Source organism: Bombina bombina, chromosome 2, assembly GCF_027579735.1.
Source record: "Bombina bombina isolate aBomBom1 chromosome 2, aBomBom1.pri, whole genome shotgun sequence".
Lineage (NCBI taxonomy): Eukaryota > Metazoa > Chordata > Amphibia > Anura > Bombinatoridae > Bombina > Bombina bombina.
In genome coordinates this window covers 957,006,666-957,583,381 of record NC_069500.1, presented here as the reverse complement: position 1 = coordinate 957,583,381, position 576,716 = coordinate 957,006,666, and the positions used below count along the sequence as shown (strand labels likewise).

At 37.4% G+C, this 576,716-nt stretch overlaps 1 protein-coding gene across 7 annotated transcripts; it reads right to left on the bottom strand.

Annotated features, from left to right (window-relative positions):
* Nucleotides 1–139,648: 139,648 nt before the first annotated feature.
* PDLIM5 (PDZ and LIM domain 5) lies at nt 139,649–490,164 on the bottom strand. Of its 7 annotated transcripts, XM_053703446.1 has the most exons (16): nt 490,029–490,136; nt 480,283–480,326; nt 461,706–461,834; nt 391,862–392,013; nt 309,473–309,509; nt 284,915–284,931; nt 278,373–278,390; nt 278,187–278,204; nt 276,961–277,133; nt 276,174–276,213; nt 245,334–245,485; nt 201,339–201,513; nt 171,669–171,849; nt 158,697–158,817; nt 150,496–150,611; nt 139,649–147,046 (listed from the first exon to the last, which is right to left on the bottom strand). In XM_053703446.1, exons 3-16 carry the CDS (start codon nt 461,799–461,801, stop codon nt 146,957–146,959), a joined length of 1,386 nt encoding a protein of 461 aa, XP_053559421.1. In that variant the 5' UTR covers nt 461,802–461,834; nt 480,283–480,326; nt 490,029–490,136; the 3' UTR covers nt 139,649–146,956. The 7 variants fall into 7 exon arrangements, with proteins under 7 accessions (XP_053559421.1, XP_053559422.1, XP_053559419.1 ...); XM_053703447.1 differs by lacking the exon at nt 278,373–278,390 and having other exon boundaries at nt 490,029–490,137; XM_053703444.1 differs by lacking the exons at nt 278,187–278,204; nt 278,373–278,390; nt 284,915–284,931 and adding exons at nt 305,986–306,428; nt 465,892–466,010 and having other exon boundaries at nt 490,029–490,100.
* Nucleotides 490,165–576,716: the final 86,552 nt, after the last annotated feature.

Sequence of the window (576,716 nt, the reverse complement as noted above, 5' to 3'; positions counted from 1 at the left end):
TTTACAGCTATGCTGCATCACTTTCAAGTGTTTCAACATTTGGGTATTATGGCCCTTTAACTAGGTAGGTAGGCCTGACAGTACATGAACATCAAAAATACACCTCCAGGGAGGAGGAGGGCAAACACATGCCTAGAGCCACTTGGACACAGCAGCCAGCAGTTCCCTGAGGATTTGGCATTGACAGATAATGAACCCCACAGACAGGGATGGCAAAAGCAGTAGTAGTGGTAAAGTTACTCAACTAGGTGGGTAGGCCTGACAGTACATAGACCTTAAAAATACAACTCCAGGGGAGGAGAGCACACTAGTACCTAGAACCCCTTGATCACATTTGCCAGCAGCTCCCTGAGGATTTGGCATTGACATTGGATGACCGTCACAGAGCAGAGAGGTGCAGCAGCAGGCAGCAGAGTAACTGAACCTCAAAATGTTACCTCCAGTGGTCCAGGAAGGCATACACATACCAAGAGCCCCTTGGGCATAGTAGTATAGTGCATAGTGGTAATCAGTTCCCTGAGGATTTGACATTGACAAAAGATGACCACCATGAGCAGGAAGGGAATAAACTGGAGAAGAAAACATTTCCAAATTAAATCAGTGCCAAAACTTAGGGCAGGGTAACCTAGCTTTGGAATGTTTAATTTGAGAAATGTAATTTTCTCTATTGGCTGTGGAGATATTTGTAAGCGCCTATGTTCAGTATATTCTGAGTTAATGAAAACACTTGTTCGCTTTGTACAATGGTTGGGGCACAAGAGAGTAGTTCCTGAGCTACTTTAACCAGGGAAGGCCACATAGTCCTTTTGCCATCTCAATAGCAATGAGGCGGGTCTGCTGTAGTGGGAAAGGAGGGTTACAAATATAAACTTTTAACATGTCTAAAGAACTTGTACTACTACCCTTTTTGAGGGGCTTCAGTGGGCCCCACCAGTCTACTACCTCTAACCAAAACACAGCTGCTTCACCTGCTAGTAGGAGACGAAAAAATAACATCTGCCTCCTGCTGCTGCACTTCTCCCTAAGAAAGCATGTCCTCCTTTTGTTGGACTGCACACACCCTGCAAATAACTTTGTCCATCCAAGTTTGCAGGTTATTAGTTCTGAGTGCCATGTTATCTGTAATTCACACAAGGTGGTTAGCATCAGCTCAGGGCATTTCTCAGGATGCTCCCATATGTGACCTTTCAGGTGCTCCATCAGACTCCTGACAAGTGCTTCTACCTCACTGCTTAGTACCCCACCAGGAACCACTTAACGATTTTCAAGGAAGGCTTCCATCTTGCCCAACAGGTAAATGAACAAGGGTATAACGAGTGTTTTAGCTCAAGTTCTCACACATCACTAAAAGGCTTTAGGTCTGCCACTAACTGACCTGTTCCACTCATCTCTGTTTAATGGATTCCCGATGCCAATGTATTGATCGCAAGCTACAGCATTGATTGTCCTCTTCTGCTCCAAGATGCGTTCTAACATATCTATAGTCAAGTTCCACCTAGTAGTTATGTTTTGCTTAAACCATCCCCCGGAACCCCTGCCTTCTCTTGTTCCTGCCTAAGAAGCTAACTGACTTCAACACTCTGGTGTAAATGGCCGGAAATCTATCTGCACTGTTTAAGTAAAGTTGGTAACCTTGAGTTGCCTTTAGGGATGGCAGCCTTTACCACTAGGTAGAAGATGTGAGCCAAACAATGCACACCAATAAAGTCCCCTCATGGAGAGACTTCACCATATCGGTGCTCCGACGGTGACAACTTATCCCATTTCAGCCTTGGTGCCTACCCGCTCTCCTAACTACTGCACTGCCATCCTCCTAAGAGCCTGCAATATATTTTCAGTATTTTTGGTATGCTGCATATCCAACACCGTGGCATGGAGGAGGAATAATCATTAATCCTTCCAATCTACCAAACCTCTCCTGATCGGTCCTGACTGCCAATACACCACCACTAGCAGTAATACTACCCTCATCACACACCTTTGGCTGCCACCATGGTGCCGTCAGGCAGAGGACAAAATAATAGCCACTAGGAGCACTCCATTAGTTAGTGGTAAATGCACCGACTGTCCAGAAGCTTTCGCCAGCTCCTCCTTCAACACAGCAACTCAGGACTGCTATAGTGAGGGGCTTATGCTCCTGCTTAAATTACTGAGGGAAGAGAGGTGGAAGTGGGGAACAGCTGCTTCCATCAACTGCTTAAAAGGCTCCTTTTAAAGCATGGTATAGGGCACACCATCAGCAGCAACCAGCTGACCTATCAGATGGGTTCATTTTATAGATTAATGCCTGTACAATCCCCTAGAGTGAAACCCCCAAAATCCTCCTAGATAGGCTAAACACGTTGTTGTGATGTTGAAGACGGTACCTGACTCTGCTGACAACCATCAATACTGTGTCCCCCATCCTGACAACTGGTGGTAGTGCTGCTACTAGTACTTGGCTTTTCCGGCTTTGAGATTGTTGCACAGCCTTGTGGTGTGTGCGAAAATGTTCATTCATCCTAGAGCAGATGAGATGACCCATTAATCTCCCATGGCTAACTTCTTTGCCACACAATTTCCACTAAGCAAAGTGGCCACTAACAAAGTGGTCCCACACCTATGAGCGACATTAAGAAGTTGCTGCCTCTGCCTGCTCTTCTACCACAGTTGAGGTCTTAAATAGAAAGAAGACAGGAGCGCAAAAAAGGATCTAAGCTGTTAAAAAACACACACACATTTCAACCTCAAACAAACATGAGGTATGAATAAGGCACATCTGCAAGTTCAAAAAACAGTGTTTGCGGTCATCAAGCAGTAAGCACTTCTCTGACCTGAGTTTTCCGTGATGGTTAGCATAAAACTCTGTTTCTGGGGAATCATTCCTATGTCATTGCAAACCAAAACTTTCCAGAAAGAAGACACTGTTCACCTTAGTCACTGAAAGTCTATTAAAAACAGCAAGGGCTCGATCACATATGCGGCGTTGCTCGCAAAAGCCGGCGTTGGCTATTTTTAGATGGATGTCGCGATTACATATATGGCGGCGCATACAAATGCGGCACATATATTTCATCCATTGGCCACTGTTTTTACTCCCATAAACTAACATAGGACCGGCGTCGCAAGTCGATATCACATATTCAGCTCAAGGATTAACGCAGCGAAAAAGGAGAAATCTTACATCATTTTCACCTCGCCACACATAGGCAGGTACAGCAAGCCTTGCGCTGAGTATATAAGCACCTTAACTCACTGTAAGTTTTAACAAACACGTAACACATGTCCAATGTCTACCTCTCAACCGCCATCCCCCCACTGCAATAACTAATAAATGTATTAACCCATAATCCGCCAAACCCCACATTGCAAAGTACCTAATAAAGTTATTGACCCCTAATCCACCATCCACCAAAAACGCAAAGTATCTCATTACACTATTAACCCCTAATCCACCAACCCCCCACATCGCAAATTACCTATTAAAACTATTAACCCATAAACATTCATCCCCCAGAATGCAAACTACCTAATTACCCTATTAACCCCTAATCAACCATACCTCACATCGCAAACTACCTATTAAAACTATTAACCCCTAAACCACCATCCCCCACAATGCAATCTACCTAATTAAACTATTAACCCCTAAACCGCTATCCCCCCACAATGCAAAGTATTAATCTAATCACTAAACCCCCTAACCTTACACGCCCTAAATTAACCCCAATTACATAAAATAAAAAAGACTATTTTACTAATAAATTAATTAAAAATACCAAAATTAAAAATACCAAATTAAAATAAAGAATCCTATTATTACATAAAAAAATAAAACCTAAGATTAAATTTAAATAAAAAATCTAAGATTACAAAAAAGAAAAATATCTAAGATTACATAGAAAAATAAACAAAATTATCCAAATTAAAAAAAGAATCTAATCTAATACCCCTATAAAAACAAAAACCCACCCCTAATCTAAGAATAAACTACCAATATCCCTTAAAATTGCCTTTGTAGGGCATTGCCCTGAAGAAATCAGCTCTTTTACCTAAAAAAAATACGAATTAACCCCTAACAGTAAAACCCCCCACCCATCCAAAATAAAATAGACCTAACTATAAAAATCGAATTGACCCATTGCCCCTAAAGGGGCATTTGTGTGGGCATTGCCATTTAAAGGGCAATCAGCTCTTTTGCAGCCCATTAAAAAATAAAAAAGCCCTAATCTTAAAAAAAATAAAAAAAATAACACAAATCCCAAAAATTGTACTCACCGTTCCTGAAGTCCAGACATCCATCTTCTTCCAGGCGGAGAAAAGTCTAAATCTAGAAGGATCCATCGCGGAACCATCTTCTATCTTTTTCCCGGAGGTGTGTATTGGTCTTCGCCGGTGGCAGTGTTCGGCGACGTGGAAGTCCTCTTCATGCGATCGTCCACCACACACTGAAGATTGAATGCAAGGTACCCCTATTATATTAGGGTACCTTGCATACCTATTGGCTGAAATCTTCAAATCAGCCAATAGGAGCTACTGAAATCCTATTGGCTGATTTGAACATTCTGAAGAATGAAGCAAATTAAATAATAGAAGTAAGTGGAAGTAAATTAGAATTTTGTTTAAAATTGTATTCTTTATCTGAATCATGAAAGAAATATTTTTGGCTTCATGTCCGTTTAATATCGTGTGATATTAAATGAAATGTTTTTCTCCACTTAAAGGGATAAACATTATTATTATTTTTTTAAATAAAGGCAGCAGGCCTAACTAACTATCAGTTACAGCTATTCCCCCACTACTATATTATTAAGCTCTTTAACATTAAAATAAATAAAATATACAATTCCCTGGTTCCCAGACTTAAAAAAATACAGTATATGTGTGCAGTTGAGTTTCTGCACCATAAGAAAAAATCTGATTCTGAACAATTTTACAGCAAAAATAAGCACAGCAAGCTGGCACATGCACATACCACACACTGCTCAGAAGCTAAAGTAAAAAGCTAGAAGATGGCGAAGTTCACTAGACTACCACCTACCTATCAGCAAGATTACAAGTTTTGCTCTATACCGGGTACGTAAAGAATGCAAAAAATGAGCGTTATCGAACTTTCCATAGCGCTGCCATTACGAGTTAAGCTTCATACCGCACAAAACCCAAGGCCTGACGTGATGTGCTCGTGCACGCTTTCCCCCATAGACATCAATGGGGAGAAAGTATCAGAAAAAACTAACACCTGAGATCGTGGAATGGCGATTGTCATAACACAACCCCATTGATGTCTATGGGGATAAGAAAGTTACGTTAAAACACCCTAACATAAACACCTAGTCTAAATACCCCTAGGCCACCGCCTCCCGACATCGCCGACACTAAATAAAGTTATTAACCCCTAATCTGACGCTCCCCAACACTATATAAAATGAATAACCTCTAATCCGCTGGCCCCCCACATTGCGATTAATAAATAAACCTATTAACCCCTAATCCGCTGCCCACCCATATCACCAACACTATATAAACCTATTAACCCCTAAACCGCCAGCCCCCCACATCGCAACTAATAAAATAAACCAATTTACCCCTAAACCGCCTGCCCTCCACATCGCAAAAAAATAAATTAAACTATTAATCCCTAAACCTAGCACCCCCTAACTTTAAATTAAAAGTTACAATATAACTATCTTAAAATAAATAAACTTACCTATGAAATTGTCAGGGTACCTGGGAAGTAACATTAAATAAACTACAGATGTGTTACATAATTTAATAATTCTATTGAGCTAATAAATAACTGATATAAATTGAATTGGTCTCACTATGACTAGTGATGTCACGAACTGATCGCCGGAGAACAGTTTCCGGCGATCTTAGCTTGTTCGCCTCGGTGGGCGAACATTTGCGATGTTCGATCCGCCCCTATTCGTCATCATTGAGGAAACTTTGACCCTGTATCTCACAGTCTGCAGACACATTTGAGCCAATCAGCAGCAGACACTCCCTCACAGACCCTCACAGCTCCTGGGCAGCAGCCATTTTAGATTCATTACAATCCTGCATTGTTAGTGAGAGGAGGTTTAGTGCTGCTGCTGATATTATAGGGAAATAGATAGCTAGGCTAGTGTATTTAGTGTCCACTACAGTCCTGAAGGACTCATCTAATCTCTGCTGTATCGACAGCACCCCAAAAAGCCCTTTTTAGGGCTAGAACTTCAGCCCAAAAAAGCCCTTTTTAGGGCTAGAACTTCAGTCGTTTTTTTTTTTTTTATTTGTAATTTTATTTGCATTTGCCTGGCTGTCAGCCTGTGTGTGAGGCTCACAGCACATACTGTGATTATTGCCTCCACTGATATCTGCTTAACATTAGTGTAAATTTTTTAAAAAAACTTTTACATCATTTTGCTAGTGTAATCTAATTTCATTTTCTATCAGGCCTGTGTGTCAGGCCCACATCATATACTGTGATTAATTGCTCTGTGCCACCACTGATATCTGGTGTAACATTAGTATAAATTAAAAAAAAAAAAAAATTACATAATTTTGCTAGTGTAATCTAATTTCATTTTCTATCAGGCCTGTGTGTCAGGCCCACATCATATACTGTGATTAATAGCTCTGTTTTCCACCACTTATATCTGGTGTAACATTAGTGTAATTTAAAAAAAAAAAAAACTTTTACATCAGTCCCCTTCTAGTGTTATTTAATTTTAGTTGCCAAGCCAGGCTGCGCCTGCCACTAGTGCCAGCCTGTGTGTCAGGCTGCCAGCATATACTGTGCCTACTTCCATCCTCAGTGCCACCACTCCCATCTGGTGTAACATTAGTTTACATTTTGTAAAAAAAAAACTTTTACATCAGTCTTCTAGTGTTATTTAATTTTAGTTGCCAGGCTGCGCCTGCCACTACTAGTGCCAGCCTGTGTGTCAGGCTGCCAGCATATACTGTGCCTACTTCCATCCTCAGTGCCACCACTCCTATCTGTTGTAACATTAGTGTAACTTTTTTAAAAAAAAACTTTTACATCAGTCTGCTAGTGTTATTTAATTGCAGTTGCCTGTCTGCCAGCGTGCGTGCCAGGCCCACTTTCCAACTAGTGCCACAAATCATATTTGTTATAACAGTAGTGTAAATATTTAAAATAAAAACTTTTGACTGTGAATCATCAGTCTGCTAGTGCAATTGAATTGCAGTTGCCTGCCTGCCAGCGTGTGTGCCAGGCCCACTTGCCAACTAGTGCCACCAAACATATTTGTTATAACAGTATTGTAAATATTTTAAAAAAAAACTTTTTTGACTGTGAAACATCAGTCAGCTAGTGTAATCTAATTGCAGTTGCCTGCCTCCCAGCGTGTGTGCCAGGCCCACTTGCCAACTAGTGCCACGAATCATATTTGTTATAACAGTAGTGTAAATATTTAAAATAAAAACTTTTTTGACTGTGAATCATCAGTCTGCTAGTGCAATTGAATTGCAGTTGCCTGCCTGCCTGCCTGCCTGCCAGCGTGTGTGCCAGGCCCACTTGCTAACTAGTGCCACCAATCATATTTGTTATAACAGTATTGTAAATATTTTAAAAAAATACTTTTTTGACTGTGAAACATCAGTCAGCTAGTGTAATCTAATTGCAGTTGCCTGCCTCCCAGCGTGTGTGCCAGGCCCACTTGCCAACTAGTGCCACCAATCATATTTGTTATAACAGTAGTGTAAATATTTAAAAAAAAAAATTTGACTGTGAAACATCAGTCTGCTAGTGTCATCTAATTGAAGTTGCCTGTCTGCCAGCGTGTGTGCCAGGCCCACTTGCCAACTAGTGCCACCAATCATATTTGTTATAACAGTATTGTAAATATTTAAAATAAAAACTTTTTTGACTGTGAATCATCAGTCTGCTAGTGTCATCTAATTGAAGTTGCCTGCCTGCCAGCGTGTGTGCCAGGCCCACTTGCCAACTAGTGCCACCAATCATATTTGTTATAACAGTATTGTAAATATTTAAAATAAAAACTTTTTTGACTGTGAATCATCAGTCTGCTAGTGCAATTGAATTGCAGTTGCCTGCCTGCCAGCTTGTGTGCCAGGCCGACTTGCCAACTAGTGCCACCAATCATATTTGTTATAACAGTATTGTAAATATTTGTTAAAATTTTTTTTGACTATGAAACATCAGTCAGCTAGTGTAATCTAATTGCAGTTGCCTGACTCCCAGCGTGTGTGCCAGGCCTACTTGCCAACTAGTGCCACCAATCATATTTGTTATAACAGTATTGTAAATATTTAAAATAAAAACTTTTTTGACTGTGAATCATCAGTCTGCTAGTGCAATTGAATTGCAGTTGCCTGCCTGCCAGCTTGTGTGCCAGGCCCACTTGCCAACTAGTGCCACCAATCATATTTGTTATAACAGTATTGTAAATATTTGTTAAAAAATTTTTTGACTATGAAACATCAGTCAGCTAGTGTAATCTAATTGCAGTTGCCTGACTCCCAGCGTGTGTGCCAGGCCTACTTGCCAACTAGTGCCACCAATCATATTTGTTATAACAGTAGTGTAAATATTTAAAAAAAAAAAACTTTTTTGACTGTGAAACATCATTCTGCTAGTGTCATCTAATTGAAGTTGCCTGCCTGCCAGCGTGTGTGCCAGGCCCACTTGCCAACTAGTGCCACCAATCATATTTGTTATAACAGTATTGTAAATATTTAAAATAAAAACTTTTTTGACTGTGAATCATCAGTCTGCTAGTGCAATTGAATTGCAGTTGCCTGCCTGCCAGCGTGTGTGCAGGGCCCACTTGCCAACTACTGCCACCAATCATATTTGTTATAACAGTATTGTAAATATTTTAAAAAAAAAACTTTTTTAACTGTGAAACATCAGTCAGCTAGTGTAATCTAATTGCAGTTGCCTGACTCCCAGCGTGTGTGCCCGGCCCACTTGCCAACTAGTGCCACCAATCATATTTGTTATAACAGTAGTGTAAATATTTAAAATAAAACCTTTTTTGACTGTGAATCATCAGTCTTCTAGTGCAATTGAATTGCAGTTGCCTGCCTGCCAGCGTGTGTGCCAGGCCCACTTGCCAACTAGTGCCACCAATCATATTTGTTATAACAGTATTGTAAATATTTTAAAAAAAAAACTTTTTTGACTGTGAAACATCAGTGTCATCTAATTTAAGTTGCCTGCCTGCCAGCGTGTGTATCAGGCCCACTTGCCAACTAGTGCCACCAATCATATTTGTTATAACAGTATTGTAAATATTTAAAAAAAAAAAACTTTTTTGACTGTGAAACATCATTCTGCTTTTTTTGTGTCAGGCTCACAGCGTATACTGTGCCCACTTGCCCAGTGCCACCATAATTTGTTTAATAGTAGTGTAAGTGTACATTTTTAAAAAAATTGACAGGCAGAGGCAGACCACCCCGCAGGTGCCGTTGTGGTCGTGGTGCTGTGATTCCCTTAGACCCTACAACTATGCACAGTGTTCAGAGGCCACGTGCCATGGACACGAAAAGTTCTGAGGAGGACCTAGTTGAATGGCTAACACAGGACACTCAATCTTCTACAGCTTCCGCTCCTAGTCCTAACCTTGACGCACCATCCACCTCCAGCTTAGCTACGGGCACCTCTCAAGTGAACAGTGCCACTCGCCCGCCTGCCGCCACCACCAACACTAGCACCACAGCCGCTTCACTTGATCTGTCAGAGGAGTTATTGACATATCAGTTAAAAGAAATGAGTGATGCGCAACCATCATTGACAGAGGATGTAGATAACAGTGATATGTCTCAGTCAGGCAGCATTACAGACATGGACGTACGGTGTGATGATGATGATGTACCCGCTGCCGCTTCCTTTATTGATTTGTCAGATACAAGTGAAGCGGTTGATGATGATGTGTCCGTGGATGTCACATGGGTGCCCGCTAGAAGAGAAGAAGAAGAGGGGGAAAGTTCAGATGGGGAGAGAGGAGGAGGAGGAGATGAGTTGGAAGCAGGGGGAGGTCGTCGCAAGGAGATAGTGGCACAGTCAGACAGCATGCATTGGCACCCAGGGTCAACCAGACAGCACGCCAATCAACGCATGCTGTTGCCACCACCAGAATGCCGTCATTGCAGAGCTCAGCAGTGTGGCATTTTTTTGTGTGTCTGCCTCTGACAACAGCGATGCCATTTGCAACCTGTGCCAAAAGAAACTGAGTCGTGGGAAGTCCAACACCCACCTAGGTACAACTGCTTTGCGAAGGCACATGGTCTCACATCACAAACACCGATGGGAAGAACACATGAGTAGAAGCAGCACACAAACTCAAAGCCGCCATCCTCCTCCTGGTCCAGCATCTTCAGCCACGTCAACCACTTCTGTCCTCCTTGCCCCCTCTCAACCATCCTCCACTCAGTCTCTCTTACGTAGCAGTTCCTGGTCAAATGCCCACAGTCAGGTGTCTGTCAAGGACATGTTTGAGTGTAAGAAGCCAATTTCCCAAAGTCACCCCCTTGCTCGGCCTCTGACAGCTGGCTTGTCTGAACTCTTAGCCAGCCAGCTTTTACCATACAAGCTGGTGGAGTCTGAGGCGTTCAAAAAATTTGTTGCTATTGGGACACCGCAGTGGAAGGTACCCGGCCGAAATTTCTTTTCACAAAAGGCAATCCCCAACCTGTACTGGATTGTGCGAAAGGAAGTAATGGCATGTCTGGCACACAGCGTTGGGGCAAGGGTCCATCTGACCACTAATAGCTGGTCTGCAAAGCATGGTCAGGGCAGGTATATCACCTACACTGTGTATTGGGTAAACCTGCTGACGGCTGACAAGCATGGAATGCGTGGCTCTGCAGAGGAGTTGGTGACACCGCCACAACTTGCAGGCAGGCCTGCTGCTACCTCCTCTACTCCTCCTACTCCATCCTCTTCCATAACCTCTTCCTCTGCTCAGTACTCTTCTGCTGCTGCGTCTTGCTCCACATCAACGGCACCCCCCCAGCTCCCCAGGTACTATTCAACATCCCGGATACGGCAGTGTCACGCCATATTGGAGTTGACTTGCCTGAAAGCCGAGAGTCAGACCGCACCAGCACTCCTGTCCTCCCTGAACGCACAGGTGGATCAGTGGCTGACTCCGCACCAACTGGAGATTGGCAAAGTTGTTTCTGACAACGGAAGTAATTTGGTGGCGGCATTGAAATTGGGCAAGTTGACACATGTGCCGTGCATGGCACATATGTGTAATTTGATTGAACAATGATTTGTGCATAAGTACTCAGGCTTACAGGACGTCCTGAAGCAGGCCAGGAAGGTGTGTGGCCATTTCAGGCGTTCCTACACGGCCATGGCGCACTTGTCTGATATCCAGTGGCAAAACAACCTGCCAGTGAGGCGCTTGATTTGCGACAGCCCGACACGGTGGAATTCAACACTCCTAATGTTCGACCGCCTGCTCCAACAAGAAAAAGCTGTTAACGAGTATTTGTATGACCGGGGTGCTAGGACAGCCTCTGGGGAGCTGGGGATTTTTTTTGCCACGTTACTGGATGCTCATGCGCAATGCCTGTAGGCTCATGCGTCCTTTTGAGGAGGTGACCAACCTAGTCAGTCACACCGAAGGCACCATCAGCGACATCATACCATTTGTTTTCTTCCTGGAGTGTGCCCTGCGAAGAGTGCTGGATCAGGCCGTAGATGAGCGTGAAGAGGAAGAGTTGTGGTGTCCATCACCACCAGAAACAGCCTTATCAGCATCGCTTGCTGGACCAACGGCAATACAGGAAGAGGATTATGAGGAAGAGGAGTCAGAGGAGGAATGTGGCTTTGAGGAGGAGGAGGAAGACCAAGCACAACAGGCATCCCAGGGTGCTCGTTGTTGTCACCTATCTGGTTCCCGTGGTGTTGTACGTGGCTGGGGGGAAGAAGATAACTTCAGTGAGATCAGTGAGGATGAGGAACGGGACATGATTAGCTCGGCATCCAACCTTGTGCAAATGGGGTCTTTCATGCTGTCATGCCTGTTGAGGGACCCTCGTATAAAAAAGCTGAAGGAGAACGACCTGTACTGGGTGTCCACGCTACTAGACCCTCGGTATAAGCATAAAGTGACTGAAATGTTACAGAATTCCCGCAAGTCGGAAAGGATGGAGCAGTTCAAAAATAAATTAAAAAGTATGCTTTATACAGCGTATAAGGGTTATGTCACAGCACAATGGGAATCTAACAGGGGAAGAGATGAAAGTAATCCTCCTCCCACGACCACACCAGCAAGGACAGGACGCTTTTCAGACGTGTTGTTGATGGAGGACATGTGGACCTTTTTAACTCCTATGCAAAGCTACAGCCCCCCGGGATCAAGCCTCAGAGAAAGACTCAACTGACAGGTAGCAGACTAACTCGCATTAACTGCGGATCTCGACACTCTGAGGAGCGATGGACGCCTTGACTACTGGGTGTGCAGGCTTGACCTGTGGCCTGAGCTATCCCATTTTGCAATCGAACTTCTGGCCTGCCCCGCTTCAAGTGTCCTGTCAGAAAGGACCTTCAGTGCAGCAGAAGGTATTGTCACTGAGAAGAGAAGTTGCCTAGGTCAAAAAGTCTTGATTATCTCACCTTTATTAAAATGAATGAGGAATGGATCCCGAAGGGACTGACATTGTGCAATACATTAGAGTAAAAAAGGCATGATGAGATGACGAGCTGCCTTGGGCTACAAATGGTACACACCCTGCTGTATTTTATCTTCGAATGCCGGATGACTTGCGTGACTTATCCGCCAACAACTAGGGTTCAAGCTGCAATGTTTTAGGTCACTTTCTAACTGTCAAACAAACATCAATTTTTCTGGCCGCTGCTGCAGCAGCGGCTGCAACAATACCTGTTTTTTCAGGCATTTGTACATGCCTAATTTTTCTGGCCTCTGGTGCTGCACTGTGGCTACAAAACCCAAACCAAAAAAAAAGGCACATAACAGTGATTAAACTGTTAAGAATAGTACTACTTAACAAACCACTCATATCTGGTGGCACAGTAGATTGCACGCGCAGTGCCCCAAATTTGAAATAGGAGGACCGACCAAGCATCTTTTTCCATCTCCCGGTTCCTAAAAACTATCTCCGGGTTCCTAAAATCGATGCAATACCTGTACTCCATTGTGCAAAAGGATGGCATATGTGTTATTTCATGCGGTTGTGCGTGTTGAGGGTCGTGGACCATCGTATAAAAAGGCTGAAGGAGAACGACCTGTACTGGGTGTCAAAGCATCTTTTTCCATCTCCCGGTTCCTAAAAATGGTCTCCGGGTTCCTAAAATCGATGCCATACCTGTACTCGATTGTGCAAAAGGATGGCATATGTGGTGGTATTTCATGCTGTTGTGCCTGTTGAGGGTCGGGGACCCTCGTATAAAAAGGCTGAAGGAGAACGACCTGTACTGGGTGTTCAAGCATGTTTTTTGTTCAATTTCCCGTTTCCTAAAAATTATCTCCGGGTTCCTAAAATCGATGCCATACCTGTACTCTATTGTGCAAAAGGATGGCATATGTGGTATTTCATGCTGTTGTGCCTGTTGAGGGTCGGGGATCCAAGTATTAAAAGGCTGAAGGAGAACGACCTGTACTGGGTGTCCAAGCATGTTTTTTGTTCAATTTCCTGGTTCCTAAAAATTATCTCCGGGTTCCTAAAATCGATGCCATACCTGTACTCTATTGTGCAAAAGGATGGCATATGTGGTGTTTCATGCTGTTGTGCCTGTTGAGGGTCGTGGACCATCGTATAAAAAGGCTGAAGGAGAACGACCTGTACTGGGTGTCCAAGCATGTTTTTTGTTCAATCTCCCGGTTCCTAAAAATTATCTCCGGGTTCCTAAAATCGATGCCATACCTGTACTCTATTGTGCAAAAGGATGGCATATGTGGTGTTTCATGCTGTTGTGCCTGTTGAGGGTCGTGGACCATCGTATAAAAAAGCTGAAGGAGAATGACCTGTACTGGGTGTCGAAGCATGTTTTTTGTTCAATTTCCCGGTTCCTAAAAATTGTCTCCGGGTTCCTAAAATCGATGCCATACCTGTACTCTATTGTGCAAAAGGATGGCATATGTGGTGTTTCATGCTGTTGTGCCTGTTGAGGGTCGGGGACCATCGTATAAAAAGGCTGAAGGAGAACGACCTGTACTGGGTGTCCAAGCATCTTTTTCCAACTCCCAGTTCCTAAATATTGTCTCCGGGTTCCTAAAATCGATGCCATACCTGTACTCTATTGTGCAAAATGATGGCATATGTGGTGTTTCATGCTGTTGTGCCTGTTGAGGGTCGTGGACCATCGGATAAAAAGGCTGAAGGAGAATGACCTATACTGGGTGTCAAAGCATCTTTTTTGTTCAATTTCCCGGTTCCTAAAACTTGTCTCCGGGTTCCTAAAATCGATGCCATACCTGTACTCTATTGTGCAAAAGGATGGCATATGTGGGGTTTCATGCTGTTGTGCCTGTTGAGGGTCGTGGACCATCGTATAAAAAGGCTGAAGGAGAACGACCTGTACTGGGTGTCCAAGCATCTTTTTCTATCTCCCGGTTCCTAAAAATTATCTCTGGGTTCCTAAAATCGATGCCATACCTGTACTCTATTGTGCAAAAGGAAGTAACCTTACCATGGGTCTCAGACAGCATGTCTTATTGTTATATCATGCAGGCCATATAGACCTCCACCAATAGGGGGAGTTACAGGGATTAAAGTGCTAAGAATAGTACTACTTAACACAACGTTACCATTGGTTCCAGACCGCATGTCTTATTGTTATATTTTGTCACGGTAATCAGGCAGGCCATATAGACCTCCCCCGATAGGGGGAGTAAAAGGGATTAAAGTGCTAAGAATAGTACTACTTAACACAACCTTACCATGGCTCCCAGACCGCATGTCTTATTGTTATATTTTGTCAGGGTAATCAGGCAGGCCATATAGACCTCCCCCGATAGGGGGAGTAAAAGGGATTAAAGTGCTAAGAATAGTACTACTTAACACAACCTAGTTACCATGGGTCCCAGACCGCATGTCTTATTGTTATATTTTGTCAGGGTAATCAGGCAGGCCATATAGACCTCCCCCGATAGGGGGAGTAAAATGGATTAAACTGCTAAGAATAGTACTACTTAACACAACCTTACCATGGCTCCCAGACCGCATGTCTTATTGTTATATTTTGTAAGGGTAATTATATATCATGCAGGCCATATAGACCTCCCCCGATAGGGGGATTAAAAGGGATTAAAGTGCTAAGAATAGTACTACTTAACACAATTTAGTTACCATGGGTCCCAGACCGCATGTCTTATTGTTATATTTTGTCAGGGTAATTATATATCATGCAGGCCATATAGACCTCCCCCGATAGGGGGAGTAAAAGGGATTAAAGTGCTAAGAATAGTACTACTTAACACAACCTTACCATGGCTCCCAGACCGCATGTCTTATTGTTATATTTTGTCAGGGTAATTATATATCATGCAGGCCATATAGACCTCCCCCGATAGGGGGAGTAAAATGGATTAAACTGCTAAGAATAGTACTACTTAACACAACCTTACCATGGCTCACAGACCGCATGTCTTATTTTTATATTTTGTCAGGGTAATTATATATCATGCAGGCCATATTGACCTCCCCCGATAGGGGGAGTAAAAGGGATTAAAGTGCTAAGAATAGTACTACTTAACACAACCTTACCATGGCTCCCAGACCGCATGTCTTATTGTTATATTTTGTCAGGGTAATCAGGCAGGCCATATAGACCTCCCCCGATAGGGGGAGTAAAAGGGATTAAAGTGCTAAGAATAGTACTACTTAACACAACCTTACCATGGCTCCCAGACCGCATGTTTTATTGTTATATTTTGTCAGGGTAATCAGGCAGGCCATATAGACCTCCCCCGATAGGGGGAGTAAAAGGGATTAAAGTGCTAAGAATAGTACTACTTAACACAACCTAGTTACCATGGGTCCCAGACCGCATGTCTTATTGTTATATTTTGTCAGGGTAATCAGGCAGGCCATATAGACCTCCCCCGATAGGGGGAGTAAAATGGATTAAACTGCTAAGAATAGTACTACTTAACACAACCTTACCATGGCTCCCAGACCGCATGTCTTATTGTTATATTTTGTAAGGGTAATTATATATCATGCAGGCCATATAGACCTCCCCCGATAGGGGGATTAAAAGGGATTAAAGTGCTAAGAATAGTACTACTTAACACAATTTAGTTACCATGGGTCCCAGACCGCATGTCTTATTGTTATATTTTGTCAGGGTAATTATATATCATGCAGGCCATATAGACCTCCCCCGATAGGGGGAGTAAAAGGGATTAAAGTGCTAAGAATAGTACTACTTAACACAACCTTACCATGGCTCCCAGACCGCATGTCTTATTGTTATATTTTGTCAGGGTAATTATATATCATGCAGGCCATATAGACCTCCCCCGATAGGGGGAGTAAAATGGATTAAACTGCTAAGAATAGTACTACTTAACACAACCTTACCATGGCTCACAGACCGCATGTCTTATTTTTATATTTTGTCAGGGTAATTATATATCATGTAGGCCATATTGACCTCCCCCGATAGGGGGAGTAAAAGGGATTAAAGTGCTAAGAATAGTACTACTTAACACAACCTTACCATGGCTCCCAAACCACATGTTTTATTGTTATATTTTGTCAGGGTGATTATATATCATGCAGGCCGAATAGTACTACTTAACACAACCTAGTTAGCATGGGTCCCAGTCCCAGACCGCATGTTTTATTATTATACTTTGTCAGGGTAATCAGGCAGGCCATATAGACGTCCCCCGATAAGGGGAGTAACAGGGATTAAACTGCTAAAAATAGTACTACTTAACACAACCTAGTTACCATGGGTCCCAGTCCCAGACCGCATGTTTTATTATTATACTTTGTCAGGGTAATCAGGCAGGCCATATAGACCTCCCCCGATAGGGGGAGTAACAGGGATTAAAGTGCTAAGAATAGTACTACTTAACACAACCTTACCATGGCTCCCAGACCGCATGTCTTATTGTTATATTTTGTCAGGGTAATTATATATCATGCAGGCCATATAGACCTCCCCCGATAGGGGGAGTAAAATGGATTAAACTGCTAAGAATAGTACTACTTAACACAACCTTACCATGGCTCACAGACCGCATGTCTTATTTTTATATTTTGTCAGGGTAATTATATATCATGCAGGCCATATTGACCTCCCCCGATAGGGGGAGTAAAAGGGATTAAAGTGCTAAGAATAGTACTACTTAACACAACCTTACCATGGCTCCCAGACCGCATGTCTTATTGTTATATTTTGTCAGGGTAATCAGGCAGGCCATATAGACCTCCCCCGATAGGGGGAGTAAAAGGGATTAAAGTGCTAAGAATAGTACTACTTAACACAACCTTACCATGGCTCCCAGACCGCATGTTTTATTGTTATATTTTGTCAGGGTAATCAGGCAGGCCATATAGACCTCCCCCGATAGGGGGAGTAAAAGGGATTAAAGTGCTAAGAATAGTACTACTTAACACAACCTAGTTACCATGGGTCCCAGACCGCATGTCTTATTGTTATATTTTGTCAGGGTAATCAGGCAGGCCATATAGACCTCCCCCGATAGGGGGAGTAAAATGGATTAAACTGCTAAGAATAGTACTACTTAACACAACCTTACCATGGCTCCCAGACCGCATGTCTTATTGTTATATTTTGTAAGGGTAATTATATATCATGCAGGCCATATAGACCTCCCCCGATAGGGGGATTAAAAGGGATTAAAGTGCTAAGAATAGTACTACTTAACACAACCTAGTTACCATGGGTCCCAGACCGCATGTCTTGTTGTTATACTTTGTCAGGGTAATCATGCAGGCCATATAGACCTCCCCCGATAAGGGGAGTAACAGGGATTAAATTGCTAAGAATAGAACTACTTAACACAACCTAGTTACCATGGGTCCCAGCCGCATGTCTTGTTGTTATACTTTGTCAGGGTAATCATGCAGGCCATATATACCTCCCCTGATAGGGGGAGTAACAGGGATTAAACTGCTAAGAATAGTACTACTTAACACAACCTAGTTACCATGGGTCCCAGACCGCATGTCTTGTTGTTATACTTTGTCAGGGTAATCATGCAGGCCATATAGACCTCCCCCGATAAGGGGAGTAACAGGGATTAAATTGCTAAGAATAGTACTACTTAACACAACCTAGTTACCATGGGTCCCAGCCGCATGTCTGGTTGTTATACTTTGTCAGGGTTATATATCATGCAGGCCGAATAGTACTACTTAACACAACCTAGTTAGCATGGGTCCCAGTCCCAGACCGCATGTTTTATTATTATACTTTGTCAGGGTAATCAGGCAGGCCATATAGACGTCCCCCGATAAGGGGAGTAACAGGGATTAAACTGCTAAAAATAGTACTACTTAACACAACCTAGTTACCATGGGTCCCAGTCCCAGACCGCATGTTTTATTATTATACTTTGTCAGGGTAATCAGGCAGGCCATATAGACCTCCCCCGATAGGGGGGAGTAACAGGGATTAAACTGCTAAGAATAGTACTACTTAACACAACCTAGTTACCATGGGTCCCAGACCGCATGTCTTGTTGTTATACTTTGTCAGGGTAATCATGCAGGCCATATAGACCTCCCCCGATAGGGGGAGTAACAGGGATTAAACTGCTAAGAATAGTACTACTTAACACAACCTAGTTACCATGGGTCCCAGCCGCATGTCTTGTTGTTATACTTTGTCAGGGTAATCATGCAGACCATATAGACCTCCCCCAATAGGGGGATTAACAGGGATTAAACTGCTAAGAATAGTACTACTTAACACAACCGCATGTCTTGTTGGGATTAAACTGCTAAGAACAGTACTAGTTAACACAACCTAGTTACCATGGGTCCCATACCGCATGTCTTGTTGTTATACTTTGTCAGGGTAATCATGCAGGCCATATATACCTCCCCTGATAGGGGGAGTAACAGGGATTAAACTGCTAAGAATAGTACTACTTAACACAACCTAGTTACCATGGGTCCCAGACCGCATGTCTTGTTGTTATACTTTGTCAGGGTAATCATGCAGGCCATATAGACCTCCCCCGATAGGGGGAGTAACAGGGATTAAACTGCTAAGAATAGTACTACTTAACACAACCTAGTTACCATGGGTCCCAGCCGCATGTCTTGTTGTTATACTTTGTCAGGGTAATCATGCAGGCCATATAGACCTCCCCCAATAGGGGGATTAACAGGGATTAAACTGCTAAGAATAGTACTACTTAACACAACCGCATGTCTTGTTGGGATTAAACTGCTAAGAACAGTACTAGTTAACACAACCTAGTTACCATGGGTCCCATACCGCATGTCTTGTTGTTATACTTTGTCAGGGTAATCATGCAGGCCATATATACCTCCCCTGATAGGGGGAGTAACAGGGATTAAACTGCTAAGAATAGACCGCATGTTTTGTTGTTATACTTTGTCAGGGTAATCATGCAGGCCATATAGACCTCCCCCGATAGGGGGAGTAACAGGGATTAAACTGCTAAGAATAGTACTACTTAACACAACCTAGTTACCATGGATCCCAGACCGCATGTTTTGTTGTTATACTTTGTCAGGGTAATCATGCAGGCCATATAGACCTCCCCCGATAGGGGGAGTAACAGGGATTAAACTGCTAAGAACAGTACTAGTTAACACAACCTAGTTACCATGGGTCCCAGACCGCATGTCTTGTTGTTATACTTTGTTAGGGTAATCATGCAGGCCATATATACCTCCCCCGATAGGGGGAGTAACAGGGATTAAACTGCTAAGAATAGTACTACTTAACACAACCTAGTTACCATGGGTCCCAGACCGCATGTCTTGTTGTTATACTTTGTCAGGGTAATCATGCAGGCCATATATACCTCCCCCGATAGGGGGAGTAACAGGGATTAAAGTGCTAAGCAGGGATTAAAGTGCTAAGAATAGTACTACTTAACACAACCTAGTTACCATGGATCCCAGACCGCATGTTTTGTTGTTATACTTTGTCAGGGTAATCATGAAGGCCATATAGACCTCCCCCTATAGGGGGAGTAACAGGGATTAAACTGCTAAGAACAGTACTACTTAACACAACCTAGTTTCCATGGGTCCCAGACCGCATGTCTTGTTGTTATACTTTGTTAGGGTAATCATGCAGGCCATATATACCTCCCCCGATAGGGGGAGTAACAGGGATTAAACTGCTAAGAATAGTACAGTACTAGTTAACACAACCTAGTTACCATGGGTCCCAGACCGCATGTCTTGTTGTTATACTTTGTTCAGGGTAATCATGCAGGCCATATATACCTCCCCCGATAGGGGGAGTAACAGGGATTAAACTGCTAAGAATAGTACTACTTAACACAACCTAGTTACCATGGGTCCCAGACCGCATGTCTTGTTGTTATACTTTGTCAGGGTAATCATGCAGGCCATATATACCTCCCCCGATAGGGGGAGTAACAGGGATTAAACTGCTAAGAATAGTACAGTACTAGTTAACACAACCTAGTTACCATGGGTCCCAGACCGCATGTCTTGTTGTTATACTTTGTTAGGGTAATCATGCAGGCCATATATACCTCCCCCGATAGGGGGAGTAACAGGGATTAAACTGCTAAGAATAGTACTACTTAACACAACCTAGTTACCATGGGTCCCAGACCGCATGTCTTGTTGTTATACTTTGTCAGGGTAATCATGCAGGCCATATAGACCTCCCCCGATAAGGGGAGTAACAGGGATTAAATTGCTAAGAATAGAACTACTTAACACAACCTAGTTACCATGGGTCCCAGCCGCATGTCTTGTTGTTATACTTTGTCAGGGTAATCATGCAGGCCATATATACCTCCCCTGATAGGGGGAGTAACAGGGATTAAACTGCTAAGAATAGTACTACTTAACACAACCTAGTTACCATGGGTCCCAGACCGCATGTCTTGTTGTTATACTTTGTCAGGGTAATCATGCAGGCCATATAGACCTCCCCCGATAAGGGGAGTAACAGGGATTAAATTGCTAAGAATAGTACTACTTAACACAACCTAGTTACCATGGGTCCCAGCCGCATGTCTGGTTGTTATACTTTGTCAGGGTAATCATGCAGGCCATATATACCTCCCCCGATAGGGGGAGTAACAGGGATTAAACTGCTAAGAATAGTACTACTTAACACAACCTAGTTACCATGGGTCCCAGACCGCATGTCTTGTTGTTATACTTTGTCAGGGTAATCATGCAGGCCATATATACCTCCCCCGATAGGGGGAGTAACAGGGATTAAACTGCTAAGAATAGTACAGTACTAGTTAACACAACCTAGTTACCATGGGTCCCAGACCGCATGTCTTGTTGTTATACTTTGTTAGGGTAATCATGCAGGCCATATATACCTCCCCCGATAGGGGGAGTAACAGGGATTAAACTGCTAAGAATAGTACTACTTAACACAACCTAGTTACCATGGGTCCCAGACCGCATGTCTTGTTGTTATACTTTGTCAGGGTAATCATGCAGGCCATATAGACCTCCCCCGATAAGGGGAGTAACAGGGATTAAATTGCTAAGAATAGAACTACTTAACACAACCTAGTTACCATGGGTCCCAGCCGCATGTCTTGTTGTTATACTTTGTAAGGGTAATCATGCAGGCCATATATACCTCCCCTGATAGGGGGAGTAACAGGGATTAAACTGCTAAGAATAGTACTACTTAACACAACCTAGTTACCATGGGTCCCAGACCGCATGTCTTGTTGTTATACTTTGTCAGGGTAATCATGCAGGCCATATAGACCTCCCCCGATAAGGGGAGTAACAGGGATTAAATTGCTAAGAATAGTACTACTTAACACAACCTAGTTACCATGGGTCCCAGCCGCATGTCTGGTTGTTATACTTTGTCAGGGTAATCATGCAGGCCATATAGACCTCCCCCGATAGGGGGAGTAACAGGGATTAAACTGCTAAGAATAGTACTACTTAACACAACCTAGTTACCATGGATCCCAGACCGCATGTTTTGTTGTTATACTTTGTCAGGGTAATCATTCAGGCCATATAGACCTGACCCGATAGGGGGAGTAACAGGGATTAAACTGCTAAGAACAGTACTAGTTAACACAACCTAGTTACCATGGGTCCCAGACCGCATGTCTTGTTGTTATACTTTGTCAGGGTAATCATGCAGGCCATATATACCTCCCCCGATAGGGGGAGTAACAGGGATTAAATTGCTAAGAATAGTACTACTTAACACAACCTAGTTACCATGGGTCCCAGCCGCATGTCTTGTTGTTATACTTTGTCAGGGTAATCATGCAGGCCATATATACCTCCCCCGATAGGGGGAGTAACAGGGATTAAACTGCTAAGAATAGTACTACTTAACACAACCTAGTTACCATGGGTCCCAGACCGCATGTCTTGTTGTTATACTTTGTCAGGGTAATCATGCAGGCCATATATACCTCCCCCGATAGGGGGAGTAACAGGGATTAAACTGCTAAGAATAGTACAGTACTAGTTAACACAACCTAGTTACCATGGGTCCCAGACCGCATGTCTTGTTGTTATACTTTGTTAGGGTAATCATGCAGGCCATATATACCTCCCCCGATAGGGGGAGTAACAGGGATTAAACTGCTAAGAATAGTACTACTTAACACAACCTAGTTACCATGGGTCCCAGACCGCATGTCTTGTTGTTATACTTTGTCAGGGTAATCATGCAGGCCATATAGACCTCCCCCGATAAGGGGAGTAACAGGGATTAAATTGCTAAGAATAGAACTACTTAACACAACCTAGTTACCATGGGTCCCAGCCGCATGTCTTGTTGTTATACTTTGTCAGGGTAATCATGCAGGCCATATATACCTCCCCTGATAGGGGGAGTAACAGGGATTAAACTGCTAAGAATAGTACTACTTAACACAACCTAGTTACCATGGGTCCCAGACCGCATGTCTTGTTGTTATACTTTGTCAGGGTAATCATGCAGGCCATATAGACCTCCCCCGATAAGGGGAGTAACAGGGATTAAATTGCTAAGAATAGTACTACTTAACACAACCTAGTTACCATGGGTCCCAGCCGCATGTCTGGTTGTTATACTTTGTCAGGGTAATCATGCAGGCCATATAGACCTCCCCCGATAGGGGGAGTAACAGGGATTAAACTGCTAAGAATAGTACTACTTAACACAACCTAGTTACCATGGATCCCAGACCGCATGTTTTATTGTTATACTTTGTCAGGGTAATCATTCAGGCCATATAGACCTCCCCCGATAGGGGGAGTAACAGGGATTAAACTGCTAAGAACAGTACTAGTTAACACAACCTAGTTACCATGGGTCCCAGACCGCATGTCTTGTTGTTATACTTTGTCAGGGTAATCATGCAGGCCATATATACCTCCCCCGATAGGGGGAGTAACAGGGATTAAATTGCTAAGAATAGTACTACTTAACACAACCTAGTTACCATGGGTCCCAGCCGCATGTCTTGTTGTTATACTTTGTCAGGGTAATCATGCAGGCCATATAGACCTCCCCCGATAGGGGGAGTAACAGGGATTAAACTGCTAAGAATAGTACTACTTAACACAACCTAGTTACCATGGGTCCCAGACCGCATGTTTTGTTGTTATACTTTGTCAGGGTAATCATGCAGGCCATATAGACCTCCCCCGATAGTGGGAGTAACAGGGATTAAAGTGCTAAGCAGGGATTAAACTGCTAAGAACAGTACTAGTTAACACAACCTAGTTACCATGGGTCCCAGACCGCATGTCTTGTTGTTATACTTTGTCAGGGTAATCATGCAGGCCATATATACCTCCCCCGATAGGGGGAGTAACAGGGATTAAAGTGCTAAGCAGGGATTAAAGTGCTAAGAATAGTACTACTTAAAACAACCTAGTTACCATGGATCCCAGACCGCATGTTTTGTTGTTATACTTTGTCAGGGTAATCATGAAGGCCATATAGACCTCCCCCTATAGGGGGAGTAACAGGGATTAAACTGCTAAGAACAGTACTACTTAACACAACCTAGTTTCCATGGGTCCCAGACCGCATGTCTTGTTGTTATACTTTGTTAGGGTAATCATGCAGGCCATATATACCTCCCCCGATAGGGGGAGTAACAGGGATTAAACTGCTAAGAATAGTACAGTACTAGTTAACACAACCTAGATACCATGGGTCCCAGACCGCATGTCTTGTTGTTATACTTTGTTAGGGTAATCATGCAGGCCATATATACCTCCCCCGATAGGGGGAGTAACAGGGATTAAACTGCTAAGAATAGTACTACTTAACACAACCTAGTTACCATGGGTCCCAGACCGCATGTCTTGTTGTTATACTTTGTCAGGGTAATCATGCAGGCCATATATACCTCCCCCGATAGGGGGAGTAACAGGGATTAAACTGCTAAGAATAGTACAGTACTAGTTAACACAACCTAGTTACCATGGGTCCCAGACCGCATGTCTTGTTGTTATACTTTGTTAGGGTAATCATGCAGGCCATATATACCTCCCCCGATAGGGGGAGTAACAGGGATTAAACTGCTAAGAATAGTACTACTTAACACAACCTAGTTACCATGGGTCCCAGACCGCATGTCTTGTTGTTATACTTTGTCAGGGTAATCATGCAGGCCATATAGACCTCCCCCGATAAGGGGAGTAACAGGGATTAAATTGCTAAGAATAGTACTACTTAACACAACCTAGTTACCATGGGTCCCAGCCGCATGTCTTGTTGTTATACTTTGTCAGGGTAATCATGCAGGCCATATAGACCTCCCCCGATAGGGGGAGTAACAGGGATTAAACTGCTAAGAATAGTACTACTTAACACAACCTAGTTACCATGGGTCCCAGACCGCATGTTTTGTTGTTATACTTTGTCAGGGTAATCATGCAGGCCATATAGACCTCCCCCGATAGTGGGAGTAACAGGGATTAAACTGCTAAGAACAGTACTAGTTAACACAACCTAGTTACCATGGGTCCCAGACCGCATGTCTTGTTGTTATACTTTGTCAGGGTAATCATGCAGGCCATATATACCTCCCCCGATAGGGGGAGTAACAGGGATTAAAGTGCTAAGCAGGGATTAAAGTGCTAAGAATAGTACTACTTAACACAACCTAGTTACCATGGATCCCAGACCGCATGTTTTGTTGTTATACTTTGTCAGGGTAATCATGAAGGCCATATAGACCTCCCCCGATAGGGGGAGTAACAGGGATTAAACTGCTAAGAACAGTACTACTTAACACAACCTAGTTTCCATGGGTCCCAGACCGCATGTCTTGTTGTTATACTTTGTTAGGGTAATCATGCAGGCCATATATACCTCCCCCGATAGGGGGAGTAACAGGGATTAAACTGCTAAGAATAGTACAGTACTAGTTAACACAACCTAGTTACCATGGGTCCCAGACCGCATGTCTTGTTGTTATACTTTGTTAGGGTAATCATGCAGGCCATATATACCTCCCCCGATAGGGGGAGTAACAGGGATTAAACTGCTAAGAATAGTACAGTACTAGTTAACACAACCTAGTTACCATGGGTCCCAGACCGCATGTCTTGTTGTTATACTTTGTTAGGGTAATCATGCAGGCCATATATACCTCCCCCGATAGGGGGAGTAACAGGGATTAAACTGCTAAGAATAGTACTACTTAACACAACCTAGTTACCATGGGTCCCAGACCGCATGTCTTGTTGTTATACTTTGTCAGGGTAATCATGCAGGCCATATAGACCTCCCCCGATAAGGGGAGTAACAGGGATTAAATTGCTAAGAATAGTACTACTTAACACAACCTAGTTACCATGGGTCCCAGCCGCATGTCTTGTTGTTATACTTTGTCAGGGTAATCATGCAGGCCATATAGACCTCCCCCGATAGGGGGAGTAACAGGGATTAAACTGCTAAGAATAGTACTACTTAACACAACCTAGTTACCATGGGTCCCAGACCGCATGTTTTGTTGTTATACTTTGTCAGGGTAATCATGCAGGCCATATAGACCTCCCCCGATAGTGGGAGTAACAGGGATTAAAGTGCTAAGCAGGGATTAAAGTGCTAAGAATAGTACTACTTAACACAACCTAGTTACCATGGATCCCAGACCGCATGTTTTGTTGTTATACTTTGTCAGGGTAATCATGAAGGCCATATAGACCTCCCCCTATAGGGGGAGTAACAGGGATTAAACTGCTAAGAACAGTACTAGTTAACACAACCTAGTTTCCATGGGTCCCAGACCGCATGTCTTGTTGTTATACTTTGTTAGGGTAATCATGCAGGCCATATATACCTCCCCCGATAGGGGGAGTAACAGGGATTAAACTGCTAAGAATAGTACAGTACTAGTTAACACAACCTAGTTACCATGGGTCCCAGACCGCATGTCTTGTTGTTATACTTTGTTAGGGTAATCATGCAGGCCATATATACCTCCCCCGATAGGGGGAGTAACAGGGATTAAACTGCTAAGAATAGTACTACTTAACACAACCTAGTTACCATGGGTCCCAGACCGCATGTCTTGTTGTTATACTTTGTCAGGGTAATCATGCAGGCCATATAGACCTCCCCCGATAAGGGGAGTAACAGGGATTAAATTGCTAAGAATAGTACTACTTAACACAACCTAGTTACCATGGGTCCCAGTCGCATGTCTTGTTGTTATACTTTGTCAGGGTAATCATGCAGGCCATATAGACCTCCCCCGATAGGGGGAGTAACAGGGATTAAACTGCTAAGAATAGTACTACTTAACACAACCTAGTTACCATGGATCCCAGACCGCATGTTTTGTTGTTATACTTTGTCAGGGTAATCATGCAGGCCATATAGACCTCCCCCGATAGGGGGAGTAGCAGGGATTAAACTGCTAAGAACAGTACTAGTTAACACAACCTAGTTACCATGGGTCCCAGACCGCATGTCTTGTTGTTATACTTTGTCAGGGTAATCATGCAGGCCATATATACCTCCCCCGATAGGGGGAGTAACAGGGATTAAAGTGCTAAGCAGGGATTAAAGTGCTAAGAATAGTACTACTTAACACAACCTAGTTACCATGGATCCCAGACCGCATGTTTTGTTGTTATACTTTGTCAGGGTAATCATGAAGGCCATATAGACCTCCCCCTATAGGGGGAGTAACAGGGATTAAACTGCTAAGAACAGTACTACTTAACACAACCTAGTTTCCATGGGTCCCAGACCGCATGTCTTGTTGTTATACTTTGTTAGGGTAATCATGCAGGCCATATATACCTCCCCCGATAGGAGGAGTAACAGGGATTAAACTGCTAAGAATAGTACAGTACTAGTTAACACAACCTAGTCACCATGGGTCCCAGACCGCATGTCTTGTTGTTATACTTTGTTAGGGTAATCATGCAGGCCATATATACCTCCCCCGATAGGGGGAGTAACAGGGATTAAACTGCTAAGAATAGTACTACTTAACACAACCTAGTTACCATGGGTCCCAGACCGCATGTCTTGTTGTTATACTTTGTCAGGGTAATCATGCAGGCCATATATACCTCCCCCGATAGGGGGAGTAACAGGGATTAAACTGCTAAGAATAGTACAGTACTAGTTAACACAACCTAGTTACCATGGGTCCCAGACCGCATGTCTTGTTGTTATACTTTGTTAGGGTAATCATGCAGGCCATATATACCTCCCCCGATAGGGGGAGTAACAGGGATTAAACTGCTAAGAATAGTACTACTTAACACAACCTAGTTACCATGGGTCCCAGACCGCATGTCTTGTTGTTATACTTTGTCAGGGTAATCATGCAGGCCATATAGACCTCCCCCGATAAGGGGAGTAACAGGGATTAAATTGCTAAGAATAGTACTACTTAACACAACCTAGTTACCATGGGTCCCAGCCGCATGTCTTGTTGTTATACTTTGTCAGGGTAATCATGCAGGCCATATAGACCTCCCCCGATAGGGGGAGTAACAGGGATTAAACTGCTAAGAATAGTACTACTTAACACAACCTAGTTACCATGGGTCCCAGACCGCATGTTTTGTTGTTATACTTTGTCAGGGTAATCATGCAGGCCATATAGACCTCCCCCGATAGTGGGAGTAACAGGGATTAAACTGCTAAGAACAGTACTAGTTAACACAACCTAGTTACCATGGGTCCCAGACCGCATGTCTTGTTGTTATACTTTGTCAGGGTAATCATGCAGGCCATATATACCTCCCCCGATAGGGGGAGTAACAGGGATTAAAGTGCTAAGCAGGGATTAAAGTGCTAAGAATAGTACTACTTAACACAACCTAGTTACCATGGGTCCCAGACCGCATGTTTTGTTGTTATACTTTGTCAGGGTAATCATGAAGGCCATATAGACCTCCCCCTATAGGGGGAGTAACAGGGATTAAACTGCTAAGAACAGTACTACTTAACACAACCTAGTTTCCATGGGTCCCAGACCGCATGTCTTGTTGTTATACTTTGTTAGGGTAATCATGCAGGCCATATATACCTCCCCCGATAGGGGGAGTAACAGGGATTAAACTGCTAAGAATAGTACAGTACTAGTTAACACAACCTAGTTACCATGGGTCCCAGACCGCATGTCTTGTTGTTATACTTTGTTAGGGTAATCATGCAGGCCATATATACCTCCCCCGATAGGGGGAGTAACAGGGATTAAACTGCTAAGAATAGTACAGTACTAGTTAACACAACCTAGTTACCATGGGTCCCAGACCGCATGTCTTGTTGTTATACTTTGTTAGGGTAATCATGCAGGCCATATATACCTCCCCCGATAGGGGGAGTAACAGGGATTAAACTGCTAAGAATAGTACTACTTAACACAACCTAGTTACCATGGGTCCCAGACCGCATGTCTTGTTGTTATACTTTGTCAGGGTAATCATGCAGGCCATATAGACCTCCCCCGATAAGGGGAGTAACAGGGATTAAATTGCTAAGAATAGTACTACTTAACACAACCTAGTTACCATGGGTCCCAGCCGCATGTCTTGTTGTTATACTTTGTCAGGGTAATCATGCAGGCCATATAGACCTCCCCCGATAGGGGGAGTAACAGGGATTAAACTGCTAAGAATAGTACTACTTAACACAACCTAGTTACCATGGGTCCCAGACCGCATGTTTTGTTGTTATACTTTGTCAGGGTAATCATGCAGGCCATATAGACCTCCCCCGATAGTGGGAGTAACAGGGATTAAAGTGCTAAGCAGGGATTAAAGTGCTAAGAATAGTACTACTTAACACAACCTAGTTACCATGGATCCCAGACCGCATGTTTTGTTGTTATACTTTGTCAGGGTAATCATGAAGGCCATATAGACCTCCCCCTATAGGGGGAGTAACAGGGATTAAACTGCTAAGAACAGTACTAGTTAACACAACCTAGTTTCCATGGGTCCCAGACCGCATGTCTTGTTGTTATACTTTGTTAGGGTAATCATGCAGGCCATATATACCTCCCCCGATAGGGGGAGTAACAGGGATTAAACTGCTAAGAATAGTACAGTACTAGTTAACACAACCTAGTTACCATGGGTCCCAGACCGCATGTCTTGTTGTTATACTTTGTTAGGGTAATCATGCAGGCCATATATACCTCCCCCGATAGGGGGAGTAACAGGGATTAAACTGCTAAGAATAGTACTACTTAACACAACCTAGTTACCATGGGTCCCAGACCGCATGTCTTGTTGTTAAACTTTGTCAGGGTAATCATGCAGGCCATATAGACCTCCCCCGATAAGGGGAGTAACAGGGATTAAATTGCTAAGAATAGTACTACTTAACACAACCTAGTTACCATGGGTCCCAGTCGCATGTCTTGTTGTTATACTTTGTCAGGGTAATCATGCAGGCCATATAGACCTCCCCCGATAGGGGGAGTAACAGGGATTAAACTGCTAAGAACAGTACTAGTTAACACAACCTAGTTACCATGGGTCCCAGACCGCATGTCTTGTTGTTATACTTTGTCAGGGTAATCATGCAGGCCATATATACCTCCCCCGATAGGGGGAGTAACAGGGATTAAAGTGCTAAGCAGGGATTAAAGTGCTAAGAATAGTACTACTTAACACAACCTAGTTACCATGGATCCCAGACCGCATGTTTTGTTGTTATACTTTGTCAGGGTAATCATGAAGGCCATATAGACCTCCCCCTATAGGGGGAGTAACAGGGATTAAACTGCTAAGAACAGTACTACTTAACACAACCTAGTTTCCATGGGTCCCAGACCGCATGTCTTGTTGTTATACTTTGTTAGGGTAATCATGCAGGCCATATATACCTCCCCCGATAGGGGGAGTAACAGGGATTAAACTGCTAAGAATAGTACAGTACTAGTTAACACAACCTAGTCACCATGGGTCCCAGACCGCATGTCTTGTTGTTATACTTTGTTAGGGTAATCATGCAGGCCATATATACCTCCCCCGATAGGGGGAGTAACAGGGATTAAACTGCTAAGAATAGTACTACTTAACACAACCTAGTTACCATGGGTCCCAGACCGCATGTCTTGTTGTTATACTTTGTCAGGGTAATCATGCAGGCCATATATACCTCCCCCGATAGGGGGAGTAACAGGGATTAAACTGCTAAGAATAGTACAGTACTAGTTAACACAACCTAGTTACCATGGGTCCCAGACCGCATGTCTTGTTGTTATACTTTGTTAGGGTAATCATGCAGGCCATATATACCTCCCCCGATAGGGGGAGTAACAGGGATTAAACTGCTAAGAATAGTACTACTTAACACAACCTAGTTACCATGGGTCCCAGACCGCATGTCTTGTTATACTTTGTCAGGGTAATCATGCAGGCCATATAGACCTCCCCCGATAAGGGGAGTAACAGGGATTAAATTGCTAAGAATAGTACTACTTAACACAACCTAGTTACCATGGGTCCCAGCCGCATGTCTTGTTGTTATACTTTGTCAGGGTAATCATGCAGGCCATATAGACCTCCCCCGATAGGGGGAGTAACAGGGATTAAACTGCTAAGAATAGTACTACTTAACACAACCTAGTTACCATGGGTCCCAGACCGCATGTTTTGTTGTTATACTTTGTCAGGGTAATCATGCAGGCCATATAGACCTCCCCCGATAGTGGGAGTAACAGGGATTAAACTGCTAAGAACAGTACTAGTTAACACAACCTAGTTACCATGGGTCCCAGACCGCATGTCTTGTTGTTATACTTTGTCAGGGTAATCATGCAGGCCATATATACCTCCCCCGATAGGGGGAGTAACAGGGATTAAAGTGCTAAGCAGGGATTAAAGTGCTAAGAATAGTACTACTTAAAACAACCTAGTTACCATGGATCCCAGACCGCATGTTTTGTTGTTATACTTTGTCAGGGTAATCATGAAGGCCATATAGACCTCCCCCTATAGGGGGAGTAACAGGGATTAAACTGCTAAGAACAGTACTACTTAACACAACCTAGTTTCCATGGGTCCCAGACCGCATGTCTTGTTGTTATACTTTGTTAGGGTAATCATGCAGGCCATATATACCTCCCCCGATAGGGGGAGTAACAGGGATTAAACTGCTAAGAATAGTACAGTACTAGTTAACACAACCTAGTTACCATGGGTCCCAGACCGCATGTCTTGTTGTTATACTTTGTTAGGGTAATCATGCAGGCCATATATACCTCCCCCGATAGGGGGAGTAACAGGGATTAAACTGCTAAGAATAGTACTACTTAACACAACCTAGTTACCATGGGTCCCAGACCGCATGTCTTGTTGTTATACTTTGTCAGGGTAATCATGCAGGCCATATAGACCTCCCCCGATAAGGGGAGTAACAGGGATTAAATTGCTAAGAATAGTACTACTTAACACAACCTAGTTACCATGGGTCCCAGCCGCATGTCTTGTTGTTATACTTTGTCAGGGTAATCATGCAGGCCATATAGACCTCCCCCGATAGGGGGAGTAACAGGGATTAAACTGCTAAGAATAGTACTACTTAACACAACCTAGTTACCATGGGTCCCAGACCGCATGTTTTGTTGTTATACTTTGTCAGGGTAATCATGCAGGCCATATAGACCTCCCCCGATAGGGGGAGTAACAGGGATTAAACTGCTAAGAACAGTACTAGTTAACACAACCAAGTTACCATGGGTCCCAGACCGCATTTCTTGTTGTTATACTTTGTCAGGGTAATCATGCAGGCCATATATACCTCCCCCAATAGGGGGAGTAACAGGGATTAAAGTGCTAAGAATAGTACTACTTAACACAACCTAGTTACCATGGATCCCAGACCGCATGTTTTGTTGTTATACTTTGTCAGGGTAATCATGCAGGCCATATAGACCTCCCCCGATAGGGGGAGTAACAGGGATTAAACTGCTAAGAACAGTACTAGTTAACACAACCTAGTTACCATGGGTCCCAGACCGCATGTCTTGTTGTTATACTTTGTTAGGGTAATCATGCAGGCCATATATACCTCCCCCGATAGGGGGAGTAACAGGGATTAAACTGCTAAGAATAGTACTACTTAACACAACCTAGTTACCATGGGTCCCAGACCGCATGTCTTGTTGTTATACTTTGTCAGGGTAATCATGCAGGCCATATATACCTCCCCCGATAGGGGGAGTAACAGGGATTAAACTGCTAAGAATAGTACAGTACTAGTTAACACAACCTAGTTACCATGGGTCCCAGACCGCATGTCTTGTTGTTATACTTTGTTAGGGTAATCATGCAGGCCATATATACCTCCCCCGATAGGGGGAGTAACAGGGATTAAACTGCTAAGAATAGTACTACTTAACACAACCTAGTTATCATGGGTCCCAGACCGCATGTCTTGTTGTTATACTTTGTCAGGGTAATCATGCAGGCCATATAGACCTCCCCCGATAAGGGGAGTAACAGGGATTAAATTGCTAAGAATAGTACTACTTAACACAACCTAGTTACCATGGGTCCCAGCCGCATGTCTTGTTGTTATACTTTGTCAGGGTAATCATGCAGGCCATATAGACCTCCCCCGATAGGGGGAGTAACAGGGATTAAACTGCTAAGAATAGTACTACTTAACACAACCTAGTTACCATGGGTCCCAGACCGCATGTTTTGTTGTTATACTTTGTCAGGGTAATCATGCAGGCCATATAGACCTCCCCCGATAGTGGGAGTAACAGGGATTAAACTGCTAAGAACAGTACTAGTTAACACAACCTAGTTACCATGGGTCCCAGACCGCATGTCTTATTGTTATACTTTGTCAGGGTAATCATGCAGGCCATATATACCTCCCCCGATAGGGGGAGTAACAGGGATTAAAGTGCTAAGCAGGGATTAAAGTGCTAAGAATAGTACTACTTAACACAACCTAGTTACCATGGATCCCAGACCGCATGTTTTGTTGTTATACTTTGTCAGGGTAATCATGAAGGCCATATAGACCTCCCCCTATAGGGGGAGTAACAGGGATTAAACTGCTAAGAACAGTACTACTTAACACAACCTAGTTTCCATGGGTCCCAGACCGCATGTCTTGTTGTTATACTTTGTTAGGGTAATCATGCAGGCCATATATACCTCCCCCGATAGGGGGAGTAACAGGGATTAAACTGCTAAGAATAGTACAGTACTAGTTAACACAACCTAGTTACCATGGGTCCCAGACCGCATGTCTTGTTGTTATACTTTGTTAGGGTAATCATGCAGGCCATATATACCTCCCCCGATAGGGGGAGTAACAGGGATTAAACTGCTAAGAATAGTACTACTTAACACAACCTAGTTACCATGGGTCCCAGACCGCATGTCTTGTTGTTATACTTTGTCAGGGTAATCATGCAGGCCATATAGACCTCCCCCGATAAGGGGAGTAACAGGGATTAAATTGCTAAGAATAGTACTACTTAACACAACCTAGTTACCATGGGTCCCAGCCGCATGTCTTGTTGTTATACTTTGTCAGGGTAATCATGCAGGCCATATAGACCTCCCCCGATAGGGGGAGTAACAGGGATTAAACTGCTAAGAATAGTACTACTTAACACAACCTAGTTACCATGGGTCCCAGACCGCATGTTTTGTTGTTATACTTTGTCAGGGTAATCATGCAGGCCATATAGACCTCCCCCGATAGGGGGAGTAACAGGGATTAAACTGCTAAGAACAGTACTAGTTAACACAACCAAGTTACCATGGGTCCCAGACCGCATTTCTTGTTGTTATACTTTGTCAGGGTAATCATGCAGGCCATATATACCTCCCCCAATAGGGGGAGTAACAGGGATTAAAGTGCTAAGAATAGTACTACTTAACACAACCTAGTTACCATGGATCCCAGACCGCATGTTTTGTTGTTATACTTTGTCAGGGTAATCATGCAGGCCATATAGACCTCCCCCGATAGGGGGAGTAACAGGGATTAAACTGCTAAGAACAGTACTACTTAACACAACCTAGTTACCATGGGTCCCAGACCGCATGTCTTGTTGTTATACTTTGTCAGGGTAATCATGCAGGCCATATAGACCTCCCCCGATAGGGGGAGTAACAGGGATTAAAGTGCTAAGAATAGTACTACTTAAAACAACCTAGTTACCATGGGTCCCAGACCGCATGTTTTATTATTATACTTTGTCAGGGTAATTATATATCTATCAAATCTATCTATTTATCTTCTATCGATTCTATCTAACTATCAATCTATGTATATCTATCTATCAAATCATCTTCTTCCATCTCCCTGTTCCAAAAATGCAGGCCATATAGACCTCCCCCGATAGGGGGAGTAACAGGTAGTAGTAAACTGCTAAGATTAGTGCTACTTAACACACCACGGGTCCCAGACCGCATGTCTTATTGTTATACTCTGTCAGGGAAATTATATATCTATCAAATCTATCTATTTATCTATCAAATCTATCTAACTATCAAATCTATCAAATATATATTGCATCTATTGATCTATGTAATTCGTATCTATCAAATGTATATTGCATCTATTGATCTATGTAATTCGTATCTATCAAATGTATATTGCATCGATTGATCTATGTAATTCGTATCTATCAAATGTATATTGCATCTATTGATCTATGTAATTTGTATCTATCATATGTATATTGCATCTATTGATCTATTTTATCTATGTATCTATCTATCAAATCTATCTATCTCTTGGTTGTGCAAATGGACTGTTTGCGGTGCGTTACACGGGGAGTTTGGTCTGTCACTGTGAAGCGGGCGTAACCCTTACACTACCTGATCGATACAACATCATACCTGATGTTTTAAAGCACGTTATTCCAAACAATTTAGGAATGTTAGGTGATTTAGGCCCTTTATGGGTTAAAACCAGACTCTGCATCAACTATGTAATTTTCCGTAGGAGTTTTGCCATGGATCCCCCTCCGGCATGCCACAGTCCAGGTGTTAGTCCCTTTGAAACAACTTTTCCATCACTATTGTGGCCAGAAAGAGTCCTTGTGGGTTTTAAAGTTCGCCTGTCTATTGAAGTCAATGGCGGTTCGCCCGGTTCGCAACATCACTAACTATGACCCCTGCCCCCTCCTTGCTACTTAAGACAAGCTAGGTACAAATGGAAAACATTTGGTTCAATTAGTGAAAGCAGATTTCTTCAAAGCAAGCCTTTATAAGGAGGAGTTTTTCCTATCTGTAGGCAACGGTCACTAGGTCTGGGACTGATCTCTTTTGAAGCCTAAATATATACAAGAGTTGATTACCCCTGCCGAGTAGAATCCACGAATTTCAGAAGTTACGTCAATGAATATTAAGTAGCAGAAACACGTTTGAATTGTAACTTTGAAATTCATTTTAAAGTACTCCTTATGTTTAAATTTCAATAAGGTATACCTCAGTATTGTATAAAAATATATATCTCCATGGATCTGCGAAATACATTTCAGGTTTGTAATAAATTAAATGAACAACTATATAAACCTTATTTTAAAGATGTATGAAACAAATAACATCTTCTTGATTTTTCCAGAAATATAGTGGTACACTCAGCAAGAGATATACAGATATGCAATATTTATATTAATATGGGAAGTTGAAAGCCTGCGAGTTAAGATTTTAACAGGTCTTAACCTATGTATTGTTGAAAGCATAGAAGTCTTAAGGATTTAAAATGCCTACTCATTTCAAAATAAATAACAACATTGTTTCTTTCATTTCAGACTGAGGAGAAAACAGTAAATTGTCCCATAAATTATATATAAATGCACTCAAAATAACACTATCAAGAGATGCACAAAGATGTTGGCTATATTTATAGTGAAAAGGAATGAGACTCCAATAAGCATATTTTAACATAGAATTAATAATATATTCATGTTTGATCTCAAATTGTACATTTTCAATTATATTAAATGGGATATATATATTTTGACCAGATAGGTTTATTAATACTGAAAATTAAAGTGTATTTAATAAACATTTTAAAGGTTAGATACTAGACTGTAGCAGTATTGATAGTGGGGACTGCATTTCTTGGTTTATGCAAGAATTACAACCAAAGAAAATTATAGTATCAAATCACCATATGTTCCAAATAGCCAATTATATGTTCAGCTCGGAGTGCGGATCAGGGACAAGCAGCAGTAAGGGCCTATCAAAATCTTGTGGGAATGATTAAAGAAAAGGAGGAGGGATTCTTTATTTGTTGAATAAAGGTTGCCAAACACAGTAGGCAAGGGACAGAAAAACATTTATTTGGAGAGGAAAATACATAGGCTTTGGGCCAAGTATATTCGCTGTCATGTACCTCTGCACATGTTGGATAAATCCTTCTTAGATGTCCCACAAGAAATTCTGGAAACTGAATAATAATTTGGTTATGTGGTAATGTATGGCAGTGACAATAATTTAATATTTTAAAGCAAATACATTCATTATTGCTACAGTAATTGAAGCTGGTCATTTTAAAAAGGCACTTTGTATTTTATGCTTATGTCCATAGTCCTGTGTAGTCTTAGCTAGTCATATAAAATGGCTGTTTGCATTAATAATATATACAATTTTTGATGTTTCTAATTAAAGTTATATAGAATCATTTGTGGGCTCAATAACTTAATTATACTTTTCTGAAAGTTATCTTAAATCTATTGAGACCCAGTAAGATTTGTGTGAAGTATCTTGGTATATTGTTTATCTAAACACTGTGAAGTTAGCGGTCCATATTCTTGTATTTTATTGTGGTATTTTAATGCAATTCATTGTGAGTAAGGTTAATTTTAAAGGTATATTTTTATGATCTGTTGTATAAAATATTATAACAGCATAAGGGTGTATAATTTGATTCATAGTCTGATTTCTATAAATATATTGCAATGTGTATATAAATCTTAACTAATCTAAAGAATTTAGGAATAATTATTAATTTTAATTGTTTTGTATATACATTTTAATTGGGGGTTTGTTTTAAAGAATAAGAACAAATAAATTGTATTATAACCCTGCTATATACTGACAAAATAAAAAAAACTAAGATTCAACTATAAATTGACCTAACATAACTATTCTAATAAAATAAAATAAACTACAAGTAAAAAAAATCCTAAATTACATGATTAAAAAAACCTAACACTAAGAAAAAAGAAAAATCCTAAATTACAAATTTAAATAAACCTAACACTATGAAATAATTAAAAAGAATTTAACATTACAAAAAAACTAAAATTACGAGAAAAAAAACCACTAAGATTACAAAAAATAAAAAATGAAATTATACAAAATAATAAAAATTACACCTAATCTTATGGCCCTATAAAAACAAGAAAAGCCACCCAAAAATAAAAACACCCCCTAACCTAACAATAAACTACCAAAAGCCCTTAAAAGGGCCTTTTGTAGGGCATTGCCCAAAATTAAACAGCTCTTTTACCTAAAAAATTACAAAGTCCCCCTAACAGTAAACCCTCCCTACCCAACCAACCCCCCAAAATAAAACGCATAAGGTACCCATTGCCCCTATAGGGGCATTTGCATGGACATTGCTCTTAAAAGGGCATTCAGCTCTTTTACTGCCCATCCCTAATCTAAAAAAAAAACACCCAAAAAAACTAACACTAACCCCAGAAAATCTACTCACAGTTCCTGAAGACTGGACATCCATCTGCATCCAGGCGGCAACATCTTCATCCATCGCAGGGGCATCTTCTATCTTAATTCCGGTGACGCCGAGCTGTGGAGGCATGGAGCATCGTTGTCAGCGGCACGGACATCCAGCATGGAGGATCCTCTTCATACGATTACCCTCGTACACTAAAACATGAATGCATGGTAGCCATTTAAAAATGGGCTACTTTGCATTCCTATTGCCTGACATTTTCAAATCAGCCAATAGGATAAGAGCTACTAAAATCCTATTTGCTGTTAAAACCAGCCATTTTTTTGTTTTTGTAAGGCTATTAGATTAGATGTAATTTTTATTATTTTGGATAATTTCGTTTTTTATTTTTTGTAATCTTAGTGTTTTTTTTATTTTTCGTAATTTTAGTGGGGGTTTTTGTAATGTTAGATTATTTTTATTATTTCGTTAGGTTTATTTAAATTTATGTAATTTTGGATTGTTAATTTATAGTATATTTTAATTTAATAGAATTCTTATGTTTGGTTAATTTATAAGTTTTTATTTATTTTGAAATAGTTATATTGTATTTTTAATTTAAAGTTAAGGGGTGTTAGGTTTAGGGGTTAATCTAGTGTTTTGCGATGTGGGGGCCAGCGGTTTAAGGGTTAATAGGTTTATTTAATTAGTTCTGATGTGGGGGGCCGGCGGTTTAGGGGTTAATACTTTATTATAGTGTTGGCGATGTGGAGGGGCCGGCAGTTTAGGGGTTAATATAGTGTTTGCGATGTGGGTGGGCGGCAGATTAGAGGTTAATAGGTTTATTTAATAGTTACAATGTGGATGGGCAGCGAATTAGGGGTTAATAGGCTTTATATAGTATTTGCGATTCTGGGGATGGTGGTTTAGGGGTTAATAATGTAGTTTATGGGTGTTAATGAACTTTTTAACATTTTAGTTATGAAGTGTGTGAAACATTTTTGTTTTGCAAAATCCATAACTTCTGGTCTCAGATTGCGGAATGGATCATGTCGATATAGGCTGTAACGCAAGCATTTTAGCCAGAACGTACAACCTGTAATACGGCGCAATGGAAAATCCCGCACTCAAACATAATTTTTTGAGTGCGGAATGAGCGTAGCGTTACAGGCTAAAAGGCTTGCGGTATAGCTATACTGCCGTGACTTGTAATATGGGAGACCTGCCATTCCACACGCAATGGACAATTTTTCAGCGGTATAGCCATACCGCACCATACCGCAAAACTTGGAATCTAGCTGTAAGTTAGGTTAACAGTTGATTTGGCAAGTCTGTTTGCTAATAATGCCTGACTTGTTGGCACTCACATCAATCACGTACTGATGCTCTGTAAATATTGGACCTAGGGAGTTGTACACATGAATAGTCAGACCCTCTGTACATTACAACAAATGAAGGAGCTCATTTGATAAATGATCTTAGCTCCTCCTGTGTTCTCATGCAAAATGTTGTTACGGTCTAAATTCGGTCCCATCCCATGCCTCTGAATGGACGAATGGGCAAATATTCAGATGAATATGTGTGCAAATGTATAACATATATATATATATATATATATATATATATATATATATGTGTGTGTGTGTGTGTGTGTGTGTGTGTGTATGTGTGTGTGTAAAACCTAGATAGAAATTGCAGGGGGTGAGTAAATATTTCCCTATTTCCTATCTTAAAGGGACAGTTTACTCAAAAAATGTCTCCCCTTTAATTTGTTCCCAATAATCCACTTTACCTGCTGGAGTGTATTATATTGTTTACAAGTATTTCCATTACCTTTATATTGGCATTTGAAATAGTTTATTTAGCCTGTGGTATCCCCACCCATCCTGAAAGTGTTTGGGCTCAAGGCCATGCTGTGTTAACACAGCGAGTAAAATAAATTACACTCCCAGTGGGTTATAGAAGAGATAAGGTAATAAAATGTTAATTTCCCATTGTTCTCTCCAAGTATTGGTGATTGGTTTATGGACAGATATAAGATAGGGAAGCATGATTAAGTACACAATGTGATAAAGTAATGAGATCTGATTAGCTCAACCCATTTTATTAGGTTGTGGCTTCAAAACACAAAACCAGCTAATTCATATATACAAATAAGCCTTAGAAAAGCAAATCTCATACATTTTATGCTCTGCAGCTGGTAAAAAAAAGTAATTGGAAACACATTAAGGGAAAAACAATTTTATAGTATACTGTCCCTTTAACATTGAGTAAATTTGTAATTTGTTGCCCTCTTGGCTAGTAACTTTGAACCCCTAACTAGATTAAGTAGACTACGGGTTTTCAAGAACATTTATATCTTAAAGGACAGTGTATGGTAAAATGTCATCCTCTCTAATTTGTTCCCAATAATCTATTTTACCTGCTGGAGTGTAAAAAAATATTTACAAATAGCACATTTACATTTATTTTGTCATTTGAAATAGATGCCTTTTCCTGTGGTTTCCTCATCTATGCTAAAAAATGTCTATAATTAAAGGGGAAGGAAACCCAAAATGTTTAAACAACTTTCAAATTTACTTCAATTATGCTTTGATTTCTTGATATCCTTTATTGAAGGAGCAGCAATGCATTACTTAATGATAACTAAACACACCAGGAAAGTCAATAACAAGAGGTATATATGCCCAGCCACCAATCAGCAGCTAGCTCACAGTAGTGCATGTGCTCTTTCTGAATCATAAAATAAAACAATTTGTGCTTCATTTCCCTTTATTTATTGGCAATAAAAAGCCAGCAGAACAAATTACACTCCCAGTGGGTGGAAGGAGAGATAAGTAATAACATGTTTGTTTTCAATTGTTCTCTCCAGATACTGAGCTTTAGTGTATAGACACTGATAAGATAAGAAAGTATTTCAGTGTATAAATGTATAAGATATGGTGGTCTGATTTCCCTGCAAGCTCTACCCATTTTGATGGTTGTGGTTTAAAATAACAAAACCAGCTATTTCATATACAAAATAAACATTAATGGCACCATTTATCATACTTTTTATACCCTACTGTTGGTAACACATTAAGGGTAAACCAATTTTACAGTACACTGTCTCTTTAAGCGCTACCACACACACAAAAAGTGTCTATGCCAACCAGGCCTTGTATGGTAGCATGATGAGATGTTAGTAGCTTAAGACTGAATAGTATTAACAAATTTAGGGCAGAATTAAAAAAAAAAAAATGAAATTAACACTAATATGTTTAATACTTTCCCAATAATTATTTTTAACGGGGACCGTGTATTTAAATTTGGAAGATTTCTAGACACATTAAAATATAGTAGACAGGTTTAATGGCCTTTTGCAACTTGTGAAACAAGATTTTTGTGCTAATGCCATTAGTAAATTAGACCCCGGAGGGGTGCATTTCCTTTCATTGACAAACCAGCAAAAAGTTGGTACAAAGAACTGTTCTTTCGTGCAGCAGAATATAAATGAATAAAACTTAGGTTAACAGGCAATTACAACAGTCAATTGGTGACTTTCTTTTTTCTAGCATTTATAGATTTTTTTTCCAACATACACCCATTCAAGCAAGTAATTAATTAATTAATTAATGTTCAAAATTTAAGATAAAAAGAATTGGACCTTTGTGCATTATGAAGTCTTTTATATTTTAACTTTATCTTTATTGCAGGATATAAAAGTATGCAAAGAAGGAGAACAGTTCCTAATAATGTTATGACGAGAGAAAATACTGGCTAAATTAGATGAGAAATAACTATATATATCTCTCTCTTTATATATATATATATATGCAAAAGTCTGTATCAAGTGCACTCACTATTCCAATTAACAGTAAATAACCAGTGTTTTCATCCATCCAAGAATAGACGCTGCTGGAAATCCTGTGAGTCGCAGCGTCTATTCTTGGATAGATGGAAACACTGATTATATATATATATATATATATATATATATATATATATATATATATATATATATATATACATGGAAGGGAACTGCACTCTCATACCGGACCGGGTACACATCCCATGACCCTGCAACATACTCAGCCCTGGGTGCCACTGGCACTCACAGGAAGCTGTGCTGTCCCCAGAGCCACAAGCAGTTAACCCCAGACAAGTCTGGGTGCAAGAACCATAGGGAAAATTACAAAACAAATTAATACAACCCACAGAGAAAACCCAGCACTCACTTACAAGCTCTCAGCTAAGATTTAAAAGGACCTTGGCATGGTACCTGAGCTTGTCCCATTTGGCCATATGCGGTGACTAACCTTTCCATTTTTGCTTTTAAATCTTAGCTGAGAGCTTGTAAGTGAGTGCTGGGTTTTCTCTGTGTGTTGTATTAATTTGTTTTGTAATTTTCCCTATGGTTCTTGCACCCAGACCTGTCTGGGGTTAACTGCTTGTGGCTCTGGGGACAGCACAGCTTCCTGTGAGTACCAGTGGCACCCAGGGCTGAGCATGTTGCAGGGTCATGGGATGTGTACCCGGTCCGGTATGAGAGTGCAATTCCCTTCCGTGTTTTGTATATGTCTAGGGTGGTTACATATTCCTGTGCACCCTTCCCTTGTTTTCAGTTTGTTTGGATTTGAAAGCTTGCATTGTGTGGCTGTTTTCTCAGGGTCTCAGGTATTGGAAAGGACCTTGGCGTGGTACCTGAGCTTGTCCCATTTGGCCAGATGCGGTGACTAACCTTTCCATTTTTGCTTTTAAATCTTAGCTGAGAGCTTGTAAGTGAGTGCTGGGTTTTCTCTGTGTGTTGTATATATATATATATATATATATATATATATATATATATATATATAACAATTCAATAAATCCCAGCAAACGAGTCTTAAATAGCTTAGATAAATTTTATTTTGTATTCTCCAGAAAAAAACATAAATTCATGATCTGAAAGAGTCAAAATGTACATCCATTCTCATTCACACAAACCCCACCCACCATGCGAATCCGCTCAATTGAGCTAAGAAAAAAATCCATACTTCATCATGTAGCAAAACGTATATATTCGCACTTCATTTATTCACACTGCATAATACTAAATTCTACACCCCCAGGCGTCCCAATTATTATTATATATATAATATAATCACGTTTGTAACACGCCCGTCGGTTTTGCCAGTTTCGCACGCATCCTCAAAGGAATGTGCACTGCGCGAGGCAGCCAAAAGAATGTTGGCTGCGCAGGGCAGCCAAAAGAATGTTGGCTGCGCAAGGCAGCCATAAGAATGTTGGCTGCGCGTGCAGCCAAAAGAATCCACCTGGATTCAGCAAAGCTGCATCACAGTGAATTCTGAAAATGGCAGGGTGGTAAAAGAATCCACAGCAGGTGGATTTTTTCACCACCCTGCCATTTTCAGAATCCACCTGGATGCAGCGTAGGCAAACCCGAAGCCTTAAAAAAAAACACGCAACCGCCCGCACAAAATAACGGAAAAAAAACGTAACCAACCGCAAGAAATAAATAAAACACATGTAACCACCCGCATGAAGTATAACAAAAAAAACTAACTTCCCACACAAAGTATTAACAAACACCGAAACCGCAAGCCCCCACATCACAAAATAATAAAGTAATTAACCCCTAATCCGCAAATAACATAATTAAAATATTAACCCCTAAACCTCCAAACCTCCACATCGCAATAAACCTAATTAACCTATTAACACCTAAACCGACAAACCCCCACATCACAATAAACCTAATTAACCTATTAATCCCTAAACTGCCAAACCCCCACATCGCAAGAAACCTATTTACCCCTAAACCGCAAAAACCCCACATCGCAATAAGAGCTGATTACCCTTTTAAGGACAGTAAAGAGCTGAATGCCCTTTTAAGGACAATGCCCATACAAATGCCCCTTTAGGGGCAATGGGTAGTTTAGGTTTTTTTAGTGTTAGCTTTTTTTATTTGGGGGGGTTGGTTGGGTGGGGGTTTTTACTGTTAGGGGCAATTGGTAATTATTTAAGTAAAAGAGCCGTTTAACTTAGGGCAATGCCCTACAAAATGCCCTAATAATGTATGGGATTAATATAAGATACAAAAAGAAAACAATATAGTGAAGTAAAATTTAAATAATATTCTAACTAAATAAAGAAGTCGAAAAAAATCACATTCTTCAGAGCTTTTAATAAAATCTCAAAATATGCTGTAAACCTGTTTGCCCTGACAAGTCATATGAAAATCCACCATTACCAAGTTTCAGAAAACGTATAAAACATTTATTTAAATCAGCACTTTTAAATCATAAAAGAGTAAAATATCACCATGGATAAAATGTCACTTGGGTATTTAGTCCAAAATGATGCAGAAGGAGTCAGCTTCTCTTTCACAGCCTAAGGATGCAAACGGATTAGGTTTCCTTGAGCCTAACTAACTGTGTTGCTATGGACACTCTCCTCCTAGTGATATAATGTGCTCTCTTTAAATTTATATAATTATATGATTTAAATTTATATAATTATATGATTACTATTTTATATAAATTAGTTATCATGTTCTGTCTTATTTTGTGTGAATAGGATACAGCCCTTAGTTAGAGCGAAAAGGGTGGTTGGATCATTATAGATATCAGAGACAAATGTTGAGTTTAGGAAACAGATAAGAACGCATTGGGAGACAATGTATTGCATCTAAAAAAAAAGGCAATAGCAATTGATTTAACACACTATTGTAACCTGTTTATAGGAGATAAATTGTAGAAGACATCTCAGGAACTAAAACAATCTATAAAGTACAGGTTAGGTTTGATTAAACAAGAAAATAGTAAAAAATAATAAATACTACCTTCAATACTACCTTCAAAAGAAAGCAACAGAATTAAGTGAACAACTGACCAACTATAAAAAAGTAAATTTGGTCAAGCTAGAATAAACAGAGAACAGCACAGGCTGTTGGATTTTATGAAAGGGAACAGAAATGATATCTGCCGTGATGATCTGTAACAGGATACATAAATTGGCGCTCTGCGAGGCAGCCACAGTGCTTTGGTGTCTCGTACGTCTTTTTGTTTTTATGGACAATTTTAGAAGTTGTAATATTATGTGTGTCAATGAGGTGTACAATATGTTGGACGCACCTGTAGGAGACTAAGTACGAGATGGTTTGAACACCAACATAACATTAGAAATAACTATAAAAATCATAGTGTATCTAGACACTGCAATCTTAAACATAATGGTTTTTTGAACTGCCTTCATTATACCTATTGAGTTCATTCCCAAATCACATCTGTACAATCGTTTTTTTAGGTTAAGACAGAGAGAGACATACTGGATCCATGTGCTCAAAAGTATGCATCCAGCAGGTCTAAATCTTAATATTGATTTGGCAGCTTTCCACTAATCATCTCTCTGCACATGTGGATCCCTATACTGTTGTTGTTATTGTTGCTGTTATTATTCTGTATCTTTTTACACCTATTGATATGTATCCATCACTTGGGTAGTCAGTAGTATTTCTAGTGCCATCAATTAGTCTCTTTTTCTATTTAGACTCTTGTTGTTCTTCCTCCACTCTCTGGCAGTTCTTACATTTTGAATGTCACTGAGGCTTAGGTCCATTATATACATACTTGTTTGGGTCCCTGGTCATGTGACCCTTCTGGAGCCACGTGACCAATACTAATACTTTAGTTTTACTACTTTTAATAGTTGGGGGCTTTAGTAGAGTCATTTTATGTTCGTATCTATTTTTGGCCACACATTCCATACATTTATTGGAGTCTATTTACACTGGTTCTTTAGACTCTTTAGTTATGATAACTGCATCATCCGTGGATGTCCCCTGCTATCTTGTTATCTGATTGGTATTATACTATCTATATCATTAGTCTATAGCCTTTCCACCTAATAGTCTTACCCTTAGGAATTTGTGAGGTGTGTTTTTCACATCATTTTTTATTTTTCAATTTCCTTATATGTATTACAATGTAACCATTTTTGATAGACATTTATACTGTATTAGTTTTAGTTTTTGATATGAACCATCAACGTTCTCTGGGGGGCGGCAATCATGCTGGTACTTTTTACTGAGATTGCTAGGTTTTTATTACAAATTGACATATTTGTGTTTATGGATTACAGCTACAGTATATCCAATATATTGTCAGGGTTTTTTCCCTGTTTGTTTGCCATGTGCTGCTGGCAGCCATTTTACTCACCTCTCTTCCTGACTATGGTGCATTGTGGGGGATGCTGCTCATTTCCTGCACTTCCTTTTATGGCCAGACTGGTGTGCATCATCCATGTGAGACAGGATGCAGTCTCAAAATTGTGATGACATCATTTATTATTTAAAGGGCCTCTGTTCAGTATGCTTTGCCTTTGTGTTGTCTCAGACCTGTTTGTGAGATTTCCTGTGTATTACCTGGCTGCCTGATGTCCTTCCTGGTTCCACAAATCTCACTTTATAGGAGATTCATTGATGACCCCATCCTAATCTGGCATGGAGGGGAATCCCAGGTGACAAAATTTATGGATTATCTTAATGATAACACCATAGGTCTCTCATTCACCTATGAAATCCACACTGTAAGTATTAATTACCTGGATATCACCCTCACGGGCACTCAGTCATAGTGTGGAGGTGGCATTAGCACTAAACTTTACTGGAAGCCCACTGCAAGCAACTCTTTGCTACGTGCAGACAGTGAACATCCGAGCTGGGTCTTTAAGGCCATCACAAAAGGACAGTTTATTAGAACTCAGAAAAACTGTTCTGAAGAAGAAAGTTTCCCGAAACAGGCTGATGAACTCACAGATAGACTTATCTCTAGATCTCACCCAGAACTCCTAGTGAAAGGTATCAGGAAACCCATGGAACAGAGAAACAGAGTTCTTACACAAACCCAGTTTAAAAACTGAGAAAAGGAAAGGTCCAATAAAACGACCTTCATTACAAACTACAGCAATCAATTCCACCAAATTTGTGGGATTATAAAAAACATTTTCAAGTTCTATCTGCAAATGATGATCTGGCAGAATTAGCGAGGGGTGGCTGTCATTTTGCTTGCAAAAGAGGCCTTACTATAAGCAACAGGGTATACCCCACTAATCTAAAAAATACAATAACCAACAAAAGCTCTTTGCTAACTACTAAGGGGGTGTATAAATGCCATTTCCAAAACTGTAAGGCATGTGAATTTGTCCAGACAGACTAGGGTTTTTCCAGTTCGAAAACTGGCATAAGATACCATCATAAGATGTGCTACAACTGTAGGGCTACCTACATTGTTTATGCCCTAACTTGCCCAATTTGTAATATACAATATGTAAGCATGACCTCATGAGAAATCAGGTCAAGGATACGGGAGCACATATGCAACATCAGAAATGGAATATTAACAACACCGTTAATTTCACATTACACATATGTACACAATAAAAACCCTGATGGCTTGAGTTTGACCATAATCGATCACATACCCAGACCCTCACGAGGGGGCGATAGAGACCGACTACTGGCAAAGCAGGAGGCCTTTTGGATTCTTACTCTAAAAACCAGATACCCATTGGGGTTAAATAGTGAATATGATCTTATTAACCTTTGGCAGTAGATCAGCCTGCAATTTCCGACATGCTAGTTATACTGTGTAGCGAGGTCCTCTTATAGAAAAAAATAAATTTAGAAAACTAAAAGTAGTCATACAAGTGTTCTGACCTAGAAAAGCTGTAAGCTCCTGACTAGGGTTTCCTCCAAATTTGTTACTTATACCATATTTTAACGGACAAAACTACAGCCTATACTGTAGTATATTTTTGAACCAACCTATTATAGTGTATACACCTGACACTGATACTCTCTATGTGTGCATTTATATCCACACATAGGATTTTTTTGTTTATTTATACATATGCACATATACTTTTTAACAATTTTTTCCCTAATTGTGTTTTTATTGATGTCACAAGTGGAGTGTTAAAGAATATTCTGAGTATTTTGAGAATTTGTATGGTTTACGAGTACACTAGAATAGCATTTCTTTGGTAATTTAAGGATTTCGAGCTTTAGCATACACCTAGTCAATATCTGGGTGCTTAAAAGATTTCAACTAAATTTGAAACTATGTATAACAATATTAAGTGTCATACACCTTTTTGTCTATATCTGTATAAACATATCTATATAAACTCTCTAGGATTCATGAGTCCCTAGGGACCAGCAGGTTTTTTCCCACTGTATTGTGCCCAAAGGTAAAATCACACATGAATTGTTACTTAAACGCTTAAAAAGTTAATTCTTGAGCAATAATGATAATGAATGCTTGACAAGGTGATTAATCAATCAATTAGATTGAGTACTGTTATTTTTAATTCAATGGGATTTGAGCACTGTGTTTAAAAGAACTGATGTCTCTGTCAGTACCCATGCTATGACTATGGCAGAATAGCTGAAACGCATCAGCGGGTCTAACAGATACATCAACCCTTTGATACCACCAATGCATCACTAACTTGTTTTTAAGAGATGTGATTAATAAAGGATTTATTATACTGCACCTACAGGCTCCTGAGTTCCAACTTCTTTTTTAATATTAAAATAGCAAACAGGGATATTTCTCTTATTTCACTTTTGGTATGATAAATTGCACTTTAGTAACTCTTTGTTAATATATTTCATGGTTAGATTTTTACACTGCTGACTGTATTTCTTTATTGTCATCTGATACCTTTGCACCATTTAAAAACATAATTTATGTAAGAACTTACCTGATAAATTCATTTCTTTCATATTAACAAGAGTCCATGAGCTAGTGACGTATGGGATATACATTCCTACCAGGAGGGGCAAAGTTTCCCAAACCTTAAAATGCCTATAAATACACCCCTCACCACACCCACAAATCAGTTTAACGAATAGCCAAGAAGTGGGGTGATAAGAAAAAGTGCGAAGCATATAAAATAAGGAATTGGAATAATTGTGCTTTATACAAAAAAATCATAACCACCACAAAAAAGGGTGGGCCTCATGGACTCTTGTTAATATGAAAGAAATGAATTTATCAGGTAAGTTCTTACATAAATTATGTTTTCTTTCATGTAATTAACAAGAGTCCATGAGCTAGTGACGTATGGGATAATGACTACCCAAGATGTGGATCTTTCCACACAAGAGTCACTAGAGAGGGAGGGATAAAATAAAGACAGCCAATTCCTGCTGAAAATAATCCACACCCAAAATAAAGTTTAACAAAAAACATAAGCAGAAGATTCAAACTGAAACCGCTGCCTGAAGAACTTTTCTACCAAAAACTGCTTCAGAAGAAGAAAATACATCAAAATGGTAGAATTTAGTAAAAGTATGCAAAGAAGACCAAGTTGCTGCTTTGCAGATCTGGTCAACCGAAGCTTCATTCCTAAACGCCCAGGAAGTAGATACTGACCTAGTAGAATGAGCTGTAATTCTTTGAGGCGGAGTTTTACCCGACTCAACATAGGCAAGATGAATTAAAGATTTCAACCAAGATGCCAAAGAAATGGCAGAAGCTTTCTGGCCTTTCCTAGAACCGGAAAAGATAACAAATAGACTAGAAGTCTTACGGAAAGATTTCGTAGCTTCAACATAATATTTCAAAGCTCTAACAACATCCAAAGAATGCAATGATTTCTCCTTAGAATTCTTAGGATTAGGACATAATGAAGGAACCACAATTTCTCTACTAATGTTGTTGGAATTCACAACTTTAGGTAAAAATTCAAAAGAAGTTCGCAACACCGCCTTATCCTGATGAAAAATCAGAAAAGGAGACTCACATGAAAGAGCAGATAATTCAGAAACTCTTCTAGCAGAAGAGATAGCCAAAAGGAACAAAACTTTCCAAGAAAGTAATTTAATGTCCAATGAATGCATAGGTTCAAACGGAGGAGCTTGAAGAGCTCCCAGAACCAAATTCAAACTCCAAGGAGGAGAAATTGACTTAATGACAGGTTTTATACGAACCAAAGCTTGTACAAAACAATGAATATCAGGAAGAATAGCAATCTTTCTGTGAAAAAGAACAGAAAGAGCAGAGATTTGTCCTTTCAAAGAACTTGCGGACAAACCCTTATCCAAACCATCCTGAAGAAATTGTAAAATTCTCGGTATTCTAAAAGAATGCCAAGAAAAATGATGAGAAAGACACCAAGAAATATAAGTCTTCCAGACTCTATAATATATCTCTCGAGATACAGATTTACGAGCCTGTAACATAGTATTAATCACGGAGTCAGAGAAACCTCTATGACCAAGAATCAAGCGTTCAATCTCCATACCTTTAAATTTAAGGATTTCAGATCCGGATGGAAAAAAGGACCTTGTGACAGAAGGTCTGGTCTTAACGGAAGAGTCCATGGCTGGCAAGATGCCATCCGGACAAGATCCGCATACCAAAACCTGTGAGGCCATGCCGGAGCTATTAGCAGAACAAACGAGCATTCCCTCAGAATCTTGGAGATTACTCTTGGAAGAAGAACTAGAGGCGGAAAGATATAGGCAGGATGATACTTCCAAGGAAGTGATAATGCATCCACTGCCTCCGCCTGAGGATCCCGGGATCTGGACAGATACCTGGGAAGTTTCTTGTTTAGATGAGAGGCCATCAGATCTATCTCTGGGAGCCCCCACAATTGAACAATCTGAAGAAATACCTCTGGGTGAAGAGACCATTCGCCCGGATGCAACGTTTGGCGACTGAGATAATCCGCTTCCCAATTGTCTACACCTGGGATATGAACCGCAGAGATTAGACAGGAGCTGGATTCCGCCCAAACCAAAATTCGAGATACTTCTTTCATAGCCAGAGGACTGTGAGTCCCTCCTTGATGATTGATGTATGCCACAGTTGTGACATTGTCTGTCTGAAAACAAATGAACGATTCTCTCTTCAGAAGAGGCCAAAACTGAAGAGCTCTGAAAATTGCACGGAGTTCCAAAATATTGATCGGTAATCTCACCTCCTGAGATTCCCAAACTCCTTGTGCCGTCAGAGATCCCCACACAGCTCCCCAACCTGTGAGACTTGCATCTGTTGAAATTACAGTCCAGGTCGGAAGAACAAAAGAAGCCCCCTGAATTAAACGATGGTGATCTGTCCACCACGTTAGAGAGTGTCGAACAATCGGTTTTAAAGATATTAATTGAGATATCTTCGTGTAATCCCTGCACCATTGGTTCAGCATACAGAGCTGAAGAGGTCGCATGTGAAAACGAGCAAAGGGGATCGCGTCCGATGCAGCAGTCATAAGACCTAGAATTTCCATGCATAAGGCTACCGAAGGGAATGATTGTGACTGAAGGTTTCGACAAGCTGTAATCAATTTTAGACGTCTCTTGTCTGTTAAAGACAGAGTCATGGACACTGAATCTATCTGGAAACCCAGAAAGGTTACCCTTGTTTGAGGAATCAAAGAACTTTTTAGTAAATTGATCCTCCAACCATGATCTTGAAGAAACAACACAAGTCGATTCGTATGAGACTCTGCTAAATGTAAAGACGGAGCAAGTACCAAGATATCGTCCAAATAAGGAAATACCACAATACCCTGTTCTCTGATTACAGACAGAAGGGCACCGAGAATCTTTGTGAAAATTCTTGGAGCTGTAGCAAGGCCAAACGGTAGAGCCACAAATTGGTAATGCTTGTCTAGAAAAGAGAATCTCAGGAACTGATAATGATCTGGATGAATCGGAATATGCAGATATGCATCCTGTAAATCTATTGTGGACATATAATTCCCTTGCTGAACAAAAGGCAATATAGTCCTTACAGTTACCATCTTGAACGTTGGTATCCTTACATAGCGATTCAATAATTTTAGATCCAGAACTGGTCTGAAGGAATTCTCCTTCTTTGGTACAATGAAGAGATTTGAATAAAACCCCATCCCCTGTTCCGGAACTGGAACTGGCATAATTACTCCAGCCAACTCTAGATCTGAAACACAATTCAGAAATGCTTGAGCTTTCACTGGATTTACTGGGACATGGGAAAGAAAAAATCTCTTTGCAGGAGGTCTCATCTTGAAACCAATTCTGTACCCTTCTGAAACAATGTTCTGAATCCAAAGATTGTGAACAGAATTGATCCAAATTTCTTTGAAAAAACGTAACCTGCCCCCTACCAGCGGAACTGGAATGAGGGCCGTACCTTCATGTGAACTTAGAAGCAGGCTTTGCCTTTCTAGCAGGCTTGGATTTATTCCAGACTGGAGATGGTTTCCAAACTGAAACTGCTCCTGAGGACGAAGGATCAGGCTTTTGTTCTTTGTTGAAACGAAAGGATCGAAAACGATTGTTAGCCCTGTTTTTACCTTTAGACTTTTTATCCTGTGGTAAAAAAGTTCCTTTCCCACCAGTAACAGTTGAAATAATAGAATCCAACTGAGAACCAAATAATTTGTTTCCCTGGAAAGAAATGGAAAGTAGAGTTGATTTAGAAGCCATATCAGCATTCCAAGTCTTAAGCCATAAAGCTCTTCTGGCTAAGATAGCCAGAGACATAAATCTAACATCAACTCTAATAATATCAAAAATGGCATCACAGATGAAATTATTAGCATGCTGGAGAAGAATAATAATATCATGAGAATCACGATTTGTTACTTGTTGCGCTAGAGTTTCCAACCAAAAAGTTGAAGCTGCAGCAACATCAGCCAATGATATAGCAGGTCTAAGAAGATTACCTGAACATAGATAAGCTTTTCTTAGAAAAGATTCAATTTTTCTATCTAAAGGATCCTTAAACGAGGTACCATCTGATGTAGGAATGGTAGTACGTTTAGCAAGGGTAGAAATAGCCCCATCAACTTTAGGGATTTTGTCCCAAAATTCTAACCTGTCAGGCGGAACAGGATATAATTGCTTAAAACGTTTAGAAGGAGTAAATGAATTACCCAATCTATCCCATTCCTTAGCAATTACTGCAGAAATAGCATTAGGAACAGGAAAGACTTCTGGAATAACCGCAGGAGCTTTAAAAACCTTATCTAAACGTATAGAATTAGTATCAAGAGGACTAGAATCCTCTATTTCTAAAGCAATTAGTACTTCTTTAAGTAAAGAGCGAATAAATTCCATCTTAAATAAATATGAAGATTTATCAGCATCAATCTCTGAGACAGAATCCTCTGAACCAGAAGAGTCCAAAGAATCAGAATGATGGTGTTCATTTAAAAATTCATCTGTAGAAAGAGAAGATTTAAAAGACTTTTTACGTTTACTAGAAGGAGAAATAACAGACAAAGCCTTCTTTATGGATTCAGAAACAAAATCTCTTATGTTATCAGGAACATTCTGCACCTTAGATGTTGAGGGAACTGCAACAGGCAATGGTACATCACTAAAGGAAATATTATCTGCATTAACAAGTTTGTCATGACATTTAATACAAACAACAGCTGGAGGAATAGCTACCAAAAGTTTACAGCAGATACACTTAGCTTTGGTAGATCCAGCAGGCAGAGGTTTTCCTGTAGTATCTTCTGGCTCAGATGCAACGTGAGACATCTTGCAATATGTAAGAGAAAAAACAACATATAAAGCAAAATAGATCAAATTCCTTATAAGACAGTTTCAGGAATGGGAAAAAAATGCCAAACATCAAGCTTCTAGCAACCAGAAGCAAATGAAAAATGAGACTGAAATAATGTGGAGACAAAAGCGACGCCCATATTTTTTGGCGCCAAAAAAGACGCCCACATTATTTGGCGCCTAAATGCTTTTTGCGCCAAAAATGACGCAACATCCGGAACGCCGACATTTTTGGCGCAAAATAACGTCAAAAAATGACGCAACTTCCGGCGACACGTATGACGCCGGAAACGGAAATGAATTTTTGCGCCAAAAAAGTCCGCGCCAAAAATGACGCAATAAAATGAAGCATTTTCAGCCCCCGCGAGCCTAACAGCCCACAGGGAAAAAGTCAAATTTTTGAGGTAAGAAAAAATATGATAATTAAAGCATAATCCCAAATATGAAACTGACTGTCTGGAAATAAGGAAAGTTGAACATTCTGAGTCAAGGCAAATAAATGTTTGAATACATATATTTAGAACTTTATAAATAAAGTGCCCAACCATAGCTTAGAGTGTCACAGAAAATAAGACTTACTTACCCCAGGACACTCATCTACATGTTTGTAGAAAGCCAAACCAGTACTGAAACGAGAATCAGTAGAGGAAATGGTAAATATAAGAGTATATCGTCGATCTGAAAAGGGAGGTAAGAGATGAATCTCTACGACCGATAACAGAGAACCTTATGAAATAGACCCCGTAGAAGGAGATCACTGCATTCAATAGGCAATACTCTCCTCACATCCCTCTGACATTCACTGCACGCTGAGAGGAAAACCGGGCTCCAACTTGCTGCGGAGCGCATATCAACGTAGAATCTAGCACAAACTTACTTCACCACCTCCCTTGGAGGCAAAGTTTGTAAAACTGATTTGTGGGTGTGGTGAGGGGTGTATTTATAGGCATTTTAAGGTTTGGGAAACTTTGCCCCTCCTGGTAGGAATGTATATCCCATACGTCACTAGCTCATGGACTCTTGTTAATTACATGAAAGAAATGTTCTTTTTTTTATACTTGGTGAATAAATTGTTCTATTCTATTGCTGCTCAATACTGTGTTGTCAAACCCACTGAACACGTGACAACAATCAGCACACTTAAACCACCTTAGAGCAGCAGGGGGATGTTAAGACAGGTTCAGAGAATGTTAGTACATTTTAACAGCTAAAAACAGTGAACATTGTGGACAATACATTATGGAAAAGCATATAAAAAGGGCTTTAAAAGAAATGTGTGAATAGTTAAAGGAACATCAAACACTAAATACATTTTATGAGCATAGTATTAAGGTATTCCCTGCCTCCCTCATATATTGTATTATTTATATTTATATATAAATTATCAGCTTTAAATTGTTTTATTTGTTTAAATTTTAATGACTTCAATAAGAAAATTAATTTTTGGATTTGATCCTATTTCATGATAACCATAATAAGACTTGATAATGTTATCAAAATGGAAGTCCAATGTTTCTTTTAGGCAAATTTAATTGAATCAAGATTTGAGGGTCGATTTATTATATGGCGGGTGGACATGATTCGCTGTAGTGAATCATATCCGCCCGACATTGAAAATGCTGAGAGCTTACACTGTCGACATTTATTATTGCACAAACAGGGGGTGTCAATCACCCCAATAATATCTGATCGGGATGATTGCAGTCTGCCACCTCAGAGGTGGTGTACGGGTTAAGGAGCAGCAGTCTTATGATCGCTGCTTCTTAACTCCTGATTCCGGCAAGCAGGAAGGCTTGCGCAGAATGAGCAGCATACGCTGCTTAATAAACTGGCCCCATAGGGGCATATGTATCAAGCTCCGTATGGAGCTTGATGCCCCGTGTTTCTGACGAGTCATCAGACTCGCCAGAAACAGCAGTTATGAAGCAGCGGTCAAAAAGGCTCTGAGCAGGCGGACAGACATTGCAACAATACAACCCGATCGAGTACGGGTTGTGAGCTCTTGTGAGCTGCTGGTGCAATGATGAATACGGCGAGCGTATTGCTCGCGGTATTCAGCGAAGTCTGGCGGACCTGATCCGCACTGGTAGATCAGGTCCGCCAGACTTTCATAACTAGAGGCCATTGTGTTCAAGAGATGATAAGAGAAACAATATTTTACAGCAGGGGTGGCCAACTGGCAGCACATGGGCAACAAGTGACTCTTTACATTAGTTTTTGTGTCCCAGATATAATCTATAACTGTGAATATGTGCCATAGTTTTTGTGGTCTCTGGATTGAGGAAGGCTGTCACTGGTATAGTAGACACAGATTTCTCAGCAGGCATCGGATACCCAGTGGGTACTGTTAGGGATACTGTCACAATACCATATAGGTACAGCTTTAGGAACAAGGTGAGCATTGACAGGTATCACATGAGTCTGCTTTGCTTTCAGGAACCATGTGAGTATATGTAGGCACAAGGTAAGTATGCTTGAGTCAATGGAACAAGGTGAGCATACACAGGTATCAGAAAAGTATGCTTTGACTTACAGGAACCAGGAGCAAGTTAGAAAGGGCAGAGTGAGCTTTTATAGGAACTCCCCACAACTGAGTTCTCCAGGTGGGAGTTCCGGTAATTAGGATATGCCCCCTTTAAATCCCAGCGACTTGCGGCCGTGCGCACCGGGGAAGTTTTCAGCAGGAGCAGAAGGAGATGAGTCTTGGCATCCCTCCACGTAGGACACCAAGGCTGCAGCAGTTTCTCTCAGTGTTCACCAAAAGCAGGGAGAAACAGACATGAGCTCTCTGGGTAATTGCCTGACAAGCGGCGAGACCACCCTTTTTCAAGATGCCTGCAAGAGAGAGGAAGGCTATAATAGTGTGGTCTTGCAGCTGGCTGCTGAGACCCGCACTATTGTAGGCAGAAAAAGTCATGGTTGTTAAGTGATTAAGGACATTTGCTTTGTTTTATGATGCTAACTTATAAGGTTGACTATGATTCGTCTAAACATCATACTGTATGTCCTGATAGCTTAAATCTGTCGTTAAGAGACTGATAATAAATTAATAATTTTTTAAAACTCTGTATTAGAGAAAAGTAGTGGGTTCACTGAATATGCCCCCAGAAAAGGTGGAATAGAAATAGTAAATAGGAATCTTGCTATTACAAGCAGAGACTTTGTTTCATAGATTAAAAACAGCTAAATGCTCAAGAAGTCTAACAATAAAAATGTTCAAGTGTCATGGATGCTCTGTGACAGTTGCTAGCAAGGCCATGACATAAGCACTGATTAATTAATTGTATTTTATTGTCCGTTACATTTGTTTATTAATGTATTTCATCACAAAACCTTTGAATCTGGTGGTTTGTACAAATATAGACCTGATTTAAAGTGGAGCAGAAAAATATTAGTGCAGTTGTATGTTAACATTACTTTAGCACAATCAATTGTGCTTCTATTCTTATGCTTATATTAAAGAAAAAAACTTAATCGGGCTATAGTCTAGGGCAGTGATGGCTAACCTTGGCACCCCAGATGTTTTGAAACTACATTTCCCATGATGCTTAGGTACTCTGCAGTCTAGTTGAGCATCATGGTAAATGTAGTGGCGAAATATCAGAGGTGCCAAGGATAGACAGAACTGGTCTAGGGGTGTGCTGGTGCACTATATCCCTCACATAATAAAATTCTCTAGGAAGCACAGAAAAATTATTTGATATCCCTTGACTGTGAAGCTGATGATACAGTAAGCCGGGGGTGTGCTAAGCAAAGGATACACTAAGCTAATGGTGTACTTCTTTATGTAGTTCTGTGCTATACTTTTAATAATAACTTTGGGTCTTAAAAGTCACAACATTTTGCAGTGTTATATTGTATTGCACTCATGCTCAACACTTAACACTTACAAGTGTAATGAGTGAGCTAAAAGCTCTCCCTGCACTATCCATTAAAAATACAAGGTGAGCTAAAAAGTTTCAGCCGTGTTAAGATGCTTCATTTAAAATATTTAACCATCCACTTGTAATATCAGATTGTTCATTATTCGTTGCATTTATTATATAAATATATAATAAATATAAATATTATGTTACTTTCTGCAGGAGCTGTTTCAGCTCTTTAAAAGTATAGAGTTAGAGAGGAAGTAAACTCGTTTCTGTATATGAAAGAGCACTATTTAAATATGTTATAAAATATGCTTTGCAAATGCATGATGGATACAACTGGGCCTTAAAGGGACATTATACACTAGATTTTTTATTTGCATAAATGTTTTGTAGATGATCCATTTATATAGCCCATACAGTTTTGTTTTGTTTTAAAAATGGATAGTTTTGCTTATTTTTAAATAGCATTGCTCTGATTTTCCTAACCTAACCAAGCCCCAAAGTTTTAGGAGAATACTGATGTATACCTACTCCAGCTTGCTTCCATTTGTGTAAATAGTCTTTTCATATGCAAAGGAAGGGGGAGGGGGAGTGTCTGCTATTTCCCAATTGCAGTGGGTGTTCGTGTAACCTTTTAAACAGAGATACACTGGAAGCTTCTAAGTAAGTTTTTAAATGGTTTTATACTGGATTTTTATATCAGTATCTGTGCATATAATTCTTTATAGTAGTGTCTATTACATGCAGTTATATACAAATTGGTGTATACTGTCCCTTTAAAGGACCAGTAAATCCAATAGATTTGCATAATCAACAAATGTATGATAACAATACAATGCAATAGCACTTAGTCTGAACTTTAAAGGGACAGTCAAGTATAAATTAAACTTTCATTATTCAGATAGGACTTTTAATTTTAATTGACTTTCCAATTTACTTTTATCATCAAATTTGCTTTTTTCTCTTGATATTCTTAGTTTAAACTAAACATAGGTAGGCTCATATGCTAATTTCTAAGCCTTTGAGGGCTGCCTCTTATCACATGCTTTTTAAATATCTTTTCAACACAAAGAGACAGAAAGTACACGTGGGCCATATAGATAACACTGTGTTCAGGCACAGGGGGTTATTTAAGATTTAGCACAAAACAATGCTAAATTTAAGACAATAGATAATAAACAGTCACAGTCATGGGATCAGGGGGCTGGAAGAAGGTTCCTAGATACAAGGTAATCACAAAGGTAAAAAGTACATTAATATAACTGTGTTGGTTATGCAAAACTGGGGAATGAGTAATAAAGGGATTATCTATCTATTACAATAATAAAATTTCTATGGTTGACTGTCTCTTTAAATGAGCAGTAGATTTTTTTCTGACAAATTTCAAGTTATGTATATTTCTACTCCCACTGCACCATATGACAGCCATCAGCCAATCACAAATGCTTATACGTATATTCTGTGAATTTTTGCATATGCTTAGTAGGAGCTGGTCACTCAAAGGGGCCTAGTTATCAAGCCGTCAACCTCAAATACGCTGGAATTCCGCAGCGTATTTGTGGCAAGGCTGATTCGCCTTAGTTTTCAAAGGCTAGAGACCGGCAAAAGTAGAATTTTGTGACGTAAGCTTCGATCCACCGGACTCAGTCCAACACAGATCGATTCTTACGTCACTCCAGATGTTCCGCACACAAGTTCGGCACAATCTGACTACTTTTGCTAGTTATCAAAAAACTAGCAGGTACGCTCGGCACTTTTCCGGCCCAGCGTACCTGGTTTTCAAACCGCCACCCTGGAGGCGGTGGATCCCATAGGAATCAATGGGAGTCTGACCATAGCGAAAGTACAAGTTCGCTGCTGCCAGATATCCCATTGATTCCTATGGGAACTGTCTACACCTAACACCCTAACATGTACCCCGAGTCTAAACACCCCTAATCTGCCCCCCTTACACCACCGCAACTAAATAAATTTATTACCCCCTAAACCGCCACTCCCGGAGCCCACCGCAAGCTACATTATACATATTAACCCCTAATCTGTCCCCCCTACACTGCCGCAACTAAATAAAGTTATTACCCCCTAAACCGCCGCTCCCGGAGCCCACCGCAAGCTACTCTATACATATTAACCCCTAAACCGCCACTCCCTGACCCCGCCGCAACTATAATAAATGTATTAACTGCTAAACCGCCACTCCCGGAGCCCACCGCCACCTACATTATACCTAGTAACCCCTATCCTGCCCCCCCTATACCGCCGCCCTCTATAATAAAGTTATTAACCCCTATCCTGCCGATCCCGCACCTTGCCGCAACTAAATAAATAGTTTAACCCCTAAACCACTGCTCCCGGACCCTGCCGCAACCTATATTAAATTTATTAACCCCTAATCTGCCCCCCCTACACCGTCGCCACCTATAATACATTTATTAACCCCTATCCTGCCCCCCACTACACCGCCGCCACTGTAATAAAATTATTAACCCCTAAACCTAAGTCTAACACTAACCCTAAAACTCCCCTATCTTAAATATTAATTAAATAAATCTAAATAAATATAACTCTTATTAACTAAATTAATCCTATTTAAAACTAAATACTTACCTTTAAAATAAACCCTAATATAGCTACAATATAAATAATAATTTTATTGTAGCTATCTTAGGATTTATTTTTATTTTACAGGCATCTTTCAATTTATTTTAACTAGGTACAATAGCTATTAAATAGTTATTAACTATTTAATAGCTTACCTAGCTAAAATAAAGAGAAATTTACCAGTAAAATAAAAACTAACCTAAGTTACAATTACACCTAACACTACACTATACTTAAATAAATTATTCCTATTTAAAACTAAATACTTACCTGTAAAATAAACCCTAAGATAGCTACAATGTAATTAATAATTACATTGTAGCTATCTTAGGATTTATATTTATTTTACAGGTAACTTTGTATTTATTTTAGCTAGTTAGAATAGTTATTAAATAGTTATTAACTATTTAATAACTACCTAGCTAAAAGAAATACAAAATTACCTGTAAAATAAATCCTAACCTAAGTTACAATTAAACCTAACACTACACTATCATTAAATTAATTAAATAAATTAACTACAAATAACTACAATTAAATACAATTACATAAACTAACTAAAGTACAAAAAATAAAAAAAGCTAAGTTACAAAAAATAAAAAAATAAGTTACAAACATTTTTAAAATATTACAACAATTTTAAGCTACTTACACCTAATCTAAGCCCCCTCATAAAATAACAAAGCCCCCCAAAATAAAAAAATGCGGGATCAGCAGGATAGGGGTTAATAACTTTATTATAGAGGGCGACGGTATAGGGGGGGCAGGATAGGGGTTACTAGGTATAATGTAGGTGGCAGCGGTGTCCGGGAGCGGCGGTTTAGGGGTTAATACATTTATTATAGTTGCGGCGAGGTCTAGGAGCGGCGGTTTAGGGGTTAATACATTTATAAGAGTTGCGGCGGGGTGTAGGAGCGCCGGTTTAGGGGTTAATACATTTATAAGAGTTGCGGCGGGGTCTAGGAGTGGCAGTTTAGGGGTTAGTAACTTTATTTAGTTGCGGGGGGCTCCGGGGGCGCCGGTATAGGGTGTAGAACAGTGTAGTTAGTGTGGGTGCTTAGTGACAGGCTAGCAAGAAAGCTGTAAAAAAGCCAAAGAGCAGCGAGATCGGATGAGTGATAACTCTCACAGTCCGCTGCTCATCGCCCCGTACTTGGTGCACGGCTTTTTGACAGCTTTTTTGATAACTTAGGCGAATTTTTGCAGGTCCGCGGCGGCGATGTGAGGCGAGCTTAGGCGGGCGTATTGGGCCGGCGAAGGCAGAAAAAGTAGACACGTTGATAACTACCCCCCAAAAAGTCTAAATATAAAAAGACTCTGCTCATTTTCTTAATGGAAGTTAATTGGAAAGTTGTTTAAACTTGCATGCTCTATCTGAATCATGAAAGTTTAATTTGACTTGAGTGTCTCTTTAAAGATGGATTGCTCACCGGCTGATAAATGAAGCTTCAACTGCTTTATTGGAGGACAGTGATATGCCTCAGAAGCATTAAAGGGATGTTAAACAGTAAATACATACTAAGTATCATGATGTATTCAAAGTAAAGATTAAGCTTAGAATAATATGTAGCTGCAGTTTTACAGTTATATTAGTTGTTTGAATTTAAAAATATAAAGTGTAATGGATTAGATTCTATAAAGTAATGGGCACCGCCATGTTTGAACTAGTTTTCTATTTATCTCTGCTTGTGCAAACAAAGCTGTGTGGAAACCCTTTTAAGACACTCTTTTATTGCCTCTTTTACAGTATATCTGTTCCTAATTGTCTACAGCAGGGTAAACAGATAAGGGGCAGCATAAATGGACCCTAAACCCAACATTTTTCTTTCATGATTCAGATAGAGAATACAAATTTAAACAACATTCCAATTTACTTCTACAAATTATTTTGCTTCATTTTGTAGATATCCTTTGCTGAAGAAATAGCAATGCACAGGGGTGAGCCAATCACACAAGGCTTCTATGTGCAGCAACCAATCAGCAGCTACTGGGCCTATCTAGATATGCTTTTCAGCAAAGAATATCAAGAGAATAAAACAAATTAGATAGTAGAAGTAAATTAAAAAGTTGTTTAAAATTGCATGCTCTTTCTAAATCATGAAAGAAAAAAAAATGTGTTTCATTTCCCTTTAAAGTGAAGGTAAATTTAGATGATAAAGTGCCCGGCTTTTAAAAATCTGATTAAAAACAGGGGGACTTTAATTCCTCAAAATTTACATTTCACTTGTGTTGTGAAAATACCTACCTTTTAACCTTGACAGCCACTGCATCGCTTCTACCGCCCATCGCAAAGCCTCTTCCCGGGTCTAAAATGAGGAATCCGGCTTCCTCCAATCACGTCATTGAATCAGACACTGATTCCCCCGGGGGAAAGCCGTGATTGGAGGATGACTGATCTGTCATTTCTGACGTATGAAGAGTAGTGATGTTGCGAACCACAAAAGTTTGCAAACCGGCGAACCGCCATAGACTTCAATAGGCAGGCGAATTTTAAAACCCACAGGGACTCTTTCTGGCCACAAAAGTGATGGAAAAGTTGTTTCAAGGGGACTAACACCTGGACTGTAGTATGCCGGAGGGGGAACCATGGCAAACTCCCATGGAAAATTACATAGTTGATGCAGAGTCTGGTTTTAATCCATAAAGGGCATAAATCACCTAACATTCCTAAATTGTTTGGAATAATGTGCTTTAAAACATCAGGTATGACATTGTATCATTCAGGTAGTGTAAGGTTTTTTTTTTTTTTAAATGTACACTACTGTTAGCAGATATGACTTGCACTGGTGTGACACTGTGCCCTGGTAGGACCTGGAATGCACACGTGTGAGGGAAACTGACTGCTATTATTTCACAGTAAAAAAAGGTTTTGTTTTTTTTAAAATGTATGTACACTACTGTTTTAGTAGATATGACTTGCACTGGTGTGACACTGTGCCCTGGCAGGACCTGGAGTGCACACGTGTGAGGGAAACTGACTGCTATTATTTCACAATAAAAAAGGTTTTTTTTTTTTTTAAATGTATGTACACTACTGTTTTAGCAGATATGACCTGCACTGGTGTGACACTGTGCCCTGGCAGGACCTGGAACGCACACGTGTGAGGGAAACTGACTGCTATTATTTCACAATAAAAAAAGGTTTGGTTTTTTTAAAATGTATGTACACTACTGTTTTAGTAGATATGACTTGCACTGGTGTGACACTGTGTCCTGGCAGGACCTGGAGTGCACACGTGTGAGGGAAACTGACTGCTATTATTTCACAATAAAAAAGATTTTTTTTTAAATGTATGTACACTACTGTTTTAGCAGATATGACTTGCACTGGTGTGACACTGTGCCCTGGCAGGACCTGGAATGCACACGTGTGAAGGAAACTGACTGCTATTATTTCACAGTAAAAAAGTTTTTTTTTTTTTTTTTAAATGTACACTACTGTTTTAGCAGATATGACTTGCACTGGTGTCACACTGTGCGACCTCAAACGCACACGCGTGAAGGAAAATGACTGCTATTATTTCAAATTAAAAAAAGGTTTTTTTTTTATTTTAAATGTACACTACTTTTTTTTAGCAGATATGACTTGCACTGGTGTCACACTGTGCCCTGGCAGGACCTCAAACACACACGTGTGAAGGAAAATGACTGCTATTTTTTCAAATTAAAAAAAGTTTTTTGTTTTTTTAAATGTACACTACTGTTACACCAGATATGAGTGGTGGCACTGGGCAAGTGGGCACAGTATACGCTGTGAGCCTGAGCTGGCAGGCAGGCTGCAATTAGATTACACAAGGGAAAAAAAAGCAGACTGATGTTCTAGCCCTAAAAAGGGCTTTTTGGGGTGCTGTCCTTACAGCAGAGATCAGATGAGTCCTTCATGACTGTAGTGGACACTGAATACACTAGCCTAGCTATCGATTTCCCTATTAAATCAGCAGCAGCTACACTGTCCCACCTCTCACTAAGAATGCAGGCTCCGAATGAATCTAAAATGGATGTTGTCCAGGAGGTGGGAGGGTCTGGGAGGGAGTGTCTGCTGCTGATTGGCTGGAATGTGTCTTGTGACTGTGAGCTACAGGGTCAAAGTTTACTCAATGATGACGAATAGGGGGCGGATCGAACATCTCATATGTTCGCCGTCCGCTGCGAACTCGAACATGCTATGTTCGCAGCGAACTATTCGCTGCAGAACTGTTCGCAACATCACTAATGAAGAGGCTTGCGACGACCGGAGGAATTGTCGGAGAGGCTGTCAAGATTAAAAGGTAAGCATTTTCACAACATGAGTGAAATGTAAATTTTGATGAATTAACCCTTTGAGTGCTTTCCCACGTGGGTGCTAAGATATTTTAAATTTTTTTTATTTTTTTGAACAAATTTTTTTTAACTTTTTTTTCTTTTCAGACCCCCAATACTTACACTGTTGCAAAGGTTAGGCAATTACCTTTCCATTGGTGGGTCTTGTGGGTCTGTAGCTGCTTAGATGCCCGAGATACAGGCTTCTAAGCAGCATGCCTCCTGCTCCTATACTTAACATTGGTAAGTATAAATAAAGTTGCGCTGTGATGTACGTTATTGCGCGTGACGTCACTGCATGTAACATGAAGCCCCGGCGATGCCTGTCACTATGGAGGCCCGATCACCGGGGTAGGAGCGGGTGGGAGCCCCCAGATCTCCCTCAAGGTGGGAGAGTGCTAGTGACGGCTTTGAGCCGTCATTAGCACCAGAGTGGTAAACTCTGTGATGGCTCAGAGCCGTCATTAGCACTCAAGGGGTTAAAGTGCCCCTGTTTTTAGTCAGATTTTTAAAAACCGGGCACTTTATCATGTAAATTTACCTTCACTTTAAGCTTAAACGTGGTTGCAACCATCACTTTATAGAAACTCAGTTGAATTTACAAAACCAACCATTTTCAGAGTTAAATTACAGGAATAGGGGGGAAAAGTAATGAAAGTATATTGTATACATTTTTTTTTAACTACACATAATTAAACATTTTATCTTAAAATCTCATGCAGCTTAATATCCCTTGGTTTCTTAGTTAAAAAAACCAATACATTTAAAAATTCACCAGCTTAGATTCCACAAAGAATCCAAAAAACTTTAGTCTCTTCAGGGTAAGGTTTCTCTACAATGTATGTCCAAAAAGGTTTGAGGGTAGTAATAAGTAAAATATTTTGAGCTGAATTGCATGTAATTATTCAAATTGGGCCAGATTACAATCCATATGGAGTGGTAATATAATTTATGCTAAATCCATACCGCTTCCATTTTTTTTGCTCAAGTTGCTTGTAGTACGTCATTTTTTATTTATTTTGCTTTTTGATAGTTCTTTAAGAGGTGTAATTTGTGCCAGCACAAAACAACCTGTGCCATTACAATGCCTAGTGCCAGCACAAAAAACATAATTTATGTAAGAACTTACCTGATAAATTCATTTATTTCCTATTGGCAAGAGTCCATGAGCTAGTGACGTATGGGATATACAATCCTACCAGGAGGGGCAAAGTTTCCCAAACCTCAAAATCCCTATAAATACATCCCTCACCACACCCACAATTCTTTTTAACGAATAGCCAAGTAGTGGGGTAATAAAGAAAGGAGTAGAAAGCATCAACAAAAGAAATTTGTAAATAATTGTGCTTTATACAAAAAAATCATAACCTCTATAAAAAAGGGTGGGCCTCATGGACTCTTGCCAATATGAAAGAAATTAATTTGTCAGGTAAGTTCTTACATAAATTATGTTTTCTTTCATGTAATTGGCAAGAGTCCATGAGCTAGTGACGTATGGGATAGCAATACCCAAGATGTGGATCTCCACTCAAGAGTCACTAGAGAGGGAGGGAATAAAATAAAAACAGCCATTTTCCGCTGAAAAAATTAATCCACAACCCAAAAAAAATAAGTTTATTTTCATAATTGAAAGAAAAAATCTTAAATCAAAAGCAGAAGAATCAAACTGAAACAGCTGCCTGAAGAACTTTTCTACCAAAAACTGCTTCCGAAGAAGCAAATACGTCAAAACGGTAGAATATAGTAAATGTATGCAAAAAAGAATAAGCTGCTGCTTTGCAAATCTGATTAACTGAAGCTTCATTCTTAAAAGCCCACAAAGTGAAGACTGATCTAGTAGAATGAGCTGTAATTCTCTGAGGCGGGGCCTGACCCGAATCCAAATAAGCTTGATGAATCAAAAGTTTCAACCAAGAAGCCAAGGAAATAGCAGAAGCCTTCTGACCTTTCCTAGGACCAGAAAATAAAACAAATAGACTGGAAGTCTTCCTGAAATCTTTAGTAGCTTCCACATAATATTTCAAAGCTCTTACCACATCCAAAGAATGTAAGGATCTTTCCAAAGAATTCTTATGATTAGGACATAAGGAAGGGACAACAATTTCTCTATTAATGTTGTTAGAATTCACAACCTTAGGTAAAAATTGAAAAGAAGTCCGCAAAACTGCCTTATCCTGATGAAAAATCAGAAAAGGAGACTCACAAGAAAGAGCAGATAGCTCAGAAACTCTTCTAGCAGAAGAGATGGCCAAAAGGAAGAACACTTTCCAAGAAAGTAGTTTAATGTCCAAAGCATGCATAGGTTCAAATGGAGGAGCCTGTAAAGCCTTCAGAACCAAATTAAGACTCCAAGGACGAGAAATTGATTTAATGACAGGCTTAATACAAACTAAAGCCTGTACAAAACAGTGTATATCAGGAAGTATAGCAATCTTTCTGTGAAATAAAACAAAGCGGAGATTTGTCCTTTCAAGGAACTTGCAGACAAACCCTTATCCAAACCATCCTGAAGAAACTGTAAAATTCTAGGAATTCTAATAGAATGCCAGGAGAATTTATGAGAAGAACACCATGAAATGTAAGTCTTCCAAACTCTATAATAAATCTTTCTAGAGACAGATTTACGAGCTTGTAAAATAGTATTAATCACTGAGTCAGAGAAACCTCTATGACTTAGTACTAAGCGTTCAATTTCCATACCTTCGAATTTAATGATTTGAGATCCTGATGGAAAAAAACAGACCTTGAAATAGTAGGTCTGGCCGTAACAGAAGTGGCCAAGGCGGGCAACTGGACATCCGAACCAGATCCAGATCCGCATACCAAAACCTGTGTGGCCATGCTGGAGCCACCAGCAACACAAATGATTGTTCCATGATGATTATGGAGATCACTCTCGGAAGGAGAACTAGAGGTTGGAAAATGTAAGCAGGATGATAACACCAAGGAAGTGTTAGCGCATCCACTGCTTCCGCCTGAAGATCCCTGGACCTGGACAGGTATCTGGGAAGTTTCTTGTTTAGATGAGAGGCCATGAGATCTATCTCTGGAAGACCCCACATCTGAACTATCTGAGAAAATACATCTGGATGGAGAGACCACTCCCCTGGATGTAAAGTCTGGCGGCTGAGATAATCCGCCTCCCAATTGTCTACACCTGGGATATGCACCACAGAGATTAGACAGGAGCTGGATTCCGCCCAAGCAAGTATCTGAGATACTTCTTTCATAGCTTGGGGACTGTGAGTCCCACCCTGATGATTGACATATGCCACTGTTGTGATATTGTCTGTCTGAAAACAAATTAACGATTCTCTCTTAAACAGAGGACAAAACTGAAGAGCTCTGAGAATTGCATGGAGTTCTAAAATATTTATTGGTAATCTCGCCTCTTGAGATTTCCAAACCCCTTGTGCTGTTAGAGATCCCCAAACAGCTCCCCAACCTGAAAGACTCGCATCTGTTGTGATCACAGTCCAGGTTGGCCGAACAAAAGAAGCCCCTTGAACTAAATGATGGTGATCTATCCACCACATCAGAGAGTGTCGTACATTGGGATTTAAGGATATTAATTGTGATATCTTTGTATAATCCCTGCACCATTGGTTCAGCATACAAAGCGGTAGAGGTCTCATGTGAAAATGAGCAAAGGGGATCGCGTCCGATGCTGCAGTCATGAGACCTAAAACTTCCATGCACATAGCCACTGAAGGGAATGACTGAGACTGAAGGTGCCGACAGGCTGAAACCAATTTTAAACGTCTCTTGTCTGTTAGAGACAGAGTCATGGACACTGAATCTATCTGGAAGCCTAAAAATGTGACCCTTGTCTGAGGAATCAAGAAACTTTTTGGTAAATTGATCCTCCAACCATGTTTCCGAAGTAACAACACTAGTTGATTTGTGTGAGATTCTGCAGTACATAAAGACTGAGCTAGTACCAAGATATCATCCAAATAAGGAAACACCGCAATACCCTGTTCTCTGATTACAGAGAGTAGGGCACCCAGAACCTTTGAAAAGATTCTTGAAGCTGTTGCTAGGCCAAATGGAAGAGCAACAAATTTGTAATGCTTGTTTAGAAAAGAGAATCTCAGAAACCGATAATGTTCTGGATGAACCAGAATATGAAGGTATGCATCCTGCAAGTCTTTTGTGGACATATAATGTCCTTGCTGAACAAAAGGCAGAATAGTCCTTATAGTCACCATCTTGAAAGTTGGTACTCTTACATAACGATTCAAAATGTTCAGATCCAGAACTTGTCTGAATAAATTTTCCTTTTTTGGGACAATGAATAGATTTGAATAAAACCCCAAACCTTGTTCCTGAAGAGGAACTGGTATGATTACCCCTGAAGACTCCAGGTCTGAAACACACTTCAGGAAAGCCTGAGTTTTACTGGATTTGCTGGGATACGTGAGAGAAAAAATCTTCTCACAGGAGGTCTTACTCTGAATCCTATTCGATAACCTTGAGAGACAATGCTCTGAATCCATTGATTTTGGACAGATTTTATCCAAATATCCTTGAAAAACCTTAATCTGCCCCCTACCAGCAGAGCTGGAATGAGGGCCGCACCTTCATGCGGACTTATGGGCTGACTTTGGTTTCCTAAATGGCTTGGATTTATTCCAATTTGAGGAAGGCTTTCAATTGGAAGCAGATTAATTGGGGGTAGGATTGAGTTTTTGTTCCTTATTCTGACGAAAGGAACGAAAACGGTTAGAAGCCTTAGATTTACCCTTAGGTTTTTTATACTGAGGCAGAAAAACTCCCTTTCTTCCAGTGACAGTTGAAATAATAGAATCCAACTGAGAACCAAATAAATTATTACCTTGGAAAGAAAGAGATAGTAATCTAGATTTAGATGTCATATTAGCATTCCAAGATTTAAGCCACAAAGCTCTTCTAGCTAATATAGCTAAAGACATGGATCTAACATCAATTTTAATAATATCAAAAATGGCATCACAAATAAAATGATTGGCATATTGCAGTAAGCGAATAATGCTAGATAAGTCAGAATCCAATTCCTGTTGCGCTAAATTCTCCAACCAGAAAGTTGATGCAGCCGCAACATCAGCAAAAGAAATTGCAGGTCTGAGCAGATGACCTGAATATAAATAGGCCTTCCTTAGATAAGATTCAAGCTTCCTATCTAAAGGATCCTTAAAGGAAGTACTATCTTCCATAGGAATAGTGGTACGTTTAGCAAGAGTAGAAATAGCCCCATCAACTTTGGGGATTTTTTCCCAAAACTTTATAGATTTTGCTGGTAAAGGATACAAATTTTTAAACCTTGAAGAAGGAATAAAAGAAGTACCTGGCTTATTCCATTCCTTAGAAATCATATCAGAAATAGCCTCAGGAATAGGAAAAACCCCTGGAGAAACCACAGGAGGTTTAAAAACAGCATTTAAATGTATATTAGACTTAACGTCAAGAGGACTGGTTACCTCAATATCCAAAGTAATTAACACTTCTTTTAATAAAGAACGCATATACTCTATTTTAAATAAATAAGTAGATTTGTCAGTGTCAATGTCTGAGGAAGGATCTTCTGTATCAGATAGATCCTCATCAGAAGAGGATAAATTATTATGTTGTTAGTCATTTGAAATTTCATCAACTAAATGAGAAGTTTTAAAAGACCTTTTACGTTTATTAGAAGGTGGAAATGCAGACAAAGCCTTCAGGATAGAATCAGAAATAAATTCTTTAAAATTTACAGGTATATCATGCACATTAGAAGTTGAAGGAACTGCAACTGGCAATGTACTATTACTGATGGATACACTATCTGCATGTAAAAGTTTATCATGACAACTATTACAAATGACATTCGGCAAAATAATTTCTACAATTTTACAACAAATGCACTTAGCTTTGGTAGAACCGATGTCAGGCAGCAATGTTCCAGCAGAAACTTCTGAGGCAGGATCAGATTGAGACATCTTGCAAAATGTAAGAGAAAAAAACAACATATAAAGCAAAATTATCTATTTCCTTATATGACAGTTTCAGGAATGGGAAAAAATGCAAATAGCATAGCCCTCTGATAGAGAAAAAGGCAAGAGGCAAACATCAATGGGGTATTGAAATAATGAAAAAGTTTGGCGCCAAGTATGAAGCACAACGTAACTTAAACTTTTTTGGCGCCGAAAATAACCGGAAATGACACACTCGTGTGAAAGGTCTCGGCATCAAGTATGACGCCGGAAATGATGAAATTGCGTCATAGACTTATTTTTTTGCGCCAAAAAAATTTTCGCGCCAAGAATGCAAGAATGATGCAATAAAGTTTAGCATTTGACGCACCCGTGGGCCTAATACCTCCCGCAATTTGCAAGAAGTAGTCAATTGAAAAAAAGTCTAAACCCCAGGTAAGAAAAAAAAAATTCTTAAAAAAATGTTTATATTCCCCAAATATGAAACTGACAGTCTGCAGAAGGAAATACATGAACCTGACTCATGGCAAATATAAGTACAATACATATATTTAGAACTTTATATAAATGCATAAAGTGCCAAAACATAGCTGAGGTGTCTTAAGTAATAAAAAACATACTTACCAAAAGACACCCATCCACATATAGCAGATAGCCAAACCAGTACTAAAACAGTTATGAGTAGAGGTAATGGTAAATTGAGAGTATATCGTCGATCTGAAAAGGGAGGTAGGAGATGAATCTCAACGACCGATAACAGAGAACCTATGAAATAGACCCCCATAGGGAAATCATCGTATTCAATATGTGATACTCCCTTCACGTCCCTATGACATTCGCTGTACTGTGAGAGGAATCGGGCTTCAACAATGCTGAGAAGCGCATATCAACGTAGAAATCTTAGCACAAACTTACTTCACCACCTCCACAGGAGGCAAAGTTTGTAAAACTGAATTGTGGGTGTGGTGAGGGGTGTATTTATAGGCATTTTGAGGTTTGGGAAACTTTGCCCCTCCTGGTAGGATTGTATATCCCATACGTCACTAGCTCATGGACTCTTGCCAATTACATGAAAGAAAATATACAAAAACAAATATTATTGCCCTAAATGCTGTCGCATCACACTATTAAGACCTAAACTTCCACATCCTCCAGCTCAAGTAACCTCCCAACCACCCTAATCCCCCACCACCCCTACCTCTAAAACCCCCATTTATCAACCGCTAAATGGACAGATCTTCCCTGTCACTTACCCATCAATGCAAAAATATCCTAGCTATTAACCATCTAAATTGCCAGACCCTCATCTAAAAAAAATCCCTGCCATTAACCCTCAAACTGCCATCCCCATCACTAAAAGTCCACCCGCTAATAATACCTAAATCCCCAGACCTCCAACATAAAAAACCCTTGCTAATAACCCCTAAATTGCAAGACCACCAACATGAGGAATAAAAGAAAATAGAGGGGCGCCTCATGTGTAGGATCAACAGATATAAAAATCAGTAATAACAGTAGTAGAGCCAAATGGGTACTCACACACTTCACAAGCACACCAATGTGCTGGTAGTAGCAGGCTGCAGATTCAAATAGGTGTGGCAGCTCACCTCTCAGGTAGTACTGTGATGCTGGAGATGGAAAAGGAGACACAGAAAAAAAGCACTACATGTGCAGACTGTTAAAGATATAACAAACAATATTTTCAGTGGTACAGATGGTTACTCACATACTCTATGAGCACACTTATGTGCTGGTAGAAACAAGCTGCAAATTTTAGGCAGGTGTAGCAGCTCACCCCAGATCAGATTTCTTAATGCTGTAATCAAATGGCTCCAATAGGTAACACAAAGTCCCAAAAAGGTAGAGAGACTCTTATGTATCAGCAGGGCAGTAGGTAGGTAAAGATATCCACTCAAAGGCGTATTTCCAGTAAAATACAAATATTTATTAAAAACAAAAGTTAAAAAACACAACAGAACAATTGCTGTGTTAGGTGGATAAAAAAGGGGTTAACAGTGACCCCAATAATACAACACGTTTCTCGGTTTTGCACCGTTTCATCAGGCATAAAATTTTATATATATATATAATACACTTAGGGTAATTCGTTAACTGCAACAAAGGAGTTTAAATGGAATTGATGCTTACATTTTTTTTTATATAAAAAATAAAGATTTAAGCAGTTTTTTGAACCATTAAATATTTTTCTCTTATGCTTGTGGTATAGACTACCACAGCAGACCCTTTCCTGCTTTAATTTGACCCAGAAAGCACAGAGTGCAGTTTCTGTGTTTAGTTTTTTCATAGTTTAAGTTAAAATCCTCAGAGGAATTTTTGACACCTTGTTAATAAGTCAGTTATGAGTAGAAGCTGCACTCTTTCAGTAACTTCTATCCCACCTTTGGTTTCTGTGAGGCAAACTTTTTCTGGTAATTCTCCCTAATTAACACCAGACGGCTATTAATATATTAGGGTCTACGTGTTTCTGATATAAACAAGATTTTGTCAGACTTGCAGAAAATTAGCTGCCAAAATCAAATAAAACTAAATTTAACATTTGCTAGCAACTTTTTTTTTCCGTAGGCAAACAGATAAATTGTAAGAACACCCTTGTTGCTGCTTATTTGGGGAAATTTGAGAAGTGAATATTTCAGCCGTAAAAAGATTGTGTTTTGTATTTCGGGGTTGACCTTAGATTTATAGTGAAAAACATGCTGTTAAGTTATTAGTCTATCAATTTTCCAAATGGATTACATTTTCTTAATGAAGGAGCGACAGCAATCTTATTTCTGTATAGGCATCCTAATTTTTAATGACATCTGTGATTGATTGAATACATAAACGTCAAATTAATATTAACAGCTACTGCGGAGAAAGTTGATTGTTCATTGGCAAGTGAATACAAGCATTGTTTTGCTGCCTTTGCTAAATTACAAGACCAATTGTATACTATTGACAAAACCGTAGATATTTACTGTATGTGCTAAAACAGTTTTATACCTTTTTGTATTACCAATGCATAAAAAAGGTGCATATTCACAAGCAAATCAGCAAGTATGCATACTGTTTATTAAATCACCATTCTATTCCATAAATGTTATCTATTGATAACAAAACTGGTGTACGCTGATGAAAAAAACTTTTTAGTAAAATAAAAAAATAGCAAGACAGAGTTGCAAGCTTTTATTCTCACCTGGGTGAACCACAATCAAAACTGTATTGAAACTAAATAATAATAATAAAAATTAAAAAACACCTAAATCATTTTAAACAGACAGGAAACTGGTAAGAGAGTCAATTGAACAAGTGAAATCCTTATAACAATTTGATCAATACCACCTTAAGAAGTGAGCCAAAATACATTCATTAAAATAGTATAAATAATTGAACAATACCATTTTAAGAAGAATTAGAAAAAAAAAATCTGACCAATAAGAGAGGACTTATTGCTGTTTAAACCTGGATGTAAATAATTAAAGAATAATTAAAAAGACAATAGTACACATTCCGTTTGTAGGATTTTCCCGACTGGCCAAGGGTACTTCCCTGACCAAACTGTGGCTCTCAGAAGACATGGACAACATAGTAAGTAAGGTACCTTACCTTTCTATTACGAATATGTTGCCCCTAAGGATCAGTCAAAAAGGATTTTATTTTCCCACTCATGTCTATATTTTATAGGGTTTTTTAACTTTTTTATTAGAATTTGATTTGAGGCAGCCCACTAGATCTTAAAGCGTGAACACAAGAGGTAGTTGTACTATACTAGGTAATACGTTTTTTCATTAACCAAACATAGTTTAACATATTAGATTAGGTTGAAAGAAGACAGAAGTCCATTGAGTGTAACCTGTACATATCAATCCTGTTTAACAATAAAGAAGCAGCCAATTAAACTTACATTAATACAGTTAGAAGCCTATGTGTTAACACAATCAATTATATCCCTAAATTCTGTTTTTAGCCAGAAATGTGTCTAAGCAATTTTTATATGTATCTAAAATATCGGCAGTCTCTACCTCTTAAGATAAAGAGTTCCACAATTTGAAAGAAGTGAAAAAATATGTTGCTGGAGATGAAATCCCCTTTCCTCTAGCCTTAAAGTGTGACATCTTGTCATAAACAATTGCCTTGGAATAAACAGCGCTTCCACCAACTCTGTATATGGGCCTTGAATATATTTGTGTAAAATAAATCACCTCTCAAGCACCTTTTTTTCTAGAGTAAACAGAGCCAGGTTTGCTAACCATTACTACTAGTCTAATTCCACCATTCCCATTATTAATTTTAAGACCCTTCTCTGATTTTCTCTCTAATTCTGCAATGCCCTTTTTTTAAATTGGTCCCCAGAAATGCACTTAATTTTGTATAATAATCTCTCATGTGGAAGTACATCACATTACTTGATTTCACTTTATCTATATTCTTGCTTACCTCCCCATACAACCTAATTAGATTTTTTTGACATGATCTATTACCCATGCTGATTTAATCTTGATTTCCTTGAATATAATCTCTTATAATCTCTTCCAGTATCTTCCCCACTAATGATGTCAGACTAACTGGTCTATAGCTTCCTGGATCAGCCCTGCTTCCCTTTTTAAAAAGTGCCACCACATCAGCTTTACACCAGTCCTGGGGTACAATGCCTGAGAATGAGTCTTCAAAAATTAAGAGTAGAGGTTTGTCTATGCAGTTTTAAATTCCCTTAGAACCACTGGGTTGGAACTGTAATTTTATTCAGCTCGATATTATCTATTTTTTTCTGATGTCAACAAGAGATAACCGTTAATGGTATCAGCTTTTATGTTCTAATTTGTTTCAATGTTTTTCCCATTGATTCCTCTATTTTTTATACTGAAAAAAAAGAAATGGTTTAGCAACAGCCTTTGCCATCACTGTTAATCATGCTGCCCTTTTCAAATTTTAATTTATCTCCATCTTAGATTTTTTGCCATTTATAAACTTAGAAAACTGTTTTTGGTTTGTCTTAGAATACTTAAAGGCCACTGTAAGTAAATATTTTCTATGCCTGTTACTAACTAACTACCCCAAATACGCTTTTTATCAATAGCATTTCATTAATATATCTCTACCGTATATCAGAAATCTTGTCTTCAAATGTAATTGTTTTCCACACCCACTCCGTGGGTATCCTTTGCTCTGTACCAATCCGTTTACAATACCTAGGTTTCAAAATAGCGCTTTAAACACAAAGTTATTGGTTTAAGTATTTTGAACATGCAGTGCTGAAAATAGTGGGCAAGATAACGTGACATCATCAGCGAATAAAATATATAACTTTTAGAACGTTATGAAACTTCGTTTTGGAGAAAATATAGGTCAGTAGGTTTTAATTAATGTTTATTAACTTTAGTATGTTAGTTGTTTATCTTAAAAATTATAACAGAAAGTAATCCTTTAATCTTTCATTTTGGCTAATATGATTGTTCTTTTGAATGCTTTGTTACAGTTCTTATATATTTGGAATTATAAAGCTTGTACTTTAAATAATTGAAATTTGTTTTTTAAAATTAGTCTTTATTGAAACCTTGTAATACTGCTTTGGAAAGTGATTTCAAATGTAGCCATGTTTTGATCACTGTTACCTAAATATTCTCTCTCTTCAATGTTTGATATTATTTCTGTATAATTTGATAGCACTAAATTCAATATAGCTTTATTTCTAGTTGTCTTCTTTTTTAATTGTGACATAAAATTAAGCACAGTTGTATTGCTAGTTTTATTGGGCCAGTTAATTTTAGGGTAAATCTCCAATATTATTAGCAGCTTTTCCTATGTGCATTAGTAGTTGAGTGGCCTCCATGTCACTAATGTTTGTAGCGTGTTCCTTAAATTTTGGGGGATTTTTTCCCCAACTTTATCTTTCAACCTACAGTGGCCCCCATTTATGAAATGATGGACTGACACCTGTATCATAAATATCTTCCTTTATTTTAGGTTTAAGGTCAGGTTTAATATACATGCAAATCCCGCCTCTCCTTTAATTACCCCTCCTAATTAAAGTATTACCTTTTAAGTTAAGCCCAGTTATGTGAATCATCCCCCCAGGTTTTATTTATGCTTAAAATATCATATTCCTCTGCTGCTGCTATGAGCTCCAGCTTCCCCATTTTACCTGTCATGCTTCTTGCATTTGTTGTCATACATAGGGCATAGTCCGGTTCAGTGGAATATACAAAATGCATAAATCACATTAACCAGTGACGTGCGGTGAGGTCAGAGGTTGGTGAGGCGCTGGCTATGATATCCCGGAAAAGACATATATGAACCTGACAGGAAGCTTAACCTCTTGAGTGCTAACAACTGCTCAGAGCTGTTGATAGCACTCTCCCACCTTGAAGGAGATCTGGAGGCTTCCACCTTCCATCGGGCCTGTATAGTGACAGGCATCGCCGGGGCTTCACGTTTTGTGCGGTAACGTCACTGCGCAACTTTATTTAAATTGGACAAGGCAAAGTATAGGGAAAAGGGGCATCCTGCTTAGAAGTCTGTATCTCAGGCATCTAAGCAACTACAGACCCCCAAGACATTTCCACCTGGGTGCTAAGCTGAATTTTTTTTTATGTTTTTACATAAAATATTTTTTAACTTTTTTTTTTTACAGATCCCCAAGACTTGTACCATTGGAAAGGTTAGGTTATTACCTTTCCAATGGTACAAGTCTTGGGGATCTGTAAAAAAAAAAAAAAAAGTTAAAAAATATTTTATGTAAAAACATTAAAAAAAATTCAGCTTAGCACCCAGGTGGAAAAGTGCTTAGCACTCAAATGGTTAAATTTACAATTTAATTGGCAGGCTGCATGTCCAATTTACTGCTATTATTAAATGTGCTTCTTTCTCTTGCTATTCTTTGTTGAAAGATATGCATCAATGCACTACTGGTTACTAACAGAACCTATTAAATAAGCCAATGAGAAGAGGCATATGTGTGCAGCTAGCTCCAAGTAGTATATTGCTGCTCCTTAGCCTACCTAGGTATGCTTTTCAAAGGATACCAAAATAAAAAACAAATGAGATAACAGAAATGAAATATAAAGTTGTATGTTCTATCTGATACATGAAAGAAAATTTATATATATATATATATATATATATATATATATATATATATATATATATATATATATATCTTTATTAAGTTTTATAGCTTTAACAAACATATTAAAAAAAATAAAAAAAGAGAAAACCCCCTTTCACAGTAAATGCAAAAACAATTTTCCAAAATCATATTTACTCCCTTGTGAGATAGGGAGGTAATAAATCATGGGTCAATTCATTTATTATGCTGTATGAGAATTCTGCCTCCTTAAAACAAGGGGAGAGAGAAAAAGAAAAAAAAAATCTTTCACAATAAATACAAAACAGATTTTCCAGCATCATATTACTCCCTTGAAGGAGAGGGAGATATTAAACTAAGGGTCAATTATTATATTATGCTATACAAGGATTAAATTGTTCTTAAAGGGACAGTCAACATCAGAATTTTTGTTGTTTTAAAAGATAGATAATCCCTCAATTACCAGTTCCCCAGTTTTGCATAACCAACACAGTTATAATTATACATGTTTTACCTCTAATTACCTTGTATCTAAGCCTCAGCAGACTTCCCCTTATTTCAGTTCTTTTGACATACTTGCAGTTTAGCCAATCAGAGCTGTCTCCATGGTAAATTCACGTGCATGAGCTCAATGTTATCTATATGAAACACATGAACTAATGCCCTCTAGTGGTGAAAAACTATCAAAATGCATTTAGATTAGAGGCGGCCTTCAAGGACTAAGAAATTAGCATATGAACCTCCTAGGTTTAGCTTTCAACTAAGAATACCAAGAGAACAAAGCAAAATTGGTGATAATAGTAAATTGGAAAGTTTTTTAAAATGACATGCCCTATTTGAAACATGAAAGTTTTTTTTGGACTTCACTAACCCTTTAATAACACAGTTCTGCTTTCCTACAACGGGGGGGACAAAAAAAAGAGGGGGGAAAGAGGGAGAGACCATTGAAAAGAGAAAAAAATTTGACTTACCTAGTAAGACTAATTCCGATTTCTGAAAGGGGAAAATCAAATAGTAAATTTCTCCAGGAGGCAAACTTTTTATAAATGGGGACCATTTTGGAAAAAACACATTTAATATCCTGATCATTATTAATATCTGTGTTATGTTGTTCTATTATACATTGTTTTTCATATAATATTTTATTTCCGCTATGTTGGGGATACTACCTTTTTCCAGTGACAAAAAATTTAATTTCTAGTTGTATAAATATTCATATTCACAATTTGATTACACTGTTGATTCTGGCTTCCCTCCCATAGAAAAAATATATGTGGTAGGGAAAAGACAGTATATGTCACTTTTAAAACATTTAGTAATCCAATATTCTAATTTCTGCCCCATTTGTCTATTTCTAGGGCAGTTCCATATCATATGCACAAGATAAGCTGCGAGGAGAGAGCATTTTGGGCAAACCTGAAACTCAGCATTCCCCATTTATACACCTTTGCAGGTGTAAAGTAAGTCCTGTGAAGTAAATTAACGTTGGATTCTCTCCAGTTTGAGGATAGTGTAGTTTGAGTGACCAATAAAATAGAACTTTGAATCTTTTCTTGATTAGTGCTAAATTGAAGGCTTAAAACATTCCATTGTTGAGATAATTCAAGGAGATTGTGATCTCCTCTTTTTGACAACAATAACTTATACCATAATGAAATAGAGTATATGCCACTCCTAAATAGAGGAAGCGATTGTTTTAAAAAAAAAAAATTTATTGAAGTTTTCATGTAAGCATACAGACAATTATCATCAGCACGTTATAAAACAAAACAACAATTTTCAGCATATCTCCAAAACAAACATACAAGGACTGCACCTGTTCCTATGGTAACTCATACATTAAGTGAAATGACATATCAAATGCCTCGCTATATATTTACAATCAAATCTGTAGCCATACAAAAAGGTTTAAATATTCGAAAGATGAACCTCATGTTTTTACATTTTTCCTTTGCTTAGAAATTGTATAACTTTAAACTCATAGATATGATATAACGATCATATTTCAAGTAGATATATATATATATATATATATATATATATATACTTAAAGGGACAGTCAAGTCCAAAAAAAACTTTCATGATTTAAATAGGGCATGCAATTTTAAACAACTTCCCAATTTACTTTTATCACCAATTTTGCTTTGTTCTCTTGGTATTCTTAGTTGAAAGCTAAAACTAGGAGGTTCGTATGCTAATTTCTTAGACCTTGAAGACTGCCTCTAATCTGAATACATTTTGACCACTAGAGGGCATTAGTTCACGTTTCATATAGATAACATTGAGCTCATGCACGTAAAGTGACCTAGGACTGAGCACTGATTGGCTAAACTGCGTGTCTGTCAAAAGAACTGAAATAAGGGGCAGTCAGCAAAAGCTTAGATACAAGATAATTACAGAGGTAAAAAGTATATTAATATAACTGTGTTGGTTGTGCAAAACTGGGTAATAAAGGTATTATCTTTCTTTTTAAACAACTAAAATTCTGGTGTTGACTGTCCCTTTAAAGTTAGTTGAATAACACAAGCACAAATTTTTCAAAGAGTTCAGCATGGGCATATGCATTACAACATTATACTTCAATACATGGGATGCTTAGGAAGGTATAAAGAGCTTAAGAATACATAATAACTTCAAATCTAACAACATATATGCCAATACGAAAATCATCAGTGTAAACTCATGAAAGTATGTGTAATTTCTATATATATATATGAAGTAAAATGGTAATAAGGGAATAAAGACCTGCAACAATGCCTTAAGTTATTGGGATACTTAAAATTAGAGCAAAGCTGCCTGTTTAGAGGGAGCCATTTTTTAAAGAGTCCCCAGAACCAGTTCCACCCATGTTCTGTGGCTAGTTTATAAACATAGTGCCTAACCTGTAAGTAGGCCAAAAAAGTCCTTATTAGGGAGATTAAATTCATTACTCAATGTAACAAAATATTTGACTGATTGTATTCCTATATCTATAATTTGAGAAACCTTGTTTAAACCCTTACTATCCCGTTTTTTAAATATTAAACGGATTGGGAGCCTAATTGAAGTTCTGGGTTACCTAAGATGGTTTGAAATTTAGGGATATGCAGATTAATGCCTATCATATTAAGTAACTTCCAAAATGCTTGTATAGGTGTGAATATGGTTTTAATTTGTTTAATGTCTTTGGGAGTAGATTTGGAGGTACAATGAACCAGGGCAATTGGCGAAAATGGGTAAGCTATGCTCTGTTCAAGTTCGTTGTTGGTAAAATAATTTGTCTCCAAAATCCAATCAGGTATTATCCTGGACAAAAACACTAGATTATAGAGACGCAAATTGGGTAGTGCCATACCTCCAAAAAATTTTGGTAGAGAAAGTTTATTAAGGGAGATTCTTGTTTTTTTTTCTGCCAGATAAAGCGGCAAAGTGAAACATTTAACTTTGTAATATAAATTGCTTTAAAGGGACAGTCTACACCAGAATTTTTATTGTTTTAAAAGATAGATAATCCCTTTATTACCCATTTCCCAGTTTTGCATAACCAACACAGTTATAATATTATACTTTTAACCACTGTGATTATCTTGTATCTAAGCCTCTGCAAACTGCCCCTTTTTCAGTTCTTTTGACAGACTTGCAGTCTAGCCAATCAGTGCCTGCTCCCAGATAACTTCACGTGCATGAGCACAGTGTTATCTATATGAAATATGTGAACTAACACCCTCTAATGGTGAAAAACTGTTAAAATGCAATCTGAAAGAGGTGGGCTTCAAGGTCTAAGAAATTAGCATATGAACCTCCTAGGTTAAGCTTTCAACTAAGAATACCAAGAGAACAAAGCAAAATTGTTGATAAAAGTAAATTGGAAAATTGTTTAAAATTACATGCTCTATATGAATCATGAAGGTTTATTTTGGCCTAGACTGTCCCTTTAAGCATCACAGGAGTATTTTGAAGGATATATAATAATTTTGGCAGGAGAATCATTATAAACAAAGCAATCCTGCCTGAGATAGACAGTGGGAAGTTTTGCCAATTTTTCATGTCCTCTTTAATTCTATTCAGAACAGGAAGTATATTAAGATTATACCAAGTTTCCGGTTGGAGAGAAATACAAATGCCCAAATATTTGAAAGCCTTAGTTACTGTTTTAAAAGAAATTTCAGTTAGGGAATCTGTGTTTTTCCTTAGCCACAAAATCTCTGATTTAGAGGCGTTAATTTTATACCCGGAGAAAGAGCCAAAGTGTTCAATGATTTAAACTTTTTTTGGGATATTAGTTTTAGAGTTGGATATATATAACAGAATATCATCCGCATAGAGTGCCATTTTTAATTCTACTGGCTTTATCTTAATTCCATCTATATAATGCCTAATCATGATAGCCAAGGGCTCTATCGCTATGTCGAAGAGCAGAGGGGATAAAGGGCATCCCTGTCGTGTTCCCCTATTAAGGGTTATTTTAGAAGATTCTAAATTATTAACTATCGGTTTCATACTGGAATTGCTGTATAGTCTATTAATAAATTTGACAAAGTTTTCCTTGAAGCCAAATCTAACTAAAGATGATAAGAGGTGATCATAATGAAATGAATCAAAGGCTTTTTCTGCATCGATTGATATAATTGCTGCGTCCGGATTGTCAGAGCCTTCTTTCAGGAGTTTTGGCTCTAAAGAGTTAAAGTGATCAATAGTTAAGAAAATCTCTCTAGTTTTGGCTGCCAAATTTCGTTTGTGCAGGAAACCTGTCTGATCTTTGTGTATAATATGAGAAAATGCGGGTTGTAATCTGGAAGCCAAAATAGAAGTTAATATTTTATAATGCGTGTTAAGGAGTGCTATGGGTCTATAGGATTCTTTCTTTAGGGGATCTTTTCCCGATTTTAATATTAGTGTTCTAAAAGAAGCTTAAAAGTAATGCGAGATAGGGCTATTCTTGATGTAGTAATGGTTATATAAATTTTCCAGGTGGGGGGCTATCAGTTGTGCCAAAATTTTATAGAATTCATTCGGTAATGCATCTGGGCCAGGTGCTTTGTTTAAGGGTAAATTTTGAATCAATTTGATAATTTTGGCCTCTGTAATGGGGGAGATAATACTGTCCGCTATTTCAAGAGATAAGGATGGGTTATTAATTCTCCCCCAAAAGTCTTCACTATGCAGATGATTAGATTCTTTGAGAGAGTACAGATCTGTATAAAATTTTGTAAAAGTCTATTGCTTTTTTTCACTAAAGAGGCTAATTATTTACCAGCTTTGTTTCCGTGTTTATAATACTTCGCCTGAATTTTTAGCTCATTCTGAGTGGTTTCATGAATTAGAAAGGAATCTCTCTCTTTTTTTTTAGCTCTGGTGTATAAAGTCCAATTCTCTATTGTTTTAGACTGTAGGTACCTGTTATATGAGTTAACAACAAAATGGGAAACTTCCCTCTCTCTATGTTTTTTTTTCATTGCAACGTTGTATGCAAGAATTTCACCCCTGAGAACAGCTTTTGCGGTTTCCCAAAATATATCAGGTTTAACCAAGTGTTCTCGACTAAAATGTAAGAAATCATTACATTTTGCCTTAAACCAATTTTTAAATTTTAGATTATTAGATAAAAACTTAGGGGAAGAAAACATGATGTGTACAGGACAGGAATTCATTGCTTAACTTGAATAAAGGTAGGGGCATGATCTGAGATGCATATTGAATATATTTTAGTTTTAATCTGCAATCTAGCAATATTGTCGTTGACCTGTGTGCTTTTGAAAGAAAAGTATATTCTCTAGAGTCGGGATTTTGTGTTCTCCATATGTTTCTCACCGCTAAATTTTGAAAGATGGTTTTAAACAGTTTAGATTCTAGTCTATCTCTTTTGGTTTTGAGTTGATTATCTTTTTTCTAAGCCTATCAAGAGGGTGTTGTGGCATCATGTTAAAGTCACCACCAATTATAAGATGGCCCTGCCGGACAGATAGCTCAGCAAGGGCCGGACAGATAGCTCAGCATGCTAAGGCACTGGGGCTGAGCTCTGTAGCAACCCAAGGGTTGCAGGTTCGATCCCCGGCAAAGTCCACTCAGCCTTTCATCCTTCAGTGGTCGAAAAAAAATGATCAGCGCCTTGAGACCCTTACAGGTGCTTAGCTGCGCTTTACAAGTACCCAATACATACATGTAGTAAAAGTATCCTCAATTGCAGAGAGTCCCAAAAATCTGTACAGAAATAATTTGGAGCATATATATTACAGATGATAAAAATAAGATTTTCTATTTTAATGAGAAGATATCTACCTTCTGGGTCAGTAAGAACCTGTAAAAGTTTGTGATTCACTTTTTTCCCCGATTAGAATAGCCACTCCCTCTCTTCCTGTCCACACTGGGAGTAGCAATTACATTTCCTACCCAGGAAAATGTCAGTTTTTTTACTTCCTCATTATTTAGATGAGTTTCCTGGAGGAGTGCCACATCTGCATTTAATTTTTTAAGGTGTGTTACAATTGCTCTGCGTTTAATTGGAGAGGTGATTCCTCCTATATTCCAGGAAATAATATGCATTGGTAAGCGGTGTTGGGGAAGGGAGAGAGGGGAGACAGGAAAGAAAAAAAAAGGGGGGGGAATTCCTTTCTATATATTTTCCTTTCTACCTCATGATTATCCATCATGGGTATTAACCCCTAAACCCAAAGGACCAAAAAACAGTAATATCCCTAAAGGGGGCCTTTGTTCATAATCTCGTTAACTAGCGTCTGATAACATTTTCTTTACTATCTGGGATTCCTCAGCATCCTTTATTTTGTCAAAAAATACACCTGATTATTTACTGAAATTTTCAATTTGGCTGGATAGACCATCGTAGCTTGTGCCCCTAGATTGATAAGATTTGTACAAAGCAGGGACAATTCTTTCCTCTTTAAGGACGTTTCATAGGAAAAATCCTGAAACACCAAAATTTTAAAATCATCTACCAATAAGGGCTGTTTTTTACGAGTTTTTTAGTATTGTAAAAAAGTGACCTTATACTGAAAATTAAATAAATTAGCAATTATTGGTCTTGTGTTAGAGTCCCTTTTCCCACTTGTGGTTAGATTTCCTACTCTATGAGCTCTTTCTATCAAAAAGGGAGAATGAGGGGTGGGAATGCCTAAAAGGTGTACCAGTGTGTCAGATATAAATTTAGTCAGATCTTCATATTTTTTATTCTCAGGGATACCAATGATTCAAATATTGTTTCTTCTAGATCAGTTTTCTAGAATTCTAGTTTAATTTGTATTTTGGAAATCGTGGAGCTATTAACATCCAATCTGGATCTGAATGCCTCATTAAGATCTTCAAGTTCTGATATTCTTTGCTCCGCTTCTTGGAGTCTGTTAGAGAATCGTCTCACCACTGTGGTGAGAGGGAATATATCTTCTTTAATTTCTGTTTTCAAAGATTCAAATTTGGGTGTTAAAGCTCCAGCAATATTTTCCACTAGCAATTGCATATCAATCTATTCTATGGGTCTGGTAGTGTTAGTATTACCGGAATGTATTTCGGCTGCTGTATCATTTAGATTCTTGTTTTTCCGTTCTCTAGGTTTGGTAGCCATAACTGGGGAGAGTGTTGGGTGAATAGGTGATTTAAAAAACGTATCCATTAAAGTAATAAAATTATTTTGTGGCCAAAGGCAAGGGAAGAAATAAAAGTGAGAATGTGGTTCAAAAAGTAAGGTGAGGTGAAAAATAAATAAATAAATAAAAGAAGGTGATGAGTGTATATATGAGGGGGGGGAGGAAGGGGTTTGTGAATTTGAAGGCCAGTTGTGGGGCTAGATAATGTTCAAAACAAAAGCCGTTATAGAAGTAAAGACTGACCACAGCACCATTTAGCTTACTTTGGAAAAAGGAAGTTAGAGATATGAACTTTTATATTTCCTTACCATTTCAGCCTGACCCTTCCCTTCCTTTCCTGCTCTCCACTACGCTTTTATACGCCCTTTTCCATCAGAAAAAGAGCAATAGTACAATAGAGAACATAGAGAAGGTGGGAAGAAAAGTAACAATTGTACAACCAAGAGCAGGAATATGGGGGGGGGGGACTTCTAGATTTTACAAGTATTTAGAACTCAGCAATTCACAAAGTTCACCAGGTTGTATTACTTGTTCAATAACTAAGCCATAACTTATTGCCCCTTTAAATATTAAATTTTCAGAAAAATATCTATCTGAACATACAGGAGAGGGAAACCTTTTAGTCAAGTCCAAAATAAAACTTCCCTGGTTATAGAGAAAATCTTATATAGTCTGTTCTCCACTCCTGATCCTCCTATTTCTCTCTTTGTTTCTCTCCTTTCTCGGAATTTATTGATAGTACCTAGATCCTATGAGATAGTGAGAAATACCTTATATCTTGAAAGTTAAATTCCAGCATACCTTGAAAGTTAATTCCAGCAGGTAGTATACATAGTGTAAATATTAGAAAGTCCAGCAATAAGTACAGAGGAGACAGGGAAACAGTCTTAAATTAACAAACCGTCCAATAATAAGATATAATGTCCACTTAAGATTGTGCAATGTGGCAAATTACAACTTCAATGAATGACCATGTGTTTAGAATGTAAGTCATGATGAAGTAAAGAAAAAGTCTCACCTATGTGTTGCTGCTTAAAGGCTATTTTTCCCCCTCAAGCTGCCAATGGCAGTATACTCAGCTGTATATGTCCGTAGTCGACTCAGGAACGACCTGGGGCAGGGGAGAAGAAACAATAGCAATTTTCGTAGATGCTGTTCTGCGACAGACTAAGTCACTGTCAGATACCAACTGTGCTGTTTAGCCCCTTCACGTGGCACCTGTGGGGGGGAAGGGGGAGATGAACAGCCCAGAATAACGTGATCCCTCCGAAGACAGGAATAGATAAACCCCACCTCGGACCAGGCGAAAACAGAATGGTAGCAATTCCAGCTGTTAATTCCCCTTGCACATCACCAGTGGGGAGGACTCAGCGATTGACTGTTTATCACATAGACTCTCAGAGGGGAAGCAGACCTCTACCGGATGGATTATGATGGCAGCAAAATAGAAACCAAGTTGGACTTCCGGTGGGTGGGCGCAACAGACAGAAGCAGGTCTAGGGAGATCCATGCATTTGGGCTTCCAGAACTGTGTTAAAGTCCTGTAAACTGCCCGAAAAAGTTACACACCTTGGTAGGGTATTATTAATACTGCTGCCCGGACTTAGACTACCAAGGAGCGCAAAAGATTTGCTCCCCTGCCCGGCAAGTGCCACTGACGCACCATAAGGCAAGTGATCGCAGCTGCTATCGAGGGGATTAGAACCCCGCAGAGGAACAGTTGAGGAGTTGGAGAGTGCCCAGTCCTAACTAGTCACAGCCATTCTGACTACAATCTGGCCAGACGGACCTGACACACGCAGCAAGCTCAGCTGCTAGCAAACTACGCAATGAGGCGCCGGTCGCCATCTTGGATAACGGCTGGGTGGAGGAGTGGTGAGGTCGGATCTTCACAGATCTTCATTGTGTAACACCACTATAGCATTTGTCAGGCTCTTTGTGGGGAGAGTGAAGTCAATGTCGCATCTTACAGGAGTGGTGGGAAGAATTTGCAGGCTCCATTTCACATAAGAGACTGTTTTCTGAGCCCTGCTCTGATACCTTATGATCTGCTCCAATTTATTTGACCTTTTAGTGGAATCTTACTTATGCCTCAATAGGTCCTAATAATACTCCTACCCCAAACTATTATAACTATACTGGGAGTCGGGGGAGTCATATATCTCCTTTAGGAATACATAATCAGTTAAGTGTCCCTTGTGGGTCAATTTGAGGGTTATAAAGCCCCTCTTAACCAGTGGAATCAAGGAGGGGTGAAGCCCTTTCTCATCGGAGGGGACAGAGAAAAGTATAGGAAAAGTTGCATACTGTCGCACAGTGCACCTCCTTAGACAAGTCAGAGTGGGGCAGGGGGTCAGAATTACGCCAGTACACCCCTCTCATAGAGATTTCTTCTCCATAACGTCTACGCACATGGAAATGGCATAGAACATCCCCACTCCCCCCTAAGCTCCCCCCGTAGTTTCAACTTTAGTCCAAGGGTTGATGTAACCTAACTAGAATCAATATGATGGAAACTATTGTCTTAATGTCATGAAGTGGATAGTGTTCCTGTATATTTGTTATCGTACTCTGTGCTGATTGCTGACTGTCTGGGATATATCATGGTTTTATTGAGACAGACACGTGGTATCCCCACCCCTGCACTCTTTTTTGTTGCTTATCTTACTCCTGAAATAGGCGCTGGGGCGCTTACATTTCTGCATTCAAAAATATTATACACCGTATAGTAAAATAAATGACAAGATGGCCAGCAAGCAGCGTCAACAAGACAGGAGTCTCAAGAGCCAAGTAGAAGTCCATTCGCCACCGACGACCGCCTCTTAGGCGTTAGACCCACTACAACAGGACACACATCCTATTGTGTCCCAGCTCTCAGCATTTTTTCTTCCAAAAATAGAGCAATTACAAACAGGGTTGGATACCCTGTCGACAAATCTAAAAATATTCTCCTCGAGGCTTACCACAGTTGAACAAAAGGTGGTGGACACAGAGAGTCAGCAGAGAGAGGTGTCATTGAATGTCACTCAGCTACAACGGCAAAATAAAGCTCTTCGAGAAAAATTAGATGACCTAGAGAATAGGAATAACATTTGCGTGGTGGGCCTCCCTGAGTCAGTTCCTGACTCCACCCTTATTGACTTTGCAGAACAAGTACTTTCAAAGCTGCTAGGACTAGCTAACGCCAATATACCTTGTGTGGCCGAAAGGGCACATAGGGTTGGACTGCTCCAACAAAAGGAAAGTCAAAAGTCTCTCCCCAGACAAATCATGATTATCTAAATTTCAAAGATAAGTCCTTACTCCTTAAAGCCTATAGGCAAATCCCTGAATTGGTTTATGAGGGTTGCAAGTTACACCTATTCCAGGACTATTCCGCTGAAGTAGCTAAAAAGAGTAGGGAGTTCTCACCCTACTGTAAAGAGCTTCTAGACAAAGGAGAATCCTTTGCTCTACTGTATCCGGCTACAAACTGCACAAGGACCGAAATTCTTTGAGGACACCAGCCAGCTAAAGGTCTTCATGAAACCCCTCGCTTCCAGTAAAAAAAAACAGATAGAAGCTGAAAGGATTGAGGAAGATGAGATCTGACAATGTCCTTTCTTGGGATATCTATTATTCCTGATTTAGTAACATGAGGGTTCTCTATAATTGGGGACAACAGTATTCAAGGACTGAAGACTTTAACTCCTACTTACAGAGCTGCTGTGCAGTTCACGGCCTCTGTTACATATCCTTTTTGAAAATGGGGGGGGGGTTCAACTGTTTATATTGTTTTATTTGTTGTGTTTTACAGACTTTTGCCTCTTTTTGATTCTTAACGATAATGTTATTGTCTATCTACATTTATCTTCTGTTTTAGTGTACCACTATCACCTCCCCTTCTGGGGAATTGGAGGTGACCTACCAGAAAGCACAATATTTCTAGGAGGTGCCCCGGGGTGTCAGACTGTAAGTATATATTCTGTAGATGCATAACACAATAGTTCGTTAACTTGGAATTGAGAGCCCAACACTAGCTATGGGGGTGCACATCATGTCTTGGAACGTAGGGGGAGTTACTTCACCCATAAAGCGGAAAGCCATTTTAAAATATCTTAAAACCAAGAGAGTTGACATTGCCATATTAGAAGAAACACACTTAAAGCCCAGTGAGCATGAAAAACTTAAACAGCAATGGGTGGGGTAGGTAATATACAACCCCTATGAAAGCAGCAGAGCTAGGGGAGTAGCCTTTTTGTTTAGGAAGAACCTTAGCTACAAGATAACTCAAACAATATTGGATCCACTGGGGAGATTTGTTCTCCTTAAAATCATATTGGGGGGTCTGCCTCTAATCCTAGGTGTGGTTTACGGGCCACACACACACAAAAAAGAATTCTGGAGTGCCATGAGGGTAAAAATTCTGAAAATTGCAGATGCTCCAGTAATACTAGGGGGAGATTACAATATAACACCACAAACACCTGCGGATAGGTATAGAAACCCAAGCCTCCTTGAGTCAGGCCTCAGCAGACAATATAATTCCAAACAAGATACCCTAACACTAAACAAGTTTAAATGAGCACTCCAGCTTACAGACATCTGGAGAGAGAGAAACCCTGAAGTGAAAAGCTATACATGCATTACACCCACAAAGGACACGTTATCACGTATAGATTTCTTTTTGACATCTCCAACTCTGAACGCAAGAATTACAGAAGCCGAGATAGACAAACCATTTCAGACCATGCCCCAATTACACTTAAACTCAAACTTGGACTAGTAAGGACAAGTAGAGATGGGTGGTCATTCCCTGGATATTTAGTGCATGATGCTAACCTTAGAAATCACCTGGTGGGGGAATGGCTAGCGTATGACAACTTAAATAGTGGGCATAGGGACAATCCACTGCTCTTCTGGAAGGCGGGTAAGGCAGTACTCAGGGGGGTTGTGACCTCTTATGTAATAGCTGCCAGGATACAGAAAAAACTTAGAGAGGAACTGCTACTTAAGCAATTACTCAATTCACGGAATCGCTATCTGCGCAATACCACAGAAGCAAACAGACTCAAGTATAAAGATATTAAATCGCTAAGGGACACATTCCTATTGCAGGGGGCAGCTAGAGACATGACAAAAGCACATGCTAGGTTCTATAGACACGGAAATAGGACAGGCAAGTTACTCGCTAGACTTACAAAACTGTCCAGACGCCCTACTTTCATAGCAGCCATCAAAGACCGGGATTCGATTCTCATAGACACAGCTGATATACAATAGGTGTTTACACTGTATTACTCGGCCCTATACAAGTCCCAGGGAGTAAACCTTAAACACAGGGATTCATTTTGGGAAGCGATCACGCTACCACAAATAACAGAGAGTCAGAGGCGCTCACTAAATGCTCCAATTTCAGTAGAGGACATTGGGAACTTACCGTTGGAAAAGGCCCCGGGCCCCGACTGGCTCCCAGAGGAGTTTTAGAAAATGTTGCAACCTGAGGTAGTGGGGGTGTTATCTGACCTCTTCAATGGTATCTTGGATGGGGTGGCAGTAGCGTCTAGAAGATTCACTGAGGCCAATATCAGTTTAATACTCAAGTCAGATAAAGATCCTCTTAACTCAGTATCATACAGACCGATTTCACTTATGAACTCGGACTACAAAATCTTGACTAAAATCCTGGCGGATAGGTTGGCACTTATCCTTCCAGAATTTATCCATGATGATCAGACAGGCTTCATCAAGGGGAGATCAGCAGTAAAGAATGCTAGAACCCTCCAGCTTCTTCTCACACACTACTGGAATAATAAGTCGCAAAAACAGGTAGGAAAGATAGATGAAGCATGTGTGCTACTCGTAGATGCAGAAAAACACCTGTTTTTCACACTTAAACAATTCGGGATCGAAGGTTCGTTCGTAGAGGCTTTACAAACCCTATACTCTAATCCACAGGCTGCGGTACTGGTGAACGGAACCCAATAACCATCATTCCCCTTAGAAAGAGGCTTAAGACAGGGATGCCCTTTATCGCCCCTGCTCTTCGATTTAGCTCTAGAATCCTTAGCAGCTAAAATTAGGTTGCAAACTAGAGGACTCAGAGTGGGATCAACCGCTCATCATTTATCACTCTTTGCGGACGATATGGTTCTGTATGTGCAAAACCCTAGTTTAAATGTCCCCAAGCTAATGGAGATCATAGCAAACTTTGGCCAAATATCTGGTTATAAGATGAATACTGACAAGACAGAAGTTGTATGGCTGACTGGTACTGTTAATGTGCCTGATCTATAATACAATTTCAAACAGGCAGGGAAATTCTTTAAATATCTGGGGGTTGAACTATTGTTAAACCCTTCGGATTGGCATGGCGCTAACTATATGCCACTGAAGAGAGAGGCCATGGATTTAGTGGCACATTGGGCAAAACTACCACTCTCACTGTATCTGGTAGAATAGGACTCGTTAAAATGATCCTTTTCCCCAAAATTCTTTATAAACTGCAGATGCTACCATTGATAATCAGTAAGGAAGATCTGACATTTTGGAACTCTCTGTTCTTCTCCTTTATCTGGGCTAACAAAAAGCACAGAATTAGATTGGATCGAATGTGTAGCGCCTTTGACTTTGGGGGTATGGCTGTGCCGAACTTGGAGTTATATAGCTGGACAACTCAAGTTAAATACGTCCTTGACTGGCTGACAGGGGGAGACAACTTCACCGTCCCTGACTTAGAACGACAACTTACACACCCATGGTCTTTGGCTATGTTGCCTCATTTGCACACTGCAAAACTAGACAAACACTCGACACAACACGCTCTAATCCAACACCCATTATACGCATGGAGGAAAATTTGTAGTAGATTACAATTCAAACATGAAGTGTCTAAATATATTCCGCTGCAGGGGAATCCCAACTTTATTCCAGGGATGACAACACAAACGTTTAAAGACTGGGAAACAAGGCTTGAACACAGTGTTTAAGATGCTAGAGGGAGATGGGAAGACAATACACACATTTGCTTACCTGCAAGAATCATACACATTGCCAAGATCTCATCACTTTGCATATCTACAAGCTAGACACTACGTGGCGGCGTTGCTGGGGTCTGGATCTCTCCCTCAGAGTGATCATATTATCTAAGAACCGGCTAACTTATTCTCCCAAGGGAACACTTCAATCACCTCATTCTACAAAGCCCTGTTGACATCAAACAATGAGAATACTCGAAAACACATTAGCGAGAAATGGTCAGCTTTATTGCACACAGACATCTCTAGGACGCAGATTAAACATAGCATCTATAGGGTACAACATGCAACAACATGCAACACTATCCATGGATCTTAGGGAATCCCACATTAAGCTTCTTGAGACAGCATATATTACACCAAAATTGTATAAAATCTGGGAAACTGAATCTTCAGGGAACTGCCCAAGGTGTACGCAAAACAATGCGGACCTATTGCATATGATCTGGAATTGCCCCAAGTTGGCCAGGTTTTGGGGTATGACACACTTCTGGCTGAGGTCTATTGGGATCTCATTGGAGAGGTTCACTCCACAGACACTTATCTTCTTAGATTGTCAAAACACAAATAGGGCGAACACAATATTTGTACACAATGTAATTCTACAGGCAAGGAAAGTTATTCTTAAAAACTGGTTAAATCGGGAGACCCCAACATTAAAGCAGTTAAAAAGGGAAATTCACCAACAACACTTGGAGAGATCCACAAATGATTCCTTGCTCAGCCACAAGTTTTACCCAGGTCACGTGGGTTGCAGGCGCGAGTTCTCCACCTAGGATGCACTTGTGGGGGAGCAAGGAGTCAGCGTGACTTAAGCTCTGGCTCCTCCCCTGGAAACCTCTGTGTTTAATGCTCCTTTAATGTTTTAAAACAAATTAACATCCTTGTTACTGCAGTTATTCTCCAGTAGTCAAACACCACCCACCATTAGCCTTATTTAAAGAAGCCAATCTGGGCCGTATTCATCCGACAAAAGCCACTGTCATAAAGTTAGTTTAAAGAGATTTGCAGCTGTTATCCACTAAAGCCAATTAGGGACATATACAATATGTAGCAGGTTTAGCCTTGAGAAGTCAGCAAGGTGCATTACATGTTCTAATAATTAGAAATTGCTCAACTTTTAGTGCTAAATTACAGGAGAGGGGGCAAAATAAATAATGAAAATATATTGCAAAGTTGCTTCATTATTCATAACTAGAAAAGGATGCTTTTGTGTAGCTCTTTTTGAAGAATGTTATAAAACACTCCGTGCAATATAGATCTGTACGATCCCTCAACCTTCTTAGTGCAGAATTTAAAAAAATGTCAATGAAAAGCATGCAGCCATGATTTCCTGCTTGCCACAATATTTGTATGACAGGAATATGCAGCATATCCATAATAATGTTGCATCCATGTTTACAAGGGACCTTGAGATTGTAATATAATTCAACAACTTTCAAATATATTTCACTATTTATTTTGTCCACTTTTCATGTGATTTAGTCCTGACAATTATGGGCTTTCTAATTCTCACATCTTGAAATCTCAAGGCTAACCCTAATACATATATTTCCATAATTTACTTTTGCAGATAATAATTGCAAAACTGTGCACTTTATACTAGCTTTAAACCACCATAATGCCTGTGTAGACCCCAGATTGACTACTCATCCAAATAAGGCTATTGAAAAACAGATGCAGGTGGGCAATATGACTAAATTAAGCTATAGTGACATTAGTTTATCCAAAAGCATTACTAAGGCACAACCAAACCAAACAATAACAGACCTTTGTAAAATTAACTGGCAGTTGTATCTGGTAAGTGATGAATCTATTGTAGTGTCCATAACTGGTTTTAGAGGTTACTGATTTGTATGAAAAAGCTGAATGAAAAATATTTTGGGTGAATAAATAAATATATGCATAAAAACACCTTCCAAACCACAGCTTGTGTATATTTATACAGCTTTAAGATTAACCACAACATTTATTTACATGCATAGATAATAGACTGCAATAGCTTTCCAACAATAGAAAATAACTCATCCTTATTAAATATAAAATGGACTTAAGCTCCAAAAGAGATGTAAATCAGAGCATCTGGAATACAAAGAAAATTATAAAAATGTTAACGTTTTAGTTATCACTGGCAGGATATATATGACCTGCTGCTGATATGGCCTCTTGGGCAGACATCAAAAACTTGTGACCTCACAGGCTCAGTCAGGCTGCGTGACTCACGCCCTTGCAGATATCCAATTACAGCACCCACACTTGATTAGGTGACAATACTGTAGTGTTAAGAGACATGTCACTCACATCCAGGCACATAAGAGGAATGCCACACTACTCAGCTTGCCAGTGCCACTGACTGTAAGTCTTCAGGGATCAGAGGTGGCTCAACCAAGAAGGAAGACTATTACTTTGTCAATGGCACAACGGCACCAAAGTTAAGGACTCTAAAAAAAAAAAAGGGACATTGTATTGTATTAAAGAAACAGTTGTAACAGAGAAAGCTGGAGGACAGGAACGGTCTAGAATATTCTCTCTAGAAGCTGTTGTTTCTACTACTAAGTCACCTTTCTGCTATATATATATATATATATATATATATATATATATATATATATATATATATATATATATATATGAATCTGGAACAGTATGAAAAACAAGAACAAGAAAAAGACTGAAAAAGAACACAAGGATTCCTTAGCCAGCATTTTCCTATTCTATTACCATCAATACGTTAGATATATGGCACCAAAGGGGTTAACAGCATCAGGATCAAGGCAAGGATTCACGAATGCACACCTCTAATTACAAAAAAATAGCATTTTATTAGTTACCATCATCTGGAGCACAAAAGCATACTCCCAATACCCTAACTACATAAAACAAAAATATAATAATCCTATGGCCATAGGAGAAAGAAAAATACATAACATCAATCCAAACTATATGTATATAGATTCTCTAGGTTAAATACCATAATGTAGAAACCGATAATATTCGGTACATAATATATAATATTAATACAGAGAATTGATGTCAAGGTAGAAGACAGACCAGCAATGTCCATGTAGTTATATATGGCAGTAGAAATTCAAAAGTTTGATAGCACAGTCGAGGAGGTGGTGAGATCGTATATGGGACCCTTAGATGAGAGTATATCTCTCAGTAGGATTATCCCTAATTGATGATACCCCTTATACATGACTGTGTACTTGTACATGAATTGCCTAATACTACAAAGTGACCGTATTTGCATGAACTGCTCTCAAAATACGTATTACTAACCTACAGCTTACTGTCATTACAGCAGTGTGATTAGTGGAAATTTGCTGACATACTGACAGATGCATGAACTGCTTTAACTAACTAATGGCTACGCTTTCATGAATTGCCCATTATGAATATCTATGGATGCATGAACTGCTTTAACTAATGAATGGCCATACTTGCATGAACTGTCTATACTACTATTTGCTATTTGCAAGCTTCATTGAATTTCTACTGCCATATATAACTACATGGACATTGCTGGTCTGTCTTCTACCTTGACATCAATTCTCCATATTAATATTATATATTATGTACCGAATGTTATCCGTTTCTTCATTATGGTATTTAACCTAGAGAATCCATATACATATAGTTTGGATTGATGTTATGTATTTTTCTTTCTCCTATGGCCAAACGTTTATTCTATTTTTGTTTTATGTAATTAGGGTATTGGGACTATGCTTTTGTGTTCCAGATGAGGGTAACTAATAAAATGCTATTTTTTGTAATTAGAGGTGTGCATTCGTGAATCCTTGTCTTGATCCTGATGCTGTTAACTCCTTTGGTGCCATATATCTAACGTATAGATGGTAATAGAATAGGAAAGTGCTGGCTAAGGAGTCCTTATGTTCTTTTTCAATCTTTTTCTTTTTCTTGTTTTTCATACTGTTCCAGATTCATTTAAATTTATTGATTCCTCCTTGCACCCTTAGACTCAGACATTAGTAGTTTTAGGTTTTCTTCTAACATCATATTAGATTGGGTGTTCTTAGAGCTGGTTTGACTGGACTAGTGAAATATATATATATATATATATATATATATATGTGTGTGTGTGTGTGTGTGTGTATTACAGTATAATATATATATACACACACACACACACACACACATGTTCCAGGAAATATGATGTCGAGCTGATCTCTCTCCTATCTCACATTTTCTATAACCACTTTCCTATGAAACAATTAACTGATGAACTCTTTATTGCCACACATCAGCTAACCTCTTTAGGTCTGACATGGAGTTTATCCCTTTCCTGTCAAACACAGTGAAATGGTGTATCTTTATCCTCTACATACACCAAATGCAGTGTGTGTGTTGTAAACATAGTTATCTTGAAGTTTCCACATAGGGCACAATTAATGCTATTTTATATATTATGCTATTTTCAATTCCACGTCCACCCATTATAGTCCCATACTACCCAGATTGGAAACAACTAACAAAACATTATTAGGTCTAATGAATTGATTCTACCGCCCAATGAATCCAGCATTTTGGTGTACCATGTGATCGCTGTTAGATAGTTAGGAACGAGCTAGTTACTACCAAGCTATGAGACAAGGGAAACATGGAGCAACAACCAGAGGTAAGTTTCATGAGAAGAGGTGACCGGGAGGGAGAATCACTTTAACCCTTACCTTAGTACACCTGGGCTGCGCTGGGCAATATAACAACATGCACGATTGTTGCCTGGTCTGCATGGGTGATCACATGCGGTGTGCATTTGCGTAACTCTGTGCAGACTGCAGGAAGGCAAGCTGCGGCTATTGGTGACAACAGTGACAAGCCGGACCGAGTCACAAAATTTTAAAGTACAGTACTGTCAGTACACACTAGTGCAGCGGCCGGAGGCAATGGAAAAAGTGCCGCCCCCCCAAATTTGCCGCCCTAGGCATGGGCCTCGTTGGCCTAGGCTTTAATACGCCCCTGCTTAAGGCGTTTCCCTACATAAAGACACCTGGAGACTATTTGACTTTTGTTAGATAATGGGCAAATAATGCATTTTGTATATTCTATGGAACTGGACTATGGAATATACCTGTTTGCAACAATAATTGTGGGTGAACACAGTTTGAGAGAGCAGGATAAGCCCATTTATTTCTCACTCTTGTGGGTCTCACAAAATCCTAGTCTACGTATAATGTTCATTCTAGACCTCTTTGAAGGTATCATAGATATGCTTGTTATATATATTTTGAATATTATACCTCCTGGGTCTATCTGCAGTGTAATTGTCTTTCATTTTCCTTTCAAATGTTTTTATCTGGCAGCATGATTCTGCCTTTTAGAGAGAGTTTTCTTTAAAAGAAAAGTTTTCTTTTTAGCTAAATTGCTGAAAGTATGTGCCGTAAGGGTGTAATCTTTCCTCTTTTTTTCCATAAAACATAATTTATGTAAGAACTTACCTGATAAATTAATTTCTTTCATATTAGCAAGAGTCCATGAGCTAGTGACGTATGGGATATACATTCCTACCAGGAGGGGCAAAGTTTCCCAAACCTCAAAATGCCTATAAATACACCCCTCACCACACCCACAATTCAGTTTAACGAATAGCCAAGAAGTGGGGTGCTAAAAAAGTGTGAAAGCATATAAAATAAGGAATTGGAATAATTGTGCTTTATACAAAAATCATAACCACCACAAAAAAAGGGCGGGCCTCATGGACTCTTGCTAATATGAAAGAAATGAATTTATCAGGTAAGTTCTTACATAAATTATGTTTTCTTTCATGTAATTAGCAAGAGTCCATGAGCTAGTGACGTATGGGATAATGATTACCCAAGATGTGGATCTTTCCACGCAAGAGTCACTAGAGAGGGAGGGATACAATAAAGACAGCCAATTCCTGCTGAAAATAATCCACACCCAAAATAAAGTTTAAAGAAAAACATAAGCAGAAGATTCAAACTGAAACCGCTGCCTGAAGTACTTTTCTACCAAAAACTGCTTCAGAAGAAGAAAATACATCAAAATGGTAGAATTTAGTAAAAGTATGCAAAGAGGACCAAGTTGCTGCTTTGCAAATCTGATCAATCGAAGCTTCATTCCTAAATGCCCAGGAAGTAGAAACTGACCTAGTAGAATGAGCTGTAATCCTTTGAGGCGGAGTTTTACCCGACTCAACATAGGCAAGATGAATTAAAGATTTCAACCAAGATGCCAAAGAAATGGCAGAAGCTTTCTGGCCTTTTCTAGAACCGGAAAAGATAACAAATAAACTAGAAGTCTTTCGGAAAGACTTAGTAGCTTCAACATAATATTTCAAAGCTCTAACAACATCCAAAGAATGCAACGATTTCTCCTTAGAATTCTTAGGATTAGGACATAATGAAGGAACCACAATTTCTCTACTAATGTTGTTGGAATTCACAACTTTAGGTAAAAATTCAAAAGAAGTTCGCAACACCGCCTTATCCTGATGAAAAATCAGAAAAGGAGACTCACAAGAAAGAGCAGATAATTCAGAAACTCTTCTGGCAGAAGAGATTGCCAAAAGGAACAAAACTTTCCAAGAAAGTAATTTAATGTCCAATGAATGCATAGGTTCAAACGGAGGAGCTTGAAGAGCCCCCAGAACCAAATTCAAACTCCAAGGTGGAGAAATTGACTTAATGACAGGTTTTATACGAACCAAAGCTTGTACAAAACAATGAATATCAGGAAGATTAGCAATCTTTCTGTGAAAAAGAACAGAAAGAGCAGAGATTTGTCCTTTCAAAGAACTTGCGGATAAACCTTTATCTAAACCATCCTGAAGAAACTGTAAAATTCTCGGGATTCTAAAAGAATGCCAAGAAAAATGATGAGAAAGACACCAAGAAATATAAGTCCTCCAGACTCTATAATATATCTCTCTGGATACAGATTTACGAGCCTGTAACATAGTATTAATCACAGAGTCAGAGAAACCTCTTTGACCAAGAATCAAGCGTTCAATCTCCATACCTTTAAATTTAAGGATTTGAGATCCTGATGGAAAAAAGGACCTTGCGACAGAAGGTCTGGTCGTAGCGGAAGAGTCCACGGATGGCAAGAGGCCATCCGGACAAGATCTGCATACCAAAACCTGTGAGGCCATGCCGGAGCTACCAGCAGAACAAACGAGCATTCCTTCAGAATCTTGGAGATTACTCTTGGAAGAAGAACTAGAGGCGGAAAGATATAAGCAGGATGATACTTCCAAGGAAGTGATAATGCATCCACTGCTTCCGCCTGAGGATCCCGGGATCTGGACAGATACCTGGGAAGTTTCTTGTTTAGATGAGACGCCATCAGATCTATTTCTGGAAGCTCCCACATTTGAACAATCTGAAGAAATACCTCTGGGTGAAGAGACCATTCGCCCGGATGCAACGTTTGGCGACTGAGATAATCCGCTTCCCAATTGTCTATACCTGGGATATGAACCGCAGAGATTAGACAGGAGCTGGATTCCGCCCAAACCAGAATTCGAGATACTTCTTTCATAGCCAGAGGACTGTGAGTCCCTCCTTGATGATTGATGTATGCCACAGTTGTGACATTGTCTGTCTGAAAGCAAATGAACGATTCTCTCTTCAGAAGAGGCCAAAACTGAAGAGCTCTGAAAATTGCACGGAGTTCCAAAATATTGATCGGTAATCTCACCTCCTGAGATTCCCAAACTCCTTGTGCCGTCAGAGATCCCCACACAGCTCCCCAACCTGTGAGACTTGCATCTGTTGAAATTACAGTCCAGGTCGGAAGCACAAAAGAAGCCCCCTGAATTAAACGATGGTGATCTGTCCACCACGTTAGAGAGTGTCGTACAATCGGTTTTAAAGATATTAATTGAGATATCTTTGTGTAATCCTTGCACCATTGATTCAGCATACAGAGCTGAAGAGGTTGCATGTGAAAACGAGCAAAGGGGATCGCGTCCGATGCAGCAGTCATAAGACCTAGAATTTCCATGCATAAGGCTACCGAAGGGAATGATTGTGACTGAAGGTTTCGACAAGCTGAAATCAATTTTAGACGTCTCCTGTCTGTTAAAGACAGAGTCATGGACACTGAATCTATCTGGAAACCCAGAAAGGTTACCCTTGTCTGAGGAATCAACAAACTTTTTGGTGAATTGATCCTCCAACCATGATCTTGAAGAAACAACACAAGTCGATTCGTATGAGATTCTGCTAAATGTAAAGACTGAGCAAGTACCAAGATATCGTCCAAATAAGGAAATACCACAATACCCTGTTCTCTGATTACAGACAGAAGGGCACCGAGAACCTTTGTAAAAATTCTTGGAGCTGTAGCTAGGCCAAACGGCAGAGCCACAAACTGGTAATGCTTGTCCAGAAAAGAGAATCTCAGGAACTGATAATGATCTGGATGAATCGGAATATGCAGATATGCATCCTGTAAATCTATTGTGGACATATAATGCCCTTGCTGAACAAAAGGCAAGATAGTCCTTACAGTTACCATTTTGAACGTTGGTATCCTTACATAACGATTCAATATTTTTAGATCCAGAACTGGTCTGAAGGAATTCTCCTTCTTTGGTACAATGAAGAGATTTGAATAAAACCCCATCCCCTGTTCCAGAACTGGAACTGGCATAATTACTCCAGCCAACTCTAGATCTGAAACACATTTCAGAAATGCTTGAGCTTTCACTGGATTTACTGGGACACGGGAAAGAAAAAATCTCTTTGCAGGAGGTCTCATCTTGAAACCAATTCTGTACCCTTCTGAAACAATGTTCTGAATCCAAAGATTGTGAACAGATTTGATCCAAATTTCTTTGAAAAAACGTAACCTGCCCCCTACCAGCTGAGCTGGAATGAGGGCCGCACCTTCATGTGGACTTAGAAGCAGGCTTTGCCTTTCTAGAAGGCTTGGATTTATTCCAGACTGGAGATGGTTTCCAAACTGAAACTGCTCCTGAGGATGAAGGATCAGGCTTTTGTATTGTATTTTGTTGAAACGAAAGGAACGAAAACGATTATTAGCCCTGTTTTTACCCTTAGATGTTTTATCCTGTGGTAAAAAAGTTCCTTTCCCACCAGTAACAGTTGAGATAATAGAATCCAACTGAGAACCAAATAATTTGTTACCCTGGAAAGAAATGGAAAGTAGAGTTGATTTAGAAGCCATATCAGCATTCCAAGTTTTAAGCCATAAAGCTCTTCTAGCTAAAATAGCTAGAGACATAAACCTGACATCAACTCTGATAATATCAAAAATGGCATCACAGATAAAATTATTAGCATGCTGAAGAAGAATAATAATATCATGAGAATCATGATCTGTTACTTGTTGCGCTAAAGTCTCCAACCAAAAAGTTGAAGCTGCAGCAACATCAGCCAATGATATAGCAGGTCTAAGAAGATTACCTGAACACAGATAAGCTTTTCTTAGAAAGGATTCAATTTTCCTATCTAAAGGATCCTTAAACGAAGTACCATCTGACGTAGGAATAGTAGTACGTTTAGCAAGGGTAGAAATAGCCCCATCAACTTTAGGGATTTTGTCCCAAAATTCTAATCTGTCAGACGGCACAGGATATAATTGCTTAAAACGCTTAGAAGGAGTAAATGAATTACCCAATTTATCCCATTCTCTGGAAATTACTTCAGAAATAGCATTAGGAACAGGAAAAACTTCTGGAATAACCACAGGAGATTTAAATACCTTATCTAAACGTTTAGAATTAGTATCAAGAGGACCAGAATCCTCTATTTCTAAAGCAATTAGTACTTCTTTAAGTAAAGAACGAATAAATTCCATTTTAAATAAATATGAAGATTTATCAGCATCAATCTCTGAGACAGAATCCTCTGAACCAGAAGAGTCATCAGAATCAGAATGATGATGTTCATTTAAAAATTCATCTGTAGAGAGAGAAGTTTTAAAAGATTTTTTATGTTTACTAGAAGGAGAAACAACAGACATAGCCTTCTTGATGGATTCAGAAACAAAATCTCTTATGTTATCAGGAACATTCTGCACCTTAGATGTTGAAGGAACTGCAACAGGCAATGGTACATTACTAAAGGAAATATCTGCATTAACAAGTTTGTCATGACAAATAGTACAAACAACAGCCGGAGGAATAGCTACCAAAAGTTTACAGCAGATACACTTAGCTTTGGTAGTTCCAGCACTAGACAGCGATTTTCCTGAAGTATCTTCTGACTCAGATGCAATGTGAGACATCTTGCAATATGTAAGAGAAAAAACAACATATAAAGAAAAATTGATCAAATTCCTTAAATGACAGTTTCAGGAATGGGAAAAAATGCCAATAAACAAGCTTCTAGTAACCAGAAGCAAAGAAAAAATGAAACTGAAATAATGTGGAGACAAAAGCGACGCCCATATTTTTTAGCGCCAAATAAGACGCCCACATTATTTGGCGCCTAAATGTTTTTTGGCGCCAAAAATGACGCCACATCCGGAACGCCGACATTTTTGGCGCAAAAGGACGTCAAAAAAATGACGCAACTTCCGGCGACACGTATGACGCCGGAAACAGAAAAGATTTTTTGCGCCAAAAAAGTCAGCGCCAAGAATGACGCAATAAAATGAAGCATTTTCAGCCCCCGCGAGCCTAACAGCCCACAGGGAAAAAGAGTCAAATTTTTTAAGGTAAGAAAAAATGATTGATTCAAATGCATTATCCCAAATATGAAACTGACTGTCTGAAAATAAGGAATGATGAACATCCTGAGTCAAGGCAAATAAATGTTTGAATACATATATTTAGAACTTTATAAATAAAGTGCCCAACCATAGCTTAGAGTGTCACAGAAAATAAGATTTACTTACCCCAGGACACTCATCTACATGTTTGTAGAAAGCCAAACCAGTACTGAAACGAAAATCAGCAGAGGCAATGGTATATATATAAGAGTATATCGTCGATCTGAAAAGGGAGGTAAGAGATGAATCTCTACGACCGATAACAGAGAACCTATGAAATAGACCCCATAGAAGGAGATCACTGCATTCAAATAGGCAATACTCTCCTCACATCCCTCTGACATTCACTGCACGCTGAGAGGAAAACCGGGCTCCAACTTGCTGCGGAGCGCATATCAATGTAGAATCTAGCACAAACTTACTTCACCACCTCCATAGGAGGCAAAGTTTGTAAAACTGAATTGTGGGTGTGGTGAGGGGTGTATTTATAGGCATTTTGAGGTTTGGGAAACTTTGCCCCTCCTGGTAGGAATGTATATCCCATACGTCACTAGCTCATGGACTCTTGCTAATTACATGAAAGAAATGTAATTTATACTACCCGACCCCAACAGAGTTTTTACTGCAATGTAATAGCGTTGCACATGCAGGATTGTTTGTGTCATGGTAACTCTAGTTGTAACTATGTAATTGTCTTTTTATAAATTCATAATAATTTCTCTTTTTTGGAATAATATACGTTGCAATGTTTTCTATTAATCACAACTCACTGCTTAGTGCTTTTTTATTACAACACTGAAACATACTGTATTATATCCCTTTAAAGATGCATTAACCAAGCTGTAAGTGCAATCACACTAAAATTTTGTTTTGGAAGAAACATTGATGCTATTAAGAAGCACCAAGGGATCATTATATAATCTAGACAAAGGTTCTTCCAACTTTTTCCCCAAGGCCCAGTGCAATGATAACACACATCTTCACGACCTTATTTTCATGCTTGGTCTGAAAATTTCTGAAATAATATACAACAAGATAACTGCAATTTGTAAAGGGAGTAAAAATAAAATCTATGCTTACCTGAATAAATTGATTTTCTTCTTGGCAGTGAGAGTCCATGAGAACATTCTTAACCTATTGGAATTTCTTGACCTGGCCACCCTAAAGACACCCCAAACAAGACTATAAATATCCCTCCCACTTTCCCTACCCTCCAGTAGTTCAGCCATGGATACGGAAAAGTGAAGAGAGATACAAGGGGTACAGAGGTGCAAAAAACAACTATCGTCACGACACATTTAGCATCCCGGGTGGTGTCGTAAACTCTCACTGCCAAGAAGGAAATTAATTTATCATGTAAGTATACATTTTATTTTTCATCTATTGGCAGTGAGAGTCCAGAAGAACATTCTTGACCTATGGAAAACCAATACCCAAGCTATGAAAGTCACAAATGTTCGGGAGGGAAAGGTAGGGAAGGCAGTCCTAATTACTAGGCTCTATCGCTTGTAGAACCGTTCTCCTAAAAACTGCCTCCATAGAAGCAAAAATTTAAAATGTATTGAACTTCATGAATGTGTGCAATAAAGACCAAGTTGCAGCCTTACAGATTTGTTAAACTGAGGCCTCAATCTCGAAAGCCCAAGTGGTAGACACTGCATGAGTGGAAGGAACTCTGAATTTTGAAAGGGACTTTTGACCCACTTCCTGATATGCCATGCAAATTAGACTTCTAAACCAAACAGAAATGGTTATAGCTGAGGACTTCTGCCCCTTGCGCTTACCAGTATACAGGATGAAAAAGGAAGAAGATTGACAAAATTCCCTAGAAGCGTTAAGGTAGAACATTCAGACCACATCCAAATTATGTAACAATCTCTCCTTGGAGGATGACGGATTAGGACAGAGTGAAGGATCTCCTGGATCATATTGCAAATATTAACTACTTTGGAAAGAAACCCTGGCTGAGTCCTCAACACAGCCTTATCCATTCCTGACCGATGACCAGATAAGGCGGATCACACATCAGAGTTGAAAGCTCTGATACTCTGCAAGCAGAGGAAATAGCTAATAGGAAAACCACCTTCCAAGTGAGTAACTTAATATCAACAGCATGCAGATGCTCAAACCAAGCCCTCTGAAGAACCTTAATAACTAAATTTAGGCTCCAAGGAACAGCAACAGGTTTGAAAACAGGTTAAATTCTAACCAGAGCCTGAACAAACTCTTGAACATCTGGCAATTTAGCCAGATTCTTGTGAAACAGAACAAAAAGGGTAGAGATCTGACATATGACCCTTGATAGAACTGGTCAACAGGCTTTTCTCCAGACCCTCCTGGAGAAACTGACGTATACACAGAGTTTTCACTCTACACCAAGAGAAACCTCGCTGGTCACACCAGTGAAGATAAGTCCTCCAGACCGTTTTGTAAATGCATCTGGTATGTGAGCCTGTATAAGAGTATTAATCACACTGTTAGAGAAGCCTCTCTCAGCTAAAATCAACCATTCATTATCCAGGCAGTCAGCCTTAGAGTATCTAGGTTTAGATAAAAGAACAGATCCTGAATCAACAGGTCCTGATGAAGAGGCAGTCACCAAAGTTGAGCAGATGACAGGTTCACTAGGTCTGTATACCAAGTCCTGCGTGGCTACCACTCGGGACAGAAGTACAATCAGTGGAAACAGAAAGAACAAGTTGAAGTTCCATGAAACCACTAGGGCATCCACTAGCTCTGCCTGAGGATCCCTGGACCTCAATCCGTACTTCGGGAGATTTCCATTGAAGAGGGAAGCCATCAGATCTATATCTGGAACACCCCATCTGCGGGTTAGTTCCAGAAATACCTCCTGATTCAGGGATCACTCCCCTGAGTGAAGAGTCTGCCTGCTCAGGAAATTTTCCCCCCAATTCTCCACACCTGGGATGTGGATAGCTGAGATCTGACATAAATATCTCTCCACCCAATTCACGATTCGAGACACCTCCTGCATTGCAAGGTAGCTTTGAGTGCCTCCCTGATGGTTTATTTAGGCCTCTGTTGTTATGTTTTCCAATTGAATCAAATATGCCGGACGGAACCCAGTTGAGGCCATGCCAGAAGCGCATTGTATATAGCCCTCAAATCTGGAATGTTGCTCGTAAGAGACACTTCTTCCTGAAACCAGGTTACCTGGGCTCTCAGAGAAACCCACAGGGCACCCCAGCCGTACAGACTCACATCTCTATTGATTATAATCCAGGAGGGATGATGGAAACTTGTTCCTTGAAGGACAGGGGTTGGGGATTGCCACTAAACCAGACTCTCTCTCATCTGGGCATCCTGAGAGATGACTTGAGATAGATCCAAATGATTCCCATTCCATTGTCTGAGCATGTGGTCCTGATCCACTGGCAAGAAAGAAGCCTGGACCAGGATGTTGTCCAGTAGGGCTCCCAGCACCTTGGTGAAAATGCTTGGTGCCGTAGCCAATCCAAATGGAAGATCAAAAAACTTGTAGCATTTGTCTAGGAAGGCAAACTGAAAAAAACAGTAGTGATCTTTGTGTATCGGAATGTGGAGATATGAGTCCTTCAGGTATATTGTTGACATGAACTGACCTTCCTGAACCAGGGGAAGGATGGATCTTATTATATCCAATCTTGAAGGTGGGAACTCTTACGAATCTGTTGAGCCCATTTAGGTCCAGGACAGGACGGAACGTGCCCTCTTTCTTGGGGACCACAAAGAGATTTGAGTAGAATCCCTGTCCCCTTTCTAGTTAGGAAACTGGAACCACCTCTCACATGGCAAAAAGGTCTTCCCCGCAGTGGAGCAGTGCTGCTCTGTTTACAGGGTTTGCATACACCCTTGGGGGACCGGACCGAAAGTTTATTCTGTAACCCTGACAAATAATGTCCAGCACCCAAGAGTCCTAGACAGACTGAAACCATTCCCTCTGGGTGAGAGAAAGTCTGCCCCATGTGACCTGGTCCCAGGTCAGGGGTGATCCCATCATGCTGATTTGTTATCTTGTGAAGCCTTCTTAGGCTGCTTGTTCTTATTCCACCCCTGGGTGGGCTTCCAGGTAGCCCTGGGTGACTCAGTTTTAGCCGCTTCTGCATTTCTTTGATTCTTGTTCTGAAAAGAAAAAAAAAACGCCCCCCCCCCCGGACAACCTTTAGGTTTAGACTTCTTGTCCAGCAGTAGGAAAGCTCCCTTTCCACCTGTCACTGTGGCTATGATAGAGTCCAAACCTGGATCGGACAGGGACTTACCAAAGATAGCAGTCTAGATTTAGACACATTATCCACTGAACATGATTTTAACAATGATGCCCTCCTAGCTAGAACCGCAAAACTAGAATTATTTGCGTTAATGTGAATAATTTGCAGAATGGCATCCCTGATGAAGGCATATACCAATCATAGGGATTGTATGTGATCTTGGATGTCCTCCAAAAGAGTTTCCACCATAATCCGATCTGCTAAGGACTCACACCAGAAATTAACAGCCCCAGTGACTGCATCAAATCCCACTGATGGTTGAAACAAAGCACCAGACTAGAGAAACACTCTCTTGAGGTATCCCTCAAGTTTCATGTCAAGATGATCTCTAAAGGAAGTATGTCCTCAAGTGGTATAGTTGTGCGCTTGACTAGTTTGGATATAGCACCATCCACCTTAGGTACGCTGTTCCAGACCTCCGCATGGGTAGCTGGAATAGGAAACAACCTCTTAAACTATGTACAGAAAGCCTTATGTTTTTTGGCATAATCTTAGCCAGATTATTCGATTTATGCTGAAACATGTAAGCCTTTGTGATACCCGGCACACCATTCTGTACAGAGTTAAGTCAGTTTATAGATTATTTTAATTTGATTTAAAAGGATTGTTTTTTATACTCATGGGATCATTCTATATTTTTCTTGTTTGGTGGAGACATATTTTCTTGCCTTATAGTGTAATATATATATATATATATATATATATATATATATACATATATATATATATATATACATATATTATATATATATATATATATATATATATATATATATATATATACATATATATATATATATACATATATTATATATATATATATATATATATATATATATATATATACTGAATGTTATGTATCTAGGTATGAGATCATAATATATTTTTATTGTGGATTATTGCCAGTGATCCCATTTTTGAATCTATCTGAGGCTGGACTGCACAGTTCCCCTTACCTCTTAGCACCTGACTTATGTGACATCACCAAAGGGAGTTGGCAGTTTGAGAGCACATACGGACCGGTGTTCTGTCGGAAATAACTACCTTATCAAGATTTCCTACCTCAATATGTGCATGCTCACAATTACAAAATCGCATTCCATATATGTTTAAATAAATGTGTGGAATGCGATTATGTAATCACTAGCATGTGCAGATGCAGGTAGCAAATGCCAACAAGGGAACTGATCTCCAGCTTCCATTGTATGCATTGTTAATCACACATATATATGCTGCACTGCAATTCCCCCATATTCACTATCTTTTTTGCCTCTGCCTGAGAGGGTTCAAAGGAGGCGCCCTGCCAATCCTCTGGCATCTACCCCAAGAAAACCTTGGGGAATTAACCCCCAAGCCAGGGCAAAAGAGATAGTGGAGATGGGGGAATTACAGTTCAGTGTGTATATGTGTCTGATTATCAACGCATACACTGGGCATCTTATTGTGAGTAAGGAAGTACCCACCAGCAGCTGCAGCCAATCGGCGGTCACTGAGCTTTGCTTTCTGCATTTGCGCATGCTGGCGGTCACATAATCGCATTCCACACATTCTATTCAAACATAAGTAGAATGTGATTACATAATTGTCGGCATGCGCACCTCGAGGTAGCAAATCTAGACAAGGTAGCTATTTTCGACAGGACACCGACAGTAGGTTGAGGCTGCATAGAGTTAGGCATTTTTGGAGTTATTATTCACGCCAGGCCTCCATAAAGAAGAGTGGGATTCTCTCCCAGCCTCTCCATTTAAAAGGTTGAGCGGTATTAAAAATATTATAATACTGTAAATAATTGTGGTCATCTTAATAATTGTTTTGCTTATTACATACAGAAGGCATCCTTAGACTATAAATGGGAATTGTCTCTTAGGTTAGCAAGATAATTTTCATTAACCATATTTAAAGTTCTGGTTAGTGTCTGCAACTAAGAGGAATAATAACTTGTGTTCTGATATTTACTCATATTATGTATAGGAGTGTCGTATGACCACAACTTTCTCATAATATAGCACAAGATTGACCAATAATACATACTTTTTGCAATAGTCCTTTATGTTAGGATAAGTGCAATACCTTTATGAATATACTCCTGCATTGTTACTCCTAGCTACATTGACTCCCTACTGATATTTACTCATATTTTTAAGGGTTTCTTTTTATTTAAATTCACATAAATTTAAAGGATATTATAGCATAACGAGTATACATTGTTCTCTCTGTCATATTAAGGGCACTTGGCCTTAATCATACTAAAACTAGATTATACACTCCCCCTTTTTTATTATTATCTTCTCTTTGTCACTCTAGTTTCTTGGTTACCCTATAGGTAAATTTCACCTTTTGCAGCATCACATTGTGTCCCCCACTACACTTCTTCACATAAGTGATTGGTAGGGACTGAAAGCGCTAAACTTGTAACCCTGTTGAGCAGGTTTGAAAGGCTGGTCTCACTACCAGCCTAAAAAGATAATTGTGGAAGAAAATGGAACAAATAGCGCTAAAAAGTGCTCGAAGCACTAGAAAGCTAAAGGTTAAATATCAAAAAATACAAGACTAAATTTAAACCTTAAATAGTGAACTGAAAATGTGGAATTATCTTATTTAGAATCCAGAAACATAAAACAAACAATCCATCTAAGAATAATGTTTTCTAACCATTCAACAATATATCTATATGATATAATGTAGTATAAATAGTGAGGCTATAACATAATTTATCAATATGATTTATTATAAATGGTGAGGCTATAATATACAATTCTAAAACTCAAATCCTCCAAAATTTTAAAAAATTGAATATTAAAAAATGAGGACGTCTCCTCTAAAAACAAGATATAACATGGACCATGCTAAATACCACCTTAAACTATATGTACGTCTTGCTATTGGTTACTAAAATCGATAAGGCTTCGATTCTAGCAATACTGTGTTATTACTGATTGTCTTGTAGTTGTAGTTAATAGCAGTTCATAAAATTAGGGACATTGGCAGTTCATATGTTTAAAGTAGCAGTTCACTTTGAGTATAATAAATCAGCATGTGTATAAAGCTTCAAAGATCAAGTTTTAATATTCTATGACACACTGTTACAATCCATTATAAACTGTAACAATTCATGATATGATACAAAACTAGAAATAATTCATCTTGAAGGGAGTGGAATTTTATAATAACGTATTTGTATTTAATAATGTTCAAAATAAGGGAACAGCTATGGGCACGAGGTTCGCGCCCAGTTATGCCAATCTTTTTATGGGCCTATGGGAACAAAGATTTTTGGAGTCACATGACTTTGGCGTGAACCTCATGCTCTTTAAGCGTTGCATAGATGACTACGAAACCCAAATAAGAGTTTTGGAAGAAAGGTTCTTGGAAAGGGGATATAATCAAGAGATAATAAGAACAGCCATAGAGTGTGGTAGAGATATGAATGGAAAATGTAGACAAAGAACAGTCAAAAAAGAAGAAATTAACCCAAAGTTTAAAAGTATCCTTTATCACCAATTTCAGTAGTGATTACAAAATAGTGGAAAAAATAGTCAGAAAACACTGGCATCTGATTAAAGAGGATCCAATCATAGGCGAACAAATAACAGATAATCCAAATATTATATATTGAAAGGCAAGGAATAGGAAAAGTATATTAGCCCAAAACGAATATACACAGACAACAAAGAAATCAGATAAGGATTTAAAAGGAAAGCTAATAACAGGATTGTATCCCTGTTACAGTTGCAAACCTTGCAAACACAGCAGTAAAAGAAAAGAGATAGAATCAACAAGTAACAATTATAAACATAAGATAACCATTAGAAGTGGGGATTATGGGGCTTCCGGTGGGAGGTGCTGTTTGGGAGTGGAACACGCCGAGTGCTGGCATGGTGCTTCGATAGCCTGTAATCCAACTTTACCCCACTGTCGTTTCTCCCGTTGTTGGTGCAGCCTGCACCCTAGGGAGCTGGGCAAGCTACATTCAAGCCCAAGCAGGAAGCCTACGAAGTGCTGATTACTGGCTCTGTTGCTAGAGCCGCAAGCGGACGCACCGCAGGAGACTACCTTTCACGGGGCTGAACTTTTGCTTTAAATCAAGGACAGTAAAGGTTTACCTGCCCGCGTTTGTCCAGGCTACTATACTGTTACACCAGGTGTGCCTTCAAGCCTAACCCCGGTCTCGCATGAGTGAGAGTGTGGATAATCACAACGAAAAAGATCCTGCTATCTTACCTAAAAGAGGAAAAGGGTGGTTACTTGTACTGGACCCGCTGTGGAGTCTCTCACCCCCTAGGGTCCGGTATTTCCTCGGAGGCTCGAATCAGAGAGAAACAGTGTCCTGAGTGGTCCACCTGGATAAGTTGAGTGCAGTAGAAATCCCCAGCGCATCTAACACGCTGTACGCTGGTGCAGAGGAGACCCGTTGATAAAGCCTTCCTGATAAAAGCTGCCGAGATACTGCTCGGATGAACAACTCTGTCAGGATATAATCGATAAGCCATTCGCAGCTCTACATAAAGATATTGGGCAGTCTCGCCTGTGCCAGTATCCTGAATTGGAGAAGGAGAAATCCAATTGTGCTGGAGGTTGATACTGGTTCACAAAAGCGCAAGTAACTGTGTCCCTGTACAGGGCTTTACTAACTTAAGTATTCACAATCACCCTCTTTCTTCTTAAGAGACTTCTTAGCTCACAATATCTGCATATATGTGTGAGTGTCTGGTCATAACCTAGTCCAGACTGTCTTTTATACTCCGTGGAACTTATACCATCTGCCAATATCGCTGTCATTCTATCACTATTTGTGTGCTGGCCATAAGCAATATCTATATATCTCTTGTTTTATCCAGCAAGTCATCTGGACATGGGCAGTGAAGTTAACCTAGCACCGAGATAAGATTGGAGCAAAGCTGCTGGAAATATCTATTTGGGTTGGATATCTATTGAACCTAACTCTGCATAATAAGCTCTATTAAGACACCAAGAACTTCCAGGTCAAGCCTGAAAGTTCTTTAATGTTGTTTGTACTTAGGGTTTGATTTTCTTTGAGTTTAGCTTTGCTTAACAAGTTTGTTATAGGCACTATAAATTTTTATATGTAACTCAAAAGTTTGTTAATGTGATATGTGCATCTCTGTATTGGTGCCAATCTAACATACGAGCAGCTTACTGTTAACTATTACTATACCCACAGTGCACAGCTATATAGCTGTATTAGTAACTTTGTTGTATTACTATAATACATATTTCTGCTGTGTACACACTCACCTGATAACTATCTAGTCTATGCATGTCCAGGTATTGCGGTTATTTTAATTTGTTCTCTATATACTATATAGATTGTTGCTAAATAGCTAGCCCTTGCCTGCTCTGGAAATTGGATATACTATCTCTTATGTATTTTTGTGGCAGACATCTATTAGGCCACAATGTTTTCATAGGAAAAGTTAATACTGATTACATAGCGTTCTCTTCTCAGAAATTCTCAGCGGCCTTATTTCTAAAACTCTGATCTATATACCACCAATGGTTATATTACACAGTGACCCTTATAGATACGCTCCTGGCCGCATTTTTTTTTTCCACATGTGAAACCGTAAAAGAGAAGGTTCCCCCTAATGCTGATATTCAGCCATTAGTAAACCAGCTGTCAGAAATCTTTCTCCCTCAATATGAACTGTTGCAGTCTCAGATGGTTAATCTAACGGCTGAGATTAGACAATTTTCTAATAGACTTAACGAGGTTGAAAATAGAGTTTTTGAAACAGAGGATACCTTAAATGGCCAAGCCTCTAAAATATCAGAACATACTAAACATATTAAATTTCTACAAGGTCGTCTAACAGATCTTGAGGACCGTTCTCGCCGTAATAACTTAAAGATAGTAGGACTCCCAGAGTCTAAAGAGTTCTCTGATCTTCTACACTTTTCCTCTATTTCTCTTCCTCTAATATTGGGTTTACAACAACAAAACACCCCTTTACTGATCGAAAGAGCTCATAGAATTGGCCCTTACAAGAAAGTAACAAATGGGAAGATTCACCACAGAGCGGTCATGATCAAATTTTAAAACTATCAGGATAAAATGACACTTCTGCGACTCTATAGAAAAATTGACTCAGTGCAGATAGGGGATGCCAAAATCCTGATTTTTCAGGACTACTCCAGCGAAACCTCCCAAAGTAGGAAGGCCATGGCTCCCTACTGCACTAAGCTAATTAATGCTGGACATAAGGCTAGGTTAATTTACACAGCAAAAATAATAATAGAAGATAAAGATACTCTGCACACTCTACTTAATGAGCAAGAAGCTAGGCAATTTTGTATTGATCTAAACATTAAGCTATGAGGAGATAGTGCACATAAAGGTGTAAATACATTGTTGGGTTTCGTGATAGACAAATTATTTTATTTTTCTTTTATTATGCTTTTTTTTTTCTTCTTGTTTTGTCCCTCTCTCCTTCCCTATCCGTGTCTCCCTTTTCATATCCGATATAAGAGCATGAAGAGTAGGAGAAATGCTTAAATGTGTCTCGTGGAATGTAGGCGGAATAAATTCTCCTATTAAAAGGAAGCTGATTGTTAAGCAACTAGGTAAACATAAACCGGATCTTGCTTTCTTACAAGAAACACATCTTAAAGTTGCAGAAGCAAATAAACTTAAATCAAAATGGGTGGGCCATGTGATTGCTTCCTCATGTAATAGGAAGAAGAGAGGGGTAGCCATACTGTTCAATAAAGATCTATCTTACAAAATTTTGAAACATATTTCTGATAAAGAGGATAGATGGCTTCTGGCCGAGATTGAGATAGGGAACATTAAATATATTTTTTGCAATATATACATGCCAAATCAGGTAGATATATTATTTTGGAACCAACTTATTATGTTTTTATCTCAGTACATTGGACAAAATCTGATTCTTGTAGGAGATTTTAATCTTATTCCAATCTCGTCTCTAGATAGACGTACTCCAAATGATTCTAAATTTTCTAGTGTTAAGGCCAATATATTCCGTCAGATCTGTAATAATTTAAAGGTCCATGAAATTTGGCGTATTAAACACCCGGACTCTCAATAATTTTCTTGTGAGTCTAAGTCTTATAGAGCGCTATCTAGAATAGACTTCTTTTTAATTTCTAGTGTCATGCTAGCGATGGATACTGATACTCATATTACTGATATAGTGATCTTGGATCACGCCGTTATCTCCTTGAATATAGCGATTAAGAATCCCACTACTAACCCTGCAAATAATTTTTTTTTTCCTAATTATTTATCTCAGGAAAAAAAGTTTGCCGACTGGCTAGGCCAGAAATGGCGAGAGTGCCAACTTTTTAATAGAGAATACCTAGACAAAATAGAGATTTACTGGGAAGCTGCTAAGGCTTACCTTAAAGGTGAAATCAAGGCCTATATGGTAAAAAGGAAAAAACAATTTAATGCCCGTGAAATACAGTTGGCTAATCAACTTAGTAATTCTTATAAAAGCTATATCAATAATACCTCTAAATTTCACTGGGATAATTATCAGAAGGCTAAACAGGAATATGATCTCTTTTTTAAGGAGAAAACGTTAAGGGAAGATATTAAAATCAATGCTAAGTATAGCGGACAATTTGGTAGATCAGCCAAATTTTTTCTAGACTAAACAAGGCCAGGAAAAAGAACAATATAATTGAAGCCATTAGGGTCGGCCAAGATAGATGTTCATATCCATTAGAGATTAAAGAGATTTTCTATAAGTATTTCCAGAATATATATATGCGGCGAACGAGATTAATCTTGAAAATAAAGATATTTTCTGGAGTATGGTGGAAACTCCTAAAATCACTTCAGATTTTTTAGAAATCCTAAACAGTCCTATCACTCTAGAAGAAGTAGGTGAGGCAATAGACCATGCCAAGTTGAACAAAGCTCCCGGCCCTGATCAGCTCACATCAGAATTTTATAAGACTATTCGAAGTGATATACTTCCTATATTGGTTAAATTATTTAATGAATATTTTATAGCTGGGAAGTCTATGTCGGAATATTTCTCGGTGTCGGCGGTTACCCTAATATTAAAGAAAGGTAAAGAGCCTATTGACCCATCCTCTTACAGGCCCATATCACTTCTAAACGTAGACTATAAATTACTTCTATAATTGCAAAAAGACTTAAAACTGGTATAGAACAAATCATACATGACGATCAATCCACCTTTATGCCTGGGAGAGCCTCTATCAGAAATATGTGCCGTGTTAGTACTGTATTAGAATATTTCTGGTATAATCTCCAGAATAATGATCAAGGTTCAAAACAAGACTATGCATTGTTAACCGCCGACGCCGAGAAGGCCTTTGACTCAGTCACATGGGACCATTTATATACCGCCCTTGATAGATTTGGATTCAAAGGAAACTTTTTTTCATTAATAAGGTCCATCTATAACTCACCTACTTCGTATATCTTAGTTAATGGTGCTCCAACCCCTAGGTTTCATATTCATAAAGGAACGAGACAGGGTTGTCCCCTATCTCCCCTTTTATTTAACATTGCTATAGAGCCCCTTGCAATCTTACTGAGAGATACTATATCAGGCATAGAAATTGGAGACCAACGAATGGTCTTATCTCTCTATGCTGATGACTTGCTACTATTTCTACAGAATACCAAAATTAGCGTCCCTCTTGTTTTAAATATGTTCAAACAATTTAGCTCTTTCTCGGGATACAAATTAAACTTAAGCAAGTCTGAAATTCTCTGGATACATCAGAATAAAGATAGTTGTAGGGAACATCCTTTACAGGTGGCAGAAAGTATTAAATACCTAGGAATAAATTTACATAGAAATCCTAATCTTTGGTATGTTAATAATTTCTCTGCCTTTTTTGCAAATGCCTCTGAGAAATTAAATAGATGGGCTCTGTTCCCTATCTCTCTCTCGGCCAGAATCATGTTAATCAAGTCTATCCTTTTTCCACAATTAGTCTATCTCCTCCAAAATCTCCCTGCTTTTATCTCTAATAAAGATTTAAGGTTTTTTAATAAGAATTGTTCATCTTTTGTTTGGAACAGGAAAAGGCATTACTTATCTAGAACTAAATTATACCAGCTATCAGAATATGGAGGATTTGCACTATTCTAGCACGTTTTGCTTGTGACTGGATTACAGATACTAATTATTTCACGAATCCTTTAATGGAACAACAGATGGTTGCCCCTTTCTCTCTTAAAGCCATTATTCACTGCCCAATGGTACAACTACCAAAACATATTGAAAAGTTATCGGTTATCGGTAACATGGTTTTAGCTTGGCAGAAACTGTGTGCTGTGCTAGACATAAATTATCGTATATCATCATATCTTCCTATCAGAGGTAACAATCTCTTCCCGCCAGGTCTGACCTCAGGAATTTTTACAAGGTGGGAGGAAAAAGGTTTAATTTTTATATCTCAAGTTGTCGATAATCAATGCAGAGTTAGAACATTCGAATCTATCCTTCACGAATATAATTTATCAAATCGAAACTTCTATGCATATTTGCAACTAAGACATTTTATAAATGGAATACAAAATATTGGACAAGACTTTAGAAAATTTGGTAAGCTTGAAGATTATATTATCTTACATAAAAATGGCATTCATACCATCTCGTTAATATATAACATCTTAATGTCGAAACAAGGACAATTGGGGTTGGAAACTTTAGCTGTTTCTTGGAGATTTTATTTTCAAGAAATAACAGCAGAAAAAATTAATCTTAGTATCAAGCGGGTAAGAGAGGCCAGAATCCCTACCTCCTGGAAAGAATCCCATATTAAATTAATTAATAACTCATATATAACACCGAGAATACTAGCTAAGTGGGCAGGCGATAAATCGGCTAACTGCTTTAAGTGTAATAAAATGGAGGCTGATCTCCCCCACTGTTTCTGGTCCTGCCCTAAAATTAGGCAGTTTTGGCTAAAAGTGTCTTATTGGGCTTCTAAAGTCCTACGTGAAAATGTATCATTAGATATGTATCAAGTTTTTTTCTTAATTATCAAAACTAATACTACATCTCATAAACCTATTGATACCTTGATCCTGTTAGGACGTAATTTAATTCTTATATATTGGAAGAAGAGGATTGCCCCTCCGTTTGGTTTATTTAAACAAGCCGTGTTTTCACAAATAATGTTTGAACAATTAAATATTAATTCGCTCTTAGAAAATCAGATAAAAAGTTTTTTTGATAAATGGCTTTCTCTAATTTTAGAACAATCTAATAATTTGCAATACGCATTAACTAAATGCTTTCATAAATCAGAATTTTTTGGAACCTTGATTTTGAACAATATATTTCCCCACTCTTGGTATTAATGTTATATTCGCATTGTGGTAAGATAGGGATGTGAAATCGGAGGCAATGGATCCCTTCCCTCTTGTTCCCTCCCTCTCCCCCCCCCCCCCTTTTTTTTTTTTTTTTGTTTTGTTTTGTTTTCTTTTAGTTATGTTATGTTATTTTAGGTAAATATGGAAAATGGCACAATAACAAAGAGTAAGACTCTGGGAAGCATATGGTAATAATTTTCTTAATATATGATTTTGTTGATTCTTTGAATTAAGAATGACTCAGGTATTGATTGTTATTTACTTTGTTGACACATTGTATTTTGATTGATAACCATTCTTTTTTGTTAAACAAGAAATCTACCTATGCAACAAATCTGTATTTGTTAAATTGTACTCTGTGCTTGGTGATAAATAAATGATTAAAAAAAAAAAAGAAGTGGGGATTATGGAGTCATATATATACTCCAATGCACTTGTAAATTACAGTATTTAGGTGAGACGACTAGATGTCTCCGTACTTGAATTCGAGAACACTTATGGAACAAAGAAAAGGCAAAACAAGAAACCCACCTATATGAGCATTTTAGACAATAACAATGTTAGGGATTTGTCATATTGGGGCATCAAAAAAGTGAAACAACAATGAAGAGGGCGCAATTTTGAAAAATCACTATTAAAGAAAGAAGCTGAATATATATATATCTATAATATGGGAACCCTTTACCCAAAGGGACTCAATTCAGAATTGGACCTCAGTCCATTTATATTGGATTAGACTAGTTAATATTGGGATTCACACAATATCATTCTGTCCAAAATGTAGATAAATATGGCCAAATATAGCTATATCCTTCAAGCCTAATATAGCCTATAATAGGTTTTATATAACACTAACCCAATCATACAGACTTTTGCACATATTAATAGAGCCACTTACGTTAATGAGAGATATTATAAGTATTTACATCGAAAATCCTCATATACATACCTGTCTACAATGCTTTGTTAGATAATTCTATTTTTGTAGATGTTTGAATATATGTTTTCTGTACACTCGAATGTATGTATGGTTATTTATCCTTTATATATGTATGTATATATATATATATATATATATATACAGGGAGTGCAGAATTATTAGGCAAGTTGTATTTTTGAGGATTAATTTTATTATTGAACAACAACCATGTTCTCAATGAACCCAAAAAAACTCATTAATATCAAAGCTGAATAGTTTTGGAAGTAGTTTTTAGTTTGTTTTTAGTTATAGCTATTTTAGGGGGATATCTGTGTGTGCAGGTGACTATTACTGTGCATAATTATTAGGCAACTTAACAAAAAAACAAATATATACCCATTTCAATTATTTATTTTTACCAGTGAAACCAATATAACATATCAACATTCACAAATATACATTTCTGACATTCAAAAGCAAAACAAAAACAAATCAGTGACCGATATAGCCACCTTTCTTTGCAAGGACACTCAAAAGCCTGCCATCCATGGATTCTGTCAGTGTTTTGATCTGTTCACCATCAACATTGCGTGCAGCAGCAACCACAGCCTCCCAGACACTGTTCAGAGAGGTGTACTGTTTTCCCTCCTTGTAAATCTCACATTTGATGATGGACCACAGGTTCTCAATGGGGTTCAGATCAGGTGAACAAGGAGGCCATGTCATTAGATTTTCTTCTTTTATACCCTTTCTTGCCAGCCACGCTGTGGAGTACTTGGACGCGTGTGATGGAGCATTGTCCTGCATGAAAATCATGTTATTCTTGAAGGATGCAGACTTCTTCCTGTACCACTGCTTGAAGAAGGTGTCTTCCAGAAACTGGCAGTAGGACTGGGAGTTAAGCTTGACTCCATCCTCAACCCGAAAAGGCCCCACAAGCTCATCTTTGATGATACCAGCCCAAACCAGTACTCCACCTCCACCTTGCTGGCGTCTGAGTCGGACTGGAGCTCTCTGCCCCTTTACCAATCCAGCCACGGGCCCATCCATCTGGCCCATCAAGACTCACTCTCATTTCATCAGTCCATAAAACCTTAGAAAAATCAGTCTTGAGATATTTCTTGGCCCAGTCTTGACGTTTTCAGCTTGTGTGTCTTGTTCAGTGGTGGTCGTCTTTCAGCCTTTCTTACCTTGGCCATGTCTCGGAGTATTGCACACCTTGTGCTTTTGGGCACTCCAGTGATGTTGCAGCTCTGAAATATGGCCAAACTGGTGGCAAGTGGCATCTTGACAGATGCACGCTTGACTTTTCTCAGTTCATGGGCAGTTATTTTGCGCCTTGGTTTTTCCACACGCTTCTTGCGACCCTGTTGACTATTTTTAATGAAACGCTTGATTGTTCGATGATCACGCTTCAGAAGCTTTGCAATTTTAAGAGTGCTGCATCCCTCTGCAATATATCTCACTATTTTTGACTTTTCTGAGCCTGTCAAGTCCTTCTTTTGACCCATTTTGCCAAAGGAAAGGAAGTTGCCTAATAATTATGCACACCTGATATAGGGTGTTGATGTCATTAGACCACACCCCTTCTCATTACAGAGATGCACATCACCTAATATGCTTAATTGGTAGTAGGCTTTCGAGCCTATACAGCTTGGAGTAAGTCAACATGCATAAAGAGGATGATGTGGTCAAAATACTCATTTGCCTAATAATTCTGCACTCCCTGTATATATATATTTATTACCACTAATGTATCACTTGTGTCTGAGGAAGGGGATATATTGCCCCTAAAACGTTACACTGTCACAGTAAATCTTTTTTTGAGAAGTACCAGCGAGTGCAAGTTTTCTTTATTATTACTATATATATATATATATATATATATATATATATATATATATATATATACACACACAAAGAACATTAACATAAGGTCATGCCAATACAAATTATATATACATCAAATCTATCATGAACAGGGTCTTTAGAATTTATAAGAATAAATTATAGGAATTTTAAATGTTTATAGGATACATATTGGGGCTAGTTTTTTATAATCCAAACAAGGTTATCAAATATTAGTACAATACCACCTTATGTAAAATAATGAAATAATACCACCTTAAATTCCAAAAATGCAATTGGCAAACTTCTTAACAAATGAAAATACAAGGAGGGATATTTAAATTAATCAACTTCCCCATGAATATCAGTCTTGAAAAAGCCTAGTTACAGGTGAAACGCATTGACGAATATATTAAGGGGATCAAAGAAGTTCAAGAACCTCATAAGAAGTACAAGCATTGTTTCCAGCATATACGACACTCTGCGCAGAGTAAAAAGAAATCGCTGGTTGCTATCACTTGAACAGACGAATATACACCAATTGGGAGAGAGACCGGTAGCCCTGTAAAATCCGCCACCCACGTAAGTTCTACAATATCGATATTCTTGCCATGACATAGTCACATTTCCAAAGGTCAGAGGAAGGACCAGAAGCATGGAGGAATACACGCATAACGTTTAACATGCAGCGAATATTGTTAGTCATTGAAGAGCTCAGAGCTGAGACGAGACGTCGAAAGTGGCAAAGGGACTGGTAAAGTATCCCACTACAAGCATTGTTGCTGATTAATGAATTGCTAAAGTTTATAACGGACTGTAACAGTTTGTCATAGAATATTGAAACTTGATCTTTGAAGCTTTATACACATGCTGACTTACTATACTCAAAGTGAACTGCTACTTTAAACATATGAACTGCCAATGTCACTAATTTTATGATCTGCTATAAACTGCTATTAACTACAACTACAAGACAATCAGTAATAACACAGTATTGCTAGAATCGAAGCCTTATTAATATTAGTAACCAATAGCAAGGCGGACATATAGTTTAAGGTGGTATTTAGCATGGTCTATATTATATCTTGTTTTTATAAGAGACGTACTCATTTTTTAATATTCAATTTTTTAAAATCTTGAATGTATTTGGAGGATTTGTGTTTTAGAATTGTATATTTTAGAATTGTATATTATAGCCTCACCATTTATAATACTATCATATTGATAAATTATGTTATAGCCTCACTATTTATACTACATTATATCATATTGATATATTGTTTAATGGTTGGAAAACATTATTCTTAGATAGATTGTTTTATGTTTTGGATTCTAAATAAGAAAATACCACATTTTCAGTTCACTATTTAAGGTTTACATTTAGTCTTGCATTTTTTTGATATTTAACCTTTAGCTTTCTATTGCTTCAAGCACTTTTTAGCACTGTTTGTTCCATTTTCTTCCACACTCCCTCACAAACACTTTTCACTTTTTGTTGCATTTAATTTAATGGATAGATTTATATCTCAAAACAAAAATAATTCAACAGCCACGGCCCCCAAACAAAGAGAGAAAAAAATCTCCAATCTCTCAGAAAACAGTTTAGAGTTTTCACAAGAACAAACTGAGAACTCCCCTACAAACAGGGAAATGACAGAACTGGTCACCCAGATAACTAATTAGCCCCCAACTTTATCCTATTAAGCAAGAAATTAAGCACAAAATAAATAATATGATCAGTGAAGTGAGATAGTTTGCCACCAGGATCACTGAGGTTGAGACAAGAGTCTCAGACCTAGAGGATAGAACAAACATAATAGGGCAGGCTAACTCATCCTATGATATGAAATTATCCTCCATTCAGCAAAGGTTGAAGGACCTTGAAGACTTGGCAGAATAATGTCTGTATCATTGGATTACCCGAAAGTTCTGAATATCAGGATCTATTACACTATGCAGTATATAAACTACCTCTATTAGGGCTGCAACCTACACACCCACCAATACTAATAGAAATAATTCATAGGGTAGGCCCAATACTCAATAACATAGATGACTCCCTTAGACTTAGACCAATCGTCTTAACATTTTTGAACTTTCAGGACAAAGTAAACTATCTCAGACATTACAGGAAATGTAATCTCCTTATGATAGACTGAAATAAGATACGGTTATTTAAAGATTTTACTGTAGAAACTTTGCTTTAACAAAATGTCTCCTTTATGTACTAAACTGCTAAAAGCCAATTTCAATGTAAAAATTATTTATCCAGCAAAATTGAGAGTGAATATTGACGGAGATAGTAATATTTTAAACAATATTTTTGAAGTAAAAATTTCTGTAGAGATAATGAAGTGTCCATTGAGTATATCTCCCCTAGATAATAAGCATCTGGGAATGTGGATTGTTATTTTATATATTTTTACTGGGGTTTTTTCATCTGTATTAATGGTTTACTTATGACTTATTATAATGTGCTCTTCCAACAAAATGTTATCGCTTTTGAAATATGGAACCTTGCATATTTTTGTATTTGTAAAAGATACAGAACAAGTAGAAGTATTGAGTATTGTTTCTCATTTTTTTTCTCCCCTGCTCCCCTCCCGTCTCATATACTACACCTCATAAGTAGATCTAATGGAGTCTTTTAAAGTTTTATCCTGGAATGTAGGGTGCATTACTTATATTGGAGAAAGATGTGAACCAACGCAGCTCACAGACCACACTGTGCTCCGGAAATGAAATCCTCCGACCGGAACGCTAGCTAGTAGCGGGCGGAGTGAGAAGTGCAGCAAAAAGTCCTCAGACAAGCACGGAGTGCCGTAGCCTAATGCAGTGGATCAGACTGCCAAATGTAACTAGAGCAATGGAAAAAGCAGCAGGCACTCGTCCCCAGACAATCTATGAGTAAGCGCCTGTAGGGGGCGCGGAACACGTAAGTTGTACTAGCATGTTTTTACCTGCCATGTCTGCATAACCATTTTACTATTTTTGCATCTACAGGGAGTGCAGAATTATTAGGCAAATTAGTATTTTGACCACATCATCCTCTTTATGCATGTTGTCTTACTCCAAGCTGTATAGGCTCGAAAGCCTACTACCAATTAAGCATATTAGGTGATGTGCATCTCTGTAATGAGAAGGGGTGTGGTCAAATGACATCAACACCCTATATCAGGTGTGCATAATTATTAGGCAACTTCCTTTCCTTTGGCAAAATGGGTCAAAAGAAGGACTTGACAGGCTCAGAAAAGTCAAAAATAGTGAGATATCTTGCAGAGGGATGCAGCACTCTTAAAATTGCAAAGCTTCTGAAGCGTGATCATCGAACAATCAAGCGTTTCATTCAAAATAGTCAACAGGGTCGCAAGAAGCGTGTGGAAAAACCAAGGCGCAAAATAACTGCCCATGAACTGAGAAAAGTCAAGCGTGCAGTTGCCAAGATGCCACTTGCCACCAGTTTGGCCATATTCAGAGCTGCAACATCACTGGAGTGCCCAAAAGCACAAGGTGTGCAATACTCAGAGACATGGCCAAGGTAAGAAAGGCTGAAAGACGACCACCACTGAACAAGACACACAAGCTGAAACGTCAAGACTGGGCCAAGAAATATCTCAAGACTGATTTTTCTAAGGTTTTATGGACTGATGAAATGAGAGTGAGTCTTGATGGGCCAGATGGATGGGCCCGTGGCTGGATTGGTAAAGGGCAGAGAGCTCCAGTCCGACTCAGACGCCAGCAAGGTGGAGGTGGAGTACTGGTTTGGGCTGGTATCATCAAAGATGAGCTTGTGGGGAATTTTCGGGTTGAGGATGGAGTCAAGCTCAACTCCCAGTCCTACTGCCAGTTTCTGGAAGACACCTTCTTCAAGCAGTGGTACAGGAAGAAGTCTGCATCCTTCAAGAAAACATGATTTTCATGCAGGACAATGCTCCATCATACGCGTCCAAGTACTCCACAGCGTGGCTGGCAAGAAAGGGTATAAAAGAAGAAAATCTAATGACATGGCCTCCTTGTTCACCTGATCTGAACCCCATTGAGAACCTGTGGTCCATCAACAAATGTGAGATTTACAAGGAGGGAAAACAGTACACCTCTCTGAACAGTGTCTGGGAGGCTATGGTTGCTGCTGCACGCAATGTTGATGGTGAACAGATCAAAACACTGACAGAATCCATGGATGGCAGGCTTTTGAGTGTCCTTGCAAAGAAAGGTGGCTATATTGGTCACTGATTTGTTTTTGTTTTGTTTTTGAATGTCAGAAATGTATATTTGTGAATGTTGAGATGTTATATTGGTTTCACTGGTAAAAATAAATAATTGAAATGGGTATATATTTGTTTTTTGTTAAGTTGCCTAATAATTATGCACAGTAAAAGTCACCTGCACACACAGATATCCCCCTAAAATAGCTATAACTAAAAACAAACTAAAAACTACTTCCAAAACTATTCAGCTTTGATATTAATGAGTTTTTTGGGTTCATTGAGAACATGGTTGTTGTTCAATAATAAAATTAATCCTCAAAAATACAACTTGCCTAATAATTCTGCACTCCCTGTATTAATACATTTTTCTATTTTATTACCAAGTCTGGGGACGAGTGCCTGGATCACAGAGAAAGAATACGTTACATTTTTTCAGTGTGAAACCAACATGATCACCCCATTTGATCTTAACCCCTTAAGGACCACAGCACTTTTCCATTTTCTGACCGTTTGGGACCAAGGCTATTTTTACATTTATGCAGTGTTTGTGTTTAGCTACAATTTTCCTCGTACTCATTTACTGTACCCACATATATTATATACCATTTTTCTCGCCATTAAAAGGACTTTCTAAAGATACCATTATTTTCATCATATCTTATAATTTACTATAAAAACAATATATAAAATATGAGGAAAACATTGAATAAAAACACACTTTTTCTAACTTTGACCCCCAAAATCTGTTACACATCTACAACCACCAAAAACACCCATGCTAAATAGTTTCTAAATTTTGTCCTGAGTTTAGAAATACCCAATGTTTACATGTTCTTTGCTTTTTTTGCAAGTTATAGGGCCATAAATACAAATAGCACTTTGCTATATCCAAACCACTTTTTGTTTTTTCAAAATTAGCGCTAGTTACATTGAAACACTGATATCTGTCTGGAATGCCTGAATATCCCTTGACATGTATATATATTTTTTTTAGAAGACAACCCAAAGTATTGATCTAGGCTGATTTTGGTATATTTCATGCTACCGTTTTAAATGCGATCAAATAAAAAAATAGTTCACTTTTTCACAAATTTTAGGTTTCTCACTGAAATTAATTACAAACAGCTTGTGCAATTATGGCACAAATGGTTGTAAATGCTTCTCTGGGATCCTCTTTGTTCAGAAATAGCAGACATATATTGCTTTGGCGATGCTTTTTATTAATTAGAAGGCCGCTAAAGCTGCTGTGCATCACACGTGTATTATGTCTAGCAGTGAAGGGGTTAATCAGGTAGCTTGTAGGGTGCTTGCAAGGTTAATTTTAGTGTAGAGATCAGCCTCCCATCTGACACATCACACCACCTGATCCCTCCCAAACAGCTCTCTTCCCTCCCCCACCCCAAATTGTCCCCGCCATCTTAAGTACTGGCAGAAAGTCTGCCAGTACTAAAATAAGTTTTTTTTTTTTTTTTAATAATAATTCTGCTGTGTAGGATCCCCCTTAGCCCGCAACCTCCCTGATGCCCCCCCCCCCAAACACCTCTCTAACTCTCCCCCTCTACCTTATTGTGCGCCATCTTGGGTACCCAGTTTGAAATAAAGTTGTTTTGGGGGGTTTTATGCGTTATTAAAAAAATATTTAATGTTTTCTGTAGTGTAACTGCCCCCCCTCAACATCCAACCCCCCACCCTCTCCCAGATCCCTTAACTTTAAATTTCCACCCTCCCCAGTCCTCTCTCCCACCTTACTCGTGCCAAATACTTGTGCCATAGTGTAGGGTTCCCAACCGCTTGCCCCCGTGCACACCCGCATGCGATCCCACCACCACCCTCCTTCACCAATGTCTGCCCACCCGCCTCAGCTCTCACCCACCAACGATCATGGCAATCGATGACCGATGCAGAGAGGGCCACAGAGTGTCTCTCTCTGCATCGGACTGCTAGAAAGTGTTATTGCAGGATGCCTCAATATCGAGGCATCACTGCAATAACATGAAAGCGCCTGGAAGCGATCAGGATACAGGGTACATCCTTGGTCGCTAACTACATTTTTTTGTAGGACGTACCCTGTATGTCGTTGGCCCTTAAGAGGTTAAAGGGACACTGAACCCAAATGTTTACTTTCATGATTCAGATAGAGCATGCAATTTTAAGCAACTTTCTAATTTACTCCTATTATCAAATTTCTTCATTTGCTTGGTATCTTTATTTGAAATGCAAGAATGTAAGTTTAGATGCTGGCCAATTTTTGGTGAACAACCTGGGTTGTTCTTGCTGATTAGTGGATAAATTCCCCCACCAAAAAACAAGTGCTGTCCAGGGTACTAAACCATAAATTGTCTGGCTCCTTAGCTTAGATGCCTTCTTTTTCAAATAAAGATAGTAAGAGAACAAAGAAAAAATGATAATAGAAGTTAATTAGAAAGTTGCTTAAAACTGCATGTTCTATCTGAATCACAAAAGGAAAAATATGGGTTCAGTGTCCCTATAAAGCTATTCTGCATTGTCCTATTGCTAAACTACCTGCTAACGTCTCTTCCTTAATAACATTTAAAAATATATTAAACTTTGCAAAAATACTGTATTGAAATCAAGATAAATTCCCACTGAACAGAATTTCTCCCAATTATGGTCAATCCTGAATTCAGTCTGTGCAACATATATAACGTCTTTTCACAATGGAGGGAGAAGGGCCTATCCAGACTCAAACAATTTATTTCACCTAAACACATAATTACTTCTTTCCAAATTATGTTTGTTTCCAATTAGCTAAAAACATAATTTATGTAAGAGCTTACCTGATAAATCCATTTCTTTCATATTGGCAAGAGTCCATGAGCCAGTGATGTATGGGATATACAATCCTACCAGGAGGGGCAAAGTTTCCCAAACCTCAAAATGCCTATAAATACACCCCTCACCACATCCACAATTCAGTTTAATGAATAGCCAAGTAGTGGGGTTATAAAGAAAGGAGTAATAAAGCATCAACAAAGGAATTTGGAAATAATTGTGCTTTATACAAAAAAAATCATAACCACCATAAAAAAGGGTGTACCTCATAGACGCCAATATGAAAGAAATTAATTTATCAGGTAAGTTCTTACATAAATTGTGTTTTCTTTCATGTAATTGGCAAGAGTTCATGAGCTAGTGACGTATTGGATAGCAATACCCAAGATGTGGAACTCCACGCAAGAGTCACTAAAAATTAATCCACAACCCAAAATATAAGTTTATTCTCATAAATAAAAAGAAAAAAAACTTAAAGCATAAGCAGAAGAATCAAACTGAAACAGCTGCCTGAAGAACTTTTCTTCCAAAAACTGCTTCCAAAGAAGCAAATACATCAAAACGGTAGAATTTAGTAAACGTATGCAAAGAAGACCAAGAAGCAGCTTTGTAAATCTGATCAACTGAAGCTTCATTCTTAAAAGCCCAGGAAGTGAAGACTGATCTACTAGAATGAGCTTTAATTCTCTGAGGCGGGGTGTAACAACCCAGACATACAAAGTCTCGTTATTACTATTATAAGTAGATTTACTAAGTTACTTTTAGTCATAGTAGAATTAGGACTCAGTAATGTAACAGTTCATATCATAAATTGTTTAAATTTAGGTGTGTAATCCCAAGCATAAATATATACAAGTAGGTTCTGACACCTGTATAAAGTACTTAGGATGTTAATATAGTTATTTACTAGCTCAGTGTCAATATCTGGATGACACTAAAACTAGCAAGACAACATGGTGGATAGAATGGATGTATGGTAAGTGATCACACAGATATGATGAGCAAGGTAGATACTGATATGTAAGGTGAGTGATACTACTGAAAATAACATGAGACAAATAAAAAGTCAAAGATCGTTACCAATCGTAGTAGTTGTACCAGAGTTGCCTGTGGCTGAGAGCGATGTTACAGTTACAGAGCAGAGCGGTGTAAAGTAGCAGAGAGCAGCCGGAGAGATGTTTGCAGCGTGGGGTTGCGGATGAATCTGATGCGGGCCGTCGGTGACGTCACCCGCCAAACAGCTGAGCGTGGTAGAATCTGGAGTTGAAACAACCCGTGCTGGAGAGGAGACAGAAGGATCCGGTACAGCGGTACTTGCTGAAAGTAAGAAGTTCTGATGCGGAAGGTCAGAGAAAGTCTCAGCAAGAGTCTTAAAGCATAAGTTGGGACAAAAGTATCCGAAGTTATCGGAGAGGCTAGTATCTCTGTAGTTAGGACATTCAATACCAAGCAATGTTACTAAACAGAGGTGTGCCTAATAAAGGTGTTGCAGAATGAGACTGAGGCTGAAAGGATTAACCCATCATTACCCATAAGGATGTGACAGAGGGGTCCCCCAAAATGAACCACTCTGGGGTTCAAGGATGTGGCCTGTCCGGGTTACGCCGATGAAAGATAGAAATGAGTCTTGGGGCGGACAGGTTAACGGAAGGCTCCCAGGAATCATCTTCAGATGAATAACCCTTTCCAACGTATTAAGTACTGCAAGCGGCCAGAAACTCTTCTTGAGTCTAATATCTTCTCCACCTCAAATTCACAATCTGGAATAATAGGGACCTGAGTAGTAGAACTTGTAGACGATTTCTTAATTCTTTGTACGGCTTTAGCAGGTTAACGTGAAAGGGGGGTGTATCCTATAGTCATCGGGAAGTTGCAAAGTGACTGCATTGGGAGGTTTATTATCCTTTTTATTGGGAAGGGTCAAATAAAGAACCTATTCAATTTCCTTGTGGTGTACTGAGACGAAGGTTCCTCGTTGATAGCCACACCAGATCTCCAATCATATATTCAGGTGCTGGTCTTCTCCTAAGGTTATAGTAAACTTTCTGTCTATCCTGAGCAGTTTTGATATTGTCGGCAAGAATAGAAAAGGTTTCAGCGATACTGTTAGTGGTGTCATTAACTACTGGGCACTGACTGTCATATTGAGGGTTGATATGGAACAGTGGATGAAATCCATAGTTGGCGAAGAACGGAGTGGTCTTGATAGTGGAATGATGAGCGTTGTTATGGGCAAACTCTGCCAAAGGGAAGTAGTGATGACCAGTTATCTTGATTTTTGCGTGGCAAAACATCTAAGATATTCCTCCAACCACTGATTCGTTTCGCTCCGTTTGACCGTTAGTCTGGGGATGGTATGCGGTACTTAAACGTTGTTCAATGGAAAGAGCCTTACAGAGTTCTCTCCACATTCTAGAAGTAAATTGCGTTCCTCTGTCTGTGGTGATTGACAGAGGCAGCCCATGTAGTTTTATGACATTATCAATAAGTAGGGATGTGGATTCCATAGAGGTAGGCAGTTTGTGAAACGGAATGAAGTGTGCCATCTTCGTGAACAAATCAACAACCACCATGATGGTGGTGTTATTGCTGGATTTTGGTAGCTCAACTATAAAGTCAGCAGCTATATGAGGTCCAAGGTTTTCAGGTATGGGTAAGGAGAGTAGATATCCAACCGGCTTGTGTTTTTCAATCTTGCAGGTAGTGCAGATGTCACAAGACTGAATGTATTTCTGTATATCTGTGGACATATGTGGCCACCAGTAAGATCTCTTAGTAAGTTCTAAGGTCCTTTGTACCCCTGGGTGTCCTGTTAAGGTTGAATCATGCATGGCTTTAAGTATAGGAGTTTCTTAGAGAAGGAGGTACATATACTTTATTGTCTTTATGGTATAACCCGTCACTACCTCTTTTTAGCAAGTGTTGAGGCAGTGTAATATCAGTTTGCTGATGTTCTTGGAAGGAAAATCCTTCATTAAATAGTAATCCAAGTGATTCTTGAAAGCAGTGATCTGGATATGATAGTTCCATATGGTGGTTGTACAGTAGGTATTTCTGGTAGTCTTGAAAGAATGTCAGCTTTTTTATTTTTTGATGCGGGTCTAATAAGTTATGTTATATGTGAACCTTGAAAAGAAGAGACTCCATCTGACTTGTCTAGAAGTCAATGTCCTATGGGTTTTAAGGTATTGGAGGGTTTCTATGATCTGTATAAATTTGGATAGGTTTGTCAGTACCCTCTAGGAGATGCCTCCAATGCTCTAGAGCAGCTTTCATGGCAAGTAGCTCCTTCTCTCCAATATGATAATTTAATTCTGAAGCTGTTAGAACTCTAGAATAGAATGCAATAGGGTGTATGGGTTCTTGAGGTGAGGGGCGTTGGGATAGGGATGGCGCCAATAGCGTAGTGGGAGGCGTCAACCTCTAAAATATATTGGAGGTTTGATTTGGGAAAAGAAAGTATGGGTGCTGTAGTGAAACATGTTTTCAAATACTGGAAAACTTTGTTTGTGTTTTGTGACCATATGAATGGAGTTTGGTTCTTTGTTAGTTCTGTTAGGGGTTTAGTTATGCTAGCAAAATTCCTTATAAATTTTCGGTAGAAATTAGAAAAACCTAAAAACTTCTGAACGTCTTTCTTCGTTTTTGGGATTGGCCAGTTTAGTATAGTTGAAACCTTGTCGGTTCCATGGAGATACCCTTTGGTGTAATGTGGTATCCCAGAAATGTAATCTCCTGAGAATGGAAGATACACTTCTCTAGTTTCACGTACAAGTGATGTGCCTGTAGCCTAGATAGTACAGTTCTGACTAACTTAATGTGTTCATCGATGTTAGATGAATAAATTAATATGTCGTCTAGGTAAATCACCATTGACATATCTAGAAGATCTCTGAATATATCATTTATGAACCTTTGAAAGGTAGCAGGGGCGTTACAGAGCCCGAAAGGCATTACGGTGTATTCGTATAATCCATAACGGGTTCTGAACGCCGTAAGCCATTCATCACCTGGTCTAATTCTTATCAGATTATATGCACCCCTTAAGTCAAGCTTTGTAAATATAGATGCTCCCCTAAGATGTTCTATTAACTCCGGAATCAAAGGAAGGGGGTAACGGTTTTTAACAGTTCTTTTATTTAATTCCCTATAGTCTACAATTGGACGCAGGGAATGATCTTTGTTTTTAACAAAAAAGATACCTGCTCCTGCTGGAGAGGTGGAAGGTCTTATAAACCCTTTCCGTAAGTTTTCGTTTATATATGTTTTTAAATGAGATAACTCATTTTCAGATAATGGAAAAATGTGGCCATAGGGAATGTCTGATCCCGGGATTAAATCTATTGGGCAATCATATGGCCTATGTGGAGGGAGAGTTTCGGCCTCTCTTTTACAGAAAACTTGCTCAAATTCTTTGTATTGTTGTGGTATTTGAACCTCTGTGACTGACAGTATTTGTGTATATGGTGTACATGTAGATTGACAATATGGGGAGTTAAAATGCACAGTGTTGAATCCCATATTATCGTGGGTTGGTGTAACCTAAGCCATTTTAACCCAAGTATTAAAGAATAGATGGGTGAAGTAAGTACATCAAAAGTTATGTACTCGCGGTGGTTATTATGTGTTGTTACCAGTATGGGAACTGTCTGGTGTGTTATAGGCCCTGACTCAAGTTGTTTACCGTCAATAAGGCGCACCAGAACAGGTTTTTGCTTCTTAACAAGAGGTATTTTATTAAACTTGGCGAGTGCATAATCAATATAACTGGAATATGCGCCAGAGTCAATGACAGCTTCAGAGCTGAGGCGGGCAGTGGTCCCACTGCAAAGAAATTGGAATAGTACAGTTTGTTACCTGGGAGTTGGTAATTTTCAAAGTTAACAATGTATCAGAGTTCTTACCCTTTTTAGTTCTTTTAAGTACTGGGGCAAGTGGAAACATCATGTTCCTTTGAAGCACAGTATAGACATAGATGGTTAAGTCTTCTTCTGTTTTTCTCCTCTAAAGTGAGAGGTCCCTTGATGGCACCGATATCCATTGGCTCCTCTATACCCTTTAGTTGCAAAGAACTTCGGGGATCATGGTATTTAATATTGGTGTCATGAGAAACTTTTTCCTGTTTTTCTCTCTCTAATCCTGTGATCAATCTTTATGCTTAGTTGCATTAAACCTTCCAAATTATCTGGTAAGTCTAATCTTGCAAATTCATCTTTAATTTGTTCTGAGAGTCCTAGTCTGAACTGACTTTTTAGAGAAACTTGATTCCAGCCTGAAATCTAATTGCCAGGATTTTAAACTCAGAAATGTAATCTTCCACAGCTCTTTTATTTTGCTTCAGATTCCTGAGTTTGTGCTCTGCAGTGCTTTGTCTATGGGGGTCCTCATATAAAGAAGATAAGGAACTGAGGGAAGTCATCAAATGAATTTAGCATAGGACTATTTTGGTTCGTAAAGTGAATCTGGCCCAAACCCTGGGGTTCACCCCTTAAATAGGAAATCATTGTTAAAACCTTGATTTTGTCAGTTGCAAAGGTTTTTGGTTTTAAGGTAAAGAATAAAGTACAAGCATTAATGAACTGTCTAAATTGCTTCCTGTCACCACTAAACTTATCAGGTGGACTAACAGGGGGCCTCTGGTGGAGTGTCAGTGTGATGAGGTGCTTGGGTAAGCCCTTCTTTAATTATATTTTTCAAGGTTGGTTTCTATTTGTAAATCTCTTAGGCCTAAATTTAATTGATCCACCTTTTGGCCTAGAGTGACCACATAATTAGAGAGCTCTGCAGGATTCATTACACCAATATATCTTTTTTGGGCTTGGTATTCCTGTAACAGACCCAGACATACAAGAGTCTCGTTATTACTATTATAAGTAGATTTACTAAGTTACTTTTAGGTCATAGTAGAATTAGGACTCAGTAATGTAACAGTTCATATCATAAATTGTTTAAATTTAGGTGTGTAATCCCAAGCATAAATATATACAAGTAGGGTTCTGACACCTGTATAAAGTACTTAGGATGTAATATATGTTATTTACTAGCTCAGTGTCAATATCTGGATGACACTAAAACTAGCAAGACAAACATGGTGGATAGAATGGATGTATGGTAAGTGATCACACAGATATGATGAGCAAGGTAGATACTGATTATGTAAGGTGAGTGATACTACTGAAATAACATGAGACAAATAAAAAGTCAAAGATCGTTACCAATCGTAGTAGTTGTACCAGAGTTGCCTGTGGCTGAGAGCGATGTTACAGTTTACAGAGCAGAGCGGTGTAAAGTAGCAGAGAGCAGCCGGAGAGATGTTTGCAGCGTGGGGTTGCGGATGAATCTGATGCGGGCCGTCGGTGACGTCACCCCGCAAACAGCTGAGCGTGTAGAATCTGGAGTTGAAACAACCCTGCTGGAGAGGGAGACAGAAGGATCCGGTACAGCGGTACTTGCTGAAAGTAAGAAGTTCTGATGCGGAAGTCAGAGAAAGTCTCAGCAAGAGTCTTAAAGCATAAGGTTGGGACAAAAGTATCCGAAGTTATCGGAGAGCTAGTATCTCTGTAGTTAGGACATTCAATACCAAGCAATGTTACTAAACAAGGTGTGCCTAATAAGAGGTGTTGCAGAATGAGACTGAGGCTGAAAGGATTAACCCATCATTACCCATAAGGATGTGACACGGGGCTTGACCCGACTCCAAAATAGGCTTGATGAATCAAAAGCTTTACCACAAAACCAAAGAAACGTCAGAAACCTTCTGACCTTTCCTAGAACCAGAAAAGATACAAATAGAATAGAAGTCTTATTGAAATATTTAGTAGCTTCAACATAATATTTCAGAGCTCTCACCACATCCAAAGAATGTAAAGATCTCTCCAAAGAATTCTTAGGATTAGGACACATGGAAGGAACAACAATTCTCTATTAATGTTGTTAGAATTCACAACCTTAGGTAAGAATTTAAGATGAAGTCCGCAAAACTGCCTTATCCTGATTAAAAAATTAGAAAAGGAGAATCACAAGAGAGAGCGGATAATTCAGAAACTCTTCTAGCAGAAGAGATGGCAAAAAGAAACAACACTTTCCAAGAAAGTAGTTTAATGTCCAAAGAATACATAGGCTCAAACAGAGGAGCCTGTAAAGCCTTCAAAACCAAGGAGGAGAGATTGATTTAATGACAGGCTTGATACGAAACAAAGCCTTCACAAAACAATGAATATCAGGAAGTTTAGCAATCTTTCTGTGAAATAAAACAGAAAGAGTAGAGATGTGTCCCTTCAAGGAACTTGCAGTCAAACCCTTATCCAAACCATCCTGAAGAAACTGTAAAATTCTAGGAATTCTGAAAGAATGCCAAGAGAATTTATGAGAACACCATAAAATGTAAGTCTTCCAAACTCAATAAAAATCTTTCTAGAAACAGATTTACGAGCCTGCAATATAGTATTAATCATGGAGTCAGAAAAACCTCTATGACTAAGCACTATGCGTTCGATTTCATACCTTTAAATTTAATGATCTGAGATCCTGATGAAAAACAGACCTTGAGATAGAAGGTCTGGCCTTAATGGAGAGTGGCATTGCAAGGTTGGCAACTGGACAGCCGAACAAGATCCACATACCAAAACCTGTGAGTCCATAGTGGAGCCACCAGCAGCACAAACGATTGCTCCATGATATTTTGGGATAGTCATTCTTGGAAGAAGAACTAGAGGCGGGAAAATATAGAGCCAGTTGATAACACCAAGGAAGTGTCAATGCATCCACGTCCTTCCGCCTGAGGGATCCCTGACCTGAACAGGTACCTGGCAAGTCACTTGTTTAGATGAGATGCCATCAGATCTATTTCTAGAAGCCACTCATCTGAACAACTTAAAAAACACATCTGGGTGGAAAGACCATTCTCCCGGATGTAAAGTCTGACGACTGAGGTAATCCGGCTTCCCAATTGTCTATACCTGGATAGAACCGCTGAAAATTAGACAGGAGCTGGATTCCGCCCAAACAAGTATCCGATATACTTCTTTTTATTAGCTTGAGGACTGCGAGTCCCACCCTGATGATTGACATATGTCACAGTTGTGATATTGTCTGTCCTGAAAACAAATGAACAGTTCTCGTCTTCAACAGAGGGCCAAAACTGAAGCCGCCTGAGAATCGCACGGAGTTCCAAAATATTTATTGGTAAATCTCGCCTCTTGAGATTTCCAAACCCCTTATGCTGTCAGAGATCCCCAAACAGCACCCAAGCTGAAAGACTTCGCATCTGTTGTGATCACAGTCCAGGTTGGATGAACAAAAAAGAGGCCCCTAGAATTATACGATGGTGATCTAACTACCAAGTCAGAGAAAGTCAAACATTGGGATTTAAGGGATATGAATTGTGATATCCTTGTATAATCCCTGCACCATTGGTTCAGCATACAAAGCTGGAGAGGTCTCATATGAAAACGAGCAAGAGGGGATCACGTCCGATGCTGCAGTCATGAGACCTAAAACTTCCATGCACATAGCTACTGAGAGGGAATGACTGAGACTGAAGGATCCGACAGGCTGCATCCAATTTCAATGTCTCTTGTCTGTTAGAGACAAAGTCATGTGACACTGAATCTATCTGGTAAACCTAAAAAAGGGTACCTTTGTTTGAGGAATCAGAAGAACTTTTGGTAAATTGATCCTCCAACCATGTCTTCGAAGAAACAACATAGTTGATTGTGTTGAGATTCTGCAGAACGTAAGAGACTGAGCAAGTACCAAGATATCGTCCAATAAGGGAAACACCCCAACACCCCGCTCTCTGATAACCGATAGTAGGACACCGAGAACCTTTGAAAAGATTCTTAGAGCTGTCACTAGGCCAAAAGGAAGAGCAACAAATTGGGGTAATGCTTGTCTAGAAAAGAGAATCTCAGGAACTGATAGCGAGTCTGGATGAATCAGAATATGAAGGACATGCATCCTGTAAGTCTTTTGTGGGCATATAATTGCCCTTGCTGAACAAAAGGCAGAATAGTCACAATTTTGAAAGTTGTACTCTTACATATCGAATTCAAAATTTTTAGATCCAAAACTGGTCTGAATGAATTTTCTTTCTTTGGACAATGAATAGGAGTTTGAGATAAAACCCCAGACCCTGTTCCTGAAACGGAACTGGCATGAGTACCCCAGATAACTCCAGGTCTGAAACACACTTCAGGAAAACCTGAGCCTTTACTGGGTTTGCTGAATGGCGTGAGAGAAGAAAAAATCTTCTCACAGGCGGGTCTTACTCTGAATCTTATTCTGTACCCCTGAGAGACAATATTTTGAATCCAATGATTTTGGACCAGAATTTATCCAAACATTTTAAAAAGATCTTAATCTGCCCCCTAACCAGCTGAGCTGGAATAAGGGCTGCACCTTCATGCGGACTTGGGGGCTTGTTTTGATCTCTTAAATGGATTGGATTTATTCCAATTTGAAGAAGGCTCCAGTTGCAAACAGATTCCTTGGGGGAAAGAAGTAGGTTTATGTTACTTATTTAAGAACAAAAATGGTTTAGAAGCTTTAGATTTACCCTTAGATCTTTATCCTGAGGCAAAAAAACTCCCTTCCCCCCAGTGACAGTTAAAATTATTGAATCCAACTGTGGACCAAATAATTTATAACCTTGGAAAGAAAGAGATAGCAATTGGTACTTAGAAGTCATATCAGCATTCCAAGATTTAAGCCACAAAGCCATAGATTTAACATCAATTTTGATGATTGATCAAGAAATGGCAGTCACAAATGAAATTATTAGCATGTTGAATCAAGTTAACAATGCTAGACAAATCATTATCCGAGTACTTGTTGCACTAAAGTTTCCAACCAAAAAGTTGAAGCAGCTGCAACATCAGCCAAAGAAATTGCAGGCCTAAGAAGGAAGACCTGAAAATAAATAAGCTTTCCTTAGATAAGATTAAAGTTTCCTATCTAAAGGATCTATAAAAAAAAAGTACTATCTTCCTTAGGAATAGTAATACGTTTAGCAAGAGTAGAGATAGCCCCATGAACTTTGGGGATCTGTTCCCAAAACTCCAATCCAACTGCTGGCAAAAGATACAATTTTTTAAGCCTTAAAGAAGGAATAAAAGAAGTACCAGGCCTATTCCATTCCTTAGAAATCATATCAGAAATAGCATCAGGAACTGGAAAAACCTCTGGAATAACCACTAGTCTCCTCAATATCCAATATAATCAACAATATAATCAACACTTCTTCAACAAAGAACGAATGTACTCCATTTTAAAATAAATAAGTAGATTTGTCAGTGTCAATATCTGAGGAAGGATCTTCTGAATCAGATAGATCCTCATCAGAGGATATAATTCAGTATGTTGTCGGTGAGAAGTTTTAAAAGACTTTACATTTATTAGAAGGCGGGATGTGCAGATAAAGCCTTCTGAATAGAATCACAATAAATTCTTATAAATTCACAGGTATATCTTGTACATTAGATGGTTAAAATAACAACAACAGGCAATGTACTATTACTGATGGACACATTCTCTTCATGTAAAAGTTTATCATGACAACTTATTACAAACCACAGCTGGAGATATAATCTCCACAAGATTACAACAAATGTCTTAGCTTTGGTATAACTGTTTATCAGTCAGCAGGATTCCAACAGTGATTTCTGAGACAGATCAGATTGAGACATCTTGCAAATGTAAGAGAAAAGAACAACATATCAAGTAAAATTATCAATTTCCTTATATGGGCAGTTTCAGGAATGGGAAAAAAATGCAAACAGCATTGCCCTCTGATAGAGATAAAATGCAAGAGGGCATATAGGAATGGGGTTTAAAATAATGAAAATATTTTCCGAGAGGAATCGGGCTTCAAAATGCTGAGAAGGCGCATATCAACGTAGAAATCTAAGCACAACTTACTTCACCACCTCCATAGGAGGCAAAGTTTGTAAAATTGAATTGTGGGTGTGGTGAGGGGTGTATTTATAGGCATTTGGAGGTTTGGGAAAACTTTGCCCCTCCTGGTAGGATTGTATAACCCATATGTCACTAGCTCATGGACTCTTATCAATTACATGAAAGAAAGAGACTTGTTTGTTTCCTTCAAATTAGGCACTATATCTCTGACCTCTGGACTAAATATGGCCTTGACTGTCCCCTTGGTCTTCTCCATAATGGGATTAGACTATTCCAGGATGGGTGCATTCTATTTCTTTATAATCTACTAGTTTTCATCGTCAGATTTGGGCACTATGGGAAGTGGCTTCAAGCAAAATGGCAGAAAACCCATCAGGATGTTCAAATTCAAGCCATTCAAAATAGTTTTAAATTGATTTGTAAATCTTGATCCCAACTTGCAGAGATCTTATGTAAAGTTAACAGCTCATGTCTGTATACTCCAGAGAAATTATCCAAATGGTATAAAAAAAAATCTATAATTTGCTCAATGTAGTTCCGGCCAGGCAGGTATTCTTCATTACTTTTGGTCAGGTCATAAAATTTCAGTTATGGACTCAGATTAATTATTGGCTGAATAAAGTACTTTGTCTTGAGTTCTCCATTGCCCCACACCATATTTTTTTTTACAAGTTACTTAATGGACTGCCGAAATAATAACTTAATGAACACAATTATATTACAAACTAGGAACCTCTTGCTCAACAACAGCTGGAAGGCAACCTACACACCTACATTTCTTCATTTCAATAAAATGTTGATTGCTCAACTTATTATAGAACATCATTCTTTACAGAATCCAAACAACCAATTAGAATGTTTCTTTCATAAATGGTTGGCATTTACTCAAACTCTACCTGACAATGTACAAGTGCAATTGTTGTGCCCTTTTCGCAATACAAATTTTGTTCTAAAAAGTGTTTATGCAGGACATTTCCCACGTTCCTGGGCCCAATAGGGGCCTTCTGGTTCTGTAATGTACCTGTTAAGTGACTTAACAGGTACTAATTGAAGTAAACCATATATTATATTATATTTGGGGAATTTCAGTGATAAGATGGGGGGGTGACAAACTTCTTTTTTTGTTGTTAGTTCCGTTTCCTCAATAATATATTAATTCTATTTGCTTTATTAGAATTCTAATTGTAACTTTAGAAAATGATAACTAAGCAGTCAATCTTTATCTCCGTTCTCCTAATTTGTCAAGATTTCAATGATATTTGGATTTGATACTTGATGTTCATGATTATATATGGGTATATTCTGTAATTATTCTGTTATAAAAAAAAAAGAGAATTAAAAAAAAAAAAAAAAAACCCCCACAGTTTTATCATTTTCCTGTTCCACTGCACAGCTCACAATAATGCTGCAAGTTACTAAAACATTATACAAATACATTAAAAAGTCCACAACCATTCTTGGTAAACAAAAGCCTTTTATTTATGTGCACTGTTAAATGTTACATTTTATTCCCTATTACATGGATAAACATTGTGTTGATTCATTTAATGTATTATTTCACAAACATTTAGTGATGGCAGAGAAAAAAAAATGACAGACAGTATTGCTAAACGGGGATTGACACAGTGACTGGTCTTTGGTACACATAGCATCCAGAATTTGTTCAGATGTAGCTTTCTTACATTTTATTAGTAATTATTATTACTGCTGTCTTTCTATTGAAAAGCAAATACATTTCTGTTATAGTGATCAGATACATTCCAGACTGACAATGATTTTAGCATATTGTTTGCAGATTAAAAAAAGGTTTATATCAGACATTTATATGTTTGGTTATCTTCCATCTGTAATCTGAAACTGCAATGTGTACAATACATGTAGTATCTAATTATATATATATATATATATATATATATATATATATATATATATATATATATATATATATATATTTTCACACACACAAACACACATACATATATAGATATGCTCACACATACATACTCATTTGTGTATGATTTGCATAGAAGAGGAAAATAAGAAGCATACTGCTCTGTATTGTATCAGAATCCAAATTTAGTATTGAATTTAGCAGATTTTTCCCTGAAGTGCAAGATTTAGTAAATAAAATGGACATCTGAAACTAATTTGCAGTCTTAAGCTGGCTGTGAATCACCTCATAGTTGCAAACTGATTAATGTGGAAATGAAGTGTACATATGACAAATTAAATGTCCCCAAACCATATCCTTAACGTATTGATTGTATTGTGACCAAATAGTAACAACTGTATTAATATATATGCCTACGCATAAGAGTATCTTCACTCAGGATGTTTAAATAATACAATGCAGTTTGCACACATCTACTTTTTATAGTGAAGCAGATTATATGAGAAGTCTAGAGTGTAAAGCAAATACATAATTACCGTCATATATGGCAAAACTAATGCAATGGATATTCAGAATTCCAGAAAATGAATTACAACCAATACTTTTGTATCAAGAAGTATAACAACCCATATGAATATATAGGGATATAAATCCAAAACAACAAAGAGGTATATTCGAGTCTCTTAGAAGTTTCTTGCACTGTACTTTATACCATTGTTTTCAACACTGGAGGCTTTGTATTGAGAGATACATTGCATTGCAGCTACTTTAATGCTTAAGAGCTCACCAAAAACATTCCAATCCATAAAGAAAATATGATTTACAGGGTTAAACTAAAAGTAAACAATGCTTTAAAAAAAGAGACCATCTTATTTGACACTAGAATGTACCTTTCCAACTTAAAGACCAGATTTGTCATTCTCTAGACAGCAAACATTTGCAGGTCCATCTGGGATCACAACTTGCAGGCACCGTTCGCTGCCCATATTTATCACTTCATGAACAGAGGCTCATTAAACACCACTACCTGCTGTTGCTCAGCTAAACACTTGACTGTAATGAATTGGCAAAACCCTGAAAATGTTGACAACAAAATAACAATTTTGCAACAATGTGCTCAGTAATTTTTGTTATATGACTTTAAAAAAAAAAGTTTAATTTGACTGAATCTAAGAAAACACTTCTAGGTCTACAGTTTTTATACACCAGCTGCTTTGACCTGCCATTTATAACAGACAAATAATGTGATATAACACCTACATGTGCATTGTATGCAGAAATGTTGGCTTTCATAAGGAACTTTTTCAAAAGTATATATGAAAGTAAAAAGCACCATCTGAAAGCAATATTTGGTACAATTAGAATTTATGTGTGTATAACAAATTGCATATGGAGGCAGGCAATGATTCACAGTTCTTTCTCTCATCCTCTGTGCCTCTAATGCTCAAGTCTATCAAACATAACTTATGTTTTGTGTTGTCTTTGTGTGTCCATCTTGCACACGTTCTCTAATCTTTACCTTACCTTGTGCAGTCAAGAATGTTTTACAAACAATAGCCAATGGATTTATTCCATAGGAAAATACAACTCAGAGGCCAGAGTAGAACTACAGTAATATGGATGGGTATATAACTTTTTCTATGTTGAAAGCTGTTATCTTCTTCCACTATCAACTCAGAGAGATAAAATGGCACTGGCCCTGACTGTTTCAGTTACTTTTAAAACAAATAATTTGGTGGTGCAACATTCATTGTAAACAATTCAGCCAAACAAATTATCCTTCCATTTTCTAACTACTAATGGAAAATAAATAGGATTACTTAGTGAATTTGTACATTTAGTATATTACTTTAATATACTGCCCAAAAGGGTTATAATTATATGCAATTAATCAGTATTGAAACAATATATATGTATAGAAGAATTCTAAAATGTTAAAAAAAAAAATATTTATAAGATTACTTGCTGTTTAAAGGGACAGTCTAGTATAAATTAAACGTTCATTATTCAGATAGGACTTTTCATTTAAATCCACTTTCCAATTTACTTTAATCATCAAATTTGCTTTTTTCTCTTGATATTCTTAGTTTAAACTAAACATAGGTAGGCTCATATGCTAATTTCTAAGCCTTTGAGGGCTGCCTCTTATCTCATGCTTTTATATCTCTTTTCAACACAAAAAGACAGAAAGTACACGTGGGCTATATAGATAACACTGTGTTCAGGCACAGAAAGTTATTTAAGATCTAGCACAATGCAATGCTAAATTTAAGACAATAGATAATAAACAGTCTCAGTCATGTGATCAGGAGGCTGGAAGAAGGTTCCTAGATACAAGGTAATAACAGAGGTAAAAAGTATATTAATATAACTGTGTTGGTTATGCAAAACTAGGGAATGGGTAATAAAGGAATTATCTATCTTTTAAAACAATAACAATTCTATAGTAGACTGTCCCTTTAAACAGAAACTTGAAAACAGTGCAAAAAACCCCCAAAACAATGATAAGAAGTCTAAATTCTTGACGTATGTCCATTAACATTTATGAGGATCGTATTTTAAGAACTTATAAAATTTTTACTAACATGACCATTATTCAAAGCTGCTGCCTAAAAATATTAATAATTATAAATTTTCCATTATAGCTTCAAGTATGCTAAATATGTTACACAGATTATTCTGTAGTATTAAAATAAAACAACTGTTTATATTGAATTCCATAACAAAGCATTACAAATATTAAAGACTTAAAGGCCAACGTGTTGGCTATCATATTTTTCTCCCAATCACCATTAAAATTTACAGACTTATAAATTAGCATCAAATAAGATCTCTAATACTTTAACAATAAAGGTCAGCATCAAAATATAAGAATAGATTAAAAAGTAAAGTACATGTATTTAATACAGAATTAACAACCGTTTATTAAAGAGATGTTAAACTTAAAATATTGATATCATGCATAGTAGCAATTAAATATTCCATTGAATATATTTTGCATAACACAATGCCAAGTTAAAGTTATTTTAAATGATATTAAAATGAATAGGAAATGCACCTTTAAGCACAATTAGGTCTTGGGGGCCAACTCTTTATTGGCTGATATGGACAGCTCCCACAGCCCTAATAGCCGACAGGGAAAATGCCCAATTGAATAAAAACAAGTTATTTTACCCAGCAGAGAATCATGAAAGATAAATAGATAGATAGATAGATAGATAGATAGATGATAGATAGATAGATAAATAAATAGATAGAGATACCCTCTTCTGGATCTAAAATAAGATTAACTTTAATGTGCCTTTAAGGATTATCATGAAAAATGATCAAATACTAGATTTAATGCACATGTAATACATCTAGCCAAGTCACAATTATCTAGACTCAGTTTGTAGTGTTGGTGTAAATTGCGCTATCACATTTTCGTTCCTAGCCAATCATTACACACCACTTACAGATTTCCCCTTTCATATCATTGTGCAACTCAATAATGCATCACAGTAGGTGTTTCTGTAAATAAATGCTGATGATGTGCTTCTGTATCTAACACAAAATTTGTCTTTTTCAAAGTCACAATAGAACATTCAAGATTAAAAACACAAAACAGTAACAAAGTTACTATATTTGTCTTAAATTTTCAGTAAAGCAATCAATGCTTATCAATTTACATGAAAGTTAATGTCCTTATTTATTTATTTTACATCATAGCAGGTTCAGGCTTTTGATCCTGCATCCATTCATATTTACTTATAAACTTACAAACCAGAAAGAAGGGTTTAATAGTCTCTTATTGAAATAAGTAAGGCATGATTTAAGATTTGAAATCATGAATTTCTAGCTTACTTGCTGCCCTTGATGGCCCCGCTAGACTCATCAAGCATTTGTCAGTATAATTTCAAATGATATTATTGAACATTTGTCTAATGCAATTGAAACTTTTAAACATATTTAAAAGGACATAAAACACGCTGGGATGGAGACAAAATAGAATATGTACTTTAATTACTTTACCTGTAAATTATACTGCAGTGTCTCGCCATTGAACCTTTCTTTTTAAGTTTCCGAATTGTACAGCTCTAACTCCCCACACACATTTCCTTCTATGGCTGTATCTATATCTACCTTTGCTTTGGTAGAATGTCGACTTTAAAGGGACAATGAACCCAATTTTTTTTCTTTCATGATTCGGATAGAGCATGACATTTTAATCAACTATCTAATTTACGCCTCCTATTAGCAAGAGAACGAAGAAAAAATGATATCTTTATTTTAAAAGCAGGAAAAAAAATCTTAGCAGCCAGCCCATTTTAGGTTCAGCACCATGGATAGTGCTTGCTTATTGGAGGCTTACATTTACCCACCAATAAGCAAGCATAACCCAGGTTCTCAACTAAAAATGGCCTGGCTCCTATGCATCACATTCCTGCTTATAAAGATAGCAAAAGAATGAAGAAAATTGATAATAGGAGTAAATTAGAAAGTTGCTTAAAATTGCATGCTCTATCTGAATAATGAAAGAAAAAAAATGGGTTTAGTGTCCCTTTAACACTCATGATTTGCTGAAGCATGCCTAGAAGCAAATAAGCAGCTGTGAAATACAACGCCTGTCTTTCGGGAGCTAAATATATGGGGGTGGATCAGACTACTCCAAACAACATGGCTATGTAATTCATTTTGCTTATTTTTGAAAATTATTTTAAAAAAAAATTGCCAGTAATTTTTAAACCATTTTTTTATGCAAACTATTTTAACTAGCCCTTTTAGGATATGCACAGATCTCAATATGTTTTGTGGCACATTAACTGCTAAGGAGATGTGACCAATAAAGAAACAATCTTATCAGCCTGCATAATAATACTCTTCATTTGTTCAAGGTATCTCCCCCTAAAGAAGCACAGAAAAGTTGTCATAGAACTTTTCAAAGGCACATATTTAATGCTGTTCCTCTATGCATACATATGCACTCACACTCAGATAACATATAAGCATGAAGGAATCTGATATCTGTATCCCTCCCATAATTGCCTGGGAAACTGAAACAAATGCTAAATGATCATAAAATAGAAGTTAAGATAATGGCATAATTACATTGTCATGTTACAGCCATGTACGCAAGCAGGGTAAAGATTGTAAATAATAATAACTAGTATTTATATAGCGCCTTTCACCTAGTGGGACTCAAAGCACTTTAACTATAACTATATAGTTGTCTTAAAGCTTACTTTTGCATCACAAAAAGCATGGAACTCTTTTTTTTATGCATAAATTAAAAAACCTCATTGACAACCTACAAATGCTGAACAGCACTTCATTATATAATTTTATAGTTCCTTTAAAAAAAATTAAGGATGTTTTATAAAAGAAATACCAAATCCCAATCAACTCCTGTAAGTCTGCTTTCCTTATTTTGAAAGAAATCACATCTTCTGGGTTTGTATAAAACTGGACAATACAGCTTTATGTGCTAAACATGTAAAACACATACATTAATATGAAACAATGTGAAAGAACAACAACATAATTCTAAACTTCCCACGAATACCTTCTGCATTGCCACATAACAGAAACAACATGGCTACCAGAGTCCACAATCTGAAAAAAAAAACAACGATCCTCATGCCAACCATAAACATATATATATTAAACAACTTTCCAATTGTCTTCTGTTATCAAATTTGCTTTGTACTCTTGGTATCTTTTAATGAAGAGTAAAACTAGGTAGGTTCATAAGGAGTGTGCACCTTTCGTTAGTACTCTATGGCAGCAGTGTTTTGCAACATTGTATAACAAAGTTACAAATAATGTTGCAAAACTGCTGCCGTAGAGTACTTAAGATACGTGCACACTCCTGAGCTCCTATGAGCCTACCTAGTTCTACGCTTCAATAAAAGATACAAAAAGCAAATTTGATAACAGAAGTAAATTGGAAAGTTGTTTAAGATTGCATGCTCTATCTAAATCATGAAAGTTTAATTTTGACTTTACCGTTCCTTTAATTTTTTTAATTTTTTTTGAGAAATAGTATATTCTGTTCACACTTTGGATGTTTTGTTCTAGAAATCCCATTGTTGTGTGAATATTTAATGTTCATAATCCACTATACTAATATAACAGGATTATAACATACAAACATTTGTAGTGACTTTGAATAATGTCCTTATCTCCTACACCCATACACAAGCGCAACCATAGTATGAAAAAGGCACAATTTCATCTATTTGTTAACACAAAACGAATTCACTCAGTGGAGTAGGATACTACAATATTGGTATTTTCCTAAATAAAATCTATTCATTGTCAACACTTTAGTCTAAAAGCATTCTGTCAAATACTAATGAGATTAGATAGACTTTAATTTCACATATATAACAGCCCATATTGTTTAGTCGTACCCCACTGCTTCCAGCGCTACAGAATTTGGCCGTGCTATACAAATAAATGATAATAATAATAAATGTACATCTCAGTGTGTCCGTCTTATTATTTGTATTGGAGTTCTAAGTGTGCTAAACCAATGAGTATGTGCAACAAGCAGATTATTTACGATTTTATATTATGCTGTAACAATGAACAAGCCGTGCTATGCTGACATTATCTACAGCTATTTTATAAGAGGAACTTTGCATAGAATAAAGATGTGACCCTAAATAAGTTAGATTTACACTTTAGGTTGTGCAAGATAGTTTCAAACAGCACAGCAGCATCTGAATTTTACATAAACTAAACCAAATACCAAGATTTATATATCAGACTTCCTATAGACATTAGTAGATAAAGGGTCGAACTGTCTGCCAACATAATTTTTAACAACAGATTTTAGTATTGCAGATTTCTTAGGAAGCAGAAGCACGCAATTTGGCTCTGGATGTCTTCAGATGTTCACAACATGAGCATGTTTCTTGCAAAGTGGTTTATCCTTCTTCGAAAAAAAGGTTTTCCCTTCCAAACTTTCACAGCACACCTACGGGGGAAAGTCACAAAGCAATTAAAGAAAGTTTTAGATTTAATGACATTAATGGAACAAAATTAAGGTCTTTAAGATGTGTCACTGTCCACCAATAAAGCAGTAGGAGATTAGCCAGTAAGCAATCAGGCCTTCAGGCCTAGTTGGACTTTTTGTTAGCTTCAAAACCAAAACAACTTTATCTCAATCTTTTTGAAGGAAAATATTTTAACATGTTTAATATAGTGCTCTTTCATATGCATGCTATAATTATTCTCTTAGAATTTTCTGTCCCTTTAAACTAATCACTCATTTTACTGTAAAACGGGTACAGGTATACCCCGCTCATACAGCGGGTTAGGGACCGGAGCCCCGCTGTAAAGTGAAAACCGCCTTAAAGTGAAACACGGCAGTTTTAGCTTTCTTTTCACTTGCCAGTATGTTTAAAGACTTAAAAAAATGTTTGAACTAACAAATATTAGTGGTGCAATAGAGCTACGTTTAGTTTAACACTAGCACGGCACAGTATTCAATTAGTATTCAATAAATACTGTACCTGTAAAATAGTGACAATTACTGTAGTAAAATTTGCCAGACTATAGCACTGAGACACAGATTGCACTGTAATGATGTAAACAGAGTGAACTAAGCATAATAAAATGGTAACAGTCACTTTTCTTGCAATCTCACGATGATTACAGCACTGTTTCAAAATCCTTGGAGGCTGAACTTCAGCTCCACAAAGCGCTGCATTAGCGAAGCGCTGTAAAGTGAGGTATACCTGTATTCTATAAAAGCTTCCATATTAAACATAAGGTTTCAAATGTAAAAATATAAATTGGAAAATACATAGATCTTAAACTGAAGAAAAAAAAACTTTGAACATGTTTAATCTCACAGATAGCTGTAGTTAAAATCATTTTTTTATTTACTGTTAAATTCCTTTTTTCATGTTCCTTGTGAAAGCACAGTCACCAGAAGAGCTCTTTATCATTTGGTTAACATCCAGCAGCTCCCTCTACTCCTGTCCAAAATAGTTTCTTCTCTTCTTCTTTCCTACTTCTCTGACAAATGAACTAATTCTCTTCAGCTAGAATATGTAGCTCTGGCCCACTCCTTGTACATTCATGAGTACAGCAAGGGTCCGTGCTGTTATTGTCTCATCAGCCAGATCTTGATGGCCTCTCACTTCCATACACATATACTGTAAGGCTCAAAAAAGGCAATACGCTTTCCCACAATCCCTTCTTGTCCGGTTGTGGGTTATGACTGGAATTCAATACACTGTATACAAGCTCTTCACTACAGGACAGATTTCCCTACAGATCCTCTGAGTGCTGTGTGGATTTTTACCCACATAGCATTCCTGTGCATGCTGGTCTCTGGAAAGGGCGAACCTTGAAATGGCTACTCTAACAGTTAAAGGGATACTAAACCCTTTTTTCATGATTCAGATAGAGCATGCAATTTTAAGCAGTTTTCTAATTTACTCCTATTATTAATTTGTCTTTGTTCTCTTGCTATCTTTATTTAAAAAGAAGAAATGTTAAAGCTTAGGAGCCGGCCCATATTAGGTTTAGCACCCTGGATAGCGCTTGCTTATTGGTGGCGACATTAAGCTGCCAATAAGCAAGCATATCACAGGTTCTGAACCAAAATGGCCCGGCTCCTAAGCGTTACATTCCTGCATTTAAAATAAAGATACCAAGAGAACGAAGAAAAAGTGATAATAGGAGTAAATTATAAAGTTACTTAAAATCACATGCTCTACCTGAATTTTTAAATAAAAATTTGGGTTTGTATCCCTTTAATATAAAGTCCAGGATTCTCCTATATACCCTTAAAGATTCTGTAAGAACAAGAGATATGGATTGGAGAGCCTACACAATTCTTGAAGCACCTGCCAGGGTGCTATTTTCTCACTTCTGCCACTCAGTACCAAAATTCCCTATAACAGTTACATATATTTTATACCCCAAGCAACATGTATCTGGCCACCAGATACCCTTTTTCACAGTTTTTTCCTATTCTGTGGCTTTACTCAGCCATTCACATACCACACAATCTCTACCAAACATGGAGTATATTTTAGAGTAATAGGTAACACAACTAAGGAAGAATGCTCTAATCCAACAGACCAGTGCTTCATGCGTCATCTCTATAACTGCACAGAAAGATTTATCAGTACATGTTCTATACCATTCTGCTCTAGCATGACTGATTGAAGCTTACTTTTTATGAAGCTGTTTGCATTAGAATGATAATTACTAATTAAATTAAAAACGAGGATGGAATGAGGACCATTTGGCAGTCCTATTGGTATTAACAACGAATATATAGCATTTTCTATTAGCATGCACACATTTTGCAAAATAAAATCAGCAACTGGTCACATCCCCCAGACAAAAAAAAAGCGTAAAGTCAAAACTAAACATTAATGTTTCAGAAAGAGCTTGCAATTTTAAATACATTCTGAATTTTCTTCTATTATCAAATTTGCTCTGATGTCTTTGCATCATTTGTTTAAGAATACAAATAGGTAGGCTGATATGGCAGCAGTGTTTGCAACTATGTATAACATTGCTGCCATATGGCTAAAGACACATGCACGCTTCTGAGCTCACCTTGGATTAAACAAACATACCAAGAGATCTAAGCAAAACAGATAAAGAAGTAAATCTGAAAGTTGCTTAACATTTCATGCTGAAACCAATCCATTTAATTTTGACTCTACTGTCCCTTTGTTGGTTGTATTGGAGGCTGCAAAATTATGAATCTGCTGATATTGTTGTTTTGCAAAAAAAGTACCCCTACATTTTAAAAACAAGTGCATGCTTGTTACTAGGTAATGCAATAAATGCATTTCTGTTATATTTCAACTCCCATGTCCCTTAAAACCCAAAATCTTTCTTTCATGATTCAGATAGAACATACAAATTTAAACAACATTACAATTTACTTCTATTATTTAATTTGCTTCATTTTTTAGATATCGTTATGAGAAGAAAAAGCAATGCACATGGGTGAGCCAATCACATGAGGCTTCTATGCAGCAACCAATCAGCAGCTACTGAGCATATCTAGATATGCTTTTCAGCAAAGAATATCAAGAGAATAAAATAAATTAGATAATAGAATTAAATTAGAAAGATGCTTAAAATTGCATTCTCTTTCTAAATCATGAAAGAAAAAGTGTGGGTTTCATGTCCCTTTAAACAAAGGGTGAAACAATAATGACAGAATTTCATGCCTTTTATACACTTTGATATATATTTTCTTTTGGAATGATGGAATGATTTTACTTCCCACAAAATTCAATGATTCCAGAAGTTTAAAAGTCCTAAAAGCAAAAATGATATTTTGCATGTTCTTTGGCATTAAAAACATATAAGTCCTTCCAGCATTTATAAGGTCAGGCAGTATAACATCTTGCTCAGCATCGTACATGATCCTAGCAGTGTACTTACTGTGCATACAAAGCACGTGTTGTGCCAGGTGTGTCCAAGGGCTTCCAGGAACCTGTCTCCAGCTTCAACGGGGAATTCACATCCATGACACATTGTACCAAACATAGAATAATAATCTAAGCAACAAGAAATGTAAAGATTACTATTTCCATACACTCTAGATTACTATAAGAATAAATTAATAAAATACAGTTAAGCTATTCCAATAAGAATAACAGAGCACATACTGCAGAAACATGGCTAATGACTAGAGGTGGTTTAAATGGTCAGAAAGGTCAAAACTGAAATGTGCATAAGTGCATCTCAATTGTAAATACAAGCATTTTTGCAATATATTTCAAATAGCAAACTCTAGTAAAAGTTAATAGTCTTTCAGCAGCATACTCACATATGCTGCCTTTGACTAGAGGATCAGGAATCAAATAGCATGCCTGCTGTGAGAGTAGTGTGTATAGTGTCTGTATAAAATGAATTTGTGTCCTACAAGCCATTGCTGACTCGCTGAAAGGTGCAGTGTATGCATTTTGGTGCACTCACAGCTTAATGCTTCTATTTAAAATGTAAATGCAACCATGAACATTGACATTTTGAAGTTTCTATCCCTTTAATGCCATAGGAACATAACAGTAGATATAATGACTATATATATATATATATATATATATATATATATATATATATATATATATATATATATATATATATATATATATAAAAAATTAAGAGTACACATATTTCTCAATTCACCTTTCAAGCACTCCAATTTATCTATAGCGCTCTGCCTACAGACTAGGCACCTGCACATTAGTGCACTTGCTTGGGAATGTGAATTGATTCCCAGTGCAGAAATGTGGTTCCTAAATGGTTATCAGGCAACAATTCAATTCTTAAAGATTTTTATTTTTTTGAAAAGACAATGGGGTCGATTTACTAAAGTGCGGACGGACATGATACGATGTAACGTATCATGTCCGCCGCACATCGATAAATGCCGACAGCATACGCTGTTGGCATTTATCATTGCACAAGCAGTTCTGGTAAACTGCTTGTGCAATGCTGCTCCCTGCAGATTCACAGCCAATCAGCCACTAGCAGGTGATGTCAATCAACCCGATCGTATAGAATTGGGCGGATTGAAGACCGCAGCCTCAGAGGCATTGGACAAGTTATGGAGCAGCAGTCTTTAGATCGCTGCATCATATTTACTGTTTCCAGCAAGCCTGAAGGCTCGGACGGAAAAAGGGGACATCAAGCTCCCCTCGGAGCTTGATAATTCGGCCCCAATATATTGAGAAGTCTTTGTATTTATAAGTAAATGTTTACACAGAGGTATTATAACTAATGCTCTTTCAATGCCTCATCTTTACTGTATCATTTCAATAGAATATTGCTGTTCACTTCAGGCTGCGTACAATGTGCATTTTGCTGTAACATTTATGTGATTCTTATCGGAAAGCTGTAACTTGATTTAAATTGGTATTATCCAACACTGGAATATGGTCATAATCCTCAAATATCCCAAAGAATGCCCATCATCTAAGTTTTATGAAGAGGGAAAAAAAAATCCTGAATAGCATATTCAGCTGTTGTATATTCTGTCAGCTCCAAATATTAAGTGCTGTTCAGCAACTCAATGAATGCTTGAAGCCACAGAAGATCAAAACAGCATATCAGGGAAATTAAAGGCACTTGAAACTTTTAAGCCATTTTTGTGTGATTCGTACTATAGAGCATACTTTTTGTGATTCATATAGAACATTTTAAACGCTTTTCAAATATACTTCTGTTATCAAATCTGCTGTATTCTCTTTGTATCCTTTGTTGAAGGAGCAGTGATGCAACACTGCAGTTTTTCTTGACTTCAGTCCTTGGGTACCCCTAACAGGCCAGAGTTTCATGATATCCTAACTAGGGAACAGGTGAAATAATCAGATGATCAGTAACCATAGTTACTAACCTGCGCTCACCCATAAGCTGATTATTTAATGTATGCTCTAGTTAAGACATCATGACAACTGGGCCTGAACAAATCATGTGAGCCAATGACAATAACATAATTTATGTAAGAACTTACCTGATAAATTCATTTCTTTCATATTAGCAAGAGTCCATGAGCTAGTGACGTATGGGATATACATTCCTACCAGGAGGGGCAAAGTTTCCCAAACCTCAAAATGCCTATAAATACACCCCTCACCACACCCACAAATCAGTTTAACGAATAGCCAAGAAGTGGGGTGATAAGAAAAAAGTGCGAAAGCATAAAAAATAAGGAATTGGAATAATTGTGCTTTATACAAAAAAATCATAACCACCACAAAAAGGGTGGGCCTCATGGACTCTTGCTAATATGAAAGAAATGAATTTATCAGGTAAGTTGTTACATAAATTATGTTTTCTTTCATGTAATTAGCAAGAGTCCATGAGCTAGTGACGTATGGGATATAAATACCCAAGATGTGGATCTTTCACACAAGAGTCACTAGAGAGGGAGGGATAAAATAAAGACAGCCAATTCCGCTGACAAATAATCCACACCCAAAACAAAGTTTAAATCTTATAATGAAAAAAACTGAAAATATAAGCAGAAGAATCAAACTGAAACAGCTGCCTGAAGTACTTTTCTACCAAAGACTGCTTCTGAGGAAGAAAACACATCAAAATTATAGAATTTAGTAAAAGTATGCAAAGAAGACCAAGCTGCTGCTTTGCAAATCTGATCAACCGAAGCTTCATTCCTAAATGTCGAGGAAGTAGAGACTGACCTAGTTGAATGAGCTGTAATCCTTTGAGGCGGAGTTCTACCCGACTCAACATAAGCATGATGAATCAAAGACTTTAACCACGATGCCAAAGAAATGGCAGAAGCCTTCTGACCTTTCCTAAAACCAGAAAAGATAACAAATAGACTAGAAGTCTTTCGGAAATCTTTAGTAGCTTCAACATAATATTTCAAAGCTCTAACTACATCCAAAGAATGCAACGATCTTTCCTTAGAATTCTTAGGATTAGGACACAATGAAGGAACTACAATCTCTCTACTAATGTTGTTAGAATTCACAACCTTAGGTAAAAATTGAAATGAAGTTCGCAAAACCGCCTTATCCTGATGAAAAATCAGAAAAGGAGACTCACAAGAAAGAGCAGATAATTCAGAAACTCTTCTAGCAGAAGAGATGGCCAAAAGAAACAAAACTTTCCAAGAAAGTAATTTAATATCCAGCGAATGCATGGGTTCAAACGGAGGAGCTTGAAGAGCCCCCAGAACCAAATTCAAACTCCAAGGAGGAGAGATTGACTTAATGACAGGTTTTATACGAACTAAAGCCTGTACAAAACAATGAATATCAGGAAGATTAGCAATCTTTCTGTGAAAAAAAAAAACAGAAAGAGCAGAGATTTGTCCTTTCAAGGAACTTGCAGACAAACCTTTATCCAAACCATCCTGAAGAAACTGTAAAATTCTAGGAATTCTAAAAGAATGCCAGGAAAAATGATGAGAAGAACACCAAGAAATGTAAGTCTTCCAAACTCGATAATATATCTTCCTAGATACAGATTTACGAGCCTGTAACATAGTATTAATTACAGAGTCAGAGAAACCTCTATGACTGAGAATCAAGCGTTCAATCTCCATACCTTCAAATTTAAGGATTTGAGATCCTGATGGAAAAAAGGACCTTGCGATAGAAGGTCTGGTCTTAATGGAAGAGTCCATGGGTGGCAAGTAGCCATCCGGACAAGATCCGCATACCAAAACCTGTGAGGCCATGCTGGAGCCACCAGCAGAACAGACAAACGCTCCTTTAGAATCTTGGAAATCACTCTTGGAAGAAGAACTAGAGGCGGAAAGATATAGGCAGGATGATACTTCCAAGGAAGTGACAATGCATCCACTGCTTCCGCCTGAGGATCCCTGGATCTGGACAGATACCTGGGAAGTTTCTTGTTTAGATGGGAAGCCATCAGATCTATTTCTGGAAGTCCCCACATTTGAACAATCTGAAGAAATACTTCTGGATGAAGAGACGTCTCGCCCGGATGTAATGTCTGGCGACTGAGATAATCCGCTTCCCAATTGTCTATACCTGGGATATGAACCGCAGAAATTAGACAGGAGCTGGATTCCGCCCAAACAAGTATTCGAGATACTTCTTTCATAGCCAGAGGACTGTGAGTCCCTCCTTGATGATTGACATATGCCACGGTTGTGACATTGTCCGTCTGAAAACAAATGAATGACTCTCTCTTTAGAAGAGGCCATGACTGAAGAGCTCTGAAAATTGCACGGAGTTCCAAAATGTTGATTGGTAATCTCACCTCCTGAGATTCCCAAACCCCTTGAGCTGTCAGGGACCCCCATACAGCTCCCCAACCTCTCAGACTTGCATCTGTTGAGATTACAGTCCAGGTCGGAAGAACAAAAGAAGCCCCCTGAACTAAACGATGGTGGTCTGTCCACCACGTCAGAGAGTGTCGTACAATCGGTTTTAAAGATATTAATTGAGATATCTTTGTATAATCCCTGCACAACTGGTTCAGCATACAGAGCTGAAGAGGTCGCATGTGAAAACGAGCAAAGGGGATCGCGTCCGATGCAGCAGTCATAAGACCTAGAATTTCCATGCATAAGGCTACCGAAGGGAATGATTGAGACTGAAGGTTTCGACAAGCTGAAACCAATTTCAGACGTCTTTTGTCCATTAGCGACAGAGTCATGGACACTGAATCTATCTGGAAACCTAAAAAGGTTACCCTTGTCTGAGGAGTCAACGAACTCTTTGGTAAATTGATCCTCCAACCATGTTCTCGAAGAAACAATACAAGTTGATTCGTATGAGATTCTGCTAAAAGTGAAGACTGAGCAAGTACCAAGATATCGTCCAAATAAGGAAATACCACAATACCCTGTTCTCTGATTACAGATAGAAGGGCACCGAGAACCTTTGTAAAAATCCTTGGAGCTGTCGCTAGGCCAAACGGCAGAGCCACAAACTGGTAATGCTTGTCTAGGAAAGAGAATCTCAGAAACTGATAGTGATCTGGATGAATCGGAATATGCAGATATGCATCTTGTAAATCTATTGTGGACATATAATGCCCTTGCTGAACAAAAAGGCAGAATAGTCCTTATAGTTACCATTTTGAATGTTGGTATCCTTACATAACGATTCAATATTTTTAAATCCAGAACTGGTCTGAAGGAATTCTCCTTCTTTGGTACAATGAAGAGATTTGAGTAAAACCCCAGCCCCTGTTCCAGAACTGGAACTGGCACAATTACTCCAGCCAACTCTAGATCTGAAACACATTTCAGAAATGCTTGAGCCTTCACTGGATTTATTGGGACATGGGAAAGAAAAAATCTTCTTGCAGGAGGCCTTATCTTGAAGCCTATTCTGTATCCTTGTGAAACAATGTTCTGAATCCAAAGATTGTGAATCGAATTGATCCAAATTTCTTTGAAAAAATGTAATCTGCCCCCTACCAGCTGTGCTGGAATGAGGGCCGCACCTTCATGTGGACTTGGAAGCTGGCTTTGGCTTTCTAAAGGGCTTGGATTTATTCCAGACTGGAGATGGTTTCCAAACTGAAACCGTTCCAGTAGGGGAAGGATCAGGCTTTTGTTCCTTATTGTGACGAAAGGAACAAAAACGATTAGCAGACCTAAATTTACCTTTAGATTTTTTATCCTGTGGTAAAAAAGTTCCTTTCCCCCCAGTAACAGTTGAAATAATAGAATCCAACTGTGAACCAAACAATTTATTACCTTGGAAAGAAAGGGAAAGCAAAGTTGACTTAGAAGACATATTAGCATTCCAAGTTTTAAGCCATAAAGCTCTTCTAGCTAAAATAGCTAAAGACATATACCTGACATCAACCCTAATGATATCAAAGATGGCATCACAAATAAAATTATTAGCATGTTGAAGAAGATTAACAATGCTATGAGTATTGTGATCTGTTACTTGTTGTGCTAAAGCTTCTAACCAGAAAGTTGAAGCTGCAGCAACATCTGCCAAAGAAATAGCAGGTCTAAGAAGATTACCTGAACATAAGTAAGCTTTTCTTAGAAAGGATTCAATTTTCCTATCTAAAGGATCCTTAAAGGAAGTACTATCTGCCGTAGGAATAGTAGTACGTTTAGCAAGAGTAGAGATAGCCCCATCAACTTTAGGGATTTTGTCCCAAAACTCTAATCTGTCAGATGGCACAGGATATAATTGTTTAAACCGTTTAGAAGGAGTAAATGAATTACCCATATTATTCCATTCCCTGGAGATTACTTGAGAAATAGCATCAGGGACGGGAAAAAACCCCGGAATAACCGCAGGATATTTAAAAACCGTATTCAAACGTTTAGATTTAGTAACAAGAGGACCAGAATCCTCTATTTCTAATGCAATTAAGACTTCTTTAAGTAAAGAACGAATAAATTCCATTTTAAATAAATAAGAAGATTAATCAGTATCAATCTCTGAAACAGAATCCCCATAACCAGAAAATTCAGTATTAGAAACAGAATCAGAATGATGATGTTCGTTTAAAAAGTCATCTGAAGCTTTAAAAGACCTTTTACGATTACTGGAAGGAGGAATAACAGACATAGCCTTCTTAATAAATTTAGAAACAAAATCTCTTATGTTAACAGGAACACCCTGAATATTAGATGTTGATGGAACAGCAACAGGTAATGGAACATTACTAAAGGAAATATTTTCTGCATTAACAAGTTTGTCATGACATTCATCACAAACAACAGCTGGAGAAACAGTTACCACAAGCTTACAACAAATACACTTAACTTTGGTAGATCCAGCATCAGGCAGTGATTTTCCAGAAGTGGCTTCTGATTCAGGGTCAACCTGAGACATCTTGCAATATGTAATAGAAAAAACAACATATAAAGCAAAATTGGTCAAATTCCTTAAATGACAGTTTCAGGAATGGGAAAAGAATGCCAATGAATAAGCCTCTAGCAAACCAGAAGCAATAAGCAATAAGACTTAAATATTGTGGAGACAACAATGACGCTCAAATTTTTTTAGCGCCAAAAAAGACGCCCACATTATTTGGCGCCTAAATGCTTTTGGCGCCAAAAATGACGCCACATCCGGTAACGCCGACATTTTTGGCGCAAAAAACGTCAAAAAAATGACGTAACTTACGGCGATACGTATGACGCCGAAAATGAGAAATTTTTTGTGCCAAGAAAGTCTGCACCAAGAATGACGCAATAAAATGAAGCATTTTCAGCCCCCGCAAGCCTAACAGCCCACAGGAAAAAGTCAAATTTTAAGGTAAGAAAAAAAATATTTATGCATTATCCCAAATATGAAACTGACTGTCTGAAATAAGGAACGGTGAATATCCTGAATCAAGGCAAATAAATGTTTAAACACATATATTTAGAACTTTATACAAAAGTGCCCAACCATATCTTAGAGTGTCACAAAATAAGACTTACTTACCCCCGGACACTCTTCTACATGTAGTAGAAAGCCAAACCAGTACTGAAACGAGAATCAGTAGAGGTAATGGTATATATAAGAGTATATCGTCGATCTGAAAAGGGAGGTAAGAGATGAATCTCTACGACCGATAACAGAGAACCTATGAAATAGACCCCGTAGAAGGAGATCATTGAATTCAAACAGGCAATACTCTCTTCACATCCCTCTGACATTCACTGCACACTGAGAGGAAAACCGGGCTCCAGCCTGCTGCGAAGCGCATATCAACGTAGAATCTAGCACAAACTTACTTCACCACCTCCAAGGGAGGCAAAGTTTGTAAAACTGATTTGTGGGTGTGGTGAGGGGTGTATTTATAGGCATTTTGAGGTTTGGGAAACTTTGCCCCTCCTGGTAGGAATGTATATCCCATACGTCACTAGCTCATGGACTCTTGCTAATTACATGAAAGAAATATAGCTAAAAGATGTAAATTAGAGACTTGTTTAAAATTGCATGCTCTATCTGAATCATAAACCTGCAAAATATAGATTACACTGCAAGTAGATTGATATACTCCTTGTTTAGTTATTTCAATAATCTTGTACAAAAGTCTTCATTTACATGTGCAGGAAAGTATAAACTACAAAAAAGGGAGATTAGAAGTGGGACAATATTTTGTTCCCCTTACAGGTAACATTTGGTGGATGCCTGTTTAATAACGCAATACTCTGTAGACCTACTAACCTGTTTCACAGTATGGTTCACCATCCTCCAAATGAAATACACCATTGCGTATTGGTTTGTTACAGGCCACGCACACAAAGCAGGAGACATGCCAGGCCTGCTTCAATGCATTGATGACTTCCTATATTAGGTAAGGAACAGAGACAAGTACATCAATACATGATCTGAATAGTAATGGTATACATAGGTTTATAGTTTTTGCACATGAAAAAAAAACACTCTCTTTATTCCGGTCTCAAGACACAGTGATATGAGAAACAAATTAATAATTAATGCTCTTTCAACCTAGCTGGTTCTTCATTTACAATAATAAAAAAAATATCTGGTGGAACTTTAGATTAACAGTCTTGCCAAGAAATATGATTTTATTTGTTCTGCTGGGATAGTGTTTTAATAACATATGAATATATATTAAAAGGACAGTCTACACCAGAATTTTTATTGTTTTAAAAGATAGATAATCCCTTTATTATCCATTTGCCAGTTTTGCATAACTAACACAGTTATAATAATATACTTTTAACCTCTGTGATTATCTTGTATCTAAGCCTCTGCAAACTGCCCATTTTTTCAGTTCTTTTGACAGACTTGCAGTCTAGCCAATCAGTGCCTGCTCCCAGATAACTTCTTGTGCACGAGCACAGTGTTATCTATATGAAATACGTGAACTAACTCCCTCTAGTGGTGAAAAACTGTTAAAATGCAATCTGAAAGAGGTGGGCTTCAAGGTCTAAGAAATTAGCATATGAACCTCCTAGGTTAAGCTTTCAACTAAGAATACCAAGAGAACAAAGCAAAATTGGTGATAAAAGTAAATTGGAAAATAGTTTAAAATTACATGCTCTATCTGAATCATGAAAGTTTATTTTGGCCTAGACTGTCCCACATACTAAGGACCACATACTCTTATGAACTTGACTCCTTGCTAAGCCAGCAGAATTCATTATGAATGAAATAAACAGCTGAAATATTTTTCAGACCTCAAAGACAGCAAATAGCCCACTTTTTGGAAAATCAGCTTTAGTAGCTTGAATTATTCTTCAATCAAATCTTAAATCAGGGCCTGGTTTTGGCTGTAGAGGATCGCTCATGTCTGAATCTGCAGTCTCCATTAATAATGTGCATCATTGTATACAATATATATCATTGTCTGACCCGTTTAGGCCTTGCAGTGTCATTTTTTATCTTATTATTTTTAAAACTGTAAACTGACTTTTGTTATTTCCCCTATACAACATTATGTTCCTGCATCAAGGGGAACTGACTACACAATCAAATAATACATTTCACAGCATCTAAATTTTATGGGGCAATAACTTCTGTTCTATTCTGTGATGCATAGATATTATCTATCCTCCTGTAAGAGAGGCTCTGGTTTCTTTTGCATTAAAACCAGACCACACTTGTCAGTATGGCTGACAGACCCTCTTCAAAGAAAAGCCGTGAATGGACTGATGATGCCATTAGGTTTTTGTTTTTTCTTCAAACATTTATATGTTTATGCCTACATTATATTTACATGTTTTTTTTGTTTAAATGTATAGGTTTTAATTGTATTTGTGTTCATGTGTGTGGATTGTATATTACGGCAAGTATCATGACATCAAAATCACCATCGAGGTCTTAGAAACATTTCAAATGTAATTTTATTAGTAGAAGGACACTCCCTTTTAAAAGCCTCTTATCTCTTCTTTTAGGGCGATTTGGTGACAGTTGTTTTACTACATATAACAAAAAATGTTATGTGAAATTCAAAAAACACTAAATAAAACATTAAACACTAAATGAATCATTGCTTGAATTATATATTCAGAGAAAAGATTAGGCTGTGAATAATTTGTAAATGTATTTTTAAAATTGATACAATTATTTAAATATTGAAAAAAAATAAGGGTAAAGTTAGTGTCCATAAAACAGTGGGCACTGCCATTTTGTAACTTAGGTAACCTTTTTTGCGGAGGCCAATGAGAAATGGTTATAAATGGCTTACTAGAGTGTGCAACCAATGACTGTGTGGAATATAGCTGTGTCTGCACTTCCATGTTTCATATATAACTTGAATTGGAAAACCCACAATATTCAGAATTAAATTACAGAAAAGAAGAATAAAATAAATAATGAAAGTATATTGCAAAGTGTTTTACTACATGTGATTAAACCATTTATATTAACCTATTGAGGTGATTAGTGTCTCTCTAAGAATTAAGAACCACTAAAGAAGACAGAAAAGGTGGCATTAAGACAAACTATAATAAGAAATGAAAGAATAGACTGAAGCTCAGCTTTGTTTTCATAAATGAAAACTCAGTTTTTCTACAACATAGTTTGCTGAAATTCTCCTGGAAACCTTTGGGAAGCTGCTGTAGTCGTTGTGCAGGAGATTAGTGAGTTATATCCACTTTATTTGCTGTTATGTATTGCAAGCAATGGCAGTACCAGTTTCCTATGGATCATACACTTATAGGGTTTGCTTCCTCCTTTCTTTGTATTTTTCTTTAAAAACTTTTTTAAGAATTAAAATATAGTTATGAAAAGGAGGTACAGTTTGTACTATTTCCATCAGTTGGGCTTCAAAACAAACTTCTTACATAATACAAGTGTTTGCTGTTTTGCAGATTTTCTAATGTGGAATATTTTGTTATTTTTCCAAAATTATATCAATTTTTAGTGGTCGTCTATAGATACATAGGGGCCGAATTATCATTGTGTGAGCGGACATGATCTGATATTGCGGATCATGTCCGCTGCACATCGATAAATGCTGACAGCATACGCACTCGGCATTTATCATTGCACCAGCAGTTCTGTGAACTGCTGGTTGCAATTACCACCCAATACTAACCCTAAGCGGCCACTAGCAGGAGGTGTCAATCAACCCAATCATATTTGATCGGGTGACGATGTCTGTCCGCTGCTTTAGAGCAGGTGGATAGGTTATGGAGCATCGGTCTTTAGACCGCTGCTTCATAACTTGTGGTTTTCGGCGAGCCTTAAAGGCTCACCAGAAACACGGACATCAAGATCCATACGGAGCTTGATAAATATGCCCCATAGTGTTTTTGAGCACAGTATTTTATGCACCACACATAATAGACACACACTAGTGCATTAAAACACATACACAGTTCTTAAAGCTGATTTTTTTTTTTTCCAAACTAAATTGGAGTTCTACTATTTAGCTTCTAGTTGGTTTCAATATTGTGAAAACAAAACATGGCTTGTGGTCTAAATTGTATCCTAATGAGATTTCAAATTTGCACGCCAAATTTAACAGCTTATGTTTGTTGCCACCATTATGGACGTGGATGGTTGGCACCTATATGAGGTTAAAATATGTGAACAACTTTAAAAGAGAGATGGTAAGCACACAAGGAAAAATACAGTGTGATATAACTTTGTTCTGTAAGTTGTACCCAGCAGCTTTATGTCTTGTTAAGTTAAAGGGACAGTATAGCAACAATTAAACTTTCTCAGTTCAGATCTTTTATCATCAAATTTGCTTTGTTCCCTTAGAATTTGTTGAAAGCTAAACCTAGGTAGGCTCATATGCTAATTTCTATAGGCCTTTGAAGGGTGACCTATTCTGTCAGTTTCTCACGGCTAGACAGCGCAAAAGTTCATGTTGTCTGGCCAAATAGATAACATTGTGGCTCACTCCTGTGGAGTTATTTATGAGTCCTCACTGATTGGCTAAAATGCAAGTCTGTCAAAAGAACTGAAATAAGGGGGCAGTCTGCAGAGGCTTAAATACAAGTTAATCACAGAGGTAAAACATATATTAATAAAACCGTATTTGTTACGAAAAACTGGGGAATGGGTAATAAATGGATTATCTATCTTTTTAAACAATAACAATTCTGGATTAGACTGTCCCTTTAAGCACTGCATGTTATATAGCCAAATGTTATAGTAGTTTGAAGAAGAAAAAAGTTACATTTGTTATACAGAAAACATCTGGAGGGTTAAAAGAAGTTTAACAAATCAGACATTTGTTTGTCCCCATTCACCTTCCGTACATTCCGATACACACAAAGCTTTAAATGAAGCTTCACGTTTTTTGCTGAAGAAGAGACCTGTGACCTTGACTGCTAAACCTATTTTCATACTCCATGTGCTAAGCTGATTTTGGCCTTTTTGTTGCTGCTTAAAAAATAGTAAATTTTCTGCGAGTGACCCACACAAATTATATATTTTGTTTTTTTCAAAAGGCTTAACAGATTCAGAATATATAATTATTGTATTTATATTTCACTGCAAACATGTTGAAAACGTATATTTTGGTAAGTTTTTTGGTAAATAACACTGAAAATAGGCAGGAGACCAATACTGCTACTGTGATCACGGATATCAACATTTAAAAGGGGGCTCATGCAGGCTTTAGGAGACTAATTAAAACTATAGGGTCCCATTTGTACCAGTGATCACTGACAGAATGTACATTTTATCTCTATATCTATCAAAAATTATTATTATTATACTTTATTTATAGAGCACCAACAAATTCTGCAGCGCTGGCCATGGGAACAAAAGATAAAATTACAATGATACAATATTTTAAGAGACAGGACAAAATGTATCAAGCAAATACAGTAGGAATTGAGGGCCCTATTCCCATGGGAACTTACTATCTAGAAGAGATATATATATATATATATATATATATATATATATATATATATATATATATTTATTTATTTATTTATTTAACAGGCGTCACTAGAGGTCCCATCCCAATTAAAAAATCAATTTTCTGATTTTTTATTTTATTTTTTCACTTTTTGGGGCTTATAAAGAAAAAGCAGGCAATTCTCTTTTAAATGAGGGGTCCTGATTGTCTATTAAGGGAGTGGGGATTGGGGGGGGGTTGAATCAACTTCCCACCATCCAGCTCCCTTTCAGCTATACTAACTCCGCCCTTTGTGACATTTCCACGTTTATTGCAACACCCATTAAAGGCTTGGGATTGCTCCTAATAAGCCACAAACAATTTCCAGCCTGCAGTCCGGGGGGCGACGAAAACAATATCACATTAGTGATTCCCTTGCATGACAAGAACAGCTCATCATGTACAACAGAATGGTTAAAGCTTATTACAGCTTACAGAAAGATACAGCTTGGTTTATTTATATATAGGTCCATCAAAAGGTATCTCTAATAAAAAATAATTAACAAATGAATTGAAATAACCATAAATTGTGTAAGCACCGTGACAGAAATTAAACATCTGTGCTAGTTTAGTACTGTTAGGACATATCCACATCTGTATATGAAATTTAAACTCCTGATAACTTTTATGAAAAAAAGATGATGCAATTTGACCCACACTCCCTAAATGAGGGCTAACAAATAAATAATAAAATAGCTGGTTAGGCTAGTGGGCAGTGCAGAAGTTTGGAACACTTAGGCTATACAGAATTTGCTAATATGGCTACTCTAGGGGCCGTGTAAAAAAAACATACAATTTTTACAAACACAAGAGGTGTTTTAATGTAACCTTTTTGTCTAATAATCCTTCATCACCAGTAGGTTAACTTGTATTTTATTTTATTTTTAATTTTTTCTTAAGAAAAGAAAAAAGAAAATGATGGAGAAAACAATATGCCAGGTCCATAGAATCACATCACGCTATCAGACTTTCTCTACCACTGGGAAAACATAAAAAAATACCAAATATTCTTAAAGTTATCCTAAAGCCTCAACTAAATAGTAAAAAAAAATGGCATCCTGTTTTTGATACTGGGTGGGACAGGCCTCTTAAAAGCTCTTTGGAACTGTGGTCTAATAGTTAGGAAATGTGTTGAGACTGGTAGAAAGAAAGATGAAGTGTTAGAAGCTTCCTGCACTTTTAGAGATGATTATTCCAGCTGGGTTTAATATGCAGTTAAACAAACATTAGTAGACAGACAGTGGAATCACGTCACAGGTAGAACAGCCAAATGCTTTGCAGATTTCATCTGAGCCGTCTATTAAATCAAAATCCATGCAGTGACATTCAAATTTATAAAAATGTAATACGCTTCCTCCTGGTTGTTGCAAGGTACAACAGAGAAAAATGCATTTATCTACCGTGAAAAATGGTGAACAACTTGTAATAAAAGTAGAAGCGCGTATTAACATTACTGGGCCTCTGAGAGAGACATGTAACAGAGCTTCCTAATTAAATCTGTATTATTTAAGCAGCTGATTTTGCAGATTTTAGACCATTTGACACAGTCCTACACCTCTAAATCACTCTCCAATACACCAGATCCTCCCAGGGGTTTCGGGATATATCACAGAAAGAAGATAGTCCTGAATTTGCAAGACGTCATACTGCATTTTGCATCATTTAGAATCATACAACAACAGATGTCCTGTCTATATAAAGGTGCAGAATCAAGTAGTATTGTAGTTTAAGTGTTGAGGGCCTTACAGGACAAATCTGAAAAAGATCCTAGCCGGCTGCAACCTTGTTTCTTGCACAAACTGACACTCATTAGAACACATTTTCATATTTTATTTGCATAATTTGCTGTTGGTAATATATAACTTAAAGGGACACGTCTACTCAAGAAAATCCCTTCATTACCCATTCCTGAGTTTTGCATAACCAATATTGGTTATATTAATACACTTTTTACCTCTGTGATTACCTTGTATGTAAGCCTCTGCAGACTCCCCCCTTATTTCAGTTCTTATGACAGACTTGCATTTTAGCCACAGTGCTGACTCATAAATAACTCCACTGTAGTAAGCACAGTGTTATCTATATGGCACACATGAACAAGCGCTGTGCAGCTGTGAAAAACTGTCAAAATGCACTGAGATAAGAGGTGGCATTCAAGGGCTTAGAGATTAGCATATAAGCCTACCTAGTTTAGCTTTCATCAAATAATACAGAGAGAACAAATCAAATTTGATTAAAAAAGTAAATTGGAAAGTTTGTTTAAAATTGCATGTCCTATCTGAAAGTTTAATTCTGACTAGACTGTCCCTTTAATGTGTAATGCAGTTTTCACTATTTTCAGTAGTTAAAGACCTTTGACTCATGTAAGCAAAATAAAATCATGTAAATGTCTCTATCTATATATATATATAAATATATATATATATATATATATATATATATATATATATTATATATACACCACACACACACATATATATGTTCGGTTAAAACTGACATTACCCCAAGCAAGGTTTTGCCCCCCTTGAAACCCCCCAGGAGGAGGCAAAAAATTATAGTGAAAACAGGGAATACAGCGCATCATATATATGTTTGAAGCAGTGATTTGCAAGAACTATTTTCTTCAAAGAGAGATAGTGCTGTGATTAGCTAAATCCAGAAGCGTTTGGGTAATTACATTGGGCTTTACTCACAGCTGCTGGGAATGTCAGTTTTACCTGGGAAATTGTAGGATATCTGACTTTACCCGCAACACACACACATACATATGTATATATACATATACATACATATATATATATATTATATATAATATATATATATACACACACAAAAGATAGGGGGCACTCAGAAATATGTAAGTGTTTTGATTCATAATCCATGCTAGCATCCCTAAAATGTATATATACAATTTAGAAGATAGGGTTCAATAAATTGCTATGAACCAAAGAGGGGACACGGTCACCACAGGATACACTTAAACCACACATTTATGTAGCAGTGATACGCCCACAAAGTTTGCCTGTCCACATATGTTTATTAAAAAGTATATATTACCACATTGTATGACCAGATGAATGTACCGCACAGTAATAAACAATTAGAAACACAAACCCCCATACATGCTAGCATGTGAATAAGCCGGCTAATGAACAGTCCAAGAAAAATACCGGGCACTTAGTGTAAACAACACGCTCCGCTAATAAAAACAATTACCGTCCTTTAACCTCTTTAAGTCCGGATTCACTTCCGGTATCCAGGTGCCGGTGCGGTACAAGGTATCTGCCAGCAATTGTTAACCTCTGCACATATGGGTATCTACTGGTTGCAAGACTTATGGCTGCACGGCTTACCTTCACTTGACCAATACATATAACGGGTGCCTTCCAGGCACAAATTATCTCCATAATTTTTGTATGCTGTGATGCAAACAAGCCAGTGCAGGACTTCACTTGACAACTTCGGTAGCGTTTTTAGAAATCTGTCATCGGTAACAAACAGAGCTGCTCCCCATAGTAGCGTTACCACGCTGTGTAGTGAGATCCAATCATTATACGTTTCACCCCTCCCCCTTTTGCTGGGTTGGATTTAGGGCTTCCTCAGATGCATCATATTACAATGCCACTTTAAATATTTGTTTTGTTACGTTGTTTCCTTTCCCTTTATTTGATCTTAAAGGGAACTTACGCTATGAAGGTACAATTCAATGGCAAATTTTAACAACTCATAACAATTAAAGCACTACAGAATTGACACCTTTATGGCTAATTAAAAAGACATGACACAGCATTGTTAATTAAATACACATCGTATTGATATACTTATATGGGGCAATCACATTCACATTGCCACAAAAACCTAAGCCTACATATAATTCTATGATGCACTGATGACAATACTGATGTAACTAAAGAATTATAAAAACAGGAATATTCAATTTTCTCATTGAGACCTAGAGAACACAGAGTGTTGAGTCTAAACATCCAGCGTGACTCATGCTGGAGTAGTATCTGATCAATACTACCTCCTCTCCTCTTAGGTCTGATATGTTCAATGCCTAACACTTTGAGCTGAGTGAAGTCAGAGTTATGGAGTAGCTGAAAATGTCTAGCAACCGGACTATCCTGGTCATTGTCCTTAATGCTATCCCTGTGCTCCTTAACTCTGTCCTTCAACTCACGCGTAGTTTTCCCAATATAAAATTTGGGACATGAACAGTGTAACATATAAATGACATTCGTGGTGTTACAGACAATCCTTTCATTAATATAGTAGATCCTATCTAAATACTCAGTGCAAAAATTAGAAGATTTGACTATGTATTTACAATATACACAGTGTCCACATGGTGACAACCCTTTTTGACCTGTGATTTAGTTAGCCAGTTTTTAGGCATATCTATCTTTTTGAAACTCACTATGTACCAATCTGTCTTTAACACTTGGTGCTCTTTTAGCTGTCATTAAAGGGTATTTGGGAAAAAATCTGGAAATAGAGCTATCACTTGAGAAAATATGCCAATGTTTTTTAAGTATGTCATGAAGTTTATCCCAATGGGAGTTATACTTAGTGATTAACCAAATTTGGTTTTCTTGAGGTTGTGTATTAACTTATTTATACAGAAGCTGATTTCGCTGTGTCTGTCGAGCCCTAATCCAGCCTTTGCGTATCTGTTTCCTAGAATACCCCCTTTAGAGGAACCTATGGGCCATTTCAGCTGCCTGGTCTTCAAAATCGGATTCAGTGGAACAGCACCTTTTCAATCTTAAAAACTGTCCCACAGGAATCCCATTTTTAAGAGCTACAGGATGGTGACTTGATGCATGTAGCAAACTATTCATTGCTGTTTCTTTACGATAGACTTTTATCTGTAATAATCCATTATTAATGGTTATCTTCAAGTCTAAAAAGGTTGCTTCTCTGTTGCTAATTTGATAAGTCAGAAATACATTTCTGTTATTATTGTTCAGCAACTCAACAAATGTACCTGCAGATTGAGCATCTTCTTTCCATAGTACTAGGATATCATCCACAAAACGCAGCCATAGGGCGACATGAGCCTCCACCCATTGGTCTAAACCCTGGAAAACATCCATTATTTCCCAAACCCCACTATGTAAACAGTCATAGGTGGGGGCGAATGCCGCACCCATGGCTGTGCCTCATAATTGCCTGAAAATTTTTCCATCAAACATAAATATGTTGTTGGTCAGTAAAAATTCCAACAGTTGTAATACCAAAGATGTGTTGTCACTGTACTCCTCTCCCCGCAGCATTAGAAAATATTTAGCTGCTTCCAAACCCACCTTGTGTGGGATAGAGGAGTACAGTGACTCCACATCCAGAGTGAGTAAAAGCATGTCTTAATCAATTTTAATCTTATCCAGTCTCCTCAGAACGGCCCCCGTGTCTTGCACATAGGAGGATAATTCAGTTAAGAAAGGTCGAAGAAAGAAATCAACATATATACTAATCCCCTCTGTGGGTCCTCCAATGCCAGACACGATGGGACGTCCCGGGGGATTTTTTACACTTTTGTGCAGTTTGGGAATGCAGTAAAATGTGGGTACAATGGGGTGGGGATTAACAAGAAAATCAAACTCTTTTTTTGTTATACCTCCAGAGTCTTTAGCTCGTTTAAGGATAATAAATAACTCATCACATGATTTCTCATAGGCAGATTTTGACTCTTACTCATATTGTTCCTTTATATGATATAATTGCCTCAATACCTCCTTCATATAGTCTGCCTGATCCAGAATCACAATATTCCCTCCCTTATCGGAGGGTTTGATCTGGATTTCTTTTTTGTCCATAAGATCTTTCAGGGCTTTTCTCTCATATTTGGTTAAATTATCACTCACATCTGTCAACCCTATATTTCCCACATCTTGCTCCACACATTTTACAAATGTGTAGACAATAGGTGATGACAGTTGGGGCAAAAATTTGGAGGAAGGTTTAAAATTAGTTTTTTTGGGGTAGTTCAAGCAACTTAATTGCCCCTCCTGTTCATCCAGTAATTATACTAGATTGTCAATGGCCATAGCATCTTAGCTATCCCCAAATTAATCTCTACTAGATTTTTTACCCCACATTTTTTTTAAGGATAATTTTTCTAGCGTATAGGTTCAAATCTTCAACAAACTCAAATTTATCAAGACCACTGGCTGGGCAAAATTAAAGTCCTTTTTTAAGAAGGTTGATATGTGATATATTTAAGCTGATATTTGATATGTTGACTACGGACATTTCGTCTGAGCCACTAACAAATTTGTACTTCCCCAGAATTGACTCTCTTTCCTCTGATTCCTGGTTATCATTCAATATTGGGGGCTGTTCCTGTATCTCCCCCCTCTGCCTCTCTGTCTGTTGGGATAAGAGGGACCACCTCCCCCTCTTTCGTCTTCCTCCTCTCCTTGTCTTACCCCAAAAGGGATCCAAGCCTGTATAGTATTTCTGATGTTTTGAGGGCCACTTTCCAGTTAATTTTCAGAGTTGTCTGTACCTGAGTCATAGGAGTATCTAGTACTGTTGTTATTTCTATATAAATATATTGTACCCTTCTTAAAATCATCGTGATCCCTAACCATTTTACACATTTTTCTTAATTTCACTCTGCAGCTTTTATAAGCTCTTCTGTACCTCTTTATTAAGTTTTTCAAAGGCTGGGTCAAGAGCAAAAATATTAACCTGCTCATATATCTTATTTGTTTCTGATTTACTCTCCTCCAGCCTTTTCTCATCCTCATCCACCATTAACTGCATAAGTTCCAAAGTGCATCTAGTTAAGATAGCATTCCATTTCTGGATAAATTTAGAATTAGCTTCCACACCTCTTAGATTGATCCCTGGGTCCAATCTAATTCTTAGACCTCTAGGGATCAATTCCTCTTAAACATATCTTTGTAAGCTAGCTAGCTCCATTTAATTTTTAATTCTTTGATTGCCTTTTTCTTATACTCTTTAAATGCTGAAAAAACGTCATTACTTTTTTCTTCAATATTGGTTTAATCTATATTGATTGTAGGCTTAAAAGCTTCATCAATATTATTAACCCATTTTTCTTCAGTTAGTTTGAAAGCCATGGTGTCAATTACACAAGTGCGCATATATCAAAAGGCAGACCAGGTGTGAACATATATCAACTGCCACTAATATTGTGTTCGGTATCGGTATTGTTGATTTTTATTACCGGAGCGTGTTGTTTACACTAAGTGCCCGGTATTGTTCTTTGACTGTTCATTAGCTGGGTTATTCACATGCTAGCATGTATGGGGGTTTGTGCTACTAATTGTTTATTACTGTGCGGTACATTCATCTGGTCATACAATGTGGTAATATATACTTTTTAATAAACATATGTGGAAAGGCAAACAGTGGGCGTATCACTGCTACATAAATGTGTGGTTTAAGTGTATTCTGTGCAGCCGTGTCCTTCTTTGATTCATAGCAATTTATTGAACCCTATCTTCTAAATTGTATATATATAGTTTCTATAAATGTTGTGGAAGAGAACATTTCCTATTGTTTTCTTAACTGGATAAATTAATAAATGATTTGTATGAACTGTAAGACCAACTCTATTATGTAAAAATGTATTGAAAGGTTACTAATCTGTTTTTCCTTTATGACTTAAAGTCCAAAAAGCAGCCGCACAGTTCAGTAGTATTTACTGTTTAGTACATAAGTAAAAAATGCAACGTTTCAGACCTATCCAGTCCTTAATCATGCATACAATATATGGGACGCAGAGTGAGTCAATTTAGATACCAGATTATTGAGCACATACCTATTGACGGACGAGGAGGGGACAGGGTTAAAAAAACTCAAACCCTGTAGCAAGCACTTGTTTGACACTGGTGCTGAATTATTTAGCTTTTTTCCTTTATGACTTTACTTACTCTTTCCAAAAAGTCTGACCTTTTAAATTTTTTTATATTTAGGTACAATACACTAAATAATAAAAGTTTCAGCAAAAACTACTAAATGGAAAATATTAATTATAAATGCTGTTGTAATTTGTAATGTTATATTGCATTTTTCCACTTCTAATTATATTTTAAATCTTTCGCCATGCTGTGGTCGTCCGTTGTATTATTATTTTTTAAGATCACTAATTACTTTGTATATAACATTACCACTGATAAGTAGGCAAAAAAGGAAAATGTGTAAATTTAGCTTTCAAAGGGGAGGACCCACATAACTCATATTATCATAATTTTGTAAAATCATTGTGTAACATAGAAGAAAAGAAACTACGACCAGGCGTTCTGCCTTAAAGAAATAAATAAATAAAAACTTACTCCAAGAATCTTCCTCTGGCAACGGGCACAATCTGGTGCAAAGAACTTTGCATAGCAAACCTCACAATAAAGGGAACCTTTTTCTTGAACAAAACCCATTTCAGCCATATTTATCTTACAGTGGGCACAGTTAAATTCTTCTTTATGCCAGGATTTCCCAAGTGCCAATAAGAAAGGGCCTCTGAAAAAAACAAATATAAAATAAACATACACGTGAATGTTTTCACATTATTATTTTTTAAATAGATTTTTTTTACTTCATTGTTTACTTATAAATACATAATAGTCAAATTTATGGTTACATTTTTTTGTTGGTTTTTTTTCCTTGTAAAAATAATTTAGAATAAAAAAAAAGCTCTTCTAACCCTCATGTTTGTTAATCAAAAGTCTCAAGTGTGATATCGCTAGTACTCACTGAGAATACACATGTGCCAGGTGTTAAGGGACAGTAAAGTCAAAATAAAGTGTTATGATTTGAATGGAGTGTGGAATTTTAAACATCTTTCCAATTTACTTCTATTAAATGTGATTCATTTATTGGTATCCTTTATTGAAAAGCACACCTAGGTAGGCTCAGGAGCAGTGATGCACTACTGGGAGCTAGCTGGCAAATGGCTGCTGCATAAATATTCGTCTTGTCTTTGGCTCACCCAATGTGTTTAGCTAGCTCCCAGTAGTAATTTGCTGCTCCCGAGCCTACCTAGGTTTCCTTTGTTAACAGAAGTAATTTGGAAAGTTGTTTAAAAATTCATATTCTATCCAAATAATGAAAGTTTAATTTTAACTTTTATGGTCCCTTTAATTTTTAAAAAAAGATTTCTAAGACACATATTGTATATTTTTGCTTCAGAGTATAAATCTTTTATATAATGATCTATAATAGATGTTTGTGCACCTTTTGTATTGTCTCTTGTCTGAAGAAATAATCTAGAGTTGTTATATTTTAAGCATTTCTCCACATATGTTGAACATTATAATTGCTTAATGGGATATGAAACCCCACGTTTTCTTTTGTGATTCAGACAGAGCATACATTTTTAAAAACTTATTATCAAATTTGTTTTGTTCTCATGATATTCTTTGTTTAAGAGATACCTTGGTAGGTGACTGGAGCACTTACATGGCAGGAAATAGTGCTGCCATCTAGTGTTCTTGCAAATGGATAACATTCTTGTAAAACTGCTGCAGTATAGTGCTTGAGACACATGCACGCTCCTGAGCTTAGATCACTGCTTTACAACAAAAGAACAAAGACAATTTGGTAATAGAAGTAAATCAAAGTTGTTTAAAATTGCATGCTCTGTCTGAACCATAAAAAAATCTCTTTAATAGTATGAATGGTTGTGCTGCATGTTTACTTCTTTGTTATAATAGTGGTGAGTATTGTTACATAAAGGGAAATACAATATATCTAATGGTGAAGAGTGAAAACTAAAAGGGACAAACTGGGATTGTGTATTCAGAAGCAAATTTCTGCCCAGTGTCAGCAGTGTATATTTAACAGGTTTAGTAACTTGTTGTTTAAAGGGACATACAAGTACATAATGAAAATGCTCTATTTAATTTGTTATTTTATTATTGCACTATTGCTGGTATATAACCGTGTTTAACCCTTGCAAAGCAACTTAACACAATTCAGCTCTAGAGCAGCAATGCACTACTGGGAGCTAGCTGAATATATCTGATGAGCCAATGATAAGAGACAAAATGTGGGTAGCCACCAATTACTGGCTAGCTCCCAGTAGTGTATTGCTGTTGAGGATATGTACATATGATTTTTAACAAAGGATACTAACAGAACAAATTCATTTTGCAGACCTACATTTAAGTGTCTTAAAATTGCATACTCAAGGTTAATTTTGGCGTTCATGTCCCTTTAATCATATCATCAGATAAGATAAGCAATATTCCGACTGCGCTAACTAGCATGCATATTACATGATAAAAGTAAATGGTTGCGCTTTATCGCAAACACAATTTGCTCTTAACGGATTAGCGGGCCTGAAAACCTAGGGCAAAGTGTAAGGGTAAAAACAAAACAAAAAAACACATTACAATAAAAGTATTACACTAATATAGACACTTTCCAATAAAATATTTTATATAAATTTTAATAAAAATGTTTTCTAAAGGGTTAGAAGGAATATGGTAGATGACAAGGTATTTGACTGGGAAGGGCTATAATGTATACATAATGTCTAAATATGTGTATGTATACATATATATATATATATATATATATATATGTGTGTGTGTGTGTGTGTGTGTATATACACACATGTGTATTCATGTGTTTATATGTGTACATATGTATATATACACAATTATGTACAAACTTTGGAGCCCTTCCACTCAAATACCTTTTAATACTGATATATATATATATATATATATATATATGCATCAGGTTTTGCTTGTGCGCAAACGTTTACTTTTAACACATCCGCTAAGCCTTCTGCGTTTAAAGCTTACTTCTAGTGAAGTTTGCATGTAACCCTATGTGTTCAACACCCACAAAGAGATAAAAGGGGTAAAAGTTGTGTGGGAGTGACAATCATTCTGGTTTATGAGTGGGACACAGCCAATGAGTAGCAGTTACCCGTAGCCACAAAATACCCACAGTTCCCAGCTTTGGAGCTGCAGTGCTTGCAGCTCCTGTGCAAAAATGTACCTATGTATTTAACCCGCTCTGTGGGTCTTAAACACATAGTAATCTTCAGTCAATAAAGCAAAAATGCCATGCTCTAATTAGGCATGTAACTTTTGCATGTAACTTTTGAATTAAAATGTCACTTTAATAATACGCTTACAGCGTAAACATGATTTTTTATATTTATGAATTCAGCATTTAATTGAAGTATTTATGACAGCAGAGGTACAAACCTCACTGATCTGCTATAGAAATGAAACTGAAATCCCCAGAGGTTGTTCGAGCAATGCAAACACTGACCTCATTTGATATCCTGCAGCCAGAATAGAAGCACCTTAATACACCAATGGCTTTTCAGCAATGCACAGGATTTACAATAGGAGTTCTTATGTAAAACAAAGTGCTCTTTTCTCGGAGTGTCAGCACAGACTAATTTAACGGACTCATTAACAAAAGACTGACACTAAAAAAGACAAGTCTTCCTGTTTCAGGCAAGATTAGATTTCTATCTGTATTAAAAGGACAAGCTTCACTAGCTACAAACTCGAAAACCGAGAGCTTGGAAACTTGCTGGGAGGAATACTAGAGGGGAGCGCTGGGATACAAAGGGAAAATGTAGGCAACAGAATCCCAGCAAAATGATAGCTCTCTGTAGATTACAATGCTGCATTCTCTTGTCACAGCACCGTACCAAGTTCAACTCCAGGTGAATAAGGGATTATGTAGGAGAAAGAGCAGTCTTGTGTCATGTTCTATACATCTTTTTTTTTTTTCCTTATGAAGAATTTGACTTTTTGTGGCTAGGGAGTCCCAATATCAATGCTGTCACTCTGCAATAGTTTGAAAATTTGTACAGAACGTACAAGGGTTTAAATCTGTATGCATCATTTGCAATGTGACTGGTAAGGGATCATCTTATAGAATATTAAAAAAAGCACTAGTTTTAAACAAAATTGTATATTTTTAAACATTAAAAAACTTCTTAAAAGGGAAATGACAGTCAACTGACCAATAGTCTGATGCTTATATAACAGACATAGCCAACAAAGAATTAAAAAGCACATATTAAAGCATGAATGTTTCACTGACAGTGGTCTACATAATGTTTACTACTATACTAAATAACCCAGGGAGGAGGTTTTGTTGTTGTTTTAACTTTACAATAGTGTAATGGCAGTAGTAGGTGAGACGTATATAATAATGATGTTAATTGTAAAACAGTGCTCATATATATGCAGGTACATTTTAGGCTTTATATATACTTACTGTGCCAATATAAAGGATAGCATAGCTTTTTTTTTCCAGTCTGTGTAAATTGTATTGCTTTTAAAGGGACATTAAAAACTGCTGTGCACAACTACAGTGGCATGGTTACCATTATTATCTCTTATTGTAACCCCCTATTGGTGCCTGTTGGTCACCAATAAGCAATTTTCACATTTTCAAACTGGGCACCGCCATTTTGGAGGTTATTCTTTAAGCGGTGCATATTCACAGATCAGTGACATTACTGTCTGTTTGATACTTTTACTGGGCACTTTATGTATGATACAGAGTGGGGAGCTTTAAATTTTTGCATTGGCTGCACAGCTCTCTATTACTCAATTGGCCTTGGTATCATACATGATAGGTAACTTTTAAGCTGTTTAAAAAAAAACAAAGTAAAACTTCTTGTTCTATAAACTATCTAAACTAATGTGAAGCACAGAGTATAGATGTGAAAAAGCTGGCAACATCAGTGATGTATAATGTTCACCACTTCTGCCACAGGGTACATGAATATACGAGCTCCTAAATGGTGTCACCCAGAATGAAAAAAAATGAAAAAATGTGCCTGCTTCTAAGCTTACATTCTAGCTTTTTTAAAATAAAGATACAAAGAGAATGAAGAAAAATTGATAATAGGAGCAAATTAGAAAGTTGCTTAAAATTGCATGCTCTATCTGAATCATGAGAGTTTAATTTTGACTAGACTATTCCTTTAAGTTGACATTAAAACACACCTTGCATTTGTGTAAAATGTTGCTTGTCCAATGCTCCCTAGAGGTCAGTAGCAAATTTTGTCATCTAGCAGAATTTGCTTTTTGGCCTTTCTAGGGAGTGTGGAAAAAGGAAAATGTTTACCCAAACGCAAGATTTTTTTTTTTTTTAATGTGCCTTTAGATCGCTTTTATACTTGTAATTAAAATAAACGTTTTCCTAAAGCAAGGTACTTCTTGCAAGATATGTCCCATTGTCAGAAAAATCCACATATGTTAAGTATTTCTAATAAATTATTTACACGTTTTATACACTTGTAAGTAATGTGTTCATTAGCTTACGAAGCAAAACAACTTGCAAAGGCAATAAAGAAGACTTTAAGAAAAAAAGAATAATTAACTGTGCTAATAAAAAAGTTATGTTATCTAAGGGATCATTCTCAAATTTGTAATTCAATAGTGTTCTATGTCTTAAAGTATATTGTCTTTGTCTTAGATCTGCTTTGGCTTCAAAACAGGTGTACTAGCTTGATACCCGATACAGTTACCTTCCTTCTATCAAAGTAATTCTGCCTATAAGGGCATGAACTGTAATGATAGGAAAACTACTATTTTACTTTTTTTAAAAGCACATACAGCCCTTTAAACATAAGGTAATAGGGCAACAAATTACATTAAGGCTGTTTAATGAATACAAATACCAATTACAGAGGCAGAATAACAACAAAAAAGAAATACAGCGTGTTGTTCAGTTAGAATAGAGTTACTGTTTTAAAGCATATTCCTACTTATCTCATTTTAAAATGTACACATCTCTAAGACACTGGGGCCTATCTATCAAGCTCCGAATGGAGCTTGATGTCTGTGTTTCTGGCGAGCCTGCAAAGACCACTGCTCCATAACCTGTCCGCCTGCTCTGAGCAAGGGGATAGACATCGCCGGAATTCAACCCGATCGAGTACGATCGGGTTGATTGACACCTCCCTGCTGGCGGCCCATTGGCCGTGAGTCTGCAGGGGGCGGCGTTGCACCAGCAGCACTTGTGAGCTGCTGGTGCAATGCTGAATACGGAGAGCGTATTGCTCTCCGTATTCAGCGAGGTCTGGCGGACCTGATCCGCACTGTCGGATCAGGTCCGCCAGATTTGTTAAATAGGGGCCATCGAGTATACATGTGGCTTCATCAAAAAAGAAATTCACTCATTTATTTAAAAAACAAAAAAACAACATGTGTTCAGCTAGCTCCCAGTAATGAATTGCTGCTTCTTTAACAAAGGATACCAAGAGAATGCAGCAAATTAGATAAGTAAAATGGAAAGCCATTAAAAACTGCATGCTCTATCTGTAATATGAAAGAAAAAACATAATTTATGTAAGAACTTGCCTGATAAATTTATTTATTTCATATTGGCAAGAGTCCATGAGCTAGTGACGTATGGGATATACAATCCTCAGAATAAACAATATAAGATATTAATAATAGTGTATCAAAGTATATCCACTAAGCAACCAAACTATATCAATAAAACCTAAAAAATTGATAATAAAGTTATAGAAATATGGGGAATGGAGTAAGCGTGGTTGCGCCTATAAATGCTTTCCAAAAAAGGCCAGCAGGAAAGTCTAAAAGTGGATTATACAAATATTAACTAAAATTACTAAGATCATAGACAGAGAGAAAATATAATTAATATTTATTAAATTCAAATTATATAAAATAAATAGTAGAATTAATAGTTATACATATAAAGCATATATCACCTAAGTCTAGTATATATATGACCTCTATATCAAAAATAAATAAATACTCTATGTCTCAAAAATAATTTCAATATAAATGACTGGCCAGTCCTAATATAATATTGATTGTATAAATGTAAAAATTTTAAAAACTATACTATTTCATCACCAAAAATAAAATAAAACTCTCAGCATAACAACTTTCAACACATAAAACAGTATAGACACTTAATTCTATAACCTGAAAAACTCTTATATAGTTGAATTATAACACTTTAGAATAAATATGAAATATAGCACTGTGGATGCAATAAAGATTCTAATATTTAGCACATATGCAGTATAAATAAACAATTGATGGTTAACATATAAGCTTATTTGTATGTTTAACATATACGCTCATTTATTAATAGAGCAATGTCTTTATAATATGTGTAAAATGCAGACACTTATCAGAGTAAGGCAAAACTTTCCATAGTTAAATGAGATTGTGATCCTTTATTTAAAATCTTCTGCAAATACCGGTAAATGCTATTTTGTAAATCCTTTCTTAAAAAAATTATTTGGTTCAAACAGCTTCTAGATAGAAACAAAGTCTTACTTTGCGGTGTGGAATCCTCTCCTGCAGGTCTTAAATGCAAATAACTCTGCTCCTAATGTGTATCGCGTCCCTTAGAATGCTAGCGGAAGTCAGCTTTAATCTCAGGGTATTTCCGAACTGTAATCCTTCCGTTGAATATCTTGGTGTCCTGGAAACTGTTTCCCCAGAGTTATACGTTGGTTGTATGGAAAGAAAACGCTATGCGTTTCACCTGTCACTGCAGCCTTTTTCAACCAATCCTACCAGGAGGGGCAAAGTTTCCCAAACCTCAAAATGCCTATAAATACACCCCTCACCACACCCACAATTCAGTTTAACGAATAGCCAAGTAGTGGGGTGATAAAGAAAGGAGTAAAGAGCATCAAAAAAAGGAATTTGGAAATAATTGTGCTTCATACAAAAAATCATAACCACCATAAAAAGGGTGGGTCTCATGGACTCTTGCCAATATGAAAGAAATGAATTTATCAGGTAAGTTCTTACATAAATTATGTTTTCTTTCATGTAATTGGCAAGAGTCCATGAGCTAGTGACGTATGGGATAGTAATACCCAAGATGTGGAACTCCACAGAAGAGTCACTAGAGAGGGAGGGATAAAAAAACATAATTTATGTAAGAACTTACCTGATAAATTAATTTCTTTCATATTAGCAAGAGTCCATGAGCTAGTGACGTATGGGATATACATTCCTACCAGGAGGGGCAAAGTTTCCCAAACCTCAAAATGCCTATAAATACACCCCTCACCACACCCACAAATCAGTTTAACGCATAGCCAAGAAGTGGGGTGATAAGAAAAAAGTGCGAAAGCATAAAAAATAAGGAATTGGAATAATTGTGCTTTATACAAAAAAATCATAACCACCACAAAAAGGGTGGGCCTCATGGACTCTTGCTAATATGAAAGAAATTAATTAATTTATGTAAGAACTTACCTGATAATGTTTTCTTTCATGTAATTAGCAAGAGTCCATGAGCTAGTGACGTATGGGATAATGACTACCCAAGATGTGGATCTTCCACGCAAGAGTCACTAGAGAGGGAGGGATAAAATAAAGACAGCCAATTCCGCTGACAAATAATCCACACCCAAAATAAAGTTTAAATCTTATAATGAAAAAAACTTGAAATTATAAGCAGAAGAATCAAACTGAAACAGCTGCCTGAAGTACTTTTCTACCAAAAAATGCTTCAGAAGAAGAAAACACATCAAAATGGTAGAATTTAGTAAAAGTATGCAATGAAGACCAAGTTGCTGCTTTGCAAATCTGATCAACCGAAGCTTCATTCCTAAACGCCCAGGAAGTAGAAACTGACCTAGTAGAATAAGCTGTAATCCTTTGAGGTGGAGTTTTACCCGACTCGACATAAGCAAGATGAATTAAAGATTTTAACCAAGATGCCAAAGAAATGGCAGAGGCCTTCTGACCTTTCCTAGAACCGGAAAAGATAACAAATAGACTAGAAGTTTTTCGGAAATTCTTAGTAGCTTCAACATAATATTTCAAAGCTCTAACTACATTTAAAGAATGCAATGATCTCTCCTTAGAATTCTTAGGATTAGGACACAATGAAGGAACCACAATTTCTCTACTAATGTTGTTAGAATTCACAACCTTAGGTAAAAATTTAAAAGAAGTTCGCAACACCGCCTTATCCTGATGAAAAATCAGAAAAGGAGACTCACAAGAAAGAGCAGATAATTCAGAAACTCTTCTAGCAGAAGAGATGGCCAAAAGAAACAAAACTTTCCAAGAAAGTAATTTAATATCCAGCGAATGCATAGGTTCAAACGGAGGAGCTTGAAGAGCCCCCAGAACCAAATTCAAACTCCAAGGATGAGAGATTGACTTAATGACAGGTTTTATACGAACCAAAGCTTGTACAAAACAATGAATATCAGGAAGATTAGCAATCTTTCTGTGAAAAAGAACAGAAAGAGCAGAGATTTGTCCGTTCAAGGAACTTGCAGACAAACCTTTATCCAAACCAACCTGAAGAAACTGCAAAATTCTCGGAATTCTAAAAGAATGCCAGGAAAAATTATGAGAAAGACACCAAGAAATGTAAGTCTTCCAGACTCTATAATATATCTTTCTAGATACAGATTTACGAGCCTGTAACATAGTATTAATCACAGAGTCAGAGAAACCTCTTTGACTAAGAATCAAGCGTTCAATCTCCATACCTTTAAATTTAAGGATTTGAGATCCTGATGGAAAAAAGGACCTTGCGACAGAAGGTCTGGTCTTAACGGGAGAATCCACTGTTGGCAAGAGGCCATCCGGATAAGATCCGCATACCAAAACCTGTAAGGCCATGCTGGAGCCACCAGCAGAACAAACGAGCATTCCTTCAGAATCTTGGAGATTACTCTTGGAAGAAGAACTAGAGGCGGAAAGAGATAGGTAGGATGATACTTCCAAGGAAGTGACAATGCATCCCCTGCTTCCGCCTGAGGATCGCTGGATCTGGACAGATACCTGGGAAGTTTCTTGTTTAGATGAGAAGCCATCAGATCTATTTCTGGAAGTCCCCACATTTGAACAATCTGAAGAAATACCTCTGGGTGAAGAGACCATTCGCCCGGATGTAACGTTTGGCGACTGAGATAATCCGCTTCCCAATTGTCTATACCTGGGATATGAACCGCAGAAACTAGACAGGAGCTGGATTCCGCCCATACCAGTATTCGAGATACTTCTTTCATAGCCAGAGGACTGTGAGTCCCTCTCCTTGATGATTGATGTATGCCACAGTTGTGACATTGTCTGTCTGAAAACAAATGAACGATTCTCTCTTTAGAAGAGGCCATGACTGAAGAGCTCTGAAAATTGCACAGAGTTCCAAAATATTGATTGGTAATCTCACCTCCTGAGATTCCCAAACCCCTTGTGCTGTCAGAGACCCCCAAACAGCTCCCCAACCTGTCACACTTGCATCTGTTGAAATTACAGTCCAGGTCGGAAGAACAAAAGAAGCCCCCTGAACTAAATGATGGTGATCTGTCCACCACATCAGAGAGTGTCGTACAATCGGTTTTAAAGATATTAATTGAGATATCTTTGTGTAATCCCTGCACCACTGGTTCAGCATACAGAGCTGAAGAGGTCGCATGTGAAAACGAGCAAAGGGGATCGCGTCCGATGCAGCAGTCATAAGACCTAGAATTTCCATGCATAAGGCTACCGAAGGGAATGATTGTGATTGAAGGTTTCGACAAGCTGAGATCAATTTTAGACGTCTCTTGTCTCGTATGAGATTCTGCTAAATGTGAAGACTGAGCAAGTACCAAGATATCGTCCAAATAAGGAAATAACACAATACCCTGTTCTCTGATTACAGGCAGAAGGGCACCGAGAACCTTTGTAAAAATTCTTGGAGCTGTTGCTAGGCCAAACGGTAGAGCCACAAACTGGTAATGTTTGTCTAGGAAAGAGAATCTCAGAAACTGATAGTGATCTGGATGAATCGGAATATGCAGATAAGCATCCTGTAAATCTATTGTGGACATATAATGCCCTTGCTGAACAAAAGGCAGGATAGTCCTTATAGTTACCATTTTGAATGTTGGTATCCTTACATAACGATTCAATATTTTTAGATCCAGAACTTGTAGGAATTCTCCTTCTTTGGTACAATGAAGAGATTTGAATAAAACCCCAGCCCCTGTTCCAGAACTGGAACTGGCATAATTACTCCAGCCAACTCTAGATCTGAAACACATTTCAGAAATGCTTGAGCTTTCGCTGGATTTACTGGGACACGGGAAAGAAAAAATATCTTTGCAGGAGGCCTTATCTTGAAGCCAATTCTGTACCCTTCTGAAACAATGTTGAATTGATCCAAATTTCTTTGAAAAAACTTAATCTGCCCCCTACCAGCTGGGCTGGAATGAGGGCCACACCTTCATGTGGACTTGGGAGCTGGCTTTGGTTTTCTAAAAGGCTTGGATTTATTCCAGACTGGAGATGGTTTCCAAACTGATACCGCTCCTGTAGGTGAAGGATCAGGCTTTTGTTCCTTATTGTGACGAAAGGAACGAAAACGATTATTAGACCTAAATTTACCTTTAGATTTTTATCCTGTGGTAAAAAAGTTCCTTTCCCTCCAGTAACAGTTGAGATAATAGAATCCAACTGAGAACCAAATAATTTATTACCCTGGAAAGAAAGGGAAAGCAAAGTTGACTTAGAAGACATATCAGCATTCCAAGTTTTAAGCCATAAAGCTCTTCTAGCTAAAATAGCTAGAGACATATACCTGACATCAACTCTAATGATATCAAAGATGGCATCACAAATAAAGTTATTAGCATGTTGAAGAAGATTAACAATGCTATGAGAATTATGATCTATTACTTGTTGCGCTAAAGCTTCTAACCAAAAAGTTGAAGCTGCAGCAACATCCGCTAAAGATATAGCTGGTCTAAGAAGATTACCTGAACATAAGTAAGCTTTTCTTAGAAAGGATTCAATCTTCCTATCTAAAGGATCCTTAAAGGAAGTACTATCTGCCGTAGGAATAGTAGTACGTTTAGCAAGAGTAGAGATAGCCCCATCAACTTTAGGGATTTTGTCCCAAAACTCTAATCTGTCAGATGGCACAGGATATAATTGCTTAAAACGTTTAGAAGGAGTAAATTAATTACCCAAATTATTCCATTCCCTAGAGATTACTTCAGAAATAGCATCAGGGACAGGAAAAACTTCTGGAATAACTACAGGAGATTTAAAAACCTTATTTAAACGTTTAGATTTAGTATCAAGAGGACCAGAATCCTCTATTTCTAATGCAATTAAGACTTCTTTAAGTAAAGAACGAATTAATTCCATTTTGAATAAATATGAAGATTTATCAGCATCAACCTCTGAGACAGAATCCTCTGAACCAGAGGAACCATTATCAGAATGATGATGTTCATTTAAAAATTCATCTGAAAAATGAGAAGTTTTAAAAGACCTTTTACGTTTACTAGAAGGAGGAATAACAGACATGGCCTTCTTAATGGATTTAGAAACAAAATCTCTTATGTTAACAGGAACACTCTGAGTATTAGATGTTGACGGAACAGCAACAGGTAATGTAACATTACTAAAGAAAATATTATCTGCATTAACAAGTTTGTCATGACATTCATTACAAACAACAGCTGGAGGAACAGATACCACAAGTTTACAGCAGATACACTTAACTTTGGTCGATCCAGCACCAGGCAGCGTTTTTCCAGAAGTATCTTCTGACTCAGTGTCAATCTGGGACATCTTGCAATATGTAATAGAAAAAACAACATATAAAGCAAAATTGATCAAATTCCTTAAATGACAGTTTCAGCAATGGGAAAAAATGCCAGTGAACAAGCTTCTAGCAACCAGAAGCAATAAATAATGAGACTTAAATAAAATGAAGCATTTTCAGCCCCCGCGAGCCTAACAGCCCACAGGGAAAAAAGTCAAATTTTAAGGTAAGAAATTTTTTTATTCATATGCATTATCCCAAATATGAAACTGACTGTCTGAAATAAGGAATGTTTGAACATCCTGAGTCAAGGCAAATAAATGTTTGAATACATATATTTAGAACTTTATATAAAAGTGCCCAACCATAGCTTAGAGTGTCACAGAAAATAAGACTTACTTACCCCAGGAAACTCATCTACATGTAGTAGAAAGCCAAACCAGTACTGAAACGAGAATCAGTAGAGGTAATGGTATATATAAGAGTATATCGTCGATCCGAAAAGGGAGGTAAGAGATGAATCTCTACGACCGATAACAGAGAACCTATGAAAAAGACCCCGTAGAAGGAGATCATTGAATTCAAATAGGCAATACTCTCCTCACATCCCTCTGACATTCACTGCACGATGAGAGGAAAACCGGGCTCCAACCTGCTGCGGAGCGCATATCAACGTAGAATCTAGCACAAACTTACTTCACCACCTCCATAGGAGGCAAAGTTTGTAAAACTGATTTGTGGGTGTGGTGAGGGGTGTATTTATAGGCATTTTGAGGTTTGGGAAACTTTGCCCCTCCTGGTAGGAATGTATATCCCATACGTCACTAGCTCATGGACTCTTGCTAATTACATGAAAGAAATAATAGCTATTTTCCGCTGAAAAAATAATCCACAATCCAAAATATAAGTTTATTCTCATAAATGAAAAGAAAAAACTTAAACATAAACAGAGGAATCAAACTGAAACAGCTGCCTGAAAATCTTTTCTAACATAAACTGCTTCCGAAGAAGCAAATACATCAAAACGGTAGAATTTAGTAAATGTATGCAAAGAAAATCAGGTTGCTGCTTTGCAAATCTGATCAACTGAAGCTTCATTCTTAAAAGCCCACAAAGTGGAGACTGATCTAGTAGAATGAGCCAGACCCGACTCCAAATAAGCCTGATGAATCAAAAGCTTTAATCAAGATGCCAAGGAAATGGCAGAATCCTTCTGACCTTTCCTAGAACCAGAAAAGATAACAAATAGACTAGAAGTCTTCCTGAAATCTTTAGTAGCTTCAACATAATATTTCAATGCTCTTACAACATCCAAAGAATGTAAGGATCTCTCCAAAGAATTCTTAGGATTAGGACACAAAGACAGAACAACAATTTCTCTATTAATGTTGTTAGAATTCACAACCTTAGGTAGAAATTTAAATTAAGTCCGCAAAACTGCCTTATCCTGATGGAAAATCAAAAAAAGGAGATTCACAAGAAAGAGCCCTGAAAATAGCACGGAGTTCTAAAATATTGATTGGTAACCTCGCCTCTTGAGATTTCCCTTGTGCTGTCAGAGATCCCCAGACAGCTCCCCAACCTGAAAGACTTGCATCTGTTGTGATCACAGTCCAGTTTGGACGAACAAAAGAGGCCCCTTGAACTATATGATGGTGATCTAACCACCAAGTCAGAGAGAGTCGAACATTGGGATTTAAGGATATTAATTGTGATATCTTTGTATAATCCCTGCACCATTGATTCAGCAAGCATACAAAGCTGGAGAGGTCTCATATGAAAACGAGCAAAGGGGATCGCGTCCAATGTCATGAGACCTAAAACTTCCATGCACAAAGCTACTGAAAGGAATGATTGAGACTGAAGGTTCCGACAAGCTGAAACCAATTTTAATCGTCTCTTGTCTGTTAGAGACAGAGTCATGGACACTGAATCTATCTGGGTACCTAAAAAGGTGACCCTTGTCTGAGAAATCAAGGACATTTTTGGTAAATTGATCCTCCAACCATGTCCTTGAAGAAACAACACTAGTTGATTCGTGTGAGATTCTGCAGAATGTAAAGACTGACCTAGTACCAAGATATCGTCCAAATAAGGAAACACCACAATACCCCATTCTCTAATTACAGAGAGTAGGGCACCGAGAACTTTTGAAAAGATTCTTGGAGCTGTTGCTAGGCCAAATGGAAGAGCAACAAATTGGTAATGCTTGTCTAGAAAAGAGAATCTCAGAAACTGATTGTGGTCTGGATGAATAGGAATATGAAGATATGCATCCTGTAAGTCTATCATGGACATATAATGCCCTTGCTGAACAAATGGCAGAATAGTCCTTAAAGTCACCATTTTGAAAGTTGGCACTATTACAAAACGATTCAAAATTTTCAGATCCAGAACTGGCCTGAATGAATTTTCTTTCTTTGGGACTATGAATATATTTGAATAAAACTCCAGACCCTTTTCCTGAAACAGAATTGGTATGATTACCCCTGAAAGCTCCAGGTCTGAAACACACTTCAGAAAAGTCTGAGCCTTTACTGGATTTGCTGGAATCCGTGAGAGAAAAAAAATCTTCTCACAGGAGGTCTTACGCTGAATCCTATTTGGTACCCTTGAGAGACAATTCTCTGAATCCACTGATTTGAGAATCTTTTTTTTTTTTTTTAAATTTTTTATTGAGACAACTTATTAAACAACAATATGCCAGCAAATGCAGAATTGAGGGTACATTGAAATGTCATTGAATAATACAATTAAATGTCTGAAATTGCATACTTTTATATATATATATATATATATATAAAAAAAAAAAGGTGAGCGAAGATAAATGAGAATAAGGACGAGAGAAAGTCTATGTATTAGATGAGTCTCTTTTCTGGGAGTAACGTATTGCAGATACAGATTCAGATAATGAGTCAGTGTCTAAAGATAGTATTGGTACTCAGCATCATACAGATATGAAATGCTGAAATTTATAGGAGACGGACATAATGGGTAAGAGAGGAGAAGAGAAGAAAAAAAAAAAAAAAAGGGGGGGGAGGGAGGGGAGAGGGGGTGAAGGATCAGGAGAGTGGAAGATGATTAATAGGTCTATGGTGTGGTTTGGGGGCTTGAGGACCAGTTGGGAAACCTTGTGAGCCATGGGAGCCAAATTTCATGGAAGGCATTAGTGCTATCAAGTACTCTAAACGAGTATTGTTCCATTTGGCCAATGTAATGTGTACATGTGATTACCTGTGAGAGAGTTGGCGACCTCTCCTCTCTCCAAGCCCTAGCCAGGGATTTGAGAATCTTAATCTGCTCCCTACCAGCTGAGCCTGAATGAGGGATGCACCTTCATGCAGACTTGGGGGCTGGCTTTGTTTTTTTAAATAGTTTGGATTTATTCCAACTTGAAGGTTTCCAATTTGGGGGAATTATTAGGTTTCTGTTCCTTATTTTGTTGAAAGGAACGAAAATGGTTAGAAGCTTTAGATTTACCCTTAGGTCTTTTATCCTGAGGCAAAAAAAAAAACAAACTCCCTCCCCCCCAGTGACAGTTGAAATAATCGAATCCAACTGAGAGCCAAATAAATTATTACCTTGGAAAGAAAGAGATAGTAATCTAGACTTGCATACCATGTCAGCATTCCAATATTTGAGCCACAAAGCTCTTCTAGCTAAAATAGCTAAAGACATAGATTTAACATCAGTTTTGATGATATAAAAAATGGCATCACAGATAAAATGATTAGCATGTTGAAGCAAGCGAACAATGCTAGACAAATCAGGATCCATTTCCTGTTGAGCTAAAGTTTCCAACCAAAAAGCTGATGCAGCTGCAACATCAGCCATAGAAATAGCAGGCCTGAGAAGATAGCCAGAATATAAATAAGCTTTCCTTAGATAAGCTTCAAGTTTCCTATCTAAAGGGTCCTTAAAATAAGTACTATCTTCCATAGGAATAGTAGTACATTTGGCAAGAGTAGAAATAGCCCCATCAACTTTTCCCAAAACTCCAATCTAACTGCTGGCAAAGGATACAATTTGTTAAACCTTGAAGAAGGAATAAAAGAAGTACCAGGCCTATTCCATTCCTTAGAAATCATATCAGAAACAGCATCAGGAACTGGAAAAACCTCTGGAGTAACCACATAAGGTTTATAAAACGGAATTTAAACGTTTACTAGTTTTAGTATCAAGATGACTAGTTTCCTCAATATCCAATGTAATCAACACCTCTTTTTACAAGGAACGAATATACTCCATTTAAATAAATAAGTAGATTTGTCAGTGTCAATATCGGAGAAAGGATCTTCTGAATCAGATAGATCCTCATCAGAGGAGGATAATTCAGTATGTTGTCGGTCATTTGAAATTTCATCAACTTTATGAGAAGTTTTAAAAGACTGTTTATGTTTATTAGAAGGTGGAATAGCAGAAGTTTTAAAAGACCGTTTATGTTTATTAGAAGGTGGAATAGCAGACAAAGGGGCCTATCTATCAAGCTCTGAAAGGAGCTTGATGCCCGTGTTTCTGGCGAGTCTTTAGACTCGCCAGAAACAGCAGTTATGAAGCAGCGGTCACAAAGACCGCTGCTCCATAACCTGTCCGCCTGCTCTGAGCAGGCGGACAGACATCACTGGAAATCAACCCGATCGAGTATGATCAGGTTGATTGACACCTCCCTGCTGGTGGCCCATTGGCCTCGAGTCTGCAGGGGGCGGCGTTGCACAAGAGCTGCTGGTGCAATGCTGAATACAGAGATCTTATTGCTCTTTGCATTCAGCGAGGTCTGTCGGACCTGATCCGCACTGTCGGATCAGGTCCGACAGACCTTTGATAAATAGAGACCAAAGCCTTCTGAATCGCAACAGCAATACAATCTTTTATATTCACAGGGATATCATGTACATTAGATGTTGAAGGAACAACAGGCATTGTACTATTACTGATGGATACATTCTCTGCATGTAAAAGCTTATCATGACAACTATTACATACCACAGCTGGAGATATAATCTCCACAAATTGACAACAGATACAATTAGCTATGGTAGAGCTGTTATCATGCAGCAGGGTTCCAACAGTGGTTTCTGAGACAGGATCAGATTGAGACATCTTGCAAATGTAAGAGAAAAAACAACATATAAAGCAAAATTATCAATTTCCTTATATGGCAGTTTCAGGAATGGGAAAAAAATGCAAACAGCATAGCCCTCTGACATAGAAAAAGGCAAGAGGCATATAAGAATGGGGTTTTAAATAATGAAATTATTTTGCACCATGTATGACGCACAACGAAAAATTACCTTGTGCAAGGAAACTTGGATTGAACTAAGACACCGGAAATGACGAATTTGCATCACCGAACGTACCTTCGAGCCAAAATAAATTCTCGCGCCAAAAATGACACAATAAACATCAGCATTTTGCGACCTCGAAAGCCTAATTTTGCCCACAAAATTTTAATGAAAAAGCAGTCAATTTGAAAAAAGGACTATACCCCAGGTAAGAAAAATATTTTCCTAAATATGTTTTTTACCAAATATGAAACTGATAGTCTGCAAAAGGAAATATACATAAACCTGACTCATGGCAAATATAAGTACAATACATATATTTAGAACTTTATATTAAAACAAAGTGCCAAACCATAGCTGAGAGTGTCTTAAGTAATGAAAAGACACCCATCCACATATAGCAGATAGCCAAACCAGTACTGAAACGGTTATCAGTAGAGGTAATGGAATATGAGAGTTTATCGTCGATCTGAAAAGGGAGGTAGGAGATGAATCTCTACGACCGATAACAGAGAACCTATGAAAAAGATTTCCCGTGAGGAAAACCATAGAATTCAATAGGTGATACTCCCTTCATATTCCTCTGACATTCGCTGTACTCTGAGAGGAATCAGGCTTCAAAATGCTGAGAAGCACATATCAACGTAGAAAATCAAGCACAAACTTACTTCACCACCTCCATAGGAGGCAAAGTTTGTAAAATGTAATTATCGGTGTGGTGAGGGGTGTATTTATAGGCATTTTGAGGTTTGGGAAACTTTGCCCCTCCTGGTAGGATTGTATATCCCATACGTCACTAGCTCATGGACTCTTGCCAATTACATGAAAGAAATGTTGGTGTTTTGGGCCCTTTAATAGAAATCATTGTAATATGTATTACTCATCATTTCAAAAGGCTTTTAGCTTTTATTTTATTTTTTTACTTCATTTGTGAAAGGTTCATTTCATCCTCCTGTCACAGGGGGGCTGTGGTCTATACAGGAAGGCAAAGAAATAATTTTCCTTTGAAGTGTTGCTAGGAAACATCTGTCCTAGCTGCAGTCAGTTTATTGTCCATGCTTATTATAGACTTTTGCTGCAAATATCAAGTGACAATAGAACTTAGTGTCTGTAATTGTAGCTGCCTTAATATAGCTTCAGGCAGGGCGAAACAAAGAATTTCTAAGTGCTCATTTAGCCAGAAAAAAGGAAAGTTGATTACTGTTTTTAACATAATCTGTTTCTATGTTCACTTTGATTTAACATGTTTTTTACTAAAGGAGCACTGTTCCATATTCCATATTGCATTTTATAGATTCCATGAGACAGCACTTTCACATTTAAAGGGACATAAAAGTCAAAATTAAAAAATCATGGTTTTAATAGAGCATGTCAATTTTGAGATTTTTCAATTTACTTCTGTTATCAATTTTAATTTGTTCTCTTGACATCCTTTGTGTTGAAAAGCATACCTAGATAAGCTCAGGAGCAGCAATGCACTAGTATGAGCTAGCTGGTGATTAGTAGCTGCACAGCTTTGCCTCTTGTCTTTGACTCATCTGCTGAAGCTGACATTAGCAAGGGCCCCATGTATTAAAAGGTGGGCAGACAGCTTCTCAACTTGAGAGCCTTGCACCCACCTTCTCCGCATAGGGCAGTGGATCTGTTGATCCGCTGGCCCGTATGTTTCATTACACACTCCGATGAGTGTGTAATGAAAATCCCTTCATTCACACTACCAATTGCGCAAGTGAAGGATCTGTCAATCACCGAGAGCGAATGAGCTCTCTGTGATTTCTCTTTGCCACCTCTGAGGTGACAAGGAGTGTAAGAAGAAGCGATCTAATAACCACTGCTTCTTACATTGCGGGAAGCAGGCTCAAATATGGGAACTTGCCCCGCAAGGGCTCCAGAACAGCTCTCGCACTTCGTACATGGAGCCCTAGCTATATATCTAAGCCCTTTGCAGAGGTAAACACACATATTCAAGCAATAGAGCAAGAACAACTTTAACACATATGAGCATTTTCTTTTTGCACTTTTATTTACCTTTAAACAGTGCTATTTTTTATATCCACATGCATGAAAAATAACCAGATGAAGTGAGTTTTTGTGTATAGATAATAAGGAAACTTTCCACAAGTCAGATTTATAAATAAAGGGACATTATAGTATGTTATTTACATGCTAGAATTTGTTAGAGAGTGTCATTTATATAGAAAAGAAGGTCGGATATCTCATCAAGTTATAAATCAAAATGACTGAGTTCAACTGGATAAAATTTCCAAAACCACCAGCACAAAAAAACACAGGAGACAGCTGGCCTTACTAGTTTCGGCATTGTGCCATAATCATAGACCTGCTGGATACTTGGAAGGGGCGTTCTTAAAAGTATACCTTTTCACAGTCATTGGTTGGACCCTCCCATTTTAACACACAATAGTTGATGTTAATAGATTCATTAGGAAACAAGTGGATAACTTAGTGTCTGCTTTCTGAAATTAGCCTATTAATACATGTAATTTTCAGGATATATGTGATATGGCTACACTAGAGAGTTTACAATATGAGTCCAATCTTCCCAATGATACTATAGTAGACACTCTCCTCAAATTTAAACAGGCATCAAAATGTATTTATATTATGGAAGCTAAAAGACAGTTGGGGGACTCCTCGACATACTACATTTTTCCAGCCAATCCTACAAATAGGTTTCAAAGAGAATTATTTGATATACTTGATGATGGCAAGCACTTGGGCAAGTTGGATGATGAGACATTCAAGTATTTATATGTGATAACCCTGGTAAATCCCTATTTTTCACCACTTGCCCAAAGTGCACAAAAGTTTACATGAAGTCAAGGGACGTCCAATTATTTCAGGCATAGGCTCACTATTTGAGCCTTTGTCTGAATGGTTGGATGCCATCCTACAATCAATTGTATTTTTCCTATACAGCCACATCAAAGACACTACACATGTACTCCAACTCATTGAGGATGTGACTTGGTCAACTGACAGTAGCTTGCTAACAATAGATGTGGTATCGCTATATTCTAGCATACCACATGACCTTGGCATTTCAGCAATCAGATATTTTTTGGATTCTCACTGTAGTATGGATAAACAAAACTATTGAATATGTGGTGAGAGTAACCACTTTTTTGCTTAAACATAATTTTTTGTTTGAAAGGACTTATCTGCAGAGACAAAGTACAGCCATGGGGGCAAGATTTGCCCCATCATATGCTAATATCTATGGGGTGGCTTGAAACAAACTTTGTCTATGCAGATAGTAATCCCTTCATTTTATGTATTCAATCTTATAAACATTTCATAGACGATTTGTTAATTGTCTGGTCCTCTGATGAAACAACTGCTAAGATTTTTGTTGACTATCTGAATGAGAGCAATAATGGGGTGAATTTCACCTATGAATGGCAAAAAAAAGAAACCAATTTTTTGGATATTGTTCTTAAGGGTGATCCTATATCTGGCAATATTAACACCAAACTCTATTGTAAACCAATATCGGGCAATACTCTCCTGCATAGTAAAAGTGCACACCGGAAACATGTCTTTAAAGGCATTGTCAAGGAATAATTGCTGCGAGCAAAGAGAATCTGTAACAGGGTATCAGATTTCCTTGAGGAGAGTAATGCTATTGAGCACAGATTACAAGAGAGAGGGTACCCCCATAAAATGGTGAAAAAAATATGTCCAAAATTAATAGCCAAATTACATAGAGACACACTTCAGCAAAAACTTCGCACAAATACAGCCAAAAACATAATTTATGTAAGAACTTACCTGATAAATTCATTTCTTTCATATTAGCAAGAGTCCATGAGCTAGTGACGTATGGGATATACATTTCTACCAGGAGGGGCAAAGTTTCCCAAACCACAAAATGCCTACAAATACACCCCTCACCACACCCACAATTCAGTTTAACGAATAGCCAAGAAGTGGGGTGATAAGAAAGGAGCGAAAGCATCAAAAATAAGGAACTGGAATAATTGTGCTTTATACAAAAAAATCATAACCACCACAAAAAAAGGGTGGGCCTCACGGACTCTTGCTAATATGAAAGAAATTAATTTATCAGGTAAGTTCGTACATAAATTATGTTTTCTTTCATGTAATTAGCAAGAGTCCATGAGCTAGTGACGTATGGGATAGTAGATACCCAAGATGTGGAACTTCCACGCAAGAGTCAATAGAGAGGGAGGGATAAAATAAAGACAACCAATTCCGCTGAAAAGATAATCCACAACCCAAATCAAAAAAGTTTTAATCTTATAATGAAAAAAACTGAAATTATAAGCAGAAGAATCAAACTGAAACAGCTGCCTGAAGTACTTTTCTACCAAAAACTGCTTCAGAAGAAGAAAAAACATCAAAATGGTAGAATTTAGTAAAAGTATGCAAAGAAGACCAAGTTGCTGCTTTGCAAATCTGATCAACAGAAGCATCATTCCTAAAAGCCCAGGAAGTAGAAACTGACCTAGTAGAATGAGCCGTTATCCTTTGAGGCGGGGACTTACCTGGAACCAGAAAAGATAACAAATAGACTAGAAGTCTTTCTAAAACCTTTAGTAGCTTCAACATAATATTTCAAAGCTCTTACTACATCCAAAGAATGTAACTATCTCTCCATAGAATTCTTAGGATTAGGACACAATGAAGGGACAACAATTTCTCTACTAATGTGGTTAGAATTCACAACCTTAGGTAAAAATTTAAATGAAGTCTGCAACACCGCCTTATCCTGATGAAAAATCAGAAAAGGAGATTCACAAGAAAGAGCAGATAACTCAAACTCTTCTAGCAGAAGAGATGGCCAAAAGGAACAACACTTTCCAAGAAAGTAATTTAATATCCAGAGAATGCATAGGTTCAAACGGAGGAACCTGTAAAGCCCTCAGAACCAAATTAAGACTCCAAGGAGGAGAGATTGACTTAATGCAGGCTTGATACGAACCAAAGCCTGTACAAAACAATGAATATCAGGATGATTAGCAATCTTTCTGTGAAAAAGAACAGAAAGAGCAGAGATCTGACCTTTCAAAGAGCTTGCAGACAAACCCTTATCCAAACCATTCTGAAGAAACTGTAAAATCCTAGGAATTCTAAAAGAATGCCAAGAGAATTTATGAGAAGAACACCAAGAAATGTAAGTCTTCCAGACTCGGTAATAAATCTTTCTAGACACAGACTTACAAGCCTGTATCATAGTATTAATCACTGAGTCAGAGAAACCTCTATGACTAAGAATCAAGCGTTCAATCTCCATACCTTCAAATTTAATGATTTGAGATCCTGATGGAAAAATGGGCCTTGAGATAGAAGGTCTGGCCTTAACGGAAGTGTCCAAGGTTGGTAACTTGCCATCCGAACGAGATCCGCATAACCAAAACCTGTGAGGCCATGCTGGAGCCACCAGCAATACAAACGAGCATTCCATTAGAATTTTGGAAATCACTTTTGGAAGAAGAACTAGAGGCGGAAAGATATAAGCAGGTTGATAATTCCAAGGAAGCGACAACGCATCCACTGCTTCCGCCTGAGGATCCCTGGATCTGGACAGATACCTGGGAAGTTTCTTGTTTAGATGAGAGGCCATCAGATCTATTTCTGGAAGTCCCCAGATTTGAACAAATACCTCTGGGTGAAGAGACCATTCGCCCGGATGTAACGTCTGGCGACTGAGATAATCCGCTTCCCAATTGTCTACACCTGGGATGTGAACCGCAGAGATTAGACAGGAGCTGGATTCCGCCCATACAAGTATCCAAGATACTTCTTTCATAGCCTGAGGACTGTGAGTCCCACCTTGATGATTGACATACGCCACGGTTGTGGCATTGTCTGTCTGAAAACAAATAAACGATTCTCTCTTCAGAAGAGGCCAGAACTGAAGAGCTCTGAAAATCGCACGGACTTCCAAAATGTTGATTGGTAATTTCGCCTCCTGAAATTCCCAAACCCCCTGCGCTGTCAGAGATCCCCATACAGCTCCCCAACCTGAAAGACTCGCATCTGTTGAGATCACAGTCCAGGTTGGACGAACAAAAGAGGCCCCTTGAATTAGACGATGGTGATTCAACCACCAAGTCAGAGAAGATCGAACATTGGGATTTAAGGATATTAATTGTGATATCTTTGTATAATCCCTGCACCACTGATTCAGCATACAAATCTGGAGAGGTCTCATGTGAAAGCAAGCAAAGGGGATCACGTCCGATGCAGCAGTCATGAGACTTAGAATTTCCATGCACAAAGCTACCGTAGGGAATGATTGAGACTGAAGGTTTCGACAAGCTGAAACCAACTTCAGACATCTCTTTTCTGTTAGAGACAAAGTCATGGACACTGAATCTATTTGAAAACCCAAAAAGGTTACCTTTGTCTGAGGAACCAATGAACTCTTTGGTAAATTGATCCTCCAACCATGTCTTTGAAGAAACAACACAAGTTGATTCGTATGAGATTATGCAGAATGTAAAGACTGAGCAAGTACCAAGATATTGTCCAAATAAGGAAATACCGCAATACCCTGTTCTCTGATTACAGAGAGAAGGGCACCGAGAACCTTTGAAAAGATCCTTGGAGCTGTTGTTAGGCCAAACGGAAGGGCAACAAACTGGTAATGCTTGTCTAGAAAAGAGAATCTCAGGAACTGATAGTGATCTGGATGAATTGGAATATGAAGATATATATCCTGTAAGTCTATTGTAGACATATAATGCCCTTGCTGAACAAAAGGCAGAATATTCCTTATAGTCACCATTTTGAATGTTGGTATCCTTACATAATGATTCAATATTTTTAGATCCAGAACTGGTCTGAAGGAATTCTCCTTCTTTGGTATAATGAATAGATTTGAGTAAAACCCCAGACCCCATTCCAGAACTGGAACTGGCACAATTACCCCAGTCAACTCTAGGTCTGAAACACATTTCAGAAATGCCTGAGCCTTCACTGGGTTTACTGGAATGCATGAGAGAAAAAATCTTCTCACAGGCGGCCTTACCTTGAAACCTATTCTGTACCCTTGTGAAACAATGTTCTGAATCCAAAGACTGTAAATCGAATTGATCAAAATATCTTTGAAAAATCGTAACCTGCCCCCTACCAGCTGTGCTGGAATGAGGGCCGCACCTTCATGCGGATTTGGAAGCTGGTTTTGACTTTCTAAAAGGCTTGGATTTATTCCAGACTGGAGAAGGTTTCCAAACGGAAACCGTTCCTTTAGGAGAAGGGTCAGGCTTCTGTTCCTTATTCTGATGAAAGGAACGAAAACGATTAGCAGCCCTATATTAACCTTTAGATTTTTTGTCCTGAGGCAAAAAAGTTCCTTTCCCCCCAGTAACAGTTGAAATTATAGAATCCAACTGTGAACCAAATAATTTATTACCTTGGAAAGAAAGAGAGAGCAAAGTTGACTTAGAAGTCATATCTGCATTCCAAGATTTAAGCCATAAAGCTCTTCTAGCTAAAGACATATACCTGACATCAATTCTAATGATATAAAAAATGGCATCACAAATAAAGTTATTAGCATGTTGAAGAAGTTTAACAATGCTATAAGCATTATGATCTAACACTTGATGCGCTAAAGCCTCCAACCAGAAAGTGGAAGCTGCAGCAACATCAGCCAAAGAAATAGCAGGTCTAAGAAGATTACCTGAACATAAATAAGCTCTCCTTAGAAAGGATTCAAGCTTCCTATCTAAAGGATCCTTAAAGGAAGTACTATCCGCCGTAGGAATACTAGTATGTTTAACAAGAGTAGAGATAGCCCCATCAACTTTAGGGATTTTGTCCCAAAATTCTAATCTATCAGATGGCACAGGGTACAATTTCTTAAACCTTGGAGAAGGAGTAAATGAAGTACCCAGACTATTCCATTCCCTAGAAATTACTTCTGAAATAGCATCAGGAACTGGAAAAACTTCTGGAATAACTACATGAGGTTTAAAAACTGAATTTAAACGCTTAGTAGATTTAGTATAAAGAGGACTAGACTCCTCCATATCTAATGCAATAAACACTTCTTTAAGTAAAGAACGAATAAACTCCATCTTAAATAAATATGAAGATTTATCAGTGTCAATATCTGAAGCAGAATCTTCTGAACCAGATAGATCCTCATCAGAAACAGATAAGTCAGAATGATGGCGGTCACTTAAAAATTCATATGAAATATGAGAAGTTTTAAAAGACCTTTTACGTTTACTGGAAGGAGGAATAACAGACAGACAGAGCCTTCCTAATAGAATTTGAAACAAATTCTTTTACATTAATAGGGACATCCTGAACATTAGATGTTAAAGGAAAAACAACAGGTAAAGGATTATTACTAATGGAGACACTATCTGCATTAGAAAGTTTATCATGACAACTAACACAAACTACAGCCGGAGGGACAGTTACCAAAAGTTTACAACAAATGCACTTAACTTTGGTAGAACCAGCATCAGTCAGCGTCTTTCCAGAAGTAGATTCTGATCCAGGGTCAGGTTGTGACATCTTGCAATATCTAATAGAAAAAAACAACATATAAAGCAAAATTATCAAATTCCTTAAATTACAGTTTCAGGAATGTGAAAAGATGCAAAATAAACAAGCCTCTAGAAACCAGAAGCAATGAAAAAGTGAGACTTAAATAATGTGAAAAAAGGTGGAGACCAGAATGACGCCCACATTTTTTGGCACCAAGTATGACGCCCACATTATTGGCGCTAAATACAACGCCCATATTTTTTGGCGCCAAGTATGATGCCACATCCTCTGACGTAAAAAACGACGCCCACATTTTTTGGCGCAAAAAAACGTCTGTAACACACATACGTAAAAAAAATGACGCAACCACAAACAAACTTCCGGCATCAACTATGGCGCCGGAAATGATAGAATTTTGCGCCAAAAAAGTTTGCGCCAAGAATGACGCAATAAATTGAAGCATTTTCTGCCCCCGCGAGCCTAATAGCCCGCAGGGAAAAAAGTCAATTGAAAATTTTTAAGGTAAGAAAAAAATTATTTATTCATATGTATTATCCCAAATAATGAAACTGACAGTCTGAATGAAGGAATACTGATTATCCTGAATCATGGCAAATATAAGTTTAAACACTTATATTTAGAACTTTACATATAAAGTGCCCAACCATAGCTTAGAGTGTCATAAATAAAATAAGACTTACTTACCCTAAGACACTCATCTACATATAGTAGATAGCCAAACCAGTACTGAAACGAGAATCAGTAGAGGTACTGGTATATAAGAGTATATCGTCTATCTGAAAAGGGAGGAAGGAGAAGAAATCTCTACGACCGATAACAGAGAACCTATGAAATAGATCCCCTAGAGGAAGACCATTGTATTCAAATAGGAAATACTCTCTTCACATCCCTCTGACATTCACTGCACTCTGTTAGAGGAAAACCGGGCTTCAGCCTGCTGCGAAGCGCATATCAACGTAGAATCTAGCACAAACTTACTTCACCACCTCCATGGGAGGCAAAGTTTGTAAAACTGAATTGTGGGTGTGGTGAGGGGTGTATTTGTAGGCATTTTGAGGTTTGGGAAACTTTGCCCCTCCTGGTAGGAATGTATATCCCATACGTCACTAGCTCATGGACTCTTGCTAATTACATGAAAGAAAGAACCCTTTTCATAACACAATATTCATCTTTCTATGAAATTTGTGAGATTTTGAAAAAATATTTCCCGATTTTTTATGGAGACAAACAACTTAAATCAACTGTTGAACAGGGTTTTAAATGTGTTTACTCCAGGAACAAAACTCTAGACAATATCCTTTCTCCTATCCAACTACTGCAAAAACAAAGAGCCACTACATGATTAAGTGTAAATGGCACATATAAATGTGGGGTGTCTAGGTGTAAGGCATGTGATTACCTCATAGAAGGAAACACAGGATACACAGTGGTGATGTCAGGGCATTCAGATGGTGAGCAATTGAAGCCATTGGGCGACCGCCAAGAGGAGGAGATAAGAGTGCCATTTTAGCTTCAGGAGGAGGCCTTTTGGATCTTGAAGCTGGGCACCCAGGTCGCCAATGGCTTCAACTCCGAGTTTGACCTTATTAACCATTGGTGTTGAGAGCTCAAGTGTACATAAAATATAACAACTTAAAGAAATATCTGCCCATTTAAGTTTTACCATGTCTGTTTCTCCATTGTTGCTATACTATATGTCTATCTAGCCATCACAATGTTACTTAAGCCTAGGCCTTGTAACCCATTACACATCCTTTTAATATGCTTTTGAAATAGATATCGGTATGCTCACTTTTAACTATATCCTGTCATCTTTTGGCATATCCAGACTCACCTCTTATGTATAGCTAGACTATATTATAAACATGACCCTTCTTGTAAATGTCCATATTAGAGACTATTGAATTAACCATATGTATGTGGCTTCTCATTCTAACCATATAGGGCACCCATGATATTTATCAATGATGCTATATATAAGCATACCATAATAGTATGATAGAAACCTGTGCATATTGTGCTTATATTATGGCATTGGATACACTTAAATAGTGTTTTCTTCATCCATTGGCGACTTTGCCCAATTATTTAACTTATTATGGACAACTGATTATTATTGCTTCTATGTTGATTTATCTTATCTCAAGTTTTGCAAGATGTATAATGTATAAATTATAATTATATGATCTTCTATCATAATGATAATAATTATCAGTTTAATAAATATATTTCTGTGATCGGTCTAGGTATTTGCAATATAGGCTGTTGATAGTCTAAGCCTTATATAATTTCAAACATATGAAGGAATTTACACCAGTAATATAACAGCACAATATGCAGGGTATTTACAACAATGTTCCACAATAAGGTTTTTCTACACCCATGTTCTCAAATTTACTTAAACTTGTTTCTTCTAGACTCCTTTATATGTAAATAGGTCCCTTTAAATTAAATATTATATATATATTTTTCTGGCAATATTGGGGATTAAAATGGAAGGGTGGTTTAGACCTCCCTCCAACCAATGACTGTGAAAAGGTATACTTTTAAAAACACCCCTTCCAAGTATCCAGCAGGTCTATGATTATGGCACAACACCGAAACTAGTAAGGCCAGCTGTCTCCTGTGTGTTTTTGTGCTGGTGGTTTTAGAAATGTTATCCAGTTGAACTCAGTCATTTTGATTTATAACTTGATGAGAGATCTGACCTTTTCTATTTTATAATTTGCGGACTACAAGGAGTCCTTTCTTGCCATACGTTTACCTGTCTGCCTGAATGAGTATGCCTCTACCGCATAGTGGAGCAAACAAGTAGTGAGAGCAGCAAGAGTGGATTGGAGCTCAACCCACACACCCCCATTGGACCAGTGACGTAACACGTCACACTTGGAAATCGAGACCGATATTGGAAGCAGCCGCACGGGACAAAGGCTCATTGAGTGAATAATCCCACACCGGAGCTGTGGTTCACATACTACTCCTGGGTCCTTGATATGGCACTTGTTCCAGTCTTGGAGGTCTAGTACGCGTTGGTGATTCCGGTCGGAGAGGGGTAAGTGTGTAAAGTGCACCTCATAGAGGACAGTTGATTGCTACACGGAACGATATTTACAACTTTTATCCTGTGTGAGGTTTACTCTTTATGGACACTACATGGCATTTGGTAGTCATACTCCAGTGACATTTATACCTTTGTTATTGGCAGCAACGTTTTAAACACCAGAGACTGGTTTTACTATTAAGTGAATGACATTGAATATGGAATTACGCTTTATCACTATGTCATTTAAATACTACCATTTATTCATGAAGGGCTTTAAAAGCATAGATAACGTTTCACTCAGCAGCTGCAGAGAACTGCTGGTTCCCTACAGGAAATAGCCGATGGACAAATCGTTAACAGTTACATGACCTTACCAATCAACCAACTGTGTTTAGTTTGCCAGCTGATAGGATTACAGCTCTTTAGCAAAACTTTAACCCCCATAAAAGGGTTAAACACATTGGTAAACACATGGAGTAATGCAAAAATTGCATGATCTTACAATTTGCAGCATGTCATTTTTGTATCATAATAAACAACCGATTATGGGACATTTTGTTTACCTGCAGGTTTATAAAAAAAAAAAGTGCATGTACTCAAACGTACACATAATTATATTAGTCACACACCTGATGACAAGATCGCAGATGGCACACATTGGAGTGCGTTTTCCTGCAGGAATGTGCTCTGCTCTCTGAAATAATGTGTCTTGGTCTGCTGGAGGTGGTGGCCCCACAGACTTGTTAGAAACGTCTGACTTCACAGTAGTAGCCGAATTGTTAGAAATTTTTCCAAAAGAGGGAACTGTAAAAAAAATAAAACACAAAAAGTAATGCATTAATAACGTTGACTTTGGGTACCAGAAGATTACATCACAGATACTTTTACTTAAAGTCAACCCAAAAATGATTATTATTTATTTAGATTAGTTAATGATTTTTACAGCCAACTGTAATACACTTACTAGTTCTCCTCCGGCCGTTTTGAAATGGCCGTCTGACCCCTCCTTCCCTGACATCTCCCAAAGTGAATTTCCACCTTCCACTGCGCATTCCCATGTTTCCCACATACGCAATGCGTCGTTTTTGTCAAGAGGATAATGATGTATTTGTGACCAGCAGTCCAGCACTGCATATTGCACAGATGCTTTCTAGGCAAACTCAGAGATTCCCACCTGCTGTTGAAATCTAAGTTCCTGCTTTTCTCTTCACAAGTGTAGAGCTTTGTGCCTTCTCACAGACCACCCTCTTATCTCTGCCTCCCACCTCCTTCCTAAGTGGCATTGATAGCTGCATTGCTGTAGCTGGTATCAGCTCTCACAACACTACGGTGATTAAAAGCAGCGCCTGTGATTTCCCGGCTGATTGCATCAATCAGATAGTGGGGGAAAGGCTGTGTGAGCCACAGTCACCAAAAAGAAAAGTGTAAAGTGTCAGTCCGTAGCGCTGAATATACAGAAGAGATAGAAATATACTTTTTTACATCAGTCGCTGCAGACTGCCTCCTTATATCAGATCTTTTGACACTTACATTTTAGCCAATCAGTGCTGACTCTTAAATAACTTCATGTGCGTGAGCACAGTGTTATCTATATGAAATACATGAACCAACGCCCTCTAGCTGGGAAAAACGGTCAAATGCATTCAGATAAGAGGCAGCCTTTAAGGGCTTAGAAATTAGCATAGGAACCTACCTAGGTTTAGCTTTAAACTAACAATACCAAGAAAACAAAGCAAATTTGATTATAAAAGTAAATTAGAAAGTTGTTTAAAATTATATGCCCTATCTGAATCATGAAAGTTTAATTTGGACTTAACTATCCCTTTAATTTAAGAACAAAAGTTCTGGATTATTTTTTTCTTTTAAGTCAGTAAATAAATAAACTTAAAAAAAAAAAGAAAAAAAGAAAAAGAAATCAGAAATGTACGAAACGCAAATTCAATTAAAAGAATGATCAGTGCACTTGCAAAAATGCTCCCTTTAAAATGAATTGCTGCTTATGTGATAACTTCACACCACCTGATGCAGATAGCATGCCAATAGTATCTAACACTTCACTGTTGACACGCGGAGGATGAAAGCATTTAGAATAATTTTATTATCAAATTGAATTTGAAATGCACCGCAGTGTTTTTCCAATTTAACCTGTACGTCCCTTTAAAGGATGACGCTCCCAGAAAATCATATTTATATCAAAATTCTGCACTATTTAATGCAAAAAATGGCTCACCATGAATAATTATTAAAAAGACATGGAACCCAAAATTTTTCTTTCTTGATTCAGATAGAGCATACAATTTTAAATAACTTTTCAATTTACTTCAAGTATCTAATTGGCTTTATTCTCTTGCTATCCTTTGTTAAAAAGCATACATAAGTAGGATCAGGAGCTGGATACTGATTGGTGCCTGCACTTATATGTCCCTTATCATTGGCTTACCCGCTGTGTTCACCTAGCTCCCAATAGTGCATTGTTCTACTTCAATAAAGAATATTAATAGAATGAAACAAAATTAATAAAAGTACTTTGAAAAGTTGTTAAAAAATGTATGCTCTTTATGAATTAAAGAAAATCTTGGCTTTTATGTCCCTTTAAATGTCAATGGTCAGCCCTTCAGAAGACTTATCACATGTATATTATTGTAAACAGTTTTTTAAAAAAAGGAACAAGCATACTTTATTATAGAACCCTTTATTCCAGAGATAACGTTAGCTAAGCACAAAAGATAATGAACAGGATTCCACAACTGTTTGCACCTGTGTTACATGGAATGTAAACAATCTACATGGTTTTGTACATTGTTACAGAGTATGGGGTCGATTTATCAAAGGCTTTTCCCAGCCTTTGAGCCCCTACAGCTGCAGGTTCTCACACGAAAATCTGCACGGCGTATTTAACAAGCAGCGGTCATCAGACCGCTGCTTTGCTAACCTCTTCACCAACTCGTGTTTGGCGAAATTCAATCTTCCCAGTCTTTTCTGACCGGGGAGATTGACAGCTCCTACCCGAGCGTGATTAGCTGTGCGCAGGCAGGGGGCGGGATTGCACGTGAGCGCAAAAGAGCGCTCATGTGCAATGCTGAATTCCTCCAGGAGAATTCAGACCTCCAAAGGCGAGGCTGTCCGCCTCAGCTTGATAAATCGCCCCCTATGTATTCTATAGCAGCAACATGCATTGGTGATAAATTGGTAAATATTTACAATATATACATTACAAAACAAAACAATATGTTCAAATGCACTGCAATACAAAAGTACTAAGTGTACAGCAATTGTGCTCAAGTCTCCACTATTTGTATTGCTTTGTAGAGAATAGGCAAAGTGTTGTGTCATACACAAAGGAAAACAAAAGAAATACAAAGAGTGGTTATAATATAAATTACAATTACATCAGGCCAGACAATTTTTTATCAATTTAAAACTGTGTTCTGTTCTTGTCTACTGATAAGACTTTGGCAGTTTGCCATAATAGAAACACATTGGGTGAACAATATACATGTTTGATAATACAACATTTATTAGCACAAGTTGTCTCAAACCATTGTTTGAAGCATTAAAAGGGAAAGTACTGCACATTTTCCTCCCCTTTAGTGTTCCCAATAATCCATTTTACTTGCTGGAGTGCATTTAATTGTTTACAAATAGCTCATTTACCTTTATTTTTCATTTGAAATACAGTATTTGGCCTGATGAAAAAGTTATCTATACTAAAAAATTACAACACTAAAGTATTGGCAATAGAAAACTATTACACTCCCCAGTTCTCGCTCCCTCCTCCCTATGTATTTTTGCTGTATTTTAATGTATTCTGCTTGCTCTCTTTATTTCACACCTACCCCTATCCAGCCCGCCCACCTTCCTGTTGTATTTAATGCTGCTCCCTGTGCGACCGTGCAACGGGCGTGCCGCTGGCACGCGAAAGGCAAACCCCTCAGTGCACGTCCGCTCTCCGACCGCACCCAATGCCACGAACCTTGGCTCCAGAAACTTCCGCCACTACGACACCAGCACCCTCCTCGCGCTCAACACCAGTAGATCGTCCGCCTGCCACCACGCATCCCTGACCAACACCTTCAGACCTTTTACCTGCCGCAACTGCTCCTTCCACTCCCTCCGAACCACAACCAACTAACCTACCGAAAAACAGACGAAATTACCTCAACTGCAACCTCCTCAACACCCGCTCCATCTACAAGCACGCCCTCGATATCTGGAACCTGCTAGACTCCACCTCCCCAGACATCGCCTTCCTCACCGAGACCTGACTAAACCCCACATCAGCGCCGGACATCGCCACTGCAATACCCGAAGGCTACAAGATCTGCCACAAAGACCGCAGCAACCGACCAGGAGGAGGCATCACCATCATCCACAAACACACCATCCAAGTCACAACCACTCACCAGGCCTAGAATACCTACACTTCAAAATCCTCCGTGGCACCCTCATCTACAGACCTCCCGGCCTTCTGCGACTCCATCACTGACCACATCGCACCCCATGCCCTCGCCTCAACGGACTACATCCTCCTTGGTGACCTCAACATCCATCTTGATAACCCCAACGATCACAACACCTCCACCCTCCTGTAAAACCTCGGAACCATTGGACTGAAGCAACTCGTAAACTACCCAACCCACGCAGGCGGCCAAACCCTCGACCTGGTCTTCTCCTCAGGCAACCACATCTCAGTCAATAACATCACCGAACTCTTCTGGACTGACCACCACTGCATAAACTTCTCCTTCAACAAACCCACCACTCACCTCCGACAGTACCACCCACCCTGCAGAAACTGGATCATCACCCAAGACCAACTACACCGCACCCTTAACAAATCCTCCCCACCTACCTCCACAGACACCAACTCCTTTGCCCGCAACCTCCACCTCTTGATCACAGACTGCTCCAACACCCTCACCCCCCTCAAAAAACCGTCCAGCCGCCAAAACACCAACAAGGCCAGCTGGTTCACCCTGGCCCTTCAGGACTCCAAACGCCACTGCAGACGATTGGAAAGAACCTGGAGATCCAGCAAGATCCTTCTGGAAAAAGCTGCCTTTAAGGAAGCAATCACCACCCACCACCACCCCATAAAAACCGTAAAAAAACAGCCATCCAAGACAGAATCAACTCTAATGCACAAAACAGCAAGGAGTTGTTCTCAGTCATCAAGGAATTCTCTACACCCAATAGCGACACCACCAACATCCCACCCTCCCAGGACCTCTGCAATACCCTCACTGCACACTTCCACCGCCAGATCCTCGACATCTATGACAGTTTCACACCTAATAACTCAACCTCCACCCCCCACTCCCCTAGACCCAACGACACCCCTCCCAAATTCGCCCCCCACACCACACACAGACTATCTGGAGCCCCCTCACTACAGAGGACACCCTCAGAATCATGAAATCCATCCACTCCTGTGCACCCTCGGACCCATGCCCCCATCACATAATCAACAAAGCAAGTGACACCATCGCCCCTGAACTCCGCCGCACCATCAACTGCTCCATCAAAACCAGCACCTTCCCGGATGTCTGGAAGCACGTGGAACTGAAACCCCTGCTGAAGAAACCCTCAGCAGACCCCACGGACTTGAATAACTACCACCCCATCTCTCTACTCCCCTTCTTGGCCAAAGTCATAGAGAAGTCCAGCAAATCGCAACTTATTGACCACATTGAGGCCAACCACACCCTGGACCACTCCCAATCTGGTTTCAGAAGCAACCACAGCACTGAGACCACCCTCCTTGATGCCACAGATGACATCTGTGCCATGCTTGACCGAGGAGAAACCGCCGCCCTCATCCTCCTAGACCTCTCAGCAGCCTTCAACACTGTCGACCACAACACCCTCCACACCCACCTGCACGACGCCGGCATCCACAGCAAAGCCCTGGAATGATCACCTCCTTCCTCAAGGGCAGGACCCAGAAAGTCAGAATCCTGCCCTTCTCCTCCAAACCCACACCAGTCAACTGTGGTGTACCGCAAGGCTCTTCGCTTAGCCCCACCCTCTTCAACATCTACATGGCCCCTCTCACAGCCATCGTCCATGCCACAACCTCAACATCGTCTCCTATGCCGACGACACCCAGTTAATCATCTCACTCACCCGAGATCCCACCACCACCAAAAAGAACGTCCACGAAGGCCTGACAGCAGTCACCGCCTGGATGAATGACAACCGGCTCAAACTGAACACAGACAAAACCGAAGTCGTCCTCCTCGGACCCAATAAATCTGCATGGGATGACTCCTGGTGGCCCACAACCCTCGGTCACCCTCAAACCCCAACTGACCATGCACAACATCTAGGCTTCATCCTGGACTCCTCACTCTCCATGAACTGACAAATCAATGCCACTACCTCAACATGCTTCCACATCCTCCACCTGCTACGAAAAATCTTCAAGTGGATCCCTACCAAAACCAGGAAAACAGTCACCCACGCCCTTGTCAGCAGCCGGTTGGACTACAGCAACGCACTCTGCGCCAGCTCCACCATCAAACTCCAAAAGAGACTCCAACGTATCCAGAATGCCTAAGCCAGACTCATCCTCGACATCCCTCTCCAATGCCACATCACTGAACATCTAAGGAACCTTCACTGACTCCCTATCAACAAGAGAATCACCTTCAAGCTCCTTACCACGTGTTCAAGGCTCTACACAACATCGGACCTAAATACATCAACCACCTCGTAAATTTCTACATCCCCGCCAGACAACTCCGATCGGCTGACCAAGCACTCGCAGTCATCCCCCGCATCAGCAAAACCACAGTGGGCGGAAGATCCTTCTCCCACATGGCAGCAAAGACATGGAACACCCTCCCGCTGCACTATAAGTACTAGATAGATAGATAGAGTGAGGGTAAGAGAAAGGTACCAAAATGTTCAGGTGTTATCTCCAAGTATAGAGACAGAGATAAGATAGCAAAGCTGTTGTGTTTATATAGACTGACAACATAATGGTAATTGCTCTCCCTGCAAGTGCAGCCCATTTTAATAGGTTTGTGGCTTCAAAGAGCAAAAACATTTGCTTCATATGCAAATATGTACCTGAAAGATTGATTTCCCAAACGTTTTATACTCAGCAGGTAGTAAAACAAGTAATTAAATAACAATTTTACAGAACACCGTCCCTTTGAGCTACACGCTACCTTTTATTTAATATACATGCTGACTAAAGACAGAGAAAATTCCATTCACTGCTAAGAAGCAGCACTCAAGGGGTGAAACAGGAATCTCACAGCACAGAAAACTTTTATATATGACATTATCCAGAAAACAAATGTATATTATCTTATTAAGCGTTATAGCACTTCAAATAATTATTATTAATATTTAGGTTTTTGCTTTATCCATTGACCACAAAATGCATGTACATTTCCATGACATACTGTATCTTATTACTTCTAGCTGAGATTTTCAATACAAAATAATGTGTTTTCTATTATCGTGTTATTGCTGTATATTCCAGCAAATTACAAGGTTTCCTTTAGTAAGAGCCAACATTGGTTTATTTAAACAGCTTTTTTTTACACTTGAAAATCACTGATATGGCGCCATCAAAGTAGAACCCAATTCAATTATGCAAGGAAAATTATGAAAAAATGTCTACACTCTTTATTTACATGTTTCTATCATCGGTTTATTGATTAAAGGTCTGAGACAGTAACTTGTAGTGAAATTAATTTATTAAGCAGACTGGAGGAGATATTTGAATGTAGGCAACTGACAGACACAATTTAAGTAAAAGCCTATAAAAGACTGCAGTATATCAAGCATCATAAAGCAATAGACAGTTATTCTGTGTCTCCTGAATATGGGCTTTATCTATGTGTTTACATATTTGCAGAAATTGAAGAGTCCATAGTGTATGAATTGAATACCCTAACACAGGGTTCTTCAAACTACGGGTCGGGACCCATTTCTGGGTCGCAACACAATGTTTACTGGGTCGCAACCTTTGTGTGCGTAATATGAGAGTTTGTGTGTGTGTTGTATGAGTGTATCTGTGGTGTATGTTGTATGAGTGTATCTGTGGTGTGTGTGTGTGTGGTGTGCATGTGTGTTATATGAGAGTGTGTATTGAGAGTGTGTGGTGTGTGTGTTATACAAGAGTTTGTGTGGTGTGCCTTGTATGAGAGTATGTGTAGTGTGGTGTGTGTTGTATGAGTGTATGTGTGGTATGAGAGTATGTGTGGTGTGTGTAGTGTGTATGTGTGGTGTGTGTTGTATGTGTGGGGTGTGTTGTATGAGAGTGTGTGTATGTTGTATGTGTGGTGTGTGTGTGTAGTGTGTATGTGTTTTATTTGAGAGTGTGTGTTGTATGAGAGTATGTGTGGTGTGTGTGTAGTGTGTATGTGTGGTGTGTGGTGTGTGTTGTATGAAAGTGTGTGTACGTTGTATGTGTGGTGTGTGGGTAGTGTGTATGTGTTTTATTTGAGAGTGTGTGTTGAGAGTGTGTGATGTGTGTGTTATATAAGAGTTTGTGTGGTGTGTCTTGTATAAGAGTGTGTGGTGTGTGTTGTATGAGAGTATGTGTGGTGTGTGTGTAGTGTGTATGTGTGTTGTATGTGTGGTGTGTGTTGTATGGGTGGTGTGTGTTGTATGAGAGTGTGTGTTGTATGAGAGTATGTGTGTGTGTGTGTGTTATATGAGTGTGTGTGTGTTATATCAGAGTGTGTGTGTGTTATATCAGAGTGTGTGTGTGTTATATCAGAGTGTGTGTATGTTAAAGGAGAGTGTGCGTGTTGTATGAGAGTATGTGTGGTGTGTGTAGTGTGTTATATGAAAGTGTGTGTTGTATGTGTGGTGTGTGTGTAGTGTGTATGTGAGTGTGTGTATGTTATATGAGAGTGTGTGTGTGTTGTGTGTATGTGTGGTGTGTATGTATGTGTGTTATATGAGAGTGTGTGTTGTATAAGAGTTTGTGTGGTGTGTGTAGTGTGTATATGTGTGTAGTGTGTATGTTATATAAGAGTTTGTGTGTGTTGTATGAGTGTGTGGTGTGTATGTATGTGTGTTATATGAGAGTGTGTGTTGTATAAGAGTTTGTGTGGTATATGAGAGCTGTATGAGTGTGTGTATGTTATATAAGAGTGTGAGTGTGTGTGTTATATGAGAGTATGGCCTCTATTTATCACAAGAGCTGCTGGTGCAACGCCGCCCCCTGCAGAATCGCGGCCAATCAGCCTCCAGCAGGGTGGGTGTCAATCAACCCGATCGTACTCGATCGGGTTGAATTGCGGCGATGTCTGTCCGCCTGCTCAGAGCAGGCGGACAAGTTATGGAGCAGCAGTCTTTGTGACCGCTGTTTCCTAACTGCTGTTTCTGGCGAGTCTGAAGACTTGTCAGAGACACAGGCCCACAAGCTCCGTACGGAGCTTGATAAATGGGCCCCTATGTGTGGTGTGTGTGTAGTGTGTATGTATGTTATATGAGAGTGTGTGATGTGTGTGTATGTTATATGAGAATGTGTGTGTTATATAAGAGTTTGTGTGTGTGTTTGTGTATTGTATGAGTGTGTGTGAGTTTTACAACACTTTCAAGTTTGACTACAAACAGGAATAAAGTACACACACATTTTACTCACTTTGCCAAAACTTGCAGCGATCTTGTTGTATATTACTCAGAAATGTTTAGACCAAGCCTTAAAATAGGGCCGTGAAGGTATGTGGTATCATGGCACTGGGTCTTGGGGAAAAAAACGTTTGAAGAACCTTGCTCTAACATACAGCAAGCCATTATATTATTATACTAGAATGTCCTTTTTAGCTAATAAATGCACAAAAAATTAAAAATAAAGGGTTGCACTGCGTTTCCTTTGTGTAATGTTGGGCAAATCTTTTGTACCGTGCCAATGAAAAATAAACCTTTCAAAACGTTTTTATGAAAGCTTTTAATTGTTTTGGGGTGCAGTATTCATACCTTATTAATAAATATGGATCTTTCTAGTTCCATAAATTAAAAGATTGCTTGGTAAAGTCTGAAGGCGGTAGGAAAGGTTAGCTCGGTGTAAGATTCTGTATTTGACAGTTAATAAACCAACAAGGATGTGGCTATAAGTCAATGCTCTAAAGTTTAGTAAAACCTTCTTCAAACAAAGATCATATTTCTCTTCACCATATAATATTTAACTTTCTTTTTTCCTCGAGCCTCTAACAGTAGGATTTGAACTTTCATGCTGTAAGCTCATTTATTATTTGAATGGCTGACATTTACAAATCACCAAGCCTTGTTTCACAATGGACCCTGCTTGGTGATATTGGTATCAGCTATGACAGGATACATTCCTGCGGCTTGACTTCGCTGACAAAATTCTGAATAAAAGAATAAAAAGAATAGTGCTTTTTTTTTTTCTTTAAACAGTGAGATCAGGAAGGAAGGATATGTGTCGTGACCTGCAGGTTTCTATATATTAAGCAAACTAGCAAGAAAATGTATTTCTTTAATGCATTTTTTCTACTTTAAGCCGATAGTTGCAGATTTAATTTCAATAATGGAAAAGCAAATATATCAAATGGTTCAAAGGATTTTCATAATTCTGTTTTACCCTTTTATTTCTACCATAAGATATGATTACATTATCTAGTCCTTGTTATTGTTATATATATATATATATATATATATATATATATATAATGAAGGTATATTGCAGTATTGTTTTACTTTCAATATTGAAACATTTTATACGTTATTTTATCAATATCTCTATAAACCATCTTTATCTGTAAGTCAGATAAAGTGACCATTTATTACACCACAAAATTAAACTTGGATGGGATAGACTCTAGAGCATGAAATCTACTTTAGCCTTTTTATTATCAATTTTGATTAGTTCTTTTGGTATCCTTAATTAAAGAGTAATCCTAGGTCAGTGTAGGAACGTGCACATTTTCTAAATTGAAACATTTCAAGAAAAGTTATTAAATACTTTACACGATGGGGGGTGGAGCTAACGCCTGAACTGATCGGACGCACATTACTTGAGCTCCAAGAATAATATATGTTTTGTTGGCTGAACATCAATACTATATGTTATGGAATGAGACCTAAATACTGATCCACAACTCAAGGAAGGTAGTGAAGGTGCCTCCGGACTTCAGTGACTCCCGCATTGCCATATAGCCGAAATCTTCCTACCACGCACTTGCGGCCTACCCTCCAGACAGAGAAGAATCAACGCGTGAGTGACACGCCTAGACCTCTCACTTTATAGGATTCTCTCTTGCGAACATGGAGAGGGAACTCTTAAGTGTGGTCATTCATCTTCTGGACGACCACCTTCAACGGCTTCACGATTGCTGGGCAGAGGAGTGGAGAAAATGGCCACATGTAGTCTGCTGAGAGTGAATGCAGGGGGAGCAGAGGAGGTAGCTGCTGACCTGGAAGCTGCTGCAGAGGTAGCCGCAAGTTTGCATGTAAATGTGGAATATGCAACTTATAATGTAGCACAAGACGATGCTGAACAGAGCAGAGAATTAATGAAGGAGGTTGATGGCTTTACGAAATTGAGGCTCAGCAGAACTAGTGACCTCTTGGAAGGGAGTGAGTTTTCGCCAGAGGCCTTTATGGATCAGTATGAGCCATGACAAGACGTTAAGGTTGAACAACCTGAGGTGAAACTAATGTTTGCGATTTTTATGCCAAGCAAGTCCAGATGGCGACGGGACATTCTCTCTCTCGCAACAATAGAGAGACAGATGCACTATCCTACTCGCACAGTCCCCTTTAGATCAATCTTGTTTGTCAAGACAAATATTGTAGCTTGGCAAGATGGTGTGGGCTAATGATTGATTTCCATTACAGGACTTTTAAGATCACTGGTTGATCTTCCTACCCCTACATGTATAATTTATCCATAATTGGCCTTCATTGTGTGAGTTTTGCAGTTAGGCTTAAAGATTTCTTCTTCAGTTGTATTTTTCCCGTTGGCTGTTATATTTAATATACTTGGCCTATAGAACCTTACTAAGTTTACTACTATGGATCTCTATAATATATAATAGCTGTAGGCTAGAGAATTTGTTTAGAGCATCCGTGTACTTGATTAAGTTTATGCAGATCTCTCCAAATACAACTGTTTACTATACGTGTTAATTTTGTTTATTTTTATTAAGGTTTGTAACATAGTTCTGGGTTATTAACTCAATGCTCTAGTTAATTTTAGGAATCCTGGCATGGCTTTGGAGGGCAATATGACTGCTAATTGTAAGCCATACTATAAAATTTACATGTCAAATAGTTGTGCTTATATTACATATTTACAGGTTTCTCTAGTGACCAAATTAGCCTTTCCTTGGAAATAAGTGCTACAAATCCATCTACTCTATTCTTGTATGAGATTAATGAAACCTCAGGCTTTACAAAATATGCAATATTATAATAATGTGTAGGCCTATGTTCGTTGAAACTTTTTATATTTGCCGGGTCCCATGGGTTTGACCTCCTAGTTTAGTAATATAGGACCTGAGCTCCAGATATAGTATACACATTCTCCAGTATATGGAAATCCCTCAATCTTGTATTATTAACCGCTAGTGCCAGAAAATCAATTAATTGTACCCTGTTTAAGGAAAATATTTATAGCTATAGTTTTTTTTTAAGCTGTACAACCTAATATCTTGTTACTTTATTTATCTAACTCAGAGTTGGTCCTGCTGTCAGCGGACAAGACAGTGGGATGAGCCCTATAATTTGTTGTCAGTTATTCATGTGAACATAGTGGTCAACAGCTATGACCCTAGCCGTAAACAACTTTTGACCAAAATTGTAGATGTCTAGCTATATTTCCCAATATCGGTACTAGGGTACGACATGTGATTTTAAGTTATTCCTGCAAGCTATTATCTCCTTGGAGGCTATTGTTAAACAGTTTACCACAATGTTGTTGACTATTCACATATACTTCACAAATTTACAAGCTGCAGTCTTCGGAGCTTCCAGAGATATAATGAAGGAATAAACGAAGAGGGTTAGCCCCTATATATTCTTATAGTCCTAATTCAGGGGCCACTTACGAGACCTTTAGCTCCAAAACTGGAATTGTTCATTTTGGTCATAAACATAATCTGCTTATATCCAGCTAAGCTCCATATTACAGGTGAAATGGGTCATACCAAACCTTGGTCTAACTACATGGTATATAGTTGATAATGGGATATTTCACATTTCAAGAGAACTCCATTACTAATTTATTTATTTTTTTATGAGCCCAGGAAAGACTCCCTTACCTTGTACTACAAGACCCATAAGTACTCTCCCACCAACTCACCCCCCCCCCCCTCATAAGGCTTACTAGGTAAGCACAGGAAATTACACCCATAGAAAATCCTACTATTACTCTCTGTCCCCCTTTGAAATCCCCCTTAGATCAATATAACATTCTAGAGATCCATGAGAGGTCCTCATTAACTATTTGGGGATACCACTTTATTAACTGGTCAATTATCTTTTTTGGGGATATATAGCTTTATATATATATATATATATATATATATATATATATATATATATATAGTTCAACAACAAAAAATGTAAAAAATGAGGTACAACCATGGTTATACAGAATACTCAAAAATAGAAAAATTGGTTAAAACTACACTTCTATTAACATTTATGCAAAATAGACGTTAACAAAGGGAAGATGCTGCCCTAGGTATAGAGTAATGGGTATTGTCACTTCCAAAACCCTTGATCAAAGATTCCCCTAATTGGTCAACATCTACCTATTGGTAATAACACAAATTTGATTAAAAAGGTTACTAGAGTGAGACTAATTAGAAAATGGGAATTGTCACTTCCAGTATTCTAAATTGAGCAGTCATACTGTATAGCAACCTTAAGTAAAAATATAAGAGGGCTAGTGGACCCAGTAAGCGTGTAATATACACTGGGGATAAAGCTAATATCAGGGAGTCAGGGGATCACAACCACACTTGCATATGTATTCACACACTATGCAGGACAAGCTATGCGCTCGAGGGTGTCCTCCTACCTGCCTACTGCTTTGATTTAACAAAGTCAGCCGATTGCTAGCTAAAATCCCTAAGTAGTAAACTGCATTTTCGAACAACATACATCCAAAGCATTCATATTCCTTATAATATGACAAGTAGGTTGTAGCTCAAATAGTCAATTTTATACCAAGCCAATACAATCTCCCAATTGTCAATATATATACTGTGCTTATAAAAACTGTATTAGGTTGTAATCATAATTAGGACTGTACTACCATATTCTCATGGGTTAACGTACTATAACCGTTCCTTAATTAAACCCAACATTGTATCAGAAAATAGTAAAAGCACTCAAAGTATCAAATAGCGGTTATATAACAAGACCGCTGTTACAAATGCTAAGTGTATGTTACTAGGGAACACGCTGTACACCAGGCCACGCCCGCCGATGAACGTGACTTTGTCAGGGCATAGGGCCAGCCCAGCGTTAGACTACGCTATTTATTATCATCGGTTGTTATAGTAACGTGTCTGTTGCCTCACTAGTTATTTGCGGAAGTGTAACACAGCACTGGCTGATTCCGATGTTAAGTTGGAGATCATATCGGTGAACAAGTATTTACTTATTGGTATATGTAAAAAACGGCTAAAGGTGTTAAATAGTAACTGTAGCTTTATAATTGCATTCATTGTTTTTGAAAAAACATCCAATGTTATACATAAATATTTCTATGGTCCAAAAGATATTATTGATTCAATATATGCAGATATTTATTCCAGAAATCATACAGAATGTTTTTGTATGTCCATATTTCATTGGAAATATGTTAACTCATACGTATATACTCAATATAATCAGTATATAATAATTTTAAATGACGACAGATGCATTTATAAATACACAAGTTTCGTTACTATATTGAAGAACATCAGGTGTTATTCAGCATATTTCCAAAATCTAATAGTTCTGTTAATTTAATATATAACGTATATTTATTCAAGGGCAACATACATAATCCTACAAGATGTTTATTGTGACAGGGGATATTGTTGGAGAAAGGGAAATCCTGACAAACCAGTGATGCAATATGCAATATACAAAAAAGTGGAAAAAAGTATATTGTCTTCATTTCCAAAAGCACTCACTACATCCAAATAAATTATTTTATGTGGTATTATCAAGACATTCGAGTAGTCTCATCATAATTTTATGTGTAAATATAGATATTCCTATTAATCTATATGTATTCATTATATCATTGTGAGTTCAACTTCATGATACAGTTATAGTCTATACAAATGTGCCTTCATTTTAGAACGGTTACATATTGATCATGTAAAACGTCCATGCACTAGTTCATATAAACTTATCAATTTTATTATGGAATTAGTACAAAGTAGAAAAAACTTAACGCTAATTACCCCACTATTTTTTTTTTTTATTTTATTTTACTATACAGAATACTATTATTCTTTTTCTTTTTTTTTTATGTGACATTACTATACTATAGTATGTTATCTTATTATGCAATAATTCACAGAATGCCATATCTTGCAACACTTACCGTAACTTTTGTACAGTTTTACCACATGATAAGTTTGACAATTGAATGGTTCTGACTGTTTATATTTTCTCTAATACCTCAATAAAATAAAAAAATACTTTACACGATAGATAAATAAATAGATATAGATAGATAGATAGATAGATAGATAGATAGATAGATAGATGAGTAAAAGGTTCCCAGGTTATACATTTATTTTTAATTTTGCCATGCACATAATTCCTCATATTTCTCAGCAGTTCTCATTAATATAAAATGGAGGTTCTGTAATATTCAGTTTTCAAGATTAAAAGGGCCATTATAGTTATAAAATGACATGCCCAAATTTGTTAGAGCATGTAATCTTATCACTAGCGACACCTCACCTCTATGTGTTTAACCCATGCAAGGCAAAGTTAAATTCCCACTAAGGACCTGCAGAGTACTGCTGGCCCCAAGCAGAAACTGATGCTGATCCGTTCAGCAGCATTAGTCACACAGCTGGGTCCTGCAGCTAGCTGATTAGATCAGCAGCAGTTCAATATCTATATATTTTTTATAGTAAGAACTGACAAACACATTTTATAAATTACAAGCAAACAAAAATATACTGCATAAGCAAACTCACATAAGGAATGCTTTAGTGCTATGTATAGCTGCCCAAAACCCCACATATCCATTGAAAGTTCATACACATTGAATCATCCCAGAATGCAATTACAAGCCACCAGCTGAGCAAATGAGTCACCTGGATATGCATTCTATGTAATATAAAGGCATCAAATTGTCCTACAATAGGGAGCTCTGTCATCCCTAATTCATATTTATTTGTCCTATAAATGTCCTGGGTTCCGTTACAGGAATATGTTATTGAATAGGTTATTAATCACACCATACCAAACCCTTCCGGACCACCTACACTGCACCCAGTGTGTGCCAGGCAAGGCTCTTTAACAGATCCAACTGTTTGCAGAATCACTTGGATCCAACACAAACTGTCTAAACTACCCACAACCAACCTACTTACACCTGGTCCTGGGCTAGAAAACTGAAATGCTGGGTGTTAAACAGAAACCCCACAGAAAAACCTTCTAAATATATCTCCAAACACTAATATTTACTGGGGGGGGGGGGGGGCAGAAGAGACAAACAACAAGCCCTGACTGTATACATTCTATAATAGTACAAAAAATAATCTTTATTGGCTTCCCTTATATGTACAACTATCAAAGAAAGAAACAGTAAAAGAAAAGGGCTTTAAGCACTCACATCCACTATCCTATGTGAGTAATCAGTTAAAAAATAACTTTTAATTATATTTTTAAAAGAAAGTTAAATGTCCTAAAAAGGACTGAACCACTAAGTAAAAACAAACCATGTGTGATAGACACCTTTTAATTACAAGACATTTCTGTTGTTTTGCTATAGAAGAACATGTCAATGAAATATTAACATGTTTTTAAAAAATATTTGGACACCCAATCTGGGCTTTAGTCTGCAGACAAGGTTAGCCACTGTCCGGAAATTAATATAAAAGCACATTGTTTTGCAGTTGTTACCTGATAAAGTCAATTAGGGACAGAGTTAGCATTGATAAGTCAGCAGTGTGTATTTCAAGTGCTAAGAATTAGGAATTGCTCAATATTCAGAGCTACATTACACGAAAAGGGGCAAAATTACTAATAAAAAGATATTGCAAAGTTGTTTCAATATGCATAACTAATCATTTTATAAAACACTCTACGATACTGAAGTAAAAATGAAACTTTCATGATTCAAACAGAGCATGCATTTTTAAGAGGATTTCCAATTTGCTTCCATTTTCAAATTGTGGTCTTTTTATATGTACACTTTCTGAGGCACCAGTCTGTGATTGGCTGATGGTTGTCACATGATATAAGAGGCTATCAAATTGAAAATATTTAAGTTTGTACTTATTTCAGAGTAAGTGTTATTGTATTGTTGTTTTATTATGCACCTGTTGATTATGCAATTCTACTGTATTTAATGGTCCTATAAGGAAGGACATGCTCACAAAATGTAACCCAAAGCTACTCAGTGGAGTATTTAAATGAGAAAAGGTTGCCCACTGGTCTTTTTTTTGTCCAATGGACAAAAATGCCAAGATATGAAATCTCACTACCTGAGGAGACAATTTGAAACTGACAATATTTATAGCTTTTGAGAACTGGGTATTAAAATCATAGATAGGAATAGTTTAGGGGAAAAAAAGAATAAATACATTTGAATATTATTCCACTTGAAGCAAAGATACACTTCAGAGAGCCTTCTCAAGTTTTAACGGTTCAATTTACTTTTGAATGATGAAAAGCATATTGGGTGATTAGATTGCTTTTTTGGAACTGCCTTCTTCGTAGCTAGACAAGTCTGCAATTCAATGAACATTGACGTGCTGCTGGCCTCTCCAAAAAGGGTCAAAAATCATTTGGAAGGATTCATTAAAACCTCTGCTCATTGTCGAGCGCAGAAAACTTGGCACAATTCTGTGTGAAAAATCTGACTCTTGTTGAGTCTAAGAATCACATATTAATTACACAGTTTAGAAGGTTCAACCACATCATTCAATTTTTTAAACCCCTAACTATTTGAATCGTTTGCTCTTTAGCCAAAATAAAAAATCCCACTAAAGAAAAAAAAAAGGAAATGAATGAATTCCACCCAAGATGTTAAATAAGCTTTCTTTGAAAAATGTGTCATTGTAGCTGCATAGCTGTTGAGAGCAAAGTACACATTTTTGTCAAATTAGATTTATACATTCTTTTCTTGACAGAATACACATTATGATATAAAAATCCAAAAAGACTGATAATTAGAAAGTATTCTTGTACATCTTTAAAAATTGGAATAAGTCATCCACATTTACATTTTTAAGGACAGTTTCCCAACTCACAGGGTGCATTTTAAAAAGTCATTATAGTGAGAGAAAAAAAATAAATTTTTTAAAACATGGGGGTTAAAGGGAACGTAGACATCTTGAGATTTTTATACTAAAAATAGCGAGATTGCACTATTTCTGCATGCCCCATGAATGGGGCACTGCAGAAATAGATTTGCAGAGTTACCGATGCAGAGAGGGCCCTCTCTGCATCAGACAGCTGTGATGCCGATCGTTGGTGGGTGGGAGCCATAGCAGGGAGGCGGGTGAGCGGCCAATCGCCGGTGCAAGTTCCTGATCCTGTCCGTGAGCATGCAAGGAGGCAGGGACAGGGCTCGGGAGCGCGTGCGCCCGGTCATCAAATTCAATGTTCACCTGAAGGGGGGGGGGGGAGGGGAAAGGGAACAAAAATTTTGGAAAGGGATCAAGGAGGGGGAGGGTATTGAGGAGGGGGAAGCTACACTACAGAAAATAGGGGGTTTATATTTTTTAAGAAAAAAAATTATGCTTACCTGATAAATTTGTTTCTTTTTAGACACAATGAGTCCACGCATTTCATCCTTACTTGTGGGATATTCACCTCCTGGTGAGCAGGAGGAGGCAAAGAGCACCACAGCAGAGCTGCTATATATAGCTCCTCCCTTCCCTCCCACTCCAGTCATTCAACCGAAGTTAGGAAGAGAAAGGAAAAGCCAAGGTGCAGAGGTGTCTGAAGTTTACAAAAATTAATAACCTGTCTCAGAGAACAGGGCGGGACTCATCGTGTCTAAAAAGAAACAAAATTTATCAGGTAAGCATAAATTTTCTTTTTTTTTTTTTAAAGACACGATGAGTCCACGGATTTCATCCTTACTTATGGGATACAATACCAAAGCTAGAGTACATGGATGATAAGGGAGGGACCCTAAACAGAAGGCACCACTGCTTGAAGAACCTTTCTCCCAAAAACAGCCTCACCCGAAGCAAAATTATCAAATTTGTAAAATTTAGAAAATATTTAGAAAAAATTGCAGCCTTGCAAATCTGTTCTACAGAAGCTCCATTCTTGAATGCCCATGAGTAAGCAACAGCCCTAGTGGAATGAACCGTAATTCTTTCAGGAGGCTGCCGTCCAGCAGTCTCATATGCAAAATGGATGATACTCTTCAGTCAAAAAGAAAGAGAGGTAGCCGTAGTCTTCTAACCCTTACTTTTTCCAGAGAAAAAGACAAAGACGATGACTGACGAAAGTCCTTAGTCGCTTGTAAATAAAAAATTTCAAAGCATGAACCACATTTAAATTGTGTAAAAGACGCTCCTTTTGAGAAGAAGAATTAGGACACAAGGAAGGAACAACAATCTCCTGATTAATGTTACTGTCTGAAACATCCTTAGGGAGGAACCCTAGTCTAGTACGTAAAACAAATATAAAAGGGGAAAGGGAGACAGGCCAATATATTTTATTTGATAACTCTACCTCGAGTATACAATTTAACCCAGGTGAAGAAAAACCTTATATGAAGGTAAATGAAGTGCAGGCCCTTAAAACTATTATAAAAGCACAAACAAAAGGTAGACAGGTAGTCACCAGGAATCAGGTCGCTACCAGAAAAGACAGGGATTTCAGCACAACCTTTTTGGAAGAGCTAAGCAAATGCCAAGCACCACACATTGTGGTATATATTATTTCTCAAATCACTCACCCACACTATAGGCAAAGTAAACTTACTACTCATAAAGAGACACATTGAACCAAATAAAAAAGGTACACAGAGGAAGTAGTGCTTGAAACAGACATAGATATCAATTTTATTATAATGCTGGTAAACTCATATAGCTAGGGCAAAAAATATGTATATGTCAAGAGATTATACTGACAAAACCTCCACTAGAGGATGGTTACGTACTGAACGTAAAATCGACCATCATAGTGACCTGTGAGGATCTATGTCAGTACAAAGGTACTATGTAAAAATCTAAGTCAGCAAAAAAGATATACATATCTAGACTGCCTTGCTAAATCATAAATAAGGATAATAGCAGGTAGAATACTAGTATTGTGCACAATACACTAAACATATTTTGGTCATACACAGGACCCAATTGTCTATATAAGACAAGGTTGACTATGAGGATGAATACAGCTCCAATTTCAGCGGGCACCACCAATTAAATAAAAGGTATCCGGTGTCATGAAATACTTTGTGTCAGGATCTATGTAAAACATCCCCAAAACAAGTCTAGATTGTCTTTTACAGCTTAGATAGACAATAGTACATGAAATTACTGGTGTGATAGCAAAAGTATCTAAAGAATGCTGCATAGATAACAAGTTAAGAGCTCGGTTGTAAAAGTGTGTTATAGGACAAAACAACAAAGAGTCTTCAGTATTTCTGTGTTTCCGGATATTACGGATCAAAATATTGCTGTAAACACAAACAGAATGTCCGTAGTTGAAATTGGAACAGTGAGGTCATTTAATGTCAAGCAATATATACAACCGTTTTAGCAGCGATCCTCCTTCCTGATGCCAGGTTTAGGCCTCGTTAATTTAAAAGGACGCAGTCCTTTCATCCATAGGTAAATAGTGTTTAGGATTTTACCAGCAAACAGGCATAATATTGAGAGCGCCAATGCGGTCTGTAAAACAAGCACGTCCACCTCCAACAGGTACGTCACTGCCAACGCGTGTTTCACCCCCCACGTGACCACAGGATCATAGGGGTTTCCTCAGGGCAAAGCTTTGCCCAGAGAAAACCCCTATGACGCTGGCTTACCTATGGATGAAAGGACTGCCTCCTTTTAAATCAACGAGGCCTAAACCTGGCATCAGGAAGGAGGATCGCTGCTAAAACGGTTGTATATATTGCTTGACATTAAATGACCTCACTGTTCCAATTTCAACTACAGACATTCTGTGTGTGTTTACAGCAATATTTTGATCCGTAATATCTGGAAACACAGAAATACTGAAGACTCTTTGTTGTTTTGTCTTATAACACACTTTTACAACCGAGCTCTTAACTTGTTATCTATGCAGCATTCTTTAGATACTTTTGCTTTCACGCCAGTAATTTAATGTACTATTGTCTATCTAAGCTGTAAAAGACAATCTAGACTCATTTGAGGATGTTTTACATAGATCCTGACACAAAGTATTTCATGACACAAGATACCTTTTATAAAATTGGTGGTGCCCGCTGAAATTGAAGCTGTATTCATCCTCATAGTCAACCTTGTCTTATATAGACCATTGGGTCCTGTGTATGACCAAAATATGTTTAGTGTATTGTGCACAATACTAGTATTCTACCGGCTATTATCCTTATTTATGATTTAGCAAGGCAGTCTATGTATGCATATAATTTTTGCTGACTTAGATTTTTACATAGTACCTTTTTACTGACATAGATCCTCACAGGTCACTATGATGGTCGATTTTACATTCAGTACGTAACCATCCTCTAGTGGAGGTGTTGTCAGTATAATCTCTTGACATATACATAATTTTTGCCCTAGCTATATGAGCTTACAAGCATTATAATAAAATTGACATCTATGTCTGTTTCAAACACTACTTCCTCTGTGTACCTTTTTTATTTGGTTCAATGTGTCTCTTTATGAGTAGTAAGTTTACTTTGCCTATAGTGTGGGTGAGTGATTTGAGAAATAATATATACCACAATTTGTGGTGCTTGGCATTTGCTTAGCTCTTCTAAAAAGGTTGTGCTGAAATCCCTGTCTTTTCTGGTAGCGACCTGATTCCTGGTGACTACCTGTCTACCTTTTGATCATGCTAGTACGTAAAACCACCTTATCCGAATGAAAAATAAGGTAAGGTAAATTGTATTGCAATGCCGAAAGTTCAGACGCTCTTCGATCTGAAGAAATGGCAACAAGAAATAAAACTTTCCAAGATAACAACTTAATATCTAAGGAATGCATAGGCTCAAATGGAGCCCCTTGAAGAACTTTAAGAACTAAATTCAGACTCCATGGAGGAGCAATTAGTTTAAACACAGACCTGATTCTAACCAAAGCCTGACAAAAGGAATGAACATCTGGAACATCTGCCAGATGTTTGTGTAACAAAATAAATAAGGCAGATGATCTGACCCTTTAGGGAACTTGCAGATAAACCCTTCTCCAATCCTTCTTGGAGAAAAGACAAAATTCTGGAAATCCTAACTCTACTCCATGAGTAGCCCTTGGATTCACACCAATAAAAATATTTACTCAAAGATATCGCCATGATATAAAAGAAGCGATGCTTTGCGTAGCAAACCCAGATGGAGTTTGTAAGGAACTGCAGAGCACTGCCAGAGTGTTATAAAATTCTTTGAACTCCTCCTCAATCAGGCACATATAAGACAGAAGCTTACATTTTATTGATAATAAAATTCAATATATAACTGCCGTTACTGTGTCTTTAAATGTTGATGTAAAACATATATTTATAACCAATGACAGAAACGATAGAATAAAAACGAGAGGGAATATAAACACCTTTACATCTCAGCCTGTTACCCAGCTGAGACGAAAGATATCCTTCACAATCCTGTCACCATTGCACTGACTTAAGCGCAAATACTCAGTTATAACAGCTCCTATCCTTCCGATAACCGGAAGAGATAAGGAGGAAGTGGATTACACAAGAGCCATTCTGGACTTCTCCCGCTCAAAAGAGAAGAGCGCACATACACGGCGCCATTCAACAAGCTCCGTCCTTCGTGGGCTTTACATAAGCCAACTCCCGGTCGCCATTGTTTAAGTATAGGCGCCGGGAGCAAAGAAGAGAATGGTATACCGCTGTTACTTGTGCACTTGAGTTAAACAGCCACCTCATCCAGAGAAGTCTTGTGACAACTGTTCTCTGTGCAATCTCCCGGTCACCTTGCTTAAAGGGACAGTATATAGTTTTTCCTTTAATGTGTTTACAATTGCTTTGTTTTCCAACTGCAGAGTAAAAATGTAAGAAAATTAGCTTTTTAAGGTTTATTTGTGTATATTAAAGCTCTGATTTTGTGTTTTGAAGCCACAACCTAATAAAATGGGTTGAGATTGTAGGTATAATCAGATCTTATTATGTTATCACATTGTGTAAATATAGCTGCTTCTTTATCTTATATCTGTCCATAAACCAATCACCAATACTTGGAGAGAACAATAGAAAATCAACATTTTATTACCTTATCTCTGATATATCCCACTGGGAGTGTAATTTCTACTGCTGGCTGTGTTTACACGGCTTATCTGTAATTTGGACCTGCGGCCACAAACTTTCAGAATAGGTGTGGATACCACTGGCTAAATCTACTATTTCAAATGCCAATATAAGGGTAAATGAGCTACTTGTAAACAATTTAATACACTTCAGCAAATAAAGTGGATCATTGGGAACAAATTAAAGGGGAGACTTTTTTGAGTAAACTGTCCCGGGAGGCAAGTATAAAACACACAACATATTGCTCTAACAAGACATAAAATTGTGACAAACAGTTCTCTGTGCAATCTCCCGGTTTCCTTGCTTAAGACTAGGCACCGGGAGCAAAGTATAAAATGCACAACATTCTGCGTTCCAAACAGTTCTCTGTGCAATCTCCCGGTTGCCTTGCTTAAGACTAGGCACTGGGAGCAAAGTATAAAATGCACAACCTACTGCGCAAACAGTTCTCTATGCAATTTCCACATACTGCGTTAATATATACCCCTGTGACAAACAGCATGAATATATTCTACATAACAGAGCCTCTGGAAAAAGCTCAATATAAAATCTCCCGGTCGGTTTTAATATTAGATATGAGACCCGCTGGAGAATAGGCTAGGAGAATCTTCCATTTAGTTCAATGAGGTCTAGAAAAATAACAAAGTGCCCAGGCCTTTTTCTGAGATCCTCTACCCCCAGAAATAAAGTCAGCACTTACCTCATTTTTTGCCTGGCAGCAAGGCAGTTCCCAGGTTTAGGAGGTCCTCTCCCTCCCATGGACCTGTAACGAAAACGAAAGTTCTGAGTAAAATACCTCAGGTTTTCTTAGTAAGGGCAGCATCAGAATATGGGAGGCACAGTGAGAATTATGTCCCAAGTTCCATTTGCTTTAAAGCTACCAAAAGCTCTACTGAAGAGACTGATATGGACGACTACGGCTACACCCCAGAACAAAGCAGCACACTCTGGCACTACTTTGAAAATAATAAACTCTTGATTGAAGAATCTATACTAACACCTCACTTTACCTCTTCCTTACACTAACGTAGGCAAAGAGAAGGACTGGTGCTCTTTGCCTCCTCCTGCTGACCAGGAGGTGAATATCCCACAAGTAAGGATGAAATCCGTGGACTCATCGTGTCTTTAAAAAGAAAAAAGGGCAAGTTTTTTAATAAACTAGGTACTGGCAGACAGCTGCCAGTACCTAAGATGGCCAATAGGTTGAGGGGGGAGGCTTAGAGAGCTGTTAGGGGGGGGTCAGGGTAGTAGGGGGTAATGGTGGATCCTACACTTCATAAAAAAATATAAAAAAACAAATAAATAAACAAACAAAAAAAAAAACCTTTAAATTTTATACTGGCAGACTTTCTGCCAGTACTTAAGATGGCGGTGACAATTGTGAGGTGGGGGAGGGAAGAGAGCTGTTTGAGAGGGGTCAGGGAGGGATCAGGGGGTGGGATGTGTAGGTGGTAGGCTGATCTCTACACTAAAGCTAAAATTAACCCTACAAGCTCCCTAAAAGCTACCTAATTAACCCCTTTCACTGCTGGGCATAATACAAGTATGGTGCGCAGCGGCATTTAGCGGCCTTCTAATTACCAAAAAGTAATGCCAAAGCCATAAATGTCTGCTATTTCTGAACAAAGGGGATCCCAGAGTAGCATTTACAACCATTTTTGCCATAATAGCACAAGCTGTTAGTAAATAATTTCAGTGAGAAACCTTAAATTTGTGAAAACGTTAGTGAAAAAGTGAACGATATTTTTTACTTGATCGCATTTGGTGGTAATATGGAAATATACCAAAATGGGCCTAGATCAATACTTTGGGTTGTCTACTAAAAAAATATATATATATATATACATGTCAAGGGATATTCAGAGATTCCTGACAGATATCAGTGCTTATTTTGAAAAAAAAAAATTGTTTGGAAATAGCAAAATGCTACTTGTACTTATTGCCCTATAACTTGTAAAAAAAGCAAAGAACATGTAAACATTGGGTATTTCTAATCTCAGGACAAAATGTAGAAACTATTTAACATGGGTGTTTTTGGTGGTTGTAGATGTGTAACAGATTTTGGGGGTCAAAGTTAAAAAAGTGTGTGTGATTTTTTTAATTTTTTCATCATATTTTATAAAAAAATGTTATAGTAAATTATAAGATATGATGAAAATAATGGTATCTTTAGAAAGTCCATTTAATGGCAACAAAAGTGGCATATAATATGTGTGGGTACAGTAAATGACTGATTACAAAAAAAAATTACAGCTAAACAGACACTGCAGAAATGTAAAAATAGCCCTTGTCCTTAAGGGTAAGAAATTGAAAAATGGTCTGGTCCTTAAGGGGTTAAAGGGACATTATACACTCATTTTTTCATTGCATAAATGTTTTGTAGATGATCTATTTATATAGTCCATACATTTTTTTTTAAATGTATACTTTTGCTTATTTTTAAATAAAATTGCTCTGATTTTCAGACTTCTAACCAAGCCCCAAAGTTTTATGAGAATACTGTCAGATACCTTCTCCAGCTTGCTCCTGTTTGTGTAAAGGGTCTTTTCATATGCAAAAGAAGGGGGGGGGGGAGAGTGTATTATTTCCCACTTGCAGTGGGCTTTCCAGCTACCTTTTCAACAGAGCTAAACTGAGAGCTTCTAAGTAAGTTTTTAAACATTTTTATACTGGATTTTTATATCAGTATCTGTGCATCTTATTCTTTATAGTAGTGTCTATTACATGCAGTTATATGAAAATTAGTGTATACTGTTCCTTTAAGTAAGTTCTATGAAATCTCATGAGATCACAGCAAAGGCAAAGCTTGACCTCAGCACTGCTGATACTGATTGCCTTTTTTTTTTTTTTTTTTTAACTTGCAGCTGGACAGCAGCTGAAGTATAACGGTTTACTCAGCACTTAATCTGGTGATCTGAAGAAATTTTTAGGTAAAATATCTTCCTTTTTTACATAAAGATGTCAGCTTTTTACAGTTTGCTGCATCACTTTCAAGTAATTTAGCATATGAGTATTATGTCCCTTTAACTAAACACAGACTAAATAAAACAAGAAACACATTTTAAGAGGCAGGAACAGGAAGCCAAAAAATGGGACTGTCCTAGAGAAAAAAAACGACATGGTCTAATTTATTAGAGCATGCGATATTAGAACTACCAACTCTGCAAGTCTGTAGGTTTAAACCCTGCAAAAGGGTTTGTGAGCCGCAGCAAAACCTGCCACTGATCCAATCAGCAACGGCAGACATTTCTGCCACTTCAGGTGAGAATACGGCGGTGGAGTCAAAAGCAGACAGATACATACAAATGCTCCCATCTCTGGCAATACCCTCCTCTGGACCATAATGAGGTGGTAGAAGATGAACAATGTTGTTTAACCATTTTCACAGCGTTAAAACTAGTTTTCACTATATATTTGCAATTAACAAAGCACAGAACTGCACTGCCCGTCTGCCTACCAAAATCATGGTTGCTGCCACCTTTGTATACACCCAGTGACTCTCCTTATGAATCTACACATTAATCCAGTCAGAAATGACTATTTTGTGTGCAAGTAAAATAATGACAGGGAACATCTGGTAAAAGAAAATTCAGCAGATCTACATTGTTCCCCTCCCTTGTCCCCCACACAAAATGTATGCAACTTCAGTAAAGGGATTCTACACTGTACACAAGAGTAACCTGAACTTTCTGAAACAAACCCCCAGACGGTGTCTAAATACTACATTATATTGTTCTGAATGCTGCTTACACATTCATTTCTAGTTAGTAGCCTTTTAAAATATTTACAGAAACTAATCCTACTTTATTAATGTAAATAAACACAGTTGTATTCAATAGACAGATTTTTTTTCTTTTAAATTAGTGATAAGCCTTGTGTGGATACGTGTAGCATTAGTGTTGTATCGCATAAGTAAATAAGATTACTTCACGGCTTATTGTTCAGGTAAAAGGGCACCATCTAGTGGTAAATATAAGAAACAATATTTTTCAAACTGACTTTTACTATCCATCACTAAAATAATTATACACACACAGATAAACATACCTACATAAATATAAAACTGTATATATGGTTAAATAAGTTCAGTGATTCAATGTAAACATTTTCCTAATTCTATCCTGTTCACTCTGTCCATTTGTTGAATTGCACAACTAAATGAATCCCAACATACAGTACTCTGTTCAAACAAGCTTACTTAGGACTCGGTATCCTAATATGTAGACCAGCAACAGCCAATTTTCTAATACATGGGGGTTGTAGAACATATTTTAAAAGTCTTAAGAGCTGCATACAATGTTATGCCTTTGAAACATAGAAATAATGATATATCTTCATAAATGTGTCCAGTGGCACAGGGTCAGATTGGCACACTCTATCTGCTGTTCTTCCAACTTGTGTGCCCACACATCAAAATTCCGCAAAAACATAATTTATACTTACCTGATCAATTTCTTTCTTTTCGGATATGGCGAGTCCACAGAATCATCAATTTCTAGTGGGAATAGCACTCCTGGCCAGAAAGAGGAGACAAAGAGCACCACAGCAAATCTGCTATATATGTCACTTCCCTTACCCATAACCTCCATTCATTCGTCTGAAGGAAAAATGGAAAAAGAAGAGAACACAAAAGTGTAGAGGTGCCTGAGGTTTTAGAAAAAAAATAACGGTCTTAAATAAAGGGTTGGCTGTGGACTCACCATATCAAGAAATAAATAAATTTATCAGGTAAGCATAAATTATGTTTTCTTTCCTAAGATATGGTGAGTCCACGGAATCATCAATTACTAGTGTGAATCAATACCCAAGCTAGAGGACACAGATGATAAGGAAGCAACAAGACATGTAGACCTAAACAGAAGGCACCACCGCTTGAAGAACCCTTCTCCCAAAAGAAGCCTCAGCTGAGGCAAAAGTATCAAATTTATAAAAACTTTGAAAAAGTATGCAAAGAGGACCAAAGGTTATGATAATATAAAAATAAGCTCAGTAATAGAAGAAGTTAGACAGACAGAAAGAGAAAAATTATTAACCAAAAAGATTCAAGATAACAAAATGAATATTGAGGACATAAGGCACACTGAGAAACTTGAGGTACCTATTATCACGAATTATACGGCACAACATAAGATGTTTAAAAAAATCATTAACAAACACTGGCGCCTGTTACAAAAAGACCCCATTATAGGTAAACAAATACCAAATCATCCTAGGTTTATCTATAAAAAAGGCAAAAAAAATTAAAAATATTCTCTGCCCTAGCGAATACCGCACAAAAAGTGGAACTAATCAAAATAGAGATCTATTAGGTAAAGAATTAAAAGGCTTTTACCCATGCCACAATTGCAAGGCCTGTAAATATAGTAATAAAATAAAAATGATCAAATCCGATAAAGATGGGAAAATAACAAAGATTCAGGATATAATCAGATGCAGTGATGAGAACGTGATATACATGATACAATGCGAATGTGGTTTAAAATATTGCGGACAAACAAGCCGTAAATTTAGAGATAGAATAAGGGAACACATTTTAGCGATAGAACACGAAAGGGAGGATACAGCTCTATACAGACACTTTAAGGAAAAACATAACAGCAATCTAGGAGCATTTAAATACTGGGGCATCTTCAAAGTTAAAAGAGATAGTAGAAGGGGCAACTTAGAGAAGAAAATGTTAAGGAAGGAGGCAGAATTTATATATAACTTTGGCACCCTACATCCCAAGGGACTAAACAGTGAATTTGACCTCAACCATCTTTTATAAACTTATACATAATATTTGCCACTATAAAAGATCAGTATATTAATCGACTGAAGTAAACAAAATACATGTGTTCACCCATGAAGATGCTATATATGTAAACACAAAGTGACAACTGAGTCTAGGAATTTACACACAACTTTAAACTAGATCTTTATTAAATAAAGGAAACTAACTTATCATATAATAAAACAAGATCTTTTTTAAGTATAATTATAAGTAACTAACCCATCATATACTACTAATCATCCACAGCCTACACTGTCCTTTAACAAATGATAAAGAGAGAACAGTATGTTATTTTTTAACAAAGGATTAAGTGAGAACAATTATAACTTAGCCCAAGTTTATACTATTAATAGTGGGATGTAATCTTAATGTTACTATAGCTTACCCCTAACATCAGTATTTATATTATATATATATATTTTTTTTTTAAAAAAAAACATTTATTTATTCTTTCCAATCTTTTTTAAAAATAGCACTTATTCTGAAACAAACACAAAAATTACTTCTCCACATTGGAGTTTTACACAACAAAAAGAATGAAGTCCTACTAATATTAACTCTCTATCAGGACACTTTATCACGCGGTACAAATGATTAAGTAAGAATGGTATAATATCCTTTAACAAAGGATGAAGTGAGAACAGTAAGACTTAGTCCAGGTTTATATTTTAAAAATGGGGATATAATCCTAATGTATTATAGTTAACTCCTAACATGAATGTATGTAATTTCCATATTTGAATATTTTAGTATACATTTTATTGCTTTATAAATATGTATTCAATCTTTTTCATTTTTTCACTAAGTGACAATTAATTCTAGGAATCTAAACACATCTCTAAACTAGATCTTTACTAAGTAAAGGAAACTAACCCATCATATAATAAAATAAGATCTCTATTAAAGTAAAAGTAACCAACCCATCATACAGTATTAATCATCTACAGTTTACACTGTCTTTTAACAAATGATAAAGTGAGAATAGTATGTTATTTTTCAACAAAGGACTAGTTGGACTTTCATCCAACAAAAGGAATGAAGTCCTATTAACATTTAATCTAGTATGATACTTTATCACTCGGTACAAATGATTAAGTAAGAATTGTATATTATCCTTTAACAAAGGATGAAGCGAGAACAATTATAACTTGGTCCAGGTTTTTAATTTTTTAAAATTGGGATATAACCCTAATGTATTAAAGTTAACTCTTAACAAGAATGTATGTATTTCTAAATATTCGATTTTTTTGCGATACATTTTTAATGTTTTATACAAATGTATTCAATTATTTTATTTTTTTGAGAAATTTCATTATGAGGAAGCTAACACCAGAAATGAACCTTTTAACAATGACCGTAATCTAATAACCTCACAAAAGAATGAAGCCTTAACAATACTAATTCCAGTACGATACTATATTATTCTGCATAGTCCATGTTTTTTTTTTTTGTTTTTTTTTTACTAAGAAATACAAGCTTTCAGAGGTGAATCACATTATGTCTGGCAACATAGGAGTTAACACTCCCTCCCACAATACGCTCCACCCACTGAAACAAGAGTTTAAAAGGCGACCACAGTAAGCTGATGGGCATCTTGAAAAAGGCTCTGTTGCCGATACGCATTGATTCGCCCTACAGCTACAGACAAACTTGGCACCCAGGACCGTTTTCTGTAACAGGAGGTTTGAAATAAGAAATCCCTGTTAGTTAATGTACAGCGAGAGGAGCCACATACTGAAAAATATTTAAAAGGAATGAAGTGCGCGCACTTAATTTAAACAAGGAGAACCTCTGATTAGTCATAAAGAACCCACGTGACTCTATTGCCGAACCGGACAGCTGATATATCAAACACTGACAGGAAAAGTAAGAATACACGGAGGAGCGTTTTTTATACATAAAGGTACTGTGTGACATCTCTAACTGGAAACTTTTAAAGGAACTACAAAAAAGGAAAGACTGTGGGTAAACACCTGCTAGGAAAAGCCCTCTAATTAAAGCTTGCAACACTGTGTTTAATAAGACACACAGCATTTTGAAAACACTCATTACAGATTATCAATACAGAAAAGGCTTATCATTTTTTTTACCATTGGTTCATACTGGTGTATGAAAGCTAACTATACTTATCAATCTGCAATGGTTTATTGTTACTGTATCAACCTATCCTAGGAAAAGCCCTCTAATTAAAGCTTGCAACACTGTGTCTAATAAGACACACACCACTTTGAAACACCTGTTACATACTACCAACACAGAAAAGGCTTATCATTGTTTTCAATATTAATTCATACTAGTGTTTGAAAACTTACTCCTCTTATCAATTTATAGTGGTTTATTGTTACTGTATCAACTTATGCCTCTACTAATTTTTACTTATATGCCCATCATCTAACATATTAGCAGCTATTGGAGTCTTTTCTATCAGAATTGTAGTTTTAAATTAGAATTGTAGTTTTTAATGCATTTATAACACCGGTGTTATTAAGTTTTTAGAATCTAACTTTTTAGAACATTACTGTTTAATATTTTATTGCTATTAATGTCTGTAAGGAATTTTTATTTCTTAGTATGAACTTACTTAAAGGGTCAGTAAACTCAGAGGATGTAAAAGCTAACGCTAACGTCTTCTATATCCTTATAATCTAACCGCATTGTTAATTTTGACAAAAAATAAAATTGATATGTTTTATTAAATCATAAGTTTTGCAGCCTAACCGTTACTCTATGTCCATTCTCCAACCCCTCCACGGCATCTCCAATGTGGGAGGTATAGACCAACTCTGTACTTCCCACATGCAAATGATGTGATTCACATTTAACCTCCCACTATTGCTCACTCACGCTCCTCAATCTAGTATATGCAATCTTGGAAGCATCGAGCGCTTGACGTGAACTTATGATTTTGGGCATGCGCAGAACTAGGAATAGCGGAACCCAGAAGCAGATGATGTCATCGTGCGCGCGTTCGCATAGCAGGTACATAGCGCGACCGATATCAACATTATTGGATGAATTGGGATTCTTCCAATATATTGAAAAAAAGCGGCGGTCATGGAGGCGGACAGTGAATACACAAGTGGTACAAGTTTAAGTTGAAAATAGATAAGATAAAAACTGTTATTTAAACATTTGATGAATTAAACATTGGTTAAATACATGTTGCACATGTAATTTTGACTGTGGAAATTCGGAGTATACTGTCCCTTTAATAAATTAACATTATAACACTAATCTGCATACTATCCCTGTTTTTCTCATTTTTAATTAGGATCCATATTTTTTACCTAAAATCAAAAATTTGTGAGGATCCCTAGTTCCCAGTACTAATTTAATCACAAATATATTTAACTATATATTTTTTTCTTTTTTTTTTGCACCCCTACTTTTCACTACAACAATTATCATCCATACTGCACGTATACTATATACACAGAAGATCTACCTGGTGGCATAGAGTCACTTTAAACTTACTGCTCTAACACTAATTTCACACCTATTTACTCCCACGATTTATTTTATTTTTTTTCCTTACATAAACAAGGAGAAATGAGCATGTTTTAACTTTCATTAACACTTTCACTAAGCAGCTTTCCACGCAGCACACATTATATTATCACTGAAAAGATAGAAGATTATTATACTATTTTATCATCATACCTGAACCTCATATTATTGGTATTGTCTACCCTAACTAAAAGATTAACACTTTCACTAAGTAGCTTTCTACGCAGCACACATTATATTACCACTGAAAAGATAGAAGATTATTATACTAATTTATTTTATCATCACACCTTGAACTTATTATTGGTATTCTTTACCCCAACTAAAAGATAGAAGATTATTATATTATTTTATTTTACCATCACACCTCATGTAAGATTTAATATTGGTATTCTCTACACCAACTAAATATAAATTAATGCAAAGGTCCTAAGTTATATACATTTCCAGATTGCGGTTCAGCGCCCCTTCCTACCCCACTATAATTTCTTTTTTTCCAAGAGGACCAAGTTGCAGCCTTGCAAATCTGTTCCACAGAAGCTTCATTTTTTAATGCACAGGAAGAAGAAACAGCCCTTGTGGAATGAGCAGTGATTCTCTCAGGAGGTTGCTGTCCAGCAGTCTCATAGGCCAAACAAATAATACTCCTTAGCCAAAGAGAAGTAGCCATAGCTTTCTGACCCTTGCGCTTCCCAGAAAAACCAACAAACAAAGTAGAAGACTGACGAAAGTCCTTAGTCGCCTGAAGATAGAACTTCAATGCATGCACAACATCTAGGTTGTGCAGCAAATGCTCCTTAGGAGAAAAAGGATTAGGACACAAAGATGGTCCACAATCTCCTGATTAATATTCTTGATTGAAACAACCTTAGGTAGGAAACCTAATTTAGTATGTAGAACCACCTTATCAGAATGAAAAATAAGATAAGGAGAATCAAACTGCAGAGCCGAGAGACCGAACCTCTCAGAGCAGAAGAAAATAGCAACAAGAAACAAAACCTTCCAAGATAACATCTTAATATCCAAGGAATGCATAGGTTCAAACGGAGCCCGCTGTAAAACTCTAAGAACAAGGTTAAGACTCCAGGGAAGAGTAACGGGCTTAAACACAGGCCTGATCCTAAGCAAGGCCTGAAAAAAAGATTGCAGGTCTGGCGCATCCGCAAAACGCTCATGCAACAAAATAACGCAGAAATCTGACCTTTCAGATTACTAGCTGACAAACCCTTCTCCAGACCTTCCTGGAGAAAAGACAAAAGCCTAGGAATCCTGATTCTACTCCAAGAGTAGCCTCTGGATTCACACCAATACAGATATTTATGCCATATCTTACAGTAAATCTTTCTTGTCACAAGCTTACAAGCCTGAATCATGGTCTCAATGACCAACTCTGAAAACCCATGCAAAAAGATCCTTGATACAATTTAAGAACGCCTCTCTCTTTATCTAGTCTACAGATAGTCTTGAGAGAAGAAACCTGCCGCTGGGAGAAAAAAGTCTTCAATTCTATCTTGTACCCCTGAGATACAATTTCCACTGCCCACAGATCTGGGACATCTCTTATCCAAGCCTGAGCAAATTGAGAAAGCCTGCCCCCAACTAGATCCATTCCTGGATCGGGGGCCGACCCTACATGCTGACTTGGAGTCAGCCGCAGGCTTCTTAGACTGTTTCCCCTTGTTCCAAGACTGACCAGACTTCCAGGAAGACGTGGATAGTTCCTGTTTGGAAAAGGAAGCAGAGGGTTTACCTCTAAAGTTATGAAAGGAACAACATTTACTCTGACACTTTTTTTGCTTATTCTTCTTATCCAGAGGAAGAAACGTTCCCTTTCATCCTGTGATATCTGGAATAATTTCAGCCAAACCAGGCCCAAACAAGGACTTACCCTTGTAGGGAAAAGCTAATAACTTCGATTTTAGAAGAAACATCAGCAGACCAGGATTTTAACCAAAGGGTTCTGCAAGCTAGAACCGCAAAACCAGACATTTCTGCTCCCAGTTTAATGACCTGTAAGGAAGCATCTGAAATAAAGGAATTGGCTAACCTTAAGACCCTTAAGCCTGTCCTGGATCTCCTCAAGAAGAGTACCTGTCTGAATAAAATCAGACAAAACATCAAACCAGTAAGCTGCAGCGCTGGTAACAGTAGCAATACACACCGCAGGCTGCCATTGAAGACCTTGGTAAACATCCATTTTCTTTAATAATGCCTCCAATTTCTTATCCATTGGATCCTTAAAAGAACAACTATCCTCTATGGGAATAGTGGTCCTCTTAGCCAAAGTGGAAATAGCTCCTTCTACCCTAGGAACCATTTGCCACGACTTAATAGAGTCAGCTATAGGAAACATTTTCTTAAAAATAGGAGATGGAGAAAAAGGAATACCAGGTCTCTCCCACTACCGTGCAATAATCTCAGAAGCACGGTCTGGAACAGGAAATACCTCCACCACAGACGGAACATCTAAATACTTGTTCAGCTTACTAGACTTCTTATGGTTAACAACTATAGTAGTATCGGAGTCATTCAAGGTAGCCAAAACCTTCTTAAGTAAAACATGGAGGTGTTCCAGCTTAAATCTGAAGGACACAACTTCAGCATCAGTAGAAGGAATTATACTGCCTGAATCTGAAATTTCACCCTCAGAATCAGACTTCTGAGAGGAAGCCATCAATAAAATAAATAAGTCCTCACACAGTGAAGATAACAGTGCCTGCAAAAACTGCCATAAAAACCTGCACCCTGAGAGGAATAATAAAAAACGCCCACCTGCAGCGTTTCAGCTGAATAATTTTTTCCCTGCTACATAGAAAAATAAAACTTGCACTTACCTTAACATTTATCTGTCCAGCAGTATGACAGCTCACCTGGTTTGAGAGGATGCCATCCCTCACATGGACCTGTGGAAATACAGAAAGACTGAGTAAACTTACTCAGGCTATCTAAATAGGGCAGCAAAATGTTTTGGGAAAATGAAGTGAGGATTGTAACCCACAAGTTCCCAATTGCTTAAAAGCCACCACTGCCCTACTGAAGAGACTGACATGGGCTAAGAATAAACCCTTTAGAAAGATCAGAGCAAACCTACTCTGCTTTAAAATAAAAAAAATCTTGATTGTAGGTCAGATACCAAAACTTCACCTCCTTCTTGCACTGCAGGCAAAAAGAATGACTGGAGGTTATGGGTAAGGGGAGTGACATATATAGCAGCTTTGCTGTGGTGCCCTTTGCCTCCTCCTGCTGGCCAGGAGTGATATTCCCACTAGTAATTGATGATTCCGTGGACTCGCCATTTCTTAGGAAAGAAACGCATTTTTATTCCCGCTTTCTATTGGCCACAAAAACTATGAAGTATATTCTTAGTTCAGTTTTTTTCCCAGTGCAGCCAGTTACCCACCTTTGCCGTAGAACACAAAGCCTTTTCATTGAACAGCGTTTAATTGACTTATTTCCCATGACAACAACAATAACGAGCATTCCCAGAACTATGACTTCTTTTTATGCACCATGGTATTTAGTCAGCTATTATGCAAACACTTTTCAATGCTGTTATCTTCATTTTATTAAAATGAGACAACCATAATTTGCAGTGGTATCTCCTAAAGAAATGTCATTTGTTTTAATTTTACTTCTGTTTAATTTGTTGCTGCCAATGGGTTTGTTCTCCATTTAGTTTTGGCACATCAGATAACACAATAACAAAATCTCTTACAAATGTTTTCTGGTATTTTTTTCTTCCCCACATTTGGCTGATCAAAGCCTAGTTCATTTTGGAATGCCTGTTTTCTATTTTTCTTTTTTTAGGTTATCAGTGACAACCTTAAAGCAATCAATTTACCATGGAGAATCCATACAGCAGGTTCAAGGCTATAATGGTATCACCCTGTCGGATTCAAAGTTCATGAAATTTTCTGGTAGATTCTGAGAATGCTTTTAACCTAAGACTCTAATGTAATATATATAACACATGGGAAATCTGGCAAGTTTAGACAATAAAAAGAAAAAGAAAAAAAAAAGAAGAAGAAATTGATTAGGGCATTGATGATAGATTAAAAAAATAAATACCTAGTTATGAAGTGTAAAGGAGAGTCTGAGGAATATACTTTCCATTAAACTTTAATGGTTAATTTGCCTATACTATACGTTTAGAAAGCGTTAAAATATGTTTGAAGTTATATTTAAAAGAATACAAATCCCAAATTAAGGGTCATAAAAAATTAAAATGTAACTCATTCTAGAGATAGAGATTAAAAGGACACTGAACCCTAATTTTATCTTTCATGGTTCAGATAGAGCATGCAATTTTAAGCAACTTTCTAATTTACTCCTATTATTTTTTCCTCGTTTTCTTTCTATCTTTATTTGAAAAAGAAAGCATCTAAGCGAAGGAGCTGGCCAATTTTTGGTTCAGTTCTCTAGAAAGCATTTAATCACCAATCAGCAAGAACAACCCAGGTTGTGTACCAAAAATGGGCCAGCTTCTAAACTTACATTCTTGCTTTTCAAAAACAAAATAGAAAGAGAATGAAGAAAATTAGATAATAGGAATAAATTAGAAAGTTGCTTAAAATTGCATGCTCTATCTTAATCATGAAAGATAAAATTTGGATTCTGTGTCCCTTTAATCTTGATCTCTAGAATGAGTTACATTTGGATTTTTCATGTCCCTTAATTTCATGTCCCTTTAATTAGATAAGGAAAAAGCTGCCTTTCTACAATTTGTTTATACAAAGCCTTAAAGGGATAATAAAGTCAAACAATCATTAGCAGAGGAAATAGTTTAAGTGGTGTGAATTTTGCCAAGTCAAATAGAGATGATAGTAATAGTGGAGGTACTAGTATAGAATCAGAAAGTTGCTCTCAGACCTCCTTTTTTTATGGATAGACACTATGGAGGGGACCCTGACTTTGTAGATTATGTAGTGGAAGTCACTACCCATAATTATTTCGAATTTTGGGGGGGCGGGGTTCTTTCTCCAAAAGCGTGGGACAGCAATGGGGGCCAAATTTTATTCTATGCCAACCTGTTTATGGGTTGGTGGGAGCTGTCCAACATCTTTGGGGAGGGGAACCCCTACAGGCAAGAGATAGTTTGGTATGGGCGTTTCACGACCTGCTCTTCATCTGGGGGGGGATCATATACACATCTGACTCACTTTATTGAGAACCTTGACGATAACACTGTGGCTATTGGTTTTAACTCTGAGATCCAGACCTCACGAGTACATTTTCTAGATATTACTCTTGAAGGGTATCTGGCCAAGGGATTAGAACGCAGGTATACCGTAAACTGATCGCAGGGAATTCGCTTCTCCGTGCCTCCAGCTGTCACCCGCGAAGGGTATTCGGAGGTGTAGCTAAGGGCCAATTCATCCGCTTGAAAACAAACTGCACTGATTCTTCAGTGTACGAACAACAGGCAGATGAATTGGAAATAAGGCTTCAAGAGAGGGTATAGTCCCCAGACGATCAGTAGAGCTAGGAAAACCATTGAAAGGATTCCCAGAAGAAACCTGAGCCAAAATAGGAATACTCAGAAGAACTTGGATGTGACTGAATACTCCAACAATAAAGTCAACTTTATTACTGAATATTCCAGACAGTATGGTGAAATTTGTCAAATTATAGACAAGCATTTTAAACTCCTTGCCACGGACGATGGCTTGATCAACGTGGTTGATCATGGAGTGAAGTTTGCCTACAAAAAGAACAGGACAATAGGGAATATTGTGGCCCCTACCAGAATTATATCTGAGGTCCCGACTGACTCTTCATGGCTCAGGTGTCTAAGTACGTTTAGATGCCATCATCACACCTGTGTAGCATGTGAAAGAGTGAGTGTAGGAGACTCTTTCAGTTCGCCTGTAACAGGAGAGAATTTCAAGGAGCACCTGTCTAACATTAGAGCAGGCACTTTGTCTACTCCCTTGATCAAGCACTTTTCTGATGTCCACCAGAGGAACCTAGGGTTCTTTACTTGGACAATTATTGATGACAAAGTGTCCCCCAAAACAGGTGTAGCGGACAGGACACGTAAACTAGGGGAGAGAGAGGCCTTCTGGATTTTCAAGTTGAGAACGAGAACTCCAGAAGGCCTCAACTCTGAAAATGATCTGATTAATTTTTGGTGAGTGGCCCCCTTCCCCCCCTCTGTGATTGGCTGATGGCTCTCACATGATACAGGGGACTAGCATAATTAAGTACATTTTGAAATATGTCAAACAGAATCTTCTGCTCATTTAATATTCAAAGTAAGTGACATTACATTGTCTTCTAATTAGACATGTGCTACGCAAAAAAAAAATTGTTTTCATTAGTTACATAAATAATTGAGTTTTGGCAAATTAGTTTAGCTTAAAAAAAATTTAGTTTCGGAAAATTAAATTTTGTTAAATTGTTTTTTTCGGATCCATCCTTATTCATATGCATTATTCTATTCTGAAGTTTAGAATAGAATAATGCATATGAATAAAGAATGAATCCGAAAAAACGAAAGGATCCGAAAAAAGGATTTAACTAAAGATAATATGTCGGCGATTGCCAAAGTAAAATGATCTAAAACCACCGCAACCCGCATCGCCAACACAAACTAAACCTATTAACCCCTAAACTGCAGTTCCCCGACATCGCCGACACTAACTAAAACACTAAATAAACCTACTAACCCCTAAACCACCAATCCCAAACGTCGCCAACACTAACTAAACCTATTAACCCCTAAACCACAGTTCCCCAACACTAACTAAATCTATTAACCCCATAACTGCCGTACACCTGTGTCACCAACACTAACTAAAACTAACTAAACCTATTAACCCCTAAACCGCCGGCCCCCACATTGCAACAACCTAAATTGAAATATATTAACCACTAAGCCTAACATCCCTAACTTTAGCATAATTAAAATAGACCTAAATTAAAGTTACAATTGTTAACTAACTACCTATTTAAAAATAAATACAAACTTACCTGTGAAATAAAATATAAAACCTAAGCTAGCTACACTATAACTATTTACTAACTACCTAGTTAAAATAAATACAAAAATGTACCTGTGAAATAAAAATAAAACCTAAGCTTACACTAAAAACCTAACATTACTAAAAATAAAAAAACATAAGATTACTAAAAAATGAAAACTACAATTTCAAAAAAATGACTGAAATTAAACAAAAAAAATAAAAATTATTCCTATTCCAATACCCCCATTTTTTTTATTTTTTTTTAAGCTCACTATCGATAAAGCTACGGCGAAAAGCGTCTAGTGAGGGACCACAAAGGGTCGGAGGTATTTATCACAGTACATGGTACTTTAACAAGAAAAATCCAGGTCTGTACATTTTACTTCAAAGTTTTTAAATAAAAGCTATGTTTTACTTTATATGAACTGGATGTGAGACTAAGTTTCTTCAAAGATATTGGAACAGCAATGATGTTGAAAACCTGCATTACCAATTATATAACACAAAGTGTCTTTTTCTGTCAACCGTATTTCTTTCAGTATACATTTGCCCACATTTGAACTGTTTGCTTAATAGATGACACTCCTGCAGCAATTAGGCAGCAGGCAGTGTTGTGTTGTTTTAATCTGTGCCAATTTTTAAGGGTTAAGCACGGGCGGAGTGTATGATACAGCTGCATTAGAGATTACCTGGACATTGCATTTTTTTAAACTCACCCCAAAATAAAAAAAACCCTAATCTATTATAAACTACCAAGGGCCTTAAAAGGGCCTTTTGTACGGTATTGCCCTAAAGCTCCTTTGCAAAAAATAAAACAAACACCCTTTAACATTACAAATCCCCCACCTCCCAAAACCCACAAAATAAAAATAAACCTAATCTACCCATTGCCCCAAAAGGGCATTTGTATGGGCATTGCCCTTAAAAAGGTAATTCAGCTCTTTTTCGACCCACTAAAAATAAAAAATTCCTAATCTAAAAAAGAAAAAAAAAAAAAAAAAAACACCCGAAAAATAAAAAAAATCCCATTACAAAAAATAACAAACTAAATTATCCAATATAATAAAAATTATTACTATTCTAACCCTGTTTAAAAAAAAAAAAAACACCCCAAAATAAAAAAAAAACCTAATCTATAATAAACTACCAATGGTCCTTAAAAGGGCCCTTTGTAGCGCATTGCCCTAAAGTTAACAGCACTTTTGATAAAAAAAATACAACAAACACCCACTAACATTACAAACCCACAAAATAAAAAAAAACGAACTAAAAAAAAAAAAAAAAAACATAATTTATTTAAGAACTTACCTGATAAATTAATTTCTTTCATATTGGCAAGAGTCCATGAGCTAGTGACGTATATCCCATACGTCACTAGCTCATGGACTCTTGCCAATTACATGAAAGAAACCTAATCTACCCATTGCCCTGAAAAGGGCATTTGTATGGGCATTGCCCTTAAAAGGGCATTCAGCTCTTTTTCGGCCCATTAAAATAAAAAAAAGCCCTAATCTAAAAAAAAAAAAAAAACACCCTAAAATAAAAAAAAAAACCTAACACTAACCCCAAAAACGGTAAACAGTACTTACAGTTGCTGAAGTCCAGCGAATTATCTTAATCCCAGCGGCGAAGCATCTTCATCCAGGTGGCTCCATCTTCATCTATCGCGGGACCGGCATCTTCTACATCCCTGGGGGTGGAGCAGTCGATGCACGGAGGCGGAGGTCCAGGCGGTGTTCCATCGGTCCAACGTGTAGGTCCTCTTCATGCGATTGTCCGCTGCACACTGAGGATTCAATGTAAGGTACCCCTTTTATATTGGGATACTGTTGCATTCCTATTGGCTGAAAAATTATGAAGATCTTTCGCCAGACTTCAGCAACTGTAAGTACTGATTTTGGGGTTAGTCTTAGGATTTTTTTTTATTTTAATGGCCGAAAAAGAGCTGAATGCCCTTTTAAGGGCAGTAAAAGAGCTGAATGCCCTTTTAAGAGCAATGCCCATACAAATGCCCTTTTCAGGGCAATGGGTAGATTAGGTTTTCTTTAGTTAGTTTTTTTTTAACTTTGTGGGTTTGGGGGGGTGGGGGTTTGTTAGGGGGGGGTTGTTTTTATCTGCTTGCAAAAGAGCTGTTAACTTTAGGGCAATGCCCTACAAAAGGCCCTTTTAAGGGCCCTTGGTAGTTTATTTTAGATTAGGGTTTTTTTTCTTTTCGTTTTTTTAAAAAACAGGGTATTAGAATAGGAATAATTTTTATTATTTTGGATAATTTTGTTTGTTATTTTTTGTAATGGTAGATTTTTTTATTTTTTGTAATTGTAGTTTTAATTTTTTAGTAATGTTAGTTTTTTTATTTTTAGTAATGTTAGGTTTTATTATTTTAAGCTTAGGTTTTATTTTTATTTCACAGGTAGGTTTGTATTTATTTTAAATAGGTAGTTAGTAAATAGTTATATTGTAGCTAGTTTAGATTTTATTTTTATTTCACAGGTAAGTTTGTATTTATTTTTAAATAGGTAGTTAGTTAATAATTGTAACTTTAACTTAGGTCTATATTAATTATGTTAAAGTTAGTGTGTGTTAGGTTTAGGGGTAATAGTTTAATTTAGGTTTTTGCGATGTGGGGGCCTGCGGTTTAGGAGTTAATAGGTTTAGTTAGTGTTGGCGATGTTTGGGAACAGCAGTTTAGGGGTTAATAGGTTTATTTAGTGTTTCAGTTAGTGTTGGCGATGTCGGGGAACTGCGGTTTAGGGGTTAATAGGTTTAGTTAGTGTCGGCAATGTCGGGGAACTGCGGTTTAGATTACAACAATGAAAAATTCTGAATATGAATAATGGATCCGAAAATTCGGAAACCGATTTATTAATTTTCGTCATTTTGGGGGATTTTAGTTATGGTGCCGATTCGGAAATTCGTATGCATTCAAATCTCTGAATCGGCCAAAAACTAAATTAGGCTGAAACGAAGAGCATGTCTACTTTTAATTAGGAACTTGATTATTATTCAATTCTAGTGTATTTAATTGTCCTTTAACCCAGTGTTTCTCAACCTCAGTCCTCAAGGTCAGATATTTATATCTTAACTAGAGCACAGGTGATATAATCCGCTGATGTGTGAGAGCAGGTTAATAACCATGGTTACTTATCTGCTGATTTTTTCACAAGTGATCCAAGTTAAGATTTCATGAAATCCTGACCTGTTAAGAGTATTTGAGGATTGGAGTTTAGAAACACTGCTCTAACCATACATGCAATCTCAATTTTAATGGTTTCGTCAAAATCTTGTGAATTTTACTTTATTTGTTCTATTTTTTTCTTTATATACATATCAATGCCACCTATCCATTTTTTCTACACACAAGTGATGGTTTAAGGTTCATTTTAAAAGAAACATTAAAACCCTTTCCTTCAATTAACTACTATAAGGGCTAACAGTTCAATTTACACATTTATTTTGTTTGTGTGTGTATAGTATAACAGAAATTAAGTACTGCATTGCAGACATCTGTATAAAAACTACAATGTTTTATAAGCATTTACACTGTTTTTAAACTTAAACTGCAGGAAATTAAGGCAAAATAAATAAATATACATTACATTTTTTTTAACTATGCACAATTAAACATTTTAAATGGGAATTCAATTTTGAATTTGTTAAGGGATATAAAATGCCTTGCCATTTTAAAGGGACAGTCAACACCAGAATTGTTGTTGTTTAAAAAGATAGATAATCCTTTTATTACCCATTCCCCAATTTTGCATAACCAACACAGTTATAATAATACACATTTACCTCTGTGATTACTTGGTATCTAAGCCTTTGCAAACTGCCCCCTTATTTCAGTTTTTTTGACAGACTTGTATTTTAGCCAATCAGTGCTGACTCCTATGTAACTTCACATGTGTGAGCTTAATGTCATCTATATGACACACATGAACTAATGCCCTCTAGTGGTCAAAATGCATTCAAATTAGAGGCGGCCTTTAAGGTCTAAGAAATCAGCATATGAGCCTACCTATGTTTAGCTTTCAACTAAGAATGCCAAGAGGACAAAGCAAAATTGGTGATAAAAGTAAATTGGAAAGTTGCTTAAAATTACATGCCCTATTTGTATTATGAAAGTTTATTTTAGATTTGACTGTCCCTTTAATATAAAATGCTTAAAAGGGACATACAAAACTTATCTTTCATGATTCAGAAAGAACATACAATTTTAAACAACTTTTCAATTTACTTCTATTATCAAATTTTCAATGTTTTCTTAATAAAACGGCGGGAAGGTAAGTTTAGGAGTGTGCACGTGTCTGCAGTACTATATGGCAGCCGTTTTGCAACATTAGCAAAAGCACTAGATGGCAGCACTATTTCTTGTCATGGCGTGCTAAAGACGTGTACCTATCTAGATATCTCTTCAACAAAGATGAACAAGAGAAAGAAGCTAAATTGATATTAGAAGTAAATTGAATTTTTTTTTTAAATTGTATTCTCTAACTGAATCATGAAAGAAAGATTTTGTGTTTCATGTCCCTAATTATGTATAGAAAAAAAAAGACAAATAGTTTCATTATTTATTTTGCCCACATTTAATGTAGCTTTTCAATAAAACATTGGTTTTCCCATTCTGACTAACCCTGCCAGCATATGTGACCATAACTGGACTCAGCAAAGCTTATATGGTCTTTTGACAAAGTAAAAAAAAAACAACCTCCGACCCATAAGGGTAGGATATACAAACGGTCAATAAGAGGGATAATTACCTGGCTGGGCGGCAGGCTGAACGGTTGCCGGTTTGGAAACGCCAGTAGTTCCACTAGGTTTGTAAGCCTGGGGAGATTTGTAGGAGGCCGGCATACTTTTTGCTGAGGCTGCTGTATATGCAGTCATCTGCACTGGTTCCTGTGAATCACTGCTAAAAAAAACAAGAGCAGCCATGTTTATTATAGATTTTGGAATAGTTCTACAAATAAACAAATAAATACACAGATGTTACATACATTTTGGAAATGTGATACAATGAACTGTGGAAACAAAATTCCCCATCCTCAGTTTTTTTTTTTCTCTCGCTCTCTTTTTCTTTTTGCTCATGCTCAAAAGTCAAACATAATCCATTTTACAGGCTTTAAAAGAGATTACTTTTGTCCATAACTGTCACCATTTTATAGCCATTAACATACCATTGCACAGCTGAAGTCACATCCAACACATACATAAATATATGGTAATTTATAGGTTTGGTAATTTATAGTGGGGTGGAATCTGTCAAACAGCATGCAACAAATTTATTAATCCTTGATATAGGAGCTTGCTGTAATTTCATGGGGAGTTGTATGTACAACATAATAATACTGCAAAAATACATGCAATAAAAACATTTCTTTAACAAATGTAATGTCAGTTTGGTATCCTCATCTTATGAACACTTCAACGTGCAAAATTGAAGACACAAACATTGGAGTACAAATTTTATATATATATAATAGGAAAAAGTCAAACATTTTATTCATCCGCTGCAATTTCTAACTCATGCAGAACCATGTACTACTATAAGTATAAAAATCTATATTGGTATGTTGATTAAATCATGCAATATAAGAGCATATCACTGTAAAGTACTGTTAATTTAAAAAAATGATACTGTATTTATGTGCAAATAAATGTTTTATCTTAGCATGTGATTAGCCTAGGTAACTAGAAAATTGACCTTGCTCCCAGAAAATACCCTGACATTGCTGTTTGAAGGAGAGAAATGCAAAGATAAAAACTGCTGTTCTCTATTTCTTGCTAGGTGCACCACAGACCTGTTCCTCACAAGATTTCACTAAGGGATATAGTGAATGAGTGAGGCCTGTGGGTAATGTCCTGAATGAGTGAGGCCTGTGGGTAAAGTCCTGGGTGGAGTCACGAAAGCTGGGAGCAGTTGTGTGCGTTCCATAGGCCAGTTTCCCTATGTCTGTCAAAATCTAGCCTACATTGTAGGATCAGTGGACGAAAAAATTGGCCTGGCTCCTAGATGGTGAACAAACTTTAAAGTCCTGATTTAGCTTGATATAAGCCATTGCCCTGGCTGCCACAAATACAATGCTGACCAGAACCCTCCTCTGCTTCCTCTATCCTACTTCACAGAACTAATTTCCTGCATGTTCAACGCCTGTATGAGCATAATTCATAGAATTGTTACTTTTTTAAAAATATATAATTTTAATGTCAACAGCAGTTCCCAGGCTTATTAAATAAATCATGGGGATATTTTGAATTTTTCCTGCTTATACCAGGTTGTTTTTCTTAAAATACACTTGTATATAACGCATAAATATAGAGACCCACAAGGACATCACAGGTGTAAAGAAAATAAAGGTGATGGCTGACCATTTAAGGATACTGCACCTAGACCAGAAAGTACTAGCTCATAACCCTGTGAAAAGTCCAATAAGATTTCTGTACATAGCTCCTTGCCATGGACTCCTAAAGACAATTTAGAATTACATCAGGAAAAAAATTAATAGCATTTTATCAACCCAAACCTATCGCAAAAATGACTAAGTTGATGAGCTTACAGTTCATAAACTGTTTTGGTCATACTACAGCTGACAAACTGAAAGCAATTATGCTATTACTAAAAATGATGTACTGTGAACCAAAATGCTTTTTAAAATTAGTTTTATACAAAACATAAAAGCAGATTGTGTGCATTAATCTGAAAAAGGCTGCATGCAATCTTTTTCTGGATGTTAGATTGCATCCCTCACCTTGTATTTTGCTCATTGAATACTACTCCACACGATTTCCTTGAAGGCTTTGAATTCGGAAAAGATGGTTTAGTGATAGGAGTAATGAGAAGAGCATCCAGAAGAGAGCGATAGACAAAGGGGTCGGAGAGTCTGAACACGTAGTTTAAAAGAAGTAAAAAAGGGACAGAGTAAAGCATTTATATGCCTTGCATGCCATCAAAATATATATTAAAGGTTAAGTAAACACATTGAGATTTTAATATAAAATGTGTAGTAAAAACAACTTCAAAACATATGTTGGTTATTTACTTTGCCCACTTCTGCATTAATATAAAAATGGAAAAAGAAGAGATTTCTTAAAAAGAACATGACTTCACAAGCCTAACACATCCATTTATACAATGGTTATTTTGCTAGCATAATGACCTTGTCTACTTCATTGACAAGCCTCAATTGGCTACTCTAAATGAGGCAAAAGGTAGCTTGAGGTTGGCTAGTGCAAGACTGGGAGAAAATCTTCTATTGTAAGGTGTTTACTGTCCCTTTAAGTCAGATTTATTTTATAATAGGTTTTTAGATTGTTTGTATCCCTTAAAAAAAGGTTTAGGTTACTAAAATATCTACACTCTGCATGGAAGTTATGTTGGGCGCTATACAGTTTACAATTATATATATATATATATATATATATATATATATATATATGGTAACAGCCAGAGATAGAAGTGAACATAACACTAACTATAGGTGATGTAAGGTTAAAAAAAAGTTAAATATTTTAAAGTAAGCAAGACCTAAAATATGTTAAGTAATTTTTATGAAAACCAGACAGATGAAGATCACAAAAACAAAAAGTAGTATTTTTTATGGTAGTGTAAAGGGCACGGCAAATTTGTGTGTGAGTATTATGTACGTATTAGTTTATTCATTTTTACAAAACAGGTAAGCAGAACGGGTAACAAATGAATGCAACGTGTACATAAGCATTTATACCTGGCCTGTGCACCCACCACAGCAGACACAGCAGCCACTGCACTGGTTTTTCTCTTGGAATCCTGCATCACAGAAGGACCATATACAGGAGGAGGGCAGGGTGCACCCTTAGGCAAGTTTTCCAAGGAGTTTTCCATCAAACATTTTTTACTGTACATACTTGAATGGAAAAAAAGAGCAATACCAAAAGGAATATATAAGATTTATTATCTGTGCACAACACTCATTAACAGAATACCAGTTTATTATTAACTGGTGGTGATTGATGATGTATGGGGCCCTTTTTAGTTTATCTCCATGTGGTCATCTACATCATTTTATGTGGCCCTTGAAAAAGTTAGGAAAGACATGGGGTTTGAAAGAATAAGGGTACAGTAGAAAGGGGGGGACATTTAACAAAATGGGAATGTAAAATGAATGAATGGGAAAGTAAAAAGATGGGTGAGGATGGGGATAATGAATATGATGATGCACATCAGTAATAAAAAAGTGAGAAAGTATAGAGGCTGTAAATCATATTTATAATTTCTCTTTATACTACTTAAAAGGATATAAAACAGTCTGTTTAAAGTGACACTGAACCCAATTTTTTGTGATTCAGATAGAGCATGAAATATTAAGCAACTTTCTAATTTACTCCTATTATAATTTTTTCTTTGTTCTCTTGCTATCTTTATTTGAAAAAGCAGTTTTTTTGGTTGAGTTCCCTGGACATCACTTGTTTATTGGTGAGTGAATTTATCCACCAATCAGCAAGAACAACCCAGGTTGTTCACAAAAAAATAGGCCGGCATCTAAACTTACATTCTTGTTTTTCAAATGAATGAAAGACAATTTGATAATAGGAGTAAATTAGAAAGTTGCTTAAAATTGCATGCTCTATCTGAATCACAAAAGAAAAAATGTGGGTTCAGTGTCCCTTTAATTGGCGTAATAAAACAAGCAGTGGGCTATACTTAATAGAATATCTATTATTCATCATTTTAAAAAGGATTTTACCTTTTAAAACTTGATTTTGTGTTTTGTGCATTACTTCCTATCACAGCCCTACAATGGGGCTTGAGTCTCTACAGGAAGGCTTGTCTAGCTTGATGTCTCCTAGAGTGACATGAGCTGGCTTACTATTCAGTGACAGCCAGTTTTGCCTGAGGGCAGAAGCTATAGTGAACATTTCTAAGTGCTCTTTTTGCAAGAAAACAAGTAAGTTGTTTGCTTTTTTTTAAACAATGATTATTTTTATCTTTCCTTTAATTTGGCATATTTGTTTTTGCTAAACGAGTACTGTTTTATAGCCCTTTAATACTAGATGACGAATGAGTGTATGTATTTAGCAGTAAAGCTCCCATAGAGCTCACAGTACTGGACTACATAACAGCAATTGATTACAAAGTGCTACAAAACAGAGATACAATGTGACAGTGTTAAAGGTTTATTACAAAAAGTATAATTTGGTTACAATTAAAGCGACAGGAAAGTAAAAAATAAACTCATTATTTAGACATAGCATGACATTTTATTAAAGTTTTCTTTTGTTATCTTGGTATCCTTGGTTAAAGAGTAATCATCGGTAGGCTGATTGGAGCGTAAAAGTATATGATAGCAGCGTTTGCAACTATGTATAACATTGCTATAAAGTAAACATTGTTGCAAATACTGCTGCCAGATGGCTATAGTCACCAGCACACTCCTGAATTCAACTAGGATTTCTCTTTAACAAAAGATACCAAGAACTAAGCAAAACTGATAATAGAAGTAAATTGAAAAGTTGTTTAAAAGATAATGCTCTATCAAAATCATTTACATTTAATTTTGACTTTACTAGCCCTTTAATGTAATTGAATGAATGCAGACGTAGACACACACACACACACACACACACACACACACACACATACAGTAGTCCAGTGGTCCCGGACGACCTTGAAATTTCTTGGGACGACTTAGAAAAATGGTCTGCTATTTTCAACATGTATCTGTCATATAAACTTTCATTTTTATAAAGATTTCTCATATTAGGGTATTACTACTTTTTCTAATACTGCCCTAGACAACAATTTTCAAAATAACAAATAAAGGAATTGTAGAGGGGTTTGCAGTATACTCACAGTAACACTGCACTTCTCAGGTCAATATTCGCAAATGATAGGGGGATATATAACAGAAAACAAGGTGTCTATAATACATGAAGAATTAATCCCCTAATATGGTCAGTATAAAATATGCCTTGCCTGAAAAAGATGATGATTAAAAGATGATCTATAGTAGAGGTGGTTCTACACTTTAATGTCTTAGCTTTTTTTTAGCTAGCTTAGGTTGTACCCTATCAATGGCTGGACAGTGTATATGGCAGAGGGTATCATAATTAGTTGTTCCTACTTTTCTTATTTATCATTCTCCTTGACCTACTGTAGCATAGGATATGTAAAAAAAAAAAAAAAAACCTTGTAAAGGTATGGCTGTTAGTGCCTTTAAGAAGTAGGGGCGCAACAGTAATAAATGTGCCACCTCCATAGTAACTGCAAAACAATTGTGTGTAAGAGTTTGTGTGTGTTAGATAGTGAGACTATGAGAGAGAGAGAGAAATAGGATGTGTGTGTGAGAGAAACTGTGAGACAGATTGTTAAATGTGTGAGTGAGTCTTATTTGGTATGAGAATACGTTTAAAATATTGATTAGTATACTAAGAGTGATTTATTCTTAATACAAATATATATTAGAAGCGTATAATGGCATAGTACAAGTTAATGTATGACATCGTGAAAAATTGGAATTAAAAAAGTGGGACCACTAAGAAATTTCATTGGAACACTAGCTCTTGGGCAACTTTTTCATCCCCTGTGTATATATATTATATACACACACAAACATACATGCATACACACATTTTTTCTTATAATTCAGGAGCAAGAGAAACACTTCACAGATAAGATACAGAAGTGGTGTTCTCTGGTGACAGTATGTATAATACAGCAAATGTATTGGATAGGACATATTTTGTAACGTTTACCTTGTCTGAGATAAGGATGACTGTGTTTGGAGACTTGTTACTTGAAGTGAAGATTTTTTTTCTGCAGTGCTGATATGCCTAGCCAGACAACAGTATGAGAAGTAATATCCTAGCACCCAATACCCAATCACAGAGCTTTATTTATATATATAAAATTTTAGTTACATGGACGAAGTGACAAGTCAAGCTATTTAAATAACTTATTTCTCAAACTGAAAAAGCTATCGTTGATAAATGATTTTGCTCTGTAGCCTACTTCTAATAAGCATAAATGTATCTCCAAACCAAAACAGCACACAATTGTTTTTATATGTGCATAATATAATATATATCTCAACAATTAAGCACTGCTTTGCAATATCTCAATTAACAAAAATATATACAGGTATATAAAAAAAATTAAATTTTTTTGTTAATTTGCATTGGATTTTTAGTGGAGAGACATTATTTACCTCATCTCTGGTATGAAAAGCAGGTATGAAAAGCAAAAAGTAAACTCTATATTTTGTTCCCCAATTAATTAAAGGGTTAGTAAACCTTAAAATTAATGTTATATAATTCTGCACATAGTGCAGAATTATATAACATTATATTAGCCAAACTTTATAACACATAATATTCCCTTTTCATTTTTAACAAAAAACGCTGTTTTACAGACCCGCTCTCTGCGCTCTGCTGAGCGGGTCTGCTTTTTTTATACAGAGCATCGGGCCAGCTGTATAGTCACAGCCCGGCCCGACCGCGCCATAAGACTAAGTGCAGCTCGCTCCTGTCACAGGAGCGAGCTGCACTTAATCTTATGGCGCGGTCGGGCCGGGCTGTGACTATAAAGCTATATTGTAATATGTGCTCTGATCTGCCCGTTTACTTTAAACAATGTTTCACGCTAGTTAAAAATTAGCGTGCCACGTTTTTTTTTTGGGGGGGGGGAGTCACACAGATCATATGATTTTAAACAACTTTACAATTTGCTCCTATTATTAAAGGGACGGTCTACTCCAGAATTTTTTTTGTTTAAAAAAGATAATCCCTTTAATACCCATTCCCCAGTTTTCCATAACCAACACTGTTATATTAATATACTGTTTAACTCTGATTTCCTTGCATCTAAGCCTCAGACTGCCCCTTATTTAATATTTTTTTTTTGACAGATTTCAATTTTAGCCAATTAGTGCTTACTACTAAAAAAAAACTCCATGGGGTGAGCACAATATTATATATATGGCACACATGAACTTGCACTTTGTAGCTGTGAAAACTGTCAAAATGCACTGAGATAAGAGGCATCCTTTAAGGGCTTAGGAATTAGTATTTGAACATAACTAGGTTTAGCTTTCAACAAAGAATACAGGGAGAACAAAGCAAATTTGATGATAAAAGTAAGTTGGAAAGTTGTTTACAATTGCATGCCCTATCTGAATCATGAAAGTTTAATTTTGACTAGACTGTCCCTTTAAATTTGCTTTGTAATCTTAGTATCTTTTGCTGAAGTAATGTACTACTGGGAGCTTCTGAACACATCAGGTGACCCAATGCCAACAGGCATATATGTGCAACTACCAATCAGCAGCTAGGTCCCAGTAGTGTATTGCTTTTCCAGATCATACCTAGGTATTATTTTCAACACAGGATACCAACAGAAAAAAGCGAATTAGATTATAGAAGGTAAACTGGAAAGTTGTTTAAAATAAATGCTCTATCTGCATAATGAAAAAAATTGGGGTTTCATGTCCCTTTAAAGAGAGACTATTTAGACAGCAGTAATTAATAATACGGAGGATATGTAAAAATTGTTTGCATTTTCCATGATTTGATTTGCATGAACTATTTCTGCAAATTCAACTGCTTTAATATATTTTAAAATTGCAATGCCCATTTTAATTTGTCAATAAAGGTTATGTTTTAAAATGTGAATCACACCTAAGCATATCTCATCTATTGGAAACTGAGTGCTAAAATGTGTATCCTTTTCAGTTTTGTAAAATATTTTTAGTAATTTGATACATAGCACTGCAGCCTTTCCAGAGACTCAGTTGATTTTTAATTCATTGGAAACAGTAAGGCTATAGTTTCTATAGTATAACTAGTGCAGCTGCTTCTTTTGCTTCTTCTATGCTACCTCCGAAGTGGCAACATCTATCATCCCAATACTCGCTTCTTTGGGGTGATTGACATGTCCTGCTCTTGTGCAATTGGTTGAGAGAGCCGAGGGTGGCATTGAACAAGAAAGCTCACATGCAATGTTAAATTTTGCCACCTGATACAGAATCCCAAGTGGCAACTGCAAGCCAGAAGACTATCTACTTGTGAACCTCTCCACCTGTAATCATGATATATTTTGCCATTAGTCTATTTTGAAGTTGGTGGCTTGCACAAAACCAACTTCCACTTTGACCAAAGAGAAGTAACACTCTTTTCTGCACAGGAGTACCAGGTCTTCTGTCAAAGTTGTTTGGAATAGGATACATTTTCCAGCAACACAATGTTGAGTAAACAAAAACAAAAAAGAGTAAGGAGTGTGAATGTGCATAGCTTTCCCTCCACAATGACCAAAACCCAACCTTACTTATTTTTTGGAACAATGAAAAAGGAAAAGGGATAAACTGTGATATTTATAGACATTTAGTCAGACATATTTAATGTTAGAGTAGCCATATTAGTGATTTAGATAACAAAATAACAAGGAGTATTGCATTGAACAATGGTACTTTTTTATTTGACTAACTATACATTTAAAAGTAGACAAGCTTTTCGGAAGAATGCCTTTCTTTCTCAAGTCAATATTGCTTCAGACATAAATGGACAGTTTACTAAAAAAATGACTCCCCTTTAATTTGTTCCCAATGATCCACTTTTCCTGCTGGAGTATATTAAATTGTTTACAAATATTTCCATTACCCTTATATTGGCATTTGAAATAGTTTATTTAGCCTGTGGTATCCCCACCCATCCTGAAAGTTTTGGGCCTCAAGGCCAAGCGGTGCAAATACAACCAGTAGAAGAAATTACACTCACAGTGGGATGTAGAAGAGATAAGGTAATAAAAGGTTAATTTTCCATTGTTCTCTCCAAGTATTCGTGATTGGTTTATGGACAGATATAAGATAAAGAAGCAAGCATATGTACACAATGTGATAAAGTAAAGAGATCTGAATAGAACTACAAGCTCAACCCATTTTATTAGGTTGTAGCTTCAAAACACAAAATCAGCTAATTCATAGGGGCATATTTATGATTGTGCGTGAGGACATGATACGAAGTAGCGTATCTTGTCCGCCACACATCGATAAATGCCGACAGCATATGCTGTCTGCATTTATCATTGCACCAGCAGTTCTTGTGAACTGCTGGTGCATACAGCCCCCCTGCAGATTCACGGCCAATCGGCTGCTAGCAGGGGGTGTCAATCAACCTGATCATATTTGATCGGGTTGATTTCTGTCCGCTGCCACAGAGCAGGCGGACAGGTTATGGAGCAGCAGTCTTTAGACCGCTGCTTGATAACTTCTGTTTCCGGAAGGCTCGCTGGAAACACGGGGCATCAAGCCCCGCATACACAAATAAGCCTTAAAAAAGCAAATCTCATACATTTTATACTCAGCAGCTGGTAAAAAAAAGTAATTGGAAACACATTAAGGGGAAAACAATTTTATAGTGTACTGTCCCTTTAAGAAAGGAAGGAATTCTTCCAAAAACGTGTCTACTCTTAAATGTATAGTTAGTCCAAAAAAAAAAAAAAAAAGTATAATTAAATTAGGGTCTTGGTTTGGTTTGTTAGGTTATGATAATTAGGTTATTAAAATTAATAAAAGAAAGACACACACAAGTAAATAACTTTCTCTTTAATTCTGTGATTTGAATTGCATAACAGTTCCATACATATGTACACTGTTGAGTTAACATTGCTGTTTCTCTATCCTGAGCTGGACAAGACTGATGAGCCAACCAGGAGTGGCATATCTGCATAGCTGGCAATCACCTGTTATCTCCAGTTCAGGAGTATTTTAATATATCATGTCTTTAACTAAATTGGAAATCAATATGGAGATTTGCAAAGTGATCATGTTTTCACAAATAAAGTAAATAAATAAAAAGCTAAGCAAGATTTGATCACAGGAAATTTATAGGATACTGTATATACTAATAATACTAAAGTACCTCATGGAACCATGTTGTAAAGAGCTTATGGAGGTCACTGCACTTTCTGTAGCAGCTGAAGACAATGCTGCTGGATACTCAACTGTCTGGGTGGCAACACTGAATTTTTCAGCTGGACAATTCTTCATATCTGTTCCATTCATCATAGGTGTATCCAAAACACTAAGGTCCGGTGGGGAATCCGGTATGACTGTAGTAGACCTTAATATTCCAAAGTTTCAGAACAAATTACCAAGAGTGTTACAGCACAGTTTTAAGCTATTTCCCACCTTTGGGTTGTGCAAGCTACATTGTAGTAATGTTGTAATTTACGTGTAAAGGTGATCTCACTCAGAGGAGAAGAAGCATGTACAAGTGATAACTACAGAAGCAGTTAGTTGCATATTCTGCAGAAGTGAAATCACGTATGACTTTTACAGGTTAAAGTTCAGCTCATGCATCCTTAACTTTGTTAGCTCTAGAAGTGTCTACAAATGTGATAAGTGTTTAATTCTTAAAACCGCACTACAAATGTGATTTGTTCACAGCAGACCTACAATATCCAGACCAGAGATAGTTTGTGAGTGTGATCTTTTGTGTGCATAACACAAGTCAAATGTTGTGATGAAGCTTGTGCCTAGTCAGGCTAAATACCACAACAGTTGTGTGATCCTCTGCACAAGTATTTAGTGACATACAAACAGAAGAATATCTGCTTTTTGTGCTCATCTGAGTGAGACAATAATCAAATTATATAGTTTAATCCCAAAATATAGGCATACAAAATAAAAGCAACAGTATGGGCTTAATTTCTGAAGCTGCATTTTCAGCATTTTAGGCTTTGTCGAACAGGCTCACAGCCACATATTTAAGAAGCACACACTACTTCTTTTGCCTTCTCACCACCTTAGAGATGGCGAGATCAATCACTCCGACAATTACTTCTTCGGGACATGCCCAGCTCTTACGAAATTGGAGGGAAAACTCTTTTGCAGTGTTACATTTTGCAACTGGCGATTGCAGATGGTCATGGTTGATTACTTGCAAACCTGTCCACCTGCAATGATGATATATATATATTTATTATTATCTGGAGTTGTGTTCCTTGTTCAAAGAGAAATTGCCTGGTATTTTGGGACTGACTGTAATAGGCGGGATCAGACTGAAATACTACAGGAAAGTTCTACTCTGTGAAAAGCATTACTGGGCTAAAAAGAAGCTGCATAGAATAAGCTAACAACGCTTCTCTGTGTGTATATATACATACATATATACAGATATTAATTTGCTTAACTTTTGTTCTTTGCTTTATTGATGTGTGACCATTATCCAGAGGGGAATTTTAAAGAACCAAACATTCTGGGTATGTTGGACATTTTATAATGGACATTTCCTTGAGTCTTATGATTTAAGATCTTTCATTTTCTAATTTGTATTGGTACATTGTGTGTTTTACATAAATGAAAAATAAAAATAAACTACATCTAACCCATATAGTTGCCAACAATTGCAAGGACAGTATTTTGGGCTTCTGTCTCTAGCGCTTTTCTGATTCTTTAACTAAACCAACTACCCTTATTAAGACTATTCAAATTACTTCTTAAGAGCCTGGGTTGCATGAATTTACTCAGCCTTGAACATTATTACTGTATAACCCAAAACTGTAATTAATGCAAGGCTGTAATGGGGACAGGGGAATAAAATACCAAATTTCAGTAAGTCTGTATTTTTCTCCAAATATTTTCATATAATGTGGAATACTTTTCTATAGGGTGCATTAACATTGAGATGTAACACATGGTATATTTAAAAGTGTAATACTGCTGCTCATGCTTCAGAAAAGTGTGTTAATCAAACAAAATATAGGCCCATAGCTATGGAGTAAGGTGTTAGCAAATCATTCTAACCTCATGTAAACTGATGTGTTAGATATTGTAGCTACTTGGGCATTAGCACTGAAAACATTAACAGTAGCAGGAGGAAAAGGAGCACACTTTGGCAAGGATTCCAATGGATTTTCATATAAGGTTTTTCTAGAAGAAAAGAAAGCAGAATAAAAATAGAAAATAAAAGGATAACATAAAGACTGCCTACCATGTACTATTTTCAAAGTATATATATATATATATATATATATATATATATATATATATATATATATATAAATATATATAAAGATTGAAGAGAGCACTCTTGTACAGTGTTACATTTAGCAACTGGCGATTGCAGGCGGTCATGGTTGACTACTTGCAAACCTGTCCACCTGCAATGATGATAAACAATTATATATATATATTGTCTGGGGTTGCTGTGTTCCTTGTTCAAAGAGGAATTGCCTGGTATTTTGGGACTGGACTGACTGTAATAGGCAGGATCAGACTGATATACTACACAGGGAAGTTGCTTGGGTCACTGTCTTGTTGGAATGCCCATTGATGCCAAATTTCAGTCTACTGACAGAAGCAATCAGTACTTTTATATTTTAGCTTGAGACCTAAGTAAAAATTATTTTACTGACCTCTAAAAGAGCGCCTGGACCAGTAGCAAATAATCAGTGATCCACCATATTTTACTACAGGTATCAGGTGTTCTTTGTTTGCAGGAATATTTTGCTGCCAGATATGCTGATGGTGTGCATGACCAAAAGGTTACATTGTTGTCTCATTTGACCCAACACACAAGTATCCTTTTTTAGTCCCAATGGCATTTTTAAAGGCTCTACAAGGTGTGAATGGATTCATTATGGAATGCTTTTGGGAAACCTTTCCTTAAAGCTTGTTGATATGAATATGACATCTAACAGTTGATTTTGAGAACTGAAAGCAGTTGTGAAATTGTGATCCCAGGATTCTTTGCTTCCCTCACTGTGCATGGGTGCAATTTGCTCTTGCATCCTTTTTGGAGAAATTTACCACAGTTTGTTTTCCCCAATTATTGCACCGACTTTGTTTACTGGTATTTTTAATTGTTTATGCTTTTTTTTATATTTGTTACTTTCTTTCTTCACCTGAAAGCTTTTTGAGTTTGCCAAATTGACATAAAACAAGGGATTTTATTTTAAATATTTTTAATGATGTTATAATCCATGCTCTATATAAAATTTGTAGAACTTTCGAAAAAAAAATGTTTTTGTTAAAATCTAAAGTATATAGTTCCTCCTTATGAGAACAATTTGATATATTTTTTTTAATTGAGTTTTCAAAATACATGTTTAAATGCGAACCCATTTGCAAAGATCAAAAAATACGCCAAGTTATTATGGAATGAAATAAAACAGAAATAAACATTACTAATATTGCTCTATTCATCAGTACATAATGTGGACTACCAGGTAAACAGCATGTCTTCACAAATGCAGCTAAATAAAGGGACATACATATTCTGATTAGTGTTACTTCTAGCAGCAAAGTGTTAATTAAATTGACAAATGGAACTTTTTACTTTACTTTTGACCATTTCCATGACAGCTAACAAGAACTTGTGAGTTGACTGTGTATACATCAGATTTTAGATAGATAGATAGATCTTGCTATGGGAAAAAACTGCACTGCAAACATTTTTTTGGTTCTATTATTATATAATTATTATTATAGATATGTGTTTGAGTAAAATGAACATTTTTGCTTTATTCTATAAACTATTGATAACATTTCTCCCAAACTCCAAATAAAAATATTGTCCTTTAGAGCATTTATTTGCAGAAAATTACAACTTGTCAAAAAAACAAAGATGCAGTGTTTTGAGACCTCTAATAATGGAAAGAAAACAAGTTCATATTCATTTAAAAACACAATACTAATATTTTTACTTGGTAAGAGTCCATAAATCAATATTTGGTGGAAGATCCCTGATTTTCAATCACAGCTTCCATGTGTCTTGGGCTGGCATTCTCTCCTCTAGTCTTTCAAATTGCTGTTGGGTGACTTTATGCCACTCCTGGCATAAAAATTCAAGCAGCTCTGCTTCGCTTAATGGCCTGTGACCATCCATCTTTATTTTTATCACATTCCAGATGGCAAGGACATGGTCTTGATCTGGTGGTCCTCCATCCACATTTTTATTGACCTAGCTGTGTGACATGGAGTATTGTCCTGCTGGAAAAAAAAAACAACCCTCAGAGTTGGGGAGCATTGTCAGAGCAGAAGGAATCAAGTTTTCTTCCAGGATAACTCTGCACATGGCTGGATTCATGGGTCCTTCACAAAAATAAATCTGCCTGATTCCAGCCTTGCTGAAGCACCCCCAGATCATCACTGATCCTCCACCAAATTTCACAGTGGGAGCAAGACACTGTGGATTGTACACCTCTCCAGGTCTTCATCTAACCATTAGACAACCAGGTGTTGGGCAAAGCGGAAAATTGGACTCATCTGAGAAGATGACCTTACTCCAGTCCTTTACTGTCAAATCCTTTTGGTCTTTTGCATACCTCAGCCTGGCTCTTCTTTCTACCCATTGATGAAGAGCTTTTTTTCTAGCTTTGCATGACTTTATCCCTGCCCCTAGAAGCCTGTGTACTCGCTGTGCACTTCATCCCAGCTGCAATTTGCCATTTTTTTTGGAGGTCACTTGATATCCTCCTACGGTAGTTGAGTGACATTCAAATGAGTTGGCTGTCATCCCAGGCTTTGGAGAGTCAAACCTTGTTGTCCCCAATGTCTGCTGCTTGACCTTGTGCTTACCACCATCTTTGAAATTTTAAGAATGGAAGCAACTTGATGCTCACTGTATCCCCCTGCCAGTAAAGCCAGAATTGAACCCTTTTTTTCCCTCACTCAAAACTTTTTGGCATGGGCAATACTTGCATTTTAATTCCTATTACGTTTGCTGTACTACTAACACTTTTTGCCATTCAGCTGGTCCTACTGCAAGAGGATAGTGATGACCATAGCAGTGGTTTTTATATTTTTCCTCATTAAATAAGATTTGGTTCAGGTGGTCACCTAATCATTATTTCATTAAATAGAATTAGGTGTGCCTGTGTTAGAATTAAACAGACACTGGAATGAAATGGCTGCTATACATTTAGAGATGCTGATTTAAATGGACAGTCAACACGAGAATTGTTATTGTTTAAAAAGATAGATAATCCCTTTATTACCCATTCCCCAGTTTTGCAAAACCAACACTGTTATATTAATACACTTTTTACTTCTGTGACTAACTTGTATCTAAGCATCTTCTGACCGCCCCTAATCACATGACTTTTAGTTATTATCTATTGACTTGCATTTTAGCCAATTAGTGCAGTGTCTGCCACTAGCCACGGGCGTGATCACAATGCTATCTATATGGCCTACATGAGCTAGCTCTCCCCTGCTGTGAAAAGTAAATAAAATAGAGGCGGCCTTCAAGGGCTTAGAAATTATCATATGTGCCTTCCTAGGTTTGCTTTAAACTAGAATATCAAGAGAACAAAGCAAAATTGTTGATAAAAGTAAATTGGAAAGTTGTTTAAAATTGCATGCCCTTTTTGAAAAATGAAAGGTTTTTTTGGACTTGACTGTCCCTTTAAGAAAAAAAATGGAGTGGTCTCAATTTATTCCAGATATATATTGGGTGCTACACATTTTCAATATTATGTATTCATTAAAGCACTCTCACATGTTAACAAGAGAGTGACATTTTATTTGGAGACCACACTTTTCCATTCATCAGAACATTCCTATGCATGTTTGTATATAATAGTGCACAGTTTTAAAGCTCTGGAATAAACTCTCTCACATGTGACATGAAGTGCTTACAATAATTCTCAGTTTGAAGCACAGTCAAAATACAATTGAAATGGTTTTTTAGTACAATTTAATCCATCCGCTTTACTTTGTATAAATTATTTTTATATCTGTTAAATAAAATTGTGAGATAACTTCATTAGCATACAGATATATCTGTGTAAACTGCAGCTGTAAAATGTTTAAAGGGACAGTATACTGTAAAATTGATTTTCTCTTAATGTATTTCCAATGACCAACTGCAGAGCATAGAATGCATGGGAAGGTTTGAGGTTTGTGCATATGAAATTGCCCGTTTTGTGCTTTGAAACCACAGCCTATTGCAATGGGTTGAGCTTGAAGGTAAAATTGTATCTCATTATGGTATCACTTTTGTGTACACACACTTGCTTCTTTATCTTATATATGTTTGTAAACTAAAGACCAGAACTTAGAGGGAACAATGGAAAATTATAATTTCATTAGTTATCTCTTCTACACCCCACCAAGAGTGTAATTTATTTTGCTGGCTGTGTTTACATTGCCTGTCAATAGCCTTGACTTTAGACCAGAAACTTTCAGTGTAGGTGGGGATACCACAGGCTAAATCAGCTATTTCAAATGCCCAAAATAAGAGTAGCAGAGCTACCTATAAACGATTTAACGCACTCCAGCAGGTAAAATGGATCATTGGAAACAAATTAAAGTGGAGAAAATGGTTGGGTAATCAGTCCCTTTAAACACTATAATATCCCTTATTTAAGAAGCTGTGGGAGTTGGGTTGTCTGAGGAAGGAAACTTGACTTCCCACAATTGCCATCAGAGTTGAAAGCATTGTTGGCAGAAGTTTAGAATGCACAAGTACTCTCTTGTGCAATCCCCCCTCCCCCCGTTCGACCAACCTGGATGGATCAGTACAGCATGATTTAACTAGAGTTCAGGAGGCAGCTTTGTTACAACCACTGCTTGTAGTTACAGGCTGAAAGAAACAGGGAAGGTTTCATATCAAATGCCCACTCCAAAAACTATATCAAACATTCAAAATATACCATTATAGTAGCAAGCTATTTACCTCCAATGTGGAGGCCCTTGGTGACTGGACGGCTTGGCAGAGGACATTGTATGCAAAGAAGGAAGACAAACCTCCGATTCTGATTTATCTGATAATGCAGGTTGTAAACTGCAACCAATCATTTGTTTGCATTAAAATACAAAAAAGAAAAAAAATATAAATTTCTTTCCACAAAGATAATTTATGTTTGTGATTAGTAAGGAACATGAATAGTGGAAAAGTGTGCAATATGCACATGCATAAAACAAACCACAGTGATCTTTATTAGTTCATCATGACTGGATATAACCTATTCATCTGCAATGTTTCTGTAACACATAACTTACCTTGTGGGTCTTCAAATAACAATTTCATAATCGGTATCTTAATACCAGTAGTAAGGGTCTTTATAGAGAAAAGCAAATGATTAACAGGAACATATGTAGTATTATTTTTCACCTTTCTGCTATATGCTTATTATTTTGAGTTTCCTAGAATGGCAAATAAGAACAAAATATATCCACTAACAATGCCCACAATGATTTCCCTGTCTCTCTCTTTCCTACCAGTCTGACTAAAAGGAACAGTGCATTTTAAAATAACTTCTTTTAGATGTGAAAAAAATAAATAAAAAAATACATAAAATAAATGCATTAATACATAACTAGTGGTGGGGAAATTATGTGCACTGTGAACTGTGGATCACATAAAAGGAAAAGCAACACTTTTAAGTGTAAAAGGGACAGGCAAACTGTGTAACCCACATAATGAAACTTGTGCAGCAACACAAATGTGCATCAAACCTTGGTGCATAACTTCATTAGTTATAAAATAAAGACGAAAACAGTTAGACCTTGATAAAGGACCAGTTAATTCTTGGGTTGCTGTTACTTCAGACACCTCATCAGTTTGAATGGCTATTGAACATTTGTTTGAAATTTCCAGAAACATCTGATTTTCTGTTTCCCTGGGAAGATCTTCAGATGGTCTTCAATAGTATTTTGTAGAAGTTGAACATGTTAGAAATGATTAGGGAAATTATCTATCAACTTACATACAATAACTAGATTATTCAAAACTGCAGCAACATTATGTTTCTTTGTTCAAAAAAGTGAAGATTTGTAATTGTGTATTATATTAGGCTATGTGCACGGCAGGTAGGAAAAGCCTGCTTTACCTTATCCTGAAGCTTTTAAATTAACAACAGAAAGTTCAAACATTTTTGGGGATAGGGAGGAGGGAAGACAGAGCTTATTGTTTTTAATTTACACCAAGAGCCAGTTAAAACTTTGATTGTAGTTATTTTTTTGGGGGGGGGGGTCATTAAATAAGGCGTTAAACTCTCACCTGATCATAGATTTGGAGGAAACAAGCAAATTAATTTCATAATGCATCACATAGATAAGAAGACAGTCTTTCATGTAAACATGGTAAATACTCTATAAAATCATTTTTACTGCACGTTTGTGCTTAGAAAGAAGTCTGTTTACGTGAAATGCACTATGCCATGTGTCATAATCCCAGATGCCTTGGGTTCTCCCTAACAAGTTTAGATTGAACCCTATTGAATGACATTAGCTTCAGGAAGTTACTAAGCAGTAAACAAGCTGAGAACCTGCGTATGTAAAGGTCTTGCCATTATTGTGGAGATCTATTTTATGACCTCAAACATAGGTCTTTATTCTGGCTGCAACTTAACTATGGGAATGGATCTTCAGCATACTTGGTGCCCTAGCTAGAACATTGCCTATAAGTGGTTAACTGCTGTAAAAAAATGAACAAAATTACTGTATAGGTTTGTGTGAGTTTAGAATCAATGTTTATATAATATCATACTAAGTGAAGAGATGTTAGCGAAATATTTCCACAAGAAACTTTTTTTCTTTTAGAAAATCGTTACTGTGATTTTTGTATGGGAAATAGATATACACACACAACACACACAACACACACAAGCGGATCTTGTGATATTGACAGATGGGTAAAAACAAAAATTGTGACACTGTGAGCATCATGTGATTCTATACAATGTGGCTTATGCTATCACACACACATATATATACCGAGCAGTGCATAGTAAGAAGGTTAGATGCTATTTTACATTTTTTCAAAAGTGCTACATGTGACTTCACATTATTAAATGACTTTTGTTTTCATGGTGCAGCTTTTTTTAAATGAATATCCCTATAATTTGCAGGCAAGTGTTCAGATTAGAATATGTTATTCACCATGTTACCTGATGTCTCCATTAAACATGTGTCTTTCCCTAAATGCAAAAGAAATTATTGTTATCTCCAGATTAGCTTTATAGCACATAATAAATGTATGGTTTAGACACCAGTGCACACTGGAGAAAGAAAACTAACGATACATAATATGGAATTGTAGTGGTTAATGTATCACTGCAGAACTATAGTAAGTGCTACATTTGCATACTGTAAATGAATTCAATTTCCTTTGATGTATGTTACATACATTTTTATATAAATATCAGGACCAGAGTAGAAAGAAACAGTAGAGACCCAACATATATATCTGCAGCTTATTAAAACTAGCTATGTACATTACTCCAGTGACATAAATGTCATATAGTTGCCTAAACTCCATGGACCAATATTGCTTCAAGCATGTCTTTTGTTACCTATACATATACATGCTGCTGTATGATACAATTTATTATTATGGCCATTTAGCTATAAAACATACGTCATGATATGTAGCTATAAAACATACATGTCAGTATAAGTAGCTATAAAATGTACAAAAAACAACTTTAGACAAGAACAATCAATGTATTGCAACAGATTTTTTTATTAATGGTCTGAAACAAAAACGTATATATAAGCACCATCAGTAATATATTACAGAATAATATGCACACGTTTTTGTAAGGAGTAGCAGTGATCCAGTAGTTTTTTTATTTAAACGTGTGAGGAGGCATCTTGTAACGGAAGTGTAAGAATATTATTAATCTGTGGACTTCTATTAAAAAGGATAAAGGTTAAAAACAAGAGCGAAACAAGAAGCATCAAACTATCCAATGATATCAAGTGAAACTTCTATCTTGTACAGGTGTAAACCAGTTTCTCCATAACCAAAACAGTTGAACAAAAAAAAATTAAAAAAAAAATTTTTTTTTAGCTTTGATGACTTGATAACAGCATACTGCATGGTACTCTTGTGTTGTGTGTATAAACACTGTACCACTGGGCCCTCTATAAAATATATCACTGCCTCAACAAACCATACAGTAAATTAGTTCAGGGTTTCTCATCTCCAGTCCTTAATTAAAGGGACAGTAAACAACTTGCAATCACAAAATTTTCTGCATTCTTTCCATAGTTTCACATCTCAGCGGGGTATGAAATCTTTAGAACAGATTAACATCTGGTTTGCTGTCATGGTTTTTTATTAGTCAAACCCACCACTTTTTGGAAAAGCCAAACTTGACTCAATGTATCAATTTACGACTGCAGGTTCTTACAAGAGAACCTGCAGTCAATATTTATCAAGCAGAGGTCATCAGGCCACTGCTTCCTAGCCTCTTTGCCACCTCTTAGGTGGAGAATTTCAAACTCGCCAGTCTCGTCCAATCACGCGCGGGCAGAGGCGGTGTTGCACAAGAGTGCAAAATAGAGCTCTTGTGCAATACTGAATTCCAGTAGCGGATTAATGCCTGCCAGAGGCGAGCTGGGACGCATATGTACACCCATTTCTGCCCTTGCTTGATAAATAGAGCCCTTTGAGTCTGGAGATGAGAGGGCTCTCCACTGTCATTGAGTCAATAAAACCTTCAATGCTGACTTCATCAGAAAAAAGAAAAAACATAATTTATGTAAGAACTTACCTGATAAATTCATTTCTTTCATATTAGCAAGAGTCCATGAGCTAGCGACGTATGGGATATACATTCCTACCAGGAGGGGCAAAGTTTCCCAAACCTCAAAATGCCTATAAATACACCCCTCGCCACACCCACAAATCAGTTTAACGCATAGCCAAGAAGTGGGGTGATAAGACAAAAGTGTGAAAGCATAAAAAATAAGGAATTGGAATAATTGTGCTTTATACAAAAAAATCATAACCACCACAAAAAAGGGTGGGCCTCATGGACTCTTGCTAATATGAAAGAAATTAATTTATCAGGTAAGTTCTTACATAAATTATGTTTTCTTTCATGTAATTAGCAAGAGTCCATGAGCTAGTGACGTATGGGATAATGAATACCCAAGATGTGGATCTTCCACGCAAGAGTCACTAGAGAGGGAGGGATAAAATAAAGACAGCCAATTCCGCTGAAAATAATCCACACCCAAAATAAAGTTTAAATCTTATAATGAAAAAAACTGAAATTATAAGCAGAAGAATCATACTGAAACAGCTGCCTGAAGTACTTTTCTACCAAAAACTGCTTCAGAAGAAGAAAACACATCAAAATGGTAGAATTTAGAAAAAGTATGCAAAGAAGACCAAGTTGCTGCTTTGCAAATCTGATCAACCGAAGCTTCATTCCTAAACGCCCAGGAAGTAGAAACTGACCTAGTAGAATGAGCTGTAATCCTTTGAGGCAGAGTTTTATCCGACTCGACATAAGCATGATGAATCAAAGACTTTAACCAAGACGCCAAAGAAATGGCAGAGGCCTTCTGACCTTTCCTAGAACCGGAAAAGATAACAGAATAGACTAGAAGTCTTTCGGAAAATGTTAGTAGCTTCAACATAATATTTCAAAGCTCTAACTACATCCAAAGAATGCAACGATCTTTCCTTAGGATTCTTAGGATTAGGACACAATGAAGGAACCACAATTTCTCTACTAATGTTGTTAGAATTCACAACCTTAGGAAAAAATTGAAAAGAAGTTCGCAACACCGCCTTATCCTGATGAAAAATCAGAAAAGGAGACTCACAAGAAAGAGCAGATAAATCAGAAACTCTTCTAGCAGAAGAGATGGCCAAAAGAAACAAAACTTTCCAAGAAAGTAATTTAATGTCCAGCGAATGCATAGGTTCAAACGGAGGAGCTTGAAGAGCCCCCAGAACCAAATTCAAACTCCAAGGAGGAGAAATTGACTTAATAACAGGTTTTATACGAACCAAAGCTTGTACAAAACAATGAATAACAGGAAGACTAGTAATCTTTCTGTGAAAAAGAACAGAAAGAGCAGAGATTTGTCCTTCAAGGAACTTGCAGACAAACCTTTATCCAAACCATCCTGAAGAAACTGTAAAATTCTAGGAATTCTAAAAGAATGCCAAGAAAAATGATGAGAAAAACACCAAGAAATGTAAACCTTCCAGACTCGATAATATATCTTCCTAGATACAGATTTAGGAGCCTGTAACATAGTATTAATCAGAGAGTCAGAGAAACCTCTATGACTGAGAATCAAGCGTTCAATCTCTATACCTTCAAATTTAAGGATTTGAGATCCTGATGGAAAAAAGGACCTTGTGATAGAAGGTCTGGTCTTAACGGAAGAGTCCATGGTTGGCAAGTGGCCATCCGGACAAGATCCGCATACCAAAACCTGTGAGGCCATGCTGGAGCCACCAGCAGAACAGACGAGCACCCCTTAGAATCTTGGAAATTACTCTTGGAAGAAGAACTAGAGGTGGAAAGATATAGGCAGGATGATACTTCCAAGGAAGTGACAATGCATCCACTGCCTCCGCCTGAGGATCCCTGGATCTGGACAGATACCTGGGAAGCTTCTTGTTTAGATGAGAAGCCATCAGATCTATTTCTGGAAGTCCCCACATTTGAACAATCTGAAGAAATACCTCTGGGTGAAGAGACCATTCACCCTGATGTAACGTTTGGTGACTGAGATAATCCGCTTCCCAATTGTCTATACCTGGGATATGAACCGCAGAAATTAGACAGGAGCTGGATTCCGCCCAAACCAGAATTCGAGATACTTCTTTCATAGCCAGAGGACTGTGAGTCCCTCCTTGATGATTGACATATGCCACAGTTGTGACATTGTCCGTCTGAAAACAAATGAACGACTCTCTCTTTAGAAGAGGCCATGACTGAAGAGCTCTGAAAATTGCACGGAGTTCCAAAATATTGATTGGTAATCTCACCTCCTGAGATTCCCAAACCCCTTGTGCTGTCAGAGACCCCCAAACAGCTCCCCAACCTGTCAGACTTGCATCTGTTGAAATCTCAGTCCAGGTTGGAAGAACAAAAGAAGCCCCCTGAATTAAACGATGGTGGTCTGTCCACCATGTCAGAAAGTGTCGAACAATCGGTTTTAAATATATTAATTGAGATATCTTTGTATAATCCCTGCAACACTGGTTCAGCATACAGAGCTGAAGAGGTCGCATGTGAAAACGAGCAAAGGGAACCGCGTCCAATGCAGCAGTCATAAGACCTAGAATTTCCATGCATAAGGCTACCGAAGGGAAAGATTGAGACTGAAGGTTTCGACAAGCTGAAACCAATTTCAGACGTCTCTTGTCCGTCAGAGACAGAGTCAAGGACACTGAATCTATCAGGAAACCTAAAAAGGTTACCCTTGTCTGAGGAATCAACAAACTTTTTGGTAAATTGATCCTCCAACCATATTCTAGAAGAAACAACACTCATAAAAGACTGGAAAGGTTCTTTCTAGTGAAAATGAGCAAAAGGAATTGAATCCAATGCCGTGGCCATAAGACCTAAAACTTCTATGCATATATAGCAACTGAAGGAAATAATAGAGAGACTAAAGGTACCGACAGACGGAACCCAATAGAATTATCCCTTGTCTGATAGAGACAAAGACAGTGACACAAACTTTCTGGAAACCTAAAAAAGGTGACCCTTGTGTGAGGAATCAAGAGCTTTCGAAAAAAAGATCCTCTAACTATGTCCTGAAGAGCAAGTGAATCATATGAGATTCCGCATCCTCAGAAAATAATCTGAATGAAAACAGAAAAATGAAAATATGCATTTATTGTATCTAATGAAAACAAATAATGCTATCAATTACCATAAAAAGGCAAAATAGTTTGAATAAAACTCCAAACCCGGTTCCTAAAAAAGGAACTGGAAGAAATACCCCAGAAGATTCCAGGTCTGAGCAGCGCTTGAACCCCATGGGTGCCCAGCCATGCTTCAACAGTACCCAAAATATATAGGACAGAAACACACTTAAAGAAATTGTTAGCCTTACTGGAATAAAATCAAAGAAATTTGGACAAAATAGAAACAAATAAATTTCAAAGAAGTCTTAACCTGCGCCTCTTACCAGCCAAGCTGGAATACGGCACGTACATCGCAATATTAGGGAGCTGATTTCGAACCCCAATTACAAACATGTTACTTGGGAAAGAACTCAGGAATTTGTTCCTTAATAAGAACAACTAAACTAGTATAAGCTTAAAGTTTTAGTCTTAGAACTCAATCTTGAAGCCCATAGTAACAGTTAAGAATTTAATCCAATTATAAAACAAATAATTGATTATCTTAGAACAAAATTCTTCTAGCTAAAATAGCTAAAGACATAGATTAATCCTCATTTGCGAAAATATTCAATAAAATGAAGACACAAATGAAATTATTAGCATGATAGTCCAGTTTAAAGGACCAGTCAATACAGAGGACTTGCATAATCAATAAATGCAAAACAACAAGACAAATGCAACAGCACCTAGTCTAGTAAATGTTGTCCTTTAACAATGCTAAAATAAATCATAATCTGATACTTGATCTTAAAGTAAACAGAAAAAAATGAAGCAATTGCAATATCCAAATAAATCACAGGACCAAGAAAAGTACCTGAAACTAAATAATTTTCCATAAATAAGATACAACTATCTAAAGGAAAATAAATACTATTTTGCTATAGAAACAATAGCATAATTAGTAGAAGTAGAGATAGCCCCAATAAATTGGAGAACCCTCCAAATTGAATTTAACTGCTGGCAAAGAATATAGTTTAAAACCTTTGAAAAAGGAATAAAAGAAAATTCTCAGCCTATTCCATTCCCTAGAATGGGGAATTGGAAAGAAAACCTCTGAAAACACAGAAGAAATAAATAGGCAGAAATAGTGTCAGCTAGTCTTAAAAAACTAGTTACCTTAATATCCAAAATAATCAACACCTTTTCAACAAAGAACAAATGTACTTTAATAATAGAAAAATAATAAAAAAGTAGATTTGTTATTGTCAATATCTGATGAAGAAAATTTCTGAAAGAGAAAAAACATCATCAGAGAAGGATAAATCAGTATGTTGTTGGTCATTTGAAACTTCAATAATTAAAAAAGAAGTGAAAAAGACCTAAAAATTTTATTAGAAGGCACGAAGTCAGACAAAGCCTTTAAAATAGAATCAGAAAATATTTCTTATAAATCTTCTAAATATTTCTTGTACATAAAATGTAAGAATGGAAATATATAAAGCATAAACACTAATGGATTTTGCATGTAAAAGTATATCATAATACCTTATTACAAACCATAGCTAAAGATAAACATTTATAACATTTAAAATAAATGAACTTAGCTTTGGTAGAACTGAAACTCAGTTAAGCGTTTTTCCAGAAGTGGCTTCTGATTCAGGGACAATCTGAGACATCTTGCAATATGTAATAGAAAAAACAACATATAAAGCAAAATTTATCAAATTCCTTAAATGACAGTTTCAGGAATGGGAAAAAAATGACAATGAACAAGCTTCTAGCAACCAGAAGCAATAAATAATGAGACTTAAATATTGTGGAGACAACAATGACGCCGACATTTTTTGGCGCAAAAACGTCAAAAAAATGACGCAACTTCCGGCGACACGTATGACGCCGGAAATGACAAAAAAAAATTTGCGCCAAGAAAGTCCGTGCCAAGAATGACGCAATAAAATGAAGCATTTTCAGCCCCCGCGAGCCTAACAGCCCACAGGAAAAAAGTCAAATTTTAAGGTAAGAAAAAAAATGATTTATTCATATGCATTATCCCAAATATGAAACTGACTGTCTGAAATAAGGAACGTTGAACATCCTGAATCAAGGCAAATAAATGTTTAAACACATATATTTAGAACTTTATATAAAAGTGCCCAACCATAGCTTAGAGTGTCACAGAAAATAAGACTTACTTACCCCAGGACACTCATCTACATGTAGTAGAAAGCCAAACCAGTACTGAAACGAGAATCAGTAGAGGTAATGGTATATATAAGAGTATATCGTCGATCTGAAAAGGGAGGTAAGAGATGAATCTCTACGACCGATAACAGAGAACCTATGAAATAGACCCCGTAGAAGGAGAACATTGAATTCAAATAGGCAATACTCTCTTCACATCCCTCTGACATTCACTGCACGCTGAGAGGAAAACCGGGCTCCAACCTGCTGCGGAGCGCATATCAACGAAGAATCTAGCACAAACTTACTTCACCACCTCCATAGGAGGCAAAGTTTGTAAAACTGAATTGTGGGTGTGGTGAGGGGTGTATTTATAGGCATTTTGAGGTTTGGGAAACTTTGCCCCTCCTGGTAGGAATGTATATCCCATACGTCACTAGCTCATTGACTCTTGCTAATTGCATGAAAGAAACTGCAAATTGGGGAGTAAAATGTGGCAAATTTAATCATGTGCTCTTTCAGTTTTTAGGACTAGAGAATCCAGAATTTTCAGAGCTTTTATGATTTACACATAAAAAGGGGCAAAACAACAATAAAAGTATAATGCAAATCTGTTTTACTATGCATAATTTTAAGCATCCTTAATGTACCATAATGTCCCTAGCAAAGCACAGGGGGATCAAGCACAATAATTGAGCAACTACACAACTGAAGAGAGAAAATACTTCAAATCTGTCCTTTCATGGCTTCTTGAGAACTGTAGTTGAGAACCCTATTCTAGACCTATTGATACATGTTTGTCATACAAACATAAATATCATCTAATTTTACCACAGAATACCGTGCATCTGATTTTAAATTAAGCTGCAACTATACAGCCTCATCAAATACCTATTAAACTCTTATAAGGTTATTAAAGCAAAACTGTCTAAAGGGCCTCAGCAGCCTCACTAGCTAGCCAGATAATGCTATTCTATGTGTCCAAGGCTTTAGTGAATCAGTTGGAGATGCTGGTGAAGTGAGAGTGTCCAAAGATACTCCTTAGTGAATTTTAACCACTATAGAATACTGTAATTTATTCCCCAATAATTTTAAAACACATTATTCCATATACTACTGGACTCCATTTTAAAAATGACTTTAAAGGGGCAGTCTACCATAGAATTGTTATTGTTTTAAAAGACCGATAATCCCTTTATTACCCATTCCCCAGTTTTGCATAACCAACACAGATATATTAATATACTTTTTACCTCTGTGATTACCTTGTATCTAGGAACCTTCTTCCAGCCCCCTGATCACATGACTGTGACTGTTTATCTATTGTCTTAAATTTAGCATTGTTTTGTGCTAAATCTTAAATAACCCCCTGTGCCTGAACACAGTGTTATCTATATGGCCCACATGTACTTTCTGTCTCTTTGTGATGAAAAGAGATTTAAAAAGCATGTGATAAGAGGCAGCCCTCAAAGGCTTAGAAATTAGCATATGAGCCTACCTATGTTTAGTTTAAACTAAGAATACCAAGAGAAAAAAGCAAATTTGATGATAAAAGTAAATTGGAAAGTTGATTAAAAATTAAAGTCCTATCTGAATAATGAAAGTTTAATTTATACTAGACTGTCCCTTTAACAATGACCGTAATGAAGTCTCATCAATCTGGACAGGAGTCAGGATGAGAAGGGGAGGTACTGGGGAGTCCATGGAATCTCTGGGTAGTCATGGTAGGATCAGGCTGTTTGGGCACATCCCTAGGTGGTCAGTGGGCATAGTGGGGGATTTCTGGTCACGGTTTCACTGACAGAAAAATGCAGGACAGCTAGAAGGTCTGAGCTAGTCAAAGGTCATAAATTTAACCAGGATACTTGCAACTGAAAACTATATCCTACAATTTGTTTTTTGTTGATCCAGCATGTAATATAAATGGTACCGCCCCCAAAGCTACTAAAAGATATTTATCCAGCGAACTCATTTCCAAACATGCATTTCATCATCACGCCCCGAAGTAATGATTTATCATGTATGAAAGGTAGTAACTGGAAGCCATGAGAAGTAGCATTGTATTATTATTATTTTAACTTTAAAAACCAGACACACACGAATTCTGAATATAAAAAGGGCCACTAAACCTTGTACTGTGTTTTATTATTTTAAAACCTTTTTTTCCCTACTGTGACCGAAGGCAGCTCAGCCAATCAGATGTTGTAAATCTTGCTCCAATGAGAAACATCAGAGCTTGCTTCAAACTGCAGTAAAGTGAATGATGGATTTATATGCATCTAGACCTTCACTTCAAAACAGCTTGAATGCCAAGAAAGTGGAAGCAAGCCATGATGTCCCCATATTACCTATTACATGCAATTAAAATGGGATAGGAAGGTCAAAATTAAACGTGCACAATTCAGATAGCACATGTAATTTCAAGACACCTGTAAATTCACTTCTGTTTTCAAATGAGCTTTGTTCTCTTGGTATCTGTGGTTGAAAAATAATATGTACACATCCTTCACTATTGGGAGCTAGCTGGTGATTGGTGGCTGCAAACATGTGTCTCTTGTGATTGGCTCACTAGATGTGTTCTGCTATGTTCCAGTGTGCATTGATGCTCCTTCATCAAAGGATAACAAGAGAATGAAGCAAATTTGATAAAAGAAGCAAATTTGAAAAGTTATTTAAAATTCTACGTTCTATCTGAATCACAAAAGAAAAATTGGGGTTTCTTTTCCATTGAATTAATATTTTACAGAAAATATAATATTTCATTGACAACACTAAAAATGTTTTCATTTGTTTTTCTTGCAAAAAATATAAACATAGGTAAGGAACCCCCCCTGCTGATTAAGCTTAAATAGTAAATCAGTGTCCCTCAAATAATATACCACATAGGTTGGGTAGTAGAATGCACTGTTCACTTGCTTTTTACATTCTGAGAACTTGCTCATTGCGGATTTTTTTTTTTTTTTTTCAAAACCCAAATTCCAATTTCATCAAATCTATCAGAAAACATTTTTCCATCTTGAATCCATTCAAAAGATCTCTTGTTGAAGAATTTGCAGTCATAACCAATATTCAAGTCACTAAGAGTTATCCTAACACAGCAATATTTCTATGCATTTGTAAACTAACAGAAATGACAAAAAAGGGTAGTGCTACATTTAGAAGAGTAAAGAAGACAAAAAGGCAAGAACAGAATAGAAAAAGAAGGACATTAAATGTAGTTTACAACTGTGGCTCATCACTGTACGTTAAGAGCACGGGCTGAAACGCCATGATGCCAGTTACGTAATGTTGTGTACTTAGGACTAATGATATGCACAGGAAGCTTTTCCCTACAAGAAAAAGAGAAAACGACAGGAGGAAAGTAAGGAAGAGAATGAAAAATATATATCTAATTAAGATGCACTATTTTGTTTCCCATGACAAATTACTGCACTTTAATGTAAGCATGCTTTATGCAGGAGAAATTAATTGTGAAAACACACACACACATATATATATATATATATATATATATTTAAAATTTCAAGCCCTAAGCTACTAGCCAGCCCAAAATGTTACTCACCAATTTTGATCCCACCCACTACCCACCCACACCCACTAATCCCGCCCCCCTCTTTGCTTATATTTATCCAATGTAAAACACCTTACTGTGCAGTAATAGTTAAATATTGTTTTATACCATAAATAAAATAATGCTACATACAGTAATAAATTAACAAAAATAAGTGCATAGCAGTTAGCAACATCAACAAGGGTTCTGGGGAAGACAACAGCTGTACAGAAAAAAAAAAAAGTTGTTGGACTGAGAGAAAGCAGAGAGTGTTGACATTAAATGTGAGGTCATAGCAGACCTGGAAACATTTTTTATAATTATCCTCTCTCATCTCTCTCCACGCCCTCCTCTCTTCAATCTCTCTTTACTTTTTTTTCTTTCCTCCACCCTTTAACAACATCTTTTTCTCCACTTTCACATTTTCTCTTTAATCTTTCTCTGGCCCCGTTTACCATCTCAGAAGTAACAGTCTAAGCACTATTGGGGTCCCTATAGCCTACGAGGAATACCATACCCTTGCCCTTTTATGGATATATAATATCCCTTTAGATAATATTTGTAGACATTGACTCACTAACTTTCACTCGCCACTATTAAATTTCCACTTGCTTCCAATATATATATGGAAATAGTGTAGCCTTAAGTGAGTGCCATAGCAACCAAAGCTGAGCCTGTTTGGGAGTCATTGGATGTGTACCCGGTCTGGTCTGAGAGTGCTGTCCACTCTTCCTTGTTTTGTGTGTATATATATACATACACAGTATATATAAAACTAGCACCAAATAAATACAAAATGACAAGGTTGATAATCACTTCTTAATACAAGTTAGAATCATGCTGTTCACACACAAAAAAAAAAATCACTGTGACCACGTTAATAAAAGATACACCAAACACTGGAGTTAGATAACATAGGCTGTTACCTGCAGATACAAACTAAGGGTATCTGTCTGGGCACCAAAGAGATGATGTAACATTGCTGTTAATTTGCCCAGCATTTCAAATGCTCAGGTACAGAGAAACAGAGGATGTGCACAGGACACTCATGCATGTTCAAGCAGGAGGAAGATCATGGATGATAGCATCACAGAATAAGGATGAAAACAAAATCTGATACCAGACAAACATGCACCTACAGTATACACAACAAGTATACACATCTAGTCTTGAATCGGTCTATGATAACAATGTACACCATATCTAGCAATGAATCATGCATTTTTACATCCAAATACGAGATCAATAAATTACTTGTAATTTCCAGACAAAGCAAGACATATAGAAGAAAAAAAAATGCATCAAATTTTGGAATTAATAGAGTAATGTAAATTCGACTTACTTTGGTTTGTTAGCATTTTCTGGTTCTTCTGGTTCGTTCACTTTAAAATAAAGAAATTCAAATTAGCCAAAGATGTTTAGATACAAATATCACTAACTAATACAAATAAAACGTTTTAATTTATTGCCATTATGGATTTTGATTAGTTTTCTTGGTATCCTTTGTTAAAAAGAGTAAACCAAGGTGAGCTCAGGAGTGTGCATTCATCTTTAGCCAGTAGTGTTTGCAACAATGGTTATAGCAATATTATACATAATTGCAAACACTTCTGCCATAGAGTGCTAAAGACACGTGCACTCTCCTAAGCTCCTATCAGCCTTTCCAGCTTTGTTCTTTAGCAAAGGATACCAAGAGAACGAAGCAAATATGATAGCAGAAGTAAACTGGAAAGTTGTTTAAAATTGTATGCTCTATCTGAATCATCAAACTTTTATTTTGACGTTACTGCCCCTTTAAGCAACATGCTAATCAAAGAACCAAAAGGTTTTTTTTTTCAACCAATTGATAGCTCTCAGACATTTTTTTAAATTTGAATTTGACAAATCCCCTCTACAAATCATCTCTTTTCAACAAAGCAGAAACTTCACCTGTTTAGACTAGCAGTAATAATGTTGTTGTATTTATACACCATTTACATGTGGGATTTTCTTTGTAAATAGCTATTTTACAGTTGTGTAAAAATGAGTCATTAGCTATAAGATAAGATTATACACTAAAAATATACCTTTAACTAGACTACACAAAATAAAGTCCATGCATCCTATATACAAATTAATTATTGACTCACTATTTTCAGTGCCAGTCATCTGAGCGAGGATGCGGAAAGAACGTGACTGGGTGGTTCCTGTGCGTGGATGCCAGTCTTCAGTGTCATCTATCAACCGCTGCTTGCTATTCTCGCTATATGAAGGAGTGTGCTGGAAATCTGAGTAGGTGTCCATAATGTGTTTTCGTGGAGGACTGAGGAAAACAAAAACAGGTCACCATTGTAATTTCTATTAATATGAATATTAAAATAATGAGTATTTATATATTTAGAGCTACCATGACAAACATTTTATTTAAAGTTAATACTGGCATAGATTTACTTTGCATTCAAAAAAATCTTAAATTGTTATTTTAATTGATGGAGCTCATTGACAAACATAGGAAGTACTGCGCCAAAAGTTACCGTCCATAAGCTCCATGGTAGAAAAATGAAAATGCGCCAATTTGTATCTATCAATAGAGAGTTTTAGACTTCTTAGTGAATCTAGCCCAATAAAAACATGGATACAGCCTGTAAAATCTGGAGTAGGTGAAATAGCTTTGAAAAGGAATATGCAATTCACCAATTAGCGTCATTTTTTTTTATAACTACACAAGTTAATTATTTAATCAGAGGTTTAAAAAAGAAAAAAAAGTCTCATGACAGTATTTTTAATTTTCTTTGCAACTATTTAAAATTAAAGGATTACTTTCTGTTATAATTTTTAAGCTAAACAACTAACATATTAAAGTTAATAAACATTAATTAAAACCTACTGACCTATATTTTCTCCAAAAAAAAGTTTCATAACGTTCTAAAAGTTATATCTTTTATTCGCCGATGATGTCACGTTATCCTGCCCACTATTTTCAGCACTGAGTGTTCAAAATACTTAAACCAATAACTTTGTGTTTAAAGCGCCATTTTGAAACCTAGGTATTGTAAACGGATTGGTACAGAGCAAAGGATACCCACGGAGTGGGTTTGGAAAACAATTAAATTTGCAGACAAGATTTCTGATATACGCTAGAGATATGTTAATGAAATGCTATTGATAAAAAGCGTATTTGGGATAGTTAGTTAGTAACAGGCATAGAAAATATTTACTTACAGTGGCCCTTTAAGAAGAAACTAAATTTACATTTATGTACTTACTCAGACAGCCACTAGGTGTCAGCTATATAAAAGGAAACAATTCTGCCTCTTTTTTATATATTAGACACCTACATTTAAGTAATATTATAATACAGTGCAGAAATAATTACCGTTTGGGGGGAGTATTCCTTTTTGCACAGAAGAGGAAAATGAGAAAGTGAAGTTCAAAAAAGGGAAAACGAAAAAAAAAAGAGAGAAAAACAGATTTCTTGATCACAACCAATTCTACCTCTTTGTTATATATTATTATACACCTACAAGTAAGTAATATTATAAAACAGTGCAGAAATAATTACCGTTTGAGGGGAGTATTCCTTTTTGCACAGAAGAGGAAAATGAGAAAGTGAAGAGTAAAAAAAGGGAAAAAGAAAAATAAAGAGAGAAAAACTAATTTCTTGATCACAACCCAATTAGAATTGCCAGTTGTCCTGTATTTAACCAGAGTACAGTATTTTAAGTGGCTGTCCAGTAAAAAAAAACAGGGGCTGAGGTCAATAGGTATATCATGAACAGGAGCTGCGGCGTATAGGTATATCATGAACAGGGGCTGTGGCGTATAGGTATATCATAAACAGGGGCTGCGGCCAATAGGTATATCATGAACAGGGGCTGCGGCCAATAGGTATATCATGAACAGGGGCTGCGGCCAATAGGTATATCATGAACAGGGGCTGCGGCCAATAGGTATATCATGAACAGGGGCTGCGGCCAATAGGTATATCATGAACAGGGGCTGCGGCCAATAGGTATATCATGAACAGGGGCTGCGGCCAATAGGTATATCATGAACAGGGGCTGCGGCCAATAGGTATATCATGAACAGGGGCTGCGGCCAATAGGTATATCATGAACAGGGGCTGCGGCCAATAGGTATATCATGAACAGGGGCTGCGGCCAATGGGGTATGATCTAAGGTTCTACATTGCTAACCAGAAGTAACTGACCTGTATATTTGTAAAGGACAGTTGGCAACTCTAAACCGAAAACAAAACACCGCAAACAAGCTCAATCTTTGACATTACATGGTTGCAACATAAAATGTTTTGACATACATTCATATCAAGCTAAAATAGTTCTCTTTCCAGAGGCAATAAAATGATAATCTTAAAGGGACATGAAACCCAATTTTTTTCATTCATGATTTAGATAACGCATATTTAAAACCACTTTCCACTTTACTTCACTACTGGGAGCTAGATGAATGCACTGGGTGAGCCAATAACACGAGGCATATATGTGCAGCCACAAAACAGCAGCTTCTAAGCCTACCTAGGTATCCTGTTCAACAAAGGATACCAAGAGAACAAAACAAATTAGATAATAGACGTAAACTGGAAAGTTGTTTAAAATAACATGCTCTACTTAAATCAGGAAATAAAAAAAATCTGTCCCTTTAATTTACCTACTGTCCTCAAAATCATGCTTTACTTAGTTAGTTCAATATATCCCCATTACAGCAGAACTACTTGAGTCATGTGCATGTTGCATAACAGTTTCAATTCAAACAAACATTCTATGTTAAAAGAGAATTAAACGCTTAACTGCATTAAAAAAAGATGGAAAAATGTGTGGAAAAATATCACTATTGTTTAATAATCAGGGGTGTTACAAGTTACTAGCCTAGATGGAAAAATGACTTTATATATAAGAATATGAATATATTATATATACAGGTTTTAAAATGTGTATAGATTTAAAATGGCTCTAATTTATATATGGAGAAAAGAGGATTCAGAGACAAAATTAAAACCAACTGCACTGCAAACTTCAAATCATTTGGGAGTTTTTTTTAGGTTTCTCACACATGCACAGTGGGGGGGGGGGGGGAGCGGAAAATTATTTTTTGTGAGCATGCACAGACACTGTTTTTATTACCAGAAAAAAAAAGGAGGTCAACAAAACTGTTTTTTTAAAACTTGTGCTGATCTTGCATTTCTATTTTGTATTAATTATATTTGAAGAGCGTAGATTTAGTACTGGGCAGACATACTGAAACCCAGTTAATATTTATGGTCCCTAAAAGTAGATCTACTCACTTTAGAAAGAGTCTAAAATATGTATTTAAAACAGTTTTAGAACACACAATTTCCATTACAGATACATTGCATAGAGATCTTGTTTGTTTTTAGATATCACATTTAAAAATTTCCAAATTAGCGAAAATAGTGTATGAGATAAAGCACATTTTGCAGAACCATAATTCACATGTTCAAATCACCCTCAGGGTATTTTTTTTTTCTTTTCAATAGTAATGAATAATAGAGGTCAAGATGAAATGACCTAAACTTACAACGGAATTTACAGCTCAAGAACAAATTTGACCCATGAAAGTCTAGATGCCTACATTTGCATGGGACTTCATTGTGATCAGTAAAACTACTAAAAGGGCTTTTCAGGTATCCAAATAGATCAAGTGAATACAAACACTGCTCTGTTGAAATTCACAGGTAGAAAAAAACACTCATGGCCCCCATTTTTATTCAATTAATTAAAAAATAAAAAGAGAAATGTCAAGTGACTTTTAGCCCAGGAAGTGTTGTTTTCTGTGTGCATTGCTTATAGGCAGAGCATTATTGCATTGCTTATCACACAACATTATTAAGATAGAGACTGTCATTTTAAAAAAACTAAAAACTTTCCAATTGACTTCAGTTATCTAATTTGCTTAGCTCTATTGGTATTCTTTGTTGAAAAGCATAGGCTCAGGAACTGGGAGCTAGCTGTTGATTGGTGGCTGCACATTTATGTCTCTTGTCATTGGCTTGGCGATGTGTTCAACTAAAGTAAATTTTAAAGTTGTTTAAAAATGTATGCCCTGAATCATAAAAGAAGAATTTTGGGTTTCATGTCCCTTTAAGTTTATGCCAGAATGGAAGCTCTCACTTTGAAATAAAAAAAAAAAAAAAACAAGATTCCTGGGGGTTGATTTATCAAGTGTCTGGCGGACATGATCCGATGTAGCATATCATGTCCACCAGACATCGATAAATGCCGACAGCATACACTGTCAGCATTTATATTGCACAAGCAGTTCTGGTGAACTACTTGTACAATGCCACCCCCTGCAGATTTGCGGCGAATTGCCCTCTAGCAGGGGGTGTCAATCAACCCGATCGTATGTGATCGGGCGGATTGCAGTCCGCCGCCTCAGAGGCAGTCGACGAGTTAAGGAGTAGTGGTCTTAAAACCGCTGCTTCAAGGCTCGCGCGGAAACAGGGTTATTTGGCCCAATTCGGGACATGATAACATCGGCCCCCTGGTCTCAACTGACTTTTAATGGGAATTATAAATTCTGTGCACCCCCCCCAGAAGTAGTGAAAAGGAACACACAATATGAAAATAATTTAAGGACAGGAATGTGCTTTTAGAAGAAAATTCTTTTAGAAGTAACATAGAATAATGTAGCTACCAAGCTTTGATATTTGGGTATCTATGTATCCAAGCTATGGATTAATTATATTTATTAAAAGTACTAAGTAGTATATTCACTGAATGACCATTACTGATATAAACAGCATAGCTTTACTACAGATTTTGCCAACTATGACATTTTTCTGTAGCATAATTGACTGCAGAGGTTCAGCCACTAGATGGTGGTAAACCCAAAGAAAGATTTACAAATGAAATGTTTACAAAGATGTATGTATTAAATAGATTTCTGCAACATAATAAAGTATAATGGTTTCTCTTTGGATAATTTAAGAAAGGAGAAACATAAGGGTTATATATATATTTTTTAAATATATTGATTAAGCAATAATAATAATAATGTAGAAATCTAAGGGGGGCATAGGTCAGGAAAATACCCTAAAGAATATAAACAACTGGGACAATATAATAGCTTTGTGGTCAATATGGTAAAAAGACCAAAACAGGAGAAACCGCAAATGATTATGATAATGTTTCAGAGAACATAGCTGTGCAATGAACTTAGTCATCACTAGGTGGCATTAGCTCACAGACCTAAATAAAGTAGATCAGTTTTTCAACGTGTTCTATTTGGCAATGAGTGAATAATTACAGCTGTACAGTACTCTCATTAGGTGTGGGTGAGGCTAATCCTAGGTCAACAACCTTTCTTGAAAATAAATAGAAAATCCAACAAAACTGAAACACCAGCGCTACAGAATCTGGCGGCGCTATACAAATAAATGATAATTAAACACCTGGGTACCAATTACTTTGTCATGTAATTTTTTTATTTATATTTTAGCTACAAATTAACCTGGATCACACCTTAAAGGCACATTATACACTCATTTTTTCTTTGCATAAATGTTTTGTAGATGATCTATTTATATATGCCATAATTTTTTTATTATTTTTTTAAATGTAATAGTTTTGCTTATTTTTAAATAACATTGCTCTTATTTTCAAACTCCTAACCAAGCCCCAAAAATTTATGAGAATACCGTCAGCTACCTTCTCCAGCTTGCTCCTGTTTGTGTAAAGGGTCTTTTCATATGCAAAAGAAGGGGGAGGGGGGGAGTCTCTTATTTCCCACTTGCAGTGGGCTTTCCAACTACCTTTTCAACTGAACTAAACTGAGAGCTTCTAAGTAAGTTTTTAAACATTTTTATACTGGATTTTTTAGATCAGTATCTGTGCATCTTATTCTTTTTAGTAGTGTCTATTACATGCAGTTATATGAAAATGAGTGAATACTGTCCCTTTAAATAGACATAAAGGTGCATTAAGAAAGTTGTTGAATTTGTTAATTAACACACTATTACTTGCATTTTAATGTGTTTAACCTCAACATAGGTGTTAACAAATAGCTTTGGAAAATCAATGCATCAGAGGTGGCACGTGTGTAGTCACCAATCATCTTTGTGGGCTTAAATACATTATTCTGGGCTAACAATAGCGCAATGTAAAATCCTTCCATGCATTTGAGCCCATTTAAGTTCATTTACAATACCTAGTTTTCATATAAATTTTTCTATATTAAATTTATTTTTATTACTTTTTTAATTATTTTATTTTTTTAACTTAGGAATTCCTTATCACCAACATTATTTAAATCAGAAACCACTTTTCTATGGCATTATAATGCATTTAAAGGGACACTAAACAATACACTTCCTTCTAATCACAGGTGTTGCCATTACGGAACCTAGGTTACTCTGAAGGTATCTGAAGGAGAGTTTGCTGCACATGTGCAAACAGCTCAGCATTGGAATATAGTGAAAGACAGATTTCAAAATGGCAGCACTCATGACTAGTGGGAGGTGGGGAATAACCTCAATACTGTGTTTATAAAATTTATTTAGTGTTCAATATCCCTTTAAAGGCCTATTAAACTCAAAATGTATTAATTGAAAAAAACATGTTTCATTATTGCAAGCATAACATTATTGCAATATAATTTATTTTTCTGCAAGATACATTTGAAGACTGATACACACCCCTGGGAGTTATCTACTTTACTTTTAACTAGTGTTTCCTCTCCCTCACCTTGCCTCAATAGTCATTTGCTCTCTTAAATTGGATTATCAGTTTTGCATCAACAATTATTATAGGAAAAGCAATACATGTGTGTGTTAAAATGTTATCTGTATTTGTACATGTGCAAACTAATAATGCTCACATTTTTTGTTTATTAGCCTGTGATTGGCCAGTCATTTTTTTTCTGAGAGGCAGGGAAATCAGTGAAAAGAAAGAACATAAACTAATACACTCTTTTGACAAGATAAAGCTGCATTATTTGTTGCAACATTTCTATCAGATATAAAAGTACATTTCATGCAGCTTAAAATTTGTGTTTAATGTCATTTTAAAGACGAGATATTTGAGTTATGTATGAATTATGCCCACCTATTAAGGGCAGACAGCTACGTTTAAGACTTGGGAAACTGTCCACCTGCCTTTGCAGCAAACAGCAGACACTGTGCGTTTGCTGCTCTTATGCACCAGTGCACAAGCACTTGCTTGTGCAACAATGTCCACTGCGCTCTGCCACAGGGTAAAGATCACTGGTCAAATGACCACTGCTTATTACATTGTGGAAAGAAGACTCATGTGTGAGCTTTCCCCGCAAGGGCTTAAAAGCAGCATTCACTACTTTGTACATTAAAGGGACATGAAACACAAACATTTTCTTTCATGATTCAGATAGAAAATACAATTTTAAACAATATTCAGATTCACTTTTATTATATCATTTGCTTCATTCTTTAGATATCCTTTGTTGAAGAAATATCAATGCACATGGGTGAACCAATCACAAGAGGCATCTATGTGCAGCCACCAATCAGCAGCTACTGAGCCTACTTAGATATGCTTTTCAACAAAAGATATTTAGAAAATTAAGCAAATTAGACATAATTTAGAAAGTTGTTTAAAATTGCACGCTCTTTCTAAATCATGAAAGAAAAGAATTTAACGCCAGACTTTCTTTTATTTGTAACCACGTGAAAAATACTTAATCACCATGTTCTGTAAACTCATACATCTCAGATAGTTCTGTGTCAAATTGACCTATTTTAAGGAAAACCACTTTCTTCATGTTGAATCGCCATTATGTGGTCCTGCCTACAACATTTACTTTTATATAACATTCTGCATATTTCATTTTCTATTTTCCTCTGAGTTAGTGCATGATCAAATCTGGTAGTACTGTATGTTGAACAAAGCAATGCATGCTTGCTGCTGGCAGGAACATGCACACACACCTACAGATATATATATATATATATATATATATATATATATATATATATATATATATATATTGTATATACACACACAAACTGCACATATACATGTATATACAGTATATAAATTCAGTTTATACGCACACACAAGTCACAGAAAACAAGCAACAAGATATACTAACGTTGTCACTGTTGTTACCTGTATTAAAAAAAGAAAGAAAAGGAGAGCCTGTATGAAATGCAAAACAGTGCAATGCTGACATGCTCAGTGTGCTTAGATAGAAACTCTAGCTGTGCTCCACGGAGATACAAAAATATAAATTAGCAATAGCCCATTAAAGTAATATCTCTGACATACACAGCATGCTTTTCAAACAATTTTACCTTCTATGGAAACATACTGTATCCAATAGAGAAAAAAATACCACTCCCCATAGGGCTTCGGAGTATGGTATTACTTTGTTTTTAATAAAACTAAAGCTTTTTGTGGCAGGATAAGGGAAAATTATCCACTGTGACTATAACTTTCACTCTGAGACAAAAAAACATGTTAAAGTGGGTTTAATGCACATTACATGCCAGCACTCTTTCTGAGCCAGGAAAATAAGATTACATTTGGCTTTGAGATATTGCTGTCCAACTGTGTTTCTCAGTCTTGGATGTCTGAGGTATTTGCTGTATGCATTGAATGGCTTACTCACATACATGACTTATTCCCTACAAGGATAGGTTAGAAATGTACCTTCAAGTGTCAGACTTTATATTTGTTTCTAAGATTAGACCCAATAACCACAAGAAATTTAACATTTAGTGTCAAGTGAAAAAAATAATACATGTCACAAATGAGGTGAGTTGTGCTGGATGCTGAGAGTAAACTTTCTGAGGCAAGTTTGATTAACAGATAAATAAACTATATTGATTACAGCTTTATGTAAGGCCCCATTTAAGGAGCTTGCAGATACGTTTCCTAGTCAGCAAACCTATCCACCCACATTTAATACTATAGAGGCGACATCTGCCATGCATATTTATTACAGCACAAGTGTTTACTTATGCAGCCCCTACTCTGCTCTTGTGCAACAAATTGTGCAAGAGCAGGGCCCATCAATCATCCTGGATACATCAATCTTTGGTGATTTTAGAGCTTAAAAAGCAGCAATGTCAAGACCACCACTGCTTCTGAGTAAAAGCTATGTAGAGGGAAAGGAGCTTAGAAGCGTGCATGGGTCTTTTACGTTCAATGGCAGCAGCGTTTGCAATTATGTATTACATTGCTATAAACATTGATGCAAACACTTACCCCATGGCTAAAGACATGCACATGCTCCTGAGCTCACCTCATTCTTTAAATAAGAAATAAGCAAACATGATAATAGAAGTAAACTGGAAAGTTGATTAAAATTCCACACTCTATCCAATATGGTTAAGTTTATTTTGACTTTTAAGTTCCTTTAATTTGCAGTTGGAGGTTCACATGAGTGAGTCTACACTGTAAGGGCCCAGAAATTCCATCTGTAGATTTATAAATGGAGCCCTAATTCTTGAGGTAAAAAAGGACAAAGAAAAAGGGTGCAGATTCAAGTGTTGGGCAGTGGCCAAGAAGGTGTTCTGCTGGTACTATACCTCTGGGCTACCACCATATTGCTTGGTTTAACCGACCGCAAATGTAGTTCTTAACACTTATTTCTTTCTTATATGCCATGCTGAATATTGGCAATTAAAGGGATACTAAACCCATTTTTTTTCTTTCATGATTTAGACAGAGCAAGCAATTATAAAGGGACATTCAAGTTCAAAATAAAGTTTCATGATTCAAATAGGGCATGTAATTTTAAACAACTTTCCAATTTACTTTTATCACCAATTTTGCTTTGTTCTCTTGGTATTCTTAGTTGAAAGCTAAACCTAGGAGGTTCAGATGCTAATTTCTTAGACTTTGAAGGCCACCTTTTATCTGAATGCATTTTGACAGTTTTTCACCACTAGAGGGCGATAGTTCATGTGTCTCATATAGATAACATTGAGCTCATGCACGTGAAGTTAACTAGGAGTAAGCACCGATTGGTTAAAATTCAAGTCTGTCAAAAGAACTGAAATAAGGGGCAGCCTGCAGAGGCAAAGATACAAGGTGATCACGGAGGTAAAACGTGTATTATTATTATAACTGTGTTGGTTATACAAAACTGGGGAATGGGTAATAAAGGGATTATCTATCTTTTTAAACAACAAACTTTGTGGTGTTGACTATCCCTTTAAGCAACTTTCTAATTTACTCCTATTACTATTTTTTATTTGTTCTCTTGCTATCTTTATTGGAAAAAGCAGAAATGTAAGGTTAGGACCCGGCCCATTTTTGGTTCAGAACCTGGGTAGTGCTTGCTCATTGGTGGCTACATTTATAATTATAAAGGCAAAGCTTAATATACAGATATATGTGCTTTAACATAAACACAGGTGTCCCCAGGTGACAATAAACAGAAGTTTTTTTACATAAATGTTTATTTACTTGTAGTCAAACAACTTTACAATCAACTTTTAATTTATTATGCCCAGTTTTTCCTTTAAGTATGAAAAAAAGAAATTTTTAGTTTCTGATAACATAAGGGAACATATTTGCCATTAACTGGCTTCATCTGAGATTATTAAATAAGAACCTGCAAAACAATAGTTATTTTGCTATCATAATGACAGTGGCTAGTCTTCTCTACTCTAGTGACAAGTCTGACTGGCTCATCTAAGTAAGCTAAGTGGTAGATATTGGCTTCTGAAAACTATTTGCAGCAAACAGTTAAATTGCTTTCATACTCACTATGTTATTTATTTATTTAAAAGACAGCAGTAAAATAGTGTATCACAAAGTTGTTTACTGTCCATTTATTATTCAAGGTAAAGATGAAGCAGTGTAAGAAATAAAAGTTTTGATATCAACAATGAAAACACATTTTGGAACTTCATTGATTTAATCTACTTTCGACTGTTTTCCTTTTTATGAATTACCTGTGATCATTATATTCAATAGCTACCTTTTCAGTTTGTATGGTATCTTTCCCTCTATCTGTAAGCCTACTTAGGTAATGGGTTAAATGTGCTGGAAAAGTGCACTTAAAGCTTGATCCAAGACACCCCAACCCAACATGAAGCAACCATATTGTGTTAAACCCAAAATAAAACATTGCCTAAATCTGATCAGGAATAGAAAAAAACAATAAGCTCAAAATATTACATGTAAAATGCGTAGTTATGACTCTACAACATTCTACAAAGTGAACGTTGAAGAAGCTCATTTAAATCTTTGTCTAACTGGCCACAGCAAATGAAATGAGATAATACTGAAGAACCTTGAAGAAGATTACAGTATTAAATGGTTTTTAAAACTTTTATTTTGTATGCAGATGTTTTACAAGTATCTTGAAAAAAAAATAAAGATCTTAAAGGCCATTTAAAGAATTACATTTTTGTTTCAAATATAAGAATATATGTGGAATGATTTAATGTATGAAGAATTTGAACTATTTCTTATTTACTTAAGTCCCCAAGAGCATTATAATTGCAGCAAATATGGTCTGAAATGCTTTTCACTTCAGACATGTAATGAGTGTATTTTACTTTTTATTTGAAACATCTTTCAATAAATTAGCTTTTCAGTACTTTGGCTGGGCGGGATGCTCCTGGGATTTTAGGGATTAGTCGTCTTGAGGATTTTAAAAGACTTTGAATGGGGAGAGGAATATAAATGAGTGACAATTGTAGAATTTCACACCAAGGGCTAGATTACAAGTAGAGCGCTAATTTATTGCATGCCTGCAAATGGGCAAATTCAATGTTTACGATAATAATAATAATAATCCTATATAATAATTGGCCAAGTATGTTTGTCAGATGCAGTCATGCGCAGTAGAGACTGCACGTGACAAACATACCTGGCCTTCAGCTGCAGAGTAGTGCGCACTGCGGAAGCTGCCTGGTGGGGGCGTGACCATCGTCGGGCATGCCGTGATGGGGCGTGACCAGCGGGTGTGACGGGCGTGACTAGGGGCGTGGCCTGCGGGCGTGATGATGGGCGTGGCCTCGTGGGAGCACACAGGAGGGGCGTGGCCGGTGGGAGAGACCAAAACAGAGGAAGGAAGGAAAGAAAGAAAGCGAGCAGAAGAGGGGGAAGAGCAAAAGAGGGAGAGAGAGCGCAAAAGAGGGAGAGAGAGCGCAAAAGAGGGGGAGAGAAAGAGGGGGAGAGAGAGGGGGAGAGAGAGCTCAAAAGAGAGGGGGGAGAGAGAGCTTAAAAGAGAGGTAGGAGAGAGAGCGCAAGAGAGGGAGAGAGAGAGCGCAAGAGAGGGGGAGAGCACAAAAGAGGGGGAGAGAGAGCTCAAAAGAGAGCGCAAAAGAGAGGGGGGAGAGAGAGCGCAAAAGAGAGGGGGAGAGTTTAAAAGAGAGCGCAAAAAGAGAGGGAGAGAGCGCAAAAGAGAAGGGGGAGACAGAGTGCAAAAGAGGGAGAGAGAGAGCAAAAGAGGGAGAGAGCGCAAAAGAGAGGGGGAGAGAGCACAAAAGAGAGGGGGAGAGAGCGCAAAAAAGAGGGGGAGAGAGCACAAGAGGGAGAAAGCACAAAAGAGAGGGGGAGAGAGCGCAAAAAAGAGGGGGGAGAGAGTGCAAAAGAGTGGGGGGAGAGGGCAAAAGAGTGGGGGGAGAGAGAGAGCTCAAAACAGAGGGAGGGAGAGAGAGCTCAAAAGAGAAGGGAAGAGAGAGAGTTTAAAAGAGAAGGGAAGAGAGAGAGTTTAAAAGAGAGGGGGGAGAGAGAGTGCACAAAAGAGGGGGAGAGAGAGCGGGAGAGAGCGCAAAAGAGAAGGGGGAGAGAGCGCAAAAGAGAAGGGGGAGAGAGCGCAAAAGAGGGGAAGAGAGAGCGCAAAAGAGGGGAAGAGAGAGCGCAAAAGAGGGGAAAGAGAGAGCAAAAGAGAGGGTGAGAGAGAGAGCAAAAGAGAGGGGGAGAGAGAGAGCAAAAGAGAGGGGGAGAGAGAGAGCAAAAGAGAGGGGAGAGAGGGGGGAGAGAGAGAGCAAAAGAAAAGGGAGAGAGAGAGAGCAAAAGAGAGGGGGAGAGAGAGCAAAAGAGAGGGGGAGAGAGAGCAAAAGAGAGGGAGAGAGAGAGCAAAAGAGAGGGGGAGAGAGAGCAAAAGAGAGGGGGAGAGAGAGCAAAAGAGAGGGGGAGAGAGAGCAAAAGAGAGGGGGAGAGAGAGCAAAAGAGAGGGGGAGAGAGAGCAAAAGAGAGGGGGAGAGAGAGCAAAAGAGAGGGGGGAGAGAGAGAGCAAAAGAGGGGGGGGAGAGAGAGAGCAAAAGAGGGGGGGGGAGAGAGAGAGCAAAAGAGGGGGGGAGAGAGAGAGCAAAAGAGGGGGGGAGAGAGAGAGCAAAAGAGGGGGGGAGAGAGAGAGAGAGCAAAAGAGGGGGGGAGAGAGAGCAAAAGAGGGGGAGAGAGAGCAAAAGAGGGGGAGAGAGAGCAAAAGAGGGGGGGAGAGAGAGAGCAAAAGAGAGGGGGAGAGAGAGAGCAAAAGAGGGGGGGAGAGAGAGAGCAAAAGAGGGGGTGAGAGCAAAATAGGGGACAGAGAGCAAAAGAGAGGGGGAGAGAGCAAAATAGGGGAGAGAGAGCAAAATAGGGGAGAGAGAGCAAGAGAGAGCAAGAGAGAGGGGGAGAGAGAGCAAACGAGAGGGGGAGAGAGAGAGAGAGCGCAAAAGAGGGAGGAGAGAGAGAGCAAAAGAGGGGGGAGAGAGAGAGAGCAAAAGAGGGGGGAGAGAGAGAGCAAAAGAGGGGGGAGAGAGAGAGCAAAAGAGGGGGGAGAGAGAGAGCAAAAGAGGGGGGGGAGAGAGAGCAAAAGAGGGGGGGAGAGAGAGCAAAAGAGGGGGAGAGAGCAAAATAGGGGAGAGAGAGCAAAAGAGTGGGGGAGAGAGAGCAAAAGAGTGGGGGAGAGAGAGCAAAAGAGGGGGGAGAGAGAGAGCAAAAGAGGGGGAGAGAGCAAAATAGGGGAGAGAGAGAGCAAAAGAGGGCAGAGAGAGAGCAAAAGAGGGCGAGAGAGAGCAAGAGGGGGGAGAGAGCAGATGAGGGGGGGGAAGAGAGAGAGCGAGCAAAAGAGGGGAGAGAGAGCAAAAGAGGTGGGAGAGAGAGCAAAAGAGGGGGGTGAGAGAGAGCAAAAGAGGGGGGAGAGAGAGCACAAGAGGGGAGAGAGAGAGCACAAGAGGGGGGGGAGTACGCAAAATAAGGGGGAGAGAGAGAACTCAAAAGAGAGGGGGGAGAGAGAGAGAGCACACAAAAGAGAGAGGGGAGAGAGAGGGAACAAGGGTTGGAACCGCGGTACCTAAAAAATTGGCCCATGTACACGGGTTTTAGGACTAGTAATAAATAAATAACCAGCCATTACAAGCGCTCAAAAAAAGTAACTAGAGATCAGACCTCTGGTTAATTTTAAAATATTCCCCAATTGCCCCCATTATAGTGTGTAGTGGTTTAGAAAAAATTGTTGCATTTTTCTTTTTAAAAAAAACGCACTAAGGAGTTAAAAGGGGTTAAAAGTGGTTCGTGTAGACTTAAGTGTAAATATAAATCCAAGTTATTATACATCATGCTTAGCAGCGCAAAGCAATTAGTGCCGAGACTATGGAAACAGAGAGCTGTCCCGACTACGAAGGGCTGGACACAAAATGTTTCACTCCTACTATCCCTTGAGAAATACCACTACATTCAAACCAACAGACTTGACTTTTATTGTGCAATGTCTTTCTATTGGGAGACCTATATTCACGGGGTTGAGGAGACCACTTCATGAATAACTAATATCACTATAATTTTTACCAGGGGTTGGGTCCTGAGGGATATACAGACTTTTAGGTTACGCTCAAGAGTGCGCTTCGCTTTGGTGCTACTCAAGGTTTCTAGGTGACATTATATACTACGACTCACGACTTATATTATTCCCTATACTGCAATTCTCATCTTACAATGTGTTATTACAAGCATACAAGTTACGTAACATGTTTTACTTTCTTTTTTGTTCCTTGTTATTTGATTATTGGTTGGTTTGGTATAAGAAAAAAACCACAAGCTTTGGACTATACAGAAGACTTTCTATTCTTCTCTTGGACATTTTGACTTTTTGATATACCTAAAAGTTGGTGAAAAGTGTACTAAGCCATATTTACTAATGTCCAGAGGAATTGTTTGTATTCTTAATGTTTCTGTGCCAAACTTGGCTTACCTGTATAATATATTTTCTTTGTCAATAAAGCTTGTTTTTAAAAAAAAAAAAAAAAGTGGTGGGTGTGGGATGTTAGAGAAAAAGAAAACGTAATATAGGGCTACATCAATGTGGAAAAAGTTTGTCCCTTCTTTTGCTAATCTATTTACCGGTTGGTTTGAACTTCACCATATCTATAATTTAGAAAATACTTTTAAGAGTAACATTTTGATTTATATGTGATTTATTGATTTAATATTTGTAGTCAAAGTACCTTTTACGCTTCAAGAGTTTTTAAAATAGTTTAATGGTGAAATTTCTAGATAGAAAGTGACATTTTAAGATTTACAACTTGATGGTGGTTCAAGTACTGGGAAAGTATTGAGTACATACAGCAGATCACACTATTGCACATTAGACCTTGTCACCCTAGACATTTAATTAGATCCTTTCCCAAGAGCATTACACCCCAAAAACTGACTAACACAAACTAAAGTTACGCGCAAGAAGGTAGAGAACCTATAATTAGGGGTTGCACAAGGGGTTATGATCACAAGTGCGGCACAATCTAACTACTTTTGCTAGTTATCAAATGACTAGCAGGTACGCTCTGCACTTTTACGGCCCAGCGTACCTGGTTTTCAAACCGCCACCCCTGGAGGCGGCGGATTCCATAGGAATCAATAGGAGTCTGACCATAGCGAAAGTAAAAGTTCGCTGCTGACAGACATCCCATTGATTCCTATGGGAGCTGTCTACACCTAACACCCTAACATGTACCCCGAGTCTAAACACCTCTAATCTGTCCCCTCTACACCGCCGCAACTAAATAAAGTTATTACCCTCTAAACTGCCGCACCCGGAGCCCACCGCAAGCTACTCTATACATATTAACCCCTAAACCGCCGCTCCAGGAGCCCACCGCAACTATAATAAATGTCTTAACCCCTAAACCGCTGCTCCCGGAGCCCACCGCCACCTACATTATACCTAGTAACCCCTATCCTGCCCCCCCTATACCGCCGCCCCCTATAATAAATTTATTAACCCCTATCCTGCCCCCCCTACACCGTCACCACCTATAATAAATTTATTAACCCCTATCCTGCCCCCCCTACACCGTCGCCACCTATAATAAATGTATTAACCCCTAAACCGCCGCTCCCTGAACCCGCCGCAACCTATATTAAACTTATTAACCCCTAATCTGCCCCCCCTACACCGTCGCCACCTATAATAAATTTATTAACCCCTATCCTGCCCCCCACTATGCCGCCGCCGCCACTGTAATAAAATTATTAACCCCTAAACCTAAGTCTAACACTAACCCTAACGCCCCCCTAACTTAAATATTAATTAAATAAATCTAAATAATATTTCTATTATTAACTAAATTAATCCTATTTAAAACTAAATACTTACCTTTAAAATAAACCCTAATATAGCTACAATATAAATAATAATTATATTGTAGCTATCTTAGGATTTATTTTTATTTTACAGGCAACTTTCAATTTATTTTAACTAGGTACAATAGCTATTAAATAGTTATTAACTATTTAATAGTTACCTAGCTAAAATAAACTGAAATTTACCTGTAAAATAAATCCTAACCTAAGTTACAATTACACCTAACACTACACTATACTTTAATAAATTATTCCTATTTAAAACTAAATACTTACCTGTAAAATAAACCCTAATATAGCTACAATATAAATAATAATTATATTGTAGCTATCTTAGGATTTATATTTATTTTACAGGCAACTTTGTATTTATTTTAGCTAGTTAGAATAGTTATTAAATAGTTATTAACTATTTAATAACTACCTAGCTAAAAGAAATACAAAATTACCTGTAAAATAAATCCTAACCTAAGTTACAATTAAACCTAATACTACACTATCATTAAATTAATTAAATAAACTACCTACAAATAACTACAATTAAATACAATTACATAAACTAACTAAAGTACAAAAAATAAAAAAAGCTAAGTTACAAAAAATAAAAAAATAAGTTACAAACATTTTAAAAATATTACAACAATTTTAAGCTACTTACACCTAATCTAAGCCCCCTAATAAAATAACAAAACCCCCCAAAATAAAAAAATGTCCTACCCTATTCTAAATTAAATAAAGTTCAAAGCTCTTTTACCTTACCAGCCCTTAAAAGGGCCATTTGTGGGGGCATGCCCCAAAAAGTTCAGCTCTTTTGCCTGTAAAAGAAAAATACAACCCCCCCCCCAACATTAAAACCCACCACCCACATACCCCTAATCTAACCCAAACCCCCCTTACAAAAACCTAACACTAATCCCCTGAAGATCATCCTACCTTGAGTCGTCTTCACTCAGCCGAGCAGCGATGGAACCGAAGTGGACATCCGGAGCGGAAGAGGTCTTCTATCCAAGCCGGGTCTTGAATCTTCCTCCCGCCGACGCGGAACATCCTTCTTCACCGACTGACTACGACGAATGAAGACTCCTTTAAGGGAATCAGCCAATCAGATTGAGCTCGCATTCTATTGGCTGATCAGATTTTTCCTACCTTAATTCCGATTGGCTGATAGAATCCTATCAGCCAATCGGAATTGAGGGGACGCCATCTTGGATGACGTCCCTTAAAGGAGCCTTCATTCGTCGTAGTCCGTCGGTGAAGACTGATGTTCCGCGTCGGCGGGAGGAAGATTCAAGACCCGGCTTGGAAGATGACATCGCCCGGATAGAAGACCTCTTCAGCTCCTCTTGGAAGATGACATCGCCCGGATCGAAGACTTCTTCAGCGCCGCCTGGATGATGACTTCATCGGATGGAAGATTTCTTCAGCGCCGCTTGAAGGATTAACTTCTTCCGCTCCAGATGTCCACTTCGGTTCCATCGCTGCTCGGCTGAGTGAAGACGACTCAAGGTAGGATGATCTTCAGGGGATTAGTGTTAGGTTTTTGTAAGGGGGGTTTGGGTTAGATTAGGGGTATGTGGGTGGTGGGTTTTAATGTTGGGGGGGTTTGTATTTTTCTTTTACAGGCAAAAGAGCTGAACTTTTTGGGGCATGCCCCCACAAATGGCCCTTTTAAGGGCTGGTAAGGTAAAAGAGCTTTGAACTTTATTTAATTTAGAATAGGGTAGGGCATTTTTTTTATTTTGGGGGGGTTTGTTATTTTATTAGGGGGCTTAGATTAGGTGTAAGTAGCTTAAAATTGTTGTAATATTTTTAAAATGTTTGTAACTTATTTTTTTTATTTTTTGTAACTTAGCTTTTTTTATTTTTTGTACTTTAGTTAGTTTATGTAATTGTATTTAATTGTAGTTATTTGTAGGTAGTTTATTTAATTAATTTAATGATAGTGTAGTATTAGGTTTAATTGTAATTTAGGTTAGGATTTATTTTACAAGTAATTTTGTATTTCTTTTAGCTAGGTAGTTATTAAATAGTTAATAACTATTTAATAACTATTCTAACTAGCTAAAATAAATACAAAGTTACCTGTAAAATAAATATAAATCCTAAGATAGCTACAATATAATTATTATTTATTTTGTAGCTATATTAGGGTTTATTTTACAGGTAAGTATTTAGTTTAAATAGGAATAATGTATTAAAGTATAGTGTAGTGTTAGGTGTAATTATAACTTAGGTTAGGATTTATTTTACAGGTAAATTTCAGTTTATTTTAGCTAGGTAAGCTATTAAATAGTAATTAACTATTTAATAGCTATTGTACCTAGTTAAAATAAATTGAAAGTTGCCTGTAAAATAAAAATAAATCCTAAGATAGCTACAATATAATTATTATTTATAATGTAGCTATATTAGGGTTTATTTTAAAGGTAAGTATTTAGTTTTAAATAGGATTAATTTAGTTAATAATAGAAATATTATTTAGATTTATTTAATTAATATTTAGGTTAGGGTTAGACTTAGGTTTAGGGGTTAATAATTTTATTACAGTGGCGGCGGTGTAGTGGGGGGCAGGATAGGGGTTAATAAATTTATTATAGGTGACGACGGTGTAGGGGGGGCTGGATAGGGGTTAATAGGTTTAATATAGGTTACGGCGGGTTCAGGGAGGGGTTAAACTATTTATTTAGTTGCGGCGAGGTGCGGGATCAGCAGGATAGGGGTTAATAATTTTATTATAGAGGGAGATGGTATAGGGGGGGCAGGATAGGGGTTACTAGGTATACTGTAGGTGGCAGCGGTGTCCAGGAGCGGCGGTTTAGGGGTTAATACATTTATAAGAGTTGCGGCAGGGTCTAGGAGCGGCGGTTTAGGGGTTAATACATTTATAAGATTTGCGGCAGGGTCTAGGAGCGGCGGTTTAGGGGTTAGTAACTTTATTGAGTTGCGGGAGGCTCCGGGGGCGCCGGTATAGAGATAAAACAATGTAGTTTAGTGTGAGTGCTTAGTGACAGGCTAGCAATAAAGCTGGGAAAAAGCCGAAGAGCAGCGAGATCGGATGAGTGATAACTCTCACAGTCCACTGCTCATCGCCCCGCGGCTTTTTGACAGCTTTATTTGATAACTTAGGCGCACGTATTCAAGGTCCGCGGCGGCGAAGGTAGGCGAGTGTATTGGGCCGGCGAAGGCAGAAAAGTAGACGGCTTGATAACTACCCCCCTAAAGCTCTGATTTTGTGTTTTTGAAGCCACAACCTAATAAAATGGGTTGAGCTTGTAGGTATAATCAGATCTCATTACTGTATCCCAATGTGTACATAAACATGTTTCTTAATCTTATATCTGTCCATAAAACAATCACCAGTACTTGGAGAGAACAATGGAAAATTAACATTTTATTACCTTATCTCTGCTATATCCTACTGGGAGTATAATTTTTTCTGCTGGCTGTGTTTACAAAGCTTATCTATAGCTGGGACCTGCGGCCACAAACTTTCAGAATAGGTGGGGATACCACATGCTAAATCATTTATTTCAAATGCCAATATAAGGGTAAAGGATCTACTTGTAAACAATTTAATACACTCCAGCAGGTAAAGTTGATCATTGGGAACAAATTAAAGGGGAGAGTTTGAGTAAACTGTCCCTTTAAATGGAATCTCCACATTTTAAAAGCAGATAATGTATTATACCCGTTGATGGAAAATTGTAAATCTGTGTCCAAGAAACCATCAAAATTATCCCTGAGCATGGTCACTTTCCAGCTAAAGAACAGAGGTGATTGGCTGAACAAGGAAGGGAATTATATGCATTTATATAGGTGTGTGTCACTTGAATAATTAACTTGTGATGTTATGGATTTTTAAGAGTTTTGTGATGCAACAAATTTTTAGGATTCATTTTTACTGGAATGTGACATGTGGTTTTTAACATGTTGGTCAATTCACAAGAGGAATAAGATCAAGAACACAGGAGCATCTAAGAGATGGAAAAAATTGCAATAAAGATTCGGTCATAGCATTTAAATGGTGAGCATTTTACTAAATTTACCACACCTAAAAGTCCCCTAGGGTTGAGGGTTAATTAAAATTTCTGCATAAGAAAGAGCTGTTAGGATTTGTAAATCATGAACTAAAACCCCCTATGGTTTGAATTTTTAATGGGCTGTGAGATTTTGTTGATTAATAATTGACCAGCATAAAACTCATTTTTTATTATTATTATTATTATTATTATTGACTAATTCAAATTAAATTCAACTTAATCATTGTGCTCCCACAAACAGGGAGAGCAATAATTAACCAGCCATTACAAGTGCTCTGAAAATTAATCAGAGATTAGATCACTGGTTAATTTTCTAAAAGTGCCCCAAATGCCCTCAAAATAGAGGACATTGAAGTTTTTAATTTTTTTTTTAATTTTTTTTTGCACAAGGTGTTGGAAAACAAACGGCAGTGAAAAGTGCCTTTACATTGCAGTCTATGGGAACTGTGTGTTCCCATAGACCACAATGTAAATATATATATATATATATATATATATATATATATATGATTACATATATATTCATGTGTTTATATGTGTATATACACATAACACAAATATATATGTATATATTCATATATATTTTAAAATGCTACCATCGCTGCACAACTTACCCCCTTCGCTGCGCGTGGTTCTGATGCCATCAGAATGAGATTCCCATAGGAGCCCATAGCAATGCGAGCGCGAGCTGTCATTCACATTGCGTTTAACTTGTAATACCAGCACACATTTAGCGATCCACTTGTAATCTGGTCCTATATGTAGAATTAAATCCTGTTGTATGAAATAATTTTTATATTGGCCAATTTGTGTTTTCATTTGTAAGTTTTTATTGGAATGAATTTTAAGTGGTGGAAGTATATGTTACTGATACTATGTATTTCTCACTATGTGGAGGGGTACAGTTTGTTAATTATATGATATAATATGATTGTATTGTGATTGGTCAATGTTCCCTTTAAATCATGGTGTTATGTAGCTTGGTGTTGTGCAAGATCTAATCCCTCCATGGTATCCTTTTTTTAATATTACGTAATAATAAAGTATTGTGATTGCCAAGAGTTGTCCTATGTGGCTGTATTTTTTTCAAGTTTTGAGTTAGCAGCTCGTCCGCCCCTCAACCTTGCACCAAGCAGCAGTTTGGGTAGTATAGTTCCAATTCGCCCCTCTGGCTGACATCCTTTTAGTACTGTAGCTTTGAGCAGCGGTTGTCTACTTTAGAAACAAAGGCTAACCCAATCAGTAGTGAAACCTGAGGAAAAAATGCTGCAGATTGGGTCAGCAGTTTCTGCGCCGGACCAGCAGTGCTCTGCACCTCCCAAGCAGTACTTTTATGAGATTAACCTCTGAGATTAAGCAGAGTTGCAAGTGTAAGTTAATTTTTTTCAGTACAATGCCCCTTTAATTTACAGCTAAGACTACACACAATTTAAATTATTATGCTAAACACCAAATTAGGGAGAATTGTCTAGAAAAGATTAATCTCCAGTTTAGAAGTCTACAGTATTATATTTTCAGTTATGGAAAAAATACTCTTCCAACATTAGAATTCTCACACTTATGATTTGAAATATTTGCCAGCAATGTCAATTCACACATATTGGTTTCAAGTCTCAGATTTTTACACAGTGTCAATTGTTTTAGCATTAGGACTCTGGCAGAAGTCAGTGGCTTTCCATAAATGTGGTCTTTAGAAGTTATATTTTTTTGCCAATTAAAATAATATGCACCAAAGAACATTTAGGCACTACATGCTATGTCTACATATTAAAATATATATTTAAAAAGGGACAGTAAGCACATTGTAATTACAATACATTTTTGTTGTGCTGCTAAACAATAACATATCAGCCTAGTCTTAAAGGGATATTAAACCCAATTTTTTATTTTAATGATTTAGATAGAGCATGCAATTTTAATAATTTTCTAATTTACTCCTATCTGAATCATTAATGAAAAAAAATGGGGTTTAGTGTCCCTTTAATGTTTTTAAAACAAACATCCTTTATCTGCAATTATTTTACAACAGACAAACGCCACCCACCATTTGTTTTATTTTGAGGAGCCAATCTGGGCTTTAGTCACAAGATAAGCAGGCTAGCCACGGTTATAAAGTTAGTATACAATGCATTTATTTGCCGTTGTTATCGGATAAAGATAATTAGGGACAGATATCTAGCAGAGTTAGCCTTGAGTAGTCAGCAGCATGCATTTTATGGTCTGAATATTAGAAATTGCTTAATTTTAAGAACAGAGCTATATGACATGAAAAAGGGGTAAAAAAATCTTCTTTCACTACACACAAAGATTTTATATACAAATCCCAAGGCGTTTGTAGTCCCTTTTAAAAAACAAAATATTGCATTAATTTATATTGGTCACAAAAGCCAAAAACTTCCTTTTAAGAGTTATGGCTCAAAATGAACACACAAAAGACGATGATGAATGAATTGTTGCCCAGGTGTGCATATTTTTATGAACCCTCTTAAGAAATATTAAACCAAAATGATATTTGAAAATTTTCTTCTTAAGAAAAAAATGGTTTTGAATGCATCCAATTTATTGATGGGTTTTTTTTATGCATATTACCATAAGAAAACATTTATGATAATTTAAAATGTTCAATTATGAGTAGTCAAAAAAAAACAATGTATGCTTATCTGATAAATTAATTTATTTTATGGTAGTAAGAGTCCACAATTCATTACTCCCGGGGAATTACCTTGCCTAACACTAGGAGCAGGCAAAACTTCCCAAACCCCAAGAGCTCTATATAACCCCTCTCACCTCTATGGTAGTTAGTCTGATTAGTAGCCAAGCAAAACAGGCAGGGGAAAAAAATAAAGAGAAAACAATATAGAAGCCTGGAAAAAAAAGGTACGCATTAACATAAAAATCCATCACCAAAAACAGGGAAGGGTCTCATGGACTCTTACCACCATGAAAGAAATTTATCAGGTAAGCATAAATTCTGTTTTCATAAAGGTGATAAGAGTCAATGACCCATTACTTCTGGGAACCAATAACAAAGCTGTGGAGAGTCCATGAGTAATAAAAAGATAGGATGGGATAAGAAACATATTTCTTCCATAACAAAACTAAATCCACAACCCTCAAAAGAAAGTACAAATATTTGTTTACCATTTTTCCATGCACTTAAAAACAACCAACAGGCAAAATTAAACTGAAAACGCCTGAAGGACCTTTTTACCAAAAGCTGCCTCAGAAGAAGAGATAATATCAAAATAGTAGAATTTAGTGAAAGTATGTAAAGAAGACCAAGTAGCTGTCTTAATGTCCACCTTATGCAAAGGCTCAAATGGAGGAGCCTGCAAAACCTTCAGAACCAGATTCAAGTTCCAAGGTGGAAAAATTGTTTTAATAACAGGCTTTATATGCACCAAAGACTGAACAAAACCATGAATATCAGGAAGATTAGCAATTTTCTTGTGAAACAAAATTGAAAGAGCAAAAATCTGACCTTTAAAAGAACTGGCAGATAAACCTTTATTCAAATCATCTTGCAAAAATTGCAAAAATCTAGGAATCCTTAAAGAATGCAAGGAAAAACCATGATTAATACACTAGGAATTAAAACTTTTCCAAACTTATAATACATTTTATTGGTAATTAGGGCTTCAATCACAGAAAAAAAAAAACAAAAAAAAAACTAACCATTCAATTTCCATGCTATCAAGTTTAGAGATTAAAGATCCTGATGGAAAAACGGACTTTGACAAAGAAGTGAAGTTCTGGCCTTAGAGATAGAATCCAAGGAGGGCAAATGGACATCTGAACCAGATCCGCAAAAAAACTCTGCAGGACCAACCTAGAGCAATTAGAATCACTGATGAATTCTCCTGCCTGATTTTGGAAACCACTCTATGAAGAAGTAACAATAGAGGAAACCCATAGGCCAGCTGAAAGGACAATGAAGCTATCAGAGCATACACAAACTCTGCCTGAGGTTTCTCGTGAATTTACAAAGTATCTGAAGTCTGTTGTTCAACCAAGAGTCCATCAGGTCTACCTCTGGAAGACTTCAAAGATTTACAATCTGATTGAACACTTTCAGATGAAGAGACTATTCCCCTGGATGAAGAAACTGATGACTGAGAAAATCTACTTCCCAACTGAACACCCCTGGGAGGTGGACAGCTGACATTAAGACAGCAATTGGCCTCTGCCAAGAGATAATTTGAAAAACTTCCCTCATTTCAAAAGGACTGGGAGTCCCTCTGATGGTTGATATAAGCTATGGCTTAAGCTATGGCTGTGACATTGTCTGACTAGAAATAGCAGACAAAGAAATCCAGCAAGCCTCAAATGCATCAAATTGATTATCCATCCACCAGAAAACAAGTTAAAAAACAATAATTTAAAGAAACGACCAACAGCCCTCTGACAGTCTAACGCATTTTGGTTGTGAGAGCCTTAATCATAGACCATTGTTTGACTGGAACCAGAGAAAATATACTTTTAGAAGGGGCCAAGCATGAAGAACTCTGAAAATTGCACAAAGTTTTAAGATGTTTATAGGCTACCTTGCCACTCAAGGAGCCCAAACTCCCTGTGGTGTCAGAAACCTGCAAATAGCTCCCCATCCTGAATGACTTGCATCTGTAGTGATTACAGACCAAAAATAAAAATAGGATGATCAAAAGAAGCCCCCCCACAAAATAGGCTGGGGATCCAGTCACCAAGACAAACTGTATGTTTCAACAGTGGTTCAGGGATCATACTCTTATCTCTGAGGATTTTTCTAGATTTCAAAACAAGACAAAGCTGAAGTGATCTCATAGGAAAATTAGCAAATGTGATAGCATCCAATGCTGCAATCATAAGAAGTAGATCCTCCATACAAAGAGCAACAGTGGGAAACTGGAGGGATTGAAGATTTTGACAGGCTAAAACCAACTTTAGTCTTTGATCTGTTAGAGACAATTTCATGAAGTCAGAATATATCTGGAACCCCAGAAAAGTAACCTTTGTCTGAGGAACCAAAGAACTCTTTAGCAAACTGATCCTCCAACCATGTTGATGAAGAAACAACTGTCTCTTGGTTTGAGATCCTACTAAAACATTAATCTAATACAAAGATATTGTAAAGCTATTTTATGACCGCTGATGGCAGACAAAAGAGCCCCCCAGAACCTTTGTAAAGACCCTTGGAGCTGTAGCCAGACCAAAAGAAGGAATAAGCCGGCTCTGATTCCGAGACAGGCCTCTGATCATCAGAAAAAACCTCACAGAAGCCTCACTAGCCTCATGAGACATAAGAATATTGCTACTAGCAGAAGGCATATCTTTTACGTTTACTTGAAGGCAAAAAGAGTGCCAAAATTTCAGACACTATAGCTTTAATAAATTCCTTAATGCCAGGAGCAATTTGAGCTGGACCTTCCTGTAATTAACAAACAGAAGGAGCAATAATACCTTTGGAAGCAAGTGCAGCATTAGATTGGTCTGAATGCATCAAAGCATTATGGAAGGATTCACTTCACATCAGTCTAAGGGAGGGGAGCCTCAGCCTGCTTACAATAAACACACTTAATACAGGTGTTCAGAAATATCAGCTTCCAAAGGAGGAGGAGGATTAGGGACAGATTCACCAGATTCCATAGTTAAAAACAGAAATAATAATAATAATAACCAAAAAAAAAACAAAAGAGATCTAAGAAAATGAATATGAAATACCCCTCCCGTGATCACAGCTATAGCAGGAAGCGCCCAAACAAATGCCAATATAAAAAAGTTAGAAAAGCGACAAAACAAGTGCACATGCGCACGCCCATGCAAACAAAAAGGTACTAAAGTTTCTTTTACTTAAAAAATCCTCATGTTTACAAAAAAAAACTGTAATAACTAATACCCAAGAGATTAACCCAATACAGAGCCTCTTATATATGGGGTGCAAATTAATCTGATCCCAGGCTATAAACATTTACTTTATAATAATGCCAAGTATAGATTTTAAAATAAAGTAAGTTTTTTTTTTAAACACCCAAACACTCTCCTACTATTATTATTATTATTATTATTAACGGTTATTTGTAGAGCGCCAACAGATTCCGCAGCGCTAATATGCATAATTGCAGGAAAAAAACAATCCTGTACTGAAAACATATCAGCAGAGGATATATTATAGGAGTTAACTGTAGACCCATTAGAACAAAGCAAAAGACAAATCCATGCAACATCCTTCGGGGGATAGTGGCAAATTCTCATAGTTAAGAGAAAAGATAAGTCACACACCAAACTTCTTAAACTTCCCTCTTGACAAACACTTCACTCTAAAGAAAATGGGTCTCAACTCAGTCTGAGAACCCCTCTCAAAGAAGAATTTATCTGCACATAACCATTCTTCACCTAACTCCAGCGGAGGCAAATATAAGACTAACTACCATAGAGGTGGAAGGAGTATATAATGTAGAGCTCTTGGGGTTTGGGCATCTTTGCCGCCTCCTAGTGGTAGGGAAGGTAATTCCCAGGAGTAATGAATCATGGACTCTTACCACCTTTATGAAAGAAATAAAACTATGCTATATTGTTTCATTATTCAATAAGCCCAATTTTCCTATAACATAAGGGACCATTAAAGTCAACATTTCAACAGCACAGAAAATGTTTATTATTGAAAGTGAAACAGTATTGAAATATGCATTCATTACTTATTTTGCTTCCTTTTGCTGTAAAATACATCTGAAATTTGTACTTGTTTCACTTTCTCCCAGAGAAGCTTGAGTTAATACTTTTAGCTAATTTTTTGTGAAACACTGTTTACCCCCCTCCTCCCTCACCTATCTGTACTCATTTGTTCTTTTAATGCAGAGTATTAGGTTTGCACAGTTCACCTAATATGCTTTTTATCTTTTGCAAGACTGCAGAAAAATACTGTAATTATAATGTGTTAACTGTGTTTATAAGGGACATTCTTGTGTAAAAAATAAAACGTTCCGTTTCATTCTAACATTTTATTTTAAAATAAATTCCTTTTTGTGTTTAACATCTGCAAAGGAGTTAAATAAATATTCAAATATGTAGTTAGCCACAGTCGATAAGGGCACAGCTGCTGAGCAAATGTAATGCAGACATACATGCGTATGCTCCATTCACTTGTATCCTTGACTGGAGCAGAAGGGGGAGTTCCAAGAATGAAATATAACTTCAAGTTTAATCTTTTCAAATAAGGTAAACACATAGAGAAAGTAGGGAAAATGTTGAAAAATAAAACTTAAAAGGGACATAAAACAGGTTGAGATGTGTGCATATCCTAAAAGGGATAATTAATTAAAAATAGTTTACATAAAAATATTTTTTTTTAAATTGCTGGCAAGTATTTTAATAATAGTTTTCAAAAATAAGCAAAATTAATTAATTACATAGCTAAGCTGCCTGGGGCAGCCATCTCCACCCACCCGTATCAGTGTTTAGACACAGGTATTGTATTTCAACTGAGTTCACAGCTTCTAGGCATACTCCAGCAGAAAATTGCTGTGCCCTTTTGCATTCTACCAAAACAACAATAGATATAGATACAGCCATAGAAGGAAATGTGTGTGGGGAGTTAGAGTTTTACAATTCAGAAACTAAATGGAAAGGGTTAATGGCGAGGCACTGCAGTATAAATTTGCAGGTTAAGTAATTAAAGTACGTATTATATTTTGTCTCTATCACAACTTGTTTTAGGTCCCTTGAACAATATATGTTTACACAGGAATGTAACTTTAGGACATATATGTTTGATATATTACATCACTGGTTACTTACATTTCTGAACTTTTCCTTTGGAGTTAAGACAGGGTATAAATGTATACCAAGGCTGGCCTATGCAAGTTCAGAAGTGGAATTCATATTTTAGAGATTTATGAGTTTGAGATAATGTAAGAACATAAATTAAAGTTTCAGCAATGCTTGTCATAAAAAAGAAATTGTGTATTAGAATGTGGGATCTAGTATTCAGAATCATTGGACTGCACATAACTTAGCAATGGAAGAAAGAGCCCCACAACACTATCAAAAAGTATGAAATAGGATTAATATGTTGCACCTTTTTTGTTATTATTAATAAAGCTATTTTGAAGGACATTACAAAATATTATATTAGTTTGACTACATCTCCTACAGAAGTGATTGTGAGCCTTAAAGATGCATTCATGTTGTGTGATTTAAATCCTGCCATATCAAAGAAAGTAAATTTTAAATTGTATTATTATTTAAAAAGTATAAAATCAGGGCAAAAGTATATTTTGGAAGCCAATGAGCTTGCCATTTTTTTTCCTTTCTTACAATTGCAAACCACCTAAAGAAAATGCCTTTTTTTGAAGAGAAAAAGAAAAAAAAAAAAAATAGAGAAAAGATAGAAATAACTTTTATAGCCAATGTAGTTATTTGCTTGTTTAAATGCTACTTAACACAGCATGAGGCTCATTTAAGCACACATTGCATGTAAATTGGTTTTGTGCAGAATTTGCTCAAGATTCTATATCAGCCTGTTTCCTATTTCTTAAAACATCATATGAAAAACATTTTTGTGAATATATATATATAAAAACACACATGCGAAGCAATTAGAAGGCCCCTTAAAGCCACCTACCCATTTTGGTTTCCATTTTGTCCTCTTCTCTGAGCATCAACCCCATCTTGGGCATTTGCAAACTGGTTGTTTGTTGAACTGTAGCTGGCAGGCTGCCGTGGGATATTAACTGCAGGTTTAGTAGCACTCAAAGCTGGTGGTTGCACATCAGTGGTGGGTTTGTAATTAGTATGCAGTCCAGGTGCACTGGGTGGAGGCGGGCTAACAGCAGCCAATAGGGACAAAGCTGTTGGCTGTGGGGAAGCTTGGGACAAACGAGATGCAGAGGCTGGGGTAAAGGCAGAAGATGCAGAAGGGATTGAAGCCGTTTTGGAAGAAGACACTGCTCCAAAGGGTCTAGGTGCTTTATTGTAGGCCACATTGGTTGATGTGATCTTTGGTGCAGCAGGCGTGGGAGATGCAATGGGCACAGGCTTAATTACTTCTTTAGGTGCTTCATAGGTCTACAAAACACACAAAAATACACACCAACCACATGCAAACATATAATCCGTTTACCAACTACATGTGTTAGAATTCCTTTATATAACATATCTACGTACCAGCTTTATAAATAAAGTATAATAATAATATTGCAGTTCATGTATTGAAAACATAGTAGTGCTAAAGATGATTTTATACTTTATACTATTGAATATCTAGCTAAACCTAATTGCTTATATTTAGAGGCTCTTCTTTTTTGTTTTTCTTGTATATTACATTATAATTGAGTAAATGCCCTTATTTATTTATTTTTTGTATTACAATATACAGGGGAATTACACAATGTAATATATTGATAGCTTACTAGTTAATAAGAGAAACTCCCTCAACTTTGTTAGTGGATAGTGGTATACCCAAAGAGCATAAAACACATGTTTTATGTTTTTTACTTTTTCAGCATGAGAAAGACAACAAAAATACATTTTAATATGTCTTCTTTTCAGTGAAACAATAAGAGATTTATTTTTTTTATTTATATTTTTTTCTAATTTAGAAGTCAAAAAAAAATTATGAGCCAGACACACATTTGGGAGCCAGAAGTATGTGTAAAATAGCGTTATGTAGAATAAACCAAAAAAGAAAGGGGGAAAAAAAAAAAAGATAACACGGCTTCTTTACATGTAAAATGTCAAGCACTGCACTGTAATGATGGATTCTCACAAGTACGTAAATAGTATAACAGAAGCTTAAATATATATTAACCTCTTGCGTCATATATGTAGGTACTAAATCACACAACGTACCATGTTGACGTAGTACCTATGTCCAACAAGGCGCAGGTTTGGTCCTGCTGTCAGCTGTGGCAGCAGGAGCCACAACCGAGTGGGCAGAAGGCATCTGCCTTCATATAGTAAGGGAGCACTGATTAAGCAGCCTTACCATATGAAGACAGATTGCCGATGTAGACAAAAACCACAGACAGTGTCACTATCCGTGTTCTCTCTAAGGCCAGTTTTGTGAGCGTCCAACAGTGAAACAGTTACTAAAGGAATGACAACTTGTGGTCTGTGTTGTGTAGTGTTTGCTAATTGCTCTAATTAACAGTTTTACTCCTGGGCTGCTCATAAAACTTGTCATAGAAGCAACACTGGTCAATATCTGTATCAAAGCGGTGATGCAGGTGGGTGGTTTGGCCAGTTAGGAAGGAGATGAGCGGTCAGCCCATCGCAGGATGGGAAGGAAGAAATGGATCCCTAAACTACAGAAAAAGAAATTGTAAAGGGAGAGGAAGAGATGGGTTCCTACAATAGAGTAAAAAATGCTGTTTAAGAGAGGGGGAGGTAAGCAGTGTTCCCTCTAAGGCCACATTTTGTGAGCGGTCCAGCAGTGACACAGTTAATAAAGGACCAATACCTTGTCCTCTGCATTGTGTAGTGTTTGCTAACTGCAAGATGTGGTTCCCTTATTAACTGTTTCACTGCTGGGCCATTCACAAAATGTGGCCTTAGAGAGAACACTGGAGGTTAGTCCATACACTACAGAAAGGTTATCACTTGGAGGGGGATCCCTACACTATATACAGAGAGAAATGCACTCACAGGAATGAACAACAAGCTCAATACCATTGTTAGCCTGTTCTATGGCGAATTACCACCTGGGTGCAACTTCTTTTAGCCCAGCAATGCTTTTCACAGAGTAGAACTTTCCGGTTTCCCTACACTACAGGATAAAAAAAATATTAAAAACAAAAAATAAAAAAACCTACACAGGAAACATAAGATGGTGGTGACAAGTGGGAGGATTACATAGATGTTTGGGAGGGAACAGGGAGGCTGAAGAGGGATCTCGAACTACAGAAAAATATAAAAAAATAAATTAAAAAAACATGGCCATACAGTGGGTATTGGCAGATTTTATACCAGTACCTAAGATAGTAGTGACCAGTGTGGGAGGGGTAGGGAGGGAAGATTGCTGTTTGGGAGGGATTAGGGTGGTGGTAGGTGTCAGCTGAGAAGGTGCTCCTTTAACTGCAATAAATATTACCCGTAAAAGCTAACTAATTAACCCCTTTCATTGCCAGGAATTTCAGAAGTGTTTTACACAGCTTCAACTAGCAGCCTTCAAATTAACAAAAAAAAATGGTAAAAGCCATACATGTCTGCTATTTCTGGGATTCTAGAGGGGCCCAGCTTTCACAACCATTTGTGTTATGACTGCACCAGCGGTATGTAAATAATTTCAGTAAGAAACCCAAAGTTTGTGAAAAAGTTCACATATATATATATATAAATATAATTGCATTTGGCTGCATGAAATATACCAATGGGCCTATATCAATACCTTGGGTTGTGTACTTTTTCTCTGACATTTCCAGTAGAGAAGGGGGTTAAACACTTTAAGATTGTAATATAACAGTTTTAATTACATATGTAAAACAACTTTGCAATACACTTTCACAAATTATAGTGTCCACTTTATTGTGTAGGCTTTGCAAATCCTGCTATAACATAGGGCCTGGTAAATCCTGGAAGCCAAGGGGCTCAAGCTACAAAAATATTACTTCTGGCTCCCAATTGGTTTTATCATTCTACATCTATCTATTTTTTTATTTATTTTTTATTTTTCATTTTGTCGTCTCTTCATCTATATTACATCTTGTTACTACATTTTCCATACAATTGTTACTCCCTTCTTTAAATGACTAAGTAAGGGTATATGTGTGAAGCTTCTTTAAATATGACAGACAATTAGCATATCACAGTTATATGTTACCATTTGAAAGATGTTCAGTTCATATCAACTTGTATTTTCCATTGCTAAAACTATACTCAAGCATTTTGATTCACCATTATATAGGCTGGGGAGAAAATGCATACCATGAGAAAAAGCTTTTAAGAAGACAAGTTTAAAACTTGACATTATGTCAGGTGATCAAGTCCAGAAACACCACTTCTGAGAATAATTTACTTTATATCTCTATATGTATGAACATATTTCATCATGGCAACATACAGATTAGTATACATAATAAAACACACAGCACTTCATTGTTATAGGTACTTACAGTTTGGGCTGGGTTTGGGCTAGGTTTTGGTGTAGCTCTAGAAAAAAAATGAAAGAAAACAGAATAATTAGATTTAAAGGGACAGTTTACTCAAAAATGTTCTCACCTTTAATTTGTTCCCAATGATCCACTTTACCTGATGGAGTGTATTAAATGGTTTACAAGTAGCTCCTTTACCCTTATATTGGCATTTGAAATTGTTAATTTAGCATGTGGTATCCCCACCTATTCTGAAAGTTTGTGGCCGCGCGTACCAGCTATAGATACGTTTTGTAAACACAGCCAGCAGAAGAAATTACACTCCCAGTGTGATAAAGCAGAGATAAGGTGATAAAATGTTGATTTTCCATTGTTCTCTCAAAGTATTGGTGATTGTTTTAAGGACAGATATAAGATAAAGAAGCAGGTATATGTGCACAATGTGATACAGTAATAAGATCTGATTATATCTACAAGCTCAACCTATTTTATTAGGCTGTGGCTTCAAAACACAAAATCAGAGCTTTAATATACACAAATAAGCCTTAAAAAGCTAATTTTCATACATTTTTTACTCTGCAGTTGGTAAAAAAAGCAATTGTAAACACATTAAGGGAAAACTATTTTACAGTATACTGTCCCTTTAAAGTCAATTTATGTAAGTATGCTGTGAGAGAAAATTATTAATGTGATATTTGTAGCAAAAAAAAATCTGTAATAAAAGACTCCCAGAAAACAAAAATGTGTTACTTTCAAAACAGTCTCTTCCCAATGAGTGACGGCTTCTCACTGTCCTAACTGCTCGGGGATCAGCTTTTGCCAAATTAGAGACATAGATGCTCCCATGTTTTTGCTGTATAGTAACTAGCAACTAACCATCAGTTTATCTGCAGACCTAGAATGACCTGATTTATTCTGGCATTAAATGTGTTCCTGTTGCCAGCAAATAAAAAGGTGCCTGATTTGGGAAGGGGTCAGATTTACATAGTTAAAGGGTTATGAAACTCAAAATTACATTTATGGTTGAAATTGAGCATGCAATTTTAAGAGACTTTTTAATCTACTTCTTTTATCAAATATATTTTCTTCTCTTGTATCCTTTGTAGAAAATCATACCTAGATAGGTTCAGAGCAGCAATGCACTACTAGGAGCTAGCTAGTGATGCACATATGCCTCTTGTCATTGGCTCACTTATAAGCTCAACAAGAATTGATCATATATGTAAATGTGCAGAAATTAAACATATATCTAAATGCATTCATCAGTTTAATTATAAAATGCTCTAAAACCTTACAACAATTTCATTTTGAACTGATATATCCCTTTACATTTTAAGGTTAACCTGCTTCATGGCAAAAAAAGAAAAAGAAAACTATGCCAATATAGAGTTTAAAGGGACATAAAACAAGTTGGGATAGAGACAACATAATATAATATGTACTTTAATTACTTTACCTGTAAATTTATACTGCAGTATAAATTTATTTTTAATTTCTGAATTGTAAAGCTCTAACTCCCTCCACGCAATTCCTTTTATGGCTGTATATGTTTATTGTTCTTTTGGTAAAATGCAAAAGTGAATAGGGATTATCTGTTGGAGCATCAGTTGAAATACAATGCCTGTGTCTAAACACTGACAAGAGGGGTGGAGTTAGCTGCTCCAGGCAGTTTAGCTATGTAATTCATTTTCCTTTTTTTTTTTTTTTTAACCTTTTGAGTGCTAATGACGGCTCTGAGTCGTCACAGAGTTTCTCATTCTGGTGCTAATGATGGCTCAGAGCCGTCATGAGCACTCTCCCACCTTGAGGGAGATCCTAACCGCTACTACCCCGGCGATCGTGCCTGTAGAGTGACAGGCACCACTGGGGCTTCACGTGATGCGCGGTGACTTAACAATGTTAAGTATAGGAGGAGGGGGACATGCTGCTTAGAAGCCTGTATCTCAGGCATTTAAGCAGCTACAGACCCCCAAGACCCACAGTTGGAAAGGTAATCGCCTAACCTTTCCAACAGTGTAAGTCTTGGGGGTCTGTAAAAAAAAAAAAAAAAAAGTAAACATTTTTTTAATTTTTTTTAAATAAATAATAAAAAAAAACATATATATATTAGCACCCAATTTTTAAACATTTTTTTTATGCAAACTATTTTAAATTTTAGGATATATGTCATGAAGACATAGGCACTGATAATCTAAACATTATCAGACCGACGAGAAATTGCTTTAGGCCTCGCAATACGTGGGTCTGGCGATATATTAAGAGAAAATGTTTTTCTGAAAAATGTCAGAGGGAGGAGTAGGGTAAATACTCAAATCCTACTGCAGAGAATCTGTAACTGCAGAAGGCAGTGCCTAGTACTGACAAAGTATTAGAGTAAGGAGAGAAGAAAGAAGTACTATTGTGGCACACTTGTTATATAAACAGATGAGGATTTTACTAAACAAATAAGGGGAGGGGTGAGAGGAAAATGGGGACTTAAAGTAATAAAATTTAACTTTTAATAAGAGTGATTAAAAATGGGAAAACACATTAAAATCATTTAAAAAACAAATACATACACATGCCTGCCCCCTATTAAATGAGTAACAGTACACATCACAATTAGGGTAGTATCACACACTGTAGCAGGGACGAAACTACAGGGGGTGCAGAGGTCGCAATTTTTTTGTATTATTTTTTTTTACAATAAAAACCGTTGACCTGCCACTGCCTGCACTGATATCATGTGAGTGTGACATGATGCTTCACTAGTGTCTCTGACTACAGGGGTTAGTGTTTCTGTTTTACCCATTAGTGTTTATGTGTGTGTGTGTGTGTGTGTGTGTGTATGTGACTGTGTGTGTATTTATGCATGTATGTGTGTATGTTTGTGGAACCAGCAAATTACAGACCTTGTTACTACAGCATGGGGGGCGGGGGGTAAACAGTGTCAATCTATACAGTACCACTATATACAGTACAGGGGGGAGGGGTTGGACCATGTCACAGACTAGTTTGGTCACTTTATAAAGTACTGGGACGGGTAGGGTCAGGCCAGCCATCTCACCCGGCAGATTACAGACTGTGTCACTGACTCACTATATAAAGTACTGGTGGGTTAAACAGTGTCACTATATACAGTAATGGGGGTCAGACCATCTCACAGACTGTCGGCACTGGGTACCTCCTTTTGTAGACATGTTATCTGATTTATATGTATTTTCTGTGTTAAATGTAAAAAAAAAAATATGTATCAAATTCACTTTTTTGGGGGGGAGGGGGGCCCTTCTTAGATTCTTGCACCTGGGCTCTGTGGTTTCTAGTTACGCCTCTGCACTGTAGTTCAGAATATCAAATACAGCACACAAAGTAGGTGACTATATACTTCACACAGAGTGCTGCGAATTAAAGAGATCGCTCAAAGGCTTAATCAATCTATCCCCATGCTACATCAACGTTTTAAGTTAAAGATACAGAGTAGCTAATGTGATTATTAGGTGCATAAGCACCAACATATAAGTAAACAGAGGGCAGTGAGTTTTGCCACTGCTTATTCACTTAGTAATCACATTAGCTACCCTGTATCTTTAACATAAAATGTTGATGTAGCACGGGGAAACCCACACTCAATAATTGCTCAGGTGCTGCGATAGATAGATTAAGCCTTTGAGGCGAATAGTGAGATAGGGATCTCTTTGATTCACAGCACTCTGTGTGAATTATAGTCACCTACTTTGTGTGCTATATTTAATATTTTGAACTACAGTGTGATACGACTATAATTGTGCTTATTACTGTTACTCATTTAACAGGGGGAGGCATCATTTTAATGTGTTTTCCCGTTTTTAATCATTCTTATTAAAAGTTAAATTGTATTACTTTAAGTCACCCTTTTCCTCTCACCCCACCACTTATTTGTTTGGTAAAATCCTCATCTGTTAATATAACAAGTGTGCAACACTAGTACTTCTTCATTCTCTCCTTACTCTGATATCTCCTTACTCTGATATATTAAGAGAAACTAGGCTGACCTTCTCTATGCCGACAAGTGGCAATGTGTCTTCCATAGGAAATAGGGATCGCAGCTTCAGCAAAAATCTGCCAGCATCCCCACTAATCTGCAATCTCGGTGGGGCGGGGCTGTATTCAAAATATGTTTACACAATATAGACTATCTAGACTGTGCATTCGCTAAAACAAAAGATGGTTTGCATATGCACATTCACTAGATTTCTCACAATGAATATTTTCACCACTGGAAAGCTGGCAAGACCAATATGGCTGAAAAGATGCATCCAAGATGGAGTACAGTGCTTTAAAAATTAGAAACTCATGGTGGTGTTTCCCCATTAAAACACAAGTTACTCCCTTAAAACACCAATGAAACTCCCTCAGCACACATATTTGTTATGGCTGCAATCTCCATTTTTAATAAGAACCAATTTTTTAAAAAAATGATTACTATTAAACCTATAGGAGCTGTGGGAATATGGGTATATTATACATGTACGGTATATATGTTTTGTTTATATGTATTTTATTGGATAATGCTATAATCTGTATTTTAAGTCTTGTCTTTAAAAAATGTGTATTTTGCTTTTGGGATATTTTCTTCATTTTTTTAAGAAGATTTTGTGTGTTTGTTATAATATTTCATATTTATTTATTTATTGTTGATATAAGTTTTCACTAATTTTAACATGTTAAAATATTGCAACTGCACTGTAACAAATGTGTTATTAATATAGAACACAATTGTTAGAGTGCGTTCAGAACAGTGAGAACTTGGCAATAAAGAAAACTAGAAAGTCTCAGCTTTTGTCTTCTATGAAATATTAATAATATGAACAAGAAATCTTCTTCCTAAAAATAGAAAGAAATAAAAATGCCAAAAAGCGAATTCCAAGATTTCTAAAAACACAAGAGTAAAAATACTTATTATTTAATAAATTGCATATAAATAAAACATTACATATGCATGTATAATTTACCCACAATTCCCCAGCTCCTTATGGGGTATTGCAGATGTCGTAGTTTCACTATTGTATTGTAACAAAAGGGGTTGAGTTACGGTTGACACATGTAACTTGTATTACCATACAATACTGTGTAAAGTTATTATTTAGGTGGCAATGCTGCTTTGACGATATTGCCAGTATCAGAAAAGCATTACAACCCACAGAGATGTATCGTGAAACGCCTCTCTGCCAGACCGCCTTAAAACACTGATTTCAGCTCTTTTGTAAATTTCACAGGCAATGTCAATCCCACAACCAATACCTTTTGAATATATCGCTACTTGGAAGATGCTTCGATCATCAGGGCTATAGTATTAAATAATCTTATATACCTTTTAATTACAAGACATTTCTGTTGTGCTGCTATAGAACATCATATCAGCCAAGTCACATTTGACTTCCAAATAAAAAAAACCCAACAACCTGAGGTAGATTCTTCTAAAACCAATAAATCTGCACTATATAAAAAAGGGATGAGCATTCGGTTCCTTCATGAGGTAAGCAATGGCTTGTTCCCTGATTGATTCTAAAAATCTGGATTTGCAGTCTTTTACAGAAATCAATCCGGCAATGAAAATATTTGAAGGACACGAGCTGCTGCTTACTTCTGCTATAACGCTTTGAAGCAGTAACTTGCTCTCTAAACTCTAATGTTCATTCCCCCCCCCCCTATCTATGCATGTAATCTCTTTTCTGCAAATTATTATATACTTGCAAGAGGATAATGTTGAAGAGTTTTGTTCTCGGGTTGTGACCCCTACATAGACAGCTAAAACATTGTTGAGCATTACCTCTTTAAATGGTAATTCTCTTGACCCCCGAGTCGTTGATTACCGTCCCCTTTTAATAAACTTAAATTACCTTAAATTATCCAACAATTAAAGAATACACAGACACTTGTTGCTTGGTAAAAAATACTGGCCACAGCCTGTTTATTAAATAACAAATTTAAAACACCAAATCAATAAATCTTTGAAACATATAAAAATCCATTAACTCTGAAGATGCTAGCTCCAACACTTAATTCATTAATCTTCCTTTTCCTGTTGACCAGGCCATGTATAAATTCACCTGGACTTAAATAAGTCTGTTATTTCTTTAAAACCACCAAGCTCCAAGGAACCCTGTGTCCAAGAAGCTACTTAAACTGCTCTCCCACCCAGTGGGTAGATTAACCCATTCACTTATGGCCATAGTCCAATTGCAGAAGTGAGGGAACTAGCACCTGCCAAGCTGTGACAAAACATAAAAAACGGTACACAATGGGAGGGAAAAACTTCTTGCTGCCATGAAATTAATTTCTGAAGATGGTCGTCTCACCACTTCCTTATATGACCTTCTCCTGTAACCCACCCCACTCCAGCAAATATGGGACTAATTCCTCTCATGGGTCAAAAGCCCCTCCCCCTACGTTCCTTCGTGTCCGGGGGCTGACTTTCTATCTGCCTCTGTGCTTACAGTACAGTCTCTTAATAATTGTTGTGGATTCACATCACATTTTAAAAACAAGGAGTTTTTGTTTACACCTTCTATTAATGATACATAAAACAGCACTATTTAAAAATATTAAATTAGGTAAATAAGGAGATACATGTCTGTAAACAGCTAGTCACAAACATAAAAAGGAACATCCATATTAAAATGATTATTAAAAAAATTAAAACAAATACATTATGCAATGGCCACTCTGAGGTCCAAAAAATAAATAAATCATTAATGTCCCTTTAAATGGTATTACTGCATTACCAAAAACTGACCTAACTACAGAATAATTGTCTTATGCATACTTAAAGGAACATTATAATGCAAAAAGGATATACTCTAATTCAAGGGTCGACAAAACTGTTTAAAATTTAGGAGCCAGTAAGAATATTTAGGAACATAACAGTAGTATGTGTATATAGATATATGGAGAATAGCCCAACACAGTAGGAGCTGGGGTAAAATTCCAGGAGCCAGTAGCACCCGGGCTCATGGATTTGTCAAGTCCTGGTCTAATTAGTTATCTATTATCAGTAATGTAAAAATGGCATGATCTAGATATGTTTTTTTCCACACATACACACAAAACAAAAACATAGGTAAAGTCCCTCTCTGAAGTACCAAACCCTGCAGCTTCCAAGGAGAAGGCAGCTTGTGAGCCAATCAGGAGTGGCAGTTACAAACCCTTTCAGTTCCTAGCAGAATTGTAGAGCATGTAATTTTTTAAATAAAATGCCCGGCCCTTATATTGACTCTCACATGACTTAAAGGTGCATATAATACATGTACTGAAAACAATGGGATTGTGTGACTGTTGAAGAAACATAGTGATCGCCTGCCCTTTTTAGACCTCATCACCACTAAAAAAAATGGATGGTTTTTAAGAATGCAAGTGATTAATGTTAATGTGTTCTCTGTGTAAGCAGATCCGTTCTTTGGTAAGCTACAGTCATAAATGTGAAGTCAAAAGCTTAAAAGGGAGCAAAATATTTTTTCTCTGTTTTATTTACATTACAATAAAAAAATACGATTTCTGCACTCTTGTGAGGTGTGAGTAATTAGTCCCTAAGGGGCAGTTATTCTCTCTTTTAGCTTCCAATTTAACCCCTTAAGGACCAGCGACGTACCCTGTATGTCACTGGCCTATTTTTGGGACTTGATTGTTTTATAGCGCGGTCTTGCCACCAGTGTTGAAACTGCTCTATTTCACAAAGCCTGCTGGAGGGAGGGCATTAATAACGTGTTCTTGCTAAACTTGTGCTGTTATGTCCTGAAAAAACCCTTAACGACCAGTGACATACAGGGTACATTGTGGTCATTAAGGAGTTAAAATAACCTATAATCTGGCTCCTGAGATGACGGCCTCAGATATTCTCAAGATTCTATTAGCCCCGTTCTACTCTTAATTGCCGTCCCTTACTATCCAATTTCCTTCCTATGCTCAAGATCTAAATGATGTGCTCTTCCAAGATCTTATTTAATGTACCATATTTACATCTAATCTACATAACCCAGTGTAACATGTTAAAAAAAGATGGAAGTATTGGCAAATAATACATTTAAACTTGCATGAGTCACTGAAAGCTGTGCAACTGTCTGTGAGCACTTTTGAGTACACAGGCCTGTGAGTTACAGCTACATTGGATGTGACCTCTCTGAGATTGAAGTCCATTTCCGTGTTTTAGAAAGACAGATAGACACACAGTCAAAACTGAAGGTAGCTGGCTCTTAAACATTTTTCTGTCTCCTAGAACAACAAAATTTGTCAAGCCCTGTAGTAATTTTCTTTCTTGTGTCTAGGTGGGAAAATGTTGAGCCAATGTCACTGAATGGATTGAATGTTAATAGTATATACAAGTCTAATAATCCAAAATAAAAATCATATTTTTAAAAATTATTAGCCAGTGATTTTATCTTTTAAGCTTATTTTTGAACATTTGTCTTTTCAATACATAGGACCGCTTTATACCCAAAGCTCTTTATATGCCTAACTAATGATGTGTCATTTGAATGCTTTGAGACTGTTATTTTGTCTGGCTGTGCACACGTTTAGTACATTTCAAAACATAAAATATGACATAGCAACTAATGACTTTCCCAGAATTTATTGTTTTAACCAAATCCTCATAATAAACATACCACAAATCACTCAACCAACTATATCCACTAAATTATTTTCCCCTTTGTCAAGTCAAAAAAGTTTAGCTCACTTATGACTGGTATGGAATTATAGAAAGTGATTTCACTCTGTTATTAGTCTATTTGCTGTTGAATGCACAGTGTGATAGTTATATTTATATGTCATTATGTATGTATAGTAGACTCAGAATAATTTACCAGAATATGTCCTTTGTGAACTCAAATGTCTATTGTTGCAATTGTATCTAGCGATGAGTTGTTCAGTGGCTGCCATATCATATGAAATGTATTCAAAATTATTCATGAAGTTCATTGGCTTCAAATTCTACATATTTTTAAAGGAAAATAATTATTTCCAGGTTAATTGAAATGAGAAAAAAGCGGTTTAGTGAACAAACCACCGCTACTGCCAAGAGCATTTTTGTTTTTCATTAACATTTAACACTACTATATAACTTCTTTTCATCACCAAAAGTGAAATAATTACATCTTTTACACAGAACCTACCATTAGGTAGGGCACCAGTCACATCACATGCAACAATGCACTGCATTTTGGCGAGAAAGAGTTTGTATTTTCTTTTCTTTGTTTCTTTTAATTAATTTAAAGTTTGTTTTTATGACAGTCGCACACAAAACAACTCCTCTAAGCAAATGGCGAATAGTTGAAAAAACATAATTTATGCTTACCTGATAAATTCCTTTCTTCTGTTGTGTGATCAGTCCACGGGTCATCATTACTTCTGGGATATAACTCCTCCCCAACAGGAAATGCAAGAGGATTCACCCAGCAGAGCTGCATATAGCTCCTCCCCTCTACGTCAGTCCCAGTCATTCGACCAAGAAACAACGAGAAAGGAGTAACCAAGGGTGAAGTGGTGACTGGAGTATAATTTAAAAGATATTTACCTGCCTTAAAACAGGGCGGGCCGTGGACTGATCACACAACAGAAGAAAGGAATTTATCAGGTAAGCATAAATTATGTTTTCTTCTGTTATGTGTGATCAGTCCACGGGTCATCATTACTTCTGGGATACCAATACCAAAGCAAAAGTACACGGATGACAGGAGGGATAGGCAGGCTCATTATACAGAAGGAACCACTGCCTGAAGAACCTTTCTCCCAAAAATAGCCTCCGAAGAAGCAAAAGTGTCAAATTTGTAAAATTTGGAAAAAGTATGAAGCGAAGACCAAGTTGCAGCCTTGCAAATCTGTTCAACAGAGGCCTCATTCTTAAAGGCCCAAGTGGAAGCCACAGCTCTAGTGGAGTGAGCTGTAATTCTTTCAGGAGGCTGCTGTCCAGCAGTCTCATAGGCTAAACGTATTATGCTACGAAGCCAAAAAGAGAGAGAGGTAGCAGAAGCTTTTTGACCTCTCCTCTGTCCAGAGTAAACGACAAACAAGGAAGAAGTTTGGCGAAAATCTTTAGTTGCCTGCAAGTAGAACTTGAGGGCACGAACTACATCCAGATTGTGTAAAAGACGTTCCTTCTTTGAAGAAGGATTTGGACACAAGGATGGGACAACAATCTCTTGATTGATGTTCCTGTTAGTGACTACCTTAGGTAAGAACCCAGGTTTAGTACGCAGAACTACCTTGTCTGAGTGAAAAATCAGATAAGGGGAATCACAATGTAAGGCTGATAACTCAGAGACTCTTCGAGCCGAGGAAATAGCCATTAAAAACAGAACTTTCCAAGATAACATTTTTATATCAATGGAATGAAGGGGTTCAAACGGAACACCCTGTAAAACGTTAAGAACTAAGTTTAAACTCCATGGTGGAGCAACAGCTTTAAACACAGGCTTGATCCTAGCTAAAGCCTGACAAAAGGACTGGACGTCTGGATTTTCTGACAGACGTCTGTGTAACAAGATGGACAGAGCTGAAATCTGTCCCTTTAATGAACTAGCTGATAAACCCTTTTCTAAACCTTCTTGTAGAAAAGACAATATCCTAGCGATCCTAACCTTACTCCAGGAGTAACCTTTGGATTCGCACCAGTATAGGTATTTCCGCCATATTTTATGGTAAATCCTTCTGGTAACAGGCTTCCTAGCCTGAATCAGGGTATCAATAACCGACTCAGAAAAACCACGTTTTGATAAAATCAAGCGTTCAATTTCCAAGCAGTCAGCTTCAGAGAAGTTAGATTTTGATGTTTGAATGGACCCTGTATCAAAAGGTCCTGTCTTAGAGGTAGAGACCAAGGCGGACAGGATGACATGTCCACTAGATCTGCATACCAAGTCCTGCGTGGCCAAGCAGGTGCTATTAGAATTACTGATGCTCTCTCCTGTTTGATTTTGGCAATCAATCGAGGAAGCAGCGGGAAGGGTGGAAACACATAAGCCATCCTGAAGTTCCAAGGTGCTGTCAAAGCATCTATCAGAACTGCTCCCGGATCCCTGGATCTGGACCCGTAGCGAGGAAGTTTGGCGTTCTGGCGAGACGCCATGAGATCTATCTCTGGTTTGCCCCAACGTCGAAGTATTTGGGCAAAGACCTCCGGATGAAGTTCCCACTCCCCCGGATGAAGAGTCTGGCGACTCAAGAAATCCGCCTCCCAGTTCTCCACTCCCGGGATGTGGATTGCTGACAGGTGGCAAGAGTGAGACTCTGCCCAGCGAATTATCTTTGATACTTCCATCATTGCTAGGGAGCTTCTTGTCCCTCCCTGATGGTTGATGTAAGCTACAGTCGTGATGTTGTCCGACTGAAACCTGATGAACCCCCGAGTTATTAACTGGGGCCAAGCCAGAAGGGCATTGAGAACTGCTCTCAATTCCAGAATGTTTATTGGAAGGAGACTCTCCTCCTGATTCCATAGTCCCTGAGCCTTCAGAGAATTCCAGACAGCGCCCCAACCTAGTAGGCTGGCGTCTGTTGTTACAATTGTCCAGTCTGGCCTGCTGAATGGCATTCCCCTGGACAGGCGTGGCCGATGAAGCCACCATAGAAGAGAATTTCTGGTCTCTTGATTCAGATTCAGAGTAGGGGACAAATCTGAGTAATCCCCATTCCACTGACTTAGCATGCATAATTGCAGCGGTCTGAGGTGTAGGCGTGCAAAAGGTACTATGTCCATTGCCGCTACCATTAAGCCGATCACCTCCATGCATTGAGCTACTGACGGGTGTTGAATGGAATGAAGGACGCGGCATGCATTTTGAAGTTTTGTTAACCTGTCTTCTGTCAGGTAAATCTTCATTTCTACAGAATCTATAAGAGTCCCCAAGAATGGAACTCTTGTGAGAGGAAAGAGAGAACTCTTCTTTTCGTTCACTTTCCATCCATGCGACCTTAGAAATGCCAGAACTAATTCTGTATGAGACTTGGCAGTTTGAAAGCTTGAAGCTTGTATTAGAATGTCGTCTAGGTACGGAGCTACCGAAATCCCTCGCGGTCTTAGTACCGCTAGAAGGGCACCCAGAACCTTTGTGAAGATTCTTGGAGCCGTAGCCAATCCGAATGGAAGAGCTACAAACTGGTAGTGCCTGTCTAAGAAGGCAAACCTTAGATACCGGTGATGATCTTTGTGGATCGGTATGTGAAGGTAAGCATCCTTTAAATCCACTGTGGTCATGTACTGACCCTCTTGGATCATGGGTAAGATTGTCCGAATAGTTTCCATTTTGAACGATGGAACTCTTAGGAATTTGTTTAGAGTCTTTAAATCTAAGATTGGCCTGAAAGTTCCCTCTTTTTTGGGAACCACAAACAGGTTTGAGTAGAACCCTTGTCCTTGTTCCGACCACGGAACCGGATGGATCACTCCCATTGTTAACAGATCTTGTACGCAGCGTAGAAACGCTTCTTTCTTTATCTGGTTTGTTGACAACCTTGACAGATGAAATCTCCCTCTTGGGGGAGATAATTTGAAGTCTAGAAGGTATCCCTGAGATATGATCTCTAGTGCCCAGGGATCCTGAACATCTCTTGCCCAGGCCTGGGCGAAGAGAGAGAGTCTGCCCCCTACTAGATCCGGTCCCGGATCGGGGGCTCTCGGTTCATGCTGTCTTTGGGGCAGCAGCAGGTTTCCTGGCCTGCTTGCTTTTGTTCCAGGACTGGTTAGGCTTCCAGCCTTGCCTGTAACGAGCAACAGCTCCTTCCTGTTTTGGTGCAGTGGAGGTTGATGCTGCTCCTGTTTTGAAATTCCGAAAGGGACGAAAATTAGACTGTCTAGCCTTAGCTTTGGCCTTGTCTTGAGGTAGGGCGTGGCCCTTACCTCCCGTAATGTCAGCGATAATTTCTTTCAAACCGGGCCCGAATAAGGACTGCCCCTTGAAAGGTATATTAAGTAATTTGGACTTAGAAGTAACATCAGCTGACCAGGATTTTAGCCACAGTGCCCTGCGTGCCTGTATGGCGAATCCTGAGTTCTTAGCCGTAAGTTTGGTTAAATGTACTACGGCCTCCGAAATGAAAGAATTAGCTAGTTTAAGGACTCTAAGCCTGTCCGTAATGTCGTCTAGCGTAGAGGAACTAAGGTTCTCTTCAAGCGACTCAATCCAAAATGCTGCCGCAGCCGTAATCGGCGCGATACATGCAAGGGGTTGTAATATAAAACCTTGTTGAACAAACATTTTCTTAAGGTAACCCTCTAATTTTTTATCCATTGGATCTGAGAAAGCACAGCTATCCTCCACCGGGATAGTGGTACGCTTAGCTAAAGTAGAAACTGCTCCCTCCACCTTGGGGACCGTTTGCCATAAGTCCCGAGTGGTGGCGTCTATTGGAAACATCTTTCTAAATATTGGAGGGGGTGAGAACGGCACACCGGGTCTATCCCACTCCTTAGTAACAATTTCAGTTAGTCTCTTAGGTATAGGAAAAACGTCAGTACTCGCCGGTACCGCAAAGTATTTATCCAACCTACACAGTTTCTCTGGTATTGCAACAGTGTTACAATCGTTGAGAGCTGCTAAGACCTCCCCTAGTAGTACACGGAGGTTCTCCAATTTAAATTTAAAATTTGAAATATCTGAGTCCAATCTGTTTGGATCAGAACCGTCACCCACAGAATGAAGCTCTCCGTCCTCATGCTCTGCGAGCTGTGACGCAGTATCAGACATGGCCCTAGCATTGTCAGCGCACTCTGTTCTCACCCCAGAGTGATCACGCTTGCCTCTTAGTTCAGGTAATTTAGACAAAACTTCAGTCATAACAGTAGCCATATCTTGTAATGTTATCTGTAATGGCCGCCCAGATGTACTAGGCGCCAAAATATCACGCACCTCCCGGGCGGGAGATGCAGGTACTGTCGCGTGAGGCGAGTTAGTCGGCATAACTCTCCCCTCGCTGTTTGGTGAAATTTGTTCACATTGTACAGATTGACTTTTATTTAAAGTAGCATCAATACAGTTAGTACATAAATTTCTATTGGGCTCCACCTTGGCATTGGAACAAATGACACAGATATCTTCCTCTGAGTCAGACATGTTTAACACACTAGCAAAAAACTTACAACTTGGTTATAATCTTTTTTAGCAAAAAACGTACTGTGCCTCAAAGAGGTACTAACGATTAAATGACAGTTGAAATAATGAACTGAAAAACAGTTATTGCATCAAATTTTAAAACAACACAACTTTTAGCAAAGGTTTGTTCCCATTAGTAAAAAACAACACTAATTAAATTTGTACATAAGAAAACAAAACAACGTTTTTTATACACAGTCACTATAAGAATTCTCACAGCTCTGCTGAGAGAATTTACCTCCCTTCAAAGAAGTTTGAAGACCCCTGAGATCTGTCAGAGATGAACCGGATCATGCAGGACATATAAAAGTAGCTGACTGGAATTTTTTGATGCGTAGCAAAGAGCGCCAAAAACGGCCCCTCCCTCTCCCACACAGCAGTGAAGAGAAACGAAACTGTCACAATTAAAGCAAAAAACTGCCAAGTGGAAAATAATGCCCAAACATTTATTCACACAGTACCTCAGCAATGTAAACGATTCTACATTCCAGCAAAAACGTTTAACATGAGAATAGTTATTAAAAGGATTAGTGACCTTAACACAGTAGTTCCGGTGAAATACCATCCCCAGAATACTGAAGTGTATACATACATGTCATTTTAACGGTATGGCAGGCTTTTCTCATCAATTCCATTCAGAAAACAAAAACTGCCACATACCTCAATGCAGATTCATCTGCCCGCTGTCCCCTGATCTGAAGCCTTTACCTCCCTCAGATGGTCGAGAACAGCAATATGATCTTAACGACTCCGGTTAAAATCATAGTAAAAAAATCTCTGTCAGATTCTTCCTCAAACTCTGCCAGAGAAGTAATAACACGCTCCGGTGCTATTTTAAAATAACAAACTTTTGATTGAAGTCATAAAAACTAAGTATAATCACCATAGTCCTCTCACACATCCTATCTAGTCGTTGGGTGCAAGAGAATGACTGGGACTGACGTAGAGGGGAGGAGCTATATGCAGCTCTGCTGGGTGAATCCTCTTGCATTTCCTGTTGGGGAGGAGTTATATCCCAGAAGTAATGATGACCCGTGGACTGATCACACATAACAGAAGAAATGTGTATTTAATTCAGCATGCAGCAGATTATATATATTAATACCTCTAGCCCCAAATGTAGAAAAAAAGCCCATGCTACATTATTAAGTAGGCAGACTGAATAAATCAATTTAATCCAGCAATAACCATCACTGAATATTTTCAGATATTGCCTGACATTCAATATCTCTTGAAAAGTATTTAATAAAACTGATGATTTTAATAGAACTACATTTTTGTTCTGTATCTGAAATTAAATGTTCTCAATACTTGCTGTCCTAGGAGGAACACTAGAATCAGAAAGTGTGTGTTCCTCTGTGCAAATCATGATGGGTTTATTACACTTAACAGTCACTATATGAAAAAAAAAGAAAAAGAAAAAAGCTGTAATGCTTGAGAAACTGCTAGGGGAGTTTCAAATTAAAAAAGATTATATAAAACTGGGCTCAACAAATCCAGGATCCAAAAAGCTTTTTTGTCTCCTAAATAGTCTTACTGGCTCCTAAATTTTAAACCGATTTGTGGACCCTTGCTATAAAACATATAATTCCTCTAAATACTGGTCTGTTAATAGCTGCATACACTGAGCATACTTCTCAAATGATTACTGCAGCTCATTTTCATCTTGACTCTAAATGGCGACAGCAGATAATTCAGGTAAACAAACAAATGGCTTTTCATGGCATTCCGAAACATTAAAACTAAATGTATGCTTACCTGTGAATTGATTTCTTCTATGGTAAGACGAGTCCACGGATTCATCCTTTACTTGTAGGATATTATCCTTCCCTACAGGGAGTGGCAAAGAGCACCACAGCAGAGCTGTCTATATAGCTCCTCCCTTAGCTCCACCCCCCAGTCATTCGACCGAAGGTACAGGAAGAAAAAGGAGAAACTACAAGGTGCATAGGTGACTGAGTTTAAATCAAAAAAATATAATCTGTCTTAAAATGACAGGGCGGGCCATGGACTCGTCTTACCATAGAAGAAATCAATTTATCAGGTAAGCATAAATTTAGTTTTCTTCTATAAAGGTAAGACGAGTCCACGGATTCATCCTTTACTTGTGGGATACAATACCAAAGCTACAGGACACAGATGAACGGGAGGGACAAAACAGATGGTTAAACAGAAGGCACCTCTGCTTGAAGAACTTTTCTCCCAAAAACAGCCTCCGAAGAAGCAAAGGTATCAAATTTGTAAAATTTAGAAAAGGTATGAAGCGAAGACCAAGTCGCAGCCTTACAAATCTGTTCAACAGAAGCATCATTTTTAAAAGCCCATGTGGAAGCCACCGCTCTAGTAGAGTGAGCTGTAATTCTTTCAGGAGGCTGCTGTCCAGCAGTCTTGTATGCCAAACGGATGATGCTTTTTAGCCAAAAGGCAAGAGAGGTAGCCGTAGCTTTTTGACCTCTACATTTTCCAGAATAGACAACAAACATCGAAGATGTTTGACGGAAATCTTTGGTCGCTTGCAAGTAAAACTTTAAAGCACGAACCACGTCCAAGTTATGCAATAGACGCTCCTTCTTAGATGAAGGATTAGGACACAGAGAAGGAACAACAATTTCCTGATAATATTCATATAGTAACAACCTTAGGAAGGAATCCAGGTTTGGTACGCAGAACCACCTTATCAGCATGGAAAACAAGCTAAGGCGAGTCGCATTGCAATGCAGATAGTTCAGAAACTCTTTGAGCCGAAGAGATAGCAACTAAAAACAGAACTTTCCAAGATAGAAGCTTAATATCTATGGAATGCATAGGTTCAAATGGAACCCCTTGAAGAACTTTGAGAACCAAATTCAAACTCCATGGTGGAGCAACAGGTTTAAACACAGGCTTAATTCTAACTAAAGCCTGACAGAATGACTGAACGTCTGGAACATCTGGCAGACGCTTGTGCAGTAGAATTGATAAGGCAGATATCTGTCCCTTTAAGGAACTAGCTGATAGCCCCTTCTCCAATCCTTCTTGGAGAAAGGACAAAATCCTAGGAATTCTGATCTTACTCCATGAGTAGCCTTTGGATTCGCACCAATAAAGATATTTAGGCCATATCTTATGATAATTTTTTCTGGTGACAGGCTTTCGAGCCTGAATCAAGGTATCTATGACCGACTCAGAGAACCCCCGCTTGGATAAGATCAAGCGTTCAATCTCCAAGCAGTCAGTCGCAGAGAAACTAGATTTGGATGCTGGAACAGACCTTAAATCAGAAGGTCCTGTCTCAGTGGCAGAGTCCATGGTGGAAGAGATGACATGTCCACCAGGTCTGCATACCAAGTCCTACGTGGCCACGCAGGTGCTATCAAAATCACTGAAGCTCTCTCCTGTTTGATTCTGGCAATCAAACGAGGAAGGAGAGGAAATGGTGGAAACACATAAGCCAGGTTGAACGACCAGGGTACTGCTAGAGCATCTATCAGTACTGCCTGAGGATCCCTTGACCTGGACCGTAACAAGGAAGTTTGGCATTCTGACGAGACGCCATCAGATCCAATTCTGGTGTGCCCCATTGCTGAATCAATTGTGCAAACACCTCCGGATGGAGTTCCCACTCCCCCGGATGAAAAGTCTGACGACTTAGAAAATCCGCTTCCCAGTTCTCCACCCCTGGGATATAGATTGCTGATAGATGGCAAGAGTGAGTCTCTGCCCATCGAATTATTTTGGTAACCTCCATCATCGCTAGAGAACTCTTTGTTCCCCCCTGATGATTGATATATGCACATGTCGTGATATTGTCCGACTGAAATCTTACGAATCTGGCCAACACCAGCTGAGGCCACCCCTGAAGCGCATTGAATATCGCTCTCAGTTCTAGAATATTGATTGGGAGGAGAGTCTCCTCCTGAGTCCACAAACCCTGTGCTTTCAGGGAATTCCAGACTGTACTCCAGCCCAATAGGCTGGTGTCCGTCATCACTATGACCCACGCTGGCCTGCGGAAACACATTCCCTTGGACAGATGATCCTGTGACAACCACCAAAGAAGAGAGTTTCTGGTCTCTTGGTCCAGATTTATCTGAGGAGATAAATCTGCATAGTCCCCATTCCACTGTTTGAGCATGCAAAGTTGCAGTGGTCTGAGATGCAAGCGAGCAAACGGAACTATGTCCATTGCCGCTACCACTAAACCGATTACCTCCATACACTGAGCCACTGACGGCCGAGGAATGGAATGAAGAGCTCGGCAGATGGATACAATCTTTGATTTCCTGACCTCCATCAGAAAAATTTTCATGTCCACCGAATCTATCAGTTCCCAGGAATGGAACTCTTGTGAGAGGGATAAGTGAACTCTTTTTTACGTTCACCTTCCACCCGTGAGATCTTAGAAAAGCCAACATGATGCCCGTGTGAGGCTTGGCTAGTTGGTAAGTTGACGCCTGGATTAAGATATCGTCCAGATAAGGCGCCACAGCTATGCCCCGCGGCCTTAGAACCGCCAGAAGGGACCCTAGCACCGTTGTGAAAATTCTGGGAGCCGTGGCCAACCCGAAGGGAAAAGCCAAAAACTGGTAATGCTTGTCTAGAAAGGCGAACCTGAGGAACTGGTGATGATATTTGTGGATAGGAATGTGTAGATACACATCCTTTAAGTCCACGGTGGTCATATATTGACCCTCCTGGATCATTGGCAAAATAGTCCGAATGGTCTCCATCTTCAAGGATGGGACTCAGAGGAATTTGTTTAGGATCTTGAGATCCAAAATTGGTCTGAAAGTTCCCTCTTTTTTGGGAACCACAAACAGTTTGGAGAAGAACCCTTGCCCCTGTTCTGTTTCCGGAACTGGGCAGATCACTCCCATGGAATATTGACATTTGAGAAAGATGGAATCTCCACCTTGGGGGAGAATCTTTGAAATCTAGAAGATACCCCCCCGGGTTACTATTTCTAAAGCCCAGGAATCCTGAATATCTCTTGCCCAAGCCTGAGCAAAAAGAGAAAGTCTGCCCCCTACTAGATCCGGTCCCGGATCGGGGGCTACCCCTTCATGCTGTCTTGGAGGCAGCAGCAGGCTTCTTGGCCTGTGTACCCTTGTTCCAAGTCTGGTTAGGTCTCCAGACTGACTTGGATTGAGCAAGATTCCCCTCTTGCTTTGCAACAGAGGGACCACCATTGACGTTTCGAAAGGAACGAAAATTATTTTGTTTGGTCCTCATCTTATTCGTCTTATCCTGAGGAAGGGCATGGCCTTTCCCTCCAGTGATGTCTGAAATTATCTCTTTCAGTTCAGGCCCAAATAGGGTCTTACCCTTGAAAGGGATGGCTAAAAGCTTAGCTTTTGATGACACATCAGCAGACCAGGACTTAAGCCATAACGCTCTACGCGCTAAAATGGCAAAACCTGAATTCTTCGTGGCTAATTTAGCCAATTGAAAAGAGGCATCTGTAATGAAAGAATTAGCTAGCTTGAGAGCCCTAATTCTATCCAGAATATCCTCTAATGGAGTCTCAACCTGAAGAGCCTCTTCCAGAGCCTTGATCCAAAAGGACGCTGCAGTAGTTACAGGAAGAATGCACGCTATAGGTTGGAGAAGAAAACCTTGATGAACAAATATTTTCTTCAGGAGACCCTCTAATTTTTTATCCATAGGATCTTTGAAAGGACAACTGTCCTCAATAGGTATAGTTGTACGCTTAGCCAGGGTAGAAATAGCTCGCTCCACCTTAGGGTCCGTCTGCCACGAGTCCCGCACGGCGACTGATATGGGAAACATTTTTTTAAAAGTAGGAGGGGGAGTGAACGGAATACCTGGTCTATCCCACTCCTTAGTAACAATTTCCAAAATCCTCTTAGGGCCCAGAAAAACATCAGTGTAGGCAGGAACCTCTAGGAATCTGTCCATTTTACACAATTTCTCTGGAACTACAATAGGGTCACAATCATCCAGAGTCGCTAAAACCTCCCTGAGCAATAAGCGGAGGTGTTTTAGTTTAAATTTAAAAGCCGCCATATCTGAATCTGTCTGAGGGAACATATTTCCTAAACAGAAATCTCTCCCTCAGCCAGCAAATCCCTCACTTCAGAACATTGTGAGGGTACATCGGATATGGCTAATAAAGCGTCAGAGGGCTCAGCGTTTGTTCTCACACCAGACTTGCTGCGCTGCCCCTGCAACCCAGTCAGCTTAGATAAAACCTCTGTGAGGGTAGAATTCATAACTGCGGCCATACCTTGCAGGGTGAAAGAATTAGACGCACTAGAAGTACTTGGCGTTGCTTGTGCGGGCGTTAACGGTTGTGACAGTTGGGGAGAATTAGATGGCATAACCTGATTCTCTTCTGACTGAGAATCATCCTGCGACATACTTTTAGTAGCTAAAATATGTTCTTTACAATTTATTGACCTTTCAGTGCATGAGGGACACATTCTAAGTGGAGGTTCCACAATGGCTTCTAAACATATTGAACATTCAATGTCAGACATGTTGAACAGGCTAGTAATGACTACAAACAAGCATGAAAACACTTTATTTTGTGAAAAAAATAACAATCTTAAAAAAAACAGTACTGCGCCTTTAAGAGAAAAAAGCATACACGTTCTGCAAAACAGCCTAAACATGCACCAAATCTTTCAAAATTGTGTATGAAGACACACTATAGGTAGTTAAGATTGCACCACACATTTTTTTAACAATTGACCACTTAATTTCCAAACCGGATCAAAAATAGGCCCAGATCCGGAAAAAAAACACTCCCAGCACCTTGCCACAGCCATGCTGTGCCACTACCTGCCCTCAGGGATCAAAAGTGTGAGGTAAAAGCTTTGATTTGGCCCAAAACATACACCAGGGCCCTCAGGAGTTAGAGCTTGCTGCTTACTGACAAAACTAACTGCGCATCTGAGGCGCGAAAATGGGCCCCGCCCATCTCACTTGATGTTTTCTCAGCCTTAAAGAACTGCACCAGAGTGGTTATAACTAGCCATGTGGGTTCTAAGATCCGAAAATTAAGCCATGTGTGCCCTTAATAAAGTTGCCCAAAACGTTTATTGCCCACAAAAACGTTAACGCACTCCCAAATTAAAAAACGTTTGCTCACAAACATTTGCCATTCAGTATCAACCATATTAGTAATTGGCCCCATATGCAAGCTAAGTAATGCCCTTCTTTTAGCTCTAGGATTACTGCTTACCCTTACCCTCCTGGGTATAATGTCAGCCTTTCTGAAATACACAGTCTCTCCAGAAAAATATGACTGAACATACCTCATTGGTGCATAGCATGAAACCGTTCCTCACACTGAAGTTTCCTGTACTCCTCAGCCTCTGTGGGAACAGCAATGGACCTTAGTTACAAATGCTAAGATTATCATCCTCCAGGCAGCAGTCTTCATCCATCTGCTGCTTGAGAGTAAATAGTACACACCGGTACCATTTAAAATAACAAACTCTTGCTTGAAGAAATTAAAAAACTAATATTTTATCACCTCTTACACTTTACCCTTCCTAGTACTTAGAGTAGGCAAAGAGAATGACTGGGGGGTGGAGCTAAGGGAGGAACTATATAGACAGCTCTGCTGTGGTGCTCTTTGCCACTTCCTGTAGGGAAGGATAATATCCCACAAGTAAAGGATGAATCCGTGGACTCGTCTTACCTTTATAGAAGAAATCTCATTAATTGTCGGTAAAAAAATTAAATAAAAAAAGGTTGTGGCCCCTTTGCCAGGGTTACACACAGACAGCAATGCAGGTCGGTAGCGTAAAAATGACATTCTCGAACGAATTAGAGTATGTCATTTAACACTAAGGGACAACTTTTATTTATATATTTTTAGCATTTCCGTATTCAACAACTAAGAATAGGATAAGATAATACAAAAATTGTATTAAAAAATATCGGGCAAATATTTTTCATTTTGAAGCATTTTGTTTTAACCTTTCTACAAATACACCCCCCCCCTTTATAGCTAAAGTAGTCACAGTAGGAAGCTTTTGATAGCAAGCATTTTACTAACTCCCTGTTCTTGTTCCCATGCAATTAATTGAATTGTATTTTCTATTTTGGGGAGTAAAGCATTACAGTCTATTACTGTATGCTGTGTGGTTCAGACTTTTTAAATTAGATACAGAAGTCAGAATATTTTTCAGGAATATATTTAAGGTATTTTATTATGCTAAATGACAGTGTATTGTAATACATAGGGCCAGATTCTCTAATACTCTCTGGTGAGGCGGGATTCTATAAGATACGTTGTCACTATTATAAGGCTCGGTCCTCAGGGAATGTTTTAAAGGCAATTTTTACCTTGTGAAATGTGCATCTCATTAAAAAGGGATATGAAACCCACATTTTTATTTTTAGTTTTTATGACTCAGAGCATGCAATTTTAAGCAACTTTCTAATTTACTCCTATTAGCAATTTTTCTCGGTTCTCTTTGTATCTTTATTTGAAAAAAACAAGAATATAAGCTTAGGAGCCTGACCATTTTTGGTTCAGCACCTGGGTAGCGCATGCTGATTGGTGGGTACATTTAGACACCGATCAGCAAGCACTACCCATGTGCTGAACAAAAATGTTCAGGCTCCTAAGCTTACATTCTTGCTTTTTCAAATAAAGATACCAAGAAAACAAAGAAAAGTTGATAATAGGAGTAAATTAGAAAGTTGCTTAAAATTGCATGCTCTAGCAGCTGATTCATGAAAGGTTAATTTTGACTAGACTATCCCTTTAAATTGAGTTAAAAGGGACAGTCTACACCAGAATTTGTATTGTTTACAAAAGATAATCCCTTTATTACCATTCACCAGTTTAGCATAAACAACACAGTTATAATAATATACCTTTTACCTCTTTGATTACCTTGTATCTAAGCTTCTGCAGACTGCCCCCTTATTTCAGTTCTTTTGACAGACTTGCATTTTAGCAGACTCCTAGGCAACTCCACGGGAGTGAGCACAATGTTATTTATATGGCACACATGAACTAACACCCTCTAGTTGTGAAAAAATGTCAAAATGCATTCAGATAAGAAGCAGCATTCAAGGGCTAATAAATTAGCATATGAGCCTACCTAGGTTTAGCTTTCAACTAAGAATACCATTGTGGGGAATATATGCTGTAGACTCCTGCGGATAGAGAACAGTATCGTATAAGTACAGTGAGCAGCACAGGCTGCACACTCCTGAGGATACACTGAGTGAGTAGTATAGGCTGCAGATTCCTGGGATACAGAGCAGTAAAGGCTACAGTGCACATTTTTTTTCTTCAGAAAATGAACACACTAAAGTGAAAATGTATAGGGCCGGAAAGGGTTTATACTCTTCAGCAGGTAAAATGGATCACTAGGAAATGTGGGGAAGTACATTTTACAGTACACTGCACATTTAAAGGGACAGTCTACACCAGAATTTTTATTGTTTTAAAAGATAGATAATCCCTTTATTACCCATTTCCCAGTTTTGCATAACCAACACTGTTATATTAATATACTTATAACCTCTGTGATTATCTTGTATCTAAGCCTCTGCAAACTGCCTCCTTTTTCAGTTCTTTTGACAGACTTGCAGTCTAGCCAATCAGTGCCTGCTCCCAGATATATTCACGTGCACGAGCACAGTGTTATCTATATGAAATATGTGAACTAACACCCTCTAGTGGTGAAAAACTGTTAAAATGCAATCTGAAAGAAGTGGGCTTCAAGGTCTAAGAAATTAGCATATGAACCTCCTAGGTTAAGCTTTCAACTAAGAATACCAAGAGAACAAAGCAAAATTGGTGATAAAAGTAAATTGGAAAATCGTTTAAAATTGCATGCTCTATCTGAATCATGAAAGTTTATTTTGGCCTAGACTGTCCTTTTAAGGCTCCTGCTGGAGCACCCTTTCAAATCAGCTGGTCTCTCACACCCACCCCCATACAGTGAGCATGATATCTTCTGTTTTCTCTTCTTTACATAGTTTTTCTATAGCCAATACTGCAGTACTGAAACTTTCAGTATATGTGGTGGTTTCAACAGGCAAATCAGCGATTTCAAGTGACAAAATAAATGTAAAATATTTATTTGTAAACAAGAACAACGCACTCCAGCAGGTAAAATGAATCGATAATTACACATTAAACGTTTGTGACACAGTGAAAACAGCACAGCTAGCAAGCAAATCACCCTTTTAACTCAAGCCCCATCACTTCCCCATCAGCAAAGCACTAATCAAAACTTTATCACAGACACATATTTGGTTAGTACATAGTAATCTACTATCCCCTTTTAGAAAAATAATTATCTGTGTTTACTGGCATTTATGGGTTTATTATTTGCATTTGCTCCTCTTACCTGCAGGAAAAAAAAGCAAATTAATTATGTTATTTTACTTTGTTAATTATTTATTTTTTTTACTTTGCTTTGCCTTTGAATTTGTACGGCAATATTAAAGCTAAATCTAGCAGACCAAATCAATTGTCCAGCCCTGGTCTAGCACCTTTGTTACACATCCTCGCACCTTTATCAGCGTATCACTGGTTGATATAGCTACATGAAATTGAATGTGGTTTTCAAATTTATAATTTCAAAATCATTTCTTTTCATATGCCTGTGACACCCTTAGAGCAGTGATTTTTAACCTTTTTTTTGCCGTGGCACACTTTTTTACATTAAAAAATCCTGTGGCACACCACCATCCCAAAATTTTTAAAAAAATCACACATTGTAGCCTAATACAGCATATATATATACACATACACACAAACACACACATACTGTATGTATTGTGCTGTTATGCCATGCCTCCTACGACTACCCCTGCACTGGGAGTAAAAAACAAGCAAAGTTTAAAAAATATGTCACACTGTTGTCAGTCTGCCGTGGCACACCTGAGGATCTCTCACGGCACACATGTGCCACGGCACACTGGTTGAAAAACACTGCCTTAGAGCTCCCCTGTTTGGCAATATCTAGTCCATACTGATCACTGAACATAAGAAAAACAGATGTAAATTCTCTGCATATTACTTTGAATGTAATTTATCAAGCAATTTCAAACTTTCATTTCATTTTAAACTTTGTCTAGGGCCAGGTGGAATGCTTCACATCACACAGTAAATTATGCAAACATGTGAAAATCTTTATCCAAACACAAACAGTGACTACAAAGAAGAAGAAAGATGAAGAAAGATGAACTCAAAAGTACTAGAAATGCTTACAAGATCTACCCAATGGGTTTCACGCCAGTATACCTTCTGTCAAACATTTTATAAGTATCAGCAGGCATATCTTTTTAACTCCTGCACCATACTAAAAATAGACATCTGTTTAGTTCTAGGAATTTGGTGAAGAGAGAGATATGAATATGAATATTTTAGTTATTAGTAAAACTATTGAGGAGAAAACATATTTGTTCAACATCCAACCATGTTAAAGGGACATTGTACATTAGATTTTTCTTTGCATAAATGTGCTACAGATGATCCATTTTTTACAGCCCATCTAGGGGTGTTTTTGTAAAAATGTATAGTTTTGTTTATTTTAAAATAAAATTGTGCTGATTTTAAGACTCCTAACCAAGCCCCAAAATTTTAGATGTATACTAATGTTTGTATAATGAGTCTTTTCATATGCAGGGTAGGGGGACGGGTTTGCTCTCAGACACTTTCAGTGGGTGTCATAGCTTAACCTAATCAACAGTGCTAAATTGGGAGCTTTCTAAGTTTTTATACTGTATTTTAGATCAGTATCTATGCATATTTTTCTTTATAGTAGTGTATATTACATGCAGTTAAATTCAAATTGTTGTATTCTGGCCCTTTAACAGTATAAAGCTTTGAAATCTTATAGGCATTATGTTGTGTGTCTAAAATAAATGGTGAAGGATATCTGGCCAGTTTTTTCCCCAGTCTGATATTGGGAAGTGATAAGATGCAGATCACTGGGTGTTGGCTGGGAGTACTGAATGTCCCTGGTGAATGATTGCTAAACTGAAATGGATCCCGTTTTCTTAAAATTTTATTTAATTATTTCCTTTTACATTTATTTTGTCCTTGTTCTGCCCTTAGTAGATTTGTTTATCTGACCTTGTTTCTAAGTAAAAGATTTAATTGAAATTAATGTATTAATTTAAAAAGGAATAACTAGTTTCATTGTACCAACCTTGTTTGAGTTGAAGCAGACACGTGTTTTGTTACATCACTGAAAGACACTAAACAGAGAATCTACTAAAACTAATGTACACTAGTGTGCACAATTTTCTCTCTCTCACATACATATATATGGCTAGATAGTAAGGCAGGACTCCCTTAACCAAACAGGAAGAAGTGGGAGTAAATGCATTCAATGTATGCCCTGTCGAGTTCCACATCTGATTGTTCCCAAATCACTACATCCATTATAGGTTACTCTGTGGTATTCTTTGGTAAACAAATTTATATAAATACTTGTGACCATATAAGGTAAAGAGGTTAGCACAAAGTTTGAACTACATATTCTGAGAGGTACAAGTAAGCTATTTGGTGTCCAAACATTTCAAAGAAGTGCCTGAAATGTGTTTTACATTTACAGGGCTAGTAAACAGATTTTAGAAATAGAAACACACAATAGATAGAGATACTGTATAGTTATAAATATACATATATAGATACATATAGATTGGACCAACCCTGAGAATGAGATTACAGCAATTAGTCAATTTAAAGAGACCTGGCCCCTATTTATTAAGGTCAGTGTGGAGAAGATTTACAGACAGGGATCCTGTTAAAACTCCTTCAGGCCTCCATCACAGCATCATTAACATTTTAGAAAGCAAACGCTTGTACAGTCACACCCGCTGCTAAGCAGGACTAGTCAGTTATCCTGGAGAAATGAGTTGTTTGACATCAGCAGCCTCTGAGGTTGCAGACAGGTTAAGAAGTAGTATGTTGTAATATCACATGAACAAGCGTGCACCAAGAGTCCCGAAGCTTCTCACGTGGCTTAAAAAATTGTGCCACATTGTGTTTCAGACATTGCAGAAAGGGAAAGATGGAGGAAGAGTGCTGTAATCACAGACGGTTGCTACTAGGCCTGCGCATTTGTATAATTTGTTATGATCTGAATGCAGAAAGTGGAGGCCGCTCGCATCATTCATCTCTTTTCGGATCTGCATTTATTCTTGTGAAAGTGAAACACAATAAGATCTGTGCAAATCCAGATAGTGAGTTTTACTTTCACAAGAATAAATGCAGCTCCAAAAGAAGCTAAAGCCGCAAACAGCCGCCTTCTTCTGTCTTCGAATCATAATGAATTAACCGAATGCACAGGCCTAGTTGTTACATTATAATGCCACACAATATAGGTAGTTTTTGTGAACACATTTTCATCTTTAAACTTTAATTTGTACACGGGGGGGGTAAATAAAAACCAATACACAGTATTATATCCTGAGGTTCTAAAGTTAGAGGGGAAAAAGGGGCACTAGCTGCTGTGACTGTTGATTATCTAACAGTGACATTACGGCTGGAATTTAGTCTGTTGCAGTTTGTAACATATTATCGCATAATTACTAATCAATACCAGGAATGCCACTACTTCTTGCAAATTTTGTCAGTGTGATCTGCTTCCACGTCTTAAGAAAAAAGAAAATCTGATTGGATTTTTATTTTTGTATTATTTTATATTATTAAATAAAAGGCTACAACAAGGAATAATATTTTATCTTTTGCTCTAGAATGCCCCTTTAATTAGAATTTAGTTTCTAACAAAAATAAAATGACGAGGACATATTTGCTCAGTAATTAACTTAAATATTTCAGTATTGCCTAAAAATTCACAGAGGCACTGATGATACACATTATGCAACTGACTTTAAATTACAGCAATGTATTATTCTAGCCAAGTATGAATCAATCGTAGTGAAAGTATATTATATATTACTACCATATGTTTCACTGCACGTGTTTAGTATCTATGGTCACTATAAGTTTTAGAACTTTGTTTTTGCAAAACATGTTTTTTTTATGATCTGACAAATAACTGTTTAAGTTTAATATAAAACAGTAAAGTTGTGTCCCTTTCAGCTTGTATATTTCTGCTTTCTATATATCTACATTAAAGGGATATTAAAAAAATGGTTTGTGTGTGCAAAAATTGTACCTGCCCCATTGCCCTCTAGTAAAGCCCCCCTCCCCCAGAAAAAAACACACACATTCTGTATCCTAGGGATGTTTGAAAATGCTGCAGAGTATCTAAACCAAGCCATCTGATTCCTTAGAGCAGTGAACAAACATTTATAGCTCGCCCTAACTGGCCACAATTAAAGGGAAAGTCTAGTCAAAATTAAACTTTCATTATTCAGATAGGACATGCAATTTTAATCAACTTTTCAATTTACTTTTAACATCAAATTAGCTTTTTCTCTTGGTATTCTTAGTTGAAACTAAACCTAGGTAGGCTCATATGATAATTTCTAAGCCCTTGAGGGTTGCCTGTTATCACAGGCTTTTTAAATCTCTTTTCAACACAAAGAGACAGAAAGTACATGTGGGCCATATAGATAACACTGTGTTCAGGCACAGAAAGTTATTTAAGATTTAGCACAACACAGTACTAAATGCAAGTCAATAAATAGTCACAGAGCTTAATTTAAATTAAGATAATTTTAACCTATGAATTCACTTGTTTTAAATAAAATAAAATAAATAAATGTATTTATTATACAAAGAACCACTGCAACAGTAACAAGATGTTTGCATTTCCTAATCACTTGGATACAACAGCAACACAATGTACTGCCACCTAAATTTGAATGTCTTTGGGTAGTTGGAGAACTAGGACAAGTAATATAAATTATTATCAAGAAAAACATACAGTATTTAATAGAACATAATAATATATAATAACCCCCTATTTTAAAAGTAAAGTAAAAAAAAACGTATTTTTCAGATAGAGTATGCAAATAGACTTTTAAATTTACTTCTATTACCAAATTGACTTTGTTCTCTTGGTATCCTTTTTTAAAAGCATACCTAAGTAAGTTCAGAAACAGCGATACACTACTGGGAGCTGGCTGGCTACTGGTGACTACACACATGTCTTGTGTCATTGGCTCATCAGATGTAAATCATCTAGCTTCCAGTAAAGCATTGCTGCTCTGGAGATGACATATACTATGTGTTTAATGCTTTTGCTGGGGTTACAGGGATATTTAATTGTAAATAAAAAACAACTTTTTTTGTAATTAAAACAATGTTATAATACGTTGATATCTGATATGCCTAATTATTGGCCATTATCTTTTTTCTCTCTTTTACTAGTAATTTGCCATAGAAATTTCATGTGTGTGTGTAAGTGTGTATGTGTGTGTGTATGTGTGTATGTGTGTATGTGTGTATGTGTGTATGTGTGTATGTGTGTGTATGTATGTGTGTGTATGTATGTATGTGTGTGTGTGTATGTATGTATGTGTGTGTATGTATGTATGTGTGTGTATGTATGTATGTGTGTGTATGTATGTATGTGTGTGTATGTATGTATGTGTGTGTATGTATGTATGTGTGTGTATGTATGTATGTGTGTGTATGTATGTATGTGTGTGTATGTATGTATGTGTGTGTATGTATGTGTGTGTATGTATGTATGTATGTATGTATGTATGTATGTATGTATGTATGTATGTATGTATGGACCGTGAGAGGACGGGTTGAAAGCCGCTTCTGTGCACACACTGAGCGATGCCAATTGACATTTTGTCATGATAAAGGCCCGACTCTGGCCCGAAACGTCGACAATGACTTTTTCCAATAAAGTTTGAACTTTTAAATTCCTGTGAGTGCCCATACCTATTAGACCGACATATATTCTGAAACTTTTAGATTGCACCCAGGTCAAAAAAGGATCAATGGTGGAGTGCTTGGCGACCAACATTACTCTGTATGTATGTATGTATGTATGTATGTATATATATATACACATACACACAAAGTATATATATATATATATATATATATATATATATATATATATATATATAGATAGATAGATAGATAGATAGATAGATAGATAGATAGATAGATAGATAGATAGATAGATAGATAGATAGATAGAGAGAGAGAGAGAGAGAGAGAGAGAGAGAGAGAAAGAGAGAGAGAGAGAGAGAAAGAAAATGATGCACTCGCAGGACTTTCACAAAAACCTTTTAATGTAGGAACGTTTTTGGGGTTCACAACCCCTTCATCAGCATATACATAAGACATAAATCAAACCTTTTATAGTGTAACACATCAAACACAAACCTAGTGCCCTTCTAAAAGTGCGCCAAATTTTCGAGTGCGGAACGCAAGTTGCGTTCCACAGTGAAAGCCGTAACCGGAAGTTGCGATACATCACTTCCGGTTTTCGCCGATAATGCTCTGAATACAGAATTGTTTCAAACTCAAACAACAAAAGTAAAATACACGATCTATTTCGTGAACAAAATATCAGTGTGTATAAACACATCATATAGTGAAACAAACTGGCCAATCTTATGTGTATGTGTATATAGATCGCCATAATAGTAAAACAAACTGGCCAATCTTCTATGAATGTGTATACAGATCACCATAGTAACAGTAGTCATGGTATCAGTAAACAACACTCCCTAGTGCTAGAGTGTAGGCCTCAGCCTAGAGAAAAAAAACATGTGTATAAAAAGTGAATACTTATTGATGGTATAAATTTATCATAAGTATACAAAAGATAAAAAATGACATAAAATAACTTGTGGGGATTGTTGCAGGGCATCAACTAATGGCGCTATAACAAATTGAAAGTAACTGCCTGAAAATTTGTAAATGTTATGATAGAAGGTATCGGATCTTGAAATCGCCATTTTTTTAAAAAGGCATCTGATCCAATAATATGAAAATTGTTTAGGGATATCGATATTAACATATGTTTAGATATTAACAGAGTGTCTGTTCAACACAGGTCAGTGTGGCAGAATTCATAAATGACCCAAACCTGGAAAAACACAATAGTATACATATAGTAAAGATCACTCAGCAACCTGGAAAGACCTAATAATATACAGATAGTAAAGATCACTCAGCATCTGTGTACTAATTAGAAGACATTTAAATGCCCCATAAGGGTTAATTCACTCTATGTGTGTCCACATATGTCAAGCCTAACTAGGCTGCGGGATTACAGTAGACTGTCCATCCAACATTCCTCCATGCCAAAGAGGTATATGAAATGAAGATGATCAATGATGCCCATGAAATGGGTAATTAGTGCAAGAACGGGTAACAGAACCTAAAGGGCCAGGCTTCCACCAAAGGAGATGGGAACAGAATGTTACCACTCCATGGTGCTGTGAGTAACAGGCCTTCCCTCCCCCTTGAGAGAAAGAAAGCCTGAAACAGAACGGAGCCACAATGCCCCTGAGTCATACCCCGAGTAAGTAGCACTACCCTTCAGGGTCACACAAGGCTCTTAAAATCCGGCGTAGTATTCAACCCTCCAGGCTGTATCGTGCCCAATCTGTACATCCACTGGGCTTCACATTTAAGGAGTGATTTGTTTCGATCTCCTCCCCGATGCAATGGAGGTATGTGATCAATCAAAATGTAGCGTATCGAAAAGACAGCGTGGCCTTTGTTAGCACAGTGGCGTGCCACAGGCTGTTCAGAATCTCCATGTTTCAATGCAGCTCTTATTGCGTGCCGGTGGTTTGCCATACGCTCGCGTAATGTGCCAGAGGTTTTACCCACATAAAAACACGAGCATGGACAAAAAAGCAAGTATACTATGTGTGTAGTAGTGCACGTAATAGAATGCTTGATAGTGTATCTCCGGTCCTGCGAGTGCATCATTTTCTCTATATATGCACTTTATTTTTGCACCCAGGCTGTTAACCATTGGAGGGCTGAGCTGGAAATTGTCTTGTCTTGTATTGTATTGTGTATATATATATATATATATATATATATATATATATATATATATATATTATGAATTACGCAGTTATTACATGCTTCTAAAAAAAACTTGAAATGAAATATGATTTGCAACGCTTTAATTATTCCCCTAGACTAACAAGTGTATAGAATAATTTATACTAGACAGTCAATTAATTAACATATATTTATACATATAAAATTAATGCTAACAATAATCAATCGCACCCCGAGACACAGAGGGAAAATAGTGTCTCACAGCGCTGTGCTATTGACATAAAATGATGCCTGTGAGAGCACCAATAATGAAATCTTTGTCAAATTGTGCATGCTCGAATCCAGTACTATTTGCTGGATGGGCCTTCGTCAAGAAATGCACAAAATATTTCAGAGTACAGCACTTGCAACCAGGTTTACACATAATATATATATATATATATATATATATATATATATATATATATATATATATATATATATGTGTATCATAGAACATTTTGCAGTGTTTTATGATCATTTAAGCACATTGATTATTGCACTGCTGTTTGCATGTAACTGTTTAATATATAACCATTTCTCTTTGCACTTTCTGTCATTTCCTCAAAAATACATGAATATTAATCTAATTTTTAGAATTCATAGTACCAAACCTAATACACAAATATGTGTTTGTGTGTAAATTTTCCCAACTTAGCTTTATTGGGCATCCATTCATTTAAGAAATACAAAGCTATAGCAATGAATATTTACAACACATATGCTTTATATTTAAAAATGCATGTCCTAATGCTCAAATCAATTGTAAACTCTTAATTTTTTTTATTCATATGCAAGAGCACTATTCAAAAAATGGTTTAAAAACTTTTACTGGTAATTTTGTAGTGGTTCTCAAATTTGTTCCAAAATGATTATTTAAATTGCAAATTTATAGAACATTAAAGTGACTATAATGGAAAATTGTATGGACTTAGCAGTGAAATGGATAACACGTGTATATGTGCATGTAATGTATACAAGAAGATCCACTTTATTTTCTACTGTAAACTTGGTTTCAAGTGCACTTTTAAGAACATCTTTACAACCAACCATGTCTGAGCTAAACCCTTCAACTGAAAGGTGAGAAGTCTCTCTTTCCGGTGAGTGGTTTATTCCTGGAGGAGGATAATACAAACATGTGGAGGTTCCTCCCTTCTTTAAATATAAATTGATTATTTAAAAAGTTAAATAATTGTCAATCTTACCTAAACATGTTTTTCTGAAGATTTATGCGTCTTAAAAGAAGAGACTCTACTATGAGTAGTCTGATTTACATGGTTTTGAAACAGATTACTAGCAAAATTTAGGGACCACTCCATTTCCTACTGTTAAATAGGAACATAATAGCAGAATAAATAATTGCTATTCTTACTCTAATTACGTTATTTTCTGGGAGCAGAATACATTTGATTGTTTTTATCTGCAGGGAAAGCTACACAGATTTAGTGCAATCTTTTGTAAACTTTAAATTTCTAGTGAGCTATATTTGCCGTTTCAAGTCAGCCCTGTGTCACACACTGGTTCATCTTTCTTTTCATCTGTATTGAAGTCTTTCAAGATACAGATAGAGCACATAATTTTAAGACACTTTAAATTCTCCTCTATCATCAAATTTACTTCTATTCGTTCTCTTGATATCCTTTGCTGTAAAGCATATGCTCATATCCTCAGCAGTAGCAATGTACTACTGGGAGCAAGCTGGTGAATGGTGGTTATACACATTTGTCTCTTGTCATTGGTTCACCAGATGTGCTTCGCTAGCTCACAGTAGTGCACTGTTGCTCTGGGGCTGATTTTCACTATGTGTTTAATCACTTTTGCAGGGGTTTTAAACACATACTTAAATGCAAGCAACATTGCAATAATACAATGCTGTAACATTTGAGCATTTTGTTTTTGCACTTTTATGTCCCTTTAAAATATTTTCAAGAACAGTTTTGAGAAAAATGTGATCCCATTATGAATTATAAATATTATTTATTTACAAATACTTTGTTGTGCTGACAATACTTTTGTAACAGTATTCATTCTTATTTTATTTTTTTCAAAAGAACAATAAAACCTTTTTTTTTTTGCATTTTCATAAGAAATCTATTTGTAGATAATACAGTAGTTCTGTATTTATGATGGTGGGTTTAATGAAAAGAGCCTCAGTAAGTGTTAGATATTACAAATACTGTCTATTACAGCCTGGATGAGAGTACAAAAATCTGACTTTTATAGCATGATTTTACTGAACAACAGTGCAGAGACTGGAGAACAGACATCAAATAACGTGTCACAGATTATCATAGTGAGACTTGACATCTCTTCATTGTTAGAGACATATCTGTATTTACAGTCCATAAGTAACAAAAACAAAATGTTAGAACCAATACAAATTGCAAGGATGAGACAGAAAATACACAATATCAGTATGTATTTTTGTTAGAAAATATAAAATCTATAATCATACTGACACAAAATACTGTAGAAAGTATACTATTTGTAGCCCCTGGAATGCTGAACGTACCTTATTAACACTTATACAAGTCACCAATGACCAAGTATGTTTCCTAAAACAGACCGTGTCAGCATAAACAAATTAAATGAAATTCAAAGCACCACAGCAGACAAAAAATAAATAAAAAAATATTAATTGGTTACACATACATTAAGTGTATTGCAAACCCAGCACTAAGGCCAATTTCCTGAACAAAGCTTGCACAGAAATGGGTTAGCCTTTAAACAAATATCACTATTTATGTTGAAAAGGATTACAGGAAAAAGGAAAGTGAATCATTTTCCTGTAGGTATATGGCAGGGCCGTACATCTTGAGGATTTATGCATTTTATGAATGTAAAGCTGCGTGAAAATACATATTTCATGATCATTAACACATACACTTTGCTTGAAGAATGTTATTTCATATTAGATTCATTACCAAAATATTTATATGTCATTCATGATTTTTTGTTATTTGAATTGGAAATTATTAGAAAGTATTTTTCGCTGTCTGACCCTGCTTTTTAAAGGGACAGTCAACACCAGAATTTTTGTTGTTTAAAAAGAAAGATAATCCCTTTATTACCCATTCCCCAGTTTTGCATAACCGTCATATATGTAGAGCACAGGGAATGTGTCTGGTGTGCCAGCGTCCAGGTTCCTGCCAGAACCCAACAATATAGCAAAAACAAAAGTGAAGCAGCACCACCAAAGTATTTCTTCAAGATGCTTTATTCAGCTTGAGGAGTAGCCAGACCAAAAAAAAAAATCAAACAACAACGTTTCGGACACAGTCCTTAGTCATGTATGGCTAAACTCTACACAGAATCATCCTTAAATACCATCTTAGCCACACCCACACACCTGTAAAGCTGCACATTTCAAATTACTCTAGGTACTCAGGTAAATGTCAGCAAAGTTATACATTGCAGTAATATTAAGGTGAAACACACCAATTTCATATACATTGGAATACAATTGTGTATATATATATACAACAAGCAAATAAGCAGAACCATGGAAAGCACTTGTTTATTGGTGGGTGAATTTATCCACCAATCAGCAAGAACAACACATTTTGTTCACCAAAAATGGGCCGGCATCTAAACTTACATTCTTGCATTTCAAAAAAAGATACCAAGAGGCAATTTGATAATAGGAGGCAATTAGAAAGTTGCTTAAAATTGCATGCTCTATCTGAATCACAAAAGAAAAAAATTGGGTTCAGTGTCCCTTTAAATTTTGACCGGAATGTCCCTTTAACCCCTTAAAGACAGAGGACGTACGTCCTCCAAAAAACTACCCTTATTGCCTGGCACGTCCTCTGGGGTTTGAAGAGCTGGAAGCGATCGTTATTGCTTCCAGCTGCTTCCAGGGTATTGTAGTGATGCCTCGATATTGGGGCATCACTGCAATACCCTTTTTAAACCACCGATGCAGAGAGACATTCTGTGGCCCTCCCTGCATCGGCCATTGATGGTGCCGATTGTTGGTGGGTAGGAGCAGCAGCAGGGAGGCGGGGGGGGCATCAATGGCTTGTTCCTGTTCCGGTGTACACTGATGTGTGCTCGTTCATTCGCGTATGTGGCGCGGTGGATGTCGAGGGCATGTGCGCGCACAACATTTACACACAAAAAATAAAAGTAAGCATAAACAGGAAGGAGGGAGGGAGAGGGCGATATTTAAATATTGGCCAAGGGATCTGGGGGGAGGGTGTTGAGGGGGGGCAGCTACACTACAGAAAAAAACGTTATTTTCAATATAAAAAAAAAACCTTTATTTTGGCAAACTGGGTACTGAGGGGAGGGTTAGAAAGCTGTATGGGGCTGCATCAGGAACGTTGGGGGCTAAGGGGGGATGAAACACTGCATAATTAATATATAAAAATAAAAAGGCTTTTTTTAATTTTAGTACTGGCAGACTTTCTGCCAGTACTTAAGATGGCGGGTACAATTGTGGGGTGGGGTGGGGGAGGGAAAAGAGCTGTTTGGGAGGGAACAGGGGGTGGGATGTCTTAGGTGGGAGACTGATCTCTACACTAAAGCTAAAATTAACCCTGCAAGCTCCCTACAAGCTACCAAATTTACCCCTTCACTGCTGGGCATAATACACGTGTGGTGCGCAGCAACATTTAGAGGCCTTCTAATTACCAAAAAGCAACGCCAAAGCCATATAAGTCTGCTATTTCTGAACAAAAGGGATCCCAGAGAAGCATTTACAACCATTTGTGCCACAATTGCACAAGCTGTTTGTAAATAATTTCAGTGAGAACTCTAAAATTTGTGAAAAAATGAACGATTGTTTTATTTGATCGCATTCGGCAGTGAAATGGTGGCATGAAATATACCAAAATGGGCCTAGATCAATACTTTGGGTTGTCTACTACACTGCACTAAAGCTAAAATTAACCCTACAAGCTCCCTACATGTTTCCTAATTAACCCCTTCACTGCTGGGCATAATACACGTGTGGTGCGCAGTGGCATTTAGCGGCCTTCTAATTACCAAAAAGCAACGCTGAAGACATATATGTCGGCTATTTCTGAACTAAAGGGATCCCAGAGAAGCATTTACAACCATTTGTGCCACAATTGCACAAGCTGTTTGTAAATAATTTCAGTGAGAACCCTAAAATTTGTGAAAAAGTGAACGGTTTTTATCATTTTAGAATTTTTTTATAGTAAATTATAAGATATGATGAAAATAATAGTATCTTTAGAAAGTCCATTTAATGGCGAGAAAAACGGTATATAATATGTGTGGGTACAGTAAATGAGTAAGAGCTGATTTCTACTAGATATGTGCATGATTGAAAAGTTCGTTTCGGTTCGTATTGATTCAGATTTTTTCGAATTTCGGTTCGGATCGATTCGAATTCAGCAAAATTTGAATGAATTAGTTTCGGATTTATTCCGATTTGAATAAATTCGGCTGAATTCGGTTCGGTTTAGTTAGATTCCGAAATTCGGAATTTCGGTATGTGTTAGGTGGGATATGCTGTGTATTAGACTAGTATTATGTACTGTATACCCATAGCAGAGTGATATAACCTAAAACCTAATATACTGTACAATACTAGTGTAATACACGGCCATCCGAATCTACAGAATAAAGTCAGTAGTTAAGAGCTTTATGGGCTAACACCGGAATATAAAGCTCTTAACTACAGTGTTACAAAGTACACTAACACCCAGAAACTACCTATGAACCACTAAACCGAGGCCCCCCCCATATCGCAAACACTATCATAAAATTATTTAACCCCTAATCTGCCAACCGGACACCGCCGCCACCTACATTATAGCTATGAACCCCTAATCTGCTGTCCCTAACATCGCCGACACATTTATTATAGTTATTAACCCCTAATCTGCCCCCCCAACGTCGCCGCAACTACAAGTATTAACCCCTAATCTGCCGACCGGACATCGCCACTATAATAAATGTATTAACCCCTAAACCGCCGCACTCCCGCCTTGCAAACACTATAATAAATTTTATTAACCCCTAATCTGCCCCCCCAACGTCGCCGCAACCTAACTACAAGTATTAACCCCTAATCTGCCGACTGGACCTCGCCGCCACTATAATAAATGTATTAACCCCTAAACCGCCGCACTCCCGCCTCGCAAACACTATAATAAATTTTATTAACCCCTAATCTGCCCCCCCCAAGGTCGCTGCAACCTAACTACAAGTATTAACCCCTAATATGCCGACCGGACCTCGCCGCCACTATAATAAATGTATTAACCCCTAAACCGCTGCACTCCCGCCTCAAAAACACTATAATACATTTTATTAACCCCTAATCTGCCCCCCCAACGTCGCCGCAACCTAACTACAAGTATTAACCTCTAATCTGCTGACCGGAAATCGCCGCCATGATAATAAATGTATTAACCCCTAAAGCGCCGCACTCCCGCCTCGCAAACACTATAATACATTTTATTAACCCTTAATCTGCCCTCCCTAACATCGCCGCCACCTACCTACAATAATTAACCCCTAATCGCCCACCCCCAACGTCGCCGCTACTATAATAAAGTTATTAACCCCTAAACCTAAGTCTAACTCTAACCCAAACACCCCCCTAACATAAATATAATTTAAATAAAACGAAATAAATTTACTATAATTAAATAAATTAATCCTATTTAAAACTAAATACTTACCTAGAAAATAAACCCTAATATAGCTACAATATAACTAATAGTTACATTGTAGCTATTTTAGGATTTATATTTATTTTACAGGCAACGTTGTATTTATTTTAACTAGGTACAATAGTTATTAAATAGTTATTAACTATTTAATAACTACCTAGCTAAAATAAATACAAATTTACCTGTAAAATAAATCCTAACCTAAATTACAAATACACCTAACACTACACGGCGGTTTAGAGGTTAATACATTTATTATAGTGGCGGCGATGTCCGGTCGGCAGATTAGGGGTTAATACTTGTAGCTAGGTTGCGGCGACATTGGGGGGGGCAGATTAGGGGTTAATAAATATAATATAGGTGTCAGCGATGTTAGGGACAGCAGATTAGGGGTTCATAGGGATAATGTAGGTGGCGGCGGTGTCCGGTCGGCAGATTAGGAGTTAATGCTTGTAGTTAGGTTGTGGCGACGTTGGGGGGGCAGATTAGGGGTTAATAAAATGTATTATAGTGTTTGTGAGGCGGGATTACGGCGGTTTAGGGGTTAATACATTTATTATAGTGGCGGCGAGGTCCGGTCGGCAGATTAGGGGTTAATACTTGTTAGGTTGCGGCGACTTTGGGGGGGAGGCAGATTAGGGGTTAATAAATATTATGTAGGTGTCGGCGATGTTGGGGGCAGCAGATTAGGGGTTCATAGGGATAATGTAGGTGGCGGCAGTGTCCGGAGCGGCAGATTAGGGGTTAATAGTATAATGCATGTCTCAGCGATAGCGGAGGCGGCAGATTAGGGGTTAATAAGTGTAAGGTTAGGGGTGTTTAGACTCAGGGTTCATGTTAGGGTGTTAAGTGTAGACTTAGTGTTTCCCCATAGGAAACAATGGGGCTGCGTTAAGAGCTGAACGCTGCTTTTTTGCAGGTGTTAGGTTTTTTCAGCCAAAACTGCCACATTGTTTCCTATGGGGGAATGTCGAATTTACCGAGCTAATTCGGATTTATTCGGTAGATTCGGCAGCTAATTCGGATTCATTCGATAGATTTGTATTTTAATTTGGAAATTCGAATCGATCCGAATCTCAGAATTTACTGAATTTTCCGAATTTTCGAATCAATCCGAAACGAATCGCACATGTCTAATTTCTACACTAAAGCTAAAATTAACCCTGCAAGCTCCCTACAAGCTACCTAATTTACCCCTTCACTGTTGGGCATAATACACGTGTGGTGCGCAGCAGCATTTAGCGGCCTTCTAATTACCAAAAAACAACGCCAAAGCCATATAAGTCTGCTATTTCTGAACAAAAGGGATCACAGAGAAGCATTTACAGCCATTTACAAAAAGATAAAGATAACTAAGCTAATAGAAGTAAATTAGAAAGTTGTTTAAAATCATGTGCCCTATCTTACTTATGAAAGATTTTGGGTTCATGACCCTTTAAAAGGGAATGCAACTCAACATTTTTCTTTCATAATTCAGATACAGCATACAATTTTAAACAACTTTCTAATTTAGTTATATTAGCAAATGTATTTAATGTTTATATCCTTTTGTTAAAGGAGCAGCAATATACTACTGAGAGCTAAACACATCAGGTGAACCAATTAGAAGAAGCAAATACTTAAAGGGACATTATACACTCATTTTTTTATTTGCATAAATGTTTTGTAGATGATCTATTTATATAGCCCATGAAGTTTTTTTTAAAAAAAAAATATTTAGTTTTGCTTATTTTTAAATAACATTGCTCAGATTTTCAGACTCCTAACCAAGCCCCAAAGTTTTATGTGAGTACTGATGTATACCTTCTCCAGCTTGCTCCTGTTTGTGTAAAGGGTCTTTTATGCAAAAGAAGGGGGAGGGGGGGAGTGTCTTATTTCCCACTTGCAGTGGGCTTTCCAGCTACCTTTTCAACAAAACTAAACTGAAAGCTTCTAAGTAAGTTTTTAAACAGTTTTATACTGGATTTTTATATCGGTATCTGTGCATCTTATTCTTTATAGTAGTGTATTTTACATGCAATTATATGAAAATGATTGTATACTGTCCCTTTAAGCCACCATTCAAAAGCTAGATGTAGTGCATTGATGCTCCTGAGCCTACCTAGGTAGATTTATTTAACAAAAGATACCAAGAGAATGAAGCAATCTAGATAAAAGAAGTACAAGTTGTTTAAAATTGCACGCTCTAGCTCTAGAGAGGTTCCGGAGGAGGAGCTCAGGTGCTTGGTCAGGTGAATCACCTGTGCAGCAATTCCTCCACTACAAGCCTTGGCGGTACTTTCGCGCTCAAACCCACTGTCTCAGGTTTTTGGCTTGGCTAGCTAATCCCACCGCTTCCAGAACCTACACAGTGCCGTACCTATGCACTGGGCTGCTTATTGCAGCAGTTATAAGACTTTATCCCCTTTCCTCATACATTGCCTTACTAAGGGGTAATATCTAAAGGAGTCTGCTGTCTCTCCCCTACGCTGAACTTCCTTTATACAACCGGAGGATTTGTCCCAAAGCAGCATACCACACTATAGTCTTACCCGCTGTTCTCCTTCCCCGCTGTTCTGAGACCTGTAGTGTTACTGACCCCCCCTACGATCTTACCCGGTTAAAGAGAGGTCTCCTGCTGCTGATATCCGGCATCGTCTGCGGACCCGGGGTTCTCTGCCCGACTTGGTCTCCTTCACAGGTCGTCATCAAGGGAGGAGAGGGGTGGAGAGGCTTGGAGCTCGGCACTTCCTTTTCGGTCGCGTAGTCCCCTCCCACCGGTGCTGCGTGAGGGGACCCGACCGCTGCTCGCCTCCAGGAGTACCACCCAGACATCAGGCGAAAAAATCCCCGCTGCAGTTTCGCTTTCCGGACTGGCCTGAATCCTTGACAGATGAGCGACAGCTCACATTCTCAGCGGTCCTGAATAGGCGCCCCCTCTCCCAGCGGTGCTGCGCGAGAGGGGTCGCTTTAGAGGGGGGTCTCCCTCGGTCATGGATGTTCCTCAGATCTCCAGCGGGTAATATTGATGATTTCTTCCTTTCCTTTGGCTATTTGAAAATATCAGCATTATCCTCCCTACCCCTGTCTTATAAAACTACATTACTCAGATAAAGCCAAAACCTGGTAAAGGGGGATAAGGAGGGACAAAGGCAAACGATTAACAGTTCAGCACTTAACCTGGCCCTTATGGGCAACTCACTCATCACTTAATGGGGAAAGCTTTATCCCCTTGGATAAAATAATAAGCTACTGGACATTTTCTCTGTCTTTTCTGTTTTTGTCTTTTCATGTTCCTGTCCTAGATTGTTTAAATTCATTGAAAGGAACTGTTTACCCTTAAAATATAATGTTTAATAAATTAGCCTCTTTGTTGTAAGCATTGTCCACATTAAGAAGCCTATATCCACCCTAATTATCAAGTAAGCTGTGCTGGTTGGTTTGTAGGGAAAAGAGAAGGAGGGAAAAGAAAAAATTTCCCTTATTTTTTTTTTTCCTCTTTTTTTGGATAAATTAGACATGCTTACTAATTTTGTCTGAAACTGTAAAGGGAAGAGGAGAAAATATATTTCTTATATCTGTAAAATCACTGTGAACTGCTAATCATTATATCTCTTCTTCCAAAAATGTAATATTATATCCTGCATTGCTGACTTAGGGCCATACTCTGTCATCTTTTCATACAATATATGTGACTTTAGAACTATAATTCTACTGCTATTTGGTCTATGTTTAAATTTCCTTGTTCTTGGTCATAGTTATGGTTGATTTATCTCATCTGTTTAAAATGAACAGAACAGGCTATCTCCTAATATTTTTCACTATCTAAGGTAGTTTTCCACCACACATAATTTTTCTGATAAGACAGTATCTCTTTTCTGTTTCTACTGTGGGAAAAATTACAGGGGCACATAACTTAATATAATAGACAAGCCTTGTCTTGATTTAAAATCACACTGCCTTTTTAATATAAACCTTACATTTGGCCTCTAGCTGTAGGTAAAGATTTGCAGGGGAAGAGAGAGAACAAAACTATGAGAACTAGACTACTTTGAGGCTGTACCTTTTTTTTTTTTTTTTTTTTTTTCTCTTATATCTGTCACAAACGGGCTAGAAATTTTATATCTACACTTAAAGTGTCCCCGATTAACCACAAATGTAAGTAGACTTAATTACGGCCCAGGCTAAAATATTTTCTTAATTACCTTTATAGCAAATTAGTAGGAGATACTTATCTAGACTGTAACTGCTGAACAAATTAACAATTTTATTCCCTATAAGAAAAAGAGGGAGAGACTTCATACAGACTTTACTTATTTTAGTAAGTATCCTTTTGGTCTCTCTGAGATACATTACAGAAGCTTGAGTACTTCTTAGCACTTTACCATCTGAACTTTTTATTAACTTCATATACTTGAATCTGTAGTAAACTCACAACTATTTCAGCCTCACTCTAGACTCTTATTTCTCTCTCCTTTTCTGCTTTATAATTTTCTCATTCCAATATATTAACCTAAAAACACACATTTAGAAAATAAATAACTACAATATACCTTAATAGACACCAATAGAGCAGTTCAAGGGTAGATCACGCACAAAGCAGTTTTTAACTTCACTGTCCTGTTCTATAGAACATTCATATAATTAACTTCCTGACTGCCTTGTTTCTTTCTCTCCCTCCTTCCTCACACGTTCCTCCACCACCACTTCCTCACACTCTCATTTTCCCGGATTTAACCCCCCCCCCGGGATCTTCGCATTCACTCTCCCCCCCCCCCCCTTTTTTTTTTTTTTTTTTTTTCTTCACTTCATACGCTTACACACACTCACGTAGCGTATGGACAAATTCCTTTCCACTTCATCCAAGACACTTTCCCCAAACATGGCAGCCAGGCAAAGGGACAAGAAATCTAAGAACACTCATGAACTTGCTGCTGAGATATTACCAACTTCACCTCACAGGGTAGCCATTCCTGAATCTATTACCTTACAGACTCTGGTTACTAATATATCAGATGCTCTTGCTCCTAAGTTTGAAGCCCTCAGGACAGAGATCAAACAAGATATTCTGTCACTATCTCAAGAGATCAAACAATTTTCCAATAGAATTCAGGAAGCAGAACAACGAGTGTCAGATCTGGAAGATCTAACAACAGTTCATAGTTCAAAGATTGAGGCATCAAGTAGCAATATTCAAAAAATCTATGACAGACTGGAGGATCTAGAAAATCGCTCCAGAAGAAATAACATACGCATAATAGGCCTTCCAGAGGACAAGCAATATGACAATCTAACTTTTTTTATATCAGACACACTTATTAAAGCCTTAAAAATTCCCCCAACTTATCATCCAATTATAGTGGAAAGAGCACATAGAGTAGGCAATCCTCGCTTAGGCACTAAAAATTCCAACCGTCCGAGACCTATTATAGCGAGGCTACTTAATTTCCAGGATAGAAACATGATACTACAATACTATCGCAAAAGCCAACCACTCCTCATAGATAATGTAACGATTCTGATTTTCCAAGATTTTTCAGCTCACACAGCATCTAAAAGAAGAGAGCTAGCTCCCATTTGCACTAAGTTCATACAAAACGGACATCGTGCGACTTTAATTTACCCTTTTAAACTCAGAGTTGTAGTGAATGATATAGTACACTTTTTTGAGGATGCCCAGTTGGCTGAGAGCTTTTTTCAGACAGTAAACTCCTAACTCCACTAGAAGATGATACCCACAATTGAAGGAAAGACAAGTCTTACGACTAGGGAATCCCCTTGGGTCGGGGATGGTTTGGTTGATTGTATGAATGGGCATAGATTGCTTTGTTTTTTCTTGATTTTTTGTGTTTTGTTTTTTTTTTTTTTTGTTTTTTTTCCTTTTTTTTTTTTTTTTTTTTTTTTTTCTCTCACTCTTGTTCCCTCCCTGTCTCTGTAAATGCCACAAGAGATAAATAAATTGAAAATAGTATCATGGAATGTCGGAGGCATTTCGACCCCCATTAAACGAAAGGCGATACTCGCCCATCTACGAAAGGTTCACGCCGATATCGGTTTCCTCCAAGAAACCCATTTAAACTTAGAAGAATCTTTAAAATTAAAGGCACAATGGGTTAAGGAAGTTCTTGTAGCACCAAGTGTAGGGAAAAAAAAGAGATGTGGCTATTTTAATTGGGAAAAGATCTGAGGTGAAGGTTTTGCACTCTGAGGCTGATCCTGGGGGGAGATATATTATAGTAAAACTTAAGCTTGCCCAAGTAATTTACACTCTTTGTAATGTGTATGGCCCAAACACCTCTGATCCAGACTTCTGGAACCTAATTCAATCAAAACTCTTGCTATTTAGTGAAGGCCATTTAATCGTAGGGGGTGATTTTAACATGGCACCACAATGCCCCCTCGATCGTCTCAGAAATAAGGCTAAACACCTAAAGCAGAAAAAAGACAATTTAGACTCTAAAATACTTAAGAAAATTAAACATAATCTTGCAATTCGTGATATTTGGAGAGTCCAAAATCCGGAAGTCCAGAACTATACCTGCCTCTCTAAAGCTCACAAAACCCTTTCCAGGATTGACCTATTTTTAATCGATGAACACCTACCTATAACAAAAGTTAAAGCAGGAATAATGCCTATTCTCTTATCTGATCACGGTCCCATCTCCCTCGAATTATATCTTGATCATCTTAAGCCCAAAACATCGCGATTTTTTTTTCCTTACCATCTCACTACAGATTTAAAATTTAAGAATTGGATCAGAAACAAGTTTACTGAATACGCTAATTTTAACAAAGATTATGTGCAGCGCCCAGAATTATTCTGGGAGGCTGCAAAGGCTGTGCTTAGAGGAGAAATCTTGGCCTTTGCCGCTACGCTATCTAAAAAGATTAAGCTGAGAGAGAGGGAAATGTGCAACTCTCTGGTTAACTCATATAACCACTTCCTACTTGAAAAAACTCCCTTAAACTGGGCAAAATATATCCGTGCTAAAAATACTAGAGATACCTTCTTACTGGCCCAAGAAACCTACAGAGAACTCAGATTTCAAGCCAAATTATACAGATTTGGCAACAAATCTGGAAAAATGCTAGCCAGATTAGTTAAAAACGAAGGAAACAAACCAAGGATAGAAAGACTCGCACATAATGGGAAGCAAGTAATGAAACCAGAAGAAATATGATATGAATATGATCTATTCATAGAATATTTTCGAGATATATACACATGTAGGGGATATGATGCTGCGATTTCTTCAGAGTTCTGGAGCAAAATCACTTATCCGATAGTCTCGGCCGATGAGATAATTAGCCTTAATTCTCCTATTTCAAGAGAAGAAATAGAGAAAGTAATCTTTAACCTCTCTCTCAATAAAGCAGCGGGCCCGGACGGACTTCCGAACGAAGTCTATAAAATTCTATCACCTGAAATAATACCTTATTTGAGTAATCTTTTCAATGATGTTTATCTTAACGGCAAATCGGTCTCATCCTCCTTCTCCTCGTCATTTACAACTTTGATCTTAAAAAAAGGGAAGGATCCATTGCAAAAAGAGTCATATAGGCCAATCGCTTTATTGAACTCTGATTATAAAATTATGTCTTCTATCTTAGCAAATAGGCTACAGACCATCTTACCCAAAATAATTCATACAGACCAAGCCGGTTTTCTTAATAAGCGAAACTCCGCAGCAAAAATTAGAGAACTTCTTGTTACCCTGGATTATATCCAGAACCTCCCCTCTTCTGAAGCGGAGGGAGAGGACACCCTGGACTTAGCCATTCTTTCAATTGACGCAGAAAAGGCGTTTGACTCAGTGACATTTAATCATATATTAACATCTCTAACAAACTTCGGACTTAAAGGAAACTTCCCTAGATTTCTAGATAATCTGCATAATCAATCTCAAACAAGATTGATAATAAATGACACTGTTTCATCCCCGATCCCAATGGACAGGGGGACGCGCCAGGGTTGCCCTCTCTCTCCGCTTCTTTTTGATATAGCTATTGAGCCTCTCGCAATCATGCTAAGGGAATCTCTTGATGGCATAAAAATTCGGAACTTTGAGATAAAGATTGGACTATATGCCGACGATCTTTTGATCTATCTATCTAACACAAAGCTTAATATACCAAGACTTCTTCAAATAACTGACCACTTTAGCTCTTTCTCAGGATACAAAGTGAATAAATCAAAATTAAAGAGAAATTAAAGGATTGGCAGCATCTACCATTATCTATCTCTGGCCGTTCAGAATTGTTTAAAATGATTCTTCTTCCTAAGCTCCTCTACATTCTGCAGAACGTCCCTTTAATCTTGTTGGAAAAAGATATTCGCTCAATCAATACTGCACTCATACAATTTATATGGCAAGGGAAAAGATCCAAGATATCTTTTACCAAACTTACTGCACCAAGGGAGTATGGAGGCATAGCAGTGCCAAACATTAGATTTTATAATCTCAGCTTCTTAGCACGTATAATAATGGACTGGATCTTCACTAAGAATTATATTCTTAATAATAAACTTGAACTTAATATCTGTGAACCATATTCTCCAGTGGCTTTAATCCATTGTCTGCCAAAGAAACTTCCAGAAAAAATCAAAAGACTTAAAACTATATATAATCCTATAAAAGCATGGTGGAAAGTAACTAAACTCTTGGCAATAACCAGTATTGCTTCAAATTATCTTCCCATGATAGGAAACCCACAATTCCAAGCAGGGATAAATTCCGCTGTCTTTAATCGATGGCACAACAACGGCCTGGTTAAGATCTCCTCTCTGATAGATAGCGAAAGAAAGTGTATTAAGTCTTTTGAGGAATTGAAGACTGAATTTAATCTGGTTAACAAAGATTTTTTTGCATATCTGCAAATAAGACATTATACCGCTGAACTAGTTAGAGAAGCTGACTGGTGCTGGGCGCTAGGTAAGTTGGAAGATTGGCTAACTTTAGCCAAAAATGGCTTTATGTCTATTGCTCCGTGTTATCGCATACTCAGTGCCAGTAAAGCCACCCCTATTCTGGAAGGGTTGGCAACGATCTGGACCTCTCTAATACCTCAAAGTAATATTGTATTAAAAACTCTTCAGTTATCGATTAATAAAGTCGCATCTACCACCATTTCGGCTACCTGGCGAGAGGCGCATCTTAGGCTCCTTCATAGGGCTTATTTCACCCCGGAGAGAGGCCTCAGAGTGCATAACCAACAATTCAATAAATGCCCCAAATGTTACTGCCCTGCAGCAGATTTGATACATATGTTCTGGCAGTGCCCCAAGATTAGAAGATTCTGGAATAAATTGGAATACTGGCTTAAAAATGTCCTGAAAATTGAAATAACTACTTTATCATTATATCAAATTATTTTATGTTTAAATATTAACAGTAGCGCTCGGAGCAATGAAAAACTAGTAAATCTCTCTATTTTGGCCTCTAGATACTTGATCTGTAAAAAATGGAAAATGAGAACTTTGCCAACCATTATCGAAGTCAAGAATTATCTAAAAAAACAATGCATACTAGAACAAAAAGATACAAATATTGACAAAGAATCGGATATAAGAACATTTTTTAATAAATGGGCATTTTTTATAAAAACATTTCCAAAAAGGGAAATTGATTTCTTGATTTTCCCATTTAAGAACTCAGAAATAGTTCTTCTTGGCATTTGGTAACTGGAGATAGAGAGCGGTGAATAAAAATCCCCCTCTCTCTAGTCCTTTCCCTCCCCCTTTTTTTTTTCTTTTTTTTTTTTTGTTTTTTTTTTTTGTGGTTTTGTGTGGCTGCATGTTGTATGGTGTAGTGCTATGGCCTGTCTTAACTAGTGGTGACTACTGCCACGTCACCAATCTAGACCTTGACTATAAAATTTGACCTTATACCCAGATTTGGATAAGGAATCCACTATGATGATAGGAAGAATAGGGAACACCTTAGAGTATATATAATAGTGACCCTGCTGCGAGATCTCAAAGTTCTCAGCTATCATAGATGAATCCTGGTCTGCCTCTGTTACAGAGGTAGGTACCGACGATTAGCCCTTACATTCACATAATATTAAGTCTTTTTTTCTTCTCTCTTTCTTCTTCTTTCTCCTTCTCCACTTATATACTGTAAAGGTCATAATGATTGAGAATATTATATACAGGGAGGCCATAATGATTGAGAAACTGTTAGGATAGGAAGTTAAAAAAAAAAAGGAAAAATCCTCCTGCAGAGTATACAATGTAATTTAGAGAAACCATGTTTATATTGATTAATATTTCTGTTGGTAATTTCATTTGATTTCTCTGCTGTCTGTTTTGGGCCCTGCGTGGCGCCAATTATGTTTTTTCTTTTTCTCTCTGTATGCACTGCTGGATATAAATAAAAGTTTAAAAAAAAAAAATTGCACGCTCTACCTAAATCATTAAAGAAAAAATTGTGTTTAAAGTCCTTTTAAATGCTTAATATAAATAGTAAATACAAAAGCAATGCAATCCATACAGAAGATCAGCCAGGAAAATTTTCTTGATTATTCTTAGGGAGCCACAAATTTGGGAAGTCTGCCCCTATTAGAGAAAGATGGCCCAAAATGAGCGCTACTTATTTAGTGCAAGATGGCCCAAAATGAGCGCTACTTATTTAGAGCAAGATGGCCCAAAATGAGCGCTACTTATTTAGAGCAAGATGGCCCAAACTGAGCGCTACTTATTTAGTGCAAGATGGCCCAAAATGAGCGCTACTTATTTAGTGCAAGATGGCCCAAAATGAGCGCTACTTATTTAGAGCAAGATGGCCCGAACTGAGCGCTACTTATTTAGTGCAAGATGGCCCGAACAGAGCGCTACTTATTTAGTGCAAGATGGCCTGAACTGAGCGCTACTTATTTAGTGCAAGATGGCCCAAAATGAGCGCTACTTATTTAGAGCAAGATGGCCCAAAATGAGCGCTACTTATTTAGAGCAAGATGGCCCAAAATGAGCGCTACTTATTTAGAGCAAGATGGCCCGAAATGAGCGCTACTTATTTAGAGCAAGATGGCCTGAAATGAGCGCTACTTATTTAGAGCAAGATGGCCCGAAATGAGCACTACTTATTTAGCGCAAGATGGCCTGAAATGAGCGCTACTTATTTAGAGCAAGATGGCCTGAAATGAGCGCTACTTATTTAGAGCAAGATGGCCTGAAATGAGCGCTACTTATTTAGAGCAAGATGGCCCGAAATGAGCGCTACTTATTTAGAGCAAGATGGCCCGAAATGAGCGCTACTTATTTAGCGCAAGATGGCCTGAAATGAGCGCTACTTATTTAGCGCAAGATCAACTTATCAAGTGATTTATCAATGAAAATCACCAAAGACAATAAAGGGGCAGTAAAGTCATAATTACACATTCATGAATTAGACAGAGCATGCAATTTTAAACAATTTCCATTTTACTTCTATTATTTAATTTGCTACCATTTCCTGTCACAAATTTGGGAAGTCTGCCATTATTAGAGAAAGATGGCCCAAACTGAGCGCTACTTATTTAGTGCAAGATGGCCCGAACTGAGCGCTACTTATTTAGTGCAAGATGGCCTGAACTGAGCACTACTTATTTAGTGCAAGATGGCCCGAACTGAGCGCTACTTATTTAGTGCAAGATGGCCCGAACTGAGCGCTACTTATTTAGTGCAAGATGGCCCGAACTGAGCGCTACTTATTTAGTGCAAGATGGCCCGAACTGAGCGCTACTTATTTAGTGCAAGATGGCCCGAACTGAGCGCTACTTATTTAGAGCAAGATGGCCCGGACTGAGCGCTACTTATTTAGTGCAAGATGGCCCGGACTGAGCGCTACTTATTTAGTGCAAGATGGCCCGGACTGAGCGCTACTTATTTAGTGCAAGATGGCCCGGACTGAGCGCTACTTATTTAGTGCAAGATGGCCCGAACTGAGCGCTACTTATTTAGTGCAAGATGGCCCGAACTGAGCGCTACTTATTTAGAGCAAGATGGCCCAAACTGAGCGCTACTTATTTAGAGCAAGATGGCCCAAACTGAGCGCTACTTATTTAGTGCAAGATGGCCCAAACTGAGCGCTACTTATTTAGTGCAAGATGGCCCGAAATGAGTGCTACTTATTTAGTGCAAGATGGCCCAAAATGAGCGCTACTTATTTAGAGCAAGATGGCCTGAAATGAGCGCTACTTATTTAGAGCAAGATGGCCTGAAATGAGCGCTACTTATTTAGAGCAAGATGGCCTGAAATGAGCGCTACTTATTTAGAGCAAGATGGCCCGAAATGAGCGCTACTTATTTAGAGAAAGATGACCTGAAATGATTGCTACTTATTTAGAGCAAGATGGCCTGAAATGAGCGCTACTTATTTAGAGCAAGATGGCCCAAAATGAGCGCTACTTATTTAGAGAAAGATGGCCTGAAATGATTGCTACTTATTTAGTGCAAGATGGCCCAAAATGATTGCTACTTATTTAGTGCAAGATGGCCTGAAATGAGCGCTACTTATTTAGTGCAAGATGGCCCAAAATGAGCGCTACTTATTTAGAGAAAGATGGCCTGAACTGAGCGCTACTTATTTAGTGCAAGATGGCCCAAAATGATTGCTACTTATTTAGTGCAAGATGGCCTGAAATGAGCGCTACTTATTTAGTGCAAGATGGCCCAAAATGAGCGCTACTTATTTAGTGCAAGATGGCCCAAAATGAGCGCTACTTATTTAGTGCAAGATGGCCCAAAATGATTGCTACTTATTTAGTGCAAGATGGCCTGAAATGAGCGCTACTTATTTAGTGCAAGATGGCCCAAAATGAGCGCTACTTATTTAGAGCAAGATGGCCTGAAATGAGCGCTACTTATTTAGCGCAAGATGGTTTGAAATGAGCACTACTTATTTAGAGCAAGTTGACCTAAAATGAGCGCTACTTATTTAGAGCAAGATGACCTAAAATGATCGCTACTTATTTAGCGCAAGATCAATCACAATGCTTTGGAAAAACTTATCAAGTGTTATTTATCTATAAAAATCACCATAGACAATAAAGGGGCAATAAAGTCCTAATTACATTCATGATTCAAACAGAGCATACAATTTTAAACAACTTTCTTTTAAAGAAAGATGTTGGGTTTCATGTCCCTTTAATGGTATTTTTCTGCTCATAATAATTTGCTATGTTTCTCTAAAGGATTGTGCTCAACCCCTTAATGTGAGAAATCACTATTCCCTCTAAAAGGGTGCAAGCTCACGCCTTATAGGGATCAATGATTTTTCAAGCAAAAATATAGTGCTCATTTTGGGGCAATCTTGCTGTCTCATGCAGTCTGTATTGTCCCATTAATGTCATATTAGTGTATATTAGGTTTTAGAAGTGATCAAAACTAAATGTTAGCAGTGCAGTTAGTTATTGTTATTTTCATTATTATTAGATTTATTTGTAAAATGCTGTCAAATTCCCTAACCTGGGGATATAAGAGTAGTGATAACACAGACACTGATCCTTGTTTAAAAAGCACAGACTACATAAAACAAATGCAAGAGGAGGTGGGTCCTGTTCCAAAGGGCTTACAATCTACACGATTATCAATACTGACTGGGATGGCTGGTACTCTTTTGTGATTTTTTAGCAACTGTTAGATGTTTTCCTTCAGATTGACACAAATTTTTTTTAGCAGATTGTTCCTAATGTTTTTAACCTGTTCAGCTGACAGTCTTTCAGATGCAATACATTAAGTATTTGAATGCTTCTTTCTGTTCACAATATTTTATAACTTCAAAGCATTGTAAAGTGACACAGAGCAGTGCTGCCCAAGACCATGTGGAAGAGCTAGAATGCCATTGAAGTTTGTGATACTTGTAAGGACGTGTTCTTCTGGGAAGAAATGATAAGAGCAAGCCAAACAAACATTGTTTCCCTGCATCATTCACCAACTGGCCGCAAAGATAGCTTAAAATAAATCTGCAATGACAATGATGCCAAACACAAAATGCCTGCTAATAAGCCCTTTACATATTTATACACTGACCTTCACACTCTCTCAAATTCAGAAAGTGAGTGAAAGCTTTCCAATGTTTGGATGATAAAGGGATTTTGCAATACTAAACGGTAGTAAGCACAGGTTACATGCCAACGTTGTAGATTCTGAGAAATCACATTAAAGATACACACTTAGACATAAAGCTGAGCAAAAATCCTCATTAGGTGGCCAAGCTTTTTTTATTACTATTATTACTACTTCTAACATTACTTTATAAAGCATCAATATTTCTACAGGTCTGTATTGTACCTCAAAAGAGAACAATCGTAACACAGTGGAAGGAATAAATACTCCCCTCTGGAGCTGTGACCACAGCCATCCCTCAGTTTTCTCCCAGACTGACTTAAAAATTTGCAGATATTTTGAGGCGCTGATCCACAGAAGGGGAGTTACAAAATGCTCAATGAAAGCTGCCAGTAATTCTATGTAGAAAGGTTTACAAATCACGTAGTATCCACAAATGTGTGGGGTGAATAATATATACTCACACAATGGAGATCTGGTGTTCAGCTCCTTAATAAAATCTTGAGATATTTTAAAAAGTTTTATTGCTCAACGCGTTTCAACAGCAAAAATCAGTCTGTCTCAAGAGCAATTAAAATCAGTAAAAGTATGCTAACAAAGTACTCTCTTGAGAAGATGGATTTTTGTTGTTGAAATGCGTTGAGTAATAAAACTTGTGAAACCATCTCAAGTTACATCTTGATTTTATTAACACCAGATCTCCATTGTGTGAGTATATATTATTTACAGCAAATGTTCAGAAAAGTGAGCCAGTTTTAAGACCAATAATGTCTATGTCAGCACTTGAAAAAGTCCAAAATATCACCCATCATTCATAGACTCCCTCCCATACAAGTACAAATTGGTACCTGCCTACCCGATGCCAAACTCAAGCTGTCTGTATTTCAGGCACAACCGCTATGGTGCAGTGGGGCTCCATTATCCTTACAGTGTATATCCAAGCCGTTCCGCTTGGCCCCTTCTCAGCGTGTGGCTATCCAAACTGGCTCACTGTCACTTACAGTGACCTCATCACAATGGGAGGAGTCGAGTGGCAGGGAGACAACAGTCCACAGTATGAAGGAGCTGGATCAGCGGGATACAGGTAAATACAATCACGTAGTATCCACAAACGTTTGGGGTGAACAATATAGAAATACAAGGAAATAGACGATCCACTCCTTTGGTAGTCCTTTAAAACGTAATCTTTATTTATAAAGATTAAAACAACATTGGGAAACTTCCGAGTAGAAGTACAATGTGGGCGCCCACATTGTACTTCTACTTGGAAGTTTCCTAATGTTTTACTCTGTACGAATAAAGATTACGTTTTAAAGGACTACCGAAGGAGTGGATAGTCTATTTCCTTGTATTTATATATTGTTCACCCCAAACGTTTGTGGATACTATGTGATTGTGAACCTTTCTACAAAGAATTACTGGCAGCTTTTGTTGAGCCATTTGAGCCATCTGTGACTCGCCTTCTGTGGATCAGCAACTACAAATATCTGCACTGTATTGTACCTCAGAGCAAAAATTTGCTCTCCTGGAACAACCCCTTTCTGCTCCACATGAAGATGCAGGCAGTGATTGAAACATACACATATATTCCGGCTTCATGTGTGCTCACCAGCTGTAGACTCTTCTGTATCGGTACTGGAGTAGAGCTTTGACTATGTATTTAACGCCATTTGAAAAGGTTAAACACATAGTACAAGAAAGTATCTTGTTTAAAAAAAATGGTCTAAAGTGCTTCTAAAAACACATTAAAGGTATTGTAAAGTATAAGGAATTAAAGACCAGTATTAAAAAATAGTCTTAACAACAGAGGCACTTTACAAATACACTTGCACAAATACACTTGCATTTTTGTTATGATAAACAGACGATGACGATCATCTCCTTCAGTATTTTGCTAATCGATGACGAATTTGGCTACCTCCAAAGACCAAAGAGTGTTTGTAAAGTTTAATGAATTAAAGTGCCCCTGTTTTTAAGAGTATTTTTTAATAACATAATTTATGTAAGAACTTACCTGATAAATTCATTTCTTTCATATTAACAAGAGTCCATGAGCTAGTGACGTATGGGATATACATTCCTACCAGGAGGGGCAAAGTTTCCCAAACCTTAAAATGCCTATAAATACACCCCTCACCACACCCACAAATCAGTTTAACGAATAGCCAAGAAGTGGGGTGATAAGAAAAAAAGTGCGAAGCATATAAAATAAGGAATTGAAATAATTGTGCTTTATACAAAAAAATCATAACCACCACAAAAAAGGGTGGGCCTCATGGACTCTTGTTAATATGAAAGAAATGAATTTATCAGGTAAGTTCTTACATAAATTATGTTTTCTTTCATGTAATTAACAAGAGTCCATGAGCTAGTGACGTATGGGATAATGACTACCCAAGATGTGGATCTTTCCACACAAGAGTCACTAGAGAGGGAGGGATAAAATAAAGACAGCCAATTCCTGCTGAAAATAATCCACACCCAAAATAAAGTTTAACAAAAAACATAAGCAGAAGATTCAAACTGAAACCGCTGCCTGAAGAACTTTTCTACCAAAAACTGCTTCAGAAGAAGAAAATACATCAAAATGGTAGAATTTAGTAAAAGTATGCAAAGAGGACCAAGTTGCTGCTTTGCAGATCTGGTCAACCGAAGCTTCATTCCTAAACGCCCAGGAAGTAGATACTGACCTAGTAGAATGAGCTGTAATTCTTTGAGGCGGAATTTTACCCGACTCAACATAGGCAAGATGAATTAAAGATTTCAACCAAGATGCCAAAGAAATGGCAGAAGCTTTCTGGCCTTTCCTAGAACCGGAAAAGATAACAAATAGACTAGAAGTCTTACGGAAAGATTTCGTAGCTTCAACATAATATTTCAAAGCTCTAACAACATCCAAAGAATGCAATGATTTCTCCTTAGAATTCTTAGGATTAGGACATAATGAAGGAACCACAATTTCTCTACTAATGTTGTTGGAATTCACAACTTTAGGTAAAAATTCAAAAGAAGTTCGCAACACCGCCTTATCCTGATGAAAAATCAGAAAAGGAGACTCACACGAAAGAGCAGATAATTCAGAAACTCTTCTAGCAGAAGAGATGGCCAAAAGGAACAAAACTTTCCAAGAAAGTAATTTAATGTCCAATGAATGCATAGGTTCAAACGGAGGAGCTTGAAGAGCTCCCAGAACCAAATTCAAACTCCAAGGAGGAGAAATTGACTTAATGACAGGTTTTATACGAACCAAAGCTTGTACAAAACAATGAATATCAGGAAGAATAGCAATCTTTCAGTGAAAAAGAACAGAAAGAGCGGAGATTTGTCCTTTCAAAGAACTTGCGGACAAACCCTTATCTAAACCATCCTGAAGAAACTGTAAAATTCTCGGTATTCTAAAAGAATGCCAAGAAAAATGATGAGAAAGACACCAAGAAATATAAGTCTTCCAGACTCTATAATATATCTCTCGAGATACAGATTTACGAGCCTGTAACATAGTATTAATCACGGAGTCAGAGAAACCTCTATGACCAAGAATCAAGCGTTCAATCTCCATACCTTTAAATTTAAGGATTTCAGATCCGGATGGAAAAAAGGACCTTGTGACAGAAGGTCTGGTCTTAACGGAAGAGTCCATGGCTGGCAAGATGCCATCCGGACAAGATCCGCATACCAAAACCTGTGAGGCCATGCCGGAGCTATTAGCAGAACAAACGAGCATTCCCTCAGAATCTTGGAGATTACTCTTGGAAGAAGAACTAGAGGCGGAAAGATATAGGCAGGATGATACTTCCAAGGAAGTGATAATGCATCCACTGCCTCCGCCTGAGGATCCCGGGATCTGGACAGATACCTGGGAAGTTTCTTGTTTAGATGAGAGGCCATCAGATCTATCTCTGGAAGCCCCCACAATTGAACAATCTGAAGAAATACCTCTGGGTGAAGAGACCATTCGCCCGGATGCAACGTTTGGCGACTGAGATAATCCGCTTCCCAATTGTCTACACCTGGGATATGAACCGCAGAGATTAGACAGGAGCTGGATTCCGCCCAAACCAAAATTCGAGATACTTCTTTCATAGCCAGAGGACTGTGAGTCCCTCCTTGATGATTGATGTATGCCACAGTTGTGACATTGTCTGTCTGAAAACAAATGAACGATTCTCTCTTCAGAAGAGGCCAAAACTGAAGAGCTCTGAAAACTGCACGGAGTTCCAAGATATTGATCGGTAATCTCACCTCCTGAGATTCCCAAACTCCTTGTGCCGTCAGAGATCCCCACACAGCTCCCCAACCTGTGAGACTTGCATCTGTTGAAATTACAGTCCAGGTCGGAAGAACAAAAGAAGCCCCCTGAATTAAACGATGGTGATCTGTCCACCACGTTAGAGAGTGCCGAACAATCGGTTTTAAAGATATTAATTGATATATCTTCGTGTAATCCCTGCACCATTGGTTCAGCATACAGAGCTGAAGAGGTCGCATGTGAAAACGAGCAAAGGGGATCGCGTCCGATGCAGCAGTCATAAGACCTAGAATTTCCATGCATAAGGCTACCGAAGGGAATGATTGAGACTGAAGGTTTCGACAGGCTGTAATCAATTTTAGACGTCTCTTGTCTGTTAAAGACAAAGTCATGGACACTGAATCTATCTGGAAACCCAGAAAGGTTACCCTTGTTTGAGGAATCAAAGAACTTTTTGGTAAATTGATCCTCCAACCATGATCTTGAAGAAACAACACAAGTCGATTCGTATGAGACTCTGCTAAATGTAAAGACGGAGCAAGTACCAAGATATCGTCCAAATAAGGAAATACCACAATACCCTGTTCTCTGATTACAGACAGAAGGGCACCGAGAATCTTTGTGAAAATTCTTGGAGCTGTAGCAAGGCCAAACGGTAGAGCCACAAATTGGTAATGCTTGTCTAGAAAAGAGAATCTCAGGAACTGATAATGATCTGGATGAATTGGAATATGCAGATATGCATCCTGTAAATCTATTGTGGACATATAATTCCCTTGCTGAACAAAAGGCAATATAGTCCTTACAGTTACCATCTTGAACGTTGGTATCCTTACATAACGATTCAATAATTTTAGATCCAGAACTGGTCTGAAGGAATTCTCCTTCTTTGGTACAATGAAGAGATTTGAATAAAACCCCATCCCCTGTTCCGGAACTGGAACTGGCATAATTACTCCAGCCAACTCTAGATCTGAAACACAATTCAGAAATGCTTGAGCTTTCACTGGATTTACTGGGACATGGGAAAGAAAAAATCTCTTTGCAGGAGGTCTCATCTTGAAACCAATTCTGTACCCTTCTGAAACAATGTTCTGAATCCAAAGATTGTGAACAGAATTGATCCAAATTTCTTTGAAAAAACGTAACCTGCCCCCTACCAGCTGAACTGGAATGAGGGCCGTACCTTCATGTGAACTTAGAAGCAGGCTTTGCCTTTCTAGCAGGCTTGGATTTATTCCAGACTGGAGATGGTTTCCAAACTGAAACTGCTCCTGAGGACGAAGGATCAGGCTTTTGTTCTTTGTTGAAACGAAAGGAACGAAAACGATTGTTAGCCCTGTTTTTACCTTTAGACTTTTTATCCTGTGGTAAAAAAGTTCCTTTCCCACCAGTAACAGTTGAAATAATAGAATCCAACTGAGAACCAAATAATTTGTTTCCCTGGAAAGAAATGGAAAGTAGAGTTGATTTAGAAGCCATATCAGCATTCCAAGTCTTAAGCCATAAAGCTCTTCTGGCTAAGATAGCCAGAGACATAAATCTAACATCAACTCTAATAATATCAAAAATGGCATCACAGATGAAATTATTAGCATGCTGGAGAAGAATAATAATATCATGAGAATCACGATTTGTTACTTGTTGCGCTAGAGTTTCCAACCAAAAAGTTGAAGCTGCAGCAACATCAGCCAATGATATAGCAGGTCTAAGAAGATTACCTGAACATAGATAAGCTTTTCTTAGAAAAGATTCAATTTTTCTATCTAAAGGATCTTTAAACGAGGTACCATCTGACGTAGGAATGGTAGTACGTTTAGCAAGGGTAGAAATAGCCCCATCAACTTTAGGGATTTTGTCCCAAAATTCTAACCTGTCAGGCGGAACAGGATATAATTGCTTAAAACGTTTAGAAGGAGTAAATGAATTACCCAATTTATCCCATTCCTTAGCAATTACTGCAGAAATAGCATTAGGAACAGGAAAGACTTCTGGAATAACCGCAGGAGCTTTAAAAACCTTATCCAAACGTATAGAATTAGTATCAAGAGGACTAGAATCCTCTATTTCTAAAGCAATTAGTACTTCTTTAAGTAAAGAGCGAATAAATTCCATCTTAAATAAATATGAAGATTTATCAGCATCAATCTCTGAGACAGAATCCTCTGAACCAGAAGAGTCCAAAGAATCAGAATGATGGTGTTCATTTAAAAATTCATCTGTAGAGAGAGAAGATTTAAAAGACTTTTTACGTTTACTAGAAGGAGAAATAACAGACAAAGCCTTCTTTATGGATTCAGAAACAAAATCTCTTATGTTATCAGGAACATTCTGCACCTTAGATGTTGAGGGAACTGCAACAGGCAATGGTACATCACTAAAGGAAATATTATCTGCTTTAACAAGTTTGTCATGACAATTATTACAAACAACAGCTGGAGGAATAGCTACCAAAAGTTTACAGCAGATACACTTAGCTTTGGTAGATCCAGCAGGCAGTGGTTTTCCTGTAGTATCTTCTGGCTCAGATGCAACGTGAGACATCTTGCAATATGTAAGAGAAAAAACAACATATAAAGCAAAATAGATCAAATTCCTTATAAGACAGTTTCAGGAATGGGAAAAAAATGCCAAACATCAAGCTTCTAGCAACCAGAAGCAAATGAAAAATGAGACTGAAATAATGTGGAGACAAAAGCGACGCCCATATTTTTTGGCGCCAAATAAGACGCCCACATTATTTGGCGCCTAAATGCTTTTGGCGCCAAAAATGACGCCACATCCGGAACGCCGACATTTTTGGCGCAAAATAACGTCAAAAATGACGCAACTTCCGGCGACACGTATGACGCCGGAAACGGAAAAGAATTTTTGCGCCAAAAAAGTCCGCGCCAAGAATGACACAATAAAATGAAGCATTTTCAGCCCCCGCGAGCCTAACAGCCCACAGGGAAAAAAGTCAAATTTTTGAGGTAAGAAAAAATATGATAATTTAAAGCATAATCCCAAATATGAAACTGACTGTCTGGAAATAAGGAAAGTTGAACATTCTGAGTCAAGGCAAATAAATGTTTGAATACATATATTTAGAACTTTATAAATAAAGTGCCCAACCATAGCTTAGAGTGTCACAGAAAATAAGACTTACTTACCCCAGGACACTCATCTACATGTTTGTAGAAAGCCAAACCAGTACTGAAACGAGAATCAGTAGAGGAAATGGTAAATATAAGAGTATATCGTCGATCTGAAAAGGGAGGTAAGAGATGAATCTCTACGACCGATAACAGAGAACCTTATGAAATAGACCCCGTAGAAGGAGATCACTGCATTCAATAGGCAATACTCTCCTCACATCCCTCTGACATTCACTGCACGCTGAGAGGAAAACCGGGCTCCAACTTGCTGCGGAGCGCATATCAACGTAGAATCTAGCACAAACTTACTTCACCACCTCCCTTGGAGGCAAAGTTTGTAAAACTGATTTGTGGGTGTGGTGAGGGGTGTATTTATAGGCATTTTAAGGTTTGGGAAACTTTGCCCCTCCTGGTAGGAATGTATATCCCATACGTCACTAGCTCATGGACTCTTGTTAATTACATGAAAGAAACTGGGCTTTTATGCCTTATACTTTACAATCACTTTGAAACACCTCTTGCTTTCTGGGGGAAAATTGTGTTTGTCCTGCACTCTCCACAGAGAATAATAAAAAATAATCAACTTGCAAATGCTGCAAATCAAATATGGAAATGCGATTTGCAGCATTTTGAAAATCTAGGTTACAGATTCTATTTGACCTCTCTAGGGAGTGTGGAACAAAGCACAATTTTTACACAAGAGCTTATTAATGTCCCTGTAAACTTCAGTGTGACAAGACATCATTAGCAGTTATATTTAATAAAAATATGTATCACCTCCTTTAGTGCAGTGATTTGCACTTGTTAGGAACCCAATGCATGTGGAGGTCACTACCCCATATTATACGTGTTAACAAAACCTAATACAGAACTATGTGCCTAAACCATGCAAAGGGATTAAACAAAGTTAAAACCAGCTCTGGAGTAGAATGTACTGCCAATCCTCAGCAGAACACAGCTGGCGACTATGCACATATATACTGCCCCTGATTGGCTCAGGGGTCATGTTTAGCTCCAGACCAGTAGCACATTGCCACTGTGGAATGGACTTTGACAATGTGTTTAACCCTCCTTTAAGGGTTTAATGCATCTGGTCAAGCAATAGGGTAATAATAATAAAATTCTCAAGCAAAGAGAATAATATTAGGTTCCTTTATGTACTTGTAAAGTGTTTTTTATTCACAAATATTTTGCATTAGTAACTTAGACAATGTATAGCAATTTTTAAATTCATACATTTACTTTTTTATAAGAGTTCAATTACAAACATGTAACTATGACTGACATTCTGTGACTCTCTGCTGGAATGTTGGCTCAGTTTGGGATGTCACCGCCCTCAGTATCACAATGAATTAAGTCCAAAACCGTTAAAAAATAAATTTAAAGAAAATAAAAAATTGACAGGGTTCTTTTCAGTTAAACACACATTACTTTATGTCCCCTATGTATATTTGTGAGTTCACAGTGGTATTTTTTTTTTTTTTTAATGTATTTGTATTCCAATTAAAAAAAATCATAAATGGGTATCGCATTTCAAATATGACTAGAAACATTTTGCAAAAGTTGTTCGATTGTGATAATTTGTGCATGCAGTTACCTAGGCCAAGTGCAGTGCATCCGATACTAGTGCATGCTCAGAGAGCCGTTAATATTATGCAATGTCCACCCCACTGTTGCTTGGCTACGTGCGTTTCCTATACGTGACTTACAACATAGGTTTGAGAAGTTGTGCATGCAAAAAATATTAAAGCAAATTAAAAAGGATTTTGGCAAACAAAAGAGCACTGGAAAAAAAAAAAAATAATGTGCCACACAGATCTATGGGAGATAATTAGGTGTCTCACATGAATTTCAAGTTAGACAAATGTGCTCAAGAAAAAAAAAATATATACATTGGTAGTGATCTATTTCTTAATCTATTACATCTATTACATGTAGGTGTCGGCGATGTTAGGGAGGGCAGATTAGGGGTTAATACTATTTATTATAGGGTTAGTGAGGCGGATTAGGGGTTAATAACTTTATTATAATAGCGGTGCGGTCCGCTCGGCAGATTAGGGGTTAATAAGTGTAGGCAGGTGGAGGCGACGTTGTGGGGGGCAGATTAGGGGTTAATTATTGTAGGTAGCTGGCGGCGACGTTGTGGGGGGCAGGTTAGGGGTTAATAAATATAATATAGGGGTCGGCGGTGTTAGGGGCAGCAGATTAGGGGTACATAAGTATAACGTAGGTGGCGGTCGGCAGATTAGGGGTTAAAAAAATTTAATCGAGTGGCGGCGATGTGGGGGGACCTCGGTTTAGGGGTACATAGGTAGTTTATGGGTGTTAGTGTACTTTAGGGCACAGTAGTTAAGAGCTTAATGAACCGGCGTTAGCCCCAGAAAGCTCTTAAAGGGACATTATACACTCATTTTCATATAACTGCATGTAATAGACACTACTATAAAGAATAAGATGCACAGATACCGATATAAAAATCCAGTATAAAACTGTTTAAAAACGTACTTAGAATCTTTCAGTTTAGCTTTGTTGAAAAGGTAGTTGGAAAGCCCACTGCAAGTGGCAAATAAGACACTCCCCCCCCCCCCCCTTCTTTTGCATATGAAAAGACCCTTTACACAAACAGGAGCAAGCTGGAGAAGGTAGTCGAGCGTATTCACATAAAACTTTGGGGCTTGGTTAGGAGTCTGAAAATCTGAGCAATGTTATTTAAAAATAAGCAAAACTAAACATTTAAAAAAAAAAAAAAACTGATGGACTATATAAATAGATCATTTACAAAACATTTATGCAAAGAAAAAATGAGTGTATAATGTCCCTTTAACTACTGACTTTTTTCTGCGGCTGGAGTTTTGTCGTTAGAGTTCTAACGCTCACTTCAGACACGACTCTAAATACCGGAGTTAGAAAGATCCCATTGAAAAGATAGGATACGCAATTTACGTAAGGGGATCTGCGGTATGGAAAAGTCGCGGCTGAAAAGTGATGCCAATCAAGTCTATTACTTGTGTAGTGTAAACTTACTTATTTCTTGGATGGCCTTATGCATGTACCAGATATTTTTAATTTATTTTACAGTCATTGTGTTTACTACCTGTATTGGAAGTTTAAGAACCTGCTACCCTCTAACTTAAAATTGTGATGCCTAATGTTGATATTCCTTATTGTAGGAAAAAACTTTCAGCTTCCACTTTATTAAGTCCCTTCATATATTTGAAGGTCTCTATCATGTCACCTCTTTCCCTTCTCTCCTATAAACTATACATATTTAGATCACAGAGTCTTTCTTTGTACATTTTATATTTTAGACCATGTACCATTTTATTAGCCCTCTTTTGGATGGTTTCTAATTTATTTATATAAATTTCAAAATTTACTTTGACTATAATAAATTCCAGAGCAATTTGGTGCAGAAAAGGAATTGAGCAAATTAATAGAATAATAATAAAAAATTAAAAATGACATGGTATAATATAGTTTAAAGGCACAGTGTACGCCAATGTTCATATAACTGCATGTAATAGACATTTACTTATCTAAAAATTCAATATAAAACCTTAAATAAAAATAAAAAAAAACAACACTTACTTAGAAGCTACCAGTTTGGCCCTTTTGATGAGTTTAGGCTGGGACAGTAAAAGGGGCTGAGAAAGCACCCACCCCGTCCCCTACATATTACAAAAAAAACGAGGAGCAGCAGGAGTCTGTAGACTTGGGGCTACACCTGATACTTTGGGGCTTGGTTAGGAGTCTTAAAATCAACAGTGTTATTAAAAAAATAAGCAAAAACTATACATTGTTACAAAAAAACTCCCAGACGGGCTATATAAATGTATTACTTACAAAACATTGCTAACATAGTGCATCGAACTGCACTGAAGTACAAACCTAATTACCTAAAATGCTGTAAATAAATTACAAAGAGAAAAAGGAAGATAGTTTTCCTGTAAATAATTACACTAAAGGCAAATGCTAGGATATAGGGTTTATGATAAAGCAGTTTAACGCCTTAGAAATAAGTTGGAAAAGAGCCAGGAAAAGCACTGAAAATTGGAGATAAGAACTATACTTCATCAGGTTCCTGTTTTGTGTGGGTGTGGTTTCTAGGAAACCCTGATTTAAAAAAAAAAAAAAAAATATATATATATATATATATATATATATATATATATATATATATATATATATATATACATATATATATATACATACATATATACATACATACATACACACACACACACTGTATACATATATACATACACATACATATATACACACACACATAATTCAGTTATATTTAAGTTATAATTTGTTGTCATAAATTTGAGATGTATAATTTTTTACTGTTTAAAGTTGGAAAAAAGTTATAAAAACAAATCAAACCATTTAATTTAGCATCAATCTGTACATACTGTACTAAGGCTGCAATGGGTCACATATTACACCTATGTCACCCTCAGTACAGTACATCATAACTATCATATTGCCAGATAATGTTACCAAACTGCTGAAACATTCAAACCAGAGCTCTAAATAAAGAGCAGGACATATTGCTCAGATGGATGACAACACTTCCTGCATGCGTCCTGCAGAGTGGCAAAAAACAAACAAAAAAAACAAAACAGAGTTTGGATACCTGCTGCTAGGTTCTTGAAGTGTTTACACCCAAATTTAGCCATTGGTTTACTTTATATAGCATAATAAACAATGTTTCTAAAACAATGCTTTTTCTAAATATATCTGCTAAAAAGTGACCATAAATACAGAGATTTTACAGTATCTTTTGCACACTCTGAAAGAACTTTGTTGCTTGATGACAATATCTTGAACTATGCACTAGTACAAAGAGGTAAACCTCTGATGTCAGGCTAGCAACACAATAATATAAACTGGAGGGGGACTCAAAGTAGCCTACATGTTTTACTCTAGCGTAAGGATATACCCTGGAAGCATAATGTGCACCATAGAAATACTGATTGTTGTAGACAATGAGAACACATTCCAGGTAAAACTGTAGCAAGAGTCCTGGAGAAATAAGTCAGTCACAGTAGTAAAAGCGACCCCTTACAGGACAAACCAATAGCTCAAAAGTTTGAAATTTCTGGCCCATACAGTGGGTATTGAAAAGAATCACCCCCCTTGAAAATAATCACATTGCAGCCTGAAATAAAGACAGGCACAGTTTCAGTTTACCCAGTTGTAATTACTCAGTGCAACTTATAACATAAAAGTAAAAGATATAACACCAACATGTCAAGCAAAAATAAAGACAATTCAAAAACAGAATCACTGTGTTGCAAAAAAGATCACCCCCTTGTGTCAGTATTTTGTTGAACTACCCTTTGCTTTAAATACATCCTTTAGTCTGTTGGGAGTCGGACATGTCTTTACTAACTTTGCACATCTAGACTTTGCAATATTTGCCCACTCTTCTTTGTAGAACTGTTCCAGTTCTGTTACATTTGATGGTGACCGTTTGTGGACTGCAGTCTTCAAGTCATGCCACAGATATTCAATGGGGTTTAAGTCTGGGTTCTGACTAAGCCATGCAAGTTACATTCACCTTTTTCTTCTTCAACCACTATGTGGTCATTTTTGCTTTGGGTCATTGTCATGTTGGAAGGTAAACCTTCTTCCCATTGACAACTTCCTGGCAGAGGGCAGCAGATTTTCCTCAAGAATTTGACTGTATTTTGTCACATGCATTTTTTCTTCTATCCTAACAAGTTTTCCAGTGCCTGCTGCAGAGAAACACCCCCATAACAGGATATTACCACTTCCATGCTTTAGTGTAGGTATGGTGTTATTTGGATGGTGAGCTGTGTTTGATTTCCTCCAGACATATCATTTAGTGTTGAGGTCAAATAATTCAGTTTGTCTCATCTGACCAGAACACCTTTTTCCATGTGGCCTCAGAATCTTCTAGGTATGTTATGGCAAAGCTTAATCATGACTGCATGTGGCCTTTCTTGAGGAGTGGCTTTTTTCTTGCAACCCTCCCATACAAGCCACAATTGTGGAAAATTTGTGATATTGTTGTCACATGCACAAAATTACCACTCTGTCAAAAATTCCTGCAACTGCTTCAGAGTTGCTGTTGGCTTCTTGGTAGCCTCTCTGACCAGTTTCCTCCTAGTTCTTTTATCCAGTTTGGAGTGATTTCCTGATCCAGAGAGGGTCTGTGTTGTACCAAATACCTTCCACTTCTTAATAATAGACTTCACTGTGCTTCTAGGCATTGATAAAGCCTTTTATATATTTTCTTGTATCCATCTCCTGAGTTACACTACCAGGGACTAAGATGATCCAGGAAAGCTCTTTTCATGCTGAGCCAACTAATATGCCCACAGCTGATCACAGTTGAAGGTCAAATGTTTTTGTGTGTGCCGTTGAGAAGGTAATTGGCTACATTTGATTGACTTTACAAGTAATTTTAGGAGGGTGTGATCCTTTTTTCAACTCAGTGATTTTGTTTTTGAATTGTCTTTATTTTTATTGGTGTTATATATTTCACTTGGATGTAATAAATTGCACTGAGTAATTACAACTGGATAGACAAAAACTGTGTCTGTCTTTATTTCAGGCTGCAAAGCAACAAAATGTGATTATTTTCAAGGTGGGTGATTCTTTTCAATACCCACTGTACATTCCAAACAGCTACTGCATCAGTTTGCATTGTGTTTGGAATTTAATAAAACTTGCAGTTTATACATTATAGTTCTGCCTATGAAGATTCAAATAAATATTTGCAAAGTGGTCACGAGTAAAGGTAATTTTTGTTTTGTATACTCTATCACATTTTTGTGCATAAGCTCCACAGTAAGATGTTTTAATAGTTAACATGTTATGAGGGAGGAAATTAGGTACTCAGCATTTCGAGTAAATTTTGAAGTTTAAAATAGCCAAGAGATCACAGATATTACATAATAAATATCACTTCCTTTCAAAAGATTCAATATCTCCAAGAAACCTATCCTTCAAATATGAAACTATTTTCACTGATTTGTTCCAATAGTATTGTGTAAACTTTATTAAAATAAAAAGGACATGGACGTCATAATCAAATTAAACAAACATGTTTATCTGCTTCTTTCCATGAGTGAGTTCCCAGGTAGACTTAGGAGTGTGCACTTATCTTGAGCACCGTATGATAGTAGGGTTTCAAACAATGTTTATAACAGTATAACAATGTTATACATATAGTGATTAAGAGAAGGGCAAGTTAGACTTTCATATGCCTTTAAGAATTTATTTTTACTGGCTATTTTCCTACTTAAATTCCTGCCTCACCAACCTGACCTAACAGTATTTCATGTACAATCATCTATATTAGCGAATTGGTTATAAAATGTCAGCTTCCTTAAATGAATCTATTTGTTAAGTGTAGGTGAAAGTTCCTAAAAATGGAGTAGCGAAGTTGATTTTTTTGCGAAGCCAAATAAAATTCACAGACAAGGGAAATCTTTTCAGCATTGCACGCTCCTACTTATAAACTCTTTACCACAGTCAAATCAGAATGATTTATTGCTCGTTTCTTGTTTGGATTTGTCACATTTTTTTAGAAAATTCCCCAAATCCTAGTATTATTTTATTGCTTGTGTGTCTTAGCAGTATGGTTCACATAGCTCAGTATTTAGACATGTAGCTCAAAAAAGCTTTGAATATGGAAGAAAGCTTGGGAACTATCATAACAAATTAGCCGTTAGGAAAATAAACTTTGTATGACATATGAAGCACATACACACACAGTAGAAAAATAAAATCTGTTTTACTGAGAATGCTGAAAAAGATATTCATCAAATCCCTGAGATAGTAAGCTAGGTTATCAGTGGATTCTATTTCATGCTTTATTACTGCTAAATAACTTACCATTTTTTAAAAGATACATGATCTAATACAAGACCCAACAAATCCAGATGCCAAGGCATCCGTGGTATCTTAAAAACTGGGCCTCTTGGAAATATAGAGTGCTGTGAAATCTGTTGGCACTCTACAAATAACTGATCATAATAATAATAATAATAATAATAATAATAATAATAATAATAATCACCCCATGGCATGCTTCCCAAAGCTTAAGTTTCTCACCCTTCAAATTATAGATGGTGATATCTTCGGAACAGGGCCTGGAGGCGGGTGGGCGGCCCATCAATGGAGGGACTTCCGGATCCTGTCCCTGCAGAGCGCGCAAGTGCTCGATTGAGACCAGAGATAGAGGGAAATAAATGTTTATAAAGTGATCTAGGAGGCAGAGTGGGGGCAGCTACACTACAGAAAATTGAGTTTTAAAACTGGGCAATTGATTATGAGCAAACTTGGTACTGGCAGACAGCTAAGGGGGGCTAAGGGGAGGATCCATCACTGTTGTAAAAAAAAAAATCCTTTTATTTTAGTACTGGCAGACTTTCTGCCAGTAATTAAGATGGCAGTGACAAATGTGAGGTGGGGAGGGAACAGAGCTGTTTGAGGGGGGTCAGGGAGGGATCAGGGGGTGGGATGTGTCAGGTGGGAGGCTGATCTCTACACTAAAGCTAAAATTAACCCTACAAGCTACCTAATTAACCCCTTAAATGCTGGGCATAATACAAGTTTTGTGCGCTGCGGCATTTAGCGGCTTTCTAATTACCAAAAAGCATTGCCAAAGCCATATATGGCTGCTATTTCTTAACAAATGGGATCCCAGAGAAGCATTTACCACTATTTGTGCTGTGATTGCACTAACTGTTTGTAAATAATTTCAGTGAGAAACCTAAAATTGTGAAAAAGTGAACGATTTTTTTTATCTGATCGCATTTGACAGTGAAATGGTGGCATGAAATATACCAAAATGGGCCTAGATCAATACTTTGGATTGTCTACTACACTACAGCTAAAATTAACCTACAAGCTCCCTAATTAAGCCCTTCACTGCTGGGCATAATACATGTGTGGTGCACAGCTGCGTTTAGCGGCCTAATTACAAAAAAGTAATGCCAAATGGCTATTTCTTAACAAAGGGGATCCCAGAGAAGCATTTACAATCATGTGTGCCATGATTGCACTAACTGTTTGTAAGTAATTTCAGTGAGAAACCTAAAATTGTGAAAAAGTTAACAATTTTTTTTATTTGATCGCATTTGACGGTTAAATCGTGGCATGAAAGATACTAAAAAGGGCCTAGATCAACACTTTGGGTTGTCTATTAAAAACAAATATATGTTATGTCAAGGGATATTCAGGGATTCCTGACAGATATCAGTGTTCTAATGTAACTATTGCTAATTTTCGGGGAAAAAAGTGGTTTGGAAATAGCAAAGTGCTACTTGTATTTATTGCCCTATAACTTGCAAAAAAGCAAAGAACATGTAAACATTGGATATTTCTAAACTCAGGACACAGTTTAGAAACTATTTAGCATGGTTGTTTTTTGGTGGTTGTAGATGTGTAACAGATTTTGGGGGTCAAAGTTAGAAAAGCGTGTTTTTTTTATCATATTTTATCATTTTATTTATAGTAAATTATAAGATATTATGAAAATAATGGTATCTTTAGAAAGTCCATTTAATGGCGACAAAAAAAACAGTATATAATATGTGTTGGTACAGTAAATGAGCAAGAGGAAAATTACAGCTAAACATAAACACCACAGAAATGTAAAAATAGCCTTCGTCTCAAATGGTCAGAAAATGGAAAAGTTCTGTGGTCACTAAGGGGTTAATATCGATCTGATCTCACAAATTTAAATATTCATTTTTACGATCATTACACTTTGACTCCCAAAAAGGGCCGTGTTTAGGGGCAACCAGGCAGCTGCCAGGAGCGCCAGCCACACAGCAGGGCTCCTCCTGAGAAAGAGATCTGAGCTTTAATCCTGTTGATACACGTACACAGGGCCGTCTTTAACACAGGGCAAAAGGGGCAGCTGCCCAGGGCCCAGTCTTTGTTGTGGGGTTCATGCTAGACTGCCGATTTCAGTCCTAACACACACAGTCAGTCCTAATACTGTCACAGTCAAAAGTTATCTGCTTATATTTATTTGTGAGAAACTGTGCCAAACCGTGCCGGTGTCATCTGACATTCCAAGCAAGTGCCATGTGCTGTTTTAGGTGTGCCCTGTGCAGCACTGAATGCCAAGCCCTAACTCGGCATCCAGCCAATCCCACTGAATCAGAAAAGGTCCTGCTGGGGTTACCACTGTTATCAGGTAACTGCACTGGTGGTAGAAATTGTTCAGGGTGGGGCTGACTGTAGGCGCATGCAGCAGAAAGCTGGAGCGGCAGGCACGTGAGGAGTTGAACATCTACAGCTGCAGACACTGCTCTCTTCAGTCTTGAGGCTGTGTGACTCGTCTCACACTGTATTCCCTGCAGTCTTGGACAGACAACATCCAGTCTGCTTGTCCCCTTAGCACTGCTCTTTCTGCTGTGGAACAGTGCTTTGTAGAAAGGTGTCAGTGGGAAGAATAAGTGAGTGCACACAGGCCCCTCCTCCATGCAGCATCGTCTAGTGCAGGGTGAGAGGAAACTTGTACCTAGCAGAGAAGTGACATGTGCTGCTGTGGCTGACGTATAGTATCATGCTGATTTTTTACACATTAAAGGGACAGTCTACACCAGAATTTTTATTGTTTTAAAAGATAGATAATCCCTTTATTACCCATTCCCCAGTTTTGCATAACCAACACAGTTATATTAATATACTTTTAACCTCTGTGATTATCTTGTATCTAAGCCTCTGCAAACTGCCCCTTTATTTCAGTTCTTTTGACAGACTTGCAGTTTAGCCAATCAGTGCCTGCTCCCAGATAACTTCACGTGCACGAGCACAGTGTTATCTATATGAAATATGTGAACTAACACCCTCTAGTGGTGAAAAACTGTTAAAATGCATTCTGAAAAGAGGTGGCCTTCAAGGTTTAAGAAATTAGCATATGAACCTCCTATGTTAAGCTTTCAATTAAGAATACCAAGAGAACAAAGCAAAATTGGTGATAAAAGTAACAGACTGTCCCTTTAAGGTAAGGTTTATTTTTATAGATTTTTTATCTCTGTCTCAGATTTTACAGCTTCCCGTAGTAGTTCTGCTGTTCCAGTCAGTAAACTTATATTTGTCTACACCTCCATGCTTCCTCCTCAGTTGGCTTCCTCCTCAGTTGGCTGCCCTAAATCTCTTTAACCAGCCCTAAATCTCTTTAACCAGCTAACCTCACACCAGAATCACATTCAAAAGCATCAGCTTGATTGATTAGATGTTCCATACCTGATCTTGTTCTCCCCAAAATGTGTATGTTTTGGAGAGTGTGTTTGCTCTGGAGAGTTTGTGTTTGTGTGTACATGTGTATGCTCTGGAGAGTGTGCGTTTGTGTGTACTTGTGTATGTGTATTCTCTGGAGAGTGTGTGTGTGTACTTGTATACGTGTATGCTCTGAAAAGTGTGTGTGTATATGGGTTAGGGGAGTTTGTTATGTTAGGCATTCCCTTAGTATTCATGAAAGTGGTAATTTTGCTGTACAGTAGCTGTCTAAACAATAAATATGTAGTAAATATCCCAAAACTGGCGAGATGCTTTTAGGGGTATCCAAAATAAATTCTTGCACCGGGGCCCTGTAGACATTAGGTCCGCCACTGATTTTTACTATGCAATGCCGTGCATTGCATTAAATATTTATGTACTTAAAAATATATATATATAAATAAATTAAAAACCAACATTTAATTAATTAATTAATTAATTAATTAATGCAAATATTAAATTAATCCACAGTGGAGGGATTTATATATTTATTTACTTATTAGTACTGCTTAGGTCCAGTACTGCTTAGGTCCAGTTTCACATATTGCAATTTATTTTATTGTCTTTTTTAAATGATTAGCCCAGCAGTGGATCATCCACTGCTGGGCTAATCATTTAAAAAAAAAATTAAAAAAAATTGATTTAGTTGTTTTTTGCGATGTTGGGGTGGAGAGTGAAATTGCATGGGGTGGGGGCCCAAGAAAATGTTTGCCCAGGGTCCAGTCGTATTCCATTCAGGTATAGCTTACCTCCCCTATAAAAAAAAGTGCTTCCTTTATTTTGAGGGATGGGTGGGGGTAATGAAGAGAGGGGGTATTCATAAATGAAAAGCCTAATCAAGGGGTACGGGAGGGAAAAAAAGTTGGGAACCGCTGATTTGGGGCATTCTCCTTTCAGTTCTATCAATTCTCCGCAGCTCTCCTTTAGAGAGGCGCACCTGTGCACCCGTAATTTAATCATAAAAAAAGATAAATATTTCCAGTCGGATTAGTATCTGCGCCTTATTTATAACTGAAAATAAGCAACTATTCTCCTTGTCAGTCATATATAAGCCAATAGAAATATGTATACAGCCCGCTAGTAGCTTTGTTAACACCCCTCTTCAACAAACTGTCATGTAAGAAAATCGATCTACATTTTCATTGTTTTTGTGTTTCAATTTTAGCGCTTCTTTTAGATCTTATTTTTATGCCCCAATATATATATAAATTATTATTGCACTTCAATAACCATTATTATTGAACTTTGTTATAGATAATTTTTGCACTTTGTAGAGCCCCTTTTTATTTTTTGAAACATTGCTTCTTCAACTAGTACAGAATAGCATTCTAATGCTGTTCGCCACAGTAGTTATGGAGAACTTTAATGCAAGAAATTGCAGGAGAATTTTCAGTCCTCCACAGGAGAATATAAATGATAAATTTGTAACAAGGATAATTCATTATTATTATCATTTTTTTGTTTAGCGCCGCCAAATTCCGTAGCGCTGGAAATTCATGAGGACAACTATATGAAATACGACTAAAAGGATCTAATTTAACCATTTTTTTTGGAGAACATGTTCTCCAAGGAGTTAAATTTAAAAAAGTGGATTGGTGCGCGCTAAGGATGGTATTGCTAAACACTTACTCTAAAGATACAATCTCTGCTTGTATCAGACACAAGGAAATGACCAATAACGAAGCCTAAGCCTCAAGATAGAGAAAGTGCGCTAACAAGCTAAAAGTATACACACCACATTAAAAGATATTTAAATTTATTAAATGAAATAGACAAATTACATAAAAACATATATAGAAATTAAAAGAAAAAAAGTTATGCTCTAATATATATTGGATGCTATTTAATATGAAATCACTCTGTTTGACTTCCATATTGATATCACTATATAGAAATTTCTTAACTGCTGCTACTCCCTGTTTGTGGTCAATCACAGTATACAGTGATGATACATCGCATGTTGCGATTATCATTCCATCCTCCCATTTCATAGAGTTCAAAATATTTAGTAATTGAGTTGAGTCTTTCAAGTGTGAGTTTAACTTAGTAACATGAGGTTGTAGAAATCGGTCTATATATTGGGATAGATTGGCAGAAATCGAGTTAATCCCAGAAATAATGGGCCTCCCTGGTGGATTTATGAGACATTTATGCACTTTGGGGAGGAAATAAAAAATGGGGATTTTGGAATGTTTAGGTGTCAAATAATTAAATTCACGTTCATTAAGAAGTCTTTCAGATTTCCCTTCAATAAGAATTTTATTTAATATTTTAATATACTTATCAGTTGGATTCATTGGTAGTACTTCATATGTTTTTTTATCATTTAATAATCTCAATGCCTCAGCCATATATTTGTCAGTATCCATTATTACAACCCCCCCACCCTTATCCGCCGGCTTTATGGTCACCTCTAAATCTTTCTGCATTTTTGTTAGTATCTCTCTTTCTTTCTTATTAATATTTTGTTTCCTAATATGAGGTAGCTCACATTTTTTGATATCATTTAAGACTATTTTCTCAAAGGTATCAAGATAGTTACCCTTTGAAGAAGTACAGCTTGTACTGCAACTTTAACCCGGGTTACCAGTATCTTTGTATATCCCAAGGTAAGGGATAACTTGTGCCCTACCAGTTTATTGGAACAACGGATACATCTACAGCAGTTAAATCTGCTCTTGCAGCAAGTTTTCATCAGCACACAGCAATCAGCTGTTTTCTTTCTCACGCTGCTGGAACGACAATCCATTACCTGAGAAGAGCGGAAGTTTGTGACGTCAGACGCCGACTCACATGTGCAGAGGTCTGTACACTTCTATCTTCCAGGAAACGGCAGTCACTACAGCCGAGGTCCAAGCTTTGACCGTAAGATTTCCTTTCCTCGGTAACACCCTCCGAGTACCCTCTTGACTCACGGTACAGTACATTGTATCTGTTTGTGGCACCAATTTGTAATGAATTCAAGCTGTAATGCTACAATATTGATGCTCATTTGCACACGGCCATCTGCACTGTGATTATATTTCTGAACTTGGTGCTTGTTTTTATTAATAATCCTTGCTTTTATGATTATTATCAGTGTTATGCCATACATTTAAGATTATGATTGTTTTTTAACATTTATTTACATCCTATTAATTGTTAGCTGCTATTTGCAAATATTTGCACGGACTACTGATTTTTTATACAAGGGAGACGTCCCTACCGCTAATTTCTATATATGTTTTTATGTAATTTGTCTATTTCATTTAATAAATTTAAATATCTTTTAATGTGGTGTGTATACTTTTAGCTTGTTAGCGCACTTTCTCTATCTTGAGGCTTAGGCTTCGTTATTGGTCATGTTCTCCAAGGAGAATGAGAACAGAGTAGGAGAATATTACAGTCGAACTTGCCCAATGTTAGGCGCATTTTTAAATGAAAAATAGGGGCATTATATTTCTCATGAGAACTTTTAGGAGAAAATATTGGAGAATTGGAATGATAAATCAAGCCCTAAATATTGGAATAATATATCTATATTTCTAAACCCGTAGTAAATAAACAAAATAATAAATATTCATATAATAATAATCTTTAAATACATTGATCCAAAAGCAAATGGTGATAAAAATAAAAATCTATATTTGGGTAGGACTTTTATTATAAGAAAGATGCTAAAGGGAGTGAGTGAATGACATAAGGAGAGCTTCAGTGGGTTTTTGTGGGGGGGTTAAAGAAAATATGTAAACTGTGGTTGGTTGAAGTTGAAAATGAATTGTCTAGTTTCAAAGTATAATTTGAAACGTTTTATTATCTACATTCTGTATGTATAATGTTGGAAAAATGAATAAGGGTTTAAAATAAAAAATGGTCTGCAACTTGATTTTTGATTCCTCAAATTAAAGTGATACTGTATGTTGCCCTCAGTTTGGTTTTACTGGCATGCAAATATGCAACAGGCAGTATAGGATATCTCCTCTAGATTCCAAGTTGGAACAATTAGCAAAATATTGCATGCCCAGAGGAAAGGTGTACTTAAATGGCGGCACTTGTTATATTGCAGATGCCCGTGTACCCACAGTGTTGTGTGCTGTTTCCTTATACTCTGTCACTGCGAGAACTTTGTATGATGCCAAGCGAGCTGCTGCAGCACCACTGAGTCCTCATACAAAGCCCCCCCCCCAAGCTACAGTCTGGCTGGTGACCTTGGTGCACCTCTTTAGAACATTGGTAAGTATCACTCAAAGAACCAGAATGAGTGTTTTGAATCTGGGTTTGGTCAATATGGGTCAGAGCTACCAGTCACCAAGCAGTGGGAACAGGCCAGTGTGAAGTGCATGCCTTGCATCACCTTACAACAGGACTCTCCACCTCAACATTCCCCTTAGTTATATCACATCTTTTAACAAATTAATAAACCTGCAAAAAGCTACACAATGATTGCTTAGATTAAAGCACAACAAATTTACAACTGATTTTTACTGACCACAAAAAAAGGAAATCAGGATAATTAATTCCATCAGGCTTTTCAAAGATGTATACTTGAATGATTCTTGTTTAACAAAATGTTGTGCTAAATGACAGTGTTTTTAAACATTTCTTTTTATATAGATATTTTGCAATGTGTAATAGCTAATATATTTGTATATATGTATGCTAACACGATTCTAGGATTAGCACAGCCCAAGATGCTTGTTCTAATCCCAGCAGCCAAAGTGTTTTCTAAGAGCCTTTGAGAAAGTGTCGTGTATAGCATGAAACATGTCATGCTCAGTCTCTCTACAAGGCTGTATTTGTTACACAAATTCTCAATATTTTTAAATGTCCTAATAAATCATTGTTACGTTTTTAAAATAGTATTACTGTGCAGCTTGTATATTTGATTCTTATGATTTAATCGATATTTAATGAATTTATGAAGATTACAGCTTTTATTTGTGACTGTTACCAGTATATTAGACTGCTGGCTCTTCTGGATGGGACACCATACTTCTGAAAAAACCTTAGTCTTGTGAATTTACTTTGTTGTCTGATAAGACTATTTAAAAGGGACAGTCTACACCAGGGTTTTTATTGCTTTAAAAGATAGATAATCCCTTTATTACCCATTCCCCAGTTTTGCATTACCAACACAGTTATATTAAAGGGACACTGAACCCAAAAATTATCTTTGGTGATTCAGATAGAGCATGCAATTTTAAGTGACTTTCTAATTTACTCCTATTATCAATTTTTATTCGTTCTCTTGCTATCTTTATATGAAAAAGAAGGCATCTAAGTTTTTTTCCTGGTTCAGAACTCTGGACAGCAGTTTTTGATTGGTGGATGAATTTATCCACCAATCAGCAAGGACAACCTAGGTTGTTCACCAAAAATGGGCCGGCATCTAAACTTACATTCTTGCATTTCAAATAAAGATACCAAGAGAATAAAGAACATTTGATAATAGGAGTAGATTAGAAAGTTGCTTAAAATTGCATGCTCTATCTGAATCACAAAAGAAAAAATTTGGGTTCAGTGTCCCTTTAATATACTTTTTACCTCTGTGATTACCTTGTATCTAAGCCTCTTCTAACAGCCCCCTGATCACATGATTTAGTTATAATCTATTGACTTGTATTTTAGCCAATTAGTGCAGTGTCTGCCACAAGCCACGGGCGTGATCACAATGTTATCTATATGGCTCACATGAACTAGCACTCCCCTGTTAATGGCTTAGAAACAGGCAGACATTTGGAGGTTTCGATGTTATAAAGTATATTAATATAACAATGTTGGTTGTGCAAAGCTGGGAGATGGGTAGTAAAGGCTTTATCTATATTTTTAAGCAATAAGAATGTGAGTGTTAGTTGTCCCTTTAATGCTCATGCAGTGGTATTAGGGCTTTTGAAGTTTGGAGTATAGAATTCCAGTTCTTGTGGGAATAGAAAGATTCACAATTTTAAGTTAATATTGAACAGGAAAAGAGACAAACTAAATAATTAAAAGTATACTGCAAAGTGTTTTAATATGGATAATTAAACATTTAAACACTACAGCCCCTCAGAGAATCAGCAGTGGCCTATTTAAAGGGACAGTATACTGTAAAATAGTTTTTCCCTTAATGTGTTTACAAATGCTTTTTTTACCAACTGCAGAGTAAAAAATGTATGAAAATTAGCTTTTTAATGTTTATTTCTGTATATTAAAGGGACAGTCAACACCAGAATTATTGTTGTTTTAAAAGCTCTGATTTTGTGTTTTGAAGCCACAGCCTAATAAAATAGGTTGAGCTTGTAGGTATAATCAGATCTCATTACTGTATCACATTGTGACATATACCTGCTTCTTTATCTTCTATCTGTCCTTAAAACAATCACCAATACTTTGAGAGAACAATGGAAAATCAACATTTTATTACCTTATCTCTGCTTTATCACACTGGGAGTGTAATTTCTTCTGCTGGCTGTGTTTACAAAGCTTATCTATAGCTGGTACGCGCGGCCACAAACTTTCAGAATAGGTGGGGATACCACATGCTAAATTAACAATTTCAAATGCCAATATAAGGGTAAAGGAGCTACTTGTAAACAATTTAATACACTCCAGCAGGTAAAGTGGATCATTGGGAACAAATTAAAGGGGAGAAAAATTTTGAGTAAACTGTCCCTTTAACACAATCTTCCTAGACACAATGCCCACCACCACCTGCTCTCTGAGTATGAATACTGGTGCACGGGCCCTAACAGAATATGTGAGTTTGCCACTGAAAAACAGTAACAACATTTACTAGAAGCATTTTTACCAATGGAAGTTTACAGCAAAAATGCTTCTATTTTAAATCCAAATGCACATTTCAGTTTTTATCTTTCTATCCCTTTAAGGAGTATGGCTTCCCTGGCTCCCGGGATTTGTCTGACCCCACATTAGTCAGCCTCACTTTACATGTAATTGACAGCATGGTTATGCTCATCTGTCCTCGCGGTTTGCACAGACATATTAAACTGACAAACTATAATGCAGAAGAGACAACATCTAGAATAAAGTCAGCATCTGCCTTCAATATACTCTCATCAAACACAGACAGTGCAATAAAAGATGTCATCATTTCATCATTTCTCCAGTGTAGTAAATATGTTGTGAAAAGGTAATTATAACAGGATTACCTAAACACAAGAAATTAGCTTGTGAAAAGGAATGAATTAACAGCACATTATGCAATCTGGTTTAAATCCTCTACGCTCTGCAGGGAAAGAACCAACAAACCCGACAAACCAACAAAATCCCTTATTCCATCCTCATGGGAAGTTCTCAAGCCAGCCAATGCAGCGTCATATTAATTTAATTTATATTTACTTCAACAACAATCTAAATTCTCTACATTTGGCACTTTCACTTACCCTACTTTTTATGGAAGATATTAATCAAAATTTCAACACTACACTACATCATGCCAACTAAAAGGGACATTAAACATCTAAAATTGGAATAGAAAATGTTTAAAATTAAAAAAGTAGTAAAATAAATTGCAGTATACATTATTTTATTTAGTCCCCTACTCCTGTCACTTAAACCCTTCACTAATTTGGACATTGTGTGGTACTTTACTTATTGTACTGCATAACGTATCTATATGTCTGAGCTTCAGGAAGCTCCAACAGTCTTGGCTGTTAAGTTACAGCCGAGAGCTGGAGTTTCTGAGCTCCTGGCATCTGCCGCATAAGGAACCAGAGCGTGATCGGTGCTCCAGTTCCATATGAAGGCAGATGCTAGATCATTACAGATGGTGACACTGTGTCACCATCTGCAACGATCCACTGCTGGTGCCGGCGGGAGGTGCGAAAGGGAATCTGGGAGGTGGGTGAAAGTCCAGCAGCGGGGGGAGGGAGTGGGGAGCGAGTAAGTAAGCCCTACACTGCAGAAAATAAAAAATAAAAAGAGAGAAGGAGGGAAGGAGGGGGAGGAGGGGGGAGGTGGAGGGACCAAAACACTACAGAAAAAATATATATTTAATAATAAAATAAAAATACAGACAGCTAGTACCTAAGATGGCAGGCATGGTAAGAAAGAGATTTAGGAGGGATCAGGGAGGTTGGAGGGTAAGGGGAGATTCTACACTACAGAAAAAAAAAAAAAAAAAAAAAGCCTTAAGATGAAATCTTCACACTCACAGACTGTCTGCCAGTACCTAAGATGGTGGTGACCAGTGGGGGTGAGGGAGGGAAAAGAGCTGTTTGGGATATAGATATAGATATATATATATATATATATATATATATATATATATATATATATATATATATAGTGACAAATGGAAAAAGCTTGCACTCACATTAAAAAGTCTGCTTGATTGAAAGACTAGAGAGTACAAGTTTTCCATTTTTCACTATTAATTCCACTAGCACCCTGGCAGTTATTGGATGGAGTGAGAGTGCACATCTCAGATATAGATTTTTTTCTATTTTATTTATTTCTGTTTAAATAGAGTGATAGCAAAACTTGTAAAAAAAAACGGACACTAAAGTCAAAATGAAACTTTCCCGATTCGGGTTAGCGCATACAAAAAAAAACTTCCAATTTACTTCTATCACTTTCTATTTTTATTTGCACACTTCAAGGCACAAGCTTATACTGAGCATAAGCAAGAGTTCACAGTGTATACCTTTATGAGTCTGATTCACTGATGACTGTTATACTATACAAGGGATGTGGAAATCAAATGACATTTAAAAAAAAAAAAAAGTGCTTTTGTGTTGTCCTTTAACTATGCTATGCATTTATTAATTATGTAAAACTACTGGTCCTTTAAGTTTTAAAAATAAGTTTATAACAGAAGATTGCAAGGGTGTGTATTTATTTAGGGACATAAAAACTATAGCTATAGCATAATAATTTGAGACTCATTGCTGCACATATCTCAGGATAACTACAGTATACACTCCAGATCTCCAGTCCCTCCGAGGAGGGGGACTGGATATTTTACTATGCTAAATGAAAACCATTATTACAGAATTAAGTATGATAATGACCAATAAGTCTTATACCTTAATAGATGATATAAACATTCAGTCAAATTTATTAATCCAAGAGATCCATAAAATCCTTTATGTACGGTCCTAGGATAACATAAGAGGGCACACCTACCACAGCATTCAACTCTCACAAGATGTGCCTCAATTTCTCTCATTTTATCCACTAAAATCAGAATCAAAGGGAATACATCAAGTATCAAATATATTTCAAAACAATTGTAAGAATTATAAGGTAAGGCCATTTCCATCAAGATTGTTTTATTCCCAATATACCATTTTGAGAACATTTTAGAAGGTCTGTTTACCCAACAAAGAGTTAAGGCACCAATTAAAATTACTACATGCTTTTCTTTCGTCCACTTGACTAATTTATTGAAAAACTTCCTGTTGCTGCACTTTAAAATATAAAATCTAAATCAGACTAATTTCATGCTTTCCAGTTGCTGTACAGAATGTTCCCGACATCTGAGCCACAGCAGTTGCAATAAAAATGATAAAATTAATAATAACTATGTCTGGTCTCCAAAAACTAAATGATAGCTGCAACCTACTCCTATGTTTTATACACTGTATTAAAAGGGTTACATTTATTTGCACCATATTATTAAATAGGTTGTTCACAGTTCGGCAAACTGCCATGTTGTTGAATTAAGCCGAATATTTCCCCTTGTGGTTGGGAAAAATGTATTTAGAACAATAGTGTTACTCCTGATTCCATAAAGCTGTTTTTTAGAGTTCTGCACAGCAGGTATACTGAATGCACCATGCCAAGAACTAAATACATGTACTATGTCATTTATTTCTTCATTTTACGCAGACTTAGCACACAATTCTAAACATAGATGTGTCATTAACTTTGGTAGTTGGAGCTCTGGTAAACTTGGCAACATCCTTCAAAATTAAATTCTTATGATTGCAGATGTATAGAAATATACTAAAAAGGGGCAATTCAGAGGTTATGTTCACTTTTGTATATCAGTAGGCAGTGGCACCACAGTTTCTAAGAAAACAGATTGTATACTCAGAGGTTGTGAATATAGGTATATAGCTGTAGAGATTACATAGCAATACTATTTACTATGAAGGCATGTCAGAGCATATATTGGTGGGAACATTTCCCATTCTCATATTGCACAAATAACCACGTTCCATCATTCAATATTCACTCCTACATTTTCTTGATCACACGCAATATATAAGAGTTCCTTTTGTTTGTCTTTTTTTTCTTCTTTTTATTTATATATATATACATATACACACATATATACATATATATATATATACATATATATATATATATATACACATATACACACATATATACATATATACACATATATACATATATATATATATATATATATATATATATATATATACACACACACATATATATATATATATATATATATATATATACATATACACACATATATACATATATATACACACATATATACATATATATATATATATATATATATATATATATACATATATATATATATACATATACACATATATATATATATATATATATATATACATATATATATACATACATATACACACACATATATACATATATATATATATATATATATATATATATATATATATATATATATACACATATATATATATATACACATATATATATATATACACATATATATACATATATATACATATATATATACACACATATATATACATATATATATACACACATATATATATATATATATATATATATATATATATATATATATATATATATATATATATATATATATATATATATATATATATATATATATATATATATACCAGTGTTGTTAAAAGTGGGACAGAGTTGTTTTTTTGTTTTGGTTTGGTTTGGTTTAATTTTAAATAAACCATCAGGGATAGTTTACAGTCTCTCATACACAGTCTAAAAAATATAAAAGTACAAAATCAGATCTCTCATTTTACTGAAAGATAAGGATCTTAGAGCCGATATGTACAACCTGAAAAAGAGATACAAGAGTTTGTCTAAGCAAATACTTACTTTTGTAGTGTTAATCTTAGGGAACCAGAGCATGCCTTGATCTTGTTCTGAGCTTCCAAATGCGTCATTCCATCAGTGCTAATACCGTCAATGGTAAGGACCAAGTCACCAATACCTATGTTGGCTTGCGCTGCTTTCCCCCCATCATTCAACTGTTCAATAAAAAGAGAATTGTGTTAAAGCTCAAAACTAAAAAACAAACCTTAAAGCACAAAAACAGCACAACATCCAGTGACAGCATACAATATAAATAAGAGAATGCCAGGAATTCCTCACATGCATAACATAACATTTAGCATGTCAGACATTTTTCTAAAATCAGTTATTTGCATAGAGAGACATAGAAGACAAAAGTATACCGGGGGACATACTTTTACAAAAGACTCTGCAATGTTAATTGTGGTGACATAAAGGTTCCGAGTTTAACAGGGTGCGGATTGGTAAGGTGCGCAGTGCAAGCAACCATGTAACTTCCTTGAGACTTTAAAATGAGAAACAAAATATGAAAACTAGAATTGTGATTCAACATTAAAACTATAATTTCTATAATACAACCTTATTCACTAACGAATTAGCATTAAGCGGATTTATAAAATTCTTGTATGTTTAAACCGAAAAAGTGACATTTCAGTGAATAAGCCAGCGGATCGCCATTTGTCTTTGGCATCATGTAAAGGGTCAGAAAATTCAAAACTTTGTACAACACTGCTACAAACATAGTTACAGGCACTGCTGCCATAGACATGTACATACTCCTGAGTGCCTATGAGCCTACTTTATACTTCAACAAAGGCTACCAAGAGAGCAAAGAAAAAAAAATGCTAAAAGAATTCCAAATGTATTTAAAATGCATGCTCTGAATATATTGTTCCTTTATCAAACAATAAATGTTGTGTAATCTCTTTTAAAAGGACATGAAACCCAAAATGTTTATTTTGGGATTCAGTCAGAATTATTAAGTGCGGGGGCATCACATGCCCAGGTAGCTCTCATGTGATCACTGTGGCTTATGAGACAAAGTGATACAGTCATGTGCATATGAAACAAAGTCACAAGGAAACTTACAGAGAGGGGGGGAAATACAAACAGATGTTTAAAGGGACCCAATTATATGCAACTTTCCAATTAAATATTATCCAATTTCCTTCATTCTCTTGGTATCCTTTGTTAAAGTGGCAGAAATGCACTATTGGGAGCTAGGTGCCAATGACAAAATGCATAAATGTGCAGTCACCAGTCAGCAGCTAGCTCCCAGTAGAGCAGTAGTGCTCCTGAACATACCTAGGTATGGTTTTAAACTAAGTATAACAAGGGAACAAAGCAAAATTAGAAATACTCTTGAAAATGTATTTTAAAATGGAATGCTCTATTTGAATCATGAAAGCCTCTTCTGTCCCTTTATATGCACTGAAGCACAAACAGATGACAACACAGGGGTGTGAAATGAAGTAAAGTGAAAGGGTTGAATCACCTCCAAATGGACAATAAGAACAAGGATTTTACAATTGGCCTCCCACACATTATAGCAATCATATTTTCTCACACTGAAAAGCACGTGGCGAGTTTCAGCATGTAGTCTATTTAAGATGTCTTTTCATCACTGTTTTTTACTTTGTTCTCAAAAGCTTTAGGAACTTGTTGCAGCAACATTAAAATGCAATAATACACTTTGAAATGCCCTTTTTTAAATGGAACAGGAAATATATGGGTATAATGCCCCTTTAAGGAGCACTCTGCTTTGGTTGCCTGAGTGAATCCTCAGTGCTCAAGCAGAGAGGTGCTTTACAATTTGGTCTGATACAATTAACGAAACAATGCTGTGGTGGAATACAAGGGAAAATTGTTCTGTAATGACGATGATAGATAATAGGTTTTGTTATTACAACCTCTATTGGAAGTATATTCCATGAATCAACTACAGTTTCTGTGAAGAAACGGTGACCCCTTATTTTCAAACATGGTAAAATATTGTTGCACTACAGAAAAACTTAAAAAGGAACAAAAACACCTTGTAACAACAAGACGTTTCTGTGGTCTTGCTATAGAATAACATAACAGACATCTTGTCTGCTGCAATGTTTTTCAGTAGCCAACACTTGCTTTATTTGGATGTGCTCATCTGGGTATGAGTATGTAGACAACAGGCCTAGCAAGCAACATTCTGTTAGCATAAAGTGCATTGCTCTGGTGGTTTTTATCTAGTAAAGCTAATTAGGGAAGAATATATTGCAGGGTTTGCCTTGAGAAGTCCACAGTGTGCCATTTCAGTTCTGAGACTCTTAGAACTTTTCAGCAGAAGATAGGTTTTGATTGCTGCTAAGTAAAGCTCATTCCAGGGCAGTAGCAATCAAAACCTATCTTCTGTTGAAGAGTAGTGATGACGCGAACGGCGAACGCAAACTTCCGCAAAAGTTTGCGAACCGGGCAAACCGCCATAGACTTCAATAGGCAGGCGAATTTTAAAACCCACAGGGACTCTTTCTGGCCACAAAAGTGATGGAAAAGTTGTTTCAAGGGGACTAACACCTGGACGGTGGTATGCCGGAGGGGGATCCATGGCAAACTCCCATGGAAAATTACATAGTTGATGCAGAGTCTGGTTTTAATCCATAAAGGGCATAAATCACCTAACATTCCTAAATTGTTTGGAATAACGTGCTTTAAAACATCAGGTATGATGTTGTATCGATCAGGTAGTGTAAGGGTTTTTTTTTTTAAATGTACCTTACTGTTTTAGCAGATATGACTTGCACTGGTGTGACACTGTGCCCTGGCAGGACCTGGAACGCACACGTGTGAGGGAAACTGACTGCTATTATTTCACAGTAAAAAAAGTTTTTTTTTTTTTTTAAATGTATGTACACTACTGTTTTAGTAGATATGACTTGCACTGGTGTGACACTGTGCCCTGGCAGGACCTGGAGCGCACACGTGTAAGGGAAACTGACTGCTATTATTTCACAATAAAAAAGTTTTTTTTTTTTTTTTTTAAATGTACACTACTGTTTTAGCAGATATGATGACTTGAACTGGTGTCACACTGTGCCCTGGCAGGACCTGAAACTGACTGCTATTATTTCAAATTAAAAAAAGTTTTTTTTTTTTAAATGTACACTACTGTTTTAGCAGATATGACTTGCACTGGTGTGACACTGTGACCTGGCAGGACCTGAAATGCACACGTGTGAAGGAAACTGACTGCTATTATTTCAAATTAAAAAAAGGTTGTTGTTTTTTTTTAAATGTACACTACTGTTTTAGCAGATATGACTTGCACTGGTGTCACACTGTGCCCGGGCAGGACCTCAAACGCACACGTGTGAAGGAAAATGACTGCTATTATTTCAAATTAAAAAAAAGTTTTTTATTTTAAATGTACACTACTTTTTTTAGCAGATATTACTTGCACTGGTGTCACACTGTGCCCTGGCAGGACCTCAAACGCACACGTGTGAAGGAAAATGACTGCTATTATTTCAAATTAAAAAAAGTTGTTTTTTTTTTTTAAATGTACACTACTGTTACACCAGATATAAGTGGTGGCACTGGGCAAGTGGGCACAGTATACGCTGTGAGCCTGAGCTGGCAGGCAGGCAGGCAGGCTGCAATTAGATTACACAGGAAAAAAAAAAAAGTAGACTGATGTTCTAGTCCTAAAAAGGGCTTTTTTTGGGGTGCTGTCCTTACAGCAGAGATTAGATGAGTCCTTAAGGACTGTAGTGGACACTGAATACACTAGCCTAGCTATCGATTTCCCTATTAAATCAACAGCAGCTACACTGTCCCTCCTCTCACTAAGAATGCAGGCTCCGAATGAATCTAAAATGCATGCTGTCCAGGAGGTGGGAGGGTCTGGGAGGGAGTGTCTGCTGCTGATTGGCTGGAATGTGTCTTGTGACTGTGAGCTACAGGGTCTAAGTTTACTCAATGATGACGAATAGGAGGCGGATCGAACATCGCATATGTTCGCTGTCCGCTGCGAACGCGAACATGCTATGTTCGCTGCAAACTATTCGCGGCAGAACTGTTCGCGACATCACTACTGAAGAGCTCTAATAAGAACAAAACAGCTGAATCCTCTGGTGCATCAGATATATATATATATATATATATATATATATATATCTCATACATACATATACACACATACATATACACACACACACACACACACACACACAATTCAAAACCTGTGATATTTTAAAGAAAAGATTAAGAAATTATGAATGTATGTCCCTTTAAAGGGAGATTTGACAAGACATTTCTGTTGTATTGCTAAAGAATAACATATCAGCCAAGTCTTAAAAACAAATTAACTTTTTTTTTTACTGCAGTTATTTTTTAATAGCTAAACTCCAGTCACCATTTAATTTATTTGGAGGAGCCAATTTGAGGCTTTAGTCTTCGGACAAGGCTAGTCATAAAGTTAGTATAAAAAGTGAATTGTTTTGCAATTGTTATCTAATAAAGCAAATTGGGGCAAGATACATAGTTAACTTTGAGAAGTCAGCAGAGTTGATTCCAAGTTCTGATAATTAGAAATTCTCTTTCTCTTGGCAAACTTGGTTGGACTATATTATTAGGTTCAGGGACAGCAATGCAGTACTGTGAACTAGTTTGTGATTGGCGGATATACACATATGCCTTTTGTGATTGGTACACCAGATGTGTCCAGCTAGGTCCTAGTAATGTATTGCTCTGCTGCTGACTTTACGCCTTGCAAAACGGGTCAACACATAGTTAAACACCATTATATGCAAGTAACAGAGCACTAATACAATGTATTTGTATTTTCATTTAGCATTTTTATATTGCTATTGTATATGTATGTATACTACCATCAGAAATCCAATTACTTGTTTTAGCAACCAAATAAAAACTAAATTGCAAGAGAAATATTGAATATTTAAGGCATAGTTAGCATAAATAAATAATAAAAAAAAAGTCTGCAGTATCACACTACATAATAAATAAAGCTAAACTGTTCTGTGCAAATCATGTGACACCTCTTTGTAAACCAAACCAAAACACAGGTGGTGCAAAGCAAACTGAAGCATTTCCATATTTGAGGGTACATTTTATAAAACCTGTAGTGGAGTAAAACAAAACTGCTGCTATATACAACACCATATAACAAACCTGCTGCCAGCACAGTATGAGAACTCAATGACATAAAATAAGGTCAGTATCCTTCAGCAAATTGTGCTGCTTAGCAAGTTCAACAGAAACAATTGTTAGAAGGGAAAAAAAAAAAAAAAGTTTGTTTTGGCCTGCTACTTTATTTTCATATGAGACATTAGTAGGTTTGCTGGATCATAGTCAGTTTATTTGCTTGAGAATTTAAGTATACATCTACACATCTTTATCTACAGGCAGTTTTGCCAGTTACAGTGATATAAAACATACTGAAAGAACAGGAAGTTTTGCCAGTTAAAGGGATATAAAACATACAGAAACAATGTTTCATTGTTGTAAAGAAGAGCACTAATATACTTAAAAAGGTTACTAAAAAAAATTAAAACTTTCATGAATCAGAAGCAAATTGGAAAATTGTTTTTAAATTGCATGCTCTATTATCAAATTTGTTTTGTTCTTTTGGTATTCTTTGTTGAAGACTAAACCTATGTAGGTTGACAGGAGCTTAGGAATGTGCACATGTCTAAAGCAGTCTATGGGAGCAGTGTAACTGTATAGCATTGCAAATACTGCTGTCAGAACTTAAAGGGGCATTAAACAACTTGAGATGGTAATATAAAATGATTATATATATATATATATATATATATATATATATATATATATATATATATATATATATATATAAACCTCTGCAATATACTTTATTTATTTTGTCCCCTTTTCCTATCATTCCATTCTGAAATTGTAAGCTTTTCAGTACCTGTTAGAAATGGAAGAGCAGAACACTGTTGTATTCCACACAGCCATTGGCTGCACACTCTAGTGACCTATTTTTAACTCTTCCTAATTGGCCACAGCAGAGAAGGTAACCTAAGTTACAACATTTACAGCTCCCATTGTTTTATAGACACTAAAGCTTTACACTTTTTTTTGTCAATATTTAAACAACTAATGAATCTTTAAAAACTACACCTACATGTTATTCTCAAACTAATCTTTTCTTTGAATGCATCATTCTATCTAACATTTATTTAGCGTTTAATGTTCCTTTAAAAAGGGACATAAAACAAGTTGGGATAGAGACAAAATATAATAATATGTACTTTAATTACTTGCCATTAACCCTTTCTTTTAAGTTTCTGAATTGTACAGCTCTTAACTCCCCCCACACAATTCCCTTTATGGCTGTATCTATATCTATTGTGCTTTGGTAGAATACAAAAATGCATAGGGATTATCTGCTGGAGCATGGCTAGAAGCTGTTAACTCAGTTGAAATGCAATGCCTGTGTCTAAACACTGATAAGGGGGGTGGAGCACAGTGCCCCAGACAGCATGGTTATTTAAGTATTTTTACAAATTATTTTAAAATAGTTGCCAACAATTTTTAAACAATTTTTTTTATGCAATCTTTACTTAATTAGCCCTTTTAGGATATGCACAAATCTCAACATGTGTTATGGCACTTTAAAGCACGTGCACGCTCCCAAGCTCATCTAGGATTACTCTTTAACAAAGGATACAATGAGAAGAAAATTTAAAATAGAAGTAAATTGGAAAGTTGTTTAAAATTACATGCCCTATTTGAAAAACGAAAGGCTTTTTTTGGACTTGACTGTCCCTTTAAGTTTAATTTTGACTCTACTGCCCCTTTAATAGAAATCACTGAAATATGTATTAAACATTTGAAAGGATTTTACCTCTTTCTTTTTTTTTAATTTAACTTGTACAGGGTCCATTACTTCCTGTAACAGCCCCACAAGTGGGCAGGTGTCTCTACAGGAAGGCATTTATAGCTTCATGTCATAAACCTTCTAGATCAACATGAGCTGGTTTGCAGTTTAGTGAATGTTACAGAAACAGAAAGTTAGTTTCTTGCCCATGCAAAGGGACAAATCTGGCCCCCATGGCTGCCCAAGGTCTTTGTAGATAGAAGACTTTCTCAAAGGAAAAGAAATGGTGTGTCAATAAAATTTCAGCCACGTGTATTATATAACTTTAATTAACAAACTATACTTAAGAGTCTTCAACTTTCTGTATTAGAATAGTTAGCACAATAATATGCATTAATTTACCCATGTGTGTTTCAATTGTTGAGAATGAGAGTAGGCATTGCTTTTAAATGTGTTTGACAACCATTTTTAGTTAGCATCCTTGAGTCACAGCGTGAATCATCAGAATTTTGACTAGACTGTCCCTTTATACCCTATTGTCACAGCAATGGATTTAAATAGACATGGAATCCAAATTTTTTTCTTTCACGAGTCAGATAAAACATACAGTTTCAAATCATTTTCAAATGTACTTCTACCAAATGTGCTTCCTGGTATCCTTTGTTGAAGGAACTACTCTGAATTAGATGAGCAAATCAGAAGCATATATGTGCACATATTCTATTCAACAAAGGATACTAAAGGAACAAAGTGCAAAACATAACATAAGTAAAATTAAAAATTTTTTAAATTGCATGCTCTCTTAATAAGTTAACATTTATTTTTTAAAAATTACTGTCCCCTTAAGCCTTTATACTCAAAAACAATAAAAGAAGACTAAAAAAAAAAAAAAAATGCATACTGCAAATGTATCCAAGTTATGTTATGGGAAGACACTATTAGTCCAAACCTGGAACCATATGGTATTTTGGCAAATGAAGCATGTTTTCTTGGACTACCATATAAATAGACATGAATATTGCTCCCTAGATCTTTAAAAAATGAGTCAGAAGAGGGTTGAATTATGGACAGCGTTTAATAACATGCAATTAATCTTCTGCCACATGCATCAGTACAGTAATCTACATTTTTTGTAAACTTTCATGAAAGCATTTATTTCTACTCCTAGGAAAAAACCTAGTTGTAGTTCAAAATCAGTGACTTTTAATGCACGTCATTGGACTGACTTCAAGAACATTTGGGTATGTTAGAAAAACAGACTACTCCATCAAAATCATTTTAGTGAAGTATGGAAAAAGGGTGCATGTTTCTATTTGCTTACACTTATTTCAAACCTCTCAATGATTTAATTGTATAAAGGGTTTAGCAAAAATACAAGAAATTGAGAAGGATGTCTACAGGATGGATAGTTATACTGATTATGTATAAATATATGATAAGCTATGTTACCATATATTAATATGAAAATATTATGGCAGATGTGCATGCACTGTCATGAGAAAAGAGAAGGAAAAGAGCAATTATAAAGTAAATGGATATGCTGGATTAATTCAAGGCAACAGCTCTGCCTATGAGATTGCATCTATTTTTAAAGTGAAAGTCAATTTTCATGTGAAAGTGCCCGTTTTAAAAAAAAAAAAAAAAAATATTAAAAACAGACAGGGGCACTTTCATTCATGAAAATTGACATAGCACCGTATTTTAAAAATACTTACCTTGTTCTTCTGAAACGCCGGATCGCCGTTCTGAAACGATGCCCCACCTGCTTCTTCCTGGTTTACTTACACAGCAATGACAAAACCGGCTTCCTCCAATCACAGCGTTGACTCAGGCAATGATTACCCCAGGGGGGGAAGCCGTGATTGGAGGATGCTGGAATCGTCATTGCTGACGTATGAAGAGGCTTGCGACGGGCTGGTGAAGCACTGGAGTGGCTTCAAGAAGAAAAGGCAAGTATATTTTTTTTAAAACAGCTGAAATGTCAATTTTCATGAATGAAAGTGCCCTTGTTTTTAATAGTTTTTTTAAAAAAACTGACAATTTCTCATGATAATTGACCTTCACTTTAAAAAGGTAGCAATAATCTAAGAAAGGACCACTAAATATAGTAGAATTGTATAATTAAAAAGAGCATAATAAAAGGACAATGCAATAGCACTTACTCAAGTTCAAATAAGCAGCAGATTTTTTTCAAAATGCATTTATTTTCCCTGTTTACCACCCCCCCCCCCCCGTTTTCATGTGACAGCCATCAGCAAACCACAGACTAGTATACATATACCCTGTGAGCTTGCGCACATGCTCAGTAGGAGCTGGTGTCTCAAAATGTGATTTAAAAATAATTTTATAATGGATGTAAAATAGAAAGTTTCTTAAACGTGCATGATCTTTCCAAGTTATAAAAGCTTATTTTGGTTTTAGTGTCCATTTAAAAGGGCCACAATATTGTAATAAAATGCTCTAATTTGTTGGATCATGTTAGTGTCCCCTTGATAGCTAAGTTTAACCCAGTGTTAATTTTGACGGCAAGTTTCAATTTAGTCTTAGTTTTAGTCTTTTGACTAAAATGCCATTTTAGTTTTAGTCGTATTTTAGTCATCTGAATTGTTTTAGTTTTAGTCTAGTTTTAGTCGACTGAATCTCAAATACATTTTAGTCGACTAAATCTCCAGTAGATTTTAGTCAACTAAAATCTAAGGGGTTTAGTTAAAGTGTAATGCATTATTTAAGCATTTCTCTATCATTTGCAAACTGATTATATACTCCAGGAGTAAACATAACACCTGTTAATATTTATGGTATTAAGGTTTAAACATGCAATACAAATACAGATTTAGCAGTTGTGATATGTAACATCTTTATTAAACTTACAATTAAATAAAACCAAGTTTCATAAACAAACAGAAGTGCAACTTTAAAATATAAAAAAAACAAAACTGTATTGGCTGTATTGAACATATTACCCAATATAAAAACTTTAACAGTTCTCTGTTAATAATTAAAACAAATATCAAGAAACTCAATACAACAAAAAGTTTCTGCAGCTAGCACAGACACAGCATAACTTAAACCCATATTCGTGGTTTATGCTTATTTCTATAGGAAGAATCAATTGATTGTTCACAGATTCAAAAACGTTTCGGCAACAATATTAGCACTACTCTAGAACTTCCAAACTTATTATAAACTCCTGGAGTAAAGGTTTATTAACCTGTTTTCTTTTATGGTATTAAGGTTTGAACATGCAATACAGATTTAACAGATTTAACTGTTGTGGTATATAACATGTCTTTATCTTAAAATTTAATAAAATGAAGTTTCGTAAATTTTACAAAAGAGCAGTAATTGAATATGGATTGATTATAACAACTTGCATAAAATGTTTTTGTCAGCAAATTTTGATTTAGTTTTAGTCATAGTCTTTTGACTAAAATGTCATTTTGATTTAGTTTTAGTCATAGTCTTTTGACTAAAATGTCATTTTAGTTTTAGTCGTATTTTAGTCATTAGAATTTTTTTAGTTTTATAGTCATTTTAGTCTAGTTTTAGTCGACGAAATTAACACTGGTTTAACCCCCACAAAATTATTTATTAGCCACAATGTTATGTAGCTCCTGAGCTGGACATAGGCCAACTAACACCAACCTATCTGATGTGTACAGTGCCACTGAGGATGTAAACACATAAATCATCATAGTAATAATATGTAATACTACTACTAACAATTAATATTGCAGTACTACTACTCATAATAATGATAATAATAACAACAATCATAATAATAATAGTGTAATAATTGGAAATCAGCCTTGTAGATAAGTCTTGTGTCTGTGCTTAACAGCTTTAAAGGACCAGTCAACACATTAGATTTGCATAATCAACAAATGCAAGATAGCAAGACAATGCAATAGCACTTAGTCTGAACTTCAAATGAGTAGTAGATTTTTTTATAACAAATTTCAAAGTTATGTATATTTCCACTCCCCTTGTACCATGTGATAGCAATCAGCCAATCACAAATGCATATACGTATAGTCTGTGAATTCTTGCACATGCTCAGTAGGATCTGGTGACTCAAAAATTGTAAATATAAAAGACTGTGCACATTTTTTGTAATGGAAGTAAATTGGAAAGTTGTTTAAAATTACATGCTGTATCTGAATCATGAAAATTTAATTTAACCTGAGTGTCCCTTTAAGCAAATTCTGTTTAGGTGTTATGGGAAGTAGATGGACTCTCACAGAAGACAACTGAAGAAAAAAAGGACTAGGCTTGAAAAAAGCTCCTTTGATGTGCACCAACAACTAAAATTCTCTAACTCGCCATACACTGTTAAATTGATCTCCATAAGCTTATTCCAGTATGAACATTTAAACCGATTTGCAAACATGCAAAATAAACAAAAACACATTGATGTTTCTGTTGTGTGTATATCTGGATCTAATTACAGACACTTTGGAAAAGCAGGAAAATTATATTTACAGACTAAAACTTTCTAAGAACTGAATGCTGCCAAAATTCAGTTTGTAACCGTTATCATTCAAAATTTAAAAAGTGCGAAAACATTGACATATGAAAGGTTTGCTTGCCCAGGAACAGAATCTGCAAACTTAAATGCCATGGCAGGATTTAGTTTCCATGAGAGCATTTCCAAGGCTGTAAATATTGCTCTATTATTATTACTACTGCTGTGTGTTCCTGTGGGAAACGTTCACGGTGTACTGTAGAGTATAATATTAACGTACCCTTATTACAGAGCAGTGACATACTGCAGAGTGGCATCTACAGAATGACATTTTACAGTATGTGTCAAATGTCAAGCAGATCGTTTGCGTAACCAAACAAGTGTGGCAGTTATAAATGCAAGCATACGGACTTCAGTTCTAAAACACCATGCTCTATTTAATTCTGTGCAAATGATCCAGTGGCATATGAGGTTTAAGAGCAGAGATTTTCAAGATTAAGTGCAGACAACCACCTGCTTTTATACTAGAAACGTTAAAAAAAAAAAAAAAAAAGAAAAAAAAAAAAGTGTAATGATAAAAAAAGAAGGGACATACTGACAATGCAAAGTCTGACACAGGGTTTTCCAAGATAAAGGGTTTTAAAAAAAAACTATATACAATTTTATACATGTAATTGGAAAACATTAAAGGAATATTCTAGTCAAAATGTAACTTTCATGATTCAGATACAGTATGCCATTTTAAGCAACTTTCTAATTTACTCCTAAAGAAGTATGCAAGTATGTAAGCATATGAAGCAGGCACATTTTTGGTTCAGAACCTTGGTAGAACTTTCTGATTGGTGTCTAAATGTAGCCCCAATGAGCAAGTGCTACCCAGACACTGAACTAAAAATGGGCCGACTCCTAAGCTTACATTCAAATAAAGATACCAAGATAAAGAAGAAAATTTGATAATAGGAGTAAGTTAGAAAGTTGCTTAAAATTGCATGCTCTATCTGAATCATGAAAGTTTAATTTTGACTAGACTATCCCTTTAATATAATCAAACAGCAGACAAACAGATTTATAGCTGTAACAATATAATCAGCACCTTATCTGGGTGGTATTTAAGCCATAGCTGGCAATGGTGATAGGAAAGATAAATTTCTTCATTAACAAAAGGTGTGAATGGAAAAGGATAAAGGGAATGTTTGCTCAGTTGCAGCCAAGTCATCCTTGTGTTTTAGTATAAGATGCACCATTCAGTAATTTTCAAAACATTGATTCTGGGTGCCAAATATAGAATGTCAAAAAGAATTGTCTCATAGAAGGAAAAGGTCTATACAAAACCAAAAATATACAAATGATTGTGGTTATTATTTCATACAGAAATATTTCCTGGTCCTGTGCAAGGTTGCAAAAAAGTACATTCAATGGCCCCCTCCTTTGCTGCAGCCACCACACAGGCTCCACCTCAACCCATATTGTATTTTTTCTTAATATTCTTTACAGAACAACATGATACACCTACAATTTCAGCAATCTTGTACTGCAACATGTTTTGTACCTTCAATGGGCCAACAATTTGACCAGCTTTCTTTAACAACACATCCCTTTGTTTACCCATTTTTATATACATTTGTTTACCAAATATTTTAGTAATATAAAATCAAGTTGCACATAAATATGTATTGTAGATGTTTAGCTCTGTCCATATGTGGTGCAGGTGGGATGCTGGCGATCCAGTTACAGCCTCCAGCATTGTAGCAAGAGATGTGAGCCCCATTTTATAGAGTACACAGCTACATTGCTAGGAAGATATTTTGCTGTTGGGTACTTCCTTATTGTACGTCATTATTTATCACACAGGGCATGGAGCAGCCAAAAATATAAAAAAAAATGCAGGAGGAAGTAACGAGTAGAAAACCACCCTTTATCCTCTACAACACAAAAGGTTAAGACCGAGGCATCAGATTGCAAAGCTGGAACATATAAGAGCTAGTCTGTTCATTAGTATATTTACTGGATCCATACTTTGTAAAAAAAAAAAAAAACACAGCCCCCAGTGTTATTGACACAGGTAGGATGAAAATGGTACCCTCAAACAGTATGGGGCACTTTCTCAATTAATGTCCAATATTTTTGAATGACAGCGAGCAGCTTGAGGTCCAGATTTTCCATATTTGTTCAAGGTCTTGGCAGTGTGCTAGAGAAGGATGGGTTCTATATAATACACAAACTAGAATACATAGACCAAAATAACATTTTCAGGCATCAACTGCTAAATATTATTAATACAGAGTAAGCTATAGCTCACTAGAAAAAGGTTATTCAGTTTTTACTCTCAGGACTCCCTACCAAGCCAGATTTTAAAGATATCTGAACTAGGGCACACATGATTCCTGAGGAATGCAATCAATAGGACCCTGCTCCACACAGCATGAGAAAAGGGTCAACATCTGGTTGTCCCATTACATCTCACTAGCAAATTCAATGAGCCCTAGTAATGTCCTACCAGCAAAGGAAAAAATACATCCCTTTCAATTAAACAGAACTCGTTTGATTATTAACAAAAATGCATTTATAAAAATGTTATCATTTAAAGTCCTGTCTATTATGCATTAGTACAGTAATTTGAATATCCCAAGCAACAAGTTACTAAAAAGGAACACTGTATAGTCATGCATTTAAAATATCTAAAGATATAAAACTTCAAGTCATTAGAAATATTGAGGCCGAATAATCAAATGTCTTGCGGACCTGATCCGACTAGGTCCGCAAGACATCGCTGAATGCGGAGAGCAATACGCTCTCCGTATTCAGCATTGCACCAGCGGCTCACAAGAGCTGCTGGTGCAACGCCGCCCACTGCAGACTTGCGGCCAATGGGGTGTCAATCAATCCGATCGTACTCGATCGGGTTGATTTATGGCGATTCCTGTCCGCCTGCTCAGAGGACTTGTGTTTCTGGCGAGTCTGAAGAGCTTGATTCGGAGCTTGATAGATAGGCCCCATTGTGTTGCTTCTAAAAGGAATTGACAAACTGAGTTTTATGCTACAATAGCCATTAATCTGCTAGCAAGCAATGGTATTACCTGCGCAGTATGGAAGCTTTCAGGAAAATCGTGTAATTTCAAAGTGGTTTAATCTATGTGACTTCATATTTAGTGGAAATTATTTTTTTGCAAAAGGAAAAAAGAACTTTTCAGAAATTTGTGTCTAAAAACAGACTAACATTGCAGATTTCTCAATATTTTCAGCATTATTTTAGCTTAATATGACATTTGTCAAACCATTTGGCAACAGGATTTATTTCTCAAATTACTATAATGACCATGGCAGATAAGAGAGCCTTGAACTCATCTGTGAATGCCATTAACTACCCAATGCTAAATCTAGAAGAAAAATAGGGAAATTGGTGAATAAGCAAAGATGAAATGCAACCTTATATGAAAGCAAATAGGAAATAATAATAACAACAACAACAATAATAATAATAATAATAATAATAAAACTACCATATAGTACATATGAATTTTAGTATATTTCAAGTGACATTTAAATAATGTGTTAGCTTTAAAGGGCCAAAAATAGTGAAAAAAATACAAGCTCTAATTTATTGGAGCATGTACTTTTAACACTGGTGACCCTGCAATGCCATGTGTTTAAGCAAGGCTGGTTGAATTTTGGCGAGCTAAGCAATATATAAAGAAACAAGATGGAGTTCCTAAATCTAACACATGTAACAGACTGCAAAAATGCATGAATTTAATGTTATTGTTAAGTAAGCTGCTCTAATTGCATCACACATAAATGCATTCAATGATCATCTTCAAAAGCAAATTTTATATATAAATGTATATAAATGTACTTCTAGAGAAAATATAGTAAACCTTGACTTTTATCCTATATACAGATAAAAAAAAAACTAATTTTTTTTCTAATATTTCTATATTTGTATTTTCCCTGCAAATGCAAACTCTTAATAAACCATTTATATGAATATGGCATATAAAAAAATGGTTTTCTGTTTCAGAGTTCCTCATCAATAAAAAGTTAACCATGAACCAGTATAAACAAATTATTAAAGTAAAAGTAAACTTATCTAATCAGCTATGCATATTGACTCAATTTATTAAAAATCATTAGAAGTTTCATTCATGATTTTTTTATATTGTGCACCTAAATACCATTTTCGCCGCATTTATCCGCACATTTTTTTACTCTTCAATTCAGCCCGTCTCTGCTCAGTAACTTTATTTCCTGGTCACGTTGTTTCTATTAACCAATAGTCTTTCTGGCCGATAGGCGGCCAGAAAGCTACGTCACAGCCTGCTTGAATCTAATGCGCATGCGCGGAGTACAATGAAAGTTCATTGATGTCGTTCGCGCGTTCACAATTACCGCATGCGTATTGGATCTGATCATTTGCTGCCAAGATTTTCAGCGTACAAGACGGCTTCTGCCACTTCAAAAGAACTAAGCGGTATTTAGTTATTAGTATAGTATTTCAAACCCGTCATTGCATATGTGTGTGTGTGTGTGTGTGTGTGTATATGTGTGTGTGTATATGTGTGTGTGTCTGTGTGTGCCTGTGTGTGTCTGTGTGTGTCAACAAGAGATCAAAAATGCAGTATAGTTTTACACTATAATAATTAGTAACAAATAAAATTTAAAAATACTATTGAAGGTAATCTATGAAAAGAAAAAACAGAAGCGCCACATGGCCCAATATTGTTTGGTCCGGAACTAATAGAACTTAAAGTAATGAGTAAACTCACATTTAGTAGAGCACCTCAATTAGTGCTAAAGATGCGGTCTGGGATCTATTCAGTCACCCAGAAGACCAACTTCCTGCACTGGAACTGATATCTGTATAGTCAAAAAGGAGACACAGGTGCCTATATGGCCTAGTATTGTTGGTACAAGGATGTAAATACAAGCAAAGAGAGGAGTGGTACTCACAATGAATAAAGCACCTCTTGTGATGCTATAGAGGCATGAAGGGATTAATTCAGTCACCCAACAGACTTGTGGCCAGACATCCAAATGGATTCAGAAAGGTAGATGGATCCCACAGTGAGCCAGAGGGAGATGTTCCTCAGGAGAAGGATAAACAATATATCCCAGAACAAAGATGCAGCAAGTGTTCAAATATTAAAAATGACTTTATTAAAAATTATAAAATCACAGGCAACGCGTTTCTTTATTGAAGGTAAATTTGACATTGCTCAAATTTGATTTTAATTTTTAAATTTAAAAAATATATAGAAACAATATGAGTAGATCAAATATTTGTATTTCATTTTATAAAAGTGTTATAAAAATTTAAAACGAAAGAGGAAAAAAAAAAAGGCAGGCTTTTACTTTAAAAATAAAATTATACATCTTTATCTAAAGCGTTATCTATGATAAGCCCTTTCCTGTGTATTTCTTTGAGCTGACAAAAGATCATAAATAATAGTAGAGTGGACAATTCTATCCTCAAGGGCGTGTTTACATAATAGATAAGATTGTGCAGCGAGAGATCAAAGGATTTTGAATTTAAAAATATAAAATGAATAACAACTTTTAATTTTTAGATTTCAAATATAATTTTAGGTATCAATTCATATTCGATATACTTGTCTAATACTTTTTACAGTGCAACTGAATACTTAGGATCTTTTGTATTGAAGTCATGTAAAATATTATAAAACAGTCATCATTCAAAATAATAGAAATATATTAAATGTTAGGATAATAAATATATGATGTTGGTCATTGACTATTCATTATTAAAATTTAAATGTCATAATATTTAATAGATTGTAAAATATTGCATTAGATTTTAACGCTACAAAATTTGATTATTTGTATTATAAATAAAATTAAACATTTTGCTTCGTAAGACATTGTTTGCTAAATCAATCTTTTATAATTTGAAAAAGTGGTAAAGAGAACAATCTAAGTATATTATTAGTAACACTAAATTTTGTAAATATATAGAGTATAAAATATATACTTACTATTCCGAAAGTATAAAATTTAGAATGCAGTTAGCCTCTGATGGATCGCAAATCACTGATATCGTAGTGAAAAGAATACAGCGTCCGGTACACACTAATAGCATAATACTGAATGAATACATTCTTTGTATTCATTGAGTATTATGTATCGAAAGTTTGACGCATGCGCATTTACGATAGGGGATGATAAACTTCGCATGCGCATTTGGACGACGATAGCCGATTCGCGCATGCGCATTGGTTAGCAATATCGGGAACGAGCTTTGAATACTACGTGTAGAGCGGGTGGGACCGCTCTATACGAAAGGACTACAAAATACAGGAAGAGGAAGGTGGGAGGAGTAAAGGTAATAACGGTAGGGAAATAAAGAAGTTGAATATAAAGGATTAGATAAAAATAAATAAGAAACTAAACAGGCGAAAATTATATATTGAACATGTAGAGTATTAATATAATTTCGAATGTAGTAAACTTTACTTTCACTTTAAGCAAAAGGCATTAAAAAAAAGATCAAATAAATGTTAAAAGCTGAAAAATAGTTAATGTGTGTGTGTGGTGTGTGTGGTGTGTGTGTGTGGTGTGTGTGTGGTGTGTGGTGTGTGGTGTGTGTGTGGTGTGTGTGTGGTGTGTGTGTGGTGTGTGGTGTGTGTGTGTGTGTGGGGGGGGGCTGCCACTCCAGATATTAGTGGAGGAATATCTAGATTTAGAAGAATATGGGTATTACAAAAACTGGAAAATAGAAAAGAAGAGTATAAGGAAAGGTTGGCACTTCAGAAGTTATTCAATTATTATTGTATTAGGTGATATGTGGATACATGTATTTTTCCTTTTGTTTTGTGCAATTTTGTGATGAGAAAAAAAAAGAAGAAGATGTAATTGATGCTTCAACGTCTACTGAAATGAAAACATATATTAAACAATAGGGAAACACATCCGTTTTAAATCATTCTGGCATTTCTGTTCACTCTGGCATAATACCAGCTAGATAAAGAAGCCATGACATGTTTTGGTGGGAGCTGGAAAAAAGTACTATAACTGTTGTCTTTGTACTGTTCATTCTTCAAAGGAATATAACACTGCCTGGGCATGAGTCAGTGCAACACAGTATTTCTCACCAGAATTGTTATTGTTTAAAAAGATAGATACTCCCTTTATTACCCATTCCCCAGTTTGGTATAACCAACACTGTTATATTAATATACCTTTTACCTCTGTGATTACTTGTATCGAAGTCTCTGCAGACTGCTCCCTTAATTCAGTTCTTTTGATAAACTTGCATATTGACCAATCAGTGCTGACTCTTAAGTAACTCCAAGGGAGTGACTACTGTGTTATCTATATAATCACACATGAACTTACGCCCTCTAGATGTGAAAAAAAACTGTCAAATGCATTCAGATAAGAGGTGAGCTTTGAGGGTTTAGAAATTTAGTATATGAGCCCTCCTAGGTTTAGCTTTAAATTAAGAAAGAAGAGAATTTGATGATAAAAATAAATTGAAAAGTTTTTGTAATTATATTGATATAATGTGCTTATGTTTTTTTTTTGTTTTCTTTAAACATTTCAGTAATAAGTCCTTTATAAACTTGTATGATTAATATTTTTGCTTCTGTGTTGGTTATGCAAAACTGCGGAATTGGTAATAAAAGGGATTATCTATCTTCTTAAACAATAAAAATGATGGAAGACAGAAGAGTAGTGTGAGTCTGCAAGGGTATATAATTTAAGGGACAATAAACAACTTTGAATTTTTAAATAAAATGTTTTGTTATGCAAAATAAGAAAATAACTTTGCAATATGCAAATTATTTATTCTGCTCCATTTCACATAATTTGGCTTGGAAAATCAAGAATTTTCTCATTCTCTGAACTTCAAATGAAACGTATTATTTTAAAGAAAAGCCCCTCTTGAGATTGGAACAGTTTTACTTCTAGAATGCATGCAGGATGTTTATCATAGTGAAGAACTGGGGCGAGATTACATATGTGGCGCAAGCTTCAGCATAACCGTTGAAACCCGCGTCGCCCGTAATTTCACCTCGTACATTAGGGTATAAATAAAGCCTGCCGGCAGTTCATAAAGTGCCGTAAGTCGGATAAACTAGCGATGTCCAGAAATGAGCGTAAATACAGATTTCTGGAGTCGCCAGTGACTCCAAAAATTGTTCAAATCAGCCAATAGGATTTCAGTAGCTCTCATCATATTGGCTGATTTGAATTTAAAGACTTAAATCAGCCAATAGGAATTCAAGGTATCCCATATTTAAACGTGTACCTTGAATTAAATCCTCAGTGTGCGGCGGTGATCGTATGAAGAGGATCTCCATGCTCCATGGTCGCTGGTCTTCAGTTCTGCACCGGCTTGTTCCTGGAAGAAGATAGAAGATATCGCTGCTTGGAAGAAGACTTTAGCTCCGGACTTCAGGAACCGTCAGTACCTATCTGGGAGTTAGACTTGTTTTTTTTGTTTTTTTTGGGGGGTTTTAATGGGCCTTTGAAAAAGAGCTGAATGCCCTTTAAAAGGGCAGTAAAAGAGTTGAATGCTTTTTTAAGGGCAATGCCCATACAAATGCCCCTTTAGGGGCAATGGGTAGTTTAAGATTTTTTAGTGTTAGGTTTTTTATTTTGGGGGTTTGGTGGGTGGGGGTTTTTTACTGTTAGATGGGGGGACTTAGTATTTTCTAAGGTAAAAGAGCTGTTTAACTTAGGGCAATGCCCTACAAAAGGCCCTGTTTATAAGTGCTATTAATAATTTAGCATTAGATTAGGGGGTGGTTTATTTTGGGGGGCTTTTTATTTTCATAGGGATTAGGTTTCATTTTTTTTATTTTTGATAATTTGGTTTATTATTTTATGTAATGTTAGAATTTTTTATTTTTGTAATCTTAGATTAATTTAATCTTAGTTTTTTATTTTTATGTAATGTTAGCTTTTTTATTTTAATTGTTTGTAACTTAGTATGTTTTAATTTAGGTAATTGGGGTTAATTTATGGAGTGTTAGGTTAGGGGGCTTAGTAATTTAGTTATTAGCATTGTGTGGCTTTGGCAGTTTAGGGGTTAATAGTTTTACTAGGATTATTGCGTTGTGTTGGTTTGGTGGATTAGGGGTTAATAGGTTAAGTTTATTGCGTTGGTGGGGAATGGCGGTTTAGGTGTTAATAGTTTTAATAGGTACTTTGCGATATGGGTGAATGGTGGATTAGGGGTTAATAGTTTATAAAGGTATATTGCATTGTGGGGTGATTTAGGGGTTAATAGGTTAGATGTTTTGCGATGTGGGGGTTGGCGGATTAGGAGTTAAAAACGTTTATTAGTTATTGAGGTGGGGGGATGATGGTTGACAGGTAGATAGATATTGTGCATGCAATAGGTGTTATTTTCAGAAGGTTGTTAGATATTGCCCATATTGCGTTAGGTGTTCGTTACTATTTTCAGCGAGTTACAGTTCTCACATACTCAGCGCAGTCTTGCTGCATCTGCCTATGTGTGGCAAGGTGAAAATGGAGTAAAAATTCTCAATTTTCACCATGTAAATCCTTGCGCTAAATATGTGATACCGATTCTATGTTAGCTTATGGGAGTGAAAAATGCGGGCGACGGGTGAAATATGCAGCACATTTATATGCGGCACTACATATGTGTGATACCAAAACTGTGTACAAAAACCGGCATCACCGGCTTTTGTGGGCGATGCCGTATATGTAATCTTGCCCCTGATATGTAACGCTGGACAGATTATTTGTGAACAGAGAAGAAGCTATTAAAGAGCCACTATCTCCCAACTCATTTTAAAGAAAACCTATATGGGCTAATAACATCAAATCTTGCATACAAGACACTCCTAACATGAAAAACGGGTTCTCATATCACTCTAGGTAGTATATGAATGCCAAAGGAATTGCAATGAATGGTCTACTAGGAAACTTAAGGTGTTCTGTTCTATAAACTGGAGGGAAAAGAGGAGTGGTCACACCCAGGTGGCTATCAAGTGATCATGAAGGAAAAAGAAAACACTTTCAAATGTGTTACCAATTGTCAGCCCAACTGCAACTTGATAGTCATAACACTGGTATCCTATCATTCAAATACGGGGTACCATGTGCTTATCACCTGGCAGCAACCACTTTGTTTTGTAGTTGGTGTCAGATCTCAGATTGTTGCTCATGTGTGCAATTACACATTTTCAGATCAAAAGGGAAAATTGGGACAGCATAAAAAAAAAAAAAAAATAGGTAACATTTTGTGAAAATGTACACAGCAATGGATTTTGCTAACTTAAGTGCTCTGTCTGTTGAAAGAAAAAAGTGAGTTTTTTGTGTGTTTTTTACTAATGTTTAACTGCAAATGAGTAAAAGCAACAAGATGAATCAGCACCGAAAGCATTACAATAAATATTTATGTCTGAAAACGTAATATTTTGTAGTTAAAGCCTTAGCAGGTGGGAGACAACTTCATATGGAACAACTAATAGTCATTATGTTGCAATTGTTTTAAATGCTAGGGACAGAAACTAAAATAAAAAAATAAAAACAATCATAAATAAAATTATACATTAGGAATATTTAAAACATAAAACAGACAGCTACTATAGTAACAAGCTTCCATTCCCTTTTGGACACACTCTTGTCCAAAAAGCTGTGTGACAATTGTATAATTAATAGTCTTGTTTTAAAATTAGGACTATAGCTGCTGTTTTTGGGTTGTTTATTAATAAAACAAGAATGCTAAAAATATATTTTATATTTAAAACACCAAGAAAGTCATCTCGAAATAATCAAAATTCTGAACACATGCTTTGCAGGAATAAATATCAATATTTGAGGTCCTGTGAGTGGTAGAAAGAACTCTTTCACATGCCAAGTAAAATGAAAAAAATAAACGTTCTGAACACTTGGACAAATGCTTTACTTTTTCCAGACTATTTAAGCCATGAACTTTTTATTTATACTTGGTAGAAGTTTCCAAATAATTTTGTTCAATGGAATTTTGAAAATGATTCACATTTTTTCTTATTAATAAGGATGTCTTACACATATTTAAATCAGAGTATTTGAATGATTGACAGAACTGTGGAACTGCACAAAAAGAAGAAATCCTTTGTAAAGCAGATGTGCACTTCTGTCTTCTTCACTGAAGTAGAAATAATTGTACATAATTTGTTATTTTAAATGACGTGTTTGTATTAAGGGAACCAGTGAGTCTTACTGCAAATGCTACCCTCTGATTAATAGACAATGTATTACATTTTTATTTTTTCTTAAATTCTCCATCATCCTCTTTATTAAAAAAACTAAAACAGGGGTGCAGAGCTGGCTCTGCATCTGAGCGGTCGCACTTCACATCAGCTCCGGCTGTATTTATCAGATTTGTACATTTTTGACGCTCAGAGCAGACAACTTTTCTTTATACAGCTACTGACTAAGAAGCAGAACACTTTTGGCAATTGTGATGGCGTAGGGGACCCGAGCAGTGGTACATCTCACGATCTTTATTCACAGAGACCGCCGCAGCAAAAATGGAGAAGACGCCATCTTGCTAACCAAACCATGCTGGTATTTCTTCATTGAGAGCAATTCACTCATTACAGCAATATTAAGGACTTCACAATCCTTTCAGCATGGATGGACATCTAACCTATTCAGTCGTCACTGATCTACTAATGGTCTTTGAGTGGAAAATGGACAGGTGTTTTGAGGATCTGTTACAGTCGATACACCCGGAGCTTTCAAGCGAGGACATGAGATCTGAGGAGCTGGAGACTGAGCGGCACATCTGGAGCGCTACTCTTAACACTCAGGATTCGATACAGATGGAACACACTGTCGCCCTTACCATGGACCTAAATAAGCTGAAGCCTCTGACATGGACTGATTGTCGTGTGGAAAAACCTTATATGTCACTCCAGTCTGATCGAATTACCACTACCCAGCAGTCAGAGCTCAAGACTCACTGCCGGCAACTAAGGTGCCATACGAACTTACAGCTGACGTCTGGCAGCTTTGGTTCCCCAGCCTCAGTGTTTCATTTCAGGTACTATAATTTTCCCTACATTCTGGCTTATTTAATTGATCCCATGCTGCCACAACTCAGAGCTGGAATAGACTAACTTTTCATAAGCCGGGCTTGGTGTGCCTTCTGTGAGACTCTGGCACCTGCGACCATAAGTAACCCTTCAATACTGTCGGATTATCAGACTAAGCTCCTGTATTGATGAACAATATGGAATCTCCTTTCTACATTGTATTGATAAGAGGACTGTGGGATATAACAGATATTAAATAGTAACATCTACTCAGTCCCAATATGTCGCTATCAACAGCCTTTATTTTTGATATGGAGGGGTATCCATAATTGTTGCTTCTGCTACCATACTCTACTCCTCCTTTGTTGTCTTCATGAACCTGTGCTGACATATATGTTCCTAGGTTTTGTTTTTATAAAAGTTACTAGTTTAGCTATGCACCTATATATCTTTCAGGGACAGTGGACTAAATGACACTTAACATCATGTACATAACTATGAGTATAATAGCTCTCTCTAATTAGACCAGTTCTAATAGTTAATCACTTATACAACTAGTTTGGCTCTCCTACGGTAGGAGTGGTTAATAGTACAGCAACTACTCCCCTATAAACACCTAGGCTTCCGTAGTCAAGGCTGTCTCTGACTTAGTCATCTGAGGGAGCTCTGTTTTATTCCTATGACACCTGCGCTTTGCCAGCGGCCGGGACAGAGATGGAGGTTCAGTTTGGGGATATATTAGCTACCTCAATTTGGTATATTATTGCAGCCATCTTTATGACGCGACTCTATTTCTCATAATACCACAAAGGAGTATGTTAAGTCTCAATTGAGTCATATGAGCCGTGTTCTGCTACATATTTAGGTACATTTTCTTGAGGCTTTAAACAGCATACTATGGATATCCATCGGCTCTTTTAAGTAGGTTGAGAGGAGCAGTTGGTATACTTATCATGCAGCACCCTACGCCTCAAATTTATACAGCACTGCTTTTCCATTTGGCTATAGAATATTATGTTAACGTTTTTGCGTTAAGTTTTGCCATAGCTCTTTAAAGGTTATATATAAGAAGTCCCAATATGCCTTTATACCGTGCAATGCACTCCACCTGAAAACTTCTGGTTTGGCTGTAATGTACCGTATGATTAGAATAGCTGCTGAGGGGTAGTGTTTAACTTGGTTATCTGTGTCATTTACAACAGTGTTTCTCCTTTTGATATAGAATGATGCTCTCAATAAATATTTTAGACCCCACACTTAATACCCACTATAATGTTAACGTGAATCCAGGATTTTCATATATATAACGTCCACCTCCAGGCCACACTTGTGCTCTTATATGAGAAGGAACCAGCTATCTTTGATAGGCATTTTGCTGTGGAAACTTAATACTCCGCCCTTTTATGCTCCCTCCTATTTAAACCGGCAACACCATATCAGGGCCAAAAACCAATTTACTCAGGCAAATCCAACATGGTTTGAGTGTCGAGAAGTCTGGGTCTCTACTGAAAGTACACACCCCCCTTGCTCTGCTTTTACTAGATATCTTAACCTATGTTTTATACTGTTTTATGTCTCAACCCTGAATCGAATATCTCTTTTTAAACCATTAGGCCTACGTAATTTCATTTTATAGTACAAACGTTTACCATCCTGTATATAGTACTAATCCAAGCTCTATGGTTTAATAAGACAAGGTTCTAACACACTCCCACTATTGTCCCAGCAATTAAGGCTCTTATAATCTCCTAGAATTTTTCCAACCCTCTACATTAATGACGGTCTCTCTATACACTGTTTTTTGTTCCATTATTTATAATGTATATCATGGGTAGCATAACATTTTTAATAGCTTAAGCTATTATACAACAATAGGAAAGTGACCATAACCAAGCTCTCAGTTATTGTGACTTCATAATTCCTAGAGTTATTATCAATTCCTTATTGTGAAAGAAACCAAAATGTATCCTAGTTCGCCTTCTCCATTCATATCACAAGTAGGAGATAGCCTTGTTTGTATAGCATTCAAAAGTTCAGAGGATCAAAAGTGTTCCCTAATTGGACATTCTAACCTGCTCCGCCCTCCTACCTTTCCCCTCACCTCATTTAGAGCGGCTCTCGCCTGCTGAATTTCCCTCCCCCAAAAATCACAGCGCCAACCCCCCCTCTTGCTCGGCTTTTACTAGATATCTTAACCTGTTTTATACTGCAAGATGGGGACCATATTTACTCTTTCAATGTTACTATATTACAAAACTGAAGTCTCACTTTAGATAGTCCAAATTCCTCACTAACACTTTAAATAAATGGGTTTCAAGTGTCCCTTCTATATGCTCTTGTTGCCTAGTCGATCTCATTGCTATTCCATATCTCTAGTCAATTATGGCCTCATCACTTTGATAATAATTGCTAATGTGTACCACTTTTTATATTCACAAATGTAATTTAGGATGGCATAACCTGTATTAGCCGACTTGGTAGTATTCCTGAAATAGCACTGTATACCTTTATTGGATATTGTTTTTGGATGTATCTCTTCTGTTACACCTGTTTATGACTTCAATAAAAAATATTAAAAAAAAAAACAAATGTCTTGTTTCTAAATTCTGCATAATTGTGTTGACCTTTAGAAAAAAAAAAAAACTATAAAAAGTAATATATCCAAACCACTGATCAGAATTTATCAGTAGCTATATATAGATGCTGAAAAGTAGATTGCAGGTTTAGTGTGTACTACAAAAGTGTATTCTGCACCACAATTAGTTTCAAGCTGAAAATTAGTTTTTATTTCATATTAGAAACTATATGAAATATAGATTATTAATTTCTCAGTGAGTAAAGGGATCAGGTCCTGACTGAGCAGAGGATATACAGGGCATTTGCCTGGTTGGTCGGGACCAGTTGCTTTAGCCTCACCCAGACATTAGCATTATTATTTGTGCATGATGCAGGGCCCTCATTGCGGTGATGTCTCTGTTTATCAGGTAAGCATAAATTATGGGGTTTTTTGCTCAAATAGTTGTGGCAGTCCATAACCTTATTCTTGGGAACTTATACCCAAGCTGAGAAGGCAACAAAAGAAAAAAGTGGAGGGGGGAGAAAAAAGGCAGACACCTATTTCCCAGGTATCACCACTTACAGAACCTTTCTTCAAAAAGCAGCCTCAGCCAAGGCAAAAAAAATCACAAGTGGTGAAATTTTGTGAAAGCGTGCAAGGAAGACCCATGTCACAGGCCTGCAAATATGTTCTGCAGAGGCATCATTTTTAAATAGATAATTGGCTCAGAATATTTAGCCTTTTCCAAACCCACTCCCTTTTTATCTTTGTCCAATCCAGGCTGACAACCAATGTTGGAATATGGCGACCATTATTCCTGACGCGCATGTGCAAGATAGCATGACGTAATCGATTACGTCACTGTCTTCATGTCAGTTCTGTATGCAGTCTAATTGATTTCACTTTCTAATGCGCATGCGTGTTTGAAAATACTTTGTGGGTAATGTCGGCATCGGTGCCGCAATCTGTGCATATGAACTGATCCGATTGCGCATGCGCAGGATGAAGAAATCTGAATATAATGATATTTAAAAACTCGTCATCCAATTGGAAATTGCTTGATACCATGTACGGCCCATATTTGAGGGCTGGATGAAGTGATGTCATGCATAGAAAATAAAATTATATTTTCTAACGATATGCAGCTTCGTTGTAGGACAAAGTAAGGTACATTTGATTGTATTGATGTATGTTAGATAAAATGTGTTCCGTTTTGAAGAAAAAATTCAAAAGTTAGTAATCCTTTAATATGAGAAAGGTAAACATTGGAATTATAAAACTAAATAAGTCTTGCCTAGATAAAGAAAAAAAAAAAGGGGGATAACAATCTTAACGCACTTAATAATGAAGCTTATTTTCAAATATGATAATTGTGGATATATACTGTACTTATACGGGGGAAGAAAATAAATAAAAGACAACAGACACAGAGTTGTGTGTGTATGTGTGTAATTATATATATATATATATATATATATATATATATATATATATATATATATATATATATATATATATATATATATATATATATATATATATATATATATATGTGTGATAAGGGTGTGTTTTAAGCACTGTCCAATAATTTGATATGTTTTTATTTCCCAGAACAATATTTTGGTGAGATACCTTAAAGCTGCTGTATTCTATTCTTTATATTTGATACCATATTTGATAGCAAAAGTGCTAAAAGGGTCTCAAAAGGATAAAGTGGATATAAAATCCAATCTAAAATATGGTCTTGGCCAAGTAAAGAATGTTGGACTCAGAACAAAACTGTAATCAATGATTTGTTGAGGACAGCATAAAAGTTCCGAGTCCAGATACTAAAAACTCAATTTTAAATTAATAAACATAAGTAACAATTAAAACCACAACAATAAACTCTTAAAAAAACTATAATCCAACTAATTTGTTGATAGCAGTTGTTTTGTCTAGGTCCAGGATAACTGGTTTAGACTAACTTGTAGAAAGTATGTTTAAGTCAGCTCCCGGATCGTTTATCCAAAGTGAGCAGAGAGAGATTGGGGATTCCAATACAGAGTGCAAAATACAAAATAAAAAAGTACAAAGTTAAGATTACAAAGTGCAAAATACAACTCTGTGTGTGTTTTTTTAGGCCCAATGTTGTGTGTATTTATCCTAATTAAAATCATAAAAAAAAAAAAAAACCCAGGGTATCCTTCCTGTAGAAAAAGATACCAAAAATTGATGCCTATAGGATACATAGCTATTTTAAAACGAGCGGTAAATGAGGGATCAATATTACACCTTACTATTTAGGAAGAGGATCCAATAGGTTTCTCTTTTCCTCAGTTGTAACAATCTATCATTATTCCATGATTTTGGTATTTGTTCAATAGCTTTAATTGTGAATTCATTGGGGTTTTTATTATGGAATTCCTCAAAGTGTCTACCGAGACCATATTCGGACGTTTCTCCTTCAATGTTTTTCACATGCTCTAGAAGTCTAGTTTTTATAATTCTTTTCGTTCTGCCAATATAGATTTTTTTGCAGCTGCACTCTATTCGGTAAACAACATATTGTGATTTGCAATTCATGTATGATTGGATTTGCTTGGTACTGTCATTAATAATCCATTTGTTTTCTTGTTTATCTCCACTTGTTCGTTTACAGCACTCACAGTTCTTCCTCCCACATTTATAGAAACCTTTCACGAATTGATTGTTTGTTTCTCCTCCCTTCGGTTTGCTTGTTTTGAGTTTCATTAGGGCGAGAATATTCTTAAGGTTTAGTTTTTTTTTATATGTAACCAGAGGTCTCAGTGGTAAATTATTTCCAAGAACTGGATCTTTCTTTAAAATGTGCCAATGTTCATTAAGGATGCTTTCAATTTGTTTTGAAGCACAATTGTAAGTAGTGATGAATCTAGGGGTTATGTCTTGGTTTATAGCTGGTTCTTTAGTTTTCTTCTTTTGTTGAAGCATTGTGTTTCTTTCCATTGTTCTTACTTTGTTGTATGAGTCTGTAATATCCTTTTCGTTACAACTTTTTTCTTTTAACTTTTCCTTTAATACTGTTGAGGATTTTTCAAAATCATCCCCTTCTGTACAGTTTCGTTTTAGCCTCTGGAACTGTCCAAACGGTATATTTTTTATCCATTTTGGGTGATGGCTGCTTTGGGCATGAAGATAACTGTTTGTATCTGTTTCTTTGGTGAATAGTTTTGTGCTGATCTTCTCCTCTGAGGAAAATGGTGATATCTAAAAAGTGTATTTGATGTTTATCCCATTCATTTGTGAATTTGAGATTGAAGCTGTTCCGATTGATCATATCCACAAATTTATTGAATATTGTTATATCTCCTTTCCATATTAGGATATCATCGATGAATCGAAACCAATGGATGATATTGTCGGAAAAAAGATTGTTCTGCCATAATGTTACGTCTTCAAACATACCCATATAAAGGTTAGCGAAATTAGGAGAAAACTTTGTTCCCATTGCAGTTCCTGTTTTTTTAATATATATTGTGTCTTCGAAGGAGAAATAATTTCTTGATAGAATAAATTCTATTGAATTGCAAAGAAAACTTATACGTTTCTCATTCAGTTCATTCTTTAATGAGTATTCAATAGCTTCTAATCCTTTTGTGTGTGGGATAGAGGTGTAGAGGGCTGACACATCAAGAGTTGCAAAAGCATAGTCTTGTTCCCATTCTATTCCTTCAAATTTTGTGAGTAGATGTGGAGTATCCCTTTTAGATGATTTGAGTTTTGGTACTAAGGGTTGCAAAAAGTGATCTACATATTGTGAAAGCTTATTGGTGAGGTTTCCAATACCCGATATTACTGGCCTCCCGGGTGGGTTATTTTTATCTTTGTGTATTTTTGGTAGGTGATAGAATGTCGACATTTTAGGGTTATCTGTTCGTAAAAATTTCAATTCTTCCTCTGAGCAGATTTGATTTTTAGTTGCTGTATATAAAAGTGACAGATATTCATCCAAAAATGTTTTGATCAGTTTCCAGTATCCCATATGTCGTAGTATCCGAAAGAAGGCGTATTGCTTCTCCTATGTATGCTTCTCTGTCTTGGATAATTATTGATCCTCCTTTATCTGCCTGTCTAAAGATGATTGTTGGATCTTCACTTAGGGTTTTTAGAGCCTCTTTTTCTTTTATGCTAAGGTTATTCTTTCTAATGTTATAGGATTCACATAGTTTGTCCAGGTCACTTAGGACCAAATCCTCAACAATGTTGATGTGTTTTCCTTTAGAATGTATTGGGTAGAAAATAGATTTGGGTTTGAACTGACTGTGTACCATCTCTATTTCTACTGCTGGTAATATACGATTTTCTAGGTCGATTAGAATGATTAAGGCTTCTCTATCACCTTGGGTTAGAGCAATATCATCTCTAGTGGAGTGGCCCCTTTCATGTCCTTAAGTTGTCTTGGTTTTTAGTTCTTTTGTGAAATTTCTTTGTAGGGTCATCTTCCTGATGAATTTATTGGTGTCTATGAATAGAGTGAAGTGGTTCGGACCTCTTGTTGGTGCAAAAGAAAGTCCTTTTTTAAGGACATTTTCTTCTGTTTTAGTTAGTGTTCTCTTTGATAAATTAATGAGTACTGTTTTTTGTAATTCTGGACTTGGTGTGGCTACTGTTTCGGTGTTGTCTTTTGCTACCAATTTATTCTTTTGCTTCTGTTTTGTTCCTCCTCTGCGTAGTCAAATATTTTTAATGCTCTTGTGCCATTGTATCCTGTGTATTCCGATATTTACTCGTTTCTGTCTCTTACTTCTAAAAAATTTGGTGTTTCCATTCTATTGCTGTACTTGGAAGGTACTTCTTTTTGCCAAGGGCCCAATTCTTTTCTCCTCCAGTTTGGAATATTAGTCTGTGAAGAATGGTCTAATTTAATTTTGTTTATTCTCTGATTAGTATATTTAGGGGATCTATAATGTACATGCCCTAAATTAGCTGGTCTATAGTTATCTCTATCCTTGGGTTGAATGTAATTGGTGTTGGAATAGGAATTGTTTCTATTATAGCTTTTGTGTGTATAATGATTATAATTATGATTTTGGTTCTTTAGCTTGTTGTTATTGTTATTTCTATTTTTGTTTGCTGTGCTCCCTGTATGTTCCCTGGTTTATTGGGTTTGGTGTTTTATTCATATGGAATCTATCGTTAAAAATGGTTGAAATGGAAGGCTGTGGTGTGGTGTTTGGATTAGGCGTTTCTGTCATGTCCACAAAATCATTTTCAGGGTTTGTATCTTTAGTTTTATTAGAGTCATCTTGTTGATCCCTTAATAATTTGTTCTTTTTCTTTTTTTATGAGGTCTATTTCCACTTTTTTGACTCTCGTTTCTATTTCTTTGTCTAATTGTTTATAATATACATCATCTTTAAAAGGTTCCAATGCTTTTCTAATTTCTAATGTTTCCTCTAATTTTTAAGAGAGTCTGTTCCCTGAATCATATTAGGATGTTCATGAATTTTCTGGAACATTCATCCATTGCGCTCTCCAAATCCATAATAAGTTCAGTGTCTGCTGCATTAAAAAATGGGTGTTTTTGTCAATCTTAAACCTTTTTGGGATGATATCCTTTTTAATATAGTTTTCTAGGCCTATAATGTCATGCCAATTGCTTAATTCCAATTTCTTTAGTTTCTCTAGTCTCCTAAATAGGGTTCTTGGATTTATTTCAGGGATTACACTGGGTGTCTATATAGTATAGTTTTCTGTATCAGACCAAATTCTTGGTCTATTTAAAGTGTCCATATAATTACCAAAGACTAGTCCCTCAGTTGAGACCTCCATACTATATTTTAAATTGTATAATTGATGTAGTGTACAATTGATGTAGTATACAATTGGCTTTGGAGTGTGACCAAATGGTTCTTAATGTTTAATGCTTTTGTTTTTAGCGTAGACTGCTGCTTATAAACTTAGTGGTAAATAAATTAAAAGTAAAAAGTGTTAAGGGTGTGTTTTAAGCGCTGTCCAATAATTGGGTATGTTTTTATTTCCCAGAACAATATTTTGGTGAGATACCTTAAAGCTGCTGTATTCTATTGTTTATATTTGATACCACTGTCAGATATAAGTGTTAAAGTTAAAAAAGAGAATGGTGAAGAAAAAGTGCTAAAAGGGTCTCAAAAGGATAAAGTGGATATAAAATCCAATCTAAAATATGGTCTTGGCCAAGTAAAGAATGTTGGACAAAACTGTAATCAATGATTTGTTGAGAACAGCATAAAAGTGCCCAGTTCAGATACTAAAACTCAGTTTTAATTAATAAACATAAGTAATAAAAACCACGACAAGAAACTCTTAAAAAACCTATAATCCAACTAATTAGTTGATAACCGTTGTTTTCTCTGGGTCCAGGATAACTGGTTTAGATTTACTCCTAGAAAGTATGTTAAAGTCAGCTCCCGGATCATTTATCCTAAGTGAGCAGAGAGAGATTGGGGATTCCAATACAGAGTGCAAAATACAAAATAAAAAAGTACAAAGTTAAGATTACAAAGTGCAAAATACAACTCTGTGTGTGTTTTTTTGGGCCCAATGTTGTGTGTATTTATCCTAATTAAAATCATATAAAAAAAAACCCAGTGTATCCTTCCTGTAGAAAAATATACCAAAACTTGATGCCTATATGATATATAGCTATTTTAAAACGAGTGGTAAATGAGGGATCAATATTACACCTTTCTATTGGATCCTCACTATTATCTGGATAAAAAATGGAAGTGCTTATCCGTATAAAACTTTTTTGTTGGTGTATAAAATGGAGGAGCCTGAAAAAACAGTAATATAACCTTACTATTCAATCCTTCCAGATGTCCAGAAAAAAATATAGAGGTACTTATCTGTATATAATTTTTTCACTGGTGTATAAAATGGAGGAAACTGAAAAAAAGTTGTATACACGCCGGTGTGGTCGGTTTCCAAGAAACCGGAAGTGGATCGTGTGCGCTAAACCGGAAGTGACGTCACTGGTGTCACAAATTCTTACGTGTTTCATGGGTCCTCTGCCCACTTCCTCAGAGATAGGATCCACCTCCATCCTTGGGCTCCTTTTATTTTTGAGAACCGGATATGCTCCCATTTACTTTTGTTGATTCCTGTCTGTATTTGAGGGTGGAAATTTGCATAAAAAAGTGCCCATTTTCATTAGTTTATGTATGCCTAGGTAAAGGGCTTTATTTAGGGTGTGGAACATTTAAGAGAAATATAACACAAATAAATAAAACAGATAACCATATGAATATAAAACCTTGTGTTTAAATCGTTTTGGGAAACCACTTGCTTTATACCTAATTCGACCTAAAAAGATATAATTTTATTTTATTTAAAATATAATTCTGATTTTAGAGGAAAAATAATCAATAAAAATAAGAACAAAAACAAATGTAAAAGGACTACCAGAATAAAATACTAAAATTATAAATATTAAAAGTATTTTATTTATTTTTTTTAAAAAACAAAAAACTTTTTTTAAAAATATGTAAAATAAATGAATAATTAATAAATCAATATATAATTAATAAATAAATAGATAAATAAGTAAGCAATGGGAGGCTGTGTGCCATATTTTGGTGGCCTGTATATTATTTTAAAATTTCTTAATAATATTAATGGTAATGGATCTAAAATAAATATACTTTTTCAGGCTCCTCCATTTTATACACCAATGAAAAAGTTTTATACGGATAAGCACTTCCATTTTTTATCTGGATAACAGTGAGGATCCAATAGTAAGGTGTAATATTGATCCCTCATTTACCGCTTGTTTTAAAATAGCTATACATCATATAGGCATCAATTTTTGGTATCTTTTTCTACAGGAAGGATACACTGGTTTTTTTTTTATATGATTTTAATTAGGATAAATACACACAACATTGGGCCCAAAAAAAAAACACACACACAGTTGTATTTTGCACTTTGTAATCTTAACTTTGTACTTTTTTATTTTGTATTTTGCACTCTGTATTGGAATCCCCAATCTCTCTCTGCTGAATTTGGACAAACGATCCAGGAGCTGACTTCAACATACTTTCTACGAGTTAGTCTAAACCAGTTATCCCGGACCCAGAAAAAACAACTGTTATCAACTAATTAGTTGGATTATAGGTTTTTTTTAAGAGTTTCTTGTTGTGGCTTTTATTGTTACTTATGTTTATTAATTTAAAATTGAGTTTTTAGTATCTGAACTGGGCACTTTTATGCTGTTCTCAACAAATCATTGATTACAGTTTTATTCAACATTCTTTACTTGGCCAAGATCATATTTTAGATTTGATTTTATATCCTTTTTATCCTTTTGAGACCCTTTTAGCACTTTTTCTTCACCATTCTCTTTTTAAATATATATATATATATATATATATATATATATATATATATATATATATATATATATATATATATATACACACAGCACACACAAAAGGGTTAAAGTTAATATCAAAAGCAGCACTGCTAAGCAACCAATAAACAGAAACAAAGTAAAAATATTTCTTATAGTAGTAACACCCTAGCCTCAAGGTATGTTTACTCACAATATCTGTCCTCAGAACTGAGTTTTGTTAAACAGACAAAATATGTGTTCAATGGGTCACAAGAACAGATGGCAAATATGTGCACATCACCTTTTTTTTTTTTTTTTTTAAGCAACGCTAACAAAGCTCAGATCAATACATTTACTAAATTCTTAATTGTGTGACCACATGGAATATATAAGGTATTTATATTCATAATGGTAAATTGGGGCCCAACTGCAAATAAAAGTACTCAGAATGCATAACTTTAGAGAGATGGACAGAATTTTCAGACATTACAGATGAGATGGCTAAACAAAGTGTCATACTATCTATGGGAAAGTTTAAAATAAACAACATTAGAGTCACACAGCTGATTAACACAAACTTGCAAATAGATAACACACTCACAAAAACAAACCGTAACCCATCCCCAAACAATGAAGCCAAGAGATTATACTAAAGCTACAGTAAACACCAATATTCATAAAACTGCATGTAATAGACACTACTATAAAGAAGAATATGCACAGATACTGATTTAATAATCCTGTATAAAAGCTTTTAAAAACATACTTAGACGGTCCCAATTTAGCTCTGTTGAAAAGGTTAGGCTGGGATACCCACTGAAATGGGCTCAGAAACAAGAGCAGACACACACCCCACCCCTGCATATGAAAAGCCCCAATATATAAACAGTAGCAAGCAGGAGTTTGTATACATCAGTATACATCTAAAACTTTGGGGCTTGGTTAGGAGCGTAAAAATCAACATTTATGCAAAGAAAAATGTAGTACACAATGTCCCTTAAAGGGACAGTCTACTCTAGAATTCAGCCTACTCTAGAATTGTTATTGTTTAAAAAGATAGATAATCCCTTTGTTAACCAATCCCCAGTTTTGCATAACCAACACGGTTATATTAATACACTTTTCACATCTGTGATTACCTTGTATCTAAGCCTCTGCAGACTGCCCCCTTATTTCAGCTCTTTTGACAGAACTTTCAGTTCTTTAACTCCACACAACATCCAGAGGTTGAACTGCAAAATTTACAACACTGGATAAAAACGTTTCAAAGATATATTTTGACATGTGACAAGGTTTAATGGCGATATAGACAATTGACCCGATGACCAAAAGTTCTCTACACTGGTGAGATGATTCAAGACGTTGTCTGAACTGCAAGATCCCTCAAAGAAAGTCACATTTTAGTTGTGAGTGGTTTATCTCATTATGCTGAAGTCTGGGTGCTTTTTTGATATTATATTGTAGTGTAGATGTCTTTCACGTTCAAAGATTGTGTGATTTATCTCAGTCAGTTGATCATTAGACCCACTGTGAGCAAATTCACTTCCTACTCAACTTTAAAGCAATATTGAACAGTATGAGATAGTAATATAAAATAAATAATACATTGTAATATATAATGATTGGTTATGTATAGTAACAATATTTTAGAGATATATTTATTGTCTAAATCTACTTTTCATTGTCTTTTTATCATGCATTTGTGGATTATGCAAATCTACTGTATTTACTGGTCCTTTAAAACTTTGTCACTTTGTTTTGTTTTTATATTTTCAAGAAATATGATTCTATTTCCATTACTATCTATACATTTTTTTATCAAGCCCCTCATAGGATTTTTTTTCAGCTTTTATTTGTTTACAGCTTTTAAACAGGTACCACATAAGCTAAAAATGCCTCATGTTCTACTACCTAAGCAGCACTAAATACCAGATCTCAGGATTATTTGCAATGTCTGGTAAAGCACTGCTCCACTGTGAGAATTTGCACATGCAGGGGCTTGTACGATACCCCAAGTTACTCAATTCTGTTTTACACACCCCATTAGCCGGGCAAATTCATTCCTTTGTCACATCCATAGCACTTAGGACACACTATGCTTGAGTAAATATTTGTTAAAAGGATAGTCTATAAGAATTTGACATCTACACCATACACATGTCCTCTGTCACCAGGGAAGGCAAGAGCATTTGACCTATGATCCTATGTTTTCAGAGGCTGCGTGCACAGCAAAAGTGATCAATAATGAACTGATAACATATGAACCAGTTTTGCAAACGGAAGTGTATTGCAATACATGCTTCTAATATAACATGAAATACAGTAGCAGGCATTTTAAATTATTATAAAACAGGGCTATAGGTCCTTGTTTTAATTGTTAATAGTAACAACATTATTATTATTATACATATACAAAAGTCTCTGCCTAGTTAAGTTTAATATTACATTTCTTAAGCCCCATTTTAAATTATTCTTTATATTAAAGGTTTTCCAAACAGATAAAGTAATAGAAAATGGCTTATAATGGTTATATAGCATAGCAAAATTACAAAGTACAATATCATACATTTTAAAATTGTACATAATCTACATAATACAAAGGCTGTCTATTATTAAGAAGAATACGTAAAAGCCAGGACAGCATAGAAGAGGAGGGAGGAAACAGGAGGAGAGGTAAGGAAATAGGGGGGGACAAATCTACAAAATGACAAAATCAATTGTGAGCAAAGAACACATTTTGTTACTAAATATAGTAGTGGAAAAGTAAACAAAAAGGGTAATCTAACTTGCATGAAAGTACAGGATTTTAAATGCATACTGTATATGTATTCCATGTTTATTTCATATTTAATTATATATATTAAAAAAAAAAAATATCTAAAAACTTTAAGAGAATTTGAGCTTCATGGCTACCTGAAATGCGTCACAGGTACCAAGGACGACAAAAATGAGGAAGTATCAGGTCTAGAGCCTCATGCTACAGCCAGACATAATTGGTGACATTCAATAGACAGGATACAAGACTCATCAGGGAAGTATTTATGACAGCTATGCATAAAACACCTTACCGCTAACATTACTGAAAACAAAGGCTCAGGGCTACAGATGTCTGATGTTTTATGCATTCAAAATACTTAGCCCCACAAGGTATTTGTGAATCATTCTGACGCACACAGTTTGAGTACCTGTAGAAGAAACACATTTTAAAGAGACACTCAACTCAAAATAAAGTTTAATGATTTAGAAAGAGCATGAAGTTTTAAGACACTTTCCAATTTACTTCCATTATCAAATTTGGCACAGTCTTTTTATATTCACACTTTCTGTGGACAAGATCCTACTGAGCATGTGCACAAGCTCACAGGGTATACGTATGTGATTGACTGATGTCTGTCACATGATTCAGTGGGTCGAAAAATGGTAGAAAATAAATAAATTTGGCAGAAAAAAAAAATCTGCTGCTTATTTGAAATCCAGAGTAAGTGCTATTGCATTGTCTTTTAATTATGTACTTGTTAATTATGTAATTATATTACATTGAGTTGTCCTTTAACACGTTATGATTGACAATTGAATGCATAAAGGGATATCCCCTTTAATTAAGATAATGGAAAAATCATTTAGATGTGCAATTTAAAAAAAAAATACAATTTATTTTATTATATTTTTTTTGCATATTATCAAATACAAGATTACATTGCATGGGATTCCATCCCCCTATAAGATTTGTAACCAAAAATGTATAAAAATATAAATACATAGTGGTTAACAGGGTCACCACTAGAAATTTTGGGGCCCCTGACTTAACCATTGATCAGCCCCCCCCCCCCCCCCCCCCCCCCCCTTGGCATGTGCAATTTTTGACCAAGTGACTAAAACGTATTTTATTCTTAAGTGTCTATTTAAACTTGGAAATTTTGTAAAGATAGTAACATACAAACACACAGACACACTCATACACTGAAACACACACACACACACACTCACACATAAGGATTCACATATAGACACTCTAGCAGACACGCAAAGAAACACACTCAGACAAACACCCAAACAGACACTCAGCACTTGTTTACAGTGACCTGACAAGTAATGAGGTAAACTACAGTTTTGGGAAAAAAAGGAAATTTAGAAAACAAAATATGGAGTTCAGATTATCTTTTTGTAAAGGAAAATGCCAACTAAATGATGACAACAGCATGCAGTGGCTGAAAGGAAGGGCCCTGAACTGCCTAAACAATAATTTAAGGGGACAGTCTACCATAGAATTGTTATTGGTTTAAAAGATAGATAATCCCTTTATTACTCATTCCCCAGTTTTGCATAACCAATACAGTTATATTAATGTACTTTTTACCTCTGTGATTACCTTGTATCTAGGAACCTTCTTCCAGCCCCCTGATCACATGACTGTGACTGTTTATTATCTATTGTCTTAAATTTAGCATTGTTTTTTGCTAAATCTTAAATAACCCCCTGTGCCTGAACACAGTGTTATCTATATGGCCCACGTGTACTTTCTGTCTCTTTGTGTTGACAAGAGATTTAAAAAGCATGTGATAAGAGGCAGCCCTCAAAGGCTTAGAAATTAGCATATGAGCCTACCTAGGTTTAGTTTAAACTAAGAATAGAGAAAAAAGAAAATTTTGATGCTACAAGTAAATTGGAAAGTTGATTAAAATTAAAAGTCTATCTGAATAATGAAAGTTTAAATTTATACTAGACTGTCCCTTTAAAGGTTAAATGGTGGATTAGGTGACTTCCGGAAAGGTCTCAGTCTCAAAGTCTGTAGAAAGATGTGAATAATCAGTAGTAAGGTCAAAATGTCATAAAAAGGAACAGACAATGGACACACAAACACACAAACTAAAACTTGCACATACACCCAAAGAAAAAGAGAGACAGCCTCAGAAAACACACAAAGAAATACACACACACAGACAGAAAACACACAAAGACATACACACACATACCCTCACTGAGACATCCACAGAAAACACACACTCACAGAGATATCCACAGAAAACACAGACATGCACACCCACCCTCACAGAGGCATCCAGAGAAAATACACAAAGACAAACATACACACACCCTCACAGAGACACCCATAGAAAAGCTCAAAGACATATGCACCCACCCTCATAGAAATCCACAGAAAATGCACAAAGACATACACACCCACCCTCACAGAGAGGCCCACAGAAAGAAAATACATACACACTCAGAGACACAAACTAAAGCAAAAAAACATAAACGCAGACACCCACAGAAACACTCACAGGAGGAAACACTTGCTAATACTTTACTCCTTGTAATAACATTTTCCATGCTCAAATAGCACTCTGCTGTAGTACCCACTGGTGGCTGGCAAAATTTTTTTTATTTTAGTTGTTGCCTCATGGGGCCCCCCTGACCCATTGGGCCCCTGACAGGAGTCACCCCTGTCACCCCCTGATGGTGGCCCTGGTGGTTCAAATGACAAACTAATAAGCTGTGAAATTACTGGTTTTAGTTAGTATTTAAGGAAAATCTGAAACAAACATTCTACTCCCTTGAGACACTGCATCACCTTACCATGCACATATTTACAATAAAGTTGCTGTTTTTTGTTTTGTTAGTTTTTTAAAGTTTTAAAATGTGTGTGGGAATTATAAACTTTAAAAAGGGCTATGATAAATGCATTTCAGGTTCAAATTTGACAGATTTTTGTAATACTTCCATTAGCAAAACTGCTTCTAGTTAAACAATCAACTCTATAGTGCATGCCATCTTATAAAGGAAAAGGGATATGAAACCCACATTCTTTTTGTTAACAATTCAGATAGAGCATGCAATTTGAAACAACTGTCCAATGTATTTCTATTATTTATCATGATGTGTTCTCTTTGTATCCTTTGTTGAAAAGCATAGCTAGATGGGCTCAGGAGCAGCAATGCACTACTGGGAGCTGCCGATTGGTTGCTCCACATATATGCCCCCCTGTCATTGGCTGACCCAATGCTTTCAGCTAGCTCTCAGTAGTGCAATATTGCCCATTCAAAAAATACCAACAGAATAAAGCAAGATAAAAAATTGTATGCTCTATCCGAATTGTAAAAAAAATCCAAAAATGAATTCCATATAGATTAATAAAATTAAACATTCATTATTTTTCTTGCATTTATTGTAAGAATTTTAACTGTAAACATTGTTTCTTATGGAGGATGTAAGTTAAATTCTGTGGTCAGAATAACTCCTAATATACCGTAGAAATTAAACACTGCTTGAAAAGCTATTTTTCACATTTCTACTTAATTTTCCTTCTTCTGTATTATTGCTCAGCGTTGGAGGTGTTCAGGCTTCACTGAAGGAAACACATCTGGTGTCATTTTATGACTAACTACATCCTTGCCTCCTAGACCTTTCAGTTTAATGGTCTGCCACAGGCAAAAAAATGCAACGCTTGCAGGTGAACGGTGTCCCTAGAATCGAATAGCAGCTGACCCCAAGGATATGCAACATAAGTAATCTGCAACTTATCCTGCAGATTACTTGCTTTACAGTGACCTTAAAACAGGCTTCCTTTTAGTTCTTAGATACTGTGCTTACAAAAATAAATTACTTTTTCAAAGCTAACACTTTAAAGCTTTAAAGAGGCATAAGAGTGATATATTTTTCTAATGTACTAGAGTCCCAGACTTTCCCCAACTGCTGTGCTCAAGTACCCCTAACAGGCCTGGTTTTCATTATAGCTGAACCAGTGCACAGGTGAAGTAATCAGCTGATCAGTAACCAACCTGCTCTCATCCATCAGCCGATTATTTCACCTGTGCTCTAGTTCAGCTATAATGAAAACCAGGACTGTTGGTGGTACTTGAGGACCGCGGTTGGGAAACACTGTGCTAGACCATTTTATTATTGTACTACTGCTTGAACAGGTGTGCATTTAACCCTTGCAAAGGAATATTGTGTTAAAATGAATCGTTCCAAAAATGAGCTGAAGATGTAGATAATGTGTGAGTGTAGAAAGCCAGGGGCATTTTGCCCAATAAGGAAGAATTTTTCCTTTGCACTGCTAAAACTTTGTAAACACACACACAAAAAAAAAATAATAAAAAAAAATAATAAAAAAAAATGGAGGAAACACAAAGCAAAATAAGGATTTTTTTCTGTAGCTTCCACAAATTATTCTTTTGTAAGTAGAAACTGTCTGGCAAACCTTGACTTGACTCATTGCCATAACCTACGATGTCCAAAAGATGCATCTCTACATCATGCAGTAGGTGTCACTTCATGCACGAGTAGAACATTTTGTGTATGATAACATTTCTAAATATGTATAAGAATTCCAATGTTTTTCATTTGATTGGCCTGTGGGGGGTGGGGCATCCTGATTATTATATGAATCTGTCATAATTTAGAACTTTTATTTGTTCCATTGATTGTTCAGTGTTAAAATGTTTAGCACATGCATACAAGCTTCCTTGTCTATTATTATTATTTTTTTTTAAAAAACGGGATATGAAACTTTTTTTCTTTCACGATTCAGATAGAGCATATCCTTTTAAATAACTGTCCAATTTATTTATATTATCAAATTAGTTTTGTTCTCTTTGTATCCCTTGCTTAAAAGTACACCTAGGTAAGCTCAGAAACTGCTGATTGGGGGCTGCATATTTTCATGGGCTTTCAGCTAACTCCCAGCAGTGCTTTGCTGCTCCTTCATCAAAGAATAACAACAAGATAAAGAAACAAATTAGATAATAGAAGTAAATCGGAAAGTTGTTTAAAATTGTATACTCTATCTGAATCATGAATGAAAAATGCTGGGCTTCATGTCCATTTAATTACTGCCCCAGTCTAAGGACATCAGTTAAAGGGACAGTCTACTCCAAAAATGTTATAGTTTAAAAAGATATATAATCCCTTTATTACCCAATTTTGCACAGCCAACATGTTTATACTTTTAACCTCTGATTAATAACTTGTATCTAAGCCTCTTCTGACACCCCCTTATCACATGGCTATTTATTTATTTTCTATTGACTTGCATTTCATTCAATTAGTTAAGTGACGCACAACTCCATGGGAATGTGTACAATTTAATCTATATGGCACACATGAATTAGCAGTGTCTTATTGTGAAAAGCTAATAAAAAGCATGTGATAAGAGGCAATGTTTAGTGGCTTAGAAACCAGCAGAAATTTAGAGGTTTAAATGTTATAAAGACTATAACAATGTTGGTTGTGCAAAGCTGGGGAATGGGTAGTAAAGGCGTTATCTAACTTTTAAAACAATAGCAATTTTGGTGTAGACTGTGCCTTTAAGAAAGAGTAAATATAAGTATCTAATAATATGTCAACACAAAGACGAATAATATAATGAACAAGATTATTCCATTAAGTCTTTTTTAAAAGTTAGTGACTGTGGATGTGATGGCTAACTACCCAGGCAAAGAGCTGCACAGCTAGGCTATGCTTAATATTTTTGTTGTTGTTGATGTTCTAGAAATGATCAAGAAACAAACAGGCTCTCTCACAAAACTATTCTGTTTTCTTTGAAACAGAAAAAAGAAAGAAAGCGTAGGTGAAAAGAATGTTTGCAATCAAGACTCTGAAATATAGGGTGTTTGCAAAAAGTTCCCGGAGCATTTCAGAAATTATAAATATATATATATATATATATATATATATATATATATATATATATATATATATATATATATATATATATATATATATATATATATATATATATATATATATATATATATATATATATATATATATATATATATATATACACATACATACATACACACATATACACACACACATACACACACACACACAGTGCTCAGCATAAATGAGTACACCTCCTTTGAAAGGTAAGATTTGAATCAATATCTCAATGAACACAAGAACAATTTCCAGAATTTTGACAAAACTGAGAGTTTTATAGAACATTTGTTTAGCTCATAACATGAAAGTATTGTTAATAATATAACTTAGATTACAAAATCTTCAGGTTTACTCAAAGTAGGTGATGCACAAATGAATACACCCCTCAACAAAAACTACTACATCAAGTATTTTGTATTACCTCCATGATTTGTAAGGACAGCACCAAGTCTTTTAGACATGGAATGAACAAGTTGGTGACATATTGCAACATCTATCTTTTTTTCCCCATTCTTCAAGAACGACCTCTTTTAGAGCCTGTATGCTGGGTGGAAAATGATGCTCAACTTGTCTCTTCAGAATTCCCCATAGGTGTTCGATTGGGTTCAGATCAGGAGACATACTTGGCCACTGCATCACTTTCACCCTTTCTTCTTCAGAAATGCAACAGTGGCCTTAGATGTGTGTTTTGGATCATTGTCATGTTGGAAAACTTCACAACAACCAAGGGCATAGAGTGATGGTAGCATCTTCTCTTTCAATATAGAGCAGTACATCTGTGAATTCATGACACCTTCAAAGAAATGCAGCTCCCGACACCAACAGCACTCATGCAGCCCCACAGAAGGACACAGCCACCACTATGTTTCACTGTAGGCACCATGTTTTTTTCATTGTACTCCTCACCTTTGCGACACCATACAGTTTTGAAGCCATCAGTTCCAAAAACATTTATCTTGGTCTCACCACTCCAGAGTACAGAGTCCCAATAATCTTTTTCAGCATGTGTCCTGGCAAATTCTAGGTGGGGTTTTTTATGCATGGGCTTTAGGGGAGGCTTCCTTCATGGACAAAACCCATGCATGCCATTCCTCGGCAGTGTACACCGTATTGTTTCACGAGAAACAATCACCCCAGTTTGGCTTTCTAGTACTTTAGCCAACTGCAGTGACCATGCATGGCGATTTTCTTCAACCCTTCTTATCAGAAGACGCTCCAGTCGAGGAATTAACTTCCGTGGATGGTAGCAGTTCCATCTTTATTACATTTTTGTATCACTTTTACTACAGTATTCTGACTGATAAGTAAAGCTTTGCTCAGCTTCTTGTAGCCTTCACCTTTCTTGTGTAAATACATTATTTTCTTTCTCAGGCCTTGTGACATTTCTGTTCCATGTGGTGACATTGCTGACAGCATGACATGGGAAGGGGTTTCTTTGGTAAATAATGCCCTTTTATAATCAACTGTCTGCTGGACACCTGCTTAATGAATAATTAGACTCACCTGCAGTTGAATTTTTGTTAATTAGGAATTTGCTGTCAGACATTTAACTTTAGTCCTTTCATTGGGGTGTATTCATTTTTGCAACATTGTCTTGAATGAATTTGTTAGGAAAAATACTTTGTTGTGGGTGCAAATTAACAAATCTTGGTTGAAATCAATGGCCCACATTTGTGGGAGTATTTTGTATTATAGTGCCATTGTTTCTAAAAGGCAAGTAAAGGTTTTCTGACAAACCTGTTGGAGTGTACTCATTTATGCGGAGCACACACACACACATATACATACAATATCTTACACAACCTTAGCACTCCCTGTAAGGTAATAATGGCCGGTGCAGAGTCTCCAAACACACTCCAAAGATATAACTTGCACCCAGTTTCTTCAATAAGGATGTTACCACTTTATTCACATATTGTGGTATACTTCACATCCAAAAACATCCAACATTTCGGCCCTCCACCTGGGACCTTTATCAAGTATACAACACAAACTAAACACCCACCTTAAATATTATTCCACATAGGGATCTATACACACTTCTCATCTGAAAATCACCAAACAGTGATTTATAGATTTTTACCTTCAGCCCTGTGTATGGGAGTTAGTGACTGTGATAAAAGACACGTCTCATTTTTTGCAAAGGTTAAAAGATATTGGTGAAATAAGGCCCGATATGATTTTAGTAACCTTAGACGTTTCTAGTCTGTATACTAACAGACATACAGGAGAGCATTGATAGTGTGTTGGGGGTTATCAGAAAAAGTGGTCAGTATAATGGTCCTTGTAGCGGTTTTCTATTGGAACTGTTGGATTTTGTTTTGTCTAATTATTTTAAAATTTGAGAAGTCATACTATAGACAAAGAGTTGGGACAGCAATGGATTAGAATGTGGCCCCATCGCTGGCCAACATGTTTATGATTGAATATGAATAGCGACACATCTTGGGAGATATTGAATTTGGTGACAAGATAAAAAGGTTATTGTAGATATATAGATGTTGGATTTTTTGGATGTGAAGTGTACCACAATATGTGAATAAAGTGGTAACATCCTTATTGAAGAAACCGAGTGCAAGTTCTTTCTTTGGAGTATACATATATATACATACACTTACACACAAATAAATGCATGTTAAAAAAATTCAATTCATTTTAACTTTTAAAAAGGGATTAGGAACATCACACAAAATGTACTCAATGGGTTCTGTTGTACCTCATAGTACAATAAACTTTTGTACCTTGATAAAGAAATAAAAAAAAATGATAACATTTACAATCCAAACATGGATTCTCAGAAGCCAGTCAAACATTTTACACAGCAATTTCATGCTAAATAATAAAAAGAGCCTAAAACTGAATATCAAGGACCTGGATTACTGCTTGTTGGTATTTGTTAAACCCCAATAATGTATACAAACACACAAACACATATCCACCTGGTTTCTAAAACAAAATAATGTTTTAATAGCTAGCTTTTCAAAAGCAGACTTATCAGACATAGTAGTAAATTGAGAAAAAAAAACAGTAACACGGGTAGGAACATCAGTCTCTATTTATCTACTTGATTAAAAATAAAACAAAAGTGCCACCATACAATAATCTATGTATGTTTATAGTATTTTATAAATTTGTGCCAGTATAAAATAAATTGTAACAAAGTATTAAATCCAGAGACTACTCTGAAGTAAAACAAGCAGTTTACAGATGTCTGCACCAATATGCCCACACACTGGTCAAAATCAGTTAAGAAACTACTGGGAAAGGATCCCAAATAATGAAAGGAAAAAGGATATTAATGATCAGAAATGCCTTTCCGCTGCTGCAAAAAAGATACTTAAGAATTCTAGGAAAGCTAATGTTAATAGCTTCCTGCCAAGAATGTGAACTCTTGAGCACTTCCCGAGATTTCAGACATACACCATCCTTAGTTATTTCACTGCCCCACAAATAAAGGTTTCCTTTAACCGTCATGTGTATTACTTAAAGGGCCACTAAACCCAACATCTTTCTTTCATGATTCAGATAGAACATACAAATTTAAACAACATTACAATTTACTTCTATTATTTATTTTGCTTCATTTTTTAGATATCCTTATTTGAAGAAAAAGCAATGCACATGGGTGAGCCAATCACACGAGGCTTCTATGTGCAGCAACCAATCAGCAGCTACTGAGCATATCTAGATATGCTTTTCAGCAAAGAATATCAAGAGAATAAAACAAATTAGATAATAGAAGTAAACTAGAAAGATGTTTAAAAATGCATTCTCTTTCTAAATAATGAAAGAAAAAATGTGGGTATCATGGCCCTTTAAGAACATTAGCCCCCACCCAGTCACATACACTTGTAAAGAGAAAAACTCTCAAAACATCATACAATAAAATCTCACTTTCTAGGTCACATAATATATAGTTCCTGCTTAAAGGTGTTGGTCCACTGTCTGGGGATGAAAATCAGTGCTTAGACTGATCAAAACCTGCACAACTTGAAGCTAAGTGTGACAAGTTTATAAGATACTTGTTAGATGTCTACTCATCACAGTCATAGTAGTAAAACAAATATAAAAGTTTCCATTCCCCCCCCCTCCTTTTGTAATCTACCTAGGTTAGACACACTCTGAAAAATCAAAACACAGAAACATACTGAAAAACAAGGATGGACAAATCAGCAGGACTATCAGCTGCCCTGAAAGGAGGCATTGTTGAATCTACAGGCTAAACTGCAGCTTTATTATACATCCTGCCATACTATATACACATATACAGTATGTGTGTTAGTCCTATTCTCTGCCTAAATTATTTCATTTTTAAATAGTGATGTCGCGAACATAAAAATTTGGGTTCGCGAACGGCGAACGCGAACTTCCGCAAATGTTCGCGAATGGGCGAACCGCCATAGACTTCAATAGGCAGGCGAATTTTAAAACCCACAGGGACTATTTCTGGCCACAATAGTGATGGAAAAGTTGTTTCAAGGGGACTAACAGTGGCATGCCGGAGGGGGATCCATGGCAAAACTCCCATGGAAAATTACATAGTTGATGTAGAGTCTGGTTTTAATCCATAAAGGGCATAAATCACCTAACATTCCTAAATTGTTTGGAATAACGTGCTTTAAAACATCAGGTATGATGTTGTATCGATCAGGTAGTGTAAGGGTTACGACTGCTTCACAGCGACAGACCAAACTCCTGCAGCGGGTACAACATCATCATCATCATCACACCGTACATCCATGTGTGTAATGCTGCCTGACTGAGACATATCCCTGTTATCTACATCCTCTGGCGATAATGGTTGCGCATCACTCATTTCTTCCAACTGATGTGTAAATAACTCCTCTGACGGATCAAGTGAAGCGGCTGTGGTGCTAGTGTTGGTGGTGGCGGCAGGCGGGCGAGTGGTAACTTGAGAGGTGCCCGAAGCTAAGCTGGAGGAGGATGGAGCATCAAGGTTCCGAGCGGAAGCTGTAGAAGATTGGGTGTCCTGTGTTAGCCAGTCAACTATGTCCTCAGAACTTTTCGAGTTCAGGGTACGTGGCCTCTGAACACTGGGCATTATTCTAGGGCCAAAAGGAATCACAGCACCATGACCAAGACGGCCCCTGCGGGGTGGCCTGCCTCTGCCTGTCATTTTTTTTCGATTAGTGGTACTATGCGTGCAAGCTACTGTGACAACAGATATGAGTGGCACTGTGCACTGGCAGAAGTTGGCAGAGTAGACGCTGTAGGCTTGACACACACACTTGCAGACAACTAACTGCTATTCAATCTATTACAGTCAAAATTGTATTTTTTTTTTTTATGTACACTACTGTTACACCAGATATGAGTTGCACTGGTGTGACACTGTGCCCTGGCAGGCCCTGAAACACACACGTGTGAAGGAAACTGACTGCTATTATTTCACAGTCAAATTTCTAGTTTTTTTTTTAACCCCTTTAGGACCAAGGCCATTTTTCAATTTCTTTCCCTTAAGGGCCAGGGCTATTTTTACATTTCTGCGGTGTTTGTGTTTAGCTGTAATTTTCCTCTTACTCATTTACTGTACTCCATCATATTATATACCGTTTTTCTCGCCACTAAATGGACTTTCTAAAGATACCATTATTTTAATCATATCTTATAATTTATTATTAAAAATATTATAAAATATGAGGAACAAATGGAAAAAAAAACACTTTTTCTAACTTTGACCACCAAAATCTGTTACACATCTACAACCACCAAAAAACAACCATGCTAAATAGTTTCTAAATTTTGTCCTGAGTTTAGAAATACCCAATGTTAACATGTTCTTTGCTTTTTTTGCAAGTTATAGGGAAATAAATACAAGAAGCACTTTGCTATTTAAAAACCACTTTTCTTTCATGTAATTAGCAAGAGTCCATGAGCTAGTGACGCATGGGATATACATTCCTACCAGGAGGGGCAAAGTTTCCCAAACCTCAAAATGCCTATAAATACACCCCTCACCACACCCACAAATCAGTTTTACAAACTTTGCCTCCTATGGAGGTGGTGAAGTAAGTTTGTGCTAGATTCTACGTTGATATGCGCTCCGCAGAAGGTTGGAGCCCGGTTTTCCTCTCAGCATGCAGTGAATGTCAGAGGGATGTGAGGAGAGTATTGCCTATTTGAATTCAACAATCTCCTTCTACGGGGTCTATTTCATAGGTTCTCTGTTATCGGTCGTAGAGATTCATCTCTTACCTCCTTTTTCAGATCGACGATATACTCTTATTTATATACCATTACCTCTGCTGATTTTCGTTTCAGTACTGGTTTGGCTTTCTACAACATGTAGATGAGTGTCCTGGGGTAAGTAAGTCTTATTTTCTGTGACACTCTAAGCTATGGTTGGGCACTTTTTTATAAAGTTCTAAATATATGTATTCAAACATTTATTTGCCTTGACTCAGGATGTTCAACATTCCTTATTTCAGACAGTCAGTTTCATATTTGGGATAATGCATATGAATAAATCAATTTTTTTCTTACCTTAAAATTTGACTTTTTCCCTGTGGGCTGTTAGGCTCGCGGGGGCTGAAAATGCTTCATTTTATTGCGTCATTCTTGGCGCTGACTTTTTTGGCGCAAATTTTTTTTTTCTGTTTCCGGCGTCATACGTGTTGCCGGAAGTTGCGTCATTTTTGACGTTCTTTTGCGCCAAAGGTGTCGGCGTTCCGGATGTGGCGTCATTTTTGGCGCCAAAAGCATTTAGGCGCCAAATAATGTGGGCGTCATTTTTGGCGCTAAAAAAATATGGGCGTCACTATTGTCTCCACATTATTTAAGTCTCATTATTTATTGCTTCTGGTTGCTAGAAGCTTGTTCACTGGCATTTTTTCCCATTCCTGAAACTGTCATTTAAGGAATTTGATCAATTTTGCTTTATATGTTGTTTTTTCTATTACATATTGCAAGATGTCCCACGTTGAAACTGAGTCAGAAGATACTTCTGGAAAATTGCTGCCTGGTGCTGGAGCTACCAAAGCTAAGTGTATCTGCTGTAAACTTATGGTATCTGTTCCTCCAGCTGTTGTTTGTACTGTTTGTCATGACAAACTTGTTAATGCAGATAATATTTCCTTTTGTACTGTTACATTACCTGTTGCTGTTCCGTCAACATCTAATACTCAGAGTGTTCCTGATAACATAAGAGATTTTGTTTCTAAATCCATTAAGAAGGCTATGTCTGTTATTCCTTCTTCTAGTAAACGTAAAAAATCTTTTAAAACTTCTCATTTTTCAGATGAATTTTTAAATGAACATCATCATTCTGATTCTGATAATGGTTCTTCTGGTTCAGAGGATTCTGTCTCAGAGGTTGATGCTGATAAATCTTCATATTTATTCAAAATGGAATTTATTCGTTCTTTACTTAAAGAAGTCCTAATTGCATTAGAAATTGAGGATTCTGGTCCTCTTGATACTAAATCTAAACGTTTAGACAAGGTTTTTAAATCTCCTGTAGTTATTCCAGAAGTTTTTCCTGTCCCTAGTGCTATTTCTGAAGTAATTTCCAGGGAATGGAATAATTTGGGCAATTCATTTACTCCTTCTAAACGTTTTAAGCAATTATATCCTGTGCCATCTGACAGATTAGAGTTTTGGGACAAAATCCCTAAGGTTGATGGGGCTGTCTCTACTCTTGCTAAGCGTACTACTATTCCTACGGCAGATGGTACTTCCTTTAAGGATCCTTTAGATAGGAAAATTGAATCCTTTCTAAGAAAAGCTTACTTGTGTTCAGGTAATCTTCTTAGACCTGCTATATCTTTAGCGGATGTTGCTGCAGCTTCAACTTTTTGGTTAGAAGCTTTAGCGCAACAAGTAACAGATCATAATTCTCATAGCATTATTATTCTTCTTCAACATGCTAATAATTTTATTTGTGATGCCATCTTTGATATCATTAGAGTTGATGTCAGGTATATGTCTCTAGCTATTTTAGCTAGAAGAGCTTTATGGCTTAAAACTTGGAATGCTGATATGTCTTCTAAGTCTACTCTGCTTTCCCTTTCTTTCCAGGGTAATAAATTGTTTGGTTCTCAGTTGGATTCTATTATCTCAACTGTTACTGGAGGGAAAGGAACTTTTTTACCAAAGGATAAAAAAATCTAAAGGTAAATTTAGGTCTAATAATCGTTTTTGTTCCTTTCGTCACAACAAGGAACAAAAACCTGATCCTTCATCCTCAGGAGTGGTATCAGTTTGGAAACCATCTCCAGTCTGGAATAAATCTCACAGTCCTCTGGCTATGAAAGAAGTATCTCAAATTCTGGTATGGGCGGAATCCAGCTCCTGTCTAGTTTCTGCGGTTCATATCCCAGGTATAGACAATTGGGAAGCGGATTATCTCATTCGCCAAACGTTACATCCGGGCGAATGGTCTCTTCACCCAGAGGTATTTCTTCAGATTGTTCAAATGTGGGGTCTTCCAGAAATAGATCTGATGGCTTCTCATCTAAACAAGAAACTTCCCAGGTATCTGTCCAGATCCAGGGATCCTCAAGCGGAAGCAGTGGATGCGTTGTCACTTCCTTGGAAGTATCATCCTGCCTTTATCTTTCCGCCTCTAGTTCTTCTTCCAAGAGTAATCTCCAAGATTCTGAAGGAATGCTCGTTTGTTCTGCTGGTGGCTCCAGCATGGCCTCACAGGTTTTGGTATGCGGATCTTGTCTGGATGGCCTCTTGCCAACCGTGGACTCTTCCGTTAAGACCAGACCTTCTGTCACAAGGTCCTTTTTTCCCATCAGGATCTCAAATCCTTAAATTTAAAGGTACTGAGATTGAACGCTTGATTCTTAGTCAAAGAGGTTTCTCTGACTCTGTGATTAATACTATGTTACAGGCTCGTAAATCCGTATCTAGGGAGATATATTATAGAGTCTGGAAGACTTATATTTCTTGGTGTCTTTCTCATCATTTTTGCTGGCATTCTTTTAGAATTCCGAGAATTTTACAGTTTCTTCAGGATGGTTTGGATAAAGGTTTGTCTGCAAGTTCCTTGAAAGGACAAATCTCTGCTCTTTCTGTTCTTTTTCACAGAAAGATTGCTAATCTTCCTGATATTCATTGTTTTGTACAAGCTTTGGTTCGTATAAAACCTGTCATTACGTCAATTTCTCCTCCTTGGAGTTTGAATTTGGTTCTGGGGGCTTTTCAAGCTCCTCCGTTTGAACCTATGCATTCTTTGGACATTAAATTACTTTCTTGGAAAGTTTTGCTCCTTTTGGCCATCTCTTCTGCCAGAAGAGTTTCTGAATGATCTGCTCTTTCTTGTGAGTCTCCTTTTCTGATTTTTCATCAGGATAAGGCAGTGTTACGAACTTCTTTTAAATTTTTACCTAAGGTTGTGAATTCTAACAACATTAGTAGAGAAATTGTGGTTCCTTCATTATGTCCTAATCCTAAGAATTCTAAGGAGAAATCATTGCATTCTTTGGATGTAGTTAGAGCTTTGAAATATTATGTTGAAGCTGCTAAGAATTTCCGAAAGACTTCTAGTCTATTTGTTATCTTTTCCGGTTCTAGGAAAGGTCAGAAGGCTTCTGCCATTTCTTTGGCATCTTGGTTGAAATCTTTAATTCATCATGCTTATGTCGAGTCGGGTAAAACTCAGCCTCAAAGGATTACAGCTCATTCTACTAGGTCAGTTTCTACTTCCTGGGCGTTTAGGAATGAAGCTTCGGTTGATCAGATTTGCAAAGCAGCAACTTGGTCTTCTTTGCATACTTTTACTAAATTCTACCATTTTGATGTGTTTTCTTCTTCTGAAGCAGTTTGTGGTAGAAAAGTACTTCAGGCAGCTGTTTCAGTTTGATTCTTCTGCTTATAATTTCAGTTTTTTTCATTATAAGTTTTAAACTTTGTTTTGGGTGTGGATTATTTTCAGCGGAATTGGACGTCTTTATTTTATCCCTCCCTCTCTAGTGACTCTTGCGTGGAAGATCCACATCTTGGGTAGTCATTATCCCATACGTCACTAGCTCATGGACTCTTGCTAATTACATGAAAGAAAACATAATTTATGTAAGAACTTACCTGATAAATTCATTTCTTTCATATTAGCAAGAGTCCATGAGGCCCACCCTTTTTTGTGGTGGTTATGATTTTTTTGTATAAAGCACAATTATTCCAATTCCTTATATTTATGCTTCGCACTTTTTTCTTATCACCCCACTTCTTGGCTATGCGTTAAACTGATTTGTGGGTGTGGTGAGGGGTGTATTTATAGGCATTTTGAGGTTTGGGAAACTTTGCCCCTCCTGGTAGGAATGTATATCCCATACGTCACTAGCTCATGGACTCTTGCTAATATGAAAGAAATGAATTTATCAGGTAAGTTCTTACATAAATTATGTTTTTTTCAAAATGAGTGCTAGTTACATTGGAACCCTGATATCTGTCAGGAATACCTGAATATCGCCTTGACATGTATATATATTTTTTTTTAGAAGACATCCCAAAGTATTGATCTAGGCCCATTTTTGTATATTTCAAGCCACCATTTCACCGCCAAATGCGATCAAATAAAAATAAATTGTTCACTTTTTCACAAACTTTAGGTTTCTCACAGAAATTATTTACAAACAACTTATGCAATTATGTTATAAATGGTTGTAAATGCTTCTCTGGGATCCCCTTTGTTCAGAAATAGCAGACTTATATGGCGTTGGCGTTGCTTTTTGGTAATTTGAAGGCTGCTAAATGCCACTGCGCACCACACGTATTTTATGCCCAGCAGTGAAGGGGTTAAGTAGGGAGCTTGTAGAGTTAATTTTAGCTTAAGTGTAGTGTAGTGTAGTGTAGTGTAGTAGACAACCCAAAGTATTGATCTAGGCCCATTTTGGTATATTTAATGCCACCATTTCACCGCCAAATGCGATCAAATAAAAAATTTTTTTTCACTTTTTCACAAACTTTAGGTTTCTCACAGAAATCATTTACAAACAACTTATGCAATTATGGCATAAATGGTTGTAAATGCTTTTCTGGGATCCCCTTTGTTCAGAAATAGCAGACTTATATGGCTTTGGCGTTGCTTTTTGGTAATTAGAAGGTCGCTAAATGCTGCTGCGCATCACACGTGTATTATGGCTAGCAGTGAAGGGGTTAATTAGGTAGTTTGTAGGGTTAATTTTAGCTTTAGTGTAGAGATCAGCCTCCCACCTGACACATCAGACCCCCTGATCCCTTCCAAGCAGCTCCCTGTCCCTCCCCCACAATTGTCCCTGCCATCTTAAGTACTGGCAGAAAGTCTGCCAGTACTAAAATAAAAGGTGTTTAATTTTTTAAGCATATTTACATATGCTGTGGTGTAGCATCCCCCTTAGCCCACAACCTCCCTGATTCTCCCCAAAACAGCTCTCTAACCCTCCCCATCTGCCTTATTGGTGGTGGCCATCTTGGGTACTGGTAGCTGTCTGCTATTATTTCACAGTCAAAAAAGTGTTGTTTTTTTTTAAATGTACACTACTGTTACACCAGATATGAGTGGTGGCACTGGGCAAGTGGGCACAGTATATGCTGTGAGCCTGACACACACGCTGGCAGGCAGGCAACTGCAATTAGATTATAAAGGAAAAAAAAAGCAGACTGATGTTCTAGCCCTAAAAAGGGCTTTTTGGGGTGCTGTTCTTACAACAGAGATCAGATGAGTCCTTCAGGACTGTAGTGAACACTGAATACACTAGCCTAGCTATCGATTTCCCTATTAAATCAGCAGCAGCTACACTGTCCCTCCTCTCACTAAGAATACAGCTTCCGAATGAATCTAAAATGGATGCTGTCCAGGAGGTGGGAGGGTCTGGGAGGGAGGGTCTGCCCCTGATTGGCTGGAATGTGTCTGCTGACTGTGAGGTACAGGGTCAAAGTTTACTCAATGATGACGAATAGGGGGCGGACCGAACATCGCATATGTTCACCCGCCGCGGCGAATGCGAACAAGCTATGTTCGCCGGCGAACTATTCGCAACATCACTATTTTTAAAGTATTTCCAACTGCAATTTCCAAATATGTGCATGTATTGTACTTTATATTTCTAACTTGATTGAACACTAATAAAACTGTTTGTATAAAAAAACACAAAAAAATACACAACACATTAGGCTCTGGCTCCCCGGTTTAGAGCCCCTCAGACACCCATTTGTGCCCCACTAACCATAAGCCACATCTAAAATGTATTCTAGTATAGCTGGATTCTTTCTAGGTCTTGCAGCTGTGAAATACAAATCCATATTTGGCCAAGCACCACCTCTTTTTTTTTTTTTTTTTTTTAAAAGGCTCTTTACCAATGACAGAACAGAAGGTGTGAAGAGAGGTAATGTCATTTGATTTCACATATGTTGCTTGCCAGAGCTGTCAGTAACATAGTGAACAGATTGGAGGTATCAAGCAGACAGGGTTATGGACATATATGTTGTAGCCCTGCAACACAGCAGGCCTCATCGCAAACAAAACAAAAAGATGGCTAAAAGCTGCTGGCTCCAAGAATTTTGAACAAGTTTATCGAGCCCGCTGAGCATTTGTTCCGAGTTCTGGATACAGACCAGTAATAAGCACATTGGCTGCAAGCAGTGCCAGAATATAGTGCCCTCATTTTGCCTGAGTGAGGTTTTTTTTTTTTTTATGAAAGGAGTGAGTCTGATGAACACCTTTTCCTTGCAAGTGATAACAATATCCATAACTTTGCATCTGTATATAGGAGGAAGGAGATATATATACACACACACACACACACACACACACACACTAAGCTCCCAGGAAGGGAGGTTGTAATTGCATGGCGACAGGGACAAAAACACTTAAAGGGACACTCAGGTTTTATTACATTTTCATGATTCAGATACAGCATGTAATTTTAAACAACTTTCCAATTTACTTTGATTAAAAAAATGTGCACAGTCTTTTATATTTACACTCTTTTGAGTCACCAGCTCTTACTGAGCATGTGCAAGGACTCACAGACTATACGTATATGCATTTGTGATTGGCTGATTGCAATCACATGGTACAGGGGGAGTGGAAATATATATAACTTTGAAATGTGTTAGAAAAGAATCTACTACTAATTTAAAGTTCAGACTAAGTGCTATTGAATTGTCTTGTTATCTTGCATTTGTTGATTATGCAAAGCTACTGTGTTTATTGGTGCTATTGAGACAGTATACTATAAAATAGTTTTTCCCTTAATGTGTTTCCAATTACTTATTTTACCAGCTGGAGAGTATAAAATGTATGAGATTTGCTTTTTTAAGGCTTATTTGAGTATATGAATTAGATGATTTTGTGTTTTAAAGCCCCAACCTAATAAAATGGGTTGAGCTTGTAGGTATAATCAGATCCCATTACTTTATCACATTGTGTACATTTACATGCTTCTTTATCTTATATCTGTCCATAAACCAATCAACAATTGGTAAATTTAAATTAAAATTGTATTACTTTATCTCTTTTATAACCCACTGGGAGTGTAATTTCTTCTGCTTGATGGGTTAAGAAAGCTTGGCCTTGAGGCCAAAAACTTTGAGGATGGGTGGGGATACCACAGGCTAAATAAACTATTTAAAATGCCAATATAAGGGTAATGGAAATACTTGTAAACAATTTAATACACTACAGCAGGTAAAGTGGATCATTGGGAACAAATTAAAGGGGACATTTTTGAGTAAACTGTCTCTTTAAGGAACAGTGATGTACCCTCATTGTTAAGTGGTTAAAAAAAAATATAGATAGCGCCTCTACTAGCCATTCCCCGCTTTCCATATCCAACCTTGTTGATTTAAAAGGGACAGATTTAAAAAGGGGCTCCTATGCATCACATTTCCGTTTAAAAAAAAATAAAGATAGCATGAGAACGAAGAAAAAATTAATAATAGGAGTAAATTAGAAAGGTGCATGCTCTATCTGAATCATGAAAGAAAAAAAATTGGGGTTAGTATCCCTTTAACCTGTAAAATTTGCCTATCTCCAAGCCCCTGCAGGCCACCTCTTATCTCAGTGCTTTTAATTAGCTTTTTACAACCAGACAGTGCTAGTTCATGTGTGCCATATAGATGACATTGTGCTCACTCCCGTAGCGAATGATAATAGTTATGCAGAAACCTGCACTAAATGGCTAAAATGCAAGTTTGTAAAAAGCAGTTGCAGTACTTCTAAGCAGAGGCTTTAGATACAAGTTATCATAGAGGTTAAAAGTATATTCATATAACTGTTAGTTATGCAAAACTGGGGAATGGGTAATAAAGGAATGATCTATCTTTTAAAACAATAAAAATTGTATTGTAGACTGTCCCTTTTACTGTTTACAATGCAGGAGAAATTTAAAAAAAATATATACATTGATTAATTATCATCTTTTGTCTCTCAAGGCACACTGGCACCTTTAGTGCATGTGTCAGAAAAAGCACATCGGCAATGCCTGACTAAAATAGATTTTAAATTAGGAAAGTCCTGTGGGTACAAAATAATACACACACACACACACACATTATATGTATATATATATATATATATATATATATATATATATATATATATATATATATATATATATATATATATATATATATATATATATATATATATATATATATATATATATATATATATATATATATATATATATATATATATATATATATATATATATATATATATATATATATATATATATACATATATATATACACACACATATATACATACAGGGAGTGCAGAAGTATTAGGCAAATGAGTATTTTGACCACATCATCCTCTTTATGCATGTTGTCTTACTCCAAGCTGTATAGGCTCGAAAGCCTACTACCAATTAAGCATATTAGGTGATGTGCATCTCTGTAATGAGAAGGGGTGTGGTCTAATGACATCAACACCCTATATCAGGTGTGCATAATTATTAGGCAACTTCCTTTCCTTTGGCAAAATGGGTCAAAAGAAGGACTTGACAGGCTCAGAAAAGTAAAAAAATAGTGAGATATCTTGCAGAGGGATGCAGCACTCTTAAAATTGCAAAGCTTCTGAAGCGTGATCATCGAACAATCAAGCGTTTCATTCAAAATAGTCAACAGGGTCGCAAGAAGCGTGTGGAAAAACCAAGGCGCAAAATAACTGCCCATGAAGTGAGAAAAGTCAAGCGTGCAGCTACCAAGATGCCACTTGCCACCAGTTTGGCCATATTTCAGAGCTGCAACATCACTGGAGTGCCCAAAAGCACAAGGTGTGCAATACTCAGAGACATGGCCAAGGTAAGAAAGGCTGAAAGACGACCACCACTGAACAAGACACACAAGCTGAAACGTCAAGACTGGGCCAAGAAATATCTCAAGACTGATTTTTCTAAGGTTTTATGGACTGATGAAATGAGAGTGAGTCTTGATGGGCCAGATGGATGGGCCCGTGGCTGGATTGGTAAAGGGCAGAGAGCTCCAGTCCGACTCAGACGCCAGCAAGGTGGAGGTGGAGTACTGGCTTGGGCTGGTATCATCAAAGATGAGCTTGTGGGGCCTTTTCGGGTTGAGGATGGAGTCAAGCTCAACTCCCAGTCCTACTGCCAGTTTCTGGAAGACACCTTCTTCAAGCAGTGGTACAGAAAGAAGTCTGCATCCTTCAAGAAAAACATGATTTTCATGCAGGACAATGCTCCATCACACGCGTCCAAGTACTCCACAGCGTGGCTGGCAAGAAAGGGTATAAAAGAAGAAAATCTAATGACATGGCCTCCTTGTTCACCTGATCTGAACCCCATTGAGAACCTGTGGTCCATCATCAAATGTGAGATTTACAAGGAGGGAAAACAGTACACCTCTCTGAACAGTGTCTGGGAGGCTGTGGTTGCTGCTGCACGCAATGTTGATGGTGAACAGATCAAAACACTGACAGAATCCATGGATGGCAGGCTTTTGAGTGTCCTTGCAAAGAAAGGTGGCTATATTGGTCACTGATTTGTTTTTGTTTTGTTTTTGAATGTCAGAAATGTATATTTGTGAATATTGAGATGTTATATTGGTTTCACTGGTAAAAATAAATAATTGAAATGGGTATATATTTGTTTTTTGTTAAGTTGCCTAATAACTATGCACAGTAATAGTCACCTGCACACACATATATCCCCCTAAAATAGCTATAACTAAAAACAAACTAAAAACTACTTCCAAAACTATTCAGCTTTGATATTAATGAGTTTTTTGGGTTCATTGAGAACATGGTTGTTGTTCAATAATAAAATTAATCCTCAAAAATACAACTTGCCTAATAATTCTGCACTTCCTGTGTGTATATATATATATATATATATATATATATATATATATATATATATATATATATATATGTATATATATATATATATATATATATATATATATATATATATATATATATATATATATATATATATATATATATATAATAACAAATATCAGAGGGAACGCAATTGCTGTAAAAGAGCTTATATATGAAAAACCGACAGTAAAAATTCTAGTTCTGTCAGTATTTTAATTGTAATGGTGCAGACCCTTGCAAATTATTTATCATGGTTAAGAAAGAGGAGAGAGAAATCTAGGAGTGTAGTCCTAGTTAAGAAAAGACAGGGATTTCAGCACTCTTTTTAGAAAATAAAGCTCATAAGACCAACATATGTTTTTAAACAGTGAATTCTTTAATCCAATTGTGAACAGAGAAATCTTCCAGCTATATGTACACCACTCCCCCGGTGGAAAAGGACTCAACACTTATAGTATTCGTTAAAGGGAGTTTGAAAAGAAAGCAAAATTTTACTTCTAAATATACTAGAGTTAGTAATATAAACCTGACCGGTCAGGGGTGCACATTTAATGCATGGATAAACAGCCAAACACTACATAAATTTGTAGATTGACACCTATATATAACCTCTACACCCTGCTGCTCACAGAACCCCTTTTAAAGAGGTATAACCTGGGCAGGTATGAAAGAATGGGATCTAAGAGGTTAACTAAGGGTATCAGGAACAGAAGCAGGTCACAGCTTATTATCGTAGTTACAATATGGTATGCAATGAATAGCGTATAGTGGTATACAGGCATGAAATGTAAAGCCTTAAATTCGAGACTCACTACACCCAGCTGCTCACAGTACTCCAATTAAGGAGAGTATAATACCGGGCAGTACAAAAAGTGGTAATATCTACCAGGATCTAAGTGATCTCTAAGTTAGGCTTTATTTACACTCAACAAAACACATTTAAGCAACTTTTTGCAATGAATACAGACAGTATGTGCCCTTATTATGCTTTTTGGTATTTTGTTAGTTCGTCATGCAAAGCTTTGCTGTAGAAAGGAATAAGCAGAAGTGTAGAGTTGTAGCATAAAGCACACTGCATGATATCTTCTTAATCGTGCTGTGATCGTTGAAATGCTGACATATAAAGCTGCATGCAAGGAAACATTGTAGCAAGCAGAAGAGAAAGCAATTCAAATGCTGTTTGTTAGAAGATCAGCTTAGCGTATGTGAAACAATGTTGCTATTCTTGGCAGCTATTGTAACAGTACCCATAGATTTCTTTGTAAGTGTATTCCTCACACAGCAATCAGACAATGCAGTTTTCACAGGTAACCATATTATTATTCGACCGTAGTACAGTTCATATTAGTGAACCCTACTGTGACACATACGACCTTGCTTTATTCATTCAGACGTATCACTGTGGCATAGTGTGTCCTAGTCGTTTCTCCGATCCTCAGAATGCCGTTGTTACACTTCTGTATATTGCACCGCAGGTACCATCTACCATGCGGTTAGGAGGCTGTGTTTGTGGCGTGCACCACGTAGGCCGGTCGGCTTAGCCAATGCCGACGCGCGTTTCACCCGCAGGGCTGTTAAACACACCGGGCTTCGTCAGGGCGGTATATTGAATGGACTTCTTCAGGACTGAAGGAGTCCATTCAATATACCGCCCTGACGAAGCCCGGTGTGTTTAACAGCCCTGCGGGTGAAACGCGCGTCGGCATTGGCTAAGCCGACCGGCCTACGTGGTGCACGCCACAAACACAGCCTCCTAACCGCATGGTAGATGGTACCTGCGGTGCAATATACAGAAGTGTAACAACGGCATTCTGAGGATCGGAGAAACGACTAGGACACACTATGCCACAGTGATACGTCTGAATGAATAAAGCAAGGTCGTATGTGTCACAGTAGGGTTCACTAATATGAACTGTACTACGGTCGAATAATAATATGGTTACCTGTGAAAACTGCATTGTCTGATTGCTGTGTGAGGAATACACTTACAAAGAAATCTATGGGTACTGTTACAATAGCTGCCAAGAATAGCAACATTGTTTCACATACGCTAAGCTGATCTTCTAACAAACAGCATTTGAATTGCTTTCTCTTCTGCTTGCTACAATGTTTCCTTGCATGCAGCTTTATATGTCAGCATTTCCACGATCACAGCACGATTAAGAAGATATCATGCAGTGTGCTTTATGCTACAACTCTACACTTCTGCTTATTCCTTTCTACAGCAAAGCTTTGCATGACGAACTAACAAAATACCAAAAAGCATAATAAGGGCACATACTGTCTGTATTCATTGCAAAAAGTTGCTTAAATGTGTTTTGTTGAGTGTAAATAAAGCCTAACTTAGAGATCACTTAGATCCTGGTAGATATTACCACTTTTTGTACTGCCCGGTATTATACTCTCCTTAATTGGAGTACTGTGAGCAGCTGGGTGTAGTGAGTCTCGAATTTAAGGCTTTACATTTCATGCCTGTATACCACTATACGCTATTCATTGCATACCACATTGTAACTACGATAATAAGCTGTGACCTGCTTCTGTTCCTGATACCCTTAGTTAACCTCTTAGATCCCATTCTTTCATACCTGCCCAGGTTATACCTCTTTAAAAGGGGTTCTGTGAGCAGCAGGGTGTAGAGGTTATATATAGGTGTCAATCTACAAATTTATGTAGTGTTTGGCTGTTTATCCATGCATTAAATGTGCACCCCTGACCGGTCAGGTTTATATTACTAACTCTAGTATATTTAGAAGTAAAATTTTGCTTTCTTTTCAAACTCCCTTTAACGAATACTATAAGTGTTGAGTCCTTTTCCACCGGGGGAGTGGTGTACATATAGCTGGAAGATTTCTCTGTTCACAATTGGATTAAAGAATTCACTGTTTAAAAACATATGTTGGTCTTATGAGCTTTATTTTCTAAAAAGAGTGCTGAAATCCCTGTCTTTTCTTAACTAGGACTACACTCCTAGATTTCTCTCTCCTCTTTCTTAACCATGATATATATATATATATATATATATATATATATATATATATATATATATATATATATATATATATATATATATATACACACACATATACATACACACAACACACACACATATACACACACTTTGCAATCAAAACTCAAAAGTATATATAGCCAAACTATTATTATTATTGGTTATTTGTACAGTGCCAACAGATTCCGCAGCGCTAATATTAATATTCAAAGTCTCCAAAGTGAGACTTACTATGAAGAGTCTGGGTCCGTTACCAGAGAAGTACTCCACAAACAACAAAAGAATTCAATCAGTAGGTCTTGAATTTCACTGCATTTGCAAGATAAAAGTCTGCAGATGTTTAAATGGATCCTTTTAATTCAAGAAAGCTTAGATCTTTAGCCAGACACCATGGGCAGATGGGCAGGAGGGGGCCTTGTATCTTACAAAAGAAGTGAGGCAGCCCAGCAAGCCGATATTGACTTTACAAAACAAAATCAGAAAGCTTTAAAAAAAAAAAAAAGGGGGCATTATACACTAGATGTTTCTTTGCATACAAGTTTTGTAGATGGCCCATTTATATAAAATATATACAGGTTTAAAAATAAAAAAACGATAGTTTTGCTGATTTTTTAATAACATTGCACCGATTTTCAAACTCCTAACCAAGCCCCAACATTTTAGGAGATTACTGATGTATGCCTACTCCAGCTTGCTCCTGTTTGTGTAAAGAGTCTTTTCATATGCAGGGCGGTCTGCATTGTTTGCTATAGAACCACTTTCATTTGGTGTTCCAGCTAACCTTTTCAACAATGCTAAACTGGGAGCTTCTAAGTAAGTTTTTTTAAACCAGATTTTTAGATCAGTATCTGTGCATATTCATCTTTATAATAGTGTCTATTACATGCAGTTATATGAAAATTGGTGTATACTGTCTCTTTAAAATAGGCACAAATAGAGGCAGAGTAAAAATGGTATAAAGTGCTCCGAGGTCATACTCAAATTTTAAATTATCCATAATGAATCATTTGATGCACAGTTAGAAAGAAACAAAGTGCATACAAATAAATTATATTGTTTCAACTGTCCCCCCCCATATACTTATTTTCACCCCCTGCATGGATATTATCTGATCAATTAGTCAGCTAGAACTAAATTATTTTTTCGAGCCATGCAAGCTACTCCTTGGTTTGCAGGGCGGAGATAATGTGCGGTTACTAAATATAGAAGTGGGCAATATTCCTTCTGATTTATTGTACCACTAGGCTTGTAGCGCTCCATAAAATAAAAAAAAATGCCATCAGTTGGATCAGGTAAGTAACCATAAACAGGATTAAAATATGGATGTGGGGAGGGACACTGGAGCAGCTCAAAAACACAAACAGACCTAGGGGCCAATTTATCAATGTCTGGCAGACATCGCTGAACGCCAACAGCATACGCTGTCGGCATTTAACATTGCACAAGCAGTTCTAGTGAACTGCTTGTGCAATGCCACCCCTGCCGCTAGCAGGGGGTGTCAATCAACCCTATCGGGCGGATTGATGTCCGCCGCCTCAGAGGCGGCAGACGAATTAAGGAGCAGCGGTCTTAAGAGCGCTGCTTCTGAACTGCTGTTTCCGGCGAGCCTGAACACTCATGCATAAACAGGGGGATCAGGGGCCATTCGTCCCTTGTTAAATCGGTTCCTTAGAGTTTAGTGTTCCTTTATGTTTGGGGAAAAAAAATTATGCTAGAGTGGATTTTCCTGGATTCTGAACTCTGGCCCTAAACTACCTACACAATAAGTGCAAGTTAATTGTAGGAACTGTTTTGCAAAGTTGAGCATATATATATTTTGCATAAAAATAAACAACCTATTTTTATTTCTCTTCATCTAAATTTCCCTACCTGGTTTAAGATACTGGCACCATCTGCTCTAAGGGTTGATACGTTTATTTAAAAACTTAGGACTTACCAGTCATACACTTCCTTATACAAAAAAAAATAAAAAAAAAAAATGTGCTTGCATAATGGTATATGCACAATTCAAGGAGCTGTGGCTCTGTGGCCCCCAGTATTTATCAAGACCTGAAATACTAAATTTTAGCTCTAAACATGTTTACATTTTACATATTTATAAGAACATGTATTGTCATTGGGAACCTCCCCAAACTCTGCACAAATTCAAAATGGCTGACTAGTTGGGAGCTACATGTGGGCTGCAGTGTTTGTAACAATGTTTTACATAAAATTACTCAAGATATATGTTTATGCTCCTCTTTGTACTTCAGTATGTCATGAAAAGGAGCTATGGTTTTATCAAAGAATACCAAATGTTTTACGATTTTTATTTATTTTTAAACAAACAAAAAAATATTAGTTGCATACATAGATTTCAGCATGTGGACTAATTTAAATATATTAGGGCAGCTCAAAAGAGAGCTTTGACCTATTGATGGAATCACTTAAGTAGACTATTATAGAGCCTTAGGCTTTTTTTTTCTACTGATCTCTAAACTTGGAAGTCTCTTTGTCTAGCTTGAAATGTATCCTTCGTGTGCTTCGTCTGCATGACTCACAGCAACTTCAACAAGATAAATTATAGCATCTTCAGGCAAAAAGCAATTGTGATTTGTGTACAGCTGCCCAGGCACAAATTAAGCACTCAAGTCTGTGCAATTCAGACCAACACCCTAGCCATTAAAAACACTCCTTACTTACAAGAAAAGTACACTCTTCAATAAAATAGCATCAATTTCACAAGGGTATGGGATAAAAATTGCAGAACAATTGTTCAACGTTAATAATCTCCACTGCAAGATACATTTATCACCACTTTTATAAAAATGTTCCCACAATTGAAGTTGTTACGTTTAGTCAATAAGTGAGAGTTGTTGAAAGACAATGTAGCACATTTAGAGTAAGAGTTTATAACTCAAAAGTAAACCCCTTTTACATAATTTTAGTATAAACTTCACACCATAAAACTTGCTATTTATAGTAAACTTCAGAAACAAATGCATAGGCATATTCACAATAAAACATGTAAGAAATTAGCCAAGGAATAGGTGACAAAATCAAGACATACACAAAAGTAATAAATAAAAAATGTTAGTGTACAGAAATACAGAAATTAAAACACTGTTACAAGGAGTTGTGTAGAGGAAAAACATGCAAACACACACAAAGTGCAAAAAACTAAATTGTACCACAATACTAAAACCAATATATGTCTTAGGGTCTCACTCTCTTATGGGCCAGTGTTCCCAGACTTCCTACTTGTGAGTCTCTGATCTTTAGGGACTGCTCAAGGACTGGTCTCTGGTCCAAGGTTCACTCAGGATCTTCAGACTGCTGGGCTCCCAAAGTTCCACTCATGGTAGGCACCAGAACTTGCTACTTCCACTCTCATCAGTCTATATACAACTAGTTTCAACTGTATTAATTGTTTATGTATATAAACGTAACTAGCTAGGCCAGTCCCTCCTCTAGCCTACTCAGGATGTCTTTTGGAGGTAGGGAGTTCCTGGCACCTCACTGTCTAACAGCTAGCCATATACCTTTTAGATTTAAATGCTTATAGCTTTGTGAGACCAACTATCCATTAACCCAGCGGTCAGCAACTTTGGGCCCCCAGATGTTTTGGATCTACATTTCCCTTGATGCTGACAATCTTTAGGCTGTCTGAGCATCATGGGAAATGTAGTTCAAAAACATCTGGGGGCCCAAGGTTGCTGACCCCTGCATTAACATATCTTAAAGGACCAGTCATAGTCAACACAGTAGATTTGCATAATCAACAAATGCAAGATAACAAGACAATGCAATAGCACTTAGTCTGAACTTTAAATGAGTAATAGATTTTTTTTTTTCTGACAATTTTAAAAGTTATGTCTTTTTCCATTCCCCCTGTACCATGTGACAGCCATCAGCCAATCACAAATGCATACACGTACCATGTGACAGCCATCAGCCATTCACAAATGCATACACATTTATTCTTGCACATGCTCAGTAGGAGCTGGCGACTCAAAAAGTTCAAATATAATAAGACTGTGCACATTTTGTTAATGGAAGTAAATTGGAAAATTGTTTAAAATTGCATGTTCTATCTCAATAATGAAAGGTTAATTTTGATTGAGTGTCCCTTTAAAGGGACATTATACACTCATTTTTTCTTTGCATAAATGTTTTGTAGATAATCTATTTATATAGCCCATAAAGTTTTTTTTTTAAATTAATGTATAGTTTTGCTTATTTTTAAATAACATTGCTCTGATTTTCAGACTCCTAACCAAGCCCCAAAGTTTTATGTGAATACGCTCGACTACCTACTCCAGCTTGCTCCTGTTTGTGTAAAGGGTCTTTTCATATGCAAAAGAAGGGGGAGGGGGGGGGAGTGTCTTATTTGCCACTTGCAGTGGGCTTTCCAGCTACCTTTTCAACAGAGGTAAACTGACAGCTTCTAAGTAAGTTTTTAAACAGTTTTATACTGAATTTTTATATCAGTATCTGTGCATATTATTCTTTATAGTAGTGTCTATTACATGCAGTTATATGAAAATGAGTGTATACTGTCCCTTTAAGTAAGGAAGCACCTATTGTTTGGATTCCTTTCTGGCATACAAGTACATTAAATATACACATGTTCAAAATCTATGCAAATTAGGAATTTTGCAGAGCAATAGAAATGAATGAATGACGATGATAATGATAATTATAATAATAATATTATATTTTATACATTGTAAACCATTTCTTACAAAATGAAATGCTGAGCAATCCCTTGGGAAACTTTCAAGAATAGCCCTATTGTCCACTCAATGCCTAGAATGCACTTACCCCATTTTTCACAATGGGGGTTATTGGAATACTTCTTCCCCCCAATTTTTTTTTCAAAATTAAAGAACTAGTAAATACAGTAGGTTTGCATAATTAAGAAATTCATGATAAAAATAATGCAATAGCACTTAGTCTGAACTTCATATGAGTAGATTTTATTTCTACTCCCACTGCATCATGTGACAGGAGTTAGCCAATCACAAATGCATATACGTATATTCTTTGAATTGTTGCACATCCTCAGTAGGAGCTAGTGACTCAAAAAGCGTAAATATAAAAATACTATGTATATTTGGTTAATTGAAGTAAAATTGGGAAGTTGTTAAAAATTGTATGCTCTGTCTGAATCATGAAAGTATAATTTTGACTTGTGTCCCTTTAAGTTACTTTATAATAAATAAAATGTCAGATTGTTTTTATATAGGCACCATACAACCCAATTTCATCCATGATTACACATCATATAATCTGGAGAAGACTATCAAAACAGTGTGCCACTGTGTCTCACGTTTTTACCTATTAGCAAATAGCTGTGTGTTCCAGCAGGCGCCAAGCCGGAAATCCAGCACGGCTATTGGCTAAGAGGTGAAAACGTCACCTCTCAGCAAAACAGAGTTATGCTATGGGCTGCCTGAGCAGTTCAGTGCGGCAAACGTTTGAAACAAATAAAGGAGCTTTCAGCATGAAGTATTTTATACTTTATGACTAAAAGTCCCCTTTATTTGTTCCAATGGTCAATCCTAGTGTTTCACAAACGCTAGGATTGACAATCACTTTAAACAATATTAAGCATATTTAAACAGCGTATTCAGCATTGTTTTGATACATTACAAAAGAAAATTGAATAACTAAAAGTAGAGATTCCTGGCACAAGCTATGTGTGAACGTTACACTTTGAACAGAAAAAATAAGCGAGGTTTGACAGGTCTTTTCCATAATCACCTTTTGTATTCCCCCTCTTTTTTTTTTTTTTTTTCATCCTTCCGGTAACTGTACAAAAGGTCTCACTAACTCTCTTTCCTTCCTATGCATACTGAGTCTGAGATAGAAAATGGAATTCCCCTAGGAACCACATTAAGCTAGATTATGAAAAAAGTAAGCCATTTTAAAATGCCATGCTTCAGATTTAGCAGAGTATGTCTCCATGACCATTCAAAACATTCTATTTAAATTATTTAAATATAGTATTAGACATTTGGATGAGTATAGAAAATATACTCTATGCATATAAAAGTTTATTTTCTTTAGCTAAAAATGTCCCTTGAGCATTTACCACCAGTTTTGTTCCTAACCCTGTCCTCTAATCTACTTTTTCCCTTTGCTTTGTGCAGCTTAGTATCAGAAGCTGCATGAGCCAAACAGTTGAGCCCTGTACTTTGTGTATGTGCAGCAGTTTAATTTATTTTTAAAATACAAATACGCCTTGCGTATTATATACTAGATGGGGCCCCAATACTTTTTCACTTTCTGTGATGAGATTTTTTACACTAAAGTACCAGCTCAATTACAGTGTGTTGATTAACTAAGGAATAAAGCAGTATATACTGTTGAAAATTGCATTCCAAATTAGCTGCAGAGAAAAGAAAAAAAAAAGATTTGTTTTTAAAATGTCTCTTGAATAAACTAGTTTTTTGCTCTTGCAGGACGGTTAAAAAAAACCCATGAGAGCCAGTCATCAATCAATGCACTGACACTTTGCAAAGCTGCTCCATATTTGAATGCTCTCTTCAAACAGCACTTTGCTCTGGCTGCACTGTTAAGGAAAACATATACAGTGCAGCCTGTGCACATCACTATTTGAAGAGAACAGCCTGATGTGAAGCAGCGCTGCAAAGTGATAATGCTAATAGTTACTGCACGTGTCACTTTCTTCCTTCAGACATTCTACATTTTCTGCAATGACATCTCAGATCACAGCATGTTTTCTACCTTAGGGCCTTCTCCACCATAAATATTTATTTTATTTTTAACTATGATAAAACATGGTTTGCAAAAAAAAAAATCTCTAAATTAAGTTTATTGGTCAACTCTAGAATCACATGACTTGCTGACAGAAGTTTGCTAGAAAGGGAAATTTTGCTGAGGAGAGAAAAGTTAGCAGAGGCCACACTTTAAAAATGAAATACAGCAGCCATTTTAAATAAGATTAAGAAGGTGGAATGGGCTTATGAAAGAGGAAACAACTCTAGAGTATTTGTTACATTGCATAGATATATTAATGCAGTAAATTCATATGTCAAGACATTTTATAACAAAAGGCAGCTGCTTTGTCATATTAGAATGGTCAGCTCTATGGGGCCTATTTATCATACTCCAGATGGACAAGGATTCTAGTTGGGAACCTGTCTGTCTTGAAATGCAAGGAGCGGGCAGTGTGTGCTGCCGACATTTTCCATTACACAATCAATTGTCTGAAGTCACACCCACTGCGCTTTTGCTAACCAGAAAGATTAAATGCCGCTAACCTTGATGAGGTGGAGGCAATCAAAATTTTAATCTTGAATATTTTATGCACTTTTCCTAGCAAGCTGCATGTTGCTTTAGAAGCCAGACAAGAGAGTTTGTTTACTGATATTTGCAGAATTATCCAGCAAATTAGAAGCAATACCTAATTTGCTAAGAGCCATGGCTCTCTGGCAACCAGGATTTGCCAAGCCCTTTATTAAACACATGAAATTGTAATGCAGATATTCACCTGAATACTAGACCAGAAAGGTGAACCATGGCATGGTTGTGTGCCAACATACTGCTTCTAAACGGACATTTTAAGAAAAGCGGTTTACCATTGAGGCACATTTCTCAAAAAGGTTCACTAGCCCTGAACTAGAATGGCAACGTGTAATAAATCAGTAAGGTTTGCTGTAACAAACAAATGCAAGATGTATGTTGCTTACCCTGGAAATAGTCAAAGGCATGTTGAAATCTTTGCCGCCTTGTAATCTGAAGCCCCAAGGTGCTGGGCCAACCAAAGTAACATTGTAGTTGCTCATATTTATTGAGGATAGGTTAGGTCCACAAACGTTCTAAAAAAAAAGAATAGAAGAGAGATGACACTTAGAATTTAAACAGCATATAAAACCCAGTCCTCTACTCCAGTGATTTTTAACCTTTTTTTTTGCCGTGGCACACTTTTTTACATTAAAAAATCATGTGGCACACCACCATCCCAAAATTTTAAAAAAATCACACATTGTAGCCTAATACAGAATATATATATACACACAAACACACACATACTGTATGTATTGTGCTGTTATGCCATGCCTCCTACAAACTACCCCTGCACTGGGAGTAAAAAACAAGCAAAGTTTAAAAAATGTCACACTGTTGTCAGTCTGCCGTGGCACACCTGAGGATCTCTCATGGCACACTAGTGTGCCACGGCACACTGGTTGAAAAACACTGCTCTACTCAACAGAAGACTGTAGTTAGATTAGATGTTTCCTAGCAACACTTCAAAAGAAAAACTACTACCTTGTCTTCCTAAAGAGAGCTCAGCCCTCTTGTAAGAAGTAATGGATGCTACACAAATGAGGTTAAAAAATAAATAAAATGAAGAAATTAAAAAATACCAGCTGCAGAGTATAAAATCTTTTTATATATGAAATAGCTGTTTTTGTTCTTTCAAACCACAACCCATTTATATAGGTTGAGCTTACAGGGAAATTATTATTATTATTATTATTTATTTATAAAGCGGCAACAGATTCCGCAGCACTGTCCATGGGTAACAAAGGTAAAAGGACAGTACAATATGAGACACCAGACAAAATTTAACAAACAAATACAGGGGGAATTGGGAGCCCTGTTCCTGTGGGAACTTACAATCTAAATGGGTAGGAGGGTGAGAAACAGGAGGTGGGGACTGAAAAGGTGGGAATGACGTTAGTGTGGAGTAAAATGAGGGCAACTATTAGGCAAGTGGAATTCATTAGTTGCTGATTTGGTGATAGGCTTCCCTGAACAAGAAGGTCTTTAGGGAGCGTTTAAAGGAGGAGAGGTTGGGGGGGAACAGCTTGAGGAAGTGCGTTCCAGAGGGTTGGTACCGCATGAGAGAAGTCCTGTAGTCTAGCATGAGAGGAGGTGATGGTAGAAGAGGCAAGGAGTAGATCGTTGTTGGATCTTAGGGGTCGGGCTGGAGTATATTTGTTAATGAGTGAGGACAGGTATGGGGGGGGGGGCTGCATTTGTAAGGGCTTTGTAGGTCAGAGTGAGAATTTTGAATTTAATTTTGCTTTGAATGGGGAGCCAGTGAAGGGACTCACAGAGGGGTGCAGCAGATACAGAGGGTCGGGAGAGGTGGACTAGCCTAGCAGAGGCATTTAGGATGGATTGAAGGGGGGAGAGGTGGGAGAGAGGAAGGCCAGTTAGTAGGTTGTTACAGTAGTCAAGCCGGGAAATTACTATGGAATGGATAAGATGTTTAGTATTTTCAGCACTCAGAAAAGGATGAATTTTGGAGATATTGCGTAGGTGGTTGCGACAGGATGAAGAGAGCGATTGGATGTGGGGTATGAAGGACAGATTGGAGTCAAGTGTAATTCCTAGGCAGAAGACTTGGGGTGATGGGGAGATAGTGGTGTCACCAACAGTGATAGTAAAGTTAGAAACTGGAGTAGAATTACATTGGGGGATTAGAAGAAGCTCAGTCTTGGACATGTTGATTTTTAGGTGGCGAGAGTCCATCCAGGAAGAAATGCCAGATAAGCAGTCGCTTATGTGGGAAAGGACAGAAGGAGAGAGAGTGCAGGGGTGGATAGGTAGATCTGAGTATCATCAGCATAGAGGTGATAGTTGAAGCCATAGCTACTGATAAGTTTACCCAGTTAGGAAGTATAAATAGAGAAGAGTAGAGGGCCTAGAGGCAATGGAGAGGAGGAGTCGCCAGCAAATGAGACAGAAAAGGACCTATTAGAGAGATACAAGTGGATCCAGGAGAGGGCAATGCCACAGAGCCCAAGGGAGCTGAGAGTGCATAGGAGGAGGGGATGGTCAACAGTGTCAAAGGCAGCAGACAGGTCAAGTAAGATAAGTATAGAATAGTGGCCATTGTTTTAGCAGAAAGAAGATAGTTCGTAACCTTGGTGAGGGCAGTCTCAGTTGAGTGTTGGGGGTTGGAAGCCAGATTGCAGGGGGTCAAGCAATGAGTTGAAGGATAGGAAGTGTGTTAGGCGATCGAAAACTAGTTTTTCCAGGACTTTAGAAGCTAGCGGAAGTAGTGATATAGGGTGGTAGTTTGCAGGCGAATTGGGGTTGAGGGAGGGGTTTTTTTAAGGATGGGGTGACCTTTTCATGTTTGAAGGATGATGGAAATGAACCAGTAGTAAGGGATCGGTTGAATACATGAGTAAGAGCTGGGGTGAGGGTAGAGGACAGAGAAGGTATTAGACGTGAAGGGATAGGGTCAAGGGGGCAGGTAGTGAGGTGTGAGGAAGACATTAGGGAACTCACTTCATTCTCAGTGGTTGGGGGGGGGAAGGTACTGAGAGTGTTGGAGGGGGTGACCGGGGGTGGAGATGGAAGGTTGCAGTCTTGTGGTGGTATGTTACTTCGGATGGTAAGTGTTTTGTTGAAAAAGTAGTCTGCCAAGTCTTGAGCACTAAAGTGGAGTGTTGAAAGTGGAGAAGAGACATTTAGGGGTGGAGTAGTGAGAAGATGAGAGAAGAGAAGTAGTCTTGCTTGGCTAAGTGAAGGGCAGAGGATTAAGAATAAAGAATGAACTTATAGTGTAGGAAATCGGGTTCAGAGCGGGATTTCCTCCAGGCACGTTCAGCAGCACGGGAGCGTTTTTGTAGATAGCGTGTTTGCTGAGAGTGCCAGGGCTGGAGCCGATGACGTGGAGTTTTGTGTATTTGTGGAGGAGCAAGGGTGTTGAGTGCAGAGGAGAGAGTATTGTTATAGTGATTTGTAGCAAGATCAGGAGAGGATACCGTGGAAGTGTGGGGAAGGCATTTTTGAATAAGGTTAGAAAGTTGGAGAGGATCAACAGTGTGCAGATTTCTACAGGTGCGGAGGCGGGGGGAGAAATAGTTTTAGCATGTACATTGAGATTATAGGTGAGCAGATGGTAGTCTGAGATGGGAAATGGGCGACAGGTGACATCAGAAGGGGAGTAGAGGTAGGAGAATACCAGATCAAGAGAGTGTCCGTCACGGTGAGTAGGGTGGATTGTGAGAGACTAAAGGAGTTTGTGAGTGAGAGAAGTTTAGAGGCAGCAGGGGCAGATGGGTTATCAATGGGGATGTTGAAGTCCCCTAGGATTAGAGCAGGTGTATTTGTAGAGAGAAAGTGAGAAAGCCAGGCACCAAAGTTGTCAAGGAATTGGGAGGTTGGTCCAGGGGGGCGATAGATAACTGCCACCTTGAGGGAGAGGGGGGAGAAAATGCGGATGCAGTGGACTTCAAAGGAGGAGAAGGAGAGAGATGGATGAGGATGCAGGTGCTGATAGGAGCAGGAGGGGGATAGTAAGATTCCAACACCGCCACCATGTCTTTCACCTGGCCTAGGTGTGTGGCTAAAGTGGAGACCGCCGTGCGTTACAGCAGCAATGGAAGCAGTGTCAGAGGAAGATATCCAGGTTTCAGTAATTGCTAGAAGATTGAAAGCGTTAGAAACAAACAGGTCGTGAACAGTTGTAAGTTTGTTACAGACAGAGCGTGCATTCCAGAGGGAACAAGAAAAGAGAGGGGATAAGCGCTGTGGGTTAATGAAGATGAGATTGTTGGGATCGCGTGACCTTAGGTTTGTAATTGTTGGAGACTGAGCAAGAGTATAAAATTGTGATTATTGCTGCAGGGCCAGAATAAGGAGAGACATCACCAGCAGCAAGCAGTAGTAGCAGTGAGAGTGACAGAAGGTGAGAGTGAGACTTGTAGGAGCGTGTATGATTAGACACAGGAGAGTTAAATGGGGAAGTATTGCTAAGGAAACATTAGTTCATGAGAGGACAACATAGGGGATAAGAGATAAGGATAGTGTGGAGATTATTGATGTAATAAAGGCATGCAGTGAGTTTTAGGAAGAAGGCAGACAGAAAGGACATAGAGAGCATTGTGCAGGTGTATAGTTAGTAAGGATTACCTGTTAGTGGGGTTTGCAGTTTCCCCTCCAGATTCAAAACTCCAGTTCTTAACTCGGCCACTTATAATCCAGAGCCACTTTGAAGCTCAGAGCCAAGGTTTCACAGAGCCAGGTTTCAGCTGTATATAGTAGTGAAATTAGAGTTGGAATGATTTGATTTAAGGCAGCTGTGTTACAAGTAGACTAGTTAGGAAGACTGGAGTTACACACTTGTAAATTAGATTGGGGGGGTGGGGTAAGCAAATGGCTGGGGAATGCACACAGAAATTGTACAATGGAGTTGATAACAAATATTCAGAAAAAGTCATAAATTCAGACAGAGAAAATGCATACCAGTATATTGAAAATACATTAAAGGGACGTGGAATAGCAACCATATCACTTTCTACACACATACATGCTTCTTTGTCTGTATAGCAAAGCCAAACCCTCAATGGGAGTGTAATTTTGTTTGCTGGCTTTGTTTCTATCACTTTTCTATAGCCTTTACTTAAAGGGACAGTCTACCATAGAATTGTTATTGTTTTAAAAGATAGATAATCCCTTTATTACCACATTCCCCATATTAGCATAACCAACAGTTATATTAATGTACTTTTTACCTCTGTGATTACCTTGTATCTAGGAACCTTCTTCCAGCCCCCTGATAACATGACTGTGACTGCTTATTATCTATTGTCTAAACAATGCTAAATTGTCTTAAAGGGACAGTCTAGTATAAATTAAACTTTCCTTATTCAGATAGGACTTTTAATTTTAATCAACTTTCCAATTTACTTTTATCATCACATTTGCTTTTTTCTCTTGGTATTCTTAGTTTAAACTAAACATAGGTAGGCTCATATGCTAATTTCTAAGCCTTTGAGGGCTGCCTCTTATCACATGCTTTTTAAATCTCTTCAACACAAAGAGACAGAAAGTACACATGGGCCATATAGATAACACTGTGTTCAGGCACAGGGGGTTATTTAAGATTTAGCACAAAGGGACAGTCTAGTCAAAATTTAAAAAAAAAATAAAAAAAAAAATAAACTTTTAATATTCAGATAGGGCATGCAATTTTAAACAACTTTCCAATTTACTTTTATCATCAAATTTGCATTGTTCTCTTGGTATTCTTTGTTAAAAGCTAAACCTAGGTAGGCTCATATGCTAATTTCTAAGACCTTGAAGGCCGCCTCTAATCTCAACGCATTTGACAGCTTTCCACACCAAGAGGGCGTCAATGTGTGCCATATAGAGAAGATTGTGCTCCTTGCCCATGGAGTTACTTATGGGAGGGCACTGATTGGCTAAATGCAAGTCTGTAAAACAAACTGAAATAAGGGGGCAGTCTGCAGAGGCTTAGATACAAGATAATCAGAGGTAAAAAGTTTATTAATATGTAACCATGCTGGTTATGCAAAACTGGGGAATGGGTAATAAAGGGTTTATCAATCTTTTTAAACAATACAAATTCTGGAGTAGACTATCCCTTTAAGTATAAAATAGCTAATTCTGCCTGTTGTATTCCTACCTATACTGAAAGTTTTTAAAGGCAGATATAAATGTAAAGGAATTATCTGTAAACAATTTAATGCACTCCAGCAGGTAAAATGGACCATTCAGATCAAAAAAGAGAAAAATGTTGTGTAAACTGACCGTTTTGTATCCTTTTAATTAAAGGACCAGTAAATACAGTACATTTTTTTCTGGCAAAATTCAAAATTATGTTTATTTCCACTCTACTCCTGTATCATGTGACAGTCACCAATGCATATAGGTATATTCTGCAAAGTCTTGCACATGCTCAGTAGGAGCTGGTGACTCAAAAAGTGTAAATATAAAAAGACTGCACATTTTGTTAATAGATGTGAATTGGAAAGTTGATTAAAACTGCTGCTATGATTCATGAAAGTTTACATTTTGACTGGAGTATGCATTTAAATACTGAGACAGCAAAAGTCACCAATAATTACATTTTTTTCCGATAAACACCCTCTAGCCACAAGCAAGCATTCTACTTTACAGTTTGCCATAGATTAATGCAGGGCTCAACAAACCTAGGAGCCACTGGCTCCTGTAATTTTACACCTGGCTCCTAACTTTCTGGTTTACTTTCCATATATCTATATAAAAAACACCACTTCCTGGCTCCTAAAAGTATGACTGGCATTTTAAAAGATTTGTCAGCCCCTAAATGAATGCATTTTACAACCAATAGGATATCTACACCATTGTTCCTACAGTGTAGTTTTTTTTATTGTATTTGAAGGCTAAACGGGATATGAAATCCAAAACTTATCTTTTGTGACTCAGACAGACCCTACCATATTTTTTTTTAAAAAAGTTTCCAAATTACTTATATTATAAAATTGCTTACTTCCCATAATATTATGTATTGGAGAGATACCTAGGTAGGCATTTGGAGCACTACATTGCAGGAAATATTGCTGCCATCTAGTACTCTTGCAAATGGATAACATTCTTGCAAAATTGCTCTGCCATATAGTGCTCCAGAAATGGTCAGGCTCCTAATCTTACATGCCTGCTTTTCAACAAAAGATACCGAGAATGAAGATAAAATGCTAATAGAAGTAAATTAGAATATTGCATGCTTTATCTGAGCATCTTTAAGAAGGGACACTGAACCCAATTTTTTTCTTTCGTGATTCAGATAGAGCATGCAATTTTAAGCAATTTTCTCCTATTATCAAATTTTCATTATTCTCTTGGTATCTTTATTTGAAAAGCAAGAAGTTTAGATGCCATTTTTGGTGAAAAACCTGGGTTGTTCTTGATGATTGGCGGATAAATTCAACAACCAATAAACAAGTGCTGTCCATGGTACTGAACCAAAAAATTACTTGGATGCCTTTTTCAAATACAGATAGCAAGAGAACAAAGAAAAATTGATAATAGGAGTAAATTAGAAAGTTGCTTAAAATTGCATGATCTGTCTGAATCATGAAAGAAAAAAAAAATTGGGTTCAGTGTCCCTTTAAGGAGTCACATTGTAAAACAAAATAACTTTCCAAATGACTGGGTAACCTAATGATGAAATAGTTATTAAGTCATGTGTTATATTTGATTCTGAAGACTCAACACAAGCTTAGAATTTATCTGTATATGCTAAGGTCTAGCAAAATCGTATGAAGAAACTGAACCCATATGCATAAAAGTAGGATGACAGCATAGACTAAAAATAATAAATTTAGCAAAGTAAACCTGTATGACAGCAACAGCTGATGGAACTTTGCTTTTATATATTAGGAGACAGATACTCCTGCAAAGAGTATTATAACAACGGCCCAAAAGAAAGGTAATACTGCAGAGTGACTTCAAAAGTATATTTAAGGTGGAGTTTTAATTGCTTGTAACATGTTGTAACTACAAAAAAAACCCGCGTATGTTTGATGACGAGTCCGTTTTTTTTCTCTTTTACTTTATAAATATAAAGGGGCAGTCTAGTCAAAATTAAACTTTTATTATTTAGATAGGGCATGTAATTGTAAACAACTTTCAAAATTTACTTTTATCATCAAATTCACTTTGTTCCCTTGTTTTTCTTAGTTGAAAGCTAATTCTAGGTAAACTTATTATTTCTAAGCCCTTGAAGGCCGCCTCTTAGCTCATGGCATTTTGACAGTTTTTCACAGATAGAGGGCGTTAGTTCATGTGTGCCATAGATAACATTGTGCTCATGCATATGAAGTTACCTAGGAAACAGCACTGATTGGCTAAAATGCAAGTCTGTTAAAAGAACTAAAATAGGATTAGATACAAGGTAATCACAGAGGTAAAAAGTATATTAAAGGGACAGTCAAATATAAATTAAACTTTCATTATTCAGATAGGACTTTTAATTTTAATTGACTTTCCAATTTACTTTTATCATCAAATTTGCTTTTTTCTCTTGGTATTTTAGTTTAAGCTAAACATAGGTAGGCTCATATGCTAATTTCTAAGCCTTTGAGGGCTGCCTCTTATCACATGCTTTTTAAATCTCTTTTCAACACAAAGAGACAAAAAGTACACGTGGGCTATATAGATAACACTGTGTTCAGGCACAGAAAGTTATTTAAAAGGGACACTCAATCAAAATTAAACTTTCATTATTCAGATAGAGCATATCATTTTAAACAACTTTCCTATTTACTTCCATTAACAAAATGTGCACAGTCTTTTTATATTCAAACTTTTTGAGTCACCAGCTCATACTGAGCATGTGCAAGAATAAGTGTGTATGCATTTTGAATGGCTGATGGCTGTCACATGGTACGTGTATGCATTTGTGATTGGCTGATGGCTGTCACATGGTACAGTGGGAGTGGAAAAAGACATAACTTTTAAAATTGTCAGAAAAAAAATCTACTCATTTGAAGTTCAGACTAAGTGCTATTGCATTGTCTTGTTATCTTGCATTTGTTAATTATGCAAATATACTGTGTTGACTGGTCCTTTAAGATCTAGCACAATACAATGCTAAATTTAAGACAATAGATAATAAACAGTCACAGTCATGTGATCAGGGGGCTGGAAGAAGGTTCCTAGATACAAGGTAATCACAAAGGTAAAAAGTACATTAATATAACTGTGTTGGTTATGCAAAACTGGGGAATGAGTAATAAAGGGATTATCTATCTTTTAAAACAATAACAATTCTATGGTTGACTGTCCCTTTGATATAACAGTGTTGATTTTGCAAAACTGGGGAATGGGTAATAAAGGGATTATCTATCTTTTTAAACAATAACAATTCTGGAGTAGACTGTCCCTTTAATTTAAGTGGAGTAGAATTTTTCAAAACTTCATACATTTAGTTGTAATGAGTCTGTTATTAGTGTGCATACTACATACTAGTATATACTTTCAGTGAAAATCATTCAGGTGCAAAAGTTAGACACATGGTACTAACATCCTGGTAGACACTTTTCATTAAAGTGATTGTAAATTTTCCATGTTTTGGAAGTATAGTTATGTAGTCAATTATTATATTAACCATACCGCCACTATATTTTTTTTCATAAAATTAGTAATCCGTTTGAAATTTAGTTAATTTACTAATCAAAATATTGTCTATTTACTATACCTGCTCCTCCCACTCTCTACTTCCTTATTTTTCTCCATATTACGTATACAGCAGTCCCACCCGCTGTTTACATATCGTCAATGCGCGCTCCCGTTTCATTTTACCATTGCGCATGCGTTAAACCTGGTTTCAGCTGTCAATCAACATAGTATTCATTGAATCAGTACATTCAATGAATACTATCGTTGCGAAGCGAAGGACAGCATCTCCTACCCCAGCCTGTAATACCGCCAACCAAAAATATAATATGCAATGACAGCAGTCCGTAATGTAATGTATTGCGCATGCGTGAAATGTGAATGAGCTTTCGCAAAACATCAGGGAAGAAGAGTCTAACGCAAGCGCAATAAGGAGTAGTGACAACATCCAAAGGGGTTGGGTCCCCCTGTGGTTAGAGCCGTTATTGGTTAGGAAGACGTCAATGTAAAAAACCAAGAGTGAGCGCAAATGCCGGGTGGACGATTAACATGACGATAAATACAAATAAATAAGAAAAATAAAAAGGTATATACTAAATTTTTAATAATTTGATGAATGAAAGTCCTGTTTTTTTTTTAACTAAATGTTACGCAGAATGTTAGTAAGGAAGCAGACTTTACATTCCCTTTAACCATTTGTACTGACAAAACTGCCATTGACTCCTTGAATCCTGAATTATACACAGCTAGCCATACCAATTTATTGTTTCTATCATGTATAGCAGCCTTGCAATAAAAAAAACCTCAAAAGTGAATGTTACTGTATTTATGGCAGATTTATCAGAACAGACAACTGTTGGAACATACAAACAAAAATAATAGTGTAACAAAAAAAATATAAGAATAAACTTTACAAACATTGCCTTGATATTGTCTGAAATAAAATACAATTTAGTGTTGAATGGTCTGTTTTTGCAAGGCCTCCAAAAGGGACATTAAACGCTTTGAGATGGTAATATAAAATTATAAATAGTATAATATAAAATATAATTATTATTATTTTTTTTAACACATATCTGCAATATGCTTTTAATTATTTATTTTGTCATCCTTTTCTTGTAATTCTATTCTAAAATTGTGAGCTTTTCAGCTCCTGTTAGAAATGGTAGTGCAGAACACATATTCCACAGAGCACACTCTAGTGACCTATTTATAACTGTCCCATATTGGCCACAACAGAGAAGGTAACCTAAGTTACAACATGGCAGCTCCCATTGTTTTATAGACACTGAAACTTTACACTTATTTTGTCAATATTTAAACAGCTTATGAAACTTTATTTTTTTTTTATTTATTTATATATATATATATATATATATATATATATATATATATATATATATATATATATATATATATATATATATATATATATATATATATACACATATATACACACACACATACATACATATACACACACACACACACGTTATTCTCAGACTAAATCTTTCCTTTGAATACATCATTCTATCTAGAATTTGTTGTTTAATGTCCCTTTAATAGTCTCGCTCAAGACCAGCGGTGTTCTCTGGGTGCCAAGCAGTATTTCTACTGTAATTAGTACATAAACCAATATTAACTCCACTTTCATGCTATTTACATCAGTCAAGACTGAAGACCTGTGTTCTCTATATTGGAAACAACTATTAAAAACATAATTTATGTAAGAACTTACCTGATAAATTAATTTCTTTCATATTGGTAAGAGTCCATGAGCTAGGGACGTATGGGATATACAATCTTACCAGGAGGGGCAAAGTTTCCCAAACCTCAAAATGCCTATAAATACACCCCTCACCACACCCACAATTCAGTTTAACGAATAGCTAAGTAGTGGGGTGATAAAGAAAGGAGTAAAAAGCATCAACAAATGAATTTGGAAATAATTGTGTTTTATACAAAAAAAAAAAAAAAAAATCATAACCACCATAAAAAGGGTGGGTCTCATGGACTCTTGCCAATATGAAAGAAATTAAATTTATCAGGTAAGTTCTTACATAAATAATGTTTTCTTTCATGTAATTGGCAAGAGTCCATGAGCTGGTGACGTATCGGATAGCAATACCCAAGATGTGGAACTCCATGCAAGAGTCACTAGAGAGGGAGGTATAAAATAAAAACAGTCATTTTTAGCTGAAAAAAATTAATCCACAACCCAAAATATAAAAGGTTATTCTCATAAATGAAAAGAAAAACTTAAAACATAAGCAGAAGAATCAAACTGAAATAGCTGCCTGAAGAACTTTTCTACCAAAAATTGCTTCTGAAGAAGCAAATACATCAAAACGGTAGAATTTAGTATATGTATGCAAAGAAGACCAAGTTGCTGCCTTGCAAATCTGATCAACTGAAGCTTCATTCTTAAAAGCCCACGATGTGGAGACTGATCTAGTAGAATGAGCTGTAATTCTCTGAGGCGGGGCTTGACCCAACTTCAAATAAGCTTGATGAATCAAAAGCTTTAACCACGATGCCAAAGAAACGGCAGAAGCCTTCTGACCTTTCCTAGAACCAGAAAAGATAACAAATAGACTAGAAGTCTTCCTGAAATCTTTAGTAGCTTCAACATAATATTTCAAAGCTGTAACCACATCCAAAGACTGTAAGGATCTCTCCAAATAATTCTTAGGATTAGGACACAAGGAAGGGACAACAATTTCTCTATTAATGTTGTTAGAATTCACAACCTTAGGTAAGCATTTAAATGAAGTCCGCAAAAGCACCATATCCGGATGAAAAAAAAACAGAAAAGGAGATTCACAAGAAAGAGCAGTTAATTCAGAAACTCTTCTATCAGAAGAGATGGCCAAAAGGAACAACACTTTCCAAGAAAGTAGTTAAATATCCAAAGAATGCATAGGCTCAAATGGAGGAGTATGTAAAGCGTTCAAAACCAAATTAAGACTCCAAGGAGGAGAGATTGATTTAATGACAGGCTTGATGCGAACCAAAGCCTGTACAAAACAGTGAATATCAGGAAGCTTAGCAATCTTTCTGTGAAATAAAACAGAAAGAGCAGAGATGTGTCCCTTCAAGGAACTTGCAGACAAACCCTTATCCAAACCATCCTGAAGAAACTGTAAAATTCTAGGTATTCTGAAAGAATGCCAAGAGAATTTCTGAGAAGAACACCATAAAATATAAGTCTTCCAAACTCGATAATAAATCTTTCTAGAAACAGATTTACGAACCTGTAATATAGTATTAATCACGCAGTCAGAGAAACCTATATGACTAAGCACTAGGCCTTCAAATTTAATGATTTGAGATCCTAATGGAAGTAGCCAAGGTTGGCAACTGGACATTCGAACAAGATCCGCATACCAAAACCTGTGGGGCCATGCTGGAGCCACCAGCAACACAAACGATTGCTCCATGATGATTTTGGAGATCACTCTTGGAAGAAGAACAAGAGGCGGGAAAATATAAGCAGGTTGATAACACCAAGGAAGTGTCAACGCAGCCACTGCTTCCGCCTGAGCATCCCTGTACCTGGACAGGTACCTGGGAACTTCTGTTTAGATGAGAAGCCATCAGATCTATTTCTGGAAGACCCCACATCTGAACAACCTGAGAAAATACATCTGGATGGATTGACCACCCCCCTGGATGTAAAGTCTGACGGCTGAGATAATCCACTTCCCAATTGTCTATACCTGGGATATGAACCGCAAAATAGACAGGAGCTGGATTCCGCCCAAGCAAGTATCCGGCATACTTCCTTCATAGCTTGGGGACTGCGAGTCCCACCCAGATGATTGACATATGCCACAGTTGTGATATGGTCTGTCTGAAAACAAATGAATGGCTCTCTTTTCAACAGAGGCCAAATCTGAAGAGCCCTGAAAATTGCACGGAGTTCCAAAATATTGATTGGTAATCTCACCTCTTGAGATTTTCAAACCCCTTGTGCTGTCAGAGATCCCCAAACAGCTTCCCAACCTGAAAGACTTGCGTCTGTAGTGATCACAATCCAGGTTGGACGAACAAAAAAGGCCTCTAGAACTATACAATAGCGATTTAACCACCAATTCAGAGATAGTCAAACATTGGGATTTAAGGATATTAATTGTGATATCCTTGTATAATCCCTGCACCATTGGTTCAGCATACAAAGCTGGAGAGGTCTCATATGAAAGCGAGCAAAGGGGTTCGCGTCCGATGCTGCAGTTATGAGACCTAAAACTTCCATGCACATAGCTACTGAAAGGAATGACTGAGACTGAAGGTTCCGACAGGCTGAAACAATTTTAAATGTCTCTTGTCTGTTAGAGACAGAGTCATGGACACTGACTCTATCTGGAAACCTAAAAAGGAGACCCTTGTCTGAGGAATCAAAGAACATTTTGGTAAATTGATCCTCTAACCATGTCTTTGAAGAAACACCACTAGTTGATTCATGTAAAATTCTGCAGAATGTAAAGACTGAGCTAGTACCAAGATATCGTCCAAACAAGGAAACACTGCAATACCCCGCTCTCTGATTACAGAGAATAGGGCACCGAGAACCTTTGAAAAGATTCTTGGAGCTGTAGCTAGGCCAAAAGGAAGAGCGATAAATTGGTAATGCTTGTCTAGAAAAGAGAATCTCAGAAACTGATAATGAACTGGTTGAATAGGAATATGAAGATATGCATCCTGTAAGTATTGTGGACATAGCATGCCCAAGCTGAACAAAAGACAGAATAGTCCTTATAGCCACCATTTTGAAAGTTGGTACTCTTACATAACGATTCAAAATCTTTAGATCCAAAACTGGTCTGAATGAATTTTCTTTCTTTGGGACAATGAATAGATTTAAATAAAACCCCAGACCCTGTTCCTGAAACGGAACTGGCATGATTACCCCTGAAAACTCCAGGTCTGAAACTAATCTGCCCCCTACCTCAAGAGCTGGAATGAGGGTCGCACCTTCATGCGGACTTGGGGGCTGGCTTTGGTTTCTTAAATGACTTTGATTTATTCCAATTTGAAGAAGGTTTCCAACTGGAAACGGATTACTTGGGGGAAGGGGTTAGAAGCTTTAGATTTACCCTTAGGTCTTTATCCTGAGGCAAAAAAAATCATTCCCCCCCCCCCCCCGTGACAGCTGAAATAAATCAAATCCAACTGAGAATCAAATAACTTATTACCTTGGAAAGAAAGAGATAGCAATCTAGACTTAGAAGTCATGACAGCGTTCCAAGATTTAAGCCACAAAGCTCTTCTAGCTAAAAACATAGATTTAACATCAATTTTGATGATATCAAAAATGGCATCACAAATAAAATGATTAGCATGTTGAAACAAGTGAACAATGCTAGACAAATCAGAATCCAATTCTTGTTGCGCTAAATTTTCCAACATCAGCCAAAGAAATTGCAGGTCTGAGCAGATGACCAGAATATAAATAGGCTTTCCTTAGATAAGATTCAAGTTTCCTATCTAAAGGATCTTTAAAAGAAGTACTATCTGCCATAGGAATAGTAGTATGTATAGCAAGAGTAGAGATAGCCCATCAATTTGGGGATCTTTTCCCAAAACTGCTGGCAAAAGATACAATTTTTTAAACCTTGAAGACGGAATAAAAGTAGTACCAGGAATATTCTATTCCTTAGAAATCATATCAGAAATAGCATCAGGAACTGGAAAAACCTCTGGAGTGACCACAGGAGGTTTATAAACAGAATTTAAACATTTACTAGTTTTAATATCAAGAGGACTAGTTTCCTCAATATCCAATGTAATCAACACCTCTTTTTAAAAGGAACGAATATACTCCATTTTAAATAAATAAGTAGATTTGTCAGTGTCAATATCTGAGGAAGGATCTTCTGAATCAGATAGATCCTCATCAGAGGAGGATAATTCAGTATGTTGTCTGTCATTTGAAATTTCATCAACTTTATGAGAAGTTTTAAAGACCTTTAACGTTTATTAGAAGGCGGGATGGCAGCAAAGCCATCTGATTAGAATCAGCAATAAATTATTTTAAATTCACAGGTATATCTTGTACATTAGATGTTGAAGGAACAGCAACAGGTAATGTACCATTACTGATGGACACATTCTCTGCATGTAAAAGTTTATCATGACAACTATTACAAACCACAGCTGGAGATATAATCTCCACAAGTTTACAACAAATGTACTTAGCTTTGGCAGAACTGTTATCAGGCAGCAGGGTTCCAACAGTTATTTCTGAGACATCTTGCAAATGTAAGAGAAAAAACAACATATAAAACAAAATGATCAATTTCCTTATATGGCAGTTTCAGGAATAGGAAAAAAAATGCAAACAGCATAGCCCTATGATAGAGAAAAAAGGCAAGAGGCATATAGAAATGGGGTTTTAAATAATGAAAATATTTGTCACCAAGTATGACGCACAACACAAACAGAAACATTTTTTTGGTGCTAGCAACATCCGGAAATGACACACTTGCGTCATTGAAAACACAACCCTGTGAAAGGACTCGGCGTCGACTAAGACACCAGAAATGACGAATTTGCGTCATCGAATTAAACTTTCCGCCAAAAAAATCTTGCGCCAAAAATGAAGCAATATACTTAGGCATTTTGCACCCTTGTGAGCCTAATTCTCCCCGCGAATTTAAAATGACAGTCAATTGAAAAAAAGACTATACCCCAGGTAAGAAATAAATCTTTCCTAAAACATGCATTTCCCAGATATGAAACTGACAGTCTGCAAAAGGAAATATACTGAAACCTGAATCATGGCAAATATAAGTACAATACATATATTTAGAACTTTATATAAATACATAAAGTGCCAAACCATAGCTGAGAGTGTCTTAAGTAATGAAAACATACTTACCAAAAGACACCCATCCACATATAGCAGATAGCTAAACCAGTACTGAAACGGTTATCAGTAGAGGTAATGGAATATGAGAGTATATCGTCGATCTGAAAAGGGAGGTAGGAGATGAATCTCTACGACCGATAACAGAGAACCTATGAAATAGATCTCCTGTGAGGAAAACCATTGCATGCAATAGGCGATACTCCCTTCACATCCCTCTGACATTCGCTGTACTCTTAAAGGAATCGGGCTTCAAAATGCTGAGAAGCGCATATCAACGTAGAAATCTAGCACAAACTTACTTCACCACCTCCATAGGAGGCAAAGTTTGTAAAACTGAATTGTGGGTGTGGTGAGGGGTGTATTTATAGGCATTTTGAGGTTTGGGAAACTTTGCCCCTCCTGGTAGGATTGTATATCCAGCTCAAGAAATTGATGCCTAATTGAAATCAAATTAATATTTAACAGGTGAAAAAGTTGCTTACTCCTTTTCCTGTTGTGTCTATGTGCCATGGCTGTCTTCTTTGATGTCTGCCTTTCTGTCATTGTAGTTTTTCTTTCAAGACTCAACTTTGATTGGTCAATTAGAGCCTTAACTGATACTAGGCAGTTTTCAAGGAGAAAATTACTAAATTTTCACTGAAAAACCAAGAAACACGTAATGTCTATCACAGTGGATGCCGGGTCTGAAGGAGTTAAAATGTACATTGCTGCTCCTTCAATAAAAGGATACCAAGAGTATGAAGCGAATTTGATAATAGAAAGGAAATGGAAAAGTTTTTTTTTAAAGTTTTTTTTTTATTTTATCTATATGATCTATGATTCTATCAGAATCACAAAATATACTTTTTTTACCTGCTTACAAGGCAATGTGTGGCAGCCATAGCAAACTTTCACAAGAGTAAAAGGGAAATAAACATTTTGGGCCAGATTACAAGTGGTGATTTGACACGTGCGATAGATAAAGGGTGTTTGCACGTCGGGTTTTCCTCTCATATTACAAGTTAAAAGTAAACGTGATCGCTTGAGCGCAATCACAATTTATGCTAGAATGAATACCGCGTCCTTAGAGCTCTGGTTAACTCTTTGACAAAACAAAAAAGTTGCCCAAAACACATCAAAAATACATTACAAAGTACAGTTACACTCATAATAACACAAATTTTGCACTGTCTGTCTTTTTATATTTACACTTTCTGGGGAACAAGATCCTACTGAGAATGTGCATAAGCTCACAGGGTATACTAGTCTGTGATTGGCTGATGTCTGTCACATGATACAGGGGGCCGGAAAAAGGGAGAAAAAATAAGTTTGTCAGAAAAAAATAAAATCTACTGCTTATTTGAAATTCAGGAGTAGGTGTTAAAACATTGTCTTTTATTATGCACTTGTTAATTATGCAATTGTACTGCATTGAGTGGTCCTTTAAGTATTCACTTTCACATTTAGTGGTACACATGGGGGGGGGGGGGGAGTTAGAGCTGTACAATTCAGAAACGTAAAAGAAAGTGTTAATGGTGAGGCACTGCAGTATAAAATTTGCAGGTAAAGTAATTAAAAGGGACACTAAACCCAAACAAATTCTCTCATGATTCAAGTAGAGAATACAATTTTAAACAACATTCCAATTTACTTATATTATCTAATTTGCTTCATTATTTATCTATCCTTTGTTGAAGAAATAGCAATGCACATGGGTGAGCCAATCATACGAGGCATCTATGTGCAGCAACCAATCAGTAGCTACTGAGACTATCTAGATATGCTTTTCAACAAAGTATATAAAGAGAATGAAGCAAATTAGTTAATAGAAGTAAATTAGAAAGTTGTTTAAAATTGCTTGCTCTTTCTAAATCATGAAAGAAAAAAAATTTGGGTTTCATGTCTTTAAAGTACATATTATATTTTGTCTCTATTCCAACTTGTTTTATGTCCCTTTAACTCAAGGGTCACTGAACTCAAGTCAAGATAAACATATTAAAATAGTCTTGACTAATATACTAACTATAGTAAGGTAGTCTTTGTAATCAGTTGCTAGGAGCAAAAAACAGCTCTTGCCATGGTGTAATAATAGCACGTTTATCTGCATTTATTCAGGGAATGGATTTACAGGACATACTTGTTAGGTGGCAATAGTCAAACAATTGATAGTAAATGACATATTCTAGGATAAGGACAGTGACAAGTGTGTGGTCTGTTCCAGTCTGTTAGAAGGGCTTTGTGAAGTGTTGCACATGGACTTTAAAGCAGTCTCCAAATAAGAAGTTATTGCACATACAAGATCAAGCAAAAAAAAAAACAAAAAAAAAAAACTACCATTGTGAGAGCAGTGAGACAAATATATAGCACATCTACACAGAAAATCTTAGCAGTGTTTCCACTAAAGTAGGGGATTCTGGATACACACTGTATTGCTATACCTATCCCTACTTAAAGCTAAAGTAGTGTTGCACTGACATGAGGGAATCCATGTTTAAAAAGTAAATGGAAAGCAAAAAGATCAGGCCCTGTGAAGTGCATTTGCATATCCTTACCCTAAATCTCTTGCTTCAGTGGAAACACCGTTTGCAGAGTTTTTCTGTGAAGAGATGCGCAAGTTAAAGGACCAGTGAATACAGTAGATTTGCACAATCAAAAAAATGCATGATAAAAAAAAGACAATGCAATAACACTTAATCTGAACTTGAAATGAGAAGGGGATTTTTTTTCTGACAAATGTCAAATTTATGTCTATTTCCACTCCTCCTGTATCATGTGATGGCTATCAACCAATCACAAACGCATATGTGTATTTTGTTATTTCTTCAACATGCTCAGTAGGAGCTGGTGACTCAAAAAGTGTAAATATAAAAAGACTGTGCACATTTTGTTAATGGAAGTAAATTGGAAAGTTGTTTCAAATATTATGTTCTATCATTCTAAATTGTGAAAGTTTAAATTTTGACTTGAGTGTCCCTTTAATCTATTGTGTTTCATAGGTATTGTCAACCTCAACCCCTAACAGAAAACTTGGGTTATGTATAGTTTTCAAGAGGCTGTGTTAAACAGTTTTCAAAGGGACACTGAACCCGATTTTTGTTTTTTTTTCTTACGTGATTCAGATAGAGCATGCAACTTTCGAATTTACTCCTATTACCAATTTTTCTTTGTTCTCTTGCTATCTTTATTTGAAAAAGGCATCTAATTTTTTTTGGGGGGGTTCAGAACTCTGGAGAGCACTTTTTTTTTTTTTTTTTTATTGGTGGATGGATTTATCCAAATCAGCAAGAACAACCCAAAAATGGGCTGGCATCTAAACTTAGATTCTTGCATTTCAAATAAAGATGACAAGAGAATGAAGACATTTTGAGAATATGAGTAAATTAGAAAGTTGCTTAAAATGTTATGCTTTATCGGAATCACAAAAGAAAAATTTTGGGTTCAGTGTCTCTTTAAGAGGGATGTTAAACAGTCTGGTTCATTGTTTTAATAAAAATAAAAAAAAAAAAAGCACTAAGCAGCTGCTTATACTTAAAAAGGGACAGTCAACACCAAAATTGTTCTGGTCAAAAAAAGATAAATAATGCCTTTACTACCCATTCCCCAGCTTTGCAGAACCAACAACATTGTTATATTAATATATACTTTATAACATTTAAATTTCTGTCTGTTTCTAAGCCACTACAGACAGCCTCTTAAATGTTTTTTATTAGCTTTTCAGAACAAGAGACTAATTCATGTGGGCCATATAGATAACAGTGTACTCTCTCCCATAGAAATGTAGATGACACTACACCAATTGGCTAAAATGCAAATCAATAGATAATAAATAATTAGTCATGTGATCAGGGGGCTGTCAAAAAAGGCTTAGATACAAGGTAATTACAGAGGTTAAACGTTTATTAATATAACTGTGTTGGCTGTGCAAAAATGGGGAATCGGTAATAAAGAGAGATTATCTATCTTTTTAAACAATAAACAGTTTGTAGTTGATTCTCCCTTCAATCGAAATCATTGCAAAATGTATCATTTATCTATTTAAATGGACTTTACCTTTTATTTATTTTTTTACACTACATTTGTGCTTCCTGTCACAGCCCTACAAGGAAGAGGAGGCCTTTTCAGGAAGTTTTATCTTATAAATGTCATAAGACTTCTAGGTTAGTGAATAGACTAGATAACAGGGAGTCAGAATTGCTCATGCCCAAAACTGACAGAATAAAAAAACTTAAGTTTTGAAAATCCTCTGCTCTTAAAACACTGGGGGGCGGGCAGGGCTACACTGAGAACTTCTAAGTGCTAATTTTGCAAGAAAAAAATAAAAATAAAATATTTGCTGTTTTTTCACACAATCTTTTTTCATTTTATATTGACTTTGATTTAACATATTTGTTTTTACCAAGTTTAATATACCTTTAAAGGGATAGAAAACAAAAAATGAAATGTGCTTGGGTCTATTTCAATTTGAAATATAAGCATTTTTGCAATATACTTCCAATAGCAAAAATGTGTCTAACAAAAATTACAGTTTTTCAACAGCATACGCACATATCCTGTAAAGGCCTGGGCACCAGGGGCGCGATCCGATATAGATCGCAGTTTGCGGCGCAAGCGAGGGAACTGGCGTCACCCGCAGTTTCAGCTCGCAACTCGAGCTATCCCATATAGGTCGCCGTCAGATGCTAACGTGCCGTAAGTCTGACAAACCAGCGATGTCCAGAAATCTGCGCAAGTACAAATTTCTGGCGTCGCCAGTGACTTGCGCCACGTTAGAATCTGCCGGCGCCTATAAAACCTGACTAAAGTCTAAAACACCCGCACTGTCTAACACGCCTCCCTAACATAGCCCGCACTGTCTAACACGCCTCCCTAACATAGCCCGCACTGTCTAACCCTCTATCCGCTATCCCCCCTCACTAGCCTAACAATAAAAAAGCTATTAACCCCTAAACCGCCGCTCCCGTACCCCGCCGCAACCTAATAAAGTTATTAACCCCTAAACCGCCGCTCCCGTACCCCGCCGCCAGCTATATTATATCTATAACCCCCTAAAGTGAGCCCCTAACACCGCCGCCATCTATATTAAAATTATTAACCCCTAATGTAAGCCCCTTACACCGCCGCCATCTCTATTAAAATGATTAACCCCTAATTTAATCTACCTACCCCGCCGCCAGCTATATTATCTATATTAACCCTAAGTATATTATAGTTAATATAGTTATTACATTATATATATTAACTATATTAACCCTAATTATATTAGGGTTAATATAGTTACTATATTATTTATATTAACTATATTAACTCTATCTAACCCTAACACCCCTAACTAAATTTATATTAAATTAATCTAATTCATTTATAAACTAAAATATTCCTATTTAAATCTAAATACTTACCTATAAAATAAACCCTAAGATAGCTACAATATAATTAATAATTACATTGTAGCTATGTTAGGGTTAATATTTATTTTACAGGTAAATTGTTAATTATTTTAACTAGGTATAATAGATATTAAATAGTTATTAACTATTTAATATCTACCTAGTTAAAATAATTACCCAATTACCTGTAAAATAAATCCTAACCTAAGTTATAAATACACCTACACTATCAATAAATTTAATAAACTACAAACATCTATCTAAAAATACAATTAAATTAACTAAACTAAATTACAAAAAAAACCAAACACTAAATTACAAAAAATAAAAAAAAGATTACAATATTTTTAAGCTAATTACACCTATTCTAAGCCCCCTAATAAAATAATAAACCCCCAAAATAAAAAAAATTCCCTGCCCTATTCTAAATTAAACAAATTTCAAAGCTCTTTACCTTACCAGCCCTTAAAAGGGCCTTTTGTGGGGCATGCCCCAAAGAATTCAGCTCTTTTGCATACAACAAATACAATCCCCCCCCATTACAACCCACCACCCACATACCCCTATTCTAAAACCACCCAAACCCCCCTTAAAAAAGCCTAACACTACCCCCCTGAAGATCTCCCTACCTTGTCTTCACCACACCGGGCCGAACTCCTGATCCGATCCGGGCGATGTCTTCCTCCAAGCGGCAAAGAAGAATTCTTCCTCCGGCGACGTCTTCCTCCAAGCGGCAGCAAAGTCTTCATTCTTCCGGCGGCATCTTCAATCTTCTTTCTTCGCTCCGCCGCCGCGGAGCATCCATCCCGCCCGACTGCTGTACTACGAATGATGTACCTTTAAATGACGTCATCCAAGATGGCGTCCGCCGAATTCCGATTGGCTGATAGGATTCTATCAGCCAATCGGAATTAAGTTAGAAAAATCTGATTGGCTGATTGAATCAGCCAATCAGATTCAAGTTCAATCTGATTGGCTGATCCGAACAGCCAATCAGATTGAGCTCGCATTCTATTGGCTGATCGGATCAGCCAATAGAATGCGAGCTCAATCTGATTGGCTGTTCGGATCAGCCAATCGGATTGAACTTGAATCTGATTCAATCAGCCAATCAGATTTTTCTAACTTAATTCCGCATTGCGCATGCGTTAGGTTTATTTTCTAGTTAGTTTAGGGAGTTACGGGGCTCCAATAGTCAGCGTAAGGCTTCTTACGGCTGCTTTTTGTGGCGAGGTGAAAATGGAGTAAGTTTTCTCCATTTTCGCCACGTAAGTCCTTACGCTGCATATTGGATACCAAACTGCGCTGGTTTGGTATACCTGCCTATGGCCCAAAAAACTACGGGCGACGGCAGAAATATACGCGCGTAACTTCTAGGTTACGCCGTATATAGGATACCAAATCAGCATAAATATTGGCGTCGCCGGCTTTTGCGGGCGACGATTTATATCGGATCGACCCCCATTATTCAAACACTATGCTTGGTTAGAGAGCTGGCAGTGGTATTTATTGCTTTAGAAGGCATACATTTGTGTCATACAAGCTACTGCTGACCCTCTGAGAAGGTATGGTGTTTAAATACTGGCGCACAGGCCTTCAAAAGGATATGCGAGTATGCCACTGAAAAACAGTAATAAATTATTGGAAGCATTTTTGCTGATGGAAGTAGATTACAAAAATGCTCCTATTTCAAAATGAAATGCACATTTTATTTTTGATCTTTCTATTCCTTTAACTTTATTATTGAAACAGTTCAGCTGTGGAGATCCAGTAGTTCAGAAAAAAATGAAATCAGGTTTTTGGATTTTTCTTATACAACAGCAGTAACCTCTTGAAACACTTTTTTTAAGCCTGTTTTGCCGCCACATTTTAATTTCATTTTGGCTGGGTCTATTTTGCTTCTGTGAAGTTGTGTGAAAAATCCTGCAAAAATAAAAATCCCATGAAAAGCCTGTGGAATCCCTGTTTCCTATGGTTCTGTGTATTTAACCAGATTTTCTAATTATACTGCTAATACTTTATATATATATATAAAAAAAAAAAAATAGCATCTCTAACGTATTTTAACCAAGCTCTCGTATGCTTTTCCACCGCAGATTGCAGCTGGGGCCTGCAAGCAAAACTAAACATCACAGACTAATGCGGAGCTCTGCCTCAAGGCCTATATTCTGTTGCAGTTGTAAAATTTACTACTGGGTGCTAATAAAAATGTTCGTTAAATGCTGTGTAATGTTTGCTTTATTACTAGGTTGTAAATATTTACAGCTGTAATAGAAACTTAGCGAACAGGACATGATTACCCCCCCAGGAGCCACAACACCTTCAATTTGACTTTTACTCCCAACTTCTAGAATGATTATGTGTGTTATTCAGTCTGTCACTCTGTGTATATAGATATTATGGCTCCTAATATTTTCATAGACATAAAAGCCAATTCTCATTAGCTTCATTTGTGTCCTTTGTTGAAAGAGAAGCAATGCACTACTGGGATCTATTTGAGTATAGGGGTGAGCCAATGACAAAAAGCATATATATGCAGCCGCCAATCAGCAGTTAGCTTCCAGTAGTGTATTACTGCTCCTGAGCATACATAGATATGCTTGTCAACAAATGATACCAAGAGAACAAAGCAAATTAGGTAAGAGAAGTAAAATAGAAAGTTGTTTTTAATTGCATGCTCTATCTGAATCATTTTTTTTATTTTGGAGTTTACTGTCCCCTAGATGAGCCAACACTTGCCAAAGATAATAAAACAACAACATACTTGTTAGTCAATTCCTAGACATGATATAACACTGTACCCAAAAATTTAATTTCGTGATTCAGATTGAGCATGAAATTTTAAGCAAATTTCGAATTTACTCCTATTATCAAATTATCTTCATTCTCTTGGTATCTTTATTTGAAATGCAAGAATGTAAGTTTAGATGCAGGCCCATTTTTGGTGAACAACCTGGGTTGTCCTTGCTGATTGGTGGATAAATTCATCCACCAATAAAAAAGTGCTGTCAAGAGTACTGAAACCCAAAAAAACTTAATGCCTTCTTTTTTAAATAAAGATAGCAAGAGAACGAAAAAAATTGATAATAGGAGTAAAGTTGCTTAAAATTGCATGCTCTTTCTGAATTACAAATGAACAAATTTGGGTTCAGTGTCCCATTAAAGGGACATAAAACAGGTTGAGATCTGTGCAAAAATAGTTTGCATGAAAATAATTGTTTCACAATTGCTGGCAAGTATTTTAAAATAATTTTCAAAAATAAGCAAAATGAATTACATAGCTTAGCTGCCTGGAGAAGCTAACTCCACCCCTCTTATCAGTGTTTAGACACAGACATTCACTATGCACTTTTGCATTATATCAAAACAACAATAGATATAGATAGAGCCAAAGAAGGAAATGTGTGGGGGAAGTTAGAGCGTTACAATTCAGAAACTAAAAAGAAAGGGTTAATGGTGAGTCACTGCTCTATAAATGTGCAAGTAATTAAAGTACATATTATATTGTCTCTATCCCAACTTTTTTTATGTCCCTTTAAAACTGCAAATATTCTATTAAAGTTATTCTGCTTATAATTGGGTTTTATATTATAAGTTTAATACATAGTTTTTGTTTCAATTGGTAATTTTGAAGAAGAAAAAAGTTGGTAGAAAGTAACATCTAACATATTTTTAAACACCTGAAACTATGAAAAAAATACTACACTAAATGTCATATAAGGAAAAAGCTTACTGTATGTCACACCTTACAAGCATTAAAGTAACCACAGGTGTGCTTTTTGTTTTGCTCAGGCAATGCTTCTGTGAACCATGAATGCTAAAGCGGAGAGATCAGTTTGGTTTCAATTATGAAACCAAACACACCCTAGGTAGGCCTATCCCAATAACACAAAGTTTCAACATACACAGCAATTTAAAGGGGCATTTTTATATAAGGTGTGTGTGTAAAATTATATATATATATATATATATATATATATATATATATATATATATATATATATATATATATATATATATATATATATAGTTTGATTCTTTCAATAATCCTTCAAGTAAACTATTCAGAATTCCTCAGTGCTCTGATTATGAAATAGTTGAAAATGTTATCACAAAAAGTATGTAAAAAATACCCATGTAAATAAAAGACAAATTTCTTAAATAAAATTATATATATATATATATATATATATATATATATATATATATATATATATATATATATATATATATATATATATATATATATATACACACACATACAGGTAGCCCTCAGTTTACACCGGGGTTAGGTTCCAGAAGGAATGGTTGTAAATCAAAACCATTGTAAATTGAAACCCAGTTTATAATGTAAGTCAATGGGAAGTGAGGGAGATAGGTTCCAGGCCCCTCTCAAAATTGTCATAAGTAACACCTAATACATTATTTTTAAAGCTTTGAAATGAAGACTTTAAATGCTAAACAGCATTATAAACCTAATAAAATAATCACACAACACAGACTTCACTTGCATTTTTCTGCAAACAGTTCTTTCTTTGCATTCCAATCTGGACTGATTTATAGACAGGAAGATCTTGTTCCTTTGAAATCTGCTCGATAGCTCAGGTCTGGTTAAACTGATTAATTTCAGCTTGCTTGGCTTTGCTGCAACACAAGTGGACAGCTCCACCTACTGGCTATTTTAATAAATGCACTGCTTCTCAATAGCAGTCACATAACTGGAAAAAAAGGTTGTTATTCTGAAACAGTGTAAATTGAACCATTGTAAAACGAGGGCCACACACACACACATTATATATATATATATATATATATATATATATATATATATATATATATATATATATATATATATATATATATATATATATATATATATATATATATATATATATATACACACACACTATAGATATAAAAAAGTATAACCAGCCACTACATAGGCAATATATGAGCACATACCTCTGGCACTTTACAAGTTCCCATGTGTTTACAGGATGCCCACTGACTCAACAGACTGCAGGGCAAAAGCATTTTATATAATCTTAATGTAATATATATCAGTAATGTATCCCTGTGTTAGAAGAGCTGCATACAAACACTTGCACAGACCAAACAGCAACTGTGTAGAAAGCTAAGGATCAGAATTTAGAATCCCACAGAGCCTGCCTGTAATAAGTGTTGTGTGGGGGGCAATTTTAGAATAAATTACAAGAAAAGGGGGATAAAAAAAAAAATGAACATCACAAAGTTCAATTATGCGCAGTCAAAAAAACAGTTTTGATGCAATTTAAATTAATCAAAGACACATGTAAGTATATTTACACATTTAAAGGAGTGTAGACAATAAAATTATTTTGAGGAAAAATAACAGTAAATTACTATTACAATCAAATACTTTATATTGTACCACATATTTACAAAAAAAAAACGACATTTTAATGATATTGTTGTAACCAATTTAATATTTGTAGAAAAAACTGAAAGCAGGCAAGTCTGAAATAAGCCACTTGCATTTATAAATCTCAGGTTACAGTTAATTTTTAGAAGCAAATTATTAACAATACTATTTATTTTAGGGAGTGCTGCCCTCTGACATTCCTCTTTATGGTCCATTTATTGTGATGCCAATTACAAAATTAAATATTTTCCCTTTTTTTAAATACAATGGCAGCTCTTAGTTCTCTAGTATTTTAGATGTCTTTCTTTATAGCAGCATTCCCAGCTCAGCAGTGCAAACACAACAATTAACTGAAAAACGAGTGTAAAGACTGACAGGAAGTCATTGAGTAAACCTCAGAGAATGTCTACAACAAACATGAATACAGAAAATGAAAAAGATCTTGGCCTGATTTCAGGACCAGCCTTCTTCCTTAATTAAAAAATGATTTGAATTCAAACAGGCAATTTCCGAGATCTCTGAGGTAAAGACGAAAAAAAAAAAAAAAGTTGAATAATGTATTTAAAAATGTTTTCTTTACAACAGGATAAAAAAAAAGAAGATAACATTTGTGGTAAAAGGTCAAAAGGAGTAATTTATCATTGACACAGTATGTAAAGTAGTAGATAAGTCATCTAAATTCCCAAAACTGCAGCAAACACCAAAGAAGGGACACTGAAGTGTCCTAGTGCTCTGATTTTACACAACCATTTGTGATAAAGAGCAAGTAAAACTCATAAATACACCAATCATTGATACAATAAATTTAGTTATTTCTACATAGAGAAAAATAAACTGGCTTGTCAGACAATAATTCCGATGTAAAGATACAAATTCCAAAATTGTTCTTAGCACTACATTCAGTAAGTACCATTTCTATACGTGTAGAATAGATGACAGAGCAAACACTGCACATGACTAAAATGAAAGTTTTTCCAAGTAAATGTATCACTGGTTCAGAATGCATGTTACTCAGTTGCAGCAACAACGTTACCATTTATAAAAAAAACAGGAAGAGGGTTTGATTCTTTCAATAATCCTTCAAGTAAACTATTCAGAATTTCTCAGTGCTCCGATTATGAAATAGTTGAAAATGTTATCACAAAAAGTATGTAAAAAAAAATACAATTTCTTAAATAAAAAAATATATATATACATACAGCTATATATATAAAAAGTAGCACCAGCCTCTACATATGTACTATATGAGCACAGACCTCTGGCACTTTACAAGCTCCCAGGTGTGTGCAGGATGCCCACTGACTCAACACTGACTGCAGGGCAAAAGCAGGCAGAGCATAGTACGGGTCTTAACTTGTGTGAGATCAAAGAGCATGAAAAGCAGCAGCTACTGATAGCTAAAAGACACATCTAAGAAAGGGAGCACTGTCATTATAAGATGAACCTTGCATGTATACCTATATATATAACCAGCTTACAGCTGTAAAGTATGAGAGTCTGCACAACTCACCTATATTAGGTCTGCTGTGTATCAAGGCAGCTCAGCAGCACCACAGTGTAACTTACTGTTGCCTTTAACTTCCGCCTCTCTATAGCACTGCTCTCCTGGGTGTAGTTCAGACTGTCCTCTGTACTCTCCTCCTCCCTTTACCTCCCTGTGTGTCACTGCCTAACTCGCTCCCCCTCCCCTATTGCCACTCCCAGAGGAGGAGGGTTGCAGACAGTGTAGAAAGGGCTAGTCTCTGGCTTACAGAAAGGTACGTGTGCCTCAGTGCTGCTAGGTGCCGGTCAGACACTATAATATACTCGTAAACAAACTCAATTCATAGTTTGTAGGTAAACATTTGTTTTACATATAGATTCAGTGTGAAACTGAATTCTATACATTGCATAATTCATTCCTGTAAATATACTATATATATATTTATTTATTTTCTGCATTTGTTATTGTGGCAAACAATGTGCAATGTGAAATGATACATAGTTTGTACTAATTGTAGAATTCGGTATGCCATTCCATAAATAAATAGGACGCATAAGCACACACAAAAGAAACATCTAATGTGGGGGTTTTTTTTATAATTTTTTTCTTCTTTAAAAAAAAAAAAAATCACAAGATTTTATGTTTTAATCCATTAATAATGCTGAAGTGGTATATATATATACTATGCAAAAAAGGCTTAGATATAAATGCTTCCAGTTCCTGCTTCCATTTTAAGGGGCAAAAAAGACATTAATAAAATTCTCTAATTCTCTTGAGCATTTAATTGTTGTAGTGTTTTCTTGAATAGAACTTTTACACATTCGGGGTTAAACACATAGATAAAAGTCCTCTTCAGACTAGCAATAAACTACTGCTCCAGAGCTCAACATGGCTGCTGCACCAATCAGGGACAGCTTGTATGAGTAGCCACCAGTCATGCTCAGCTCAGGATAGGCACTGCTTGTTAGTAGCTACTTCCACTATATGCTGGGGGGTAAACACATAGTTTTGTTGAAATAACTGCAGAAATAAAATGCTAAGGCACATTAGAGCATTTTATTATTCCCCTATTATGGGCTAGATTACAAGTGGTGCGCTAATGATAGCACAGGAAGTGATAATCAGTTTTTATTGAACGCACTAACATTAGCGTGCAAATAGATATTACAAGTCCATGGTAAAACTGTTTTACTAGAGAATTGTTAGCTTGACTGACATCACTTTAGTTGACATAACTTGAGACCTAAAGTAAAAAATAATCACAAAACACATTGAAAAAACATTCAAATAAACTATTACACTCATATATACAATTTTTTAAATAAAATATTTTAATATTGAAAAAAAGGTTTAAAAGGGTTATGGTATATGGCAAGGTATATATATATATATATATATATATATATATATATATATATATATAAATAAATATGTGTATGTGTGTATGAATATATGCCTATAAATGTCTATATATACGTATACATGTGTATTTATGTGTTTATATGTGTAAATATGTATGTGTACACATACATAAACATGTAAACACATACTGTATAGACATATATATGTTTATATGTATAGATATCTATTTTAAAAAAAAATATACAGATATATATATATATATATATATATACACTATATATATATATATATATACACACACATATATATATATATATATATATATATATATATATATACCTAGGTAGGCTCATATGCTTATTTCTAAGCCCTTGAAGGCCGCCTCTTATCTCAAAGCATTTTGACAGTTTTTCACAGCTAGACAGTGCTATTTCATGTGTGTCATATAGATAACACTTTGCTCACTCCTGTGGAGTTATTTCTAAGTCAGCACTGATTGGCTAAAATGCAAGCCTGCCAAGAGAACTAAAATAAGGGGCAGTCTATTGAAGCTTAGATACTAGGTAATCATAGAGGTAAAATGTATATTAATAGAACCGTGTTGGTCATGCAAAATTTGGGAATGGGTAATAAAGGTATTACCGGTATTTATCTTTTTAAGCAATAGCAAATTTGGAGTAGACTGTCTGGGGTTAACTGTCTTAGTCTCTGGAAACCATACAACTGGCTGTGAGTGCTATTGAGCACCCAGGGCTGTGCATTCTGCAGGGTCACAGGATGTGTACCCGGTCCAGTCTGAGAGTGTAGTTAATTTCCGTGTTTTATATATACATATATATTATTTAGAAATAAAAAGAACATTTTTTTCTAAGTGAAGAACATAGGAATGTAAAGTATTCCTAACACACTTTCGGCTTTAGCACAGTTAATCTAGCACAGTGTTGGGTTAGTGCCCGAGCAATAACTGAAAATGCTTTTTGCAGCGCACCCCATAAAAGTCTATAGGGAGAAAGAGTTAGTGCGGACGTTATATCCTAAGTCTTGAAGTTAGTCTTTCATCTGTGCGCTAACATTTTTCTTTCAACTTGTATTACCCATGCTAATCCGCATGCTCTACTTTTTTAACTTCAGTGCAGTTAGCGCACAAGCGCAAAATTTAAATAATTAGTGCGCCACTTGAAATCTGCGCCTATGTGCATAATAACACACTTAGGCTCATGGGCGTCCAGAGCACTGAAATTTTGATTCTTATATTTAATAAGCACACATTAGGATATATTTAACATAGTGTAAGCGGACATGATACGATGAAGCGTATCATGTCCGCTGCACATCGAGAAATGTCGACAGCATACGCTGTCGGCATTTATCATTGCACCAGCAGTTCTTGTAAACTGCTGGTGCAATGCCGCCCCCTGCAGATTTGCGACCAATCGGCTGCTAGCAGGGGGTGTTTATCAAACCGATCGTATAGGATTGGGTTGATTTCTGTCCACGTCCTCAGAGCCAGCGGACAAGTTATGGCTCCATACAGAGACCGATAAATTGGCGCCATTGTATTTACTCCTTTCATATATGAACTAACATTTTAAAGCATGTGTGCAACAAGAAAACTGTCATGCTGGGATGATTTTATATATTTATTTTTACTCACCACACCTAAAAAAAATAATAAAAAACTTTTATGCTTAGGCTGATAGCATTTTTCACAAAAATAACTACTTTATAATAAGGGAGTAAAAAAACATAAAACCAGAGGTAATTATTTTTTATAGTGCTACTTAAAGGGACATTCAACACTTAGTGTAACAGGTTTTTATATAGTAAATTAAGAAACGGAGGTCCGCCTACACTATACCCCTCCTCCCTTGCCGCCTTGCTTCTGTCCTAATCAGCGGCGCTAACTACTCTAATACCCGGTCAATATGGATGCCGAACTCCCCCCACTATTACGTAGCTGCCTTCTTCTTAAACTGATAAGCAAATCAGAATCCAGTCCTCGGACTGAAATTGCACGCGCGTGCAATTTCAGTCCGAGGACTGGATTCTGATTTGCTTATCAGTTTAAGAAGAAGGCAGCTACGTTATAGTGGGGGGAGTTCGGCATCCATATTGACCGGGTATTAGAGTAGTTAGCGCCGCTGATTAGGACAGAAGCAAGGCGGCAAGGGAGGAGGGGTATAGTGTAGGCGGACCTCCGTTTCTTAATTTACTATATAAAAACCTGTTACACTAAGTGTTGAATGTCCCTTTAACAGAAAGTGTAGTTGACTGATGCGAGAGATATCCAATAGAGGTATTAAAGGCAAACAACTGTAAATTAATTTTATGCAAGTGCCTTGGTAGGCATGAAACTATTCTAAGGTCTAATTAGGCATACACTTAAAGGGATAGTCTAGTCAAAATTAAACATGATTTTAATTTTAAACAACTTTCCAATTCACTTTTATCATCAAATTTGTTTTGTTATCTTGGTATTCTTTGTTGAAAGCTAACCTTAGGTAGGATCATATGCTAATTTCTAAACCCTTAAAGGCCACACCTTATTTCAATGCATTTGGCAGGTTTTCACAGCTAGAGGGCTTTAGTTCATGTGAGTCATATAGATAACATTGTGCTCACTCCCGTTGAGTTACAAATGAGAGAGCACTGATTGGCTAAATGCAAGTCTGGCAAAAGAACTGAAATAAGGGGGCAGTCTGCAAAGGCTTAGATACAAGATAATCACAGAGGTAAAAAGTATATTAATATAACCATGTTGGTTATGCAAAACAGGGGAGTGGGTAATAAAGGGATTATCTATCTTTTTAAACAATAACAATTCTGGAGTAGACTGTCCCTTTAATACGAAATGTGAGCAGGCTTGATGCGCCTCCTGTTTTTTTTAATCTGCCATTAAAATTCAGTTTCTGTTTCTATGTTACATAAAATCAGAGCAGCAGCCGTCAAATAACAGGTAGATCCAGTGATGGTATATTAATAGACGACGTTAGGATACACTATCAAAATGCTAATTTATGTACTTCATCCCATGATTCCGACATTATTGCAGCTTTAAATAATAGAAAATCAATATTACATAATTTATCTTTAACTCTTTTTTCAATCTCCAGCTGTTTAATTAATATTAAGGCACAACTTTAATATTTTTGACAGTCTAATGAGAGATACACGGGAGGTAAGGTTACCACCTCAGCCATGTTTTCCTGGACACTAATGAGTGACTCATGCTGCAGGGAGGAACAGGAATAGTGCTGTCCAGCAGCACAATTCATGTTCCCCTCTGCACAGCCTGCAGCATGTGTAACTCATGAGTGTCTGAGGTGGCAACCCTAATGGGAGGTCAGATCCCAAGCAACAATTGTAAATTGCTTGTGCACAAGCTAAATGTAAAGCTACCAAGCATTTTATTATGTAATGCTATGGATCATACAGACAGATGATTCATTTAAAGCTGCTTATGAATTATTTAGAAAGACTTATATTTCTGACATCAGCATTTATAGATTAAATGGGTGTGGTTTGGTATTTGATATAAAATGTATTTTATTTTTAAGCCTTGTATATTAACCTAGTTTTAGCTCTTACAATCAGAATAATAATGCTGAAGCTAAGAAGAATTCTATGGGGGCTATTTATGAAAGGGCTGTCGGACATGATCCGACATTGCGGATCATGTCCGACACTCTCCGCATTCAGGATTGCACCAGCAGCTCTTGTGAATTGCTGGTGCAATGCCGCCCCCTGCAGATTTGTGGCCAATTGGCCGCTAGCAGGGGGTGTCAATTAACCCGATCGTATTCGATCGGGTTGAATTGCGGCAATGTCTGTCTGCCTTTTTAGAGCAGGCGGACAGTTTATGGAGCAGCGGTCTTTAGACCGCTGCTTCATAACTGATGTTTCATGCGAGCCTGCAGGCTCGCCAGAAACATGGGCCCTTAAGCTTCATCCGGATCTTGATAAATGGGCCCCTATTTGTTGTGTAATACAGGCAGTGCAGTTTTCGGCTGTTATTTAATATGACTAAAATATTGATTTGCTGAAACAAATACAGTTTTGTGGAGAAATGAATCCCTCTTCTAAACAACATATTGTTAGCCATGAACAGAACACCTGCTAGCATACTGTAAAAAAAATGGTTATTCTGTAGATTTGATTTAAAAGATTTCTAAACTTTACATAAATAATATTTTATGTACGGCTACTTTTTGTAGTACCTGAAGCAAGCATATGCCTCTTTGCCTGTTTAAAGTCCTGTAGATGTATGTTTCTTGTCCTACCAACAAATTAAAGGGACATTATAAAAAAATGAAATGCACATCTTTTTATTTATGTTTTGCTTAGAATTTTTTTTGCAATACACTTGTATTAGCAAAATGCTTTTAGTGAAAACTACCACTGTTTAGTGATAGTTTCTACTGTGCACAAACATGTGGAACATATCTAGATATGCTACCTGAATCAAAAGCCTGAGGAAACAGCCTGTGTGCTGAGAAACGCGTCGCTTGTTTTTATTTGTTTTATCAAGTAAAGTATCAACTTTTTATTTAAACACTTGCTATTGTGTATCATTTGGACCTAATCTGATCCCTGGGATCTCTGCTGCTCTGCCTGCTGTGAGAACCTGCCATAGTCTGTTGGGTGACTGTATTGACCCCTTCCTGCCTGATTAGCATCAATGAAGATGCTATACAAATTGTGAGTATATTTTCAAATATACACAACATCATCCTCTGGTTCAAACAGTACTAGGCCATATAGGCACTTTTGTGTTTGCTTGTATTTCCATCACAGAAACATACCACTCTGCCCTAGAGGTCGGTCTGCTGGGTGACTGTGACTAATCCCAGACTGCTCCTGCTGCACTAACTGGAGTGCTTCCTAGATTGTGAGTTAATATTGGTACCACTAGAATATATCTACCCCGCTGAACAAACAATATTGGGCCATGTGGCGCATCTGTCTCTCTTATGTTTTTTAGATTTAGTTAGTGTTGGCGATGTTTGGGAACGGCGGTTTAGGGGTTAATAGGTTTAGTTAGAGTCGGCAATGTTGGGGAACTGCGGTTTAGGGGTTAATAGCTTTATTTAGTCATTTAGTTGGTGTCAGCGATGTCGGGGAAAGGTGGTTTAGGGGTTAATAGCTTTGTTTAGTGATTTAGTTAGTGTCGGCGATGTCGGGGAACTGTGGTTTAGATTAGAAAAATAAAAAATTCTGAATATGTGAAAAGAATTTATCTGAAAATTCGGAAACTGATTTATCCATTTTTGGAATTTTTCTGGATTTTAGTTATGGTGCCGATTCGGCAATTCGGATGCATTCGAATGTACGAATAAGCCAAAATTAGTCCGAAAACTAAATTTGACCAAAACAAATCGCATATTTCTAATAGACATTAAATTTGTCTTAATTTTGTGAAAACATATGTTTTCCCACACTTCCTAGAGAGGCCAAAAAGCAAATTCTGTAACTTGCTAATGCTGAAAATCAAATAGCTGGTTTAGGCAATTTGTAGTATTTTAAAAACCTAGGTTACACTTTATTTAGCCTCTTTAGGGTTTGTGGAACAAAGCAAAACAAAACAAATTATGCAAACAATTCCTTATTTTGCATAATTCTGCATGAAGTGTGTGCTTTGCTCTTTGTGTAATTTAGTTTTAGCACAATAAAACTAGCCGCATCTTTAGTTTTCAAATGCACTGAACGTCTTTTCAGACTCATAAAAGAACCCCTGTAAAGACAGCCAAACACAGACAAACCACCTGCTTGCATACATGTACCATCTGTACTCACACAGACACTGACCAATGACCATCTGTCTTCATATACACAGTGACATAAGTACTTACTAATACAGGGCATATTACAGTCTGCTTCATAAACTTTCTGCTTGGTTCAACAAAAAGCCATTTTCATATTAGCAGTTGTCTTATTCCATTGAAAAATTACATTTCAAACCATTTTGATGAATTGCTTTTCAAGGTTTTAACTTGTCAGTGACACCCTCACAAGCCTTTTATAGTCTTTCAGCAAATAAATCAATTTTTTTTTTTGCACAATATTTCTAAACCCATTTTCAAGACATTTACCCTGTTGAATAACAGTTTGAATCATTGTGGCACAGCACATTTATACCTTTTCCATAACTTTGAATAGGATTTCAATCTCACTCATGTTCTGGCCATATTTCAAAAAGTATAAAAACAAGGGAACAAACCACTGTCAGAATCTATGAAATGTTCACAAATCAAATTGCTAATTCAGGTGTGCCATTTTATTAAAATGATAAATATTAAAACGTTCTAATATATTAGAGCAGTGATGGGGAACCTGGGCACTTCAGATAATTTTAGAATTACATTTCCCATGATGCTTAGGCACTCTGCAGTTCAGTCGAGCATCATGGGAAATGTAGTTCTGAAACATCTGGAGTGCCAAGGTTTGCTACTACTATGTTAGAGCATTCAATTACTAAAGTATTGCTTGAGCTAAACTATGTGTTTAACACTCACAAGGGGACACAATAGTAAAACTTAAACATTCATGATTCAAATTCTTTTGATGATATCCATTATTGAAACCTATACTGTGTAGGCTCAGTATTGTGCACCTGTCTTGAGTACTATATGCAACCAGTGCTTGCATCAAGATTTGTAATAATGCTATACATTGTTGCCAACACTGCTGCTCTTTAATATGTAAATGTAGCCACCAATCAGCAATTACTACCCAGGTGCTGAACCAAAAATGGGCCGGCTCCTAAGCTTTACATTGCTGTTTTTTCAAATTTTTCAAAGATAGCAAGAGAATGAAGATTTTTTTTTAATTGGAGTAAATTAGAAAGTTGCTTAAAATTGCTTGCTCTGAATCATAAAATAAAAATTTAAATCTTAATGTTTTTATTTGCTTGAAGTCATGATAAATCCTAGCGTTTACTATTACAAAAAATTAAAGCCAAGGTGGTGTCTTTATTTTGCCACAGCTTCACTGCTAAGCCTAATGACTCACGGCGGCCCACGGCACTGTTCAGTTTTTCAATAAGGTGATGTTTCCTCCTCTACACTACAGCATAATGCCGATTTATAATCACTTTAATAAATGTGGAATGAATGTTGCAAATGGTTGAACTTTTTTTTCTCACCCTTTCAGTGGGTACACTAGTGCCTCCTAACCACCTCAAAGGTGGAATGTTAAAATCACCCAGTATAGATCAGACTGTGGAGATTGGCAAAGCAGATTGTTTAGTGAAAAGCAGGCGGTGGAATTGCACAAAAATTAACTATTGGATACTTTTTGGGACTTACAGAATCTTTATTTAAAAAAAAACAAAAACTGTTTTCCAAAGTAAAAAATAAAATAAAAAAAAGTATGTATATGACAATTCTTCATGTCTTTCATACAGATTTATCATTGAAGTACAAACAGTTGAAGATATTTTTAGCTAATTTTAAATGGACACTAACTTGCATTTAGCATCAGCCCATACACATGTTGTTGCACATAGTATCATAGTAGATGAGGTTGAATGAAGTCCATCAAGTTTAAATGAATACTAAATATAGCCACCAACCAGCAAGTGCTAACCAGGGTCTGAACCAAAAATGGTCTGGCTCCTAAGCTTAGATTTCTGCTTTTTCAAATAAAGATAGCAAGAGTACAAAGAAAAATTGATAATAGGAATAAATTAGAAAGTTGCTTAAAATTGCATGCTCTATCTGAATCATGAAATAAAGCATTTGGGTTTAGTATCCTTTTAACCTATACAGATTTGATCGGATTTACAATAAAAGCGCCAACTGAGTATAAGCCCATTAAAAGGTGGCCAATTTAACACAAGAAATCATATCCCTGCATTCTGTTTCTAGCCAGAAATGTATCTAAGCCATTTTAAATATATCTAAGGTATTGGCATTTAGCACCTCCTTAGGCAATGAGTTTCACAATTTGATTGCTCTTACAGTGAAAAAACATTTACGTTGCTGGAGATTAAATTTCTTTTTACACCAGCCTTAAAGGGACATAAAACCCAAATCTTTTCTTTCATGATTCAGATACAGCATGCAATTTTAAACAATTTTCTAATTTACTTCTATTGTCAATTTTTCTTTGTTCTTTTGCTATATTTTTTTTGAAAAGCAAGGACGTAAGCTTAGAAGCTGGCCCATTTCTGTAGCACTATATGGCAGCAGTTTTGCAAGAGTGTTATCCATTTGAAAGAGAACTAGATGGCAGCACTATTTCCTGCCATGTAGTGCCCCAGATGCCTACCTACGTATCTCTTCAACAAAGAATATCATGGATATTAGGCAAATTTGATAATAATAATAGTAAATTGGAAACTTTTTTAAAATTGTATGCTCTTTTAGAACCACAAAAGAAAAGTTTTGTGTTTTATATACCTTTAAATTGTGACCTCATGTCACAAACAATTTATTTGGAATAAACAGAGCTCCTGCCAACTCTGTATATGTTCCTTAAATTTGTTTATATAAAGTAATCTTATAACCTCTCAAGCGCCTCTTTTTTTTAGAGAAAACAGACCCAGTTTGGCTAACTTCACCTCATAGTTTAAATTTTACATTCCCCTTATTAGTTTTGTGGCCCTTCTCTGAACATTTTCTAAATCTGCAATGTCTTTTGTTGAAATTGGTCCCCACAACTGCACTCCATTACTCCATACTCAAGGTGAGGTCATACCAGGGATTTATAAAGTGCACTAATGCCTCTTTTAATACATGCTAGCATTTTATTAGACTTAGAAGCTGCTGCCCTGCATTGTGTTTAGTTTATCTATATGTATACCCAAATCACTTTCCTCCTCTGTTTTTCTAAATCTAGCCCCATTTAAATAATAGATTGCTTCTTTTTACTTCCAAAATGTAGAGCCTTACATTTTCCAGTTTTGAATCATATTTTCCATTTACCAGCCTATTCTTCCAATTTTTGTAAATCCCCTTGTAAAAATCCTGCACTGACCTAATAACCTTACACAACTTAGTTTCATCCGCAAAAATATGTTGCTATTTAATCCTTGTTTTAAGTCATTAATGAAATATTAAAAAGTACAGGGGGACTCCATTGATTACCTTAGTCCAATCTGTGTATGATTTACTACTAATTTGTTGCTCCCTGTCTTTTATCCAGTTATTTATCCCAGTCCCTTAATTTTGTACAATAATCTCTCATGTGGCACTGTAGCAAAATCCAAGTATATTACATCAAGTGATTTCCCTTTTATCTATATTTGTTTTCCATTCTATGCAGACATTAATTATTGTATATAGTGTTTTCTGTTTGATAACATTTGGAACTAGAAGGGAAATTAAATACTCCCATTACACAGGTGTTGTCAGGCTTATATAACATTGAATTTAATCATTATCTCTTCTTTAGTAATCCAGTCTATTCCCTGTCAGCAGACCTGTCTGCCTAATTACTGATTTGCATAAATATCACTTTTAAATAGCTTTTCACATGCTCCATGTAAAAAAAAAAGAATCAAAGAAAAAGTGTCTAATATTTTTTCTTCTATTAGTCTAAACACTGGAAGCTCATGATTTTGCTAAATTTCCTACCTTAGGGCTTTACACCACGTTTTCCACTTCCTGCACGTTTAATCATGTACTAATTCCTGTCTTGTTCACCTTAGAAAGATTTCCAAAAAATGTCCATTCCTATCCTATTACATCATCAGGAAAATTCTAATTGACTATTTTGTCATGTGCGATGTTAACTATTGCAGCATTTGCTCTATTTGTTTTCTTTCATTCTGATATACCCACTTTAAAGGTACACTGAACTCAATTTTTTTCTTTCATGATTCAGATGGAGCATGCAATTTTAAGCAACTTTCTAATTTACTCTTATTATAATTTTTTCTTCATTCTCTTACTATCTATTTGAAAAGTAAGAATGTAAGTTTAGAAAGTGGCCCATTTTTGGTTCATAACCTAGGTTGTTCTTGCTGATTGGCTGACATTTAGCCACCACCAATAAACAAGTGCTGTCAAGCGTACTGAACCAAAAATGGCTGGCTCCTTAGCTTAGATGTCTTCTTTTTCAAATAAAGATAGAACGAAGATAAATTGATAATAGGAGTAAATTAGAAAGTCGCTTAAAATTTTATTCTCTATCTAAATCATGAAAGAAAATTTTTTGGTTTTGTATCCCTTTAAATAAGAATACGAAATGAGAAAATGTTCTATTTTTCTTATTTACTATTGTTTGCCTATAACTATGCCACATTCATTATGTTTTCAAAGTAACCATTGTTTTGTAGTTCCTTATTTTATAATCTACACTTACACCTGCCATGTGCTCTTCCAATTCTCAGAGTTAGTAAACGCTTAATTTTACTACAGAAACATAGGGCAAAATAAATAATAAATCTATATAAAAAGTTATTTTGCCACACACACAGGAATAGAAAAATAAAATTAAACTTGTATGATTCAGACAGAGCATGTTATTTTAAGAAACTTTTAAATTCACTTCATATTTTCAAATGTGCTTGGTTCTCTTAATATCCCTTGTTGAAAAAGAATATGCATATATCCTACACTAGTGGGAGCTAGCTGCCGAATTTGTTTAAAGTGTATGTTCTATCCAAATCATAAAAGAAAAATTTGGGGTTTCCTGTCCCTTTTAACATTTTCATATTAAAATTTCCTAGGGCCAGATTACAAGTAAAGCAGTATTGAACGCTCCCACTCACTCGCACGCTAACTCCGCTAGAAGTAAGCTATTTGCGTGCGTTGGGTATTAACCTGATGTGCGCAAAAAGCCAAAGTTAGGATATTGCATGCACATTAATGTATTCCCCCATAGGTATATATTTATTTATATATATATATATATATATATATATATATATATATATATACACACACAGATATATAGAGGAATATCTATTTATAAAAACATTGAAGATATTCCCCTATGTGAAGCAAAGGGCTCCAATACACTTATATATATATATATATATATATATATATATATATATATATATATATATATATATGTCTATATTTGTGTACATATGTATTTGTGTTAATATGTGTACATATTTCTGTAAATACATATATACACATATAAATACATAAATAATTTTTAATCTACTATAGATATATCAGACTTTTCTAACTCACTTATCTACAGTCCAGAATCTGTCAATAAACATGATCTATTTTATATATCACATATATATAACCTTTTCGGCCCGCGTTGAGCTGGCATTTTCTGCTGCACTAGACAGGTATCAGAGAAGAGGAAAGTTAAGCATTTTTCTCCAACATGTAGTACTGAGGTGACAGCAGAGGCCGTGACCGATAATTTTGGGCACCCTTCTGAGGACGACCCTTTATTTAGCTCTAAAGGAGAAATTTCTTCCTCTGACCCTTTTGATGTGGAGGTCAGAAGAGAACTCAAAGGAGGGCACGATTAGACTGAAATCAAATCAGCTTCGGCTCCTGCTGAACAAGGTCCTATAGATCCTGGATGTTCCGATTGCCAAGCCGACCGATGAGGACCAGATTCAAAAGCTGGAATTAGCATTTAGACCTAGGCCTAGGAGGTCTTCCCAGTACCCAAGATTATCACGGAGATCATCTCTAAAGAATGGGAGAAGCTGGGGACCCCTTTTGCTCCTTCGGCAGCCTTTAAGAGATCCTTTCCCATTCCAGTGACCTACACAGAGGTCTGGAACAGCTTTCCCAAGGTGGATGGTGCTATCTCTACATTGGCCAAGTGCACTATGATCCCACTTGAGGACAACACACCCTGAAAGGATCCCCTGGATAGAAGGCTTGAGGGACACCTTGGGCGACTCTTTGTCCTGTCGGGACAATAAGATAATAAATCAGCATGACATGTCCACCTCTGATCTGGGAGCAGACTGTGTAGTAGGAAGACTCTCCTTATTTCAGAGGGAATGATCTCAATCTGTCCAGGACCCTTGCATTCTGGATATTGTTCATCAGGGTTACAGAATAGGTTTTTGTTCTCATCCTCCGAGGGACCATTTCTTGCTGTCATTGAGTTTCAGGAAATCCCATAAGTGAGCGGCTCTGATCCACTGTGTGGAGGACTTCCTTGCCATGGGAGTTGTGGTCCCAATTCCCTTAGCAAAAAGAGGGTTCTACTCCAACCTTTTTGCGATTCCCAAAAAGGAGGGCACGTTACGCCCTATTTTGGATTTGAAGAGACTCAACAAATTTGCAAGGGATCCCACATTCAAATTGGAAATGATAAGGTACATTCTCCCCTTGTTCAGGAAGGCCACTATAGACTTAAAGGACACGTACCTTCATATCCCAATCCACAGGGATCATTACCGTTTTCTTTGATTTGCCTTCCTAGACTAGCACTACCAGTTTGTCGTGCTTCCTTTTGGACTGGATACAGCGCCTCAATTGTTCACTAAGGGCTGAGAGCTCTACTGGCTGCAGTTCATCTGCAGGGGATTGCAGTGCTCCCGTACCTGGACAACATTTTGGCCCAGGCTCCATCTTTCTTCTATATAGGTAAGACGAGTCAGCGGATTCATCCTTACTTGTGGGATATTAGCCTTCCCTACAGGAAGTGGCAAAGAGCACCACAGCAGAGCTGTCTTTATAGCTCCTCCCTTAGCTCCACCCCCCAGTCATTCTCTTTGCCTACTCTAAGTACTAGGAAGGGTAAAGTGAAAGAGGGGATAAAATATTAGTTTTTAATTTCTTCAATCAAGAGTTTGTTATTTTTAAATGGTACCGGTTTGTACTATTTACTTAGAAACAGAAATCGTTCCAGCTGGTGCAACAAAAGACTTTATTGTGCAAACAGGGATAAAAAGCGACGTTTCAGGCCCACACTTGGCCTTTTCTCAAGCTTAACCAAACATTAGTGAACAAACATTTAAATAGCCCTAATGGCGCCAAACATTGTGATTAGAAAGTGATAAAATGTTGCCCTCTAGTGGAGAACCATCGTACAATATACAAATATACAAATATATATCAAAGTGCTTATTGATGGCCTAAATTCTGCCACCTAGTGAAACAGCATCATATTGTTAAACAATTATATCTCTCATATCATATGTGAAAAAATCTTAAAAAATTAGTCAACATTTCAAAATTACATGTTAATAAAAAATGATAAAATACATTGAGAATTTCATTGATGTTTTAATAATCACAATATATTGAATTAAAAAATATATATATATATTAAGTGTATCCTAGATGAATCAATCATATTTGATATAGTTTTTCAATCGGTTAACTTCATCTTTATTTAGATTTTCAATCCATAATTATATGGATACACTCATATAGTTGGTCAATATACTATTTACTCTCAGGCAGCAGATGGATGAAGACTGCTGCCTGGAGGATGATGATCTTAGCATTTGTAACTAAGGTCCATTTGCTGTTCCCACAGAGGCTGAGGAGTACAGGAAACTTCAGTGTGAGGAACGGTTTTCATGTTATGCAGCAATGAGGTATGTTCAGTCATATTTTTTCTGGAGAGACTGTGTATTTCAGAAAGGCTGACATTATACCCAGGAGGGTAAGGGTAAACAGTAATCCTAGAGCAAAAAGAAGGGCATTACTTAGCTTGCATATGGGGCCAATTACATATATGGTTGACACTGAATGACAAATGTTTGTGAGCAAACATTTTTTGGATGGGAGTGCTTTAACGTTTTTGTGGGCAATAAACGTTTTGGGCAACTTTATTAGGGCACACATGGCTTAACTTTAGAGTTTTGGAACCCACATGGCTAGTTATAACCGCTCTGGTGCAGTTCTTTAAGGCTGAAAACATCGAGTGAGATGGGCAGGGCCTATTTTTGCGCCTCAGATGCGCAGTTAATTTGTCAGCAAGCAGCAAGCTCTAACTTCTGAGGGCCCTGGTGTATGTTTTGGGCCAAATCGAAGCTTTTACCCTACATTTTCGATCCCTGAGGGCAGGTAGGGCCACAGCAGGGCTGTGGCAAGGTGCTGAAGGATCTTTTTCCGGATCTGGGCAAGAAGCCCGCTGCTGCCACCAAGACAGCATGAAGGGGTAGCCCCCGATCCGGGACCGGATCTAGTAGGGGGCAGACTTTCTCTCTTCACTCAGGCTTGGGCAAGAGATGTTCAGGACTCCTGGGCTTTAGAAATAGTAACCCAGGGGTATCTTCTAGATTTCAAAGATTTTCCCCCAAGGGGGAGATTCCATCTTTCTCAATTGTCTGTAAACCAGACAAAAATAGAGGCGTTCTTATGCTGTGTAGGAGACCTATGTTCCATGGGAGTAATCTGCCCAGTTCGGGCAAGGGTTCTACTCCAATCTGTTTGTGGTTCCCAAAAAGGAGGGAACTTTCAGACCAATTTCGGATCTCAAGATCCTAAACAAATTCCTCAGAGTCCCATCCTTCAAGATGGAGACCATTCAGACTATTTTGCCAATGATCCAGGAGGGTCAATATATGATCACCGTGGACTTAAAGGATGCGTATCTACACATTCCTATCCACAAAGATCATCACCAGTTCCTCAAGTTTGCCTTTCTGGACAAGCATTACCAGTTTGTGGCTCTTCCCTTCGGGTTGGCGACGGCTCCCAGAATTTTCACAAAGGTGCTAGGGTCCCTTCTGGAGGTCTTAAGGCCGCGGGGCATAGCTGTGGCGCCTTATCTGGATGATATCTTAATCCAGGCGTCAACTTACCAACTAGCCAAGTCTCACAGGACATTGTGTTGGCTTTTCTAAGATCTCACGGGTGGAAGGTGAACGTAAAAAAGAGTTCACTTATCCCTCTCACAAGAGTTCCATTTCTGGGAACTCTGATAGATTCGGTGGACATGAAAATATTTCTGACGGAGGTCAGGAAATCAAAGATTTTATCTGTCTGCCGAGCTCTTCATTCCATTCCTCGCCCATCAGTGTCTCAGTGTATGGAGGTAATCGGCTTAATGGTAGCGGCAATGGACATAGTTCCGTTGCATCTCAGACCACTGCCACTTTGCATGCTCAAACAGTGGAATGGGGATTATGCAGATTTATCTCCTCAGATAAATCTGGACCAAGAGACCAGAGACTCTCTTCTTTGGTGGTTGTCACAGAATCATCTGTCCAAGGGAATGTGACGACGGACGCCAGCCTATTGGGCTGTGGTGCAGTCTGGAATTCCCTGAAAGCACAGGGATTGTGGACTCAGGAGGAGGCTCTCCTCCCGATAAATATTCTAGAACTGAGAGCGATATTCAACGCGCTTCAGGCGTGGCCTCAGCTGGCGTTGGCCAGATTCATAAGATTCCAGTCGGACAATATCACGACTGTAGCATATATCAATCATCAGGGGGGAACAAGGAGTTCTCTAGCAATGATAGAGGTTACCAAAATAATTCAATGGGCAGAGACTCACTCTTGCCATCTATCAGCAATCTATATCCCAGGAGTGGAGAACTGGGAAGCGGATTATCTAAGTCATCAGACTTTTCATCCGGGGGAGTGGCAACTCCTTCCGGAGGTGTTTGCACAATTGATTCAGCAATGGGGCACACCAGAATTGGATCTGATGGCGTCTCGTCAGAATGCCAAACTTCCTTGATACGGGTCCAGGTCAAGGGATCCTCAGGCAGTAATGATAGATGCTATAGCAGTACCCTGGTCGTTCAACCTGGCTTATGTGTTTCCACCATTTCCTCTCCTTCCTCGTTTGATTGCCAGAATCAAACAGGAGAGAGCTTCTGTGATTTTGATAGCACCTGCGTGGCCATGCAGGACTTGGTATGCAGACCTGGTGGACATGTCATCTCTTCCACCATGGACTCTGCCACTGAGACAGGACCTTCTGATTCAAGGTCCGTTCCAGCATCCAAATCTAGTTTCTCTGCGACTGACTGCTTGGAGATTGAACGCTTGATCTTATCCAAGCGGGGGTTCTCTGAGTCGGTCATAGATACCTTGATTCAGGCTCGAAAGCCTGTCACCAGGAAAATTTATCATAAGTTATGGCGTAAATATCTTTATTGGTGCGAATCCAAAGGCTACTCATGGAGTAAGATCAGGATTCCTATGATTGGAGAAGGGGCTATCAGCTAGTTCCTTATAGGGACAGATATCTGCTTTATCCTACCGCACAAACGTCTTGCAGATGTTCCAGACGTTCAGTCGTTCTGTCATGCTTTAGTTAGAATCAAGCCTGTGTTTAAACCTGTTGCTCCGCCATGGAGTTTGAATTTAGTTCTTAAGGTTCTTCAAGGGCTTCCGTTTGAACCTATGCATTCCATAGATGTTAAGCTTTTATCTTGGAAAGTTCTGTTTTTAGTTGCTATCTCTTCGGCTCGAAGAGTTTCTGAACTATCTGCATTGCAATGCGACTCGCCTTATCTTGTTTTCCATGCTGATAAGGTGGTTCTGCGTACCAAACCTGGATTCCTTCCTAAAGTTGTTACTAATAAGAATATTAATCAGGAAATTGTTGTTCCTTCTCTGTGTCCTAATCCTTCCTCTAAGAAGGAGCGTCTATTGCACAACTTGGACGTGGTTCATGCTTTAAAGTTTTACTTGCAAGCGACCAAAGATTTTTGTCAAACATCTTCTTTGTTTGTTGTCTATTCTGGAAAACGTAGAGTTTAAAAAGCTATGGCTACCTCTCTTGACTTTTGGCTGAAAAGCATCATCCGTTTGGCATACGAGACTGCTGGACAGCAACCTCCTGAAAGAATTACAGCTCACTCTACTAGAGCGGTGGCTTCCACATGGGCTTTTAAAAATGATGCTTCTGTTGAACAGATTTGTAAGGCTGCGACTTGGTCTTCGCTTCATACCTTTTCCAAATTTTACAAATTTGATACCTTTGCTTCTTCGGAGGCTATTTTTGGGAGAAAAGTTCTTCAAGCAGTGGTGCCTTCTGTTTAACCATCTGTCTTGTCCCTCCCGTTCATCCATGTCCTGAAGCTTTGGTATTGTATCCCACAAGTAAAGGATGAATCCATGGACTCGTCTTACCTATTGAGAAGAAAATTTATGCTTACCTGATAAATTGATTTCTTCTATGGTAAGACGAGTCCACGGCCCGCCCTGTCATTTTAAGACATATTATATTTTTTTTAGTTAAACTCAGTCACCTCTGCACCTTGTAGTTTCTCCTTTTTCTTCCTGAACCTTCGGTCGAATGACTGGGGGGTGGAGCTAAGGGAGGAGCTATATAGACAGCTCTGCTGTGGTGCTCTTTGCCACTTCCTGTAGGGAAGGATAATATCCCACATGTAAAGGATGAATCCGTGGACTCGTCTTACCATAGAAGAAATCAATTTATCAGGTAAGCATAAATTTAGTTTTTTCAGTGGCTCAGGATCACAAGCAGAAGTTACTCTCGTGTCTTCAGGCACATGGTTGGAAGGTCAACCTAGAAAATAGCTCTCTTATTCCGGCTAGAAGAATAAACTTTCTAGAAACGATCATAGACTCTGTCATTATGCGCATCCACCTTACAGGCCAGTGCAGGGAGAAACTTCAGGGAGTGTGTCGTCTGCTTCAGTTTAAGGTCAATCCTTCGGTAGCACAATGCATGGAGGTGGTAGGTCTCATGGTAGTGGCATCAGATGCTGTTTGCTTGATTTCATCTGAGATCACTACAGTTGTGTATGCTTGGATACTCTTATTCAGACTCACAAGGCAGTCACCAGACACATCTACTACAAGGTCTGGAGAACTTATCTTTTTCTTGGTGGAGAGTGGAGTCTCTGCGTATCTTTCAGTTTCTCCAGGAAGGCCTGGAGAAAGATCTGTCGGCCAGTTCTGTCAAAGGTCAGATATCTACCCTTTCTGATTTGTTTTACAAGAAGTTGGCTAGTTTGTAGATGTTTAAGACCAGGCTTTTGGTTGCATTATACCTGTTTTCAATCTTGTTGCACCTCCGTGGGGTTTAAATTTGGTACTTAAGGTTCTTCAGAGAGTTCAGTGTGAGCCTCTCCATTCTGTTGATATCGAATTGCTCACTTGGAAAGTGGAATTTTTATTGGCTGTTTTCTCTGCTTGCAGAGTGTTGGAGCTTTTAGCTTTGGTGATCCTCTGTATCTGGTGATTCATTAGGATAAGGCTATGTTGACGACTTAACAGCTTCTTGTCTAAGGTGGTAAATACTTGTAACATCAATCAGGAGATTGTGGTTCCTTCACTTTGTCCCAATCTGTCTTCCTCTAAGGAGAGACTGTAGCGCAATTTGGATGTGGTCAGAGCGTTGAAATTCTACCTTCATGCTACTAAGCAGTTTTGTCAATCTTTTTCCCTGTTCATTATATATAACAGTAAGCGCAAGGGGAAAAAGACCTCATCTTTTACTATTTCCCTTTGGCTGAGAAGTTTGATCAGTACAGCCTACAGGGAAGTGGGTCAGGAGAATCAAGGCCCATTCTACTCATGTAGTGTCTTCTTTACATACTTTTACTAGATTCTAAAAGTTTCATGTTTTTGCTTCCACAGAAGCATCTTTTGAGAGAAGGGTTCTACAAGTGGTAGTACCTGGTTCCTAGGACTGCCTCTCTTAATTTTCCCTACCGATCATTTATGAACTCCACAGCTTTGGTATTGGTTTCCCACAGATAATGAATTTTGTTGTAGACTCTTACTGCCAATTGAAGGAAAACTAACATTACGCTTACCTGATAATTTAATTTCCTTCTTGGCAGTGAGAGTCCACGACCCCGCCCGATTGCTGGTAATGGCGGCCATCATTTTCTTTTTTTTTTTTCTTTTTTTTTTATTTATAACCAGCAAGGAATACAGGAACATCCAAAATAACTCTTGCGCCACGCAGGGCTTAGTATACATTGCTATACAGTAGGATGCAGAAAACAAAAAAGAAAAGTTAGCACAAATTAGAGCATTATAACTATGAAAAGAAATGAAATTCATTGTCAATATGCCATGCCGCTCTTGTTATCCTGAGTCACTTACTGGGGTTTTTTACAATTTTAATTCCTAAACACAAACACTATACTAGACATTCTAATATGAATTTGCATAATGAACTTATAACCTATAATGAAACAAAACATAAAAAAACAGAGCCAGACAACACAAAACAAAATAAAACAAAAAAAAACACAAAATTGAATCAATTCTCTCTGACCCTTCCCCACCCCTCTCCAACTCCCCTCTTACGTACTACCCCATCTTTGGTTACTATAAGCACATCCCCCCTGTTTTGAGTTGACCCCCTTTTACTCCCATCATACATCAACTTGCCTTGAAGCTGTCAACCAAGTCGCGGGGAATAAATTAGCTACTACAAGTTCAGCAAAAGAGATAGAGTTCAAAAAAGGGGATAAGATACGTCTTTGAATTGGGAGTGAATAGGATTTAACCAAGGGTAACCAATCCAGTAGAAAGGTTTTTATCCTTACTTCTGCAGAAAAGACTGTGTGATATGATTCAAATAATATCTGGTATTGTATTTCTTTAAGAAATACTGAAAAACTTGGTGCCACATGATCTTTCCAGCTTTTTAGTATCAAATGTCTTATAATAAGAATAATAGTGTTTAGAATTTTGGTCTGTCTCCTAGACCTATGGTCGTGACCTGTGAGGAGAAATATATCGGCCGCTGTATACATATTATAATCATGATAAAATTTGCTGTACCAAAACCAAAACTTTTTGCCACAATTGCTGTATTTTAGGACAAGCCCAAAATAAATGTAAGATGTCTGCTTTAGGGAATGAACAACGAGAACAGGCAAAACTTTGTGAGGGATAAAATCTGGACATTTTATCCGGAGAAAGATAATAATTATTAATAAGTTTCATATGTGATTCTCTCCATGCTATTGATACCAATAACTTATCTATCGTCTCAAAACTTTGTTTTATCCTATTCTCTTCTAAGCATGGAAAATACCTCGTCCAGAAATTGTATAGATTATTCCCGTACAGATCCCCCTGCTTGGCCAGCATAATATCGTAAATTAAGGATATTGAGGTAAACCCTGACGAGAATCTACGTATGATATTCATGATATCAGACCAATCAGACAATGCTTTGATATCCCATTTCTGAGAAAAGACAAAATAACGCAATTGAAAATAGGCATATAAGTTTGAATTCGGGAGATTAAACTTTTGAAATAAACCTTCCGAAGTCATTAATCGATCAGCGCTAAAAATTTGGCTAACATAGCAAAGACCAAGCTCAGCCCATCTTCTGAAAACCCCTTGTGCGATACCCGGCGAGAATTCTGGGTTTCCCACAATGGGGAGAAACTCAGAAAATGTAAAAGACACTTTAAGATAATTACAAATCTTCTGCCATGCAATGATAATGTTTTTTATAGACATTAGTTTGGCAATATTCAATGGTAATTTCTTTACTGGGCAGTGAAGGATAGCCTTTAGTGCAAATGGTATTACTAGAAATACCTCTAGATCTAAAGATATAAATTGACTTAATCCCTGTGATCCATTCTAAGGCAATTTTAGCTAACGAGGCCCAGTTGTATAGTCTTAGATCTGGGAGAGCTAGCCCTGCTGTCTGTCGTTTTAACATTAATTTTTTAAGCGCAATACGTGGTTTCCTATTGCCCCAAATAAAGTTTGACTGCCATCTCTGTAAATCTAATATATCCTTATTAGATAGAAGTAGAGGGAGATTTTGGAGCAAATATAATATTCGAGGAAAGACAATCGTTTTTATCAGATTGACCCTTGCTGAGATAGAGATTAACAATGACCAATAATCTAGATCTGATTTAATTTTCTGTAATATCGGGCCATAGTTCAACTTATACCATTTTTCCGGGTTTCTATGTAAAACAATACCCAGGTAACATACAGAGTCGACCATTTTAAATGGGTGGGGCAATAGCTTGGGTCTACCTTCCGAAAAGACTAATAATTCACTTTTACCATAATTGATCTTATATCCTGAAAAGGAAGAGAAGAAATCAAACAGCCGCACAATCTGGGGAATCGTTTTATTTACGTTATCCAGAAAGATAAGTAAGTCATCGGCGTAGAGTAAAATTTTTAATGAGTGGCCCCCCATTAATATTCCCGCTAGGCTATCCCTCAGAAAAATAGCAAATGGTTCTAAAGCCAAATTAAACAGTAAGGGCGAGAGGGGACATCCCTGACGTGTCCCTCTCCTTAATTCAATCTTGGGCGATAGAGTCCCATTGATACATAAATAAGATAAAGGGGAGTTATAAAGATTACGAATAAATTGAAGAAATTGGTTTCTGAAACCAAATTTCTCCACTGCTGTAAATAAATAATTCCAATTAACTGCATCAAATGCTTTTTCAGCGTCAACAGTAAGTATAGCACCTTCCCTGTAATTTTTATACTCTTTTTTACTACAATCCAGATTCCAAACATAGTCCAGCACTGAAGTAACTTGACAGATATTTCTAAGTGAGTTTCTATTTTTCATAAATCCTGTCTGATCCGGATCAATGATTTTATCTAGAGATGCCATGAGTCTGGAAGATATAATAGATGTCAATATCTTATAGTCTGCGTTAAGTACTGATATAGGTCTATATGCCCCAGGGTCTAAAGGATCTTTACCTTTTTTAAAGATTAGAGAGATACGAGCTGCAGTAAAGTAGCTAGACATTTTGTTTCCAAAGCAGAAGTAAAAATTAAATAAGCTAACTAATGGAATTTTTATTTCTTCAGCTAGTATTTTATAAAATTCTACTGGGATGCCATCAGGTCCCGGAGCCTTATTGCTGTTTGCTGCTTGAATAGCCTCTAAAATCTCTTCCTCAGAAATTGGTCGATTTAGAGTTTGAAGTTCCTCATCTATGATCCTGGGTAATTTAATTTTTGTCCAAAAACTTGTGAAATTATCCTGATTTGTCTCTGCTTCTGAATATAATTGCTGGAAAACATTAAAAAATACTTTATTGATTTCATCCGCGTCGGTATATGTAACATTCTTATCTCTAATAGCTGATATGAGGTTTTTATTTTTTCTAATTTTAACTAATGTGGCTAAAAATTTAGCCGAATTACCATAGCTACTTCTAATCTGATGCTTTATTTTCTGTTCTTCTTGGTGTGATCTTTTCCTCAAGAAGATATCCCTCTCTCTTCTAATCTTACAATACTTGTCCCAGTTTCCCAGGGATCTATGTATATAATAATTTCTAAAGGCATTTCTAGTTTGTGCAGCTAGCTGTGATTTGTACGCCAGGGTTTTTTTCCTCCAAATATGAAGGAATGATTTAATTTCCCCCCTCATTACCACTTTTGCAGCTTCCCAGAACGTCTCGATTTTATTAAATTGGCAATATTAAATGTTGTATAATCCTTCCATTTCTGTTTTAGATAATTAATACATCTCGGATTATTTACTAAAAAACGAGGGAAGAAGAAAGAGGGAGCCTGGCAGAGGTTGCTGCCAATAGAGTAATTGAGATTATCGCATGATCTGATATCCCAATATCTTCGATATTCGCCTCTGATCTACAGGTAGCCAATAATTTGGAGATAAATAAAATGTCTATTCTGGAAAAGGTTTTGTGGACTTTTGATTCACATGTGAAACTTTGTTGATCCGGGTTTTTTAGCCTCCAAATATCTACTAACCTTAATTCATGAATAAATTCATGAATAAATTTTTTGAAATATTTTGCACTTGATATTCCCTAATATTTTTTAATGATAATCTGTCTAATTCAGGACAAATGGACATATTAAAATCCCCCCCTAATATCAGATTCCCTCCTGAAAAGGGAAATATCTTCTGTTTAATATTATCCCAGAAGGCTGATGAAAACTTATTTGGTCCATACACATTACATTGGACATAGTTACAGCCATTTAGCTGTATATGTAAGATAATTTATCTTCCCTCTAAATCAGTTTGAATATTATTTATTTTGCAATCTAAATTCTTGTGAAACAGAATTGCTACTCCGGATCTCCTTTTGACTGCAGGAGCCGCTACTAGTTCTCCTACCCACTTACATTTTAACTTGGGTAATTCTATTCCCTTGAGATGTGTTTCCTGTAACATAACAATGTCGGGGTTAAATGTAGCTAAATATTTGATAGTAAGTTTACGCTTCCTGGGGGAGGTAATACCCCCCACATTCCACGACAAGATATTTATCTTAGCTGATGTTGTCGCCATCTAATTCTAATCTATTACCCCAGTATAAATATCCAAAACAGATGGGGAAGAGGGTAAGCACCAAGGGGGGAAGAGCCCGAGAGAGAAAAAAAAAACCCACAAAAACTAAAAATTTCTCTGTGGGTTAAAAAGCAAACTGAACTGATTCATTGTTACATACAGTGAAATTAACCAGCATATCTAAATTTTAAAAAAATAAATAAAAAATAAAAATAAATAAACACTACAGACAAAACAAAAAAAAAACACACAAAAACTAAAAATTCCCACACTCTGTGGGTTAAAAAGCAAACTGAACTGATTCATTGTTACATACAGTGAAATTAACCAGCATATAAAAAAAAACAAAAAAAAAACACTACAGACAAAGTTGCTAACGTAATAAAATCTACCTAGGCCACTTATTTTATAGACTGGGCTAGTCAAATCCATATTTACTTTTCTGTGTACCTTAAAACAGAAACAAGCCTTGTTACTGGATAGTATCAATGAATTCCTGGGCTTCCTGGCTATTATTGATTATCCGTCTATTATCTTTATCTTGAACCATTATCTTAGCAGGATATGATATCCAGGCATCTAAGCCTTTTTGTATTATTTTGTACAATAGGGTATTATAAGTCTCCTCTTGGCAGAGGTTTCAGGCGAAAAATCTTGGAATAATAAAAGTTTATTATTATCCAATATGAATGACTCCTTTCTTTTATATAATTTCAATAATTCCATCTTATCCTGGTACCTTAAAAGCTTAAAGATGCACATTCTACTTCTGGTATGACTACCTTGAGAGGAATTTCTAGGGCCCACCCTATGTGCCCTTTCTACTATTAGTGGGAGCTGATTTGAGGGGATACCTAATGCTTGGGGGAGTACAACAGATGTAAAGTTCAAAAGATCTTCAAACTGGGAAATTTCCGGCAAGCCCACAATTCTAATATTATTGCACCTGGAGCGATCTTCAAGATCCTCCAGGCGCAATTGTAAATTTATGATCTTGACATCTTGTTTTGCCACTGTACTTTCATGAGTATTGACTAGGTCCTCCAGATTAGAAATTCTACCCTCAGCCTCATTCATTCTTGATGAAAATTGTTTAACTTCATTGGCCAGGGATAGAATCTCTGATGATATATTATTAAGCTCCTTTTTAATAGAGTCAAACTGGGGAGTGAACATGGCTGAAAGTTGAGACAATAAAGATTGTGTATCTAATGTGGATAGAGACGTATCAGCCGACATTTCCGAAGAAACGTCTATATTCTTATTCTTCCTGTCTTTTATTTTCGGAGGCATCATAGGAGAGTTTTGTTTTACTTGAGTGATATACCTATCCATAGGCATTAGAAGGTGTATAGATATGTGATAAATGTGTAATTAAATTTAATACTGTGAATTCAACACCAAAAATAAACAGAAAAGTGATCTGGCTAGGCAAGGCCACCCTTCCTAGCTCTACGTTTTTTATTATAAGTAAAGAGAGAGAAAAAAAAACAAAAAACTTTTTTTTTTTCCCTTTTTTTTTGCGTGTGTGTAAGGGTTTACCCTTTTTTTTTTTTCCTTTTTTTTTTCCTTTCTTTTTTTTTTTTTAAGTGTGCTAAATAAGTGAGTGATCAAAGCCTTATTCCTGAACCACAAAATATTTTAAACTACAGACAGAGGAAAATATTAGCCTCTACTGAATTAAGTTATCCAACACTTGCAATATAAACATGAACCACATTCAGAAGATTATTTCTTATTTTAAACAAGAGATTAGAGAATATGAGCATAATCATTAGCTGTAATGTTACAAGTGTTATTTATGCCATATGTATTTATATGAAATGCAGCATATAACCTTTATACCTCCAAAACCCACTCAATCCTGAGATAGAACAAAGTTCTGTGATCTTGAAATCCAGCACTTAACGGAAACAAATAAATTCTGTAAAACTAAGAGAAATCAGGAAAACTTCCCAGGATATAAAACCCATTTAACTTGCAGTGTCCAAACACATGTCCACAATACCACAGTAAATGCGGCAAAGCCCGGGCAGACTAATCAATTTCAACAATAGCTACCAGATACTTAAAGACTGCCAGGGAAAGTATAGTCCAGGAAAAAACGAAAAGGACAAGGAGGACAGCACTGTTTATAACCAACGGGAGTCTAAGGACCCCCCTGATTTTTTCTTTCCAAAAGCAAGAAAGGTACCTGCTGGGGCAGCCTGCTCCAGCTATGCCCCTGTCCGTGATCTTTATGGTCGACCGTAAAAAGGCTTGCTTCTTAAACTTTTGCCTAAGCCTTTGGCAACCTGTATTATTCGTTAATGGGTGCTGCTTAATACCGCTGTATCTTCCGTTCAGCGATAAGAAGTCACAGCTCCTGTGACCTCCACCACTTCAGGGTAATTTCCAGCTTCCAGCTAGTTCGATATCGACCAGAGTCTCCTAGACCAGCGGGCAACTACGGCTACCGTCTCAACCTCTTCACCGCGAGGAGGAGGCGCCACCTACGGATCCCTCCACCAAGTAGCAGCCCCGACCTACCAGCGGCTGCAGTAGACAGCATACCAGCCGGGTCTTGTTGCTCCTCAGGCTCTGTAGATCTACCGCTGGAATTAGTGAGACCCAGGAGCTTGTCTTCGAACCCTTCCGCGTACAGTGTGGTTCCTTACCACCGGGCAAAAACCGCCAACCACGGGACTTTCCGTTACTAAGGCTTCAGACGCAAGCCTCAATCCCCGCCACTCCCAGAACCAGGCTGGGTAAGCGGGCGATAGCAGAGGGGGAACGCTCTATTCGTCGGGCGACTAGTAGCCACCATGGAGCTGTGCAGCATGCAGCGTGTCTGTCAGCTCCTCCCTCGCCGGAAGTCCGCTGGAAGTTTTCTACTCTTACCAGCGGCAGCCATCATTTTCTTTGCACCTCTGTACCCCTTGTATCTCTCTTCACTTTTACTTATCTTCAGGTTGAACTACTGGAGGGTAGGGGAAAGGGGAGAGATATTTATAGCCTTTTTTGGGGTGTCTTTGCCTTCTCCTGGTGGCCAGGAATAGTATTCCCACAGGTAATGAATGTTGTCATGGACTCCCACTGCCAAGAAGGGAATGAAATCATCAGGTAAGCATATTTTTAGTTCTTATTTTTCCACACAATTCTCATTAAAGAGATAGGAAACCCAAAACTTTTATTTTGTTATTCCGATAGAGCACGTGATTTTAAACAACTTTCGGCTAGATTACAAGTTTTGCGGTAAGAGGGGTGCATTGCTAACTTGCACGTTATTCTCACCGCTCACTTTCCTACAGCGCTGGTATTACAGGTTTTCCTAAACTTGGCGTTATTAGTCAAGAAGTGAGCGTAGAGCAAAATTGAGCTCCATACCGCACTCCAATACCAGCGCTGCTTAAGTCAACGGTGAGCTGGTTGTACGTGCTCATGCACGATTTCCCCATAGACATCAATAGGGAGAGCCAGCTGAGAAAAAGTCTAACACCTGCAATAAAGCAGCGTAAAGCTCAGGAACGCAGCCCCATTGATTCCTATGGGGAAACTAAATTTATGTTTACACCTATCACCCTAACATGAACCCCGAGTCTAAACACCCCTAATCTTACACTTATTAACCCCTAATCTGCCGCCCCCGACATCGCCGCCACCTTCATTATACTTATTAACCCCAAATCTGCTGCTCCTGATATCGCCGACACTATAATAAACATATTAACCCCTAAACTGCCGCACTCCCACATCGCAAACACTAGTTAAATATTATTAACCCCTAATCTGCCACCCCTAACATCGCTGCCACCTGCCTACATTTATTAACCCCTAATCTGCCACCCCCAACGTCGCCGCCACTATACTAAAGTTATTAACACCTAACCCTAAGTCTAACTCTAACCCTAACCCCCTAACTTAAATATAATTAAAATAAATCTAAATCAAACTATTAACAACTAAATAATTCCTATTTAAAACTAAATATTTACCTGTAAAATAAACCCTAAGCTAGCTACACTATAACTAATAGTTACATTGTAGCTAGCTTAGGGTTTATTTTTATTTTACAGGCAAGTTTGTATTTATTTTAACTAGGTAGAATAGTTGCTAAATAGTTATTAACTATGTAATAACTACCTAGCTAAAATAAATACAAATTGACCTGTAAAATAAAACCTAACCTGTCTTACACTAACACCTAACCTTACACTACAATTAAATACATTCCCTAAATTAAATATAATTAAAGGGACAGTCTACCATAGAATTGTTATTGTTTTAAAATATAGATAATCCCTTTAGTACCTATTCCCCATATTAGCATAACCAACACAGTATATACTTTTTACCTCTGTGATTACCTTGTATCTAGGAACCTTCTTCCAGCCCCTGATCACATGACTGTGACTGTTTATTATCTATTGTCTTAAATTTAGCATTGTTTTGTGCTAAATCTTAAATAACCCCCTGTGTCTGAACACAGTGTTATCTATATGGCCCACGTGTACTTTCTGTCTCTTTGTGTTGAAAAGAGATTTAAAAAGCATGTGATAAGAGGTAGCCCTCAAAGACTTAGAAATTAGCATATGAGCCTACCTATGTTTAGTTTAAACTAAGAATACCAAGAAAAAAAAAGCAAATTTGATGATAAAAGTAAATTGGAAAGTTTATTAAAATTAAAATTTATCTGAATAATGAAAGTTTAATTTATACTAGACTGTCCCTTTAACTAAATTCAATACAATTAGCTAAATTACAAAAACAAACAAACACTAAATTACAGAAAATAAAAAACAAATTACAAGATCTTTAAACTAATTACACCTAATCTAATAGGCCTATCAAAATAAAAAAGCCCACCCAAAATATAAAAAAACTCTAGCCTAAACTAAACTACCAATAGCCCTTAAAAGGGCCTTTTGTGGGGCATTGCCTCAAAGAAATCAGCTCTTTTACCTGTAAAAAAAAATACAAACAACCACCCCAACAGTAAAACCCACCACCCACACAACCAACCCCCCAAATAAAACCCTGAAATGAAACCCTGAAAAGGGCATTTATCTCTAATGCAGCCCAAACCCCTAATCTAAAAATAAAACCCACCCAATACACCCTTAAAAAATTCTAACACTAACCCCCGAAGATCCACTTAAAGTTTTGAAGAGCTGACATCCATCCTCAACGAAGCCGGGAGAAGTATTCATCCAAGTCGGCAGAAGTGGTCCTCCAGACGGGCAGAAGTCTTTACCCAGACGGCATCTTCTATTTTCATCCTTCCGACGCGGAGCGGCTACATCTTCAAGACATCCGACGCGGAGCATCCTCTTCAAACGACGGCTTCTTCTACAATGAAGGTTCCTTTAAATGACGTCATCCAAGATGGCATCCCTTAGAATTCTATCAGCCAATCGGAATTAAGGTAGAAAAAATCCTATTGGCTGATGCAATCATCCAATAGGATTGAGCTTGCATTCTATTGGCTGATTGGAACAGCCAATAAAATGCGAGGTCAATCCTATTGGCTGATTGGATCAGCCAATAGGATTGAAGTTCAATCCTATTGGCTGATTGCATCAGCCAATAGGATTTTTTCAACCTGAATTCCGATTGGCTGATAGAATTCTATCAGCCAATCGGAATCTATCAGCCAATCGGAATTCAGGTTGAAAAAATCCTATTGGCTGATGCAATCAGCCAATAGGATTGAACTTCAATCCTATTGGCTGATCCAATCAGCCAATAGGATTGACCTCGCATTTTATTGGCTGTTCCAATCAGCCAATAGAATGCAAGCTCAATCCTATTGGATGATTGCATCAGCCAATAGGATTTTTTCTACCTTAATTCCGATTGGCTGATAGAATTCTATCAGCCAATCGGAATCTAAGGGACGCCATCTTGGATGACATCATTTAAAGGAACCTTCATTGTAGAAGAAGCCGTCAATTGAAGAGGATGCTCCGCGCCGGATGTCTTGAAGATGGAGTCGCTCCGCGTAGGAAGGATGAAGATAGAAGATGCCATCTGGATGAAGACTTCTGCCTGTGTGGAGGACCACTTCTGCTGGCTTGGATGAAGACTTCTCCCGGCTTCGTTGAGGATGGATGTTGGCTCTTCAAAACTGTAAGTGGATCTTCGGGGGTTAGTGTTAGGATTTTTTAAGGGTGTATTGGGTGGGTTTTATTTTTAGATTAGCGATTTGGGCTGCAATAGAGCTAAATGCCCTTTTAAGGGCAATGTCCATCCAAATGCCCTTTTCAGGGCAATGGTGAGCTTAGGTTTTTTTAGTTAGGTTGTTATTTGGGGGGTTGGTTGTGTGGGTGGTGGGTTTTACTGTTGGGGTGGTTGTTTATATTTTTTTTGACAGGTAAAAGGGCTGATTTCTTTGGAGCAATGCCCCGCAAAAGGCCCTTTTAAGGGCTATTGGTAGTTTAGTTTAGGCTAGGTTTTTTTTTATTTTGGGTGGGCTTTTTTATTTTGATAGGGCTATTAGATTAGGTGTAATTAGTTTAAAGATCTTGTAATTAGTTTTTTTATTTTCTGTAATTTAGTGTTTGTTTGTTTTTGTAATTTAGCTAATTGTATTGAATTTAGTTAATTGTATTTAATTTAGGGAATTTATTTAATTATAGGGTTAGGTGTTAGTGTAAGACAGGTTAGGTTTTATTTTACAGGTCAATTTGTATTTATTTTAGCTAGGTAGTTAGTAAATAGTTAATAACTATTTAGTAACTATTCTACCTAGTTGAAATAAATACAAACTTACCTGTAAAATAAAAATAAAACCTAAGCTAGATACAATGTAACTATTAGTTATATTGTTACTAGTAAGTAAATATTTAGTTTTAAATATGAATTATTTAGGTAATGAAGGTAATTTTTAATTTAGATTTATTTTAATTATATTTAAGTTAGGGGGTGTTAGGGTTAGACTTAGGTTTAGGGGTTAATAAATTTACTATAGTGACGTTGGGGGCGGCAGATTAGGGGTTAATAAATGTAGGTATGTGGCGGCGATGTTAGGGGCGGCAGATTAGTGGTTAATAATATTTAACTAGTTTTTGCGAGGCGGGAGTGTGTTGGTTTAGGGATTAATATGTTTATTCTAGTGGCGGTGATGTCGGAAGCGGCAGATTAGGGGTTAATAATTTTCTTTTATTTGCAATGCGGGAGGGCCTCAGTTTAGGGGTTAATAGGTAGTTTATGGGTGTTAGTGTACTTTTTAGCACTTTAGATATGAGTTTTATGCTAAAGCTTTGTAGTATAAAACTCATAACTACTGACTTTAGAATGCGTTACGAATCTTGATGGGATAGGGTGTACCATTCACTTTTTGGCTGCCAGGACAAGCTTGTAATACCGGTGCTATGGAAGTCCCATTGAAAAAAGACTATACACAATTTGCGTAAGTTGATTTGCGGTAATGCCAAAAAAGTGTGCGGTGCCCCTAAACCTGCAAGACTAAATCAGCGGTAGTGAAAAAGCAGCATTATAACCTGATAACGTTGCTTTTTCACTATAATGCAAAACTTGTAATCTAGCCGTTTCTAATTTACTTCTATTATTAATTTTTTCTTTGTTCTCTTGGTATTTTTGGTTGAAAAGCAGGGATACATGCTTAGGAGCTGGCCCATTTCTGGAGCACTATATGGCAAAAGTTTTGCAAGAATCTTATCCATTTGCAAGCACACTAGAGGGCAGTACTATTTCCTGCTATGTAGTTCTCCAGATGCCTACCTAGGTATCTCTTCAACACAGAATATCATGGGAATTATACGCATTTGATAATATAAGTAAATAGGAAACTTTTTTTAAAATGGTATGCTCTGTCTGAATTACATTTTTTTTAAGTTTTACATCCCTTTAAGAATGCATTTAGTTATTGTAAGTAACATAACATTTTGGAGAGCACAATAAATCTTAGGGAAAAAAAACATTTTTAAAAAGTTAATTCTACCTGATAGGGATAATGGCAGGGATGCTCAAATTCCAAGGGAATCTGGTATGGATTTAATACGTGGTTTAAATTAAGTTTCCTGGCAAGCTTAATGCCCAAATATTTAAAATTGTCAGTAATCATCTTAAATCTTTTTAAACAATAAAAATTCTGGTGTAGACTGTCCCTTTAATGCCTAACTTCCATAAAGTAGTAAATAAATGAACCCATATCATTTTGTCAAATGCTGTCAGTGGCCTTCAGTCAGGCAGGATATACAACTTTCTCAAGACTGAGTGACTGATTTTTCAAGGATGACTTGTACTTTGCCAATATTGGATAATGAGGATCTGACCTTCATGAACCCCATTTGGTCCTCATGGACAAGCGTGGTCATGATTTGAGAGATCCTGAACTTCTGACGCTTTTTCAAAAGGAATTTGTGGATGTTCCCATCTCCATATAGATAAGTCATGAATTTCCACCTGTGAAAGTCCTTTCTCTGCTGTATCTAAATTGTTTATGGGTGCATGGTCAGGCAAGGGAATCGGTTATTTGTCCGCCACCATTACACTTGGGAACAGTGTGGATTCACACTAGCGCTAAGCCGACATGCAATTATGAATATCTCATTTTCCAATGTTCTATTTATTCATAAATAAATATTTCTACAAATATCTGATGTCTTTTTAAACAGTATATATGTATACCTATGTATAGATGTATGATTATATATAGGTATATATATATATATATATATATATATATATATATATATATATATATATATATATATATATATGTATATATAAATATCTATTTAAAAATACTTAAAACATATTCTTCTATGTGCAGAACATTGGAATGGGAAATATTTACAGTAAATTCATAGTTAAAAAGTTTATTAAATATGAATATTGCATAAATATGCTTTTTTACATGTTTTCACCTACCTAACTTTTAAGGGCTCTAATGCACTTATATATGTTTCTATGCATGTATACATATATATTAATGTTTTTATATGTGTATATATCTCTGTAAATACAAATATACACATATAAATACATTAATATATATATATATATATATATATATACTGTATATACGTATATACACATATATATATATATATATACTGTATATACATAGTTTTTTATATATATATATATATATATATATATATATATATATATATATATATTGTTTAGACATGTATATGTATGTATCTCAATGTTAAAGCCCTTTTGCAGGGTTTTTTCTTTTCTTTCTAACACTCGGGATCTCATATCTTTGAGCCCTTCTAACTTTTGTGTGCAATTTATTAGACAGTGTTATTATGTGTGCAACTGTACTTTGTAATGTATTTTTTATGTGTTTTGTGACACTTTTTATTTTTGGAAAACAGTTAACCACAGCTCTGAGATCACGACAAGGATTCTAGGGTAAATCAACTTTTAATATGAGCATAATTTAAACAGTGCGCACACGATTGCAAGAACCCTTGGAAAATCGTTTGTGCTCCACTTGTAATTTAGCCCAGTGTGTCTTGAATGTGATATGCAGGTATAGTCCCAAACCTCTGCATTCTTATCTCACCAGGCATCACTCAAATGTAGCATATCCATGAACTTACGCAATATGCATGAATCTCTTGTTGAGTGAGACTGGGCAGGTGCAGCCTTTCCAATTGTAGTCAATTTGTCCAATCAGTCTAATGGAACCTGAAAGGCTATATTGAAATCTCCTTCCATGAAAATTGGGAAATCCCCATGCAGAACAAATTTTTGCTGTAGTTTTGACATCCAAAAGTCTTATTTGATCTCTAAGGGACCATAAATTGCACTAAGAATGAAGATCCACTCATTGACCTCTAACTTTAAAATTATGTATCGCTCCTCTGGGCCCACTATTTGATGTAATATTTCATAGTTATTCCATAAATTCTTTCTAAATAATATTGCTAATCTTCTAGCTCTTTGAGATTCATAGAGAGTATATATAACTTCAGACACCCCTCCCTCTTTGAGCTTTTGATGTACAGCTTTTGTTAAATGTATGCTGTATTGTGTGGGTGAGCAATGGTTACTTTCCCATAATTATGGTCCCATGACCCAACATCAGATAAAAGGAAACCCCATCTGTGACATCTTGGGAGGTTTGGGAAGACAAACTCTGGTGGTGTGAGCACCCTGTAGAGGAACCTACTAGAGAGGGCTACACATCTCATAACTACTGAGAGGAAAACAAACATAACAAATAGAACAAGAATAATTATAATAATTGAAAAACATAATAATCATTCTTTATAGCTACATCTATGTCCTATTTACGAGATAGAACATAGAAAACCCTCCTGAATCGGGCCTTACACATGGTAGAATCCATTAAAAATCTGAGCTGAAGACAGAGCTCCATGCGACTACCCTGTTTGCCTGTCAACCATAACTCTATCGAGTTTACTATTATTATCAAATTTACTTTGGTATCACTTATTAAAAGCATACCTACATAGCCTCAGAAAAAGCAATGCATTACTTGGAGCTAGCCTGTGATTGGTGACTGCACAAATACTCCCTTTTTTCATTGGCTCTCAGCTGTGTTCAGCTAGCTCCCAGTAGTGTGTTGATGCTCTGGAGCTTATTTTAACTATGTTTTTATCCCATTTAAAGGGAATAAACCCATATCTATACCTAAACAATAATGCAGATTTTACAGATTATGTTAAATTTAAATATTAAAGACAGAAGACAAAACAAAAGAATGATTGAGGAAAATAGAATTCAGAGAAAAAGAAAGAAAGAACGAAAGAAAGACTTTGAGAATGTCTAGAAAATGATAAAACATCAATTCCATATTGGTTATAGAATAATGCAAATGGGGCTAAGAATAATAATACTAAGATAGGAGAATTAGGAAAGTAGAAAAGGGTGTGAAAAAATAATATAGATAGTAAAACAAAGAGAAAGAAAATGAGACCAAGGCATCTATTTAACAAGGGCCGAATGCCCCCTGTTCCCCTTGTTTCCGCGCGAGCTTTCAGGCTCGCCGGAAACAGGAGTTAAGAAGCAGCGGTCTTAAGACCTCTGCTCCTACACTCATATGCCACCTCTGAGGCGGCGTATAGCAATCCACCTGATCATGTACGATCGGGCTGATTGACACCGCCTGCTAGCAGCCGATTGGCGCGAATCTGCAGGGGGCTACATTGCACCAGCAGTTCACAAGAACCTGTTTTTAATAGGATTTTTAAAAAACGGGCACTCATTCCGCAAACTTTACATTCACTTTAAGTGATCAGTGTTTTCTCTTTGTATTCTGACTCAGCAGCCTGGATCTTCTTAAATGATTGTATTTGTTTTCTTCACCTAGTGAAAGTTATTTGATTAAAGATCAATCCACAATCATTAATTGGACATAAAAGTCAAATGTATGAATTCTTGACTCAGATAGAGCATGCATGCCATGTTTAAACAACTTTCCAATTTTTTAAAATATCAAGTGTCGTTTGTTCTCTTTGGCTTTTTGATTAGAGGGATACTAAAGCCAATTTTCTTTCTTTCATGATCCAGATAGAGCATGCAGTTGTAAGCACCTTTTTAATTTACTCCTATTATCAATTTTTATTTGTTCTGATGCTAACTTTATTTGAAAAAGCAGGAATGTAAGCTTCAGAACCAGACCATTTTTTGTTCAGCACCTGGGTAGCGCTTGCTAATAGTTGGCTAAATGTAGCAAACCAATCAGCAAGCTCTACCCAGGTGCTGAACCAAAAATCTTGCTGTTTGGCTTCCATTGAGAAAGGCTCCTGCGAGAGCCGAAACATTTGGAAATTAGCCTTTCCTTGCTGAATAAATCCTGTGTCTGCCTGCTTTTTTGGATATCCCAGGATTTACGGCTGCCAGCCGTGGGTAACATCCAGTAATCGTGTATATATATATATATATATATATATATATATATATATATATATATATATGTGTGTGTGTGTGTGTGCATTGGAACCCTTTGCAGCAACCAGACGCAAACATGTAAAATCATACTTAAGCAATATCCATTGTTAATAAAGTGTTGAACTGTGTATTTACTGTAAATATTTCACATTCCAATATTCTTCACCCAGGGGAATATGTTCTAAATATTTTTTAATAGTTATTCCTTTATATCTATATATATATCTATACCTACAGTATACATAATTATATATATAGAAATTTGTGTTTATGAATTAATAGAACATATTCTTCTATGTGAAGAACATTGGAATGTGAAATATTAATATTTCATGTCAGATTACCCCGCTCCATTGAAGTCTAACAGGGAATATGGTAACGCAGTCGCAATACATAATAACTTTGCCTTTTTGCGCACGTCTAGTTAGCAAGCAAACTAAAAAATTTTAATTTCAACTTGCTATACGTGCGCTACCCGACGCGCTCAAAAAGCTTACTTCTAGCACAGTTAAAGTGTGAGCAATAAACAGCTATCCGCTCGTAATCTAGCCCTAAGTGAATTTGATAATGAAAACAAATTTGAAAGTTGTTTAAAACTTGCATTTTCTAACTGAACCATAACAATTTAATTTTGACTTTCATGCACCTTTAATATCCAACATGTCTATGCAGGCAATAGAGATGAACAACTATTTGCAAAAAATAATTGAAGGCTAAATTTACGTTCTTGTCATCAAACATTACAATAAAAAAGGTAGCTTAAATATATTTAAACTTTCACCACCTGTATTTTATTTTTTCCCTTTTAATTTATTTTTATTTACACTCAAGAAAGGAAATGCCAAAAATCTATCCATCCCAATTTTCTAATCCTCCTGCAACTTTGTGTTCTGAAATTACAATCTGGAAACCATTATAAGGTCCTCCAAGACATGTTAGAATGAAATTCTCCGTTCAATCAGTGTCTGATGCGTCATCTGACTTCTCCCTTGTCGCAAGGCTTCAGGAAGTCAAGTGTCAACCTTTAATAAGAGAAAGAGACTCATGGGAGATTTTAAACCCGAGCACCACATTGCTTGTAGAAATATATTTCAACCATTAACATCCTTCCTTATATATTTTTTTATTACAAGATAAGATCTGAAGCTGATTAGGTAATTGATATATATTATCCCTTCTTGATCAAGATGATTTGTTATGAACATATAACTATACACTAAGAATATGAATATAGTTTTATGGTTGTTAATTGTGGTTACTTTTTGGTTCTCAAAACTCCATATGCAGATCCATGTGAATAATAAAAACACACCTTAGATTTTGCTTCCCTGAAATGGACATACAGTTGGCAAGGTTGCTATAATTCCCTTTGGCATTTCAGCATCCAGCAGTCGAGTCTACTTTAACATACAAAACATCTGGATCAAGCAAATGAACACTACTTTGTTCTATTGATTCTATTATTTATTTATTATTAAACATTATTTATATTAATATTATCTAAGGGCATTAATTCTCCAAATTAAATATTATGTGTCTAAAACTTGAGGGAATTTTGTATTCATTTTACAGGGACCGTACATTTTATGATCAGGCATGATAATGCAGCATAAACTCTTTCCCAGATGGGATATAAAACTGGATCATCTACAAAACATTTATGCAAAGTATATCTAGTGTACAATGTCCCTTTAAGAATATGTGATAGGGTTTGCACTTGAGTAGGGTGTTCGTCTTTTTATGCGCATCAGGTTAGTGCGCAAGTGAAAACTGTTTACTTTCAACTTGTAATATGAGCGCTACCTGATGCGCGCAAAAAGCTTAGTTCTAGTGGAGTTAGTGCTTGAGCGGGAGCTTTCAATTGTAATCTGGTCCTCATAAAAAATGTGCACCAAATACAACATAAATGCATTAAAATAAACGATTACACTTATATATACACTATCTGATAAAACATATTTATATATGTATTAATAAAAAAATTATATAAGGGTAAAAAGGGTTACAATATATATGGTATATAACAACATGGAATATGGAAAGGGCTATATTGCATACATATACAGTATGTCTAAATATGTGTATGGGTGTATGTATGTGTGTGTATGTGTGTATATATACACACATACACACACTTTGGAGCCCTTTCCACTCAAATACTTTAGAATATGAAAATAATGTTTAGTCAATCTTAATATTTTGAAATGTGTTTTACTGTATATGTACTGTAAATAATTTACACTCCAATGTTCTTCACATACAAGAAAATATTCTAAGCATATTTAAATATATATTCCTATATAATATCTATACCTGTATATATGTGTGTGTATGTATATATATATATATATATATATGCTGCTGTATCCTGCTCTTTCTCGGCTGCATATGCTTATTAACCCTGTGTATACTAACTCCTTGTAACAAACTAAGAATGTATTTACATGTTTGCTACTGTAACTGTGCATCATATACTTGTTCACAAAGCTAAGCATTCTAGCTTCTGATTCTGATCTGCTTATACATAGAGGCAGTTTATACTCCAACCAGTATTGATTTAACATATGGTTTTCAGTTGTATTGAGATCCATAGAGTTACCCTAGTTACCCTCAGTCTATGATCATATTTGGACCTCAGTGTAACAACTTCCTGGTCCACAATCCATGTGAGACTGAGTGGTAACAAAAATAGTGACTATTCTTAACATTCTCTCTGCTTATCCTCCTTGATCTGTCTGCAGCCTTTGATACTGTCGACTACCCTCTTTTGCTACAAAACCCTCCAATCCTTCGGCATTTATGACACAGCTCTCTCGTGGTTCTCTTCCTTTCTGTTTAACCATACTTTTAGTGTAGCCTTCTCTGGGGCATCCTCTGTTACTACTTTCTGTTCGGGTACCGCAAGGCTTTGTCCTTGGTCCCCTTCTCTTCTCAATTTACACATCATCTTTAGGTTCCTTAATAAAGTCCCATGGGTTTCAATACCATTTGTATGCTGATGACACCCAAATCTACCTCTCTGCACCAGACCTATCTTCTTCCAGCAAACCCGTGTCACTAACTGTCTTTCTCATTTCTCATCTTGGATATCTTCTCACTGTCCCTAAGCTAAATCTCTCCACCCCCAACTTCTCTATAACTGTCTATAACTCCATCATTACCCCTACCCCACATGCTTGATGTCTTAGGTCATACTTGACTCAGATCTTTCTTTCACTCCTCACATTCAGTCCTTGGCTAAAGCCTGCCGCTTCCACTTTAAAAACATCTCTAAAATTAGACATTTCCTTTCACAAGACACAACTAAGATTCTAATCCACTCTCTCATCATTTCCTGCCTCGATTACTGCAACTCCATCCTCTCTGGTCTCCCCACCTGCCGCCTAGCTCCTTTACAATCCATATTGAATGCCTCTGCCAGGGTCATCTTCCTTACCCGTTGCTCTTCATCTGCTGCACCTCTCTGCCAATCCCTTCACTGGCTTCCTCTTGTCTCCAGGCTTAAGCACAAAACTCTTACTCTGACATACAAAGCCATCAATTGCACTTCTCCTCCCAACATCTCAGACCTTGTCTCCATATACTAGCCCTCCCAACCCCTTTGCTCTGCCCACAATCTTCTACTCTCCTCCTCTCTTGTTACCCCCCTCACATTCCTCTTTACAAAACTACTCCAGACTAGCTCCTATCTCTCTGCCTTGCTTTACAAGACTCTCCCCTAGTTTTGAAAGCTTCAAGCGCTCCCTAAAGACTGTACTATTCAGGGATGCATACAACCTACACTAACCTTTCCTGACTCCACTGACAGATAAGAAAAATAGATGTGGCGCTAAAGAGCTGGGTATATTAAAGGGTACAAAAATTATAAAAATGCACTATATATGTGCAAAATTGATATATAATAATAATAATATGTGCAAAATTAAAATATATTAATAATAAAACAAATAAATAAAATAAGCTAATGCTGTCTAATTGATTATAGGATAATTATCAGGGAAATGGATAAAGTCTGAAAACTATGGATAAAAAGTTATAAATAGACTGAAAATAAACTACTTAAAGGTTTTCCTAATAACGGTTAATTTAATTAAACACAATACATATAAATACACATAATACAATAAACCACCTGTGGTATAAAAAAAGACACAAAAAAACAAATCAAAGCAGCAACAATGAGCCAATGATATAAATACAAAGACAAAGAATATATAATGTCAAGTGAGCAGTAGTTCTGGTATAAATAATTGTCCCAATCACTTTCCTGTTGATGCGATAAAATAGGCTAAAAAAAGATATCCGAGGTGAAAAGGCAATAAAGGCAGTATAGATAGTATACAATAGATCCAATTAGTGATTTTGCGAACATAAAATTTTGCGTTCGCGAACGGCGAACGCGAATTTCCGCAAAAGTTTGCGAACGGGCGAACTGCCATAGACTTCAATAGGCAGGCGAATTTTAAAACCCACAGGGACTCTTTCTGGCCACAATAGTGATGGAAACGTTGTTTCAAGGGGACTAACACCTGGACTGTGGCATGCCGGAGGGGGATCCATGGCAAAACTCCCATGGAAAATTACATAGTTGATGCAGAGTCTCATTTTAATCCATAAAGGGCATAAATCACCTAACATTCCTAAATTTTTGGAATAACATGCTTTAAAACATAAGGTATGATGTTGTATCGATCAGGTAGTGTAAGGGTTACGCCCGCTTCACAGTGACAGACCAAACTCCCCATTTAACGCACCACAAACAACCGCAAACAGTCCATTTGCACAACCGCAAACTCCCCCTTTGCACAAGGTTGGATACCAAGCTAGTCATGTCCCGTTCCTTTTCCTCACTGATGTCATTGAAGGTCTCTTCCTCCATGACGGCATTCTGGTGGTGGCAACAGCATGCGTTGATTGGCCTGCTGTCTGACTGACCCCAGGTGACGATGCATGCTGTCTGACTGTGCCACTAGCTCCTTGCGACGACCTCCCGCTGCTTCCAACTCGTCTCCTCCTCCTCTCTGTCTCCCCATCTGAACTTCCCCCTGTTCTTCTTCTCTTCTAGCGGGCACCCACGTGACATCCATGGACACATCGTCATCATCAACCGCTTCACTTGTATCTGACAACTCAGCAAAGGAAGCAGCAGCGGGTACAACATCATCATCATCATCACACCGTACGTCCATGTGTGTAATGCTGCCTGACTGAGACATATCCCTGTTATATACATCCTCTGGCGATAATAGTTGTACATCACTCATTTCTTCCAACTGATGTGTAAATAACTCCTCTGACAGATCAAGTGAAGTTGCTGTGGTGCTAGTGTTGGTGGTGGCGGCAGGCGGGTGAGTGGTAACTTGAGAGGTGCCCGAAGCTAAGCTGGAGGAGGATGGTGCGTCAAGGTTCTGAACAGAAGCTGTAGAAGATTGGGTGTCCTGTGTTAGCCAGTCAACTATGTCCTCAGAGTCAGAACTTTTCGAGTTCAGGGTTCGTGGCCTCTGAACACTGGGCATTATTCTAGGGCCAAAGGGAATCACAGCCCCACTACCACGACGGCCCCTGCGGGGTGGCCTGCCTCTGCCTGTCATTTTTTTATCGATTAGTGGTACTATGCGTGCAAGCTACTGTGACAACAGATATGAGTGGCACTGTGCACTGGCAGAAATTGGCAGAGTAGACGCTGTAGGCCTGACACACACGCTTGCAGACAACTAACTGCTATTCAATCTATTACAGTCAAAATTGTATTTTTTTTTAAATGTACACTACTGTTACACCAGATATGAGTTGCACTGGTGTTACACTGTGCCCTGGCAGGCCCTGAAACGCACACGCGTGAAGGAAACTGACTGCTATTATTTCACAGTCAAAAAAGTGTTGTTTTTTTAAATGTACACTACTGTTACAAGAGATATGAGTGGTGGCACTGGGCAAGTGGGCACAGTATACGCTGTGAGCCTGACACACACGCTGGCAGGCAGGCAACTGCAATCAGATTACACAGGAAAAAAAAAAAGCAGACTGATGTTCTAGCCCTAAAAAGGGCTTTTTGGGGTGCTGTCCTTACAGCAGAGATCAGATGAGTCCTTCAGGACTGTAGTGGACACTCAGAATGCAGCTTCCGAATGAATCTAAAATGGATGCTGTCCAGGAGGTGGGAGGGTCTGGGAAGGAGGGTCTGCTCCTGATTGGCTGGAATGTGTCTGCTGACTGTGAGGTACAGGGTCAAAGTGTACTCAATGATGACGAATAGGGGGCGGATCGAACATCGCATATGTTCGCCTGCCGTGGCGAACGCGAACAAGCTATGTTCGCCGGGAACTATTCGCCAGCGAACTATTCGCTACATCACTAGATCCAATAAATTGCAATGTCGGTAGTGTAAATGGAGTTCCAGTCTTTACCTTTAAATTTGCCGACCTACCATCTGGACGGACTTACTCTCTAAGCCCCGACCGGGAACGAGAATCACCTGATTTAGGCGTCCGGGTCTTTCTGGCAGCGGTATTTTCCTCCTTCGGTGTGTGACGTAATGGAGTTCGTCATGTGGACACAAACACCCAATCAGCTGAGAGGTTTCCCCTCTGACAGTCCCAATGCGGGAGTTTCAAAAACACAGAGCGCTCTGGTAAATCAACGGGTGTAGTAGGAATCCAAGTTCACAGGTTTACAGGAAACATCTATGCATTTCAGCCCTTAAAAGGCCTTTATCAAGATGTTTTAAACCATGTCATATACTGCCTCTTTATAGCCTTATCAATTTCCTAGCATCATTGAATTATTGATTGTTCACAACATTGCTAATATGTCTCTAACGACTTAAAGAAACACTGTTCTTTAAAGCTATTGTACATATATATTTTAATAGTGTTATAAATAAACTTAAATTAAAAAAAAAACACTTAAATTAAAAAAGATTAAATAAGCAATCCTCAAAACAATTAATAGTTCATTCAATAAATAGATAATAAGAAATATATTCTTTAAAAACATATATATCAAACTGTCATAATTTTTAAAAATAAACTTATTTAAAAAGACAAGCAGATAGCGTTGCCTGACTCCACTGCTACCCCCTTAAACCCCTTAAAGGGACAGTATACTGTAAAATAGTTTTTCCCTTAATGTGTTTACAATTGCTTTTTTTACCAACTGCAGAGTAAAAAATGTATGAAAATTAGCTTTTTAAGGTTTATTTCTGTATATTAAAGCTCTGATTTTGTGTTTTGAAGCCACAGCCTAATAAAATAGGTTGAGCTTGTAGGTATAATCAGATCTCATTACTGTATCACATTGTGCACATATACCTGCTTCTTTATCTTATATCTGTCCTTAAAACAATCACCAGTACTTTTAGAGAACAATGGAAAATCAACATTGTATTACCTTATCTCTGTTATATCCGACTGGGAGTGTAATTTCTTCTGCTGGCTGTGTTTACAAAGCTTATCTATAGCTGGTACGCGCGGCCACAAACTTTCAGAATAGGTGGGGATACCACATGCTAAATTAACAATTTCAAATGCCAAAATAAGGGTAAAGGATCTACTTGTAAGCAATTTAATACACTCCAGCAGGTAAAGTGGATCATTGGGAACAAATTAAAGGGGATACATTTTTTGAGTAAACTGTCCCTTTAAGCCTATGAGCCCAGCTGATTGTAGATCACCTGCATAAGAGCCGATTACAACAGTGCAACTCTCGGCAGGGACCTCTACCCATTTGATCCTCTATAAATGTTACCATAATAATAATAATAATAAGTATATATATATACAGTATATAGGTTTAATGCAGTGTCGGACTAGCATGTGATTGATAAGTGCTATTTTTTTTAATTACGTTCTCCATTGAAGTCTATGGGGCGAATGCATTAGAGAGGTTGTGATATCCAAAGTCCTGAAGTTATCACGCTTTGGGTGTTGCCCCTTTACTGGCAATCTTGACAACATAACACTATTGTGACAATGTTTAAAACATTGAGCCCAAATGAGAGTGGCTCATTATAGCTAGTCATAATAACCTTGTACTAAGGAAATCTGCCCTCTGCCATATTAAGCCACAGTAAAGGGGGATCCTGATCAGTTAGTATGAACAGCAGTGGAGCATGAGAAAATATTACTTCATATTAGTTTTTTTTCTTGTTTATATGCCACGTGTTCTTTTTACTGAAAATCATTTAAACACCCATTGAGGAAAATATTCATTTTTGTTTAAATGTTAATTTACCACATGTGTTTGAAAGCCTTTAGAAAAGAAAGAATTTACATAGCAACCACAAATGCTATTAATCTGTAATCTGGAAGCACATTTTTATTGGTAGAGCCATAAAGTGTGGCTTCTTGTTATAGAAATGAAGGTTTTTACTTTTTTCTGCTCACTAAAGTAGAATAAAAAGGATAATAGTACAGATAATAGTTATTATAGGAAGTAGATCTGAAATGTTTATGGGACGCTAAACACCATGAGATTGTAATATAAAATGTTTAATTATGTATACTAAATACCTTTCATGTCATTTAAATTGTGAGTTGTGTTTTAATTCTGGGAAGACTTCTCAAGGCAACCCTTATACACACAATATCTGTTCTAAATTGGCATCAGTTTATTAACTGCAAAACAATGCAGGTCTTACTAACATAGGGGTTGATAACAATTTTTTGGAAATCCTTCTCTAATGGTTTTCAACAGAAAAGCACCATTATAGTCTATGGAGATTTTTGTAGATAAATCATTTAATAATTTTTTTTCTGAACGATTGTGATCGACCCCGTAGTGATTATGGCTATCCTTGGCTTCTCCATATAAGGCAAGTTGTGGGTGTAGTTTGGTTATTGGTAAATAACTGCAGTGAACAAGGTGTGAAATGTGTACACTTGGGTGATATGTTATGCAATAGCAAGGTGTTTATGCATCTTTAAAGTAATGTGCTTATATGTGCTTTAGAAATGAATGGAACTACCAGTACCGGTATTGGTGCTGGCAATCAGAGTGCAATAAGGATGTTGAAAGACAGTTCACCACAATTAGTAATGAAAGGAAATCCGCGGCTAGGAGCTCCTTCTTTTGGATACTAGAAGCCGTTGTCATCACAGGAAATCTTCAGATGAGGGCGACACGAGTTTCAGCAGTTGCGCTGAAGCCTGTGTTGCATATGTAATCTTGCCCATAATTGAGATGATGCACAACTTAAAGGGACACTCAAGTCAAAATTAAACTTTCATGATTCAGATAGAGCACACAATTTTAAACAACTTTCAATTTACTTCCATTAACAAAAATGTGCATTTTTTTTATATATTTACATTTTTTGAGTCACTAGCTCCTATTGAGCATGTGCAAGAATTCACAAACTATACGTATATGTGTTTGTGATTGGCTGATTGCTATCACATGGTACAGGGGGAGTGGAAACAGACATAACTTTGAAATTTGTCCAAAAAAAATCTACTACTCATTTGAAGTTTAGTCTAAATGCTATTGCATTGTCTTGTTATCATGCATTTGTTGATTATGCAAATCTACTGTATTTACTGGTCCTTTAAGTAATCATTGTGCAGCATGTAAAAAGGTCAGAGTTCTAAATACCACATATTTCACTCCGGCGTCTCTTGTAGCAGTGGCCATTTTTCAGACTTAAAGGGACATAAAACAAGTTGGGATAGAGACAAACTATAATAATATGTACTTTAATTTCTTTACCTGCAAATTTATACTGCAGTGCCTCACCATTAACCCTTTCTTTTTAGTTTCTGAATTGTAAAGCTCTAACTCCCCCCACAAAATTCCTTTTATGGCTGTATCTATGTTTATTGTTATTTTGGTAGAATACACAAATGAATAGGGATTATCTGCTGGAGCAAGCCTAGAAGCTGTCAACTCAGTTGAAATGCAATGCCTGTGTTTAAACACTGATAAGAGTGGGTGGAGCACAATGCTCCAGACAGCATGGTTTTGTAACAAATCTTGCTGATTTTTGAAAATTATTTTATAAACAATTTTTTTTTATGCAAACTATTTGTTACTTAATTAGCCCATTTTAGTATATGCACAGATCCCAACCTGTTTTATAGCACTTTAAAGGGACTTTCAAGTCAAAATTAAATTTCATGATTCAGATAGAGTATGCAATTTTAAACAACTTTCTAATTTACTTCAATTAACAAAATGTGCACAGTCTTTTTATGTTTACTCTTTTTGAGTCATCAGTTCCTACTGAGCATGTGCAAGAATTCAGAGAATATAATATATGCATTTGTGATTGGCTAATGGCTGGAGGAGTGGAAATAGACATAACTTTGAAATTTGTCAGAAAAAAAATCTACTCACATGAAATTCTGACTAAATGCTGTTGCATTGTCTTATTATCATGCATTTGTTGATTATGCAGATCTACTATATTTACTAGTTTTCTTTCATGATTTAGAAAGTGCATGCACTTTTAATTAGTGGCTGCACATAGATGCCTCGTGGGATTGGCTCACCCATGTGCATTGCTATTTCCTCAACAAAGGATAAAAGAATAAAGCAAATTAAATAATAGAAGTAAGTTAGAATGTTGTTTAAAATTGTATTCTCTGGGGCCGATTTATGAAGATACGGGCGGACATGATCCGCTGTAGCGGATCATGTCCGCCCGAAATTGATAATGCGCTGTCGGTATTTATCATTGCACAAGCACTTTGTGTGAAATGCTTGTGCAATGCCTCACCACCCTGCAGATTTGCGGCCAATTGGCTGCTAGCAGGGGTGTCAATCATCCCGATTGTATCAGATCAGGATGATTGCTGTCTGCCGCCTCAGAGGTGGCGGACGAGTTAAAGGGATAGTTTACCCAAAAATGTTCTCCCCTTTAAATTATTCCCGATGATCCTTTTTACCTGCTAGGGTGTATTAAATTGGTTACAAGTAGCTCCTTTACTCCTATTTTAGCATTTGAAATAGTTGATTTAGCCTGTGGTATAGCCACCTATATGTTGGTATAACAAATTATTTAAAATACATTAATGGAAAAACTATTTTACAGAGTACTGTCCCTTTGAGGAGCAGCATTCTTAAGACTGCTGCTTCTTAACTTATGTTACCGGCGAGCCTGAAGGGAAATAAAAGTGTAAAGAGAAAATGCCTGTACATTTTATTACTGTGCTATATATTTATATATATATATAGACACATATCACCAGCTATCTCCCAGTGGTGCAAGAAGAATTAACTTCATTTAATAATAGAGTTAAATTGACAAGTCTCTAAAAATTGCATGCTCTGCCTGAACCATAAAAGTTATATATTTTGACTTTAATATCCCTTTAAACCTTTTATGGTCAATTAAGTACATTTTGCGTCCCCTGAGTGCACTAATAAGCAAGGACGCACATTTATCAAGCTGAAATGTATCACTTAAAATATACTGTATATACTTCAATCTCTTAAATTCCCATGGAGTAAAGAGACAACAGTTTGGTGAATCATTTTCCTGTTTTTTTAAAATAAACTTAGAATGAAATATTGTATCGTTAGACAAAAAAAATTGTTGAATCACAAATTTAAAATCTACATGCATTCCTATCAAATGGCTAGATTACGAGTTTTGCGTTATGAGTGAAAAAGCTTCATAACGATGCTTTTTCACTACTGCTTTTATTACGAGTCTTGCAGGTATATCTGTACCGCACACTTTTTTGGCCGTCACGCAACATAACTACCGCAGCTTTCAAAAAGTCCTGTTTCAATGGGACTTCCACAGCGCCGGTATTACAAGTTTGCCTGTCCGTCCAAAAAGTGAGCGGTACAGCCCATAACTACAGTAGTTATGGCTTTTATGTTACAAAGCCGTAACATAAAACTCATAACTAAAGTGCTAAAAAGTACACTAACACCCATAAACTACCTATTAACCCCTAAACCGAGGCCCTCCCACATAGCAAACACTAAAATAAAATTATTAACCCCTAAGGCTGCAACCTACATTACTGTTTTTAACCCCTAATCTGCTGCCCCCAAAATCGCCGCCACTATACTGAAGTTATAAACCCCTAAACCTAACCCTAAATCTAACCCTAACCCTAACACCCACTAACTTAAATATAATTAAAATAAATCTAAATAAAAATTACTATCATTAACTAAATAATTCCTATTTAAAACTAAATACTTTCACAGGCAAGTTTGCATTTATTTTAACTAGGTAGAATAGTTACTAAATAGTTATTAACTATTTACTAACTACCTAGCTAAAATAAATAAAAATTTACCTGTAAAATAAAACCTAACCTGTCTTATACTAACACCTATCCTTACACTACAATTAAATACATTACATTAATTAAATACAATTAACTAAATTACAAAAAAAAACAGTTGGGGGGTTGTTTGTATTTTTTTACAGGTAAAAGAGCTGATTTCTTTGGGGCAATGCTCCGCAAAAGGCCATTTTAAGGGCTATTGGCAGTTTAGTCTAGGCTAGGGTTTTTTTTTATTTTGGGAGGGCTTTTTTATTTTGACGTGGCTATTAGATTAGGTGTAATTAGTTTAAATATTTGATTAATTCTTTTTTCTTTTGTGTAATTTAGTGTTTTGTTTTTTTGTAATTTAGTTAATTGTATTTAATTAATGTAATTTATTTAATTGTAGTGTAAGGTTAGGTGTTAGTGTAAGACAGGTTAGGTTTTATTTTACAGGTACATTTGTATTTATTTTAGCTAGGTAGCTAGTAAATAGTTAATAACTATTTACTAACTAGTCTAACTAGTTAAAATAAATACAAACTTGCCTGTGAAATAAAAATAAAACCTAAGATAGCTACAATGTAACTATTAGTTATATTGTAGCTAACTTATGGTTTATTTTATAGGTAAGTATTTATTTAGTTTTAAATAGGAATTATTTAGGTATTAATTGTAATTTTTATTTAGATTTATTTTAATTATGTTCAAGTTAGTGGGTGTTAGGGTTAGACTTAGGGTTAGGTTTAGGGGTTAATAACTTTAGTATAGTGGCGGCGACGTTGGGGGCCGCAGATTAGGGGTTAATAAGTGTAGGTAGGGATGACATTGGGGGCGGCAGATTTGGGGTTAGTAAGTGTAATGTAGGTGGCCGTGATGTTAGGGGCAGCAGATTAGGGGTTAATAAGTGTAGGTAGGTGTCGGCGATGTCGGGCGGAAGATTAGGGGTTGGCGCTCTACAAATACCTGGTAATAATAATAATAAGTGTAATGTAGGTTGTGACAATGTCGGGGGCGGCAGATTAGAGGTGTTTAGACTCGGGGTTTATGTTAGGGTGTTAGGTGTAAACATACATTTTCTTTTCTCATAGGAATCAATGAGGCTGCGTTACGGAGCTTTATGCTCCTTTATTGCAGTTGTTAGGCTTTTTTTTAGACAGCTCTCCCCATTGATGTCTATGGGGAAATCGTGCACGAGCACGTAAAACCAGCTCAAAGCAGCGCTGGTATTTGAGTGCAGTATGGAGCTCAATGTAGCTCAACGCTGCTATATTGCTTGCTAACGCTGGGTTTTTGAAAACCTGTAATAGCGGCGCTATAGGGAGGTGAGCGGTGGAAATAACTTGCAAGTTAATACCGAGCCGCTCATAACGCAAAACTAGTAATTTAGCCGAAATTAATTTAACAAAAGGGCAGAACAGAAGGAAATTGTTTGAATTATTTTCATCTGGATTTTATCTTTTTTATTTATAAATATACTTGTCTTATGCAATATGCCTTCATTCTCTCTGAAATATAGTTTTCATTCCTAAATAGCATGGCTTGTTTTTCTGCCTGATGTGTAGCATAATCTGCTTCATTATGATTGACATGTGATCTGAGTTACAAACCTAAACCACTTGCACGAGGCACAATCACTAAATCTTACGCTGTACATCAACTGCAGCTGTTTCTCAAAAATGTACTGCAAAATTTATAGAGACAACATCAACAGGATTAAATTATGTAGATTTATAAAGATAAATCTGGTTCCAGTCAAGTTGTAAAGTTCATTATGCTAATCTCACACTGTTTAAAGATATATTAACCCCTTAAGCCAAATGGACATAGGTGCTATGTCACAAAGTAATTTTCCCAGCATACCCTGTTGACATAGTACCTAGATCCAACAGTCTGGCTCATGTTGCAGTCCTCGCTGTCAGCTTTCACAGCAAGGACTGCAGTCAGGGGCATAAGGCATCTGATTTCATATGTTAAAGGGACACTAAACCCACATTTTTTCTTTCATGATTCAGATAGAGCATGCAATTTTTTTCTAATGTACTCCTATTATTAATTTTTATTCGTTCTCTTGCTATCTTTATTTGAAAAAGAAGGCATCTAAGCTAAGGAGCTAGCAAATGTTTGGTTCAGGACCATGGACAGCAGTTGTTTATTGGTGCTGTCCAATTAGCAAGGACAACCCAGGTTGTTCACCAAAAATGGGCCGACATCTAAACTTACATTCTTGCTTTTCAAATAAACATACCAAGAGAATGAAGCAATTTTGATAATACGAGTAAATTAGAAAGTTGCTTAAAATTGCATGCTCTATCTAAACAAAAAAGAAAAAAATTGGGTTCAATGTTCCTTTAACTAAGAACTGATCATTCTTCCTTTACCATATGAAGGCAGATTGCCGATACAGACAGTGACACTCTTAACTCATTGCAGAAGGTGGGAGGCAGATCAGGAAGTGGAGGGTTCCCTGTTGTCAGAGTTTTTCTCTTGCTGCTTTTTATCTTGGCTGCCATTTTGACTCACCTGTCTTTTCTCTTGTCTTGCCTGTAGCAGAGTGTGTAACACTGCTCACTACTCACAGGCTCCATCTTATGGCCAAACTGGAGAACATCATCTGATAGAGACAGGTTGCAGTCCCAAAATGATGATGTCATCACTCCCTTTTTAACTGCCTCAGTCCTATTTGCCATTGCCCTTTCATTGTCTCTGTTCTCTCTGTGAGTTCCTGTCTCTGTGTATACCCTGGCTTGTTTGACATCCCTTCTGGTTCTTGATCCCTGGTTTGTTCCTAACTTTGCTGATATCTTTGTGTTCCTGACCCCAGCTTGTCTGATTACTTTCTTTGGCTCCTGACCCAGCATGTCTGATTACCCACTCTGGCTTTGACTCCTGGCTTGTCATTTGGCTTTTGGATTCGTTATAATTTTTTGTTATCCTATACTATAAAAGGCCAAGTGTGTTTGTCCAAAGCTGTTATGCACAGTAGAGACTGCGCGCGAGGACAAACACACCTGGCCTTCTGAACTGCAGACTCAGCCTCAGAGTGAGAAGCGTGACGGACCGTCGGGTCTGATATGGGCGTGGCTAGGCAGGGCACGGGCATGACGTGGATGGGACCGGGCTGACGTGGGTGGGACCACGGGCGGGACTGTGGGCGGGGGCGTGGGCAGGGACGTGGGTGGGGCCATGGGTGGGGCCGGGTGGGCCCATGAAAGGCCATGCAGAGAGCTCAAAAAAGCTCAAAAGAGGGGAGAGAGTGGGCAGGGAAAACATAAGAAAGGGGAGAGAGACATCAATAGGGGAGAGAGATATCAAGAGGGGAGATAGAGAGAGCAAAAGAGAGGGAGAGAGACAGCAAAAGAGAGGGGGAGGGAGAGAAAAAGAAAGGGAGAGAGAGATCAAGAGAGGGGAGACAGAGAGAGCAAAAGAGAGGGGGAGGTAGAACAAAAGAATGGGGAGCGAGAGAGATCAAAAGAGGGGAGATAGAGACAGCAAAAGAGAGGGAGAGACAACAAAAGAGAGGGGGAGGGAGAGCAAAGAAAGGGGAGAGAGAGGTCAAAAGAGGGGAGATAGAGAGACAGCAAAAGAGAGGGGGAGGGAGAGCAAAAAAAAGGGGAGAGAGAGAGCAAAAGAGAGGGAGAGAGACAGCAAAAGAGAGGGGGAGGGAGAGCAAAAGAAAGGGGAGAGAGAGATCAAAAGAGGGGAGATAGAGAGAACAAAAGAGTGGGAGGGAGAACAAAAGAAAGGGGAGAGGGAGATCAAAAGAGGGGAGATAGAGAGAGCAAAAGAGAGGGAGAGAGACAGCAAAAGAGAGGGTGGAGAAAGTGGAGAGAGAGAGCAAAAGAGAGGGGGGAGAGCGCAAAAGAGGGAAGAGAGAGAGAGCATAAGAGAGGGGAGAGAGAGAGCATAAGAGAGGGGCAGAGCACAAGAGAGGGGTAAGAGAAAGAGCAAAAGAGAGGGGGGGGAGAGAGCGCAAAAGAGAGGGGGAGAGAGCGCAAAAGAGAGGGGGGAGAGAGAGAGCGCAAAAGAGAGGGGAAGAGAGAGAGCGCAAATGAGAGGGGGAGAGAAAGAGTGCAAAAGAGAGGGGGAAGAGAGCGAGCACAAAAGAGAGGGGGAGAGAGAGCACAAAAGAGAGGGGAGAGAGAAAGCGCAAAAGAAAGGGGGGGAGAGAGAGAGCGCAAAAGAGAGGAGGAGAGAGAGCGCAAAAGAGAGGGGGAGATAGAGAGAGCAAAAGAGAGGGAGAGAGACAGCAAAAGAGAGGGGGAGTGAGAGCAAAACAAAGGGGAGAGAGAAATCAAAAGAGGGGAGATAGAGAGAGCAAAGGGAGAAAGACAGCAGAAGAGTGGGTGGAGAAAGTGGAGAAAGTGGAGAGAGAGAGCAAAAGAGAGGGGGAAGAGTGCAAAAGAGGGAAGAGAGAGAGCATAAGAGAGGGGAGAGAGAGCACAAGACAGGGGGAGAGAAAGAGCAAAAGAGAGGGGGAGAGAGACAGCAAAAGAGAGGGGGGAAAGAGAGCAAATAAAGGGGAGAGAGAGACCGCAAAAGAGAGGAGGGAAAAAGAGTTAAAGAAAGGGGAGAGAGAGAGAGAGAGAGCAAAAGAGAGGGGGGATAGAGAGAGCAAAAGAGAGTGGGGGGAAGAGAGCAAAAGAGAGGGGGGGGAGAGAGAGAGCAAAAGAGGGGGGATAGAGAGAGCAAAAGGGAGGGGGTGGAGAGCAAAAGAGAGGGGGAGAGAGAGAAAGAGAGAGCAAAAGAGGGGGGATAGAGAAAGCAAAAATGGGGGGGGATGGAGAGAGCAAAAGAGAGGGAGAGAGAGAGCAAAAGAGAGGGGGGAGACAGCAAAAGAGAGGGGGAAAGAGAGCAAAAGAGAGGGGGAGAGAGAGAGCAAAAGAGAGGGGAGAGAGCAAAAGACAGGGGAGAGAGATACAGCAAAAGAGAGGAGGGAAAGAGAGCAAAAGAAAGAGGAGAGAGAGCAAAAGAGGGGGGAGAGAGAAAGCAAAATAGGGGGAATGGAGACAGCAAAAGAGAGGGGGGGAGAGAGCAAAAGAAAGGGGGAGAGAGAGAGCAAAAGAGAGGGGGAGGGAGAGCAAAAGAAAGGGGAGCGAGAGAGATCAAACGAGGGAAGATAGAGACAGCTAAAGAGAGGGAGAGACAACAAAAGAGAGGGGGAGGGAGAGCAAAGAAAGGGGAGAGAGGTCAAAAGAGGGGAGATAGAGAAAGCAAAAGAGAGGGAGAGAGAAAGCAAAAGAGAGGGGAAGGGAGAGCAAAAGAAAGGGGAGAGAGAGAGCAAAAGAGAGGGAGAGAGACAGCAAAAGAGAGGGGGAGGGAGAGCAAAAGAAAGGGGAGAGAGAGATCAAAAGAGGGGAGATAGAGAGAGCAAAAGAGAGGGGGAGGGAGAACAAAAGAACGGGGAGAGAGAGATCAAAAGAGGGGAGATAGAGAGAGCAAAAGAGAGGGAGAGAGACAGCAAAAGAGAGGGTGGAGAAAGTGGAGAGAGAGAGCAAAAGAGAGGGGGGAGAGTGCAAAAGAGGGAAGAGAGAGAGAGCATAAGAGAGGGGAGAGAGAGCATAAGAGAGGGGCAGAGCACAAGAGAGGGGGAGAGAAAGAGCAAAAGAGAGGGGAGAGAAAGGGCAAAAGAGAGGGGGGAGAGAGAGAGCGCAAAAGAGAGGGGGGAGAGAGCGCAAAAGAGAGGGGAAGAGAGAGAGCGCAAATGAGAGGGGAGAGAAAGCGCAAAAGAGAGGGGGAGAGAGAGCGCAAAAGAGAGGGGTGAGAGAGAGAGCACAAAAGAGAGGGGGGAGAGAGAGAGCACAAAAGGGGAGAGAGAAAGCGCAAAAGAGAGGGGAGAGAGAAAACGCAAAAGAGAGGAGGAGAGAGAGTGCAAAAGAGAGGGGATGATTGGAAGAGCAAAAGAGAGGGAGAGAGACAGCAAAAGAGAGGGGGAGGGAGAGCAAAACAAAGGGGAGAGAGAAATCAAAAGAGGGGAGATAGAGAGAGCAAAGGAGAGGGGGAGGGAGATCAAAAGAAAGGGGAGAGAGATCTAAAGAGGGGAGATAGAGAAAGCAAAAGAGAGGAAGAAAGACAGCAAAAGAGTGGGTTGAGAAAGTGGAGAAAGTGGAGAGAGAGAGCAAAAAAGAGGGGGGAGAGCGCAAAAGAGGGAAGAGAGAGAGCATAAGAGAGGGGAGAGAGAGCACAAGACAGGGGGGAGAGAAAGAGCAAAATAGAGGGGGAGAGAGACAGCAAAAGAGAGGGGGGAAAGAGAGCAAAATAAAGGGGAGAGAGAGACCGCAAAAGAGAGGAGGGAAAAAGAGTTAAAGAAAGGGGAGAGAGAGATAGTAAAAGAGAGGGGGGATAGAGAGAGCAAAAGAGAGTGGGGGAAGAGAGCAAAGGAGAGGGGGGGGGAGAGCAAAAGAGGGGGGATAGAGAGAGCAAAAGAGAGGGGGAGAGAGAGAAAGAGAGAGCAAAAGAGGGGGAATAGAGAAAGCAAAAGAGGGGGGATAGAGAGAGCAAACGAAAGGAAGAGAGAGAGAGCAAAAGAGAGGGGGGGACAGCAAAAGAGAGGGGGAAAGAGAGCAAAAGAGAGGCGGAGAGCGAGAGCAAAAGAGAGGGGAGAGAGCAAAAGACAGGGGAGAGAGAGACAGCAGAAGAGAGGAGGGATAGAGAGCAAAATAAAGAGGAGAGAGAGCAAAAGAGGGGGGGGAGAGAGAGAGCAAAATAGGGGGAATGGAGACAGCAAAAGAGAGGGGGGAGAGAGAGCAAAAGAAAGGGGGGGAGAGAGAGAGCAAAAGAGGGGGATAGTGAGAGCAAAAGAGAGGGAGAGAGAGAGCAAAAGAGGGGGGATAGAAAGAGCAAAAGAGGAAGAGAGAGAGCAAAATAGAGGGGGAGAGAGAGAGAGCAAAAGAGGGAGGAAAAGAGAGAGCAGAAGAGAGGGGGGATAGAGAAGGGGTGGAACCGCTGTACTGCAAAAATTGGCCCGTGTACACAGGCTTTAGGACTAGTTTTTTAATAAAGGCGTAACTAATTTAGCATTTCTCGTCTCTGTCTGATTCCTGGGATCCTGACACCTATGCTACAGAAAAAAACCTTTTGTGAGGGAGGGGGAAGGAACAGTAATGGGTTGTAACAGGAGAGAGTGGGGTCCCTAGTGACAATCACTTGGGGGTGAGGGTGAATTGCTGCACTACAGAATTTTTTTCTCTATTAATATATAATTTAAAAAAAATAAGAGAAATTCTACAAACTGTGTACTGATAGTACCTAAGATGGCAGCTTCTAGTGAGAGGGGGAGGGTTAAAGATCTGTTTGGGAGGGATCATGGAGGTGAGATGGTTGAAAAGAAATCCCTACAGTGAAAAAAAATCATTAAAAAAATTCCCTAAAACTGCATACTTGCAGACTGTCTGCCGTTACCCAAGATGGTGAAGACCAGTGTGTAGGGGGGAGGGGCGATGGAGGTAAGAAAGCTATTTGGGAGGGTACAGGTAGGGATCAAGGGGGTGGAAGGTGTCAGGTCAGCTAAAATTAACCTTACAAGCTACTTGATTAAAGTTAATAAAAAAAAATTAATATGACCATATTTGGTGGTGTAACAGTGGCATGATATGTACCAAAATGGGCCTAGATCAATACCTTGTTTGTTTTTTTTACTAAATATTTATATAGTTTTGAAAGGTAAATAAAAAAAACAACAAAGCTCTATTTCTTTTTGAATGGAGTGATAGCAAAAATGCTAAAAATTCTCCGGTACTTTGGGCAAATTTTTCTCTGAAATTTCCGGTACTGACTGGGTTAAACAGTATGAGAATGTATTATAAAATGTTTAATCATGGGTAGTTAAAATATGCAATATAATTTCATTATTTCTTTAGTTTCCTTTTCCTGTAATTTAACCCTGACAATTATTGTTTTTTTAAATTCTACTGAGTTTTTAAGTAATGTATGTGACCGTATTTGAACTTAAGTTGCCCCTTATCTGTTTCCCCTGCTTAAGACCATTAGAGACAGATATAAAACAGTCAATAAAAGAGACTGTCCAAACAATGATGTGTGGAACATAGGATAATCTAATAGGGATTTCACAAAGATTTGTTTTCACAGAGATAAATAGAAATCTAGTTCAAACATGGAGGTTCCCTTTACTTTATAGAAGCTAAAGTACTTTATAGAAACTAAACTTTTACACTAAAAATTTCAATATGTAAACAACTAATATAATTGTACAAATACATTTGCATAATATTCTAAGGATAATCTTTGATTTAAATACATCATTATATAGCTAGCATGTATTTACTGTTTAATATTCCTTTAAAACAGATATGATTTCAGATACATTGAATAGTAAGCAGCTAGAGGTGCAGGAGCTGTGTGCAGCACTCATGCTTTCCTCACATGACCCTTATATTTTGTATTATGACATGAGAATACACATTTCTTCTATTTAATCCCTCAGAACACCTGGACTTCAGTGTATCAGAGACATCTGCAGTGAACAAACATGAGGGGCCCGATCCGATATGCAGCGTTGCCCGCAAAAGCCAGCGACGCCGAAATTTGAGCTGGTTTGGTATCCTATGTACGGTGTAACCTAGAAGTTACGCTCGTATTTTTCTGCATTCGCTCGTAGTTTTTTGGGCCATAGGCAGGTATACCAAACCAGCGCAGTTTGGTATCCAATATACAGCATAAGGACTTACGTGGCGAAAATGGAGAAATCTTACTCCATTTTCACCTTGCCACAAAATGCAGCCGTAGTAAGCCTTACGCTGTCTATTGGAGCCCCGTAACTCCCTAAACTACCTGCAAAATAAACCTAACACCTAACGCATGCGCAATGTCTATCTACCTGTCAACCGCGATCCCCCGCCGCAATCCCTAATAAAGTATTTAACCCCTAAACCGCCGCACACGGACCCCGCCACCACCTACATTAAAAGTATAACCCCCTAATGTGATCCCCCTACACCGTCGCAAGCTACATTACATACCCCCTAATGTGAGTCCCTTACACCGCCGCCATCTACCTTACCTACCCCCTAAACTGAGCCCCTATCCCGCCGCCATCTATCTTACCTACCCCCTAAAGTGAGCACCTACCCCGCCGCCATCTACCTTACCTACCCCCTAAACTGAGCCCCTACCCCGCCGCCATCTATCTTACCTACCCCCTAAACTGAGCCCCCTACCCCACCGCCATCTACCTTACCTACCCCCTAAACTGAGCCCCTACCTCTCCGCCATCTATTTTACCTACCCCCTAAACTGAGACCCTACCCCGCCGCCATCTATCTTACCTACCCCCTAAAGTGAGCCCCCTACCCCGCCGCCATCTATCTTACCTACCCCCTAAAGTGAGCCTCCTACCCCGCCGCCATCTATCTTACCTACCCCCTAAAGTGAGCCCCTACTCCGCCGCCATCTATCTTACCTACCCCCTAAACTGAGCCCCTACCCCGCCGCCATCTATCTTACCTACCCCCTAAACTGAGCCCCTACCCCGCCGCCAGCAACCTTACCTACCCACTAAAGTGAGCCCCTGAGTAGTATTCAACACCAACTCCCAACATGATGGAGTCTTTTTCAATGATGTCCTCTTAACAGGGCCAGATCTCAACAACACACTTCTTGGAGTTCTCATTAAATTCCGCAAGGAAGCTATCAGCATAGTTGCCGACATACAACAAATGTTTCATTGCTTCCTGGTCAAGGAAGAGCACAGGAACTTTCTAAGATTCTTCTGTTTCAAAGATAGCAACCCTGCTAAAGACATAGAATACCGCATGAAAGTAGACGTTTCTGGCAACAGCCCATCCTCCGCTGTCGCTATCTATGGACTCAAGCTATCTGCCCAGATGCTTTGAAAGACCTAGACTTGACAACAGATTCACTACCCATGCAGCACAGTCTTGGACTTAATTGGGACCTCAAGTCTGACACCCTTACCTTCCAGGTCGACCAAGAACCAAGGCCTTTCACACGGCGAGGTGTCTTATCCACCATAAACAGCTTGTATGATCCACTCAAATTTGCAGCACCTGTGACCATCCAAGATAAGATTCTGCTCAGAGAACTCTCTGTAGACACATGTGATTGGGATTCTCTACTTCCCCCTGAGAAAGAGACATTATGGGTAATATGGAGAGACTCTTTAAAAGCTTTATTCGACCAACACATACATAGACCATATGCTCACATTCCCCTGGAGAAGTTCAATCTGGAAAGCTATGTATATTCTGTGATGCTTCAGTAAAAGCAATAGCCACAGTTGCCTACCTCAAGTAAACAGATATTACAGGTCAAGACTACATTGGGTTTGTAATGGGTAAGGCCAAGTTAACACCATGTCCTGAGCCCACCATACCAAGACTGGAACTTAGTGCTGCTGTTCTAGCTGCAGAGCTAGCAGAACTGATTATGTCCGAAATAGATCTAGAACTTGACGACACAGATTTCTATATTGACAGCAAAGTAGTGTTGGATTACATTTACAATGAGGTCAGGAGATTCTATGTCTATGTAAATAACAGACAGCTAGATTGCGAGTTTTGAGCGCTATAGGGAAAGTAATGAGGGCCACAAAAGCTTAGTTATTTCATCTCCCTATAGCGCTGCTATTACAGGTTTTAACAAAGCAGGCTTGTGCAGGCGATATGGTTGCATTGAGCTCCATACCGCACCGAAATACAAGCGCTGCTTTGATGCACGATTTCCCCGTAGACATCAATGGGGAGAGCCGGCAGAAAAAAGTCTAACACCTGCGATCGCAGAATGAAAAGCTCCGTAACGCAGCCCCATTGATGTCTATGGGGAAAGAAAAAGTTATGTTTAAACCTAACACCCTAACATAAAAACCACGTCTAAACACCCCTAATCTACCGCCCCTAACATCGCCACCACCTACATTACAGTTATTAACCCCTAATCTGCCACCCCCGACATCGCCTATACCTACATAAAGTTATTAACCCCTAATCTGCCGCCCCTAACCTCCCCGCTGCCTACATTACACTTATTATCAGTGTCGCAGCCACTATACAAAAGTTATTAACCTGGCCTCCCACATCACTATCACTACATACATATATTAACCCCTAAACCTAACCCTAAGCATAACCCTAACACCCCCTAACTTAAATATAATTAAAATAAATCTAAATTAAACTTACAATTATTACCTAAATAATTCCTATTTAAAACTAAATACAAACTTACCGGCATGGTCCATCTTCAAGACATCCGAAGAGCTCAATCTAATTGGCTGATTGCAACAGCCAATAGGATTTTTTCACCTTTAATTCCTATTGGCTGATAGAACTCTATCAGTCAATCGGAATGTAAGGGACGCCATCTTGGAGGACGTCACTTAAAGGGAAACTTCATTTTCCAGAGGATTTCATAAGAAGAGGATGGACCCGCTCTGCGCCGGATGGCTGAAGATAGAAAATGCCGTCTGGATGAAGACTTCTGCCGGCTTCGAGGAGGACTGCTGCCTACTTGGATGAAGACTTCTGCCACCTGGATGAGGATGGATGTCCGGTCTTCGAAAACTGTAAGTGGATCGTCGGGGGTTAGTATTAGTTTTTTTTAAGGATTTATTGGGTGGGTTTTATTTTTCGATTAGGGTTTTGGGCAATGTAAAAGAGCTAAATGCCCTTTTAAGGGAAATTCCCATCCAAATGGCCTTTTCAGGGCAATGTTTAGTTTAGGTTTATTTAGATAGGTTTTTATTTGGGGGGGGTTTGTTGTGTGGGTGGTGGGTTTTACTGTTGGGGGGTTGTTTGTATTTTTTTTTACAGGTAAAAGAGCTGATTTCTTTGGGGCAATGCCCCGCAAAAGGCCCTTTTAAGGGCCATTTGCAGTTTAGTGTAGGCTAGGTTTTTTTTTTATTTTGGGTGGGCTTTTTTATTTTGATAGGGCTATTAGATTAGGTGGAATTCATTTTTATTTTAATTAATTTTGTTTTTTATTTTGTGTAATTTAGTGGGGGGGTTGTTGTAATTTAGATAATTGTATTTAATTAATTGAATTTATTTTATTTTATTGTAATGTTAGGTTTTATTGTAAGTCAGGTTAGGTTTTATTTTACAGGTAACTTTGTATTATTTTAACTAGGTAGTAAGTAAATAGTTAATAACTATTTACTAACTATTCTACCTAGTTAATAAATACAAACTTACCTGTGAAATAAAAATAAAACCTAAGATAGCTGCAATGTAACTATTAGTTATTTTGTAGCTAGCTTAGGTTTTTTTTTTGTTTTGTTTTTTACAGGTAAGTATTTAGTTTTAAATAGGAATTATTTAGGTAATAATTGTTTAATTTAGATTTATTTTAATTATATTTAAGTTAGGGGGTGTTAGGGTTAGGGTTAGGGTTATGCTTAGGGTTAGGTTAAGGGGTTAATATATTTATGAAGATTTAGTGATATGGGAAGCCAGAGGTTTAGGGGTTAAGAGTTTATTTTAGTATATTTCATTGTGGGGGGCTTGCGGTTTAGCGGTTAATAGGTTTATTATAGTGGTGGTATGGGCGGACGGCAGATTAGGGGTTAATAATATTTAAATAGTGTTTGCAATGCGGGAGGGCCTCGGTTTAGTGGTTAATAGGTAGTTTATGGGAGTTAGTGTACTTTTTAACACTTTAGTTATGAGTTTTATGCTACAGCTTTGTAACGTAAAACTCATAAATACTGACTTTAGATGGCGTTATGGATCTTGTGGTTATAGAGTGTACTGCTCACTTTTTGGCCTCCCAGGCAAAACTCATTATACCGGCTATGGAAGTCCCATTGAAAAAGGACTTTTTTAAAAGTGCGGTACTGACGTTGCGGTACACCTATACCTACAAGACTTGTAATAGCAGCGTTAGGGAGAAAGCATTGTTATGAAGCATAACGATGCTTTTTCACTCATAACGCAAAACTCATATCCTAGCTGAGAGTCTTGAGGAGTAGGAAGTCTACACAGCCTACCCAGTGGCATTATGTATCAACCGATCACAACTTAGCAGATCATGCTACAAGGGCTGTACAAGCATCCCACCTTAGAAATACTACATGGCTCATGGGGCCACCATTCCTGTACAAACCAGCACCCAACACTTGTGAAAGAGACACATATGAACTTTTAGAGACTGAATCTGAGAGAGATTCGCCCCCAGGTTTTCACATTTCACATAACAGTTTCTAACACACAGCTGGGATCCAAGTGCTTTCATAGATTCTCCACTTGGAAGTCTTTATACAGAGCTATAGCCGGCCTTATTCACATAGCCAAATCCTTTAGAGCCACACTTACAGGATCAGGACATTGCAGAGGTTGGCACTATTGCCACAAGGCATACACAGTGGATGAGCTCACACAGGCTAAAAATGTCATAATCCATTGTGTCCAACAAGCAACTTATGCACTAACACTGGAATACTTTCATACTTTTATAAACACTAAAGGACTGTTGAGAGTCGGAGGACACATTTCCAATGCAAGACGAGTGCAAGCCTTAGCAGACGTTTTCTGGAACAAGTGGAAGAAAAAGTACCTTTCCACCCTACAAACAAGAAACAAATGGCAGGACAGCAAGCCCAACTTGGAACCTGGCACCTTTGTTCTTGTGAAGAATTCTCAGTCAAAGAGACATGAATGGCCTTTGGGTTTGGTAACCCAAGTATTTCCAAGCAAAGATGGGAAAGTCAGGAAAGTAGAGGTTAAGGTCATTGGAAAAAAAGGGCTTAAACCTTTCCTCAGACCTGTCTCCAATCTAATTTTACTACTCTCCCCAGAAGGACTATGACATATGGTATCCCTGGGACACCAAGCGGGGAGTGTTATGCCTTTCAGCAAGTATAGCTGTTATAAGTTGATTAATGTGTTCATCACCTATAGAGGTGCATAGTTTCAGAATTGTTAGACAAATTGTTCCTCATGAGCCACTGTAGATTCCTATCATCCTAGTAGATCAGGGCCTCTATTTATGAAATGTCTTGCGGACCTGATCTGACAGTGCGGATCAGGTCCGCAAGACATCGCTGAATGCGGAGAGCAATACGCTCTCCGCATTTAACATTGCACCCGCAGCTCACAAGAGCTGCTGGTGCAACGCCACCCCCCGCAGACTTGCGGCCAATGGGCCGCCAGCAGGGAGCTGTCAATCAACCCGATCGTACTCGATCGGGTTGATTTCCAGCGATTCCTGTCCGCCTGCTCAGAGCAGGCGGACAGGGTTATGGAGCAGCGGTCTTTGTGACCGCTGCTTCATAACTGCTGTTTCTGGCGAGTCTGAAGACTCGCCAGAAAAATGGGCCGTCAAGCTCCATTCTGCCCCTAAGTCTCAGAAACAGTTTCAGCAGCCATCTTGCTTACATCAGCACATCAGGAGGATACCAGAACTATCCATTTGCCATTCTGTCATCAGCCTAACAGTAGCATCTCTGGTATGTCCATATTTCTATATATATTTATTTACTGATTGAATGTTATTCTGTTATTTCCAGTTTTACTCTAACTTCCCCACAATAAAAGTTGAATGAAAAGGACCTTGTGCCTGCCTCAATCAGTTGTTAATGCCTGTCTAATTATACCTCAGCTACGTGTAAGGATGGCAGAACACTGTTTTTATGGGGGGGGGGGGGGTTGGATTGTTAATTAACCAAAAACCTGAAGCGCCCCCCCCCCCAAAAAAAAAAAAAAAGTGGAAAAAAATGAGGAGTTTTTTATTATTATTTAGGACATCTAAAAATAAATATTAGATGTAAAATTACATTTTCCCTTTTATGGAGATACACAAATACACACACCAATTGCAATATTTGTTGTAATGGAAGCTACACCAAAAATCAATATTCACTTGACTCAAATGGCCATACAATTTCTATTATGTATATCAAAAACAAATCATGTTAAACTTTTAATGCAAAATATTCTAAAGAAACCCCTATTTAAAGGGACATAAAATGTGACAGTTTGCTAGGGCATTTTATTATTGCACTAGTGCTTGCATAGAAGTGTGTTAGCCTCTTGCAAAAGAGTTAAACACATAGTCAATGTCAGTTTTGAGACAGCGATACACATCTGTGCAGACCCAGATGGGCTCATAGGACATCTTTACTGACAAGCCATTAGTGTATTGCTTTTCTGGAGATGACTTTGACTATGTGCTTAACATTTTGTTGGAGTTAAACACAGTTTTGTGTAAACAATAGCAATATTAAAACTAGCAGCATGCAAGCTCATCAACAACCTTTGCAGCCAGTGGAAGAAAATATAAAATGTAGGTATTTGTTCCACTACATGAATGTTGTAGATTATATGTAATCCAGGGGTCAACAAATGTGTTTAAAAGTAGAAATTCAATTTACCACAAAACACAAACATACCACACTTACTTGATAAAAGAACAGATTAACAATTTTTAATGTGATGTGTGTGTGTGTGTATATATATATATATATATATATATATATATATATATATATATATACACATACATATACATACATACAAACAAATATGCCATGTGAGTGGTTTAAACACATATACATTTTACAGCCTTATAGTCTACAAACTTTGTTGTCAAAGTGCCCTAAAGGCTGTAAATCACAATTGGCAGCTTGTAATAAAGAGCAGAGCAGCTAGTCCCACATTACCTCTTCACCTCCAAGGCATTTATAGAACAAAAACATTCATCCTGAAGCAGAATTTACCCCCTGGCTATAAAAAGGAATACAGCACATAATAAGTGAATACACTGCAACCCTCTCTGGTAGCCAAGGGGTTAAAGTGCTCTGCTTGTTATGTTGTCATTCTAGGCAGCACTAGAAGCATTGTACAGTCCTAACCTGTTGTTCTGAAGCTTTCATTCCTTCAACAAAAAGCATCTGCTACACATCAGCATGGAGCTTGGCTGTGTGAGGCAACAGAAGTACATAAAATAAAAGTGAAACTAAACATGCCTGGCGAAAATGGGAGGGGTTTAGTTTTAATCTTTGCCCCTCTCTCCTTCATGGCTCCCTCAACTGCTGTAACATATTCCCAATGAAACACTTGACTCTGTAAGCACCTGGCAGCACAATTCTTACTAAAATTAATGCCCTCACAAATTTTTTTTTTTTAAATTACTGACAGACAGGCGCCCCTCACTGCAAGGTGCCTGTAGACACATGCCTACTGTGCCTAATGGGAAATCCAGCCCTGGGTGTATCATTACTTTCTATGGGATGTACACTACTTGTTTTCATGTGAGCAGTTTACCTAAAACTTATAGAATCCACTTGTAATTTAGAAACCCAACTGTTCTTTGCATAGTAAACCCCAACTGCTCACTGTAACCACATTAAGTTGCCATGACCATAATTAACAAACAAACTCATAGACTCCTCTCCAGAAACCTGATCTCTAATCTTGATTTGCAACACTGTTTTTCCTCTTTTTCTTCTGGTACCGTGATGGATGAAGATGGAGCCACCGGGATGAAGATCATTCAAGCGGGACTTCAGCAACTGTGAGTACCAAATAGGGGTTAGTGTTAGGTTTTTTAAAAGTTTTTGGGGTGATTTTTTTTTTTAGATTAGGGGTTGGTAGTTTATTATAGAATAGGGTTCTTTTATTTTGGAGTGTTTTTTAAAAAAAAATGGGTATTAGAATAGGAATAATTTTTATTATTTTGGATAATTCGTGTTATTTTGTGTAATGTTTTTTTTTTTTTTCTTTTTGGGGTGGGTTTTTTTAGATTAGGGTTTGAGCATTTCTTAAAAAAGCTGAATGCCCTTTTAAGGTCAAGAAAAAGAGATGAATGCCCTTTTAAGGGCAATGCCCATACAAATGCCCTTTTCATGGCAATAGGTAGATTAGGTTTTACTTTTTTTTATTTTGTGGGTTTGGGGAGTGGGGGTTTGTATACTGTTAGGGGCTGTTTATTTTTCTTTTGTAGAAAAAGAGCTGATTTCTTTAGGGCAATGCCCTATAAAAGGCCGTTTTAAGGGCCCTTGGTAGTTTATTATAGATTAGGGTTTTTTTATTTTGGGGTGTTTTTTTAACAGGGTATTATAATTGGAATAATTTTTATTGTTTTGGAACATTTCATTTGTTATTTTTTTGTAATGGTAGTTTTTTTATTTTTTGTAATTTAAGTGTTTTTTGGTTTTTGTAATGGTAGTTTTTTTATTTTTATTTTATTTATTTTAGTGTAAGGCAGCTTAGGTTTTATTTCACAGGTAAGTTTGTTTTTATTTTAACTAGTTAGTTAGTAAATAGTTAATAACTATTTACTAACTAGTCTACCTAGTTAAAATAAATACAAACTTACCTGTGAAATAAAAATAAAACCTAAGCTAGCTACAATATAACTATGTCGGGAAGTGGCAGAATAGGGGTTAATAACTTTAGTATTGTGGCGGCAATATCGGGAGCAGCAGATTAGGCGTTAATAGATTTATTTTGGTGGCGGCGATATTATAAGCGGCAGATTAGGGGTGTTTAGATGTGGGGTTTATGTTAGGGTGCTTGTTTTAAACGTAACTTTTTTCCCCATAGACATCAATGGGGCTGCTTTACGGAGCTTTTCATTCCGCGATTGCAGGTGTTAGTTTTTTTTTTAACACTCTCTCCCCATTGATGTCTATGGGGAAAACGTGCACGAGCACGTCAAAGCAGCGCTTATATTTTGTGTGGCATGGAGCTCAATGCAATCATATCGCACGCATAAGCAGTAATGGCAGCACTATGGAGGGTGAAATAACGCAACTTGTTGCGTTGGTTAAATACCCTCTATAGCGCAAAACTTGTAATCTACCTGACAGACAGTACAAACAGTACAAACACAGATACACACACACAGACAGATTTGAACATACATACACACAAAAAGATACAGACACACACAAACAGATACATTCAGATACACACATACACAGGTACACACATACACAGATACATACAGATACACACATACACAGGTACACACACACACACACACACACACACACACACAGTACATACACAGGTAAATATACACACAGTACCTTTACACACACACACACACACACACACGTGTGATGAGAGTGGGAGGTGACATCACTGGCTTATAGCCGTTATAGTCTATGTCGCGGTTCCTAAGTTAGATGTGTTGTACAAGCTGTTTACTTTTATGCTTTGCAATAAAATAATTGAAAGATAAAGAAAAAAAACTGGAAAAAAATCCAGAAAAAGTCTTTAAATCATAAGCGCTACTAAAAGCTTAAAATAGGTGACGTACAATACTTAAATATGTGTATGTATATTAAAATAAAAAATTCACTATGTGAAGAAAAATTTTTGTGAAAAAATTGGAATAATAAAATATATGGTCAAATGTGAGAAAGGCATGTGAGAGGCTAAAAAATCTGATATTTTAGATTTTATAAAATATAGGTAAATTAAATAGACAGCCTATAAACGGCTTAGTGAAAACAAACAAAGGGAGAAAGTGCAAAATCTACATAAATTTAATACATAACAAATTATTAAAATTGATACAATATGAACTCTTGTGTGCTAAGTTTTTTGTCTCTCTAAGGCTTCCGTAGTCTCTGTCTTCAGTTACCCTTCGGCTAAAGAGTGATTCGGACGAATATTCCGTTCCAACTGATCACTAAATCGTATTGCTGTTAGGAAGTATATGCTGTCAGGAGCCTGGTGTAAGTAAAAGTGAAATCCTTTATTTGGTATCTTTTCTGCTGTGTGATCCGGCTTCTTTATTTCATTCCAGCTTCAATTCCTGACACCTCGTCTGGCTTGTCGTCTGAATTTATCTCCATGCTCGTTTGGAAATCATCTGTACCTTTATTCTGATTATCAGTCTTCGCTCAATTGTTACATTATTATTTTGCAACAAAATTCAAGCTTACTGTTGCTTATATTCTGTTCACATTTGTATCATTGTATGCTACGCTTTATTTGCGCCTGATCAACCCATGTAGAGTGTTTTGTAATCTATATTGCATATTGTGTCAATTTTAATCATTTGTTATGTATTAAATTTATGTAGATTTTGCACTTTATCCCTTTGTTTGTTTTCACTCAGCCGTTTATAGGCTGTCTATTTAATTTACCTATATTTTATAAAATCTAAAATATCAGATTTTTTAGCCTATCACAGGCCTTTCTCACATTTGACCATATATTTTATTATTCCAATTTTTTCACAAAAACATTTCTTCACATAGTGAATTTTTTATTTTAATATACATACATATATTTGTTTAAGTATTGTACGTCACCTATTTTAAGATTTTAGTAGCGCTTATGATTTAAAGACTTTTTCTGGATTTTTTTCCAGTTTTTTTTTTTATCTTTCAATTATCACAGAGGGTGGGGTCCCTCACATTTTATCATAAGCTTAATAGGGTTTCCTAGCGCAGTTAACCAAATACTCTTTTTCTTTGCAATAAAATAGCATTGTACCTTCTATGCGTGTCCTGCATCTCATGACATGGTGTCAGAAGTACTTGCATGCGCTTCTGTTTCCTGAGTAATGACGATGTTGAAGTTTACACATGAACCTTTTGATTTCTCTCAGTCTGCAGCTTGGCCCACATGGCGTCAGCGATTTCAACGCTTCAGAATTGCTTCCAAGCTGGACAAAGAGAGTGGTGAAGTAGAAGTTAATTCTCTTTTAAACTCTATGTGGAAAGATGTGGAGCCAGTGTTTAATGCCTTTACATTCCAAGAAGGGGAAGAATTTGACTTTGAAATAGTTGTGAACAAACTTACTTTGTGCTCAAAAGAAATGTGATTCATGAGAGGGCTTGTTTTCACAAACGTGCTCAGCGTGTGGGAGAATCTGTGGAGTCTTTTGTGCACAGCCTGTATGAACTAGCTTAATTCTGTGAGTTTGGTGTTGCTAAAGAATAGCAAATCAGATACAGAATAGTCATAGGAATTGCAGATGCTGAGGTCTTACTGAAGCTACAGCTGGAGGCTGAATCGGCGTTAGATGGGTTTATTAGGATGGCCTACCAGAGTGAACTAGTGAAAAAGCAAAGTGCTGACCTGAGATCCGAGAGTATTGCGGATGAAGTGCAGCAGTTCAGCAGGGCTGCAGGTGAAAGGCACATTGTGAGCGGTAGACCAAGGGCAACAGATAGGCCCAGAGGCGAATGAGCGCAGCAGGCTCGCTGCACGCGGTGTAACCGTACCCATGATCAGAATGTGATATTCCCCGCTAAAGATAAAAGATGTAGAAAGTGTAACTGAATTTTTAAGTGGCGTGTAAAACTGAATACAATAAGGAGATGCAGGTGGATAGTGACCAGGAGGGTCAAGAAGTGTCCTTTGTAGGGTCTGTTGTTGAATGGTCTGGTTCAGACGAAGATTGGATGGGAGCCAAGGTTGCCTTCATAATTGACACAGGAGCCGACATCACTGTAATGTCCATTGCAGCATTCATAAAACTGCCTCGACAGCCTCAGCTGGTGAAAGTTACAACAAAAGTTCATAGTCCTGGTGGCCGCATCGATTGTGCAGGGAAATTTCTTGCCAGCTGCGAGTACAAGCAGAGGAAATTCACCATGTGGGTACATATAATTAGAGGTCAGTGTGTTAACAACCTATTGAGGAGGAAAGCAGCCTGTGGTTTGGGTCTTGTTGCCAGAGTGAATGAGAGTTAAGAAGACATGTTTGGTGAATTGGGCCTGCTGAATTGCAACCCAGTCCAAATATCATTTAAAAGTGATGCAGTCCCATACAGCATTACCACTCCTCATAGAATTCTGTTCCTGTTAATGCCTCAAGTGGAGAAGGAACTTCTGGTATGAAGAATATGGGAGTTATTGAAGAGGTTGTTGAAGCAACTTACTGGTGTGGCCCCATTGTGCCTGTTGCGAAGAAAAACGGGAAGGTATGCATCTGCGTAGATTTGAAAAGGCTGGATGAGGTGGTGAAAAGAGAGAGATATTTGCTGCTGACGCTTGAAGACATAGCTCTGAAACTGACTGTTCTTGTCTACACTGGATGCTTCCAGCGGCTTCTGGCAGATACCTCTAGATCCACAGCGCTGCAAACTGACTACCTTGATTACACCGGTAGGTCAGTTTTGCTTCTGCAGACTCCCCTTTGGGATATCCTCTGCTCCTGAAATCTTTCAAAGAGAGATTAGTTCCCTCGTAAGGGATCACGAGGGCACGGCAGTCATCATGGATGACATTTTAGTGTATGGGTCTACATTGGAAGAACATGATCAGCGATTGAGCTGTGTGCTGCAGACCATTAGACAGTCTGGGCTGAAATTAAATAAAGAGAAATGCCATTTTAGAAAATCTGAGTTATGTTACTTTGGACATATCATCAATGGAGATGGCATCAAGCTGGACCCTGATAAAATCCTTGCTATTGAACAAATGAAAAGTCCTTCTGATGTACATGAGTTGAGACAAATATTGGGCCTTGTGAATTCTGTGGGCAGGTTCCTTCCAGATTTATCCACAGTACTACACCCTACCACAGAGTTGTTTTAGAAAGATGTTGACTGGGTCTGGGGTCCTCCGCAGGAAGAAGCTTTTGTACAGGTCAAGTCCTTGATGGGGTCTGTAGAAAAAGAAAGAACACAGAGCGCATACCACTCTACAGGGTAACACTGTTTAATCAATGTAACAAAAGTGCTGGTAAAATCACACGTACAATGTGTCAATCAATAAAAAGCACAGTCACCAATTCCCAATAGGTATCACAGGCTGCCGTGGATATGCTGACCGTCACCCCGTCTATGCGCTCCTCTGTATGACTTCCGGAACGCCACAGTGAGCTGCGCTTGACCAGGGGATACTCCGACGTGAAGCCCGGTGTTGTAGTGACGTAGTGCAGATAAGAGAAGAGCTTCTACGTGTTTTGTCAGGCTACGACCTGACTTTCTTAAGAGTTGTATTAGGGATAATAGCCGTGTCACTATTTAAAGTTCCCGTGTGAAACACCCCCCCAATCCGTATTATCCCTAATACAACTCTTGGGAAAGTCAAGTCGTAGCCTGACAAAACGCGTAGAGGCTCTTCTCTTATCTTCACTACATCACTACAACACCGGGCTTCACGTCGGAGTATCCCCTGGTCCAGCATGGCTCACTGTGGCGTTCCGGAAGTCATACGGAGGAGCGCATAGACGGGGTGACGGTCAGCATATCCAGCCTGTGATACCTATTGGGAATTGGTGACTGCTTTTTCTTGATTGACACATTGTACATGTGATTTTAACAGCACTTTTGTTACATTGATTAAACAGTGTTACTCTTAGAGTGGTATGCACTCTGTGTTCTTTCTTTTTCTACAGTTCCTTTTGGAGCACAGCCCTAACATCTACACTAGAGCAGCATCCACGTACTCTCCTACATTTGGGAAGTATTTATTTCTCCGCTACTGTTTATTTCCTACCACATATGTATTGGGTTTAATGTTCAATTGTGGTTTTTATCTACCCCATGCATATATTGGGTTTGATATTCAATTGGGGCTATTTGTAGACTACAGTGTGTATTGAGTATAGGTTTTCTTTGTGAATTCATTTGTTTATAATTTAACAATAGTAGGATATTCCAATTATTTTATTTTATTCTATTTCACTGATATAGCCAGAGCAGAGGAGCGCAGCTTAATCTTATGTAGTAATCCTTGCTGTGGTCTGCCCCAGTGTTAGGGTTCTATGACCCTTCTAAAAAACTGTGTGAGCAGTTATGGGCTAGGGGCTGCCCTCCTGCAGCTGAATGAGAACAAACTACAGCCCAATGCCTACTGTTCCCGTACACTGAGTTGAAATACGCCCAAATTGAGAAAGAGTGAAGGTGCATGTGGATTCAGTTATGGCATCCAAATCCATTTTGTCAGGAAAGCTAGCGCAAATAAGAAAGAAGACACGTTTAGATACAGACCTTCAATAAGTTATTAAGTACGTAAAAAAAGGTTGACCCGAGACCCGGACAGTCTGGATGTCTTTAGGTTCTTACCAGTCAGAGAGGTCGCAGCTTACGGAGCTGGATGGGTTTGTTGTGTTTCAAGACCGCATTGTCATTCCTGTTAGCATGTGGCAGGAGATGTTAAGCAGGATTCATGATGACCACTTGGGAATTACAAAGTGCAGAGAAAGGGCAGCTACTATGGTATGGTGGCCTGGGATCAGTTCCGACATTGCAAGCCACGTGTCAAAATGTGCCTTTTTTCAGGAATATTGGCCTACTCAGAGAAGGGAGCCCTTGATTTCTACCCGCTGCCTGCAGGCCCATGGCAGGAAATAGCTGCAGATTTGTGCAAACTGCATGGGAAAAAGTACCTAGTTGTGATTGACTACTATTCCAGGTATTTGGAGATTGCACACTTGAATGAGATCACCAGTCAAGCCATTATCACTCGTCTCAAGAGCTTGTTTGCCCGGGGGGGGGGGGGCATACCAATGGAGTTAGTGAGTGATAACAGAATGCAGTTTGCTTCCATGGAGTTCAGTTCTTTCAGCAGTTAATATGATTTCATCCATTCTACGTCGTCCACATTCCCCGCAGGCCAATGGAATGGCTGAAAGGGCCTTTTAAACAACAAAGTTCATTTTGAAGCAATCTAAGCCGTACCTAGCTCTCTTGGCCTATAGGGCAACTCTATCTAAGCCACAGGCTTAAGCCCGGCACAGTTTATGCTAGGATGACAGATCCACACTACACTATCCTCTGTGGGTGTTTTCCAGCCAGCCTGCTCTGCTCCTCAGTATGAGGTCCTTAGGAGGGATGAAGAGGCAAAAAGGGGCTACCGATTCTTCTATGACAGAAAACACTCTGGCCTAGATTTGGAGTTCGGCGGTAGCCGTCAAAACCAGCGTTAGAGGCTCCTAACGCTGGTTTTGGGCGCCCGCTGGTATTTGGAGTCAGTGATTAAAGGGTCTAACGCTCACTTTTCAGCCGCGACTTTTCCATACCGCAGATCCCCCTACGCCATTTGCGTAGCCTATCTTTTCAATGGGATCTTTCTAACGCTGGTATTTAGAGTTGTTTCTGAAGTGAGCGTTAGAGCTCTAACGACAAAACTCCAGCCGCCTGAAAATAGCAGGAGTTAAGAGCTTTCTGGCTAACGCCGGTTTATAAAGCTCTTAACTACTGTACCCTAAAGTACACTAACACCCATAAACTACCTATGTACCCCTAAACCGAGCTCCCCCCACATCGCCGCCACTCGATTAAAATTTTTAACCCCTAATCTGCCGACCGCCACCTACGTTATACTTATGTACCCCTAATCTGCTACCCCTAACACCGCCGACCCCTATATTATATTTATTAACCCCTAACCTGCCCCCCACAACATCGCCGCCAGCTACTTAAAATAATTAACCCCTAATCTTCCGACCGCAAAGCGCCGCCACCTACGTTATCCCTATGTACCCCTAATCTGCTACCCCTAACACCGCCGACCCCTATATTATATTTATTAACCCCTAATCTGCCCCCCACAACGTCGCCGACACCTGCCTACACTTATTAACTCCTAATCTGCCGAGCGGACCTGAGCGCTACTATAATAAAGTTATGAACCCCTAACCCGCCTCACTAACCCTATCATAAATAGTATTAACCCCTAATCTGCCCTCCCTAACATCGCCGACACCTACCTTCAATTATTAACCCCTAATCTTCCGATCGGAGCTCACCGCTATTCTAATAAATGGATTAACCCCTAAAGCTAAGTCTAACCCTAACACTAACACCCCCCTAAGTTAAATATAATTTTTATCTAACGAAATAAATTAACTCTTATTAAATAAATGATTCCTATTTAAAGCTAAATACTTACCTGTAAAATAAATCCTAATATAGCTACAATATAAATTATAATTATATTATAGCTATTTTAGGATTAATATTTATTTTACAGGTAACGTTGTAATTATTTTAACCAGGTACAATAGCTATTAAATAGTTAAGAACTATTTAATAGTTACCTAGTTAAAATAATTACAAATTTACCTGTAAAATAAATCCTAACCTAAGATATAATTAAACCTAACACTACCCTATCAATAAAATAATTAAATAAACTACCTACAATTACCTACAATTAACCTAACACTACACTATCAATAAATTAATTAAACACAATTGCTACAAATAAATACAATTAAATAAACTAGCTAAAGTACAAAAAATAAAAAAGAACTAAGTTACAGAAAATAAAAAAATATTTACAAACATAAGAAAAATATTACAACAATTTTAAACTAATTACACCTACTCTAAGCCCCCTAATAAAATAACAAAGCCCCCCAAAATAAAAAATTCCCTACCCTATTCTAAATTAAAAAAGTTACAAGCTCTTTTACCTTACCAGCCCTGAACAGGGCCCTTTGCGGGGCATGCCCCAAGAATTTCAGCTCTTTTGCCTGTAAAAAAAAACATACCATACCCCCCCCCAACATTACAACCCACCACCCACATACCCCTAATCTAACCCAAACCCCCCTTAAATAAACCTAACACTAATCCCCTGAAGATCTTCCTACCTTGTCTTCACCATCCAGGTATCACCGATCCGTCCTGGCTCCAAGATCTTCATCCAACCCAAGCGGGGGTTGGCGATCCATAATCCGGTGCTGAAGAGGTCCAGAAGAGGCTCCAAAGTCTTCCTCCTATCCGGCAAGAAGAGGACATCCGGACCGGCAAACATCTTCTCCAAGCGGCATCTTCGATCTTCTTCCATCCGGAGCGAAGTGGCAGGATCCTGAAGACCTCCAGCGCGGAACATCCATCCGGACCGACGACTGAACGACGAATGACTGTTCCTTTAAGGGACGTCATCCAAGATGGCGTCCCTCGAATTCCGATTGGCTGATAGGATTCTATCAGCCAATCGGAATTAAGGTAGGAATTTTCTGATTGGCTGATGGAATCAGCCAATCAGAATCTAGTTCAATCCGATTGGCCGATCCAATCAGCCAATCAGATTGAGCTCGCATTCTATTGGCTGATCGGAACAGCCAATAGAATGCGAGCTCAATCTGATTGGCTGATTGGATCAGCCAATCGGATTGAACTTGATTCTGATTGGCTGATTCCATCAGCCAATCAGAAAATTCCTACCTTAATTCCGATTGGCTGATAGAATCCTATCAGCCAATCGGAATTCGAGGGACGCCATCTTGGATGACGTCCCTTAAAGGAACAGTCATTCGTCGTTCAGTCGTCGGTCCGGATGGATGTTCCGCGCTGGAGGTCTTCAGGATCCTGCCACTTCGCTCCGGATGGAAGAAGATCGAAGATGCCGCTTGGAGAAGATGTTTGCCGGTCCGGATGTCCTCTTCTTGCCGGATAGGAGGAAGACTTTGGAGCCTCTTCTGGACCTCTTCAGCACCGGATTATGGATCGCCAACCCCCGCTTGGGTTGGATGAAGATCTTGGAGCCAGGACGGATCGGTGATACCTGGATGGTGAAGACAAGGTAGGAAGATCTTCAGGGGATTAGTGTTAGGTTTATTTAAGGGGGGTTTGGGTTAGATTAGGGGTATGTGGGTGGTGGGTTGTAATGTTGGGGGGGGGGTATGGTATGTTTTTTTTTACAGGCAGAGCTGAAATTCTTGGGGCATGCCCCGCAAAGGGCCCTGTTCAGGGCTGGTAAGGTAAAAGAGCTTGTAACTTTTTTAATTTAGAATAGGGTAGGGAATTTTTTATTTTGGGGGGCTTTGTTATTTTATTAGGGGGCTTAGAGTAGGTGTAATTAGTTTAAAATTGTTGTAATATTTTTCTTATGTTTGTAAATATTTTTTTATTTTCTGTAACTTAGTTCTTTTTTATTTTTTGTACTTTAGCTAGTTTATTTAATTGTATTTATTTGTAGCAATTGTGTTTAATTAATTTATTGATTGTGTAGTGTTAGGTTAATTGTAGGTAATTGTAGGTAGTTTATTTAATTATTTTATTGATAGGGTAGTGTTAGGTTTAATTATATCTTAGGTTAGGATTTATTTTACAGGTAAATTTGTTATTATTTTAACTAGGTAACTATTAAATAGTTCTTAACTATTTAATAGCTATTGTACCTGGTTAAAATAATTACAACGTTACCTGTAAAATAAATATTAATCCTAAAATAGCTATAATATAATTATAATTTATATTGTAGCTATATTAGGGTTTATTTTACAGGTAAGTATTTAGTTTTAAATAGGAATAATTTATTTAATAAGAGTTAATTTATTTTGTTAGATAAAAATTATATTTAACTTAGGGGGGTGTTAGTGTTAGGGTTAGACTTAGCTTTAGGGGTTAATCCATTTATTAGAATAGCGGTGAGCTCCGATCGGAAGATTAGGGGTTAATAATTGAAGGTAGGTGTCGGCGATGTTAGGGAGGGCAGATTAGGGGTTAATACTATTTATGATAGGGTTAGTGAGGCGGATTAGGGGTTAATAACTTTATTATAGTAGCGGTGCGGTCCGCTCGGCAGATTAGGGGTTAATAAGTGTAGGCAGGTGTCGGCGACGTTGAGGGCGGCAGGTTAGGGGTTAATAAATATAATATAGGGGTCGGCGATGTTAGAGCAGCAGATTAGGGGTACATAGGGATAACGTAGGTTGCGGCGGTTTACGGAGCGGCAGATTAGGGGTTTAAAAAAATATGCAGGGGTCAGCGATAGCGGGGGCGGCAGATTAGGGGTTAATAAGTGTAAGGTTAGGGGTGTTTAGACTCGGGGTACATGTTAGAGTGTTAGGTGCAGACGTAGGAAGTGTTTCCCCATAGGAAACAATGGGGCTGCGTTAGGAGCTGAACGCTGCTTTTTTGCAGGTGTTAGGTTTTTTTCAGCTCAAACAGCCCCATTGTTTCCTATGGGGGAATCGTGCACGAGCACGTTTTTGAGGCCGGCCGCGTCCGTAAGCAACTCTGGTATCGAGAGTTGCATTTGCGGTAAAAATGCTCTACGCTCCTTTTTTGGAGCCTAATGCAGCATTTGTTTGAACTCTCGATACCAGAGTTAAATTTATGGTGCGGCCAGAAAAAAGCCCGCGGAGCGTTAACAGCCCTTTTACCGCCGAACTCCAAATCTAGGCCTCTGTGAGGCCCTTGCAGGAGCTGACTGTGGGCCAAAATGTCAGAGTTAAACTGGATGATGATAAAAAATGGAAGATGCCTGCTACGATAATAGGACACTCTCCAGAACCAAGTTCTTATGTAGTCCTTACTGAAGGAGGGACAGTCACACGTCAAAATAGAAGACATCTTCAGCCAGTACTGGAGATTTTGGTACTGGATGCCTCAGAGCCACAGCCAGTGGGATCCCCTGTTTTAAAAGGGGTACCTTCCCCTCAGCAAGACCACAGCAGGGATACTTATTTGCTTCCAGCAGACTCTCAATCACCTTCTTCTGTATCAGACGACAGTTCATGTAAAATGACGTTGAGTGGAAGAGTTGTGAAACCTCAAGCCCGCTACCAGGATTAGCACTGTAGTTAGAGCTGTGACCAAAAGAACGAGCAGAATAATCCCATGGTCACTGTGGACTATGGTAGTCTACCCCAATGTTCAAGTCAGTATTGTATTTCTTGTTGTTTATATAAATTCTCTTTAACTTGTTATTTGTTGTACACTAAACAAAACTATTTTTGTATTCTTCTTGTATACCTTGTTATTTGTTGTACTCTAACCAGGAATGAGAACCAGGGATGAGGAAAGTCCACCAAGGTCTGCCCCCTACAGAATCTTAGGTGTGAGTGTTTCCCAGATGTATTTAGGAGATGACCACTGAGACCTCAGTAAAAACAGAAACCCTCCCCTCCTCCTAAAGACCCTCTTGGCTTCAGAGAGGCGAGTGAACCCGAACTGCATGGGTTCACTGCCTGACACATCATCCACAGGAGGAGTGGGAGGAATGGGTGGGGAAGAAAACGTGGAAACCAGTCTGGTAGGAAGCCTATGCAGGTGCTCCTTAATGGATGGTCTCTACCTGAGCCTGGTATCGATCAAGATCAGGAAAGATATGAGAGCTTCAAGCTCACTATGCAGGTCTCTAGCCACAACTTTGTCTTTTAGAGTATCGGAGAGGTCATGCGAGAAAGCCCTTTAAGGTAGAGAAGGAAATGAATTGGCTTTCAAAGAAAATGCTCCCCATAGAGACCCTCCTGCTCAAAACTGCACTACTGGTTCTATAGCTCACAGGCTGTGGCCCTGTATTGAAAATTGTTTTTTACATAGAGAATAGGGCAGATGTGGGAGGAGCAGAGCTGCAATGCCACTCTGGAGCATAATAATAATAATAAGGAATAAATATGCTGCACCACTGAGGACTCTGTTACTTGAACAGTTACCTGAGACCAGTGTGGGACTCTCCTAAGCGCAGAGCCCTAGGAGTATTGCTAATATAAGTTCAAAGGGTTATATTACAAACATAATAGAAAGAAGGATGACATTTTTTTTAAGCTTACTTATTTAAAGGGCTAGTAAATGAAAACATTTATGTATATATATATATATATATATATATATATATATATATATATATATATATATATATATATATATATATATATATATATATATATATATATATATATATATATATATAACTAACACTTAGGTGTATTATTCCCATGATGGAAACATATATGTTAATATAAGATGACATCAAATGGCCAATACAGTTATCCCATATTCCTCTCTAGTGTAGGGTTAACCATTTAGTAATTTCATTACAGTGTATGTGCTTTTCCCTTCAGCATAACAGCATAGCTCCTTTTTAATATGTAGTGACCATCAGAGTCAGTGGAGTGACCTTTAAATTGTTTTTGATTGTAGCTGAGTAATAGAAAGAACAATGTGATAATGAGCAAATTATCTACTAATATTTCTGGCTCTATAAACCAAATGTCAGCACATTGAAGTTGTGGTTATATTATTGTCATATGCTGGTTATCAAAAAGAAAAGCCTTAAACTGCTTGTCATATGGTGTATTATCACAAATTGATTCATATGACTTTTGTCTTAAAATAGTAACAAAGGGGGGAAAGGGAACCGAACACAGGAATGTAGTGCAACATGTTACTAAGAAAGTCAATTTATATATTTGTGTCCTAGCGCTGATCTGTAAAATGTAACTATAGTACATTTAATTTGCTCCCAATTATCCATTTTACCTGCTGGAATGTATTAAATTGTTTATAAATAGCTCCATTACCTTTATTTAGACATTTGAAATAGCTGTTGTTGTCGGTTAATACATCTGCCTCATATTGTCAGCATGAAGAGTTCCCTAAAAAATTTTTTATAAACACAAATTTTAATTTGAAAGATATTTATCTCACTATGCAGGGTTCTAGCTCATACTTGCCTCAGATATTTCTTACAATTGAGGCCAGTAACACATGGAGATGTGATACACTCCCACTAGACAGTCAATAATCACTGATTTCATTTAATAAAATGAATTCATAGAATAGAATGGCAAGGCATCGTGTTATAGAATTAACCCTCAAAATTTGTTCCCCCTCTTAAATCCTGTAACCCTAGGTACAGGCTAATACGGCCTAGGCCAAATACACCCCTGGTGTAGTATATATCTAATGTTTGTAAGAACTGCATTGTGCATTGTAAAGGATACAAACAAAACACAATTTGCAAGGTTCTTATAAATTAAAATTAGTCCAAAGATATACCCTTGAAAGTATTTTTATCTCCTTTGTTGTGGTCAGTCAGAGACCACAAGTAAATGAACTATTGATCTGATCTAAGCAATAGCTATGTAGCAGGTAGCAGGGTCATACTTAAAGGAATATTACATTTATTTTATTTTTATATGCATTATATAAATCCATTAGAATTGCATACTCAACAAATGCATAATAAAAAAACACCAATACGCTCGCCTAACATAGCCTAACATTGCGGCTGCGGACCTGAATACACTCTCCTTATTTATCAAGAAAGCTATCAAAAAGCCACGCACCAAGTACGGAGCGATGAGCAGCGTACTGTTGTAAACTAACAGTCATCGATCTCGCTGCTATTCAGCTTTTCGACAACTTTATTTATGCCCTGTCACTAAACACTGCGACTATACTAAAATGTTTAACCCCTATCCCACCACTCCTGAACCCCGCCGCAACTAAATAAAGTTATTAACCCCTATCCTACCGCTCCCCGACACCACCGCAACTAAATAAAGTTATTAACCCCTATCCCGCCACTCCCGGAGCCCACCGCAACTCTAATAAAGTTATTAACTCTATCCCTCTGCTCCCGGACCACTCCGCAACTAAATAAATGTATTAACCCCTAAACCCCTGGCCTCTCACATCACTACCACTTACTAAACCTATTAACCCCTAAACCGCCAGCTCCCCACATCGCCATAAACTAAATTCAGCTATTAACCCCTAAACCTAACCACCCGCTAACTTTACATTAAATATTAACTCATCCCTTTTAATAAATTTAAACTTACCTTTAGAATTAAAATAAAGTATATTAAACTATTAATTAACCTACTCTATTATACTAAAATTACATTAAACTATAATAAACTATTAATTAACCTACCCTAACTATTATACTAAAATTACATTAAACTAACAATTAAATTAACTATATTATATATTTAAAAGCCTAACCCTACTCAAGTTATTTAAATCTACAATAAGAATTACTAAGTTACAAAAAATAACAACTAAGTTACAAAAAAAATAACACCTAAGTTACACAAAATAAATAACAACTAAGTTACAAAAAATAAAAAACACTAAGTTACAAAAAATAAAATTGGCTGATTGGAATAGCCAATAGAATGCGAGCTCAATCCTATTGGCTAATTGGATCAGCCAATAGGATGAAAGCTCAATCCTATTGGCTGATTGCAACAGCCAATAGGATTTTTTCCACCTTAATTCCTATTGGCTGATAGAATTCTATCAGCCAATCAGAATCTAAGAGACACCATCTTGGATGATGTCATTTAAAGGAAACTTCATTGTTGAGAAGACGTCGGAAGAAGAGGATTCTCCGCGCCGGATGTCTTGAAGATGGAGCCGCTCCGCCCCGGATGGATGAAGATAGAAGATGCCGTCTGGATGAAGACTTCTGCCCGGTTGGATGAAGACTTCGGCCCGCTTGGATGAAGACTTCTGCCGGCTTCGTTGAGGACTTCTGCCGCTTTGTTGAGGATGGATGTCGGGTCTTCAAAAACTGTAAGTGGATCTTCGGGTGTTAGTGTTAGGTTTTTTAAGGGTTTATTGGGTGAGTTTTAATTTTAGCTTAGGGACTTTGGGCGGAAAAAGAGTTAAATGGTTGTGTGGGTGGTGGGTTTTACTGTGGGGGGTGTTTGTATTTTTTTTTAAAGGTAGAAGAGCTGATTTCTTTGGGGCAATGCCCCGCAAAAGGACCTTTTAAGGGCCATTGGTAGTTTATTGTAGGCTAGGTTTTTTTTTTATTTTGGAGGGGCTTTTTTATTTTGATAGGGCTATTAGATTAGGTGTAATTAGTTTAAATATTTGATAATTTCTTATTTATTTTGTGTAACTTAGTGTTTTTTATTTTTTGTAACTTAGTTGTTTTTTATTTTTTGTAACTTAGTTGTTTTTTATTTTTTGTAACTTAGTTGTTTTTTATTTTTTGTAACCTAGTTGTTATTTATTGTAGATTTAAATAACTTGAGTAGGGTTAGGTTTTTAAATATATAATATAGTTAATTTAATTTGTATTTTACTGTAATTTTAGTATAACAGGGTAGGTTAATTAGTAGTTTAATATAGTTTAATGTAATTTTAGTATAATAGTTAGGGTAGGTTAATTAGTAGTTTAATTTAGTTTTATTTTAATTCTAAAGGTAAGTTTACATTTATTATAAGATAGGGATGAATTCATATTTAATGTAAAGTTAGCGGGTTGTTAGGTTAATATCTGAATTTATTTTATGGCGATGTGGGAGGCTGGCGGTTTAGGGGTTAATAGGTTTAGTAAGTGGTAGTGATGTGGAAGGCCAGGGGTTTAGGGGTTAATACATTTATTTAGTTGCAGTGGGGTCCGGGAGTGGCAGAATAGGGGTTAATAACTTTATTAAAGTTGCGGCAGGTTCCAGGAGCGGTGGGATAGGGGTTAATATATTTATTTAATTGCGGTGGGGTCCGGGAGCGGTGGGATAGGGGTTAATACATTTATTTAGTGGAGGTGGGGTGCGGGAGCGGCGGGATAGGGGTTAATAACATTATGTAGGTGGCGGCGATGTCGGGGTGGCAGATTAGGGGTGTTTAGACTCGGGGCTTATGTTAGGGTGTTAGGTGTAAATGTAACTTTTATTCTACCATAGAAATCAATGGGATATCGGGCAGCAGCGAACATAAGTTTTCACTGCTTTCAGACTCCCATTGATTCCTATGGCATCCACGGCCTCCAGGGTGGCGGATTGAAAACCAGGTACGCTGGGCCGGAATAGTGGCGAGCGTACCTGTTAGCAGTTTGATAACTTGCAAAAGTAGTCAGATAGTGCCGAATTTGTATTTGTCATCTGTAATGATGTAAGCATCGATCTGTGTCAGACTGAGACCGGCGGATCGTATGTTACGTCACAAATTTCAACTTTTGCTGGTCTGTAGGCTTTGATAAATAAGGCGAATCAGGCTCGCCACAATTACGCTGCGGAATTCCAGCGTATTTGCGGTTGACGGCTTGATAAATAGGCCTCTATGTAAAAGCACAAATTAGTAGTAGATTTTTTTCTGACTAATTTCCAAGTTGGTTTAATTTTCCTTCACCTTGCATCATGTGACAGTCATCAGCCACTCCTAAGATGTATACTGTGAATTCTTGCACTTGCTCAGTAGCAGCTGGTGAGGCAGAAAGTGTGCGAATAAAAAATTGTGCACTTTTTGATATTGGAAGATATTTGAAAAGTTGTTTACAGTTATATGCTCTATCTGAATCATGAAAGTTTAATTTTGACTTTAAAGGGACAGTCTAGTCAAAATTAAACTTGCACAATTCAGATAGGGCATGTCATTTTAAACAACTTTCCAATTTACTTTTATCATCAAACATGCTTTGTTCTATTGGTATTCTATGTTGAAAGCTCAAAGGTAGACTCATAGGGGTCAATTTATGTAGGTGTGAGCGGACATGATCCGTCCGATATAGCGGATCATGTCCGCTGCACATTGATAAATGCAGACAGCATATGCTCTTGGCATTTATCATTGCACCAGCAGTTCTGGTGAACTGCTGGTGCAATACCGCCTCCTGCAGATTCGCGGCCAATTGGTCACTAGCAGAGGGTGTCAATCAACCCGATCGTATTCAATCAGGCTGATTGCTGTCTGCCACCTCAGAGGTGGCGGATGAGTTAAAGAGCAGCGGTCTTAGGACCACTGCTTCTTAACTTCCACTTCAAGCGGACCTGAAGCGGAGTGGGTCAGAAGCAACATCCGCTGCTTCATAAATCAACCCCATAGGCTGATTTTTAAGCCCTCTTATCTCAGTGCATTTTGACAGTTTTTTAAAGCTAGACAGCTCTAGCTCATGTGTACCATATAGATAACATTGTGCTCACTCCCGTGGAGTTATTTATGAGTCAGCACTGATTGGCTAAAATGCAAGTCTGTCAAAAGAGATAAGGGGGCAGTCATCAGAGGCTTAGATACAAGATAATCACAGATATAAAAAGTATATTAATATAACTGTGTTGGTTATGTAAAACTGGGAAATGGGTAATAAAGGGATTATCTATCTTTTTAAACAGTAACAATTCTGGAGTAGACTGTCTCTTTAAATTTAATGACTTTAAAATGCCTCTTTAATGTTGATTATTAGAGATATTCAGGGAAGAATATTTTGTTTTGTGATTAAATTTTCATTCCAAATATTTGAAGACATTTTTTCCCTGAATATTTGTTACCTGCCCTATTCATTTTAAACTAAACGGAAATCTAATTTTCATTAAACATTTGCATTCATTTTCGTTAATCAAATGTAAATGTTTCAAAGTACTCACAGAGAGTACGTTAATCTGATCCTCTTCTTGCCAAAGAAACACAAAAAACTAGCACCTAAATTACGAGTCTTGCGTTAGCCTTAAAAAGCAGCTTTGAGAGGTCCCAACGCTGCTTTTTAACGCCTGCTGGTATTACGAGACTGACAGGTACAGGTGTACCGCTCACTTTTATTCTGCGACTCGAGCTTACCGCAAATCCCCTTACGTAAATTGCTTATTCTATCTTTTCAATGGTATTTGCATAACGCAGGTATTACGAGTCTTGGAGAAAGTGAGCAGTAGACCCTCTCCTGTCAAGACTCCTACCGCATATATAAGTCAGTAGTTAAGAGTTTTATGGGCTAACGCCGTAACATAAAACTCTTAACTAAAGTGCTAAAAAGTACACTAACACCCATAAACTACCTATTAACCCCTAAACCGAGGCCCCCCACATTGCAAACACTTAAATAAATTTTTTAACCCCTAATCTGCCGACCGGACAATGCCGCCACTTTAATAAATATAGTAACCCCTAAACCGTCACACTCCCACCTCGCAAACACTAGTTAAATTTTATTAACCGTCCCTAACATCGCCGACGCCTACCTACATTTATAAACCCCTAATCTGCCGCCCCCAACGTCGCCGCTACTATATTAAATTTATTAACCCCTAAACCTAAGTCTAACCCTAAGTTTAAGCCCCCTAACTTAAATATAATTTAAATAAAACGAAATAAAATTACTACAATTAAATAAATGATTCCTATTTAAAACTAAATACTTACCTATAAAATAAACCCTACGATAGCTACAATATAACTAATAGTTACATTGTATCTATCTTAGGGTTTATTTTTATTTTACAGGCAACTTTGTATTTATTTTAACTAGGTACAATAGTTATTAAATAGTTATTAACTATTTAATAACTACCTAGCTAAAATAAATACAAAAGTACCTGTAAAATAAATCCTAACCTAAGTTACAATTACACCTAACACTACACTATAATTAAATTAATTTACTAAATTACCTACAATTAACTACAATTAAATAAAATAAAGTACGGAACCCCCCCCCCCCACTAAATTACAGAAAAAAATAAAATAATTACAAGAATTTTAAACTAATTACACCTAATCTAATACCCCTAATAAAATAAAAAAGCCCCCCAAAATAATAAAAATCCCTACCCTATACTAAATTACAAATAGCCCTTAAAAGGGCTTTTTGTGGGGCATTGCCCCAAAGTAATCAGCTCTTTTACCTGAAAAAAAAATACAATACCCCCCCAACATTAAAACCCACCACCCACACACCCAACCCTACTCTAAAACCCACCCAATCCCCCCTTAATAAAACCTAACATTAACCTCTTGAAGATCACCCTACCGTAAGACGTCTTCACCCAGCCGGCACAAGTGGTCCTCCAGAGGGGCAGAAGTCTTCATGCGATCCGGGCAGAAGAGGACCTCCAGATGGGCAGAAGTCTTCATCCAGGCGGCATCTTCTATCTTCATCCATACGGAGCGGAGCGGGTCCATCATGAAGCCAGCCGACATGGAGCATCCATCCAGACTGACGAATACACGACGAATGACGGTTCCTTTAAATTACGTCATCCAAGATGGCGTCCCTTGAATTCCAATTGGCTGATAGGATTCTATCAGCCAATTGGAATTAAAGTAGGAAAAATCCTATTGGCTGATCCAATCAGCCTATAGGATTGAGCTTGCATTCTATTGGCTGAATGAAACAGCCAATATAATGCGAGCTCAATCCTATTGGCTGATTGGATCAGCCAATAGGATTGAACTTTAATCCTATTGGCTGATTGTATCAGCCAATAGGATGTCTCCTACCTTAATTCCGATTGGCTGAAAGAATCCTATCAGCCAATCGAAATTCAAGGGATGCCATCTTGGATGACGTCATTTAAAGGAACCGTCATTCATCGTGTAGTCGTTGGTCTGGATGGATGCTTCGCATCGGCTGGCTTCAAGATGGACCCGATCCGCTCTGGATGGATGAAGATAGAAGATGCCGCCTGGATGAAGACTTCTGCCCGTCTGGAGGTCCTCTTCTGCCCAGATCAGATGATGACTTCTGCCCCTCTGGAGGACTACTTGTGCCCGGTGAAGACGTCTCACGGTAGGGTGATCTTTAAGGGGTTAGTGTTAGGTTTTATTAAGGGGGGATTGGGTGGGTTTTAGAGTAAGGTTGGGTGTGTGGGTGGTGGGTTTTAATGTTGGGGGGTATTGTATTTTTACAGTTAAAAGAGCTGATTACTTTGGGGCAATGCCCCGCAAAAGGCCCTTTAAAGGGCTATTTGTAATTAAGTATAGGGAAGGGATTTTTTTTATTTTGGGGGGCTTTTTTATTTTATTAGTAGTTAATTGTAGGTAATTTAGTAAATAATGTAATTATAGTGTAGTGTTAGGTGTAATTGTAACTTAGGTTAGGTTTTATTTTACAGATAAATTTGTATTTATTTTAGCTAGGTAGTTATTAAATAATTAATAACTATTGTACCGAGGTAAAATAAAGACAAAGTTGCCTGTAAAATAAAAATAAACCCTAAGCTAGATACAATGTAACTATTAGTTATATCATAGCTATCTTAGGGTTTAGTTTTAAATAGGAATTATTTATTTAATTGTAGTAATTTTAATTTGATGTATTTAAATTATATTTAAGTTAGGTGGGGTTAGGGTTAGGGTTAGATTTAGGTTTAATGGTTAATAACTTTATTATAGTGGCAGCGACGTTGGGGACGGCAGATTAGGGGTTAATAAGTGTAGTTAGGTGGCAGCGACATTGGGGGCGGCAGAATAGGGGTTAATAAATAAGAAGTAGTTGTCAGCGATGTTGGGGGCAGCAGATTAGGGGTTCATATGGATAGTGTAGGTGGCGGCGGTGTCTGGAGCGGCAGATTAGGGGTTAATACTATAATGCAGGTGTTGGCGATGGTGGGTGCGGCAGATTAGGGGTTAATAAGTGTAATATTAGGGGTTTTTAGACTCGGGGTTCATGTTAGGGTGTTAGGTGTAGACATAACTTTTGTTTCCCCATAGGAATCAATGGAACTGCGTTAGAAGCTGAATGCTGCTTTTTTGCAGGTGTTTTTTTTAGTCGATTCTGCCCCATTGATTCCTATGGGGAAATCGTGGATGAACACGTTTTGCCAGCTCACCACTACCGTAAGCAACGCTGG

Coding starts and splice junctions, on each gene's coding strand:
- PDLIM5 (XM_053703441.1), bottom strand. CDS start 461,801: ATGAGCAACTACAATGTTACTTTGGTTGGCCCAGCACCTTGGGGCTTC. Junction 306,429..309,472: donor GCCCAAACCCAGCCCAAACT/GTAAGTACCTAT, acceptor TGTGTTTTGTAG/ACCTATGAAGCACCTAAAGA. Junction 147,047..150,495: donor ACACGTGCTTTGTATGCACA/GTAAGTACACTG, acceptor TTTCCCCCGTAG/GTGTGCTGTGAAAGTTTGGA.